At 34.6% G+C, this 435303-nt stretch overlaps 14 protein-coding genes and 4 long non-coding RNA genes across 18 annotated transcripts; 9 read left to right on the top strand and 9 right to left on the bottom strand.

Annotated features, from left to right (window-relative positions):
- Window positions 1-3027: 3027 nt before the first annotated feature.
- Window positions 3028-33404, bottom strand: Dp (transcription factor Dp). Its single transcript, XM_023157961.2, has 9 exons — window positions 33038-33404; window positions 32818-32951; window positions 26623-26689; window positions 23318-23385; window positions 23094-23266; window positions 19411-19935; window positions 10588-10670; window positions 9773-9856; window positions 3028-3634 (listed from the first exon to the last, which is right to left on the bottom strand). Exons 1-9 carry the CDS (start codon window positions 33084-33086, stop codon window positions 3411-3413), a joined length of 1407 nt encoding a protein of 468 aa, XP_023013729.1. The 5' UTR covers window positions 33087-33404; the 3' UTR covers window positions 3028-3410.
- A 743-nt stretch (window positions 33405-34147) lies between these two features.
- On the top strand, window positions 34148-38934 carry LOC111503612 (uncharacterized). The gene is made up of 4 exons (XM_023157962.2): window positions 34148-34372; window positions 34585-34770; window positions 35765-35978; window positions 38669-38934. The coding sequence occupies exons 2-4, from the start codon at window positions 34590-34592 to the stop codon at window positions 38874-38876; spliced, it is 603 nt and encodes a 200-aa protein (XP_023013730.2). The 5' UTR covers window positions 34148-34372; window positions 34585-34589; the 3' UTR covers window positions 38877-38934.
- A 17998-nt stretch (window positions 38935-56932) lies between these two features.
- nrv1 (nervana 1) lies at window positions 56933-86454 on the top strand. The gene is made up of 6 exons (XM_023157963.2): window positions 56933-57367; window positions 69735-69992; window positions 73460-73629; window positions 79879-79959; window positions 84250-84433; window positions 85877-86454. Exons 1-6 carry the CDS (start codon window positions 57220-57222, stop codon window positions 86038-86040), a joined length of 1005 nt encoding a protein of 334 aa, XP_023013731.2. The 5' UTR covers window positions 56933-57219; the 3' UTR covers window positions 86041-86454.
- A 3296-nt stretch (window positions 86455-89750) lies between these two features.
- On the bottom strand, window positions 89751-93353 carry LOC111503614 (transmembrane protein 245). Its single transcript, XM_023157964.2, has one exon. The coding sequence runs from the start codon at window positions 93119-93121 to the stop codon at window positions 90713-90715; it is 2409 nt and encodes an 802-aa protein (XP_023013732.2). The 5' UTR covers window positions 93122-93353; the 3' UTR covers window positions 89751-90712.
- Window positions 93354-95009: 1656 nt separating this feature from the next.
- LOC111503615 (methionine aminopeptidase 1) lies at window positions 95010-112876 on the top strand. The gene is made up of 4 exons (XM_023157965.2): window positions 95010-95583; window positions 100827-101042; window positions 107656-108174; window positions 112481-112876. The coding sequence occupies exons 1-4, from the start codon at window positions 95424-95426 to the stop codon at window positions 112711-112713; spliced, it is 1128 nt and encodes a 375-aa protein (XP_023013733.1). The 5' UTR covers window positions 95010-95423; the 3' UTR covers window positions 112714-112876.
- Window positions 103528-104560, bottom strand: LOC141486831 (uncharacterized). Its single transcript, XR_012468066.1, has 2 exons — window positions 104463-104560; window positions 103528-104047 (listed from the first exon to the last, which is right to left on the bottom strand). It is a non-coding gene; the product is annotated as an uncharacterized lncRNA (long non-coding RNA).
- Window positions 105462-105965, top strand: LOC141486830 (uncharacterized). The gene is made up of 2 exons (XR_012468065.1): window positions 105462-105589; window positions 105698-105965. It is a non-coding gene; the product is annotated as an uncharacterized lncRNA (long non-coding RNA).
- Window positions 112877-121788: 8912 nt separating the features above from the next.
- On the bottom strand, window positions 121789-214882 carry LOC111503616 (uncharacterized). The gene is made up of 18 exons (XM_023157966.2): window positions 214518-214882; window positions 203785-203969; window positions 200153-200349; window positions 189087-190681; window positions 181848-182206; window positions 173015-173306; window positions 165171-165325; window positions 163373-163688; window positions 158504-158682; window positions 150994-151351; window positions 147569-147839; window positions 147344-147483; window positions 140644-140758; window positions 140385-140589; window positions 134940-135834; window positions 132307-132651; window positions 125899-126000; window positions 121789-122261 (listed from the first exon to the last, which is right to left on the bottom strand). The coding sequence occupies exons 1-18, from the start codon at window positions 214660-214662 to the stop codon at window positions 121936-121938; spliced, it is 6180 nt and encodes a 2059-aa protein (XP_023013734.2). The 5' UTR covers window positions 214663-214882; the 3' UTR covers window positions 121789-121935.
- A 3431-nt stretch (window positions 214883-218313) lies between these two features.
- Window positions 218314-246513, top strand: LOC111506626 (uncharacterized protein F13E6.1). Its single transcript, XM_074185456.1, has 5 exons — window positions 218314-218533; window positions 226929-227181; window positions 231336-231395; window positions 241012-241141; window positions 245475-246513. Exons 1-5 carry the CDS (start codon window positions 218509-218511, stop codon window positions 245586-245588), a joined length of 582 nt encoding a protein of 193 aa, XP_074041557.1. The 5' UTR covers window positions 218314-218508; the 3' UTR covers window positions 245589-246513.
- Window positions 246514-249198: 2685 nt separating this feature from the next.
- Window positions 249199-274655, top strand: LOC111506627 (lysosome-associated membrane glycoprotein 1). The gene is made up of 4 exons (XM_023161751.2): window positions 249199-249358; window positions 261784-262419; window positions 264649-264840; window positions 273610-274655. Exons 1-4 carry the CDS (start codon window positions 249298-249300, stop codon window positions 273750-273752), a joined length of 1032 nt encoding a protein of 343 aa, XP_023017519.2. The 5' UTR covers window positions 249199-249297; the 3' UTR covers window positions 273753-274655.
- On the bottom strand, window positions 267692-268516 carry LOC141486867 (uncharacterized). Its single transcript, XR_012468083.1, has 2 exons — window positions 268238-268516; window positions 267692-268154 (listed from the first exon to the last, which is right to left on the bottom strand). It is a non-coding gene; the product is annotated as an uncharacterized lncRNA (long non-coding RNA).
- A 780-nt stretch (window positions 274656-275435) lies between the features above and the next one.
- LOC111506632 (myeloma overexpressed 2 homolog) lies at window positions 275436-284739 on the bottom strand. The gene is made up of 3 exons (XM_023161755.2): window positions 284578-284739; window positions 279359-279431; window positions 275436-275561 (listed from the first exon to the last, which is right to left on the bottom strand). The coding sequence occupies exons 1-3, from the start codon at window positions 284644-284646 to the stop codon at window positions 275524-275526; spliced, it is 180 nt and encodes a 59-aa protein (XP_023017523.1). The 5' UTR covers window positions 284647-284739; the 3' UTR covers window positions 275436-275523.
- Window positions 284740-290308: 5569 nt separating this feature from the next.
- On the bottom strand, window positions 290309-298819 carry Strip (Striatin interacting protein). Its single transcript, XM_023161752.2, is given in 3 exon segments — window positions 290309-291999; window positions 292002-292879; window positions 298162-298819. Coding segments are annotated over 3 exon segments (2709 nt in total). The 5' UTR covers window positions 298554-298819; the 3' UTR covers window positions 290309-290560.
- An 8679-nt stretch (window positions 298820-307498) lies between these two features.
- On the top strand, window positions 307499-354673 carry serp (chitin deacetylase-like protein serp). Its single transcript, XM_023161753.2, has 5 exons — window positions 307499-307655; window positions 322395-322546; window positions 332960-333209; window positions 349857-350178; window positions 353508-354673. Exons 1-5 carry the CDS (start codon window positions 307604-307606, stop codon window positions 354334-354336), a joined length of 1605 nt encoding a protein of 534 aa, XP_023017521.2. The 5' UTR covers window positions 307499-307603; the 3' UTR covers window positions 354337-354673.
- Window positions 310090-312228, bottom strand: LOC111506631 (uncharacterized). The gene is made up of 3 exons (XR_012468067.1): window positions 312132-312228; window positions 311912-312073; window positions 310090-310516 (listed from the first exon to the last, which is right to left on the bottom strand). It is a non-coding gene; the product is annotated as an uncharacterized lncRNA (long non-coding RNA).
- Window positions 354674-362534: 7861 nt separating the features above from the next.
- LOC141486829 (uncharacterized) lies at window positions 362535-363570 on the top strand. The gene is made up of 2 exons (XM_074185399.1): window positions 362535-362735; window positions 362792-363570. The coding sequence occupies exons 1-2, from the start codon at window positions 362556-362558 to the stop codon at window positions 363437-363439; spliced, it is 828 nt and encodes a 275-aa protein (XP_074041500.1). The 5' UTR covers window positions 362535-362555; the 3' UTR covers window positions 363440-363570.
- A 21902-nt stretch (window positions 363571-385472) lies between these two features.
- Window positions 385473-387355, top strand: LOC141486805 (polycystin-2-like protein 1). Its single transcript, XM_074185371.1, is given in 2 exon segments — window positions 385473-387098; window positions 387100-387355. Coding segments are annotated over 2 exon segments (1515 nt in total). The 5' UTR covers window positions 385473-385839.
- A 9572-nt stretch (window positions 387356-396927) lies between these two features.
- On the bottom strand, window positions 396928-398934 carry LOC141486832 (uncharacterized). Its single transcript, XM_074185401.1, has 2 exons — window positions 398299-398934; window positions 396928-397476 (listed from the first exon to the last, which is right to left on the bottom strand). Exons 1-2 carry the CDS (start codon window positions 398785-398787, stop codon window positions 397048-397050), a joined length of 918 nt encoding a protein of 305 aa, XP_074041502.1. The 5' UTR covers window positions 398788-398934; the 3' UTR covers window positions 396928-397047.
- Window positions 398935-435303: the final 36369 nt, after the last annotated feature.

The raw sequence follows: 435303 nt of genomic DNA, 5'->3' as shown, positions 1-435303 counted from the left end.
TGTTCTGGGACCCCTTCTATTCATACTATATTTAAACGACATGCCATTGTTTGTTGACTGTGAATTTATGAACTTTTTTGCTGATGATACTCTATTGGCATGTAGCGATGTGAACCTTACGATGGCTATACAAAAAATGAATAATACTCTAGCAAGTGTCAACAAATATTTAAAAATTAATAAACTCAACCTGAATGTGATGAAAACTAAAGAGATGATAATCACCACCAAGTTTAAATACAGCCAAATAGACTCTAAAACTATTAATCTCAACATTGATGATGACAAAATTGAAATAGTGAATTCAACTAAATATCTGGGATTCCAGATAGATAACTCTATCGTTTGATGAATATTTTGAGTATATTCATAAAAAAATTTCAAAGAAATTATTCTTTTTTTCTAGAATTGCCAATAATCTTTCAACGGAGTCAATTATCACAGTTTACAAGTCAATTGTTCAGCCACACTTCAACTATTGTTCCTCTATCCTATATCTATTCAATCAGAATAAATTGTCTCAACTCCAAAAACTTCAGAATCGTGGTATGAGAATCATTTTGAAGTGCCGTAGAGATACTCCTATCACTATTATGCTCAATGTTTTAAATTGGCAATCCATTTCCCAAAGACTGCTATACTTCACAATGATCTTCGTATACAAAATATTGAACAATTTAGGACCATCTTATTTCAATCAGTATATTGTCTTTCATCACGATATTCACCACCACTTCACTCGAAATAATAATAACTTATATATTAACAGAACAAAAAACAAAAATACTATGAACTCATTGTTTTTCAAGGGTTTTGATCGGTTCAACAAATTACCTAATGCAATTAAAAATAGCCCATCTCTGAACATGTTCAAAAATGAACTAAAGAAATTTGTTTTAAATGAACAAATATGATATGTATTATGTCTTTTTTACCTGTAGCTGTAATTTGTATAATTCCTTTCATCTAATGTTCGTTATATATTTCAAATAATTATGTAATTTATCTTTCTACATGTTGCATTGAAATTTTTCGAATGTATAATGTTGCTGTTTTTGTAGTAATGTCTATAAAAATATTTTATTGAACTTATGTTTGTCATACATTTAAGTCATTTCTAGATGTAACACATACCTTTTTTTTATTTCTACCATTCTAGTTGATTTGTATATTATTAGGATATCCTATTTAAATAAAGATCTATCTATCTATCTATCTATCTTTTTAATTTCATTGATTCTTTTAGGGATTTCAAATAATTTTATATTCATCACCCGAAGACGATTGTGGATACTAACAATCGAAACGTCAGGAAGTAACTTGGCTTGAAATCTTTCAATTACAATTTTTATTTCTTTTAAATTGTTCATTGGGGAATGTTCCTCAATTTGGGTTATTACAGCAAATGCAAGTTTGAACAAAATAAAGTTGAGTTTGATTCATGAGTTTTTCAAATTCACTTCTAAAAGTATTCAAATTGATGTTTCAAATGTTGGGTTTCAATTTTTAAAGGGATTTGTTTCTAATTCACATATTGGCAACAGCGCCTATATCAAGTTGAAATAATTTATACGCGCCTATATATTCTACTAAAAAAACGAAAATTATCTTTATAAATCAACAATTCCTGGAAAAAAATAGGCCGGCCGCAAGAATCCTTCATCTAACCTGCTGTTTGAACACCGTCGTTCGTGAATGAGGAAATGTCTTCACTTATGAAATCAAGTATTTTTCAATTGAGGCAAAATATAAATTATAGTTCAATACCACCTCCACAAGCCACATAAACAACAGTTGTTTTGTTATTTATTTATATAGAGGAAGATAGGTTAGGTGCACAAAATGTCATAATATGTCACAGAATGTCTCGGAACATAAGTGAACAGAACACCTTTGAAATATGTCATCTTTGTTTGTCTCATACAGGTAACAGATTCATTGTCCTTTATTAGCTATAACCGATGTTGCCAAATGGTGAAATAGAAACGAATCCCTTTAAATGTTGAATGCATTATTTCATTCCTCTTTTTTAAGTATTTAAATTTTTTTTAAAGAAAAAGGTTGAAATGATAAGTTTAAAATGCGTTGCTTTAGAGCTACTAGAACTACTTGATTTTCGTCAGGAGGAACATTCCCCATTTTCAATTTATTGCTTGTATTTTATTTCATTGCAAATTCAGTTTATTTTTGCTTACTATAATTGTTATTTCTTTAGCTAATCTTTCTTATTTCATTGATTCTATTTGTTACTTAACGATTATCACCCACCCAACCATTGTATGTACGATTTTTTTTTGATAAGCGAAATTAAAACAATTCCTGGAAAAAAATGTGATGGCCGCAAGAATCCTTCATTTAACCTGCTGTTTGAACACCGTCGTTCGTGAATGAGGAAATGTCTTCACTTATGAAATCAAGTATTTTTTAAGGACACAACACAAGCACTACAGGAAAATCCTTGAGGCGCTCTCAGAGCGATGCCTGTGCCAAAGTAGCAATTCACATTGCATTTGAATCCCTGAAGATTAAATCCATTTTTTGAAACGTTCTCCTCATGAAGTTCATCCACATAAACGCCGTTCTCCAGATGAAAGAGTTCTTGAACAGTGAAGTTCGAGGTGTACTGAGTTGAACCTCAAAACGGTGAGCAACCACAGTCCGTCGCGTACTTCTGATATGTACCGCTCTTGGTGGAATCAAATGTGCCAAGTCATCTGAACACCTCCTGTGAAAGTATCTATAGAAGAGAGACAAATCTCCAACCTTCCTTCGATGTTCCAAACTATCAAGTGATGTTCGCGTCTTCAATCCGGCGGTTTCAATGGCTCTTTTCTGAATGGAATTCAGCCGCTTCAGGGTATGTTTGGGGGCGGAGCTCCGTACGTGAGAAAAATACTCTGATCTGAACTTTATGAAGCATCAAAAGTTGCTGAGGTGTGTACAGTTTTCCGGTTCGGAACCGTGTTCCAAACTTTCATGAAGCAGCCTTTGCAATTCGAGTGGGAATAATGTAATTAACTACAATGATTTCGATTCAGATTTTATCAGTAATAACAAGATTTAATCAAAATTTCCAAATGTTATAAATGTTGTTCAGATTTGATACTGAAATAAGGGTGGATTCAAATTTCTGCCCTGGACAATAGATAACTTAAAGCTGAATCTGCTAATACAACACTTTATAGAAACAGAAAACACTGTTCATTTCATGAGATTTCGTCTTTGAGCACTGTTAACTAGGAAGCCTATTTATAAACAACTCAACCCATTTCCTTTGGGCTATCTTTCAATACATCCATCGTCAAACGTAGATATTGCGTAGATATTATGTACATATAATCATAGGTGTCAAACGTTCATATTTCAAGAATGATTTGATAGAAATCACAAACTCGAACTCTCTCAGGATACTAGTTCAGCTCATTGTCACTGGAGAGATCCGACTCGACTTCTTCATCTGAAAAATCTTGGGCACTTGGAGAAAGTGGGTCGCAGCTAGACGACTGGCGGGAATTCTCTTCATCTAAAGTTGTTTCTACGAATTCCTCCACATTGAGCATTGAAAGTGAGTTGGAACCCATGGTGGCAGCTGTGAGAATGAAGTCCAGGGAATGCGGTTTCCCAGTTGCTATTTCTGAAAACATAAAATGAAGGAACACTCCATTGATTTCAATGTGGAATAATTTATTATAAAAAATTATACAGGGTGTAACTGAATAAGTGTAAAACATTTAAGGAGGTGATTCCTCATCGAAAAAAAGATATGATCTTTCATATACAGAAATTTCATTGGAGCATTGATACAGCCCCTTAAAGAGGGCTGTATCTTAACAATGTGTAACTTTTTGTCTTATTATTTGTTTACCATTTAAAAATTTATTTCCGATAGCCTGTTTCATTCTAAACAAAAAATGTCTCTTGGGTTTTTTGCCCCAAATGAACCAGTTCACAGCAAAAAATTATTTTACGAACAACTGCAGAGATACATCGTCATAAACGCGAACTGGATTTATTGTTATTTTGTAGTTAGTACCTGCAATAAACGATTAAAGGGTAATAAACAAAACTAATTTATTAATAACAAAACACACAACATGTAGAAATCATAGTTATTCAATATGTCGACCTTCAGGCATTACGCATGCGTCTAGACGTCGGCGCATTGAGCCACGTATTCGCAGTCAGTTTGTGAATTTTCGAAATTGAATTAATACTAATTGTGTGTTGTTGTTCTGTTTTCAATTTGTTACTTTAATAATTCACTTGTTATTGAAATGGCATACACAAATGAGGAAATGGCTGATATGCATTACGTTCACTGTCTGTCGCAGGGGAATGGGTTAGAAGCTTCTAGAAGATATGCTGAAATGTATCCTCAACGGCAGCATCCTTCACATAGAATATTTGCTCGACTTCATCAACGATTACGAGAATATGGTTCATTCGACAAAAGAACGCAGGATTGTGGTCGCCATCGAGAAGTACGAACACCACAGCTTGAGGAAGCAGTACTTAATTTGATTGAGGAACAACCTACTACCAGTACTAGAAAGATTGCTTTCCAGCTAGATGTTGATCATATGACGGTATTTCGAATTTTAAAGGAACAACTTTTATACCTTCACCATCTGCAACGAGTACAGGCACTGTTACCGCGAAACTTTCCGAAACGTCTTGAATTTTGCAATTGGATGCTGGAAATGATTAGAGGAAATTGTGACTTTCTAAAGACGATAGAATTCACAGACGAACGTAGTTTTTCTCGGGACAAGATTATTAATTTTCATAATTACCACATATGGGCTAATGAAAACCCTCACGCTATTGTCGAAACTAACCATGTTCAACTGAAACATATGCAAATCAATGGATAGGTCGAGGAGGACAACACAACTGGCCCGCTCGATCCCCGGATCCCAATCCTCTCGATTTCTCTATTTGGGGCCATTTACAGCATTTGGTTTATCATACTCCTGTTCACGATGTAGAGGACTTAAGAAACCGCATCATCATTGCGTGCAGGGTGTGACAAATCACATCTATTTCATTTATTTCCATTTTAACTAGTATCGTTGCGCCATCTGGTGAATTTTCTCGGTAACTTATCCGCCGCAGTGAAGGCCGATTCCAGTTGTTTACAGTTTTCTACCGTCCTTAATCATAAGTAGCGATGGCCCTCATGCCCTCCGGGATAGGCAACCAATATTTCATTTTGACGAGTTTTTTGCATTGGCAAAGTATTTCCAGGGTCAGGTTTTTTATGAACGACTATCGAGATTCTTTTTTGTCTCTAGCGACCTGAGTGAAAACGGTTTTTGATGCGCCATATTTGCTCGATTGTTCGAAGATTCTTCTTGTTTGCTCTTTAAAGTGAACTTCGTTCTAAATTACCTTACTGTGGTCCTTAAGGACAAGATTCACCGTCGAGTCCCGTGCCTGTAATTATTTTAGGTGGGTAATGATTTTTATTACTATAAATGATGTAACACGTGTGTGAAGTTTTTATTAACTACTTTAAATTATTTTATTGAAACATTTGTAATTATTTTAGAACTAAGTCAACAACCAAATAAGTACTCTGTCTCCCCCTCGAACTGAAAATAGATTGTTTCGCACCTTATCCTGTGTCTCATTGGATCAGCAGCAACCCCTTTCCAAAAACCCCGAGATTGAACCCTTACAAGGGTAATCAGAGAGATTCCAGGAATATTTGGGCGAATACGTGGGTCAATGCGCCGACGTCTAGACGCATGGGTAATGTCTGAAGGTAAACATATTGAACATTTACTATGATTTCTATTTGTTTTTTGTTATTAATAAATTAGTTTTGTTTATTACCCTTTAATCGTTCAATGCAGGTACTAACTACAAAATAACAATAAATCCAGTTCGCATTTATGACGATGTAGGAGACATTTTTTGTTTAGAATGAAACAGGCTATCGAAAATAAATTTTAAATGGTAAACAAATAATAAGACTAAAAGTTACATTGGAAATAAATTTTAGAGGTTGCGTTTTCCACCCCTTACAACCTAGGGTTAACCAAATGAATTTCTGGATAAGTGTCTTTTTGGTAATACAAAACTTCAGGTTAATTTCAATATTGTAACTTTTTCAGTGCTTGTGAAAAAAATTGTTATACAAATTTTATGTACCCCCTTTAAGGGGCTGTATCTTAACAAGGGATGCTCCAATGAAGTTTCTTTATATAAAAGATCCTATCTTTTTTTCGATGAGGAATCATCTCCTTAAATGTTTTACACTTAATCCGTTACACCCTGTATAATGAAATATGGTGATTTTAAAGTTTCCATTTATGACGATATCCTCAGTATTTTCGTTGAAAAGCTCGATCATAAATTTACCTTTAATTAGTCGTGTTGCACCATTTGGCACCAATACAGTGCGTACCATAAGTGTTACCCCCCTATCTAAATCGTTACTTGACTCTTGTTAAGAAAATGGTCGAGACACGTCAATTTTTTATTTTTCTACAGTGTACATTTTTGTATGAATATTTTATCTCTTACTGGATGTTCCCCGTTGACCCCCTTGCAAAAATAGAGTATATTTTTAGTTTCAGTCCTGACGCTTTGTAAAGTATCGCGACTAATTCTTGCACACACTTCCGTAATTCGTGCACGCAACTCCTGAAAAGAGTGACAATGAGTCTAGTAGACTTCAGAATAGTCTTTCTCAAAGTGGGCGATAACGTCCCGTTGTGGGGGCTGGAGGCCTATAGGGGGGCAGTAAAGGGCACAGAGAATATTGGCGGGCGTTAAAGCAGTTTAGGGGGGCGATGGCTAATTTTAAAATGTTTTTTTTTGCTTTTAACCCAAACTTTACCGCTCCTTTACGCTTCACGCGCGTTTCCTCGTGTAACGCCATCTAGGGGACTAGACAGTAACTATTTCCTGTCCGATAGTTGTTAAACTGTACAATAGATAGCAGTAAGCTTAAATGTGAAGCGAGAAGTTTCTAGTCTCCATTCTCGAAAGTACTAGGCCCGCCCGTTGCCTCATATAAAAGCGCACGCGCCCTCCAGCCAGTAATGTCATTCGACGATATTACGAAAACAAGTGAATTTAGTTAGCGACTAGCTAGGTAAAGTGCTGTACGTGCGGTGGTGAATACTGTGAGTGGTGTCATTAGCAAGTTTTTAATACTCGATTCTTTACTTCGGCATTTTTTAAGACAAAATTATGTCGGAAGCACGAAAGAAGAAACGACAGTATATCGCGGAATATATAAAATATGGATTTATTAAAAATCTCACAAATCCATCTTCGCCTGTGTGCCTTCTTTGTCAAAAAACATTTTCGAATGAAGCGATGAAACCCTCAAGGCTTCAAGATCATTTGAATAAGATTCATTCAGATAAAAAAAGGCAAAAGTGTGACTTATTTTCAAGAACTGGAAAAGAAACACTCAGCTCAGCTAACTGTATCAAAACGGCTTCTTAGCAAGACGACGTCGGACTCCGAGCTTCCAACAATATTTCCTTGCAAATTGCTCAAGCAAGTAAACCTCACACTATTGGAGAGGATTCAATTTTACCGGCAATGAAAGTAATAACTACTGTGTTCCATAAATCAGCGGCAGATATCCGAAAAATTCCTTTGAGCAATAGTTCCGTGCAAAGACGAATTGATGAGATGGCTGAAAACATTGAAGACTTATAAATTCTCAATTCAGTTAGATGAGTCCACTTCACCAACCAATGAATCATTGTTGTTGTTATACGTGAGGTTTATTAAAAATGAGAAAATATATCAAGAACTATTATTTGCCAGAAATTTAGAGACGGATCCAAAAGGAGAAACCACATATTATAGAAGAATATTATATCAGCTGCTACGGATGGCGCTCCTGCTATGACAGGACGTCACAAAGGCTTCATAAGTGTATTTAAAAAATAAAATTCCAGATTTACTCGCTGTACATTGTGTCATTCCTAGGCAACATTTGGTTGCGAAAAATTTGAATGAGCGCCTGTCTCAATCACTGCAATAATCATCAAAGCAGTCAATCAGCTTTGTGTTGCTAATCATGAAGATTTCAATCGATTGCTATTTCACACAGAAGTGCCTTGGTTATCAAGAGGTAACTGTCTGACTCAATTTTACAATCTCTTTGACTCTGTACTAGAGTTCTTGGAAAACAAAGACAAAGAATTGCACGACAACCTCATCACTTCAAAGAATGATATTGCGTACTTGACAGACCGATATAAATTATTTGATGATGTCAATCTCCAACTTCAAGGTGACGACTTGAATTTGAATAAAACAAAAAATGTCATTGCTGCTTTTGTAGCCAAATTTCTCTTTTACAAGAATAATATCGGCAGGCGTGAGTTCCGCAATTTCCCTAATTCGTCAGCAGTATCCTTCAACAACGACGACTTGCTTGTTTACTGCCAACATTTGGAGAACCTCCACATTGATTTTGCAGAACGATTCCAGGACATTTTAAAATTGGAAATACCGGACTGGATGTTGGATCCTTTTTCAAATGTCAACACAGCAGGATCACCCCAGCAGGAAGAACTCATAGAACTGATAACGACCGAGGAAATAAAAATAAAATTGAAAAATGGATACCAAGAATTTTGGCTACAAAAGACAATCGCGCAATTGTACCCTGGATTGTGGTCCCATCCCATCATTGTATTTGTATGAACGTGGATTTAGTGCTGTAGCAACGTTGCTAACCAAAAAGAGAAATCGGTTGCAAATTACCGAACGCGGTGACTTATGGCTGTTTTTGAGTAAAATCGAGCCTGACAATAACAAACTCGTTAAAAATCATCAAATTCATCAGAAAGTTTTATTTTCCCACGACACACGTAATTTAATTATTAAAATAAAGACTGTGATTCTTAAGATGTAGTAAAGTAAAAAAATTTGGGGGCGCTAGAAAATAATTAATTCTCGAAGTGGGCGGAAGAAAAAATGAGTTTGAGAACCTCTACTTTAGAATTTAGGTGACCTAATAGGAAGAAATGTAAAGGAGTTAGATCTGGTGATCTTGTAGGCCATTCAGATCCTGGGCGCCCGATCTATCGTCCTGCAGAAACAGTATTCAAATAAGTCCTCAAAGCACCTGCAAAATGAGGAGGAACTCCATCTTGTTGCAGAATAATTTCCACGTTAAATTCGTCTGAATTTTTTTCGACAGTTGCCACAAATCAGTGGATGTATCACTTTTTCCAGCATTTTCAAATAGAGGGCACCAGTCAGATTTTCCTCAATGAATAACGGGGACCTATAATGTGGTCACCCAGTATTCCTGCCCACACATCAACTTTTTGCGGAAACTGTTGAAGATGAACTAAGTAATATCAAGAATAATCTGGAATACAGTGAACATGAAACAGAATGAAGATTCAGGTAAGTATAAGATGCCACCAAGTAAAACAAAAACACGAAAACATAATATAATTACTCATTTAGCAGGCCGCAAAGGACTTGCAAAAGCCATTGTGAAACCGTCCAATTTATTTTTTCTCTTAATTTGATGAATTTATTTATTATTCAGTTGATTGTGAAAGATACAAATTCATAGCAACTATAAAACGAAATCTTTCGAGAGAAATGGATGTGTGTGAGGTAAAAAGTTAGAATTTCGATGACTTATTTTCTGTTGATGATTGGAAAATGACTTCTTTTACACGACTATAAACAAACAGCGAGTCCTTCTTATTCTGCCGTGTACACTTTATTTTTTTCATAACTCAAAAGATGAAAAATGTACAAAACTACTACTTACTCTCAAGGTATGGCCATAAAGATCCCGGTATTAGATTTTTCATTTTCTCAAGATTTTCGGGGGTACAATTTCCAGTCTCCAGACCTGAAAATAATGAAGCTATCATAAAAAATACTTCAATAAAAAATATTCCATAATTAACTATTTTGAAATTTTACTGAGAAGTGGATATTTTCCCTTGTGTCACCGTAAAATAATTGTGAAAACTTATCAAGATGATATGTATGTATATGTAACATATGACTGTTAAAAAAATAAGGTGGATTTTTATTTTTCTTAAGAAATATTTATTTATTCATCAATTTCTATTTTGTCTCCTTCAAAGTAATAAATTACCAAACGGAAGCAAATGCTTATACAGTTATACATATACATATTTCCTAAAAGAATACGTAAGCTAAGGCACAAATCTTCATTGTGACATGGTTCCATATTTATATTTTATGTCTTGTAACGTGTAAAATACTTCTATGAAATAGAGATTGATATTATTATTATTATTGCTGGTTAGGTGGTTGCAACTCCTACAACTGAGAAATTTGTAAGGTAAGACCTATTGCATGAAAGATGCAGGAAACAACAATATTTGCCAAGTTAAATTTGAGTTATAGCTTCATTATCATGTTCAGATGTTCGAAAATTACATCTAACATTGATACAGTCGGGAATTAAAACATTCCCATTATCAGGAACCTTACAATGAATTCTAAAATGAAAAAAAATATTGAAAGAATCGGAATCAGACTTTTAGAAAACAACGAAAAACTAAAGTATCTCATATATTGATTAATCAATAAAAAATAATTGATACTCACCTGATAGCATTCCTATTGATTTCAAAATTTCTACGTCATCATTAATTTCAAACTTGTCATTAAATTGGAAAAGATATTCCATCCTGTAAGAAAAAAGTTAATCAAAAACGATGTGGGGTTCTTATGAATGATAAGTTGGAAATTCCATTAGCCTTCAATCAACCATATTATGACAAACATCATGATATATCTTCAAACTTTGGCGGAAACTGCGTTTGGATTGTCTTCTTGTTGACCTTTATAGCAGTAAAACAAACTAACCAGATATACAGTGTGACCCATTTTTAATGGAAACACCCCCCTAAAATTTGAAGTTGTAAATCGATTTTAATATTTTTTTTAATGTCAAGTACTAAAAGGTCTGTCTACCTTGGGACAAAATTTGAAATGTTTATTAAAGTTTCAGGGCATACTACGATATTTTTTCTTAGTCGAAAATCGGGATTATTTATTAGCGATTTTTTTATTGAAAAAAATCACTACGCCACTGGATTCAGAGTGCCTCTAAATAGGTGTGACCAAAATTTCATGTATAAAATATTCATTATTAACAAAGTTATGACAACTCAAAAATTCGAAAACTCACACAGCTAACAGTTACAAAAAACACCCTATATCAACAGATATAGAATATCTTTTTTATGATTTCAAAAATAAAGTGCCGCCAGATGAAAAAAAAAAACAAATAGCGTAAAATTTTTAATGAAAATAACGGAATTACATTCACACAATTCAACTAACAATGAAGCAAAAAATTTTAATAAACGTAAATAATAACTAATTATTGAAATGTTTCGATTCAGTGCAACAATTAATTCTAACTCATATTCTAGTAGCCTCTACTAATCCACCACGTATTTCGATACATGTGTCGTAGCGCTTACGAATGTTTCTGATTACGTTCCTTAGTTCCTGAGGGCTAATATCTGCACATACCTGTCGAATTCTTGCACAAAGTTCATTTCTATCTCTTGAGCGGTTTTTGTAAACCTTTTGTGTGAGTCCCCAGAGAAAAAAGTCCAAAACTGTGAGGTCTGGAGATCTGGGTGGCCACTCCATAAACGGACTACCACGGCCTATCCATCGGTTTGGAAAATGTTCGTTAAACCATTGCCTCACAGCTCTGGCATAATGAACTGAACACCCATCTAACTGGACAATTAAATTTGATCGTTCATTGATTGGCAGCTCGTGAATAGCATCCCAAAACTCTGTGTTTAAAAATTCTCGAAACCTCTGCACATTAATGTTTTCCTCAAAAAAGTAAGTAGCAATAATTCTTTCGTTCAATATCCCACACCAGACGTTGATTTTTTGGGAATACTGGCTTTTACAGTTCATTACCCAGTTAGGATTATCCGCTGCCCAATAGTGACAATTCTGTGATGACACTACTCCATTTGTGGTGAAAGTAGCTTCGTCGGTATATAAAATATTTTTTAGGAAATTTCTATTGTTTAAATATTCCCCTTGGGCCCATAAACAATATTCCAGGCGTCTTGCTTCGTCGCCTTCTTGAAGTGTGTGTAAAAATTTTGGCTTGAAAGGTTTAATATTCTTCGCTTTGAGACATCTCCGAATAGTTTCTCGTGGAATATTCAAATCTAAAGTGGCATTCCTTATACTGGCATTAGGATTATTTCCGAAATAATCTAAAATGATTTGATCATTCCTGTCATTCCTGTTTCGTTTTTGTACAGGATTACTTTTTAACATCATTTTTGATACTGCACCAGAATATTTTATTTATTTTATTTACCGTACCACAGCTAATACGAGGACGATCTGGATGTCTCTCATTAAATACTCTACAAACCTCTCTAGCACTTCTAACGTCATCTCCCGAAAGGCGTACAATTTCAATTTTCTCTCTTACGCTCAATCTTGCAGCCATGACACAAAATAATTCGAAGAAATGTAAGGTGAATATTGTTGACAATAGTACACTTAAATCTTTCACAAGTGTCAAACTGTTATATCATTTCCATGGCAACTAAGATTTAAATTGAAATATTAGGTCTTAGTTTTAGTTAATTTTCGTGAAAATTTGAATGTAATTCCGTTATTTTCATTAAAAATATTTACGCTATTTGTTTTTTTTTTCATCTGACGGCACTTTATTGTTGAAATCATAAAAAACTATTCTCATGGCTATATCTGTTGATATAGGGTGTTTTTTGTGACTGTGTGAGTTTTCGAATTATTGAGTTGTCATAACTTTGTTAAAAATGAATATTTTTTTCATGAAATTTTGGTCACACCTGTTTAGAGGCACTCTGAATCCAGTGGCGCAGTGATTTTTTCAATAAAAAAATTGCTAATAAAAAATTCCGATTTTCGACTAAGAAAAAATATCGTAGTATGCCCTGAAACTTTAATAAACATTTCAAATTTTGTCCCCAGGTAGACCTTTTAGTACTTGACATTATTATTATCGAATTGATTGAATTAACAAAATAAAATCTGCGAAAATAAAATTTCATAGAGCTCAGATATTCATACAACATTGCATTGAAACACATCTATTCTTTTGAGAGCAAACTCATGAAAACATAAATATAGTTTAAAAAGACTAACAAACACACTTTTATAATAGACAGAGGGCTTCCTGGCAAATAATTAATAAACAGCGCGGAAAAAACAATAATGTCAACAAAAATAACATATTACCTGACGATTTTGCCAGCTTTTTTAATGACTATGTAGATAATTTGATGAAAACTATAACAAACTTCAATCACACTCATCTTGAAATTTTAATTATGAAAATTCCTCTCAATACTTCAACCTTTTGGTTGCATCCCACTGATTATATGTAAATTCTGAGAATTTTCACCAACTTGAAAAATTCAAAAGCTGCTGACATTGATGGATTGCATGCCACTGCTATAAAACTAATAATTAAGGACATCGCAGCACCTTTGGCTAACCTTTTCAATGAGTGTATGTGTCAGGGAATATTTCCCGACGCTTTCAAAATATCTAAGGTGACCCCTTTGCATAAAAAGGGTGATATTAACCTTCCTGATAATTATCTACCAATTTCTATCATTCCGCTAATTGGTAAAATATTTGAACTAATTCTTAAGGAAAGGTTACTCCAATTTTTCGAGTCAAATAGGCTACTGTGTAATGCGCAATTTGGCTGTAGACCTAACCGGTCTACTGTATTGGCTCTATGTGAATTTTATGAAGTTGTTGTGGATGCCTTTGAGAGTCGTCAGTTTTGTGAGGCGAGGTTTTACGACCTGTCAAGGGCATTTGATACGATACGACATGATTTCTTGCTATTAAAATTGGAAAGATATGGGGTTAGAGGCGTGGCTTTCAAGCTTTTTTCGTCATATTTGGAGGAACGAAAGTATTTTGTGTCTCCGGTCGGAGATCTGCTGAGTACCCAGTTATGTTTGGTGTCCCACGGGGCTCCGTTTTAGGACCCTTGCTATTTATTATATATTTCAATGATTTATGTATAAGTATTAACTCTGATGTGTCTTCCATTTTTTATGCAGATGACTCCACACTCGTTGTGAAAAATTTGAATGAAAGCAGTGCTTTACAGACCCTTAATTGTTCAGAACAGAATGCTAAAGTTTGGTTTCGATGTAATTTCCTTTTCTTAAATGAAAGTAAAACGCAGCATCTCAGTTTGAACCATGCGGAAAAATCTGAAGATAGGGTTAAACTCTTGGGCCTTCATAAAGACCCTAAACTAAATTTTTCATTTCACATTCAGGATCTAGCAAAACGTCTGGCCAAAGCTTCTTATGCGTTGCGTCAATTGAAATATCAGCTGTCTTTTGATTATTTAAAAATAGCGTACTTTGCTATGTTCCACGGTATAATGACTTATGGTTTGATTATTTGGGGAAGTGCGACTCATGCCAATCAAATATTCATAGCACAAAAAAAGGCATTAGAATAATTTCTTCTAGTGAGTATGACGCTCATTGTAAGCCCCTTTTTAAAAAATTTAACATCATGCCGCTGCCTTGTTGTTATATATTGGAGTGCCTCGTTTATGTTGGGAGCCAAATTTTGGCGAATGAGGTAACCTCAAACTACCATGTACAGGGTGTCCCACATTTTATGTGACAGACAATATCTGGTTTGTTGAAGGAGATACACAAAAATGTTTCATACAAAAGTTTTAGGAGTTCATGAGAGCTATATTTTGATATAATTTTTAAATATACAGGGTGTTTGGTGTAGGTGCTACAGACCAAAATTCCATTTTTTAAAATAGAACGCCCTGTATATCATTACATATTCAGATGCTACGTTAAATTCTGATATCATTTCATGTTTGGTTTTTGAAATTCGGTTACGGCGTTGTTGAGTTATTGCACTTTTCCTTAAATATAAAGTTTCAAAAAAACTTATTTGCTCGTACATGAATCCAGTCTATATCTTTTATTAAATTGAACTAGACTACTACTGAATACAAAGCATTATTCTCACCTCTACGACACGCTATCGATATCAGTTGAATATAATATTGAAATTCTTGAGAATGTGACTAACTTGAGGGTGAATTGCTTTATATTGCACAATTTCATCAAGTAGCTTATGCTTGTTGATGCCATAGTAACAAATTTTGTTGAATTGTATCTACTTGTCAGTTCGATTCAGTGATTCTTTGCAAAACAGTAACTGTGTTCTTTGTGCGAAAACTCCAGTATGCCTTTCGCGTTTAGTCCAAGTGATTGCATTGATATGTTATTAATTTTTGGGGAATGTCAGAAAAACCGCCTTCAAGCACAACGTCTATACCAAGAACGTTTTCCAGACAGACCCATTCCGCCACGAATGACTTTTTCGAGAGTTGTAGAAAAATTGCGAACTGGGTCATTTCCTTCTACTATAAAGCATCGTCATCATACGAAATCTGTTTGAACTGAAGATTTAGAGATCAATGTGTTGGCTTATATTACTATTCATCCACATGTTTCTATCCGTACTCTTGCAGAAGAAGTCGGTGTGAGTAAATCTAATGTACAGAGAATTCTAAAAGAAAATAAATACCACCCATTCAAAATTCAGTTGGTACAAGGTTTGAAACCCACGGACTTTGAACGACGACTTGAATTCATTGCTTGTATTCAGGTAATATTACATGAAAGTCCTAACATATTCAGTCAAATTTTGTGGAGCGATGAATCGTGATTCCACAATAATGGAGTTGTGAATCGACATAACAGTCACTATTGGTCTCAAGAAAATCCCCACTGGGTCCGCGAAAGTAATTTTCAAACTACTTGGGGTATTAATGTATGGTGTGGATTATTCAATGGCCGCATCATAGGACCTTACTTTTTCAATGAAAATCTCAATGGATTGCGATATTTACATTTTCTAGAAAATGATTTGATCCAGTTGATGGAAGATATTCCCATAGCAGAACAACAAGGAATTTGGTAGCAACAAGATGGTGCTCCTCCTCACAATTCACAGGTTGTTACTGAATATCTGGATAGAACGTACCCAAATAGATGGATTGGTAATAAGGGTGCAATTCGGTGGCCGGCTCGTTCCCCAGATTTATCACCGCTTGATTTTTTCCTATGGGGTTATTTAAAAGATATTGTTTTCACTACTCCCCCTTTGAATGTGGATGATCTGAAAATGAAAATTCGACTAGCGTGCGGTGATATTACGCCTGATATTATAAGAGCGACTTGTACGAGAGAAGTGATTCGACGTTTCGAAACCTGTATAATATCTAATGGGCATCACTTTGAACAATTTTTATGACTTATTTCTAGGTACCTACCATTCTTATGAAATGATTTATCAAGTTATATTATTTATATTGTTATTAATTAAATATTTGTTTTCGAATACACCTCTTTCAATTTCGCAATTGTTTCACATTCAAAATGATTCCTGACTGAATTCCACAACTCAAAATTGAAACCATTACTTCGAACACCCAAAATTTTGACTAATTTTCATGTGATCTGATGCAGAGAGAATAATTGTATGAGATATTTTTTAAAATAATAGTCGTTCTCAAGACTTAACATTTTAAGCAATAACTCAACAACGCCGTAACCGAATTTCAAAAACCAAACATGAAATGATATCAGAATTTAACGTAGCATTTGAATATGTAATGATATACAGGGCGTTCTATTTAAAAAAATGGAATTTTGGTCTGTAGCACCTACACCAAACACCCTGTATATTTGAAAATTATATCAAAATATAGCTCTTATGAACTACCAGAGGTGGTAGTGATCTGCGTCTTTCACTCTTCAGACTAACCAAATCTCATAATTCTTATTTGTATTTAGGTTTTAAAATGTTTAACGCCCTTCCACAAAAACATAAAAATTTCATTACTTTAAAAACATTTAAAAATCAAATGCGCAAATATTTAGTTTATCATTGTTTCTATTCTGTGGAAGAATTTTTGCTTCATGGAAGTGCATGTGTGTGTGAGTATTGATTTTTTTATTTATTTAATTTTTTTTATATATATATTTTTTTGTTTTTTTTTATAGCATTTGTTTTGTTTTGTGTTTAATGACAAATGTAGACATGTTTTTATTGTATACGCGAATAAATATATCTATCTATCTATCTATAACATACGAAACTAAAAAGTAAATATAGTTTTAAAAACTAAAAAAGACTTTTGAAGAACATCGAACTAAAAAATTAAAAATACTTTTTTTTAAATAAACTTAAAACAATAAAGAACGAAAATAAAATACACAATCACCCGCCAGTGAAATGACATAAAACTTCCAATCCCAAAAACAAATTTAATAAAAAATTCGTGCATATATAACGCTGCCAAAATATTCAATCATCTGCCAACAGAAATTACACATTCTGAAACATATGCTGTGTTCAGAAAAAAATTGAAAACTTCTCTTCTGGATCTGACTTTATATAGTATTACGGAATTTTTTGAGACAGTGTTCACTGACGTCTAACATCAGCTCAGTATGTTATATGTGTTATTTAATTAATTTATTTTAATACTTAGTTATAACCAATTGAAACTTAAATTAATTGAAAGTCCTATACAGGCTGATGCACGGTGGATGGCACATTAGACGTTTCTGGTGAACCAGACAACGGATCACTTTGAAAATTTAATGGAGGGCATATTCGGACATTCTCTAGCCAACTAAAATATTTTCGACAATGCGGTGTTGCCGCTTCTATTAGAAAGCAGTAGCAACTTTGGTTTTTCAAATGGAACACTCTGTATATAATATTATTTTTGGAATCTCCAACAATTGCCCGACAACTTTTTTTGATATTTCCCTATACCTATCTGTTACCGTTTTCGAAATGAAAATTAATTTCAATTTTTTTCTTCGAAAATCATGACTTCTAAAAATGCCGATATCTTTTAGTTAAGAAGTACTATGATATCGAAATTTGGTTTGGAGTTAGGTGATACTTGGACACTTCCCACACGTCAGCCTAATCTCCGTTACTTCAATACAGGGTGGTAAAAAAATACAGTTTTTTCGTTTGCTTGAGATAGTTGCTGAAATTTGATTATTTTAAATGGAACACCCTGTATATTATTGAAAATTCGGAAAGCTGCTGAAATTTGCTTTCTTTCTATGTATATCATACCTATACCTAACTAGTCAAGTTTCGGACTTATGAACATTTATTTGTGAAAATGTCCCTTCAGAATGGTATTTCCATTCGGTATTTGGTAAGCAGGCCATGATTACTATTTGACAGTAGCGTTGTGACATTCTCCTAATAATATCGACATTTTCATCACTTCAGAAGTTGCAAATACCTTCAAAACGATGGAACAAAACTATTCAAACGAAGTTCTTATGAATTTGTTTATTATTTTTGGACAGTGTGACAAAATTATCAGCAGAACATGTAGAAAGTTCAATGAAATGTATCCGAATCTACCGCCAATGAACCTCAAGAAATTTATACGAATTCAGAACAATTTCAATGCATTTGGATCAACTTTAAAAGCACCAAGAAATTTGCCTCGACCCGTAACTTTCGAAGACAACCAGATTAATGTCTTAGCATATTTTCACGCATTTCCCGAGTCATCGATAAGAAGTGCTGAAGAAGATTTGGGTATAAAATATTCATCGGTTCAAAGAATCTTGCGAAGACATAAAATGCATGATTATAAATTCACCAAAATTCAAGCAATGAAGCCTCAAGATCCTCAACAGAGAGTAGAATTTTGTGAAAAATCAAAGTTGCTACTGCTTTCTAATAGAAGCGACAACAACGCATTTAGTTGGCTAGAGAATGTCCGAATATGCCCTCCATTAAATTTTCAAAGTGATCCGTTGTCTGGTTCACTAGAAACGTCTAATGTGCCATCCACCGTGAATCAGCCTGTATTTTATTGACAATATCATGTGAACCATGATATATCAAGTTTTATGAATGTCTACACTTTGTCGATAAGATTATTGTATCTTCAGACAATAAAGTATATTTATTATTATTATTATTAACCGTCAAAGACCTTATGTTTCTCGATTGCATTATTCCAAATATGGGTGATCTACGATAGAAGGTAGCTTGTCGATCTTCGTTTGTTACAGTTTTGTGAACTTCTCACAGTGAAAATATCACAGTAAACTGTATTGTTTACTTTTTTATCACTTCACCTTGTATTGGCATGTCCAATACCAGAACTATAATGTTTACGAGTTCAAATTGTGACTTTTGTCATTCATCTGAAAGAGCAATCTGTCAACAAAAACTCCAATAGATTCAAGAAGACGTGTTGCTTTTTTAAAAAATAGTACAGGTTATCAAGAGGCCTAATGGAAAATTTCGTTTCCCAGGTAAAATACTTACTTATCATTAGATATACTACAATTGATTATAGTCTTTTTGTTTGTGTTGACCACAATGAAAGGCAGCTGAATATACGAATTCGGCGGTGGTATTCCATGTAATCTTTCAGCTTCTTTATTCCTTTGTGCCAAATTCTTGAATGCAATTTGATTCAATATCAAGTCATCTAATTGTTTCTCTTTTTCTCTTATAGTGGTAATCTTAGCCTGCATTTCTTTTTCAAGTTGGTGGCATTCTTGTAGAGAGTTCGTTGGTAACCCAATCCATTTTATTTCTTTCTTTTCTTTCGATATTATATTCATGGCCATAAGAACATTCAAAGCGTCATACACTCTCCTTCTGATATTCTTTTGGTCGTATTGGTCAGCCAAACTATTAATACTAACGGAATTAGTAAATTCCCCTACTAACTCGTCTGCGACTTCATTGTATGTCGTAACACCTTTTTGTTTGACTTTTTCACAGACCTTCATAGAAAAATGTCTCAGACCTTTACCAACTTTTTCAGATTTCCTGCCTCTTTTCCTGAAAAAAAAAATCATGCAAGGTGAAAGAAATTATATAGGTAGTCAAACTGTACTCCAACCATCCACAAAAATATATTCAAGAGCAATCAAATCACAAAACACTACTTGCACTATTCAAAAAATAAGCCGAATGAATACTATCTTGTGGTTGAGAAAATATCAACCTTATACCCCATTGAGTTTCATCATTATTGATAATGAAGAAAAATAGTTAGGAAACGCATGTTGTCTCAAGTCAATAATTGTGAGATTTTCACTAAACAGTTTTACAAAAACGCAACACGTGTTTCACCATACAATGGCTTCTTCAGGCCTATCTTTACTAACTATATATTACCTAATTTTGAATTTCAAATACTTACATTTCAAGTACCTGAGTTTGTAATGAAATAAATTACCTCAGCTTGTGTCCCAGCTTCCACCTTTGAAAAAATATTTAGTAACAGAGAGTTATTCAATTCTACTTGATCATTCAGCAAATTACCCAAATTTTTTAATCTATTGATTCTTAAACATTCTAGAAGATTGAGTTTCAAACTCTTCTCTTCGTATTCATGATTGAACTCATGTCCTTCTGGCTAAAAGGTGGTTTGCAAATGTGGAATTGGTCCTTCTATTTACAAAACTACTTCTAAGCTCTATATGCTTTATATAAGCTAAGTATATAAGCTTATACAAGGTGTAACATAAGTACGTTAAAATATTCAAGTGACGTATTCCTGAGACAATTTTCAGAAAAAAAGTCTATGTGAACGTGTGTCCGAAAATGCTTCGTTTCGGAGATACGGGGTGTTGAAATTTAATTTTTTTGTTCGCTTTTTGAAAATAACTCTTGCAAAAAATAAGTTATTTGCACGAAATTCGGTACCCGGGTTTTTTGACGTGGGAAATCATAATTTCGTATTAATTTTCATGTAAAATCTAGAGGGCGCTGCGTACACTGCCATTATTTATTTCAAACTGCCCTAACTTTTTTCGAGTCGAAATTTCGACTTTAATCTCGAAATTTCGACTTTAATCTCGTAATTTCGAAATTACGACTTCAAGTCGACATTTCAAGACTATTATCGAAATTTCGAAATTAAAGTCGAAATTTCGAGTTTGAAATCGTAATTTTGAAATTACGAGATTAAAGTCGAAATTTCGAGATTAAAGTCGAAATTTCAAGATTAAAGTCAAAATTTCGAGATTCAAAGTCGTAATTTCCAAGAAACAAATAATAAAAATATGTGGCCCTTATGCGCTTCCGTACAATTATACCTTTTTTGGGAAAAATTGTAGAAATTATCGTGAAAGAGCGACTAATGCTATTTCTGAATGAACACAATATTCTACATGAACATCAATTTGGATTCATCAGATATAGATCCACCACCGACGCAGTACTTTAAGTCATTAACAGGTGGTTAGAAACGTGGAAAATGGAGACCATACGATTCGAACACTGTGGGATCTGAGCAAAGCTTTTGACCGTCTAAATCATCATTTACTACCAGTGAAACTTGAATTTTATAGTATCAGAGGATCAGATTTGAAATTCTTCCAGTCTTATGTCTCATCTGGAAAGCAGGCAGTATACATAAATGGTAATTTATCAGATGAAAGGCCTATGAATAATGGAATGCCTCAGGGATCCACCTTGGGTCCATCCCTTTTTGTAATCTATATAATGATATATTCTATTACCTTTTACCCAGTACAGTACTCTGCTTTGTTAACGACACCACAATGCTACAATCAAATTTACTTGTAAGTGCCAAAGAAACCGAAGATAAAGCAGAATACTGGTTTACATCCAACAAACTGAAACTTCTACTTCGCCAGTTGAGCCATGTAACATTTCTCATTTCGTATTATTTCCTTTTTCACTGTTCCCTTTCATATGGGATACTCCTTTGGGGTAGATTTACTTACGTGATCAGAGCTTTTCACATGCAGAAAAAAGCCATCAAAATTATAGCTGGAGCTCCACTGTCAACCACTATTTAGAATATTGGAAATAATGTATTTGCCCTGTATGTTGATTTTCTACTCACTGTTAGAAGTACATAAAAACAAAATACTACTCTAAAAAAACAATCAAGATCATCATAATTATGAAACTAGAAATGCGGGACAACTCAGACAGTCAATATTTAGACTAGAAATGTCATTACGAAATTCTCTGGGCGTTAAATTATTCAACAAACTCCCATTTAATGTGACTGAATTGAATTTTAATTTTTTCAAAAGGAAAACTAAAGGGTACGTTATACCTCATTTCATGCAAAGTACATATTCAGACTAAATAGCCCTAATTTTTGTACATCACTATTTATATATTTAGGAATCTTTTTTTTATATAATTCGGTTCTTTATTTGTTAACAATTTGGTAAATCATTTTCAAAATTTATATTTAATGCTGCTTTTATATTGTTATCTCTGTTTGCACACTAATTTGTACCAACTATCTATGACTTGTCACAAATATCCTTATGTCTTATGTCTAGTGACTATAATCGTAAAAGATGAAGCAAATCTGGTACTTACAAAGAAAATAGTAAAGTAAAGAAGAGCTTTGAAAATTATATAGCCTTCGCAATTGATTTTTAAAGACCTGAAGTGACACATTAAACAGATTTAAGTTATTATGATATTGATTTCCCAGCTTCCCTTTCGATTTGACTTGCCATTTTTCGGTTTTCATTCTATCACATCATGCAAATCACCTTAGTATTAAGAAATCTGACAAACAACGCTTCATTTATAATAATCATATCTCAGATCAATAGTTCTGCCCACTTTCACAAGATCCTATACTTTCGTAATCGTCAAATATGAATAAGGTTAGAGACCAGAGTCCAACACAAACACTGAATTACTGAGGTAAGGAAACAATGTGTTGAATTTATTCTATACCAGAGGTTTTGGTTCTACTCTTTACTGTTGAGAGGTTAATTTTTGAATTACATTTTTTTTGTGTCAAAACTAAGTCAATAGTTGTAGAGATTGTCTGGGAAATATTTTCTTCATAATCGTCGAGGGACCAAGGCCCAAAAGTTTTGTTGCTTTATTGTATATAAACTGACTGGACTGGACAAAATGCAACTATTCTGTAAATCTCTCTCATAATCAGTTATCATTACTGTGGAATCACTTCAAAAAATATTACTCACGATTCCAGTGCATAGTCTAGCTCAATACTGTCTTGCCTTTTCCGTTTTGTGAGAATCGGTGGAGATAAATTTTTAGCGGGTTGTGTAGATTGGGATGTGAATATAGGTACTGTAGCAGTTTGTGGAGAAATTTGAAATTTCGTGGTCCCTGTCGTGGCAAATTTTATATTTTGCTGAAAAATAGTAGTTAGTAAAAAAAAAGTAACAAACAAAACTAATGTTACCATTTGCGAAGGAGTCAGCTTAATGGTTTTTATGGCGGGCATCTTGTTGACATGTATTGGAATGGTTTCTGAAACGAAAAACATTTGTTATAAGGTGACCCAATGCAAATATCAAGTGCAAATGGCAAGAGTACAAAAAAAAATTCTTGTCACATTGAAAGTGAGCTCCTCAATATAATCGTTTTTACCCTGGTATAGTATTTCCAATACTAATTGGAACAGCACAGAAAAGGAATTCCCGCCTCGACATAGGCGTCGGTACATTATTTTTCAGTAGTTGTTGACAAAATAATTTGCAGGTAGTGGCGGGACTGTCGATCTCGTTCAACATCCAATGAAAGAAGAGACTGGCGATAGAAGAGGCGATAGATATTCGAATAATAGTTGAAGTTTTAGTTGAAGTTTTAGTTGAAGTTTTAGTTGAAGTGTTTGTTGTATTCGAAGTGAAATAAAGTTAAGTTTGATTATTGTTCAGTGTAGTCAATTATCGGTCAACCCACGGGGAAAAACCTAACGGTATTATTCCCTTTATTCAAATGGGGATTTTTTATATAATTTTCAGAGCAGGATTTGGAGGAATGCAACTTTAAAATTACCATATACTTAGATTTGATCGCATAATAAAGGTAATTTACAAGAGAATTGGAATTATCATCATCTCGAACATTACCAGAAGCTTGAGAAGCTGAAGGAAGCTGAAGGGGAATGTTCCTCCTAACGAAAATCAAGTAGTTTCCATAAAAGAGTTCTAAAACAACGCATTTTAAACTTATCAATTCAACCTTTTTCTTTAAAAAATTATTTAAATACTTAAAAAAGAGGAATGAAATAATGCACTCAACATTTAAAGGAATTCGTTTTTATTTCACTATTTGGTAACATCGGTTATAGCTAATAAAGGACAATGAATTTGTTACCTGTACGAGACAAAGATGACATATTTCAGAGGCGTGCTGTTCTGTTTACTTATGTTCCGAGTTCCGAGACATTCTGTAACATATGACATTTTGTGCACCTAACCTATCTTCCTCTATATAAATAAATAACAAAACACCTGTTGTTTATGTGGCTTGTGGAGGTGGTGTAGCAAACTTTCACTCAAAAGGGAAATTTTCAAAAATTTATCTAAATGGTACAATGCAGACGGCAGCTCTTCGTCGGTAGGCACTATGGGTTCGAGCAAAATTTCAGTAATTTAAAGGTCAAAGGAAAATGAGAGGGGCGCCACTACAACTTTTTATAATATCTAGTCAAAGAGTACTTACTTGGAAAGTTGAGCAAACAAATAATGACTACTTAGATGGTATACCCAGAACTATTAGAGACTTGACCATAAGATGTTCGTTGATGAGTGTGAATCGACAAATAAATGAAACATAAACACATACAATTTTATTAAAATTTGGCTCTTCACTGGTTCAGGAACAGTTTTTCAAAAGAAATTAAAAATTATGTTTCTATTAGTGGATACTCAAATTATACTCAATTATCAGGTGGATTGTGTTCCATTTTTAGCCACACAGTACTGTGATGGTTTTACATATGGTTGAGATACATAGTTATACCTGAGTATCAAAATCAGATTTTACAAATTAAATGGTTCTTAATATTAATAAAACCTGTTCACTGGAGCCGTGGTAGGAGTCAACGGTGGAATTCTCCTGGATGAATTTTCAGCGGGGTCCAAAACTTCCACAATTCAAAAGGGTTTCATCAAAAATCATACGAAGCGTATCCCGATGATGGTTTGTCTTTCTTCCCAAAATAATCCGTTCCAAAAACGGTTCCTCAAAAAATTGTCTCTCCTTCAATTTAAATTCCTCCGAAATAACGAAAAAACTATTTTCCCAAGAACGATCCTTCCATAAAAACTATTCTTCCAACAAAAAATCTGTCCTCTCTAAAAACTTTCTCTTGGAGAAGGTTATTTTTTATTTACCAAAAGTCGTGGGGAGGCTATGGACTTGATCTCAACGGCGTAACCCTATTCGGGAAGGGAGTCAGGGTGATCGTCCGATGGAGTCTTGTGGGTCTAAATAAAACTTTGGAAGAAGGAAGCCAAAACCAGACAAATTCTGCCCTTCTTCCGTAACGACCGCTGCTCTCCACCATCAATCAACTCACCTCCTCACCGACTGAGTGACTCGGAGTGACTAACTTCCAGTCAGAGAATTCTTCCCATTCCCATCTCCCTACTCGTGAAGATGGTGCAAACTGCCATTGTTGACATGTTCCACGCCACTCACCCAGACTGAATGGGTAAAAATCCCAACGCGTTCAGCTACATTCGGTCAGAAACCGAGGTGTCTACACTGCCTCTTGGCATCGTTAGCCATCTAGGACCACGCCAACACGAAAACAAACGAACGAACTCGGGTCGCCCCGAAAGTTGGACATCTGATCTAAGAGAATTGTCCGAATTGATGGTAGCCAAGCAACTATACCACCATAGGTCTCTACAGAAAAACTTCTAAAATTAACAAAGTAAAGTAGCGAAAATTTAATTGCTACAGTGGTATTGAACTATAATTTATATTTTGCCTTATTTGTTGATTTAAAGATAATTTTCCTTTTTTAAAGTAGAATATCTAGGTACGTATAAATTATTTCAAATTGATATAGACGCTGTTGCCAATATGTGAATTAGAAACAAATCCCTTCAAAAATTAAAACCCAACATTTGAAACATCAATTTGAATACTTTTCGAAGTTAATCTGAAAAACTCATGAATTGAACTCAACTTTATCCTGTTCAAACTTGCATTTGCTGTAATAAACCAAATTGAGGAACATTCCCCATTGTACAATAAATTAAAATTTTGAAAACATTAGTCTTTTTTAGATCAAATGTACCAAAAATTGCGTCAGCAGCAGCCGACACTGGTCAATGGAAGGGGTCCTATTCTGCTCCACGACAACGTACGTCCGCACGTTTCACAAATCACCGTCCAAAAATTGAATTTATTGAGCGTTGAAGTTCTACCTCAGCCACTATACTACACAGACCTCTCGCCAACCAACTTCTATCTTTTCAAGCACTTTGATAAAACATTGGCCAATCAGGACCAGGCAAAAACGGCCTTCGTCTACTGCATCGAATCCCAAGCACCCAATTTTATGCTGACGGACTTAATCGACTTGTGTTAAGTTGGCAAAAGTGCACTAATTCAAATGGCGCTTAGTTCAATTCAGATGAATAAGCATTCACCGAGATATTACAGTTTAAAATAGACTCATAAAATCTGACAAAAACTTTTGAAACAACCTAATAGTTATATTGAATGGAAAATTGTTAAAAAACTTACTTGTTACCACCCTTGGGGTTCCTATAGTCCTCAAAACTTGATTTGGTGACTTTCCTGTGGTAAATATCTATAACAAAAAAACACAATTTTCAAAAACTATAAAAAGAGGTCAGAACTATATTACTTGATAAGTCTGTTTTCCTAAATATTCTATTTGAAAACTTTGATATTTGTGATGTACTGGGGTATACAGTGTGTAAAAGCCAAATGGAATAAATTCTTTTTTTGGGAAAGTTTTTGGCTTTCTACTACTCCATCTTGATACAAAAAAAAGGATGAGGGAATCTTCCAAAGAAAGGAAGGAAGTAATCAATTTGAAAATAAGTAACTCTATACATGGATGTGTAGATCATGCAAACTGAAAAAAAGTCCTCCTGAAACAGCTACTTTCATATAAACATTGAATTATTCGAAATTAAAAAATTCTTTCGAAACAAATACTTCTATATGAACACTGAATTATACAGAAGATACTTTTCTCTACTCAGTTTTTATTTCAAACATTCGTTGTGGAATAAAAATCAGATGTCATTCACATGAGTTCTACTTTAAATGAATGGTAACAAATTGCACTCACATGGAACACTGTCATCCTCACTGGTATACATCGATGTTTCGCCGTAAGACACTTGCCCTAAGGCTCGTCAGTACCAAATTGGATAACATTATAGAAAATACACACAATTCATTCATGAATTACGATTTTTAATGTCACGGAATAAGCTTGATCTGCTTATGTCATCGATGACATCGTAATGACATTCATTCACCTATTTTATTTAATCCCAGCCAAGAGGAATCTTATGGGAATTGAAGGGGTTATAATTTTTGGGAAAGAAAGTTTTTGGCTTTCTACTACTCCATCTTGATACAAAAAAAAGGATGAGGGAATCTTCCAAATGAAGGTCATGAATGTCATTACGATGTCATCGATGACATAAGCAGATCAAGCTTATTCCGTGACATTAAAAATCGTAATTCATGAATGAAGTGTGTGTATTTTCTATAATGTTATCCAATTTGGTACTGAAGAGCCTTAGGGCAAGTGTCTTAAGGCGAAACATCGATGTATACCAGTGAGGGTGACAGTGTTCCATGTAAGTGCAATTTGTTACCATTCATTTAAAGTAGAACTCATATGAATGATATCTGATTTTTATTCCACAACGAATGTTTGAAATACGAACTGAGTAGAGAAAAGTATCTTCTGTATAATTCAGTGTTCATATAGAAGTATTTGTTTCGAAAGAATTTTTTACTTTCGTATAATTCAATGTTTATATGAAAGTAGCTGTTTCAGGAGGACTTTCTTTCAGTTTGTGTCTGAAAGTTACTTCTTTGCATGATCTACACATCCATGTATAGAGTTACTCATTTTGAAATTGATTACTTCCTTCCTTTCTTTGGAAGATTCCCACTTTTTTTGTATCAAGATGGAGTAGTAGAAAGCCAAAAACTTTCTTTCCCAAAAATTAATCACTCCTAAAAATATAACCCCTTCAATTGAAATACTATATTTCGGGTACTACACATATTTAAAACAATCCAGAAACATGTCAAATGTAAATTATAATTTGACATTCTTCAACGTAAAAATGTCACCCCTATCTTCAACCCCCTTCGAATGACAGGTACGACCCCCAATTTTCTAAATGGGAAGTACAGGTTTGTGATATATCGTTTGAAAGGTATCTTCATTATCTATTTAAAAATGTTATCGCTTTCAAGTTTATTGCAACAATTAAGATATAGTAAATTAAAACCATGTGATATATGATGAAATCGGCAGATACCGATGAAAATTTATAACTAACGTATTCTAAAAACACTTTATTGTGTGATTTTCACTAGACAGTTTTACAAAAACGCTTTTTTTTTTTATGTCATTAACTTTTTCACGAGCATCTGTGTCCAAAGTTTGGAATACTATATAATGCAATCTAAATAATAATTCATAATGTATTACTTTCAAATAAACATTGAATATATCTCTCTTACAATATAGGAATTTTCTTTCTACCTTCATCCATTTGTTTTTTTCCATAATTGATTCCTTCTTGGGCTGCTCTACTTCTATTGTTGGTCTTCAGGGCGGTAAATTTGGAGTACACTCTATTTTTTATACATTGATTGAAAAACCACATGTTTTGTGTCGTTAAAGCACATCGTAGAATTAGTTTAAAAAACCAAATGGCCAAAAAGCCCAGGGGCTTTCTTAAGATATATGATGGAATCGGCCGATACTTGATAAAAATCCATAACTGACGTATTCTAAAAACACTTTATTGTGTGATTTGCACTTTATTGTGTGAAAATCACACAATAAAGTGTTTTTAGAATACGTAAAATCATGTGGTTACCGAAATTCGATAAAATACGTTCTAAAACTAAAATGTAATGCAAAACTTGATGAAATGTAGAACACGAAAAAGAACAATGGATGTTAACGAAGTAGATGTTCAAAATGTTCACAACGAAGGTCTTGGCAACTTCCTAATCTCAAATAAAACTGTTTTCTTACATTATTTAACATATCAGGCGTGACCGACCTAATCGCAAGCGTTATTCTTTCTTTCAAGTCATTCAAATCTGAAGGTTTAGTTTTGTACACATTGCTCTTTACATATCCCCATAAAAATCTAATGATGAAAGATCAGGTGATCGAGCTGGCCATTCAATCAATCCTCGCCTCCCTATCCACCGATTGGGAAATGTTGTATCGAGGTAATGCCGGACATTAACTTGGTAATAAGCTAGTGCTCAATGCTGATGAAACCATATCGTATTTATGGAACCTAAGGGTTTCCTGGATCAGGATATAAATTTGCTAAACTTGGAACGACATAATTCTTAAGTAGTGCCAAATAATTATTGCCATTCAAGTTGCCCTCAATGAAAAAGGGACCAAAGATATGATGGGTGCCTGTCTACTCGATGTATGTTGGTTTTCCTCAAACTCAAGCATCACAAATAATTTGAGTTCATCACTCATTGCATTGGCAGCTGCTTTTTTATCTGCCCCACATGACCGAGCTTGTGAAACTGCCTATTTTGCTCATTGTTCCTTGAGATATGGGCGGTAAATTAGGAAATTTCTCATGAAATAGGCAAGCTACTTCCTGTTGTGTTCGGGTTTTATCTACGTAACCAATCATTTGTAAAACTGTTATTTTATGCATTTCCGTTAGTCTAACCATTTGTCAGACTTGAAGTTAACGAACTTTAAACTTAAAATAATATACTGACAACTAATGTTGTAAGATACAAAACAAATTGACAAGGCGTTTCAAACTAATGTTGCCAAATTATTTACAGTTTTTTAAAGGATACCATCTAAAAATAACATTGCTATAGTTTTTGCTAACTTTCTTATTATCAATACCTCAACATGAAATAAGTTTTGAGTATATTGCAATAAGTTTTGAGTGTATTTTATCGAATTTTGGTAACCACATGATTTTAATTTATTTTATCTTAATTGTTGCAATAAACTTGAAAGCGATAACATTTTTGAATAGAGAATGAAGAGACCTTTCAAACGATATATCACAAGCCTATACTTTCCATTTAAAAAATTGGGGGTTGTACCTGTCATTCGACGGGGTTGAAGGTAGGGGTAGCATTTTTCCGTTGACGTATGTCAAATTATAATTTAAATTTGACGTGTTTCGGGTTAAAATAAGTACTGTAACCGAAATAATGAATTTATTCCATTTGGCTTTTACACACTGTATAATGGTGTCCCTTACTCCAACAGGTTTGAATGAAAGAATTATTATTGACCATTTTTTGACAGACCAACAAAAGTTTTGGGCTTCAATGTTCTGTTGGATGTGTCTTGGATGTGCAAAAATATAATCAAGGATCAACAGCATGGCTTCATACAGGGAAGATCAACCAACACAAATTTATTACTTTACCAAAAGTAAATTTGGTCAAAAATGTATTCTTCATGATGGAGTTAATTTATGTAATAAAATACCTAACAATATAAAAAATTGAATTAAACGAAATTCAAAACAGAACTAAAAAGAATATATCTTGAAATAGATTGATAGTTTTGGTAGTTTCACTTTTTTTTTGTTTTTTTTTTTTTTCATTTGTTGTATGTATTATTCTTAGGTTTTTTTTTTTTTCATTTGTTGTATGTATTATTCTTAGATGGTTTATTTTTTCAATTTGTATGTTACATTGTTTCTACTATGAACATATGATGTTTCTTGGGATTAATAAAAAAATTTAACCTCAATTCTAATACATATTAATTTTTATTGATATTTTCATAGATATACTGAATCATATCTGAATATTACTGGAGTTTTTTCAAAACACCAAATCATTATTTTTAACACCTCGACACGTGTTTCGATTACCAAGTGATCATCTTCAAAGAGGAAGATTAAAACTGGTTTTAATCTTCAGAGAAGAAGATTAAAACTGGTTTTATGTTAAAACCAGATTAAAACTGGTTTTAATCTTCAGAGAAGAAGATTAAAACTGGTTTTGAGTTAAAACCAGATTAAAACTGGTTTTAAGATGGTCTTTGGTCTGGTCTTTGAAGATGATCACTTGGTGATCCAAACACGTGTCGAGGTGTTAAAAATAACGGTTTGGTGTTGGGAAAAAACTACAGTAATATTCATTACTTCACCAAAGGTTCCAAATAGTGCATCATATGAATCATATCTGTTGATGAGGTCTCAATGGAGTAGTTGGGTCAGAAACATTGCTGACAAGAGGTTAATATTTTTCTATGCTCAAGGTAATTTATCAATTGATTATACACAGCTGTTTCTATAACTTCTGAAAAGCAGTTGAGAATACATATCATTCTATAGTTTTCTATACAATGTGTGTCTCCTTTTTTAAACACTGAGTAATCACAAGAGTAGCCAATTCACTTGTGATTTCTTCGACACAGTCTTTCAGTAGTAAAGCTGGAATCTCATCGATCCCTGCAGAGTATTTCTTTTTTAGACCCAGGATAATGTGCTTGATATCACAATCGGTAATAGGTTTGATAAACATGCTCTGTGAAGAGCTCATCTCATTTTTGGTACAATTATTTTGAGGCAAGTTGAGAGAGTTTATTTTTCTTTCCACTGAGGTTGAAAAATAATCTCTCCAAACAGATTTGCAACTTCCTGTTTGTCGGACATTTTTTTCCTGTTATAAGTTAGGTTATCCTTTTCATTCTAGCTGGATTCCACATTTTTACCAGATTCCACAAGGTCTTTGATTTGTTATGAGAATTGTTCATTAGGTTATAGTGATATATTTTCTTTTCAGAAGATATTTTTATGTTGAGTTCCCTTTTCATTCGGTTAAACTTTTCATTCAAACAGCAGTCACTGGCTCTTTTCCTTAGCTAGTAGCCTTAATAGTAGCTATTTCTAAATTGGGTTATCCCATGTAATGAATAAATAAATGAATACATTAAATTGAATTACATAAAGTTTTATTGAAAACCAACACGTGTTTCGCTATACAATAACTTCTTCAGGCGTTCACACTGATACATATACTCGCAATAAGTAATTAAACTTATTTCACAACAAAAGTAGTAACTGTCATTCACAAACATTGTTGGCATATCCCTACCTCTCTATATCTTTATGGCTACTTTGAGATGCCATTTTATTGCCAAGTTAGCATTTCACCTTTTATAAAAAAGAATTTATTCTGCTTCACCAAATCTATTAGGGCATGGTCGTCTATTCCCATAAAGTTTTCAAATAATTTGGTTGGATCAAATGTTTATCTTTCATTTCCAAACTGCTTCAATATCATTAGCGATAGTTAAAAGTTAGCGAACTTGATAAGTTGAGCAACTAAATATGTTGCATGAATGTTCCCATTAGTTATCGGTTCAACTTCTTAACTTGATACGAGATAGGTTAGTTATACTTAAGTAAAGTTGTCTTGCATGAATCCACCCCAACTTTAATGATTATATAAAAGCATATAGCCATACAGAGGGATATAAAGATTATGTATATTTTATTACATTCAAAAACAATCCTTGATATATGGTGAAATTAGCGCTGTGCCGCTTTATGACAGAGAGGCTTCAATTGATGTCAAATGATTCCTTAAAAATCCATTTGTCGTCAATTATAGTATCCATGCACATTTTTTCAAACTTCAAATATTCACCAATACAAGATTGGCACCATAATTATCAAAAAAACTCACCTGTGGTGATTCACCTTCATTTGTTGATGAAGAGGATTTGAAAATTTTGACTGGTTGTCCAGTCATTGCTGAAGTCATTATTCCACCCAATGTTTTGCCGGTAGGTTGAACCAACTTGATCATTTGTGGCTGGCCTTAAAATAAAAACTCATTTATTACCAAAACAACATAAAATTTAAAAAATATTTCCAATATTCCGTAGGAAGTGAATAAAGTTTACCGTTGGATCCTTGTATCAGCCAGTTTGTTGTATTCACCTGATGAGACATTTTATCTATCGTAAAGTGTATTACAAAAATAATAAATACTTAAATATCTGGTCAAATCATTCCTAATAAGTATCGAAGCTCAAAATGGCGACTTCTGTAATACCATAACATAAAAGTTAAATACTTGGATATCTTCAAAGTTAAAGTTTATTTCAATAGCTCCCTAACTACACTGATTATTCTACTACCATAATTTCCAAACCATTACAAGATTAACGCAATTTTAATTTATACACTGCACGACAAAACCAGCCAAGTTCGTGCAGATATATGAAGAAATAAACTTGGCGGCGGGTAGGAAATATTTGATCTCATTGGTCATTGAATAAAATGTTTCACGTGGAAAACGCTCACAAAATTCATGATTGGCGCCACTTGTCAATGAGTAGGAAAGATGATGTTTATGGTAAATCACATTGAAATAAAATATATACTGTTTGACAAAAATCATATCGGAAATCGAAAAATTCTGTCATTACCGATTAAAATATTATATAGTGTTTCAATAATATTGAAAATCTTCATCTAACTAAATCATTTTATTAATAATAAATTGTGTTTATTTATGTCTACGTTTTCATATGCGAATCTTCAAAAAGTACAATTTTCTCTGGCATCCTTTTGCTGTAGCTATCCGAGTTGCGAATAAGAAGTAATTAGAGAAAAGTTGATTCCGGAGAATTCGGTAGCTATTTTCGAGAAAGTAATATACTGAGGTCTCAATCTGCCTACTCCCCGGGTAGTGACACCATATATAGCTTCGCCGCTGCTCCAAAATGAGAAGAGTATGACCCTTGTTATCTTCATACTAATTCGACCTGTAAGCTAAGAAGATATGGAAATAGAAAAAACAACACGGCTTTTGTATCAATGGAACACTGAATACATGAGAATCGCAGTAATGTGGAAAAACAAGACTTCTGCACTCCCAATAAGACAAAATTACTTTAAAGTATATTACGCAACTGGAAGATAGATGGTTACTGTAGCGCCATCTTTTGGGATATGAGAACATTAAACACAAAATTATAATATAAAGAAGAAGAATAAATAAAAACTCTAACCTATGACCATAACAGGCTAGAATAACAATAACAAATAGGCACGTTGACATTTCTTGTATGTAGTATGTGATTTATAGGAGATAGAAAAGATACAAAAGGATAATAACTTCATATATTCCCAGGTGGAATTCTTAAGTTTTGTGTTTTTTTTGTTGTACTCAGGCCCTTTTCAGTTGTATGTTATTGTTCGGAATACGCTTCTAACTATTGCAGAATTATTTAGTAAGTATATTTTTTAACATAATTTTTAGGTAAATTTTGATATTCAAGTTCTGAGGATGATTGAAACGTGTCAAGGTATGTGCATATTCAGTTGAATAAGAACAATTCCAAAGCTTTGGAGTTGCAGGTTGAACTTCTACCTAATTTACATGACAACTGAGATTTCTTTCGAATATAGATGATGATATCGATACTAATTGTTTTATTTGCAGGAAACATGACTCAGGAGAATAGTACGTCAGAACCCTCTACTAGCCCAGTGAAGTTGAAAAAAAACCCAAAAAAGGGCATTATCTATTTATCATCGATACCTCCTTATATGAATGTATCTTTGATAAAAGAAGTATTTAGTAAATTTGGTACAGTAGGAAGAATATATTTACAGTTGGCAGATAAGGGTAATTTTCATTTTATCTTATGAAATTTTTATTTTGAAGGGATTTGATTCCCATTTCACATATTAATGACTGATCTGCCTTAGTGCCGCAAGCCGGTATGATTTTAAGATTCGAGAGTAGAGAGGACATCATTCCACCAAGGACTCCAATAATCAGAACAACCATCTTGACAGAGTGGTCTGGATAGAGTCTGCGGAATTTGAAGAGAAAATCTCGATATTTTATCTGTTTCTCCTCTTTTCGGACGATATTCGTCTCGCCAGGAGTTGAAAACTCCACGACAAATATCGTCTTGCTCTGGTGGTCGAGAAGGACTAAATCAGGCTTATTAGTTTGTATCAGCCTGAGGGTGGGGAACAAATAGTTCCAATAAATTCGGCACTTCTCGTTCCCCACAATGGATTCAATATCCCCTGGAGCGTAGGACTACACCGGTGTCTCGTCAATACCGTAAGAGTGCCGTGGATGGTGATACAGCACTCTCAGGTCAGAGAGAGTTCTTCACTGCTGTTACCTTTTGTGAGTGGCGTTGCTCCACCCCGAAGTAAGTATACGTCGTTCCGGCATCCAATTGGTGTAGGATGCTTCCATCTACGAGCTGCACATCCTTTCCGTAGTCTCCCCATCGTCCTCTTTTGAGATGGACCATTGAACATTTCTCTATCCCGAATTTCACACCGATAGCATGCGTTTACTCTTCCACCACGCTCAAGGATTGACGGAGATCCTTCTCACCAGAGGCATAAAGTTCAAGATCATCTATATAAAACAAATGGGTGACCTTGTGCCTCCGGTTCCCAGGGGTGTCACAATACACCCCTTTTGAAAGTGACCCACTCTGTTTGGACTCTTGCTTGACCAGATGTTATGGTGAAGCGAGTTCACCAAAGTGGTATCAGTTGTTCAATGCAGCTCACTATTTTGTCACTATTAGTATTATTATTATTATTTATCATTGTTAACGGCCTCTATTATAATTTTCTACTCATTCCAGATATGAAGGATACAAAGAAAGAAAAAAGTAAGAGAAAAAAAGTCAGTAAATTCACAGAAGGTTGGGTGGAATTCGAAAGGAAATCTGTTGCAAAAAAAGTGGTTGCTCTTCTCAATAACACTCAAGTGAGCAACAGAAAAAAATCTAAGCAGTATGATCATATTTGGAGCATGAAATATCTCTCCCGTTTCAAATGGACACATCTTCATGAAAGGTAAGCGCTAAGTTTAAGCTTAGGATGCTTGTTCTGATCCTTTTTTTCAATTGGTGTGTGCACGAGTTGAAAATTGAAATCTGTTTGAATGGGAATCACAATATTTCTTCGTGAATGTTACAGATTGTGAAATTTATTCAGGAAAAACTTAAATTGATAGCATTTGTGTTTCTAATCATAAAGAAAATGTGGCTAAATAGTGAATCACATTCAAAATAACATACAAATTACAGCTAAAATCAATCAAACACAACCAACATACAGAACTTCATAAACAAATTATAGTCAAATTATGTAAATGGTTTATCTTCCTCTTGAAGATGATCACTTGGTGATCGAAACACGTGTTAAAATAACGGTTTGGTGTTGGAAAAAAACTCCAGTAATAATATGTAAATGAAGATAAACAAATTATGTTGAGTAACAACCCATTTCAGCATTAAAAATATCATAGATTGAGCAATAACTTTCCTATATATTGAATTTATGTTTTCAAATTATTATACGATAACCTTTTCAGATATAAAGGGAGCTTATTTTATGAAACCAAGATGCTTAATAATAGCTTTCATAATATCAGATTTTCCTTAATGACATAAATTCAGGAGCTTTGAGACCTGCATTTCATATTTGTTGTCTATCAAGAATTCTTATTAAGCATCGAAAAATATATAAAGTGGGTAGTGTCATGATTTAGTTCATCTTGAAGTAGCCCTTGACCTCTGCTCGAGAAATAAGGCCATTTAGTATTCTTTGAAGGCCAAAAAGTTTGGAACAGTGCGGTCAGAGGTAGTAACTAACTCTTAATTTATCTTCACTATTTGAATTCTTTGTTTAACCGCTCGATTCGCTTTTTGAATTCAGACTTCCTCTCTGGACGAGAAGCCGGCCTTTTATATCGGTAACGATCGCTCTAGATTTCTCTAGTGGTTTCGTTACTCAACTAGACTTTTCGTGGTGAGTCATGTGTTTATTCGCTGGCTGAGATATCGGTCAGGCCCATGGTAATTTTCAATCTGAAAATAAACCAGAAAATTCTACAGCCTGCTGATTATCAATTAGCTGACAATGAGAAAATATGCATTATCTCATTTGCATCAACACATAATTGATTCCCAGTAAACCACTGTGATGCCCTCAAATGCGTTTCGTGCATATTAAGCTAAAATGTTTAAATTCTTATTCCTATAAGCAAAGGTTGTATCGTCAGTGCACAACACATAACTTCTAGAAGGAAGATTGGCTGGTAATTCATTAAAATATATAATGAAAAGGGGAGGCCCTATTAGCGAGTCCCGTGGCACCCCCACAATTACAATACATGCTTCAGAAAATGTATTGTTATTAGACTGTATGAATTCTGTTATTCAGGTAGGGTTCAATAAAAGTTAGACTTGAAGGATTAAAATGGTAGTGTTCTTGCTTGGTATGTAGAATGTCGTTAGAAATAATCAAATGCTTCGCTGAGGTCGCAGAAAGTAATTCCTGGAGAGTCGCGGGAGTCATGAGAACGACCCCAACTGCAGCACTTGAGGTCCTACTCGGACTCCCACCATTGCACATCTACATACAAAGAGAAGCTCGGCTGGTGACACACAGGCTAATGCAGGGGCAAACCCCAATCTGCCAGTCACACGGTGCAGAATACTTGAAACTGTACAGAAACTGAAGGCAGATCCAATAATGCCCGTGGATAACACAGTTCCGCAGTACAACTTTCAAAAATATTTCAAAATCATCATACCAAAGAGAGAGGACTGGCAAAACGGCCCACCGGCAAAAGCGGAAGAATCTTGGTATACAGATGGCTCAAAAGACCCAAGAAGGAGTGGGAGCCGGTATATACGGAGGCAGAGCATAGACGAGAATCGCACTCAGCCTCGGACATAAAGCAACTGTGTTCCAGGCAGAAGTAGCGGCAATCGAACACTGTATAGGGGAAATAAACAGGCAGAAGGTCACAAACAAAACCATTGCCATTTTCTCCGACAGCCAGGCGGCAGTTAAGGCGCTCAGCCTAAGTACGCAAAATTGGGTCACTCTAGCTTGGGTACCCGAAAATGAGAGACACAAGGGCAATGAGGAGGCCGTGAAGGCGCTTTCAAGGCTATGATCGGCCCAGAACCCTTCTGCGGGGTAGCGAAAGCATGTATAAAGACATCCATATCGCCGAATCGATAGATTGGCGAAGAAGCAGCCTTTAAGTTATTCGGAGTGCAGTATATGATTATTCGGAGTCGATTTTCAAAGAATGTTGAACGAAGTTGTATTATCTCAATAATAGTCACGTGTACAGTTACCGGACTGAGTCATGACCGGTGGGAAAAATCGTATTTGCGTGAAGTTTGGGTTGGTGTATGACATCTTAAGGGAGGGGCTTCTCACCGGCCATGACTCAGTCCGGCAGCTGTATGTGTATGAATTGGTCGAGAACGTCCGCTGCTATACTACTCTCTGGTCAGCTAAGAACTGCGCAAGTGTTTCAGAAACGATGTAATCATTCTAGTTTTCACAATATTTTGATAATCCTTGCGGAGGGACCTGATAGATTTTCGTAAAATTCAGCTGTAGCCTTAGTGAGACATGTAGAATTTTTTAGAACTCATTTGCTTTGCCTAAGTCTGTGATCTTTGAATTTGTTTTTAGAATATTTCTATTGGGTATCTGTAATTTCGTAATACATTTTTTAGGTTAGCATATGAAAAGGCAGCAAGGCGACAAAAATTGAGAGCTGAAATACAACTTGCCAAGAAGAAGAGTACATTCTTTGCTCAGAATTTGAAGAAAAAGGGTACTAACAGCAAAGCATTTGAACATGCCAGCACTGTTGAAGAAGAGAAGAAAGAAACTGATATCCTGGATGATAGAAAACAATTTTTGCAAGATTTGTTTTTATAAGTATGGGCTATATTTTATTGAGGTATATTTTGTAAATAAAAATGTTTGAATATTTAAATTTTGTTTGAGTTGTGCGGTTCCAGATATTTTTGCTATAAATTTGTACTATTTCCCACAGTGTTGAACATATTTATTTCTTCAGTGTCAGTGGCAACCACTGCTATGGTCATTGCCTTTCCATTCTGGGTATTTTGATAACTCCCGGGCCACCTGATTTGGAGCAGGCGCAGAAAACTTTTCTGGAATAATGACTTTTCCATCACAATCACAGAGTTAGGTGGAATGAGGTCTAACATTTGCTCAAAATATTTCTTGCGAAATTTTTACAACGGTGTATCTTTCGATGAGCCAAGTTTCTTCCAGATGATGAATCTTTCTATCCTCTCGTCGAAACTCTTTTATCTGTCTTAGATACAGTCTGTCTCCTCCAACAAATGAATCTCATTTTCGATTAACAGCGATTTTTTTTTCGTTTTTTCCAGTTTGAATTAAATCCCTTCAAGGTTTTCCACCATTTCTGCCTATCATTGAAGACATACCTTCCAAAGCTCTCATTATTTTGTCGAAAGTCTATCTTAGAATGTACCTACTGTTCTTCTAATTACAAGTTTGTAGTTTTCATCAACAGCCACAGTTTTTTTCCTATATATGGTTTTGGTGATTCCTCAGTTTAATTTTTTCTCTAATTCTTGAATTTGTATTTCGAAGATTTTGAAACTTCCATGCGAAAACATTTCCACCAAAGTCCGAAGAAGTTTCGCGTATGAGAGCGTCATAGACATTAAGGTCAATCATCTTTTCGTTAACAGAAAAAGCACATCTTTTCACATATAGTCAGTGGGCATACTTGAAGACTGGCTATAATTCAAATCAGCTAAAGCAGGGGTCTCCAAACTACGGCCCGCGGGACAAATCCGGCCCGCCAGTGTCATCAATCCGGCCCGCGACAGCCAATGATTACCTAATTGTTGTTACTATTGCTGTGATGAATTGAAGAAGAAAACAGAATGATAGTTACTCGGTTTTATTTACTTGCAAGGTTAAACTTAACGATAGAAATGATGACAAAGAAAACTTAAGTATCTAAGTTTAAGCATAATAATAACTACCAAATAATTGAAATGAATCACAGTAAAACAAAAACACTAATGAGATTTATGTAATTGTGATTTTCCACCGACAATACTTTGTAGTTGTGGATCAATTTTGTACCAATTATCAAAAGAGATTTAAGATGCTCATCGGTTAATTGAGATCTGTAAACATTCTTTGTGTACTTCATCTTGGAAAACGTTTTCTCACACAAGTAAGTAGTACCAAAAACAGAAAACAACCCACAAGCAAATTTATGCAAATTATCAAATTGTTCCAGTGGTAGACTCTTATAAAATTCCAACAAAGATGAATTTTGATATTTGTTCTTCCGGAGCCAGGGTTTCAATGTCAGAATCAAAAGGATTTTGAAAAAGGTTAATTTCATTCGCAATGACATCAAAATCTGAAAAACGAGTATCAAAATTTATCTTCAAAACACTCAAAGTATCGATTGCAAAATTGACGGGAAATTCAGTCTCTGTAGTGTGGCTGAATATTTCACATGTTTCAAAATGTGTGAAACATTTTTTACGTAATTGCGATTGAAATAGTATTATTTTTTGCCTGAAGGATTTGATATTGATGTATAAATCAGGGAGAAGCTGATTTTCTCCTTGCAATTTCAAATTCAGTTCGTTCATATCATTTGTCAAAACGACATAGAAGGCTAACTTCCACATCCATTCACTATTTTTTAAATTGGCAAAAGGGCTTCTCATTTAAAAAAAAATTCGATCTCTGCTCGAAGTTTAAAAAAGCAGCTGGCTTAGTTGCCGCTGGCAACTAAGCCAGCGTACGGCAGTATGATATACTAAATAATTTTCTCCAATCTGTCGGTGATTCACCCCAGTGGATCTGATGAAGTTAACTACTGATATGACTGGTTTTAGAACTTCAGACATATCCAAACATTTTTCGCACAAGGACTGTTGATGAATGATACAATATAAGACTAATAGTTTTGAACCACCATCATTTTCTACAGCCTTTGACACAAGTGCAACCACTCCTTTATTTTCACCATACATATTTTTGCCTCCATCAGTTGTTATAGATTTCAAATTTCTCCATCGAAGGATTTTTTTATTAATGGCATTTTCAACTCCCTTAAAAATATCTGCCCCAGTTGTCGTGCAGTGAATACTATCAATATCAAGAAGTTCTTCATACAATTCATAGCTTTTATCTACTCCGCGAATAAAAATCAACACCTGAGCAGCATCTGACACATCCGTTGACTCATCCAATGCTAGAGAAAACCACTCATGATGTCCATTTTTGTCAGACAGTTGAGATGATATATTTTTTGCAATGTCTTGCCCCCTCCGAGCCACGGTGTTTGCTGACAAACTGACACTTTTAAATAAATTTACCTTTTCGGGGCATATTTCTTCGGCTACTGCAATCAAGCATTCTTTTATCATTTCTCCATCGGAGAATGGTTTGCCACGTTTTCCGATTTCAAGAGCCACACGAAAGCTGGCGCGAGTTGCAGACTCTTGTTCAGTATTCGCTTTGGTAAACAAAGATTACTGCGATTTGAGTCCGCGTTTCAAAGCTTCAAATTTTTCCTACCGCAAACTTCCTGTATACTTGGAGTAACTTTGAAGATGTTTCGATTCAAAGTGTCGTTTAATGTTATAGTCTTTGAGAACAGCTATGGTTTCATTACAAATTGAACATAGCGCCTTATTACTGGACTCAATCACAAAATACTGAAAGTTCCATTTTTTTTGAAACGTTCTGCATGCACTGTCGATTTTTCGCTTCTTTTGCATACTAACAAATCACACATAAAAACAATAAGTCAAATCAAAATATTTTTATTGATGGGTGTTACTTTATTTCACAATAGACAGTTTCGATTCCTTCGCCTTTCCTACGCAGACTAACTCGCAGTTGCGCCGCTGACCTTTTTATATGCAATTATTACTGCCATCTCGAGCAGGTGATCGGAATACACTAGCTAGAACCAGAACTTTCTCGAATCAACGCGGTAATTCCAAATATTTAATTACGCCCAATGCCACCTAGCGGGTAGCTAAAAAAGATAGTACATAGTACCACTACTCGCCACTAGATGTCATTAAGTGTTACAATACACAATAATAATTGAAATGCAAAAAAAGCATAAGTTTGCTTAGGTCACGCACTTTGCGTCTATCCTAGTCTAGAAATATAGCAATATAGAAATATAGTCTAGAAATATAGAAGAAATTGGCCCTTGGAACAAACTGAAAAAATCATTATGGCCCGAAGGCTTCACAGTTTGGAGACCCCTGATCTAAAGGAACAATTCGTTCAGGCTAATCTCAATTCCCTACACCGTATGATAATGGACTGACACTTATCAGAAAACAGCTAGTCTTTTAGTATGCCCACTGACTATATGTGAAAAGTTTTCTATCTTTTGAGGTGCAGTGATATTCAGTACTCATTAGCCGATTGCTCCTGGACTAATGAGAAAGTGGTGCGAAACAAACAAACGTCTTGTTTTCGGTGACGCGCGGTCGGAACTGAACGGTGCCTCGGAACAATCACGCCACCCTTTATGCGTGTGTGAGTGCGCGTGAACAAAGTATTTTGTAAGATAGTTTGGTCACAGTAAAGTGGTTTTTAGTTTTCTTACTGTGGTTTGGTGACCGGTATTAACACCTTACCGGGAATATCCGCTTTTACCCTTCTTCTCGCCCTCCTCTACTCACTAGTAATATTTTACACACAAACCATTTACTCCAGAGTAAGTGGTTTGTGTGTACCTAACTAGCATACATATCCGGTCATGACACTACTGTGTTTATGAATTCCACGAGCCAACCCTGTACTACTTTGTTTATCCTGCATACATTAGAAGATTGCTGATATTTCTTTAATGAAATGAATGAAAACACTTTTGCCTAATTACCACTAGTTGATTTTATTTACACGACGGGTTTCGGGTTTGACCCCATTAGCAAGTATAAAACTTGTATTTTTTTCTATACGAATATTTTTTACAACTTTCTTTCTCTCCGAGAAAGGTTGAATATTTTTCTGAGACACCGTTTTTGCAATATGAATATTTTTTGTGTACTGTCTTCGACAGTGTCATAGCTTTTCTATAAAGCATTTGTAATGTTGTAATCAAAAGCTCATTTTGTGGCCAGCTTTTTAGTTGAATAAAACGCATATTAAGGCGCGTATTCACCAAAAAAGCGAGCATGAGCGAACATTCGTGTATGTTTGCTCGTGCTCGCTTTTTTGATGAATACACACCTACACTAAACGAACGCGAACAAGTATTTTCTTTGATGTACCGCCTTCTTCTCGATCTTTTCTGAACGCGAACAAGCATAGGTACGTTCGCTCGCTCGCTATCCCGAACTCACAAACGATTATTGATGCAGAATGCTCGTTCACTCTAGTTCGCTCGTGCTCGCTTTTTTGGTGAATACGCACCTTTAAGGTACGAATAACTTTTATCTGTGTTGAGTTCAAGTAGTCAGAGTCATCCAACTTAATTTGGCGACGGTAGGGGAGACTGGGGCAAGATAAGATAGCTAAGACAAAACTCGTTATACAAGGAAAATTAAACTCTTTAATAACATTCTTTAACAAAAGAGGTAAGCATTATACATTTCTCTCTTATAATTAAACGTTGTAGCCTGCAAAATCACAGAACTTTTTTTGGCAAATAAAGAAAAAATAAACTCGGCAAATTTCCCGTTTTGCCCCATAACTGAGGTAAGATGGGAAACGCTGTGGGGCAAAACGAGTACGCTTTTTAATCGGGTAGACAGCGTTCACAAATGTGTGCCTCTTCATCTTCCTCATCTACTCTGGCACATGAATTATGCGCCCAACCGTGGCACACGCTGCAGATGACCCAACCTTCGGTTGAATCTGAGTATAAGTACCCACATTAGATGCAAGCACAGTCATCATCCCCTTCTTGGGATGAACTATCTTCCGATTCAGTTTCTTTTTTGCACCTTTTGGTTTGACGCTTTTTCGGCAGGTTTTCCTTGTCAGTTGTCTTTTTAATCTTCTTTGCAGTCTTTTTTCCAGGTTTCTTTATTTGTTTTTTACCTTTTTCGGTCACTTGATTATTAGTACATAGAAAATGTTATTTTAATCACAAGGGCGGGGCAAAACGGGATAGTATCCCATTATGCCCCGATCATTTTGCCCCGATCCACACATAGGTAAAAAAGATGATGCAATTCTAACCTTAAACTTTACCGGCGAAAAAATCTGGTTTGAATTTAATGTTTTGGACTACTATAATAAGCTCGGGATTGAAATAATACATTAACACAGGTACTTACATGTCTGTACATCAGTTTTCGAATCAAATATCGCGTAAAAACTCTTGCAATATAACTTTTTTCGTGTTGCAACGCAAAAACGAGTTCTAACCTGTTCGCTCTGCTTGGACACACTAGCGGAGAGTGAAGTTCGTGCAAATGGCGCTGTCGCCGCTCCTAACACGATTACTATTCACGCACACAAGCTTACTTCCCGTGCTGCCCCAAACTTCATCTTGCCCCGGTCTCCCCTAATTCAACCCCACAAGAAGTTATCACCAACGGAATTCGCTTTCCTCTCCCTATGTATGCAGCTCCTAAAAAAACTACGTGCTTAGATATGCATGTTTTGTTGAAAATACTCGAAATTAGAAACAATTAGCTTGTTTTTCGTCAACCTCAGCGGCTGTTCATCAACATCTTTTACGAGTATATTAACAAGTTCCAGTGTGGCTTGGTTATCAACTAGGGTTATCAACTGGGGTTGAAAGTTGGTCTACAATACATCAGAACTAGTTCAGAATTTACTCTCAACTGCTCAACACAATTTTTTGCAACTGTAAAAAGGTGTGTAGTGCTAAATGTGGTTACAAAAAACTTTTGCGTTTTTTGAATACGTTAGTTATGGATTTTCATCAAGTATCGACCAATTCCATCATATAATAATAATATTTATTGATTTCTTTAGGACATCCTAATATACATACATTATTTTAAGAATATATAAATAAATGACATAAATAACAAAAATGATGATATGATAGAAGAAGAAAAATATAAACTATTTTTCAATGATTCCAAAATGGTTTCAACATAAGGATATACATAATAAATATACCTATTACCAAACAGAAAAAAGAAAATCAAGTATAATATTTTATATAGTTCATGAGTTTTTTTTTTGATTGGAAAACATTTATTGAATCTTTCAACGAAAGTGGGAGTTTGTTATACTCATTCAAACCTTTATAAAATGAAGACTTCATCGTAATAGTCAAATTAGTTCGGGGAAGGTTGAATTTTTGGGAGCTACTCGCTCTTGTTAAGTGGTTATGGATTTGAGATTCATATATACAGAATTCTTCAAAATAAGTTGGAAGCAAGTTATGTGTTAGTTTGAAAATGAATATTATTGCTAACTCGTACAGTCTCTGGGAAAAGACAGTCACTGCAATGTACTTAACATGTTTGATATACTAGAATACGTATTCACCTGTGAAATGATCCTCATGCCACGATTTTGTAACTTTTGTAAAGCCGATACCTTATTTTGGTCAAATGAGTATAACAGACTAAGCACAATAATCAAAATGGGGTTGGATTATACAATTATATAACATAATTTTTGAGTACATCGAAAGCTGAGATGAAATTCTTGAGAAAAAATATTTTTTTTAGTAATTTTTCCATATATATATAATCAAAATGAGCATGAAGAGATAAACGATTATCCACCATGAAACCTAAGTATCTGAATTCACCTACGAACTCTATTACATCACCTGCAATTTGTAATTTTATGTTGAGATTGTTGATGAGTGATAGCTTATAACCAGTTGATAAGATCATATATTTTGTCTTGGAGGTGTTGAGTTTTAATTCATTGCTATTCATGTACTTGAAAACATTTCTTAGTTCATTATTCATTTGATCAGCTACTGTTTCTATATTATCTCCTGAAATTGATAACAGGGTGTCGTCTGCAAAAAGGTTCATGAAATCACAACCATGGATGGTATCTATATCATTCAGGTAGATTAAAAATAATATAGGTCCCAAAACACTCCCCTGAGGTACTCCGAAAATGACATCGCGGGATGATGACACTGAATCTTTTATTTTGGTTACCTGTTTGCGTTGTGATAAATAATCAGTCAGCCATAACAGAACAGTTTCCCTGATACCAATACTTTGCAATTTATTTAGTAATATGTGGCGATCAATTGTCTGAAACCTGACTGATATTTTAGTAAAATATCATTATTTTCTAGATACTCAATGAGTTGATTATAAACCGCGAGTTCTAATATTTTTTCAACACAAGGCAAAGTGTTGATTGGTCTAAATTCCCAGGATTTATTTGTGTTAGAAACTTTCTGAATTGGCACAAGGACACTGGTCTTGAGCTCCTTCGGGAATCTGCTAGTGCAGATGTATTTATAACATGCAACAATGCATGTCCTATAACACCGAACATTTTTTTAATGAGTTTGCAATTGAGTTGTAATAAACTCACTTCAGGTTCATTTATAAGGAACGGAATGAAACGACTTCGTAGAAAAACTTCCTCTATTCAGAATAACTCAAATTGATCTACCTTGTTTCAATTACATGATCCTCGTCGTAATCCTTCCCTATCTCAATGTTACATAATGTTTTAATAACATAAGATCGGCATACATCGAAAAGAGCTGTCCTGGCACGTATTAGGTGTTCTAATTAGAATATTGTTTATTTCTCAATTTGTTATTGTTCCACATTATTTGCTATACCAGTACATCTCCCCCCGATGACGAAAAAAAAAATTTTAAACAATATTTTTTTTTCATTCAATAAACAATTTTGTCCTATTTTTGTGTATTTCTACCAGCTTATTATCTATTCTAACTACAACATTTGGATCTTTATCTTCTACTATAATATAAGGACCTTTGAAGATAGGATCATACTTATTTGAAGATGTGTTCCTTACTAATATCTTATCACCTATCCTAACATTAACAGGATTAATTTTAATATCTAGTTTTTGTTTTCGTAACGATTTTGATACCATTAAATTATTTCTCGCGTCATTCCAAGCTGTTTGCAATCTAAATTTTAACTGAATTGGGTAATCATCGAAATTATATACAGGGTCGACTTGTGTAGCAATGCTCGATGGTACTCGACTCATTTTGCCGAAAACCAATTCGTATGGACTATACCGAGTTTCCGTATGCACTGTATTATTATATGCAAAACACCAATATGGTATCCATGAGCTCCAGGTGTCTGGATGCTCTGATGCATGTATGCGTAAATAATCACCTAGATTTTTATGTGTGTTTTCCAATGCTCCAATGGTTTCGTGATGATACGCCGTTGAATTCAGCTGTTCGATTTTTAGCAGTTTGCACGACTCTTTGAAGGTCGACGCTAGAAATTCAGTGCCTCTGTCTGTCACAACTTGTTCTGGAATACCAAATCGTAAAATAAAATTTTCTACGAATGATTTCGCGACTGTTACTGCCTCTTTATTTTCTAATGGATACCCTTCTACGAATTTTGTTAACTCACATTGCAACGTCAAAATGTATCGGTTATTTTCCCTGTCTTGGTCTAAAGGGCCCACCAAGTCAAGAAAAACTTTCTGAAACGCTGAGGTAGCCGTTGTGGTTATTTTCATTGGTTGCCGATGCGGTCTTGAGTACTTATATCTCTGACAGTCATCACAACGTTTTACAAAATTTTCGATATCCTTTCGGAGACCAGACCAAAAGTAAAGTTTTCTAATATTGTTATACATGCGATTAATTCCAGCATGCCCTCCCGTTGGTAACATGTGGTAATCGTTCAAAATTAATTGCTGGGTTTCCTTCCTAGTTATGTGTTGCTGAGCTTTTATTATATTTATTTTTATACCTGCCTTTCGAATTTCATTGGGAATTTCCAAAATGTTTTTTAATAACGATGCGCATCTATCTTCTTTTACTATAACTAATTCTGGAATTCCATATTCTTGGCAAATTTCCTTCAGGTCTCTCAACGATGCACCGAATGCAGTCGCTGATCGAGATTCATCCTGATTCATATAAATAGTATTTGCCTTTTCATCATATAATATATTCCCTTTTATTTTACACTCAGAACGTTTTTTTCTTTGAAACTCAACTTTCGACAAAGGATACAACTGAACAAATTCTTTAGGTGGTTTCAATAATTCTACGACACCAGGATGATCAGGCCTGTTATCGAAAGAGATATTGGACTTTTCCCGTGAATTGTTGCCCAATTTCTTCGTTTGTGCCCTTGTCACGACATTCATGACTTGACAGGAATTAACTGACATTTCTTTCAGTTCGTCGGAGTCAATTTTTATACGACTTAATGCATCAGCCGTTACATTATCTTTTCCTTTAACATAACTTATTGTAAAATCATATTCTTCTAGTGTTAACCTAAATTTCGTTAGTCTACTTGAAGGATTCGTCATACCGAAAAGATATAATAATGGTTTATGGTCTGTAAGGATAATGAACTTTTTCCCGTAAAGATAAGGACGAAATTTTTTCACACTCCAACAAATAGCAAGTAATTCTTTCTCTATCACACAATAGTTGACTTCAGCTTTATTCAGCGATCTGCTGGCGAACGCCACCGGCTTATCATCTGAATTTGACAGAACTGCTCCGATAGCCAAATTTGAGGCATCGGTACGTAATTTAAAAACGTTTGATTCCGAAAAATCAGGATATGCGAGAATTGGTGGTTGTACCAGCGCCTGCTTTAGCGTTTCGAATGCTTTTTGACATTTTTCGCTCCAAGCGAATACTACACCCTTTTTTGACAATCTGTTAAGCGGTGCTGCGATATCCGCGAAATTCTGAATGAACTTCCTATAATAGTTCGCAAATGCTACAAACCGTTTAGTTTCATTCGAGTCTTTTGGAACCGGAAATTGCTGTATAACACGTATTTTTTCAAAATCTGGAGATATTCCTTCAGATGAAATCACGTGACCCAGATACAATATCTGTTTTTTCAAGAATTCGCATTTGTAAGGATTTAGTTTTAAATTGACCTGTCTCAATCGCTGCAAAGTTTTTACCAAATTCCGATTATGAACTTCCAAATTATTCCCGAAAACTATCAAATCGTCCAAATAAATGAAACATCTCTCATAATTTAACCCTGACATTGCTATGGTCATCGCTCGAGAGAAAGCACTTGGACTCAGTTTCAACCCCATCGGTAATCTCGTCATTTGATACTGACCTTTATCGGTTGTGAAACTTGTGTAAGCTCTAGATGTTGCATCCAATTCAACCTGATAATAGCCCTGAGATAAGTCAAGATGTGAGAAGTACATCGCTCCGGAGAGTGAGTCTAAAATTTCATCTATGCAAGGTAATGGAAATTTGTCATCCTCAATGCGTTTATTCAACAGACGGTAATCGATAACTATCCTCCATTGTTTATTACCCTTACTATCCTCTTTTTTCGGTACTATTAACAATGGTGCCGACCATTCGGACCTTGTTTCCTCTATAATTCCTTCTGACAGCATGTTGTCAATTTGTTTATTTATTTCCGCTTTCTGCGAATGCGGTAACCGGTATGGTTTTACGTATACCGGAATGGCATCCTTTTTTAAATGTATGGTCTGTTTACAGACATTTGTCACCGTCAGTGGGTCATTTTCAAAGCGAAATACGTCCGCATATTTTGCACAGATTTTATCAATAGCTATTTTTTCCTGCTTATTAAGACCTTTGGTATTTATGGAGTTGAGTAACTTATCTATACGCTCAACTGAAAAGTGTGTGTTTCCAAAAGTATGAACATCAAATTCTGAAATATTTTCAGTTTTGGGCCTAAAATTTTTCAAGTGTACCTCTTTATCCGTAATATTCAGAATTTTAACAGGTATAATGTGGTTGTGAGGCTTTGCGATAATTCCCGCAGTATAAACACCTTCTGAAATTTCTTCTGGTATGATAATACAATCATCTGAGTTATGTACTTGCAAATATTTAATAATTTCGCACCTTGGTGGAATCGTTATATAATTTTCATACTTGGATTGCAGTGGAATCGACAGTTTCCGATTGTTTATATATATAGAGAATGTGCATAATTCGTAGTTTAATATTGCAGAGTGCTTGACAAAGAAATCTGACCCAATAACACCATTCATATCACTACCAAAGTCATTCACCACATGAAATTCGTGACCTATCTTAACGTCAGATAGTTCTAATGTAATATTAGCCGAGCCTTGCGTGAAGACAAAACCCGCTATGCCGTTTATTTTGATTCTATTTGTCGTATCAACAAACTGATTTTTATTTATACATGATGTAAAAATTACGCTTACCGAAGCACCCGTATCCAATAAAAATTTCAACTCACTTTTTCCGTTTTTCATACATACATAATTAAGACCATTCATACTTAAAACCTTATAATCACCTACATTCTCACTGACTCGACCGAAAAAACTGATTAGCTTGCGGGGAAGGGTTGTTTAATTCAGCATCCTGAGCGTTTTCCATAAAAAACCCTCTTCGAGATGGACTGAAAGTTTGGTTGTTGTGATTATTCCAACGCCCTCTAAAATTTCCGCGAAAATGTCCCTGGTTTCGACCCCTAAAATTATTTTTACTATGCAAACTACTTCCTCTGATCTTATTCGATTGTGAGTTATTGAATTGTCCGGTACTGAAATTTGGTCTTCCCCTATAATTCTGCTGAAATCCTCGACTCGTACGGTTGAAATTATTAAGTTTTGAGTTCCCTCGCATGTGAAACACCTGCGAAGAAGAGGTTGCACCTCCCGTACATTCCTCATCTACAGCTCCCGTTATAGCATCTTTCAAAGCGCTATAGTTCCTAGCTTTTATGACAGTTCCCAGATCGTGACTTCGCAGTCCGTTCGCGAAAGCATGAATTGCCAGTTTTTCGTTCGCAACTTTAAGAATTTTCATTGCCTCGACATTTCCATCGGCTTGCGCTATTGTCAAATCGACCAGTAATTCCTCGATTGATTTACCAAATTCATTCACTGATTTATGTTTTTGTTTTGCGTTATGTAATTCAACTGATAAACTTGCGGCAGAATGCTTTGTCAACAAGTGTGTTTTGATGTCTTTAATTAAATCAGTATTAGACGGATATGACGACTCTAATCTCATCTTTGCACTTTGTGACAATCTAGTTTTAAGGACATAGTTTGTTAGTGTTATTTTTCCATTATCGTCTAAAAGACTATCGTATAATTCAATGGCATCTATTAACTGTTTTACAGATTCCTCCAAATTGTCGGTTATAGGCAATAAGCTTGACGCTATTCTGAGATCAAATTTTTCACCCATTATTGTAAAACTTCTAGTAATTTCTGTAATATTAGCTAATCTAGTCTCTAAGGTATTTCGAATATCGACTAATAATTTGTTTGAAGATTCAACATATAACTTAACTTTTTGAATTATATCTGCATCTTTAGGGCCCGCATTGAATTTATTTTTCACTTCATTTAACTCTGATTCAATCCTATTTAATTCTTCAAACTTGCGATTTATAGCTTTTAGATCGACTCGCCTCTCTTTGCTATCTTTATTTAAATTCCTATTAAAAACTTTGAGTTCTTCAAACGAGTATCTAAATAAGTCTATGATGCTCATTTGCTACGCTAAAGACGAAAATAAATCGATATATTGATACACAAACTTATACTAAATAAATACGACCTTAAAATGTCTTTCCATGTGTCATCCAATTTCCACTCTACTTGTTGTTGGTTTTCACTTTGGAATGCGTGAACCACCCATGAAATTCGTTTTCTTCTCACTCCTTACGCCTATACCAACTCCTGACTCCTCGTTATCTCTCTTCTTATCTTCTTTTCTAATGATTTCTGGCACCTCTTTATTAGAAATGCGCCGAGTGCCAAAATGAAACAGGCGAAAGCTACTATGCCTAGTACTTCGGAAACGGAGAACCCATTGCTAGCTGAAACTCCACCACTGTTCCCGGCTTGGCTTATGATTACTTCTTCTTTACTCTCTGTGGATCCCATGTTGGAAGATGTCAAATGCAACTCGTCTCTATTTCTCAGTATCTACCCGTTAATAACATACGTGGTAATCCTGGAATCATCCTGGCAGGATCGCCATGTAATAAACTCACTTCAGGTTCATTTATAAGGAACGGAATGAAACGACTTCGTAGAAAAACTTCCTCTATTCAGAATAACTCAAATTGATCTACCTTGTTTCAATTACATGATCCTCGTCGTAATCCTTCCCTATCTCAATGTTACATAATGTTTTAATAACATAAGATCGGCATACATCGAAAAGAGCTGTCCTGGCACGTATTAGGTGTTCTAATTAGAATATTGTTTATTTCTCAATTTGTTATTGTTCCACATTATTTGCTATACCAGTACAGAGTATTTCACTGCTGTATTTCATTTCCACTCCGTTGATCAATTTAGACATCTGCTAACTCCAACACTTTGAATTTCTCGAAGGAGTTGTTAATCGATATAACATTGTTCTCATGAAGTGAATCAGATTGATCAATAGTGTTCACGATTTCTTGTACGCTATCAATAAAATAATTGTTAAATGATTCTGCAATATCTAGATTATTTTTATGAATGATTGACTGACCATTTATTTTGAAATAAATACCATCAGTAAACATATTGCTATTAGTTTTTGGACTTACAAGCTGTTTGAGTGTTTTCCACATAATCCTCGGATTTGACCTATTTTGATCAATTTTATCATAATAGTGTTTTTTTCGAGTTTCAGTAAATTCACACATTTATTTCGAAGAAACTAATAGTGGTTCCAATTTTTTTCCGTTCTATTATTTTTGAACATCTTGTAAGCCCAATCTCTTTTGTCACAATGTATTTTAACCAAGTTGTCATACCATGGTACACTATTTGACTTCAAAGTGTATGATCTTTCTGGTGCAATTCAATAACAAAAAACTTGGACTGTTTTGTTCTCTAGCATGTACAAATTGTCAAGACCGGTCGTGCTCCAATGTTGAATCATCAACAGTTGAGGATACGTTTGATACCAACTAGGAGACATTTGATGTATCACTACTTAGGCGATTTACTCGCACCCAGGATCAAGAAGAAGAACAAAGAGAAGGACAAGAAGAAGGGGAAGCAGAAGTAGGTACTAGAGAATCATAAATCAAACGAATACATTTTCCTATTTTTCAATTTACACCACTTTTATCATTTTTAACCCCTGCCAAAATCTTTTATTATTCAACCGTTTCAAATCAAACAGAATCACAACAGGTCTGTGCAATGTAGGTCTACCGGGAAAACCACGTGTGCATATTATGATGATTACAACTCTTTCCATTTATTGAATCGTGTTATATCTCAGAAACAGTAGTTCTTATGAAAGTCAAAGGTGACAAAAACCTCGTTTTTGTGACTTTGAGCTGGGCGCAAATTTTTGTATCTTCATTGCTATTTTTTGTTCTAATTTTACCGAATTGACAATCGACTATAAACTGTATTGAGTGCCACATGTCAACATCCTTTGTAGAAAGTGAAAAGAAAAAAATAAAGACAAATTTTTCTACAGAAAAGATCATCAGTACCTATGCCACAAGATTCGGAGATCTTTTTGTGCCTAATTTGCATAGAACTTAGTTATAAAAACTGTTACAGTATTAATAAATTATATGATGTCATGATTTCATCTAGAAGAGGGTGTTCATGTTCATTGTCTAACTTACCTCGTACATACCTCATTTATCAAATTTTCTTTAGTTTCCTGGTCCATTCTGCCTCCGTATTTTTTCCTCGGCTTTTCAAATAAACCAAACTCTGTGAGATTTTGATCCAATAACTTGAACATAGTTCGATGTGGTTGTCGTCTATCGGGATACAAGTTTAAATACATTTCCGATGTCCTAACACTGTTTCTATCGTATTTGTAATAAATTTGTATCATATCTCTTTTTTCTTCATTCGTGAAAGCTATTTTTCACCAAAAATACAATGACTTGTACAATAACACGAGTGTAACAAATTGAAAGTCAAATTTAGAAACATCAAAGTCAAAGCCTATTACGATAAGAAATATTTTTTTTCAATATCACCAATTTTTCTGAAAAGAATAATAACTTGAAATCACAGAAGCGGTAAAATCTCTAATAGATTCAAACTGCCTAGATGCCCAAGATTTAAATAGTTCTATTATCAAGGAAACACTCGACATCATACTAGACCCGTTAACCATGTTAGTAAATCTGATTTTTGAAACAGGCATATTTCCGGATTCTTTTAAGTTCTCCAAAGTGATCCCAATATTTAAAAGAGGAGATATTTCTTCCTTGGATGATTTCCGTCCTATTTACATTATCTCAATTTTTAGTAAAATTGTTGAAATAATTTTAAAAAGACGCCTATATTCCTATTTTGAAACAAATAATTTTTTCTCAAATCCCCAATATGGTTTCCGCAAAGAAAGATCCACCTCGCAAGCTGTTTTAGATATAGTTGGATATGTCATTGATGGCCTTGAAGATGGATTGCATACTGCCATTACACTTTTTGATTTATCTAAGGCTTTTGACTGCGTGTCACACACGATGTTACTTGAAAAATTACAATATTATGTGGTGAAAAGAGTTTCGTTAACACTTATCAAATAGTACCTCACAAATAGATATCAAGCTGTTTCTTGCAATAATACCATTTCTAGCTTCAAACCTATAGTACATGGAGTCCCTCAAGGATCTATCCTTGGGTCCTTACTTTTTATCATCTACGTAAATGATTTCTGCAATTTTATGGCGCCAAATAAAACAATTCTTTATGCTGATGATACCACCTTAATCTAGAGTGGAAATAGTATCAACAAACTAACAGAAATATCGGAAGACATTGAAAATAAAGCTAATACTTGGTTTCTAACAAATAATTTGAAATTAAATACCAATAAGACACAACGTCTTCAATTCTCCACCGTAGGCCCCTCAAATGATAGCGTGAAAGTGCTTGGCATAACACTTGACAATACTTTATCTTGGCATCAACATACAAATCAGCTTAGGAGCAAGTTATCCAGCACTATTTATGTTCTACGACAACTTCAAAATATTACCAGCTTTGATATATTAAAAATTACTTATTATTCGCTTTTTCATTCTTACATTGGTTATGGGATTGTTCTTTGGGGAAACTCACCTGGTTCTCTCAATATCTTTAGGTTACAAAAGCGAGCCATTCGAATATTGGCAGATGTAGGTTTTCGGGAACCGTATCAGCCAATTTTCAAAAAACTAGGTATCATGCCTGTACCAACGTTATCCATTTTTCATGTTTTGCTAGAAATCCACAGAATTGCGAGTACCTTACCTAAACGTTCTAATATTCATCAGTATCGTACGAGAAACGCTGAAAAGATCTGTACAAATCGATATCGCCTAGCTAAATCACAAAAAAAAATTCTTTGGATTACAACTTATATAACTGTTTACCAGTCAAGCTGAAAGATCTTAGTATGAATAAATTCAAACAATCCATTAAACAACTACTATTGGAGGGCTGCTTTTACTCTGTCTCTGATTACCTGGGGTATTTTAAAAATCGCTCCTAAGTCTCAACATACAAGCAACATACTCATCTGACTACCGTAAATATGCTTATATCATGTTGTTCTTTCATGTTTTTAATGATAATCTTTATGTTGCTCTACTTTTTATCTTAAATTATATTTTATACTCATCCGATCTGAAATTACTTTTGCTGTGCGTAAGCAACAAATTTGTCATGCCTTGCTACAAACATGTAAAGTGTAATGTGGTTAAATAAACTTCTATTCTATTCTATTCTATTCTATTCTATTCTATTCTATTCTATTCTATTCTATTCTATTCTATTCTATTCTATTCTATTCTATTCTATTCTATTCTATTCTATTCTATTCTATTCTATTCTATTCTATTCTATTCTATTCTATTCTATTCTATTCTATTCTATTCTATTCTATTCTATTCTATTCTATTCTATTCTATTCTATTCTATTCTATTCTATTCTATTCTATTCTATTCTTTTCTATTCTATTCTATTCTATTCTATTCTATTCTATTCTATTCTATTCTATTCTATTCTATTCTATTCTATTCTATTCTTATGATACATCATTGAAAAAGTAAAATCTGGCTCTATTCAAAAAAGAAAGAATCCAATGTAGCGCCCATAAGAAAAAATAAAGTTAATGATGGTGGCCGGAAGGCGAATCGTCGGATAGCAAATCTGAAAATACCATTATGTAGAAGGGAAAAATTGGCAATGTGAAAGTGCAATTTATTTTGGAATTTTCTGAAAAATAAAGCCTGCAAAAAATAAAAATAATTTTCCTAAATTTCTGTTTTTTCCGGATATCTCCCGATATACTCGGAATTTCAGAACTTTCTCAACGGCATATTGTTAGTCAGGTAAACGCGCAACGTTGCCCCAATTTAGCCATCTTCGTATCTCTCATGGTTTCCGAGATCCCAATGGTGAGGATCGAATTTGAAACACCCTGTTTACTGATTATAACTTTTTGTGAGTTACTGCTTGGATGTATGCATACACTTATGCTTTTTAACTGAATAATAAATATTTACTATTATCATTATTATTATTTAGGCGGCTATTCACCACACGACGGGCGTGGTAGGCCTGTTTATCGCCTTGGATACGAGATGCGTATTGTCTAGCTCCTACATGACATTATGTTCCATTTAATCATTATTATTTGGGAAGGGTACAATGTAGTCATCCAATCTAACGGAAAAAAATATTGTTGAGAAGTTGTAATTCGATTTACACCTCCCAGGATGAGAAGTTACATACGACACAGCTGTCAAGTCAACACAAAACTTCCCTCGGCATGCAAATCACACCTGTAAGGTACGCCGCTGACCAATAGCTCTGATCTTATTGAAATTGTTCGGCAAACCATCGTATCGTCCGCTTCAGGAAACCTGGTTGTGTACTGAAATACAGGACTACGCAAATACACACACCCGTTTCCCTACAAAACCGACGAACTCATTTGCCACCTAGTTAGTTCAATCCGAAACGAAATAGAGGATAAGTATATTTTTACACTCATTTCATTTATATCGACGAAGCAAATACTCATTCCAGAAAACTGAAATACGGCTTCGAGCGTCGTTTAATTTTGATTAGCTAAAGTGACATTCAGCAGAAAAAGTAGTGAAAATGGCATTTGACGGCAAAGAAAGTGATAATGGTGTTGTGGAATTTCAGTTCTATCGACCAGAGAATAGAAGCAAATGGGAAAATATTCAGAAAGCTATTTATGATAAACCATCTGGCCAATGCTTTGGCCGGACTCCAAAAAACTGGGGTGAGATTGTAAATTACTATTATCAAGCCGAGTTGAAAGTTTGCTTCACGCTTAATGTGTCAATATTTTATAGATTTATAACAAAATACTCATGCCGGCAGATCGAAGCTTCCACGTAAAATAATTATCGATTCTCATTCGTTCATTCACAATCTATTTGTATCACGATGGGAATTAATTTAAGTAATCTAGTTCCGATGGTGTTATGCTCAAACCAGAGGTTTCCAATTTTTTTCGGCTCCTGAATTTATCAGAATTTTTTCGCGGCGTCCTTAATACATCTAAATTTTTGACTTCCTTGAAAAATTAGATGCTAAATTCCTGGAATTTCGTCAGCATTAACGATTGTTGGCGCAAAAATTCGAGGATTGGAAATTCCAAGAAAATTGCCGAATTGTTAAATTGAATATTTCGCCGCGACGCACACTTTGGGAAGCACTGCCTCAAATTTACCTAATCATTCGTAGTCCGGTTAAATTAGACCAAAAAATAAGAGTTAAGCTACCTAAATTCCCACCAAGCTGAAAATCAGTAAGATTGGTTTAAAATATAATTAAAAATGAAATTTTAAAGTTCCCCATCTTTCCCCTGTATGGAAACAATTTCATTCAAGGTCAAAAAAATGAGTTTTTCGCGATTTTCACCAAAACGGTGAGTTTTGTCACAAAAATACTTCTGATAAAAATTGTAGATCATAATATAATCTACAAAAAATGTATCAATACTTTTTTCCTACGAGCCACCGTTTTTGAGATATAACGATTCAAAAAGTTGTAAAAGTTGTAATCGTCATAATATGCACGAGTACGCCACGTATATACATCTCCGTAGTTGTAATATAATGTTAAAATATTTTTGTATCGGTCATTGTATATGAATTATCCCCCTACCCTTTATCGTTGTTTGATGACATAGGGATGCGTAAAACACAGAAGTCTGCCATTTACGATTGTTTCGAAAAGGTAGATTTTGATATTAACAACACAAATGCGACATAAATTATTGACAGAGGATACTTATTACATCGCGTGTGGGATAGCGAAGAAACATTTAACGTTATCTTAGATAAATTCGTTACGTAGGTACGTCGACATTTTGGTTCCAGAGTTACTGTCGTATTTGATGGCTATAATGATTGCACGAGAAATACCAAAGCTGCAGAACAACGTCGTCGAACTTTAGCAACATCTACATCAATTGATATTTTATTTGATGAAAATATGACAGTCAACAATTTTTTGCAACTGCAAAAAGGGGTGCAGTTCTAAATGTGGTTGCAAAAAAGCCGGACTGTTTTGTCATTGTCAAGGCCGGTCGTGCTCTAATATTGAATCACCAACAGTGGATGATCCGTTTGATTCCAACAAGGCGACATGCGATACATCGCTATTAACGTAGTTTACATGTACTAAGGATGAAGATGATGAAGAAGAAGAACAATACGAACAAAGAACAAGAAGATCAAGAAGAAGAACAAGAAGAAGAATTTGAAAGTTACGACTCGGACGATTTAATTTCAGTAGGTATTTTTTTTAACTTAAATTGCTTTTATATTTTTAATCTCAGCTAATATTCATTATTTTGCAATAGTTTCAAATTAAACAGGATCACAACTGACCCGTGGAATAGGCCTAATGGGGAAACCACGTTTAAAAAAAACGCGCTGAGTACACCATCTCATAAGTGACGTGTGCATATTATGACGATTACAACTTTTACAAGTTTTTGAATCGTAGAAAAAAAGTATTAGTACATTTTTTGTAGATAATTTCATTACCTACAATTTTTGTCTGAAGTATTTTTATGATAAAACTTACCGTTTTGCTGAAAATCGCAAAAAACTCCTTTTTTGGCCTTTGACCTTGAATAAAATTTTTTCAATGCAGGGGAAATATAGGGAACTTTCAAATTCTATTTTTAATCATATTTCAAGCAATCTTACTGATTTTCAGCTTGGTGGGAATTTGGGTAGCTTCGAATGTCTAAATTGACCGGACTATCGATCCTGGATTCTTGTCAGAAAAACAAACATAATCTTATCTAAGTCTTGTATTGTAGATACTTCATGAAAATGCTTCTTCGCAGTGAGTTTAATGTTAAATCTGAAGGTTCGGATAACAAATAGAAAAAAAAAGGATGTTAACTTTGAAACATATTTTTCTTCAACCCTTTAAATTTTGTATACCTACATTACCTACACAGTGTTTTTAGTGGAGATAAACTGTTTAAGGGATGGTTACATTCAAAGTACCCAAGATCAATCTGTTAGGCAAATGATTTGTGTGTATACAGTGCGTCCATACACATCAATCCATTGTAAATTGAATGAATAAACTATAATCATCATCAGAAAAAATTCGAAACATGTAATTTTTTCATTAAGGTGTACTGTTTTTTTAAATTATAATTAAATTCACAGGAAGATCTACTTTCATTTTATGACGTCATCACCGGTCTTTTTCAAATGAAAGATTTTGTTTCCGAAACAAATACTTTTATATGAACATTGACATATACAAAAACACTTTTTTGTACAACTGTCATTAAAAGTAACATTTTTAATGATTGTCAAGGATATTAAAACATGATGTTTACAAAGTAGCGTGTTAAAAATATTTTTGACACTAGTGTCAAACACGATTTTTTCGACCAAATAGCAAAAAACAAAACATAATTATTCAATTTTCAAGGAAGTTTTATTATGAACAATAGATATAGATATAATTAAATTCTGTTACAAATGTATTATATACAATAATTACATTATTATTATTATTTATGAACATTAATATGAAAAGTACAATTAGAACAACTGCTGATATTATTACCTTGCGATGTTGAAGAGCCTTGTAATATATTTGAACTATCTGAGTTGACAATTTCATGGGCATTAGATATCATTTAATTATTGAAGTGAAGAGGGCGATGCTGTAACGCTGGAGCTAGCTGTAGGGATTATTTTTTCAGCAATAGCTTTTTTATAGGAAATAGATTAATCGACGTAACCCTCAGCTACTGTTGTAGACTTCCAGCCTCTATGCTTCTCATATTCCGTTATATTTGCTCCTGATTCTGCTAGCAAAGAAGCAGAAGACCTTCTGAAACAGCGACCTATATATTCCTTTGGTTCCGGGAGGTTCAGAAACTCAGCATTGGTAGATATTTATTTAACTAAGAAAATTAGAATATGCGATGTCGTACTGCTGAGCCGATTTTTTTGGTAACAATTCAATTGAAACTCTTTTTGCAGCCTCTTCAATATCGTCAAGAATACACAATTCCTCACTATTATTCTTCATTATGCAAGGTATTAAACACCAGCAAGAAGTTCAAATGTGACTTTCACGGGCTGTGAACAATACTGTTTGTTGGTAACCAGGTCATTCGGCGTCACCTGACACGGCCACTTCACAGCAAATGCGATAGCATGAAAATAGTTAACTGACAAGAGACGTCGTCAAAAAGTGTTTTTCATAGAAATATTAAATTTATCTATTTTATTATGAAAACAGGACAGTTATACAAAAACCTTTGTATGATATTTGTGTTGAAAGTAGGTTTTATTTTGTTCGTGAAACTTTTTCACCCACAAAAGAAAACCTTACTTTTAACACTCATATCATAAATAGCTACTTTATACAACTGTCAAAAAAAACTTGATATTTCGGCATCTCCATGCGTAAATGCGTAAATATTTACTTTCTTTCACCGTAAAAAAATATTTTTTTCACTGCCAAAATAATTCACAATATAAACATGAAATTAGAAGGATTTATTTTCAACAGAGTCAATTATCAATTGATTATTCATCATAAACAATTTCATTTGTTGGAATAATAATTGATAGTGAAGTTTGAATAATTACTTCCAACATAAATTTCCATGTTGATTCCACAATTTTATCAGATTGGATGTAATGGATGTAATGTTATCTCCTGCATTGACCGGAAGAGTTACAGAGCTTCTCCTGAAACAGCGACTTGTGTAGCTCTTATACGTGTCTTTTCCAAGCCATTTTGCAATCGAGCTGGGAATTTCTCTTATTTTATTCATTCCCACATGTTGGTTAATACATTTTGCTCTCGAATATTTCAAAAATGATCTGTCGATAAACTATAGATAAGTTATAAGCAATAGTTTGAACATTCCCCATAACAATTTTCTTCACTTTCTCATCATTTTTATCGGTTGATAAAGTGCTGTGGCATTCAGAGTGAGCATCGTTATTCACACCTACTCTGTGAGAAGCTGCACCACCTGTAAACATTTTTTTGACTCAGAGTATAATCACTGTTTGCCACTGTCAACATTTCAAGTGTTTTTTGACAACTCAATTCCATTTTCATAAAAAATTCAACGCACATTTTTTGATCCATTCTTTTCGATAGCAGAAAATCGCCTAGCACGCAAAATTTATCTAGCCAAAATATTGATGTTGATCATATTTACACCTTGTTGTTTACTCGACCTTCACATGTGAAACTTGCCAAGTATAAGTACGTATTCTCAGATTAAAAACAGTTTTTAGCTGACCTGTTATAATTAATATACATACATTTGATGACATATCGGTTTCCTAAAGTATGGGTAGTCAACTGATGTGAGATTTCGACGAGCTGTTTCACGAATTATTTATAGAAATAATTACGTAGGTACATTCGAAACATCTCTCTGAAACTCGTTTTAAAACACAAATTATGAAAAAGGTATACCAATTGTTCTTTTTTCAGTTTTGGAACCATTAATATGGAGGGAAAAATATTTCTGGTTTGAATAACCAATTTGCTTCTTTTACTCCAGTAACTTTATACATCACAGCATGCGTCAAATCCGGTAGTTTGATTTTTTGCGGACTTGTTTATGATGTTGTCCTAATGAATAATCCAAGTTTGTGAGCACCGAACGCAAGTTTTTCAAAAATCTAAAAAAAAACAGGTTTTTTCAATTTTTGGCGATCAAAACCCTGAAGGACTAGTTTTTGAAAAAAATAGCTTGGTAAGTTTTTAAATAAGACTAAATTTGCTACAATATGATACTAGAACTTCTCTGCAGACCCAATAGTTTACGAGATTAAGCCTTTCAAAGTTATCATTTTTTTCGAACTTCGCAATTTTTTGCAATTCTGTCTTTCTGATTAATTTAATTTTGACCCTGACTATACCATCAAAGCTTCTTATGATGGTATGTTAAAGAATAAAATGAGAAGTGTGAACGATTATGTTTAAGGGTGAAGAATGAACTATACTACAACAATTTTCAATTGAAGGTGATTCATTAGCAACGTCGCACTTGAAGTGACCAATGGATAATCCTCTTACCAACTATGCAGAGGCGTAACAAAATAATATTTTTATTTATTTAAACACACAGGTAATTGTGTGTAAAAATTGTTATAGTAGGTGGCGCTCCCTGGTGTCAATGGTAAAACTGATTACATTTTCTTATTCTGCCTAATACAGTACTTCAAAAAAACAGAAAAATTTACAAAATAATTATTATGTTCCTTTTATATAGAAAGAGAACTACAAAGCAAAGAAATAATTACCTATGTTATGCTTATGAAGTTTCAGAATCCATTGACTCTTTTGAAGAGGAATCCCCAGTCACACTTAAATCTATTATTATTTGGTCGAAAACAGTCTCTACTATCCCGTTCAATCTCCGCATATTCTCTTCTTCCTTGATCACATGGGCTACAGCATTAGCCCAATCTTCTTTCCGTATCCGTTCCATTGCGAGTCCTAATAAACGTTGGACGTCAGAAATTTTATATGTCACGTTTTCACGAGCTACGTAACCCTTAATTTGACCCCGATTAATTCTATCGGGTTTAACACGCAATGGTAAGGAGGAAGTCTCAAAACGGTGATGCCTTCAGCACGAGCTATTGTATCCACCACGTGCTGGCGAGATCTGTCACGATGCTGTTTAATGACACTCAAAAGCTCGGCCTTAACCATGTCCTCGGAAAATGGAATTCCATTTTGTCCTAACCAACTCTGCATGTCTGCTTTTCTGATGGTCATAGTTGACAGCTGTTCTACGAATCGGCTGTGATAAGAAGCGTTATCCATTACTATTACCGAATTTGGCTCGACTCGCGAAAGAAGGGATTCAAACCATCTTGCAAAGCGTTGGGCGTCTATGTCTTCGTTATAAACCCCTGTTTTTTGGGATAAAAAAATTAGTGCATTATCTTCTAAAAAGCCACTCTAGCTACCTATATGGGCGACAATTAGTCGTTGCCCTTTACCCGTTGGTCCGCGTAACCCTGTTAATACACCGTCCACAAATGCTTGACGATAACTAGTTACAGTAGTATCTTGCCAGATCTTAGACACTGTGTAACCAGCATTCACCCATGTTTCGTCCAGATAATAAATCTTTTCGTGAGCAGAACGCATTTCTCTAATAGAGCGAAGATATCTCCGTCGCCATGAGACTATATCTTCTCTTTCTATTAAGACAGATTTACGGGATCGCTCGGCATATATAAATTCTAAATGTTCTTTTATTATTTTCCTTAACATCTCTTTGCTCATTTTTGGAATAAGATCATTATCCATTACCTTTGTCCTAATGGATTCGAGGGTTGGCGATTTATTCTCAAAAAAGAAAGAATGAATGGTATAGCGTACAAAATTTTTTTGGTACTCGTCCAATTCAGTTTTTTTTCTACCACGACAATGTACTTTTGGAGCTTGCACAATCCCAGTCACCTTTTTTTCACCTACAATGTGTTCAATTGTCGACACGGCTATTCCCGTTAAAAATGAACACTGGGCTACAGCTTCCACTGAAGGAAGTGTATTTTTTGAATTTTCGTACACTCTACAGACAATCTGTTTTTCTTCTAACGACATAGACTTCCGCTTTCTTTGTACATTACTTGGACCTGCTACGGCATCCATCTTAATACTAAAAAAATAATAAAATTCAATCATATTATTCAGTTATTTGTCAGTTGTTTACTCACCTCAAAAACTATTTTAAAGTTGATGTATTTTGAAAAACACTTCATTGTGAAATTTTCACTAGAACAGATTAACAAATCCGCAACACGTGTTTCGCCGCACAGTAGCTTTTTCAAGCGTGTTCACTAACAAACTGAATTCTACATACATTGTGATTTATATATACTTTTTGAAATATCTACCTAGAAACTAATAATATTTTAGGAACATACCTGTGTTTAATGATTAGGTCAACTAATTATCTCACAATAAAGTGTGAATGTGATGAAAATCGTATGATAATGTATTTTGAAAAACAAGTACCTACCTATCGGCCAACTCTATCTTAAATTTTAAAGATAATAAATATAACAGTCTATTCAATAAATATAATAAAATATATTTGATAAATACAAAACAAAGTCACCTTCACAAGAAACAGAACACACTACGCCAATGCAGATAAGGACGTTTGATAATGAAGAAATCGAATGACTAGTTATGGCATTTTAAGGGTGCAAATATAATAGACCTGCGAAGTGTTGATCAGTTTACCGATGTTTCAAAGTATTTAACGAACTGGTTCACCTATTCGCTCGTACATCCTATCGATATGCAGAAGCTATCTTGTTACGGGGGACAAATTTTATGGAATCATTTTACTTTTCAATTATTTACAATGGCGATGCATAGACAATAAAATTGACCCCGGTAAGAATTTAGTTCTAACATTTCATTGTTGCCGTTAGCTCTCAGTTCAATTTGTAAATAAGCTACCTTCAATTGAAAATTGTTATACTATAGGAAGACATTGAAATAAACAACTCAAAGAGGAAGGAGACAAATGTCGAAGAATTGATAAATTCTTATTTATGTAATGGAACACATATTTTAAAAATTAAAGTCAGGTTTGAAATAAAACAATTGCATATGTGATTTCGTCTATTATTTATTAAGCTACGAATAATGAAGTAAAAAAGAGAAGTACAACAAAAGTTAATACATTTATTTGTAGGAAATTGAGTAATATTGAAAATAAATCACTTGCGACCGTATATCCTCTCGTACGACTTCAGCAGCTGCTTCACCACGCGTAGTCTTTCTGCTTGATGATCTGAGCTCTACTGTCATACCATATACTGGTGAGAATTTTATGACCTGTGTTTTTAAAACAAACATTGGTGTGTTTGAAGGGTCTCTCAACGATCAAAATGTCCTCCTCATACTTTGTAAACAAGCGAGTCTTGACTTTTCGTAGTTGAGGTCGTTCTCCTTCTATCTGATCCATGAGTTCATCTAGAGGGAACTAACACTCCTCAGCGTTCTCTTCCAGAAATGAATAAATCTTTTCCATGGCCTTATCAACTGTGGGATGCTGACGATTTCCCCTGGACTTTCCTGTTGGTGGTGCCTGGTAGAGCTTTGTTTGGCAAAACCGATGATATCTGGCATCAAGGGCTACCAAATCTGTGTTCTCAGATATACGCTCTTTTATTTTAAGAGCCCATTCATCACTACGTTTCTCAGCTGCTTTCCGTTTCCTGGCTTCTTCTTCCTTTCTGCCACAAGGAACTCTTCAGTCATTTTGTCTCCACATAGACAACAGTGTTCTCTGAAATTGAACTGCTCAGAGACTGATCGCGTGGCCCTTGATGGCGTAATATTTGATTTTTCACTGCTAACAGCTGCTTTGATCAACTTCGGATTGTTGTATTTTATCTGACAAGCCGTGTGCACATATGTCTCATTTACGCCCCTCAATAAACGCTGATTTTCTATGTTCTTAAGGGAAATACTCGACGCAAGAAGGGTTTTTACGCCTCTTTCCTTCACTAGGCGTACTTGACCTCCACTTGAACTATCCTTACATATAAAACAGAAACCCAGGCTGGGACTGGGATCAGACATGCTGTAGATTTTGAGTTCAAACGGCACTCACGTTATGGGCAGCCGGCCAGTCAACAACTGAAACGAAAAAAAAATGGATTATTCATTAGGCCAACATCACAAACGAGTCTGCAAAAAATAAGAACTACCGGATTTCAAAAACTAGTCCTTTATATGGTTATTATCGCAAAATTGGAGAAAAAACTAGATTTTTCGCGGTTTTTTCGATTTCTAACAAAGTTGCGTTCGGCGTACAGATTTTTTTAAACAGATATTTAAAACACGCGATAAAATAAATAAACATATTTGGAACCAAGAACTTTTTCCGCTAAAATATCAGCATTAAGTTCAACGCCCACGGCTTCCGTGCCGTGTAACTGATCCGGATCAATGCCAAATTGTACGCGAGAAAGATTACGTTTGACAAAAATGCCAACTCCTCCTCCAGCACGTCCAACTCGTTCTCTATGATAGAAACCGTAATTTGGAATGCCAAAAGGTTCATTGTGCAGGTGGCTTTCCTGCACAAGTGCGACATCGATGTTCTGCGCAATTAAGAAATTTTCATAATCGAGTTTTTTATTTGAAATGCTATTGGCATTCCAAAATAACAACCTTAAGAGAACTAGGCAATGTTAGTTGTCCAGCCATTAACAGGTTCCAGTTATCACGCTGGTGTTCACCGTAAACATCTTTTCGAGTACGGGGAACTGGATGAACAGTTTCTTCATCTGGTCCAGAGCGGAACAGATGTCACTAACCTTCGACGAACAAGGACTATTGGGCGCTTCAGTCGGCTTAGCGGAAGTGTTGCCGCTCCTGCATAACTCATCCCGGGCGTGTGCTAGATGCTCCAGCAGGACGCCTTCCAGGTATGGATGCATTTTGGGGGGCATTTGGTCTTCCTGCGAACCTTGGGGATCTCAGAACAACCTCGGTAGTTCGCAGTATGCATCCCCTTGCAGTTGTTGCATTTCAGAGGTTCTGCTCTGGGTTTCTTACATTCACCTGAAAGGTGTCTGCCGGCGCACTTAACACAGATGGGGATGGCTAAGCAGTTCCTCTGGCTATGTCCGAACCGCTGACATCGGTGACACTGCCCTACCAGTGTCCTCTGGTGTTGGGGCTCGACCTTAACTTTGACGTTAAAGAGTTCCCGTTCGTCGTAAATGTGTTTCTGGTTTTGGCTCACTTGATCCAAAACCAGAGGAAGTGGGCGATTTCCGCGCATCATCCTGGAGACGAATGTTGGCTGGAAACCCTTCTCCACCAAGGCATCCTCGATGTCCGCGGTCTCCAGATGTTCTGGGACTCCTCTGAAGACAGCTCTGAGTTGCCTGTCTTCAGGTAAGGTGTACGTGTGATGAGGAATTTTTTCCCTCACCAGGAGTTTGGACATGTTTCTATAGTCCTCTATCGTGGAAGGCTGAACCTTGATGCCGTGGGCCAGGTTCACCGCTTTTGAATAATTGACCTTATGAAAGGTGGCAAGTTTGGTAAATTGAACCCACTTGTCCTTCTGGCGAACGGCAATCGGGGGAACGCGTATTTTCTTGGCGCTTTGGGGCGCTTCAGAACGCGGAGGGAGAGGGAAGACATTTCCCAAATCAATGGGATTTCCAACCTGATCAAGATCAAGATTTTGTGGTGACTGTCTTGGGCAACCCTATATGGTAGAAATGGAATTTTCGAATTTATTTTCGATTTCGTCGACTGACATGTCATGTTCTCCGTCTACGGAGGATTCTGTTGTCGAAAGTTCCGACTCAGAAGCACTGTTTCTAGCTTCATCTCGAAGCTTTGTCTTCTTGGCTACTCTTTTAGGCTTCTTGCCGGTGTTTTTAATAATCGGAGCAGCTGGCTTGAAAGGAAGAGGAGGAAACTCCTCTGGAAGGCGGCGTTTTTTGTTAGCCGATTCTTGATCGTATCTACTTTTTTAGAATCTGGCTGCGTAGAGGAGGTGGTGTTTATAGGAGTATCTTCGGGGGATGCTTTCCGTGACGGGCGCTCGAGAAGCTCCTTGACCCCTGGTGGGGGGCCAGATGGCGTCCGAACTACCGCTCCGGGCAGCTCTGATGGACTCAGGCCCAAGCAGTCAAGTAATAAACTCATAAGGGTAATTACTTCACGCCTGGACGACTACGTCGACGTTATCCATCTTGATTTTATCCAGGTTGAAGCCTGGCTCTCTTCCCCTTTGAACTGATGTTTGCCAGAAAGACAAACGGGACATGACTGATGTTTGATGGTGGCATGAAAGTCCTCAGACATCCATACCGCCCTTCGCGGTATACCCCTACCTGGCTGGGGTGAGATGGATGAAGATATCATTCATCTGTTAACGGAGGACATAGGGGGCCTCATTCGACAGAGTGTCGGGGCCTTCTATATCGGGAGGGGTCGTCTACAGCGTAATCTATAGCTTCCCTGACTAACGTGGACGACTACGGTAGATGCTCTCGAGATTATTTGAAATAAAGTTCTACGCGGTGTTCGGTGATGAGTGAGTTGTGCCCTCCATCGGTGGTAAGGTGTATTAACAAATAACATTTGATTTTCAAATCTCATTGGCGACCTGGCATAGTACAGTTTTCTATCGCTATAGAGTGGCAAATCGCATTGGCGACCTGAGATTTATATCGCGATAGAGTGGCAATTTGTTCGGGGAAGGTATTCATTCAGTCGGGGTCAAATAAATAACGGAGCAACAATATAAACACAAAATAAAAAAGCTGTTTCTACCTGACGTACCACTGATGAAATTAGTTACTTCGTTACAGTAGGCGAGACTCTTGGAAGCGACAGCTTAGCTCGCAATTTTTGTTGAACCAAGGTTTGCCGTTAGAAGGTCGTTTCATTTCATCAAGGAATATATACAACCATGGATGATTGAATATATTATTGCGTGATTTCAGAAGCACAAATAGATGGATTTTTAGAATTGAAACAAACATCTAGCCAGGGGAAATTTCAAAAATGGTCTTGAAAATTCTTCCACTGAGCAGATCTGTAATGCCAAACTTAGCGCGGCTTAAATTGTTCCCCAACATTTATCGGTAATTCACTCAACACTGAAATGAGTTTGTGATCAGGAGATCCCAATGGAGACCTTACGGTCTAAATTTCTGGACTGATTGTTAGATATAGATCCAGGGGTTTTCTCAAGTCGTAGATGTATGCGAATAAGACATAAACCACAGCGGTCGTCAAAACCAACATAACATATCCCATCAGTCGAATTCAGCCTGATTTATGCGCCAGAGTTATGGAAAATTGGATTTTTCGGATGCACTCCACCCAGAGAAGCCATAGCGGACATTTGATCGATGTTATCTCAGACAAACTTTGTTTCTTTTTTATGTTTTTGAACAGCGTAAAATGAATAATCGTAATGCAGAACATCATACAGGTGTGGAAAGGGCAAAATCTCTAGTCAACCCCGATGTAGTTTCCATTTCCTCATAGACATAATTCAATACCTATGTGTGTCCAAAATACCGGTAAAAACTTTCGTTTTTTCATTTCAGGTCAGTTACTTGGATTTTACATGATTTTCTACATTGTGCTGATAGCTCTGTTTGCGATATGTATGCAGGGCCTCTTCTTCACATTGAGCGAAAAGGAACCAAGATGGAAATTAGATGACAGTTTGATTGGAATGAACCCTGGTCTTGGTTTTAAACCCATTTCCCCAAAAACTGAAGAAGGTTCGCTTATTTGGTATAATATCACCGATCCTTCCACTATTACTAAATGGGTGAAATTGATGGACGAGTTTTTGAAGCGTAAGTTCTTTTATTTTCATTCCGTTTATCAATCATTCGAATATATTTTCTATCTAACAATTTAAAAACAACCCACCCTCTACCTACTGACAATATGCTTTTGAGAATGTTTTGAAATTCCGAGTATATCCGGAGATATTCGGAAAAAAACAGAAATTTCGGAAAATGGTTCAAAAATATTCAAAAATAAATTGCACTTCCACATCAACACTTTTTCCCTGCTACATAATGGTGTTTTCAGATTTGCTATCCGACGTTTCGTCTTCCGGTCACCATCATCAACTTCATTTTTTTATGTGCACTACATTGGATTCTTTCTATTTTGAATAGGAACAGATTTTATCTTCTCAATGATGTATCATAAGTTATCATTCTTTTTCAAAAAATTGGAGATATTAAAAAAATCAATTCGTATTCATAAATAGGCTTTGACTTTGATGTTTCTAAATTTGACTTTCAATTTGTTACACTCAATGACATTTTGTTGTTGTACAAGTCATTGAATTTTTGGCGAAAAATGGCTTTCACGAATGAAGGAAAAAGAGATATGATACAAATTTATTACAAATACGATAGAAACAGCGTTAGGACATCGAAAATGTATTTAAACTTGTATTCCGAAAGACGACAACCACATCGAACTATGTTCAAGTTATTGAATTACAATCTCGCCAAGTTTGGTTCATTTGAAAAGCCGAGGAAAAATACGGAGACAGAATTAACAATCAAAATTTGATAAATGAGATGATGTGTATAAAGTAAATTTAGACAGTGTATCCTTTTCAATGAAAATATATCTTCGAACAAATAATAAAAATTAACTAAAATGTAAAGACAAAAGTAAATCACAGCAAATGCTCAAAATACTGGCCTTATTTATGATAACACAACTGTGCCCTTCTTCGAAAATTATACACTGCACGATTAATTTCCCTCCTCCTCAATCTTCCTAACTCTCTAACAATGCTGTGTTGAAGGTCCTCAATATTTTGATATTCCCTCTGACCATAAAGCCAAAGCCAAAGGTAGATCATTCAAATAGTCGTCGAAAATCGACATCAAAAACTGGTGATAGGTTTCTCCACTTAGAATTCCGTCAAATGAATGGGAACCCAAAATTCTATCTTAGTAAATTCCTGCTCACACGTTAATATTAAATCGCACTTGAGGTCGAATTTCTCGGAACTTCCTGGGGTTGTTTATGCTCCGTTATTTCGGTTCAATATCCCACAATTCGTAAAAGTGCTCTCTTCTGTCCAAATTACATTTTCCAGGAAAATAGGAAAATCAGGTCTTCTTATTATAAAAGGGAAGCCCAAGCGGGGATTTCGGAATTTACGAAAGCGCGGCAGATTAATTTACAGGGGGATACCTTGTACTCGGTTAAGTACCTCCACCAAATATGAGCCCCATACATAAGACCGCCTGTGAGGGATAGAGTATCAGATTAGTAAAAAAAAAATTGATCATCAGAAATTCTCGAGCGCGTCAGATTAAGGTAGGGTGAGTTAATTACCTGCTAAAAAGTGTATATTCCAGTAATCTGACAATTTGAGAGTGACGTAAAGAAAGGGGAGGGCAGCAAAGTTGTAAAAAAATAACGTCATTTCGACATTCTCGAGTGTAGTTATTTTTTTTTTATTTTGAAGGAAACAATTCAAGGATAACGAAAATTATATAATCTGACGATTTCCGCAAGCCGAAATAACAAAAATTCGTCGATAAAGTTCAATGCGTGCAGCTGTGTGATACCTATATTTCCCTCTCCGAGTTTCTATTCCTCTATTATCTATTCACTTTTTCTCTATCTATCACTCTCTCACTCCCTCCCCACTCTGAATTCTGTTGCCATGACGCCACATGATCACAGAGACTCGTTCATGATGAAGATGATGATCAATCAATTAATTGATGGATGTAGTCGTTACTACGTGGTAGGAAACCACAATGAAGAAAAAAGAAATTGAATTTTCTATGTTTTTTACCACTTTTATTTGTAACTAACGTTTCGTCCTATAAGGACATTTTCAAATTCATACAATATATAAGGACATTTTCAAACTTATACAATATATAAGTTTGAAAATGTCCTTATAGGACGAAACTGCAGTAACGTTAACACAATAAAAAATGGTAAAAAACATGGAAAGTGTCATTTCTCTTTTCTTCATTAATTAATCAATTAATTCTGAAAGATTAAATTTTTTTGAGCTTTTTTTTTATTATTTTCTTATAAATACAAGTGTTCTACTTGAAAAACATACACTCATTTATTTGCATGTCATTTCCTGAGATATTCAATTAAGTTAAATGAATAAATTTTTTTTTTCAATATTGTTTTTGTCAGATTAAGCGAATCTCTCTAGATAATCGTCAGATTATGAGACAACACGTCTGAAACATAAAGATGAACCATATATATCTCAATTTGACGCTCTTGAGAATTTCAAAATGGCGAATTTTTTTTGCACATTATAATAATGGCCGCGAGTTTGCGTCAGATCAAAATCGTCAGATTATTGAATGAGAGCTTTTTTTTGTTGCACTTAACACCCTCTTAGAAAATCTGACGCGCTCGATTAAATGTTTTTTCTTTTCACTTTTAACCCTTACGTACAACCACCTACATCATGCAAACGATCAGATTAACATACGAACATTAATAAAAATACGTAGGACATTGATGCTATCAATATCTGACGCGCTCGAGTATGTCCATGCAACAGTATTTTTTTACATATTTAAAAATCTATAGCTCCCCTGCTATTAGCCAATTACGAAATTCTAGTCGCCTTCGGGATGCAATTTTTGAGATATGTGTATTTTATAACATTTTAAACCGCTTTTTTAGATGTCTCCACGCACTTGTATGGCCAATATTCATTTCGAAGGAAATTTGACGTGTAGATTTACCCGAGTTCATGTCTTTTGATTATGGGTTTCCATATGTTGCGTATCTCTACACTAGCTTGGCTGAATACATTGTTGTATTTTTCTGATTGATTCGTACGTTACTTGATGAAAATCCATAGTAATTTCATAAACTACACCTCACGATTTGATGTCCACAAACTTTATTTGAAAAATATATCAGACATGTTTCGCTACACAGTAGCTTTATCAACACTGTTATCACTTTTGATAAAGCTACTGTATTCAGCCAAGCTAGTAGGTATATGTGTATCACATTGTACTCAGTTATAGTACTTGGGTTTAATCTTAGTTTTCACTTATTATTTGTCTTTGTTTCTAGTTTTAACTTTTTTTTTAGGTTTAATTTTTTAGATTTAGTGTTAATACTGATCTTAATCATAAGTAATTATGTACACCTTCGTAACAACTTGTTTGTATAATGGGTGCTGCCCGTTAGATAAATGAACAGTCTAAGGCATATTACTAACGGTGCATTCTTTATTACAATCTTCCGAAAATTATTTCAATAACATGTTCAAATAATGTCTTTTCAGCTTACAAAACCAATCAGACTGGAGAAAATTTTGTTAATTGTGACTTTGGGAAGCTTCCAAAGTCAGATGAAGTTTGCGTTGTTCCTATTCAACAGTTGGGACAGTGTAATCCAGATAGGCATTATGGATACCACTCATCATCCCCATGTGTTTTCCTGAAGTTAAATAGGGTAAGTAGGAACATTATCAGGTATCAGGCGTTAAATTAAAATTATAAATAATAGAGATAGAGTTTCAGAAGGTGGCGTTTTTTTGAAAACTTCCTCCTCGTTAAAGAACTTCTTTCAAAGTTCATGATTCTTTTTAGTTTCTGAACTATTTTCAACAACCTAAATACCTTTTTTCACATCGTAATTTGTTTATAACTTTTGCGATTTTAAAAACTAGTTTTGGTACATTTTTTTAGATATTATTCCAGATCTCTATTTTTCACTATAACTTGTGACATAATGTGTCTGATGACATTTCTAAAAGAGATTCATATATATCGTGTGGCATACCTACTTTCGGCCTTTGCAAGTTGGGAAAATACTTCTCAAAAAATACCTGCATCGAAGTGACACTAACAGACTCACTGAGTGACGTAAAGCTTTCTATTTCTCTCTTACCAACGCAAATAATCCGAAAATCTAATTTTTTTTTAAGGCAGTTTTTTTTTGTTACAGGCCTGGAACACTTTTGTCTGTTTATCTTCCAATGACAAATTTAACTCGTTCAATTTTTTCAAGATCTCCGCCATAAAAGATATGAATAATGTCCTTGGCTTTGCTGTCCTAGCCCATAGGCCTTACAACAGGCATATTCCCTCTATCTAGGACCACCACTGCCAAGGGAACCCCTACTCCTCCGAACTCCCCCCGTACCACCGGCGCATAGCGTCGGCCATACGGGGAGGGACGAATCAGCGGGGTAGAAAACCCATTTTCTTCATTTCCCAATACACACAGAACAATCATCACACAATAATATATCAAATAAACTCAAATTGACAATTCTGGTTCTTTTAAAAGAGAAACAATCATGATATGACATACTCTCCCCCTACATTTAGTATGCCCAACCCATTTGAATCTAAGTGAACAACATTATTAGCGCACCCCTTGGAGGTATTTACGAAAAAAAAGTTTCATATCTTGCCATGACTGAGGAGACCATAACCCCTCCCCATAATCAGCATCGCCTTTCTGCGACTGTAAGCCAGCAGTTCCCAATCATTCATGAATCGTATCCATTCAATCTTTTTCCCATTTATATCTCTCAAAATCATTTCAACATTCATCCTTTCCGTCATTTCCTTCCTTTCCCTCCACAGTCGCTAACCAATCCTGTCTCCATACATGCATCTATCAATCACGTGCTCTGCCGTTTCAGGCTCCCCATAGTCACAGGGGCAGGGAACCTCCGGATCCAGGTATCCCGGAAAGTTCCGATGTCCCGTGAGCAGCCTTCCGCGATAGATCCAATGAGTCATATCCGACTGTTCTACAAAATCTGTAGAACAGTCGCCCAGTCGTACCTGTCTCCCATTCCCTTTGCCATTCTCTCCTCATACTCACCCTTATCCCTTTTCCCTCTTCAATCTCACTATGCGATTTTCTTACGTTCCACATGTGCTTTGTCCATACCCTTGGTAGCTTCCTCGAGAACTTTTGCATTTCCTACATTACTTCCATCATGTCCCCTCTTCCATGTAGGTACTCCTCTAGCACTCCTCTTCTCAATCATCTGCTGAATCATTGCTGCTCTTTTACTCCTCACTTTTCCTGCTTTCACTCGTTCTACAGCCATAGCAGAGTCACTAATTACTTTCACGCTCTCATCCATCCTCCACATGCTGATCAGTCGCTTGATCGCAATCAGCTCTGCCTCGTTCACGATGCTTTGTCCAGTGATCCTATCATTTCCAGTGTTCCATTCATCCTCACCCCTTTATATGCCCAGCCTATTCTCATTCTTTTAACCTCCACCTTCGCTCCGGCATCTACATATACTTCAATCATTCCTCCGTCCTCCATCTCCCCCAGCAACCAGTCTTCCTTGTCCCATTCACTCTCCATTCTTGATATCTTGCCTTCTGAGCGCAGCCGTTGGCGTCGTTCTGTAAGGGCCAGGAAGGGCCTCTGTGCTGCGCTCAACTGTATCTTTACCCTGCTATCATGCACCCTATTTCTCCACACCTGTACTCCATACAGAGTACGCACGAAAAGTCGTAATTCTCGTCTTTAGACTCGGGTGTACAGTTTCTAAATGTCGGCCCAACTTGGCAGGAGCCATGGAACTATTAGGGAGCAGTTTACTACACAGCATGCAGAGAGGTGAGCCGTTGGAATCAACAAATCCGAAACTGATATATGATCCATTATACTTCCTTTTTTACGTCTTTGAAACCGTGGAACTTGACGTCGTTGCATCATCGTCTGGATCGGTAATTGCAATATATTCTGCGCGTTCTGCTTTTGAACATTCGGTTTCGTTAGAAGATATTATTGTAACACGTTTAACGCCTTTCGCCAACGTTCCAGTCCTCTTTATGAATGTTACATGTTAGGGTGGTGGGGTCAAAATAATGCACGATAGTCACTACGTAGAAGAGTTGGTGCAAAGAAGAATTATGCAAAACTGAATACAATCAGAATACAGCAGTTGAACAATAAACACTTCGGTTCTAGCAGGTAGATACTTATCGCTCCGTACGTTAATCGTCGACTGAGTGTCCCCTTATGCTCCTAGTCCAGGATTGAGGGTCCTGAGATAAAATCTTCCCCACACGGTTACTGTGTGCAGAGGCTAAAATATCGTCCTTCCACCCCCACTCATTCCCGAGTGGTCCTCAACTTGCTGCTTGGCACTTCAGCAAAATTGACATGTGACCTCCTGCGGTCGAAAGTTAGCCTTTAGATGCTTTCACTCAGGTTAATTTTGGTTTGTCGTGATTTCACTGTGTGTAATGTTTGCATGGGAGTCCCCTTAACCTTACCGGAGTGTGTGTTGGTAATCTGTTCATGTAGCGCTTCATGTAGGTCACACAGCGCTAGACTGGCCAGTGTTCGTATTCTTTCGAATACATTCTCGGCGTGTTCTCTCATGTACGCGTCTACGTAGTGGATGTTGAAGTCCAGGTCCCGGTAGATGAATCTGGCATTTATCTTGGGCGTTTACGGCAGCTCGTAAGCATGCGTTCATTAACGTCTGGATACTGCGTCTGTATGTCGCTGCGCACTGGCCCCAGGCAGAAGAGGCATACAGAATGATGGGTAGTAGAACGGCCTTGACTGAGTGTCGAGGCGGGATCGTCGCTTTTATGGTTCTAGCCTTGTACTCGAACATTCTCAAAAATACTCGAGTCGGCGCCTTTGATAAATAAAAAAAGTCAAAAAATGTGTTGTAAACAATCTTGACTTTATTTTTTTAAGTAAGAGCCGAAAGTGGCCTGTTGACGACTGTACCGTCTGAACTCAGAGACGGTTTTTATCAAAGGGACTGCGCGCTCACTAGTAGATATCGGCGGTGGCGGCATAGTGAAATTGTACGGTACGTTGACCCAAATGGCTTGCATCACGCGACTGCGGTAGACTAAGGTGTTGAAGACATCCTGGTGAGCCATGATGAACCCCTCAGTTTCCGACTTCAGCCCACTCAACCTGAGGAAAGCGAAAATAAGGCGCTTTGATAAGCCAAGGTTTTCAATTTTATTGAAGAAGACCCCATGCGTTGGCTTATCCCTGTGTTTCCGCAGAAGTGAGGTGATCTCAGCGGCTTTTATATGAGCTTTTTGCTGAACGATTTCCAACTTGGTGACAGAGTTGTGATCATCTCGTTCAGTGTCGAAAACTAAACCGAGTTCATCAGCTGCTCGGGCAGCTGCCATAAAGAAAAATGCTCCAAATGCTCTCATGGTCGCGGACCATGAAGTGTAGCCTGCAAAGTCCTGACGACTTTGCAGGCTACATCCAGTACCATTCTGTCAAGTAGATACTCCAAAACCAAAAGTCCATGGCCTCCCTGTTGTTGGGGAAGTACAACTGTGGAACGGACGATTAGGCATGCAAACTCCTATGGAGATGCATCATTTTTCGGGTCTTTACGTTGAGTTTATACAGCTCTTCCCGAGTCCACTTCACTACTCTAAACGAGTAGAGTAAGATTGGAACGGCAAGCATATTTGTTGCAGCAACTTTGTTCTTCCCCGACAGTTCCAATGACCAGATTTGTCGAAATTTGTGCTGATACTTGCCGCGGAGAGAGTTCTTCACTGCTGTTACCTCTTGTGAATGGCGTTGTTCCACCCCGAGGTAAGTATACGTCTCTCCGGCATCCAAATGGTGTAGGATGCTTCCATCTACGAGCTGCACATCCTTTCCGTAGTCCCCGCATCGTCCTCTTTTGAGATGGACCGTTGCATATTTGTCTATCCCGAATTTCATACAATCCACCATCCTCAAGAACTGATGGAGATCCTTCTCTCCAGAGGCGTAAAGTTTAAGATTATCCATATAAAACAAATGGGTGACCTTGTGCCTCCGGTTTCCGGGCGTGCCACAGTTATACCCTCGAGTATTTCTGAGCGCAACGGATAATGGCAATAGTGAGATGCAAAATAAAAGGGTACTGGGGGAATCGCCCTGAAATACACCCCTTCTGAAAGTGACCCACCCTGTTTGCCCTCTGGCTTGACCAGATGTTATGGTGAAGCGAGTTCACCAGAGTGGTATCAGTTGTTCAATACATCCTCACTATTTTATCGGGTACCGCAAGGCATCTGAGAAAATGCAAGATGAGATCATGCGATGTTGTATCAAATGCCTTGCGGTAATCGATCCAGAACATAGAGAGGTTACGCTTATATTGTATAGAGTCCTGCGTAACACCTCTATCGATGAGCAGGTTCTCTTTACCTCCAGTGACTCCTCTCTTGGACCCTCTCTGCTAATATATCCGTTCGAACACTCGGTCAACTGCGGTGAGTATTCGTGTGTATCCGATGTTTGTAAATGACTTACAACACGAGTTCAAGCACGTTATCGGTCTGTCATTATTAGGAATCGACAAATCTCCACTATTGGGGATGAGAACGGCCCGCCCCTCGACAAACCAATCCGGAATCGGTTGCTCTCTGTCCAGCCATGAGTTGAAAAGTCTGGCCTGAATTTAATGTTATTATTATGTTTTGAGGTTGAATTACTTGAAATTACTTAACGCTTGTATTTTTGTTTCAAAAACGCCCTACTTTGATTTGATGTATTTTCTTAGAGGTTGTTTTGTTTAAATATAACCTTTGAAGAAATAAGTCTAGTTTGTAAACCGACCGATTACGAAAAAAGTCTAAGTGTCCTGGGCTATTGTTTATCCATAGTTTATCATTTGTAGAAATATATCCACAACATAAAAAAATGTTGAACAGCCAAAATTCGACTTCAAAGAGGTTTTCCTCTGAACCTGTTAAAAATCATTGACCCACATTCGAGGGTTGTAAAGGATATCGTTGGCATGGATCTTCATGGTCGGGTTCCCACCCCATCACAGGGGTGGAAATTGATGTTCGAATGTTATCTACAATCTTTCAATATGTTTCATTGTGCACCGTAAAAAAGCTATACATAAATCGATAATAGGTAAATATGGTTATGAAATATTGATACGGTTTATTGAATTGAGTTTGTGAATAATCTCCAAATTGTTTATTAGCGTTACAGTTGAGGTAACATTTTTAATTATAGTTTACTTGTTATTTGAATAGAGTTCAGAAAAGAAAATAGTTTATCAAATGCACAATTAGGGCCTAGTGTATCCTTCAAAGATAATTGTATTCCATGATCATTCCTCTGCTGGTTAAAGAGCGGACAAGCAATCAGTGAGGAGATGCTCCTCAGTCAGATTCACGAGGCATGATTCGCATGTTGGTTCATTTTTGTTTTGAAGCAAATACTCGTGAGTTAGTCGTGTGAGGCCTAACCGTAAACGGGTTAGGATTACTTGGTCCCTTCGATGTTTAGATAATGTGGTCCATGGTTTCACGAAACTTTTCACTTCTCTATGCTCTGATAACAATGGACCGAGGAATCCTTGTTGACTCACCCTGTATAAAGAGTAACAATCAAGTCATTAGGAACAAATTATAATGATTGTAAAAATAATATGAGAATGAGAAATGTTAAAAGGTTCTTATAACCTATTTTGTAGTGTATCCAGTGACACGATCAGATTTCTCACTCTTATTGCTGGAGTTGGAAAGAGTGCGATGCTGTTTTTTTCGGCCCTGCTATATCTTCTGGTCAGCTGGTGAAGTGTTCTTCCTATCTGTGGCCTCGTTAATCAATATTTGCTTGAGAACGTCTTATGAATATGAAATGAAAGATCAAAAATTATATCTAATCCTACTTTACAGATTTTGATACTCATACTCATTAATTATTTTTCAGATTTTCGATTGGGAACCGGAATTCTACAATTCCTCGGTCGAATCTATGCCAGATGATCTAAAATATCATATCGATAATGCTGTGAGTATTTTTATTTAATTTTTCTCCTGAAGTTCCCAACATCTTTGAGTATTTATATTCCGGACCTGGCACAAACATGTCGCTAGAATTGGAAAAACAGCTACTCATAAGCTTGGAACACTGTTCCGAACCAGAAAACTGTACACACCTTAGCAACTATTGATGCTTTATAAAGCTCAAATTAGACCCTCATTGTAGTATTGTTCTCATGTATGGAACTCTGTCCCCAAACATACCCTGAAGTTGCTGGATTCCATCCAGAAAAGAGCCATCCGTCTGATTGGAGACGCGAACATTACGTGCATCTCGTGAGCCTGGAACATCGAAGAATCTATAGATACTGTAACAAATTGAAGAATTTACTCTCAAGCAAATGTATTCCTAACAATATTTCAGTATCACAAACTAATTCATTTACAATACTTACCTCTTAATTTATTTCTACTATTTGAATTCCTTGTTTAACCGCTCGATTCACTTTCTGAATTCAACTGCCCTATCTAGACGAGAAAAGGGCCTTATATATCGGTAACGATCGTTCTATAATATAACAATTTTCAATTGAAGGTGATTCATTAGCAACGTCGCACTTGAAGTGACCAACGGATAATTCTCTTACCAACTCTGCAGAGGCGTACCAAAATAATATTTTTATTCATTTAAACACATAGATAATTACGTAAAAATTGTTATAGTAGGTGCCGCTACCTGGTGTCAATGGTAAAACTGATTACATTTTCTTATTATGCCTAATACAGTACTTCAAAAAAACAGAAAATTTTACAAAATAATTGTTATGTTCCTTTTATATAGAAAGAGAACTACAAAGCAAAGAAATAATTACCTATGTTATGCTTATGAAGTTTCAGAATCCATTGACTCGTCCGAAGAAGAATCCCCAGTCACACTTAAATCTATTATTATTTGGTCGAAAACAGTGTCTACCATCCCGTCCAATCTCCACATTTTCTCTTCTTCCTTAATCATATGGGCTACAGCATTAGCCCAATCTTCTTTCCGTATCCGTTCCATTGCGAGTTCTAATAAACGTTGGACATCAGAAATTTTATATGTCACGTTTTCACGAGCTACGTAACCCTTAATTTGAGCCCAGATTAATTCTATCGGGTTCAACTCGCAATGGTAAGGAGGAAGTCTCAAAATGGAGATGCCTTCAGCACGAGCTATTGTAGCCACCACATGCTGGCGATATCTGTCACGATGCTGTTTAATGACACTATTAAGCTCGGCCTTAACCATGTCCTCGGAAAATGAAATTCCTTTTTGTCCTAACCAACTCTGCATGTCTGCTTTTCTGGTGGTCATAGTTGGCAGCTGTTCTACTAATCGGCTGTGATAAGAAGCGTTATCCATTACTATTACCGAATTTGGCTCGACTCGTGAAAGAAGGGATTGAAACCATCCTTCAAAGCGTTGGGCGTCTATGTCTTCGTGATAATCCCCCGTTTTTTTCATAAAAAAATTAGTGCACTATCGTCTAAAGAGTCACTCTCGCTACCTATATGGGCGACAATTAGTCGTTGCCCTTCACCCGTTAGTCCGCGTAACCCCGTTGATAAACCATCCACAAATGCTTGACGATAACTAGTTACAGTAGTATCTTGCCAGATCTTAGATACTGTGTGACCAGCATTCACCCACGTTTCGTTCAGATAATAAATCTTTTTGTGAGCAGAACGCATTTCTCTAATAGAGCGAAGATATCTCCGTCGCCATGATACTATATCTTCTCTTTCTATTAAGACAGATTTACGGGATCGTTTGGCATATATAATTTTTCACGTAAAATGCGTTCAATTGTCGACACGGATATTCCCGTTGAAAATGAACACTGGGCCATAGCTTCCACTGTACGGAGTGTATTTTTTTAATTTTCGTACACTCTACAGACAATCTGTTTTTCTTCATAAACTTCCGCTTTCTTTGTACATTACTTGGACCTGCTACGACATCCATCTCAATACTATAAAAATAATAAAATTCAATCATATTATTCAGCTATTCGTCAGTTGTTTACTTACCTCAAAAACTATTTTGAAGTTGATGTATTTTGAAAAACACTTCATTGTAAGATTTTCACTAGGACAGATTAACAAATCCGCAACACATGTTTCGCTGCACAGTAGCTTTTTCAAGCGTGTTCACTAACAAACTGAATTCTACATACATTGTGATTTTTATATACTTTTTGAAATATTACTATCTACCTAGAAACTAATAATATTCTAGGAACTAATTAATGACAGTTATACCTGAGTTTAACGAACATTATTATACCTGTGTTTAATGACTAGGTCAACTAATTATCTCACAATAAAGTGTGAATGTGATGAAAATCTATGATAATGTATTTTGAAAAACAAGTATCGGCCAACTCTATCTTATAGTTCAAAGTTAATAAATATAACAGTCTATTTAATAAATATTATAAAATATATTCAATAAATACAAAACAAAGTCACCTTCACAAGAAACAGAACACACTACGTCTATGCAGATAAGGACGCTTGATAATGAAGAAACCGAATGATTATTTATGGCATTTTAAGGACGCAAATATAATAGACCTGCGTAGTGTTGATCAGTTTACCGATGTTTCAAAGTATTTAACGAACTGGTTCACCTATTCGCTCGTACATCCTATCGATATGCAGAAGTTATCTTGTTACGAGGGGCAAATTTTATGGAATCATCTTACTTTTCAATTATTTACAATGGCGATGCATAGATAATAAAAATGACCCCGGTAAGAATTTAATTCCAACATTTAACAATGTTGCCGTTAGCTCTCAGTCCAATTTGTATATGAGTTACTTTCAATTGAAAATTGTTATACTATAGCTCATTTGATTCCACCAAGAGCGGTGCACATCAAAAATACGCGTGGAACTGTGGCTGCCCATCGTTTTGAGGTTCAACTCAGTACACCTCGAACTTCACTGTTCAAGTAATTTTTCATCTGGAGAACTGCGTTTATGTAGAATAAACTTCCTGAGAATGTTTTTCCAAATGGATTCAATCTCCAGCGATTCAAATCCAATGTGAATCGTTACTTTCGAACAGACACCGCTCTGAGACTCTGAGAGGACTGTACGACGTCTCTGTGGATGTGTATTATCATTTACAGTAATCGTGGTGCGAAAACGTTTCATATTTAATCGAATTAATCGCTCTGATGGACGATTATGTTGACCGAAAAATGGACGTACTGCACGATACGTATTTCGAACAGAACTATGATTTTCAAAATAAATTTGCACAATTTAGAAGCATTGTTGAGGCGTCAGTCTTTTCATGTTGAAATGTCAATCCAAATTAAACATATAAATCACTCTCAGCTGACAAAATGGCCGCCATTCGAAAAGCTTTGCCAACTTAGTTATACATCTCTATAAATAACATCCTTATGTCCGTCAACAGACGAAAACGAAAGAATGAATAAGAAACATACGAAAAGTTCTTCAGCAGAATAGATGAAAAGGATGCAAAAATCGTATGATTCACATGAAACACCGAATAAAAAAGGAAAACAATGTACAAACAAACACAAAAGAAATTGAAGCTATCCTACCTCACGCCACAGGAGCTAAACATACAATTAGAAAAATTCTGAACCGACACAGCATAAAAACAAAATATAATCCTACGAGAACTACAAACAATTCAAAATACGAAATCAGCTCATAGTTATTTTGATATTGCTTGTGGCGATTATAGCGGAGAATACGCCGTCCAAACAAACAGGCGAATATCACTCAGGTTAGAAGAACACAAACTCTCACTCTGTGATAAACAAACAACCTCAGCCCAATATAAACACCACCTTGAGACAGGCCATAAGAGCAACTTCAACAGTTGCAAACAGATCGCATGTACACAGCTTTTGAGAAGAGCAGTTGCCTGAACATGAGAGATGGCGCGCGTGTTGCTACGTGAGCTCCTGTGAATATTTCGAATAAATTCGCTGTTACTCTGTAAAAGGAGGTTTACTTGGAGGCGTAAAAGTCGCATCATTCACACCATTCCTTAACTTTAGGACGTTTGTTTAACAATTGAATACATGCTGCTTGTTATTTTGATGCCGATGTGACTTTCCGTTCAACTTTTGGGATCAGAATTAGAATTGAACTGCTCTTACATTATTATTAAGATCAATCGGCAATCCACCGATGTGTTTTTTTTTTCAAATCTTCATCTTAAAGAAATTTATAATTACAAGCAAGTAATAATTTCTCAAATGGGTAAATCTGACTTCAATTTTTTTTTCAGACCAAATCTCACGATGACAGAAAACAAATATGGGTCACCTGTAATGGGATCGATGACTTTGATAAAGAAAATGCAAAAGAATTCAACTATTATCCTAGGGGATTTGCAGGATATTATTACCCCTACAAACATGTGAAGAACTATCTGAGTCCTATCGTTGCCGTAGAAATAGTCAATATAACTCGTGAGTTTATTTGATGTTTTTTATCTTTAGATTGAACCTACGACTTGGTAAGTTCATGTGGCAGATACCCAATGGAAAAACAACAACTAACCGCGCAGAAGGCCATGCCCAATTTTCCCACGGTTGCAGTAACTTATTTGTTTTCTCTCAGGCGACACTTCTTTTATCATCTTTCTAATGTTGGCCTTAATATCGGCAGGCACCTGTCCATCTTCCTCGATAGTTTTAACTTTGCTATGGCTCTTGCTGGATTGTTTTACAGCCTCAAACTCCAGAGCGCTTGCCAGTGCATCCACGAGATGTTTGGAACGAGCTAGTGTCAAGACCTGCCTCGTTTTTTGGTCGCGAAGTCCGTCCAAGAATGCCTGAACTGCTAACCGCTCCATTACATTTTCCGGTGTAGCAGGATATGCCAGACGAACCAATCGAGCTATGTCGGCTTCAAATTCCTGTAGGGATTCTCTTGATTTCTGACAGCGGTTCTTCAGCTGTGAATGGTAAACGTGCTCTAGGTGGGCCTATCCATACCGCAGCTCAAGATGCTTTATAAGTTGGTCATAGTCTTCCTGTTCCTGGGACGTGAGGGTTTGAAAAATATGCGTTGCTTCTCCACGCAACGTCAATGTTAATGCTACCGCCTTTTCTCCTGCATTCCATCTACTCGCTCTCGCCGCAGCGAGAGCGGTAATTTGCCCAAGGAGTTTTTCCGTCGAACTGGGGCGGTTTCATGGAGAGCTTTCCTGGTTCAGAACTGACTTTGACATATTTCATTGCCTTTTGAAGTTATTTCATGTTAAAACTCAGTTCCGGAATTGAGTTTTCGGTAACAGTTTCTGTGGTGTGAGCAGAATTAACGATTTCGTTTTGCAAATTGCTAATTGTTGCCTTCACCTTGTTGATTTCTGCCTGAACACCGCCTTTGATTTCCTGTACTTCCATGTTTATTTGCTTCCTGATTTTGTCTGTCTCTGTCTCGATGGTTCCTATCCTTTTTTCAAGTAGACTCGCCACACAACAAAGTTCTTTCTTCAAGCCCTCCGCATTTTCCTAAAAGTTTGTCTTCCAAACCTTTCGAATTTTCCAGAAGCTTCTTCTCCAGACACTTCGAATTTTGTTGAAGTTCGTCTTTCAGCAATTTGGTATTCTCATCGAGTTTGCTCATTATTGAACTCAAATCAACCCCAGAATCTTCGAATAAATATGTTTCGGGATCTTCTTCCGATTCAGTCTAGTTATCACAAAGTCTCTTCTGGAGTACTGAGTTCTCTCCAGAACAATCTAGCTTCCTCTCCTCCAATTCTTGCTTCAATTCGGCGACTTTTAAGTCCACTAGGCGCACTTTCTTCGAACACATTTTGTCTCTTATTGTATATTTTCCATAATGTTATTTATCATCGTAAATGAATAATCCGCCTCTGAGTCGTAATTTATTTTCTTTTCCAGCAAATGTCTTGGTCAGTATAGAATGCCGAGCATGGGCCAGGAACATATTCTATGAAGGAGGATCCCTTAAAAAATCAGGCTCAGTTACATTCGAGATTCAAGTGGATTCGGATTACAAATTACCAGAAAACAATGTTACTCTCTACAAAACGGAAGTGAAATAATTTTTCGCAAGTTTATATGTAGAAGTGTGTTCAACCATCCAAACAGTTGTATTGTCGAATGAATAAGTTCATATCTCGTGTAAAATTGTTTTTGTCACTGTTTTTTGAGTTATGTTTGATATCTCAGATAATATATGATTTTTCATTACTGATTCACAATTTTATCAATGTACGTTTCAATACAAAGTTTTAAATAATGTCAATTATGTACAATTCACTGTTTTTAAATAACATTTCGATATTGTCAATCACTCCACGGGTATTGGTACTGAAACTATATATTTTTATATTCAAAAAATTATCAAATGTTCTATTTATTATGCTGTCGCTTAATTATGATGAGAGATTTAAAATATCATCTTGCACGCATGTTGCTGTATTTTGTGCTGAATGAAAAATAAATACTGAAATGATTGTTCTTTTAATTATTTCATCACATTTGTGTTGAATTGAATACAATTCTGCACATACTCTATGATCTTTTCTTAAAAGGCTGTTCTGTGTTATAGATGTCAAAAATGTATAAGCAGTGTAATTGTCACAGAACTATAAATAGTTCTGTGGTAGTAGTAGTCGTTCCTTGTCTTTGTGTGTGTATTCTGTTAATGACCGTTTATGTTGACTAATCGCTTTACATTTTATTCTGATAAAACTATTATAAGCTGCTTCATTACTACATTAGCTGTGCTACAACAATTTCTTGTAAACTAGCAATAACACATGTACTTGTGAGATGTATTCACAGTCACAAAGCTAGATAACATACTTTACATAACTCGCATTGACACCAAAAGAGGAATTGATAGTTGCTTCAAAAATAATAATAATAATAATGGAATTCATTCATCTATCAGAGATTATATGAATGTATGTAATCGTTTTTAAGTTGTTTAATTTTTTTAAGTAGGTGTATGTATTATGTATTTTTATATATTTTTAATGGTGTGGTGCTATGACAACTTTCACTGCAATTTTTCGGATTGTCAGTTAAGAAAGAATAAAGGAAAAAAATACAATACCCACGTGTATAAAACTTATCAGGCTAGTAAAAAAAGAAGGAAATCTACAAGTCACAAAACAAAACAGAAAAATATACAAAGGTGATTCAACAAGATTTCCTCGGTCCATTGCTCTCAAGGAAAACAATTTTTCAAATTGTTCCATTTTTTCCGCAGTCATATCGATAAGTACTATCTCTAAAAATTATTTTCTCGCATACTGGGTGATTCAACAGAGCGTGGCCATCCAGCAAGGTTATATTTTTTTGAATGGATCAGCCAGTATATGAATCTAAGGAATTTTTGTTTTCGAATTCCCATTGCGGCACTGCCAAGTTATTCCAGAAAAACCTATTTTGCAGATAATATTTTTTTAATTCACCACCCGCATGTCTACAGAAATTGAGTGATTTTTTTAGGAATAGTTATTCAACATCACTATGATAATTTCGGGAATCTCAACTTTTGGAAACAGTATATAGGATGCTCGGTTCCCCCAATGAAACGATAGCAGAACTAGTTTGACTAACAGAATCAATTTTTTGTAAAAAAACAATTTGTTTTTCCTACCGACGTTTCGAATTAAATTAAATTCTTCTTCGGGGCTCTGTAACAATGAATTTTATAAACATACTTTCCACTAAACTCGTACGATTATTATCGTTTCAATTTCACAAAAAATAATGTGTTCTCAATTAAATTACTCACCAAAAAGTAGGTTTTTTTCGTGTTGATAATATTACTATTTTAAAATAAACCATCAGACATAATAGATACATATTTTAAAAAAATAAAAAACATTGCAAAAAACCAAAATTTCCGAGACAACATGAAACAAACGACTGGCATTATCTGTGATTTCGTAGCGTACACAATTTTTCTGGTTCTCGTCCAATTCAATTTTTTTTCTAGCACGACAATGTACTTTTGGAGCTTGCACAATCCCAGTCACCTTTTTTTCACGTACAATGCGTTCAATTGTCGGCACAGATATTCCCGTTAAAAATGAACACTGGGCTACAGCTTCCACTGAAGAAAGTGTATTTTTTAAATTTTCGTACACTCTACAGACAATCTGTTTTTCTTCTAACGACATGAACTTCCGCTTTCTTTGTACATTACTTGGACCTGCTACGGCATCCATCTTAATACTATAAAAATAATAAAATTCAATCATATTATTCAGCTATTTATCATCAGTTGTTTACTTACCTCAAAAACTATTTTAAAGTTGATGTATTTTGAAAGAGAGATTTTCATTAGAACAGATTAACAAATCCGCAACAGGTGTTTCGCTGCTCAGTAGCTTTTTCAAGCGTGTTCACTAACAAACTGAATTCTACATACATTGTAATTCATATATACTTTTTGAAATATTACTATCTACCCAGAAACTAATAATATTCTAGGAACTAATTAGTGACACTTATACCTGAGTTTAACGAACATTTATACCTGTGTTTAATGACTAGGTCAACTAATTATCTCACAATAAAGTGTGAATGTGATGAAAATCTATGATAATGTATTTTGAAAAACAAGTACCTATTGGCCAACTCTATCGTATATTTTAAAGTTAATAAATATAACAGTCTATTTAATAAATATAATAAAATATATTTAATAAATACAAAACAAAAGTCACCTTCACAAGAAACAGAACACACTACGCCTATGCAGATAAGGACGCTTGATAATGAAGAAACCGAATGACTAGTTATGACATTTTAAGGACGCAAATATAATAGACCTGCGAAATGTGGATCAGTTTACCGATGTTTCAAAGTATTTAACGAACTGATTCACCTATTCGCTCGTACATCCTATCGATATGCAGAAGCTATCTTGTTACGGGGGTCAAATTTTATGGAATCATCTTACTTTTCAATTATTTATACTGGCTATGCATAGACAATAAAAATAATCCCGGTAATAATTTAGTTCTAACATTTAACATTAACGTTTGTGAATCTTTTGTTGGAACTTCAACTAGCGTTTCCTAATATGACTAATAACCAGTCCGTGCAAAGCTTATTGTTAAATCATCTGAAAATGGAACTTTCAACAGGGGATGATCAACTGTATTGCCAAACATGCGTCAAAGTAACTGACTATTATAAGAAAACAAGTATAGCTGAGGCACTAGTCAATCTAATAATGACACTGATGATCTTCAAACATGCCTCAACCTCTGACGGAAGCACCAAACTATTATGAAGGTTTGAAATAGATGAACACTTCAACACTAGCAGACCGCTATTATAATCTTCATGCAGTCATTGTTCATTGTGGTTCTGGCATTGAATCTGGTCATTATTGCGTAGTGGTCAAAGACGAATTGGAATGGTTTCAGTTTGACGATAGTCGTGTCACCAAATTTTCTGGCAATATCTTGAATTTATTGGAGCCTCTGAAGACACCCTACATTTTATTCCATGACATTGACAGATCAAGATCTTCAGATGAAGTGGTGCTGCAGGTTTTTCCGGGTTTTCCTGCAGCTGAAAAAGCAAAGGCGCCACTGGAATTAATCAAGTCGCCCCGGAGCGCCGATTAGTTTTTTTTTGTTTCATAATTTGTATTACTTTCGATAAAACTATTTAGATATAAAAGAGAAATGCAGATAATTCAGTGTGTTTTAATTCTATTCCACAAGCATTAGAGCAAGGTTATAAGTGAACAGAAAAGGTAAACTAAAATAAAAAAATAAACTACAGAGAAAACAAAAATATCTATTCTTTTTTCCATATCTTGACTAGTTGTAAGAAATTGTAGGGTATTAAACGAGAACCCTATTATAACAAGCAGTATATCACAGTATAAGTAGTATCGAAAAATTAAAAATGTTTTGGAAAAAAATATTCAAGATATGTAGTACTCATCAGGATCACAGGATCTAGAGTCAAATAAAGGCAATTTAAACATTTTGAAATGGAAGAACAGTACTGTAATGGTTAAAATTACATTTGAGGAGTATTGTACAAACATCAACCAACTAGTTTCAACTCAACTAAAAAGGTTCCTCGAGTACTACATATAAAGGATGTTATAGTCTATTCAAAGTCAATCTGAACAGCTAAATAAAAGACTGATTAATTTACTGGGTAACACCATACAAAAACTCCCACATAAAAATAATGATTGGACTAAAAAATTATACCACGCCGCCCATGCCATACAAAGAAACTGCCGACGTTCAGTAACAATTTTGTTTTTATGCCATTGGAATTGACTTTGTTAATACTATACATTATAAGGTAACATCAGTGTAAACAAGAACAAAACACAGAAATAACAACAAATGAAAAGGAAACATTGCTACAGTTTCTGTAAACCTAGCTTTTTTTGAATCACTTTAGAAAATAAAAACTATCTATTTTATAAGTGCTACAGCTCCTAAAATAAATTTTGTTGCAGATATTCATTAGACTTGAAGACTTTCATTTAACTTCTCAGATATTCAGACATTTAAAAAAATCACATTCAAATAGAATGCGGGGACATTTTGAACAAAGCTAGTTATTTGCCCTTTCAAGAACACATTTATCGAGGAAAAATAATTCAAGGAATACCCTACTCAATATTAATAATTACATTTGTCAATAAGCCAAAGCATATTAGATCTATTATCAATTATTTAAGATTGAAAGTTTAGTTGATAAGTAATTCTCATTTCAGTTCCGTGCTTTAGAATGAACTGATTCGTGAGAATCTTTTAAAAGAGACGATGATAAATTAATAGCTACATAAAGACCACATAGAATCATAGGACCCATGATAGCGCCCTCAACTCCAAGACAAAAAATTCCTCCTGCAATGGCTAAACCTGTTAAATATGGGTGTCCTCCTCCTTTGATTTCTTTATATATAGTTGCATCAACTACAGAGGTTGGGAGGAACTGAAATATTGCAAAGGTTATCGCCAAAACTTTTGCGTCCTTAGCCAGCCAAAGATCCAGAACTGCTGGTATACACGCCCAATAAGTACCAAGGAACGGCACCCCTCCTAAAATTGTAGCGAATGCTGTAGGAATGTATACAATCCTAACCCCAAAAAGGTTGTGTATAAACCAAGTCCACATTCCGTAAAATGCTGCCATTTTGAAAGAGGCAGAAAATACACCATTAACTGCTTCCTCTAAAGCACGGCCACAACCTCCCCCCTTCGAAGAGAAATTCGTTAATATTTCAACCGGTTTATAAAGATCCCCGCTACTGTTCAAAAGGTAGAACAGCGTCGTTAAAAAAACCACCACGTTCAGTAAGAAGTTCAGTAGGGCAGAGCCGCCACCAAATATAACAGATAGAAACGTGCTGAAGGAACCTAGAATCAATGTTAAATTGCCTTTGACAATGCCCCAGACAGATTCAAGTAAAGACATTAAAGTTCCAAAGTTTTGTCTCACAAACTCCGCTAAGCTATCCAAATGAAACATTTCTGGGGTCTTTTGGATGTCCTTGAGGAAGTCTTCCCAGGACTTTTGTACAGCATCTTCGGTTACTTTAGGACCGTTACTATCATTTGTCGACATCCAATTTTGGTATATCCTGTCCCACAACTCTAGAACTTGTTTTTCTAATCTTTCTGATTTTGCCGAGTCAACCCCAGTCATCATTCCATTCACAACTTTCGAAAGACCCTCTCTTCCATACTGGTAGGCATTGTCTAGAATTGAATCCATTGTATCATCCCAAGCAGGAGGTAGTAGTTGTCTCAACTCGGGGTTGTGAACGACGGTTTGGTTGAACACGTTACCCATCATTTGAACTAGCATGATACCTTCAGCATATATCTGCAATGAGATGAAAACAGAAGCACATATTAGGAAAATTATCAGTCCCGATATGACAACCATACTGGCTACAGTATCCATACTGTTCCTTATGACAATTTTTGTCATAACGTTCATTTTATCTACAACGTGATACAGTCCTCTTATTGGCACAGGTACTAAAGCATCGTGTCTTTCCCAGCACCAAATACTCACCACTTCAAAAATAATCTGATATTTCTTTTCTATATATTCCCAAAGCCCAATGTACGTTCCGGCAAGTTTTGTAATATAAAATATTATTGGCAACGGCAACAGCAAAAAAAGCATTGGATTTTTCCACAATAGCATAATAATACAAGCCCATAATACAGAAAACAAGTAGAAAGTACTTTCATACAATTCACTTTCGACTAAACTGCCACTAGATGAACTTTCCATTTTTTCCGTAGTCGGGTTAAATTCCTCTTGTTCAGTAACATCCTCATTTTCATTTAAACTTTCATGACAACTTTTATGATTGGCATAAAATGCAATTGAAAGAGATTCAGTTATTGATATTGACGATCCTGCGTCGATCTTTGTCTTATAAATAGTATAAACTTCTGAAACAAATCCACCGAAGATAATAACTTGTAAGAATACAAATACTTGAACTTGGAGAGATCCAAATTGTTGTGCAATGCAAGAAGAGCACATGAGCCAGACTAGGATGGAAGTGTAATGAAACTTGAGGTTATTTTCAGGTTTCCAAAATAAAAATAATATAATAGAATATCCCAAGACAATTGTAACTACTGTCACTAATGATGAGCTATCTAGGAAGAACTTCAGACAACTGTTCGTGTTTAAAATCAACTGCCAAATTATTGATATAATACATTTTGGAGTGTAGTGATACATTACATTCATAATTATAAGTACACTTACAGATACAAATATAACTTTCAACCTCTTCCACATATTTTCACAAAGAATCTCTGATATACTATCAACAATATTAATGGGAAGTAGAACAATACCGAATACCATAGGAGTATTTGTAGATTCTAGAGTTTCGAACCACGTTTGAAATCTATATCGTAGTGATCTTTTCAGAGGATGGAGTGCAGACCCAACTAAAACTGCCCAAATCAGAGGTTTGATGAATGGTTCCAGAATCATGTAGACAGCATACCCAGCTCCACAGCACAAAAATAATACAAAAAGGGCAACTGCATTATATATTGCATGTTTCACTGGTTTGTCGTGGCCTTGTGGTAAACTACCAATAACACTAAAAATATTTTCCAGTGGTGAAAGACGATCCATGTTTGGGCGTTCACCGATTTATTTCTTAGGAAAAATAAAGGAACGTCTCCAAATTTGGTTTCAGTACCTACATTCTGTCAGCTTTAGACACATTCCTAATTGTGAATGTGACTTATAAACTTCAGTGCAATGCAACTTGAATTCACATTCACTTCTGTTTCGATGAATAATTTCAAATTATGTCATTCCATCATCTTCCGTTTTGATTTTGTTTTGAAAGGATAAGGCTGGATTTCCACACAACCGTCATCCGATGATACGACGATCGGAAAGAGTTCTGATTGGTTCAAATACAAATTTCTAATTGGCGGGAAAGATCAATCCCATTATTTTGATATGATGCCCAACAATTGTCGTTTTCCAATTCATTGAGGTACTGAAACTTTGATTGGTTGAAATCAAGTGATTCTATTGTTGGCATCGTTACCGATGGCGAAAAAAGTTGATATAATATATTTAAGTTCATCTGATAAAACTCACGAAACACAAAGATACCGAAGATTTTAATATTTTCTGGCAGGGATACATGGGTACTTCATATGATATTGTTATATATACGGGCAATGAATTAATAATATCTGAGATTTTTGCCGTTTGCGTCAAAACCAGTGAGAATTGAGGAAAAAATTCAACGCTGTTCTATCTTTCCTCATTTCAAATGGTAGAAACGTCACTTGCAACCTTGGTAGTTTGGAACATCGGGGAAAGGTTGAAAAAAAGAAATGTATTCATTCATAGATCGACTACATGGTATGGAACGTGTCAAATTATACTTAATAAAATGATTATCCAAAGTTGACATGATAAAAAAAAAACAAAAGTTGATACACAATTTGAACTGTTAGTGCATAATGAATATATAAACAAACGAACATGTAAATGGACATTATATACACATAATCATACACATAGGTATGCTTATTTCATAAGCATAGGTATGCTTATAAAATATAAATATACATAGACATATGTATAAATAAAAATTAAAGACATAGAAACGTAGAAGTGTAAAAATGAAAAATTTAAAGTATTTTAAGATTATTTACACACAGATATCCACAAAAAACTCAATTATCGAAATATTCTTGTAATGTATAATAAGCTTTAGCCAATAAGAAATCTTTCGGTGATTTTTTAAATTCGAGAGTGTTCAAAAAATCACCGAAGGTTGAAGATTCATCTTTGTTTCATAAATACTTTCACGGGAAGTATTCAAGTGACTTTGCACATTTAATTCCACTAAGAGCGGTACATATTAGAAATACGCGACGTACTGTGGCTGCTCCCCTTTTAGTGATTCAACTAAGTACAGCTCGAACTCCACTCTTTGGGAGCTCTTTCATTTGGAAAACTCCGTTCATGTGGAATAAACTTCCTGAGAACGTTTTTCCAAATGAATATAATCTTCAGCGATTCAAATCCAACGTGTCTCGCTACTTTCGCACCGGCACTGCTCTTAAAGCGCCTATATAATCATGGGATGACGTTTCAGACGATGAAGATGGTAAAAAGATGGTTCAGAACCTAGACTAGTCTAGATCCAAATTCCAGACACCACCATTAACAATTATATATCACTCAATACCCTCTCAACTATTTTCCATCTGCACAAAAGGAAGAATAGGAGTTTCCGTTCCCATTTAGATATCATGCAAGCCATTGTTTTCCATATTGTATTCCCTGATGCAAATTTGTGGACAGTTACCATCTCTCTTTATCGTTCGCACATCTCAGAGGCACTGATGTACTGTAAACAGTTCCACATAAACGCAACATGTGTTTCGCTATACAATAGCTTCTTCGGGCGTGCCTATACTAACGGCGAATTTTGACATCGTGTGAAATGTTGACGCTATGAAGTAGCGCAACAATTCAGTTTTCCAATTTTCCAAAATATCGGATATGAAGTACTGCAAAATATCGGCATCAGTGCCAAAATGGTGTTTATCTAAATACGGATTATTATTATTTTCTGAAAACGGGTATTTATAACAGATTTTGACATTGTGTATAGTTAATATAGACACACCAGAAGAAGCTATTTATAGCGAAACAATATTTGCATTTTTGTAAAACTGTTCAGTGAAAATCATTTGGCCATCTTCATAATACCAGTCCGTTATATGTGTGGTGTAAATCGGTCTCACTGATAGGGGTACAGTAGAAAGCTAAGGCCCTTTCTACTGTGGTAGGGGGTGGACGCTAGATTTGGGCTCTGGCGCCCGTCGCTAACTTCAGTCGATTAATAAATAAGAAGATTTCACGTTAACCTATTATTTCCAAATTTAATCCATTAAAAAAAATGTCAAGTTTGGGTGTTTGCGAATCCACTGGATGCTCTAAACCAGCAAAGTTACAATGCCCTACCTGTATCAAATTGGGAATACAAGGATCATTCTTCTGTTCACAAGAATGTTTCAAGAGTGACTGGAAATCTCACAAAATCATCCACACCTTGGCGAGTAAGTAGGTCGGGTATATCACAATTATACTTTATCCTGCTATAGATATCTTGTTCCAAAGTTGTTTATCTAAACACACTTAGCTTAGGAAATAATGATTTAATGATACATGGTAGTATACTGAATCCAGAAACCAAAGATTCTAGAACCCCTAGATGTAGTTAGGAAACTGGCGTCTCTTTACAGAGAGTTGAAAATATTTTTGTTACTCTTCCCAATTAGAACATGCACTCGAATTTCAAATCCTAATGCCGGATCACTGATATCTACTTCAGGATATGATGCTTTTCAATCAGTTTTTGAATTGAGCATTAAAAATAGATTAAACCTATGTATTATACCTTCTTTCCAAGAACTTTGTCATTTATTAAACTCAGCAAGCTGCTACTGAGACTAATTCACATAATATAAAAAAAGGAATTTTTAAACCCAAAAAAATATTGCACTTTGAGTTCATCTAAGCATCATATTATATATTATAGCCTAGTGTCAAACAAAACCCTGCTGAGGTTTTCATTGTCACTATTTTTCGGGTTTAAAGGCCGTGGATCTTTGGAATTTCTCCACGGCCTTCAAAACCGGAAAATAGTGACACTTTAAAGTCAGAATTATAAAATTCTGAGATTCCAGTCAGAATTGCCTACGTGAAATTTGGGAAAATATAATTTTGAGATAAAAGTCGGACTTTTTGAGTTGAAACTTGAAAAAATTCAGAACTGGCTCATTTCCTTCTTTCCTGAAGACTTCCGTTGTCATTCCACTCTACACAAAGGTGGTGATTTAGATAATCCCTCCAATCTGCGTCTTATTTCCTTAATACCGACTTCAGCAAAAATTATTGAGAAATCAGGCAAAGTATGTTTAGATGAATTCTTAAAACTGCACTGTATTATAAGCAAAAACCAGTTCGGGTATCAAGCGAAAAAAGTTACAAATAATGCTATTGACTCTTTTTTATATGAAATTTACTCTGAATTGAATGTTGGTAAAGTAGCCGCCGCAATTTTTTGCGATATTTCAAAGGCGTTTTGATTGCGTCAATCATAAAATTTTATTTAAAAAACTCCAAAAATATGGATGTAGAGGTGTAACGAACACTTGGTTCAAATCGTACCTTTCAGGTTGGAGTCAAATGGTGAGGACAATGGAACTCTCGGAGAACAGGGCCATTGAATCTGGTGTACCACAGGGTTCTGTGTTAGGCCCTATTCTGTTTCTGCTATATATGAATGACATATCTATGATTAACGTATCTGGTAGTTTCACTCTATTCGCGGATGATACTACAATATTGTGGAAAGAAAAAAACTCAATGGAGCTAAATAAAATAATATCATCCGACTTGAAGAAGGTGATGAGTTGGTGCGATGCAAATTTACTGTCTCTCAATGCATCCAAAATGAATATAATATCATTTAAATGTTCGCTTGATGAAATTTCAATAGACGCTGCCATATTAAAAAATAAATTAAACACAAAGTTTCTTGGTGTATTCATTAATAATAGTCAGAAATTTGATAAACACCTTAAACAAGTCAAGAGTAAGATCTCCTCCGGATGTTATGCAGTTAGGGTGGTTTCAAATGAGTTGGGTTTCCATGTCGCAAAAACCATTTACCATGCACTTATTGAATCTCGACTACGTTATAGAATACCTTTTTGAGAAGCATACAACTCATCCCTTCTCTCTTCTGTATTGATATTACAGAAGAGGGCTCTAAGATGTCTCTGTGAAGTCAAACCCAGAGAATCGTGCAGGAATTTGTTCAGTGCCAATAAAATGTTAACAGTCACCGCACTTTTTATCCTAGAGGCGGTATGCCTTATTTATAAACATAAATCGAAGTTCAACTTTGCTTGTACTCTTTATGCTACTCGTAATAGCAATTATACCTTTAGACTTCCCATCCCAACTTCGAATTTAATCAAAGATTCCATATACTATAATGGTGGTAAGTTGTTTAATAATTTACCGTTAAGAATGAGATCTGCAAATCTAAGCAACATTCATTTCAAAAAGGCGGTGAAGAACCTACTTGTTGATAGACCCTATTATAGTTTGGAAGAGTATTTTAGCAAATCCTTTCAACAATAAATTATCAGTTTATTCTTTGTACTATCACTTTATACATGGTGGCGTTTTATCTATACATTTTTAGAAGTTTTTTTATATTTACATTTATACATTTAGAACTTTTACTATATCTACATTGTATTTCTTAGATTTTGTCAATAAGATGCAAATCTTTGGACAATAAAGTATACAGGGTTTCCTTAAACACATGCTAATATTTAAGGAGGTAATTCTTAGACCCATTTTAAGAAAAAAACGTCCTATGGACGTTTGTCCTAAACGCATTAACTTTTGAGATACAGGGTGGCAAAGTTTTCAAAAATAATCAGTTTTTTAATAATAACTGAGATAATTTTGTAGACATCTTTGGCATATTTGGTACATATGTTCCATGCCTCAAGGCGCATTTTCTGATGTACAATTTTCTTAATTTTCTCTGCCAGTGGCGTACATACGAGTTTTGAAATGTATATTTTTGGCGAAAAAAATACTACGCCACTGCTTTATCTTGCATTAAAAATTATTTTTAAAATCTCCATACATTTTTGAGCACATTTGATTTGCTGGGTTTTCTTTGTCCGACGCATGGTTTTCGCTCAAAAAATTAAAAATCGCTTTGCTTAAGGATAAATTCCTTAAAAATCTGATGCGGTATCGTGCATCGACTGAAAGCAAACTAAGAGATCAGATTTGTTGCAAAATAATTGAGGATCTAAAAGGTATTTGTTTGTTGTCAGATGCACTGTTCTCAATTAAAATTACGTCATAACGCAGCACCGCTTAATAATTTTTGAAAACATAAATTTAGTTATCCTGGAATAAATGACGTGTAGCAGAATTTATTTACTGCACCTCTTGGAAATATGGAGTTTGTCGATATGTGATTTCTTTTAAAGATTAAAAGCAGAAAAAACAGCGTACCCACCATAGCAATAAAAAACGAATTCTCTGTATGTACAAACGTCAGTAGCTAATAGTGATGTTGGTTTAAAGTAAGGTGTTGGTGTTGAAAACTGTCACAGCGCGTTTTGACTGATTTTGAAGTGTTATTGAAGTTATTTTGGTAGTCTGCTGTTTTTCTGAATATCAGTAAATATGGTAAATTATACGAATGCGGAAATGGCGCAAATGCATTACGTATATGGCCTTGCCGATGGTAATGCAACAGAAGCCAGGCGCATTTATCAGGAAGGATATCCTAATCGTGCCTTACCAGATAGCCGAACATTTTCAAATATTCATCGTCGACTTGGGGAAACTGGTAGTTTCAAGAAAGGGACTCCGGAAAGTAGACCTCGTGTAGTAAGAACTCCTGAAATTGAGGAAGCGGTGCTGCAAGAAATTGAGGAAGCGGTGCTGCAAGAAATTGAGGAACATCCTGAGACGAGTACGAGGAAGATCGCTAGAACTCTGGATATTTGTCATCAAATTGTTTGGCGTATTTTGGTTGATTTTTTGTTATACCCGTACCATATTTCAAGAGTGCAGGCATTACTCCCCAGAGATTTTCCACAGCGTGTGAACTTCAGTCAGTGGTATCTACAAAGTATTGCACTAAATCCGCAGTTTGAGATACAAATTTTGTTCACAGACGAAGCAAATTTTTCTCGGAATGCCATTCAAAATTTCCATAACAATCATGTGTGGGCTGAAGAAAATCCCCATGCAATAACCGAAACCCATTTCCAACACCAATTTTCGGTTAATGTATGGGCAGGAATTATAGGTGATCATCTAATAGGCCCATTTTTTCTACCAGGACGCCTTGATAGTCGTCCTTATTTACACTTTCTCGAAGAAGACTTACCTGGGTTATTGGAAGATGTGCCACTTGCGTTAAGGAATCGAATATGGTACATGCACGATGGCGCCCCTGCTCATTTCAGTGTAATTGTCCGAAACCATTTAAATACATTTAAATCGTTGGATAGGTCGCGGAGGATCTCAGCAATGGCCAGCAAGATCCCCCGATCTCAACAGTTTAGATTTTTTTTATGGGGTCACCTTAAAACTCTTGTGTATAAAACTCCTGTTAATACTTTAGAAGATTTAAGAGAGCGAATAGTTGCCTCGTGTGAAACTATACGAAATACGCCGGGAATATTTGAACGGGTGCGTAATTCCATGCGTAGAAGGGCGGAAGCATGCATACTAAGTGCAGGTGGCCACTTCCAACAATTTTTATAATCAGCTTTGGTATCATTACTAATTAACAAATTTGTGCTATTCGTTTAGACTTACTGTCACAAAATAAAATAAAACTCGTTTTTGTGAAAAATTTATTTTTTTGCAGATTATGTTTTCAAATATTATTAGGGAATTGGTAATGCGTTATGAAGCAATTTTCAGATTCTCATTCATTTTAGATTTGATCTAATTTCTTAATTTGCTTTCTGTCGATTTTTATTTTTTTGAGTGAAAATCATGCGTCGGACAAAGAAATACCAGGAGATCAAATTTTCTCAAAAATGAATGAGGATTTTAAAAATTATTTTATTTTGAAAAGAAAGCATTGGCGTAGTACTTTTTCCCCAAAAAATATTCAATGCGAAACCCGTAGGGATGCCACTGTTTGAAAAAATACAAATTTGTGTACATCAGAAAATGCGCCTTGAGGCATGGAACATATGTACCAAATATGCCAAAGATGTCTACAAAATTATCTCAGTTATTATTAAAAAACTGATTATTTTTGAAAACTTTGCCACCCTGTATCTCAAAAGTTAAGGCGTTTAGGACATACGTCCATAGGAAGTTTTTTTCTTAAAATGGGTCTAACAATTACCTCCTTAAATATTAGCATGTGTTTAAGGAACACCCTGTATTTTGACTTGAATTAATTTGGAATCTTCCATTGTGGTCGTCAAAGATGTGAATTGGCAGCAGATGATTGATGATGATGGTGATGATTTTTATTTCTACTATCTATAAATGCTTCGGATCATGAATACACCCCTGATTACAAAACAAATTAGTTTCAAATTAATTGTGAACAATCAATATTTCAAATTATTCAAAATGTAGAATTCTTCAATCGTTTGTTGTCACCTTATCTTCATCAGTTTCAGGATCCCAATTTGAATAAAAATATTCATTTTATCATACATATTATCTCTCATTCATGACCAGGATTGTTAACTTATGCAGTGTTGCATGTTTCAATTTTCAGAGGGTGATGACGTGAAAGATGGACAAGTTTATGATCCTTGGCCCCAGTTTAACTTTACAGGGAAGCTACGCCCATTTCCGCAAACCCCAAAAAGGACTGTACCATTAGGTATTGGAAGACCTGATTATGCTGATCATCCCCAAGGATTTCCACTGAGTGAACAAGCTGTTAAAGGTTCTGGAGTAATTAAAATTTTAGATGACGAGGAAATTGAGGGTATGTATGATTATGTAAGATTATGAATAATCAGTGTTGAATATTACTAGGGTGGTCTGCTAGTTTCCGATCACAACATGAAGATAACAGCACTCCTACAGTGTGACCCATTTTTAATGGAAACACCCCCCCTAAAATTTGAAGTTGTAAATCGATTTTAATAATTTTTTTTTAATGTCAAGTACTAAAAGGTCTACCTTGGGACAAAATTTGAAATGTTTATTAAAGTTTCAGGGTATACTACGATATTTTTTCTTAGTCGAAAATCGGGATTTTTTATTAGCGATTTTTTTATTGAAAAAAATTACTACGCCACTGGATTCAGAGTGCCTCTAAATAGGTGTGACCAAAATTTCATGAAAAAATATTCATTATTAACAAAGTTATGATAACTCAAAAATTCGAAAACTCACACAGCTAACAGTTACAAAAATCACCCTATATCAACAGATATAGCCATGATAATATTTTTTATATGATTTCAATAATAAAGTGCCGCCAGATGAAAAAAAAACAAATAGCGTAAATACTTTTAATGAAAATAACGGAATTACATTCACACAATTCAACTAACAATGAAGCAAAAAATTTTAATAAACGTAACTAATAACTAATTATTGAAATGTTTCGATTCAGTGCAACAATTAATTCTAACTCATATTCTAGTAGCCTCTACTAATCCACCTCGTATTTCGATATATGTGTCGTAGCGCTTACGAATATTTCTGATTACGTTCCTTAGTTCTTGAGGGCTAATATCTGCACATACCTGTCGAATTCTTGCACAAAGTTCTTTTCTATCTCTTGAGCGGTTTTTGTAAACCTTTTGTGTGAGAAGTCCCTAGAGAAACAAGTCCAAAACTGTGAGGTCTGGAGATCTGGGTGGCCACTCTATAAACGGACTACCACGGCCAATCCATCGGTTTGGAACATGTTCGTTAAGCCATTGCCTCACAGCTCTGGCATAATAAACTGAACACCTATCTAACTGGACAATTAAATTTGATCGTTCATTGATTGGCAGCTCGTGAATACATCCCAAAACTCTGTGTTTAAAAATTCTAGAAACCTCTGCGCATTAATGTTTTCCCCAAAATAGAAAGGACCAATAATTCGTTCGTTCAATATCCCACACCAGACGTTGATTTTTTGGGAATACTGGCTATTACAGTTTATTACCCAGTTAGGATTATCTGCTGCCCAATAGCGATAATTCTGTGATGACACTACTCCATTTGTAGTGAAAGTGGCTTCGTCGGTATATAAAATATTTTTTAGGAAATTTCTATTGTTTAAATATTCCCCTTGGGCCCATAAACAATATTCCAGGCATCTTGCTTCGTCGCCTTCTTGAAGTGTGTGTAAAAATTTTGGCTTGAAAGGTTTAATATTCTTCGCTTTGAGACATCTCCGAATAGTTTCTCGTGTAATATTCAAATCTAAAGTGGCATTCCTTATACTGGCATTAGGATTATTTCCGAAATAATCTAAAATGATTTCATCATTCCTGTCATTCCTGTTTCGTCTTTGTACAGGATTACTTTTCAACATCATTTTTGATACTGCACCAGTTTCATTGAATATTTTATTTATTTTATTTACTGTACCGCAGCTAATACGAGGACGATCCGGATGTCTTTCATTAAATACTCTACAAACCTCTCTAGCACTTCTAACGTCATCTCCCGAAAGGCATATAATTTCAATTTTCTCTCTTACGCTCAATCTTGCAGCCATGACACAAAATAATTCGAAAAACTGTAAGGTGAATATTGTTGACAATAGTACACTTAAATCTTTCACAAGTTCAAACTGTAATATCATTTCTATGGCAACTAAGATTTAAATTGAAATATTAGGTCTTAGTTTTAGTTAATTTGCGTGGAAACTTGTATGTAATTCCGTATGTTGACAGTTATTCACCAAAGTTTCAGCCATTTTGAACGTGCATTTGTTATGTAAAAATCGTTTGAGATGAGTTTGATTATGTGTATGGAGGCTCTGCACCATTAATTACCACAGTGAAATTTTGGGCAGCTGAATTTTGTTGTCATTGTCCTCGTTGTTGAAGAATACTGCTGACAAATTAGGGAAATTGCGAAACTCACGTCTACCTATATTATTCTTGTAACCTCAATACTTGAAGTTGCGATTGGTGGGCTGTCACGATGACAGTCAAGGCATACCGGTTCACTACAGAGGAGACGGGAGTGAGTTTACAGATGTTGTATATTATATTTTTTTTTTATTTGGGCGCCAGGTAAGTTGAAATGCCAACAGATTTCACTAATATCTTTACCAATTCTCCAACTTACCAAGAGAAAAGAAAATAAAATTGACCAGCCACCATTCCAATAGATCAGTATATTGATAACGTGAAAATAAATTGTACAGTATAATCTTAATACTTGGGTATTTAAAATTCAATTACTTTGCGAGGAAAAAAAAAACAAAATCAGCACAGGTTAAAAAAACTTTTAGCATCCATGGATTTAATCGATGTGTTTTATTCAAATCAATACTTAAAGCCAAACGGAGTTGATAACTTTCTAAGTTTCCTTACTATTTACCTTAAACTTCTCAATAAAAAAAATAGAGCCAGCTACGTATAAATCAAACTTAAATACACAAAGAGCAGGAAGTGAAGCCGCAGATAAGTCACCTTCAAGAATATTTTACAAGGGTTCCGGAGTCATTTGCTGTGGGCCCAGAGCGCAGACGCAGTATCACGAAAAAAATAATTATCTGGATCAAAACACGACTTAATTTCCGCTTTACACAATTAACAGTAAGTTCTTAATCATGATAATGTAAGTAATATATAAAAAAATATAGTCAATTTTTTTTTATTGTTTCAGGTACTTGCGCGTCTTCTCCGCCCCCAAGTCCAAACAACAATCTTGAATCTAAAGAATCCGCCAAGACAGGTAGTCAAAATGTTCCAGAGTGGTTGTTGATCTGGCGTGAATTCTTCCTACGGGAAAACGGTACCCCAAAAAAAAACCCTTTAAAGAAAAAAAAAATTCTCATTGATTTCTATTGAAATCATCCTAAGTACATAATACAAAAGTAGCATCCTTAATGACTTTAAATTAATGGGACAACACCGTAAAACAGTGATCGATATGAAAAGTAATATTTTATTTTCTTTACCTTCAATAAAAAACCAAAAGTTTACTAATATATATGAAAACATGGCAAGAATGTACTGAAATTATCGAAAGTAAAAATTAATGCGCTGATTTCCAGCGGAAGAATCAATAACAAAAATAAAATAAATTATGATAGAACGTTACTATGATATTATATATTTTTATTGGCAAATGTCTAGTAACCGTATACTAAAAAAACCAAATGAAAACAACAAATATTTTACACAAGACAATTTAGGTACACTCCGTCTGAATTAGAGCAACTTACCTTCCAGTTCAGAAGGGTTTCATTTACAATAAAATCCGGAGAAATACTGAAGACAAGTATTTCTTTTTCGGTTTCCACCAAATAGGTTTCAGTATTTTTCTCGTAATGGTTCAACAAAATCGTCTATGAACTAATCACACGTAGATCGCCCTATAATAGGAGAAAATGAAAATGAGAAAACGTCTCAAAAAAAGCACAAATGGACGGAAAAGGTTGACAAAAATGGCGTACTCACGTGGGGTTCTCTGATCCCTGAACAGGGTGAAAGGGCCACAACCAAACAATAGCAATACTCTATAAGTACGAAACTAACAGGCACCTTTTCACTTGAAATGAAACCTTATGGAAATTAATCCTCTATGAGGTGTCTAATAGACAGATTTTCCAAAATGGTTCTTTCTGAACACACACGGAGGTCGATCTGTTTCTCCTTCCCGTCCTGAGTAGGCCGGAAATTGAGATTTGGAGTCTAGTGGGAAATTATATCCGTTAAAGCCTATTTTGAAAAACGTTTCCTTATTGAAGCGCATGCCTATACGTCATGAGCAGCGTTGGGTGAACCAATCGGTGAAGAGTAAAATACGTGACTTCCGTTCCATTTCCAAGTCGGTAAGTTAAATGACTGAATTATCGGAAAAGGTTGTGAAACAGAAAGGGCAATAATTTGAAACCTATCGACATCTAAAATTTTTAGGTATATTTACCATTACAAAACCTCTAAGTCCCTCTGACCCATAGATGGCGAAAGATAATTGATAATGTTTGTTCACTATTGTTTAATTTAAACAAGCTGTCAATTATTCACCTACACTTAGTCCGAATTCAATTTGATATAATAATCAAAAAAACAGTAAAAATAATTTCCTTTTCGACACGTCTTGACATGAATTTTTATAAATAATCGTGAAACGGTACCTCTCGCGCCCTCCATCAGCGAACAGAGAAACGTTGTCTTACGAGCCCTATGATGACAACTGGTTCACAGATCGCGACTAATAATCTAAGTTGATGAATCTTATTTTCTGAAATTGGGTCAACAAAACCACTAATAAGCTAACCTAAATGGTACAACGAAAACAATCTGAAGGATTATGGAACTAAACTACAACTGGACGGTCAGCTAACAGGTGGGTACAAAAATATAGTTATTTTCAATTAGAAGGAAAATTATTTCCGTAAGAGTTAGTTATTTAGTCTTGGTAAGACATGTATTTTGAAGTATTATTTACTTTCAGGTATCCACATCGAAAACCGAGGACAATCTAGCTCAAATTATGTCAACTGCTCCCTGTATCCTTACAACCTCAAATTTATCCTATAACAAAAGGCTATACGAAACGAAAGAATATATTCCAAACAAATAATGGGCTCACCTAATTTTTGACATTCATCCAGTGGCGCGGAAAATCATGATGTCCGGGGGATATGTCCAATAATGTTGTAATTGTTGAATGTAAAATGTTTATTTTATATGAATACGGAATAATATATTTTTTTTCCTCATGAAGTTGATTTCATTATCAATATTTTGAACTATATATTTTTAAGTAGATAATAATCCCGTTACATTCTTGTATAAGAGCAATTTGGGTACAAAAACAGCAATGACATTTTTTTATTTTAATCAATTTCAAGTCGTCACCTTGAAGTTGGAGATTGACATCATTAAATAATTTATTCAGGTCTGTCAAGTACACAATATCATTCTTTGAAGTGATGAGGTTGTCGTGCAATTCTTTGCCTTTGTTTTCCAAGAACTCTATTACAGAGTCAAATAGATTGTAAAATCGAGTCAGAGAGTTACCTCTTGATAACCAACGCACTTCTGTGTGAAATAGCAATCGGTTGAAATCTTCTTCATTAGTATCACAATGCTGATTAAATAATCTGTCATTCAAAGAGCTGTTTCGGATATTGACTGCTTTGATGATATATTGCAGTGATTGAGAGAGGCGCTCACTCAAATTTTTTGCAACCAAATGTTGCCTATGAATGACGCAATGTATAGCGAGCACATCTGGAATTTTATTTTTTAAGTACGACATAAAACCTTTGTGATGTCCTGTCATAGCCGGAGCGTCATCAGTAGCAGCTGATATAATATTCTTCAGTGGAATTTCTTTCACATCACAAAATTTTTCCAGTGTATTATTTATGGTTTCTCCTTTTGTATCCTTATGTAAATTTCTGGTAAATAGTAGTTCTTGATATATTTTCTCATTTTTAATAAACCTCACGTATAACAACAACAGTGATTCATTGGTTGGTAAAGTGTACTCATCTATCTGAATTGAGAATTTAGAAGTCTTCAGATGATTGCACAATAACTCTTCAATGTTTTCAGCCATCTCATCAAGTCGTCTTCGCACGGAACTATTGCTCGGAGGAATTTTTCAGATATATGCCGCTGGTTTATGGAGCACAGTAGTTATTACTTCTTTTATTGCCGGTAAAATCAAATCCTCTCCAATAGTGTGAGGTTTACTGTTTGAGCAATAAGCAAGGAAATATTGTAGGAAGCTCGGAGTCCGTCGTCGTCTTGCTTAGAAGTCGGTGAAAAAAGTTTTGACACAGTTGGCTGAGCTGCACGTACAGCCCTTTACCTAGCTAGTCGCTAACTAAATTAATTTGTTTTCGTAATATCGTCGAATGACGTTACTGGCTGGATGGCGCGCGCGCTTTTATATGAGGCAGCGGGCGGGCCTAGTACTTTCGAGAATGGAGACTAGAAACTTCTCACTGCGCATGGAAGCTTACCGCCATCTATTGTACAGTTTGACAACTATTGGACAGTAAATAGTTACTGTCTAACGTTAACGTTAAGCGTAAATGAGTGTTCAAGTTTGTGGTAAAAGCAAAAAAGTATTTTTAAATTAGCCATCACCCCCCCTTGAACCGCTTCAACGCCCACCAATCTTATCTGTGCCCTCTACTGCCCCCCTATAGGCCTCCGGCGCCCACAAGGGGGCGTTATCACCCACTTTGAGAAAGACTAGTGTAGATGTTTCAGCTGTTTGAAGATTATTTAATGCATTTTATTCATTTTAGTTGCAGTTTTAGTGTCAGACTTCGAAAGTGTTTTCCTGTATTGATGTATTTCTTTTCAATCATTTTTGTATGGCTGTTCAAGTGGATTTTGTAGTCAACGTAAACTCCCAAGTATTTTACTGATTGCCTGCTTTTTATTTTTCAGGAATGAGAGTAGCTTGCAAACTGGGTCGTGAAGTTCTTGACGAGGCTGCCAAGGTTTGTGATGTCGGTGTCACCACCGATGAAATAGATCGTATAGTACATGAAGCTTGTATTGAACGCGACTGCTACCCTTCTCCCCTCAACTATTACGAATTCCCGAAATCTTGCTGTACTTCTGTCAATGAAGTCATCTGCCATGGAATTCCAGATATGAGGCCTTTGAAAGATGGCGATTTGTGCAATGTAGATATAACTGTATATCATCGCGATTTTCATGGAGACTTGAACGAGACGTTTTTCGTTGGCAACGTTAGCGAAAAACATAAAAATTTAGTGAAAGTGACTCATGAATGTCTGATGAAGGCAATAGGAATTGTTAAACCTGGAGAAAAGTATAGAGAGATTGGAAATGTTATACAGAAACATGCACAGGCTAATGGATATTCTGTGGTAAGGAGCTATTGTGGACATGGTATTCATAGACTGTTTCATACTGCTCCAAATGTACCTCATTACGCTAGTAAGTATTGATGTCAATATATTCGGTTTTTAAGATAGGGAGGGCCAGCGTGGGAAAATTTTGAGACATTCATTGTCAGGCGAATTATGAAAATGTTGCCCATTTTAGAGCTTACAAAGATACAAGATATTTTTTCAGAAGTTTTTTAAATTTTTTAACAGTCTCCTTTTAACTGTACACACATCTCCCAGCGATGCTCCCATCTCTGTAAGTCGGTTAGAAATCAATATGTTAACTTACTGAAAAACAAGAAAATTGTGTATTATGAGAAAAATATTGATTCAAATAGAAATGATCCTAAAGAGATGTTGAAACATTTGAAGTCTTTTATCTGTTTAATCTGTTTATATTAGCTTTATATTAGCTTCATCTGTATGTGTATATGTTTGTTTGCTTGTAACTCTCAAGCTCGGGATATGTATTGACAGAATTATCGGCATTATTGCTTGATCTATTCGCGGGCAGATGGCGCTGTACGCAACCTCCGTTATATTTCTTGATCTATTCGCGTGCAAATGCCGCTGTATGTAACTATCAATTATTGCTTGATCTATTCGCGGGCAGATGGCGCTGTACGTAACTTCTTTGATATTTCTTGATATATTCGAGGACAGATGGCGCTGTACGTAGGTAAAGGAAAACGGCTTATTATTTGTCACATCGGCAATGAGAATGGGTTTGTTGCTGAAGGGCTGTGGTGTTTCGAGTCGAAGAAAACTGGAGATTATCACGAAGAAATGAACGGTGAATCTTTCGAACAGTGGTTTTCTAAAGTTCTACCCCATCTGGAGGATAATACTGTGATTGTAATGGACAATGCACCTCATCATTCGCGACGGCTAGAGAAGATTCCGACAACGTCTTCAAAGAGGGTTGAAATCCAAAATTGGCTGCGATCAAAGAATATTAGCTTTGAAGACTCACTGCTAAGAGTAGAGCTACTAAAAATTGTCGAGGAGCGTAAGCTTGAATACCAAAAATATATAGTCGATGAGATGGCAGCAGGCCAAAACAAAATTGTCCTTCGCCTGCCTCCATACCACTGCGAGCTCAATCCCATCGAGTTAATATGGGCGGATGTGAAGAATTTTGTAGCTCAGCATAACACCACGTTCAAATTTGCAGATCTCAAAGTACTTTTTGATGAGGCTTCGAAAAGAGTCACAGCGAAGAAATGGGAGAAGTGTGTTCGGCATGTGATATCGGAAGTCGAGACAAAGATGTGGAAGCTTGATAACATAATAGAGGCACAAATCGAGCCACTGATAATTCAGATTGGTGAGGATCTTGGATTTGAATTTGCTTTAGTGACTAGAACTTTTAAAAAAAATACATTCACATCTATTTCTTTGTATAAATTACTGACGTATACCTTTTTAAATAAAGGAAAACTAAACAAAAACAGTGAGTACCACAGATACGATACGAGAAAGAAAAATGACTTTCACTTACGTCCCATACTCAGATCACATCACAAAAAATCACCTCTGTATGCAGGGACATATTTATTCAACTTATTGCCTGAAAGCATGAAATTGGAAACAAAAATAAAAACTTTCAAACATACACTGAAAAAAGTTCTTAATCCAAGGAGAATTTTATACTTTACACGATTTTATTCAAAAGTGTGGCTGATTCATTTTCATCTATGTAGTATGCATTATATGTACTGTTGTTAATATGTATCCATCCAATATGTTTTAACTTTTGTGTGAAATTGACTATTGTTAATGTGTTTGTACTTATTGTTTGTTTTTCATTTTTTTTGACAATAAATCGGACTAAAAAGTGAAAAATATAGTTCAAAAAAACTAAAAAACACGCTTTTGTAGCATATGAAACTTAAAAGTAAAAAATAAATATAGTTTTGAAAATCTAAAAAACACGCTTTTAAAGAACATCAAACTAAAAAGTTAAAAATATTTTTTTTAATAAGCTTAAAACAATAACGAACGAAAAATACTAGCATTAATGTGAAAAAGGCGTGGGCGCTTTGTGCCATATTTTTGTATATCAGGCGCCCCTCGCTTTTTTTCACAATAATAATAGTATTTTTCGTTCGTTATTGTTTTAAGCTTATTAAAAAAAAATAACTTTTTAGTTTGATGTTCTTTAAAAGCGTGTTTTTTAGTTTTTTAAAACTATATTTATTTGGAACTTCTGTCCAAGGGCACCGGAAATTATGATCCAGGACTCATTCGATTCGGTATGACCTCTAGCAACTTTTTGAAAATTTTCAAGAGAGGCTCGAAAAAATTTCAAAAGTTATAAACAATTTGGTAAAACAAAAAAGGGGTTTGGTTTTTTGCCTATATCTTGGAACATATTAAAGATGTCCGAATTTTGAAAAAAAATATTTAAGCAGGAGGAAATTTCCTAAAAAAAAGTCCCACCTCCCGGAACTCTATCCCCAATATTTATCATTTTAATTAGGAGGCGAAAATAACGCTAAAAGCCGGCGATGCGAGTCCCGCACGCGCCAACCAATAGTTTATCGATACTATCATTCACATAACTAACACCATCAGCCCAAATAGATTATGGTCATCTCAAAATTACCCAGTGGTGAATTGCTCATTTTCACAAATTCACCGAAAATGTTCACTATTGATGACTCCCAAACAAATACTAAACAACGCAGCGTCTTCAAACTTGAAACATGGTCTTTATAGTGATATTTTTCAATAACTACCGCCATCTCTAGGTCAGGCTGGGTACTTCTGAAACCACCCTCGTAGTTTCAGTTCAAATAAGGGTATTAGTGATGCTATGTTCTCTCTGTTAGAAACGATTTACTCTGAATATAACGCTAAAGAAGCAGTCGCTGCTATTTTCTGTGATCTATCGAAAGCTTTCGACTGTGTCAACCATGAGATCCTTCTTAATAAGTTGCAACAGTATGGCTTCAGAGGCAACACTCTCCACTGGTTTCATTCGTACTTATCAGGTCGCAAACAGGTAGTTAAAACAACCGAGTGTTCCTCTGCTCGAACTATCAAATGTGGTGTACCACAAGGATCGATCCTTGGCCCAATTTTGTTTCTTATCTACATAAATGACTTGGCTTTTATAGATATAACGGCCACAATTACTCTCTTTGCTGATGACACCACTTTATTATGGCACAACAAGGACATTCCTACCCTTTAAGATGCCATCTCAGCTGACATCAACAAAATCAAAGATAGGTGCGACTGAATTAAGTTATGATTTAATATCAATAAAACTAGCATACTTACTTTCCACTGCAACTTACCTGAGATCTGCCTTGGTGACAAAATCTTAGACAGGGTACATAATTATAAATTTCTAGGGTTGAACATTGATGATAAACTGAAATTTAAAAATCACACAATAAACTTAAGCAAGAAGCTTGCCTCAGGTTGCTATGCACTAGAGAGTGATTTCTAGAGAACTAGGCTATTCCCATTCAAGAACAGCTTATTTCGCTGTAATAGATCCCCATATTAAATATGGAATTGCCTTCTGGGGAGTCTGTTCTAGAGATTTGTTTCAAATGATTTTTGTGCCCAAAAAAAGAGTTGTCCGATATATGTGCAAAGCAGCTCCCAGGGATCCATGCAAGCCTCTTTTCATAGCTGACGGTATTTTAACAGTAGCTGCCCTGTTTATCTTGGAATCAATTTGCTCGATAAAAAAAATTATTCTTGTGCATCTCTCCCTTCCTCATATAATAGGCGTAGCTACAATAGTAACACAGATCTGCCTATTCCTGCGAGCTCCCTTGTTAGGGATTCAATTATATTCAACGGGATCAAACTGTTTAACCACTTACCAGCCCGAATTGTGCTTAACAAATTCAAAAAAGCAGTTAAAGTGCTACTTGTTGATAGGGCCTATTATTCAGTTCAGGAGTATCTTGACGATTCACTTGAATCTTAACTTTTATTTCTATGTCTTGTTATTTCCAGCTGAATATCTCAGTGTATTTCACATTTTCAGATTATGTTTATTGTATTTTGTTTAAATTGTGTATGTTTTTTTTTTGATGTAGGTTTTTGTATCTTACATATTATTTATGACTTTGTCTACAAGATGTAGTTCTTCAGACAATAACGTATATTTGATTGATTGATTGATTGAAACGTTTAAAACCATTTTCCTCTCCTGAAATCAATGTTTTTGGACCTTGGATCTACTCAAATTCAATTTTCCTGCTGTCAGCACGAATTTGTTTACCTTTTCAAGTAATTTCAATGCCATTTTTTTGTCTTTAGCAATCTTCCGTACCAATCTACTACTTTTTCGTTATGTTACTTGTAAAACATGCTTCAATCGTTTCCAGAGAACCGAGCTGTGGGAGTGATGAAACCAGGACACTGTTTCACCATTGAACCGATGATATCAGAAGGAACATGGCGAGACGAGATGTGGCCTGACAAATGGACTGCTGTAACCGCTGACGGTCAGTGGTCAGCACAGTTTGAACAAACACTGCTTGTCAATGAAAACGGGTGTGAAATCTTGACACGTAGAAGAGAGAAAAATGGTGAACCTCATTTCATGGATAAGATGTAGAGAATCAGGCGTCACGCTGCTACAATTTATGTTAAACCGTGTTGAACCGTTTTTGCCTTTTTTCGAATAAACTTCTCTCAATCGACCCCAAGCGTATCTTCGAATCTGTTGATTTTTGTAAAAATCAAGCTCGATGTAAATACAGTTGTAGTCGTTTCATGAATTTTAGTTTTTGGTAGGTATTTGTGATTATTAATTCATACATGCGGTAGAAAACAAGTGTTTCACAATAATCATGCAGTGTATGAAAAAAGTTACAGTAAATTGATAGAGGATACTTATCTGAGCCATTAAACATCAGAGACCAGACTCGATGCAGTACATATTTTTTTAGTCGAATCCTTGGAAAATGGGTGGGGCCAAAGGTACAACATATTTTCGTTTCAGACTGTTTTATTTCTCTTTTTTTGTGGACTATTGTGTGTCTCAATAGAACTGGCCAAGGTAAGTTATCACTAGCCAACAAATAAAAAAAATTCCTACTAATACGATGATGGCTGTAGATGAGAGTTCAAAGCATTCTGACTGCGACTGCGACTTCAACATCAAAAATTTTCCATCGCGTATAGATTTTGAGTTATAGATAGATAGATAGATAGATATTTATTTTCTCCTTCATTGCCACTATTACATGGATTAGGTAAGTCAGAAATACATAAAATGAAATGTGAAATGTATAAGGTATATACCGGGTGTCCTACATTTTATGTGACAGGCAATATCTGGTTTGTTGAAGGAGATACACAAAAATGTTTCATACAAAAGTTTTAGGAGTTCATGAGAGCTATATTTTGATATAATTTTTAAATATACAGGGTGTTTGGTGTAGGTGCTACAGACCAAAATTCCATTTTTTAAAATAGAACGCCCTGTATATCATTACATATTCAGATGCTACGTTAAATTCTGCTATCATTTCATGTTTGGTTTTTGAAATTCAGTTACAGCGTTGTTGAGTTATTGCTTAAAATGTAAAGTCTTGAGAACGACTATTATTTTTAAAAATATCTCATAAAATTATTCTCTCTGCATCAGATCACATGAAAATTAGTCAAAATTTTGGGTGTTCGAAGTAATGGTTTCAATTTTGAGTTGTGGAATTCAGTCATGAATCATTTTGAATATGAAACAATTGCGAAATTGAAAGAGGTGTATTCGAAAACAAATCTTTAATTAATAACAATGTAAATAATATAACTTGATAAATCATTTCATAAGAATGGTAGGTATCTAGAAATAAGTCATAAAAATTAGATATTATACAGGCTTCGAAACGTCGAATCACTTCTCTCGAACAAGTCGCTCTTATAATATCAGGCGTAATATCACTGCACGCTAGTCGAATTTTCATTTTCAAATCATCCACATTCAAAGGGGGAGTAGTGAAAACAATATCTTTTAAATAACCCCATAGGAAAAAATCAAGCGGTGATAAATCTGGGGAACGAGCCGGTCACCGAATTGGACCCTTATTACCAATCCATCTATTTGGGTAGGTTCTATCCAGATATTCAGTAACAACCTGCGAATTGTGAGGAGGAGCACCATCTTGTTGCCACCAAATTCCTTGTCGTTCTGCTATGGGAATATCTTCCATCAACTGGATCAAATCATTTTCTAGAAAATGTAAATATCGCAATCCATTGAGATTTTCATTGAAAAAGTAAGGTCCTATGATGCGGCCATTGAACAATCCACACCATACATTAATACCCCAAGTAGTTTGAAAATTACTTTCGCGGGCCCAGTGGGGATTTTCTTGAGACCAATAGTGACTGTTATGTCGATTCACAACTCCATTATTGTGGAATCGCGATTCATCGCTCCACAAAATTTGACTGAATATGTTAGGACTTTCATGTAATATTACCTGAATACAAGCAATGAATTCAAGTCGTCGTTCAAAGTCCGTGGGTTTCAAACCTTGTACCAACTGAATTTTGAATGGGTGGTATTTATTTTCTTTCAAAATTCTCTGTACATTAGATTTACTCACACCGACTTCTTCTGCAAGAGTACGGATAGAAACATGTGGATGAATAATAATATAAGCCAACACATTGATCTCTAAATCTTCAGTTCTAACAGATCTCGTATGATGACGATGCTTTATAGTAGAAGAAAATGACCCAGTTCGCAATTTTTCTACAACTCTCGAAAAAGTCATTCGTGGCGGAATGGGTCTGTCTGGAAAACGTTCTTGGTATAGACGTTGTGTTTGACGGCAGTTTTTCTGACATTCCCCAAAAATTAATAACATATCAATGCAATCACTTGGACTAAACGCGAAAGGCATACTGGAGTTTTCGCACAAAGAACACAGTTACTGTTTTGCAAAGAATCACTGAATCGAACTGACAAGTAGATACAATTCAACAAAATTTGTTACTATGGCATCAACAAGCATAAGCTACTTGATGAAATTGTGCAATATAAAGCAATTCACCCTCAAGTTAGTCACATTCTCAATAATTTCAATATTATATTCAACTGATATCGATATCGTATCGTAGATGGTTTGTATTCAGTAGTAGTCTAGTTCAATTTAATAAAAGATATAGACTGGATTTGTGTACGAGTAAATAAGTTTTTTTGAAACTTTATATTTAAGGAAAAGTGCAATAACTCAACAACGCCTTAACAGAATTTCAAAAACCAAACATGAAATGATATCAGAATTTAACGTAGCATCTGAATATGTAATGATATACAGGGCGTTCTATTTTAAAAAATGGAATTTTGGTCTGTAGCACCTACACCAAACACCCTGTATATTTAAAATTATATCAAAATATAGCTCTCATGAACTCCTAAAACTTTTGTATGAAACATTTTTGTGTATCTTCTTCAACAAACCAGATATTGCCTGTCACATAAAATGTGGGACACCCGGTATACTAAACACATCTTCCATAGACATGGATTGTGAATGTCAACAAGGATATAAACCAAGGTAAGCTTATGGAAATTACATAAAATATGAATTGTGTACAATTAAATTGCATACAACAGATACAAACTTAGTATACTGGAGATAAAATCCATGTATATACTAACACACTGTGTACACCGATACACTATTTGTGTTTTAGTATACACAGATGTGAGTTATGTATAACTGAAAATCGCAATTAAGACACAGGTTCAGATAAAATTACAATATACCAACTGACCTTACACAAAACTAGAGTGCAGGTAAACAATTTTACCCACTAATTATGCTAACAAGGTTTATTTATTGGTTATGTACTACTATTTATAGTTTTTAAATAATTTTCAAATTCTTGTATATTGTAGAAGCAACCTTTGATCATAATCTTTCTCAGTTCTTTTTTGAAGATTATTACGGACGAACATTTGATATTGTGAGGAAGCAAGTTGAAATAAGAACATCCTCTGTAGATTCCAGTTTTTTTAAAATAATGCGTGATTTACCCTGCCCAGTCGTAAATTTTTAGAACTTCTAGTGGCATACTTTCAAATATCTCCGACTTTCTCAAAGTTATTGATGTTTGTTTTGACATACATGAAGATTTTCATGAGATATATACTAGTTAAAGTAGGGATGTTGTTCCGTATGAAACTATCTCGGCATGATTCGTTATAGGAAAGATCAAATATTACACGAATTATCCTTTTTTGTATTACAAAATGTCTTTCCATCTCTGTGCTATTTCCCCATGACATAATGTTGTAGTTCAGAGTTGAGTGAACTAATGCATAATATACATTCAGTAGAGATTTCATGTTCAAGGATCTCTTCAGTTGCTTAATCGCAAAGCACTGGCTACTGAGTTTTTCACAGATAAAGTCAATGAGCCGGTTCCAGTGCATTTTGGAGTCGATGAATGTGCCCAAAAATTTTGCATCTTCACACATGCTCATCGTGATATTGTTTATTAATTTATTGTAGTCTGATTGGTTTTTATGCATTCCAGTAAATTCAATGCATATTGTCTTACTACTAATGATTAAAAGTTGATTTCTTTAGCACCATTCATGAAATTCATGTATGACTGTAAGGGCCCTGTTATTTGCTTCTTCTAGCGTTTTGCCATGCACCACTATTGAGGTATCATCTGCATACATGAATGTCTCACGTACTTATGTGTAAAGGCAGATCATTGACATACAAGATGAATAGTAGCGGGCCTAGAATACTTCCTTGCGGTGTACCCAGTTCTTTGCTAAATTTTTCTGATATTACATTTTCTGTCTGTACTACGAGCTGGCGATTGGTATCATATGAAATGACCCAGTCGTTCAGCGAGCCTCGTACACATATAGGGAAATATAAGATCAAAACAAGAAAAAAAAACAATATATTTTGAGGATAACATACTTTATTTACAATACACGTAAAAAAACATTGATAAATTTTCGTTTTGAAGACACCCGGCGATTTTGAATAAATGTTTGCGTGTACTTACCTATTTTGATGCGTAGATTACGAATCCGAAAGAAAAAAGCAGCGCTCTCCCTTATTTACAAAGTTACGGCCCTTCAAAGTTCTGAAAAGGCCAACTTTTCAGCCTTCTTTTTCACAAAATAAACTATTTAAAAACAAGCATCTATTTACTAGGTCACATTTACACCTTATTCCTCCTTCTTTGACACTTTTCTAATAAAAATGTATATATATATATATATATATATATATATATATATATATATATATATATATATATATATATATATATATATATATATCTGTAATTTACGTTTTTAAGGTTAATGGCATGGTTGGTACGACTGATGCAATCAATATTCCTTAAGTAATTCAAATGTTTCTTACCTTCATTCTTTAGATCGTAAATTAGTTTTTGGCGGTGTATTACGAATTTGAAATAGTAGGCGGCGGCAAATACCAACCGCTTTTTTCTGAAGTGTCACTAGTAACTAACCTAGAAAAAGAAGAACGTCACCAGGAGAAGTATTCGTTTTTAAATTAAGTTTTTTTTAAGAATCAGGGTATCACACAGCTGCACGCATTAAACTTTATCGACGAATTTTTGTTATTTTGGCTTGCGGAAATCGTAAGATTATACAGGGCTTTTCATGATGAGCGTTAATTAGCCGTTTCTGACAAACTATTTAACGGATCAACCTGAAAATTTCACAGTATGCATAAATCAATATGACCTACACACCTAAAATATTTTAGACGAAGCGGCGTTGTCGCTTCTACTATAAAGTAGCGGCTTCTTTGATTTTTCAAATGGAACACCCCGTATATAATATCATATTATGATTCATTATCACTTTGTCAACAAATTCATATACTATTTCCCTATACCTATCTATTACCGTTTAGAAAATATAAATTAATTTCGATATTTTTTTTTTACCAAACATGAACTTTTATAAATGCTGATAATCTTGAACTCTCTTGCACTAAAACGATCAAATTTGAAATGGAGTGGAGTGATACTATGAGGATCTTCACTCCGAGTCATATTTTCATTTGCCTCATACAGGGTCTTCAAAAAATGCAGATACTTCAATCTCATGAAAAAATGAGTGGAACTCAATTTTTTCAAATGGAACACCCTGTATATTTCAACATTTTTGAGCTCTACATCCAATTTTGGATTAACTTTGTTCAGATAATACTATTTCTATTTTTAACCGTTTTCGAAATAAACTGTTTCAAACGGAAATTGACATGGTTTCCTTACTCATTTTTGTAAAACAGATTTCGTTTGATGTTTCTCAATTAGTCACAGATAATACAATGAAAAGATAATTATTAAAATACTCCTCAACCATCGAATGAAACTTCTCTTCAAACAATAGTTTTATTAACGCTGTTCACACAACTGAAAATAATAAACCCATAAATTAATGAGTTAATGTAATCGTCAGTGTATTTCAGAATATGTTCAAACACATCCCCACCTCTACTTAAACAAACATGTAATCTCTTCAAAAGATTGTCATGTGTAGCGCTTCTGATCAAGTCTGGAGTCAAACTATTGAAAGCAGTTGTAACTCTCGATTTCATATCTTCCATTGTTGTTATTGGAGTAGAGTAAACCATATTTTTAATGAAACCCCACACGAAATAATCTAATGGATTGCCATCTGGTGTTCTAGGAGGCCAACGAAAAGGTCCATTGTTACCAATTCATCTGTCTTCGAAGATTTCGGTTAAAGCTTCGCTGACTGAATGAGAATTATGGGGTGGAGCACCATCCATTTGGTACCATACACGTTCTCTTCCTGGTCTATTATTAAAATCATTTGAATTCCATTCCTCAGTAAATCTTCATATTTTGATGCATTCAAATTATCATCATAAAGCTCGATATGAAAAATTGACTCATTCTCTCAGATCAGTCAATTCGAAATTGGTATGTACCTACCTTAGAAAAAGTTACAATTTGTATACATTGAGGTATTGGTCTCGTAACATACAACAATACACATTAATATATTTTAATAGTGTGCTTTGGAAAAATAAATAAACCAATTATTTAACGTTAGACTTTCGTTGGTGGTTTTGACTGATTGTGATAGCTACCAATTATAATAGAATAATGTCAAGATTAGGTTACAGTAATGAAGATTTCTTGAATTTATTAATAATTTATGGTGAGTGCAATAGAATTGCAAGTAGAATATGCCGAGTATTTCATGAAAGATATCCACAACTTCCGAAGCCGAATAATAATGTGATAAATCGACTACTAAAAAACTGTAGGTTGAATGGAACCTTCCGTCCAAAAATCATTCGTAAGAAGACTAAGGTGGATGATGATGACAATGGTATAACAGTTTTGGGATACTTTCATGCATTTCCAAATGCTTCTCTGCACGAGGCTGAAAGGGAGATAGGTATACCACACGTGACAATTCGTCGAATTCTTAATAAGCATAAATGGCATCCCTATAAGTTCTACTGTGTCCAACATTTGAAAGAGACTGATTTACCTCGTAGAGTGGAATTCTTTGAATGGTTACTTGTCAAGACTCAGGAGGATGAACATTTCCTTGACAATATCATATGGACAGATGAGGCCAAGTTCACAAAAAATGGAGTTTTCAATAGACACAACAGTCATTATTGGGCTCCAGAAAATCCCCATGTTGTCCGCCAAAGGGGTTTTCAAGAAATATGGCAATTCAATGTATTTTGTGCCATAAAGAATGAGTCAATTTTTTATATCGAGTTTTATGATGATAATTTGAATGCATCAAAATATGAAGATTTACTGGGGAATGGAATTCAAATGATTTTAAATAATAGACCAGGAAGAGAACGTGTATGGTACCAAATGGATGATGCTCCACCCCATAATTCTCATTCAGTCAGCGAAGCTTTAACCGAAATCTTCGAAGACAGATGGATTGGTAATAATGGACCTTTTCGTTGGCCTCCTAGAACTCCAGAAGGCAATCCATTAGATTATTTCGTGTGGGGTTTCATTAAAAATATGGTTTACTCTACTCCAATAACAACAATGGAAGATATGAAATAGAGAGTTACAACTGCTTTCAATAGTTTGACTCCAGACTTGATCAGAAGCGCTACACATGACAATCTTTTGAAGAGATTACATGTTTGTTTAAGTAGAGGTGGAGATGTGTTTGAACATATTCTGAAATACACTGACGATTAAATTAACTCATTAATTTATGGGTTTATTATTTTCAGTTCGTGTTTCAGCGTTAATAAAACTGTTGTTTAAAGAGAAGTTTCATTCGATGGTTGAGGAGTATTTTAATAATTATCTTTTCATTGTATTATCTGTGACTAATTGAGAAACATCAAACGAAATCTGTTTTACAAAAATGAGTGATGAACAAGGAAACCAAGTCAATTTCCGTTTGAAACAGTTTATCTCGAAAACGGTTCAAAATAGAAATAGTATTATCTGAACAAAGTTAATCTAAAATTGGATGTAGAGCTCAAAAATGTTGAAATATACAGGGTGTTCCATTTGAAAAAATTGAGTTCCACTAATTTTTTCATGAGATCGAAGTAACTGCATTTTTTGAAGACCCTGTATGAGGTAAATGAAAATATGACTCTGAGTGAAGATCCTCATAGTATCACTCCACTCCATTTCAAATTTGATCGTTTTAGTGCAAGAGAGTTCAAGATTATCAGCATTTATAAAAGTTCATGTTTGGTAAAAAAAATATTGAAATTAATTTATATCTTCTAAACGGTAATAGATAGGTACAGAGAAATATAATATGAATTTGTTGACAAAGTGATAATGAATCATAATATGATATTATATACGGGGTGTTCCATTTGAAAAATCAAAGAAGCCGCTACTTTATAGTAGAAGCGACAACGCCGCTTCGTCTAAAATTTTTTAGGCTTGTATGTCATATTGACTTATGCATACTGTGGAAATTTCAGGTTGATCCGTTGAATAGTTTGCCAGAAACGGCTAATCAACGCTCATCATGAAAAGCCCTGTATATTTTTCGTTATCCTTAAATTATTTTCTTCAAAATAAAAAAATAGCTACGCTCGAGAATGTCGAAGTGACGTTATTTTTTTACAACTTTGCTGCCATCCCCTTTCTTTACGTCACTCTCAAATTGTCAGATTACTGGGATATACACTTTTTGGCGTGTTATTAACTCACCCTACCTTAATCTGACGCGCTCGAGAATTTCTGATGATCAATTTTTTTTTACTAATCTGATCCTTTATCCCTCACAGGCGGACTTATATACGGGGCTCATATTTGGTGGAGGTACTCAACCGGGTACAAGGTATCCCCCTGTATATTAATCTGCCGCGCTTTAGTAATTCCCGAAATCCCCGCTTGGGTTCCCCCATTATAAGGGTTTGGGCTCAAAGGGTTTTCCAATGCAGTATTTCGTGCTCCTCTCAAGTCGTTCATTATTCTCCAGCTTTCTTTAGATTTGTTGGAAGATTCATCAATTACTAATTTACTGAATCAAATTAAGACAGTGTAATGTCTCCATATAATTTTATAAATGATCAATAAGTATATTCAATTTTTCTAATCCATATATATGAAACACGTCAACAAGACAGTTCATTTGTGAATAAAAAAATGTTATATTTTTTAAAAATAAATACACTAACACACATAAACTATTTTTTATTATCTGTTGACTGTCATTCACCGAAAAATAGATCTGCCTGGCAAAAATCATCACAATTAATACGTTCACAAACACTAGTTCGTTCAATCTCCCCCAGTTCAGTTGCATTTGAAATCATTTATCCAACTAGGACTCCATGTCATCCTCGTGCTGACTGGAAAAGTAAGAGACCAGTCCTCCAAACTCTCCTCCAGATTCTTCCCCATAAGATTTGCTGGTATTTTCAGTAGTTGTTGGCGGATCAGCATCAACTTCATTCTCATAGGATTCAGAATACTGAGAATTCTCATAAACTGTCGAGGAAATGCTTCCTTCGTTACTCACTGGTTCAGAAGGGTAGCCCTCGTAGTAAGTAGTCGGAGAAGGTGTTGTGTTGGGTGCGGTGAGATAATTGCTTACTGCTGACGTTCTTGTAGTAGGAGGCAGCATATGTATCTGGCGTGTTGGTATGTCTGAAATGATAATTGAATCATTTAAATATTCAACGAAAGTCATTTTTTGTGGAGGAAAAAATCAGTTTCTTATCGACCTTTTTTTGGGTAATGGTTACCTTCCACAATCTGAAAAAATATAAAAATTATAATGGAGAACTTTATACAAGTGTAGAAGGGCAAACTTTTTAGTTTACCCCGATAAGTTACTGTGTAAAAATCAAAGTATTTTTCACAAAGAAAAATCTTCTATTTATCAGTAACTTGTCGTATTTCACAATTTTGCCTATCAAAAAAATATTAAGAAATTATACTTATCTTTTACGTTTCGGAGGCCAAAATCTGCCTCCGTCTTCAGAAATGGATAAAAATTCGAATAAATATGCAGTTATTCCTTTTTTGAGGGCTTATTTCTTTACTTCTTCGACAGATGTCAAAGAAGTTTTGTCAAAACAGATGTCAAAACTTCTTTGACATCTGTCGAAGAAGTAAAGAAATAAGCCCTCAAAAAAGGAATAACTGCATATTTATTCGAATTTTTATCCATTTCTGAAGACGGAGGCAGATTTTGGCCTCCGAAACGTAAAAGATAAGTATAATTTCTTAATATTTTTTTGATAGGCAAAATTGTGAAATACGACAAGTTACTGATAAATAGAAGATTTTTCTTTGTGAAAAATACTTTGATTTTTACGCAGTAACTTATCGGGGTAAACTAAAAAGTTTGCCCTTCTACACTTGTATAAAGTTCTCCATTATAATTTTTATATTTTTTCAGATTGTGGAAGGTAACCATTACCCAAAAAAAGGTCGATAAAAAACTGAATCATTTAATTGCGTTAAATCAACGTATATTTTGAATATAGTTATTTTCTGGACATGGAGAGAAAAATACGTTTATTGTCCTGAAAAAACAAGTTCCTATTGACAAACGTTTTTGGGCTATGTTGAAATAGCATAAAAATAGTGGCCAAAATCTTACCTATATTAAATAGAACGTCAAATACATTATCGCATAACAAATTACTATAGATAGATAGATAGATAGATAAATATATACAGTGTCACCATTAAATTGCGCACCATATGGGAAACTTTTTTTTCGAAAAGTTACAATGAAGTTTAACTTCGGCACTTGTTTGTGCTTTAAATTTAACTTAAAATTATGCGGCCAACTGCGACCCACTGACGTTCAGTGTTTGTCAAATTCAACTTTTCTTTTGAAAAAAATTGAAAAAGTGCATTTCAAGATCGAATTTAACAAAGAGTTACTTGAAAAAGTTGTGTCTAAGGCAATTTTATATCCATATTATGCCAAATTTTATGCAACTAGGATAAAGGTAACGTTTTGCTTATTTTTGACAGATATCCCCTTTATTTTGAAAAACAAGTTCGGTTAATTGTCATCAATTCATGTATACATAACAAACTCATCATTTTACTTATACAGACATTTTTAGACAGAAATTAAAAATGTGCTATACAAATTTTAATAGGACTGGTGCAAAGTTTCAATCACTTGGCTATTTTCTTAAACAAACTTTTGATTTTGAAAAAGCAGAGGCAACTAAAAAAAATGCAAATAATTTCGATAGAACTATTATTATTATTATAAATTTTAAACAATAATAATATAGAAAATACAAACGGGTACAAAAAGTTACATTTATAGCCTACATTTCAGTATGTCGTCCTCCACGTTCAATACAAATTATGGTCCTTTTACTGACATCTGTAACTGCATTTTTAATGAATCGGGGATTTATACTTGCACAGCACTCGCGAATGGTATTTTCCAGATGTTGTATGTCAGTAAATGGTCTACTTCGGTACACTTTTTGTTTCAAGTAACCCACAAGAAAAAGTCTAAAGGCGTCAAGTCGGGTGATCTAGGTGGCCAATAATGTTCCCAGTTACGTCCAATAACTTTGCCTCTGAACATTTGTTGGAGGGACTGTTTTACAGCAACCGTGTGATGTTTTGGTGCGCCATCAAGCTGATACCATAGGTCGTATTTAATATTTAAAGGCATATTATCTAAACCTTCACTAACCTCATTATTTAAAAGGTTGAGATAACCAACGGATGATAAATTTTCCCTAAAGAAAAATGGCCCAATTATTGGGTCGTTAAGTATCCCACACCATACATTAGTTTCAAAGGAATACTGATAGCCACATTCAACTGTGAAATTGGGATTTTTTTGGGCCCACCATCGGCAATTTTGAGAACTTACCGTTCCATTTGAAGAGAACTTTGCCTCATCTGTCCATAAAATTTTATACGGAAACTTTACATTTTCTTCTCTCTTTCCTTGAAACCAGAATGAAAACCTCAAACGGACATCAAAATCTCGTTCTTTTAATGTGTTAATAAATGTTGGCTTGTAAGGCCAAAATTTAACACTTTCTCTCTTGATATCGGTATTTTTTATAATATCGGTTATGCTCGTTTGCCCGTGTTCAATAACTTTTAAACAAATGTTAAGTTGGGCCTCCTCATCATATTTATTTGGAATGTGCTTTTTCTTAAATTGATTTGCTACGGATCCTGTTTCTCTGAATTTCAACATTATCCTTGACACAGTAGTATGTTGAACATTTTTTCCTGGATGCCGTTCATTAAAAATGTTAGCTACTTGCCGGTATGGTGTATTCTCACCACATATTAAAACTATTTCTATTCTTTTCTGAAGAGACATTATTGCAACAATAACTTGTCAAAACCTACTTAAAAATGTTATTCAACGTGATTAAGCATCCTTACCGTCCTAGTTAGTGTTTATAAATAATCTGTAAATACTGAATATTGAATGTAATTTCAACTCTAGTGATTTTATTAATATTTATTGCAGTTTTTGAGTTGTGTCTGCTTTTTCAAAATTGAAGGTACTGACGTTTGTTTAAGAAAATAGCCAAGTGATTGAAACTTTGCACCAGTCATGTTAAGATTTTTATAGCACATTTTTAATTTCTGTCTAAAAATGTCGGTATAAGTAAAAATGTATTAGAAAAGTTAAACTCCATGATGAGTTTGTTATATATACATGAATTGATGACAATTAACCGTACTTGTTTTTTAAAATAAAGGGGATATCTGTCAAAAATAAGCAAAACGTTAACTTTATCCTAGTTGCATAAAATTTGGCATACGGATATAAAATTGCTGTAGACACAACTTTTTCAAGTAACTTTCTGATAAATTCGATCTAGAAATGCACTTTTTCAATTTTTTTCAAAAAAAAAAGGAATTTGACAAACACTGAACGTCAGTGGGTCGCAGTTGGCCGCTAAGGACTAACGAGGCCTTACCTTTTAACGTGTGTTGCAGAATCATCCCAGCTTCAACCAGATAAATTCTCTCGAGAAAAATATCTGGTCGAAGCAGGAATCGAACCCACGGCCTTCCGATCGTGAGTCGGGCGCACTACCACCGCGGCCAAGAAATCTAAGTCATCTCTTTCCGATGTACCAATTACAATAGTATCGATGTACTATCATACAAACAAAAGCTCTACTGATAGATAGATAGATAGATTTGCAGAAGAAAAGAATGCTGTATAAAAATATGTGTTCTATCCCGTAGACGACGCATTTTTAATGATTTGTTGCCACAAGTGTAGAATCCGTGAGTTATAATATAAATATAGAAATCTTACCTGGGGAGGGCGGGGGTCGCATCTGATGTGGTAATATTCCTCTAGGGTATTGGTTAATATACATGGGCCTATAGGATGCCCCCATAGAATGTTTAGATCCACCTGAAATCATTTATAAAGATATGAGATAGATAGATCTTTATTTAAATAGGATATCCTAATAATATACAAATCAACTAGAATGGTAGAAATAAAAAAAAAAGGTATGTGTTACATCTAGAAATGACTTAAATGTATGACAAACATAAGTTCAATAAAATATTTTTAAAGACATTACTACAAAAACAGCAACATTATACATTCGAAAAATTTCAATGCAACATGTAGAAAGATAAATTACATAATTATTTGAAATATATAACGAACATTAGATGAAAGGAATTATACAAATTGTGAAATGATCAATTCATAGGTTTCTTTAACGTTTTTATTCAGAGCAGAAAAAAGTTGTTCCTTTGAACTACATACGTGGACTGTTCAAAAAATGAGGTAAATTTTCAAATTTCACAGGCTACGTAATTCAATCAACGATTTTTTTATGTCGGTACAGAGTGGGCCAATTTGGACACTTTCAAAGGAAAACTCCTGTTTACAAACTAGATACATGAAAACTGATGGAGTGTCTGAGGATCAAATTTCATGACAAACTTAATGGTGAAAACCGCGTTTCTATGAAAACATTTCCAGAGCTATTTTTTACGTGGAATTCAATGGTGTAAAAAACTTATTATTTCAAATGAGATACCAATAGTTATTGATGGAAAACTTTTTTTTTAGTGAGACACCTTGAATATTCCTGCATATTTCAATAGCGCTTAAAATTACCTCTCCAAAAATGTAGCACACCTGATGTTTTGCTAGCGTCGTCTTTGAAATACAAAGCTTTTACGTTTTTTCATGTAGCCTTTGAAACCCACAATTTGATCGATTTGGAGTTTGTTATTCTGTTCAAGTTGTTCATGATCCAACCTAATATCCGTGGTTTATACAGGGTGTCCCGGTTCTTGACGATAAACCTTGAGGTGGTGATAGCTGAGGTCATGACTAGCTCATAACAGGAAAAAAGTTTAGGTAAAAGTGTTTTCGTTTTCGAGATATCGGAATTTTTTTTTTTCGAAAATCAGCGACTCGGTTTAGTATTTTCAATGCTACGTCATAAAAACATGACTTATCCACAGCAAAAAAAACTATTTTGTATTGCTAAATAATATCCGCACACGACAGTAATACCAAAAGCTTGCGATCATTGGAAATAACTGGAAAAAATAAAATAAAATAAATTTTGAAATGAAACAAATTTTTTGGCAACTTTGACCTATCACAGTTAAAAAAAATGTACTGTGCTTGGCTGAAAAGTATTTCAGAAAGTTGGCGCATTTAATGGAGATTCCAAAATGGTGTAATAGTTAACTTTCTATCAGACCTCCAAGAAAATATTGAAGCTAGAAGAAAAAAAGGTATTAAGAATCCAAGAATAAATGGCAATATCAATTATCACAAAACATTAGCACTGGGTGAAAAACATCCACAAAATAAAAAATGATGTCTCAAAAAATAACAAAATATTGAAGGTGTCTTGTGTAATCGATTGCACGTTTCAGCGGCGGCGTTAATACGATCACGAAGATTTTCTACAGTTTCTATCGGTTTAAAGTAAACATTTTCTTGGAGTAACCCCCAATAAAAACATCCATAGGATTTAGATCCGGAGACCGGGCAGGCGAGAGAATTGGTCCAAGTCGACCAATCCATCTGCCAGGAAATTCTTCTTCTAGGTAATCCCTTACAGGCCGGGCGTAGTGTGCAGGACAGCCATCATTTTGCAGTCACATGCCTTGTCTCGTTGGGAGAGGAACATCTTCTAAAAGGCTATTCAACTCGTCCCTTAATAATTCTAAATAGTGTTGACCATCAAACGCTCCAGGTATTTCAATGGGTCCTACTACTTGGCCATTAATGATTCCGCACCACAAATTAATTTTAAACTGGTATTGTGAGCGGTCTTCTCTGATGGCATGTGGATTAGCCAAGCTCCAGCAATGCAAGTTGTGCATATTCATGAAGTTGTCTTTTTTAAACGTACCCTCGTCAGTCCACAGAATCTTACTAAGAAAGTCAGGATCAGCCGCGTGTCTCACCAGCATTCTTTGACAGAACAAAACTCTTGGTGCATGATCTCGTGGCAGTAATGTTTGCACTCTTTGCAAGTGGTATGGATGGTACCTGTGCAATTGTCTTTCAATCGCACGTACCGAAATATCTGGACTCTCTTCCACGCAAGCCAGAACCTCTTCTTCAACATCTGGACCAAGGATATTTCCTGCATCGCGATTTATCTGTCTTCCAGGAATTACTCCTTCCGTGTAGAATCGATGCACATTAATGAAGACTCGGTAATCCGGATATCTCTCCTCGTTTGGATACCGCTCTCGATACAACCGGGCTGCTGCATTTGCATTACCGCGACATTCGCCGTAAATAAAATGCATATTCGCATATTGCAGTAGAGTATAATAAGCCGGCATTATTAAAAATATCCAAATCACAAACCAGTTTCAAAATCCAGTTCAGAGCAGCGATCGTTAGTTCTTATCGATAACAGAAATACACGTGCGATACAATGAACAGCGAAAAACGAACTGACATGAATGATACAAAGAAGCGTGGACGCGGTAGCAGCGGGGAAGGGGCCTTGGAAGGAAACCTGTTTGGACTCGTTTCTTTTGTTATTTTTTGAGACATCATTTTTAATTTTGTGGATGTTTTTCACCCAGTGCTAATGTTTTGTGATAATTGATATTGCCATTTATTCTTGGATTCTTAATACCTTTTTTCTTCTAGCTTCAATATTTTCTTGGAGGTCTGATAGAAAGTTAACTATTACACCATTTTGGAATCTCCATTAAATGCGCCAACTTTCTGAAATACTTTTCAGCCAAGCACAGTACATTTTTTTTCTCTGTGATAGGTCAAAGTTGACCAAAAAATTTGTTTCATTTCAAAATTTATTTTATTTTATTTTTTTCCAGTTATTTCCAATGATCGCAAGCTTTTGGTATTACTGTCGTGTGCGGATTTTATTTAGCTATACAAAATAGTTTTTTTTGCTGTGGATAAGTCATGTTTTTATGATGTAACATTGAAAATACTAAACAGAGTCGCCGATTTTCGAAAAAAAGAAAATTTCCGATATCTCGAAAACGAAAACACTTTTACCTAAACTTGTTTCCTGTTATGAGCTAGTCATGACCTCAGCTATCACCACCTCAAGGTTTATCGTCAAAAACCGGGACACCCTGTATATATGTATATATATATATATTTTTTTTGATTGATGCAACTAATTTTCCTTTATTTTGAGTATTTCCATATTAAATTCTACAAAAAGGATTTGAAGCTTTATATCTTCTATGAATTATCTGCGAGCGCTTTCGACAGTTGGTAGTACTGTCATCTTCTGGCACTCCTCAAACTGAACTAGTCATCTTGTTGTCTGTCTCTTTATACGGTCAGAGCATCTTAACTCAGGTATTTCAGGTACTTTAGGTAATTTTGCCTGTATTTGTTCTGCATCAGGTACTCTTCTTCGTGTTAGATCTTCTCTAGGATAAATCAAACAAACAGATCTTTAACAACAAAGCATTGAACAGATACACAGTCAACAACCCAAAAGCACCAAAACTCAACGCACAGATAAAGATACTTAAGGAAAATAAACCTATAAGACTGGTTATCAATTTCACCAGAGCACCTTCATACAAAATTTCAAAAATCATAGCCGACGAACTGAAAAACAAAATCAACAGGAACAACGACCACAGCATCAAAAATGCAATGGAAGTCACAGACAGAATCTCTACGACAAATGTTAGCCCGAACACTAAACTGTACTCGTTCGACATAAAAAACATGTACTCCAACATACCAGTCAACGAAAGTATAAACATCATATCTGAGAAACTAAAACACCAAAACATAGACAAAACCTATATTAACCAAATGGAACACAGTCTAAATACAATACTTAATCAAAATTATTTTGAATCTGAAGGGAAAATTTATAAACAAACAGATGGACTAGCGATGGGATCCCCACTATCTAGCATTATATCCGAAATATACCTGCAAACCATAGATGAGAAAATCTTAACAATAATAAAAACACATGATGAAAAAGGAGAATGGTTCAGATACGTTGACGATGGACTGTACATATCACAAAATAATGGAATAAGAATAGAACAAATAACAAAAGAAATTAACGAAATAAATCAAAAACTATGTTTCAGCATTGAGGAAGAACACAACTCAAAACTTAACTACCTGGACATAACCATAAGATATAACCACAACAAAACACAATTTCAAATGGCAATATACAGGAAACCTACACAAACAAGCTCTACCATACCCGCAAGTTCAAACCATCCACTATCACACAAAATGGCTGCCTATAACGCATTCATATATAGAATGTTAAGGATACCACTCAGCAATGAAGCCCGAAACAAAGAACGGAAAACCATATACCAAATAGCGAACGAAAACGGATACACCCAAAAGACAATAGATAAACTAGAAAACAGAATCAAACAAAAAATACAGAACGAGGATCAAGCCACCTCAACAGATAAAACAACACAACAATGGACAGCATTTACGTACGTAGGACACCAAACCAAAAAACTAACAAACATCTTCAAACCACTGAACATCAACATCACATACAAGCCGAACATGAAGATAACACAAAAAATAAACAACTATGAAAAAGAAGAAGACAAAGACCAAAACGGGATATACAGTATACAATGCTCGGACTGCAACAAATTCTATATCGGCCAAACCAAGAAAAAACTGATCCAAAGGTACAATGAGCACAAAAAGGCATACATAAATCCAACAGTATATAAATCAAACCTTGCAATACAAGCCATACAAAACAAACATAATTTTCCCCCACCAGAGAACATAAAACTAATAAAACAAATCAACAAGGGAAACTGCATGGACATTTGGGAAAACTTGAACATAGATTCAACAGTCATAAATCACTTATCGAGGAACAAGTACAAATCAAAACACAACAAGATCTCACATTCAATATATTAAACAAAACCATACACATTCCTAGAGAAGATCTAACACGAAGAAAAGTACCTGATGCAGAACAAATACAGGCAAATTTACCTAAAGTACCTGAAATACCTGAGTTAAGACGCCCTGACCGTATAAAGAGACAGACAACAAGATGACCAGTTCAGTTTGAGGAGTGCCAGAAGATGACAGTACCATCAACTGTCGAAAGCGCTCGCAGATAATTAATAGAAGATATAAAGCTTCAAATCCTTTTTGTAGAATTTAATATTGAATATATATATATATATATATATATATATATATATATATATATATATATATATATATATATATATATATATATATATATATATATATGACCTACACATCCATGTATAGAGTTACTTCCTTCCTTCCTTTGGATCATTTCCTCATCCTTCTTTTTTTGTATCAAGATGGAGTAGTAGAAAGCCAAAAACTTTCTTTCCCAAAAATTACCCACATCGTTTCTCAATTTTTTAAATATTTCCCATTTAATTATTTTTAAATTTTCATCTCCTACTGTAGTCACAAATATTTTATAGGCTTCATACCGTTTCTTAATTTTGATAAAAACTTCATTGTCAAACCAAGGAATATTGTTTTTCAACTTATTTGTATGGTAGAAATACTATTGACAATATTTGAACATTTTTCGAGAAATTCTTCATAAACATCTATAGAGTTTAAAGACCAATTACAAGAAATGATCTCATTCTTAATTATACTCAAATTATTATCACAAAGATTTATGTATTTTCTTATTGAGCTTTCTTTGTTAGATTGACTAAAGAGAAAATTGACAGAAATAATTGAGTGGTCAGTAATTTTTGGTGTTAAATGAACATTTGAAACTATATTATCGTTATTAGTCAAAACCAAATCTATTAATGACTGTGTATCTACTGTCTTTCTAGTAGGCTCAGTTAATGTTTGATTTATACCATAGGTTGTGAAAATATCCTTGATTTTTTTTTGTATAGAAACTTTCTTCTAAGTTTAAATTGAAATCACCTACCAGAATAAAACGATTGTGAGAACTAGAAGGTGAATGATATAAATATCCGATCAACTATATTAAAGATTTCCTTATCTTGGATAAGGGATGTTGCCCATGCTAACTTATACATATTTCACATAAACGAAAAATATAATCAGTGATGTTCAATATCCAATATCGAATCAATCATTCAAAGTGAATTATTTGAAAACACAATCTGTCGAACATTCAAAAGTTTACAGTCGATTGATTCTTGATTTATTTCCTGAAATGTACTCTGTAATACTAACCTAGCATGTATTGTCCTGCAGAAGAATCGTTCATTGGAGGTTGGTCCACAAGAGAAGAGTCATCTCTTGACCTACTGCTGGGTGATTCGTCGTCATCATCTGGCATTGTAGCAAACTGTTTGGGTCTGATCGATCCTATAGGGTAATTAGTAGTCTGACCAGGCTTGGTCTGCAACATCCTCGTGATGACAGAAGGCGTTGGAGCAGATTGTGAAAACGGTTGAGGTGGAGTCGCTATTTCTATATTACAATTTTCATTTTTTTCACTTCGCGATGAATCCAGCTGGGATTTCTTTTTTCCACCTAAGTCAGCAACAGCTTCTTCAAGAGATTTTTTGCCTTTACCTGTACGAAAGTTGTCAATTAGATAGATAGATAGATATCCTTTATTAGTTCTTTGTAATAAAAAACCTTTTCAGGTGCAAAACGTGTCAATTACAGTAAACATTACAGAAATAGTAAAAAAATCATGAGGCAATATCATTGATATTGGTTTAGAATATAAATGGCCACAGATGTATAAATAACAAGGTTATCACAGTCAATATACTTAATGTAATATTGTTATATTAGATACAGAGAACATATACATCTATACAGTGTGTAACAACGAAAACTTAACAGAGCCGTTTTTGAATATAAAAAGTGAGATTTTAAAAAAAGCTCGGACACGTCGATTTCTAATTAAAGGGGGACACCTTTCAGACTAATCAGATTTTTTGTAGTACGCACCCCATCGGAGGGGTGCGTCCGACGACCCTTATTTAGATAGGGAAAGTAGGTCGAGTGGCACCTTGTTTTAAAGGTCTTTCGAATACCTTTACAACTCTGTTAAAAGAAAATTTTTGTTGTTTTATCTCGAAAACGGTTCAAAATAGAAATAGTATTATCTGAACAAAGTTAATCTAAAATTGGATGTAGAGCTCAAAAATGTTGAAATATACAGGGTGTTCCATTTGAAAATATTGAGTTCCACTCATTTTTTCATGAGATCAAAGTATCTGCATTTTTTGAAGACCCTGTATGAGGCAAATGAACATATGACTCGGAGTGAAGATCCTCATAGTATCACTCCACTCCATTTCAAACTTGATCGTTTTAGTGCAAGAGAGTTCAAGATTGTCAGCATTTATAAAAGTTCATGTTTGGTAAAAAAATATCGAAATTAATATAGGAAGTTACTTAAAAAAATGCTGGCTTCTACAAGGTTTTTTATCAATCTTTTAATAACAAATGGCGTGCCGTTGCACAGCCGTGGTGTATTCGAATTACGAAGCGATCCAACCTTCAGTTATAAATTATGCGGTGACACGCCTGGCAAATCCAATGAGTTCAAAAACTCTGTTGGATAATTCACAGATTTGGTGGCATCGGAAACCGTACCTACGCTCGATGGATCAACAATAATAGTAGCCAAAAACTGTGTAGGCAGTGAGAAAAGGCTTATTATGTGAGAGAGACAGGAGAAAGGGCTTCTTTCACACCCGTACTTCGTGCTGTTTACTGATAGATAAGTAAAACCGATAGATGCCTGGCGAAAATAACTGATCTATGATCAGGGTTAAAAATGATTGAATTACTAAAATGGCTATTAAAAAATAGGGGTTGCTAATGAAAGGGTGAAAATTGAAAAATTTTAAACATAAATTTCAAAGAAATCAATGATATTCATAGTCATAATACTAGACAAACAAAATTATCATCAGTTAGTAATTTCAAATATAATTTTGGACAGAAATCAATTCATCATGATGGAATTATAATATATAATATTCCCTGAAGAAATAAAAGAATCTGAAACTACTCTCAAATTAAAAAATCAATTGAAATAAAATTATCATTTCAACCTTTTTCTTTAAAAAATTATTTAAATACTTAAAAAAGAGGAATGAAATAATGCATTCAACATTTAAAGGGATTCGTTTATATTTCACCATTTGGCAACATCGGTTATAGCTAATAAAGGACAGTGAATCTGTTACCTGTATGAGACAAACAAAGATGACATATTTCAGAGGTGTGCTGTTCTGTTTACTGATGTTCCGAGTTCCGAGACATTCTGTGACATATGACATTTTAAGCACCTAACCTATCTTTCTCTATATAAATAAATAACAAAACAATTGTTGTTTATGTGGCTTGTGGAGGTGGTATTGAACTATCATTTATATTTTGCCTTAATTGTTGATTTATAAAGATGATTTTCCTTTTTCAAAGTAGAATATCTAGGTACGGATAAATTATTTCAACTTGATATAGGCGCTGTTGCCAATATGTGAATTAGAAACAAATCCCTTTAAAAATTAAAACCCAACATTTGAAACATCAATTTGAATACATTTCAAAGTTAATTTGAAAAACTCATGAATTAAACTCAACTTTATTTTGTTCAAACTTGCATTTGCTGTAATAACCCAAATTGAGGAACATTCCCCATTGACTGCCCATATTGATTATTCTACTCCTTTTTTTTATTCAATTATTTATATTGTTTAATGTTTCATTATTTTGTTGAATTTGTATATAAAGTTGATTTAGTTAATCCCTATTAATAAACATTTAATGTTTGTTAGGATAATAAAGACAATACAACACAATATTCAGTCTAAATGAGTGATCAAAATTATTCCTACCTTTTTCTTTCTTTTTCCTAGTGAGTTCAATGCCTCTGGAAGATAATTCTTCGAAAATAGGCAGAGCAACCCCCATCGGTGGCTCCGATAATTCGTCATTACTATCATCATTTCTTATCATGTTTTTCACATTACTAATAATGGGTTGGTGGTCCAAATTACCATGTGAAAATCTGATCGCTGGCTTCCTCTCTTCCATCACTGGTTTCAACTGTATCTTAGGAATAACTTGTATCTCCGGCGTCTCTTTCTCCTGAACGACTTTTTCGGGCACTTTTTCAGTTCCTATTGGCGCCACCTGTAGCGGTTGTTCTTGTTTTACGACTTTTTCAGCTGAATTTTGTTTTTCCAAATTCTTGTTAGTCTCGATATGTAGATTTTCAGCGTCGCAGTCATTAGAAGGTCGCTTAGATTTCAGAGGGAGTGGTACCTGTTCTTTTGCAGTCTCTACTCTTTGAAGGGTTGTCACTTTTTCAGTTGAGTTCGATTCGAGGGAAGATTTCATCTGCTCAACAGTTATCTTACCAGTTTCGGGAAGGTTTTTACTGATTATCTGTTCATCTTTCCAATTCGTCGGTTCATCTTTTGATACCTTTTCATTTTCATGATAGTTGCCATTTTGTTTGTTATTGGATAGTTCTTTTACTTCGCTAACGACATTATTTTCCCTATTCCTTTCAATATCTTTCGACACGGGCGGTTTTTTAATGTAGATCTTTGGAACAATCAAGGCCCTTCTTTCAGAACACTCAGGTTTTTTCTGTTCATCACATTCATCATCCTCCAACTGGTCTTCTGGTTCTTCTTCGCTATCTTTTTCATCTTCAAAGGCTACGAAATCTTCATCATCGTCATTATCACTATTCAATTTCCGGGAATTTCTTTTCCTGGGCGCCTGTAATAAATATAAACGAGAATAAAAATACTAATTTATAGTTTTGTTTCATACTCATACTCATATTCAATGCAAAAACTAGACGTGACAGAATGAAGAAATCTGGCATATATAGATTAGAATGTAGTGAATGCTCTGCAGTATATACAGGGCAGACCAGGAGAAATTTCGAAGTAAGACTCCGTGAACACGTCCGTTTAGACAAAAAATCTTCTATGTACGAACATCTACAAGAAACAAACCACAAAATAAGTAGGGAAAACCTCAAAATCTTACATACATGTAGTAAAAGAAGGAAAATGAATTTGTGGAAGTCATGGAAATCAATAAATTAATTAAAAACTCAAAATATACAGGGTGTAACTGAATAAGCGTAAAACATTTAAGGTGCTGATTCCTCATAGAAAGACAGATAGGATCTTTCATATAAAGAAATTTCATTGGAGAATCCCTTGTTAAGATACAGCCCCTTAAACGGGGTACATGAAATTTGTATAACAATTTTTTTCACAAGCACTGAAAAAGTTACAATATTGAAATTGACCTGACGTTTTGTACTACCAAAAAGACACTTAGCCAGTGATTTATTTGGTTTACCTCATGGTTGTAAGGGGTGGAAAACGCAACCACTAAAATTCATTTCCAATGTAACTTTTTGTCTTATTATTTGTTTACCATTTAGAAATTTATTTCTGATAGCCTGTTTCATTCTAAACAAAAAATGTCTCTTGGGTTTTTTGCCCAAAATAAACCAGTTTGCAGCAAAAAATTATTTTAGGAACAACTACAGAGATACATCGTCATAAATGCGAACTGGATTTATTGTTATTTTGTAGTTAGTACCTGCATTAAACGATTAAAGGGTAATAAACAAAACTAATTTATTAATAACAAAACACACAACATGTAGAAATAATTGAGCCACGTATTCGCTCGAATATTCCTGGAGTCTCTCTGATTACCCCGCACGCATCGATGATGCGGTTTCTTAAGTCCTCTATATCGCGAACAGGAGTACGATAAACCAAATGCTGTAAATGGCCCCAAATAGAGAAATCGAGAGGATTGAGATCCGGGAATCGAGCGGGCCAGTTCTGTGGTCCTCCTCGACCTATCCACTGATTTGCATATGTTTCAGTTAAATGCTGACGTGCTACTTAACTAAAATGGGCGGGAGCCCCATCAGGCATAAAAAACATATCCCTTCTGATGCCCAAATGCGATGTCTTGCACCCTCCGAGCCACGGTGTTTGCTGACAAACTGACACTTTTAAATAAATTTACCTTTTCGGGGCATATTTCTTCGGCTACTGCAATCAAGCATCGGTGAATGGTTTGTCACGTTTTCCGATTTCAAGAGCCACACGAAAGCTGGCGCGAGTTGCAGACTCTTGTTCAGTATTCGCTTTGGTAAACAAAGATTGCTGCGATTTGAGTCCGCGTTTCAAAGCTTTAAATTTTTCCTTCCGCAAACTTCCTGTATAGTTGGAGTAACTTTGAAGATGTTTCGATTCATAGTGTCGTTTAATGTTATAGTCTTTGAGAACAGCTATGGTTTCATTACGAATTAAACATAGGGCCTTATTACTGGACTCAATCACAAAATACTGAAAGTTCCATTTTTCTTGGAACGTTCTGCATTCACTGTCGATTTTTCGCTTCTTTTCCATACTAACAAATCACACATAAAAACAATGAGTCAAATCAAAATACTTTTATTGACGAGTGTTACTTTATTTCACAATAGACAGTTTCGCTTCCTTCGCCTTTCCTACGCAGACTAACTCGCAGTTGCGCCGCTAGCCTTTTTATATACAATTATTACTGCCATCTCGAGGTGATCGGAATACACTAGCTAGAACCAGAACTTTCTCGAACCAACGCGATAATTCCAAATATTTAATTACGCCTAATGCCACCTAGCGGTAGCTGAAAAAGATAGTACATAGTACCACTACTCGCCACTAGATGTCGTTAAGTGTTACAATACACAATAATAATTGAAATGCAAAAAAAGTGTAAGTTTACTTAGGTCACGCACTTTGCGACTACCCTAGTCTAGAAATATAGTTAAGGGCAGAAATTGGACCTTGGAACAAACTGAAAAAATCATTATGGTCTGAAGGCTTCAAAGTTTGGAAACCCCTGACCTAGATGAATTAAAAGAGGTTATTCGAGAAATTAGAAATAAAAGAACATCAGGTATTGATGAAATGTCTGTCAAAATCTTTGAGACACTGCCAGATTGTGTTTTGAACGTTCTTGTCTCATTGATTAATGATTCCTTTATGAATGGCTCATTTCCTGACTTTTTAAAAACTTCTGTAGTGATTCCGCTCTTCAAAGGTGGGGCCAAAGATGATCCAATAGACTATAGACCTATATCACTTGTTCCGACCTTATCCAAAATTATTGAAAAAATCATAAAATGGCGGCTAATTTACTTTCTCTATAATAATAACATATTGAGTCCACAGCAGTATGAGTTTCAAAACAACAAAAATACGAACTAGTGAAATTCATCATGAAACATTGTCAATCACCTTCAAACAAACAAAAATACAAATGATGCAATTTTCAACTTTCTGCATAAGATTTATAGTGATATGAATTCTGGTTCCTATTCAGCAGCTGTATTCTGTGACTTTTCCAAGGCATTTGACCTCGTTGATCACAGAATCTTACTGCGGAAGCTGAAACATTATGGTTTTGAGCACAGAAGCATTAGATGGTTTGAATCGTACTTATTGCATCGAAAGCAAATTGTAAGACTCTCAACCGACTCAAATGTAGGAGAAATCAAAGCAGGTGTCCCTCAAGGTTCCACCCTAGGACCCATCTTGTTTCTATTGTATATTAATGATATAACACTACTGGATCTAACTGCTAGCATCACTTCATTTGCAGACGACACAACGTTGCTGTGGCAGGGAAAAGATCCTTCAAAACTAGCTCAAGATGCCACTGTAGACATGGAAAAAATTAAGAGCTGGTGCGACTCAACTAAGCTTTCTTTAAACTTTGATAAAACCCATCTCCTCACCTTCAAATGTGAACTCCCACCTCTTAGTTTGAATAACAACATTGTCCTCCAAATTCTTAGGACTTCACATTGATAATAATCTTAAATTTGAGGTTCATATTATCAAGTTGAATAAAAAACTTGCATCTGGCTGCTTTGTAGGGAAGTCAGTTTCGAAAGAACTGGGTAGAACCTTTGAAAGATCTGCGTACTTTGCCTTTGTGGATGCTCATATAAGATATGGTATTGCCTTCTGGGGAGTATGCAGCAAAAGCATGCTGCAGATTGTTTTCGTTTTACAGAAGCGAGCTGTCCGGTATGTGTGTGGGGCAAAGTTTCAAGATCACTGCAAACCATTATTCATTGAACAACGAATTCAGACAATAATATCTCTATTCATTCTTGAAACAGTAAGTCTGATTCATAAAAATATATCTGCTGGTGATGGTATAAACGAGCCACACTATAATACACGTCAAGCTAACTTGAGCAGACTTCCCCTGCCCACAACGACAATGGTGAAGGACTCATTGATATACAATGGAATAAAGATGTACAACAAAATTCCCATATACCTGAAGAGTTATTCTTTGAATATTTTCAGGAAAAAATTAAGCCACATTCTGATTGATAAAGCCTATTATAGTTTAGATGAATTTTACAATGACAACGCTTTTTATGAATTATAGTTTACTACTGTATGTCACTATAGCATTTTTTTAAGGACATTTTTTGAATTGTATAGCATTTATTTTGTTTCGTAAAAATGTGTTTGACACCCTATTTTTTTTTTTTTTTTTTTTTTTTTTTATTTTTATATAAATGGGCTTTTAGGGCTTTTATATAAATGGGCTTTTAGGAATTAGTTTTATACTACTTTGACATAGTTCATAATCGTTTGTCAACAAGAACTCTTTCTTATGACAATAAACGTATTTCTCTCTCTCTCTCTCTCTAGAAAGAAAGAAAGAAGCGCGTGCCTAGACAAGCGAGAGAATGTTAGTTAGGTACCTATTTAGTTCTAGTGAACAACTCAATCATAGACAGTAACGCCATCTCTTAGCAACAAGCGGAAGTACGCTATTATTTGACAGGTTCTGTCAGTCAAAAAATCTAAAATCAAACTCTGCGTTACTTTGCCAAGCTTTTGCTTCTAATGGGAATCTTCCACGCGCTTCCGAGTATAGACTAGAACCTTTCTTATCGATATAAAAGGAGTGCGTCGGCGCGACGTGAGTCTGTTAAGTCGAGTAATCGAAGCGATACGGTCGGAGAAGGATTCTAGTTGTACAATCCATTCATTTTGAAGCTTCACAGTCACCAGTTCATTTGCAAATTGAATTGATAGATCTTCAATCAGACAGTATTTTGAAGGAAAAACTTAGAGAGCTAATGCTCTTACATTTTATACACAATATTTCAAGAGTTTGGATAACTACCTGGAAATATTGGTGATAAAATTCTGGAGAATCAGAGAAATACTTGAAAACTGAATCAACAGAACTAAAGAAGTTTAAAATATACTCACGTCTTCACTATCTGATCCAAGGGTATCTACATAGGTAGTTTTTTTTCCTCTAGTTCTCCTACCTCGTCCCATTTCCTCGTCGCTTGAAGTCAATCCGCCATATTTGATTCTGGATTTTTTCTTCTTAGTTATTTCCAGGTCAGACAATTCATCGAGTATTCTATTTTTTTTCTTTTTGTATTCTCGTTTCTTGGCAAAATCAGATCTGAAATTATCTTCAGCTATTTATTTACGCAACCAAACCTTGAACAGAACATACCTTCCTTTCTTCTTTTTCCTCCCCCACGAACTGTCGCATTCCGAGGAATCAGATTCGCTTGAATATCGTGCCTTTTTCTTCTTTTTTGGAATGTCATCTTCTTCATCGTCATCAACTGAAGAGATTACTCAATATCAATAACAGTGAAAATACTGAATGTCTCAGTTGCAAAATTTTAAATTTGTATATATTTTCTAAATATTTCCATAATAGCAGGGGAGCCCACGATGCAAAATGGGGATTTACTCGAGCGTCATTGAGACATATTAGGTTGCAAAGCTTAGATGATAAGAAGAAAAAATGTTATATAATAAATATATACCTTTTCATCGGTGGGGGAAGCGACTATAGATTTTTAAATATGTAAAAAAATACTGTTGCACGGACATACTCGAGCGCGTCAGATATTGATAGCATCAATGACTATTTAATTTATTTAATTTAATTTAATATTATCATATTATACGAAAGCACTGTAACAATAGGATTCTCAAAATCAATATACAATTTTTATACAATTTATACAATTGAAAATGATAACAATACAATAAATATGATATATATATATATATATATATATATATATATATATATATATATATATATATATATATATATATATATATATATATATATATATATATATATTATGTGAATTTTGATTTTGGCAGTAGATTTTGCTTAAGAAATGATGTCAAATGGCGTCTACAAAATAGGTCACGTGATTTCCTTAACCTGTCAAAATTGACATTTAAAAAAAGAAACATCGAAAAATGACATTATTCTTCAAAATATCCAAAAATATCAAAGAATAAAAACATTTTCTTTTGTAATTTTATACCCACACACCAAGTTTCAAACCCATAATAAGTATTTTATATTTTCACTATTTTTCCGCACTCCTGCTTTTTCTACTTATCAAAATTTAAGCACACCTGTACTAAATCATTTATTTTAACTAAACTCGTCACCGAATTTCTTTTTTTGTAATATAATAATATTTTAAGAGCCTCTTTGATGTTAAAAACAAATTTTGAAAAATAAAAGTTGTCAAACTTGATGCAAAGTTCATCTAGTTTCAACGGGGCTTTCCAAACTATACAGTACTTGAGTTTTTTAAAATAGTAAAAATATATTTTTTTGATAGAACACTGAATTTCTTGAATTTTTTTTTCTTTTATACTGGATGGAAGAAGGTTGAATGCTTTAGGTAAAATATATATTAAACATCTATGAACAATATTTTTGTTGCAGTTGGAAATTCTTAAGTGATGGTTTGCAGTACTTCTGGTTGTATAGTTATGTGAAGGATGGTTCTGATATTGCTTGTATTTGTAGGCTTATATACATAGGCTATGAAAATATAGAGATCTTATGTCACCAATGTCTTCATTATAAAGTAGTGTTGTCTGATAACGTTTTGTTTTCCTATACATTATTTTTAATATATAATTTTGAATGACATTTAGTTTTTGTAGAGCATTTTTGTACATTCCTCCCCATACTAGAATACCATAACGAAAGAGTGATTCGGCCAGTGATTTGTAAATTAATAAAAGGAGATTTTTAGAGAAGATATCTCGTAGTAGTCCTATGTATTTTCAATAATGTTGGTATGTTAATCTGATCATTTGCATGATGTGGGTGGTTGTACGTAAATCGCGGCCATTATTATAATGTGCAAAAAAAATTCTCCATTTTGAAATACTCAAGCGCGTCAGATTATGATATATATGGTTCATCTTTATGTTTTAGACGTGCTGTCTCATAATCTGACGATTATCTAGAGGGATTCGCTTAATCTGACAAAAACAATATTTTTTGAAATTTTTTTTTTCATTGAACTTAATTCATTGAAAAGTTCAGGAAATAACATGCAAATATATAAGTGTATGTTTTTTAAGTAGAATACTTGTATTTATAAGAGAATAATTTTAAAAAATGCTCAATAAAATGTAATTTTTTATAATCAATCGAATAATTAATGAAGAAAAGAGAAATGAAACTTTCTATGTTTTTTACCACTTTTATTTGTAACTAACGTTACTGCAGTTTCGTCCTATAAGGACATTTTCGAACGTATATATTGTATACGTTTGAAAATGTCCTTATAGGACGAAACTGCAGTAACGTAAGTTACAAATAAAAGTGGTAAAAAACATAGAAAGTTTACTTCTCTTTTCTTCATTATGATTTCCTACCACGTAGTAACGGCTACATCCATCAATTAATTGATTAATTAATCATCATCTTCATCACGAAAGAGTCTCTGTAATCAGATGTGATGGCGTCATGGCAACAGAATTCAGAGTGGGGACGGAGTGAGAGAGTAATATAGAGAAAAAGTGAATAGAGAATAGAGGAATAGAAACTTGGAGAGGGAAATATAGGTATCACACAACTGCACGCATTAAACTTTATCGACGAATTTTTGTTATTTGGGCTTGCGGAAATCATCAGATTATATATTTTTCGTTATCCTTGAATTATTTTCTTCAAGATAAAAAAGAATTAGCTATGCTCGAGAATGTCGAAATGACGTTATTTTTTTACAACTTTGCTGCCCTCCCCTTTCTTTACGTCACTCTCAAATTGTCAGATTACTGGAATATACACTTTTTAGCAGGTAATTAACTCACCCTACCTTAATCTGACGCGCTCGAGAATTTCTGATGATCATTTTTTTTTAATAATCTGATCCTTTATCCCTCACAGGCGGCCTTGTATATTGGGCTCATATTTGGTGGAGGTACTCAACCGGGTACAAGGTATCCCCCTGTATATTAATCTGCAGCGCTTCAGTAAATCCCGAAATCCCCGGATATCCATAGGTACATTATTGCTCCAAAGGGGAAACACTTCAATTTTAATAGTTAGGTTAAGTTAGGTCCAAAATGAGTGGGTCTATTCGACCCTCCACCGCAACCCGCAAAGGTTTATTGTGGCTCACACCTATTCACACTCGGCCAAATAAATCCAGCTTCTTAACGATGCCGATTACTTTGTATGGTGAGTGGTTTTTCAGGTCAAATGGTAAGAGTACGGCTCTGCCGAACTCTAAAGACCTGATTCGGTCCCCAGCGGGGCAGGCACAAAGTATATGCTCTGTTAATGAGGTTGTCGGATAGTCAAGATGCAAGATTCCCACGTTGATACACACAACCTTCCCATATGAGGGTTTTTGCACGTCAGCTACACCTGACGATGCCTTAGATTCAACCATGGAGAGCTTTTCGCCTCTGGTTTTGGTGAATCATCATTTGAGCGCAAACGTTTGCTAACCTGCTCATGGGGGGTTTGTTCCCCCACCTGAGACTTATTCAGCGTACGCCGCTCAAGAATTTGGTGCAAGGCGGTTTTATAAGTTAGCCCGCCTTTGAGGAGACGACTCAGTCGTTTCCTGGCTGCATCACCAATTCTTTTTTTTTTCTTTAGGTTCAGTTGTTGTATCAGGAGTTAGGGAAATGAGAAGCTCTCGCTCCTGAACTAAATTTACAGGGAGGTAATAGTTACTTTATGTTTGTATTTTGAAAAAACTCCGAAGAAAGTTTCATACAAATTGATTTGTTCAACAATCACTGAAAAATGCTGTCAGAAAATACTTGAATCAGTAGGAATGTGAAACATCATAAGAAAATGTTGAAAGTAGTTGTTTCTAAAAGATTATCTTTCTAATCCAGTCATTTAAGCTTAAATTAGGTAAGAATCTCGGAATTCGAGATACCCAGCTGTAAGTCTGTAAATACTTGTATATTGACACCCTAAAAGTTGTCTCAAAACCTACATATGGTAGGGTGTAAGCAACTATTAACTTTCAAGGTCAAAGGTCACAAAAATCGGTTTTTTGCGCTTTTTTTTTAAATATCTCATTTCCTATGGGTTTTTTGCTATTTGTATTTGTTATCAATATTGTAGAATACAAAATTCTCTACAAATTTTGTTTAAAAAAAATTTTTATACGGTGAACCGTTTTTGAGATAGAGGGCGGAGAGCGCGCGGTCACAGCATCACTTCAGGTCAACTGGTGCCTCCGGTCGAAAACGCGCCATATATAGTTGATGAACTATCGATAAATCAATGATTATAAATATTTGTCAATTTTTATTAACTATTATATTATATTTTATCATTTTCTTCATGCATTAAATCTATATCTATTCAATAATACTGATAACCGTTTACTAAAATTAAAAAATAATTAAGAGAAAAACATTCAGTGGCTGTGACACAACTTCTGCGCTTTTTAAAAAGGGAAAAAAATCATTTTTAAAAGTTTTTGAGAAACTGACAAATTTGGATGAACTAGCTGCAGCATTTGAGGAAGAAAATTGTTCGGCCCAGAGATTATTAGAGAGTGGAACTCAAACCTTATTGGCAGTCTATAATGCTCCGAAATCTGTGAAAAATCTCGATCATCTTCGTTATATGCATTACGTCAAGTCTACAAAACTTAATAAACCTGTGCAGCTTTCAAATATTCCACCAACAAGTGCAGCTGCTCATCAACATTTCAACCGTGTATATTATCAAGTTCAAACTTGGTTAGGACATGATTTGGAACCCCAGGTATGGGGTTGGGCAATGCGAAACAATTTTCTGGATCCTATCATGACAATTTTACCACCTGCTTCAGAAGATTTGCTAAATACAATTTTCTGCAACTGCAAGAGTGGTTGTGGTTCGCGATGCGGATGCAGGAAAGCGGGCTTGCAATGCTCTTTAGCTTGTGGCCAATGTAATGGGCAAGCTTGTCTCAATGCTCTACCATATCGGAGCGACATTAACGAAGATGGAACCTTTGACCCCGAAATCATGGAAGAACTTGAGACAAATGTCGTTGAAGACGATAATGAAGACCAGTTTGAAATTTACCAGCAGCCAGAAGACGACGATGAAGAGGAAGATGATTAAAATTATAAATTGTAGTTTTTGTACCCTTTATTCCATTTCTTTACTTTCAATAAAAATAAATGTATTCAATGATATTTTTTAATAAAAAGATTAATTCATAATTTATTTGTTTTTTTTTCATCATGTAAGAAGTTATAAATATTAATTAGGTTAAAATTCAAATATAATTCCTATATTTTCATTAACAATTCTGCAATTACATGGGCAGGTAAGTGTTGTTAAATAAATTAATACTGAATAAAAAGTGGATAAGTTAGGAAAAAAATTATAAAATATAATATGATAGTTAATAAAAATTGACAAATATTTATAATCATTGATTTATGATAGTTCATCAACTATATATGGCGCGTTTTCGACCGGAGGCACCGGTTGACCTGAAGTGATGCTGTGACCGCGTGCTCTCCGCCCTCTATCTCGAAAACAGTTCACCGTATAAAAAATTTTTTCAAACAAAATTTGTAGAGAATTTTGTATTCTATAATATTGATAATAAATACAAATAGCAAAAAACCCATAGGAAATGAGATATTTCCAAAAAAAGCGCAAATAACCGATTTTTGTGACCTTTGACCTTGAAATTTAATAGTTGCTTACACCCTACCATATGTAGGTTTTGAGACAACTTTTAGGGTGTCAATATACAAGTATTTACAGACTTACAGCTGGGTATCTCGAATTCCGAGGTGAACTTACTATGATGACTGGACTATTCAGTTTGTATCTATTTTAATGTGTCATTATGAAATTCTTGTAAACTATAAGTGTTGCAGATTATGCCCTAAAGAAAATAACGCCGGCCACCACTGGTAGCCATAAACCAACCGTGACGTAGCTAAGAGCGCGAACGTACGATATTCACTGTCGCTCTAGATGTAGCGAGAATGATGCTGCCGATTTCGATTAAATTTCAGCAAAATTTTCTAGCGCATTCAATTACGATATATAAACGCTAGCCATGAGCATATCGAGACAGTGGAAGTTACAGTGCGGTACGCGAAGCGATCTAGTAAGGCGATAGACATTCGAATAATAGTTGAAGTTTTAGTTGAAGTGTTTGTTGTATTTAAAGTCAAATGAAGTTAAGTCTGAATATTCAGTGTAGTCAATTATTGGTCAATCCACGGGGAAAAACCTAACAATAGGGTTTATCCAACAGAAGAGTTTTTACTCCCTTTCTGAAATGTACTACGGAACTTATTTCTTCAATGTGTTTTGGTAAGTGATTGAACATCTTACCGTCTCCATAAATTACTGAATCTTTAATTAGTGTCAGTGATGTGATCGGTAGTTTAATGTTGTCAGCTTGACGAGTGGCGGGACGTGTGTATAGAAGATCCCAGGAGAGCCGAGAGCCAAGACCCAAGAATTTCGTGATCCGCTGAATCTGACGGCCTTTGAAGATTTGAAAACCACATTCCGAGCAACGTCTAAATTGGTAGCAAATTGACAAAAACGACTCTCCTCAATAGAAACACTTAACATATTGTCTCTGGTCTGGATTCCTTGCTATTCTGGCGTGAAAGGCAATGAGGCTGCTAACTCCCTTGCAAAGGAGGGTGCTGCAAGCGGCTTCATCGGACCAGAACCTGTCATGGACCTAACCTAACCTAACACATTCTGTTTCAGAATCTATATCATTCTGAAATTGTGTAGCAATATATCTAAAACTGTGGATTTTGTACCAGAGTCCTTGAAAATTATATATTGATTGGTTGTATGCTTGGCATGTGTATGCAATTTATATAACAATAATCTTAAAATCGTACCATAATATATCAAAACTTACCAAACTTGTCCCCAAATCGAGATACTCTTGCACGCGTAGATCTTCGAAGTGGTCGCAAGTTTCTTCTTCTACCTCCAAGCATGGACTCGTCACTGTCTTCGGATTCATCTTCTAATTCTTCATCTTCTTCTGAACTGGAACTAACAATGATATGATTATTCTGAGAAACATAAACACTTTTCAAATTCTTTTTTCAACTTTCATTTGATTGAACATCTAGTGTACCTGCTGCCTTTGAAATCTTCATCTTTCTCGTCATCTTCTTCACTACTTAAATCCAAATTGCACATTTTTCTGCCCTTTTTCCTAACTTTGAGACTTGTTTTACTACGTTGCTTAATGGAAATGTCTTTTTCAGATTTTGTTTCCACTGAATTTTCAGCATTTGCTGCAAGTGAAGGCTCATCCTCTTCTATTTTGGAAGGTTCTGTCTTGTTTCTGGCTTCTATTTCTGCCTCAACAATCGTTGCCATATCTTTACCTCGATGATGCATTACTGAAATTATTTTTTCACGTTACATTCATTTATTTATTTATATACACAGGCAAGCCCAATTCAGATATAAGTAGTACAGTGCTATGTAGTACTTGATGCAATACAGTGGATTAAAAGTAAATTATAAGTAATTCATGAATGAATTGTGTGTATTTTCTATAATGTTATTCAATTTGGTACTGAAGAGCCTTGGGGCAAGTGTCTTAAGGCGAAACATCGATGTATACCAGTGAGGATAACAGTGTTCCATGTAAGTGCAATTTGTTACCATTCGTTTAAAGTAGAAACTCATGTGAATGATATCTGATTTTATTCCACAACGAATGTTTGAAATACAAACTGAGTAGAGCAAAGTATCTTCTGTATAATTCAGTGTTCATATAGAAGTATTTGCTTCGAAAGAATTTTTTTCTTTCTTGTAATTCAATGTTTATATGAAAGTAGCTGTTTCAGGAGGACTTTCTTTCAGTTTGTGTCTGAAAGTTACTGCTTTGCATGATCTACACATCCATGTATAGAGTTACTTATTTTGAAATTGATTACTTCTTTCCTTTCTTTGGAAGATTCCCTGATCATTTTTTTTGTATCAAAATGGAGTAGTAGAAAGCCAAAAACTTTCTTTCCCATACATTATAAGAATAATATAATTTCGAAGTAAGATAACAAGCAGATTATTTAAGAAAAATTAAAATGTATAACATTATGAACTAATGTAATTCTTACAGGCAAGTAACACTAGACCCAATACAACAACAATTATAAAGATGTCTAAGTGAAGAATATGGTTTTTGAAGTGGGATACTGATACATTAAAGATTTGAAGGTTATTTAAAGAGTTAGCCAATCAAAAAGTTCTGGGAATAAAGCTGTTATATGAATAATTAAACCTGTGAAAAGAAACGTAAAACGTTTGCACCTGTCTAGTTGAATGACTGGGGACATGTAAAAATATTTCGGAGAGGAGCTCGGGGCTGATACTCAGTCCGTTGATAATTTTGAATAGAAGTATTAAATCTCTATGTTTTCTGCGAACCTCAAGAGAAAGTATGTTCAAAATGCATTCAAATGCTGTATAATCATAGTATACACGCATCTTGACGCAGGAAATTGTGCTTTACGGCCTCGAGTTTCACTTTTTGTGTAACATAATGAGGAGACCAAAGTGTGGAACAATAATCGAGATGAGATCTAACCAGGGAAAAATAAAGAGATTTAATAGCAGTGATGTTGGTGAAATCACGAGTGGTTCTCTTTATAAAGCCAAGCATAGATTTTTGAATTACAGTGGAAATGTACATGTGTTGCGGTTTTTGTAAAACCCTTTATACTGAAAACCATACAATAAACTGTATTAGTGAGTTTACTCATTTTCTGACGATTCTTGAATATAAAAAAACTCTGAAGAAAACATTGCAGTGTTTGTAAAATTTCTGGACGATCTTAGAAACGAAGTTACTACAGGATTCCAAGACATTGCAGAGATGGACAAGCCATCTCCGTTCCTCAAATCGCCTTTTGAAGTTGATGTAGCGGCAGAATGGAGAGATGTGGCTACCAAGTTGTTTGAATTGTCAAAACCATCACTTCAAATAGAGATAATTGATTTGCAAGAAATGTGTCTTTGCAAATGTATAAAACGGTATCCGCTGAATAATTTTGGACCAAACATGTCCCAGAAAAATATGAAAATTGCAAGAAATGCTACGTTTGGCTCGACATACTTAAAACATAAATTTTTTGAAAAACAAAAATCGTTCGAGATTAACAGACGCCCACCTAAAGACACTGCTGTTCCTCTCGAGAACCAAACTATAAAAAACTGGCTCAAGACCGTAGGAACACATCAATTTTAGGCCTTGTTTTATGATTCAGAATTTGATTTGAAACCAAAATAATACATAGGTAGCCCTCAATTATTATCAGTTGTTTTTTTCTGGACCTCATTAAAATTTTTGTACAGTATCCGGACCCCACCTAAAATGGGGAATGTTCCTCAATTTGGGTTATTACAGCAAATGCAAGTTTGAACAAAATTAAGTTGAGTTAAATTCGTGAGTTTTTCAAATTCACTTCGAAAAGTATTCAAATTGATGTTTCAAATGTTGGGTTTTAATTTTTAAACGAATTTATCTTCATAAATCAACAATCAAAGCAAAATATAAATGATAGTTCAATACCACCTCCACAAGCCACATAAACTTCAGTTGTTTTGTTATTTATTTATATAGAGGAAGATAGGTTAGGTGCACAAAATGTCATATGTCACAGAATGTCTCGGAACTCGGAACATAAGTAAACAGAACAGCGCGTCTCTGAAATATGTCATCTTTGTTTGTCTCATACAGGTAACAGATTCATTGTCCTTTATTGGCTATACCTGAAGTTGCCAAATGGTGAAATAGAAACGAATCCCTTTAAATGTTGGATGCATTATTTTATTCCTCTTTTTCAAGTATTTAAATAATTTTTAAAGAAAAAGGTTGAAATGATGAGTTCAAAATGCGTTGTTTTAGAGCTCTTTCATGAAAACTACTTGATTTTCGTCAGGAGGAACATTCCCCATTACTTGCCGACTCCTGTTCTACATAAACTACTCTATACATTAAACTAAAGAAATGTTCTGATATGCGTTATACCTGAATAATAATTATTCAGGCAAAATTAATTATTAATTTTGAAACATAACCAATTGGCCTATCCAAAAATAAGAATAGGCTATACAAAAATAGCCGAAACAGTGAACTAGGCCGCCAACTTACTTGGACACTCATCTCTTTTCCTCCCATTCGCTGGTATCCTCATCTTTCATCCCCAAATCAACTAAATTTCAAACTGCAGCAACTTTGTACCCGCGTTTTTCTTGCTTACAACGACTACGCTATAAGATTCTATGTGTTATAATGTACAAAAAAAAACCCTCAATCTCAAAATGTAATAATAATGGACCTTCATCTTTTTTTCCCTGACCTTCTCAATTTATGAAAAAAGTAATGACAATTTTCAACACTCGTAATTTTTTTATAATAAATAATTGTTGATAGTGGTTATTTCCAAGCATGATACTTGCTTCTGCGACTCTTGTCATTGTTTATTCTTCCAAGTATCCTGGAGGTATCTGTTATAATTTGAGCAAGTATAGTTCAATCATAATTACCTATTCCCTGTTTCTCGTTCAGCTCGTCCTGAATAGCGGATTTGATAAGCTCATCATACTCGTTGAACTTATAGCTCCTGGCCTGTCGACGTTGCCGCAATTGATAGATAGGCTCATCATCGCTGCTACTTTCTGATTCAGAAACCGAGGATTCCGAGGCCGCAGAACTCGATTCTCTATTATCTGCAGAATTCCTCCTTTTACCTTTATGTTGTTCCTTCTCCCGGGACGGTAATACATTGTTCAGACTTATACCTACGTAAGCAAGCCGTTCTTTACGTCTATCTTCAATCCCTTTTTTGGTTAATTTCTTGTCGTACTCTAAAAGCTTTGTGTGTAGATTCTCAACAAGTAAGACCTACAATGAAAATTCAAATTAGTGAAAAACAGGGATGCAGTTACGAAATAACTGATGAATACATTTTTTTTTGAGAAAAATGAAAATTCTCCGTTTTTGAACAGGCAGCGTGTTTTACAATCGGTCACAGGATTGATAGAATATTTTTGCCTGAGAAATACGTAAAAAAAACTGAAAATGAGGGATACGAATTGAAATCGGCTTTTTCCCGGAAAATGATGTGTCATGGAGGAGTCAGTATCTACACAACAAACAATATGCGGATGTGGAGAGCGTAGAGAGTGTTGTCAGAAAAAGTATTGAAGGTCATTTGGAATGTGGAAGTGTAGTAATTAGGAAAATGAAAATTGTAATTGTATGTGTTTACAGAACTGGCTCAGGATCATTCGATATTTTCATTGAGAACATGGAAGAAATAATTGATTTAGTTAATGAAAAATTCACTACATTTAAGGTTATACTATGTGGTGACTTTAATATCAACTTGCTTGAAGACAACGTACAAACTAAGGTATTTTTAGACTTACTCCTTACTCACAACATAACACAAACTATTTTTGAACCAACCAGAGTAACAAATATTTCATCTACTCTATTAGATAACATTTTTGTAAATTTTGATGACTATGAAAAAAGCATGGTCTTAAATACTGCATTATCTGATCACTATGGACAAATGATAACCCTTTTCACACAAAAAATTAAAGCAAATGAAATAAAATGGATCAAAAAAAGAATATTCTCAAAAAAAAAATTATTCAGTTTAAACAGGATCTCGCTGAGGTTAATTGGGAAAGTGTAACACAGAGTACAGATGTAAATATAGCATACAACTGTTTTTCGAATATTTTCACTAGAATAATGAACCTGATCTTTGTGGAAAAAAAGTTGAATAAAACTAGGCCCAATTCATGGATAACAAGGGGTATAAAAAAGTCTTGCTCGAGAAAACGCTCATTATACAAAAAGAAGACACTAGGGCTGATAAGTACTCAGTATTTCAAAAAGTATTGTGCCGTTCTCTGTAAAGTTATTGCAGCTGCTAAAAAAATGTCTAACACTGAATATATTATGAAAGCCGAAAATAAATCCAAAGCTACATGGTCATTAATCAAAAAAATAACAAAACCCAACTACCACAAAAACAATATCCTAGAAAGTTTTGCAAAAAAATATAAAGATTCACAAACCATAGTAAATCAAATCAATAAGTATTTTAGTGAAGCTTGCCCAGACAGACCTAAATAAACCAGATAGCCCAGATTATACAAAAATAGAAGAATGTGAAGATGCTTTTTTCTTTGAACCTACCACCCCGCTTGAAATAATAGAAGGTATTAGACAACTAAAAAATAAAAAATCTGTCGGTGAAGATCAGATTTCTATGTGTCTATTGAAAAAAACAGCAGAGATCATAGCCTATCCTTTGACTTATATTATAAATTTATGTTTCTCACAAGCAATATTCCCACAAGTACTGAAAGTGGCATCTACTAAAGCTATATTTAAAAAGGGAAACAGAGATAATAATAATAATAATAATAATAATAATGTTTATTTATCAAAAAATTACAATATTGAATATATCAGTAGTGCTTGAGAGATGCATAAATAAACAATGGCATCACTGAAGAAACAATCGCAAAATTGCTCCTTGTGCGTGATATAGCCTCTAGAAAAGATTCAAAAAAATGACAAAAAAAACATTCATGTAGCACATAATACAATATTTAAAATATCACAGTGATTGGTTGTCAGTTTCATGCAAGATATTACATGATATAAATATCACAGTCGAGTCAGTAAAAGCGTCGCATCCAGATCAAGTGAATAACACGATCGGTTTGAAATCTCAGTGAAACATAATATACATATTATATCACATTACAAATTATCTAAATATCACCAATAGATGGTTAACAGTTTTATGCAAGGTATCACATGAGATAAATATCTCAGTCGGTAAAAAGTCACATCTAGATTCTTATTAGAGATATATGTCATTGTCTTTTGAATATGACAAACAATTTGTTAAAACTTATAAATTATAACAGGTTTTAATTTTTGCACTTTTTACAGTAAAATAATTTTTGGAATATATCTCTGTCATAACTATTTAGCCAATTTTTTACTTGTTTCTTGAACTTATGAAGAAGATGAAGAACTTATGAAGATGAAGAAAGTAACTACAGACCCATATCATTATTGCCAAATCCCAGTAAAATTTTTGAAAAGCTCATGAATAAACGTTTACTCAAGTTTTTAGATGATAATGTGTTGTTAGCAAAAGAACAAAATGGATTCCGTGAAGGTAAATCAACCGTACAAGCAATATATCAAGCCATAGAAAAAATTTTACACCATTTCAACAAAGATGATTGAACTGTAACTTTGTGTATTGACCTGTCAAAAGCATTTGACAGTGTCAGTCATGAAATTTTATGCAACAAACTTGATAAATATGGAATCAAAGGCACATCTTTGGACTTAATCAAATCCTATTTGACAAACAGAACCCAACATTTGATTGAAAATGACATCTCGGGGATAATTAAATCAGAATCAATTGTGATTAAAAAAGGTGTGTCACAGGGATCCATCCTAGGTCCATTATTATATATATTGTACACAAATGAAATACCAAATGTAGTTAATGAAGATATTGTATTATATGCTGATGATATATCGGTCATCGTAAAAGAAAAGAACTCTCAGTTGGTCATGACAAAGATAACAAATGTGCTAGATGTATTGAACAATTTCCTCATAGCAAATGACTTACTACTTAATATTGACAAAACTCAAATAATTCATTTCGCAAATAGATCGCCAGAGTTGAATACCTTTGAATATAATAATCAAAATATAAACATATGCAATCAAGTAAAATTTTTGGGACTCTTGATAGATAGAAGACTGGACTGGAAAAATCACATAGACTACTTATCAAAAAATATTGCAAAATATTGCTATGCATTGAGAATACTGTCGGAACATGTCTCAACTGAAGCTTCCCTCTCTGCATACCATGCTTATATTCAATCTAGAATAAAATATGGAATAATATTCTGGGGAAACTCTGTTGGTATCTCTAGGATACCCATACTACAAAAAAAATGTATTAGGCATATCTATAAGATGAAAAAAAAACGATAGCTGCAGAGAAGCTTTTATTAGGAGCAAAATTTTAACTTTGATAAATCTCTATATATATATATATGAAGCAGTAGTATTTGTAACAGAAAACAAATCAGAACTTTTCATTAACTGTGAAAAGGATCTCTTATACAACACCAGAACAAAGAATGATCTTAGAAATGAGAAATGCAACTATACATACATACAGAGAAATGTCAAATATAGCGTTATAAACATTTACAATAAATTTCCACTCACTCTAAGAAATCTTCCAATTTCAACAATGAAATGTCGTTTGGAGAGCTATCTCGTAGAAAAACCTTATTATAGCTTGCAGGAATTCTTAAATGATAGTATGCTAACTATATGAATGTCATTTACATATGCCTGATTTTTGTATATATTGTTTTTTTTGTGTCTTAAAACTACTCGTGAGATAATATTATTTAATATTATTTAGTTATTATTTACTACTGACATGTTCCACACTCCTCGGAGTTTATATATGTACATTATATGTAACTGGAGCAAATAAAGATCTATGACTATGACATTACAGAATTGTAAAACAAAGTTCCAAATGTTACATCAATGTACAAACAAACCCTAGAGTCAAGTTATTACTTCATATTAAATAAAGGTATGCATTTTCATTTGTCAAGTAGTACATTAAGTTCAAATTAAAAAAAAAAAAGACATGTACGAATACTAGAATAAGTTATGATTAATAAAAGATATAATAAACGACTATTCAGAAGTTTAATGAACAATCTCTTGATGAAGTCGTCTAATTGCCATTTTTTTGAATTTTAAATATGATAAATCAAAAAGATCAAGTTCTGAAAAGTATGTATTGAAATTTTTTTGAAGCCTACAACTTATTGCCATCGAGCCATAGTTAGTCTTGTGGAATCGCAACCCAAATGAAAAAATGCGATTACTTCTTAAGGATCTTGAGTTAACAGAAAGGCAAAGGTCATCTAAAATAGCTGAACAATTGTAGTGGAAGTTTATTATTTTATGAAGGAATAGAACCATTGCAAATTTACGTCTCAAGTAATAATAAATCTAATACTGTCAGCCTCATTTGCGAGGTAAATCCAAAGTAGGGCAGACCAAGTTTCCAAATTATATATTTAGAGAAGCGATTTCGTACTTTTTCGAGCCTCTCTTTATGAGAAGAACAAAGAGGACACCAAATTACACTATTATATTCCAAAATACTCCGAACCAGTGAAAAGTATAATGAATATAAGTAGATGAATCTATTATCTTTAAAGAATAGAAGAATTATTTTAGATGTATGTTTTTCAAGCAAAATTTCAACTGGCAACATCAACTGTGAGGAGATTTTATCTTTAATTAATTTGAATGTCAACAGACAGACCAGAGCCAGTACCGAAACATTTAAAATACCGTTCCACTCCACAAATTATGGTTTTTTCTCTCCTGTCACTCGAATGCTCAGAAATGGAAATATGTATCATTAGGTTGATATTTTTAGCAGCTCCACAAATACCATCAAAATTGAACTGAGTCGCATTATTTCCTGAAACATTTCCGTTGAATATTCTATACTATTTCATCATTATATTGCTTTCTTTTTATACTATATATCATATTATTATTATTGTGATATGTATTTATTGAATTTATTATCTTTGATTTAGTTAAGATTTTACAAATTATTTTTTTTATAACAAATTGTAATTGGGACTACCCGTTAAATAAATAAATAAATAAATAAGTATAATGCCTTTATAGCATCATATTCTGTAATATGCCAGGTATTCCTTTTGATGAATCCGAGCATTCTGAATGCTTTATTACAGATATTATTGACATGATCAATAAAGCTTAGATCTTCATCGAAAATAATTCCCAAATCGCATGAGCTTTTGACAGTAAGAAGAGTTGCATCATTAATGGAGTAGTTTCCAATGACAGGCTGTCTTATTCTATAAAATCTCAACACATTACATTTCTTAATGTTAACTTTCAGACAATTAGTATCACAGTAGGTACAAAAGCTATCTAGGTCATTCTGAATACATTCAATATCATTGGTAGGTTGAACTGTTTTGAAAAACTTAAGGTCGTCCGCATACAGAGAGATATTACAGTGTTTAAACACTGATTTAACATCATTAATAAAGAGTAGAAATAATATAGGACCAATGTGCGAACCTTGCGGAACCCCTGAAGTCACATGAATTGTTCCTGACACACTGTCAGCTATCCTCACATTCTGCGACCTACCGGAAAGGTAGGATTCAATAAATTTCAAGTATCTGCCCGTTATTCCAAGATTATTAAGTTTTAAAATTAATAGTTCATGACAAACTGAATCGAAGGCTTTAGCAAGGTCCGTGTAGATAACATCAACTTGGAACCCTTGCTCAAGCTTATTTGTGATGAAGTTTTGGTAGACAGCCAAATTGGTGGCAGTAGTGGCAGTAATTCGAAGTTTTTTAAAAGCGTGTTTTTTAGATTTTTAAACTATATTTTTCATTTTTTTTTTAGTTTCGTATGCTATAAAAGCGTGTTTTTAGCCTTTTTAAACTATATTTATTTTATCTAAACTTTGGGATCAATCAGCCGTAATTGTTTAGAAACAATTGTATTGATATTTTCCAATTCCGGAGAGGGAGTCTCTGAAAATCAACTACAAAGCCCAAATAAGGCAGCAGGCGCGGATGTTAATAAAAAAAATACATGTAAAGTGAGTTCGAATTATATCAAGGAGGTTACATACAGCTCCATCTGCCCGCGAATAGATCAAGCAATAATGTGGATATATCAAGGAGGGTACGTAGAGCGCCATCTGCCCGCGAATAGATCAAGCATTAATGTCGATAATTCTGACAAATACAGATCCCGAGGTTGAGAGTTACAAACACAGAAAAAATTGCCGTTATTGGAATGACACCAACCCTCACGTTTTCCAGGAAACACATACCCAATATCCAGATAAAATTAACGTTTGGGCAGAAACATTGGGTATATTGTAGGACCTCTATTTATCGATCAAAATTTAACAGGGGAACTGTATTCGAATTTGCTGGAAACTACTGTTGACCCTCTCATCACTGAAATTGTCGAAGCTAATCCTAATGAATTCGATATGGATGAATTTCACCAATTGAAAATGAGTAGCTGAAAATAACAATTATATTAAGCAAAAATAAGATGTGCGTAAATATGATGACTGCCAATCACAATCATACAGTAATGAATATGGAGTCCCTCAGGTATCCATTTTAGAACCTCTGATGTTCCTACTTTTCATCAATGATATGCCAAAACATGTGAATACTAACCGAATAATTTTATTTGCAGACAACACAACACTTTTGCAGATGGTGAAAGCCTGGAGGAACTCCAAGTTAAACTCAATGAGCTGTCTGTCGCATTTACAGATTGGTGACGCAAACACTCCTTGGTTGCAAACCCCAGTAAGATTGTTTTAATGCAGTTCTACTCTAGAACGGTCAGGAAAATTACCGATTTTCGAGTCAGAGTAAGTAGCCGTGATGTGATTTCCTCAGACAATACTAAATTCCTTGGTACCTTTGTTGATAGTAACATGAATTGAGAGTCAGCTGTGAGTCAGGTCAGAAAGAAAGTGAACTGTGGTTATTATGTTATACGGCAACTTTCATCCACACTCAGTATTGATCAGCTTTTGAATGTTTATTATGCCGTAATTTATTCTCACATCTCATACAATATCGCTGTATGGGGTTGCTCCACATCTATAAATAAAATTTTTGTTGGCCAAATGAGAGTATTGCGTTTGATTTACAAATTAGATGCTAGGGAATCTTGTAGACCGCATTTTACCAGAGGCTTATCCTTGTGTCTCTGCAGAAGTAAGATGATCTCTTGCTCTTGTTTGATAGTCGTATACTTCAGATGTAAAGGTACAAAACTACGTAATTAAATAACTAAAAAGTTGAATATGAAAATTATAACCATCTGATATAACCTAATTAGACAAAACCACATACTCACGTGTTGACAGGGTGGACAAAACCATTCACCCTCTGGAATGCTGAGCAGAGGTGGATGCAAACAGGAACAATGCCAACCATTGTCACATTTATCACAGAGCAATATCACTTCCGGGTTATCAGATTTGGCACATTTCTGACACGGAAAATCTTCCTCTTCTTTTTCGTTTTCTTTGGAATCTGTAAACAGTTAAAGTCTTGACATGAAGTAAATATGAAATATTTTCACATACGATAGATCATTAACGTGTATCGTGTATAATCACATCTGTTTTGTGTTCACTCTGTTAATTATTTCATGTCTGTGATTTTCGTTATTTCAGCGTGTTTTTCACAAGGTCTCTTCTGCTTTTCAGTTGATATATAGAGTGTTACCTAACTATGGTACGTTGAAGTATAAAAAAAGCGATAATTATAAAATATCATAAATATCCTTAGCCTGAGCTAGATTTAAATATCAGGTGCAGTGGCGTCTCAGTGGACACCCCAGCTAATAACAATAATAAGAAAAAAAAAGAACGCCAATGACTCTGTAGTTTTTCAATTTATATATATATATATATATATATATATATATATATATATATATATATATATATATATATATATATATATATAGTGGATAATCTTAGCGACTGGAGAAATGTACAGCAAAATGGATTAACGGGGACTCTCAGTTAAAAAATCAAAAATCAAATCTCTGTTCTACTTTGCCAAGCTTTCGCTTCTAATGGGAAGCTTCTTCAAAGCAGTAAAAATGAGTTGAAAACAATAAATTGAACATATAAATTGACGGAGAAGGTTGAACATGTATAAGATTTTTTGGTTTTTTGACTGCATTAACCTTTCTAGATTTTATATCATTTCTAGAAACATGTGGATTCGTTTTCCAATGACATTTCAGATTAGCTTAAAAAAACCAGCTGATTTCGGCAAACAAGTGTTGCCCATTTACACTTGGCTGCACCACGCTGATGAGGCCAACAGCCAGAAACAACCTGAGTTAAGACGCTCTGACCGTATAAAGAGGCAGACAACGGGATGACCAGTTTAGTTTGAAGGGTGCCTAGAAGCTGACAGTACTACCAACTGTCGAAAGCGCTCGCAGATAATTTATAGAAGATATAAAGCTTCAAATCCTTTTTGTAGAATTTAATATTGAAATACTCAAAAAAAAGGAAAATTAGTTGCATCAATCAAAAATATATATATATATATATATATATATATATATATATATATATATATATATATATATATATGCCCAATAGGCTGAAACAGCTGTCTACCGGTGGCTCTTTAATTGAAATCAATATGGGAACGATCAAAAAGTACTTATCTATTTATTTATATATATATATATATATATATATATATATATATATATATATATATATATATATATATATATATATATATATATATATATATATATATATATATATATATATATGCCCAATAGGCTGAAACAGCTGTCTACCGGTGGCTCTTTAATTGAAATCAATATGGGAACGATCAAAAAGTACTTATCTATTTATTTATATATATATATATATATATATATATATATATACAGGGTCCTGCAACAGTGGCGCGGTGTTCCATATCTCTATATAGGAAGCAGATAGGAATCTAATTTTCTGTAATATTACCTTATTGCTCGAGCTCGACAAAATAAAAATATTGGCGGTCACACAGGGTGTTCGATTTTTTCTGGGCGGATCCCAACTGTGTCTTTTTAAATGGCAACCTATATTTTTTATCGCTTTTTCGGTTTCTTCATAGAAAATAAAATAAACTTTATGTATATCTGCACTTCGAAAATATTGATGGTTTTCGAGATATCTAGCATGACAGGTTTTTTTTTCCAATATTCATCACTCAGAATATTTGAAATTATAAAGTGGTGCCAAGTCCAGTTGAAATTTTTTTTTGGTCGAATATTCTACATTGGTAACTCTCTCAAACGATATATCTGAAATCGACCTGTGATATACAGGGTATGAAAAACTGCTTGCCAAATATTGTAAATGAAAATTTGCAAAATCTTCCTTATATTAAATGGAACACCCTGTATATTATTGATCCATAAGAAGCGCCAACGAAACCTCTACAAATTTCATTAAGTATTCCCTATGGCTAAGTTCAATAGTTTTTCTTAAATGAGCATTTCTTTCGAAAAATGGTCATTTTTTCAAAGCGAAATCCATTTGACGACTGATAAGAATATACAAAAAATACCCTTTCCTTAAAATATCGCCCATTCCTAAAATTACCTGTTGCTAGATAAACAAGTTGCGAATTACACCACAAAATGGACGTTCTTGAATAGTTACAATAATTTCAAAAATCTCGGAATTTGTGCCATATTCTTTCGGTCTAAAACAACCTTTCAGCGAATGAAATATTTATTGGAAATCAAGTAGTCTGGCAAATGACAGAACAAAATATTTGGCTGCAAATGAATATTGAAATTTTTAGTCAATCGTGAAGTTGAACTGTCGGTATAATTTCATCAGAATGTTGTTATCAAAAAGTGATTTGATTGATATGATTTTCATATTAGGTGAATCAGACAGGAATTGTTTATTGGCAAGTAGAATTTATTCTCAACGGTATCCAGATAGAAGGCATCCAGATGAAAGATCTTTCCGAAAGGTCTTGGGACGATTCGTTGAAACTGGATCTATTAATTATTCCAAACATGAGCGCATCAAGCCAGCTACTAATGAAGATAATGAATTGCAAGTTCTTCTTGCTGTTGAAGAAGATCCTAGTAGGAGTCAACGACAAATTGGGGAAATAGTGGATATAAGTGAGAGATCAGTGCAACGAGTATTGAAGAAACATCGCTTGCATCCATACCACGTTCAGTTACATCAAGAACTACTGTATGCTGATTTCGAGAAAAGAGTGAGATTTTGCAATTGGGCCATGAACAAAATTCGTCGAAACGAATATTTTTTCAATAATATTTTATGGTCGGATGAATCGATATTCCATAAAAATGGATTTGTAAATCGACATAATTACCATTATTATGCGACAGAAAATCCTCACTTATTGAGACAGGTGGATTATCAACATAGGTGGTCGATAAATGTCTGGGGAGGCATCATTGGAGAATATGTAATTGGTCCATACTTTTTTGAGGGACATATGAATGGTGCAATGTATCTCAATTTCTTACGAAATGATTTACCAGGTTTGTTAGATGATATTCCTCTTGACCTCCGCAATAGAATGTGGTTACAACATGATGGTGCACCTGCTCACTATTCGGCAGAAGTGAGAGATCATCTAAATGAAGTATTTCCCAATAAATGGATAGGACGGAATGGGCCTGTACGGTGGCCCGCTAGATCACCAGATTTGACGAAACTAGTTTTTTTCTTATGGGGATACATAAAAAATATGGTTTACGTTGAGCCACCAACTTCTCCCGAAAATATGCGACTTAGAATAACGAATGCTTTTCGCAGCATTACTGTCTTGCGGAGGGTAGAACAGTCTTTCAAACATAGACTTCAGCTCTGCATTCAAGAAAATGGAAGACATGTTGAACATATTTTATAAAAGTTTCATTATCAACCTTAATTAAACTCTCCCTTTTGTAGTTTTGTAATTTGCCAGTTGACAAATTTGAATATCTAGAACTCAAGCTCTGAATGAATATAATAACATGAAAAAAATAGTTATTTATAATGTTTCTTTCTTTTAACTTGTTTGGTTTGATATTGCACGATTTATGAGTGAAATTCTGCATCCAATGAAAAAATAATTTTCCATTTAGCAAAAAGTGATAGGTACATACATTTATTTCGTTAAAAAATATTTGTTTGGACACCTTCTAATGTACAAAATTGAAACAAGATATCTTTCGTATATTTTTATCAGTCGTCAAATGGATTTCGCTTTGAAAAAATGACCATTTTTCGAAAGAAATGCTCATTTAAGAAAAACTATTGAACTTAGCCATAGGGAATACTTAATGAAATTTGTAGAGGTTTCGTTGGCGCTTCTTATGGATCAATAATATACAGGGTGTAGAATAGTAGTTTTTTGGGGATTCGGTCTGATTAGAATAAATATTACTCTTTTTAGCTGCCCGAGCTTTCGCTAATGTTCATTAGCTTTATCATTATAATTGAAAATAGAAATTCTTTCAGAGTATTTCATTCCTCGTCTTAAGTTGGAGCGAACATAAAAAATGTCACTCCATCTACAGGACGCGATACTAACCAACTGCATATCCGAAATTTGCCCGATTCCTCTGAATAAGGAAGAAAAACTTTCTTATTAGTCAGTGGGCTGTGCTTGAAGACAGGCAGTAAACAAATCCAAAGAAATGAACTTTAAATGTTCAAGCCTGTCTCGGATATACCTAGACAGTAGGTTGAATGGACTGACGCCTATCAGAAAACAACTACTCCACTGGCTAATACCACGAACGGCCTTGGATTATATCAGACATGCGTCAGTGCAGGAATCTTCACAGAAAATTTCCTGCACATGCAATTGGCAAGGTCGACTCTTTCAGTTGTATTACCAATTGCATATGCAGGAAATTTTCTGTGAAGATTCCTGCACTGACGCCTGTCGGATATAATCCAACGCCGTTCGTGGTATTAGCCAGTAGAGTAGTTGTTTTCTGATAGGCGTCAGTCCATTCGACCTACTGTGTAGGTAGTTCATTTCTTTTTTGGAGAAGTAGAAAGCATAAGAGTATATTTTTGAATAATGTTTTGGTTGGGATTGAATTGTAAGACCCATCCTATGAACAATTCAATGCCTCGCTGTATCAATTCTCGAAAATCGATACTTGGCATGTGGGAGACGAAAATGAATAACATTAGTGAAAAAATCTCACCTTCATCATATTTTTTTCTAGCCGTCCTTGCTCTTTTTGGCGGTTGATATTCATCAGCCGAGTTCAAATCACTTTCTGGCGAGAATTCGTGATCCGACTTGAATTCCAATGGTGGCTCTTCTTCTATAACTTCCTCTTCATCTTCCACTTCTTCTCCGTCTTCCTCACTGGATTCACTACTTGATTTCCAGGGTCGGAATTCGTCAAATATTTTATTGGGTGCTTTCATCTTTTTTCTCTTTTTCTTAGTTTCATCGGGATCTTGTTCTGTTTCAGAAGATAAAACTATGATGTCTTTCTTGGATTTTTTTGTGACCTACAAAAGAAGAATATCAACTTAAAGTATGTTTTTTTTTTTCTTATCTCACTTCTTAAACTTCAATGAATAAAATCTTTATTCAGTTGAAAAATCAGAATTATATTATAATATTTCAATGTTATTATTAGGTTGTTTCAAAAGTTATGTCCGTTTTAATGCGTCAGCATTAGGAGCCAGAAAATCTATGAATTTGTATCAAAATAATTCCACTCTGAAATTTCGTTTTTGAAGTTCATATTAAAGAAGTTCCACTTTAATAAATATAATAATAATAATAAATGGCTTAAATGAAATGAATAAAAACACTTTTGTCTGAATACCACTGGTAGTTTTTATTTATATGACCGGTTTCGGGTTTGACCCCATTATCAAGTATTTTTTGGGGTCAAACCCGAAACCGGTCGTATAAATAAAATCTACCAGTGATATTTAGACAAAAGTGTTTTACTCATTTCATTTACGTAATAAAATTGAATCATAAAAATGGAGGATTTCCATTTGAACAAAAAAGCGACAGGCGCTTGATATACAAAAAATATGGCACAAAGCATCCACGCTTTTTTCACAATAATAATAGTATTTTTAGTTCGTTATTGTTTTAAACGTATAAATTTTTATTGTATTATTTTTATCTACTGATCTACAATTTTATCGTTTGATGTGATTTTTATCTGCTTAATACTGACCTATCCTATACGTTTGTCAACGTCTTTGAGGATGAATAAATATTATTATTATTATTATTTAAAAAAAAATCTTTCTAGTTCGACGTTCCTTAAAAACGTGTTTTTTAGTTTTTTGAATTATATTTATTTTTCATTTTTTTGTTTCGTATGTTTCAGTCTTCTTACACTATATTTATTTTATCTAAACTTTGGGATTAATCAGCCGTATTTTGTTTAGAATAATGACCATTAATATTTTCCGATTCCGGAGAGGAGGCCAGAAAATCAGCTACAAATCCCAAAGAAGGCAGCAGGCACGCAAAGAAGGGTTACAAATAAGGCAGCAGTCGCAGTCAAATGAAGAAATACATGTAAAGTGAGTTCGAATTATATCAAGGAGGTCACGTCACGTACAGCGCCATTTGCCCGCGGATAGATCAAGCAATAATGTCGATATATCAAGGTTATGTACAGCGCCATCTGCCCGCGAATAGATCGAGCAGTAATTGATAGTTACATACAGCGCCATCTGCCCGCGAATAGATCAAGAAATATCAAGGGGGTTGCGTAGAGCGCCATCTGCCCGCGAATAGATCAAGCAATAATGTCGATAATTCTGTCAAATACAGATCCCGTGGTTGAGAGTTACAAACAAACCAATATACATACATACAAAGAGGTGAAGCTATAAAAACGTGTTAAAAATAATAAATTTTTTGAAACTATTTTTGTTATAACTTTCAAACTGCTAGTTATCTACTTCTTGAGGAAAAATCACATCATGAATAAAAAATATAGTGTTCTAATTAAATACCTTTTCTTTTTTCTTTTCCTTCTTTTCTTCTTTCGGTTTTGTTTCCGGTTTTTTATGTTCTGCCTGTTCTTTGATCTTTATTTGTGCTAATCGTCTTGATTGCCTTACACTGTTCAACTGTATCTCAGTCACATCCAATCCTGCTAGTAGTCGTTCTGGAAATATTAATTAATATTAGCTATGATATCAATCATTATGAAATCGGTGATTTATTTATGTCAAGCTATGAACAAATTATTTCAATTTTGGTAACAATATCAGTTTATTCGAGAGGGCTACATTTGAAATATCATTTAGTGGCTAATTATTGTTTAAAAATTACATAATACTGCAGAAAGGGTATATTTGAAATATCATTTAGTGGCTAATGGTTGTTACTGTTAAGAATAAAAACCATTCCAAATTCCTGGGAATCTTCATGGATAACAAATCAAAATTTGATCAACGTCTTTCAGCTTTGAATAAAAAATTGCCATCAGGATGTTATGCACTTCGAATAGTTTCAAATGAACTGAGTTCATCCATAACAAAAATGGTATATCTTTCCCTGATTGAGTCTCACCTGAGATATGGTGTTGTCTTCTGGGGATTCTGCAGTCAACAACTTTTTCATTCAGTGTTTGTTTTGCAAAAGCGAGCGGTTAGATACTTATGCAAAGTGGGAGTGCGTGAGTCATGCAGACCATTATTTTTGAGAGAAAAAATTCACACTGTTACTTGTATTTTCATACTGAAAACTGTTTGCCTGATTTTCAAAAAACATAATATGTTTGGAACTCCGGAACATATAAATTACATTGCAACAAAAGCGTACTACAATCTTGATGAATATTACAATGGAACTTTGCTGTGATTTAATTTAGGTGTTTTTTTGTTGTTTAAATTGACACCTATACTTTAAATTATATTTTATACTGAGATATATCTTATTTTATTGCCATGACATGTGAACTTATGTTCAAATTGTGCATATTTGTTATTTACATTTTTTGAAAGGGACTATACAAACTATTTTGTCTACATCTTTGTTGAATTTTATTTTTTATTGTTATATTTTATGAATATTTGTGTTTTTGAATTCTTTCTTTTCTTTTATTCTTTGAAGTGCTATACATACCATATTTTTTTTAACAAGCTTTGTCAATAAGGTTGTATTTTCTTGGACAATAAAGTATATGTCTATCTATCAAAAGGGGTTAATTTAAAGCAGGGGTCTCCAAACTTTGAAGCCTTCGGGTCATAATGATTTTTTCAGTTTGTTCCAAGGGCCAATTTCTGTCCTTAACGATATTTCTAGACTAGGATAGTCGCAAAGTGCGTGACCTAAGCAAACTTACGCTTTTTTTGCATTTCAATTATTATTGTGTATTGCGACACTTAACGACATCTAGTGGCGAGTAGTGGTACTAGGTACTATCTTTTTTAGCTACCCGCTAGGTGGCATTAGGCGTAATTAAATATTTGGAATTACTGCGTTGGTTCGAGAAAGTTCTGGTTCTAGCTAGTGTATTCCGATCACCTCGAGATGGCAGTAATAATTGCATATAAAAAGGCCCGCGGCGCAACTGCGAGTTAGTCTGCGTAAGAAAGGCGAAGGAAGCGAAACTGTCTATTGTGAAATAAAGTAACACCCGTCAATGAAACTATTTTAATTTGACTTATTGTTTTTATGTCTGATTTGTTAGTATGGAAAAGAAGCGAAAAATCGACAGTGCAGAACGTTCCAAGAAAAATGGAACTTTTAGTATTTTGTGATTGAGTCCAGTAATAAGGTGCTATGTTTAATTTGTAATGAAACCATAGCTGTTCTCAAAGACTGGAACATTAAACGACACTATGAATTGAAACATCTTAAAAGTTACTCAAGTATACAGGAAGTTTGCGGAAGGAAAAATTTGAAGCTTTGAAACGCGGACTCAAATCGCCGCAATCTTTGTTTACCAAAGCGAATACTGAACAAGAGTCTGCAACTCGCGCCAGCTTTCGTGTGGCTCTTGAAATCGGAAAACGTGGCAAATCATTCACCGATGGATAAATGATAAAAGAATGCTTGATTGCAGTAGCCAAAGAAATATGCCCCGAAAAGGTAAATTTATTTAAAAGTGTCAGTTTGTCAGCAAACACCGTGGCTCGGAGGGTGCAAGACATCGCAGAAAATATATCATCTCAACTGTCTGACAAAAATGGACATCATGAGTGGTTTTCTCTAACATTGGATGACTCAACGGATGTGTCAGATACTGCTCAGGTGTTGATTTTTATTTGTGGAGTAGATAAAAGCTATGAAGTGTATGAAGAACTTCTTGATATCGATAGTATTCACGGCACGACAACTGGGGCAGATATTTTTAAGGGAGTTGAAAATGCCATTAATAAAAATAACCTTCGATGGAGAAATTTGAAATCTATAACAACTGATGGTGGCAAAAATATGTATGATAAAAATAAAGGAGTAGTTGCACTTGTGTCAAAGGCTGTAGAAAATGATGGTGGTTCAAAACCATTAGTCTTACATTGTATCATTCATCAACAGTCCTTGTGCGGAAAATGTTTGGATATGTCTGAAGTTCTAAAACCAGTCATATCAGTTGTTAACTTCATCAGATCCACTGGGCTGAACCACCGACAATTCCGCGAGTTTATTTATCAGATTGGAGAAAATGATTCAGCATATCATACTGCCGTACGCTGGCTTAGTTGCGGAAAAGTCCTTAAGTGCTTTTTTGAACTTCGAGCAGAGATCGAAATTTTTTTAAATGAGAAGCAGCGCCCTTTTGCCGATTTAGAAAATAGTGAATGGATGTGGAAGTTAGCCTTCTATGTCGAATTGACAAATCATATTAAAGAAATGAATTTGAGATTGCAAGGAGAAAATCAGCTTCTCCCTGATTTATACACCAATATCAAATCCTTCAGGCAGAAAATAATACTATTTCAATCGCAATTACGTAAAAAATGTTTCACACATTTTGAAACATGTGAAATATTCAGCAATCGAAACTTTGAGTGCTTTGAAGATGAATTTTGATATTCGTTTTTCAGATTTTGAAGTCATGGCGAATGAAATTAAGCATTTTCAAAATCCTTTTGATTCTGACATTGAAACCCTGGCTCCGGAAGTCCAAATGGAAATTATTGATTTACGGTGCAGTGATATGCTTAAGAACAAATATAAAAATTCATCTTTGTTGGAATTTTATAAGAGTCTTCCATTGAAACAATTTGATAATTTGCATAAATTTGCTCGTGGGTTGTTTTCTGTTTTTGGTACTACTTACTTGTGTGAGAAAACGTTTTCCAAGATGAAGTACACAAAGAATGTTTACAGATCTCAATTAACCGATGAGCATCTTAAATCTCTTTTGATAATTGGTAAAAGTAAAATTGATCCACAACTCCAAAGTAGTGTCGGTGGAAAATCACAATTAGTGTTTATGTTTTACTGTGATTCATTTCAATTATTTGTTAGTTATTAATATGCTTAAACTTAAATACTTGAGTTAAGTTTTCTTTGTCATCATTTCTGTTGGTTAAGTTTTACCTTGCAAGTAAATAAAACCGAGTAATTATCATTCTGTGTTTTCTTCTTCAACTTATCACAGCAATAGTAACAACAATTAGGTAATCATTGGCTGTCGCGGGCCAGATTGATGACAGTAAATCATTGGCTGTCGCGGGCCGGATTTGGCCCGCGGGCCTTAGTTTGGAGACCCCTGATTTAAAGTATGAAAGGATCAAAGACAATGAGCGTCAATAAAACATATACCACATATACTATCCTAAACTAAACATGTAACTGAGTTTTAAAATAATGCCAAATTTTAAACATCTCAAGATCAATGTTACTATTGGCTAATCTTAAGATTCTTGGAATGCAGCTATTGAATGCATGGTTTGGACGATAAAATGGTACACAAAAAGTTTGTTGCTGTCGAGTTGAGCAGTTTTGAACATGTAGATACATTTTTTCTAGGAGTTCAGCACAACTGCATTTGCCGTTAATAATATTGAAAAGTAGTGTCAGGTATCTCTGTTTTCTCCTACTTTCCAGGGAGTAGCAACTCATACTCGCAGCGAACACCTGATTTATATGCTATATATCTGAGGAAGTTGTGTTGGACATTTTAGATGTTCTTGATATAAGTTACACAAGTTACATAAGTTACACCAGACAGAAGAGCAATACTCCAGGTGTGGACGGACCAGTGAACAATAAAGGGCTTTAATAGCAGTTGCGTCAGTGAATTCATGGATTAGCCGTTTGATAAACCTTAGCATTTTAATGGCTTTATGGATAGCCATGGGTATATGTTGATTGAAGCTACGGTGGGATCAAGAACAACCCCAAGGTCTTTTATTTGATTAACATACTCCAATACATGACCAGTTAAGGTGTAATCAAAAGTGGTAATGTAGTAATGGTAATGTAGCAAGACAGTTTTTGCTATCAGAAGAATTTAAAAAAATAGTAAATCAAAGTAGGGCACTTGCAACATATCATTCACTTTTTCATTCAGTCTTTAGGTATGGTATAATCAATTGGAATAATGTATCAAAGGTACATCCTAATAGAATATTTGTCATACAAAAATCAGCAGTAAGAAGCATAATCTCTGCCAATTATGATGAAAAGTGTCGACAAATATTTGCAAAACTTGAAATAATGACCCTATACTCAGTTATTATCTATGAAAATTTGCTTCTTGTTCAGCAAAACTTGATGAATAAAGTTGCTCACAAGGATATACAGCAACATGATACAAGAAATAAATCAAACCTTGTTCCTACAGCTAATAGGTTGAAAAGAACAGATAAGATAGGAATTAAGCTATACAATGCCTTATCTTTCGAATTTCGTAACTTGCCATTTAGAAGATTCAAAAACTTATTGAAGAAAATATTAATCAAACATCCTTTATATGAAATTGATCAATTTTTCGAAGTTATTCAAGAAGAAAGAGACACTTTTGCAGACATTTAGCCAGTAATTTATTTGGTTTACCCCAAGGTTGTAAGGGGTTGAAAACGCAACCCCTAAAGTTTATTTCCAATATAACTTTTTGTCTTATTATTTGTTTACCATTTAAAAATTTATTTCCGATAGCCTGTTTCATTCTAAACAAAAAATGTCTCTTGGGTTTTTTGCCCAAAATAAACCAGTTCGCAGCAAAAAATTATTTTATAACAACTACAGAGATACATCGTCATAAATGCGAACTGGATTTATTGTTATTTTATCGTTAGTACCTGCATTAAACGATTAAAGGTTAATAAACAAAACTAATTTATTAATAACAAAACACACAAAATGTAGAATTCATAGTAAATGTTCAATATGTCTACTTTCAGACATTACGCATGCGTCTAGACGTCGGCGCATTGAGCCACGTATTCGCTCAAATATTCCTGGAGTCTCTCTGATTACCCTGCACGCATCGATAATGCGGTTTCTTAAGTCCTCTACATCGCTAACAGGAGTACGATAAACCAAATGCTGTAAATGGCTCCAAACAGAGAAATCGAGAGGATTGAGATCCGGGGATCGAGCGGGCCAGATCTGCGGTCCTTCTCGACCTATCCACTGAATTGCATATGTTTCAGTTGAATACTGACGTGCTACTTGAATAAAACGGGCAGGAGCCCCATCATGCATAAAAAACATATCCCTTCTGACGCCCAAAGGAACTTTCTCCAGCAGTACTGGATGCACTTCTCTTGAAAGTTGAACGTATGCCTCACCATTTAATCGAGGAGGTAGAAAATGAGGCCCAATTAAATCATCCAGAATAACTCTGAGCCACACGTTAAAAGAAAACTGTTCTTGATGGTTAGTTTCGACAATAGCGTGCGAGTTTTCATCAGCCCATATGTGGTAAATATGAAAATTAATAATCTCGTCCCAAGAAAAACTACATTCGTCTGTGAATTCTATCGTCTCCAGAAAGTCACAATTTCTTCTAATCATTTCCAGCATCCAATTTCAAAATTTAAGACGGTTCGGAAAGTCTCGCGGTAGCAGTGCCTGTACTCGTTGCAGATGATAAGGGTATAAGAGTTGTTCCTTTAAAATTTGAAACACCGTCATATGATCAACATTTAGCTGGAAAGCAATCTTTCTAGTACTGGTAGTAGGTTGTTCTTCAATCAAATTAAGTACTGCTTCCTCAAGCTGTGGTGTTCGTACTTTTTGATGGCGACCACAATCCTGTGTTCTTTTGTCGAATGAAACATATTCTCGTAATCGTTGATGAAGTCGAGCAAATATTCTATGTGAAGGATGCTGACGGTGAGGATACATTTCAGCATATCTTCTAGAAGCTTCTAACCCATTCCCCTGCGACAGACCGTAAACATAATGCATATCAGCCATTTCCTCATTTGTGTATGCCATTTTAATAACAAGTGAATTATTAAAGTAACAAATTAAGAACAGAACAACAACACCCAATTAGTACGAATTCAATTTCGAAAATTCACAAACTAACAGCGTCATACCAATTTGATTGTCACTATCGCTAATCCCGACCTACTAGATAGATTAATTTCGTATTTTCGCATCTATAACGATGTATCTCTGTAGTTGTTCGTGAAATAATTTTTTGCTGCGAACTGGTTTATTTTGGGCAAAAAACCCAAGAGACATTTTTTGTTCAGAATAAAACAGGCTATCGGAAATTAATTTTTAAATGGTGAACAAATAATAAGACAAAAAGTTACATTGGAAATAAATTTTAGGGGTTGCGTTTTCCACCCCTTATAACCATGGGGTAAACCAAAAAAGTTTCTGGCTAAGTTTCTTTTTGGTAGTACAAAACGTCAGGGTAATTTCAATATTGTAACTTTTTTAGTGCTTGTGAAAAAAATTTTTATACAAATTTTATGTACCCCCTTTAAGGGGCTGTATCTTAACAAGAGATGCTCCAATGAAATTTCTTTATATGAAAGATCCTATTTTTTTTCGATGAGGAATCACTTCCTTAAATGTTTTACACTTATTTAGTTACACCCTGTATATAATATGTTAGATATGTGATTTATAATTTGTAAAGCTCATGGCTTTACATTTTAGTCAATTTTTATATGATTGGAATTTTATCTTGTTAACTTGTATTTTTTTGTAACTCTAATTTATCTACAAGCATAGCATTTTTTAGAAACTATATTGACGAGTCTTATCCTCTCAAACCTATTTTAGAAATTGTATTGACGTGTCTAAAAACTGTGTGTTTCTTTAGACTAATAAAATTATTATTATTATTACGGGATCGATGAAAGCGCATTCAAGTCCATGCCATTTAAGAAGCACCAGGCATCGACCTAACCTAACCTAACCTAAAACATTCATCATAACGCAAAAATAGTATGTGAAACGATTGATTATTTGGGGGAGAAAAAAACATTGCGTTGTTGACTCATGTCCTTTATTTTTTGACAACTAACAACTCTTAAATCACCCCAAGCTGCTGAAGCCTTGCAAAACCATATTTTGAATATCAACTTCAAAGTGGAAAAACTTTCAAAATTTGGTTCGAACACATGCAAAATTTTACAAATCTCAAGACAAATATTTAGTTTGGTCCAAAAAAAATTCTTCCTTACTCTCACAAAAACTTTAAAAGTGACCTTTGTACGATACTGTGAAAAAACTTTGACTTCTTGAAACCTATTTAAAATAAACGAATGATAAAACTCACTGTGTACTTCATTTGTTTAATTACCGGTGAATTTACCAAATTCGAAAGACTGGTGAACTAATTTACATTCAAATTAAGTTTTCAAGTAGGCTTAATAAATAATTTAATACTCGACAAAATACTACTTCATAATAAGAAGGATCGACTTACTGTTTTTATTTTCTGGATGTCTTACAATTTCACTGTTCTTTTTCTTTATTTTAACTGGATATTTGGATTTGGGAGAACTTTTGTTAGTGGAATCATCATCGCTTATTTTGTTCTTCGTTGCATCCTTCTTCCTCACGATTGCTCCTTTTTTTCTCTTCGGCCTCAAAATTGGCTTCTCCGTTTCGCCGTCTTCGTTCAAAATGATAACTGAATCGTCATCGCTACTGCTCACCTGCTGTTCTTTCTGTTGCTCAATACTTTTGCGTAACTTCGGATCCATCTGTCGCTTTCCCTTTAAATAGACAACATTCAAATGTATTAACAAATGTACAATATCAAATGAATGTCAATAAATATTAAAAAAAAAAAGTTAGTACATGCATATTATTTTAACACAGTCTGCTAAGTGTAAACTCTTGTGTTTGATTGGGTTTTGGGTTAGTTGATAAATAAAGATAATGACAACTGTTGATATTGTTCTGAAAAAAATTAATAAAATGAAATTTATAAACGATAGTATTTTAATATGAATTAATTCAATGTGAGCCAAAAAAGTCATTATAAATGTTAGATATGTAGTGCAAAATTATGGAGTTATTGAATTTTGATGGGGCAGAATTGATCAAACTTATATGAAAAAAATTAGAGATATTATAAAAGTGGTTTCTAAAAATCATGTACAATGAAAATATAAGATATTTTTGGGAAAAAAATTTGAGCTTCACTACAACTTTGTACAGAAAAATAATAACGATTTATTTTCCCAAGAACCATACAATGCTTATAGCAGGGAAAAAACAATAATAAAAAAAACATTACTAAGTAAGAACAGAGCACCAAAAAAAAGCTAAATCAGAACTGAAACTTATGTACAGTGCATTTCTTATGTTCCCCCCTTTTATTTTTTGAACGGGTCAATTAAAAAAAATTGAAATTTGGTATAATGAAATTAAAGCATGAATACTTTATTTTGTATTGAAATTATCAAATGAAACTTTCAAGACGGGGGCTGGGCGCTATCTGGGGAAAACAATTAAATGGAAAGGGGGGTCTTGTATCATTTTGAAGCTCTTGACGAATACTTCACAACCCTAGAATATGAAGTCAATATCGTCACCTACTACAAAATGGTGAAACATTTATAGTCCAGTCATTATAGTAAGTTCACCTCAGAATTCGAGATATCCAGCTGTAAGTCTGTAAATACTTGTATATTGACACCCTAAAAGTTGTCTCAAAACCTACATATGGTAGGGTATAAGCAACTATTAAATTTCAAGGTCAAAGGTCACAAAAATCGGTTTTTTGCGCTTTTTTTGGAAATATCTCATTTCCTATGGGTTTTTTGCTATTTGTATTTATTATCAATATTGTAGAATACAAAATTCTCTACAAATTTTGTTTAAAAAAAATTTTTATACGGTGAACAGTTTTCGAGATAGAGGGCGGAGAGCACGCGGTCACAGCATCACTTAAGGTCAACCGGTGCCTCCGGTCGAAAACGCGCCATATATAGTTGATGAACTATCGATAAATCAATGATTATAAATATTTGTCAATTTTTATTAACTATCATATTATATTTTATAATTTTTTTCCTAACTTATCCACTTTTTATTCAGTATTAATTTAATTAACAACACTTACCTGCCCATGTAATTGCAGAATTGTTAATGAAAATATAGGAATTATATTTGAATTTTAACCTAATTGATATTTATAACTTCTTACATGATGAAAAAAAAAACAAGTAAATTATGAATTAATCTTTTTATTAAAAAATATCATTGAATACATTTATTTTTATTGAAAGTAAAGAAATGGAATAAAGGGTACAAAAACTACAATTTATAATTTTAATCATCTTCTTCCTCTTCATCGTCGTCTTCTGGCTGCTGGTAAATTTCAAACTGGTCTTAATTATCGTCTTCAACGACATTTGTCTCAAGTTCTTCCATTATTTCGGGGTCAAAGGTTCCATTTTCGTTAATGTCGCTCTGATATGGTAGTAGAGCATTGAGACAAGCTTGCCCATTACATTGGCCACAAGCTAAAGAGCATTGCAAGCCCGCTTTCCTGCATCCGCATCGCGAACCACAACCACTCTTGCAGTTGCAGAAAATTGTATTTAGCAAATCTTCTGGAGAAGGTGGCAAAATTGTCATGATAGGCTCCAGAAAATCGTTTCGCATTGCCCAACCCCATACCTGGGGTTCCAAATCATGTCCTAACCAAGTTTGAACTTGATAATATACACGGTTGAAATGTTGATGAGCAGCTGCACTTGTTGGTGGAATATTTGAAAGCTGCACAGGTTTATTAAATTTTGTAGACTTGACGTAATGCATATAACGAAGATGATCGAGACTTTTCACAGATTTCGGAGCATTATAGACTGCCAATAAGGTTTGAGTTCCACTCTCTAATAATCTCTGGGCTGAACAATTTTCTTCCTCAAATGCTGCAGCTAGTTCATCCAAATTTGTTAGTTTCTCAAAAACTTTTAAAAATGATTTTTTCCCTTTTTAAAAAGCGCAGAAGTTGTGTCACAGCCACTTAATGCGTGCAGAAATAAAATATGTTTTTTAGAATGAGGATAATTATCAAAACTTTCAGTCGAGTATATCTCCGTTTTTACATTACCTTTCCCAACTTTTTTAAAGAAAATTTCTTGTTCGTAAGACAGTGTACGCCCAATTAAAATGACAAGTAAATCAATATCTTGTCCTATTATAACTGCAGTTTTTTTTTTAGACTTTGATTCTTCAATTGCAGTTTCAACAATAAGAACATCCGCATCATCTCTGGCTTGTTTAGTAGTAATATTTGCAACTTGTAATTTTTCAATTAACATATTAATGAACTTATCTTTGTTATTTCGATTTGATAAGAATTTTTCTTGAGTAACTGGTACAACCATTGTTTCATCGAAACAAACTTCATACGTTTTTGAAAGTGCAGCAGGTCTTCTCTGCTGCTCCATAGCTTTTACGTTCTTACTGTAGTCTGAATATCCGTCAAATACAACAATTATTTTGGTACTGTAATGCCTTTGTAAATAATTCATGTATTTATCAAAAATAATACAAAAAGTATCTTCTCTGCTCCATACAACATGATGAAAAAGAAATCCGCCATCAATAATGAACGTTTTAGTAAACGGTTATCAGTATTATTGAATAGATATAGATTTAATACATGAAGAAAATGATAAAATATAATATAATAGTTAATAAAAATTGACAAATATTTATAATCATTAATTTATCGATAGTTCATCAACTATATATGGCGCGTTTTCGACCGGAGGCACCGGTTGACCTGAAGTGATGCTGTGACCGCGCGCTCTCCGCCCTCTATCTCAAAAACGGTTCACCGTATACAAAATTTTTTTAAACAAAATTGGTAGAGAATTTCGTATTCTACAATATTGATAATAAATACAAATAGCAAAAACCCATAGGAAATGAGATATTTCCAAAAAAAAGCGCAAAAAACTGATTTTTGTGACCTTTGACCTTGAAATTTAATAGTTGCTTACACCCTACCATATGTAGGTTTTGAGACAACTTTTAGGGTGTCAATATACAGACTTTACAGACTTACAGATTCTTACCTAATTTAAGCTTAAATGACTGGATTATTAATAATTTCCTGAAGACAAACACATTATTATCGATATTTCTAGAAATATTCCTTTTTATCTGCCATATGGCAATTCCAACGACCCGATAAGGTTTGTTAATTTATTTTTTGTTTATAAAAACGTCAAAAAAAGTCAGTACGACAATGAACATCATTGTTCAGTTTATTATTATTATTATTCTCATTTAGTTTTCGGTTTTACTAGTAGAAAGTTACCACGTCAACAATCTCCAAAATGGTCAATTCTTGTCCATTGGAAGAAAAAATTGAAGCGAGTTTTATTTACGGTGCGACGCGTAACTTTCACGAGACCGAAAGGATTTTTCATTGAACGTTTTCCGAATCGTCCTATCTGTAGAGAATAGTTGAGGGAACTTATAGTTTTGCTGAACTCATCTATAACCTCCCTGGCAGGAATATTTTTTGACCTCTCACGTGCATTTGACTGTTTTATAACTTTATTGAAATCAAACTTTTTAATCTAGGATTTAGGGGTGTATTTTTGCAATAGCTCAAACATTTTCTTTCAGACCGTACAATGTTGGTAAAAATAAAAGATACACTATCTGATCCTCAACCAATCAGTTCAGGAGTTCCTCAAGGCTTTGTCCTGGGACCGCTTATCTTTTTATTATTCGTCAATGATTTACCCAAATACTTCAACATCAACAACAATAGTCTCACTCTCTTTGCTGACGATACCTCGTTTGCGGTCTCAGCACACAGCCTAGAGGAATTAAAGTCATCAACGGAAAGGTTTATAACACACTTCTTAGATTGGTGCAAGTTAAACAATCTGATTGTTAACTTGAAAAAAAAAAACAAAATGTATCCATTTTAGTTCTTCCATCGGTCTCGATAAACATCCTACTGTCTTTGATATTAGAGGGGTGGAATTGGTATCAACGAATTTTACAAAATTTCTAGGAGTCTATGTGGATGATTGCTTAAGATGGTCTGAACACATTACAGTCACTTGTAAAAAAGTTAATCAAGCGTACTATGCTCTCTCCAGAATAAAACATTTTATGCCCTTGCATACCTTGCAGGACGTATATTGTAGCTTGGTCTACAGCCATTTGAGCTACAATGTGGTTCTTTGGGGCTATGCCACCAACAAAGATACGGTTTTTATCTTCCAAAAAAAAATTATCAGAAAATTATTTGATATCCCATGGAGAGAATCGCGCAAACAGCACTTCATATCATATCAAATCTTGCCATTCCCTTGTATTTACATATTTAAATACTTACTATACATCCACGATAATTCAACAAAATATAACACAAATTCTTCTTACCACAGTTACTCAACCAGAAATGGAAATTTGTTAAGTATTCCTAGACACAGATCCTCTAAATTTGAACAGTCACCCAAATATATGGGAATAAAATTAATCAATCAGCTACCTGATCACTTTAAAACCATGAGTTTGATGTCATTTAAAAGAGAAGTTAAAAATTTGCTTATTACAGTGTCAATGAATTCCTTTTAGACGACTTTAGCTGATTGCGGTCCAGACTTTTATCCAGATTTTATTATTTTATTATACATCCAATTTTGACTAATCTTGTTTATTTTTTCTTTATATTTTCTACATTTTTATACTTTAAAACTACTGAGATATTTTATCTTTATGTATGTTTATTTTCTTTATACTATTTTAACGTGTTGTACTGACATGTCCTATACGTTGTTAACGTCTCAAAGGATAAATAAATATTATTATTATTATATACAAATTCACAACTACCGGTAGTGTACATAGCAAAAACCCCTCCGATCATCCGTCCATTCCGAAAAAACCGCAAGTGCAAATAGTAATAAGTGAGATAGTAGTGGGATAGTAAGTGAGATAGTAGTAAATCCTGAACAGTCTACTTATTCCGTCGCGAATATTTGTGAAGTGTCTCCTTCTTCTGTGTGGAGACTTTTGAAGAGGAATATGTATCATTCATATAAAATTAAAACGGTACACCAATCAACTGAAGATGACCCTGATCGAAGAACAGAATTCTGCGAAATCATGACGGAAACCATTGCAAGGCATCCTACTTATCTCCACAATATTTGTTTTAGTGACAAATATACATTTTTTTCAAACGGCATTGTTCACAGACAAAATTGCCGTTATTGGAGTGACACCAACTGTCACGTTTTCCGGGAAACACATACCCAATATTAAGAAAAAATTAAATAGCAATATTGGGAAACCATATTGTAGGACCTCTATTTATAGATCAAAATTTAACAGAGGAACTGTATTCAAATATGCTGGAAACTACTGTTGGCCCTCCCATCACTGAAATCCTCGAAGCGAATCCAAATAAATTCGATATGGATGTTGTATTCCAACAAGATGGAGCACCACCACAGACAAGTAAGAAACTATTTAGATACCACTTTTCCCCGTCGAGATCCTACAGAATAGCCAGCTATTCCTACAGAATATATATATATATATATATACATATATTATATATATATATATATAATATATATATAATATATATATTATATATATATATATATATATATATATATAATATATATAATAATATAATATATTGCCTGTCACATTTTATGTGACAGGCAATATCTGGTTTGTTGAAGGAGATACACAAAAATGTTTCATACAAAAGTTTTAGGAGTTCATGAGAGCTATATTTTGATATAATTTTTAAATATACAGGGTGTTTGGTGTAGGTGCTACAGACCAAAATTCCATTTTTTAAAATAGAACGCCCTGTATATCATTACATATTCAGATGCTACGTTAAATTCTGATATCATTTCATGTTTGGTTTTTGAAATTCGGTTACGGCGTTGTTGAGTTATTTCTTAAAATGTAAAGTCTTGAGAACAACTATTATTTTTAAAAATATCTCATACAATTATTCTCTCTGCATCAGATCACATGAAAATTAGTCAAAATTTTGGGTGTTCGAAGTAATGGTTTCAATTTTGAGTTGTGGAATTCAGTCAGGAATCATTTTGAATATGAAACAATTGCGAAATTGAAAGAGGTGTATTCGAAAACAAATCATTAATTAATAACAATGTAAATAATATAACTTGATAAATCATTTCATAAGAATGGTAGGTACCTAGAAATAAGTCATAAAAATTGTTCAAAGTGATGCCCATTAGATATTATACAGGCTTCGAAACGTCGAATCACTTCTCTCGTACAAGTCGCTCTTATAATATCAGGCGTAATATCACTGCACGCTAGTCGAATTTTCATTTTCAGATCATCCACATTCAAAGGGGGAGTAGTGAAAACAATATCTTTTAAATAACCCCATAGGAAAAAATCAAGCGGTGATAAATCTGGGGAACGAGCCGGCCACCGAATTGGACCCTTATTACCAATCCATCTATTTGGGTACGTTCTATCCACATATTCAGTAACAACCTGCGAATTGTGAGGAGGAGCACCATCTTGTTGCCACCAAATTCCTTGTCGTTCTGCTATGGGAATATCTTCCATCAACTGGATCAAATCATTTTCTAGAAAATGTAAATATCGTAATCCATTGAGATTTTCATTGAAAAAGTAAGGTCCTATGATGCGGCCATTGAACAATCCACAACATACATTAATACCCCAAGTAGTTTGAAAATTACTTTCGCGGACCCAGTGGGGATTTTCTTGAGACCAATAGTGACTGTTATGTCGATTCACAACTCCATTATTGTGGAATCGCGATTCATCGCTCCACAAAATTTGACTGAATATGTTAGGACTTTCATGTAATATTACCTGAATACAAGCAATGAATTCAAGTCGTCGTTCAAAGTCCGTGGGTTTCAAACCTTGTAACAACTGAATTTTGAATGGGTGGTATTTATTTTCTTTCAGAATTCTCTGTACATTAGATTTACTCACACCGACTTCTTCTGCAAGAGTACGGATAGAAACATGTGGATGAATAATAATATAAGCCAACACATTGATCTCTAAATCTTCAGTTCTAACAGATCTCGTATGATGACGATGCTTTATAGTAGAAGGAAATGACCCAGTTCGCAATTTTTCTACAACTCTTGAAAAAGTCATTCGTGACGGAATGGATCTGTCTGGAAAACGTTCTTGGTATAGACGTTGTGCTTGACGGCAGTTTTTCTGACATTCCCCAAAAATTAATAACATATCAATGCAATCACTTGGACTAAATGTGAAAGGCATACTGGAGTTTTCGCACAAAGAACACAGTTACTGTTTTGCAAAGAATCACTGAATTGAACTGACAAGTAGATACAATTCAACAACATTTGTTACTATGGCATCAACAAGCATAAGCTACTTGATGAAATTGTGCAATATAAAGCAATTCACCCTCAAGTTAGTCACATTCTCAAGAATTTCAATATTATATTCAACTGATATCGATATCGTATCGTAGAGGTGAGAATAATGGTTTGTATTCAGTAGTAGTCTAGTTCAATTTAATAAAAGATATAGACTGGATTCGTGTACGAGTAAATACGTTTTTTTGAAACTTTATATTTAAGGAAAAGTGCAATAACTCAACAACGCCGTAACCGAATTTCAAAAACCAAACATGAAATGATATCAGAATTTAACGTAGCATCTGAATATGTAATGATATACAGGGCGTTCTATTTTAAAAAATGGAATTTTGGTCTGTAGCACCTACACCAAACACCCTGTATATTTAAAAATTATATCAAAATATAGCTCTCATGAACTCCTAAAACTTTTGTATGAAACATTTTTGTGTATCCCCTTCAACAAACCAGATATTGCCTGTCACATAAAATGTGGGACACCCGGTATATATATATATATATATATATATATATATATATATATATATATATATATATATATATATATATATATATATATAATTTATATATAATAAAAACAGCAAAGGGCCGAGGACAGATCCCTGAGGTACTCCACATTTAATGTTCATTTTAACTGAAGATGAACTTTTGAAACTCACTACTTGAACGGGATCTGATAGATATGACTCAAACCACAACAAGATGTTTCCTCTAAATCCATAGATTTCAGGTTTGTGAAGCAATATTTTGTATCAACATAGTCGAATGCTTTTTAAGAAAATGCTGTTCCACTTTATAAAAATTACAGAACTTCTTCCAGACAACTTCTATTTGTAGTCAACTGTCACAAATTATCTTTATCAAACTCACCTTAACTTTTCTTCGCTTTCCTTCATTTTCCGGCAAAGACTTTGGCGAAGGGCTCACTTCTCTATCTCTTTTCCTCAACAGTCTTGTAGAAGGAATGACCGGAATGGGAGGCGGTGTCGATGAATCATTGTAGTCAAATGAAAATGTCTGCAAATTAATCGGCTTCGGAGGAACTTCCTCTTGATCTGATTCGGCCAGAGGATCCTTTTCGGGTGCCTCCAAACTGTTGCTATCTACTGATCCACCGAATGTTATAATAGAATCCGCATTTGATCTTGGAGACGACACTACAGAATTTGGACTTGACACGCCTTTTCCGGGCTTCGTGTCCTGAATTTTTTCAGAACATTTGGTTAGACCTACATTAAATGAAAATTTATAACTCATAAAGTATAGGTACATACAGTGCGGACGTAAAAAGTCACTCTCCTCTGCTTACAGGAGGAAATATCAAAGTCGCGAAAAGTTTACATAAAGAGGCAACATTTTTAATATTTTATTAGTACGAGGGTAGTCCCGAAGAACCCGGCCCAAAGAAAACACAAGAATTTTGGAAAATTTTCATTTATTTTTCAAAATAATCTCCTTTGCAGCTTTATACACTTTTACCAGCAACGTTAAATAAGTTCAATACAATAAGAACTGTCTTTCTCCTTAAAATAGCCATCAACTTCCGACATCACTTCTTCACTGTTGGAAAATCTTCATTTATTAATTTATTTATTTCATACAGTGTGTCTCACTTCTCATGGAAACACCCCCGTATCTTCCGTAATATTCGAGGTGGAACGATGAAACTCTCAGGACTGATGGAAATGCTCAAAATGCACCTACCACCTGAATGGGGTTAGCCAAAGTGATATACACTGTCCGCCACTCGCGATGGAACACCCCATTTTTACGGTAAAACATATTAGGGGTCAAAATAGGCTCAACATTCCTTCAGATTCGTGATCAGGACTACCAACTTACTACGATTACACTTTTTTCCTGAAAAAATTTCAGTCCTGAAAAATTTGAATTTGTTTCACTTCTCATGGAAACACCCCCGTATTTTCCGTAATAATTGAAGTAGATTTTTTGTTGGTTTTGACATCAAAACATGAACGAAATTGTTTGAGAGAAACTTGACTTTTGTTTTCACATAAATAATTTATTTTTTATTTTGTTGTCAGGAAAGTTATTCCTTCTCAATAAGAGAGAAGATGGTAATTTTGTAAGAGGAACGGAAACATGTAATCAGTGAGGTTTTAGGATGGTTAATGTTAGTTCATATTCTCATTTTCCCATTATTTAAAGAAAAAACAAGGATATTTTGTGGCGAAAACTGTTATGTAGTTCAAAATTCTTTCGAAGTACTACTTTCAAAATCACATTCTCAATTAAAAAACAAAACAATCAATTTCAAATGATTTAACTGTTGACAATTTCATATTTTCGTGCCTTCTATGAAATTTCCCTCCAATCGAACACATTTTTTTATGCGCTTTCTATTATTTCCTCCAACTCTTCTCAGTTCTCTAGGTTTGATTTCTCTACCCGCTTGTATAATTCTTGCACGGAGATCTTCCTTATTTGTTGGCCTATCCTTATAAACTTTATTTTTCAAGTTTCCCCATAAATAAAAATCCAGTGGAGTTAAATCTGGGGATCGTGGTGGCCATACTACACGAGAGGGCTATCCTATCCATTTCATAGGTAGATTCCTCTTCAACCAAACCCTTGTTATTTGAGAGATATTTGGTCTCTACAATTCACCACCCAATTTGGATTTTGTTCAGCCCAAAACTTCATGTTCTGGGAATATACAACAGCATTCGTGGTAAAGGTAGCCTCATCACTGTATAAGATATACTTTAAAAAATTACTGTCATTAAGATAATTTCCCTGCGTCCATAAACAATACTCCATACGGCGGATATCCTCTCCTTCGTGCAGAGTATGTAAAATTTGGGTTTGAACGCATGCATTTTATGCCTCTTTAAACACCTCCATATTTTACTGCGGCTCATATTGAGTTGAAGCGATAAGTTTCTCAAACTAATTCTAGGATCGGCTTGATGAGCCGCCATTTATCGTATCATCATCAATATGATGTTTTACAATTTTTCTGTCCTTTGTTACTTGGCCGGTGCTCACGAATATATTATTTTGTGTACAGTTTCAGGGTGTACAGCTACCTCTAGCGGGTGTCTTCTATTAAATTCAGCGGCCGCTTCACGATAAGACCCCACCCCTTCACCAACAATTAAAACAATTTCAATTTTTGCTTGAAGTGACAGACGTGCCATGTTGAACTTTGTCAATCAAAATGAGCTGATATCAGTTAAAATGGGAACTTCAGAGATATTAAAATATGAACAGGAACTCACGAACAGAAAACAACTGGAACACAGGAACAATATCCAACACAAATACAGGAACAATAAACACAATGGGAACAGAAACACGGCAGAAACAACAGGAACAACGATGATTCAAAGAACAACAATACATGAAACAACAAATGCAATGAAAACCGGTCTGGGGGTTAATACAACAAGATCTTTCAACAGTATTGTCAGGTTGACAGTAAATATCAATGAGCAACTGTTTTCCATGGTGATTCCAGGGCACCGCATGATTCAATGAAACTGATGTAATTCAATCCCTTCAAATGATTTCAGACAACAATTCAGCAAGTAGGTAAAATAATCTAAATTCTACCTGTTCACCGAGTGCGATTTTTTCTTTATAAATTAACAGTTGTTTCGGTGTTGCAATGAGTATGAAGATTAATTTTGTTTCGGATGGTAAAATGTTTCCTCAATATTTTGATAAAGGACCCGGCACATTTCTTATGAGAAATGACTTGCCTTGAATTTTGCCCAAATTTTGATATGTTGTAGTTCTTGATGTGCTGATTGAAAGTGTCCACAGTCAAAGCTCAGAATTGTACAGTTTTCGAGATGTGAACCTTTAAATATAGATTTTATCAATTTTTTGCAGTTTTTACTCATCAATCGAGAGCTCTCACTTCTGGTTGGGATAGAATTAAACTTTTTGAAAATCTTTCCGACCAGGTTCTTCATATTCTGGCGGATTCAATTAATGTGTCTTTCACAACTGGAACATTTCCTGGCGTCCTGAAAACTGCTTTAGTTATTCCTATTCACAAGGGGGGTGCAGCGAACGAGCCGTCAAACCTTCGACCAATTTCTCTTATACCATCTCTATCGAAACTTATAGAGAAACTTGTCAAGAAAAGAATGATATTCTTCTTTCCAAAACATAATATAATAAACAATGCCCAATTTGGGTTTCAATCATGTAAGAACACTAGCGATGCTATCTTTGACTTCTTGGAAGAGCTATATTTAGGCCTAAATCAAGGCGAGGCGGCCGCTGCAGTATTCTGTGATTTTTCTAAGGCCTTTGACTGTGTAGATCACAGAATATTGCTGAAGAAATTATTTCTTTATGGTTTCAGAGGGCCAACCCTCGAATGGTTCAGCTCTTTTCTCTCTGACAGAAATCAAATTGTCAAGGTAGGAAATAAAACATCCAGTCTCTCCAAAATATGCCGTGGAGTTCCTCAAGGATCTGTTCTAGGTCCTATCTTATTTCTCCTATATGTGAATGATTTTCCTAACATCAATATTGATGGTAAAATTACACTATTTGCAGATGACACCACTTTATTGTGGCGTGGAAAGGATTTGGTTTCCTTGAAGAGTACCATTAAAGCGGATTTAGAAAAAATTAAGTATTGGTGTGACTCAAACTCACTATGTTTTAACTTCAGCAAAACTAACATTCTGTCATTTAAATTTGTGCATGGAAATTTCTGCCTTCAAACTCATATGATAGAAAATAAACAATCTGGTAAATTCTTGGGAATTTGGATTGATAACTTTCTGAAATTTGAAGATCATATAAAATATCTGAACAAAAAACTTTCATCTAGCTGTTATGCCATTAGAGTTATCACTAAAGAACTGGGAGCAACTGCTGGTAAAACTGCGTACTACGCTTTAATCGAATCTCACTTGAGATATGGTGTCGCCTTCTGGGGGTTTTGTAGCAAACAGTTACTACAGTCTGTTTTCGTTTTGCAAAAAAGAGCAGTGAAATTCATCTACAAAGCCAATATTAGGGACCATTGCAAACCCCTATTTATCAATAATAAATTACTGACTGTACACTGCATTTTTATCTTGGAAACAGTAAGTCTCCTATTTAAAAGAAGAGAATGCTATAGATCAGAAAATACCTACTTTACCCGTTAAATTCACGACATACCTCTGCCTATTCCAATAACAACGTTAACAAAAGATTCTGTTTTGTTTGAGAATCGGAAGATTTTCAACCATTTACCTACCGAAATGAAAAGTATAGTGAACTACAAGGTATTCCGTAACCGTGTAAAAGAACTTGGTCGAATATTTTGAAGACAGGCTTTGGGATCAGCTTCTGATTTAGGTTTTATTTTTTGAACTTTTTACAGTTCTGGAAATTTTACATAACTTCGACTATTATATTTTATTATATTTTTATTTTGTCTGCACCTGTTATTTTTATTTTTCTTTATAATTACTTGATAACTTGTATTTCATATATATATATATATATATACATATATATATATATATATATATATATATATATATATATATATAAATACAAATACAATATATATATATATATATATATATATATATATATATATATAAATATATATATGTGTGTGTATATATGTGCATATATGTGTTATATATGTGTATGTATATATATGTGTATGTTATTTTGTGTAATAGTATTGTTTTCATATGCTTTATCAATAAGATTTTTTTCTTAGACAATAAAGTACAGTGATTGATTGATTGATTGATTTGGATGTTCAGCAACCAGAATTAGTTTTATGAATAATCTTCTTCAGTTATACTTATGATGCACTGTTTGGAACCTTTGGTGTAGTAATGAATATTACTGGAGTTTTTTCCCAACACCAAATCGTTATTTTTAACACCTCGACACGTGTTTCGATCACCAAGTGATCATCTTCAAAGAGGTAGATTAAAACTTTGAAGATGATCACTTGGTGATCGAAACACGTGTCGAGGTGTTAAAAATAACGATTTGGTGTTGGGAAAAAACTCCAGTAATATTCTTCAGTTATAATAGATGCCGCCATCGATAATTTTTCATACACTGCTTCACACTATCTCGATAATCTGAGAATGTGGTGTTGTGACATTTTCCTCAGATGGGCTCAAAATGGATGATAGCATCTCACAGCATCTGTATCTTTCATACCTGAGAGTACTCTCCAGATAGAATGAAGGGGTTCAGATATTGGAAGCGAACTATTTTGCGCCGTAATATGTTTTACCTAAAAACGGGGTGTTCCATCGCGAGTGGCGGACAGTGTATATCACTTTGGCCAACGCCATTCAGGTGGTAGGTGCATTTTGAGCATTTCCATCAGTCCTGAGAGTTTCATCGTTCCATCTCGAATATGACGGAAGATACGGGGGTGTTTCCATAAGAAGTGAGACAAATTCGGATTTTTCAGGACTGAAATTTTTTCAGGAAAAAAGTATAATCGTAGTAAGTTGGTAGTCCTGATCACGAATCTGAAGGAATTTTGAGCCTATTTTGCCCCGTAATATGTTTTACCGTAAAAATGGGGTGTTCCATCGCGAGTGGCGAACAGTGTATGTCACTTTGGCCAACCCCATTCAGGTGGTAGGTGCATTTTGAGCATTTCCATCAGTCCTGAGAGTTTCATCGTTCCACCTCGAATATTACAGAAGATACAGGGGTGTTTCCATAAGAAGTGAGACACACTGTATGCAGGCATGGTAATGTTAGAATTTCAGGCAGAAATCTACCCCAATGATAAATGTGTGGAGGGATTGGTGAAAATCAACTCACACATACATCTATAAAAGTAGTCTCAGATGACGAGTGGCCAAACAGCCCGAAACCGGTCTGCAAGTGTGTTCCAATAATTGAAAATCTATTGCGGCAGTTGTATCGCCAACAGCATATGCAGGAATAACTTCAGCGAAGAATCCTGCACTGACACCTGTCGAATATAATCCAACGGCCTTCGTGGTATTAGCCAGGGGAGTAGTTGTTTTCTGATAGGTTTCAGTCCATTAACCTACCGTGTAGGGAGTTGAGACAGGCCTGAACGAATTGTTCTTTCAGATGATTTAGTCTCAGATAGTCAAGCGACTCTGGAGCAATCAGCTCATCTAGGTCGTAACTGAACTGCGAAAAGGTAGGATTAATCGTTACATGGCATTTAAAAAAATAACGCCAAACAAATGTTAGACTAAATCAGACCTACCCGAAGGCTGCTGCCTTCCGAATCATCATATGAAGAGGCTGTCAGAAGCCCGAGCATGCAGAGCATATATGAACTCGGCAGGTACATCTCCCTTACGAGAATGCCATCTCTAGGATCAATTGAAAACTCAATCCAAAAATATCAAAGATAAACAAGGCTTTCCAAGGTGATCACTTGCAAAGTCAGGCTTCAACATCGACCGCTGAATAAGATTCATCTATGAAAGAAAGAAAGAAGAAGAAAGAAAGAAATTTATTCATTCATGGACCAACTACATGGTATCGAACATGGGATCGACAGAAAACTCAATTAACAAACATCCAAGATAAACCAGACTCCCCAAGGGTTTCAGTGGCAAACCAAAGCTTCGACATCGACTGCTGAACGAGATTTGTCCTCTGTCCTTATCTGCAGGTTTTACGGCAAGGCGCCCAGTTGATACCTGAACCCGAAAAACAAAGCATTGATATCAACTAGGTGCTTTGCAGTGAAAGCTACAGAGGTCCGAGGATGAATCAATAGGCAGCCGACATAGAAGCTTGGTTTTGCTGGGATTAATTCATAAATGCTGTTCTTGGGGCTCTGGGATCAAGCCTATACCTTTTTCCTTCCTGCCAATCAGGTTTTCAATGTTTGCTGTCACAAGTTTCAGTCTTGCTGTCTGACCTGAAAGAAACTCACCAATTGAACTAATTGGCTTCGTTTTGAAGCTGGACTTATTAGGCTTAGTTTCAATAGGTGTGAGCTACAGTAACCCTCAAGAGTTACGGTGGAGAGTCAAATAAACCCATTCACTTTGAACATAATCCTGACACAACCCACTATAATTTTGACAGCTGAATGCGACATTAGTAACCAATGCAAATATAAAAATTTGAAAGTTGTGAACAAATCCTACTCACCCTCTTTATCTTTGTCGGTTGTCACCGCCAACTTCGGTTTCTTAGAGGCCCCAACAGGTGGAGTTACCTCCCGATCTTTTTTCTGACGACAACGTCTGCCTTTGACGTAGATCACTTCCGTTGAAACTATATCTTTTTCTACGCCAGGTTTTTCCGTTAACGAAGTACCTGTAGGAGACTGTGGTGTCTGTGAAACAGAAACGTTTGTTAACTTCTTATTTCTCACTGACCTTAACGACATTTTAGGCACCACATCGTTCACTTCGGTTTCCTTTTCGTGCTCCTCAACGCATTCTTCTCTTTTGTTCGAGTTGGGAGTTTCATCAAATCTGTCAGATTTGGAATCGTTCTCCTCCACACTGATCGCTGTACGAGTTGAGCCACGGAGATTCTCGGATTCTTCCGGTTTGTCAGCAGTCGCGTCGGTGTTGCCGCTGTTTTCACGTTCTGCTGTGATTTTCGTGCTTTTCTCCTCGTCACCCGGACTATTCGTTGGAGTTTCTGAAACAGTTTCATCGTGACTTTCTTTCATGCCGCATGTGTAAGCTACTCTCTTGACGCAGGGTTTTTCAACAACAGGAACTGAATTAAGCGATTCTTTTTCGTGAATTGGTGAATCGCCACCATCTGCAATATCATTTTTTGTTGAATTATTATTATGAAGCACCATTTTTACACTATCATTCATTTGTTGGCACCCCGATTGTTTCTGTTCACTGGAATCATTTTCATCGATGCTATTCGAAGGTGAACTTGCTTCTCCTGTATCTTCTATACTTTTTTTTCTGCTCCTGCCTTCACCACAGGTGTTAGATCCTTCAATCCCATCTATAGTTCCTACACCCACAGCTGGAGCTTGACTCATCTTACTAGAGTCTACTGCAAGAGATGAAGATACTGACTTCTCAGAGATTTGATCACAATCAATAGAAGAAGGGTTAGAAACTAAACTGTCACCTTCAGTTACGGTGATACCTTTACCTAACCTCTGACTACATTTCTTGTTAGAGTCGTCAAAGTCACCTACACTATTAATACTGTCATTTTGGGAATCGTTACAAGTCTTGTCCTCCTCATTTGTTTTAGCCCTCTCTTCATTTCCTGTCTGGCAATCAAAACCGTTACCTTCACCTTGAACATACAAAACCTTTTCTTCAATCACTTCCCCAACGATCGGACTATCACTATTTTCTATATTTGATTTCATCGTAGGTTTTTCTATTGTCTGCTTCATCTCAAGTTGATCGATTTTTATTTTCAAGAATTTTTCTGTAGGTTCGTTATCGTCTTCAAATCTAGGCCTCTTCTTGCTTGTATCTATCAATTCACAGATATTTTTTATCCTCAACTTAGGTTTTGGTGTTTCTGCAGTCTCAATGGTGTCTTCTTTCACAGATTTTTCATTTTCCTTCAGTAAATTCGGTGTACTAACGCTATCTTTTTCCTCAGTCGTCTCTTGCTCAGTACTCTCTTTTTGGCCTGTATCTATAACAGGATTTTCCAGAGATTTACTTTCTTCGTTTGATGCACCCACTTTATATTTCTCCTCTCCATTACTTAAGTTGTCAATGAGTGAAACCAGACCTTCTCTATCTCTGAAAAAATATAGAAAAATTTTCAACATTCAACACAACAAGAAGTATTACAACCAGTGTTGGATGTCTTTCGCAATTATTTGACTGATCGGAAACAACGTTGTTAAAATTAATGATACACTAAGTGAATCTGTGACCATAAGAACAAGGGTTCCCCAAGGAACCGTTCTTGGTCCAATACTTTTTCAAGCCTACATAAATTATCTACTCTGAAAGTAAAAGCAAGAATTATATCATACGCTGATGATACAGATGACAGAAATCCAAACAGACTTAAGCAAACAGTTGATGACTCTAATTCTATCATACATGAGTGGTTTCTAGCAAACAAACTAAAGGTAAACGACAGCAAAACTGAAAATATCATACTCTCTTTACGAAACACCGAAAATTTCTCTTGCTCAGAGTCGGTGAAATTCCTAGGAGTCTGTATAGACACAAAATTGTCATGACAGCATCACACAGAAAACATCTGCAAAAAACTATCTTCTCACATCCATCTAATACGCACCCTATCTCAAACAGTGAACAACGCCACACTTCTCTCCGCTTATCATGCATTTATCCATTCCTCTTTATCATACGCAATCATTTCTTGGGGACACTCTCCACACGCTGCAGGAGTCTTCGGCATGCAAAGAAAAGCTATAAGGGTACTGTCAGGCTTGAAGTACAGAGATGACTGCAAGGACTCCTTCAAAGTTCTACAAATACTTACAGTTCCCAGCTCTTACATTTTCCAGTGCCTTATATACAGGCTGATTCACGGTGGATGGCACATTAGACGTTTCTGGTGAACCAGACAACGGATCACTTTGAAAATTTAATGGAGGGCATATTCGGACATTCTCTAGCCAACTAAAATATTTTCGACAATGCGGTGTTGCCGCTTCTATTAGAAAGCAGTAGCAACTTTGATTTTTCAAATGGAACACTCTGTATATAATATTATTTTTGGAGTCTCCAACAATTGCCCGACAACTTTTCTTGATATTTCCCTATACCTATCTGTTACCGTTTTCGAAATAAAAATTAATTTCTATTTTTTTCTTCGAAAATCATGACTTCTAAAAAGGCCGATATCTTTTAGTTAAGAAGTACTATGATATCGAAATTTGGTTTGGAGTTAGGTGATACTTGGACACTTCCCACACGTCAGCCTAATCTCCGTTACTTCAATACAGGGTGGTAAAAAAATACAGTTTTTTCGTTTGCTTGAAAAAGTTGCTGAAATTTGATTATTTTAAATGGAACACCCTGTATATTATTGAAAATTCGGAAAGCTGCTGAAATTTGCTTTCTTTCTATGTATATCATACCTATACCTAACTAGTCAAGTTTCGGACTTATGAACATTTATTTGTGAAAATATCCCTTCAGAATGGTATTTCCATTCGGTATTTGGTAAGCAGGCCATGATTACTATTTGACAGTAGCGTTGTGACATTCTCCTAATAATATCGACATTTTCGTCACTTCAGAAGTTGCAAATACCTTCAAAACGATGGAACAAAACTATTCAAACGAAGTTCTTATGAATTTGTTTATTATTTTTGGACAGTGTGACAAAATTATCAGCAGAACATGTAGAAAGTTCAATGAAATGTATCCGAATCTACCGCCAATGAACCTCAAGAAATTTATACGAATTCAGAACAATTTCAATATGTTTGGATAAACTTTAAAAAAGCACCAAGAAACTTGAAATTGGAAATATTGATATGAATAATTAACTGCAGGAAATATTGATATGAATAATTATAAAAAAGTAAAACAATCATGTGGAATATTTCAAAATATGTTCGAATCGCTGGCCGTTCACTTCCAAGCACTTTAAAATGCGGGTGTTGACTGCTTTCGTGGTGGCAGATCTGATTTCATTGGGATCCAAATCTTCAAATGTTTGGGCAATCCTTTCTAACAATTCATCTCTCGAACGCACGGGTATTTTGTAAACTTTTTCTTTAAACATTCCCCACAAATAAAAATCTAATGGATTAAGATCGGGTGATCTCGCTGGCCAATTCCATGGTCCCAAGCGCCTCATCCACCGATCGTCAAATAGTCTATCCAGTTCTGCGCTCACTTCTCTTGTGCAATGTGCAGGAGCTCCGTCTAGTTGGTACCAACAGTTTCGATAATCTTCGAGTGGCAGATTATCCACGAAACTGTCTACAGTATTCTCCAAAATATTCAGGTAGCTTCTGGATGTTAATGACTCCTCGTATATCACGTACCTCAATTTGTTGTCCATCAACATGCAGAAGACATTAAAACTAAATTTTTCTTGAAATCCGGCTTCTTTTGTGACGTGAGGATTTTCACTGGACCAATAATGACGATTTTTTCTATTGAAAATCCCTTCTCTCGAAAATTTCGATTCATCAGTCCAAATAATTTTATTTAAAAAAAGTGGATCTTCTTGAATGCGTGTCAACAACATTTCACAAAATTCTACTCTCTGTTGAGGATCTTGAGGCTTCATTGCTTGAATTTTGGTGAATTTATAATCATGCATTTTATGTCTTCGCAAGATTCTTTGAACCGATGAATATTTTATACCCAAATCTTCTTCAGCACTTCTTATCGATGACTCGGGAAATGCGTGAAAATATGCTAAGACATTAATCTGGTTGTCTTTGAAAGTTACGGGTCGAGGCAAGTTTCTTGGTGCTTTTAAAGTTGATCCAAATGCATTGAAATTCTTCTGAATTCGTATAAATTTCTTGAGGTTCATTGGCGGTAGATTCGGATACATTTCATTGAACTTTCTACATGTTCTGCTGATAATTTTGTCACACTGTCCAAAAATAATAAACAAATTCATAAGAACTTCGTTTGAATAGTTTTGTTCCATCGTTTTGAAGGTATTTGCAACTTCTGAAGTGACGAAAATGTCGATATTATTAGGAGAATGTCACAACGCTACTGTCAAATAGTAATCATGGCCTGCTTACCAAATACCGAATGGAAATACCATTCTGAAGGGACATTTTCACAAATAAATGTTCATAAGTCCGAAACTTGACTAGTTAGGTATAGGTATGATATGCATAGAAAGAAAGCAAATTTCAGCAGCTTTCCGAATTTTCAATAATGTACAGGGTGTTCCATTTAAAATAATCAAATTTCAGCAACTTTTTCAAGCAAACGAAAAAACTGTATTTTTTTACCACCCTGTATTGAAGTAACGGAGATTAGGCTGACGTGTGGGAAGTGTCCAAGTATCACCTAACTCCAAACCAAATTTCGATATCATAGTACTTCTTAACTAAAAGATATCGGTATTTTTAGAAGTCATGATTTTCGAAGAAAAAAATTGAAATTAATTTTTATTTCGAAAACGGTAACAGATAGGTATAGGGAAATATCAAGAAAAGTTGTCGGGCAATTGTTGGAGATTCCAAAAATAATATTATATACAGAGTGTTCCATTTGAAAAATCAAAGTTGCTACTGCTTTCTAATAGAAGCGGCAACACCGCATTGTCGAAAATATTTTAGTTGGCTAGAGAATGTCCGAATATGCCCTCCATTAAATTTTCAAAGTGATCCGTTGTCTGGTTCACCAGAAACGTCTAATGTGCCATCCACCGTGAATCAGCCTGTATATATTAAAACCAACTTACATAAATACACAAGTCACTCTGACATACATAATCACCACACCGGAAGTTCCAAAAACATATACCTAGATTATTAGAGAGTTTCAAAAAGTCGCAATGGAATCAACTACTATGCTCCAAAATTTTTCAATGCTCTACCCCAATCGATTAAGAATGCACATCTGAACACATTTAAGGTCCAAATTAAGCAACTGTTACTCAGGGGTGCCTTTTACGATTTTAACGAATTTTTAAATGCTGATTTTACAAAGATTTGTGAACTGTAGTATTTACAATAATTTTTTTTTGTACTTTGTATTATTATATATATGTATATTACCATTTTTATGTCTTTATACTTTCCTGACTTGTGTAAACATTTTTAATGTCATCACACCAATAAAGAATTATTATTATAATTATTATGTTATTTCATCGTAGACCCATAAATACCCTGCCAATTTATGAGAAAATATTAGAAATCACAGTGAAAGAGCAATTGATGAAATTTATAGCGAAACATAATATTTTGATTAAAGAACAATCTAGCTTTAGGGAATCCCATTTATGTGAAACTGCACTGAAATTTCTAATCTCTTTGTGGAAAGTTGAGCTATCTAAAAAACGTATTATAGGTGTTGTCTTTCTGGATTTCAAAAGGGCATTCGAGACGGTCAACATTGAGTTACTTTTAATGAAATTAAATATAAGTATGGACATTGTAAAGTATTACAATGGTTCACAAATTACCTCACATATCGGAAGCAGCTAGTTAAATATAATCAAGTTTTATCAAGTACTTTAAATGTAATTTCTGGAGTCCCTCAAGGGTCAGTATTGGGTCCACTGCTATTCTTGCTGTACATAAATGATATTGTGATACATGTTAAAAGGTGTAAGATAAAACTGTTTGCCGACGACACTATGTTGTACTGTTCTGGGAAGACTAATGAAATCTCAGAATGTTTAAATGAGGAACTATTAAATATAAACGAGTGGTTATGTGACAACGGCCTCAAGTTAAATGTTAATAAAACAAAATGCATGTTAATAGGTAGCAAATATTGTTTAAAACAACTGCAAGATGAACAGCTGTCATTGAATCTTTATATTGATAATGTCATCATTGAAAGGGTAACAACTTTTAAATATCTGGGAGTGGTATTAGATCAAGAATTGAACTTTAATGCACACTGTAGTTATATTCAGAAGAAAATAGCCACGAAAATTCATCTTTTATATAGATTGAAAAATAAAATAAGCGAATATGCAAAATTAACAATTTATAAATCAATAATAGCACCCCACTTTGACTATTGCAGTACATTACTCTATTTTGTGAGCAATGAAAATCTAAACAGATTACAGAAGCTTCAAAACAGATCCATGAGGGCAATATTAAGTTGTAATAAACGCACATCTGTGGAGTACATGTTGGAAACACTGTCTCTTATGTCTGCTAATCAAAGAATAACACTAAATATGCTAATATTTATATTTAAAATTAAACATAATATATTGCCAAATTATCTGAGTGATCAGTTGACCTACACAAGTAGTATTCATACACACTCCACTAGAAATAGAATAGGAAATTTTTTTATATATACATATATACATATATATATATATATATATATATATATATATATATATATATATATATATATATATATATATATATATATATATATATATAAAAGTTTCAATGAAGTTTAATGCGGCCAACTGCGACCCACTGACGTTCAGTGTTTGTCAAATTCAACTTTTTTTTGATAAAAAATGAAAAAGTGCATTTCTAGATCGAATTTAACAAAAAGTTACTTGAAAAAGTTGTGTCTACGGCAATTTTATATCCATATGCCAAATTTTATGCAACTAGGATAAAGTTAACGTTTTGCTTATATTTGACAGATATCCCTCCCTTTTATTTTAAAAAACAAGTTCGGTTAATTGTCATCAATTCATGTATACATAACAAACTCATCATGGAGTTTAACTTTTCTGATAAATTCTTACTTATACGGACATTTTTAGAGAGAAATTAAAAATTTGCTATAAAATTTTTAACATGACTGGTGCAAAATTTCAATCACTTGGCTATTTTCTTAAACAAACCTTTGATTTCGAAAAAGCAGAGGCAACTAAAAAAATGCAAATAATTCCGATAGAACTATTATTATAAATTTTAAACAACAATAATATTATAGAAAATACAAATGGGTACAAAAAAATTACTTATTGATCTTAATGAGGTTGTCAAACACTTATAGCCTACATTTCAGTATGTCGTCCTCCACGTTCAGTACATATGGTCCTTCTACTGACATCTGTAACTGTATTTTTAATAAATCGGGGATTTATATTTGCACAGCACTCGCGAATGGTATTTTCCAGATGTATGTCAGTAAATGGTCTACTTCGGTACACTTTTTGTTTCAGGTAACCCCACAAGAAAAAGTCTAAAGGCGTCAAGTCGGGTGATCTAGGTGGCCAATAATGTTCCCAGTTACGACCAATAACTTTGCCTCTGAACATTTGTTGGAGGGACTGTTTTACAGCAACCGTGTGATGTATTGGTGCGCCATCAAGCTGATACCATAGGTCGTATTTAATATTTAAAGGCATATTATCTAAAACTTCACTAACCTCATTATTTAAAAGGTTGAGATAACCGACGGATGATAAGTTTTCCCTGAAGAAAAATGGCCCAAGTATTTGGTCGTTAAGTATCCCACACCATACATTAGTTTTAAAGGAATACTGATCACCACATTCAACTGTAAAATTGGGATTTTCTTGGGCCCACCATCGGCAATTTTGAGAACTTACCGTTCCATTTGAAGAGAACGTTGCCTCATCTGTCCATAAAATTTTATACGGAAACTTTACATTTTCTTCTCTCTCTCTCCTTGAAACCAGAATGAAAACCCCAAACGGACATCAAAATCTCGTTCTTTCAATTTGTTAATAAATTTTGGCTTGTAAGGCCAAAATTTATTCTTTAATAAAAATTTTCTAACACTTTCTCTCTTGTAATTGCTATTTTTTATAATATCGGTTATGCTCGTTTGTCCGTGTTCAATAACTTTTAAACAAATGTTAAGTTGGGCCTCCTCATCATATTTACTTGGATGTGATTTTTCTTAAATTGATTTGCTACGGATCCTGTTTCTCTGAATTTCGACATTATCCCTGACAAAGTAGTATGTTGAACATTTTTTCCTGGATGCCGTTCATTAAAAATGTTAGCTACTTGCCGGTATGGTGTATTCTCACCACATATTAAAACAATTTCTATTCTTTCCTGAAGAGACATTATTGCAACAATAACTGTTGAAAATTTGACAAGTAAATCAACAACTTGACATACCATAGTATGCATTTTGTTTGTCAAGACCTACTTAAAAATTTTATTCAACTTGATTAAGCATCCTTACCTCCCTAGTTAGTGTTTATAAATAATCTGTAAATACTGAATATTGAAATTTTAATGTAATTTCAACTCTAGTAATTTTATTAATACTTATTGCAGTTTTTGAGTTGTGTCTGCTTTTTCAAAATTGAAGGTACTGACGTTTGTTTAAGAAAATAGCCAAGTGATTGAAACTTTGCACCAGTCATGTTAAAAATTTTATAGCACATTTTTAATTTCTCTCTAAAAATGTCCGTATAAGTAAAAATTTATCAGAAAAGTTATACTCCATGATGAGTTTATTATGTATACATGAATTGATGACAATTAACCGAATTTGTTTTTTAAAATAAAGGAGATATCTGTCAAAAATAAGCAAACGTTAACTTTATCCAAGTTGCATAAAATTTGGCATATGGATATAAAATTGCCGTAGACACAACTTTTTCAAGTAACTTTTTGTTAAATTCGATCTAGAAATGCACTTTTTCAATTTTTTTCAAAAAAAAAAAGTTGAATTTGACAAACACTGAACGTCAGTGGGTCGCAGTTGGCCGCATCATTTCAAGTTAAATTTAAAGCACAAACAAGTGCCGAAGTTAAACTTCATTGAAACTTTTCGAAAAAAAAAGTTTCCCATATGGTGCGCACTTTAATGGTGACACTGTATATATCAGAGTTTGGTAGATATACAAACTAGGCATTGTTAATAAACTATAATGAATGAATAATGGCCTGCACTTGAATCTGCACCAGTCAGAATTCTGATTATCTTTTTCTGAATAACAAAAACTTCATCAGCTTTAGCTGATAAGCCCCACTGTTCAAGACCATAGGAAATTACTGAATGAATTAAACTGTGGTATAGAAGCTTGAGAACATCAAGAGAGATTGTTTGTTTTAACTGACGAAGTAAATATATATGTTTACTAAGCTTCAGTTTGACACTATCGACATGGAACTTCCAGGTAAGTTTATTATCAATATCAACACATAAGAATTTAGTACAATTAACTTGATGTAAAGTTTCATTATTTAATCTAACCAAATAGCTTTTAGCAATTGTTTTATTTTTAGTAACAAAGTTTAGGAGCAGGCCATTTATAGAACACCAATCAATCAATTTTATTGGTAATGATACACATCGTGCTTTTACAAGTCAAGAATACAATTCAAGAATACAATTTACAAGAATACATACAATTATAAAATTACAGTTTAAAAAATAAAATGAGTAAAATATTATTTTTTTTTCTCTATTGACTTGAATACAATTTAAACAATCATATTAGGTCATCGAAGTTATTATCCAAGAATTCCTGAATTGAATAAAAGGCTTTCTTCACCAAATAATCTTCGATTTTTCTGAAAAATAATCACTCCTCAAGGAGTCTTATGGTCACTGGCAAGCAATTAAAGACATGTATACCATAGTAGTCAGTTCGTTTTCTGGTTATATGCAGTCTGTGATATTCAGGAATAAAGTCCTGGTTACGCCGTGTTTCATAATTATGGAGTTGGCTATGTGTTAAATATTTTTGTTTATTATTATTGACATATTTAATGCAGTTCAGTATATATGGACATGGAAATGTTAGTGTTTTAAGCTCAGCAAAACAATGTCTGCAGCACTGGCGATATTTGAGATTCATAATAATACGGATGCATCTCCTCTGTAGCCTAAAAATTTTTTCCGAACGGAAAAAGTGACCCCAACTCAGCACAGCAAATGTCATGTTTGAATAAAAGTAACCATAATAAGTTGACATTATAGTTTCTCTAGATACAGTTTTAACAAGTGATCTTATCATATATGTAATTTTTGAGAGCTTAGACGATAGTTGAATAATGTTTTTTTCCCACATTAGACCTTTATCAATAATTATTCCAAGAAGATTAACCTCTTCAATTCTTGGCAGATCTGAATACAGAGGTCTGAGTGTGAAATTGATATTTTCGGTCTTGTTTTGGTTAAGAGAAAGTTTGTTTGCTAAGAACCATTCTTTTATCTGATTCTGTCCCTCGGCCACAATTTCTTAAATCGGTTCTGACGGGTGATATACTTGCAGATGAGTGGTGTGATCCGCAAATAGTATGAGTTTTGAGCTAGCTACATTGACTTTTAAGTCATTTATATAAATCGAGAAGAGTAGAGGCCCCAAAACTGAGCCCTGTGGGACTCCATGATGCAATTGCATAATATCTGAAGAGACACCATCATATATAACATACTGAGAACGTTCTGTTAGGCAGGACCTGAGAAAGGCTATACTATCAGAATGAAAGTTGTAAAACTTTAGTTTTTTAATCAATATATCAGTTGAGACACAATCAAAAGCCTTTGTCAGAAATTTGATCAGTTACTTCATTTATTCACTGAAAAATAAATCAGTTCATATGTATTAATGATTATATGGCTCATAAATAACGTTGCAACTCTACATATACTCACTTGGCAATCAAAGTCCAAGATTCTTCATCCAAGTCTTCTTTATATACCCTGATTTGATAATTATCATCGCTATGAAACCAGTAGAGATGCCCTTCTTTATCATGCCCTAAAGGTTTGGATCGTAAATCATCAGCAGTCAATCTATTTACTTCGTTTTTAAATTTCACATGGTAATCAAACTGCATTTCAAGAAGTTCCTGAAAACCAATTATAAACTTTAGAGAGGATGATATTGGATGGCTGGGGAAACACATAATGGCGAGTATACTAATTTCTGGAAAAATGCCTTCACCTCCAGACCAGTAAAAAGGGGTACGCTTTGAAACATCAATTCAAAGATGACTACATATGAAATAGAAAATTAATGAGTTATGTTGTCGATTCGATTTATTTATAAGGAGACCAAACAGTTAATACTAGGGTGGTCTGAAAAGCTTTCGACGTCAACATGAAGATGGCAGCACTCGAATATAAAAGCTAGTTAATTTCGTTGTTCATCTGTTGAGAGTTACTCACCAAAGTTGCAGCCATTTTGGACTCGTAGTTGTTATGTTACAGTAGTTTGAGTGAGTTGATGTGAGTGTTTTATGAAAATGGGCAAAATCGAGTATCTAGCTGTCATTATTAATAATAAAAATCACACTCCTTACCATCTAAAATGTATTATGATGACTCTGTCAGCGAAAATAGTAATGGTATTGTATATCTTTTTGCAGAATATTTCTCATCGGTCTACAGTGATGAAACAGTTAACCAAATTCCAGAATATAAATTTAGTAAGTCGGTTGATATATGTAGTTATAGCGTTTATATTGAAGAAATAATCGATCTAGTCATGTCATTACCTGGGAAATTGTCTACAGGTCCTGATGGAATTCCGATATTCCTAATCAAAAAATCTATTTTTACCCTGGTCAAACCAATTCACATGATATTCAAGATTTCCTTGAAATCGTTGATTTTTCCAGATTATTGGAAAAACATTTTTTTGAAACCTATTTTTAAAAGTGGATCACATAATGATATAAAAAATCATGGAGCAGTCTGTAATCAATCAGAATTACCCAAATTGTTAGACAACCTAATTTCAAAAAGCTAACATGGGATTGTAGACATATAATCATTATTCAACAACATGAATTCAGTAGTGGTAGATCTACCAGCACAAATCTGCTCATTCATCAACACTGTATAATAAATGCCTTCAAAAATAGACACCAGGTGGATTCTATTTACACAGATTTTTCAAAGGCATTTGACCGAGTAAACCACAATTTGTTGTTGCATAAACTAAACGCTTTGGGTATTCAGGAAAACATTCTGAAATGGATTGAAAATTATCTAGCCTGCAGAGTACAATTTGTAAAATATGGTAACTCAGTATCTTCCTCAACCACAGTTTCATCGGGTGTACCACAGGGTTCCCATTTAGGGCCATTGCTTTTCAACTTATTTGTCAACTCAATGTCAATCTACTGCAATTAAATATAGACAAATGTCAAAAATTTACTTTTTTGCGAAACAAAAATTCCATTTGAATTGAAGGGGTTATATTTTTAGGAGTGATTAATTTTTTGGGAAAGAAAGTTTTTGGCTTTCTACTACTCCATCTGATACAAAAAAAGGGATGAGAGAATCTTCCAAAGAAGAAAGTTACTTCTTTGCATGATCTACACATTCATGTATGAGTTTCAAATTGATTACTTCCTTCCTTTCTTTGGAAGATTCTCTCATCCCTTTTTTTGTATCAGATGGAGTAGTAGAAAGCCAAAAACTTTCTTTCCCAAAAAATTAATCACTACTAAAAATATAACCCCTTCAATTCAAATAAGATTCCTCTTGGCTGGGATTAAATCAAATAGGTGAATAAATGTCATTACGATGTCATCGATGACATAAGCAGATCAAGCTTATTCCGTGACATTCAAAATCGTAATTCATGAATGAAATGTGTGTATTTTCTATAATGTTATCCAATTTGGTACTGAAGAGCCTTGGGGCAAGTGACTTAAGACGAAACATCGATGTATACCAGTGAGGATGACAGTGTTCCATGTAAGTGCAATTTGTTACCATTCATTCAAAGTAGAACTCATGTGAATGATATCTGATTTTTATTCCACAACGAATGTTTGAAATACAAACTGAGTAGAGCAAAGTATCTTCTGTATAATTCAGTGTTCATATAGAAGTATTTGTTTCAAAAGAATTATTTTCTTTCGTGTAATTCAATGTTTATATGAAAGTAGCTGTTTCAGGAGGACTTTCTTTCAGTTTGTATCTGAAAGTTACTTCTTTGCATGATCTACACATTCATGTATGAGTTTCAAATTGATTACTTCCTTCCTATCTTTGGAAGATTCTCTCATCCCTTTTTTTGTATCAGATGAAGTAGTAGAAAGGCAAAAACTTTCTTTCCCAAAAAATTCCATTAACCGGACATACAAAATCAATCAATTAGAAATGAAAACAACAAACACAATCAGAGATTTAGGAATCAGTCTCGACCCAAAAATGTCATTTAAACCCCGTATTGCAAACCCCATATTGCAAATATTACTTCTAAAGCACAAAAAATGTTAGGTTTCATTCTTAGATCTGCAAATGAATTATCTCTCACTTCAATAAAAATCATATATTGTTCAATTGTTAGACCAATAATCGAATACAATTCCACAATTTGGTGCCCTTCATATCATGTGGATATTGATATGTTCGAAAGTGTTCAAAATAAGTTTTTAAGGTACTCTGCATATAAACTGGGATATCATATTGGTGAATATGACTATAAAATTATATTGGACATTCTTAACTTGAATACTCTGGCTCATAGAAGATTAGAAGCATACCTTACACTAATTCATAAAATAATCAATGGTAGCATCAATTCCCCGGAATTTTCTGCTTAAAATAATTGTTATTTTTCAGATAATCATTTTTAATTTTGTCAATTTTTTTCAGATTCTTTCAGGTATTTCAAATCAATTTATATCATATTAGACAATGGAAGTCCAAACTAATATAATGCAATAAAATACAATATGTGAGGCTTATTATAGCACCCAAATCGTCAACATAATACTCCTGAAGACTGTAGCATGCCTTTTTCATAATTGCACTCTTCACAGTTTTTCTATATAAAAAATAGTTTGCTACATTTTTTAAGAGACCAGACAGGTGGTTATAAATCTTTTTGCTTTCAAATAAGAGGGGAAATTTTTCGTTAAAGATGTTGTAGGTATAGGAAGAGACATATCACCCCCATTTAAACAATTTTAATTTACAATATATAATGAAATATAGGTTGTTTCAATAGTTTTGTCTACTTTAAACTGTATTATCTCATTTGTTTGAAGGTGATTGAGAATGTTTCATGATGAAATTCATGTTCAGACTTCCATTGTCTAATATGATATAAATTGATTTGAAATACCTGAAAGAACCGATACAGCCGTTTAGTATTCTTCATTCAGGCATAAAGAGGCATAAAGTCAGTCATGTATTGGTATATTAGAGGTATGAGTGAAATAATTATAAATGAAAATCCATATTGCACAGATCATCTATAAGCGCATTCCATAAATATAATTTCTGAATAAAGGATTGTTCTCAACAGAAAAAAGTCTATCTACCTTAAGAACCCTGACTTTCGATGTGAGCTTCGCTTTTTTATAACCAAAACGCTCAATCTCCCAGGCATCCTGTGAACTAAAGTTGTGACATACAGCAACAAGACTTTTCTCCCATTTATCAGGTTTTACGGTTTTTTTCACTCTCCTCAACAGTTTCAGAAATAAATTCACCAAATCAGGATGTACTGAAAAAAAAATAACGGAATTAACGGAAAACATTTTCACCAGATTTTTTTTTAATAGATTTCAATAGTGAATTAATAAATATGTACACTTCATTTTAGAATATAATAGTTTATTTGACTCAATTATACACAGCTGCATATTTATAGCAAGTCACAAAATTGAAATATCAATAAAACTATGGTCTAGTATTAATATGCATATAAAAATGGTAACGAATTCAAAATAGTTCTCATGTTAAAATAATTAATAATGAACAGCAATAATCAAATTGTTATGAATTCAGTGAGTATCCATCATAGTTATACCTCCTTGTTTCACACACTCCTCATATTCTTTTAGTGAATAAAAGGAATTCTTGACTAGAAAAGATTCAATGACCATTTTGAAAAAGAACATCGTCGCCACAAGGTGAGCCACAATAAACTATTGCGGGTGAGCCACAATAAACACGCAAGGGTTTATTGTGGCTCACCTAGCGAGTAAGAGTACGGCTCTGCCGAAATCTAAAAACCTGTTTCGGTCCCAAGCGGGGCAGGCACAAAGTATATGCTCTGCTGTTTCATAATATTCCAAACAGAGATGACGCACACTATCTTCCGACAGTCTCTGCATATGATGAGAAGGCCTGTTACACATCGTAGTTCATCCCAACTGTAATCCAACAACTGTTTGGTATAAAGCTAGGAAGAATATTACGCAATTTTTAGGGCAGCGAGTTATTGAAAGATTTGGTTAGTCTATATTACTTACTCTAATATGTGCTCATAGGAATTGAATGAAAATACACTTGTTTTTTAAATATCCACAATATATTACTAATATGTGACGCGCTTCGCTATTCTTATAGCTTTCTCTAAAAAAAACACGCTTTGCTATTCCCATAGCTTTCTCCAACAAAAAGCTAAGTTCAAACTAAGTAATACAAGTGCTTAAATCGCCCAATGTAATGACGTTATAGTTATAAGTTGATAGTAAAAATTTCAAAGGAAAATATTGTTCAAATTTACATCGTGCAGTACTGAGGCTAAATCTTATTGAGTATTCAATTAAATTTATATCATAATAATAATATTTATTCAGTTGGATCATCTATAGATGATATCGAGTATGTCAAAAAGTGTAAAAATACAAAATTAAAAATACAAACTCTGTGCACTTAGAGGCCCAATATACAATTTACATTTGTATTGCCCTGGATATTTTTGCAAATTTTTATGTTTTCGAGTGCCTAAATCACGAATATATTTATGAAAGTACTGAATGTGCTCTATTTTTTATGATTTTTACGTATCTTGTATTTTTAATAATAATCGGCTTGTTAGTAAAAAAAATTTATTTTCTCAGTCATGATTAGGCTTCTGCGCAACTTCTTTGCGCGTACAAACATCACGTGATCCCCACTTCTCGGGCTCCTTGCTCTGCAAAACAGCTTAATAATATTGAAGTACTAACACGGAAATCTGGATAAGTTGTTATATGTTAATATTTTGTTTCAATTGTTGAGTGTCCGTTCTAATATATTTATCTTGTCTTTTTAAACATGAGTTTGTCACGAAGGAAGTGCAAATATAGTAGTGATTTATTCTGTTATATTTGTGGTATTTATATATCAAAAAAACAAAAAAGAAATATCACAGACTTTGTTAAGGAAACTTATGCTGAATATTTCGGTTTTAAAATGGACAAATTAGATAAATCATGGGTTCCTAATAAAGTTTGTAAGTCTTGCGTTGAGTCTTTGCGGTTGTGGAAAAAAGGAGAACGTTCTGGATTAGACTTTGGTATTCCTATGATCTGGATGGAGCCTAAGAATCATTTCGATGATTGTTACTTTTGCGTAGTAGATGCTAAAAGTTTTAATTGAAATCAAACGTGGAGATATCCAGACTTACAGTCTACAAAATGTCCTGTTTTATACAGTGAAAATCTCCCTCGGCCTATTTATGTTTCAAAAGTGATTCGCATGCCCTCAGAAACAATGATGTTGCCAAATTCACAGAAATCGAATCAGTCTACCAGTGGAAGTGAATGGGAGGGTGAAACATCTACGCCAAAGTTGTTTTCTCAAAATGAACTCAGTGATTTAATATGTGATCTAAATTTATCAAAACAAGGATCAGAACTGTTAGCTTCAAGATTGAAAGAAAAAAAATTATTGGCACCGACAGTTACAATTACAACATACAGAACGCAAGAAAGTGAGCTATTACAATTTTTTGATGAAAATGGAGGATTGGTATACTGTAATAATATTGCGAAGCTGCTTCTGGACATGGGTTTGAAAGAATACAAACCTACTGGGTGGCGTCTTTTCATTGATAGCTGTAAAGAAGTTTAAAATGCGTCTTACTGCATAATGGAAATAAATTTGCATCAATTCCAATTGCCCGTTCTACAAAACTCAAAGAAGAATATGAAAATGTCAAATTAGTTTTAGAAATAATCAATTCATCGGAGCATCAATGGTCGATCTGTGTGGATTTAAAAATGGTTAATTTTTTACTTGGTCAACAAAGCGGATACACGAAATACCCTTGCTTCATTTGTATGTGGGACAGTAGAGCAAAGCAACGTCATTGGGAACAAGATGTTTGGCCTGAAAGAAATTCTTTAACTGTCGGTAAAGCTAATGTAATAAGAGAGCCGTTGGTGAGCAGAAACAAAATTATACTTCCACCATTGCATATTAAGTTAGGAATGATAAAGCAATTCGTAAAAGCTTTGGAAAAGGAAGGAGATTGTTTTAAATATATTTGTAGAAAATTTCCAAAACTTAGTATGAAAAAGTTGAAAGGTGGAATATTTGATGGTCCTCAAATACGGCAATTGATGAAAGACACTGATTTTATTAAAGTTATGACTGTTCCGGAAAGTAAAGCTTGGGAAAGTTTTGTGTTGGTAGGCGAAAATTTCCTAGGTTACCATAAAGCACCAAATTATGAAGAAATTATACAAAATATGCTGACAAACTTTCAGATTCTAGGAGCAAATATGAGTATCAAGTTACACTATCTTCGCAACAATTTGGATAAATTTCCAGATAATTTAGAAAATTATAGTGAGGAGCAGGGAGAGCGGTTCCACCAGGATCTAAAAGTAATGGAAGAAAGATATCAGGGTCGATGGGATTGTCACATGATGGCCGATTACTGCTGGTCTTTAAAAAGAGATTGTCCTCTGAAAAATTATAAAAGAAAAGCTCTTAAAAGGCGTTTCATGGAAATATAACATGTTAAAGTATCATATTTTTTTCCAGATAAAACTGGGATTATAAATATATCTGTTATTCTATTTCTTGTTTTCGAATTTTTGTAATGTAAAATTAAAATAAATATTTAAAAGAAAACGAGAGCAAATCTTACAAAACCATTGATAATTTCATGAATTGTGAGTATAAATACACCCAAAATCAATCTTATATCTAGAACAACAAAACCACTGTAGACCAGTGTAATCTGTTATTTGTTCCTAAAATTGAAATCTTCCTAAAATGTTACTCATGTACAGGGTCATAAGTTATCATCCATATATTCTTTGAGAGAATAATAGGATTTATCCAGAAGCAACCCTTTGATTTGATAGTTATACTGTTTTAGAGCCAGATTTTTTATTGTACTTGGAAGTTTATTATACAATTTAATGGCCATAAGCCTGGGACATGATCCAGATACAACTAATATGTGTGTTGGCACTTCCAACTGTAGGGAATTTCTAGTATCATAATTCCTTATGGTTCTTTTTTCAATGTTGAGTATTCTGAAACAATCACTAGATGCTTCCCAAGCTATAATACCATAGGAAATGTTACAATGAAAGTATACATGGTAGTACATTAATAAGAGTGATCTATTTACATTCCAGCATAGTTGTTATACAATAAGATGTAGTGCCCTACAATTTCCTTCAAATGGAGTATGCTAGGTGTTGCTAGGAGATGTGTTTGTTTAGACGATTTTGTTTAGAAAATAAAATAAGGAATTAATAAAAACTTTAATCAAAAACGTTTGGTGACCCCAAGAAGTGAATAGTTCTTACACATTTGATAAAACCATGGTCAAGTTACTTCAAAACCTTTCGCGAGAGCAGATAGTTAACCTACTTCAATATTTCAATGTCAATCCTGGTGGAACTGTTCCTGACATGAAAATAATGCTGGAGGCTGAAATTCTTAAGGAGTATCCTGGAATGATAAATTCCCAAGACTTTGATTTCACAGAACTTCTTTGCAAAATCAGTTATCGGGAAAAATCTAAGGAATCTCAAACAGAAGGTAGTGTTATTGAAAAGGTGAACAAGCTAGAGATTCTTTGTAATAAGCTGATTGAAAATCTCGAAAATAATAATAGGAGAATGGAAGGCATAGAAAAACTTATTCAACAACTGAGTAGAGAGTCTACTGTCAGAAATCTAAGGTAACCAAACAAATTGTGAGCCCAACCGGGTATTTTGCAATACCTGATGCCAGATTTGAACATGTAAATATTGATTTAGTTGGACCACTACCCCCATCTAATGGATTCTCTTACTACCTCACCTGTATTGATAGATATTCAAGATGGGTTGAAGCTTTTCCAATTCGAGACATATCAGCAGAAACAGTTGCCAAAGCATTTTATGGTATTCCTTTAAGAGTAACAACAGATCAAGGAAGACAATTTGAAAGTGCACTTTTCAAGGAGTTTTCAAAGATCATGGGTTTTCAACATATACATACTACACCTTACCATCCAAGTTCAAATGGAATGATAGAAAGGTTTCACAGATCAATGAAATCTGCACTAAAATGCCACCCTATTGAAAAATGGTCCGAATATATCCCCACTGTTCTATATGGTATTAGAGTTTCTCCAAAAGAAGATTTAAATGGTTTAAGTAGTGCTGAAATATTGTATGGTTCTACGTTACGTGTTCCAGGAGATTTTATGTTAACCAATGGAAAAGAAAAGAAATTATCGCATATAGAATTTTTGAAAACTTTACAAGAAACCATGAGAAACATAAAAATCAACAATCAGTCCAGTCATCATGGAGAGAAAAAAATGTTTGTTCATAAGGAATTGCGAAACACCTCTCATGCTTTTCTAAGAACAGATTGTGTTAAGAAACCATTGCAAACTCCTTATTCTGGTCCCTACAAGGTTTTAGAAAGAACCGAAAAATATTTTACACTTTCAGTTAATGGAAAAAGAAAGAATATTTCGATTGATAGGTTGAAGCCAGCTTTTATAGAATCATCAAATGAAAATTTACCTGAAAATGCAAAATTTCCAAATACACCAAATGGAATTCTCAAGAAGAAATCAGAAAATCAAAATGAAAATCCAGAAAAATCAAATTATGTAACCCGCTTTGGAAGAAGAGTTCATTTTCGCGTTTAATATTTTTTTTTTTTTAAGGGGGGGTGTAATGTAGTGCCCTACAATTTCCTTCAAATGGAGTATGCTAGGTGTTGCTAGGAGATGTGTTTGTTTAGATGATTTTGTTTAGAAAATAAAATAAGGAATTAATAAAAACTTTAATCAAAAACGTTTTTTAAAAGTAGTTTAAAAACTACAAAGATATTGAGGATATCTTTATACGAATCATATTAATATGCTTGTTCCATTTGAGATTTTCTGTTATCTTTTTGTTATCTTATATACAATTAAATTTTGTAAAATAATTGGAAAATGAATAGGTTTAATGTAATTTAAATCTTGTTTTTTGCTTTTTAGGGCATAAATAAACATTTTTTTTTAATTATTTTTTTTATATTAATTTATTTATAACAAATGTTAACATTAATAATCGCGAAAAATTAATATTTGTGACCTTTGACCTTGAATATACTTCCAGCGCAGGCACGAGATTTTATTGACTTTTGAGACAACTTGTAGAACACCAAAATGAAGGTGTACACAAGTTTACAACTTGTTATCTCTCATTCCGAGATGAAATACCTAATATGACTGGACTATAAGGTAAGACAGAACAAGTGCAGAATATACAGTGTCACCGATAAAGTCCGCATCAAATGGGAAACTTTTTTATTTATCGTTTTAAGTGAAATTTGATTTTGGCAGTAGATTTTGCTTAAGAAATGATGTCAAATGGCGTCTACAAAATAGGTCACGTGATTTCCTTAACCTGTCAAAATTGACATTTAAAAAAATAAACATCGAAAAATGACATTATTCTTCAAAATATCCAAAAATATCAAAGGATAAAAACATTTTCTTTTGTAATTTTATACCCACACACCAAGTTTCAAACCCATAATAAGTATTTTATATTTTCACTATTTTTCCGCACTCCTGCTTTTTCTACTTATCAAAATTTAAGCACACCTGTTTTATTTTAACTAAACTCGTCACCGAATTTCTTTTTTCGTAATATAATAATATTTTAAGAGCCTCTTTGATGTTAAAAACAAATTTTGAAAAATAAAAGTTGTCAAACTTGATGCAAAGTTCATCTAGTTTCAACGGGGCTTTCAAACCTATACAGTACTTGAGTTTTTTAATGAGCAAATGGCCTCACAATATGAATTAGAACAAAACGGAACATTAGGAAACATCATTTCGTGATTCTTGAAGCCCATTCAATTAAAGAAAAAAACTCGTATTTACATTTACCTACTCCGCTAACAACACTAATTTAAAAAAACAGGGTAGGCTGTGAAAAAATATGAAACTACATAATGTGTTTTAGAAAACGTCACTGTCACTGAATAAATTAATGCCCGTTAGTTCAATGTAATGTATGAAAATTAAAATAATATGTTATCTTTACAAGAAAAAATTGAAAGTGTGCTAATTTGTGGTGAAAACACATTGCATCGACAAGTGGCTGACATTTTTAACGCAAGACATCCTGGTAGACATGTACAGCAATCCACTGTAAGTAGGATTTTAAAAAAATTTAAACTGACTGGTTCAGTTGAAAATACTTTTAAAAAACGTCATAATCCATCACGCAATAATGATCGAACAGGAAAAATCAAGTATTACCAATATTGTAGATAGAACTGGCGTTAAAAGAGAAAGCGTAAGAGCAATTTTACATAAAAATAAATTCAAACCCTACAAACCCAAATTTATAAATACCTTAAAGGAAACAGATTTCGATGTTCGACTAGATTTCTCTTTCTGGTACCAAGGAGAAGTAGAATTAAACAGAAAATTTCCTTACAAAATCCTATGGACCGACGAAGCTACCTTCACATCGAACGGCGTAGTCAGTTCCCAGAATTGTAGGTGGTGGGCTCAGGAAAATCCTCATTTTGTGATAGAATGTCGGGACCAATATTCATTTAAAACAAATGTGTGGTGCGGTGTTTTGAATAATCAGGTAATGGGACCATTCTTTTTTAGACACAATTTAACTTCTCAGGATTATTTGCAATTTCTAAATACTGAGATCAGTGAGATAGTGGACAATATGCCGGTTGAAATAAGACACAGTCTGTGGTATCAATGTGACGGGGCTCCTATTCATAGTTCAAGACAAGTCGAAGAGAAACTATTAGAAATGTTTAGGGGAAAGTTATTGGGCGAAATATGGAGCAAATATGGCCGCCTAGGTCGCCAGATTTAATCCCACTAGATTTTTTCTTGTGGGGTTACTTAAAACAAATCGTTTATAAACAAAGACCTTTTCGTGACGTGAATCACCTAGAAACTGTTATTAGAAACTCTATTTTAAACATAAACCCTGTGAGTATCAGCAACTCAATAAAAGATGTATCAAGAAGGACAATTATCTGCATAGAACGCGATGGAAGACATACAGAAATGTAGTGTATTTAATGTCGTGAGTCTTTTTTTCGTGTTTTTTTGCTATTAGGTATAGGTACATGTTTATTTTCAGTTCCTTTTAATTAAGATTAAATTCCACTGTATTTTTTGTTAAAAAAACAATAAACACTCTAAGATATTGTTTCCTAATGTTCCGTTTTGTTCTAATTCATATTGTGAGGCCATTTGCTCATTAAAAAACTCAAGTACTGTATAGTTTGGAAAGCCCCGTTGAAACTAGATGAACTTTGCATCAAGTTTGACAACTTTTATTTTTCAAAATTTGTTTTTAACATCAAAGAGACTCTTAAAATATTATTATATTACAAAAAAAGAAATTCGGTGACGAGTTTAGTTAAAATAAATGATTTAGTACAGGTGTGCTTGAATTTTGATAAGTAGAAAAAGCAGGAATGCGGAAAAATAGTGAAAATATAAAATACTTATTATGGGTTTGAAACTTGGTGTGTGGGTATAAAATTACAAAAGAAAATATTTTTATCCTTTGATATTTTTGGATATTTTGAAGAATAATGTCATTTTTCGATGTTTCTTTTTTTAAATATCAATTTTGACAGGTTAAGGAAATCACGTGACCTATTTTGTAGACGCCATTTGACATCATTTCTTAAGCAAAATCTACTGCCAAAATCAAATTTCACATAAAACGATAAATAAAAAAGTTTCCCATTTGATGCGGACTTTATCGGTGACACAGTATATTATTTAATTGTTTTTATCGTCTGACAACTCTGTCCTGTTTTGTATTTAAAATCAATTGATATAGAAATGATATAGATTTTACTGTATTGTGAAAATATCGACTCTATATATGACTGCATATATACATTAATAAGTTCATCCACTTTCAACAGCCGACAATCAATATTGGTTTGCATAATTTTAATTTTATTTAATTATCATGACCTCCTGCTCATTTCAAGCAGATACGATTTATGTACTATTACATTTAGAAGCTTTGTCAATAAGAATTCCATTCTTTACGACAATAAAGCATGCTTTGATTTGATTTGAATATGTACAAGTGCATAAGCAGGTCATGAATTCTGTTCTTGAAATATAAAATTGAACGTGTTCTAAAAACACTTTATTGTGAGATTTTCACTAGACAGTTTTACAAAAGCGCACTCGGGCGTTAAGTGAAGACACGCTCGAAGAAGCCATTGTATGGCGAAACACGTGTTGCGTTTTTGTAAAACTGTCCAGTGAAAATCTCACAATAAAGTGTTTTTAAAATACGTTATTATGGATTTAAATCAAGTATCGGCCGATTCCATCATATATAGAAAACTGAATACATGAATATACAATGTGCGATACCTCTAATTTTCAGTCATGTACTAGATATATTCAACTGCCAGATTATACAAATCAAAAGACATTTCTTAGCTAACTGACAGTTTTGTTTTTATTTATTTTTTATATAGATTCACAAATTATATTATGTAGGTAAGTACATATTTGTAAATTCTACTGTTACTCCCTATTCTGTAATTGGGTTCATCCTGTAGAATAGTGTATAAAATAAATAAATAAATAAATAGTAACTTGAATCCTTATGACTATAACTACCTGATGAATTTCTACAGGATAAATTCATTAGGTAAACAATATAGCTTTCTAGGAACAGCTCATAAAACTGGAGATTAATAAATAAAATTTTTACCTGGGCGAACTTTTTACCTACTTTCAAGATGTATCTTAATGATGCTCAATATGGTTTCAGATCGATGAGGTCTACATCACAAGCAATGACGGAAATTGTTCACACCATTGCCCATAATAATGATGTAGGTAGGAAATATTAAGAGCAGATAGTTTGTTTGTTCTATTCTGTATACCCTTTTTCTCGCCAGGAAATACTTCGTATTTTCAAAATTATTCTTGAATTTAAGTAGCCTTTTGAGTTAGAAAGCAACTTCATAGATTCAATATGAATTTCATCAATATTCCTTCAAACAATTGCAATATCCTGGTAAAGCCAATGGATAATCATTTTATCTTCTAGACTAAAGATCTGATGATTAGGATACATGTTGATACTGGGTTCAGCTTATTATGACTAATTGATAGGTAATATTGGTAATCTGAAGCTTTAATGTACGAAAATCTTCTGGTAATTATACAGATTGTTTACCCAAGTTTTTTAGATACAAACCAGAAATCAGGCTATACAAAAAATATAAAAGAAATTAAGTGAGTTACCACTGAAACTGTCCAAAATATTGCTGAAAGAGTGGATAATATGTGTTCTCATCAAAAACCTTGGATACAGTTTTAGAGTAAAAGTACCTTATAATTCCAAAATAGGAGGCACTTAATTCTCAGAAATGACTGATGTTTTTGCCTTAATCTGTCTCTTGCAGTGGTGTGAGAAAATTATGCTAAACAGATGAGAAAAATAAAATATATAGAATCACAACCTTGACAACAATGTTTTTGTTTTAGTGCAATAATATTTCTGAGAATTTAGTGCCTACTATTAAGGAATTAAATTATAATTCCTGCAAGCTGGATTGTATTCAATACTCTCTAGTTGAATATTAACTTTAGATTTTGTTAAAAGGATTTAAATTTTTTAGAGAAAGTGTTGAATATTGAAATCTGAGTATTACATACGGGATACACAATAGAAGACGACAAGGAAGATATCTAAAAGATGTAAAAAATATAGTTGTAAGATCTTCAATTTTGAAAATAAACAATGTTTCTTGTCAAAATAAACATTTAAATTTTGTGGAAACTTCTTACCTTCATCCGTATCTTCAAGCATTCCTTGCAATTCAAGGAAATCTGCTCTTGGTAATCCGCACTGAGTACCGAATTTCTCCAGAAAAGCACAAATAACTGCAAAATTTGGGTCGTTTTCACAAGTTGCTTCTACGTCAGACGCCATTAGAGCGGCTGGGGATCGGCAGTTTAAGCAGGATAAAACATTTTTTATTTATGTAACTATATCTGTAATACTAGACATCACACACAACAACAACAAAATAAAAGGAATAAATTGTCACATAAACAAATCAGTCAACATATTTCTGGTTGTGGATATAAGACAAACAACATTTCAAAACCTGTTGTCATAAATAAATCCTCTCCCTTCTGTCATATAACCACAAACACAGAAACAAGAGTCAGATGTCAGATCACAAAATAGTAAACAATTTATTCTGTGAGCAGATTGTCAGATAGTGTTTTTCACTGGTACACCAGTGTAATATTTGATCAACTCGGGTTAACTCTATGGAGAACACGTTATGATATATTTTAAATTCAACACGTATGAAGCGGTGAAAATTGCTTGCAAGTACAAATGAAACTTTGATTTTTTCATAATGCAAATGATTCGTTATGGACAAATGGACATGGACAAATGATTCGTTACTTTCGTTGGAGACTACCTTTCAGTTGTCAAAACTGAAATATCCGATACTTTCCAAGAATTGTTTCTCATTCATTTTTGTTGATCTTGAAGTAGAAATATGGAGTATTTTATAAAGTATTTCCCCTTTTCAAAAATCAGTTAATTGTGAGATTTTACTAAACAGTTTTATAACAACGCAACACGCGTTGTATTTTTGTAAAACTGTTAGCGGAACACGTGTTGTGCTTAAAGTATTTAGAGAAAATATCACAATAAAGTGTTTCTCAAATACCCCATAAGATTTTCATTACATATTTTGCCTATTATTTTCAGTTATTTCTGAATATTCATAAGAGAAACATAACTAGCATTTGAAAAAATTGGTAATTCGAATTCAAGATCTAATCGAGTTCGAGACCCCACGGGGAGTTTTTTTAGGTTTCAAGTTCTTATATCTATTATTTTTTTCGAATATTTCTTCTGGAATAACTGAGTTCAGAACGGTACTGCATATAGGTAAAGAAATTCTGGTTCGAAATATATTTTATGATCTACTTTCACGGAATTCTCATTCAGTTCACTACATATTGAAGACTCATATCATAATGTTGGTAAAAAGTGCGTGGCAAAACTAGGGAAACGGGTTTAATTTGAAGTTACGAGAAGTGAAATAATCTATATCACATTCCACATTCTACAAGGTCGTCTAGAAAAGTTCAAGTCATCCTGAATCGTCTTAGCCTTGGTCATACAAAACTAACCCACGAATACCTCATATTCGACAGTGAAAAACCCCGATGTTCAGTGTGTGATAAAACACCCTCAGTGTAACATATACTGGTTGAATGTCCCCTCCACACTATCCAAAGACAGCAACATAACATGAAGTTGAATGTATCGGATATATGAGGTGAAAACTGTAAATTTTGGCCATGAAGTATGTGGCATCGGAGTTCGTTCCAAAATGAACTAAAGTCCATTCATCTCAATGGAAGATCCCAGGAGATCCGAGATCAAAAAAGCACGCCAAGTTTGATGAAACGTGGAACTATGAACATATGTTCGATTTTGTATGACTTGTTTCGTGTTCTCTCCAAGACTTAATGAACGGATGAGAAGATTTGTTTTTATCAAAATCCAAGAGATGGGTAATTAAAACGTTGGAAGCGAGCACGACGTATATGTGAACCATTCCCATCAAAGGAAATGTAACCCAGAACAGTAATGATATAAACAGAGTGAAATATCAGCATCGTAATTTCTGCGTTGGAAACAACAACTCGAGCTTACAATTCGGGCACTGCCACCGTTAATACATCGCCTTTGATCATGTCTACTGCAGTAGTAGACTGAATATCAGACATAAAAACCTGCAGAACACGACCGAAAAAACCCGGAAAATAGCTTTCACACAGTATATTCTTATCTGAAATCTGAAGGCATAGATTTATATTCTGTGATTTTCAGGATTTCAGTCACAGCTTTGAAAGTGCCCCTCCCCAGCCTGGTTATAGTGTGTACGAAGTCAATTCAAATGGCATGAAAACTTAATAGTTACCGAACGTATGGTGTGGGCGGCGTGGTATAATTATACCTCGCCATACAAAGAAACTGCCAACGTTAGATAAATATTTATGTTTAATGCCATTCAAAATGATGGCGTGGTATAATTATATCACGCCGCTCATGCCATACGAAGAAACTGCCGACGTTCGGTAACTAGTTAGTTTTCATGCCATTCGACTTGATTCGTACTCACTATTATACTAGTTGTCGTCCCGGAAAGGAAACCACGATGAGAGCCATTGTCCCATACTCCAGATATGTTCTGTCTGTGCCGTCTCAATCTCATGGTCCAGAGAAATATTTTACGATTGTTCATTCCTAATTGAAATATATTGCATTGTCAGAATATAAGTAATTGGTACCCATTATCCAAACAGTGCTCATGTAAAGTATCATTTAGCACCAGGAGTAATTGTTGAAATTTTCCGTGGAGTGTTGCAGTATTTCATGAAATTGTAGGGCATGCTACCCTAATGTATAAATGTATAAGTAATTTCAATTTCCAGCATTGTCACAAACAGAACAGAAGATATGTGCTATTTCAGTCTCCCAAAATAATAATAAAATTAAATTTTATAAAGGGATCGAAAATGATACTTTTGAGTATTTCCGATATCCCAAGTGCCGAATCATAACCTTTTAGGAGTGTTGAAATCTATAATATAATAATTGGTTATTTCATGTTATTTTCTCGTTACCTGATTAATCACTAACTAGCAGATTATATCTTTTTGAAACACTTCAATTCGTAAAAAAGTTTTCCTCTATCTGAACGTTACCGGGTATCTAAACACTTCCATTAGTCAAATTTCTTTTAATGCGCATCGAAATAGATAGCCGTACTAATGACGTATTTGCCACATACGGAATTTTTCCTATAATTCTCTATCTAATGCAGTCATGCACTACATGCATTGTGAAAGCGACATAACAGCAAGTGCAAGCCACAAAACAGCAAGCGCATTCGTGCGATTGATTTGTTTGGGGAATAGGCAGGGTTGCCTCTTTCATCATTTTTGTAATGAATCTATTACTACTAGATTTTTATTACATTGTTATTGCAAGAGTTTACCGTTTTCATATATATTTTGACAGTTTATGTCAACCTTCTATGTTGCAGTCAGTTACGTTTGGGCTCCATGATTTTTTTGGACATAGGACTCAAAAAAGAGCAAACTATAGATACGTCTTTCGAGCTTTTGGCCCATCATTAGTATGGGCAAAACTTGGTTGCCAAAAAAAGTAAAAATACACGGAGCTATCAGCAGAAGCCAGCCGAACATTTGTGAGTTCGGTTAATAGAATACTAATTAAATTACCACGGACGGAACTGTAGCTACCTGCGTTGTCATTTTAGTAGTATTTTTGTAAACACAAGATCTATTGATTGAAGATGTGCGGCTAGCTTCTGCTGATAGTTCCGTGAATTTGTACTTTTTTTGCTGCACCAACGTTTCCTATCTCTGCACTAAGCTGCACTATACTGATAATGGACCAAAAGCCCGAAACACAAATTTCCTTCTTGAATATAGCTCTATGAATTTATGCAAGCTTCAAAAAATGTCACCTTGATATATAAAGCATGCGCAAATACAAAAGTTATGAAATCGCTGAATTTATTACAAATTATCTAAGTTTCAGTACAAAAATAAGATACTTAGTGGCAACTCCGAGAATAGGGAAATTTTATATTTTGTTATTCGTGTAGGGTTGTAAACAGTGACCACCTAAACTATTTTACGTAGGATTTTTAGTTTTACCATTAATTAATTTTGTTTGTGTATTTAAGAGTACATTTCGATTTGAAAGAAGATGAACAGCAGTAGCCCGACGACAGGTAATGATTTGATTGTATGTTGATGATTTGCGGAAGATTATTATATGAAGTCATCCTTTTTATTGAATTCACATTTTCCGTTTATGAAATATGTTGTGAAGATACTATAGAAAATGTTGATTCTTAATTGAACGTTTTATTTATATTTACAATTTAATGAAACATTCACAATATTTTGCAATACATAATTCCCCAATATAGGCATTCATAACAAATTACTTTCACTGAAATTTAAACATATACCTTTTTTCTTCTCAAGGTAGTGAAATAGTGGAACTTCTGAGTTCAAAATTATTGTTTGTAATGGAAAAGATCTTTTCTAATATCATACTTTTGAAATACTTCACCCATACCATATTTTACCTTCCTATATTGTCAGATTGGAATTTGTACCTATTTCACATTCCTTGTGAGGTGGAAATAATAACTTCCATCATTTATTATATCTTACGATTGTGTGGTTAATTAATAATGAGAGCCCCATTTTTAAAATGTTGATTCCTAGGAAAGTGCATATATCATCATATGTGTAGAAAGCAAGGAAGGGTATCCTACTGAATGGTTGAATATAATCACCAAGTTATTGTTAGGTACCCGAGTTTTACCTACCCAATTAGTGGAAAATGTGTACCTGAGTTTGATAATAAGTCAGTTGAAATAAGAAGAGAAAATGTACAAGCTCATTTATTAAAAACAATAAAGACAAAAATTCAGTGTCGGATCATGAGTATATAAATTGACCTGTGGTTCTTGCCTAAAACTTTATATTGGCCAAACGGGGAGGACTTTTTCCCAAAGAATTAAAGAGCATAGAAGAGAAACGTTCGAAATAAATAAATTTAAGGATTTGGATTATTTACTGAATGACCAAATATAATTGAATAACTCTGTTACTGAATATTTTTTCAAATGTGGAAATTGGTAATTAACTGATCTATAGGTTCAGGTAATTTCAATCAATCATTTATTTAATCCTGTGGAACTTACAAAGTTATAGGATAGTCAATTCGGAAAAAAATCCTACAAATAAAACACAAAACAGAGACTTTTTAGATTGTATGGGAGAAAGTTGTAGTACAAACCAAAAGTATTGCTCCTTTTGATAATTCCAGGTTTTCGAAAGGTACGTAAAAGTTATCTTTTTTCCTTGTATTGCGAATATGAATATCACTGTTTCTTGGAAATGTATTTCGGTTGCCATGTCTGTATGTCGGGAGCGCAAGAACAAATATGCGAGTAACTGTTAATTTTTTGTATTCTTTGAAAATATATAGACATGAGTAATCAGGGGGACAGTCCACAAGACATTTTAGGATACGCTCCTGAGACACAGAAACAATAATTACATAGGGAATTCTGGAGTGGATTTCGGCATGGTAGTATTTAAGGAGATGGTTCACACTAAGCACGTTTTAAGTTTCTTAATTGATAGCAAGAGTTCAAATTTTTACTTAATTCAGTGCAGTGATATCGAAAAGATAGCTTGCAATCAATATCTGTTACTGTATCAATTATACTGTTATTTGAATTGATATTCAGAGCCATTATCTTTTTTAAGTTTTCATGGATATGTTATAGTGTATAATTAGTTTTACTGGAGTTCAGTAACAAGGATCTCAGTTAAAAGTGAAAACAAAAAAAATTTAATCGTGCGCTTCAAATTTTCTAAGGGGGTGTTAAGTGCAACAAAAAAAGCTCTCACTCAATAATCTGATGATTTCGATCTGACGCAAACTCGCGGCCATTATTATAATGTGCAAAAAAAATTCGACATTTTGAAATACCTACTCAAGCGCGTCAGATTAGGATATATATCGTTCATCTTTATGTTCTAGACGTGCTGTCTCATAATCTGACGAAAATCTAGAGACGAATTTTTGTTATTTCGGCTTGCGGAAATCGCCAGATTATATATTTTTTGTTATCCTTGAATTATTTCCTTCAAAATAAAAAAAAATTAGCTACGCTCGAGAATGTCGAAATGACGTTGTTTTTTTACAACTTTGCTGCCCTCCCCTTTCTTTACGTCACTCTCAAATTGTCAGATTACTGGAATATACATTTTTTAGCATGTAATTAACTCACCCTACCTTAATCTGACGCACTCGAGAATTTCTGATGATTAAATTTTGTTTATCTGATGCTTTATCCTTGACGGGCGGCCTTATATATTAACCGGGTACAAGGTATCCCCCTGTATATTAATCTGCCGCGCTTTAGTAAATCCCGAAATCCCCGCTTGGGATCCCCTACTGTCTGTCAAAGGACCAACTGGTTGACTGAATTTGTAATTTTTATTTGTTGTGATTAATTATCTTCAGCTTTTAATAGTAACGGGGAACCATCTGCATATAATGTGATAGAGGTATCTGATAAGGTCATGGTCAGATCATTAATATACAGGGTGGACCATCGAAAACTTGACATGGAGGTTTTGGGTACTAATCTTGCAAATTTGAAAAAACGCTCAGACAGGTCAATTTTTATTGGGAGGGGGACAGTTTTTTCTCCATTTACAGCGTCGTCACTTCATCCCCAGAGCAGAGGGGTGAACAACCCTTGGAATTTTAATAGGGAACAGGGGGCGAGTGGCACATCGTTTGAAAGATCTTGGAATTCTCTAAACAATGGTGTACATTTTTTCAAATTTGGACATATTTAAAAGAGTTCTTTCCGATAATTAACGTTTTCAATATTGTTAAAAGCATCAAATTGTTGTACGCCACTGCTCATTTGGAATGTATTTGGAACTGTTTCATTTGTTTCTTACGCTACTTTTTTGTTAATTTTTCAGTTCTTCTCTGATAAGAGGACTATTGAGAAACGGTTAAAAATGCTGTTTCTATTTCTCATTTTTATTTTAAAAGTGATATCTACATTATTACTAGTAGTGAGTGCCGTGAAGTGTTGTTAAAGAAACAATGGTTTACACAACTGCAGAGAGGGTTGAGTTAATTGAACTGTACTATGGAAATAGACGTTGTGCTGCGAGAGCCGCTGAACTGTTCAATCAGCATTATGGGAAGAAATGTGTCGCGACAGTATGTTTTCGATTTAATTGCAAAATTTCGCTCATCTGGATCTGTAGCAAATAAAAAACGGCAAATCGAACTACTAGTAATGAATGAAGCGACACAAGTGGCAATTCTGGGCCATGTTGAGCTTGACCATACTTTGAGCACAAGAAAGTTAGCATTTGTTTTCGGGGTGTCACGAACTAGCATTCGGCGTATTTTAAAAACCCACAAAATGCATCCTCACTAGATTAAATTAACGAATGAAGATGATTCCTATTGACGCTTGCAATTTTGCGAGTGGGTTAGTGAACGAGCGGAGGAAAATCCACACTTTGTTTTCAACATTTGCTTCAGTGATGAATGTTCTTTTTTTCCAAATGGCAGAGTTAACCGCCATAATTGTTGCTAATGGGCTAATTCAAATCCTCACATTTTTTATGAAGTGCATACTCAACGTCCACAAAAATTAAATGTATGGGCTGGAGTTTTTGGTGACCATATTGTTGGCCCATTGTTTTTAGAAGGCCATTTAACTGGACAAATGTATCTGGAGCTTCTGGAAGATACTATAAATCCCCTTTTCACTGATATTATTGAAAATGACCACAATTATCGGAAGGATCTGTTAATATTTCAACATAGTGCTCCTCCGCACTATGCTCTGCCTGTTGGCAGTATTTACATCAGACTTTTCCGGATCACTGGATTGGGAGGCGGGGCACTATCGAATGGCCACCACGACCACCAGACCTTTCGCAGTTAGATTTCTTTTCTTCCTGTGGGATCATTTGAAAAGCAGAATTTACTGTGCTCCGCCTATATTACTCGAAGAGTTACGGCAACGAATCACAAATGAATGTCGTCAAATCACTCCAGAAATGCTCCACAATGTTCGAGAACGTTTCCAGCAGAATCAAATCAAATCAAAATATGCTTTATTACCCAAGATATGAACATCTTATTGGCAAAGTCTAGTAAAGTAAAACATGTATACGGGACAATTAACAAATATAAACTATAAAATAATGCTTAGAGACAAGAGCAGAGTATATGGACAGAACAATATCAAGTCCAGCTGAACAGAAACAAATATAAGTACATGAATTTATGAATATTAGGTAACTGTTAATATATAATGCTACATAATGAACATTGATAGCCATTTCGTGTTTGTTTCAATAACTTGTTTACACAAAGCTACATGCCAATTACTCGATAGCGCCTTGGTAGAATTCGTCCACACTATAATAGGGCCTCCCAACAAGGAATTCTTTCACTTTCTTTCTGAATTTCTTTTCATTATACAGGGTGTTCCTCAAACACATGCTAATATTTAAGGAGGTAATTCTTAGACCCATTTTAAGGAAAAAACGTCCTATGGACGTATGTCCTAAACGCCTTAACTTTTGAGATACAGGGTGGCAAAGTTTTCAAAAATAATCAGTTTTTTAATAATAACTGAGATAATTTTGTAGACATCTTTGGCATATTTGGTACATATGTTCCATGCCTCAAGGCGCATTTTCTGATGTACAATTTTCTTAATTTTCTCTGCCAGTGGCGTACCTACGAGTTTTGAAATGTATATTTTTGGCGAAAAAAATACTACGCCACTGCTTTATCTTGAATTAAAAATTATTTTAAAAATCTCCATACATTTTTGAGCACATTTGATTTGCTGGGTTTTCTTTGTCCGACGCATGGTTTTCGCTCAAAAAGTTAAAAATCGCTTTACTTAAGGATAAATTCCTTAAAAATCTGATGCGGTATCGTGCATCGACTGAAAGCAAACTAAGAGATCAGATTTGTTGCAAAATACTTGAGGATCTAAAAGGTATTTGTTTGTTGTCAGATGCACTGTTCTCAATTAAAATTACGTCATAACGCAGCACCGCTTAATAATTTTTGAAAACATAAATTTAGTTATCCTGGAATAAATGACGTGTAGCAGAATTTATTTACTGCACCTCTTGGAAATATGGAGTTTGTCGATAGGTGATTTCTTTTAAAGATTAAAAGCAGAAAAAACAGCGTACCCACCATAGCAATAAAAAACGAATTCTCTGTATGTACAAACGTCAGTAGCTAATATTGATGTTGGTTTAAAGTAAGGTGTTGGTGTTAAAAACTGTCACAGCGCGTTTTGATTGATTTTGAAGTGTTATTGAAGTTATTTTGGTAGTCCGCTGTTTTTCTGAATATCAGTAAATATGGTAAATTATACGAATGCGGAAATGGCGCAAATGCATTACGTATATGGCCTTGCCGATGGTAATGCAACAGAAGCCAGGCGCATTTATCAGGAAAGATATCCTAATCGTGCCTTACCAGATAGCCGAACCTTTTCAAATATTCATCGTCGACTTGGGGAAACTGGTAGTTTCAAGAAAGGGACTCCGGAAGGCAGACCTCGTGTAGTAAGAACTCCTGAAATTGAGGAAGCGGTGCTGCAAGAAATTGAGGAACATCCTGAGACGAGTACGAGGAAGATCGCTAGAACTCTGGATATTTGTCATCAAATTGTTTGGCGTATTTTGGTTGATTTTTTGTTATACCCATACCATATTTCAAGAGTGCAGGCATTACTCCCCAGAGATTTTCCACAGCGTGTGAACTTCAGTCAGTGGTATCTACAAAGTATTGCACTAAATCCGCAGTTTGAGAAACAAATTTTGTTCATAGACGAAGCAAATTTTTCTCGGAATGCCATTCAAAATTTCCATAACAATCATGTGTGGGCTGAAGAAAATCCCCATGCAATAACCGAAACCCATTTCCAACACCAATTTTCGGTTAATGTATGGGCAGGAATTATAGGTGATCATCTAATAGGCCCATTTTTTCTACCAGGACGCCTTGATGGTCGTTCTTATTTACACTTTCTCGAAGAAGACTTACCTGGGTTATTGGAAGATGTGCCACTTGCGTTAAGGAATCGAATATGGTACATGCAACCTGGGTTATTGGAAGATGTGCCACTTGCGTTAAGGAATCGAATATGGTACATGCACGATGGCGCCCCTGCTCATTTCAGTGTAATTGACCGAAACCATTTAAATACAGTTTATCCTAATTGTTGGATAGGTCGCGGAGGACCTCAGCAATGGCCAGCAAGATCCCCCGATCTCAACAGTTTAGATTTTTTTATGGGGTCACCTTAAAACTCTTATGTATAAAACTCCAGTTAATACTTTAGAAGATTTAAGAGAGCGAATAGTTGCCTCGTGTGAAACTATACGAAATACGCCGGGAATATTTAAACGGGTGCGTAATTCCATGCGTAGAAGGGCGGAAGCATGCATACTAAGTGCAGGTGGCCACTTCCAATAATTTTTATAATCACATTTGGTATTATTACTAATTAACAAATTTGTGCTATTCGTTTAGACTTACTGTCACAAAATAAAATAAAACTCGTTTTTGTGAAAAATTTATTTTTTTGCAGATTATGTTTTCAAATATTATTAGGGAATTGGTAATGCGTTATGAAGCAATTTTCAGATTCTTATATTCATTTTAGAATTGATCTAATTTCTTAATTTGCTTTCTGTCGATTTTTATTTTTTCGAGTGAAAATCATGCGTCGGACAAAGAATTACCAGGAGATCAAATTTTCTCAAAAATAAATGAGGATTTTAAAAATGATTTTATTTTGAAAAAAAAGCATTGGCGTAGTACTTTTTCCTCAAAAATATTCAATGCGAAACCCGTAGGGATGCCACTGTTTGAAAAAATACAAATTTGTGTACATCAGAAAATGCGCCTTGAGGCATGGAACATATGTACCAAATATGCCAAAGATGTCTACAAAATTATCTCGGTTATTATTAAAAAACTGATTATTTTTTAAAACTTTGCCACCCTGTATCTCAAAAGTTACGGCGTTTAGGACATACGTCCATAAGAAGTTTTTTTCTTAAAATGGGTCTAAGAATTACCTCCTTAAATATTAGCATGTGTTTCAGGAACACCCTGTATATTCGCCTTAAATTAATGGGAAGGTGATTAAATAACTTCTTGCTATTGAAAATAATAGAATTTTGTGTAAGGGCTAGAGAAGGTGTGGGAAGGGAAACGAGTAAGACTGACGTGTACTATAAGTTGAGGTAGTATTAAATTGATTTTTATATTTTTTGTGGATAAGACACTGTTTCCAAAATAAAAAGACGTACTAAGGTCAGAATTTTTTGCTTCACAAATAATGGGCGGCATGAATCCCTGTAGCTAGCCTTGCATAAATACCTGATGGATCTTTTTTGTAGAGAGAATACCATATTGAAACGAAATTTTGCACAATTTTCCCAGAAACAAATTCCATAACGTAAATAGAACTCAATTTTTGCAAAATAAACTGATTTTGTGATAGTAGTGTCTAACTCTCTTGCAACAACTCTTACTGCATGACATGCTGCTGCTAGTCTTTTACATAAGTAGTTGACATGGGAATCAAATTTTAGATTTTCATCAATGAAGAGGCTTCAAATTTTGTTTTTCTCCAAATTTTCAATTTTTACATTTTCCAAGTGTACTTCCCCTATTTGTTTTATCGATGTTGAATGATAAAAGATTGGAATCACACCACTCTTTAACCCTTCTTATGTCGACGATGATTTGATCAAGTAAATTGGAGGCGGTATTGCTATGCCAGAGGATAGTGGTGTCGTCAGCGAAACATGTGAATTTACCACTTATGTCAACATGGACCAAGTCATTGACATAAATGAGAAACAACACTGGTCCCAAAACGGAACCTTGTGGAATCTCTATTATTGCATGGAAGCTGGAGCTGCCCATTTTGGGCATATGTTAACATGAGAATAAAATAACTTCAACTCTTGATTTAATATGGTTCGTCCAAATAAAAAAAGTGTACACCGTTGTTTAGAGAATTCCATGATATTTCAAACGATGTGCGACTCGCCCCCAGTTCCCTATTAAAATTCCAAGGGTTGTTCACCCTTCTGCTCCGGTAGAGTGACGACGCTGTAAATGGGAAAAAAAAACTGTCCCCCTACCAATAAAAATCGACCTGTCTAAGCGTTTTTTTTTTTAGAATTTGAAAGATTAGTACCCAAAACCTCCATGTCAAGTTTTCCATGGCCCAACCTGTATAAAATAAACAATGTAGGCCCCCTAATATAGACCCTTGTGGAACTTCTAATGCATTTATAGCCATTGATGAGAAAACGGACCTCCCTAATTCATACTTTCAATAAAAAACACTTGAAATGTCTTTGAGTCAGAAAAATGTTACAAAAGTGTTACAAACTTTTCACAGAAGGTCGTGTCGATGTGAATGATGACGCTCTAACCTAACATTATGATGATTTTCGAAAACTGAAACAATTTGGCCTCATTTGAATCTTTTTATTTTTCAGATGAGGCGATACTCGGTAGTGGCCATGTCACTCCAGATTTATCCCATTTGTCAATGGAAGAAAAAGCTGAACAAGAAAAATTGTGGCAAGAAGAACTTGCCCAAATTGAAGATGAAATTGCAACTCTTAGGACTGTATTGACATCAAAACTTAGAAGAAGTGCTGAACTTAAGCGTAACTTAGGCATTACTGTATGGAGGGAGGTGTCTGACGACATTAATCAGGGGATAAAGAATGTCAAGGAAAGCAACGTGTGAGTTTTTCTTCTCTTATGTATGTATAAACACATAAAATTCACTAGAAATTTGTTGAATTCAATTCTCGTTTACTTTCCTGTCGATATAAATTATTATCTACCTATTCTGGTTCCAAAAAATTGAAACTTTTTAATATTCTAAAAAAGTAGGTGTAATAGAAAAAAAATGCTTATTTTGGTTATTTTTGAGACTGGCATTATTGATTTTTTTTGGATCAACATAGGTGATATTGATTTCAATAAATACGAGTATTTGACAGGACGGCGCTCAAAAACTTCAAATTGATTTTTTTTAAACGTTTATTATACAGGGTGTCACTAAATGAGGGTAAAATATTTAAGGAGGTGATTCCTCATCGAAAAAAGATAGGATCTTTCATATAAAGAAATTTAATTGGAGCATCCCTTGTTGAGATACAGTCCCTTAAAGGGGGTACATAAAATTTGTATAACAATTTTTTTCACAAGCACTAAAAAAGTTACAATATTGAAATTAACCTGACGTTTTGTACTACCAAAACCTTTGAATTTATTATTTTCAACTGTTAAAATTTGAGTATTTTGATAATCCATAACATGATCTGAAAAGATAACATGTTCAACTAGTCCACAGGAACGTTTGTTTAGTCTGCAGTCACTTTTATGGAAGTGATTCTTCCTGATAGATTACGACTGGTCTCACCAATGTAAATTGAATTACAAGAAGAACATGGTATACAATACAGTGTGTAACAATGAAAACTTAACAGAGCCGTTTTTGAATATAAAAAGTAAGATTTTTGAAAAAAGCTTGAACACTTCGATTTCTAATTACAGGGGGACACCTTTCAGACTAATCAAATTTTTTGTAGTACGCACCCCGTCGGAGGGGTGCGTCCGACAACCCTTATTTAGATAGGGAAAGTAGGTCGAGTGGCATCTTGTTTTAAAGGTCTTTCGAATACCTTTACAACTCTGTTAAAAGAAAATTTTTGTAACGATTAGTTTTCGAGATAATTTGAAGTTAAAATTGCCATGTTAATAATACATTAGACAGACCACTCGGTAACTTGTATGCCTAAATAAAAAACTTTTCGAGCAGTTCTTCTTATCAGTTTTTTGTTAAATAAAATCCCTTTTTTAAAATCAATACCCACACCTCTTCTTCCAGTTTTCATTGGTACATTGTTCGATTGTTTTGTTTGAACGGGTCGTGTATTGTTATTTGTTTAAAAATGCCTTACACTACTGCTGAAACGGTTTCAGTTATTGCTTTATTTTTTGGCAACGACCAAAATGCTAATAGAACATCAATTTTATTTAACGAGCAAAACCCTGGTAAACACCTGAGCAGAAATCACATTCTGGATTTGGTAACAAAATTCAGGGAGGCAGGTTCGGTTTTAAATAAGAAAAGAAATGTTCAGAGAAGGGTAGTGAATGACGATAATGTGATTGGAGTGAATGGTCAAGTCATCGCCAATCCCAGGTTAAGTACCAGAGGTTTATCAGCAATGGCCGGAATAAGCCATATGAGCGCATGGTGAATCCTTAAAAACCACACATTCCACTACATTCCTACCTATCAAACGAAGGTGTTTGAAAAATAAACACAAACTTTTATCCAGCCACAACGGCATGTCACGTATGATATAAAAATAGTTAATAATAACAACAAAAAAGTAACGCACTATCATGAACATAAACGTTGAAAAATAAAAAAGTACGTTCAATGAGAAGGCTGACACTCAAACTCATCGATAATTTTTTTAATGTTTGCAGTATAATTTGATGCAGCCATTTGAATACAATTATCCAAATGTACTGAATATTTGTCTTTACTTACAATAGGCCAGATACATTCAGTACTTGAGACTAACGATTTTAAGGCTAAATCATTTTGAAACTCAATGACTTCCATTTCTGTTGCAGCGATGTCTTCGCCAAAGTTCTGCATAACACAAGTTGAAAACTGTTGGATATCAATTTCCATAAAGGGTGAAACAACAAACTGCGCTACTAAAGCCATTTCATTGAAATCCTTAAAACGATTTTTGAAGTTATTCTTCAGGGTAGAAATTATTTCTACATGATATTTGTTGTCATAGGGTTCTAATGGATTTTGAGATATTTTTTCTGAAAGAATAGGAAAATGCTTGACATCGCTGTTAATTAGGTTTTGTTCCCAAAACTCCAGCTTTTTGATAAATGCTTTTATATCAGAAATCATTTCCGCTAGTTCTTTGTCTCTCCCCTGAAGCTGCAAATTAAGTTCGTTTAATTTCTCTGTAATGTCCACGAGAAAACCAAAATCTCTAAGCCAGATTGAATTTTCTAGTTCCGGAGTCGGTTCATCGTGTTGTTTGAAAAATTGAACTATGCCAGATAGGACATCATTAAAACGTTTCAGCACCCGTCCTCTACTTAACCATCGGACTTCAGAGTGAAGAAGTAGGTCCCAGTAATGACAGTCAACTTCATCAGCCAAGGTTCTGAATAATCTTCTTTGTAACGCTTGAGCTCTAATCTTGTTCACAATTTTTACCACCAGTTTCATAACGTTGTTTAGTTTCAGGAAATTTCCACATAATGCTTGCTGATGGATAATGCAGTGGTAACAGAGAAATTGCGGAAAAGTTTTATCTTTATGACGCCACCAGACCCTTATCACAACCCACCATAGCTGCAGCGCCATCGGTTGTCAAGCCTACCATTTTCGATATTGGAATTTTCTCGGAAGAAATAATATTTTTTAAATGAGAAAACAACTCATGTCCAGTAGTGTGTCCTTTCAGTGGAATGAACTTCAAAAGATCTTCTTTAATCGTAAAATCACTAAAAACCATCCTGACGAACACGGCCATCTGGGCAGTATTAGCGACATCTGTTGATTCATCCAGTTGAAGTGAAAAATAAACACAGTTATCTAAGTCAGTTCTTAACTGTAAAAAAATATCATTGCTCATTACTTCTACACGTCTCATCACTGTATTAGCAGAAAGTTGCATAGATTTTATAGCTGAAACTATCTCGTCTTTATTTCTAAAATTGGCAAATAACGAATCAGCAGCTTCTAAAAACGCCTGTTTTATCATTTCCCCGTCTTCATAAGGTTTCTTTTTTTGTGCAATTATCTGGAACACACGGTACGATGCTTCAGTTGCAGCCTTATTTTTGTCGACTGTTCTTAAAAATATTGATTGTTGTCCAATTAACTGCTTTTTTAACTGTTTCAGTTTCTCCTTTCTGGCGGCAGAATGTAGTGGGAATGATTTTTCAAAATTAGAATGTACAGTTTTATGATGTCTCTCAATATTCCCTTTTTTAGCAATGGAGACCGAAGTATTACATAACAAACACACATTTTTATCTTTAACTTCTGTAAAAAAGTATTGTTCTTCCCATTCCGAATGAAAGTGGTATGTCTTTACCTTCTTACAACTGCTTGCCATAATATTATTTTTGTTGTTCTCTACTAACCCAACCGCTGGACGTTGGTTACGCGTTCAGTTTTAAACTAAGCGCAATGTCGCCGCGCCGTGCGTATTTATCCCGTTCAAAGCAATCTAGATCGTTCTCGAACACTAACGCGCTGGTCCGGCTGGTCGGTTCTAGCCGATTCTGGCTTGATGGCGTTAGCGGCAGATCGCTCACCGCAACGTTGCCGCTGTTTATGTTTAATATTATGACAATTAGATTTTTTTGTGGAATTTTCGGAAGCTTCTCTGATTTTTGCAGTTTGTATTTTTTAAATTAAAATCGTTGTGAGAGCTACCAGAATTGCCTCCGCGAGCTACCGGTAGCTCGCGATCGACAGGTTGGCGACCACTGTTCTACTCCATCACTAAACGGATCCCCCCCCTCTTTTTTATAAAGATGGAGAAGCAGAAAACCCAAATCTTTCTTTACATTATTGATCCCAGATTGTGAATGGCCCTGATAAATATGACAAAAAAGTTTCTAGTTATCCATGAAGCTGTATCTGATATCAAAAAAGTTACCGCATATTCATTTCATGTATATTCTGAAGTTATGCTGGTCGATAAACTCGATTTCCAAACCTTCCACTCGCTTGAATATTCACTTTCTGGTCCAAAATAACAATTTGATAGTCCATTGAAGTTTCTTTTATTTGAGGCAGGGTAAATATATATATATGCTTTTTTCAACAGATATCAAACTGTGGAAAGTAAGGTTGGACAAGTGACCAAAGCTGTTACTGATGCTCCAATGTAAGTACAACAAAATTCATTCGTCTATTCTTGAAAGTTTCTCTAACAATTTGTGAATATCAGTAAAATCCGTCTGATAAATTCTCTCACCTTTCTACCATTTGATAGACATGTACTTTATTGTCCAAGAAAATACAATCTTATTGACATAGCTTGTTGAAAAAAATCTGGTACGTATAGCATTTCAAAGAATAAAAGAAAAGAAACAATTCAAAAACACAAATACCCAGAAACACAATTTGAGTAAAATTAAGTTCACATGTCTAATAGATAAAATATAACAATAGAAAATAAAATTTAACAAAGTTTGTACACAGAATAGTATGTATAGTCCCTTTCAAAAGATGTAAATAACAAATATAAACAATTTGAACATAAGTTCACATGTCATGGCTAGAAAATAAGATATATCCCAGTATAAAATATAATTTATAGGTTATAGGTGTCAATATAAACAACAAAAAAACACCTTTATTAAATCACAGCAAAGTTCCATTGTAATATTCATCAAGATTGTAGTACGCTTTAGTTGCAAGGGCATCTTTAACAAGATTTCTGAACTTTTTATAGCTTTTTTCCTCCCTAATTTCGGAAGGTATGTGATTATACAGCTTTTTACTTTCATACATTAAAGAATACTTTGTCTGACTGGTTTTTGGAACAGGAAGATGTATTTTATTTTCTGTTACTTGCCGGGTTATGTAATTTAATATGTTCCGGAGTTCCAACCATATTATGTTTTATGTAAATCAGGCACACAGTTTTCAGTATGAAAATAGAAGTAACAGTGAGAATTTTTTCTCTCAAAAATAATGGTCTACATCAGGGGTCTCCAAACTACGGCCCGCGGGCCAAATCCGGCCCGCCAGTGTCATCAATCTGGCCCGTGACAGCCAATGATTACCTAATTGTTGTTACTATTGTTGTGATAAGTTGAAGAAGAAAACACAGAATGATAATTATTCGGTTTTATTTACTTGCAAGGTAAAACTTAACGACAGAAATGATGACAGAGAAAACTTAACTTAAGTATCTAAGTTTAAGCATACTAATAACTAACAAATAATTGAAATGAATCACAGTAAAACAAAAATACTAATGAGATTTATGTAATTGTGATTTTCCACCGAAAATACTTTGTAGTTGTGGATCAATTTTACTTGTACCAATTATCAAAAGAGATTTAAGATGCTCATCGGTTAATTGAGATCTGTAAACATTCTTTGTGTACTTCATTTCGGAAAACGTTTTCTCACACAAGTAAGTAGTACCAAAAACAGAAAACAACCTACGAGCAAATTTATGCAAATTATCAAATTGTTCTAGTGGAAGACTCTTATAAAATTCCAACAAAGATGAATTTTGATATTTGTTCTTAAGCATATCACTGCACCTTAAATCAATAATTTCCATTAGGACTTCTGGAGCCAGGTTTTCAATGTCAGAATCAAAAGGATTTTGAAAAAGCTTAATTTGATTCGCAATGACATCAAAATCTGAAAAACGAGTATCAAAATTTATCTTCAAAGCACTCTATACTCGATTTTCGATTGCAAAATTGACGGGAAATTCAGTCTCTGTAGTGTGGCTGAATATTTCACATGTTTCAAAATGTGTGAAACATTTTTTGCGTAATTGCGATTGAAATAGTATTATTTTCTGCCTGAAGGATTTGATATTGGTGTATAAATCAGGGAGAAGCTGATTTTCTCCTTGCAATCTCAAATTCAGTTTGTTCATATGATTTGTCAAATCGACATAGAAGGCTAACTTCCACATCCATTCACTATTTTCTAAATCGGCAAAATGGCGCTGTTTCTCATTTCAAAAATTTCGATCTCTGCTCGAAGTTCAAAAAAGAGCTTAAGGACTTTTCCGCAACTAAGCCAGCGTACGGTAGTATGATATGGTAAATCATTTTCTCCAATCTGTTGAATAAACTCGCGAAATTGTCGGTGGTTCAGCCCAGTGGATCTGATGAAGTTAACAACTGATATGACTGGTTTTAGAACTTCAGACATATCCAAACATTTTCCGCACAAGGACTGTTGATGAATGATACAATGTAAGACTGATGGTTTTGAACCACCCTCATTTTCTACAGCCTTTGACACAAGTGCAACCACTCCTTTATTTTTACCATACATATTTTTGCCTCCATCAGTTGTTTTAGATTTCAAATTTCTCCATCGAAGGTTCTTTTTATTAATGGCATTTTCAACTCCCTTAAAAATATCTGCCCCAGTTGTCGTGCCGTGAATACTATAAATATCAAGAAGTTCTTCATACACTTCATAACTTTTATCTACTCCGCGAATAAAAATCAACACCTGAGCAGTATCTGACACATCCGTTAACTCATCCAGTGCTAGAGAAAACCACTCATGATGGTGATAAACAAAGTGGACAGGAACGGCTTTAATAATATTTTTAATAAAATATAAATTTATTTTGATAAACCTTGAGTAGAGGTAAAAACTAATAAACATGGCAAATTTCAATTTCAAATGCTGCAAACAAAAGACCGCACCATCATATTATGTTTGTATTAAATGCATTTCTATATTCCACAAAGCATGTGCCCTAAGAAATAGTCGAAAAGTGAGCTTTATTGAAAATCATAAAGTAATATGCTGTGAAACTGAAAACCTGTCATATAAGGATGAGATCTTGGAAGAAAAGTCATTGTTGGAAGAAAGTGTATTAAAATTGACACAGGAACAAGAAGTACAAAACACATATATAGAAAAGTTGAAGAAGGATGCCAAATTTTATATGGACGAAGCTTTAAATAATGAAAAAGAACTGAGTGAGCTGATAGAAAAACAAAAAAAACATATTTCTGAAGCAAAAGAACAAATAAAACAGCTTACAAGTAAATTAGAAGATGTTCGTAATGAAAATTCAAAATTACAGGAAGTTATTGGTGCTGCAAATGGCAAGCAAATGATAAACATTGGGTGTCAGACAATCCTCCCAAACAGGAAACAAATAGCATGTCAAACAGAACAAACACAAACAGAAAAAAAAAGCTAGTGCAACACAATCACTTGAAGATGAAGATTTTTCAAAATACAAAGACCAGAGTACCCCAAGCATACGAAACGACATTCCTGTAATAAAGAGCAGGATGTTGATAGTTGCAGGTTCAAATGGGAAGGATTTAGCAAATATTGTATTAAGGCAATCAAATAAGTATGCCGTACAAGCAATAATAAAATCAAATGCCCCAGATGATGAACTCATAAAAACTGCTGTATACTATTCTTCTAGCTTTACAAGAAACGACATTGTGCTCATATGGACTAAAATCCTCCATCTTCAACTTATCGAGACATATATCGAGAAACTAATGCATACAAACCCTATAATCATCACTAGACCATACAGATACGACCAAATATATAAAAACCATGGAATATATATGGAAAACTTAGCATTCGTCAAGGCTGTGTTTAATAGAACCAATGAACTTGGGCTTGTTTTTGAATGTAATTCTGCACTAAGGAAGACAAATTATCACACAGATGGATTCACTATAAATAGGATTGGAAAGTGGTATCTGATGCAATCTCTACTTCGTCATATAGATAAGCACTTTACTCGGGTTAACAAGTTTATGAAGACATGCTGTGTATCTGTAGAAAAAGAAAATGAAGTAGTTCAAACGTACTCTAAATCAGATGCAGAAACAAACAACAAAAAATTTTCAGTGAATTTAGAAAACAATACTATTTCTGGTGATATTTTAGTGATGAACTCAAGTGTTGAGGGGACAAACAAACAAAAAAATTTTTTATACCCCAGACTATCACAGCTCAATCTGCAACAAATGTAAGAAAGGTTCTACTAAATAATATAAACGTTAGTAAAGATAGTGTGTGTCATGTAAATGTCCAGGGATTTTTTAACAACTATAGCTCTATCGAGGTTTTTGCTGATGAAAATAAATTGGATTTTTTATGTTTTTCTGAACACTGGATAACAAAAGATTATGGGTTAGTTTATTTGAGAGGCTATAAAGTAGGAGCAATTTATTGTCGGGAAAATCATGAACGAGGGGGTGTACTGATTTTAGTAAAAGAAAACACAAATTGTAATGAACTAGAGTCTATAAAAAAGTTATCTGTAGAGTGTCATGTAGAGATCTGTGCAATTTTCTATCGTAAAAATACAACTAAAGTCACTATCATAACCGCATACAGACCACCAAGTGGGGACCCTCGAGTTTTTTTAAATTGTCTATCGCAGGCATTAGCAATAGCGGAGTGCAGATCTAACTTTACTATATTGTGTGGAGATTTCAACATAAATTACCTAGCACCAGAAGATAGTAACACTAAACTGCTCACTGACCTTTTCAAGTCTTACCAACTTAATATAAACTTTATAGGCCCCACTAGGATTTTTACAAATATAAATGGACACACAAGCCGAACATGCATTGACTACATGACATCTACCTATTCAGATCATTACTATGAATGCAAGTTAAAACAACCAAATATAGCAGACCATCTGTCACATATTCTTACATTTCAGATAAGTAAAAATCACGTTAAGGAAGAAAATAAAAAACAAATAGTTTATAAGCGTCAGTTAAATCCTGAAAATATAAATGAATTCAAAATAAGGCTAAATAGTATAATCTGGTTTCCTCAACTATATGATATGAAGATTGATGTCAGCTTTTCATATTTCTTGGAATCTGTTTCCTGGTGTTTTAATGTCTCATGCCCAGAAAGATGTCTCACTGTAAAAAATCATTCTAAAACCTGGGTTACAAATGATATTATCCAGAAGGGAAAACAATTGAGAGAAATGTTTAGAAATATCAAAGCTTCTAAGGAAGCAGATGCCAGAAGTTTAACTTTATATCAAAACAGTTTAAAAGAACATAAAAAAAACTTGAAAGAGGCTAAAATCAATTATTTCAACAACAAAATTCTGAATGCAGACAATAAGACCAAAGCAACATGGAACATTATAAATAATGAACTAGGAAGGAAGAGTAGATCATCGAACAAAATTATCAGTATTTTAAAAAATGATCAAGAAATTACAGACCTAAATGAAATAACAGAATTGTTTGCTTACAATTTCTCAAATGCTGCCAAATTTGCAACTGAAAAAAACTTTGGTCAAAATATGGCACTGCCTTGTACAGTCTCAAGGAATCACCATATAATTCATCCTTTCCAAAATGATCCTATAAGCGAATCTGAGGTGCTAAGCACACTGAAAATATTAAAAAATAAAAAGTCTACTGGATTGGATGAGTTGTCAATAGAAACAATAAAAAAAATAATCGATGTGGTGATTACCCCTTTGACTTATTTATTTAATCAGTCTTTTTTGCAAGGATACTTTCCCGAAGAATTCAAAAAGGCATTAGTAATACCTCTTTTCAAAAAAGGCGATCGCTCGGTAGTAGAAAATTATAGGCAAATCTCTTTGCTCTGCTCACTGTCTAAATTATTTGAAAAAATAGTCGCAAATAGGATTACGCATTATTTGGCAGAAAATAATATACTGTGCAAAGATCAACATGGATTCAGAAAGAGTAAATCAATTGAAACTGCAACATATCACTTACTGAATTATATCTACAAAGAAGTGGATTCGAATAATTTTGTAATGTCTTTATTTTTTGATCTAACAAAAGCGTTTGACACAGTGTCTCCTGAATTTCTAGTTGCAAAACTGACCCAACTTAGGTTCCCGAATAACTTGTTACAATGGATTGAATCTTACCTCAAAGGGCGTACCATGACTGTAAAATGTGAAAATGTTAGATCAAGGTGCAACGACGTTAAGCTTGGAGTGCCACAGGGGTCAGTGCTTGGACCATTGCTTTTTTTGTTGTATGCAAATGATTTGTCAGAATATCTGAAAGATTGCCACCTTACCATGTTTGCGGATGATACCACTATCACAGTTACAGGGGGAAATATTGATGTACTGCTTAGTAAGGTAAAATGCATAATCGATAGTTTTAGCTCCTGGTGTCAGCGAAACAGATTAATATTAAACTCCACAAAAACTGTAATAGTAAATTTCTATAATAGGAAAAATAATGTTCCAGATGACCTACAAACTATTGACGAAATAAAGATTAGTAGCGAAATAAAATTTTTAGGAACTTACTTGGATGAAAGCTTATCATGGGATCTGCAAATAAAAGATGTCTGCAACAAATTAAACAAGACATTCTTTGCTTTAAGGCAAATGAAATCATGCATGGACACAGCAGGTCTACTAGAAATCTATTTTGCTATGGCATATTCACATATATCCCTCAATATCATAGCATGGGGTTGCAGTAATGAATTCATCAGAGTATTCGTAGCACAAAAGCGCATTGTTAGACTAATTTTCAGCATTGAACACCGAGACAGCTGTAAACCAGTATTCGTTAGGGAAAAATTATTACCGGCTCCCTCCATATACATTCTTAAATGTATAGGATTTGCTAGATCTAACATCCATGAACTAGAAACAAACGCAACGGTGCACAGTTACAACACACGTCATGGTGATGTTTTGCGTATTCCAAGTCATAAGTCAACGAAATATAAAAAGTCCCCTTTGTATAATGCCATAAATCTGTATAATAAATTACCAGAGCAGATCAAACAAATTACCTCTGATAAAGTGTTTCATGGTAGAGTAAAGCAATTGCTGCTGCAAAAATGTTACTATAGTTGTGATGAATTCCTGGAAGATGATTTCTGTTGAGCAATGATTTTACTAATTTTTTTTTTTCCTCTTACTATTATTTAGTGTTATCTTCGACGCCTGTTCCATATTTTTACTAAGGAATTTATATACGTGTCTTGTCTATATATGTGTATGTATGTGTGTATGTTTATATATGTGGGTGTGTGTATGTGTGTATATATGCATATATGTATATATACATATATGATAAATGAAATACCTACCTATTTTATTCGTATCACACTGTTATTATGTTCTATATATATATATATTAATTTTAAGTTATTGACATACCATATGTACATACTGTACCTCAGTGGCAAATAAATAAATAAAAAATAAAAATAAAATAGATGTCCATTTTTTAGTCAGACAGTTGAGATGATATATTTTCTGCGATGTCTTGCACCCTCCGAGCCACGGTGTTTGCTGACAAACTGACACTTTTAAATAAATTTACCTTTTCGGGGCATATTTCTTTGGCTACTGCAATCAAGCATTCTTTTATCAATTCTCCATCGGTGAATGGTTTGCCACGTTTTCCGATTTCAAGAGCCACTCGAAAGCTGGCGCGAGTTGCAGACTCTTGTTCATTATTCGCTTTGGTAAACAAAGATTGCTGCGATTTGAGTCCGCGTTTCAAAGCTTCAAATTTTTCTTTTCGCAAACTTCCTGTATACTTGGAGTAACTTTGAAGATGTTTCGATTCATAGTGTCGTTTAATGTTATAGTCTTTGAGAACAGCTATGGTTTCATTACAAATTAAACATAGCGCCTTATTACTGGACTCAATCACAAAATACTGAAAGTTCCATTTTTCTTGGAACGTTCTGCATTCACTGTCGATTTTTCGCTTCTTTTCCATACTAACAAATCACACATAAAAACAATAAGTCAAATCAAAATACTTTTATTGACGGGTGTTACTTTATTTCACAATAGACAGTTTCGCTTCCTTAGCCTTTCCTACGCAGACTAACTCGCAGTTGCGCCGCTAGCCTTTTTATATGCAATTATTACTGCCATCTCGAGGTGATCGGAATACACTAGCTAGAACCAGAACTTTCTCGAACCAACGCGGTAATTCCAAATATTTAATTACGCCTAATGCCACCTAGCGGGTAGCTGAAAAAGATAGTACATAGTACCACTTCTCGCCACTAGATGTCGTTAAGTGTCACAATACACAATAATAATTGAAATACAAAAAAAACGTAAGTTTGCTAAGGTCACGCACTTTGCGACTATCCTAGTCTAGAAATATAGTTAATGGCAAAAATTGGCCCTTGGAACAAACTGAAAAAATCATTATGGCCCGAAGGCTTCAAAGTTTGGAGACCCCTGGTCTACATGACTGACCCACTCCCACCTTCCGTAAGTATCTAACCGCTCGCTTTTGCAAAACAAACACTGAATGAAAAAGTTGTTGACTGCAAAATCCCCAGAAGGCAACACCATATCTCAGGTGGGACTCAATCAGGGAATGATTTACCATTTTTGTTGTGAGTAACATCCTGATGCCAATTTTTTATTCAAAGCTGAAATTTGTTGATCAAATTTTGATTTCTTATTCGTGAAGATTCCTAGGAATTTGGATTGGTTTTTATTCTCAAGAATTTGTCCATTCAAGTATATATTGTTAATATTACAGCTGAAGGTGAGTAGGTTTGTTTTTTTTAATATCAAAGCACAAGTAGCTTACGACACACGATTTTTTCATAATTTCTAAATCACTAGAATAGGGGTTCCACGAGGATCCGTATTGGGACCTGTACTGTTCAATCTTATATATAAATGACTTGATTTTAACGTTTGTTTGAAGGTGATTGACAATGTTTCGTGATGAATTTCACTAGTTCGGACTTCCATTGTCTATTAGATAAAATGATTTGAAATCCCTGAAACAAGTAAAAAAGAATAATTAAAAAAAAAAAAAAAAAGGGAATAGTTGAAAATAACAATTATATTAAGCAACAATAAACCTGAAATGAAATGATAGTAAAATAACCTACAAGTAAAAATATAATAATTGAATAAATAAAAATTAAAGGAATGCAAAAAGAAAATAATAAAAATAAAAAAGTGTAGAGATTCCAAGTCACGTTAGTTCACGACGTTTCGATTGTTGGTATCTACAATCGTCTTCGGGTCATCACCCGAAGACGATTGTAGATACCAACAATCGAAACGTCGTGAACTAACGTGACTTGGAATCTCTACACTTTTTTATTTTTATTATTTTCTTTTTGCATTCCTTTAATTTTTATTTATTCAATTATTATATTTTTACTTGTAGGTTATTTTACTATCATTTCATTTCAGGTTTATTGTTGCTTAATATAATTGTTATTTTCAACTATTCTCTTTTTTTTTTTTTTAATTATTCTTTTTTACTTGTTTCAGGGATTTCAAATCATTTTATCTAATAGACAATGGAAGTCCGAACTAGTGAAATTGACTTGATTTTATCAGATATTTTTACCACGTTATACGCAGATGACTCCACTTCCTAATTAAAAATAAAAACACTCATCACAAACAAAAATTACGAGCTCAGTCAACAAATGTTGGAATCTTATTCTAAGATGTCTCGAGGGCCAATCATGTCGAAACATTTTTAAAGAACATAAAATATAAACAGTCGGTGGCATATTAATTCTTGAACTGTTGGCATATGTACATTGTAATCAAAATACCTTCGAAAGGAACTGTAACAAGCATACTCACGATACTAAGAAAAAAGGGAAGTTTCAGGCACCCTTCAGGCACCTGGAGTTATTCAAAAAATCAGCAAATACTTTTGGTTTGTACTTGTACCATTCACTTCCGCAGAAGTTGAAGAGTTTGCCAACACAAATTAATTTTCAAATGATCTGTATTAATTTTTTTTTTTCAGATATCAGAAAACTACTTCTCTAATTGGCGGAATAACTGGAAATATTACTAATAAAATTGGACAAATGCGACATTCTGAATCATTCAGATCAATTGAGGAGAAAGTAGGATCCGCTTATGAAAATGTTAAGGTGAGTGAAATTGAAGAAAATTTGTAATACAGGAAGTTTATAAAGAATGTCGAAGGTTTGAATTACGCAGACATAGGGGTGAGTTACTAATGGTAACTGAACCCATGTCAGTTTTAGAATATGTTGAACTTCTAGCTGGGACTATGAGTAAAATAATCAAATATGACCAAATAGATTTATTCACCAATATTACATTCAGATCAAACAAATAATGTAAAATTGTTATAACCTAAAATACATCTAAATTGAGATCAAACTGTGTCTGAAAACTATATCGAGGAGACATAAAATCTCAAAATATTAATCTCTCCCAACTACCTACAATACACCGTAGGTTGTGGTTGGAGCTTTGTGCACGAGATGGAGCTGTTACTGATTAACAATCTTTCTCTTAGACGAAGTTTTCCTACACGCAGTCGAGCCGGTTTGAAATAACCGAAGTCACAGGCACTTTACTGTTTGGGTCGGATCTTTTCTGCACTGATGAGAGGTAATACCTTGAAACAGACCTGTAGGTGATCTAATCGATTAATTTCAGTATGGTCCTGCTGCTGGATGAACGAGAAACAACTGTGACACTGATCTCTGTGAGATATCTTGCATAAATGTCTGTCGAATATAATTCAATATCCAACGTGGTATTAGCTGGGTGATAAAGGTCATTATTATTATCATTTCCTTGGATTAGTGGATTAGTGATATGATTCATAAGCTTTACTTGTTCCTTCTAGAAGTACAAGGAATACAGAAACATTTGCTATAGATTTTCATCGTTGTTACTATGGCAAATACTCGCCATTGTCTAGAGTTGCTGTTGGTGGTAATAGAGTTGATCTAGACTTCTTCTCACTAATCAAAACTAAATTAGAGGTCGCATTGTGTTCTTTCAGAAATTAATTATAAATGAAAATATACATTAACTTCGTCAATTTTTGTATCTTCATATCCTCATCATTCATTTGATCGTACAGGTTTATCCTTCTGTGGAAACTATATTCATTTGTCGTTAACTAAGATTATTTGGGTATTTCAAATTGAATGGCAAATAAATATTATTATTATTGTTGTTGTGAATTCACTTGACACAATGAAACATTGAATTTTCATTTCAATTCTCCCATATCAGTAAATTTATTTTCTCAGTTTTTTTTATCATTATCTAGCACTTTTATTAGCTTCACCTGTATGTATGTATGTATGTTTGTTTGTTTGTTTGTAATTCTCAAGCTCGGGATCTTTATTTGACAGAATTATCGACATTATTGCTTGATCTATTCGCGGGCAGATGGCGCTGTACGTACCCTCCTTGATATATCCACATTATTGCTTGATCTATTCGCGGGCAGATGGAGCTGTATGTAACCTCCTTGATATGTTTCGAACTTACTTTACATGTATTTCTCCATTTGAAAAAAAGTCTTTTTTTTTATTAACACGCGCTCCTGCTGCCTTATTTGTAACCCTCCTTTGCGCGCCTACTGCCTTGGGCTTGGTAGCTGATTTTTCAGGCTCCCTCTCCAGAATCGGAAAATATTAATGGTCATTTTTCTAAACATAATACGGCTGATTGATCCCAAAGTTTAGATAAAATAAATATAGTTTAAAAATAGTGAAAAACGCCTAAAGCGTATGCAACTAAAAAATGAAAAATAAATGTATTTTAAAAAAGTAAAAAACACGCTTTTAAAGAACGTCGAACTAAAAAGTTAATTTTTTTTAAATAAGCTTGAAACGATAACGAACGAAAAATACTAGTATAATTATGAAAAAACAGTGGGCTTTTTGAGCCATATTTTTGTTTATATCAAGCGCCCATCGTTTTTTCACAATAATACTAGTATTTTACGTTCGTTATTGTTTTAAGTTTATTTAAAAAAAATATTTTTAACTTTTCAGTTCGATGTTCTTTAAGAGCGTGTTTTTTAGATTTTTAAAACTATATTTATTCTATAAAATAGTTTTACTTTTAGCAAGTAATTTAAATGTAATTATGTCTGCATTAATATGATTTATTGTGAAACCTGTTGAAATTAATTGGGTGTTACTCATTAATGAATTAAATTCAATTTATGATGATCACTAGGGTGATCACAACGTATAGGGTGAAAAAATATTTTCGTCGCCATGCCGGGCGGGACTCCCCTAATATTTGCTATTTGTCTAGAAAAAGAGATTTTGAAAGTTTTAGCTCAATTTAAAAAAAACATTTTTTGCTGAAAATTGCCTTTTTTTTCCTCACAAAATGAAAACCATCTGTCCTATAAATTTGGTTCTCATTTCATTTCACAAGAAATGTTGTTATCTTCAAGTTTTACTCTAACCACTTTTTTGTCCAATTCCTGCCTCGACCAGATATTTTTCTCGAGATAATTTATTTGGTTGAAGCTGGGATGATTCTGCAACGGTGTTAGGAATCATACGTTAAAAGGTAAGACCTCGTTAGTCCTTGGCTCGCACAAGTTTCTCAACTTCTGAGAGTTGTCGTTCGTATGGGGGGCGACAGCTGAATTAACGGAAAAACGGATTTTAAACAGATTTAGATCTATTATTTTCCAAGACCGGACATGTTCCAAATCCTCAAAGTCGCTGTTTTTAGAAAATAAGTGGAAAATGGCTTTTGATCAATTCTTTGTTCCCTTTGAACATTATACATTATTAAACAATATATAATAAATGTTTTTATGAATTACAAGTGAGTGGGTACCTACCTGGTATACAGGGTGAAACATGAGTACGGTAATATATTCAAGTGATGTTTTCCTGAGACCATTTTAAGAAAAAAAAGTCTATACAAACTTGTGTCCGGAAATGCTTCGTTTCGGAGATACAGGGTGTTGAAATTGATATTTTTCTTCGTTTTTTTAAAATAACTTTTGCAAAAAATAAGTTATTTGCACGAAATTTGGTACCCGGGGTTTTTCGACGTGGGATATCATAATTTCGCATTGATTTTCATGTAACATCTAGCGGTCGCTGCGTATGCTGTCATTATTTACTTCAAATTGACCAAACTTTTTTGACAGTACACTTTTGGTACTTTTCATGAAAAACCCTTATTCCCACACCTTTTCCAAGTAAAAAAAGATACACTTTCTCAACAACGCTGGAGGTGATCGTTTTTGAGATATTTACAATTTTCTATATCGATGCATATTACTTAGTTCCTGGGTGAAGTTGCTAAAAACGTTACAATAACTAAGTATGTGATGAATCTCATCAAAATGAACAACTTTTTCCTATAAAATGTTTTTTTGAAAAATCACTCGTTTTCGAGATACAAATAACTGAAATCGCAAAAAACTTATGACAAAAACCAACCATGTTTTGAAAATTTTCAACAATCTGTATCTCGAGAACTAATGATTTTTCGATAAACATCTTATAGGAAAAAGTTGTTCATTTTGACGAGATCCACCACATACTTAAACACACGCTTTTCTCACAATAATACTAATATGTTTTTTTCGTTATTGTTTTAAGCCTATTTTAAAAAAAATTCTCAACTTTTTAGTTCAATGTTCTTTAAAAGCGTTTGAACCATATTTATTTTTCATTTTTTAATTTCGTATGCTATAAAAGCGTGTGTTTTTAGTCTTTTCAAACTATATTTATTTTATCTAAATTATGGGATCAATCAGCCGTATATTGCTTAGAAAAATGACCATTGACATTTTCCGATTCCGGAGAGGGAGCCTGAAAATCAGCTACATGTAGAGTGACTTCGAATTATATCAAGGAGGTTACACACAGCGCCATCTGCCCGCGAATAGATCAAGCAATAATGAAGGTATATCAAGGAGTTACGTAGAGCGCCATCTGCCCGCGAATAGACCAAACAATAATATCGATATATCAATGAGGTTACGTAGAGCGTCATCTGCCCGCGACTAGATCAAACAATAATGTCAATAATTCTGTCAAATACAGGTCAAGACCTTGAGAGTGACAAGGCGAAACTAATATAAAGCGTGTAAAAATCTTCTTTATTTGGCATTCCACCACCACATTCTCAAATCAGTTTTTGATTGAAACAACGGGCACAACTACTGGCCCGACTCAAATATTTTCAAACAGTTTCGGACTGGATTAACCTTATCCAATTGAGCTGAAACTTCACCAATCCCATTTCTTAGCCAATTGGCAGCTTTTAGGGGGGTTCCCTCTATTACGATAGAAACACCTCAATGGAAATGACAGCATAAACTGATTTATTGTGCCCTTTCCAATATTGCAATGAGGTGCGCTTGCACATTACTCAAGACATGCTAATAGGCACCCATCTATAATTGACGATTTTTATATGTATTAATTGAAAATCCTTCATAATTTTCAGACTAAAGTTGTATCGAGATCCGGTTCTCAACAAAGTCTGGATGAGGTAGCCCGTTCCCGATCTGGTTCTTCTGTTAGTAGCCCAACTATTCCCGAGGAAAAACCACTGGCATAAAAATGCTTCGTTTATGCATCTATTTATCCTTCATTCAATATTAAGAACAAATGGTGAACTTTTTTTGGCATGTCATAGTATCAGAAGAAAAGTACCTTTCATAACGTAATTGCATATGTGATGTTTAAAAATGACGTATCATTGCTGTAGGTTATCCACTTTTAAACGAGATATTTGCCTTGTCACTCAGGCACACTAATAGTTGGTGATGCAACGTTTTTTTTAATCAAAATAACCTTCAACATTTCATTACATCAGTAAATGTGGCTTATTTATAATTAGCAAATATAGCTCTGATCATATTTGGCTATTTGTGATAATTCATTCCAATAATCACGTTATTCTATTGACAACATTTTTTCTCTGTCGGAATAAAAATAATGTATCAAAGTCGTTTCACTAACCATGTTGGCATCATCAGGAGATGCTTAAGACCTTAAGGCTCTCAGAATTAGTCACCTCTTGATGATGCTAATTGGGTTGACGAAACGCGCATCGAAAAATAGTATTCTAGTTCTGGTGAAAGTAAAGTGTTTTCTATAGATTGATTTTTTTGCCACAAGATCCAAATTCTATTAATCAAATTCCCGTTATTAATGATACAAAGGACGTGTCAAAAATTGTGTACTCGTTATTTTTATGGCGGCATTTTTTAAATTAAATTCTTGTAAAATTATATCTAATTTTAGGCTTTTAGATACCTTGCTACCTAACAACTCTAACATCTCTAAAATTTCTAAAGTACTTGTGCAATTTATTTTTAATTTTTGAAAATGCCTGAATGTCTTCACTATTTTGATACACTAAAATCTGAAAGAATTGTTACTTATAATGTTAAAGTGGTATGGATGAACATAACTATCTCTAAAAATTCAAATTCATTTTGGAGATGTTAAGTATGAAAATAAAATATTTTTGATCAAAACACTCTTTTAATCAACCCTCTCCTACTATTACAACTAGCTTTTGGAATGGTCTTGCAGCCATGGACCTATCTTTGAATTTCTCCATAAGTTTTGGTGCTTGGCATCTAAGTAGAAGTATGTGCTTATACAGTGTGTCTCACTTCTCATGGAAACACCCCCGTATCTTCCGTAATATTCGAGGTGGAACGATGAAGTTCTCAGGACTGATGGAAATGCTCAAAATGCACCTACCACCTGAATGGGGTTGGCCAAAGTGATGTACACTGTCCGCCACTCGCGATGGAACACCCCATTTTTACGGTAAAACATATTAGGGGGCAAAATAGGCTCAAAATTCCTTCAGATTCGTGATCAGGACTACCAACTTACTACGATTACACTTTTTTCCTGAAAAAAAATCAGTCCTGAAAAACCCGACTTTGTTTCACTTCTTATGGAAACACCCCCGTATCTTCCGTAATATTCGAGGGTAGAACGATGAAACTCTCAGGTCTGATGAAAATGCTCAAAATGCACCTACCATCTGAATGGGGTTGGCCAAAGTGATATACACTGTCCGCCACTCGCGATGGAACACCTCATTTTTACGGTAAAACATATTAGGGGGCAAAATAGGCTCAAAATTCCTTCAGATTCGTGATTAGGACTACCAACTTACTACGAATACACTTTTTTCCTAAAAAAATTTCAGTCCTGAAAAATCCGAATTTGTTTCACTTCTTATGGAAACACCCCCGTATCTTCCGTAATATTCGAGGTGGAACGATGAAGCTCTCAGGACTGATGGAAATGCTCAAAATGCACCTACCACCTGAATGGGGTTGGCCAAAGTGATATACACTGTCCGCCACTCGCGATGGATCATCCCATTTTTACGGTAAAACATATTAGGGGCCAAAATAGGCTCAAAATTCCTTCAGATTCGTGATCAGGACTACCAACTTACTATGAATACACTTTTTTCCTGAAAAAATTTCAGTCCTGAAAAATCCGAATTTGTCTCACTTCTTATGGAAACACCCCCGTATCTTCCGTAATATTCGAGGTGGAACGATGAAACTCTCAGGACTGATGGAAATGCTCAAAATGCACCTACCACCTGAATGGGGTTGGCCAAAGTGATATACACTGTCCGCCACTCGCGATGGAACACCCCATTTTTAGGTAAAACATATTACAGCGCAAAATAGTTTGCTTCCAATACCTGAACCCCTTCATTCTATCTGGAGAGTACTCGCAGGTATGAAAGATACAGATGCTGTGAGATGCTATCATCCATTTTGAGCCTATCTAAGGAAAATGTCACAGCACCACATTCTCAGATTATCGAGATAGTGTGAAGCAGTGTATGAAAAATTATCGATGGCGGCATCTATTATAACTGAAGAAATTTGTGATTCATTCTTAGATTTGATGAAAAAGCGGTACGGTTTGATATTATTATGTGATTTCATTCATAATTGGTATCCAGGGGTGTTTGTGGACCGACATTGGTTTTTTTTTCAATAGTTCATGCTGACGAATTCTATAATTACGAAAAATCAATAATGTAACTGAAAAAAACTGTATTCAAACATGAAAAAATATGTTTTTCATATGTGTGCTATAGGTCATATTCATTCTGTGATCAACAGACTAAAAAGGTTTCTGCTCAATGTTCAGTTTGAATACTAAATAATGTGTAACCGGTGTTAAATCTGTTAATACTCACTCAACAACTAACTTACGTCACACAAAGAATATGATTTTCGTTTTGGTTTTTCTTTCTTTGCACGAGTTGCATATAGACAATATTCAATAAGAAATGACGGTTATCATTTTTCTAACCTTTTTTTTGGTTGGGAAATGTCAAGTAATCAAATAATATAAACCTAGTTTCAAAAACTTTATTTATAAGAATGAGATCAAAAACATATCTCCTTTCATAATCTCGGTCCACAAATCACATAACATCAAACCTCAATCGTAATTATAAATATTAAATATTCATCGCTTCTAATCGAAAATTTTTTATATCGGACCTCACAAACCGTACCGCTTGTTTATCAAATCTGAGAATAATTTCTTCATCCGATTTTATGAAGCAAAGTTCATTACTTTTGAAATTAACATTTATCATTGTTATGAATTAGTTCATTTGAAAAAATGTAATTTTAACCCAGTAAATCATGCGCTTAATTATAAAGCCATACATAAATAAAAATCTAGTAGATAGTAGAAAAACTGATCCTATTTTCATTATCATTAATAATAAATCAGATTTCCTGTAGGAACTATTTGAACAAAATACATTTTCACCTGAAATGATTTATTTTATAAGTATATAATATCCCTCCGATTATCAGCTAAACCAACCGCCACTGTTTTATGGTCCAACCTGTGACACAGCACATTAAAATAAATGTGTGTTCTATGGATCGATAGTTGACGCCGGTTGTTGTTAAATTTGACGCAACTAGTGACGTCATGGATTAGTCAACATAGGGCTTAAGGCAATTTCGCCTCGATTACTAATATCTTTTTGACCTACCGTTTGATTCACTGATGACTGAAATAATCTTTTTTTCAATTTGTCGGATTTTAAAGCAAGTTTGAATAGAAAATCGTATTAGTTTTTATAAAAACGCATTTTCAATAGATTGTCATAATTTTGATCGGCGTTCTTGAAAAATTGGCAACATAGCTTCGTATTTGTGTTGTTTTTCCAAGATTAAAATAAAGAAAGAAGTGTTCAATCACAGAGTAGTAAAGTTCATTGTTAGATGATTAATTAGTTTAACAATATGACTATGAGATTTCAATTTTTCATTATATTCTTGACATTTTTGGCTGTTACCTATGAAAGTGAGTAGTAATAATAGTATTATGATCTATCTAGGTAATAAAAATGACCAGTATTCTAATTCTCTTTTCAAAAACGTGAAGTCACTTTATATAATTAATGGAAGAACATGTCCGGGATATCCCGAATGACACCCCCTTCTCAAAGACAAATATGCAAGCCAGATATTAGACATATATTTCATATTTGACTCTCAATTCTAGTAATTCGAGTTGGTGTGGTCAAACACAAGTTTTAATGAAATGTATTTTCCAGTTTGACAGCTCCAATCTCAAATTTTTCCTTCACTATCTTTTTTCCTTGTGATTCACTGGAAAACGCAGCAGGTTCAACCTGAAGCAATGTTAAGTAATTGAAGTGCATGATATGTACATTTTTAGAATTGAATGATGAAACTAGGTTATGAATGAATCACCTTGGTTTCATCTTTCACTGATTACAACAGAAAAATTGTTCATGTATGTCTTCCCTTCGCTTACATATCACTTCTTAGGGTTACCTGTGAGGGAATTGTACCAACACTCTTCTAGCAAAACTGTTTTAGGACTAGATGTGTTATATTTTCTTTAGAAACACTACTATCAGCAAATGCTCTTTTTAAAAGATATTTACATTTCACTTTTGAATTCGAATGCCTCTGATTTTCTTCAATTAGATGATTTCTACAATTCATTTACTTAAGATTCGAACATGATTGGAAACAAATTATTGATAGTCCAACCCATGTAAATATGTGATAAAATCGGACGATACTTGATGAAAATCCATTACATATTCAAGAAACACTTGTGAAATTTTCACTAAATAGATGTACAAAAACGTAACATGTGTTCTCCTATATATTAGCTTCTTTAGGCGTGTCTGTACTAGGAGGGAGGTTTCATCAAACAAATCGCTTCAACAACTGTTACAAGCTAGATATTATCGACTCCATTCTTTCCAAAAAAAACTATGAAAACAAGCCATGGACCAGGTGTACCCATTTTCAAGAAACGATAGCGTCCGCTGAACCCACTAACAATATCGCTCAATTATCAAAAGGAATGTTTGGACATGGCTTACAGAACATAACAATTCAATGAAATTTATAAAAAACAAAGACAATACTTCAGTGTTGGATAGATCAGTTGAACTGTCTTACCCAAAACTTTATATTGGCCAAACAGGGAGACTTTTTTCCCAAAGAATTAATGAGCATAGAAGTAGTTTCTTGGATGGAAAGATCAATTCCATCATGCCACAATTCCACCAATACCAAACCATGTTTTGGTAAAAGGATATAAGTTCATTCAACACTATGACGTGTTACATTTAGAAGAGAGAAATTTGAAACTCAATCGTTCAGAATGTTCAAGAAATAGATTTCTGTTGAAATATATGGGTTAAGAAGCTGTTGTATAGCAAAATACGTATTTCGTTTTTGTAAAAGTGTTTGGTGGAAATCTCACAACAACGTGTTTCTTGAATACCATATAAATAATATTTTAGGAACCTCATTAGACATTTGTAACCTAAGACATTTGATCATCTATGGGCTTTCTGATCATCTACTCTACTCGTCGGGAGCGAATTTAATTGTAGCCAGGTAGTAAAAATGGAAATTATAACCAGATACATTGTGATCGCGGGGCGTAGTTTGATCTAGACCACTCGATTTTTTATCAGCTGGTTTATTGTTGATAGTAGTTCTGATTCTGAAACTTTCTCAAAAAACATTGAGTTTTCATTATGAATCATTTCTGTGATCGTCTCATTACGAAACTAATTGTTTAGCGAGTATTTTGGTTCATCTACTACTAGTCAACATACTGAATTTCATAATAATCATTAGCAAGCTTTCTGATTAATTATTAAAAATTACTGTGGATTTTTAAACTTGCAACCTTTTCCATGTACTTACAGAATTTTCAGTACTTACACATCAAAATACATACAGTAATTCAAGTACCAGTACTTGCTTTATGAAAGTACCTAAATAAGTACTTGAAAAACTCACAGTACTGGGTATTCTACCTCGAGATTTTTTTTTGTATGAACCACCTCTTTTATGAAAGTACTTAAAGAAGTACTTTAAGAGCCCACAGTACCGAGTGTACTACTTCAACTTTTTTTTTTGTTATGAACCACCTGCTTTATGAGAGTACTTAGAGAATTACTTGAAGAACCCACAGTATTGAGAATTCTACCTCGAGATTTTTTTGGTATGAATCACCTAGTTAATGAAAGTACTTAGAGAAATACTTGAAGAACTAACAGTACTGAGTATTCTACCTTGAGTTTTTTTTTTATGAACCTGTTTTATGAAAGTACTCGAAAAAACCACAGTACTGGGTATTTTACTTCAAGTTTTTTTTTGTATGAACCACCTGTTTCATGAAATTACTTAGACAAGTACTTGAAGAACCCACAGTACTGAGTATTCTACTTGAATTTTTTTTTTGTATGAACCACCTACTTTATTAAAGTACTTAGAGAAGTACCTGAAGAACGAACAGTACTGAGTATTCTACCTCGATATTTTTCTGTATGAACCACCTATTTTATGAAAGTACTTAGAGAATTACTGGAAGAACCCACAGTACTGAGAATTCTACCTCGAGATTTTTTTGGTATGAACCACCTAGTTTATGAAAGTACTTAGAGAAATACTTGAAGAACTAACAGTACTGAGTATTCTACCTCGAGTTTTTTTTTGTATGAACCTGTTTTATGAAAGTACTCGAAAAAACCACAGTACTGGGTATTTTACTTCAAGTTTTTTTTGTATGAACCACCTGTTTTATGAAATTACTTAGACAAGTACTTGAAGAACCCATAGTACTGAGTATTCTACTTGATTTTTTTTTGTATGAACCACCTACTTTATTAAAGTACTTAGAGAAATACTTGAAGAACTAACAGTACTGAGTATTCTACCTCGAGTTTTTTTTTTGTATGAACCTGTTTTATGAAAGTACTCGAAAAAACCACAGTACTGGGTATTTTACTTCAAGTTTTTTTTTGTATGAACCACCTGTTTTATGAAATTACTTAGACAAGTACTTGAAGAACCCACAGTACTGAGTATTCTACTTGAATTTTTTTTTTGTATGAACCACCTACTTTATTAAAGTACTTAGAGAAGTACTTGAAGAACGAACAGTACTGAGTATTCTACCTCGATATTTTTCTGTATGAACCACCTATTTTATGAAAGTACTTAGAGAATTACTGGAAGAACCCACATTACTGAGAATTCTACCTCGAGATTTTTTTGGTATGAACCACCTAGTTTATGAAAGTACTTAGAGAAATACTTGAAGAACTAACAGTACTGAGTATTCTACCTCGAGTTTTTTTTTGTATGAACCTGTTTTATGAAAGTACTCGAAAAAACCACAGTACTGGGTATTTTACTTCAAGTTTTTTTTTTGTATGAACCACCTGTTTTATGAAATTACTTACACAAGTACTTGAAGAACCCACAGTACTGAGTATTCTACTTGATTTTTTTTTGTATGAACCACCTACTTTATTAAAGAACTTAGAGAAGTACTTGAAGAACCAACAGTACTGAGTATTCTACCTCGAGATTTTTTTTGTATGAACCTGTTTTATGAAAGTACTCGAAAAAACCACAGTACTGGGTATTTTACTTCAAGTTTTTTTTTTGTATGAACCACCTGTTTTATGAAATTACTTACACAAGTACTTGAAGAACCCACAGTACTGAGTATTCTACTTGATTTTTTTTTGTATGAACCACCTACTTTATTAAAGTACTTAGAGAAGTACTTGAAGAACCAACAGTACTGAGTATTCTACCTCGAGATTTTTCTGTAAGAACCACCTATTTTATGAAAGTACTTAGAGAATTACTGGAAGAACCCACAGTACTGAGAATTCTACCTCGAGATTTTTTTGGTATGAACCACCTAGTTTATGAAAGTACTTAGAGAAATACTTGAAGAACCAACAGTACTTAGTATTCTACCTCGAGATTTTTTTGGTATGAACCACCTGTTTCATAAAATTACTTAGACAAGTACTTGACGAACCCACAGTACTGAATTTTCCACTTCAATTTTTTTTTTGGTATGAACCACCTGTTTTATGAAAGTACTTAGAGAATTACTTGAAGAATCAACAGTACTGAGTATTCTACCTCGAGATTATTTTGGTATGAACCACCTGTTTAATGAAAGTACTTATAGAAGTACTTGAAAAACCCACAGTACTGAGTATTCTACTCCAATTTTTTTTTTGGTATGAACCACCTGTTTTATGAAAGTACTTAGAGAATTACTTGAAGAACCCACAGTACTGAGTATTCTACTTGAATTTTTTTTGGTATGAATCACCTACTTTATGAAAGTACTTAGAGAATTACTCGAAGAACCAACAGTACTGAGTATTCTACCTCGAGATTATTTTGGTATGAACCACCTGTTTTATGAAAGTACTTATAGAAGTACTTGAAGAACCCACATTACTGAGTGTTCTACTTCAGGTTTTTTTTTGTATGAACCACCTGTTTATGAAAGTACTCAGAGAAGTAATTGAAGAACCCACAGTACGTACTGATGAGTACTGTACTATTCCACTTGAATTTTTTTTTAGTATGAACCACGTATCACTTAATATAAACTGTCTTTTTTATTGGATATTATAATTAAGAAAAGAGAAATGAAACTCTATGTTTTTTACCACTTTTATTTGTAACTGCAGTAACTAATGTTACATATACATTAAACATAAAAATTTCATTTCTCTTTTCTTCATTATGAAATAAACCATGCATTTACAACATAACATGTACTAAATACATAAAAACATAATTACTTGACCTTTTGTCTATTATTATTTATGTTGGTAATGGTTGAGTGGAAAATTATTGCTGTAATCTAAAATGCATGCATTTTTCTTTTATTATTCAAAGGAGAAGCGGTTTTCAACATTAGTGGATATAGACTGGCATAATTTGACAATATTTTCTCATTAACATCAACATGTTAGATAACAAGTGTAATCAAAACCAGCGAAAAACACCCATTTTGAGTGAAGTAGATAAAAATATAATATGACCCTAAACATTTTGTTTCTTATACTTTGAATGTAATAGATAAAAATGATTCACATTGTGGTTATTTCTGAGATTAATCGAATTGTAGAAAACAGCAACAACTTTGGATTCTTAGAATCGACGATCAACTTGCGATATCAAATGTAAACCGAATAGTAGTGAAGTCGTTTTATCCGTACAGTAGCGGTCCGTCCCGGCTTTGCATGGGTGCAGTTTAGAGTTGTAATTTTATCACGACCACATCTTTTTATGCATGTTGTAACTTCTTAACCTCTATTTATTTTGATAAGGATTAATAAAATGATAGGAATGTCATCAGAATTTCGATTCTACCCGTGTTTTGATTGACTTATTTGAACATGAAGCGGTTATTGTAACTTGACTATGATAGTCTGGCGGAGGATTTTGTGGATAATAATAATGACTATAAACATGTACATTATTTTATGTATCATCAATAGTTTTTACAGCACACTCCAATTAATTATTTTATAGAGAAATCGTTCAAATAGTGTACCCATTACAATCAACAAAAAATCAAATTTTTCCTTTTTATAATATTAGTTGTATGATGTGGGAAAGGCTACAGAAAAATACTTTTTGGTCAAGCTTGAACCATTCAGTTTTAATTCTTATAGGGAATATGCATATTTCGATAACTTCTGAGCTGCTTTCTTGTTTCTTCAATTTAGTTTCGAAGATGAAATGGTCAACAACCAGTTTTATGAGTATAATACAAGGGGTAGAAATGACTTACACCTGAGCATGGTAAGAACGAACAAAGGATTATACAATCCTTTTACACAGGCTATAAAAGTCTTCAATGAATTACCTGTCCATATACGTGAGTTGCCGGGCTATAGTTCATTCATTAATAGTTTAAAATAGGGGTCTCCAAACTTTGAAGCCTTCGGGTCACAATGATTTTTTCAGTTTGTTCCAAGGGTCAATTTCTGCCCTTAACTATATTTCTAGACTAGGATAGTCGCAAAGTGCGTGACCTAAGCCAACTTACGCTTTTTTTGCATTTCAATTATTATTGTGTATTGTGACACTTAATGACATCTAGTGGCGAGTAGTGGTACTATTATCTTTTTCAACTACCCGCTAGGTGGCATTAGGCGTAATTAAATATTTGGAATTACCGCGTTGGTTCGAGAAAGTTCTGGTTCTAGCTAGTGTATTCCGATCACCTCGAGATGGCAGTAATAATTGCATATAAAAAGGCTAGCGGCGCAACTGCGAGTTAGTCTGCGTAGGAAAGGCGAAGGAAGTGAAACTGTCTATTGTGAAATAAAGTAACACCCGTCAATAAAAGTATTTTGATTTGACTTACTGTTTTTATGTGTAATTTGTTAGTATGGAAAAGAAGCGAAAAATCGACAGTGAATGCAGAACGTTCCAAGAAAAATGGAACTTTCAGTATTTTGTGATTGAGTCCAGTAATAAGGCGCTATGTTCAATTTGTAATGAAACCATAGCTGTTCTCAAAGACTATAACATTAAACGACACTATGAATCGAAATATCTTCAAAGTTACTCCAAGTATACAGGAAGTTTGCGGAAGGAAAAATTTGAAGCTTTGAAACGCGGACTCAAATCGCAGCAATCTTTGTTTACCAAAGCGAATACTGAACAAGAGTCTGCAACTCGCGCCAGCTTTCGTGTGGCTCTTGAAATCGGAAAACGTGGCAAACCATTCACCGATGGAGAAATGATAAGAGAATACTTGATTGCAGTAGCCGAAGAAATATGCCTCGAGAAGGTAAATTTATTCAAAAGTGTCAGTTTGTCAGCAAACACCGTGGCTCGGAGGGTGCAAGACATCGCAGAAAATATATCATCTCAACTGTCTGACAAAAACGGACACCATGAGTGGTTTTCTCTAGCATTGGATGAGTCAACGGATGTGTCAGATACTGCTCAGGTGTTGATTTTTATTCGCGGAGTAGATAAAAGCTATGAAGTGTATGAAGAACTTCTTGATATTGATAGTATTCACGGCACGACAACTGGGGCAGATATTTTTAAGGGAGTTGAAAGTGCCATTAATAAAAAGAACCTTCGATGGAGAAATTTGAAATCTATAACAACTGATGGAGGCAAAAATATGTATGGTAAAAATAAAGGAGTGGTTGCACTTGTGTCAAAGGCTGTAGAAAATGATGGTGGTTCAAAACCATTAGTCTTACATTGTATCATTCATCAACAGTCCTTGTGCGGAAAATGTTTGGATATGTCTGAAGTTCTAAAACCAGTCATATCAGTTGTTAACTTCATCAGATCCACTGGGCTGAATCACCGACAATTCCGCGAGTTTATTCAACAGATTGGAGAAAATGATTCACCATATCATACTGCCGTACGCTGGCTTAGTTGCGGAAAAGTCCTTAAGCACTTTTTTGAACTTCGAGCAGAGATCGAATTTTTTTTAAATGAGAAGCAGCGCCCTTTTGCCGATTTAGAAAATAGTGAATGGATGTGGAAGTTAGCCGTCTATGTCGATTTATTTATTTATTTATTTACGGGTAACTCCCATTTAATATAAGTTATACAAATATTAGATTGTTAACACTAATCTTATCTAATTTAATTATAATTAATAACAATTTAAACAGTTATAGTAGAGAATTGAAATGAAGCGAGAATAAAAGTAAATGACAGATACTTGCAATTTAAGAATAAGTATATCTTAACTTATTTTTAAGAATCATATTGACAAATCATATGAACGAACTGAATTTGAGATTGCAAGGAGAAAATCAGCTTCTCCCTGATTTATACACCAATATCAAATCCTTCAGGCAGAAAATAATACTATTTCAATCGCAATTACGTAAAAAATGTTTCACACATTTTGAAACATGTGAAATATTCAGCCACACTACAGAGACTGAATTTCCCGTCAATTTTGCAATCGAAACTTTGAGTGTTTTGAAGATAAATTTTGATACTCGTTTTTCAGATTTTGATGTCATTGCGAATGAAATTAGGCTTTTTCAAAATCCTTTTGATTCTGACATTGAAACCCTGGCTCCGGAAGTCCAAATGGAAATTATAGATTTACGGTGCAGTGATATGCTTAAGAACAAATATCAAAATTCATCTTTGTTGGAATTTTATAAGAGTCTTCTACTGGAACAATTTGATAATTTGCATAAATTTGCTCGTGGGTTGTTTTCTGTTTTTGGTACTACTTACTTGTGTGAGAAAACGTTTTCCAAGATGAAGTACACAAAGAATGTTTACAGATCTCAATTAACCGATGAGCATCTTAAATCTCTTTTGATAATTTGTACAAGTAAAATTGATCCACAACTACAAAGTATTGTCGGTGGAAAATCACAATTACATAAATCTCATTAGTGTTTTTGTTTTACTGTGATTCATTTCAATTATATGTTAGTTATTAATATGCTTAAACTTAGATACTTAAGTTAAGTTTTCTTTGTCATCATTTCTGTGGTTAAGTTTTACCTTGCAAGTAAATAAAACCGAGTAATTATCATTCTGTGTTTTCTTCTTCAACTTATCACAGCAATAGTAACAAAAATTAGGTAATCATTGGCTGTCGCGGGCCAGATTGATGACAGTAAATCATTGGCTGTCGCGGGCCGGATTGATGACACTGGCGTCCGTAGTTTGGAGACCCCTGGTTTAAAAGAACATCTGAGCCTCGAGGCACATGTCAGATACGTTGATACTATGAGCTTTGTAGTGGTTTACTAGTTTTTATGTTTTACTTGTCATGTTGAATGTTTGTGAATCCCGAGACCAGCATTTTTGCTGATTAGGGAGAATAACAACATATTTTATATTTATAGTGTCTTAACTATGTTGAACTGTACGCTGTTGTTATATTTTTAATAAAAAAAAGGAGGATTAGTACCAATACTGTTTCAACTTTGGATCATCTATTTATCAACTTCAGAGATGATGTTATTGTTTGTGTTCTTGCCGATAATGTTTCAGATCATCGAACTATATTTTATGAAATGAATACAACAAATGAATGTAACTTGAAATTATCTAAATATAAAAGGGTTTTTTTTGAAGAAAATATTAACAATTTCAAAAATAGTCTAAGCAATGAGAACTGGAATGAACTATATATACAAAGTAATCTGAATATAACTTTTGACTTATATTTATCACTCCAATTCTAATTTTTCTCTAATATCAGTAAAATTACAAAAAAATGGGTTAATCAAGAAGTTAAAAACTGTAGCTCACGGCTCAACAACATGCATTATCTGAGTTCAGTTAATCCTGAACTGAAATTGATATATCTTGAAGTTAAGAAAAGACATAAAGTATTGATTAAACAAACAAAGAAGAACTATTATCAAAATAAAATAAATAATAGTGAAAATGTATGTCAAACTACTTAGAACGTGGTCTCTGAACTTGCAAATAAAAATGAAGTTGAACAAAATTTAGAAATCAAAGTTAGTAACGATTGTGTTACGGATCCATATGTGATTGCTGATAATTTTAATAATTATTTTAAAACGATATGGAATAATTTATTCATTTATTTTATTTTGCTTTTTAGAAAACGAGCGACCACCACTAGGTGGGTCCACCAAAGTAGTTAAAGTTACATCATGTTCAGAAAAATTATTTGAAACTGGATAAACCTGGTTCAGAGCTCGTTTCTGCAATTTTTAAGAAACGATTGAGTCAGTAATATCCACCTCGTAACTGTTGTGTTTTATGAAAATCAGTTCCTTTTTTATTATTAATTAAAAGCTTTTATCTAACTTGACTTGTATGTATGTTAACAAATCTTGCAAGTTTAATTTGACCCACTTCCCAGTATCCGATTGACCTAAAATTTTGCATGCTGGTCCAGAACAGATGACAATGCATGTTAATCAAAAACGTGACCTGATGCTGCCGCCAGGATCGGCTCCGTACGAGAGATCTCCACAGCGGTATATAGCAGGGACACCAAATTTTGTATACGCATTCGTTTATGATAGGCAGTTGGTAGGCCCACCATGAAATAGATGCCACATCCAGGGTTGGCTTCAATAAAAAAATTATATTTCTAGAAAAAAAAATCAAATTAAGCTTTTACCTTTAAATACTCTAAAAAGAAGACAATAAATGGTGTAGTAGGTTGTAAGAATCAATATTCTGACTGAATATGTAGAGATTTCTTCTAGGCATAGCGACAAGCTTTTATTATGAGTTCAATTCTGTAAAGTCATAAATGAATGTGGTTAATATGGTTTAAAATTATTTTGATCTTTTTAGGGCACTTAAATAAAAGCTTGTTTAAACATTTTTTTTATCATTACTGTATTTACCAGTTAAACAGACTGAAATGTCATCTATATATCTGTACCAGAATGAAAAATGATTAATAAGTTGAATGGTATAGATTGTTTTCTCTAGGTTGTCCATGAAAATTTCAGTTAACACGTGTCGCGGTTTTCTAAACTTTCAAGTGGAAATTTCACATTAAAGTGTGTTTAAACACGTTTTAATAGATTTTCATCAGCGGCAGCTCGTCAGAGGAGGCAAGGGAGGCTTAGCCTCCCCATAAAATTTGAGGCTATTCATCGCAATAAATTAAAAGATATTGACAAATAATTATGATTATTTTTTTCTAAAAATGCTTGGGTATCATTACTTTACCATTAATTTTTAATATAAATACATAATATGCCCGAAAAAACACTATCACTCACTACGTAGTACGTACGATACTGTAACCTGCATCAATAAACCACCCATGAACGAATAATGAATAAACCATCAACCCGAAATAATAAATGCCATACGTTGCAAGGGAGCCAAGCCTCCGACCGTTTAAAAAAAACACAAGCTACGCGAGACCGAGCCAACCAGCGACATACCTCCCGATTTGTAATTTTAGTTGCAGAAATTATAGCGTTAGAGGAGGCTAGCCTCCAGTTGGTCTCCGTTAGTGTACGACTGCGTTTGTTTTTTATTTAATTATACGGACGGGATGCCGTGACGGACCGGGACTGAAAAATATTTCGGTAAATCGTTTTAGTGTTTCTTGATAATATTTGTTATTTGTGTATAAAACAGGCAGTATTGTATTATAGCAGTGCTTTTTGGTAATATTTTCAATGTGTTTTTAGGTGTTTTCTTTCAATTTCAAGGTGTTTTCAGGTTTTCACTTTTCTGTAAGTTTTTTTTTCCATTTATTATGGATAAGTTGGACGAAATTAAAAAATCTGATGATATGGTCGATTGGTTGCTGACAAATAACTTTAAGTTTTTACCTTATGATAATAAATTTTACATTATTAAAACACTGGGAAGGCCTCAACCGAATTTGATATCAATTAAAGCGTCAGATAATCGACAAAATCGAGGATTTAATATTAGTTGGTACAATAAATGCGATTGGTTAACCGGCTCCATTAAACGGGAAAAACTTTTTTGTTGGCCCTGTGTTTTATTTTCCGTACAAACCGAATACCAAACATGGTCTAAAATAGGATACTCCGATTTAAAAAAATTACCTCGTTCTACAGAGAGACATTTTAAATGTAAGAGGCATATATTTTCGTCTTGTAAATTAAAATTGTTTAGCAAACAAAATATAGTAACAGCTATATCGTCTTGGTTAAGAACGAATGTTATGTTTACTTTTAGTTTTTTAAATTTTTTTCCTTCCTATCCAAAATTACAAAATACACCTTTCAATTCACCTTTAAAAATGCGGGACCCTCGCAGACTATATTGAACTTGAATGACCACTCTCACCTTCCCCTTGGTTCTTGCTGGACAATAAAATTTACTTTTAGACCTGTTTTTATAAGCATAAATAAGTACTTGCGCTTATAAAATATTTGCAGCAATTTTTAACAAAACTGTTATATTAGAAGAGAAAAGTATTATTTATTGGCTGAGAAGAGTTCATTTATATTAAATAACTCAAAGACAACCCTTTTTCCTTGTTTTTGTTCTTTTAATGGTCAGTTTTATACGTATAACTTTCGGCAATACACAATTTTTGTTTGCATTTATGCAAATATTACGTATTTTGCTTTAAATAGGTGCGGTACCCCAAAAAATTTTCGCGCCACCCGCGGGCTTTTCTGTGTGTATATAATCTTTATGATTTTAGCCTCCCCTGTTCTCCAGTACACGAGCCGTCACTGATTTTTTTTTTCGAAGATACCTTTTAATGGTGCCTTAGGAAATCATGCCATTGTTAATTGCTCAAAAACATAATTGTTCATTACGGTATATTCGAAATTAATAAATGAGTAGTTCACGTTGACAATCGACTACCACCTGAATTTAGAATTAGGTTATGTGTTTATGTATATGAAAGTACGTTGATTACTGTAATTCATTTATTGAAACTTTTTTCAGATACGGAAGCAGCACATAGTCAGGATGGAGCAGCTACGCCAATAACCCCAACATTAGAATTTGCCGTTTCATCCAATCCAAAAATTCAACCACAACCACAACCTACTATAAAACCAACAACAACTACTTCTACTACTCCCCCGACTACTACTTCCACTACTACCCCGACTACTACTTCTACTACTCCCTCGACTACTACTTCTACTACTCCCTCGACTACTACTTCTACTACTCCCCCGACTACTACTTCTACTACTACCCCGACTACTACTTCTACTACTACCCCGATTACTACTTCTACTTCAAAACCGACGCCTTCTCCTACTCCAGCTCCTGTACCAGATCCCGTTAGTGGAGACTGGTCAGTACAATATAAGGACTCTAATAGGAGTTGCATCGTGATTGACATGGCTGTACAGTTTGAAATTTTAAAAGTAAATCAAACTGCTACTAAGTTGAATTTACCGAAAAATGCAACTGCTAATGGAACTTGTGAAAACGAGAAGAACAGTGTGTCGCTGAATTGGAATGGGGACAAAAATGTTTTGGAGTTTGAGTTCGTGAAATCTAATACCAGTAAATTCATATTGGATGTTATTTCTGTCAAATTTATCAATTTGACGATTCCTGGTCAAGGTGAGTCAATTTCAATTCTGAAAATGAATGCTGCTTAAGAACCTTCTATTGCAAAATTAACTAATAACTTCAGCGATGTACTTGTGAGATTTTGGTAAAAGATTTGGCGATAGTTCGAACCGGAACCTCTGGCGTAAAATGAATCTATTGTAAACACTTTACCAACACCAGAACGAAAAATTACGGTCTAGACGCTCGTTTCGGTAACCAAGTTAGCATACTCAGGAGATCGTTATGATCTCCTGAGTTAGCTGAGTTAAAGAATAATTAAAAATGAATAGCTGAAAATAACAAATATATTAAATTAAAAACCTGAAATGAAATGATAGTGAAATAAAATACACTTTCTCCTCTTTCCTTTTTCCGCTTCACCGGTTCAGCGGGAGATGACCGTTTGGCGGGAGTTGGCCATTTTTCGCTTGACGATGGTTTTCCATATGTTGCGTATCTCTACGCTACGGATAGTGTTTCCGGATCTAAAGCAGGTTCTGATGTTGTACTTGGAACCAATTCTTCTGATCCTTTCCGATAATCCTCTGATGTGGGGAAGTGCAAGCACTGGTTGTGACGGCTTCTCTTCCTTGCGAGGCTCCTGCTGTCTTTTGGCCAAAGTCTGTTCTACCATCAGCGATTAAAAGCTTTCTCAATTGAAACGTTGTGTGAATGTTCCCCATATGCGGAGTAATTCTTCGTTGAAGCATTTCCCACACATGCTCGATGGGATTCAGGTCCGGTGATTGTGCTGGCCATGGCAATACATCAACTTCTTCGTTGGTGAGCCAGTTTATCACTAGACGCGCGACATGTGAACGAGCATTATCGTGCATTAGGTGGAAGTTTTCACCAACAGCACCAGCAAACGGACGGACGATAGGTAGAAGAATGGTGTCGAGGTACTGTCGAGCTGTGAGGGAGCGATTTGGAAAAACGAGATCGGTTCTGCCGCCGATCATGATTCCGCCTCATAGCATTACTGTACCACCTCTGTATGTGTGGACTTCCTGGACGTGTCTCAAACGTTCATTATTTCCAGGTCGTCTCCACAGCCTTACTCGACGAGAATCTGGATGAAATCCAAATCTGGATTCGTCTGTAAATAAAACTGTGGCCCAATCATTTGCATCCCAGTTTTGATGTTCTTGACACCACTCTAATCTTCTACCGCGATTGCCTCTCGACAAAGGTGGACATCTAAATGGCCTTCTGTTGTGGAGATCTGCTTCATGCAGTCGATTTCTGACAGTATCACGACCAATGGTTACCTGGTGCGTCTGCTGCAATACGTTAACCAACTCAGGTGCTGTTGGAACTGGTTCTCTATCTAGCTGTTCTCTGATTTTCCATCTGAGTTCTTCTGCCTCGGTCCGGTCAATAAGGAAACTGATGGATTTCACTGTAGTAATTATCTCCAAAGTGGGCACAAATGTTGGCGCAATGGCAACATTAAGGCCTTTCCTCAACAAGGATTCCTCTATTCCCGTGAGCTGGCGGGAACTCCTGTTGATGACGTTGGCGGCTTCATAGTTGTCCTGTTTTCGGTCTTCATTTGGGCATTGTTTCCTCACTAACTTCCTCCATTTTCTGTTGTGGGTATTCTCCATGTCTTCACGGATCTTTAAGCATGTGCTTTTAATCTTGGCAAAGATTGGTCCATGATCCTCTTTCAATGTCTATCTTCTTATTTTAGCCCACAACTCTCTGATGGAAGACCACAGTTTTAGTTTTGTGCAGTTTAAAAATCCAGAAAACATGGCAATGGAAAAAGACTTTGAAAATTGTACAATTTATTGTAAAAAGCTAAATCTCTACATAATTTGTATTTATGGAGCCTCTACCGGTAATAAGGATACTTTCATTGATAAACTTGAGTTATTGCATTTTAACAAATTCAGTGAAACGTTCGCTATTGATGGCTGCCAAACAAATACTAAACAAAGCAGCGTCTTCAAATTCGAAACATATGCTTTATAGATTGTGTACAGTGACATTTGTCAAACAACTACCACCATCTCTGGGTCAGGCCGGTACTTCTAAGATTCTGTAAAATCTAATGTCATTTTAATCTCCAGATGGTTAATGGTTTGTTGGTTAGTGAAACGCCAATCAAGAGACAGTGTTTCTGTTCTGGTGTGAGAAAACTGCTTTCTTTAGACTCTGTCAAACCTGTTATTGTTGCAATTTATATATAAAAAAAATTATTTTATTATCTAATTCGAAATATATTTGTAGATCCTAAAACCTACCAGCTGATACACAAGCAGAACGAATTTTCAACTCCTCTAGGTAATTCTTACAAATGTTCCAGAGTTCAAACATTGAATCTCACTGAGGAGAATTCAAATGAAACAGTTGCTTACATACACTTGTCTCAAGTTCAGTTCGAAGCCTTTTCTAATACTACTGGACATGTATTTGCAACAGGTAAGTCATGGGGAAGTAAAAGGCAAAAACTTTTCTTCCACAACACATATTACTTATATACTAAACGAGTTTTGTCTCCGGGTTGACTGGGATAGTACATTTTTGTCATTTCACTATATGTTACCGGAAGTTTTTGATAAGCCTTTTCCCAAACAAAAAATTAAAATGAAAAGTAAAAAGCCATGGGTGACAAAATGATTAAAAACGTTTGCTCTCTGCACTATAACAGGAAATTCATGAATGATCATTTTATTTGGAACAATTTAAAAAAATACCGAAAGATATACAAGTCCACTCTCAAGCTAGCAAAGAATATACAGTGCTTTTCTTCAATGTCCCCCCCTTTCATTTTTTGAATGGATCAACTCAAAAAATTGAAATTTTGGATAGTGAAATTAATGCATAAATACTTTATTTTGAAGTTTAATTGACAGATGGAACTTTCAAGATGGCGACTGGGTGCCATCTGTCACCTACAACAAAATGGCGGAACATTTAATAGTTTTCTGAAGACAAACGCATTAATATCGATATTTCTACAAATATTCGTTTTTATCTGTCATATGACAATTCCAACAACCCGATAAGGTTTGTTAAGTAATTTTTTGTTGATAAAAACGACAAAAAATGTCAGTACGACAATGAACATCATTTTTCAGTTAGAATATTCTCAATTAGTTCTAGATTTTACTGATAGAAAGGTACCACGTCAACAATCTCTAAAATGGGCAATTCTCGTCCATTGGAAGAAAAAATTGAAACGATTTTTATTTACGGTGCGACGCGTTACTTTCACGAGACCGTTCAATGAACGTTTTCCGAATCGTCCTATCTGTAGAAAATATTTTAGGGAACTTGTATCCAAATTCACAACTACTGGTAGTGTACCTACATAACAAAAAGCCCCTAGGTCATCCGTCCATTCCGGAAGAACAGCAAGTGAGTTTCAACAGTCATATTCAAAATGTTTGTCAAAAGTTGAACTCAATATTGTATTCAATGATAGTTGTTGGTCAGTATGTTGATAGATGCAATCCGAATGGTCTATCATTCAAATTTTGAATCTGTTTGTAGGTATAGGATTATTTTTTATGGAGGTAGTAGAAATGCAGAGCAAATTTTTATTGTACAAAAAAGAGCCTTAAGAACTATGCTAAAACTAAACTCAAGAGAATCATGTAGAGGCAAATTCAGTAGCCTTAAAATACTCACACTTATAGGAGTCTATATAGAGGAACTCTTATTCCTTTTTAGAAACAAACATCTTTTTGAAAATAGTCTACCACAAACTGTATAAACAGAAATTTTGACTATGTATGCCCAAAACATAGACTGCTACAGAAAGGAGCCCTTTCTATCAAAGCATGAAAATGTTCAACAAACTCCCCACCAGCATCATCAAACAAATGAATAAACTTGGTGAATTCAAAAAAGTAATTAATAAGATTCTACTGAATATAGAACCCTACCCTATTGCTGAATACCTAAGCCATACTGTCTGACATAATCCATCTTATTGGTGACATTATTTCTGCTTTTGTATCTTTTTGCGATTATTCTTCAGAAATAAGATGTTTTTCATTATTATTATTAAGTAATTGGTGAGATGGTAGTAAATCCTGAACAGTCTACTTATTCCGTCGCAAATGTTTGTGAGGTGTCTTCTTCTACTGTGTGGAGACTTTTAAAGAGGAATAGGTATCATCCATAAAAAATTAACAATTAACTGAAGATGACCCTGATCGAAGAACAGAATTCTGCGAAATCATGACGGAAACCATTGCAAGGCATCCTACCTATCTCTACAATGTTTGTTTTAGTGACGAATGTTCATTTTTTAAACGGCAATGTTCACAGACAAAATTATCGTTATTGGAGTGACATTAACACTCACGTTTTCCGGGAAACACATACCCAATATCCAGAAAAAATTAACGTTTTTGATCAAAATTTGACAGAGAAACTGTATTTGAATGTGCTGGAAACTACTGTTGACCCTCTCATCACTGAAATCGTCGAAGCAAATCCTAATGAATTCGATATGCATATTGTATTCCAACAAGATGGAGCACCACCACATTACTCCAGACAAGTAAGAAACTATTTGGATTCTACTTTTCCCGGTCGTTGGATTGGCCGTCGATGTTCTTCAGAATGGTCAGCCCGCTCGCCAGATTTGACACCTTTGGACTTTTTTTATGGAGCTATTTGAAGCAAAAGGTGTACGAAACTGAACCTGCTTCAATATTGGATATACGGCAGAGAATAATTAACATTTGTAGAGATATTGACGTTACTTTGTTTGAAAATGTTATAATAATAATAATAATAATCTTCTGCATCTTACTATTGCCATTATCCGTTGCGCTCAGAAACACTCGAGGGTATAACTGTGGCACCCCCGGAAACCGGAGGCACAAGGTGACCCATCTGTTTTATATGGATGATCTTAAACTTTATGCCTCTGGAGAGAAGGATCTTCATCAGTCCTTGAGGGTGGTGGAAGAGTACACGCATGCTATCGGTATGAAATTCGGGATAGACAAATGTGCAATGGTTCATCTCAAAAGAGGACGATGCGAGGACTACGGAGAGGATGTTATTACATAAGGGGGGAGGGAGAATATCTGGTGATATTCACCATTAACGAAATTATATCGGTCTTCTAATCAGGGGTTTGTTCTTACCTGAAAGTTATAATAAGAAAAATATTTAACGTGCTCTAGTGACTCCCCTTATCAACTATAATCCTGAAAACTAAAACACAAACTTTGCCTAGCTTGGGGGTAGGTTCTCTGTATAGCGGGTTCTGATATCATGAATAATTCCAAGTGAATCAAACGAACCTGACTCATGAATTCGCCTTATTTATTATTGATTTTAGATCAATGAACATGAACATTTGAGATAGTACTCAAGGGAGATCTCACTTGCGTCTCACATTAGAATAATCAACGACATAAGCATATACAATTTCTTCTAACTCTTTCGTAGCACAACCCCATACAAATTATAATGATATTCTATTATTATACAATTTAAAAAAAATAAATAAATAAGGAATTCAAAATAATTGTCTTATTGGCTAGACTTATCTGTTTCTATCCAATATGAAGGTAGTGGACCTAATGTTTCTATTCAGGGTGGTGAGTCGGGATAAAAAGTCAGATCTCCTGGACTGGAACCGATCTATTCAGGGATGATCGTCTGGAGCGCAGGATAACACCTACCCATCAGGACTCGTTCCGGGTAACAAAGATGACTTGAGTCAAGGGTAGTAGGCCCCAAACAATCTAGGGGTGGAAGAACAAGCCCTAGGAGAAGACACCAAAAAAAAAATAATAAGGATTTTCGACCATCCAGAAGTAGAAAAAAAAAATAAGAAAATTCAACTTACGTGGAAGAAGGGTGGCTTGAAACGTAGCTGTCCTATGCAAGGACAGAAGACAACGTGCCGGTAAACACAAAAAAATATCCGACTAAGTCGATAGCTAGAGGAGTAAAAAAAAAACCAACTCAACGGAATGATTCCAACAGGAACTGTAAATCCATTCACCAATTACTTCCTCAGCACAAATTTCACGTCTTGAGAATTTATCCTCAAATTAGAGAAGAGCAAAACAAAGTTAAACTCGAGACGACATCGGCACAAGTGATATTTCCACCTAAATCAAGTAGGATGTTGTTTTTTTTCATTTTTTTGTTTTCTTTCCTTTTAGTTCAGTATATTTATAAAGAAATAGTCCCTTAGAATAGATAACCCATATGGCAGGTATGTGTTTAATAAGTGGTATTGATTTTTCTGAAGTCTCTCTTTACATAAAGCAATGATGGAACCAAAACAATTGTATTTGAATTATGAAACTTTGGAACACGTAACAATGTGCAGCTCGTAGATGGAAGCATCCTACACGATCAGGATGCCGGAGAGACGTATACTTACCTCGGGGTGGAACAACGCCACTCACAAGAGGTAACTGCAGTGAAAAACTCTCTCCGCGGCAAGTATCAGCACAAACTTCGACAAATCTGGTCATCGGAACTGTCGGGGAAGAACAAAGTTGCTGCAACAAATATGCTTGCCGTTCCAATCTTACTCTACTCGTTTGGAGTAGTGAAGTGGACTCGGGAGGAACTGTATCAACTCGACGTAAAGACTCGAAAAATGATGCATCTCTATAGGAGTTTGCATCCCAAATCGTCCGTTCCACGGTTGTACTTCCCCCGACAACAGGGAGGCCGTGGAGTTTTGAGTTTGGAGTGTCTACTCCAAACAGACAGAATGGTGCTGGATACAGCCTGTAAAGTCGTCAGGAGTTCGGATCCCCTTCTCTGAATGGTCCGTGACCATGAGAGAGCAGGAATTGGAGCATTTCTCTTTAGGGCAGCTGCCCGAGCAGCTGATGAACTCGGTATAGTTTTCGACACTGAACGAGGTGACCACAACTCTGTCACCGAGTTGGAACCTGTTCATCTGATCATCTGATCACCTTACTTCTGCGCAAACACAAGGATAAGCCAATGCATGGAGTCTTCTTCAATAACATTGGAGACCTTGGCTTATTAAGGCGCTTTGCTTTTCTCAAGTCGAGTGGGCTGAAATCGGAAACTGAGGGGTTCATCATGGCTTGCCAGGATGGTGTCTTCAACACCTTAGTCTACCGCAGTCGCGTGATGGGTATAGAGGTTCCTGACACAAGGTGCAGGGCCTGCCGCGAGGCGCCCGAGACCTCAATGCACTTGCTATCAGCATGTCCAGCATATTCGGCCTCGGCCTATATCCATCGACATAACGCGGCCCTAAGAGTGCTATATTACCATCTACGGCACTCTTACGGTATTGACGAGACACCGGTGTTGCCCTACGCTCCGGGGGATATTGAATCCGTTGTGGGGAACGAGAAGTGCCGAATTTATTGGAACTATTCGTTCCCCACCCTCAGGCTCATACAAGCTAATAAGCCTGATGTGGTCCTTTTCGACCACCAGAGCAAAACGATATTTGGAGTTTTCAGCTCCTGGCGAGACGAATATCGTCAGAAAAGAAGAGGAAAAACGGATAAAATATTGAGAATTCTCTTTACGAACTCTGTAGACTCTGTCAAGAGGATTGTTCTGATTATTGGAGTCCTTGGTGGAATGATGTCGCCTCTATTCTCGAATCTTAAAATCATACCGGCTTGCCGCACTAAGGCAGAAATCTTAGCCGCACAGATGCAGAAGGCTGTCATTCTTGGCTCACTGCGCTTGCTCAGGGCACATGATTCTCGGACCCAATGACCACTTACCCCACGGTGTGGGGAGTGGTCATTGATAATGCTGGCTCGCCATCCCGAATGTATCGGGGCTTCGGGGGATAGGGCCTGACCAGCGCACACTACGGTGAAAAAATAATAATAATATTTATTTCACTTGTTAAACAGTATGAAAGCATTACAATAAACATTTACATACCGTAACAAGGAAGACGTTCATGTATAACTAAAAACAAATATATATAAATATAAAACAACAGGTACTAAACTGTACATATGAAGGTAATTAAGAGGTTTTTTATCGAGAGTAACTAATAAAACTCACAACGGTATAGCAGTTTATTTCGATAAGATATTTTTTCAATTGTCTTTTGAAAATGCAGATGTTCATTGAGTCCTTAATAGAAACATCTAGCTTGTTATACAGTTTGGGACCGAAGTATAGGTGACTCTTCTGATAGAGGGAGGTTCGGTGAGGATTTGCTATCAACAACCCTCTAGTTCTAGTTGCGTGTGGGTGGTCTTGCTGGTTTGCGCTAAATTTTTCTTTATTCTGATGAACGTAGAGACACGTCTCATATATATACAGACCAGCAATTGTATTTCCCGCTCATTGAATGAGCTTCTACATGAGTGTTGCCATCCTAAACTAGCAATTATTCTGACCGCGCGCTTTTGTAATATAAATACTTTTTGAGCAGAGGAGGTTATACCCCAATTCAAAATTCCATAGCGCAATTGACAGCCAATAGTTGCATAGTACAGATTTAGGAGCACCTCTCTTGATTTAATATTATTGAAGTTTTTTCCCCAACACCAAATCGTTATTTTTAACACCTCTGACATAAATCTCAGTGCATAACAGTTCTTTCGTAGTTTATCACCTAGTGAATCTATATGAGGACCCCAATTCAGCTTAAGATCTAGAATTAGACCTAGCATTTTTGTTTCTGGTTTGGATGTCACCTCTAGTTGGCTATCTTCATATATTTTGAGAGTTTTGGTGGTGTTCTACAATGAGAATTTGACTAATGCTGTTTTGCTGATATTTAGTGCTGAATAATTTTTTTCACCCCATTTCATTATTTTCTCATACAGTGTGACCCATTTAAAATGGAACCACCCCTGTAGAATGTGCATTTTTCAATCAATCTCAATTTTTTTTTATTGAAATATTAAGCATGAAAAACTGTATCTTGACACTAACTTTCACAATTTTAGTTTCATTTCCAAGGCACTCTATGGTTTTTTTTTTGTTTGTCAAAAACGGCAAAAGTTTATTAGGCAATTTTTGTTTTCAAATTTGACTACACCACTGGATTTGTAGTCGTTATAAATCAAAACTGTCAAATTTTCATTAAAAAATATTTGTTAACAACGAAGTTACAACAACTTCAATTTTGGAAACAAAGTATTTGTTTGTAATTTTTATTCAGATTATAGACATATTTGAGATCTGACAACACTGTCATCACCAAGTAGAACACCAGTGAATTTGTACAGTGAAAATCCGAAGTCAACAGCTCAATGCGTTCTACAGTTATAACTCCTGAAAATATGGTAATGTGAGAGATTTGTGGTGCAAGCGTTTTGTAATAAAAATCTGACTACGCCACTGGATTTGTGGATAATATTCCCTTAAAATCATTCATTTGAGTGTAGGTTACGAGAAGTGAAAATAAAAATAAAAATTGAATAATTGAATAACAGAAAATTAAAAGTTCATTTTCAAGTTACGCAGTAGTAGACCAAGTTCAGAATCTCATGTCATGGGATCTCCCAATTGCGCTTTTACCAAATCTTGATAGAATCTTGAAGTATTAATGGTCATACTTGTAAGCTTTTTGGAAGTTTCCCAATAATAAATAATAGTACTTTTGTAACAGCGCACCTGGAAAATCACATTTTATGAGATTCTGAACTTACTCTACCTTCTTCTATAGCTGATGAAAACAAAATGTATACAAACAAGTTTCAAAGTATTTATTCAACAATTAATTGACATTAAGAAAAAACTGATATTTAAATAAACATTGATTTAAAACTAAACATTCAAATTTTTGTGGCTTCTACCAAACCTCCATTAAGTTCAATACATTTATCGTATCTCTTCCGAATATTGTTTACTCTATTTCTTATTTGTTGAACTGTAATTTCGGCACAAGCTTGTCGTATCCTTTGCATGAGTTCAGCTCGATTCGTTGGTCTTGTTCTGTATACTTTTTGTGTCAGAATACCCCACAGGATGGTGTTGTTTGTGCGAGTGCTAATGTATTACAATCAGTGACCAGAACATTTGTATCGTCTGCATATGCAACTATATGTACCTTTGAAAGACTATTTAGGTATTGTATCAAGTCGTTTGCATAAATAAGAAAAAGCAGTGGTCCGAGTATAGACCCCTGTGGAACTTCTTGCTTGCAGGCCAAGGACTGACTGTGAACACCTTGAATTCTCACTGTTTGTGACCTGTTGGGCGTGAAATATCGGATAGGCTGTTCATATGTCAAGAAGTTCAAAGCAACCATTTTGAGCATTTTCTGAACTGACCTCAAGCTTATTACCTCATGTAGTTAAATGTCATTGTTTTCAGGCAATTATTAAAAGTTCCGCCATTTTGTAGTAGTTGAAGTTATTGACATTATATTCTAGGGTTATGAAGCATTCGTCAGGAGCTTCAAAAAGATGTATCACAAGACTCCCCTTTCCTTTTAATTTTTTTTCCCAGATGGCGGCCAGTCGCCATCTTGAGAGTTTCATCTGTCAATTTCACTTCAAAATAAAGTATCCATGCATTAATTTAATTATCCCAAATTTCAATTTTTTGAAACCCGTTCAAGAAATGAAAGGATGGGTGACATCATTAAAGAAATATACCACGCCGTCCATGCCATACAAAGAAACTGTCGACGTTCGGTAACTGTTTAGTTTTCATGAGACTCGAATTGACTTCACATAAACTATATAACCATGGTAACCATGCTTTTTCTTCAATGCCCCTGGCCATGTGTTTTTTCTTCAATCCAATTTTTCATTCATTATTATTATACCATTATTTTACACGCTTACGTATTTGAGACACTCCGTACATTTTTTTTTAACGATGAGACACCCTGTATGGCAGCCATATTTTTTTCTATTACGTTGGCAGACATGTATTTTTCTTTAACGCCCGTGGCTATGTTTTTTTCTTTAATCCGATTATTCGTTCTTTATTATTATTATACCGTTATTTTTGTAATTCCACCGCGCCGTTGTCTGTCAAATGAATCTACTCGATGCTCATTCCATCCTTCTATGCATCAATCACGTCGCACACGTCTCTTTTCCACTTACTACCGTAAGTACGTCCCATAGGAAAAGGTCCCAGTTCTCTCTTACCCCCTCTACTGTCTTTTTTTCTACCAAAAACAAATGCCTATAAAGAAATGCACTGTATAAATAATTACCTAATATGTAGAAAACAAAAAATATGCGCGTACAATTTCAATAACTATTCACCTTCTTTTTACAGCCGTGGATTGTGATACGTCTCTAACTACCGATGTCGTACCAATTGTAGTAGGTTGCGTACTAGCAGCTCTAGTTGTGATGGTACTGATTGCCTATCTCATTGGAAGAAGACGATGCCAAGCACGCGGTTATCTCTCAATGTGATCTGATGAAACTTCGCTTACGAAGTTTCCCAATAGAGAGCTACTGGTGGTTGCTCTCGCATATTATTGTAGATTATTTGGACTAGCTTATTTTATATAAAGTCGACGTTCTAGAGTTATATATTGCCGAGTTTTCTTTAAACTGATGTTGAATAGATATATTTTTGAAGTATAATTTTTGCTAATGTAGAGCCGGTGGATCCATAATAAACGGTACATGAGGACTTCAACTCATCATCAATTATTCTGGAGGATGCGAACAAATTTGTTTCTTTCATTCAATGTAGAAACGGTTAGCTACAATTTTTTTGAAAAGTTTTGGCTTTTTTTTGAGTGTAAGTAAGCTCTAGGACGTAATGGCTATTAATAATAGTGATTAGTATTGATGTAGTAGTTATTATCGACAGGGCTGAAACCGATTATATTTGAAACTTCGTATCATGTTTTCACCATGACTTTTTTTGTGAGGAATCTTAAAAATACCCGTCGAATCATTATGTTGCAATATTGGTATTTCTTTTAATTTTTTTTGTGTACAGTTTTTATAAAGGAAACCCAATTTTATTTCATTATTGGTCTCAAAATTCTAATCTGTCTATACTTTTTTTCCATTTTTGATGAAGAATCGATGTGTAGTTACGCAGGGTACTAGAAAATTTTGAATGAACCAGTAAAACCTTGAATTTTGGAACAAGTGGCTGTGAGCTTATATTAGATTCCTACGATAAATTGTAAGTTGCTTTTTCAAAATATTTTTCTGAATGTTGGAAAGTAATGAGTGATTTTTCTTATCTATATTACTTGGTGAATTTGTGCTTTAATGAATAGCGACAGTTTTTAGAATCGAATGAAAAATTGTACTGTATTTTGTTATTACTGGGAATAATAAATAGTCTTTGGTTTATTTTGTTTGTACCTCCGTCTAAACAAAACAAAGTAAGAGGTATGGAAGTCTCTAGTGATCGGAAACTATTGATAACACTGCATGGCATGATAACACCAATGTCATCGGTGAACCATGAAGATGAATAAACCTCTGAAGAAGCCAGCCACTCGTGCTGGGGAAATGTTAGGATACAGTTCCAAACTACGACGGCCCTCAAACCTGAACGAAGATCGTAACACTGGATTCTGAAATATCTTTCAGAAAAGGCACAACCAGAATATTGCGCTCGTTTTTTATAAACTTAGTGTTTTCTGGCTCTCTATGTATCCAAGTTTTGCAAGAAGGAGGATACATGTTTTTTCATTAGCCAGAAAGGTTCAATAACTTACTTAGCCAACGAACAATCAATTCAATTTATTCATTGGTTTTACTTGCAGATTACAGTAAAAGTAATATAAAACACGTCACAAATTACATATATAGGTAGACATTTCACATTTGAAAGTGACAATTTTGAAAATATAACAAATTAATTGAAATATATTATTGAATGAAAGTATTCAATTAGCTGGAATAAAATTCATCAATATTCGACAACAGAAAAGTTTTGAGATGCGAACCCCAAGCACCAATTTTTATGCCGACGGAATTAACGGATAATTTCTATTCATAGAAAGCGTTGACTACGAACAGGTAAAAGCTATTGTTGAAAAAAATCATACGTATCGATTATGTATCAAAGTGCCTTGCCTAGAAGTGCTAATATCGGGAATAGGGCAGTAAATAATACAACTTGGATTAATTTAAATATATAAATCAGTACAATTCAGAAAAAACTCCATTTGAAGTAAGCAGAGATGTGAATCAATAACATACTGAAATGATATCACTGTAGATCGTCATCATCATAAAGGTCGATGAAATCTGTAAAAAAAATAATAAATAACATATCATATCGTCATCTCAACCGTTGATTAACGGGAGTTTTTGAACACAAAAAATTTGTGATTCCTGTGATCAATACATGGCATTAGTAAGTATTTCAGTTTGACTCATTTTCCTTTTGAACTATGTTAAATGTTCAACTTTCTAGTAATTTCTTGAAACACGACACATTTGTTAATTTGCGATAGTGGAACTAAGATTTTTTATGTGAAGCAGCTGTAGCCGCACGTGAAAAACCGATTGTTGGCATGGCGACGTATGCCGTGGCGACACGTCGCCTCGTTATATGATAGACTAGTACTATGTTGGATATTACTGGAATTTTTTCCCACCATCAAATAGTTATTTTTAACACCTTGACACAGGTTCCGATCACCAAGTGACCACCTTCAAAGAGGAAGATTAAACTAGAAACTAACGTGAAGCTAACGCTATTTATGCTATACAGGTAAACCCTACAGGTGTACCACCCATACAGGTATACCACACTAAATTTATTTTACAATTTTGCCTTATCTATTATTTTAAAATATATGATATATATATATATATATATATATATATATATATATATATATATGATGTGTTGTTTTTCCGGGTGTTCATCCGTTGTGTACTATTTGATAGTCGACGTTTCGCCATCATCTCAGATGGCATTATCAAGACGAGTTACTGCTTCGCTTCGAGAGGTCACCAGCGACTGCTGATTTTTCAGGTCTTCCATATTTTAAGTGTGCTATGTGTTCCTTATATCTTACTTCAATATATCTTTTTGTCTGCCCATAATATTTTGCATCGCAGTCCTTACATTCAATTTCGTAAATTCCAGACTTTTCCGAATTCTCGACTTTAATCTTTTGGACTTCCCAAAAGGCTCTGTGATGTATGCCTTGTTTTAAAAACCACCTTCATACCTAGTTCCTTGAAAATATTTCCAAAGTTCTTCGTATATTGGTGGTATGGAACTGAGATGTATTTATCTTGGTTTTTGTCCTTTCTGAAAGTCGAGATTTTGTTCATTCTTAACCTAAACTTCTTCCTTATTATGTCGTTAGTGGCTGCTATTTCCTGTAATGTAGGTCTTTCTTTTGTGAACATATCATGTAATGGTAGTTGTCCCCCTTTTTCTAACTCGTACGTGAATTTTATTGATGGACATCTATTATTTAAAATGGAAACAAAGTCCTCAATATTCGATTTTTTGGTATCGAATATCGCGAAAATATCATTCACATACCTTAGCCAAATCTTAGGAAAATACTTCGACATTTCTTTGGTTTCCATTTCGAATCTGCTCATGAACAGGTCTGCCAGGTAGGGGGACAAGGGATTTCCCATGGCCGTTCCTTCCTGTTGTTCATAAAAGCAACCTTCTACCTGGAACCGATTTTGTTTCATACACAAATTATTAAGAGAAACGAATTCATCGATTTCGTTATTATTGAAATTATTTTTCTCTAGTAATTCCCTGAGGTATTGCAAGGTCTGTGGCATTGGGACGCTAGGAAATGAGGAACTAACATCAAAAGAAACCAAAATCTCACCTTCTTGCAGAACCATGTTTTTTGTATGTTGTATGAACTCTAAAAGAGATTTTATTACTAAAACTTGGTTCCGCAATAGACAAGGTTTCAAATTCCTTAGTGAGCTACTTTGCTATTTGGTAGGTAGGAGCTCCAATAGCTGACACGATTCTTGAGGACGTCTTTTACTTCGGAAATGCGACAACATACCCCTCAACTGAAACGGAAGTTACAAGTTTCTAACCCAACGGTGTCGAAACTATATTGCCTCCCAAAAATCCAAAACCGGGAAAATAAATGCGCCCCATCGTGTCAGCTATTGGAACTCCTACCTACCAAATAGCAAAGTGGCTCACTAAGGAATTTGAAACCTTGTCTATTGCGGAACCAAGTTTTAGTAATAAAAACTCTTTAGAGTTCATACAACATACAAAAAACATAGTTCTGCAAGAAGGTGAGATTTTGGTTTCTTTTGGTGTTAGACCTTGCAATATCTCAGGAAATTATTAGAGAAAATTATGAACAACAGGAAGGAACGGCCATGAGAAACCCCTTGTCCTGGCAGACCTGACTCACCGCGAAAGAAATGCACTCGACAAGCCACCGCGAATAGTCTACGCCAGTTCCGAAACCCCTAGAGATATCTGGAGCGTTCGTTGACGATATAAAAAGGCCGCTTTTCGTCCCGAGCGGTAGCCAGTAAGGAGCCTGTATTCAGAAAGCGAATCGAACGGTTAACAAACAGTAAAGATAAATTAGGCGTTGGTTGCTAAGTGGCGTATATAAGTTAGTTGCGATGTTAAAAATGAATTTGTTCAAGACATTTAATCACTAAGATCACTATTTTCTAATGATCGTGTACAAGAATAAATATAATAATACGACCATTGGAATTTACTCTTTTTGGTAATGATGGTCGAGCTAGAGTATACAGAGGAAGGAATGAACGTTTTATTCCCTGCTGCTTATCTTCGAAGGTCCTATTGTAGGGTGGATCAATAATGATGAGGGGGTGGAATAACACTCAATGATCGTACAGACCTTGTAGTCATCCGCCATGGATTCCTGACCGTTGGGTTTCCAGATACGTCACAGAGCAGAAGCGCACAATTTCATTTTTAGGCACGATGCAGGAACCGTCCCCACACCGCAGGAACCGTGCCATATCAGTTTCTCTCGTAATCTGTTCTTTTAAGCATAATATCTGTACGAAAATATATTTCTGCTAGGCGTCCCGCGACGGCTCACAATTTTTTTTTCAACATAGTCTCCTTTTAGCTGTATACACATTTCCCAGCGAAGCTCCCATCTCTGAGTAAACAAAAAGAAGTCGCTTGGGGCTAGATCCGGTAAATAGAGCGGATAATCAAGCAGTTCAAATCTTAATTCGTGGATTTTCGCCATAGCAACCGTTGAGATGTGAGACGGTGCTCTGTCTCAGTGAAACAGAATCTTCTTTTTCTACAAATGTGACCGTTTTCTCCGCAAATTCTGCCTTCAGCTTGTCAAGTAGTGATGCGTAGTATGCTTCTGTAATTGTTTTTCTTTTCTGAAGATAACTGATTAAAATATCTCCGTGACTATCCCAAAAAATAGTCGCCATCACTTTCTCAGGCGAAAAAATAGTTTTCCCTTTTTTTTCTGAAGCTGGTTCCCCCTTTGCAGTCGACTGTTTGGACTGTATTTGTGTTTCAGGCGTATGATGGTGTATCAAAGTTTCATCTACAGTAATTAATCGGCGCCAAAACTCGAATTTATCGCGCCTAAACTGCGCCAGAGGGTTCGAAATGTTTATTCGTATACGTTTTTCGTCTAACGTGAGCAAACGCGGCACCCACCGCGGGGACAGCTTTCTCATGCGAGAATGTTGATTTATTATGTGACAAACACGTTCTTTCGACATGTTCATAACCTCTCACTTTGATTTCGGCGGTCGTCCAGCACCATTTGGTGCTAGACAACCGCTAGACAATGGTGTAGAGTCCCTATATACAGAATTCAACTCATTTTTGATTCGCGTAGGTGTATTGCCTTTCAATAACAAATATTACATGAAGCTCGACTATTACATAAAAACTGCGCGTCCAAAATGGCTGAAACTTTGGTGAGTAACTGTTAACAGATGAACAACGAAATTCACGAGCTTTTATTTACGAGTGCTGTTATCTTCATGTTGAGGTCGGAAACTTTTCACACCCCCCTTGTATATTAACCATCTAAGAAAAGTTTACTCAACAATAATCTACCACTCACCGTTAAAGAAGTCAGCGTGTACAGCTTTATCATTGGCAGTTAAATCCATCAGTAGTCCGGATGTTCCCCCAGCCTGTACAATCAATATTCAAAATTGAATTAAAATGAATTCATATCGAACGAAAGAATGTAAACTTTCACGGTCGGAGATTACTCTCTGGAAGCTATTTTCCGGTTTTTTTGGCCGTGGTCCGCAGCTTTTCATGTCTGACATTTCGTCTACTACTGCGGCAGACATCAAAGGCAATGTGTTAACTGTCGCAGTGCCCGAGTTGGTGCTAGAGTTGTTATTTCCGTTCCGAACGCGTTAACTAAGATGTTGGTGTTTGAATCCTGATTTATATTATTATTAGTGGGCGAGGTTGGTTTCTCTTAATTGAATTACCTGACCTTGTTTGTTCACCTTTAAGGACAGGTAGCCAGATTTTATTATTGTTCATTGCCTCTTGTTTTCTATAGAAATTATCCCTGAGTTTTGAATTTCTATTGCCTCTGTACAGGGTGTTTCAAATTCGATCCTCACCATTGGGATCTCGGAAACTATGAGAGATACGAAGATGGTTAAATTGAGGAAAAGTTGCGCATTTACCTTGACTAACAATATGTCTTTGAGAAAGTTCTGAAATTCCTGGTATATCCGGAGATATCCAGAAAAAACCGAAATATTGGGAAATGGGTTTCATTTTTCGAAGGATTCGAAACTAAATTACACTTCCGCATTACAACTTCTTCCTTGATATATGGTATCCGACGTTTCGTCTTCCGGCCACCACCATCAACTTTATTTTTTCTTATGGCCGCTACTTGGATTCTTTGTTTTGAATACTGAATGAAACTTAAAATTACTATTTAAGAGTATATAGAGAGGCAATAAAAATTCAAAAACACAGGGATAATTTCAATGGAAAAAAGGCAATGAACATTATTAAAATTTGGCTACCTGCCCTTAAAGGTACACAAAGTCGGGTAATGCAATTAAGAGAAAGCAAGCCACGCACACCCATAACCGATTCAGAATGGAAACAACAACTCTAGCTCCGACTCAGGCACTGGGACCGTTATCACATCGTCTTTGATAATGTCTACCGCAGTAATAGACGAAATGGCATGCATAAAACCTTGCAAACCACGACTAACAAACCCGGAAAATAGCTTTCACACACATAATTAATAAACAAGACAAGAAACATTCTTCCGATCAATACAAATTGACTTTTATTGATTATTTGATATTGGTTTGTTAGAGAAAATCAACTTTAAAATTATGATAAATAGAAGAATGTTATTACAGAGATCTGCTAGATGAAATTTTTCCCTGTTTTATTTTATAGATTGAAAATGATAAAAGTGATTCTATTCATCGCTAAGTAGAACAGGGTCAATTATTTTTGAAACAAAAAAAATAGTAGGATCAAACTCATTGAAAAAGAAAGTTAATATAACAAAAATGAAAAATAAATCAAGGACGATTTGAGGTCGGGAAGTGGAAGAGGGTGAGTTTTTAATGGTAAAAATCGTTTATCTCGATTTCCGGCAAAACTACAAGTCCTATGGAAAAAAGTTAAATAGCAAAGTTGTAGGTATTAAAAGGACCTACAACTTTTGTATCTACACTTTTTTCACATAACCTCAAAATGTACGGAAAAAATTCAAATAACCAAGTTTTTGGTTTTTTATTTTTATCTTTCACAAAAAAATCACGAAATTTGGTGAAAACTCATCTTTTTATGTACCAAACACACTGTAATTTTTTGCATTTGAAATATTTATTTTTTCACCTTATTTTGATTTAATATCGAAAAAGCATGCTAATTTTCAATCGAAAATTCACGTGTCAAAATATCTGCTTTTTTAAAAAAGTCGGTGGGCTTTTTGTTCGTTGAAATCTTTACTTTCTATGGTAAATGTTCTCAGAGAATGTAAAAAAACAAATTTGACAAATTTTCTCTAATAATGAAGTTACTATGCTTTTCTTTGGCCAATATTAAAAAAAAGATGCAAACAAAGAAGATATTGAAAAAAAAAATCAAAGAGACAAAAACTAATGTATTAAAAATATTATTATGAATGGATAACATAATCAGTAAAAAGTATCTAAATTCAATAGTACGATTTACATGTATATTTATATTTTATGAGATTTTCTATGACAAAAATGTAATAAGAATTTAATAAATCAGCTTTTTTACTGAAAAAAAAAAATTATAGCAGTCACATTTTTCATATGAAATTCCCTTTAAATTCTATCTGTAATATTTTTTACAACTATTTTCACATATTTTTTTGCAATCTCAATGTTTTATGGATTTGTAATTTATTTGTTTATCAATGTAACATGGAATCTTACGTTATATGATTAATTAAAGTGTTAATTTTAATAAACAGCTCAAAATTGAACATAAGGATTAAACTTCCTTCCTTTCTTTGGAACATTCCCTCATCTTTTATTTGTATCAAGATGGAGTAGTAGAGAGCCAAAAACTTTCTTTACCAAAAATTAATCATTCCTAAAAATATAACCCCTTCAATTCAAATAAGATTTCTTTTGGCTGGGATTAAATCAAATAGGTGAATGAATGTCATTACGATGTCATCGATGACATGAGCAGATCAAGCTTATTCCGTGACATTAAAAATCGTAATTAATGAATGAATTGTGTGTATTTTCTATAATGTTATCCAATTTGGTACTGAAGAGCCTTAGGGCAAGTGTCTTAAGGCGAAACATCGATGTATACCAGTGAGGATGACAGTGTTCCATGTAAGTGCAATTTGTTACTATTCATTTAAAGTAGAACTCATGTGAATGATATCTGATCTTATTCCTCAACGAATGTTTGAAATACAAACTGAGTAAAGAAAAGTATCTTCTGTATAATTCAGTGTTCATATAGAAGTATTTGTTTCGAAAGATTTTTTTCTCTCGTGTAATTCAATGTTTATATGAAATTAGTTGTTTCAGGAGGACTTTCTTTCAGTTTGTGTCTGAAAGTTACTTCTTTGCATGATCTACACATCCATGTATAGAGTTACTCATTCTAAAATTGATTACTTCCTTCCTTTCTTTGGAAGATTCCCTCATCTTTATTTTTTGCATCAAGATGAAGTAGTAGAAAGCCAAAAACTTTCTTTCCCGAAAATTAATGATTCCTAAAAATATAACCCCTTCAATTTGAATCAAAATAAGGTGAAAAATAAATATTTTAAATCCAAAAAATTACAATGTGTTTGGTACATAAAAAGGTAAGTTTTCACCAAATTTCGTGATTTTTTTTGCAAAATATAAAAATAAAAAACAAAAACTTAGTTATTTGAATTTTTCACATAAATTTTAAGATTATGTGAAAAAAGTGGAAATACAAAAGCTGTAGATATTTTTATTACCTACAACTTTGCCATTTAACTTTTCTCCACAGGACTTGTAGTTTCGCCAGAAATCAAGATTACCCGATTTTTACCCTTAAAAACTCACCCCCTTCCGCTTCCCGACCTCAAATCAACCGTGATTTATTTTTTTCTTTCATTTTTATTATATTATCTTCCTTTTTCAGAGGTTTCCACTATATTTTTCTTCACTTTCTATCTTCAGCACTGGTCTAAAAATTAGATGAGGTAGGTTATCTTTTTTGTTCAGTTTTATGCTTACCCATATTTGATATTGAATTAAGTTAAAAAAATGCCATCAATATACCTATTCTCGTAAAGGCACTTATTTCTTGGTTATTATTTTGTAGAAATGACTTTCAATTTTTCCAAAGAATAGCAATTCAAATAAATTGACTAACTGGTTCACGTTTCGCTCAGAATTTCAAAACACCCAGTAAATTAATCAGCGTCGTTGGGCTATTGGTGTTAAGTTTTGAATCTAAGCACTGATGTTTCTTTTTTCAGTTTTTTTGTTGTTTGTTTTTTTATGCATTTACTTGAAATGAATATTTTGTTTCATTAGTAGAATAATGTGGTTTTGTTTCTTATAATTCTTCAATTAGCCACTAAAGGTTACCTAGGTCGTTATGAATAAACCCCAATCACGACAATAAAAGAGCGAGTGTTTTGTTGAAGACCCAAATATTTACAATATACAAAGTTACAATTAACAGTGTATTGAAACATTTAAAATAACCATAACCTTATAAAAGTTATGCGATTTTGATATTGCTCTCATACAAAGAACCTCGGGCGAACATCCGAAATATCGTGGGATTGGGAGAGATCTGGGGATAGTTCATTCATAACAAAACCTCAGAGACCCCAAAATGATAATTGTCAGCTTATTTTAACAGAAACTATGTTGATTGGGTGAGATACGCTCCTTGCGTAATGTACATACTTTACAATAAATTCGCCTCACCTTCGCATCAATAAGTTATTGTGAATGTGAGGCAATGGATCATCGAAGGCAAGCGATTTGCGGAGAACCCCAATTAGGTATGTCCAGAAGAATATGACAAACATTCAATGGAGGACCTGTACAAATTATCAGGAAACAAGGTTATTAAAACGAGTGTTGAAAGAGGGAAGGAAAACACAATAAGCCTGAGGCTGCAATGTTTTTTGTAGACTTGGAAAAAATGGACAAGTAAGATGACAATAGCTAAGAAAGTAACGATGAAATGAGAACTATAACTTTAATTAGATTTAGCGGATGCTGATTGAGATCACAGATATACAAAATAGTGAAAATTTTGTTCAAACAACATAGAGAATACAGGGCATTACCAAGCTTGAAATTGAAAGAAAGGCAGTAGTAGTTAGTCATTTATAAACTCATGAAAGTACAGTAATTTACTGGGAATTATAAATCTTTCACAAGTATAGAAGATATAAATATGGAGCACTGATGTGAAAAGATAACCCTAACAATACTATTGAAACCAATAGCGACAATCTAAGATGATAGTATCAAAAGTTTACTGGGAACTTTCATTCAACAAAACACTACCTAATAAAAATCATACTAGCTTATTTTTGGTATCCTTCATTCCAGACCACATTGCAGTGACATCCAACAGTTTACTGCTTTGGAAGTTTTTTTGTTAGTTTAATTGAATGAGGATTCAAATCATTTCAACCACACTGTCAACGGTTGCCACACTAACTCAAATACTCTTCAAATATCAAAATTATCTAAATGATTCAATATAATTCAATCTCATCACTGCATGAATATTGTAGTCTCATCTAAAATGAGCACAATCTTATGAATTTTGAATAATCACCTCTTCAAGATCCATGTACGCACCAGCACCTTCAGGGAACATTTCGTCGGCAACTAAAGCTGGTTTCATTTTTTAGTCGATTTAAAATTTTTCAATTTTTTGTTATGTTATTGTTTCTTTGAGAAAAAAAAGAGGTTATTGTTCAGATTTTCAGTGTTGCCACAGTCAAATTTATCATGTGAAAATGTTTTTCATGTTTCAGGCTTTTTATGATTGGCAACATTGATATTTGACATATATTAACGAAGTCTAATTTAATTAAAAAACTTTAAGTTGTGCCGTGTTTACGCCATCTTGAAATTTTTCATACTACGATCTACTACAATGAGTATTTTAACTGAAAACAATCAACGCATTGGTAGTTGACATTGTTATATTTTGTATTGTAGTAGCAACACAAAAAAAATTGTTTCACAGATTCCCACAAAGTTGAATTTTGAGTATTGCAATTACAATGACAGTAATTAGATAACTTCTTTAAAGCGAGCTCATATTAGAACGATTACGATAATATTTTTGCGGTTCCGCAATTGTCAAAATACCCTGTTCATGTTGAAGCGGGATTTTATTGTTGAATTTTAAATTTTATTACATGAACCTGAATGATGACATACGACCCATACGAATTACAACTTTTGAGACCAGACCCCATCATATCAGAAAATAGGACTAACAATTTTCTCAAGTTTTGTTTAATGGGAGAGTGTCTTCAAACCACTTATCTTAACGTTACTGCCAACTTGCGAGGGGTTCTTTTGCAAAATGAGTTTTCTTCAATAAAGGGCCAACCAAATTCAATAATTTATTGAATATGGAGAGAGTGAGCCTGAAATAGTTGAAATATTTCTCTAGATCACTAATTCTCATTTCAGCCACAAGATTGTGATATTCTCCATAATTTCTTCTGTTTTAGAAAATATTTCACACACTATAAAGGAGCTTTATATAATTTTATATATGGTAAAGTTGATATAATTTGAACAACCTGACACATTCGTCCATTTCGGATTCAATTTCGATGTATGGGCTTAAAAAACGAGAGTCAAATAAAATAGTAATATAACCTCATTGTATGTTGACTTATAACATTTTGCGGAAATCGTAAAAAGTTCAATTTTTTTACGATAAACACGACGCCATTTTAAATCGCACTTTTTATGCGATGTTCGTTCCATCATGAACTAGCCTTTATATTTTATGTCAAATATCAGCTGCCAATCACGAAACGATAGAAACTGACAGAATTATGTACAATCATTTTCACGTGAATATGATGTCTTGTCAAATTATCCGCCAGTCAAGTTGAAATTATCCGCAGGGAAGACACATGTATTTTTTTATTGTTTCAAATGATTGATGTAGTCCTCAGAAATCCCCAAAAAGTGAAGTAAATCTCTCAAAACTCATTTTCTTCGACTTCTCTATGACTTATAGATAGGAAAGTTTTTAATGATTACAGGGAAGTCATTCTGAAAAGATAACTTTATTGATCTCAGAATTGCAATCACATTAGGGAAATGAACGGTTTCCTCGATATCTGTATCACATCATCAATCTTGAATTTTGAACAAAAAAGTACATTACAGAAGGTAAACGGTAAAAAAGAACCACGTAAGTAATCTAGGTCTTCGTTTCACAGATATCTGCAGAAAAAACCCTGAGAAGTAAGTTATGGCACTACTTTAACCAGTTAAGGTGCAGGCAACCAGTGATGTAATGGGGAATATTCCTCCTGACGAAAATCAAGTAGTTTTCATAATGTTACACCTGTTCACACTGACTTCTCTGAGGCGTTTGGCAGGGTCAACCATATTCTCTTAGTCCAAAAGCTCAACAGATATGGTATATGTGGGGTACTACTGAAATGGATCAGTAGCTATCTCTGGTGTTGTTATTAACGACATTATTCATTGCTTCCGGCACGCCAAAGCACTACTATTTGTAGTTGATTTGAAACTTTTCCTAATTATTGAAACCTTCTTAGATGACCACAGGCTTCAGTCTGACCTTGACAATCGATCAAACTGGTGCTCCTTAAATTCCGTGAATTTGAATGCCACACAGTGCCATGTCATGCGCTTTTATCGATCCCATGTACCTTCTAACACCTTTTGATTACACCTTAAATGGTCACGTCTTGGAGTCTGTTAAAATAAATGATATTGAGGTTGTTATTGATCCCACCTTAAGCTTCAATCAACATATAGACACGGCTATCCATAAAACCATGAAAATGCTAGGGTTTATCAAACGGCTAACCCACGAATTCACTGACGCAACTGTTATTAAAGCCCTTTATTGTCTATTGGTCCGTTCAGATCTAGAGTATTGCCTTTCTGGCCTCCTCATTGTGTAATAATCGGGTGTTCGTTGTGAGTATGAGTTACTACTGCAATCTTTGAGCATGTCCTCCCTGGAAACTAGAAGGAAACGGAGATACCTGATACTACTTTTCAATATGATAACGTTATCACAAACAGTAAGAACCCGGCAAAAACAGTTTGGAAGATCGTAAATGAATTACAGGGTAAGTCAGGTAAAAGTAACAACCACGATACCTGCCTTACTGCAAATGATTTCTGTGAATTCAGCTCCACAATGATCGATAACATTATTAAAAAAATACCTCTCACGGATGAATCTGGGGATGATCTCGTTTAAATAACTGTGAAAGATTCAGTATTCTTGAGTCCCACAAATGAAAAAGAAATAACAAGTGTGATAAAAACACTCAAAAATAGTTCAACTACGGATGCATATAACATAAGCTCCAAAATAATCAAACTCATACCGGAAACCCTAAGCACACCACTCGCACACCTAGTTAATACATGCATGGAGAAGGGAGAATTTCCATCATATCTGAAGCTGTGTAGAGCAACCCCAATTATGAAAAAAGGTGATATAAATAACTGTGATAATTATAGATATATAACAATTACTCCAATAATATCAAAAATAATTGAGGCAATTATCAAAGACAGAATAACGAGCTTTTTGGAAAACGGGAAACATCTCGATGACCACCAATATGGATTTCGATCGCTGAGATCAATTTCACAAACTGTTACTGAGATACTTCACTCAATAGCAAAAAATCTAGACGTAGGAGTACATACACGTGCAATCCTATGCGACTTGTCGAAAGCCTTCGACAGTGTCTCACATGGCATCCTATTAGAAAAGCTCCATAAATACGGGATACGTGGACCAGCTCTTCGATTCATTAAAACATTCATTACGGACAGACAACAATACATATCCTACAATAATGTGACCTCCAGGACCATACAAATCAAACATGGTGTACCTCAGGGTTCAGTCCTGGGGCCACTGTTGTTTATAATCTATATGAATGATCTGCCAACCTTCTTAGACATCGCAGATGTATTTATGTACGCAAACGACTCAACTTTTTTAATCAGAAGCAGGAATTTAGAAGAGATCGATAGAATGTCAAGTGAGACACTGTCACGAGGTGAAGCTTACTTCAACGCAAATATTTCATCTTTGAATAAAAACAAAACTAAAGAAATAACTTTCTCAAAAAATAAAGCAAATGATTCATCAGTCAAAATACTAGGATTTCACATAGATTCCAACCTGAACTGGAAAGAACACATTCAGGAATTGCAAAAAAAGGTGCCCAGAAGTCAATTTTTATTTAGAAATCTTAGAGAAATAGTATCAATTGAAGTGCTGAAAACTGTATATTCCGGTATGGTTCACTGCCACTTAATGTATGGGATTTTATTATGGGGCACAAGCTCAGCGTGCCACCAGTTATTAATAAATCAAAAAAAAATTGTTAGAACTATGGCTAAGGCTGGACCAAGGGAACATGCCAAACCATTGTTCATCAAAATGCAAATTTTAACACTTCCATGTATATATATTACAGAAGCCATCTTGTAGATACACCAAAACAAAAATGCGAACACTACGGGGAGTGAAATTCATAAGTACAATACCCGCAATAAAGAATTGTATAGACTACCTCGAGTGAACTACACTAAAACAATAAAGCAGACTGACTATCTACCAATTAAACTATATAACCTTATACCGGTGGATTGGAAGACATTCACTACAAAAAAGTTGAAACACTACGTAAAACAATCACTTCTTGTAAATCCACTTTATAATATTGAAGATGTTTTTTCCCATATATGGACTTAATATTTAGTACTGTCTATTCAACGTACTACCTTACATAAAGCCTAGTTTCTAGGATTATCTCATTTTTACAGCTTTACAAATATTATTTACATAGCTTTACAAATTTTATATACATTTTTATATCTACACCTCTGTCTTGACGTACCTACACAATTATGTTGTGAATTTATCACATAAACATTTTTGTAATTTTTAAAGGTCAATAAATATCTTATCTTAATTTCATTAACGGCAAATGCGTTGTGCTGAACTCCTGGAAAAAATTTGCCTACATGTTCAAAACCGCTCAACTCGACAGCAACAAACATTTTATGTACCATTTAATCTTTTAAAGCATACATTGAATAGCTGCTTTCCAAGAATCTTACGATTATCCAATAGAACCACTGATCTTGAGATGTTCAATATCTTGCATCATTTTATAACTCAATTACGGAATACTGTACTTATTTCATTTCAGGTTTTTTTTTACTTAATATAATTGTTATTTACAGCTATTTATTTTTGATCCTTCTTTTTTAGTTGTTTCAGGGATTTCAAATCATTTTATATATTAGACAATGGAAGTCCGAACTAGTGAAGTTAATCTGTGAACTAACTTGGCTTGAAATCTCTTAACTTTTTTATTTTTATCCTTATTTTCATTTTGTATTTCTTCATTTTTATTTTTTGTTCAATTGTTTCATTTTTACTTGTATTCTTTTTCACTATTATTTCATTTCAGGTTTTTTTTACTTAATATAATTGTTATTTACAGCTATTTATTTTTAATTCTTCTTTTTTAGTTGTTTCAGGGATTTCAAATCATTTTATATATTAGACAATGGAAGTCCGAACTAGTGAAGTTAATCTGTGAACTAACTTGGCTTGAAATCTCTTAACTTTTTTATTTTTATCTTTATTTTCATTTTGTATTTCTTTATTTTTATTTTTTGTTCAATTGTTTCATTTTTACTTGTATTCTTTTCACTATTATTTCATTTCAGGTTTTTTTTTACTTAATATAATTGTTATTTGCAGCTATTTATTTTTAATTCTTCTTTTTTAGTTGTTTCAGGGATTTCAAATCATTTTATATATTAGACAATTGAAGTCCGAACTATTGAATATTCTGTGAACTAACTTGGCTTGAAATCTCTTAACTTTTTTATTTTTATCTTTATTTTCATTTTGTATTTCTTTATTTTCATTTTTTGTTCAATTGTTTAATTTTTACTTGTATTTTATTTCACTATTATTTTATTTCAGGTTTTTTTTGCTCAATATAATTGTTATTTACAGCTATTTATTTTTAATTCTTCTTTTTTAGTTGTTTGAGGGATATCAAATCATTTTATATATTTGACAATGGAAGTCCGTTCTTAGTGGAAATTTGTATTTCAGTATCTTACTTTACTTGATTTTATTTTAATTATAATTCAACATTGTAATTTATACTTCAAAAGGGCTTGCCCATAAATAAATAAATAGTATTGATCTTTACTAGTTTATTCTGTGGAACATTTTAAGTAAATGTTCAATTACCAACATTGGAGTTGTGAAATCAAAATACTTTTCTTAATTCAAATACAATAATTTAATAACAAAAAATCAATAAATACAATAATTTTTGTCTATAATAAAAATACCCATACTCTCACGAGGGCGACTAAAATAATATAAATAACTGCAATAAATTATGTTTCATTCTACTTTACACAATAAATACATCCTGACCTAATTGACGATCATGCATAATTTTTTCATTTGACGAAATACAGGGTGTTGAGACTTAAAAAATATTGGAAATAAAACAGCTGAACTCTCAAAACAACTTATCCCAATCAATTTCATTCCTGAAAACTTCATCCTCTAACCAGAGATGATAATTTTTTTGAAAATTTTCTGAGAACATGATTTCAAGACCTAGAGCGCTGGTCAAATTACTGTCGACGGGTTCAAACTCATTTTCATTCGCTTTCATATACCTTCGACTGTTGAATCTATCTACGGCACTCCTCAAGGAGATTTCCTCAGCTTGAAAGTCCCATGGTTTAGCGTCCAAAAAGTTGCCGTACGCCCAATCATCATTCAAGTGATGCCGTACTTTCTGGTAAATAAGACTGACGGTTTTCAAGTTAGATTTTCTCCAGTTTCTACCAAGATATTTAGTTTGCATCTTGAGAAGCTTTAAAATATATAGTTGTGCCATGGCTTGACGCATTTTGAGGGTGCGTTTCAAAATTGGAGCTGATTTGAAAACAACCAGCATCATTATGCGGGAATTTTTCCACTTGCACAACTTATTCAAAACTCTAAGTAGGTTGATGCTAGAAAACACATTCCTCCAGCAATACTTCGAGTCACAACCGATTTCTATGTCGGCATTCAATTCCGACTGATCTCCGAGAATACAAGAAGGGAAATCTAATATTGGGATGCTGTTTGCCGCTTTGACATACATCATTATTTCTTGGTTGAAAAATTTGAGAATCAACGGAATGCAGTTCGCAAAAACCAGATGCTGGGACATGAACTCAAACTGGTAGATATGATTCAATTTGAAGTGTTTCAGCAGGAGTAGGAGGATTCCTGATACGGCTTTCACTATTATTTCTTTGTGCCTGTTTACATCAATCCCTAATTTCATCGTCTGAAATGCAGTCAAAGGCATTTCTTTTGGTAATACATCACCTAATATGTTGATAGAGTCACTGGAAGTCTTGGCTCTAGAAGTGGTGGCTAGTAAAATCTTCAATAAGCATATCATGTACTGAGGTAAGTTTGGAAACATGGCTTGATAAAGAGCTTCAGCTGGAGTCATCTCTATTTCATCCTTTGCTGTGAAGGGATTTCTGCTGATGACTTCTTCTTTCTGCGTTTGTAACTCAGCCAGGGGTGTATAGATATGTTCCCTCAAGGTATTTATACTATCATGAATGGGCTTGGGCAAACCAAACATTGTACTATCGTCCCCTTCCAAACTATACCCTATGAACTTCTCCCGTGCCAAATTCAGGAACAGATCTATTTCCTTCTTGTGAACTTTGGGCTTCCAAGGCAACTTTAAACTTTTCGATTTCTCGCTGAATGCTGATATATCTTGAAGCCTCTCAAAGACAGACATGCTTTCCCTGGTCTTCATGTAGCTATCTTCATTTTCGAATATTTCCATGTCGATCGGCTCGTTATCTTCCAAACTGCTCTGCTTCACCAAACTTCTCTTACGCCTTTGATTTTGATCTTCCAAGAGATCCGGAGGAAAGCTCGGGGTGACGATGGCCGCATAGATTTCATGATCTCCATGGTATCCTCTACCTGCGCAGGTAAGGAAGCCTTTTCACGATATTTGGCTTTCAATATCCTCAGCTCGTTAGTACCACCCAGTGCCAAAAGAATTAATTTCCAGAGGAGTAGCAATACTTTCTTTATTGGGAAATGAGGGGAGACGCCGCTGCAAAATTTCGTCAACATATCGAGCAACTTCAGTATTATTGATTCATCGTTTTTACCGTTCATTATTTCTGAACAAAACGAATTATAAATGTCAGGGTGAATTTCTCTCTCACTGCGAATAACCTCTGTAATTGAATATAACACCGTTAAAATTACTCTCAAGTTTTCAGAATCCGTTATGGAAACAGCTGTTTTGTTAATTGGAATGTTGTTGTCCATTTCTAGATTCAAAAGGTCTATGAAAGCACTGAAAGTCCCTAACTTATACAATAACAAACAGCTTTCTTTTGCGCTACTCAGAACTTCTATGTCACTTGTCAATCCTAACCAACCACCTTGGGCAATATACAAAATACACTTAGCACTCTGGATTCTAGTTTTCTTATCACTAAGTTCCAACTGATTCAGAATTTTCATTATGATGGAACTTTTCTCGGTGAGAGACAGCTGCCTCCATGATATGTGGGATATACGATAGTTATTCATTTGTTCCTCGAAGGATGATAAGTTCTGCTGAAGATCGGAGTTTTCTGTATAGCTGTACAACTCAGCTATTTCATTGGCATGGGTGTCACAATCGTCGTAAATGAAGTCGAGATCTTCGGCGGGCTCAAAGATGTTGATTTTTCTTGGGGCCATGGCAGAGTCTCTGGCGATACCACCAGATCCGTTTCCGTTGGAGTCCATGCTAGATATAATAAATAATAAAAGATTGATTAGCCTTCTGGAGACATACAGTGATTAATGTAGATTAGTCTTTCTCAAAATGGGCGATAATGCACTCTTGTGGGCGTTGGAGGTCTATAGGGGGACAGTAATGGGCACAGAGAATATTGGGGGGCGTTGAAGCGATTTAGGGGGGGGCGATGGCTAATTTTGAAATGTTTTTTTGCTTTTAACACAAACTTTACCGCTCCTTTACGCTTAACGCGCGTTTCCTCGTGTATCGCCATCTAGGGGACTCGACAGTAACTATTTCTTATCCGATAGTTGTCTAACTGTACAATAGATGGCGGTAAGCTTCAATGCGAAGCGAGAAGTTACTAGTCTCCATTCTCGAAAGTACTAGGCTCGCCCGCTGCCTCATATAAAAGCGCGCGCGCCATCCAGCCAGTAATGTCATTCGACGATATTACAAAAACAAGTGAATTTAGTTAGCGACTAGCTAGTTAAAGTGCTGTATGTGCGGTGATAAAAACTGTGAGTGGTGTCATTAGCAAGTTTTTAATACTCGATTCTTTACTTTGGCATTTTTGAAGACAAAATTATGTCGAAAGCAAAAAAGAAGAAACGAGAGTATAGCGCGGAATATCTATATAAAATATGGATTAATTGAAAATCTCACAAATCCATCTTCGCCTATGTGCTCTCTTTGTCAAAAAATTTTTTCGAATGAAGCGATGAAACCAGCATCAGATATCCAAAAAATTCCTTTGAGCAATATTTCCCTGCAAAGACTAATTGATGAGATAGCTGAAAACATTGAAGAGTCATTGTGCAATCATCTGAATACTTAATAATAATAATAATAATAATAAATCGGCTTTATTGATAATACAAAAAAAACAATACAAAGATATATTTGAAAATGAAAATAGTTTACAGGAGATTCTGGTACTCCTTGGCGAAGTCTAGCTCAAAGCTACTCTAACTCAACCAACAAGCACCACTCCATAATGCACGCAAACATACAAAAATAAAAGCAATTAACAGTGATGGTACCACGAAATGAGAACCGTAAATAAAATAATAATTTGTGATTACCTTCTAAAGATAGTTGATAAATAATTTAATTGAATTGATCTGTTGTCTAAAAAGTAAAAGTTGACATTACTGACTATCATAGATATAATTTTTATATTTGTATTTGAATTTCCTGATATTGAATCTCTTCAATTGCTCAGGCAATGAATTATAGAGTTTTACAGCACCAAAAAGAAATGATCTCTGAAACTGTGCAGTGCGATGTTGTGGCATAGTTAATTTGTTTTTATGTCTGATGTTTCTTGAGTGAATATTTTCAGGCAGAATTAGTTTTTGTATTAAAAGAGGAGAATGGGGAAGGGTGATCAATTTATGGACAAAACAACCCAAATGATGAATCATACGGTTTTTCATATTGAGCCAGCGGGAGTTTTTAAAGGCTTCAGAAATTGAATCATACTTACGAAGTCCATGAATTAGGCGGCAACAAGAATTTTGCACTTTTTGTATTCTTTTTTTATCTGAATCATATAAGTATGGCCCATATATGAAGTCACAGTAGTTGAAATGGCTTAGCACCAAACTATCACAGAGCATTCTTTTTAGAGGTTGGCTCAAAATAAAACGATTACAGTATAACAGTTTCAATGACATATAAGCTTTTTTCATTAAATTTTTAACATGACTAGTAAATCTAAGATCAGTGTCAAGCATGACCCCTAAGTTTTTAGCTGTATTGACAGGAGTCAAGATAGTATAACCTAGTTCTAAACGGAAATTGTTTTCTGCAAATTTACGATTCTTCTGCGATCCAAAGTGCATCATCATTGTTTTATTAGGATTAATTTTCAAATCATGTTCACTTGATAGCCCATTGATCAAATCAAGATCAGTGTTGAAGAGATTTTGTGCCTCAGCACACTCATCGATTTTAAAGTGCATGTATATTTGTATGTCATCAGCATACGCCTGTATTTTACATTTCTTGATGGACGAGATAATGTCAGTAGTATAAATGATGAACAATAAAGGTCCCAAAATGGAACCCTGTGGTACTCCTGATAGAATATCGAGAGGTAAGGAGTGATGACCATCAACAACAACTTTTTGAGATCGACCAAGTAAATAAGACCAGATGAGAAATAAGGCAGCACTATCAAAACCATAATATTTGAGTTTCATGCAAATCAGCTCATGATTGATGGTATCGAATGCTTTCGAAAAATCTAGTAGTACCAGAGTGCTAATCATTCCCTTATCAAATCCCTCAACAATGTCTTGTGTAACAGTAGCAAGAGCTGTAGCCGTGCTAAAACCCTGCCTAAAACCACATTGCGATGGTGATAATAGATTATTGTTATCGAAATATTCATTAATTTGTAAATAAATAATTCTTTCAAAAATTTTACTCATGGTTGGAAGTATACTGATAATTCTGAGATCAGAATAACTAGCTGGATCATTATTCTTGGGAATGGGTTTCCCAATGGCCATTTTCCACAAGTCTGGAAAATATGAACGTTCAAAACAACAATTGATGATATGCGTAATATATTTATCTATAAACGGGCTACAAAGTTTCAACATTCTGATTGAAATATTATCAACCCCTGAAGCTTGACTTTTAATATCATTCAGGATTTTATGAATAGCTTCTTCAGTAGCGAATCGAAATGAGAAGTTATCTTGCCTGATTAAATAATTATTGCTATAAAATTCAATATTTTCATCACAATTATTAGAAACGTTTTGTACGAATTGGGCAAAATAGTTGTTTATTTCATCGGGATTCGAGAGGTGATTGGGTAATGAATATTGTTTTTTTGAACGAACATTGAGGTTAGAAAGAGCATTCCAGGTTTTGCGTGGTATTTTTTCAGAACAGACAGACTTGAGATATGTCCTTTTTTCAGTTCTAACTATTGACAAGGTATAATTTCTCAATTCTTTATACCTCATACGATCATTAAAAGATTTAGTTTTTTTGAATTTTTGAAAGGCTTTATCACGTTCTTTCATAAGAAGTCTGAGATTTTGAGTGAGCCAAGGAGCGGGTGGTTTGGTAATTCTAACTTTTTTAAGAGGGGCATGTCTTCTAAATTCATTGTTGTTGTCATACGTGAGGTTTATTAAAAATGAGAAAACATATCAAGAACTACTATTTGCCAGAAATTAAGAGACGGATACAAAAGGAGAAACCATATATAATACACTGGAAAAATTTTGTGATGAGAAAGAAATTCCACTGAAGAATATTATATCAGCTGCTACAGATGGCGCTCCGGCTATGACAGGACGTCACAAAAGCCTCATAGCGTAGTTAAAAAATAAAATTCCAGATGTGTTCGCTGTACATTGCGTCATTCATAGGCAACATTTGGTTGCGAAAAATTTGAGTGAGCGCCTCTCTCAATCACTGCAATATATCATCAAAGCAGTCAATAAAATCCAAAACAGTTCTTTAAATGACAGATTATTTAATCAGCTTTGTATTGCTAATGATGAAAATTTCAACCGATTGCTATTTCACACAGAAGTGCGTTGGTTATCAAGAGGTAACTGTCTGACTCTATTTTACAATCTATTTGACTCTGTGATAGAATTCTTGGGAAACAAAGACAAAGAATTGCACGACAACCTCATCACTTCAAAGAATGATATTGCGTACTTCATAGACCTGTATAAATTATTTAATGATATCAATCACCAACTTCAAGGTGACGACAGCTGAAAGAAGAACTCAAAGAACTGATAACGAACGAGGAAATTAAAATAAAATTAAAAAATGGCTACGAAAGCCAATCCCGCAATTGTACACTGGATTGTAGTCTTGTTCAACGATTTTTGATAGCATTCCCATTATCGTATTTGTGTGAACGTGGATTTAGTGCTGTGGTAACGTTGCTAACTAAAAAGAGAAATCAGTTGCCGATTACCGAAAGCGGTGACTTACGGCTGTTTTCAAGTGAATTCGAGCCTGATATTAACAAACTTGTAAAAAATCATCAAAGTCATCCTTCACTTCAGATTATTTTTAAAATTCAAATTAAAATGTTTATTTTAGTAACACGAATAAAAGTTTTCCTAATATTACAAAATAGGGTTTTACATTAACCTCATCAGAAAATCTTATTTTCACATGACTGCGATAGTGATTCTTGAGATGTAGTACAGTAAAAAAATTTTGGGAGCGCTAGAAAATAATTAATTCTCAAAGTGGGCGGTAGCCAAAATAAGTTTGAGAACCTCTGATGTAGACCATACAGAACATATTATGGCTATATGAATTACACAAATTAGTAGACTACACACAAACAACAACAGTCAAATACAAATAAAATACAATGACAATAATATGAAAACACTTGTTATATACTGATCAATGGATATTGTGATGCACTGTTTGGAACCTTTGGTGTAGTAGTGAATATTACTGGAGTTTTTTCCCAACACCAAACCGTTATTTAAAAACCTCAACACGTGTTTCGACCACCAAGTGATCATCTTCAAGAGAAAGATCAAATTGGATTGATCTTAATAACTGGCTCTGAGTAACCATAACAGCCTACTCACTGGACAATGTCCAGTTGAGGGATACCTGAACAAAAATGGTATTGCATATTCAAATAACACTTTATTGTGAAATTTTTCTTGGAAGGTTACAAAACTGCAACATGTGAATAGATTCTTTATTTGAATTGAAAGGGGTAAATTTTTAGGAGAGATTAATTTTTGAGAAAGGTTGAAGCTTTCTATTTTTAATGAAGAAAAGAGAAATTGAACTTTCTATGTTTTTTACCACTTTTATTTGTAAGTAACGTTACTGCAGTTTCGTCCTCTACGGACATTTTCAAACTTATACAAAAAACTCTGTTTTTCCATCTCTATACATAAAATGTGGGAAGCTGTCAAAGAAAGGAAGCAATAAATTTTAAAATACTCTTTAAAAAATTGTGTAGTTCATGCAAAAAGCAACTTTCAGGCACAAACTGGATAAAAAGCCCTCCTGAAACAGCTACTTTCATATAAACAGTGGATTACAAGAAAGTAAACAAACTTTTGAAACAAATAGGTACATACTTCATATGAACATTTAAGAATGAAGTGGTACAATACTTTATTTAGATTTTCATCAAGTACGATAAAGGTAAAAAGACAACATTTCTTCTCAGACATTGGATCACAGAAGGCATAATGAGGGCTCAGCGTTTTATTTTAGCACTCACATTCATATCACAGGATTGAAATATTTGTACTCATACTAACCTGGTTTTAGATTTGTTTATTTGTCCAAAGTCACTTCCAATTTTCTTAGTTCTGGATCTACAGCTGTAGTCTTCTATATCTCTTGTGAATTCATGTGATAGCACTGAACCTGGAGTTTGTTGGTGGTTCTGCTGTAATTGGCAATTGAAACCGTTTCCAAAATGTGATTCGAATGCACTCGATGTTGGCACACTATAAGGTCCTCCTTGAAGCAGAGTTACACTCTGATAAATATATGGCTCATTGCTTTGAAGCTGGCAGTATGGTGAACTCTGATATTGATTATCAGGGTACTGATATATTTCAGAAATCTGTTCTGTAGGAATTTGTGGATTATAATTTAGGAGACTTGATGAAAGATGAAAGTTATTATAGTCCCAGAAATCACCCATAATTTAGGTGAATGGCCTATATAAGATCATGTTTGTTAACCTTTTGCTTCCTTGGTTGAAAAACGAATACCTATTTCATTAAATTCGTAAAATACTAACATAAACTACTCAACGAAGCACTATTCTTTATACCCACTTGCTTCACTTAGTCACTTATGATTATGTATCAATGTACCATATAATGATTATTCGATATTGATATTTTGGTTTTTATTTTTGGTTTTCAAAATGTACTTACAGTGACAGGTTGACAGGTTTTTAAAATAAAGGCGTGTTCCGTTTCCATAGAATTTGCTGTTCCGTCATTCTGGTTGATAAAGGAACACGGTTCATTAAAAAATAGGTAAAATGGCATCGAAGTGACTGCAAAAAATAGGGCAGTTCGAAAAATTGTTTCCTTTAATAGCAATGGACAGAGGGAATCTTGTTGACAGATTGGGTGTTCCCTTCAAAGTTGTCCCTCTTAGATATTATACACTTGTGCTAGCGTTTTTCAAACCCTCGAAGCAATTCTGATATTTACTTTTTGGTATCACTTTGTGCTCCCTCAGCAATTCGATTTTTATCTCCTCAACCGTCGCAAAACTCCGTCCTTTCATGGTTACCTTCAATTTTGATAACAGGAAAAAGTCGCAGAAGGGCAAATCTGGTGAATATGGTGACTAAGGCATGATTACGGTGTTGTTTTTGGCCAAAATTTTTTGAACAAGCAATTACAAGTGATGAGGTGTATTATCGAGATGCAATTCTATGAATTGTTTTCGCTCAATACCGGACGTTTTCTTCTTATTGCTTCTCACAAGTAGCGCATAACTTCAAGATAATACTTCTTAATGACCTTACTTAGAAAACTGATCAAAACCTTGACATTCGATCAAACTTGGCGTGTTTTTTTTGTTTATGGCTCTCCTGGGCCAAGGATCAAGGATCAAGCCACCCCAACAGACAAAACAACACAACGATGGACAGCATTTACGTACGTAGGACACCAAACCAAAAAACTAACAAACGTCTTCAAACCACTGAACATCAACATCACATACAAGCCAAACACGAAGATAACACAAAAAATAAACAACTATGAAAAAGAAGAAGACAAAGACCAAAACGGGATATACAGTATACAATGCTCGGACTGCAACAAATTCTATATCGGCCAAACCAAGAAAAAACTGATTCAAAGGTACAATGAACACAAAAAGGCATACATAAATTCAATAGTATATGAAATTTAATATATATATATATATATATATATATATATATATATATATATATATATATATATATATATATATATATATATATATATATATATATATATATATATCTTCTGGAGAATATTTCCTGGAAGTGCTTCTGGCGAACCTTTGATACATTCTAAGAATATTCCTTGGGAATATTCTTGGAATATCTTGAAATATTCTTAGAATATGTAAGGTAAATTCTATTAAGAATATTCCGGGAATAGAACCCAAGGAATATTCATAAAATATTCGGGATACTCATAGTTTATTGTAGGAATATAAAATAGGGAATCACCATAGAATATTCTTCAAATTTATTTTATGAATATCCTAGGAATATTTGGAATATTCCAAGAATGTGACGAGTATATGCTATTAGGGATATACTCGTGCACCAAAATGCATATACTTACATGCAAGATACACACAAGTAATAAAATACATAATATTCATAAACAAATATATTTCAAAAACAATATACACTGAAATATTTGCCGTTTCTACCAATATTAAAAATACAAAATTTAATTCGAGATATTTATGCATTGAATAAAATATTCCTGAATATTGTCATATTACAAATATTAGAAATGTATTTAAATTAGGATGTTCCTATTCTCAAAAAAATTATACTGAAAAATATACTAAAATAACAACTCTGTGAAATCATCAGCGCTAATTGAAAAATAATAAATACATCATTTCATTGAAGAAAAAAATGTATTGCATCAAGAAATGAGCGAGATATAGGTTCCTCACTTCAAAAAATAAACTCACAAATGAAGTATTTTAAATGAGTGGTATGGATGAGTTCTTCAATGAATTTTACTCACTTAAAGTTATCCAAACTTTGCTCACCAGAAGAGTTTTCCTGATATTTGTCCAACATTAACGTTCCTGCCATGTCAACCGCCATGTTAAATCAAATGTCGATTTCAACGCAAAGCTGTCAAGCGTTGTCTGTCGCGCGCTACACTTCAATTGACCAATGAGAAACGTCCAATAGTTCACTTCCCCATTTCTCTGTTACCAGGATTTGTTGCTTTGTAATTGAATAAGTTCAAATACAAAAAGACAAATAGGATGAGAATAAACCGATTTATTGATGCAATTGGTTCATTTTTTGGTCCATTCGAATTTCTTTGTCGTTTCCAACAATTGCAGTTGGAGCAATTCGTCAGAATCTTCGCGTTAAGTTCAAAAAGTTAGGTTATGCATTCGATTAAAATCTTCAAATATTTTTGTTTTTAATAATATTGAATTATTTGAATAAGTTATCATAAGATAATTCAAAATTCCAGTAATACATATCTGTGTGTCTGTTTAAAATAATAAATACATATAAATAATACATATAATACAATATTCCAAAATATACCGTGGGGATATATTCTAAGAATATACCATAGGTATGGTGTATTCGATCGACAATATTCTTAGAATATTCATGGGAGAATTATCCATTTATAGATATTTTATGCACATTCTTTCGGGAAAAATCCTGCCATATTCATTCAAGCATATTCTATGAATATTCTAAAGGCATGTATATATTCCAAGAATATTCTTTGAATATCTGGAATATATATAGCTATTCTATGAAGTGAAGTGTAACAACTATCAATGAGAACTCTGTGAGCAAATCAAATAAATGTCGTTTCAAAGCTAGCTTGATTTGAAGAATGCATTCAAATAAGAACTACTATTTGAAAAAGCCAACATCTGAAACACTATTTAGGTTAGGTATAGGGAACCCAGAAATAAAATGAAAAATAACTGAATTTTTTATTGTTCAGACTAAAAAAATACAGGGTGTTCTATTTGCAATTACAAAGTTATCTTTATCCAAAATTATAAAAAAGTGAAAATGGTTTTTGAACATGCTGTATAATATTTAGAAACGAGTTTATTCAAAAACAAAATAGCCCAAAACCTCTTTTATGCTTGGCCAGAATTCTGAGGGATGATTTCATAAATTTCGATGTTCATCAGTTCCAATTGTACCTAGCATTTTCATAAAAAAAAATCAATAACTCGAGAATGGTTATAGTTAGGTCAGTGACGGCTCGTGCATAGGAGAACAGGGAAGGCTTAAGTCATATAGACTATATACACACAGAAAAGCCCGCCGGAGGCGCGAACATTTTAATGTTGTTGCACACTTTGCTTAATACTAAATTTAGGGCATGGGCATGACAATGCGTAAAAAGTGCATGAGGAGCTATGGACTTTATTTTAGTTTTAAACCATTTAAATAGCAGGCCATGACCGCAGCCCCATCATAGGTTTGCGCAATTAACTTTTGCCTAAACTTATAGGTGTCACACGTACGAAATAAAAAATTAAACAAATCCTTAATAATATATGCCACACTGATAATAAGCTCATTTTGGATGGTTTTTGAAGTGCCCGAAAAAACGCTACCCTTTAAAAAAGTGCCAAATTGTGAATCATCTTTGCCCCATAACACGAGGTAAATTTTTTAAATCGGAGTATCTTTTTTTAGACCACGTTTGGTATTCGGTTTGTACGGAAAATAAAAAACAGGGCCAACAAAAAAGTTTTTCTCGTTTAATGGAGCCGGTTAACCAATCGCATTTATCGTACCAACTAATATTAAATCCTCGATTTTGTCGATTATCTGACGATTTAATTGAAATTAAATTTGGTTGAGGCCTTCCCAGAGTTTTAATAATGTAAAATTTATTATCATAAGATGAAGACTTAGAATTATTTGTCAGCAACCAATCGACTATATCGTCAGATTTTTTAATTTCGTCCAACTTATCCATAATAAATGGAAAAAAAAACTTACCGAAAGTGAAAACCTGAAAACACCTTGAAATTGAAAGAAAACACTTTAAAACACATTAAACATATTACCAAAAAGCACTGCTATAATACAATACTGTCTGTTTTATACACAAATATTATCAAGAAACACTAAAACGATTTACCGGAATATTTTTTAGTTCCGGTCCGTCACAGTATCCCGTCCGAATAATTAAATAAAAAACAAACGCAGTCGTACACTAACGGAGACCAACTGGAGGCTAGCCTCTTCTGACGCTATAATTTCTGCAACTGTAATTACAAATCGGGACGTATGTCGCTGGTTGGATCGGACTCGTGGAGCCTGTGTTTTTTAAAGCGGTTGGAGGCTTGGCTCCTTTACAACGTATGGCATTTATTATTTCGGGTTGATAGTTTATTCGTTATTCGTTCATGGGCGGTGCGTTTGAGTTTTGTTGATGCAGGATACAGTGTGGTACGTACTACGTAGTGAGTGACAGTGTTTTTCGGGCACATTATGTATTTATATTAAAAATTGATGGTAAAGTAATGATACCCAAGCATTTTTAGAAAAAAATAATCATAATTATTTGTCAATATCTGTTAATTTATTGCGATGAATAGCCTCAAATTTTATGGGGAGGCTAAGCCTCCATTGCCTCCTCTGACGAGCCGCCGCTGAGTTAGGTACATAGTACCTTGAATATTACTGGAGTTTTTTCCCAACACCAAATCGTTATTTTTGACACCTCGACACGTGTTTCGATAACCAAGTGATCATCTTCAAAGAGAAAGATTAAAACTAAGAACTAGTGCGAGCTAATCCTATTTATGCTATAAAGGTAATCAATACAGGTAAACCATCCAGGCGTACCAACCATACAGGTATACCAACCTAAATTAATTTTACAATTTTGCCTTATCTATTATTTTACAATATATGTTTATATAAAACGATTTTCAGTTATAGTCCGTTCATAATTTGTCGATAGCACAAAATGAGGGCCCAAGTCATAAAACGGTCGTAAAACTCGTAAAATCATAGGCGGAGGTTCCTGAGGTGTTTATTCATTAAATATAAAGCTTCAGTTTATATTCGAAACTTGCCTTGAAAGGGTGAAGTTATTACGAACGAAAATAATTTTTGGTTTAGTACATTTTTTAATCGCATTTAATTTACGGCTCGTTGGTGTTTCGGCGTCTACGGCAGTAGTTAACGTCTCTAATATTTATTTTGCGAATTTTGTGCAGTGCGTGAGTAACTTTTTTTCATATTCCTACAAACATATACGTACCTTTCGTTCCTGTATGTTTTGTTTGATTGCTTGCGATGGCTTCGTCATCATCATCAACATCATCAAGTTTTACACCGGTACTTTTGCGTACAGTCAGTAAGTCTGTCTATTCACCAAGAGAGAAGACTATTGTTTTGAACGTTCACGATGCTCTGGTTTCTCAGAATCCCACAAACACAATTCAGAACATAATCAAGAGTTGTGCCAACATGACGGGCGTAGGGGAGTCAACAATATATAAGTTCCTATCAGAAAGAAAAAAAAGGTATAGCTAACCCAAATACAAACGAATACTTAAGAGGGGGAGAAAACCTATTGAAATTGATGAATTTGCCAAAAATGGTATTCGAAGGAAAATTCACGAATTTTTTTACAAAAAAGAAATACCCAACTTAAACAAAATTTTACAAGAAGTTAGAGACGACCCGGATTTGCCTCATGTCGGACGAACCAAATTGTGGCAAGTTTTAAAAGAATTAAATTTCCGGTGGGAGAAATCAGACCGAAAATCACTTTTGATTGACCGGGAAGAGATAATATGTTGGAGAAAAAAGTATCTAAGATCTATACGAAAATTTCGGGCTGAAGGAAGGCCAATTTACTATCAGGACGAAACGTGGGTAAACGCAGGTCATACTCTCACAAAAATTTGGACAGATAAAAATATATCAAGCTCCAGGCAAGCCTTTATGGAAGGTTGGTCTACTGGTATTTCCCCAACCTCTGGTAAAGGCAGTAGAATAATAGTTTCTCACATTGGCAGTGAAAAAGGATTTGCTAAGCATGGTTTGTTGGAATTTGAATCCAAAAGCACAAAAGACTATCACGAGGAGATGACAGCTGATGTTTTCGAAGAGTATTTTGAGCAGATGATTGAACATATACCACCAAACTCAATTATAGTATTAGATAATGCACCTTATCATTCACGACTAGTTGAAAGACTTCCAACGACTGCGTGGAAGAAACAGGATATCATTGACTGGCTGCGGAATAAGTCCCTGCCTTACGAAGATGGAATGGTTAAAGCAGAACTTTTAAAAATTGCCTGGCAACACAAATCTAAGTTCAAGAAATACGTAGTTGACAAAATGGCGGAAAGACAAAACATCACAGTCCTTAGACTTCCACCCTACCACTGCGAATTAAATCCAATTGAACTCATTTGGGCACAAATGAAAAGCTATGTGGCATATAAAATACAAGCTGTACCTGAATTGTTATATGAGTCTTTACAACATATTACAGAACAAAATTGGCAAGATGCAGTAAGACATGCAATAGAAGAAGAACAAAAAATGTGGGATCTTGACAATATAATTGATGCGACTGTAGAGACACAACCGCTAATTATTAACCTGCAAGACGACTCGGATTCCGAAGATGATCCTGTTTATTTTGAATTTGAATAGTTTTGTAAGTAATTGTAGTTTATATCATTTAAAAATAGGTATTAATTAAATAAATGTATCTTTTACAAATTGCAAGTAACTTATTATTTTTGAATAAAATAAAGAAATTTTTTTAAAATAAAAATACAGTTTACAGTACCTACAGTTTAAGAATATTAATATATTTATTTATTTAAAGTAACTAATGTTTTAATCATATACTCTACGACACTGGTCACTCATTTCCACTCAAAATACCTACATAATCGGATTAAAAGTTTTATAGCTGTATTGTATTTCTTCAGATACAAGGTGGGTTAGTCGAAAACATCTTAAACTGCCAGTTTTAGTTTGGTTTTTTTTATTATATCATATTAGCTGTCCTCTCGGTATTTCAGTTCTCTAATGAGGGTCAAACTTGCAGTGAGCTATCAACAAATTATGAACGGACTATAGGTATATAAAAATTAATTCCACAGTATTGCCTATCCAAATTTATTTTTGCAATGTGTTCTAATGTAGTAATCAGTAAACCCAACAATATTATTATATTTTTTTCAACAAGCTATATGCTCTTTGGTATAGGTCCGTCATCGTTATTCATATTATTGTGTTTACTTATTTCTACACTCTCATAGGCATCTAGTTGCCTGTTTTTGTTAACTTGTCTAACTAATCTTAATGAACTAAAGTCTATGGAATGGTTTTGTTGCAAAATATGATGGGCGACTGCTGATTTTTCAGGTCTTCCATATTTCAAGTGTGCTATATGTTCCTTATATCTTACTTTAATAGATCTTTTTGTCTGTCCATAATATTTTGCATCGCAGTCCTTACATTCAATTTCGTAAATTCCAGACTTTTCTGAATTCTCGACTTTGTCTTTTGGACTTCCCAAAAGACACTGTAGTGTATGACTTGTTTTAAAACACTAGTAATATTCATTACAGGTTCCAAACAGTGCATCATAAGTACATAGTACCTTGTATGAAATCATATAATTTTTGGTAAAATTTTACTTTATGGGATACCCACGGATTTTCGCGATTTTTTCTGTGATGATACTACGTGATGGTAGGAATTCAGAACACTTTTTATTTTTTGTCGGACTCAATTAGTTTCCGAGATATAGCCTGCCAAAGTTTGTATGATGTCATATTTTACATTTTCTTTAAGCAATAAACGATTGCAATTCACATATTTTTTATTCAACACATCTTTTTCCATATAATCGCACTTTTTCTATCCCTTTTCATTCACTTATTGCCAAGTTTTTTGAAATTAGATTGAAATTCCATAAGTCAACCTAACCTAACCCGGCCTAATACCTATAACTCAGTCTAACCTTACTTTATAATTTAAAAAAACTATGTATCCTCAACATCTAATCTGACCTCCAAATTCCAAAAGGAACGTATTTTCGAATATTTACTTTAGTAAAAACCATCTTTCCTCAACATGTAACCTGACCTCCGAATTCTAAAAGGAACGTATTTTCGAATTGTGAAACTTAATGCAATTCATAAAAAGTGATTTGTGTGCACCTGACAAATTATGGAATTTCATTCTGATTTCAGGAAACTCGACACTGAGTGATTGAAAGGGATAGAAAAAGGTGCGATGCTATGGAAAAAGTTGTGTTTAATAAAAAAATATGTGAATTGCAATCGTTTATTGCTTTTAAAGAAGGTAAAATATGACGTCATACAAACTTTGACAGGTTATATCTCGAAAACTAATTGAGTCCGATAAAAAATAAAAACTGTTCTGAATTCATACGATCATGTATCATCCCTGAAAAAATCGCGAAAATCCGTGAGTATCCCATAAAGTATAATTTAGCCTTATTTTTTCATGACCTACGAAAATACAAGGTGTTCCTTTTGAAAAAAGACAACTTTGATATGTCACACTTTTCTGAGCCACCCTGTAGACTCCAAAATAATTTTCTTCTGCAGCCTTAATCAATTTACATATAATGAAATAAAGGAGAAATTCCCCATTAAAATAATGGTTTGATTTTTGATTTACCGGGACCGTGTCGTTATGGGGTGCCCCACCCTGTATACTGTGATTATGAAAAAAATAGCAATTAATCTGAAAATCGGGTTGATTTAATAAGAATTTTTCTCCGAATTCCGGGACATCTCAGAAGATAACCTCATCTCATCATACTCCGGAGAGTTCTTCGGACTACAGGTGGAATGACACGGATTGCGGGGGGTTCATTAATGTATGCCGAGTATAAAAGCTGAAACCTGCGTTACGGACAGACTGTAAGAGTTCTCCTTCACAGTGTTGTGCTTTCAGTTGATGAAAGTGCCATGGCGTGCTATACAGCAACGCTAATTCTGGTTACCTTAATTGTTTCGAACGGTAAGTCGAATTTATTATTTTACCGCAACAAATTCATACAATAAGTGCCTAAGTCACAAAAACCGAAGACAAAAGAATGTTTTGGAACTTTCATTCGATACACAAGACACAGTAGTGTTAATTCGAAAGCTTTCAGACGAATATTACGTAAGAATAATGATAATTTCACATTTATGACGAAAGCAAACATAATCATTATTATTGTTTCAAAGAATAGTTGCTGGTGACATCACCAAATTGAGTTGTACTAAAAGCAAAAGCAGCTGTCAAAGTACGTTCACTATTGAGGTGAATATTTTCCAAGAACGACGGAATTTCTTATTAAATCTGCAAATGATGAAGAATTTCATGTCATGAACAACAAGACATGGGTTCTCTCAAGGCTGTATTCGTTGCAACGGTGTTTGGAACTATTATAAGTAATGAACGTGAAAGTTTCTTGTGGTTGGAGCAGCATTGAGAAAGATTAGGAGTGTACTCAACAACGATTTCCCATATACACGAGGCTGTGCTGAATCCGAAAGTGAAATCCCAATTCATGTAAACAGTGGAATGGGATGTTCAGATTGAAGGTTATTGAAGATCCAACCGGATCTAAAAGTGTTAGATAATACTTTCGATTTTTTTCGTATACCTAGATAATACAAATGAGGAATATGGAGTTAGTTTTCAGTATTTATTGTGTTCGTTGTATTTCAGAATACAGATGTATGAAACCACACATCTTATATCGTTTTTCAGAATCCAGTTTCAACCAAGTACTCTCCAACAAATGATTTTGAATATCAAAAATTTTTCAGTTGTTCCACCCTAAATAATAGCCCCGATATCATCCACCATATCTGATTTTTAAAAAAGGGTAATATAATATTTTAAATTCGATGCTCGGAGTTGTTTTATTGTTGAAACATTTTTGTTATTCACAGATTCAAAATACACATCTGTGATTTTTGTCAAATGATCAGTTCGATATTGAATAGTCAATCAATGTATATCCACTTTTTGAAATCACTAATACCTACACCTACTCGTCAATACACATACATTCCTCATTTACAAAAAGCCAAATTATATTTATGAAAGTAATAACTTTTAAATCTCAGAATGATTCGAGAATAATTGCAAAACACTTGACAGCCTGCTTTTCTCGGAGTTTTATTTACAACTCTATCAAATAATATGCCTTGCTCATATTGTTTTCCCTTTGTCCCACTTTTCTGTATGTTTTGCTATATCATTTACCTTTTTTTTTCTTTGTTTTACAAAGATTCATGAACTTCCCGCTTATTAGTGTATACTACGTAATTATTTTTATATTTCTCTATAATACATGCTATCCAGTAGGTCAAGTTGTAAAACAGCGAGGCGTAACTTCGCCCTTTCATTGATTTTTGTATCTACTTTTTCTTTATAAACAATGTATGTCAACGAATAAAGCCCATTTACTATTATTATTATTATTTATCTTGGTAGCATTGAATTCAGTTTTTTATCAGTATACTTGTGAAAGACAATTTTGTACAACTCATACAAAGTTTTGATTTTTATAGGAGGGTAATTATTTTTGTGTGAGAATGAGTTTAAATAATTGAAATGTAGTTATTAAAAGTCCAACCAGCGTTGTGAAAGTGGGTAATTGCAAATAAACAGTTTTATTTATTAATCTGAATACCAGATTTTTTTAATATTAGTAGCGAACAATGAAATAAAAAACCTAGAACCTAGTCGTTCAATACTTTTTGATTTGTTTTCTTATTATTTATGTTTCAATATTATCGATTTAGTTTCTGGTGTTTCTAGTCATTTACTATACTTTTAATTTCCACCATATTTAAAATTTATTCTTGAAATTTCATGAATTTTTGGAATTTAAATATTTTTCACTTTGAAGAAAAGAGAAATGAAACTACTACCACTTAGTAACGGCTACATCCATCAATTTATTTTTCACTTTCATCACTACTAGGTACTATTTTCATCTATTTTTCAAAAACCAGATTTGTTCATTATTTTCAAGGAAACCCTGTATAACGTCGATATAATAAAAAAAAAACAGAATAAATATTTTATTGAAGTCATCAAATTATTACTAAGAAATACACATCATTTTGTATATTTTTTTCAAACATTATACAAAATTTACATCGATTTAGTTTCTGGTGTTTCTAGTCATTTACTATACTTTTGATTTCCACCATATTTAAAATTTATTCTTGAAATTTCAGGAATTTTTGGAATTTAAATATTTTTTACTTTTATTACTACTATTTTCATCTTTTTTTCAAAAAGCAGATTTGTTCATTATTTTCAAGGAAACCCTGTATAACGTCGATATAATAAAAAAAAACAGAATAAATATTTTATTGAAGTCATCAAATTAATACTAAGAAATACACATCATTTTGTATATTTTTTTTAAACATTATACAAAATTTACATCGATTTAGTTTCTGGTGTTTCTAGTCATTTACTATACTTTTAATTTCCACCATATTTAAAATTTATTCTTGAAATTTCATGAATTTTTGGAATTTAAATATTTTTCATTTTAATTACTACTATTTTTCTCTATTTTCAAAATTGTTCATTATTTTCAAGGAAACCCTCTATAACGTCGATGTAATAAAAAAACGAGAATAAATGTTTTCAAATAATTACTCAGTAATACACGTCATTTTGTACATTTTTTAAAACATTTACAAAATTTACACAATCTCTTATTTCTAATGGCAACTTATTATAATTTTGCACACCCTTATAGAATAATTGATTTTGTTCAAAACTTGTGTTGTTTCTTAATTTATCATTATTTTAAGTCTAAATGCAATAATTCCACTCTTGGATGCGATTTATAAAAGGATCTGAAAGAAAAAAACTCCGGATGAAAATTAACGAAAATTATGTTTTCTTCAAGTAATAAGTCCACCATAAACTTTTGGAAGTCTAGACTGAAGATTTTCATGTCAATGAAATTTTATATCAATTCTGTTTCATTACTGAGAACCTGGAAGTGATTTCGAATTCGAGTGAAAGTAATCAGGTTCAATTCAATGCCACAAAAACCCAGGCATCGGTTTTTATCAAGAAGATAAATGTCTCCAAAACTGATATAATAATGTCAGGTCAGAAAATTCGTTGGGGGTTAAAATTGACAACAATATGTTTTGGCACAATCATGTCGTTGGAATTGCAACGACTGTTTCTTAAAAGCTTACCTTTTTTTAAACCAATTACCCCTAAAATAGATTCCCTTTTCAATATTCTTTTATTCATTTTCGACTTCCTAAAATGAATATCTAAATATGCTTTCTGAAAGATTGATCAAAACCACATTTTTATATTCACAAGGGTAAAAATACTACACAATCATTCAATATTGACTCTCCTGTGTAACTGTAAATGATAATAAGGAGTTTATTCAGCTATAAAGCTACTTAATACAAATATCAACAAGCACAATACAAACAGATCATTATAATTGGTTAATAATATGCTTTATAGAATTATATTATTTTCAAGTAAAATCTGTATAAGGTCGATATGATGAAAGAAAAAAACTAGAAAGGATATTTGAAAAATTTATCAAATTATCACTTAGAAATCGATGTTATTTTGTACAAAAATTTAACACATTTTAGAAAACTTTTGTATTCTTGATAAAAGTCCACTTTTTCTAGCAATTTTTCCTGAAATATATGTTACATGTTCATTGTTCAGTGAGCTTCATGAAAATACAACTAAATATTGAAATTTGAAATTCCCTGTTACATAAATCAATGTGTCATCTGCAAATAGTTGAATTTTACAATTTTTTATGATTTTAGAAATATCATTCATGTATAGAATGAATGATAGGGGTCTCAAAACAAACCCTTGTGAAACACCATGTCTCGTTGAGATATTATTTGAGATTCTATCTTTGATTTGTATCAGTGATTTCCATTCCGTACAATTTTTTGAGAAGAATTTCTTTATTAAAAGTTTCCAAGCTCTTTTGAGATCTAAAAATAAAATACCAACAATTTTACCTTCATCAATCAATGAAAGCAAATCACTATTGAACATAAAAGACTTACTGTCCAAATGTCCGTCACCGTAAACATAAGTTTTTTATTGTTACTGTTAAAAGAGTTTTTATCCCCTATTGTCTTACGAAAACTAGCAGATACTCATAGTGTTTTCAATAATTATTTAAATATATGAGTGAAATCAACTATATACAATTAACAGGAACTAATCAAGGGGTTGTTACCTACCTAATGATTGATTGAATTTCTCAACAGACTATTGATCATCGGGGAGACAATGGGTAATCTCAACCAAGCGTCACTCGGCAAATCAAAATGATTATTTAATAGATATCCAAATGAAATTCCTTGACTAGACAAGCTATTAGAATAACTTTGGCTTCTAAAAATCTTTAGAGAAAACAGCAAGGTAATCAACTTTCACAATATCACATGTCCGATCACTTACGTGTTTAAATTTCTACCATTCGGTTTTAAGACTCGTTTAAAATTCATTTTGTGTTCAATTGGAATCAACGCCTCCTGCTCGACTCGACTCGACTATAAAAATTGAAATCACGTGGAATGTCACTACGGGAATAATATTATACAGGGTGTCAATTTGAAAACTTCGCACCCTTAATATCTTCTTTCCAGTTGACAATAAGAAGAATAGGTTTCCGGTTGTAAGTGGAGTCGCTAAAACATGCACTGTTAAATGACAGTTGACACTGACGGAAGAACAGAGATGTTGGCATTGACTAGATATGTGCATGCAATTAAGAACTATAAAATATAATATTAATGCTGTATATTATTATAAATGAGTATGTAAATGAAGCTTGTGAATAGCATTCATAGTGTGATGAATGATAACACATGGCGCAGTCGGTAGGATTATTTCGATTAAATCCATCTGGGCTTCTGTTTTATTTATAAATGAGTATGTAAATAAAACTTGTGAATAGCATTCATAGTCTGGTAAATGATAACAGAGATACCCTGACGTTTTATTTTTTGATGAGCAGTTTCCGAAAAATAGCGTTCTAAACTTACACATTCAATTAGGATATGCCTGTTCTGAGATGACTGGTTTCAATGAAAATTGCTGGAAGATTAGGTGGCACCGTTTCAACCCTTGAATGACAGGACTAAATTCATTACACGTGGGATTTTTCATTTGTTGGTTATTGTTCTTTTACAAAATGAAATTTAATTTGCGAATAAATTCAAAAATAAAGTCTACCTTCGCTTATCTTATAAACTGTTCGAAATGTCTTCCATTTTGCTCTAAACAGTAATAAATTCTGTTTTAGAACTCCCCTCTAACATTACGGAAATCACCACTAGGAATTAACTGGCATGTTGCTGTAATTCGTCCTTTAAGTTTTTCAATATCAAAAGGTTGTGTTTTATGAACAACGGATTTGAAATGCCCACAAAGAAAGAAATCTAAGTGTGTTAAATCCGGTGATCTTGGAGGCCATTCAACTGCTACCCTTCTGCGCCAATCCATGTATCCAGAAATATCTCGTTTAACCACTGTCGGACGGAAAGATAATAATGAGGTGGAGCACCGTCCGGTTGGAAATGTAACAGATCCCCCTGCAAAAGTTCATTACCTTCTGCATGCATTTGAGTTTCTAGCTCGTGAGTTATAAGAGGATCGCTAGTCTCTTCAAGCATTTCAAGTTACAGATTGCCAGTCAAGTTTTTGTAGGGTTTTTCCTACAACTATTTAGTTTAGAAACATTTTATTTCTTTATTGATTTTTATTTTGGATTACAAATTTTTATTAGAAAATTAACTTTCCATAACTGCATTATCGAACAGTCGTCCAAAATATCTATCTGCTTGGATTTTTATGTTAAGTCTTTCATTTTTCGTATTTCCTCATTGCATATCATATTTCCTCTCGAAACGAAAGTTTATTGCCGAAAAACAGATGATTATTATTTAGAACGAGTAGGTGTTTCGAGTAGGTACTAATCGTTAACACTCTTATCGATTTAGACAAAGAATTCGGGCCCAAGTGGTTGACCCTTTTGACTATATTTATGACCCTGACCAGTGGTGATTTTTCAAGAGATACTGGAAAAACATTTTTTAGCCGATGTATTCATTCTGTTCTGAGATTTCGGCTTCAGGTTTCTTATTCAGGTGTTTCCGCCGAGAACTAAACCCGCTTTACAGTATCCTCGCTGATCGAGAAAAGACTTAGCGTTAATTCCTCGAGGTTACCCTGTAATTATCTTTTTCGTGTTTCGTTTGTCATTGTGTTTTGCGCTAATAAATTTTTATCGTTGAATAAGCTGAGTAATAATTCACCTATCACCAGTCCCGACATTTTCTTCCAGGAATAATGGACCAATAATGACAATATGTGGGTTTTTGTCACTCCAATAGCAACACTTTTGTCTATTAGCATTGCCATTTAGAAAAAATAAACATTCATCGCTGAAACAGATGTTTAACAGAAGATTAGGGATGGTATTGACTCGATGAGATATGATATCACAAAACTCTATTCTTCTGTCATAATCATCCATGAGGAGTTCTTGAAGAATCTGCGTTTTATGAGGATGAAATGCATGCATTTTCAATGCTTTTCTTACAGTCTCGCGTGATATTCCCGTCTGTTCTGATACTGATCGTAAGGAGCCAAATTTGGGAACCAATTTTTTGCCCGAAAACAGAAATATTTTACAGGAGAAGTAGCAAAAAGGACGGATATCTGTACATTTTCTGCGATGAGAGATGGAAATTCCGCATTTACTGAACAAAACATCTACAATTTGCTATAAGACTACTTTTTGATGTGAATCAATTGGAGCTAATGGCTAATGTTACCCCCAATGAAGGGTTGGAACGGTACCACCCAATATTCTTACCAGTACTAGTCAAACTACTACTTTTGTTAGTTTAGAACGCAATTTTTCGGAAAATGCTCATTAAAAAATAATGAGTCAGGGTGCCATTGGAAGCAGAATTGAACGCCAATCAAAATAATGTGCCACTTGACCCCCTTCCCATTTAAAATTCTAAGGGTAACGTCGTCTACCCTTCCTAGGGGATTGAACCACGAGAGCTATAAATAGTCCTTGAAAGTGTCCCTCTTGACTATAAAATTGACCTGTTTTTCGATTCCTCATATTGTTTACTGAAAGGGGGATATTAAGGGCGGGAAGTTTTTAAATTGACACCCTGTATGTTTGCCAATCTAGTAGTTCTTGTTCTGTGAAAAACCATGGGTACAATAATGTAAATCGATTGGTTTCAGTCAATCGAAGAAATTGTGGTGTTTAAATATTATTGAAATAAAAAAATGAGAGGTAATTTATTCAATCAGCCTTGATCATTTCCATTGAAAAATAGTCACAAACCGAAACAAGGTCATATTCCGAAGATGATAATTATACAAGTCCTAACCATCAAGAAGTTATAAGTTAATTATTGTAAGAATAAGTAGTAACGTTTCGACAAAAAAAAATTGCCAAATGTCCGTCACCGTAATGAAAGTTTTTTAGGGATTCCGAAAAGAAATGAAGATTTTGATATCTGAAAAGAGTTACATTTCTTCCCATATACACAAATGTATACGATTTGAGCAACAATACAACGATAATAATGATGATTATCATTATAATAAAACAGATGCATTAGATATTTTGCCGTGGCAAAAGTATTGCGGTTTTATGCCAGTGATTCATAAGAATGTCATACTTTTTTATTTTTTACATCTGTATGAAGTTTGTAATTGTAACATTCAGTTTTATTCAATATTATGACATACTTGCCTGTAGAAAATTTTGGGAAAGCGTGTACTGCCAAATAATTTTTTGTACTATTCATTTGCTTCAGTTGATTTATAGATTATGTGTATAGTTAGTACTAGAGAAAGGTAAACATGTAGTATTAACTGAGTGATTTCAGTGAAGATTATTTCGTCGTGTTTGTTTTTGAATATATGATTGAAATATTTTCAAATCATATATTTTGGATCCAGCTAAGTTCTGATAGAAATGTTTTATGATATATTCTTCAAACGATATTTTTTGTGGAAAACTCAATATTTTATAATGTTTTCCTGGGTTTATAACCTTTCACAATCTGAAAGAATAAAAGATGAATTATATTATTGCGTAATATAAACTACTGGAAAGTCCAATTAGTCAGTAACGTGCATTCATAAATTTTGCCTGCAAATTGAAAAAAAACAGAAAAACAAATCAATTGAGAAAATTGAACTGATACTTAGGTTTCTTGAGCAGATTCTCTATAGATTTATCTTTCATTTTTTCAGATTCTTCAATCAGAATCGTCTTCCATTAGCTTCCGATTAGGTATCATTTTTATAGCATTTTATTTTCTTTTAATATGTTTACTACCGATGTATGGTTAACATTGAATGTAGTGGATGCCTGTCTACTCGATGTGTGTGGGTTTTCCTCAAACTTAAGCATCACATCAAATTTGAGTTCATCACTCATTGCATTGGCAGCTGCTTTTTTATCTGTCCCACATGACCAAGCTTGCGAAACTGCTTCCCTATTTTGCTTATTGTTCTTTGAGATATGCGCGGTAAATCAGGAAATTTCTCATGAAATAGGCGAGCTACTTCCTGTTGTGTTTGGATTTCATCTCCATAACCAATTATTTGTAAAACTTTCTTATTATTCGTTTGAAGTCATTTCTTTGGATTTATTTGTAAAACTGTTGTCAGTTTGTCAGACTTGAAGTTAACGAACTTTAAACTTAAATTAAAATACTGACATGTAATGTTGTAACATACAAAACAAGTTGACAAGGCGTTTTAAAATAACATTGCTACGGAAATTATTTACAGTTTTTTGAAGAATACTATCTAAAAAGAACATTGCTATGGTTTTAGATTACTTTCTTATCACCAATACCTCAACATGAAATAAATTTTGAGTATATTGCAATAAGTTTTTAGGGTATTTTATCGAATTTCGGTAACCACAAGATTTTAGTTTATTTTATTTCAATTGTTGCAATAAACTTGAAAGCGACAACATTTTTGAATAAAGAATGAAGAGATCTTTCAAACGATATATCACAAGCCTACACTTCTCATTTGAAAAATTGGGGGTTTCACCTGTCATTCAACAGGGGTTGAAGGTGGGGTGGAATTTTTACGTTGAAGAATGTCAAATTATAATTTAAATTTGACTTGTTTCGGGATTTTGTTAAAATATGTGCTTTAACCGAAATAATGAATTTATTTCATTTGGTTTTTTCACACCGTATACTATAATAACCTTATTTTAATTGTTGAATTGTACATGAAACGATAATATGAAACTGAATTTTCCTGAACCACCGTCCAAATTCAACTTCCTCATATGCTGACATGAAAATAATCCAAACAATACTAGGTCGCTGAAAGAACGATAGTTGGAAATTTCAGCAATCATTCAATGATACATCTCAACATATTTATTAGAAATAGCATTGATGATTTTGTCAGTAGGAGAAAAGTAAATCTGGTTTTTTTAAAATTAAATCTGTAAAAATATTGCTCCGTTGTCAGAACGTCAGAGTAGTTCTGTAAGCTAGAGGGAGGTAATTGAATAGTAAGTGCCTTATTACTGTTGGTAATATTAAAATAGTTGAAAATAGGTGGGTCGGGCTATTAGTTCGAAATTATTATACCCACAGCTGTGAAGGTTAGGGTACCTAAAAATAATAACATGAATTTAATATCAGTAGCGCTATCTGGGTGTTAGCCTACGAAATTTTCAGCCTATAGTAGTAAAATGAAATGTTATTCAATAAATCCACCAGAAAGTGGTGAATTCAATGTTTATTTGTTTGATATCGAATAAAATCAACCACTTATGTATCTCATTGGAAAATATTTCATAACATTTGCTATGTTGTCTGTCTTCGAAATAATTTGAAACCACAAAGTAAACAATTGAATTTGCATTTATTGGATTTCATCTTTCACCTAATCCTTCACATAACAGCGAGTAGAGAGTGGAATTATGAAATTTCATGGTTAGAGCATAAAAATTAGTTGGTTGGTCTCAGAATTTCTTTTCCTTTCATTTGATTGTACAATTTGATCGCCTTGAAAAATATGAATGTTTCCTATACAGTTCTCTCAATTTGAGAAATGTATACAGAAAGTTACTGCTCAATGTTATCAGGTTATCACTCTTACTTTTTGAAAACATCAAGTTTTTTATCGTTGCTTGCTATTATTATAAAAAATATAACGTAAAAGCTATTTGTCTGCATTACCCCGAAAAAACGTGTGGTTTATTGAAAGAATAAACGAATATTTCATTGCGTGAACACGTGGAAAAATAGACAGACATCATTATCTACTTACTTGAGTTACATTTTTACTTAATTTCAAGTACAAAAATCAGGTACTTATGATACACTCTTTATTTAACACCTCGACAAGTGTTTCAATCACCAAGTGATCATCTTGAAGTGAAAGATTGAAAATCAGGTCACAATTCACAATTGTTGTAGAACAACACCAGTTCAAATTTTCCTTGAAGTGGAGTAATGACACAAACTAAGTATTTTTGGAGGGATTGGTTGAAAAGACATTTCTAGTTTTTGACGCCTCCATGAATATACTCAGTGCATTTCTTTAAGGCCCTCCTTGACATTATATTCTAGGTTTGTGAAGTATTCGTCAAGAGCTTCAAAATGATACAAGACCCCCCTTTCCATTTAATTTTTTTCCTAGAAGGCGCCCAGACGCCATCTTGAAAGTTTCATCTGCGAATTTCACTTCAAAATAAAGTATATTTGCATTACTTTCATTATCCTAAACTTCAATTTTTTTAGTTGCCCCTTCAAAACATGAAAGGGGGGGAGACATTAAAGAAAAGCACTGTATATTTTGTTCTTCAGTGATCCGGTAAATGAATGTTCTTCTTCCGGTTCGTATCTTAACAGAAACTTCGGAGCTTATCTTTGTGAGGAGTTTATACTGATATTTCACTTTCTTGCCTTTGACTACTGTCCTTTCTGTTTTGTTGTTTATATTTGAGTCGTATTGAGGATAACGAACGATATATACAACTTTCTGCTTCTAGAACTGTTATAAATGTATCCACTTCCATTAACTTTTTTGTGACCATCCTGTATCTTTCTCATAATATTTAAAGCTGTTCCGAAGGTCTGAATGAACGAAACAAGCTTTTATTTAACTATGTTATCAATTTCTTCTGCTCATTGAAGTGTGCTTCTTGCTTATCACCGAGAAAATTCGAAGTAGGTATTTTTCATCTTTTGGTGAGTTCTTTGGTAACAGTCGTTATTTTTATTGTAACCAATAATCAAATCTACATCAAAAATTTCATTTTGGATATCTCTCAACCAACCTTTTCTATAGATTAACCATTTCTTCCTTGGAAATAACTGGACTCGCATTTCCTCATTTGCCTCTCTATGTTGCAATGTCCTTAATACTTATTAACACTAGTATTCATTGAACCGGCTTCTGAAGGTTATTTATATGTACTTCCCACTTCAACGACTTATAATTTTGATATTGATATGCGATATGTGATATCTTTATTCTATTCTCACGACTTCGGAGTACTGGTGTAGATTAAAATTGGTTTTGTTCTGAATTTTCAATTATAGTGATTTCAAAATGAATCTAACTTGTCCGATCTGCCATCTACATATTTAACTGAAATCTAGCTGAGCGGGAAATCTGTTGTGAGGTTTTTCTCATTCAACCTCAGAATCCCTTCATTTTAATTTCTCTCTGCCAGACTTAATGAAGAAGTTTTGGGTCACAGAAAAGGATATTTATTGACTTCCTGCTTGATGAGAACATCAGCTTCTTAATTGCTTCAGACTCCGGCACGTCCCGGAATCTACGCGGTTGATTAGTTTTAGTCTGGGATACCACTGGGAAGTTTTCTAGTTCTGAGTATTGGACTTCGAAGAACTCGTTCCTCTCGGATGTTTGATGAAATACTAAATATTTGCATTGCGGTTGCTTTTTATAAGTATTCCTGAACAGAAGCTCCTTTAGCACCTTTTTTCTTGGAGAGGAGCTATCAAATTGTTTGGATACTTCAATATTGGCCCCGCAACTTTCACAAAACCCATTTGTTCAATTCAGAACTCTCAATATCCCACCAGCTGTGACTTGTAAAGTGTGTATTATGATTCTTTATGACTACTTCAAACTTTACAAAAAAAATTCGTGAGTTTTGACTTATTGCTATTGATTATCTTCATAAGCCAGAAAATTTGAAGCGACTTACATGTCTATATATCAGAAATGCATTACTTGCTACTTCCAACGGTTTATTTGCACAGCTGATTATCAGAAAAAACACCAATTACTATTTCCATGCAACACTCCACAATGCCTTGGTATTACTTTTTACTACCAGGGTCTTCTTCAATGAATATTGAAACAGTTCAACATTAAAAAACTTCTGGTACTGTGAAGTACTTGTCATCCTATTTGAAAAATATGCCAATGAACTTGAAGTTATGTTGAAAATCTTCAACATGATTATAGATCGTTGCGAATCAACGTTTTGAGGTCTGCGAACAGCCAGTAGTCGCTGGGAACAAATCTGGCGAATACGGTGGATGTGGTAGCAATTCGAAGTTCAATTCATGTAGTTTTGCCATTGTTTCGATTGACTCGTGACACGTTGAGTTGTCTTGATGGAATAAAATTTTTGTCTTTGCCATATGCGGTTGTTTCTTTGCAATTTCAGCCTTCAAACGCTCCAATAACGCTATTAATATTCACTGTTGATGGTATTTCCCTTCTCACGATAGTAGATGAATATTATATCTCGCACAAACCAAAATACTGAGGTCATAACATTTCCAGTCACGACTAGCTGGAATTATATTTGTTTGATCGTCATACTCAGACGGTTTACACCGTTCTAAAGAGACCATGCCTTGTACTGATGATGTGGCAAGTACCCCGAAACCGGTATATCGGTTGGTCGTATCGACCAAATGAAATTGATTTCGACTTTTCATAGTGGAGAATAACTTGCGACGAATTTTCCATATCGAAGTCGCTGCAGAAGTGCCGGTACCTGATGGTGTTACTTCAACTCTCTGCTCGGCATCAGCTGGGTTAGTTGTTGTTTTTCCGTTGGGTATCTGCCACACGTATAGTTTAAGTAAACGATATAGTGCAAACTACCTTCCAACAGCTTCCTTTCAATAATATAGTTAGGAAGCTAACTAGTTTCGTTATTCAATAATCATTTATGATTATATAAGAATAACAATAACTATATTTCCACCATTGATATGGAAGTATCCAATTTCCATATAGTCTTTTTCAAGTAAATTTACTTTTTTAATCCTTTTTTGCCAGTCTTCTTCGGTAATATTAGATACTTCTTTTTTAATTAGTTTTTTTACCTGCTTATCAAATTTTGTTTGCAGGCATGTTAGGCGCACACATTTTCGAACCATCAGTCCACCCTTTCGTAACTGTGTCGTGAGTGTCATATCAAGTTTCGTCCAAATAGAAAATTTGCCGGTGTTCTTGTCTATATTTAGTTATTCGTTCCAAGTATTCGTTACGGAATTCTACTATTCTTCTGCTTTCCATAACTGCTTGACGTTTGTTTATTATTTTAAATCCAAATCCTAGTTTCTCCATTCAATCCTGAAGAGTTTTGTCACAGCAGCCTACATTATGGCCGGAAGTATTCAATTTCCTCCTTATGATTTCTGTATCACATCGCGTTCTACGTTCATAAGGGTTCTTTTTGTTCTTTTTGACTATTTTACGTACAGCTGAGAAAGGAATTTCGGTCAAATCTGATGTTGCTTGTTATAGTTTGTTTCCTTAGAAACCAAATTTGAGATGTAGATTCTTATATACATTGAAACATAACACTTTTCAAGCTAATGCTTCGCTTAAACGGTATTTTTCCCATCAAGGCGCACTGTGTTGCCAAAAAAGATACCAGCAGAAAAATCACTCATTATGTTCATAGATAATTCGTGTGACTTCGAGTAACGATTGTTCACATTTTTAACAGTAGTTGTTCGATGTGTGATTGTATTTGTTATTATGAACATTTTTGTTATACAAGCATTGTGATATGTGTATACTATTTGTATACATTATCATATATTTATAATTTTTTGTTTTGACATGCTACAAATATTTGTTCAAATGTATCACGTAGCCAGTTAACAATAAACTATTCTATTCTATTCTATTCTATGAAAACTAAAAACCCTGTGATATGCGGGCTTTTACAACGAACCTCTACATCTTTCGTCCGCAACAATAATTCACCTTTAAACATAATTGTTAATTATCATTTTTCTAAGGAAAACATCATGACATACCAGAAATGACTGAAGGTGGACAACAATTTTGTTTCATATTAAAATACTGTATTCTTGGTACCGACATAACTCAACCTCGTAGAACAACATTTTGTGAAAGTACCTACTTTTGATTTTGAAGGTGGCATAAACTTACTTGGCTGAAACTGGAAATAAATTAATAAAATTGTGATACCGTCTGTTTCGAATACCAGCTGACTCGTATATTCTTGAAAACCCATAATACTCGTATATATTCATGAGCCCTAAAGTAGAAAGTGAGAGAAAACTATTACATTCGGGGATGTTTCCATCTATTCTGAACACACATACATTCCCATAGTATAATAAACATATAAATTGATTAATTCGCTTAATGATTATTCCATTGTTCAAGGTTTTGCACAACAACAAGCTGAAGAAACTGCGCCAAAGAAAGAGGAGAGTTTCGAGGCTGAATTGTGTAAAGACAAAGATGCCGGGGAGTGGTTTCGACTGGTGACTGGTGAAGGTGACAATTGCCGTGACGTCATTCAATGCACATCTTCGGTAAGAGAATTTTGTAGGATGGTTCGAGTTGCATATTAGTTGTTATTATGAAAGGTATTCGATGCATATTATTTGCTGTTATAAAAGGTATTCAATGCATAAAATTGTTTTGAAAGAGGAAGAATACATTTTGAAAGGAGCAACACTTTTTTCAATACACGTCGGTCCAATAAATTATAGTGAATATATGGTTACTTTCAGTTATCAACAGCATATATTGTTTGTTCAAATAGAAGACTGATCGGTTTATTGCATATTTATTTTACACATTAACATACTTTTTTTGGTAGTTTCAAATTCCTCAATCATTAATGAAGTGGTAGAGGTTATACAGTATGGTCATTCAAGTGGGCAAAATATGGGAATTTTTTTAATCAACTGTACAACCAAAATACAGATATTTTCAAAAGTTGCTGCATATTTGATAAATACTAGCCAACATATAAGAAACAACAATTGCGACTAATATTATAATGGCTATACATGAGTGTTTGAGGCGTCCTGACTGCGACTTCAATATCAAAAATTTTCCATCACATAAAGATTTTGAGTTATAGTTATTTGTATTTTATACAAAAATTTTCGCATATTATAGGGAAATTAAAGATCAAAACAAGATAAAAATAATATACTTTGAGGATAACAGACTTTATTTACAATAACAACATTCAAATGAAGTCTTTTGTGCATAACCTTTTTGCAAATATTCACTTTCGTTTATATGTTTCATCGTTTTCCCCCATAAGGAACCAACAATAATCCCCCATCATTGCTGCATCCCATCTGCCTTGGTAACGTTGGTCCATTGTCAGTATGTCTCGGTGGAACCTTTCCTCTTGTTCGTCACTGACAGCACCCAAATTTTTTGGGAAAAAATTCAAAGGAGAGTGCAAGAAATAGAGTTTGAGAGACAAGCGACATCACATTCTGCAGTAGTTTTCAAGAAGTTCTTCTGCAAGTGTTTCGTAATTTTCTACTTTCTTGTTTCCTAAAAACTCCGAAACAATTCTTTTGAAAGAACTCCACTCAGCTGATTCAATATTACTTAATTTTTGATCAAACTGTTGATCTCTTAGTAGTTTTCTGATTTGTGGTCCAACAAATATACCTTCCTTGAGCTTTGCATCACTTAATTTTAGAAAAACGTGTTCAAGATATTTAAACGCATCACCTTCTTTGTCTAATGCTTTTACAAAATTTTTCATTAACCCCAGTTTCATGTGTAATGGAGATAACAGAACGTTTTTGGGATTAACAAGAGTTATATTCTCCACGTTAGCTTGATCTGGAATATATTTATCTCTCGGAGACCATTCTTTTACTTGATAATGGCTCTGTATTGCCCTACTGTTTCATAGGCAAAGAAAACAACAACACTTGGTAAATTCGCCCTGAAGACCAAGTAATAGTCCTATGACTTTTAGGTCACCACATATTTCCCACTTATACGTATTATAACTTATTGCATTTAGAATAAGTGACATACTTTTGTGTGTTTCCTCCATGGAAACTGCATGTGCGAAAGGAATAGAGGGTCTTTTGTTACCATTATGGAGCAGAACGCCTTTTAAATTTGTTTTAGACGTTGTGTTGCCAGATTTCAAACTATATCCTCAATTTAGGGAAAAAGCAACTTAGGAATGTCGTCTTCATTGAATTTTTGTGAAAAAAACCATTACTCAAAAATCTTACGTCTTAGGAAATTTTTACTATCATATTTGCCTTTGGCATTACAGTCGTAAATTGGCTGTAAACTAGTGTTATTATACTGGGTACATTCAGAATGGTTGCAAGTCAACCAGCATATAGGGTAGGTCAAAAAATATAAAAATTGTAGGGAAAATTGGGGCAAAGCCGATAATTTTTAAAGAAAAAACTCGGATCACCCGGTTCTACCCTACCGGTAGGGCAAAACCGGGCACATGTATAACTGCTATGGGGAATTGGAAATGATTGAACTTTTCTGAAAAACAGCTTTTCTATTTTAGTAGCTGACTATTAAACGTTTTGTGACAGAAATAAAAATCAATTGAAACAATATTGAATCCATTAACAAAGTTAAATGTGATACGGCAGATGTCACAAATAAAGGAATCGTCGGTCTCCTCTGCTCCACAGCAAGCGTCATGGTCCCATCCTTCGCATTTAGTGCATTGTATCCACCCTTCTCCACATTTGGCCCTGCCACCAGGATCTGCTCTACTCTCGATACCCGATATGACCCCGGACCGAACCATTATTGAAAACATGATGAAATGCTAGATGCAACAACTCTGTATCAAAATAACGCTAATTGGGTGCTGTAATGAACATTATAATTACCTAATTTTTCTTAAATTCACTGTTCGAGAAATTCTCCACTAGAAACTAAAAAACTTCGTAAGCTAAACTATTTAAATTTAAAAAAATTCACGGTCGTTAAACAACTGTCAGTATCGAACTGGTGTAATGGGAAATCTGGCCTCATCAGTCGTAGTGGGTATACAGTGTCACCGATAAAGTACGCATCAAATGGGAAACTTTTTTATTTATCGTTTTATGTGAAATTTGATTTTGGCAGTAGATTTTGCTTAAGAAATGATGTCAAATGGCGTCTACAAAATAGGTCACGTGATTTCCTTAACCTGTCAAAATTGACATTTAAAAAAAGAAACATCGAAAAATGACATTATTCTTCAAAATATCCAAAAATATCAAAGGATAAAAACATTTTCTTTTGTAATTTTATACCCACACACCAAGTTTCAAATTCATAATAAGTATTTTATATTTTCACTATTTTTCCGCACTCCTGCTTTTTCTACTTATCAAAATTTAAGCACACCTGTACTAAATCATTTATTTTAACTAAACTCGTCACCGAATTTCTTTTTTTGTAATATAATAATATTTTAAGTGCCTCTTTGATGTTAAAAACAAATTTTGAAAAATAAAAGTTGTGAAACTTGATGCAAAGTTCATCTAGTTTCAACGGGGCTTTCAAAACTATACAGTACTTGAGTTTTTTAATGAGCAAATGGCCTCACAATATGAATTAGAACAAAACGGAACATTAGGAAACATCATTTCGTGATTCTTGAAGCCCATTCAATAAAAGAAAAAAACTCATAGTATTTACATTTATCTACTCCGCTAACAACACTAATTTAAAAAAACTCGGTAGGCTGTGAAAAAATATGAAACTACATAATGTGTTTTAGAAAACGTCACTGTCACTGAATAAATTAATGCCCGTTAGTTCAATGTAATGTATGAAAATTAAAATAATATGTTATCTTTACAAGAAAAAATTGAAATTGTGCTAATTTGTGGTGAAAACACATTGCATCGACAAGTGGCTGATATTTTTAACGCAAGACATCCTGGTAGACATGTACAGCAATCCACTGTAAGTAGGATTTTAAAAAAATTTAAACTGACTGGTTCAGTTGAAAATACTTTTAAAAAACGTCATAATCCATCACGCAATAATGATGAGGTTCAGTTGGCTGTCTGCCTGGATGTTATCGAACAGGGAAAATCAAGTATTACCAATATTGTAGATAGAACTGGCGTTAAAAGAGAAAGCGTAAGAGCAATTTTACATAAAAATAAATTCAAACCCTACAAACCCAAATTTATAAATACCTTAAAGGAAAGAGATTTCGATGTTCGACTAGATTTCTCTTTCTGGTACCAAGGAGAAGTAGAATTAAACAGAAAATTTCCATACAAAATCCTATGGACCGACGAAGCTACCTTCACATCGAACGGCGTAGTCAGTTCCCAGAATTGTAGGTGGTGGGCTCAGGAAAATCCTCATTTTGTGATAGAATGTCGGGACCAATATTCATTTAAAACAAATGTGTGGTGCGGTGTTTTAAATAATCAGGTAATGCGACCATTCTTTTTTAGACACAATTTAACTTCTCAGGATTATTTGCAATTTCTAAATATTGAGATCAGTGATATAGTGGACAATATGCCGGTTGAAATAAGACACAGTGTGTGGTATCAATGTGACGGAGCTCCTATTCATAGTTCAAGACAAATCAAAGAGAAACTATTAGAAATGTTCAGGGGCAAAGTTATTGGACGAAATATGGAGCAAATATGGCCGCCTAGGTCGCCAGATTTAACCCCACTAGATTTTTTCTTGTGGGGTTACTTAAAACAAATCGTTTATAAACAAAGACCTTTTCGTGACGTGAATCACCTAGAAACTGTTATTAGAAACTCTATTTTAAACATAAACCCTGTGAGTATCAGCAACTCAATAAAAGATGTATCAAGAAGGACAATTATCTGCATAGAACGCGATGGAAGACATACAGAAATGTAGTGTATTTAATGTCGTGAGTCTTTTTTTCGTGTTTTTTTGCTATTAGGTATAGGTACATGTTTATTTTCAGTTCCTTTTAATTAAGATAGAATTCCACTGTATTTTTTGTTAAAAAAACAATAAACACTCTAAGATATTGTTTCCTAATGTTCCGTTTTGTTCTAATTCATATTGTGAGGCCATTTGCTCATTAAAAAACTCAAGTACTGTATAGTTTGGAAAGCCCCGTTGAAACTAGATGAACTTTGCATCAAGTTTGACAACTTTTATTTTTGAAAATTTGTTTTTAACATCAAAGAGGCTCTTAAAATATTATTATATTACAAAAAAAGAAATTCGGTGACGAGTTTAGTTGAAATAAATGATTTAGTACAGGTGTGCTTAAATTTTGATAAGTAGAAAAAGCAGGAGTGCGGAAAAATAGTGAAAATATAAAATACTTATTATGAATTTGAAACTTGGTGTGTGGGTATAAAATTACAAAAGAAAATGCTTTTATCCTTTGATATTTTTGGTTATTTTGAAGAATAATGTCATTTTTCGATGTTTCTTTTTTTAAATGTCAATTTTGACAGGTTAAGGAAATCACGTGACCTATTTTGTAGACGCCATTTGACATCATTTCTTAAGCAAAATCTACTGCCAAAATCAAATTTCACATAAAACGATAAATAAAAAAGTTTCCCATTTGATGCGGACTTTATCGGTGACACTGTATATTTGTGCTGTTGCCAGCGCTCTAGCATTACTAATATCTGAGAAAAATAAGTATAGTTCAAGTAAATGATATAGTGCAAAATACCTTCCAACAGCACCCCTTTTATAATTTAGTTAGGGGGCTGACTAATTTTGTTATTCAATAATCATTTCTGATAAGAATCACAATAACTATATAATAAAAATATATGTAATAATATATAAAGTAAATATTTCGTTTATATAGGTGCGACTGGGAAAGTAGGGCTTGAAATAACAGAGTGATAATTGAAAATACTTCTGCATACTACTTACTCAGGATCCAGTCCTCTTTACTCGGAAACAGTACTTCATAAGGCAGTTCGTAATTGACAGTTGAAGGCATAAAGTTAGAAGGCCTCATTTCCAGAATGATGTGACTTCCAGTGTGAACCAACAGTCTGTTGCACTCTACATTATATTGATTTATGCAATGTGTACAAGTCTATATGGAGTCCATCTAGCCCCTCTGTCTAGAACAATGCGGAGAGGAGGTAAATCTAGAAGGATCTCCATGGCCGCTAACGGTATAGTACTGATGGCACCACTGATGGCCAGACAAGCCGCTTTTTTTGAGCCAAAGAGCTTCGCCTGAGCCGTCTACTGTAAAGCCTTCGGCCACCAGGCAGTTGCTCCAAGTGATCATTGGTCTAATAATCATCGCATAAATCCAATGGATTTGTTTGGGACCTAAACCCCAAGTTTTACCATAAATCCTTCGACATGTTCACACGGTCAGTCTGGCTTTGTGTAAAACTTTTTCCAAGTGAGAGTTCCAAGTGAGTTTTTTACAAGACAATGCCAAGATATTTCAACTACGTTCCAAATGAAATGACCTCATCATTGAGGGAAGGTCGAGTTATATCGTCCAATTTTCTTCTCCTGGTGAAGGGGATTATCACAAACGTATTTAAATATCACTTTATTGTGAGATTTTCACTCAACAATTTTACAAAAACGTCATACAAGGGTGTCTTTGGGCGTGTCTTTACTGTCACAGTTTTGCTGGGGATGACAGACATCTGCTCCCTCTGGCACCCACTGTGAACAACGGACATCTTGCTTTGGAGGATATTACAAGCTTCCCTTCTCGAGGTGGACCTTGCCAAGATCATCTGCATAAGCTTGCAGATCTACTTTTCTTCTATCGAGGACATCAAGCAGACTATCCATCAGGAGCGACCACAGAAGGGGAGATAGTACCCCTAATCCTAATGGCCTGGCCTTGAAGAGTCGTAGTTGCAGTTTTGTTTACCAGCATGGTATAGATCCAGCCAGTTATGGTCGATTCTAAACTTTTCCTAGCCAGAGATGATTCTATAGATTTGGGTAGTGCATTGTCAAATGCTCCTTAACTATCGAGAAATACAGCAACCGTAATCTCCTTGTTGTCAAAGGATTGGGAAATTTTTTCTACAAGGTTGTCTGTCGATTTGCCGGTTTGATAAGCATACTGGTGGTTATTCAGTGGGGATGCATATAATGCTACCCTCCTGATATGTCCGTCCAGAATCCTCTCAAGTCCTTTCAGCAGGAAGGATGTAAGGCTGATTGGTCGTACCGATATAGTGTGTGGCTCTTTCCGGTAAATATACCACCCTTGCTGCCAACCAACTGGGTGGTGTATAGTTCCACGCCAGACTAGCTCTATACAATTTTATGAAAATAGGTAATATTATTTCCAGTCCTTTTTGAAGCAGAGCTGGAAATTTACCATCCTCTCCGGGAGATTTGAAGGGCTGAAACGTCTTGAGAGTCCCTTCAACTGTCAGTGCTGTGATAACCTTCTTGACGATCTCCCAATCGTTCTCTTTTGGGTGTTTAGCGCTCAAAAACAGTACAAGACAAACTATTTTCTATTATTAAAAAATGAGTTCAAAAGGTTTGAAAAAATATTTCTAAACAAACTGCCAGTCTTCAAGCATAGTCCACTGACTAATAAGAAAGTTTTTGTCTTCCTTATTCAGAGGAATCGGGCAAATTACGGATATGCACTTGGTTAGTGCCTCGTCCACTAGATGGAGTGACATTTTGTGATGTTCGCTCCAACTTCGGAAGAGGAATGAAATACTCTGAAAGAATTCCGATTTTCAATGGCTTCTGTGGAAGAATTAAAGGGCTATATCAAGGCCGCGAAGGCCAAAAAAGCCTCCGGGGTTGACTCAATAACAAACAAGTTATTGAAGAAGCTCCCGGAAAACTGCGTTGAGAGCCTACTGTCCATCATTAATAGCTCTCTGGCTCAAAGATACTTCCCCAGAAGGTGGAAACATGCGGTCGTCGTCATGCTTCGTCGTCATGCTCCCAAAACAGGGGCAGAACCGGCTTTTTCCGCAGAATTATCGCCCGATTAGTCTGCTCTCGTCGGCAGCTAAGCTGGCTGAAAGAGTCGTACTTCAAAGGCTCAAGAAGTTGAGGACCGAAATGTTCTGCCTGATGAGCAATTCAGCTTCAGGAGAGAACATTCCACTGAGTTGCAGGCTCTGAGACTGGTCGAAAACACCATCGCGGAGCTAAACAGAAACAAAAAAGTTCATCTAGTCTTATTAGGCATTTCGAAGGCCTTCGACCGTGTTTGGCATGAAGGCCTTCTACACAAATTAATCACGTTCGACCTGCCTCGGTGCCTGATCCGGTGGATTGGGTCTTTCCTGAAAGACAGAACATTTCAGGTTAGAGTAGAGGGCTCTCTGTCTGACAACAGAGAGATCCTTGCTGGAGTGCCACAGGATGCCGTGCTCTCTCCCACGCTTTACTCCCTTTACACCAGTGACCTTTTAAGGTCCGAGCATTTCTGTACGCTGATGACACGGCTCTCCTCTCATCTTCCATGGGTCGGGAGCTCGTGATCGTCTATATGCAACGTGCATTGGGCGACCTCGAGCGCTGGTACTTCGAGTGGAAGATCCGAGTGAACCCGGAAAAAACTCAGGCAATAACCATGGGAAGAACGATATCTTCTCCGGCCATGAAAGTAAGAATCTCTGGAAGGGCCTAGATCTTCTTATAGACCGTAGGCTCACCTGAAACCCGCACCTGTTAAGCGTGAAGGCAACGATCCAAGGTCGGGTGGCAAACCTGTACCCTTTGATCAATAGAAAATCCTAAGCCTAAAGAATAAAATCACGATCTATAACACGATGTTCAAGTCTGTCATCATATACGCTTCAGGCGTTTGGGGACAAACGGCTCCGACTAACATCTCCATCTTGGAGATCTTACAAAATAAAATTCTACGGATGATTGTGAATGCTCCGTGGTTCGTGCGGATCGAAGCCATCCGCAGAGATTTGAAGCTGCCTTCAATTCAGTAGTCCATCCAGTCGAAGAATCGGCGAGTTTTAGATTACGCTGAAACTCTCGACAATCCGTTAGTCAGGAAAGCTATAGATTACGCTGTAGACGACCCCTCTCGATATAGAAGGCCCCGACACTCTGTCGAATGAGGCCTCTATGTCCTCCGTTAACAGATGAATGATATCTTCATCCATCTCACCCCAGCCAGGTAGGGGTACACCGCGAAGGGCGGTATGGATGTCTGAGGACTTTCATGCCACCATCAAAAATCAGTCATGACCCATTTGTCCCTCTGACGAAAACCAGCCCAAAGGGTAAGGGAGCAAGGCTCCAGCCTGATTAAAACGACGATGACCATCGACGATTTTCAATTGTGGAATATCATTGACTTTAGGTCGATGATGGTCAGCGTCTTGCACTAATGAGTGGCTAATAAGCCCGAAACCGGTCTGCAAGTGTGCCTGTTCCACAATTGAAGGTCGACTCTTTCAGTTGTATTGCCAATTGCATATGCAGGAATAACTTCAGTGAAGAATCCTGCACTGACACTTGTCGGATATAATTCAACGCCCTTCGTGGTATAAGCCAGGGGAGTAGTTGTTTTCTGATAGGCGTCAGTATATTACACCTACTGTGTAGGTATATAGAGACTGGCTTGAACTTTGCTTCAGATTTGAAAAAATATTATTGAAACCCAAATAAGCAATTTTCTCTATGAGAATTTTATGGTTTATTTTGTCAAAGACCTTGGAGAAATCAGTATACCTACACTGCATTAACATGTCCTCTTCGATCTGGAAATTCAGATAAGTATTGACTAAAAATGGATAAATTACTGATTGTAGATCTTGAATCCAGGAAACCATGTTGAGATTCTGAAATTAAAGAGTTGCTAGATGAATGCGATTATACAATATAATCTTCAAGACCTCAGACGGTCTTGACATTTGTGAATAGGGCAAATTTTTGAAATATTGTAGATAATTTCGTTGGTTAATTAAAATCCATGATGAAGTGCACACATTGTGGACACTCGACTGTAACCTTCGATCCTTTCAGGGATTTGTCACTTCCTATACCAGAAAGAACTAACCAATTGAGTTTATCACAGTGCTTGGATTTCTTCACAGGAGAGGAAACTTTGGATGGACATGAAAAACCGACGTGTTGCAAAGAAAGAAGAAAATGCACAATCGATACATAAGTTTCCCCATATTCTAGTTATTCATTTTAAAAGATTTTCTCTAACAGAAAGATTTAGAGGGAAGTTAAATGTTGCCATCGAATTTCCTCTAGATGGATTAGATATGAACAATTATGCAGCAGATAATGTGACTCCTTGTCGCTATAATCTATATGCACTTTCGAATCACAGTAGGTCTACCTACAGCGGACATTATACAGCATTCTGCAGACATCCTTTTAATGGCACGTGGCACGAATACAATGATTCACAAGTGTCACCAATTTCACCAAAATCGCTTGTGAGTGGAGATGCATACATCCTCTTTTATGAAAAGGAGGAAACGAGTTCGCACCTTTGAGCGTTTTGTAAAGTATTTTTGAACTGTTCATTTTAATGTTATGTATTATCTAGTTAAACGTTTATAACTTATTGAAAAAAAATAGAAAATTAAGAGTTATTAGCAACTAAAAAAAAAAAAATTCGAAATATCAGGAATAACTAATGTTCTCAGAATTGAAGTTAAGATTATACGCAATGGAATAGAAAAGAATATTCTCAGAACCTAAAGTGAATTTATTTTTCAGTTTGTAACCCGCATCTAAAATGTCTTTTTCGGTTATTTTGGTTCACAGCTAGTGTGTTATAACTGATATCAAATCGAATGCTTTCCAACTCAGCTTCCACTACTGTATAGAGACTTTCAAAGTATTTCCCAGAAAATATGGAGAAATTATTCATTGAAACTCCGTTTACACAATCGGATATCCAATGAGTCATTCATCCTATGGCTGTACTGGCACGAACATATTAACCAATAATTATTATACCCACGTTTTTTCATTTCAAATGTTAAATTTCCGGTGTTTCTTTCAAGGGTCTTCAAGCTATTCGATGTCCTGCTGGTCTATACTTCGATATCGAGAAACAGACTTGTGACTGGAAGGACTCCGTGAAAAACTGCAAGTTGAAGAACAAAGAACGTAGAGTGAAGCCGAATTTATTCACCGATAAACCGGTTTGTTCTGAAGGAGAACTGGCCTGTGGAGACTCACAGTGCATAGAGAGAGGTCTGTTCTGCAACGGAGAGAAAGATTGTGCGGATGGATCGGACGAAACCACTTGCGGTAAGTTTAAGAAACGATCAACCTAAGAATCAACCGGATTTCTACGTTGTTTGACTTTATTGGAATGACCGATTCTGGAAGACAGTGATTGAAAAGGCGTTTGAGTTTTAGGTTTATCATTACAATTTAGTAAACCGTCGATTTGTGCACTTTCACGGGTTTTTCCCAAGTTGGTATACAAGTTTTTCTCTTTTCTCCAACGAATGGTTCAATATTTGTCTTCCATTTCCTTAATACGTCCTTTATTTTCAACTTCAGCTGATCAACCACCAGTTACGTAATTATACAGGGTGTAACAAAAAGGTAGGTCAAAAATTGAACCACGTATTCTGGGGACAAAAATGACTTGAGCCCAAGTGCACACAAAAAAGTTAAACCTTTGGAAAGTACAAAATGTATACCGAACATTTTGTGATGAAAATAGAAATCGTAAGAGCATCTTTTTCAGATAGAACCACGATATCTGCTCAGCCCATAAAAAGTTTAGGGAGGTATTGAACCCCTAAAACATAGCAAACTTTTTTATGCGTTACAATCGAATGAGTTAATAATAATAATTTCGTTCTTATCCCCAAAAGAGGAGATTTTTCGATTTCTAAGAATTACAGACCGATAACATGCTTGAATTCGAGTTATAAGTTGTTTACAAGCATCTTATACACACGAATACTCACCGCAGTTGACCGAGTGTTCGAGCGGATATATGAGCAGAGAGGGTCGAAGACAGGAGTTGCGAATGTAAAGAGAACCTGTTCATCGAAAGATAAAATATAAGCGCAACCTCTCTATGGCCTAGATCGATTACCGTAAGGCATTTGATACAATTTCGCATGAGCTTATTTTGCATTTGCTCAGATGCCTTGCGATACCCGACAAAATAGTAAGATGCATTGAACAACTGATACATTTCTGGCGAACTTGCTTCACCATTACATCCGGTCAAGCCAGAGTCCAAACAGGGTGGGTCACTTTCAGAAGGGGTGTATTTCAGGGCGATTCCCTCAGTCCCCTTCTCTTCTGCATCTCACGGTTGCCATTATTTGTTGTGCTCAAAAATACTCGAGGGTATAACTGTGGCACCCCCGGAAACCAGAGGCACAAGGGCACCCATTTGTTTTATATGGATGATCTTAAACTTTATGCCTCTGGAGAGGATCTCCATCAGTCCGGCAAGTATCAGCACAAATTTCGACAGATCTGGTTTTCGGAACTGTCGGGGAAGAACAAAGTTGCTGCAACAAATATGCTTGCCGTTCCAATCTTACCCTACTCGTTTGGAGTAGTGTAATAAAGACCCGAAAAATTATGCATCTCTAGGGGAGTTTGCATCCCAAATCGTCCGTTCCCCCGACAACAGGGAAACCGTGGACTTTTGATTTTGGAGGGTCTATATGACAGAATGGTACTGGATACAGCCTGTAAAGTTGTCAGGAGTTCGGATCCCTTTCTCTGCATGGTCCGTGACCATGAGAGAGCAGGAATTCGGAGCATTTCTCCTTAGGGCAGCTGCCCGAGCAGCTGAAGAACTCGGTATAGTTTTTGACTCTGAACGAGGTGACCACAACTCTGTCACCGAGTTGGAACCCGTTCAGCAAAAAGCTCAGATAAAAGCCGCAGAGATCAACTTACTTCTGCGGAAACACAAGGATAAGCCAATGCATGGGGTCTTCTTCAATAACATTGGAGACCTTGGCTTATCAAAGCGCCTGAAGTTTGCTTTTCTCAGGTTGAGTGGGCAGAAGTCGGAAACTGACATAACACTATATTACCATCTACGGCACTCTTACGATATTGACGAGACACCGGTTTTGTCCTACGCTCCGGGGGATATTGAATACGTTGTGGGGAACGAGAAGTGCCGAATTTATTGGAACTATTCGTTCCCCGCCCTCAGGCTCATACAAGCTAATAAGCCTGATGTAGTCCTTCTCGACCACCAGAGTAACACGATATTTGTGGAGTTTTCAGCTCCTGGCAAGACGAATATCGTCGGAAAAGAGGAGGAAAAACGGAAAAAATATCAAGATTTTCTCTTCGAACTCCGCAGACTCTATCCAGATCACTCTGTCAAGATGGTTGTTCTGATTATTGGAGTCCTTGGTGGAATGATGTCCTCTCTACTCTCGAATCTTAAAATCATACCGGCTTGCCGCACTAAGGCAGAAATCTCAGCCGCACAGATGCAGAAGGCTGTCATTCTTGGCTCACTGCGTTTGCTTGGGGCACATGATTCTCGGACCCAATGATCACTTACCCCACGGTGTGGGGAGTGGTCATTGGTTGATAATGCTGGCGCGCCCTCCCGAATGTATCGGGGCTTCGGGGGATAGGGCCTGACCAGCGCACACTACGGTGAAAAAAATTATAATAGCCTCTATCACCATTTACAGGGTTAACTGAGTATGTTGAAAAAGTAATATAGATCCTTATAATTACAAAGTTTCAGTTTGAGAAAATGAATAACAAAATTATAATATAATAAAATAAAATAAAAAAACTCCCAGAAAATTAAAAATTCACCATTAAATACTGAGATGCAGTGTGAACAATATATTCTAGAAAATCAAAATTGATGTCACACAAATTTGAAATCAAATTGAAATTATTGCAAATGCTAAAGATAAGTGACTTGAGGTACAAATTGGTTCTGGCCAGTCGGCTATAAAAAGTTTTTGTACCTCTAGTTCTAAAATGAGGCACACAGAAATTTATAAGAGATAACACCTTCAAAGCATCCACATTGATGTGCAGTAATTTATACAGAAAAATTATTCCAGCAAGTTTTCTGCGTAATTCAAGACTTTCAATATTGAATGTTATGGTAAGAGATTCATGTGGAATACCTCTATCAGGATAGATACCATAGGATTTGAAGTAAATAAACTTCAGAAAACGACGTTGAATTTTTTCAATTAATGTATTATAGCAATTGTAGAATGGAGACCATAGAACAGAGCCATATTCTAATTTTGACCTTACGTAGGCTACATAAAGAGGGAATAGAGCAGTAAATTGTGACACCATTGGTTTAATACACCATTTTTGTATTTTCGAAAGGTTTTATTTAGCTTGCCTTGTTTGTTTGTTGTAATTGAAGTTTGACCCCCTTCCGGTTGACAGATTGATATGATATTTGGTACACATATTTAGTTTTGATGACAATACAATTTAATGAATTCTGTATCATTGCAAGATGGCTGCAGCTAGAAAATGGTGGATTATATTTTCTCACAACTACCTCAATATGAATTTCAGTAGTTTGGACTTTCATTGTCTGATATTATATTAAATGATTTGAAATCCCTGAAAGAACTAAAAAAGAAGAATTGAAAATTAAAGAAGAAGAATTAAAAAGGAATAGCTGAAAATAACAATTATATTGAACAAAAAACCTGAAATGATATAATAGTGAAATAAAATACAAGTAAAAATAGAACAGTTGATAAAAAAAATAAAAAGTTAAGAGATTTCAAGCCAAGTTACTTCACGACGTCTCGATTGTTAGTATCCACAATGGTGGTAGAAATAAGTAGGGTGAGGGGAACTTAAACCCCCCAAAAGCCTTTGCGAATCGTGCCGATAGCTGAATGGCCGCAGGGTGATATGCGTTACGAACGATCCCCGTGGGGAATTGGGCGAAACCTCATTGTAATCAGCCTACCTCTGGTAATGCGGGGCTCTGCCAGAGGTGACCAACTCTTCTCTTGCTACTCGTGGGAACGCACATGAATGAAACAGAAACAAAATAAACTAAAGCCAATCCCGAGATCATCTCGTGATGTAATACAAAGGCCAAGGCGTAAGCGCATTTGCAGCGCCGAGGCCAACAGGAGGAAGAGAGCGTAGGAGACAGGAGTGGCAGCAACTATAAGTGCACCCTCCCCCTCTCCCTACTCCACCTTCCAACAGCAAGGACTCTTCCTGCCGCGGGCGCCAAGGGCTCCACCTTGAATAAAGGCAAGGAACTGGCTGCCCCTGCAGGAAAGCTCCCTCACTTGTGCATCTCCACGGAGGGAATCCCTAGAAGATTGAAGAAGCCGCGCAACGACAGTAATGTCGCTGCACCTTCCAAAACCTTCGCGGAGGTCACCGTGAAATACCTCAAGGTTGCCAAAGAGAGTGTGTGTTCGGCGAGTCTTGGCCTACACCTGCTAATATGAAGGAGATGTCACCTAGTGACCCGTCCACCTTCCTGGAAAGGACAACTCCTCGGGAGGATGTACAATGGGTCACATGTGGCCTAAGTGCTGTTGGTCGACACTCACCCTCCCTACTCTACAAATACAGAGATACAGAATAAGGTTCCAGATAATTACCTGTAATTCTGGTATTCACAGATGAATGTCAAGGGAATAGTGCAACAGCTGCAAGGCGAAGTAAGGAAAATATTCTACTTGGAATACACCAAACAGACGATTATTTCTTACCATTGATTGTCGTTTACGGGAGACGGGTAATACAAGGGTAATAACTGCACAATTAGATGTTGGTCACATGATGGTTTGGAAAAGATTGAAGGAACAGCAGCTTCATTTCTATCACTTAACAACCGTTCAAGAATTACTAGATGAAGATCATCCTGAAAGAATTTGATGTCGCTACTAGTTCTTAACTTCCTTTCTGTTAAGTTCCCTTGGTGTTTGTCCATTTCTGAGGCTTCTAAATAGATTCTAGTTGAATAATGACTCGACGTTGCTAGTCTCTCGGTATTTTCTAACAGGAAGTTGTGTTTCCCGTTGGACAGTTTAAGCGACTGCAGACTTCTCTTTGACCGATATAGACTTTACCACAGTTACATGGAATCCTATGGACTCCCGCTGATTTTAGTGGATCTTTGCCGTCTTTTGCTGATCTCAGATACACCGATATTGTATTCGTTGGTGTGAAGGCGGTGTTAATTTTCTCCTTCTTTAGAATTGTTCTCATTCGGTTGGTAACACCTTCTATGTATGGCAGATATGCAGTGCCTTGGGGTTGATCTTCACTGGTGTTTCTCTTCTTCTTCCTTAGATGCGTAGCGCGAATTGTCATCAGTTTCAGTTGGCACGTCAAGAAGAGTACTTCAACCGCGCCACTGAAGATGACTGCCGCAGTTGCAGTTGAGATTATAACCAGAGAAGATCGATCGGAAATCAATCAGAACATTATGGGTAATATTGTAATAGGACCAGTATTTTTTTCAAATAATTGGAATCGTGTAAACTACTTAAAGGTTTTACAAAATTATTTACCAGTGAAAGTGGTAAATTTAGGGATAAGGTGAAATATGTGGTATTTACAAGATGGAGCTTTAGCGAATTTCGATGACGAAGTTAGGAAATAACTTTTCGGTCTGTACCCTGGCCGTTGGATTGGGAGGGGCTCTGATGCACCTATTTCTTGGCTGGCCAGACGTCCAGATCTCCACTCTATTGACTTTTGCTTCTGGGGTTGTATAAAAGACGTGTATTCTGTTGAAATAATCGGCAACTGAGGCATCGAATCATTAAAAGTGCAAATCGATTTCGTCAGAAGCCTTTGATCTTTCAAAAAATTAGGTTTTTCTTTTTGGAACGATGCCAAATATGTATTCAGGAGACTGAAGGCCATTTTGAACATTCGTTTTAGGAAATAAAACACACAGGATCATTTGCTGTCAGAATTGTCTCCATTGAACTTGATATATACACTGCTAGATCGACTTTCTTTGCCCTAGTAGAGTCCCATCTAAGGTATGGCATTGCATTTTTGGGATTCTGTAGTAAACAACTATTGAATCAGGTCTTGCAGGTGTTGCAAAAGAGATCTTTGCGGTTTTTATGTGGGGCAAACTATAGGGATAGTTGTAGACAACTTTTTGTTAAATACCGAATCCTCACTCTATTCAGTATCTTCATTTTCGAAGTTGTTTGCCTGGTTCATAAGAGATATAACACTGATTCTCCAGATACACATAGAATCCACAACACAAGACAGAACACTATAGTAATAATATTCATCTGCCAATACCCAGATTGACACTAACAAAACACTCTAACATGTACGAAGGGAAAAAATGTTCAACCATTCACCACAGGATAATAGAGCAGATACTTTTCAGGGGGTCGGTCAAAAATATAGTGCTCATGAAACCTTATTACAGCCTGCAGGAATATTATGATGACAAATTGTAAATATTCACACTTTTCTACCAAGATAAGCTTGACGATATTATGTATTAATGATCAAGTTTTTATCATTATTATTATTATATATTTATTTCACATTAATATGTGTACTCGTGTGTGTGAATTAAATTGTGATACAATAACATTTATAATGCCTGACTTTTCGAAAAAGTGCTATTTTATAAATGATGTATAAAACTAATGGTGGCAGAATACTAATTTAATTTTTTGGGGAGTCAAGTTAAAATTGTTATGGGTCGAAAAAATTTCGTGGTTATATATGAAAAAGATGTTCTCACGATAAGGAAGCCACTGTTCCATTTTCGCCACAGAATTACACATTTCAACGCTTGGAAAAAATCGAATTTCATTTTGGACTTTCCGAAGGCTTTAACTTTTTTTCGTGTGCACATTTCCATTGAGGTAAGTTAAATTTGACCCCAGAATATATGTTTAAATTCTTGACCACGTTTTTGTTACACCCCGTATATCACAGTTCAACTCAATGTTCCGCTTTTTCATTGATTCTGAGAACCGCCAGTCACTATTTTGGTAGTTTCATATGACGTATTTCAAATCCAACGTAGTAGCATAGTTATTTATACATTAACTCTATTGCAAGGCCATCTTTGGAAGAGAATGTCGCTAGTGGATGTATGCAAGGAATCCTGATTGATGAAGTTGATTACTTCCGACTAACTCAATGATATTTCTGGGGCGTGACTATTTTCCATGCAGACATTCTTAATATTCCACATTCCATAAAAAACTACCAATGAATGAAAAATTATACGTCACTTCGTGAAGTGTTTGCTAATGATTGAAGGCAAGTTGTGAATAACCTCCTACTACAGTGTTGGAAAGTTTTGAATACGTCAAACTACTACTTAGCTTCTGGCAAGTCTGCAGTCTATCATTGCCAGCGTTGCCAAATTTGTTTTGTTTCAAGTTAATTCTGAAAGAGTGTGTGTGTGTTTATACTTATTATGTACGCACGTAAAAAGTTATACTTCATTGGCGTAACAAGATAAAAATCTTTCTAAAAATTTTATCCTTCGCGTTATTCTACGTTTGTAGAAAAAACGACACTAATAATAGGAAAAAAGGTATTTGATACATTGAAAGTTTTATTATAACGCATCATTTAAATTATTTCTCGCTGTGATTTATTCGATTATTCGTTGTATTCCAAATATTTATTAAAATTCATTTTAATAATATAGTCATATTGTTGTTCAATTGAAGACCTATTCATTTTGAATATAGAATAAAGAAAATAATTTCTATTGAGTTTATTATTTGTTGAGACCATTATCAAGTGAAAATGGTTCAATAAACGGAAACCGGTCATAACAAATAATAAATTTAGTAGAAATTACAGCTAACAGACTGAGTCATGGCCGGTGGCAGAAATCGTATCTGCGTATGACAAAGAAAGTATTAGGAAAAAAGGAATAGAAACTTTCGTTTGACGTAGTATGACTCGAATAATCTAATAGATTTCCACACATCTACTGCACATCTTTAGGGAGGGGCTTCTCATCGGCCATGACTCAGTTCAGCAGCTGTAGACAACAGTTATTTTTTTTATTCTATATCGTCAATCCTCATGTTGTACTGTGAATGGGACAACTTGAAGATTAATTTTATTAGAAATTTAAAGATTACTTCAAAAATGAAACATTTGATTTAATTTAATATTTGGAATAAATCAATTTTTACGGACTTCAATAATTATTAATTGTATATACTATTACATATTGAATAAAAATGTGAAAATTCATATTTGTTCATGATGTGAATAGATAATACATACCGTCAACTAACCTCAAATTCTACAAACGAACTAAAAGTAATATGTAAAAACCACTTTTATCACTTATGATCACAGTAAATTATCGTTAATTCAATCAATTGTTGTCACAACGATATATTATTTGAAAAAATATATATTTATGTATGTATGTATGTATGTATATTATGTAAAATGGATTAACGAGGTCTCTCAGTCAATAAATCAAAACTCTGTTCCACTTTGCCAAGCTTTTGCTTCTAATGGAAAGTTTCTTCAGGGCATCAAAAATAAGTAAAAAACAATGAATCGAATATATAAATTGACTAACGAAAGTTTAACAATAATGGTTTTAAAAATCCTTGAATAAATATCGTGAATACATGAATATTAATGGAGTTTTATCCCAAAACTAAACCGTTATTTTAACACCTCGACACGTGTTTCGATCACCAATTGATCATCTTCAAGACGAAGACTGAACTAAAATGAAGGTTTGGTGCTGGGATAAAATCCAGTAATATTCATTACTACACGAAAGGTTCCAAACAGTGTATCACAAGTACATAATGATCGTGAATACAGTTGCTACTTCTCACGCTAGCTGACTAACTAATTTCAGGGACTTCCTCTCCTATCGCGACAGAGGACGGTTGTGCCGATAACGACCTTTGTCAACTTAGGTGGCAGCATTGCCTCGAATACGACACCTGAACCCTCTGACGAAGCTTCTGTTCATTATGGACAGGAGGAGTCTGGCCAAATGCGCTTGATTGAGAAGCAACGGTCATATAAATAAAAGAAGAAGAAGCTCACTTCGAAGTGCCGGTCTTTTGTGACGGTGTGCGCGCGCATTGTAAAAATTTACCCTCATATTTTGCCCCAACGCGCCAAAAGAAATATAACCACACAAATTCGAAAAATCTGATCATAATGTGTAGGTTTTCAACTGAGTGTCTAACAAATTATTTGCTGCTTGTGGGTTAGTCATGCTATGGCAATGCCGCCTCGCTTTTATCAATATTTATTGCAGTTGCAGACACAACATATGGCACAAAACCTACCGACCACGATTATTAAACCCGAAAACGGTGATTCATTGTTCCATTCTATATTATTTCTATCACTTTTCTACGAAAGTGTAGAAAGCTGTTAAAAAAGCATAGAGTGGTCCATATTTTGCACACAGATAAAAGTGCAAAATAGGTGCTGTTTGGACAGTTCGTTCCACCAAAAATGTAACACTGAAGACAAAGTGGCAGAGTGTTAAATGCGTGAAAATTTGGAAAAAAAGCGCGACAAGTGCGCGAAGATATTGAAAATACGCAGATTTTGCGCCTTCTTGGCGACACTGAACATTGCGCTGTATTATCTTGACGAGCGACGAGAAATAATCGGACTGCATTCCATTTGTCACTAGGCATGGGAAAGGAGGAAAAGGGAAAGTTAAGCTGCAAATTTTTGCGATTACATGACTGTTGTGAATGCGCGTCAATACACCAATATTACACCTGATGGCATTCTTATACTATCCCATCTTACTTTTGAAATGTCTGTGTGTGGTAGGATAATGTATAGCTACTTTCAAGGCCACAATAACAGTACTTACCGGATGCAGATCATACGTCACAACTTATTGGATTAAACTGCATGGCATATGTTTCTGTCAATATCACCAAAAAATGGATTTGAAATTAACAAATTGATTCGTTTTGAGTGATAGCTGGGGTTCAGTAATAGCAAAAGGAGTATTCTCTTTTGATAAAATAACCATTTTACCACTTAGTTTGTTCGATTGATGACCTATTTATTTTAGGGAAATTCATAGATAGGGAAATATTTTTTTTCCAATTTCTACTAAGACTTTCATTCGTTACGACCGGTTTCAGTTCATTAAACCACTCTCAAGCAAACTGACTGCATTAAACTGCGTCAATTTACTTGAGACGCAGTTTGACCATTTTTAAGAATGGTTTAATAAACCGAAACCTTCATTCACTATTTAGGGATTGAAATGCTCCCATTGTTCTCTGTAGAGTGCGGAGGTAAATGCTAAAGAATGTAACTTTTTTAAACGGTTTTATTTAGCTTACCCTGTTTATTTCTTTTGGTCAAATTTAGTAATTGATCTGCTCTTTGGTAAACACATTTAGTTTTGATGACAATACAATCTAATAAATTCTATATCATTTTAATCCAAGATGGTACCAGCTACAAAATGGCGGATTATATATTGTTTGACAACTACCCCAATATAGGTATCAAATGATCGGGCTGGACTAGTAGAATAGTAGTACACTTTGAGAAAGATGCAGAGTCAAGATGGTCGTATCTACAAAATGGCGTTTTACATATTTTTCACAACTACCTCAATATGGGTATCAAATAATACTATAGTTTGTACAGGTTCCGTGTTGGTTGTTCGTCATATTCTTCTGGATGTAACTTTGAACGTCCATATATTGCCTGCCTCCTGTGATTCAGTGCCTCTCATTCACATAAGATGTGTAGAGCTGTTTCTATCCCTTCGTTGCATAATCTACAGCAGAGGTCTCCGTTGTACATCCCCATTTTATTCAGATATGCTCTAAGCGGACAATGACCGGTTAGTAACCTTGTAATTATTCTGAGCCGATCCCTACTATATCGAAGTAGTTCTTTGGTTCTTTTTTCGGACGGTTCCCTAATGAAGGTTCTACTGTGTTTGTTGCCAGGTACTTTGGCCAGTACTCTGTATGCTTCTTATTGGTCCATGTCCTAATCTGGTTTCGTACCAATGATTTTGGTACCCCCAGAGCTGGTTCAGGAAGTTGATGATCCGTGTCTAGCGCATTCATCAGCTTTATCATTACCTGAGATTCCTGAATGCTTTGGCACCCAGTATAAAAATAATTTGTTCCTGTTTGCAAGTTCATTCAGTTCTTCATGGCATTCCCAGACCAGTTTTGATGTCACCTTCGGGTTTGTCAGAGCTCCTAGTGCGATGTTGCTGTCTGTTAAAATAATGATCCGCTCATTTCTTTGAGGTCTCAATTTGATAAGCCTTGCAAACTGCAAGGTAGCATACACTTCCGCCTGAAAGACGGATGTGTATAGTCCTAGCGGATAACTCTAGCTCAAATTACTATCCGCTCGGTATATTACAGCTCCCGTTCTATATTTGGTCTTCGATCCAACTGTATACAAGGTGTTTTTTCCAAACATGTTTTCGGGATGACTAATGGCCTTCCACTCTTCATGGCTTTTGGTTTTGGCCGTGAAGTTTGTGTTGAAGGTGTACTTCGGTGTCATGTAGTCCGTGCACATATTCAATATGTGCTCCTCCACATGTTTCAGATTTTATGTTCGGTCCGATCTTTTGCAGTTCGGTGAGTTTTCCAGTCTGAATTGGCCCATCCTGGCCTCCCCCATTATCACAAAGTGTGAAGGAGGTAGATTCAGGAGTGTCTCCAATGCAGCTGTTGGGGTAGTTCTCATTGCTCCCGTTATTCCCAAATATGCAAATCTTTGCACCTTGCCTATTTTGTTAATAGCGGTCGCCTGCTTCATCTTTGGCCACCAGACCAGAGATGCGTCTGTTATCATGGGTTTAACCACCATCATGTATAGCTCATATACCATGTCTGGTTTTAGCCCCCATGTTTTTCCATAGGTGCGTCTGGCGAGCATCAGTGCTACCTCCGCTTTCCTCTTTATCCTGTCCAAGTGTTGGTTCCAGGTCAGTTTGGAATCTAGAATCACTCCCAGATATTTAACCTCCCCCGACATTTGTATTTCTTCAACTCGAAGTTTCAGAGGTTCGAGACCCTCCGTTTTAGTCCTCTTGGTGAATGCTACTATGGTCGATTTGGATGGACTTATGTTGACCCCTTCTTCTTCGGTCCATCTTGTTGGAGTTTAACAGACCAAAACATTTGAAAAAGTGTATGCCCTTGAGAGTATTGCTGAAAAGTATGGACACACCATACTGACTTCCCCCTATTTTTGTGTTTTCAATTCCATCGAGTTTGAAACAAAGCATCAAGCGTAAACATAATTTTTCAACATTTGATAAGAAGGTAATAGAGCTAATTAAAGAAGGAGTATCTAATATTACCGAAGAAGATTGGCAGAAAAGGATTAACAAAGTAATTTTAGTTGAGAAAGACTACATAGAGATTGGACACTTCCATATTAATGGTGGAAATAAATTCATTATTAATTCAAATGACGACAGTGATAGTGAAACAGATAATTTGGAAGAGGAATTATAGAAAGCTTTCGAAGAAAGTTAGTACATATATGTATATATTATATATATAAAGTTGAGAATCTTTGCGACTGGAGAAATGTACAGTAGAATGGAATAACATTTGTCAAACCAAAAAATCCATTAATGTTTAACTTTTTTCGTCGATTTATATGTTCAATTAATTGTTTTTTACTCATTTTTACTGCCCTGAAGAAGCTTCCCACTAGAAGCGAAAGCTTGGCAAAGTAAAGCAGAGTTTTTGATTTTTTATTTTTTGACTGAGAGACCCCGTTATTCCATTCCACTATTATACATAATATATATATATATATATATATATATGTATATATGTGTATATATATATATATATATATATATATATATATATATATATATATATATATATATATATATGTATATATGTGTATATATAGTGTATGTATATATATATATATATATATATATATATATATATATATATATATATATATATATATATATATATATATATATATATATATATATATATATATATATACGAGTAAGTAGTATTTAGAAGTATTTTCAATTGTCACCCTGTTATTTGAATCCCTACTTTCCCACTCGCCTCTATAAACGAGTTATAGTTATTGTGATTTTCATATAATCAGAAATGATTATTGAATAACAAAATTAGTAAGCCCCCTGACTGAATTATTAAAGGGGGGCTGTTGGAAAGTAGGTTGTACTATATCGTTTACTTGAACTATACATACTATTTGAAATATGAAAGAGTATATGAATATTTCAAACATTTATCAGTGACATTGGATAATTCCCATCGAAAGAAAAAATCAGTCATTCATAAACGTAATATTTCATTGGGTATTTTGAAAAGTACAAAATAAAATGCAAATACTGTAAAAAAAGGTTGCCAAACGAATCTACCAAGACTATATGTTGTTAGTTATAATTTCAAATTGAATTTGTTTCAAATTTACGTGTCACGTTGATTTGGAATTCATTCTCTCTTTAAAAAAAGGTTTTTTGCGTAAATAAAACGTTTCGAATTAAATCAAATTAAACTGTTAGAAATACATTTTTAAAACGATTATATTAAACACGATCTATCAAAGATAATTATCCACCAAAATGACCAGAAACCAAACCAGTCATCTGTGATTTTTGCATACTTCATAAGGAACTCATTATTCGTTATCTCACGCGAAAGTAATCATTAAGAAATCACTTTCGATGTCCTTGGTATCTACATCCCATCAGGCGGGAGCGCCGCTTCTTTACCGGCAACTTTCCAATTCAAGAATGTAGCTTGCCTCTCTATTATGCATCTCGTTATTATGAAATGATCGCCCTTTACTATTTTTGTGACCTTCAAAAAGTTTCACTTTTTTCAAACTCATATGCAAAGTTTGAAAACTCTGTGACGCGAATGAACACGAAACCACTCAAATATAATGTGCGTATAGATACAATTGCAAAGAAAGTGAAGATTTGATAATATTGTACGTGAGCAGATCAGAGAAACAACTTTCTCGCTTAACAGAGTTCTTTAAAATGACCTGTTTTATAGGTTTGATATTACGTGATACTTATTAGGCTCGGTTCAAACGTTTCTTGTCAACTTGCACAAACACTGCTGATTAGTGTAATACGATTATTTGTATACTTTTTTTTAAATGAATTATTCGATTCGTTATTGGCATAGTTCAAGTAAACGATATATTTCCACCGTTAACATGGAAGTGCCCAATCTCCATATGGTCTTTTTCAACTAAAATTACTTTTCTAATCCTTTTCTGCCGGTCCTCTTCAGTAATATTAGATACTTCTTCTTCAATTAGCTCTATTACCTTCTTATCAAATTTTGTAAAATCATTTTTACGCCTGACACTTTGTTTCAATTTTCCCCAAATCAACTCGATGGGATTGAAAACACAAAAGTAGGGGGGAAGTCTTAGTCCATACTTTTCAGCAATGCTCTCAAGGGCATACACTTTTTCAAATGTTTGTGTCTGTGAAACTTCAAATAGTTGGTTTTTGGTATAGTAATCTTCAAAATACAAATTGTTGTCCATTAAAAAACTTTGTATTTCATCTTTCCTCGAATTTTTATTCGGTACTTTGATGGGCTGTCTGTCGCGAATGATAGGAGGCGTTGTCAAGAACTTTTACACTATTCGCATCCAAATTTGGGATCAATGGTTTTCAAACCATTTCTCAAAAATATCAGCTTCCATTTTCTTATGATAGTCAACATTGCAGTCCTCAGGTTTTTTCCACATAATTTCAAAGAATTCGGAACCCATCCTTTACTTTCTTCGCAATGCACAATAATTAGTCACCGTCCTTTGTTTGCAGGCATGTTAGGCGTACACATTCTCCATTTTTTTATCGACCTTCTTTAGGTAATTGTTACCTTCTACAATCTTTTACGTTTCGGAGGCCAAAATCTGCCTCCGTCTTCAGAAATGGACAAAAAATTCGAATATATTCGCAGTTATTCCTTTTTTGATAGCTCATTTCTTTACTTCTTCGACAGATTTTGGCTTCCGAAACGTAACAGATTGTGGAAGGTAACAATTACCCAAAAAAGGTCGATAAAAAACTGATTTTTTCCTCCACAAAAAATGACTTTCGTTGAATACATTCTCCATATTCTCGAACAATATAATTTTTTACTAATATTCGTATCAGTCTTTGGAAAAAGATTAAATTAAAAGAAAGGAAGAGATATTTGGTGGAATATGAATTTTTTTGAGATATGTTTTCAACAAAGTATTCTCTAACTTTTTTTCAATTTATAGTTCAGGTATTCATTTGAACAATATAATTTTTTATTAATATTTGAATAATTTTTTGGAAAATATTAAATTAAAAAAAAGAGATATTTGGTGGAATATAGATTTTTTATGATATCTTTTCAACAAAGTATTTTCTAACATTCTTTTCAATTTATAGTTCAGGTATTCATTAGAACAATATAATTTTTTATTGATATTTGAATCATTTTTTGAAAAAAATTAAATTCGAAAAATTGTAAAGAGATATTTGGTAAAATATAATTTTTTTTGTGATATCTTTACATCAAAGTAATTTCTAACTTTCTTTTCGATTTATAGTACAAGTATTCATTTAAACAATATCATTTTTCATTATTATTTGAATCATTTTTTGGAAAAAATTGAATTAAAAAAATACAAAATAATTTTGATGAGAAGTAATTGAATTAAAAATAAGATACTGAATATAGAATTATAGAGGCCATCAAGTTTCCTGAAAAGCCATAGTGTTTTCCAATACTCCATTCTTGGGTTTCTTTTGTAGATTCACGAAGAAAGTCATACCTAGCATTAGGTTGTTTAAAAATTTTGTCCTTTTTAATTAACACGCTTTTATTAGCTTCACCTGTACGTATGTTTGTTTGTTTGTAACTCTCAAGCTGGGGATCAGTATTTGACAGAGTTATCGACATTATTGCTTGATCTATTCGCGGGCAGATGGCGCTGCACGTAACCTCTTTGATATGTTTCGAACTTACTTTGCATGTATTTCTTCATTTGAAAAAAAGTCATTTTTTTTATTAACACGCGCTCCTGCTGCCTTTCTTGTACTTGGTAGCTAATTTTCAGGCTCCTTCTCCGGAATCGGAGAATATCAATGGTCATTTTTCTAAACAATATACGGCTGATTGATCCCAAAGTTTAGATAAAATGAATATATTTTAAAAAGACTAAAAAACACGCTTTTACAGCATACGAAAGTAAAAAATGAAAAATAAATATAGTTTAAAAAAAGTAAAAAACACACTTTTAAAGAACGTCGAACTAAAAAGTTAAAAATATTTTTTTTTATAATCTTGAAACAAAAAATACTAGTATTATTGTGAAAAAAACATGGGGGCGCTATATTTTTAACTTTTTAGTTCGATGTTCTTTGAAAGCGTGTTTTTTAGTTTTCTTAAACTATATTTATTATCATTCAGCTTTGAACTGTAATATCTCAATAGATACTTATTCAATGTAATCGTAATGAGCGACATTTTTGAACCAGGGCATTTTTGCCAATGTAACACAAGTCGATTGATCCCGTTAGTATAAAGAGTGTGTGCTCGGGATTCGACGAACTCGACGAAGGTTATTTTGCCTGGTATTGATTGGCGAAAGTTCTACTGGTGAGAAAGATAGTAGTCGGTTGGTGAGAGGTTCAAGTCAATTCGTTTATTGTTTGGACGGTGATTTGTGAAACGTGCGGACGGGTGTTGTCGTTGAACAGAATTTTTTTTGTTGACCAGTAACGGCCGCTGACGCAATTTCCGGTACATACGAAACTGCAACTGCATGAACAATTGTTTGAGTTTGGTGATTTCATTCATCATAAATAGTATTTCAGGAACATGTTATTTATATGATGCGAATTAGAATTATTTTTCCATAGAGTAATTGAATATCAGATTGATGATTCCTTTCTTTTTTTTTCAGATATCGACAGCGACCCCAATAGTGCCCCATCATGCGATCCATCAGTATGTAGCCTCCCAGATTGCTTCTGTTCCGAAGACGGTACATCAATTCCAAACGACCTTCCAGCAAAAGATGTCCCTCAAATGATAACCATCACATTCGATGACGCAATCAATAATAACAACATAGGACTCTACAAAAATATCTTCAATGGAGAACGCAAAAATCCCAATGGTTGCCAAATAAAAGCTACCTTCTTTGTATCCCACAAATACACAAACTATTCTGCTGTTCAGGAGATGCACAGGAAGGGTCATGAGATCGCCGTACATTCTATCTCGTAAGTGATTCTTTTCTGATATCTCACTTATTAAAAATTTATAGGTAGAAAATCTAACATGTTACTTTATGGTGGTCACTGGTCACAAAATACCAATGTTGGAATTTTTTTGAGGGGACTCCCCTAGAAGCTGCCAGTTGGCTAAGAAATGAGATTGGTGAAGTTTCAGCTCAATTGGATAAGGTTAACCCGTACCTCATCAAGGTTGAAGTTTTAACTTCCTATAAAAATGTTTTTTATGAAATACGCAACAATATCAATGCTAAAATTTTCTTGAGGAGATCCCCTTAGAAGCTGCCTATTGGCTAAAAAATGAGATTGGTGAAATTTCAGCTCAATTGAATGAGGTTAAGCCGTGCCTCATCAAGGTTGAAATTTTAACTTTTTATGAAAATGTTTTTTATGAAATACGTAACAAATCAATGCTAGAATTTTCTTGAGGAGATCTCCTTGAAAGCTGCCATTGGCTAAGAAATGAGATTGGTGAAGTTTCAGCTCAATTGAATGAGGTTAACCCGTGTCTCATCAAGGTTGGAGTTTTAACTTTTTATGGAAATGTTTTTTTTATGAAATACGAAACAACATCGCAAGATTTGATATATCTGCTGTCCAGATTTAACTGTATTTATTTTCTCAATTGGTACATAAAAAGAGAGTAGTTAAAATTGTTTTCAAAGTAAATACAGCACAATACAAATTGAAAATGAAGGATTTAGGGGAACATAAAAGCAAAAAGCTATGGAAAACAAGAAAAAATAATGTTCAAAATTTTTTCGTATCGAATATAAAAAAGGAAGCATTATAATAGAAAGAAGTTATTATTATCACTTACATTTACAATCAATCATCAAATTGAAGTGGTAACGCAACTAGCAATTTTATATTTTATATTGGTTGTGAAAACGTTTCGGAGAGATAAATGTTTTCAATGTGTTTATAAAACAGCTATAAATTGAAAATTAGCACCGTTTTATAAAACATTGTAGTCTTTATTAATATTTTGTAAGGCCTTTCACCAACACTACAAAACAGTTTCATAAACATTTCGCCAATTATTACAAAACTTTTCACCAACTAAAAACTAACGAATAGGAAGGTAGGACCATTTTAATAATTCCACTTTTGTACTTATAAAAACCGTTAAAGACATTGTTTGTGCTTCTAAGATTGATACTTTAACTGCGAATGAAATTTTATTGACGAATATACAACTTATCATTAGTAAAATTCAAGGGCTTCACTCTTTTATTGAAATTTTTGGAAAAATTCTTAATTATCCAAAATTCACTCTGTCGACGTATTATTTTCTGGTCGCCAATCAACTCTGTTTGTTCTAAGTAATATAATCTTATAATATCTATGTACTTTTCTGCTGTAAATATCAGTATATGTGCAGTATTTCATATTCTCAGCTTATCTAATGTCAGTATTCCGAATTGCTATCATTTTAAAATGGCGTTTTTATATAAAATAATTTGTTATCAATAGCAAGAGTTTTAACGTATTTTAGCTTATATGTTACCCCTATAAAACTGTTAAGAAACAGAGTCGGACTACTTTCAAAGCTACATATTTCTATAAGAATGAAAATAGGATTTCTCACGTATTGTTTGGATAAATATTAACTGTCAGGATGTTTTGGCTAAGAAGCTCCTTTCATGGATTATGAAGGCTGAATTTCGAAGGAGTTTTGAGCTAGTGATTTGAGTATATACACTCATGGTGCTCCACTTAAATCCACGGATTTTGCTCATCAATAACCTTTTTCTGTTTTTAGCAAGAACAAAATTGAGGTACTAGGTTATATTGGTCTTCGTCTAAAACGAACCACTTTCCTTAATTGACCAATATTACCCGACGTTATTAGGTATATAGTTATTGGGACGCTAGTCAAATAAAACTGACAAATTATACTTCATTACACGACCTCAAAAATCAATGTCAGCTGATTTTTCTTAAATGCTGAATTTCACTCTTGGCGACAGCAAATACATATTAGTGGAAGCAATTTGATTTTATAACAGTTATTTTATTGTTTTGGAATTGTAATAAATATACCACACTATGAAACAATTAACGAAACTTCAACAAATTATTTGGCTGTCGGATTTTAGATTGTTCTTCAAGAAAAATTGATTTTCATCTGAATTTTCTATTTTATGTCTAATATTTTTATATTCAATAGCAGTTTTGTAATCAGTCTTGTCTAGCTTCGACCATCCAGTCTGAAACTTTTTAAAAATATTTGTGTGGGAGGCCAGTAGCTGTGCCCATTTTTAAATCGAAAACTGATTTGAGAATAATTTGTAAAATATGGTGACGACGTGCTAAATGAAGAAGATTTTTCTCTAATAATTGCTCAAACAAAACGCAAGTTCCGTATTTACCGCAGTGTTATCAAAACACATTGCCAATATTTTCTCAATTGCCCCCCCACTGTTTAACTGCTTAAAATACGGCTTAAAAAAATATATGTTCAAAATATGTTTTTGCGTTAAGCAGCTGTCGTACCACTACTAAACTTGTGCGAGCTAAGAACTAATGGGGTCTTACCTTTAACGTGTGATTCTTAACATGGGTTGGAAGATAAAAAGTGAAAATCGATCGTTCAGCCTGTGGCTTGAACTACCGACTCACACATCGGTCGATTGAGACAGCGAACAAAGCATCCACGTCGAACCGCCCGGCTACAGATTTTGCCTCAGCAATTCTCGTACAAATTGCAAGCTGAGGAACTGTTATTTATACCCACAACTAATCAAAACTGCTACCCTTGCTACATTCTATTTTATATGTAGTTGAAAAAATGTTTATTTTATGTTTAATTATATATTGTTTAATGATGTATCATGTGCAGAGGAAAAAAACTGATCAGAAGTGATTACATTGAGTATGTTTCTTGCTATTTTCCACTCATTTATTAAAAATAGCGACTTTAGGATTCGGATAATGTCAGGTCTTGGAAAATAATAGATATCTTGAAATGTAAACGTTTTAACAAAAAAGTGGTTAGAGTAAAACTTGAAGATAGCAACATTTTCGATGAAATGAAACAAGGATCATATTTCTCCCACTTTATCGGAGAAAAAACGGTGATTTCTAGCAAAAAAATTGTGTTTACAAATATAATTCAATAAGGCACGTTTTAACATTATCCATTTGAGCTGAAACTGTCCAAATCAAATTTTCTGGACAAACAGTAAATATCAGGGGGTTCTCTCCGATCTTACGATGTAACTATTTCTTCACCTTATACCTTATGACCACCCTAATTAGTTTCTTAGTTATTGTTAATGAATCATGTACTCAATCAACTAAATTTTTTCCAGACACAATGATGACGAACAGTTTTGGTCGAACGCCAGTGTCAATGATTGGGTCAAAGAAATGGGAGGTAGCAGAATCATCATAGAGAAATTCGCCAACATCACTGATAATAGTGTTGTTGGGGTCCGTGCTCCTTACCTGAGAGTTGGAGGGAATAATCAGTTCACAATGATGGAGGAAGAGGCTTTCTTGTACGATTCCACAATCACTGCCCCATTGAACAACCCACCACTATGGCCTTACACCATGTACTTCAGAATGCCTCATAGATGTCACGGAAACCTCCAAAGCTGCCCCACCAGGTCTCATGCTGTTTGGGAAATGGTACTGAACGAGTTAGATCGAAGGGAAGATCCAGAGAACGACGAGTACTTGCCTGGGTGTGCCATGGTGGATTCTTGTTCGAATATCCTCACTGGAGATCAGTTTTATAACTTCTTGAATCACAACTTCGACAGACATTACAACGAGAATAGAGCTCCTTTGGGACTGTACTTCCACGCCGCTTGGTTGAAGAATAATCCCGAGTTCCTGGATGCTTTCCTGTACTGGGTGGATGAGATTTTATCCAACCACAATGACGTATACTTCGTGACGATGACGCAAGTAATTCAGTGGATCCAGAATCCAAGAACTGTTTCAGAGGCCAAGAACTTTGAGCCATGGAGGGAGAAGTGCGTTGTAGAGGGAATTCCAGCATGTTGGGTACCACACACATGTAAACTGACATCTTCAGAAGTACCCGGAGAAACGATCAATCTGCAAACGTGCGTTAGGTGTCCGAATAACTACCCATGGCTGAACGACCCGACCGGGGACGGACTCTACTAATCCACCTTTAGTTCAATTTATTGAATGGTTCTTGTATGCAGGACTCCTGTATTTCGGGTACTACAGTGATCATACGTTACACAATTTTCGTATTTATTGATAGCATTTACCGAATGCGTGATCTTTCGTTATAAAAACGATTTTACTAGACTAGACTGCTGAATTCTCGCTTGGAAAACAAAGTGACTGTCACCGTTATGTAATATAAGCTCCTATTTGCTGTTGTAAATTTTTTATGTTCCATAGGCAATGATTGTAAAAGTATTTTGATTCGTATTAAAACATTGTTTCATCGTTGCCCTTAACAAATGAATCCAATAAAAATATTCGAATCTTAGTTTTACTGTGATATTTTATTTTCCTGAAAAACCTATTCTATGCTGAAATTTATTAGTTCGGACTCTTACTGTATAATATGATTCCACCATGATTCGGAATCTATGAAAGAACAACTAAAATTTGATACAAATCATTAAATTATAAAACAACAAAAATTAATTGGTGCTCCGGGGCGACGTCATTGATTCCAGAGGCGCATTTGCTTTTTCAGCTGCAGAAAAACCCGGAAAAACCTGCAGCACCACATCATCTGAAGATCTTGATCTGCCAATGTCCTCTCTTCTAGAGAATAGAATGTATGGCGCCTCCAGAGGCTCCAAGATATTGCCAGAGTATTTAGTGACACGACTATCGTCAAACTTAAACTAGTCCGTTTCGTGTTTGACCTAATCAAATCAATTCAAAATATACTTTATTGCCCGTAGATTTGCATCTTATTGACAAAGTCCAAGAAATACGATGTTAATAAGTATAGAAAAAATACTAAAACAGTATAAATGTATATATAAAAAAGTTCCAAAAATGTATGAATGTAAATATAAAAAAAGTTCTAAAAATGTATAGATTAAATACCACCATGTATAAGGTGATAGTACAAAGAATAAATTGCTTATATATTGCTAATATTTTGTTAAAAGGATTCACTAAAATACTCTTCCAAACTATAATAGGGTTTATCAACAAGTAGGTTCTTCACCGCCTTTTTGAAATGAATGTTGCTTAAATTTGCAGATCTTATTTCTAATGGTAAATGATCGAACAATTTACCACCATTATATTATATGGATATCTCTTCAAATAGAGGAAATAAAACACAAAGTCGAGAAGGTTGAGAGAGAAAATCAAAAACTAAAAAGCAAAATAGAATATCTCGAAAGAGCAGGAAAAAAAAATAACATCGTGATTTTTGGCATAGAAAGAAGAGGCAACGAAACACTGAAAGCAGAAGAAACCATAAACATCCTAAAAAATCTTTTAGATATCAACCTAGATGAATCGGATCTGAACAACGTGTATTCCTTAGGCAAATCTGGAAAAAGTCCGCTAAAAATTTAATTCACCTCTTTCCTCAAGAAGTCTATGGCTTTGAAAAATGCCAGTAAATTAAAAGGTACGCAAATTCACATTGCAAATGACTTAACAGTTCAACAAAGAGAAGAAGGAAAAATCCTCAGAAGACATCTTTATCTTGCTAGAGAAAACGAAGAGAAAAATTGTTTCATAAAAAACAAGTTGTTTGTTGACAACCAAATTTATACAGCTGCCGAACTAGAATCAACCCCTATCATATTTGAAGGGACCAAAGCAAACAGTGACCCAGGTACAGCATTGAATACACAAAAACAAACCCAGAAAGGAGAAAGTGAAGAAACACCCCTCAATATCCAAATTCCACGAAGAAAAACCGTTAAATATAAGGAAATAACACACAACCCTCGTAATACCACAAAAAACAGATACGACAAAAAAACCAATCAAGGAAAACGCCACCGAACGACCAAACACAAGAGACAACTCAACATCGAAGTAATCACCGCGTTTTCACACCGTTTTCCCAGATTGGGTCAAATCCCCTAATTAATTAATCTGTTGATCATACTCTATATTCTATTACTCTACTACTAATTCTATTACTCTATTACTAATTATAAAACTCAAAAATGGATCAGTATATACGCGATTTCAAAGTCAGCAAAATAATAACTTATCCATTGGAAGATATTATGGAACGCACTGATGTTTTAACTATCAATTCATTGAACAATAACTTCAAAATATTAAGCATGAATATTCGTAGCATCAATAGAAATCTTGATCTGTTTAAAATTCTTCTACAAGGGTTGAATTCAGACATAGATTGTTTGATTCTCACTGAAACATGGAATATTGTTGACCAAACTCTATACACTATTGACGGATATGACATGCTATACAATGAAAGTCACTATAATCAAAATGATGGCGTTGTAGTTTATGTGAAAACATCATTGAATTACACTTTTAACCGGAATGAAATTTATAATAATATTAACATAATGGACATTAGAATATCCACTACAGGTAGAAAAAATATAATTGTTACAGCAATCTATCGATCCCCAGATTCAGATGCTAGAGAATTCATAAATAGATTGAATTTATTTCTAGAAAACACCAAGAATACTGATGATATCTGTATATTTGCAGGAGATCTTAACATCAATTTATTAGATCCCGACCAAGATGTATGTTCGGATTATCTGAATACTTTGAATGAGCATGGTTATACAGGTTGTCCCTGGACTTCCTCTTTTCCTCTCGGGAATGTATAGATGGGGTCAAAATATCACCAGTACTTCATATAACTTTTTTTCCTAAAAGTCTTCGTAACCAAGTTACGGGTCCTCGAAGTTACAAAATGAAAAATGTTTTTCTTTGATAACTTTTCAAGTGAATATTCAAAATCATCCAAATTTTGGTAATTGACTAAACAAATGAATTCCGTCGATGAGCTTTCATGCAGGAGTCAGTTGTTTTGCTACAAAGTCAGGAACGGACTACCCCGATGGTCCACACCCCAAAACTTTGAAATGACAGATATTTTTCAATATTTTTCAACAAAATAAGGTTACTTGGACAATTTTATGAATAAAAGTACTCGTGTGGAAAGTCGATCGGAGCAACGAGTCTTGATAAAAATGTAGTTCTACTCGACGACATCAAACCCGCTCGTCCACCATTATTTGAAATGAATAATTATCAAAGCAGAAATAATAATGATAACGTTAATTCAACAACATTTATAACAGGAATAATACAAAGTATGCTAAAATGAAGTCGTAAACAAAAAGTACAGTACCTATATGGAAGTTTAAGTCACAATTGTGATAGCAGATATTTTTTCAAAAGAAATATCAAGTTCTGTAGATTCGTGGTGTTTTTAAACTAACAAGCTACTCTACTATGAAATATCGAATTCATTCCATATTTTGAATGTACATAATACGTGTGGAATAATCACGTTTCGTGTTGATCAGTTATCTGAATCTCATGAAACTCAACATTCGAATGTTTCAAATTCTTCTTCACAGCTAAACTGTTGAGGAGTTTCACTGATAATTATAATTTTATGGGAGAAATTCTTTAACACGAATCTAAATTTAGCTGAAAAAACGCACATCGGAAAAAATATTTACTATACTAATAAAAAGCAAACGAATGAACTACAAAAACGGCTGCACATGATCAGGTGAAAAATATCCAGGGAATAATTATGTTCCATTTCTTTCACAGATGTTGACAAAAAAACCTTTTAGAAAGTTTTGATAAAAAATGAGAAACTGGAATGCGATTTTGTTTTGTTGAGTGGTGCGATGTCATATGACTATCATTGTATTGTCAATATTCTATAGGATATTTTGAATTTTTTTGATATGGCCGAACAGTTTACATTCAATGAATATGCAGATATGCATGTATTTTATGGACGAGCATTTTGTAATGCTGCAGAAGCTCGTCGTCTGTATTCCGAGCATTTTCCCAATCGAACGGTACCGTCAAGAGAAACATTCGAGCGTGTCGATCGCAGCTTGAGGGAGACAGGTATGTAATAATTGATAATTAATTTGTACGTACCGTTGTATTGGAGGAAAATATTTTGGAAGCCGTCGCTGATGATCCTTCAATGAGCATCAGAAATCTATCAGAACAGTTCCATACATCCAAGTCCACTATTCATAGAATAATTAGGGAACAACTGCTCCACCCATTTCACATCCAGAAGGTACATGCCATGACACCTCAAGATTTTCCAGCACGACTGGAATATGCCAATTGGTTCATGGATAGGCAAAAAGAGGATATGACTTTTATTAATCGAGTTTTATTCACTGATGAAGCAGGTTTCAGTAGAGATGGAGTTATCAACTCTCATAATCTCCATATATGGGCCGAAGAAAATCCCCATGGGATATTGCAAACCAAACACCAACGGAAATTCAACGTGAATGTTTGGGCTGGTATCATAGGAAACCATCTTATAGGACCATTCGTTCTACAGGACCGATTGAATGGAGAACGTTATTTGGAGTTCATTCAGAACGATTTGAATGGACTTTTGGAACATGTTCCATTGCAAACCCGAAGAGATATGTGGTTTATGCATGATGGCGCTCCTCCTCATTTTAGTTTAATTGTGCGTGACCATCTGAACCATATTTTCCACAATAGATGGATTGGTAGAGGTGGGCCATATTCATGGCCATCGCGGTCTCCGGATTTAAATCCATTGGATTTCTTTCTGTGGGGGCATCTAAAAAGCCTTGTTTACGCTACAACTATTCACACAAGAGATGTATTGTTGAATAGAATAACATTACATTGTGAAGCCATACGAAACGACCCTGGAATGCTATTTCAAGTACAGAGAGGGTGTCTTCGCAGACTAAGAAAATGTATAGAGAGAGAAGGTGGTCATATCGAGCAGTTTCTGTAGCGGATTTTTCATTTCTGTTTGCTCTTGAGGCTCTTGAGTTTCGTTAGTTAAACGTGTTTGCATTATAAAAATTCGTTATGAACATTTTACCTATCATTTCCATTTTCCTTAAAAACTAATATTTTCGAATAATGGTAGACATCTCAGGGTAAATGTTGTTGAATTAACGTTATCATTATTATTTCTGCTTTGATAATTATTCATTTCAAATAATGGTGGACGAGCGGGTTTGATGTCGTCGAGTGAAACTACATTTTTATCAAGACTCGTTGCTCCGATCGACTTTCCACACGAGTACTTTTATTCATAAAATTGTCCAAGTAACCTTAATTTGTTGAAAAATATTGAAAAATATCTGTCATTTCAAAGTTTTGGGGTGTGGACCATCGGGGGTAGTCCGTTCCAGACTTTGTAGCAAAACAACTGACTCCTGCATGAAAGCTCATCGAAGGAATTTATTTGTTTAGTCAATTACCATAATTTGGATGATTTTGAATATTCACTTGAAAAGTTATCAAAGAAAAACATTTTTCATTTTGTAACTTCGAGGGCCCGTAACTTGGTTACGAAGACTTTTATGAAAAAAAGTTATATGAAGTACTGGTGGTATTTTGACCCCATCTATACATTCCCGAGAGGAAAAGAGGAAGTCCAGGGACACCCTGTATATCTACAATCAATAAACCGACAAGGGTCCAAGCCAACAGTAGCACTTGTATAGATCACATATTTCTAAAATCTAGTGTTGACATTCAAGACCAAATAATATCAATAATCCTAGAAACATCAATAACAGACCACTATACAACTATTCTTCAAATTATGTTAGAAAATGAAACTCGTAATAACAACAAACTAAAAATATCAAGTACATTAATGAAAAAAAAACTCTACGATACGTTCAAAAGTATAAACTGGGACCCGGTATTCTCTTCTAATGATGCAGATTCTGCGACAAATATATTTATTGATATTATTTCTGATTCGGTGAATGCATGTACTGAGGAAAGAAAATTCAATAGGAGACATAAAAAAATTGCTCCTTGGGTTACTGATGGTTTATTGAACTCTATAAACAAAAAAAAATAAAATGAAAAAAGCTCTCCTAAGACAACCTGATGATACTGAACTCAAAATTGAATTCAAAATGTATAGAAATAGACTAAACACTATCATAAAAAAAACTAAATCAAAATATTATAAAGATCGAATAGAACAAAACAATCATAATACAAAAAAATTATGGGGAGTAGTACAAGAAATTAGTAAAACTGAAAAAACCCACAAATATATTGACTCCGTTTTTGACGAAAGTGGGCGGGTGTTGACAGACAGAAGAGATATAGCCAACGAATTCAATTCCACATTTTCAGGTATGGGTAGGAAAATGGCCAACAAAATCAAAAAAGATCCAGATTTTGTCTTAAGACAAAACTCGTTAGTCTTCACTCCGGTAGACTCAGCTGAACTCCAGATCATAATACGAGAACTGAAAAATAAAAAGGCAGTTTGTACTGACAATCTCAGAGCTGAAACAATTAAAATTATATGTTATCATATTATTGACCCTTTGAAGCATATTGTAAACAAATGCATTGAACAAGGTACATTCCTGTCAGCATTTAAGAATTCAGTAGTATGTCCCGTACATAAAAATGGAGATACTCAAGAAATAAGTAATTATCGTCCCATATCTTTAATAACCCATCTTTCAAAAATATTTGAAAAAATAATTAAAAACAGATTAGTCTCTTTCCTCAACAAATAAAATCTCATCAGAACATCAATTCGGCTTCAGACAGAAGACATCTACTGAAGACGCAAAAATTGCTTTAACAACAAAAATAACAGAAGCCCTCAATGAGAGTAGCCCTTGTCTGTGTATATTTGTAGACTTGTCGAAAGCTTTCGACACTGTTAGTCACCGTCTCCTTCTGCAGTCACTGGAAGATATTGGTGTCAGAGGAATCTGCTTGCAGCTCTTCAAAAGCTATCTACATAATAGAACTCAGTCAGTAAATGTTGATGGTGTACTCAGTGACGTAAAGCCGATTGACTATGGAGTACCGCAAGGTACAGTCCTAGGGCCTATACTATTTAATATATATATATATATATATATCAATGGATTGTTCTCATTGAGATGCTCCGGGGATATAATTGGATTTGCTGACGACACAACTATATTTTATAAATCTGATAAGTGGGAGAATCTGAAACTTGAAACTGAACACGATTTCGAAATTATAAAAAATTGGTTCGAGCACAAAATACTTACAATCAACACAGACAAGACTCATTACTTACCGTTTAGCTGCAGCTCACCTGGACTTCCCGATTTCCAAGAATTGAAAATAGAAAGCACCACTGAAAAATTTGTCATACTACCTGTAAAAAAATTAAATACTTGGGAATCGTCATTGACTATCGCTTAAAATGGGATCTTCACATAGCATACGTATTAAAGAAACTAAGAACCATACTATTCAAATTTAGAAAACTCAAAGAAAACATACCTGTGGGCCTGATGAGAATGTTATACCATGCATTAGTAGAAAGCCATCTACGCTACGGGATTCTAGCATGGGGTGGAGCTTTGAGGACGCACATAAACCAATTAGAAGTGATACAGAGGAGATTCATAAGGCTGATATACTCTAAAAACCTCAAATATCCTTCTAAAACGTTATTCTGAATCACAGATTTTAGACCTGAGGCAGTTATACTTCTTCATCACAAGTATCAAATATCATACTTCAAAACACTCCAACCAACTCCCTGTTCATAACTATAACACACGAATTAATAGTTATTTATGTATCAAGGGAATTAGGAGGGCCTTAATTACCGATGGCAAAGTTTACGTCCCGAGGGCCTCTGGCCCGAGGGACAGCAATTGCCTGAGGTTATTAAGGCTCATTAATTCCCGTGGTACATAGATAATTTTATTTCTGACCGATTTCAATAAAATTTTGTTCATTTTTGAAACGGAAAAATGTACCAATTCATTACCTTCCCGGTATATTTGAATCAGGTACCGTTGATTATAGTAGAGTTTTCTTGTTGCTAGGTTGTTGCTATGTTACTTGTTTATAAACAGAACTTTGTTATCAAGCTGTGTTTGCGGTGAAAACGTGTTTTCTACCCCAAATATAATGGAGGATATTTTGAAAAAAGCTGAACAAGCAAGAGAATCATCGAAAAGTGAAGCCGTATACCAAAAAGAATACAAGATATATCTGGACTGGCTGACACGGAAAAATGTTATGCCAAAAGATGTCACTGAAACTGTATTTCTGGCATATTTTCAAGAACTGGTAAGGAATTTTCTATGTTTTTCGGTAGATTTGGTAGTAATTGTGTTTATTCGTTTCAGTCAGTTTATTCTTTATGGACTAAATGGTCAATGCTAAAATCGATGGTGACTATACATGAGAAACGAGATATCACCGAATTCAATGAACTACAGGCTTTTTTGAAACGGAAGAGTAAGAGTTATAAGCCGAAAAAGTCTGCAGTTTTATCTCCTAAAGATGTTATCAGATTCCTAAAGGACGCTCCTAATGATATTCATTTATTGCATAAGGTAATTTTTTTCTTATTTTCCTTTTTGTGTGCATTTATTTCCTTTTTTTGTTATAGGTTGTTTTGATTATGGGTTATTTTGGAGGATGCAGAAGTCAGGAACTTTTGAATATGAAGATATCGGATATAGAGGACCGGGATTCCGTTATGGTAGTGAACGTACCGGAAAGTAAAACTGGTGTATCGAAGAAATTTACAGTTGTGGATGAAAAAGAGTTCTCCGCTTTGCCTTTATTAAGACTTTATATGTCTTTGCGTCCTAAAGGTATTGAACGATTTTTTTTGAGCTTCCGACAAAATAAATGTACATCTCAGCCAATTGGAAAAAACATGTTTGGGAAAATCCCCAGCAAAATCGCAATGTATTTAGGATTGCCAAACTCATCTTCCTATACGGGACATTGCTTTCGTCGCACTTCTGCTACTGCTCTAGCCAATGCAGGAGCAACTATGACTAACTTAAAAAGACACGGAGGTTGGAAAAGTTCCACGGTGGCGGAGGGGTATTTGGAGGATAGCATCGAATTGAGAAATAAAACGGCGCGTATGTTGTCTACTTTGTCATCAGAAGAGGCAGGTACCTCGACTGTAGTGAACAGAAGATCCGGCCATACAAAAGAAGAAATTGTTTCTAGTGGCGGAAGTAATTTTCAGGGAACATTTCAAAATTGTACATTTATTATTTGTAATGATGTGAATAAATAAAATATGGTTCAGTTTTCATTTCTATTTATTTTTACTTGTGAAAGGTAGAGGGAATTATAAAATCTATAATGTCCCAAGGGAGTTATGACCCTCTTTATTGATAGCGTAACTATGACGATATAAGCTTATAATATCCCGGTCAGAAATAAAAACTATTACAAACTTCCTTCTATGACTAAAACAACAACACAAAGATCGTTTTCTTACCTTGCACCAAAATGCTATAATCACATTCCGGAAGAGATTAAATCTCTGAAGAGCATTAATATGTTCAAAAAACGACTGAAATGCTTCATAAATAGCAACCCGAGAAATGTGATAAGCGAATTGTTAGATAAATAATGCTCACAGTCAGTCTGAGTTTACCTAAATCATGCCTCCTACTCTTTGTATCAAAATCATCATAATCGACTCCCGGTTAATTATATATTATATTATATTGCTCATTGTCATATGTGTGTGTGTAAATATGTGTATGTGGATGTATGTATATGCGTATATATGTGTATATGCGTATATATGTGTATATGTATATATATATATATATATATATATATATATATATATATATATATATATATATATATATATATATATATATATATATATATATATATATATATATATATGTGTGTGTGTATATGTATATATGTGTATATATATATTGTCAAGTTATTTATTCATTTTATTCGTTTATTTATCTATATATTGTGGATTTATTTATGTATGGTGTATTTATTTATGTATTGTGTATTTATTCATGTATTGTGTATTTATTCATGTTTTTACGATACTCGTGTATTTATCTATGTATTGTATATTTATTCATTCATTTATTCATGTTATACTAGGCGATATCACGCACAAGAAACATTTTTTTCGAAAATGTTTCTTTTGTGATGCCTTTGTTTGTTCACCCCTATTTTATAATATTTTTGTTGTTATCATTATGGTGGATAAACTCATTATTATTATATTATTATTAATCCTTGATTAAATTCGAAGTTGGGATGGGAAGTCTAAAGGTATAATTGCTATTGCGAGTAGCATAAGGAGTAGAAGCAAAGTTGAACTTTGATTTATGTTTGTAAATAAGGCAAACCTTCTCTAGGCTAAAAATTGCGATGACTGTTAACATTTTATTGGCAGTGAACAAATTCCTGCACGATTCTCTGGGAGACATCTTAGTGCCCTCTTCTGTAATATCAATACAGAAGAGAGAAGGAATGAGTTGCATGCTTCCCAAAAAGGTATTCCATAACGTAGTCGAGATTCAACAAGTGCATGGTAAACGGTCTTTGCGACATGGAAACCCAACTCATTTGAAACCACTCTAACTGCATAACATCCGGAGGAGATCTTACTCTTCAGTTGTTTAAGGTGTTCATCAAATTCCAGCCTATTAACAATGAATACACCGAGAAACTTTGGGTTTAATTTATTTCTTAATATGGCAGCGTCTATTGAAATTTCATCAAGCGAATATTTGAATGATATTATATTCGTTTTGGACGCATTGAGAGAAAGTAAATTTGCATCGCACCAGCTCTTCACCTTCTTCAAGTCGGGTGATATTATTTTATTTAGCTCCATTGAGTTTTTTTCTTCCTACAATATTGTAGTATCATCCGCGAATAGAGTGAAACTACCAGATATTTCAATCATAGATATTTCATTCATATATAGCAGAAACAGAATAGGGCCTAACACAGAACCCTGTGGTACATCAGATTCAATGGCCCTGTTCTCCGAGAGTTCCGTTGTCCTCACCATTTGACTCCGACCTGAAAGGTAGGATTCGAACCAAGTGTTCGTTACACCTCTACATCCATATTTATGAAGTTTTTTTAATGAAATTTTATGATTGACGCAATCAAACGCCTTTGAAATATCGAAAAAAATTGCGGCAGCTACTTCACCAGCATTCAATTCAGAGTAAATTTCATATAAAAAAGAGGCAGTAGCATCATTTGTATCTTTTTCCGCCTGAAACCTAAACTGGTTTTTGCTTATATTACAGTGCAGTTTTAAGAATTCATCTAAACGTACTTTGACTAATTCAATAATTTTTGCTAAAGTCGGTATTAAGGAAATAGAACTTAGATTGGAGGGATTATCTGAATCACCACCTTTATGTAGTGGAATGACAACGGAAGTTTTCAGGGAAGAAGGAAATGAGCCAGTCCTGAATGAGGTATTAATAAGGGCGACCAAAGTTTCTAGAGCATTGAGTGGTAAATTCAAAAGAATCTGAACGGAAATGTTATCATATCAGGCCGTATTTTTGTTTTTGATGTCATGAAGTATTTATGGAGCATGAATTGTGTTACTCAACTGTTCAGCAATAGAACAGTAGAATTCATTTATTATATTAGGATTCAGTGAGAGTTCAGAGTTTTTCTTTTTTGTTTTACCTCTTATATCACTAATAATTGACCAAGTTCCTTCAATTTTATTCTTCGATTCCCCCATTCTGTTGCCGTAATATATCTTCTTAGCTAGACTGATAGTGGATCGATAAACTTTTTTGTAATCATTGAAATAGTTCCAGAAAAATGTTTCATTTGTGAATTTTCTGATATAATGCAGTGAGCGCAGGTTTCTAGAGGATGAATTTCACTAGTTCGGACTTCCATTGTCTACTATATGTATAAAATGATATGAAATCCCTGAAACAACTAAAAAAGAAGAATTAAAAATGAATAGCTGAAAATAACAACCAAAATAAACCTGAATTGAAATAATAGTGAAATAAAATACAAGTAAAAATAGAACAATTGAATAATTAAAAATAGTAGTTAGTATCTACAATCGTCTTCGGGTGATGACTGGACTGATTCCTCCGAGAGATGACTATTTATAGGTCGTTCGAGTACTTTCACTTATCCCCGCTTTCCATTTTCCGCTTCACTGGTTCCGTGGGAGATGACCGTTTTGGCGGGAGTTGGCCATTTTTCGCTTAATGATGGGTTTCCATATGTTGCATATTTCTACGCTGGCTTGGCTGAATACGTTGTTGGACAACATGTATGCGGCTTCCTTGAATTTTCTCCTAAACCAATGTTCCTCTCCGTGCAAGATCTCAGTTTGGGACCACTCGATGTTGTATTGATGGGCCCAAACATGGTCTGCTATTCCTGATTTGCTGGTTTCCCCTCACTGTGTGTGTTTCTTGTGCTCGGCAATGCGAACATTCAATGGCCTCTTAGTTTCACCAATATAGGATTTTCCGCACTCACAGGGTATCCGGTAAATGCAATTCTTGGAATCGCAGTCCGCGTTTGGTGGCCTGGTTTTCGTGAGGCTGCTACGGATAGTGTTACCGGATCTGAAGCAGGTTCAGATATTGTACTTGGAACCAATTCTTTTTATTCTCTCCGATAATCCTCTGATGTAGGGAAGTGCAAGCACTGGTTGTGATGGCTTCTCTTCCTTGCGAGGCTCCTGCTGTCTTTTAGCCAAAGTCTTTTCTACCATCGCTTTGGAGTAGCCATTCCGTTGAAGATCATTTTTGATGATGTCTAGTTCCTTCTCGAGACCTTCCTTCGTATTACAAAGCCCAAAAGCACGGTCTAATAGAGTTTTGATGATTCCTCTTTTAGTCGATTGATGGTGGTTGGATTCGTGGTTCAGATACTGTCCCGTATGAGTGGGTTTTCGGTATACAGATGTTTCCCACTCAGTGTCGGTCCTCTTCACCAAAACGTCTAAGAATGGCAATTCGTTGTGGATTTCCTTCTCCATTGTGGAATTGATGGAAGGTCTCACGCTGTTGATGTGTTTCAGGAAGGCGTCTAGTTCAGTATTCCCATGGTTCCATATTATGAAGGTGTCGTCAACATATCTCAACCAGACTCGAGGTTTCTTGTGGGTTTCTTCAATGGCCAGAGTTTCAAACCACTCCATATATATGTTGGCTATGACTGGTGAAAGTGGCGATCCCATTGGCAGTCCCTCATCTTGTGTGAAGAATTCGTCCTTCAGTTGGAAATAACAGTTTCGTACACAGCATCCTAGTAATTCCATGATTACTTCTATAGGTAGATTAGTTCTCTCTTTCAGGTTCCCGTCTTCGGATAACTTTCTCTGTATGATTTGGATTATTTATTCAATTGTTCTATTTTTACTTGTATTTTATTTCACTATTATTTCAATTCAGGTTGATTTTGGTTAATATAATTCTTATTTTCAGCTATTCATTTTTAATTCTTCTTTTTTAGTTGTTTCAGGGGTTTCAAATCATTTTATATAGTAGACCGAACTAGTGAAATTCATGATGAAACATTGTCAATCACCTTCATACAAACGTTTTCAGTCCATTTGTCACCCATGGCTTTTTACATTTATTTTTAATTATTTGTTCTAGAAACGACTGGAAACGACCAATGCGTAGTAATGACCAGATTCAACGCCAGAACCACAGTGAACAACGACTGCATGAATATTATAATATTGGTCTGCTAGATTGAAATGTTCATCTATTTCAAACCTTCGAAAGATTTTTTTGCTTCTGTCAGAGGTTGAGTCTTGTTTGAAATTCATCAGTGCTATTATTAGATTGACTGGTGCCTCAGCTATACTTATTTTATTATAACAGTCATTTAGTTTGGCGTATGTTTGGCAATACAGTAGATCATCACCTGTTGAAATTTCCATTTTCAGATGATGTAACAATAAGCTTTGCACGGGCTGGTTATTAGTCATATTAGGAAACGCTAGTTGAAGTTCCAGAAATTCACATACGTTTTTGCTACCTCTTGAACATTTACTACAAAGTTAACAGGAAAGGATTTTTTCAGCAGAAGATTTACAAGCACAAGACGAGATAGACTGTATGGAATCATTCAATCTAGAGTGGTCAGGGGTATTGATTCTGCTATTTTTTTGCTCACAAAGAGTATTGAACAAGAACTTCAAGAATTTGGAATAATCGTCTTATTGTCCTAACGAGTATCTAGTGGATTTCAAAGGCTCCAGGAAAACGGTTGGTGGGAAAGATGATACATTCTTACGAAACTGCAGCTCTATCAGGCTAGCACGGCGAATCCAGCATAATTGTAAAAAAATACATCAATTTGTAGGTGAATAGTTGCTAATTAGTTACCAAGTTACCAAGGGTACTCGAATATACCTTGAGTATCAGCAACAAAATGGTTGAAACCGATCGGACGATTTTTAATTTTTTTTCAATTTTCTCATTCTTGCTATCTTGAAACTGGTTTTCTTTGAATGAGAAGTGTTTTAAATATGTTGCCTCATCAGGAGGGTACTCAAATACACCTTGAGAATCAGCAACAAAATAGGTGAAACCGATCGGCCGATTTTTCTTTTTTTTTTTTCAGTTTCCACGTTCTTGCTATCTTGAAACTGGTTTTATTTGGAATAAAAAGTGTTTTAAATTTTTTGCTCATCAGGAGGGTACTTAAATAATCTCCGAGAATCAGTAACAAAATAGTTGGCTTTGATAGGCCGATTTTTATAATTTTTCCAAATTCTCCCTGTTCTTGCTATCTCAAAACCGGAAAAATAAAATAAAAACTGCAAAAATCAGCCCATCGGTTCCACTTCTTTTGTTGTTGGTTCATCATGTATATCTTTAAGTACTATCAATTTGGCAAAAAATCACAGCTCTTTTCATTCGAGAAAAAAACCAGTTTTAAGATAGCAAAATTAGGAAAATTAAAGAAAAAATAAAAATATCAACCGAACATTTCGGACTATTTTGTTGATAATTCTCCAAGTGTATTCGAGAACTCTCCTGTTGAGCAACAAATTTAGAATACTCTGTATTCAAGAAAAAAGCGGTTTCAAGTTAGCAAGAACGAGGAAAATGAAAAATAAACTTGAGAATCGGCCGATCGGTTTCAACAATTCAAGGTTTAGTAACTAAATAGTACCTAACTGAATCTTCTGTAAAGATCAAAGAAAAAGTATATAATTTATTGAGTTACCTTGCAAATCGTTGTTTTGGCAACTATTTAGCTACAAATTGATGTATTTTTTTGCAATTTTGCTGAATGCGCCATGCTAGCCTGATAGGGCTCGAAACTGCAGCTGCATAAACAGGTGTTTGAGTTTGGTGAATGAGTAGGAAACATTCTCGTTCTCGTTTATCGTAAAAACCTCGTTCTTGAAATTCTTCGTCATGAACAACACTTGTAAAATGCTATTCACGTAGCGTGTTTCCTAAATTATCCAATCCAACTTTCTTCGCAAGATTTTCAGAACAACTGTCTACTGATTCGTAAGGAAAAACATGTTTACAGAATCTGTACCAGAACCATTTTTCAAGCTGCAATTGATCCTTCCAAGTGAAGAAGGGTTTCGTAGAGGGATCGATTTGGCTCTTGCTTCATGAAGCTCTTCCATTGAAAGAGAACCCCATATTTGGGGGGTAATTAAAATGAATAGCTGAATTATCAATTATATTAGGCAATCAAACGTGAAACGAATATAAAATAGAACGAATAAAATATAATAATCAAGATAGAAGATGAAATTGACCACAGAGTGAAAAGAAATGGATAAGAATAACATAAAATTGAGCAACAATTTTTGGTTATTTTAATTTTTATCTTGATTATTTCAATCGTTTTATTATATTTTCATTCCACGTTTTATTGTTCAATCTGTGGCAATAATGAGTGCGGCCTTTCCCAGAAAATCGACTGTGGAGTGAGACGCAAATTGTTCAGCTGGTAGATTTGCTTTTTTATTACTATTGTTGCAACTGAACCACCCGTTCCTGTTATTGTGGATTTTGTAAAGTTCTGATTAACAGCTTCAGCTACCGACCAGAAGGATCTAGACCCATTGGAATTGGCAAGCAGTTTATCCCAAATTCTCTGATTGTGAAGATCTTTGCTTACATTCATTCCAAGTTTGCATCTGTTGCGAGCATTAACAAACCTAGTTCGGTTTTCGGTACTGGGATTTTTGCGCCACTGCTGGTAGGCTAGATTTTTGCAGGCGACAGCTTCTTCGCAATCTTTGTTGAACCAAGGTTTGCCGTTAAAAGTTCGTTTCATTGAAAACCGAATATATGCATCCATTAATGATAGAATAACTTCTGTGACTTCAGAAATGGTCTTGAAGATCATCCCACTCAGCAGATCTCAGGCTCAGATTGTTCCCCAACATATATCACTAATTCACTCAACACTGAAATGAGTTTGTGGTCAGCATATCCCAAATTTAACAAAAAATATAACACATACTAGAGATTAAATGAACAGGAACATCACAGAAGCAGTTCAGAATGTTTGTATGTTATATAATACAGGGAGTAACTAAATAAGTGTGAAACATTCAAGGAGGTGATTCCTCATCGAAAAAAAATTAGGATCTTTCATATAAAGAAACTTCATTGGAGCATCCCTTGTTAAGATACAGCCCCTTAAAGGGGGTACATAAAATTTGTATAACAATTTTTTTCACAAGCACTAAAGAAATTTCAATATTGAAATTAACCTGACGTTTTGTACTACCAAAAAGACAGCCAGAAATTTATTTGGTTTACCCCATGGTTGTAAGGAGTAGAAAACGCAACCCCTAAAATTTATTTCCAATGTAACTTTATGTCTCATTATTTGTTTACCATTTGAAAATTCATTTCCGATAGCCTGTTTCATTCTGAACAAAAAATATCTTCTGGGTTTTTTGCCCAAAATAAACCAGTTCGCAGCAAAAAATTATTTTACGAACAACTACAGAGATACATCGTCATGAATGTGAAAATACGAAACTAATATGTATATCTAGTATCGCTATTAGCGATAGTGACAATTGAATTGGTATAACGCTGTCAGTTTGTGAATTTTCGAAATTGAATTAATACTAATTGTGTGTTGTTCTGTTCTTAATTTGTTACTTTGATAATTCACTTGTTATTAAAATGGCATACACAAATGAGGAAATGGCTGATATGCATTACGTTCACGGTCTGTCGCAGGGTAATGGGTTAGAAGCTTCTAGAAGATATGCTGAAATGTATCCTCAACGGCAGCATCCTTCACATAGAATATTTGCTCGACTTCATCAACGATTACGAGAATATGGTTCAGTCGACAAAAGAACGCAGGATTGTGGTCGCCATCGAGAAGTACGAACACCACAGCTTGAGAAAGCAGTACTTAATTTAATTTAAGAACAACCTACTACCAGTACTAGAAAGATTGCTTTCCAGCTAAATGTTGATCATATGACGGTGTTTCAAATTTTAAAGGAACAACTCTTATACCCTTACCATCTGCAACGAGTACAGGCTATGTTACCGCGAGACTTTCCGAACCGTCTTGAATTTTGCAAATGGATGCTGAAAATGATTATAAGAAATTGTGACTTTCTGAAGACGATAGAATTCACAGACGAATGTAGTTTTTCTCGGGACAAGATTATCAATTTTCATAATTACCACATATGGGCTGATGAAAACCCTCACGCTATTGTCGAAACTACCCATCAAGAACAGTTTTCTCTCAACGTGTGGCTCGGAGTTATTGGGGATGATTTAATTGGACCTCATTTTCTACCTCCTCGATCAAATGGTGAGGCATACGTTCAATTTTTAAGAGAAGTGCATCCAGTACTGCTGGAGGAAGTTCCTTTGGGTGTCAGAGGGGATATGTTTTTCATGCATGATGGGACTCCCGCCTATTTTAGTCAAGTAGCACGTCAGCATTCAACTGAAACATATGCAAATCAGTGGATAGGTCGAGGAGGACCACAGAACTGGCCCGCTCGATCCCGGATCTCAATCCTCTTGATTTCTCTATTTGGCGCCATTTACAGCATTTGGTTTATCGTACTCCTGTTCGCGATGTAGAGGACTTAAGAAACCGCATCATTGATGCGTGCAGGGTAATCAGAGAAACTCCAGGAATATTTGAGCGAATACGTGGCTCAATGCGCCGACGTCTAGACGCATGCGTAATGTCTGAAGGTAGACATATTGAACATTTACTATGATTTCTACATGTTGTGTGTTTTGTTATTAATAAATTAGTTTTGTTTATTGCCCTTTAATTGTTTAATGCAGGTACTAATTACAAAATAACAATAAATCCAGTTCGCATTTATAACGATGTATCTCTGTAGTTGTTCGTAAAATAACTTTTTGCTGCTAACTGGTTTATTTTGGGCAAAAAACCCAAGAAACATTTTTTGTTTATAATGAAACAGGCTATCGGAAATAAATTTTCAAATGGTAAACAAATAATAAGACAAAAAGTTACATTGGAAATAAATTTTAGGGGTTGCGTTTTCCACCCCTTACAACCATGGTGTAAACCAAATAAATTTCTGGCTAAGTGTCTTTTTGGTAGTACAAAACGTCAGATTAATTTTTATAGTGTAAATTTTTTAGTGCTTGTGAAAAAAATTGTTATACACATTTTATATACCCCCTTCAAGGGGCTGTATCTATAAAAAACTCCTTAAAGTTCATACAACATCTTTCTGCAAGAAGGTGAGATTCTGGTTCCTTTTGATGTTAGTTCCTTATTTTCTAGCGTTCCAATTCCACAATACCTCAGGGAATTACTAGAGAAAAATAATTTCAATAATAACGAAATTGATGAATTCGTTTCTCTCACTGATTTATGTATGAAACAAAACCGGTTCCAGGTAGAAGGTTGCTCTTATGAACAACAGAAGGAAACGGTTATGGGTAACCCCTTGTCCCCCTACCTGGCAAACCTGCTCATGAGCAGATTCGAAATGGAAACCAAAGAAAAGTCAAAGAATTTTGCTAGGATATAGCTAAGGTACGTGGATGATGTTTTCGCGATATTCGATAGTGAAAAATTGAATATTGAGGACTTTAATGAAAAGAGAAATGAAAATTTCTATGTTTTTTACCACTTTTATTTGTAACTAACGTTACTGCAGTTTCGTCCTGTATGGACATTTTCAAACTTATACAATAAAATAAAAAACAATAAACTGAAAAACATAGAAATTTTCATTTCCCTTTTCATTACTATCTCCTACCACGTAGTAAAGGCTACATCCATCAATTAATTGAGGACTTTGTTTCCTTTTCAAATAACAGATTTCCATCAATAAAATTCACGATGTATTTAGAAAAGGAACAAGTACGTACAGGTATACATATTCCGTACAATACAGGAAATAGCAGCCACTAACGGTTTTTCGAGGGGTATTGTAGATGACATAATTAGGAAAAAGAAGTTTAGGTTAAGAATGAACGAAATTTCGACTTTCAGAAAGGACAAAAACCAAGATAAATACATCTCAGTTCCATACCACCAATACACAAAGAAATTTGGAAAGATTTTTAAGGAAATGCGTATGAAGGTGGTTTTTGAAACAAGTCATACACTACAGAGACTTTTAAGAAATTCAAGAGACAAAGTCGAGAATTCGGAAAAGTCTAGAATCTACGAAATTGCGATGCAAAATATTATGGACAGACGAAAAAATATATTGAAATAGGATATAAAGAACACTTAGAATATGTAAAACCTGAAAAATCAGCAGTCACCCATCATATTTTGCAACAAAACCATTCCATAGACCTCAGTTCATTAAGATTAGTTAGACAAGTTAACAACAACAGGCAACTAGATGCCTATGAGACTGTAGAAATAAGTAAACACAATAATATTATGAATAACGATGACGGACCTTCACCAAAGAGCATACTATATAGCTTGTTGAAATGAAATAATGTTGTTGGGTTTACTGATTACTACATAAGGACAGATTGCAAAAATAAATTTAGATGTGCAATATCGTGAAATTAATTTTTATACAGCTTGTTAAAATAATATTTTAATTAGTAGATTCACCTGACTATTACACAAGGACACATTGTAGAATTAATTTAAGACTAGTAGATAAGGCAATATTGTAGAATTAATTCAAGGCACTTAAGACGCAGTTACCTAGAAGACGTATCTATGGCATTAATAAGGATAACTTTAGTATGTTTAGTTTGATCTTCCTCTTGAAGATGATCACTTGGTGATCAAAAAACGTGTCGAGGTTTTAAAGTAACGGTTTGGTGTTGGGAAAAAATATTCACAAATTTTCAATAATCTTTCCAAAATCTTCGAGTATTAGGAAGTACGGAAATTGGCCTATAATTATATATTTTTAATTCGTCCCCATTTTTATATAGTGAGTGGTTTTATTATTTTATATTTTGAAACTTTTGAAAATCACTCAGATAACGGGTATGGTTCAAAAAATGATTTATGAAATTGTTTTGAATCGTTGATAAAAGCAAATTTTCATATATTAGATATTCAGAAAGGACCGTCATTATCATGGCCATGTAGAAATAGAAATTGAATATATTAATAATTTGATTAGCAACTGATTGGAAATATGACAATATGTTGAAGAAAGCAATAAAAGTATGCCAACGTGTGAAACGAGTTGATGATACTCGGAATATACGAAAACTATGCTTGAGATTTCACTTACGCATACCACTTTTACTTCTTTTTATCATTTTATGGGTTAGGGCTTATGGCGATGAAATATCAGCAATCACCGAGAGTAGTTGATCAAATGAAATTATACTTTCACTTGCAATGCAGACGACGTAACGTAATGGTTTTGAATTTGTTTATTGGAGATCTAAGATTTCGGTGTATTCATTAAAATATTTTGTAAATGAACCTTTCCAATATCGATCACTATTTGAAAAATAAAAAAAAACATATTTCGAAAAATCTTTACCACTTTTACTTTTGAAGAAACAATGAATGCACATGGAATATTTCGCGTGATGGGAAAGAAATATATTGATAAATATTTGAGAATGAAATACAATTCATTATTTGACTCTGATTAAGGAAAAAATCTTCTGAAGTTATTGGGGATTTTTCTATATTTATTGGTGAAAGGAATCCGTACATTTACCATTAAAAAGTCAACTGGTTTATGAATTGGGTTAGCCCGTTATGAACACATTCCAAAAATATATTTGCTAATAATGTTTGAATGTTTGTACGGAGTTAGAAATGTGAATTTTCAAATCGCCTTGAATCCATGAAGTGGAAGCTCTGTTGAGACACTACTGGTACTCTAGAGACATTACAGTTCTCTCATCCAGATGCACCTAGTTTGCTTGTCCGATTCTGCTCCAGATTCTTTAGAAAGTGGTGGCGCAACTCTACAAAGATCTCAGATGTTAGGTGCCCCTTCTTACTCATCACTATGATTATCATATAGTCATACAACCAATGTTTTTGAAAATGCATCTTCAAATGTGTTTATTGTTCGATCAATTTTCAACAGCGGTAGCAACTTTAGACGTATTTGATGTCTGTTGTTTGTTGATACATTCGCAGATGAAAATTCAGAAGCACTGCTCAAAAAGAATGATCTGTTTTCAAATGTATTATATTAGAAACATTTCGGTTGAATGCTGGGGAAAAGTACCTTTCTTCATGTTGACATATCATCAACTCCTCGATTTTGATATCCACTGCAATAAATGAAAAAATAAGTAGCGTTGAAGACTCAAGAGGAATAAAAATATTTAGTTGACCTCTCTGTTCATGCATCAAAGTTCAAACTATATAGACACTATACATCGGTATCACAACCATACAAACTAATGAAAAATAAATCTAGTCAGTCAATTTATAAAACAATGTGAACATAAACAAGAACATGATATCAAATACCATCATCTGAGAACTTATAAGATGGGTACAAACTCTCTTCGATTGAAAAATTGTATGCGAAACACTGTGAAGGTTGTACAAAACAGAATTGATGGCTAACAACAAGCAGTTCTCCTTCAAAGATATCCTTTGATACATTCTTCTTCCTGCGTCACTCTGGATGGTGTATAAGTCTGTGACCTTGGCTAATGTCAACGTGAGAAACAGGTATTGCACTCTCCATATTTGTTAGGCCAATTGCCTGAAAAGAATGTTGATTTCACGTTTGGGAACTTTTTGGATGTTGATATTTCATTCGAAAACAAAAACGAACTAACGGGATTATTTTTCAAGAGGATAGGATTTGATTTTCAAAACAACACAAACAATCAGAAAAAATTGATGAAATCTTTATTGGAATTTATAGAACGATCAATATAACACAACACAACAAAGTTTTTGTTTCGGGGTTGAAATTAGATGATTTTAATGTATTTCCACGTGTTAAAACCGAAAGTGACCATAAAAATTATATATTAGCTCTTGTTTTCAAGATATAGTATCATTATATTATATATATGTACATTGAGTTTTCAACAAATGAAATATTTCATCACCAACAGTTGGTACACATGTTTGTTTACATAACACCCCTCTCATCAGCTGTTCTTAAGTAGTAAACATAACCTATGTGAGTTTGTCAATTGTACGCACGTGGTTGCTATTGAAATTATCGTGTGAAGTTGATTTTTAAATTAATTTAAGTGCTGATCTGAAATGCCTCGAAAGTGTGTGAATTCTGTCGATAGCTTTTGCTATATGTGGTGAAATAACATTTAAGGCTCAGAAACGTAAAATAACACCTATCGTTAAGACAGCCTATGAACATTATTTTGGTGTGAAAGTTGGGGACCAAGATAAATCATGGGCTCCTCATATATGTTGTAATTCTTGTTCCGTCATATTGCGAGAGTGGCTGAAAAATAAAAACCGGGCAATGGCTTTTGCAGTACCTATGGTTTGGCGTGAGCCTACCAATCATACAGACGACTGTTATTTCTGCTTAACTCCTCCCATTAAGCAAGGTTTATCTATGAAGAAAAGAGGAACGGTTAAATACCCTAATCTCCCATCTGCTCTTCGGCCTGTACCACACTCAGACAATTTGCCAGTCCCTTCTCCACCCCAAAACTATGAAATTTTAGAGGAAGGTGATGAAGACTGTTTAGAAGGAGCAACCCATCCTTCTACATCCTATGACCCTGATTTTGAGGTAGGCGATAGGTCTAGTGATCCGCACAGAATTAGTCAAGCAGAGTTGAGTGACCTTATAAGAGATCTTCGCTTGTCTAAGGAAAAGGCTGAGCTGTTAGGGTCAAGACTACAACAGTGGAATCTTCTAAAACATGATGTGAAAATATCTCAGTACAGACAGCGTCAAAAAGATTTGCTTCCTTTTTTTATGAAAAAAGAAAACCTCGTAGTTTGTTCTAATGTTAATGGTTTGATGGACTGCTTGAATTTGGATCACACTCCATCTGAATGGAGACTGTTTATAGACTCTTCAAAACTAAGCTTGAAAGCTGTACTTCTGCATAATGGAAATCAGCTACCCTCTATTCCTATAGGTCATGCAGTTCACATGAAGGAAACGTATATAAATATGAAAACACTTCTCCAATCAATCAAATATGAACAACACAAGTGGCACATCTGTGGTGATCTGAAAGTCATTGCTATACTCCTAGGAATTCAATTAGGGTTCACCAAGTACTGTTGTTTTTTGTGTCTGTGGGACAGTCGGGATAGAAAATCTCACTATAAAAAAATGAACTGGCCTACACGAGACCTAAACCCTAATGAGAAAAATGTAGTTTACGAGCCTCTTGTAGATCCTAAGGATGTTCTCCTTCCCCCATTACATATTAAGTTGGGACTAATGAAAAACTTTGTGAAGGCCATGGACCAGGAAGGACAAGCTTTTAAGTACTTGAGAGCAAAGTTTCCCAGGTTGAGTGATGCTAAAGTCAAGGAAGGCATCTTTATTGGGCCTCAAATCCGTGAAATCGTAAATGATCCTGCTTTTGACATGATTTTAACAGGAAATGAAAAAAGAGCCTGGGAAGCCTTTAAGGGGGTTGTACATGGGTTTTTAGGTAACAAAAGAGATGATAACATCACAGCATTGGTTAAAGAGCTTCTTCAAGCTTACCACCAACTTGGATGCAACATGTCCTTAAAAATTCATTTTCTTCACTCTCATCTTAATTTCTTCCCACAAAACTGTGGAGCTGTGAGTGACGAACATGGAGAAAGATTCCATCAAGACATAGCCTTGATGGAACAGAGATATCAGGGCCGTTGGAATGAAGCAATGCTTGCAGACTACTGCTGGTCTGTGTGTAGGGATGCTCCAGAAGTGTTCTATAAAAGACAAGCTAAACGACAGCGATCTTACAATGAATCGGATGGACTTAATTGAAACTTGGTGGTACAAACTTCTTTTATTTGTCAAAACACTAAGAATAATGTTTTTTTTATTAATTTTGTACTTAAAATATTCTAAAAGAAACATAACAATATTGTTTTATGTACTTTCACTTTTCACGTATAGTATAACTACTCTTTAAGATTAAGTACTGTGTATCTCAAAAACCAGAGCTAATAAAAATTTTTCATTGTTATTTTCGTTTTTATCACCCCAAAATTAGTAGAAATTGACTAATTTAGTGTAGGAAACATTAAAAAAATATTTTTTTGTTCTGTTGTGTAATTTATTGTTTGAAGACGATTTCATGCAAATGTTGTCCGCGGCTCCGCTTTAGATGGCCCATGCGCAAGGTCTAATTTTGGCACACTCTCTCTAACATACTGACCGGTATTTCACGTATAAATGCTTCAATATTGGCTTCCGAGCGTCAGTCGTTGCTGGTTTACCCTGTAGACATGAGCCTTAACATGACCCCACAAGAAATAATCCAAAGGCGTAAAGTCACACGATCTAGACGGCAAATTGACGGGCTCCAAACGTGAGATGAACTGTTCACCGAAGGCGGCCCTTAATTGGGCTATTGTTTCGCGTGATGCCATCGATCCATAATCCACACCAAACAGTGACTTTTTCGGGATGCATCGGTAGCTCTTGCAATGCTTGTGGCTAGTTTCCGCTCCAGATGCAGCAATTTTGCTTGATAACGTATCCATTCAACCAGAAATGAGCCTCGTAGCTGAACACAATTTTTCGATAAAAATGTGGATCTTCCTCCAACTTTACAAGCGCACATTCAGCAAATATTAAACGTTATGGGAGGTCGTATGGCTTCAATTCTTGCACCATCTGAATCTTATAAGGTTTTACACCCAAATCCTTTCGCAAAATTTTCCACGTAGTGGAGTAACAGAGGCCCAATTGTTGCGAACGGCGGTGAATCGACATTTCACGGTCATTAGGATCACTGACGGATACAGCCGCAATATTTTCTTCGGTCCTCAGTTAAAAAGCATGAATGTATGAATACATTTCAGCAGTAACGGACAAAAACGTCATAATTAATATAGAAATGAATTTAAATAATATAAACACAGTCATAAGTTATTAATATAAAAGAAGCAAAATATATAATTATATAGAAATATGAAAAATTCATAGAACTTAGACTTAATTGAAAAAAAACACAACAAGTACATATTAGAAAAAGGTTAAAAGTGTCATAGTACAAATGACAACTGTTAGTTGAAAAACAACAGCACAATTATAATATTTGAATTGTCAACAAGAGAACATCTCTATAAAATAAACTATTATGTCATAAATTCACTAATACTGTAACAGTTCTTCTCAATAAGAAATGCTTTAAGTCTGGATTTGGAAATATTAATATTTGGAGATGTTTGGATAGAGACATCGAGGTGATTGAAAACTTTGCATCCCAAATATAAGTGACTTTTTTGGTATAGGTTAGTTCTGTTCACATCAGGCACAAGAAGATTTCTGGATCTAGTGTCATATTGAAGAATTTATCTTCATGTTTGCATACATATATACACAGTTCATACAGATACAAGCCTGTCAAAGTTAATATCTTCAGTCGCTTAAAAGCCTCTCTACATGACTGCCTCCAATTTAGTCCTGCAACAATTCTCACAGCAAATTTTTGCAGAGCGAAAACACGTGACCAAGAGGTGCATGTACTCCAGTCAAGAATACCATATCGCAGATGACAGTTGATGTTTGCATAATAAACGGTTAGTAGTATGTGTTCGTGACATTGATTTGATAAGAACTTTAACGCATAACAATTTTTTCTTAACTTTTCACAAAGTATATCGACGTGTGGTTCCCATCACAATTTATAGTCGATTCTTAGTCCAAGCAACTTAGTCGTTTCACTAGCATATACATTCATGTCATTGTCTTTAAAAATTTAAAACTGTTCCATAGTTCCCCTCAAAGTAAATTTCATCAAAGAGGTTTTAGATACATTTACCGTTAGATGATTTAATTCGGACCACTCCATTTCTGATGTTATCACAAGTTCAGTAGTATCTTCGCCAGTTATGAGTAGATTTGTATCATCAGCATATGATATTACTTGGACTTTAGAGATGTCAAGAAGGAAATTAATGGGATCATTAGCATAGATTAAAAATAACAAAGGTCCAAGAATTGAGCCTTGGAGAACTTCCTGTTTAACAATGAGAGATTGGCTCTGAGTTGTGTTGATGATTACACTCTGGGATCGATCAGCTAAGTATGATTTCATTAAATTAAATGCTATACCCCTTATACCATATCGCTCGAGCTTAATTAAGAGGGCATGATTAACACAATCAAAGGCCCGAGAAAAGTCAATAAATAGCCCACAAATCTGGACTTTTCCATCCAAGGCTGTTATTACATTTTCTTGAAAATTATATAAAGCAGTTTCAGTACTTCTGCCATTTGTGAAACCATGCTGACTAGAAGTTAGCAACTCATTCAATAGCCCACAAATCTGGACTTTTCCATCCAAGGCTGTTATTACATCTTCTTGAAAATTATATAAAGCAGTTTCAGTACTTCTGCCATGCTGACTAGAAACCATGCTGACTAGAAGTAAGCAACTTATTCATAGTTAAGAAAGAAAGCAGTTGATTTTTTATACTCAAATCATAAAGCTTGCTAAAACTTGATAGAAGACTTATTCCTTCTGCAGTTTTCAGTGAAGTGGGGGTCACCTTTTTTATAGACTGGGTTTATGTCTGGTTTGTCTGGGAAAATCCCTTTTTCTACTGACAAATCTATTAGAAAAGCCAGGGGAAAACACAGTTCCTGACTACATTTCTTAATAAGATTATTAAATATCCCATCATGCCCACATGAATACGTGTTTCCAGGTTATGAATCAAATCTAATACCTCAAATTCAGAAATGGGGGGAAAATAGTGAAGTTGAACAAATAGGTATAATTTTTTGCGTAAATTCAAGATCAAGTCCGACTTTTCCTGGAGCGGGTGTAAAATGATTGTTGAATTTCTCGACCATTTCTCTAGTGGATAATTCTGTTCCGTTCTCGTTTAAGGAAATTTCTGTTACTTTGTTGGGTTTCTTTTTTATTTGGTTAACCAACTGCCATGTGGTTTTTGTTTTGTAAGTTGAGTTGGCTATCCTCAGATCGATTGTTTTTTTTTTATTTTTTTGCAACTGTTGCCTGTATCTTTTTGTTAATTGCTGGCTGATATCTCTATATGATGCGTCAACGTTAGCTGATTGAGAATATAATGTAACCAACTATTTTAGTTTGATAATTTCACCCGGTACTACGATTTTGTTATAAATTGACCCCGATTTAATGCGTCTCATGGGAAAAGATAATTCAATATAGTACAAGATAGTTCTGTGAAAAATATCGTATGCTGCATCGGCACATGTTTCAGTTGAAAGATCGTGCCAATGGTCCTTTTCCAAGAATTTTTTAAAGTTGGAGATATTGTCTTCTGAAAAATCTCTCTGGTATTTGAAAAATAAATCTTGTTCTTGCGAGTATGACATTTACCGATCTGAATTAGTATCTCAATGAACTGTGCGTAATGATCTGACAAACCTAAATTCATTACTGCTGTACTGTAGTCATTATCCTCAGAGGCGAGAAAATTATCAATGCATGTACTAGAGGCAGCCATCACCCTAGTAGGGTGATGGTAGCCTAGTAGGGTGATGGCAGCCTCCCCACCAATGATAACATTGATACCATCTTTACCTAATTTCGATAGGAGACCATTTAACAACTCCAGAAATGAAGTAAAGTTAGTTTCAGGTGGTCTGGTAAATGATTGAACAATTTACCATCATTATAGTATATGGAATCCTTGATTAAATTCGAAGTTGGGATGGGAAGTCTAAAGGTATAATTGCTATTGCGAGTAGCATAAGGAGTAGAAGCAAAGTTGAACTTCGATTTATGTTTGTAAATAAGGCATACTGTCTCTAAGATAAAAAGTGCGATGACTGTTGACATATTATTGGCAGTGAACAAATTCCTGCACGATTCTCTGGGTTTGACTTTACAGGGACATCTCAGTGCCCTTTTCTGTAATATAAATACAGAAGAGAGAAGGGATGAGTTGCATGCTCCCCAAAAAGGTATTCCATAACGTAGTCGAGATTCAACAAGTGCATGGTAAACGGTCTTTGCGACATGGAAACCCAACTCATTTGAAACTACTCTGACTACATAACATCCGGAAAATATCTTACTTTTCAGTTGTTTGAGGTGTTCATATCAAATTTCAGCCTAATATCCTCATTATTTCACTCCGACCTGAAAGGTACGATTCGAACCAAGTGTTCGTCACACCTCTACATCGTTACATAAAAAACCAAACGAAAGAAGTGAAACATCTGAGATAAAATCCAATAAAATAAACACCAATGTTAATGTGAATTACAGCAAACCTTCCGTGCTCAAACTAATATTAGTCCAGTTGATAAATCCCAGATTCTTCTTATCGGGTCCAACAAAAAGCTGAACATGAAGATCCAAGGCGTTGAAAAAGATGATGATTTAGCTGTATGACGGAAAAATAAAGGAGCAGATCGATTATGAAGTTGGTAAATTTTCGTTATGTGGACACCCGGCGATTTTGAAAAATTTTTTGACTGTACTTACGTATTTTGATGCGTAGATTACGAATCCGAAAGAAAAAAGCGGCGCTCTCCCTTATTTAAAAAGTTACGGCCCTTCAAAGTTCAGAAAAGGGCAACTTTTCAGCCTTCTTTTTCACTAAATAAACTATATAAAAACACAAGCATTTATTCACTAGGTCACCTTTACACCTTATTCCTCCTTGTTTGACACTTTTCACTTTGATAATCAACATTTTTCTTATAAAAAACTCAATTTAAAAACGAATGTTTCTCCTGGTGACATTCTTCTATTTCTAGGTTAGTTACTAGGGACATTTTAGAAAAAAGCGGTTGGTATTTGCCGCCGCCCACTATTTCAAATTCGTAATACACCACCAAAAACCAATTTACGATCTAAAGAATGAAGGTAAAAAACATTTGAATTACTTCAGGAATATGGACTGCATCAGTCGTACCAACCATATCATTAACCTTAAAAACGTAAAATACAGTGATATGTAACCAAAAAGCAGCTCGGTACATTTTTTAACATTTTTATAAAAAAAATGTTGATTATTGAAGTGAAAAGTGTTAAAGAAGGAGGAATAAGGTGTAAAGGTGACCTAATGAATAAATGGTTGTGTTTTTAAATAGTTTATTTAGTGAAAAAGAAGGGTGAAAAGTTGCCCTTTTCTGAACTTTGAAGGGCCGTAACTTTTTAAATAAGGGAGAGCGCCGCTTTTTTCTTTCGGATTCGTAATCTACTCATCAAAATACGTAAGTACAGTCAACATTTTTTTCAAAATCGCCGGGTGTCCACATAACGAAAATTTACCGGAAAAAATAGTTCTTTCAAACTGGTTGTATCGGAGTCATGTAAGCAACTGTTGCTAAATAGTGATGCATAGCCTGAAAATATCATTATAAAAGAATTTCTGTTTTTTCCATAATTGCTCTAATGTATCTAATGTATCACATGGTTTTAACAAAAATAACCCAAATCTGAAAATTCTCAATTTGAATATCCGTAGTATCAAGTACACGAGGTGGAAGCTACATGGGTGGTTTCAACCCATTCTGTGACAAAAAGTAGTAATTATGAACGAATTGAGTGTTTTTTCTTATAATGTTATCGGTATTTGCTACTGAAGAGCCGATAACGCAAGTGTTTAACAGAGGAACATCTGATGTATAGCAGTGAGGATGACAGTGTTCCATGTAAGTGAAATTTCACTTCTTTCATTATGTTGCGTAGAAGTCCTGTGAATGATATCTGATTTGATTATTCCATTCGAATATTTGGAATACAAACGGAATACAGAAAAGTGTTTTTCGAATAGTTCAGAGTTCATATAGAAGTATTCGTTGCGAAAGAATTTTACTTTTGTGTAATTCACTGTTTATATGAAACTAGCTGTTTCACGAGGTCTTTTTCTACTAGTTTGTATCTCAAAGTTACTTCTTTCCATGATCTACACATCTTTGTATGAAGTTAATTTTTTGAAATTAATTAGGATTGTGTTGTATGTCGATAATAGGTCCTATGGCTTGATGTAACTAATGACTTTCAATAAGTCTGAAATCAGAATGAAATATTTTGTCGTGAAAAGCGTGGGGTATTAAATGTCCGTTGTTATAAATACTTGGTTAGGAGTTGCTTACCAGACTGTAGTCATAATAAAAATATCTATTCATGAAATCGAGAAAGTAATACAAATCAGGAAATTATGAAACAACAACAAAAAACAATTGGCGCTCCAGGGTCATCTGAAGATCTTGATCTGCCAAGACATCGCCAGAACACTTAGCGACACGACTATCGTCAAACTTAAACCAGTCAGTATAGTCTTTGACCAATGCGTAATAATGACCAGATTTAACGCCAGAACTACAGCGAACAATGAATGCATGAAGATTATAACAGTGGTCTGCTAGATTTAAGTGTTCATCTGTTTCGAATCTTCGTGAGAGTTTGGTGCTTTCGTCAGAGGTTGAGTCATGTTTGCTATACTTGTTTTCTTATGATAATCAATTAATTTGGCGTATGTTTGGCAATACAGTTGATCATCACCCGTTAAAAGTTCCATTTTCAGATGATTTAACAATAAGCTTTGCACGGACTGGTTGTCAGGCATATTAGAAAACGCTAGTTGACGTTGCTACAACTTTCATAGTTTATCAAAGTACTGTCATTTTTCAATTCGAAGAGAATGGAAAGAACTGAGGCTAACACTAGTATTAAAGACAGAAAGAACCGAGAAAAAACCGAGCAAAACACAGTGAAAAAAATGTTTTGGTATCCAAGGGTGATCCGCCCAAGAAGAAAAAGAGATCCAGATGGATCACTAGAGATATGGCTGAAGAGGAAGGAAGAGAGGAAGTTTTGAGAACCATGTTCAATGAATTCTTCATTTATTCAATTTTTGTGATATTGATGATGATATATGTGACTGGAATCCACCATAGGAAAGCCTTCTACTTGACCAAGGGATTAACACAACAGTTTGTAGAACGCCAATTCGACACCGTGAATGATGCCGAGATAACTTTCCTGGAAATAACCACAGCCGCAGATTTTTGGATTTACGCAGAAGGACACATGATGAATAGTTTTTACTGGGGAGCTACTTACAGTACAGAACAAGCTGACGAGAATGCTATGCACATATTACAAGAAAACAAGAGTTTTGGGTGTTCCAAGGGTAAGACAAGTTAGAGTTCAAAATGATTCGTGTGTTGTACATGAATATTTTCGTCGACTATTTTTGAACTGCAACGATATGTACTCAGATGATGCAGTGGACAAAGAAACTTTTGGACTAGGAAAGAAGACAGCTTGGGTATACAGCCCCCAAAACGAAACCAAAAGTCTTTGGTACTGGGGCAAAATTACGACTTACGGTGGAGGCGGCTTCTACGCGGACTTCGCCATTTTCATCGATTTCGCTCTTTTCAACGCGAACCTGGATCTTTTCGCCGTCTGCAAAATGGCTTTTGAAGTCCCGACAACAGGGGGTATTATGACCAATGCCGATTTCCGAAGCTTTGGCCTCTTGAGGATCCGCTTGAACTACGATTGGTTCGTAATGGCTTGCGAATGCGCTTGTTATTTGTTCATACTCTTCTACATATTCGAAGAGATCCGTGAGATATTATACTTTAGGCTGAAGTATCTTGCGAGATTCTGGAATAACGTGGACGTTTTTATTATAACATTGACCTTGGTAACTGGTGCTTTCTCAATAATGAAGATATTGATGATCAAGCAAGAATTATACGACATCATGGACAACGGAGACAAGTATGGTAATCTAGAATATATTGCTTGGATGCATCCGATGTACAACAATTTGATTGCTGTTGATCTGTTCCTCATCTATGTGAAGATTTGCAAATACCTCAATTTCAATAGGACCATGGGACAGCACACATTGAAGAAATGTGCGATGGACATTTTTGGATTTTCCATAATGTTTTTCATAATATTTTTTGCATTTGCCGAACTTGGTTATTTGATTTTTGGTAGCGAGATTGAAAATTTCAGCAGTTTTGGAGTGGCAATGTTCACATTGTTGAGAACCACCCTCGGAGACTTCGGCTATCAAGAAATTAAGGCCGCAAATCGAATTTTGGCTCCAATTTATTTCCTGTCATACATCTTTCTAGTATTTTTCGTTGTGTTGAACATGTTCCTCGCTATAATCAATGACACATACTCCGACGTGAAAACCGAAATAGCCCTAGCACCGGATGGAATGCAGATGACAGAGTATCTGTCTCAGCAAATAAGAAACCTACTGAGAAGATTAGGCTCCAAGTGCGTCTCTGAAAAATCTGAAACAAAGAGCGAGATAAATGCAACACTGAGACAAACTTGTGAGGTCTTGACAAAATGCGGCTTCAGTGACCTGGAGATCGAGATATAACGTTGATCCTCTTGCTGAAATTGAGGTCGCAGACATAGACAAGTTGAAGAACGAACTGGAGGATATTTTGAAGGGAGAAGATGTGAAATATGAATCTTCCTTTGTTCGAGTCAGTAATTTTGTTGCTCAACAAGAGAGGTTGGAGACAATTGACAAAACAATTGGTAAGTTAGTGGAACAGGTCAAAATATTGCCGCTCAAATTGGATCAGATGAATAACGTTAGAAAAGTGAGAAACGAATGATAAAATGTGACTGTATTTATTCACTTATAAGTTACTTCTTGTAATAAAAACAGATAAGTTCCTACCTCTCAAATTTACTACAAAGTAAACAAGTGAGGATTTTTCCAGCAAAAGATCTACAAACTCTACATGAGACGAGATAAACTGTACGGAATTATTCAATCCAAAGCTGTCAGGAGTATTGATTCTGCTCATGAAGAGTATTCAACAAGCATCCCAAGAATTCGGAACAATCCTCTTGTTGTCCTAACGGGTATCTAATGGACTCAAAAGGCTCCAGGAAATCGGTTGGAGGGAAAAATGATAAGATTCTTACGAAACTGCAGCTGCATGAACAGGTGTTTGAGTTTGGTGAATACGTAGGAAACTTTCTTGTTCCCGTTCATCGTTAAAACCTCGTTCTTGAAATTCTTCGTCATGAACAACACTTGTAAAATGCCATTCATGTAGCAAGTGTTTCCTGAATTATCTAAACCAGTTTTCCTCGCAAGATTTCAGGACAACTCTCCATTGATTCGTAAGGAAGAACATATGATACAGTGTTTGGAACCTTTGGTGTAGTAATGAATATTACTGGAGTTTTTTCCCAACACCAAATCGTTATTTTTAACACCTCGACACGTGTTTCGATCACCAAGTGATCATCTTCAAAGGAAGAACATGTTTCACAGAATCTGCAACAGAACCATTTCTCAAGCTGCTATTGATCCTTCCAAGTGATGAAAAGTTTCGTAGAAGAATCGATTCGGCTCTTGCTTCATAAAGCTGCAGCTGATAAATATAAAAATATAATTTAAAGTATCCCACGCTTTTTCACAACAAAATAAATGTTTTTGTAAATAGATTTGTTCTGATTTCAGACTTATTGAAAGTCATTAGTAACATCGAGCCATATAATAATAATAATAATAAGTGATCTGGATAGAGTCTGCGAACTCCGCAGACTCCGTGGAATGATGTCTTCTCTACTCTCGAATCTCAAAATCATACCGGCTTGCCGCACTAAGGCAGAAATCTTAGCTGCACAGATGCAGAAGGCTGTCATTCTTGGCTCACTGCGTTTGCTCAGGGCACATGATTCTCGGACCTAATGATCACTTACCCCAAGGTGTGGGGAGTGGTCATTGGTTGATTATGCTGGCGCACTCTCACGAATGTATCGGGACTTCGGGGGATAGGGCCTGACCAGCGCACACTACGGTAAAGAAATAATAATAATAATAATAATCGTCTTTATTCATCGACATAATATAAGAAGAAATGAAATACAAAAATTTAGAACAATAATTAAGGGTCAATGAAAAGGTGAAGTATCAGCCTAGGCTGCTTTTCAACTTAACCTAGCGAAATAAAAAAAAAAGAAAAATATAGGTTAATATAGACTATAAAAGTAAAATTTGAGTATTAGCGTATATAAAATCGAAAATAGTAATTTCCAGAACAATTTATACTCGTGTGAGTATAAAATATAAAAGTACAAATCAAATAAAAATTAAATTTTCAAATAATAATTTAAATATAAAAAAAATAAAAAAATAATTTAATTCTAAATATAAATATAAATATGTGCCTAAATTCTTGTGAAATATTTTCACCTTAGTAAACACTTATTAACATTCATTTATAACCCTAGCGTAAACAATAATCATATACAGGTCCGTCTTGAAAGCAACTCTATAGTAACTGAAGTAAGATTTTCAATTTCTTCTTGAAATTGTATAAAGAGAAGTTTCAAAACTCCTTGGGAAGAGTGTTATAGAATTCAGGTGCAGAATATGAAAAAGAACATTGGTACAGTGCAGTTGAGTGTTTGGGAATAACTAGCATATTAGTTTTCCTTGTGTTAACCCTATTGAGGTTATTGAACGTAGTAAGTTTATTGAGGAGGTTTGCCAGGTTTGCCAGATGTTATAACTTTGTGTGTGAAGGTAAGTAAATGGAGTTTTCGACAGTTATTTAATTTGAGCCATCCTATTTCTTTAAATTTCATACTAATATGCTCAAATTTACGTATTCCATGAGAAAAACGTAAACAGGAATTTTGAATTTTTTGTAGTCTAGCTGCATCAGCCTGTAGAAGTGCTGGACCATAAATACTGTCCCAATATGAAAATTTAGATATCACCAGCGATTCGCACAACTCAAGTTTCATTTTAGTAGATAGCAAATCACGACTAGGATACAGCTGTCTCAGAATATTGAACGAGCTCTGACAGAGATATCTGACGTGCTTGGTAAATCTTAGGTCAACATCAAACCAAATACCTAGGTTTTTGATTTCACTTACAAAGGTTAACGGCATACCTGCTAACCTGATTTGAAAATTTTGTGTTAGCTGTTCACGTTTTGATTTCGTTTCGAGAAGCATAGCTACTGATTTCGAAGGGTTGAGTGTGCGATTATGTGCGGTTGAGATATTGTATAAAGATGTTAAGCCTTCTTCAATTTGAGAAGTTGCTGAAAGGATTGAATTGCTCATGAAGTCTAGGTATAATTGAGTATCATCGGCATAGTGGTGGATAGTACAAAATTTCAGACACTCATGAAAATCCGAGATATAGATGGAAAAAAGAATAGGTCCCAAGATTGATCCTTGAGGCACTCCGTAATTCACTATTTGGGCATCTGACTTTAATGAACCTACTACTACCGACTGACATCGTTCCGATAAATATTTACGAATAAGCCCACAAGCTTCCTGAGAAAAACCGTAGTATAGAAGTTTATCACACAAAACATTACGATCAATAGTATCGAACGCCCTACTATAGTCTACTAGAATCAGGTAAACTAGTTGGCCTTTATCAATTGAAGTGAGGATGTCATCAGTGATATTTAGTAAAGCTGTAGTGGTGCTATTAGGTTTTTTGGAAACCAGATTGAACCGAAGTTATAATATTATTTGTTTCAACAAAATGACATATTTGATCTTTCAAGATTAGCTCAAACTTAAATAGCAAGAATATGTTGCTATTGAAGCGTGTTTTTTATCTTTTATGAACTTTTATTAATTCAATTGGAACTATAGTTACTTCTCATTGGTGGGTTTCAGTGACTTACAATGTCTTTTCAATGGTTGAAAACTATACTCACCCGCCGAGTTCAATTCCATCATTTGACGCTAGCAGTTTTTATTAAACTGTTTAGTAAAAATTACAATGAAGTGTTTGTTGAAAACATCATCATCACATATCGTATGGACTGACAAAACACTTGATGAACGCTAGACACAACCTTTTTTTTTTCAAAATATTTTATAATAAAATTTGTGAATTCACTCATTTTGGATCGATGAAAGTCGATCTTTCTTCAAATATATGAGTACACAAACATTCAGAATGTCTTTACTATTTTCCATTAAGCTACTGTATGAGGTACACGAATGACGAGCATAATAATGAGTTTTCGTTGGGACAATGAACCGGATGTTTCTTCTGTTTATCACTTATTGTCTATCAACCTTTTCAATATCGTAAAAGTTTAACATGGTTTGAAATAAGCCAAGGAAACCCTCTTCTTTGGGAAAACGCAAACAAATTTACATGGAAAATGAACATAGTTTTCAAAAACATATTGTATTGAAATATGGAATATCTATTTACTTTGCTGCATATTTTTTCGAAACCATTCCAAAATATGAGATACATTATGTGCCTCATCAATTGAAAACCCTTCTCAGTTATACAGGGTGTAACTGAATAAGTGTAAAACATTTGGGGAGGTGATTCCTTATCGAAACAAAAATAGGATCTTTCATATATTGGAGCATCCCTTGTTAAGATACAACCCCTTATAGGGGGTACATAAAATTTGTATAACAATTTTTTTTCACAAGCACTGAAAAAGTTACAATATTGAAATTAACTGACGTTTTGTACTACCAAAACGCCAGAAATTTATTTGGTTTACCCCATGGTTGTAAGGGGTGGAAAACGCAACCCCTAAAATGTATTTCCAATGTAACTTTTCGTCTTACTATTTGTTTATCATTCAAAAATTTATTTCCGATAGCCTGTTTCATTCTAAACAAAAAATGTCTCTTGGTTTTTTACCCAAAATAAATCAGTTCGTAGCAAAAAATTATTTTACGAACAACTACAGAGATACATCGTCATAAATGCGAACTGGATTTATTGTTATTTTGTAGTTAGTACCTGCATTAAACCATTAAAGGGTAATAAACAAAACTAATTTATTAATAACAAAACACACAACATGTAGAAATCATAGTAAATATTCAATATATCTACCTTCAGAAATTACGCATGCGTCTAGACCTCGGCGCATTGAGCCACGTATTCGCTCAAATATTCCTGTAGTCTCTCTGATTACCCTGCACGCATCGATGATGCGGTTTCTTAAGTCCTCTATATCGCGAACAGGAGTACGATAAACCAAATGCTGTAAATGGCCCCAACTAGAGAAATCGAGAGGATTGATATCCGGGGATCGAGCGGGCCAGTTCTGCGGTCCTTCTCGACCTATCCACTGATTTGCATATGTTTCAGTTGAATGCTGACGTGCTACTTGAATAAAATGGGCGAGAGCCCCATCATGCATAAAAACATATTCCTTCCTCCAGCAGTACTGGATGCACCTCTCTTAAAAATCGAACGTACGCCTCAACATTTAATCGAGGAGGTAGAAAATGAGGCCCAAATAAATCATCTCCAATAACTCAGAGCCACACGTTGAGAGAAAACTGTTCTTGATGGTTAGTTTCGACAATAGCGTGAGGATTTTCATCAGCCCATATGTGGTAATTATGAAAATTAATAATCTTGTCCCGAGAAAAACTACATTCGTCTGTGAATTCTATCGTCTTCAGAAAGTCACAATTTCTTCTAATCATTTCCAGCATCCAATTGCAAAATTCAAGACGGTTCGGAAAGTCTCGCGGTAACAGTGCCTGTACTTGCAGATGGTAAGGGTATAAGGGTTGTTCCTTCAAAATTCGTACTTCTCGATGGCGACCACAATCCAGCGTTCTTTTGTTGAATGAACCATATTCTCGTAATCGTTGATGAAGTCGAGCAAATATTCTATGTGAAGGATGCTGCCGTTGAGGATACATTTCAGCATATCTTCTAGAAGCTTCTAACCCATTCCCCTGCGACAGACCGTAAACGTAATGTATATCAGCCATTTCCTCATTTGTGAATGACATTTTAAAAACAAGTGAATTATTAAAGTAACAAATTAAGAATAGAACAACAACACACAATTCAATTTCGAAAATCCACAAACTGACAGCGTCATACCAATTTAATTGTCACTATCGCTAATAGAGAACTACTAGATAGATTAGTTTCATATTTTCGCATTTATGACGATGTATCTCTGTAGCTGTTCCTAAAATAATTTTTTGCTGCGAACTGGTTTATTTTGGTCAAAAAATCCAAGAGATATTTTTTGTTCAGAATGAAACATGCTATCGGAAATGAATTTTGAAATGGTGAACAAATAATGAGACAGAAAGTTATATTGGAAATACATTTCAGGGGCTGCGTTTTCCACCCCTTACAATCATGGGGTAAACCAAATGAATTTCTGGCTAAGTGTCTTTTTGGTAGTACAAAACGTCAGGTTAATTTCAATATTGTAACTTTTTTAGTGCTTGTGAAAAAATTGTTTTACAAATTTTATGTACCCCCTTTAAGGGGCTGTACCTTAACAAGGGATGCTCCAATATATGAAAGATCCTATCTTTTTTTCGATAAGGAATCACCTCCTTAAATGTTTTACACTTATTTAGTTACACCCTGTATAATAATGATAATAACAATAATTATGAGCTTGGGATACATGCTTCTCAGACCCAATGATCATTAACCTCACGGTGTGGGGAGTGGTTATTGGTTAATAATGCCGGCGCCCCCTCCTGGATGTGTCGGGAGGACTTAGCTTTTAGAAAAAAAAAATAATGATACTTTATTTCTTTTTTGACAGATACACTTTATATAGAATCAGTCAGTTACGTAGCTTAAATGTACAAATGTGAGAAATATATCTGCAAGTGAGAATAAATAACACTTGAAGTATAAATATTACTGGAGTTTTTTCCCAACACCAAACCGTTATTTCAACACCTCGACACGTGTTTCGATCACCAAGTGATCATCTTCAAGAGGTAGATCAAACTTTTGCTCTTCCTCTTGAAGATGATCACTTGGTGATCGAAACACGTGTCTAGGTTTGGTGTTGGGAAAAAACTCCAGTAATATTCATTACTACCCCAAAGGTTCCAAACAGTGCATCACAAGAATACTTAAAGTAAATAAATATACATGTCATAATGACAATCTGTACCTGTAGAGTAGGGAGGGTGAGTGTAAGCCCACAGCACTTAGGCCACATGTGACCCATTGTACATGTCCTCCTAGGTCATCGTCCATCCTGTCCTTTCCAGGAAGGTGGACAGGTCGCTGGGAGACATCTCCTTTATATCGGCAGGTGTAGGCCAGAACTCGCCGAACACGCACTCTCTTATTGACGATAACTCCGGGCACTCGCACAGGACATGCCTGACAGTCTCATCTTCCTGTTCACACATCCTGCATAGAAGTGTATCCACTAGCCCCATATCATGGAGGTGTTTCCTCAGTTGACAGTTGCCAGTCAGAAATCCTAACCCCAGATATTTCTTCGGCGCCAACTTCCCAGGGTCGCCCAAGGAGATCCTGGCAAAATTACATCCTTTGATTCCATCCCATCTCTTCAGGGATTGAACATGGGTGTAATATTTGGCTAGTTTCGCAATTTTCGAAGTCATCAGGCCGTGGGTGCCACTGGGTCCTGAAATTCTTAGTCCAGCCGCTTCATTGTAACCATCACCAATGTAATTAATGGTAAAAAAAGAATAATGTACTCTCAACGGATACCTCTATCACTCGGAGTACCACAAGGTTCAGTCTTGGGACCTGTACTGTTCCGAGTATATATAGATAAAATTGACGAATCTGCTCCTGATGCAAAGTGTGTGAAATTTGCTGATGACGTTGCCACGATTGTAACAGGCTCCGACCAAACAAGTATACAACGAAAATGCGAGCAAACAATGAGATCATTGAACTGGTGGTTTTCCAGTAATTCGCTTGTTTTCAATCCAAATAAAACAGTAATTATTCAATTTTGTAATTATCAAAAAATTCTTGACCCACTATATATTGATGTGAATAATCAGCTGCTTCCATTGTCAAAAAGTACTAAGTTTTTGGGTGTTGAAATTGACAAAAATCTTAATTTTAAAGTACATTGTGATGGCCTTATACCAAAATTGCATTCTTTAGCATTCAAGCTACGAAATCTTAGCTATTTTCTCAGTCTAGATCAACTAAAAATTATATACTATGCTGAAGTGGAGTCGAGATTGCGCTATGGTGTACGTTTCTGGGGTTGGTCAACCAACGCAGGTAAAGTTTTTTTGGCTCAAAAAAACATCATCAGAAGTATCACTGGTATAAGTTACATGGAGTCCTGTGAACCTTTTTTCAAGAAATTACAAATACTGACTTTACCCTGCTTGTACATAATGGAAATTTGTGTCTACGTTTTTCAAAATAAAAGTCAATTTCCTTTAATAGGCTCTACTCATACAATTAACATTAGGCCAAAAAAAAATATATCAAGTTCCTCTAGCTCGAGGGCGGATTGCTCTTAAAGGTCCTAATGTTGCAGGTCCTCGTTTGTTCAATATTTTACCAACTGAAATAAAAGAAAGCAAAACATTAGAGATGTTCAAAACAAAGATTAAAAATTTTTTAGTTCTGAATGCGTATTACAGTGTTGATGATTATTTAACGTAAGTGTATGTGTGGTGTGTGCATGCGTTTTCGTGTGTGCTTCTAGTTTTAGTGTAGTAGTTTATAATTTTAGCTTTACTGGCTATTCCTAATAGAATTACTTAAGAAATTGTCGAACAGGAAAATAAAGGATTTGATTTGATTTGATTTAATCAGGCCGTGGGTGCCACTGGGTCCTGAAATTCTTAGTCGAGCCGCTTCATTGGCTAAGGAGTCGGCAATGCGATTACCTTCACTCCTGTCGTACCCTTTAACCCACCTCAGGATAGTGTTATTATCTACCGAGGCTTTGGCTAAATCTTGGTGACACTCTGGTACTAGCACTGAGGTTACACGTTGTCTGTTCAAGGCTGATAGTGCTTGTCTCCTATCAGTGCAGATTGTTATGTTTTTGCCAGAAATTCCTTTCCTGGTTATTTCTTTTGTGGCGATTGAGATACCAGCCAGTTCAGTTTGGACCACGCTGGTATTCTTTCCTATTTCTCACTTAATCTTTAGGCTTAGTGATCTGGAGTACACTCCACATCCTGAGCCTTCTTTGGTTTTCGAGCCGTCTGTCTGTAGGGTGTATTAAACATAAACCTGGGTTCAATTGCATCACTGGTTGCCAGCAGCAGAGGTTGCGCAGTCAGCGCTTCCCGCCATAGGCCCAGCCTCAATTGACCCATTCCTACTTCGAATTTTATACCAGCTGTGCACAATTGTACCATGGCCATTAACGCAACCTTCTTAACGTATAGGTCCAGAGGAGTCAGACCCGTAATTGATTCCATTGCCGCGGTTGGTGTTGTTCTCATGGCTCCTGTGATGTTTAAACAAGCAAATCGCTGTATTTGATATAATTTTTGGATGGCCGTTGCTTGTAAGGACTTTTGATCCCCATGCGATGGCTCTGTACGTTAACATAGGTCTTATTATTGCAGTGTAGATCCAGTTGACACACGGGGTGAAAGACCCCATGCGCGTCCCACTATCCTTCGATATTGCTCGTAAGCCACATATGTTCTTTTTACTCTACCCTCTAGGTGAGAGTTCCATGATAGCTTTCTGTCGAGGATAGTACCAAGATATTTTACCTCTTCAGAGAAGTTGAGTTTGGTTTAAGGCGGATTTACATCAGACGAGCGAATGTTCATTCTATCCCCACTCTCTTAAATTTGTTTAGTGTAAACAGACCGAGAGCATTCTTTCGTTGTTCTATGGAATATTCTAAGAATGCTCGCTCGTTTGATGTAAACTTTACTAGAGCGTGCGACCAGTTGCTTAGAGCGTTCTTGGGTGTTCGGACTTGCTCGCTCCCCGGAGCGGTCTCTTCAAAGCGTTCTTGTGTTCTAGTGTTTTGAATACATACCTATCGATTTGATTATGGATTGGTCTCAAGAAAAATGTCTATTAAAGATAGAAGCCTACCAAAATTCCAGATGTCTGTGGGATCCGACTTTTGAACACTATAAAAATACAAATCGCAAACAAGATTCTTGACAGGAAATTGCAAATCTACTAGAATGTAATGTTGAAGAAGCAAAGAAACAGATAGACTCGCTTCTTGCATCTTACCGCCGAGAAAGGCAAAAAACAATGACTACGAAATCAGGTAGCGGTGCCGACAACGTTTATAATTCCAAATGGTTTGCATATAAAAACATGCACTTTTTGATGGATAAATATAAACCAAGGAAAACACTTGATTTCGACATGAATCGAAATAAATGAATTGTATAGCTTTCTTGAAGCTTTCCTCTTCATTAAATAGTTATGTAGGTACACGCAGGTCATAATGACGAGAGAAGCTTTATCTGATTGTAGTAGCAATACACGAAAAACTGCTGAAAGTATGCCAAACGCATTTTCTACTGTTCTTCTTGCTCTTGATAAACGATAATTGTAAATTCATTTTCCAGATCCCCTGGCATGAGTACCAGGATATGGCTTCATGATTTGTCTTTGCAATGGGAATGCGTCATCTGCTACAAATACAAATGGCACATTCTGTTGTCTTTCTGGAAGGCTTTGATCATTAAGCAAATTCAGTTCACTGTTTTGTAGTTTCTGATAGAAAGTGGTGTTTCTGAAAACTCCGCCATCTGATATTCTTCCCTGACAACCAACATTGGCGAATATAAAATTATAGTTAGCGTCTACAATGGCCATTAATACCACACTAAATGTAGATTTATAATTAAAAAAGTTGCTTTCGCTCTTAATAGGTGATTGTATGATGCAGTGCTTCCCATCTATAACACCGACACAGTTGGGGAAATTACACTTCTCACTAAATTCCTGAGCAATTGATAGCCATGCATCTTCTGTTGACGGGGTCTGAAATTAATAAAAACTACTTTAGGGTATACATAAAAACTAAACTGTTTTTTAGATTCTAGGGTATATATAAACTAAACTGTGTTTTATGTTCATGAACAGGAGAATGAGCGAAATGAACAAGGAGCTACGGCGCTGGGCCCTAATGGAGGTACACAATCAGACTCGACAACACATCCGCAACCTGCAGGTTCAGTAGGAGCAGACAACACGAAAACACAATCGCAACCATCAACTTCCTTGGGATCTGGTCACACGACAATACCACCAAAAAAATCCAAACCTGAGGATCCTCGAGTAGTCGAAGCCTATCGTATTTTAAAAGATACATATGAATGAAAGATAAGGGACAAGAGTCAAGCTTTTGGAAATCATGTAACTTCAAAACATCGTGAATATTCAAACCAGACAAAAGCATAAGTTGAACATTATATAAATAACATACTGTTCGAAGCTGATTTGGGGAAATTTGAGTTAAGGTCAAGTTCAGCATCAACACCCATGTCTTCATATTCGGACAGTTCACAAAACACACAACTGCATTCTGTAATAACAGATCAATCACAAGCCAACGAAATTACAGTATTGGACAACAGTTCACAAAGTACTATAAACACAGGCCAACAATTACACATCCCGGATGATCCCCTAAGTGAACAAACTACAGGGTCTTTAGTGTATTACCTTGACAATTTTAAGTAACGTTTCTTTTCTAATATCTTTTTGTGTTTTCAGAAAATATTACTGAGTACTTAAGTTACAAAATTGTTTATTTTTTCAATACAAGTCTTAAAATTAATGTGTATAACTTTACTTACTAACCTTAGCGTAGTCATGCAAAGCTTCATTTATCGCAGCACATACTTCAGATATAACATTACATATTGTGGATTTGGACATTTTAGTAAAATACATCAGGTTTTCATAGGAATCTCCAGTTGCCAAAAATCTTAAAGTCACTGCTAGCCTGTCATACGCAGGAATCGAGTCTCTAAAATTCGTATTTGATTTCCGAATTTTGTCGCTGACCAGAGATAATAAATGGTTAAAATCCTCTGACGCCATTCTACAAAAATTGTGGAAGTAACCACTTTCTTCTTGTTCTTGCATATCAGTCAATGTTTCACCTACATTATCCACTATCCTTCGTTGCATTAAATTTGTCACCCACCAACGTCTCTCCCTTCTTTTCTTCTTGAGTGTTTGAGACAGTATAATAAATGCAGCACTTGCAATTATAATATTGCTGTCTGAGTCGGACATAGTGAAGCACCACCACCCACAGAATTGACACAAATGAGGTATGAGCATTCGTTCGATCTAAACATTGTACAGAATTCTAGTTCTTGGTTCTCATTCTTGCTCGTTGATATTTTGATGTAAACAATGAAAGTACCTTTCGTAGATCAAGAAAGAATGCTCTTGTTCTAGCTCTACCTCTTTGTTTGTTTGGTTTAAACGCACCTTTAGAAGAATTCGACCCAGGTCTGCAAGACAATTATGTCATCTGCATATGCAATTGTATAGAATCCATTATTGTTGAGATGATTATTCAGGGAATCCAGAACTATGTTCCAGAGAAGGGGTAATAAGGCCCCTCCCTGTGGACATCTTCTCACTGTGATGTCTTCTATGTTGATACTTATTGCTTTACTAGAGAGCAGTATCCTACTACCAGGGGTACATTTCTGGAGTGTAGTTGCTGTGTAATTGTTGGAAAGGCTGTTTTATCAAAGGCTCCCTCGATATCTTTGAATATACCCAGGGTGGATTCTTTGTTGTCCAATCATCTCTCGATTCTGCCAACCACATGGTGAAAGGCCGAATCAGTAGACCTTCCCGGAGTATATGCATGCTGATTTGGATGAAGTGGGTTGTGAACTAGTGCGTCATTTCTTATGTACCGCTCGCATAGCCTCTCCATAGTTTTTAAGGAGAACGAATGCGCTTGGTAAGGTGTAGCCCATCCTACATGGTTTGGATATAAATACTACTCGTACTTCTCTCCACTTACTGGGAATATACCTCAGAGCTAGAGAGGCTCTGAATATTCCAACCAGGTGCGGCATTAGAATATTCAGTCCCCATTGAAGTAGTGCTTATCTTATACCGCGAGTTCCTGGTGAGTTGAAGGGGGAAAAGCCCGATACGGCCCATCTTATCTTGTCGTTGCCCATTACTGCACTAGCAGATTGTGAGGGTGTTGTTGGTACTTCCGTCCAGTTCGTCGTTCCAGGAAAGACCTGGAAAGTGAGTTTCCATAAGAATCTCAGCACTTTCTTGGAGGTTGGCGGCTTTGTCGCCATTTTCCCTCGCCATTTGAGAGTGCTTTCTGTAGCCTAGTCATAATGACAAGATACTGCTCATTACATTTGAGATTCATTATAATCCATAAAATCGTCTACAGTTTAAAATGTGTAATCTAGGAGATATTTTTGAACAAGTCTCATAATTCTTTTCACTTTGACACAACTTCAGCGCTTGGGGCAAGTTATATTTTGAAAAAGAGTTGTATAGGTCAGTACCATGCCTGGAGTTACACTGTGTATTTGGTTATTTGTCTTGAATTGATTCATGTTTTTGAAAGACAATCTTCGTAAATATAATATGATCGTAATGTTGATTTAATATACACAAAGTAACCTGTTTGTGGAAAAAAGTCGCTTGAGTCTCTTATATCTTTCTCTCAAAAAATTTCGAAAAACTGGCTGAAACAATTCATTATACTGTGAGAGTTTTGATGAAACAGCGACATGTATTCTGCTATACAATAGCTATCTCTCGCTTGAAGGAGATATTGCCTAGTGAAACACATGTCGTGGTTTTTGTGGTATCATTCCCAAAAAGGGCAAGAATACTCTTCCAAATAACTATAGATCAGATCAGTTGCTTTGACATCAGTGATATCAAAATCATCATATCCTCAAATAGTTGGAAGGCTTCATTATCTTGAGCGATCATCCGAAACATTGTAACATTCATTGTATGTCACCCATATTTGGAATAACGCAATCGAGAAACATGGAGAATCAAGAGCTTTTGCGTCTGATATTTCTGAGGCCTTTGATCGTGTGTGGCATGAGGATTTGCTGGCCAAACTTCGGTGCTATGGCTTACCCGAGCATGTTTGTGTATGGCTCTTCAGCTTCCTGAAAAAACGTTTCCTGCAAGTGGCCGTCGATGAATATCTCTCAAAAATTTTCACCATCAAGGCTGGTGTTCCCCAGGGATCCATATTGTCTCCAACCCCTCCTTTTATCGTATATCAACGACCTATTGAAAAAAACCAAGAATCCAGTTTATTGCTCTGCTGACGACAGCACACTTGTCTCGTCATTACATTTGGATTCCGGGACATCGGCTGCGGAAGCACATCCATCGGCAGCAGGAGGTTGCATATCTTAATGAGGATCTAGAAGTAATTTTGAATTGGGGTGAAAGTTATCAGGTTCAATTCAATGCCACAAAAACCCAGCCATCGATTTTTTCCAAAAAGATGAATATCTCCGAACCGAACATAATAATGTCAGGACAGACAATTCCGCTTTCTGCTTCGATAAGTTTGTTGGGGGATAAAATGGATACCAATATGTCTTGGCACAATCATGTCGCTGAAATTGCAAAGGCTGCTTCTTAAAAGTTTGGAACACTATTTCGAACCAGAAAACTGTACACACCTCAGCAACTTTTGATGCTTTATAAAGCTCAGATGAGACCTTCTTTGGAGTATTGTCCTCATGTATGGAGCTCCGCCCCCAAACATACCCTGAAGCTGCTGGATGCCACCCAAAAAAAATCCATCCGCTTGATTGGAGACGCGAACATCACTTGTCACGGAAAGTGTTCAAAGTGTGACTTGACACATTTGATTCCACCAAGAGCGGTACATATCAGAAATACACGACGGATTGTGTCTGCTCATCGTTTTGAGGTTCTCCAGCGATTCAAATTTAATGTGAATCGATTTTTCTGTAGTGCTTGTGTTTTATCCTAAAAAAATAAGAAAGTTTGTGATAAATTGAAAGATCGTGTTTGTCGTTCAATCTACTAATTATCAAGTCAAAGAAATTGATTAAGTTTGAATCGTCTGCTTCTACTTCATAATTCTACATCATAATTTCTGTTGATGTTCCTAAGAAATACATATTTTCCATAAATAAACCTCTTGAAGAGGAATAAATATTGCTGATGAATTGAAAATAATTTTCTTTGAGACCTAACGACAGAAGGACAATGATTTATTTTTTATAACTGGGTTCACTCGATTTTTATGTAATAATTCTATAACCAAAGTAATAGTATCAACAGGAGGTATGCTGGAAAATAGATTCTCTACATTGAAGGATATTAGTGCTGATAAATCTATCTGATAGTTTCAAAGGAAACTATTGTTCTGACCGAATAACTTTGTGCAGTTTCATGAGTGAGTACAATTTTGGAGTGTGGAGGTTCATCAAAGGTAATTTGAATGTTTTGCTTTTATTAAAAAGTAGCCTTAAAAAGCTATAGTGCAGTGAAAATGGTGTTGCAGTAATATTTTTAGTGGAAGTTTTACAATATAGTGGTTACATTTATTCGTTACCGTAGATCACTATCAATTATCATCGGTCAGTTTCATCACATATATTCAAAATAGTTTCTGACCTTCACTTTCGGTTATTTCAAAAATTAACAACAATTGTTGAATTATGTACGCAATCAATTGTGTGAACAAATATATCGAATACAACTCACCTCAAAAACAACTCACCTCAGAATCCCAAAACCATAAAAAATACAGGGTGTTTCATTTCAAATATGAATCTTTCACATTTTCCGGTATAACTGATAGTCGAGTTGAGTTGAAAATATTTGAAATCAATTACTTCTGGTTATAATTGTAAAAATACGCCAAAACAAGCCCTCATCAAGACTCACAGAAATATTCTTAAAGAAAATAATATGTTCGCGAGATTTGGTGATAAAAATGCTCATTGGTTGAGAAAGGGATTAAAATTATTTGTTGATGGACAATTCAGTTTTTGCTAACGTTTCGGACTTTACTGAATCCGTCATTAGAGCTCAAACCATAGTTTATTATATAATAAATTTAATCATCATAAGAGAATCTTCACCAACTCATGAAAAAACAGATTTAACAGAGGGAAATAATTCAATTATATTTGGTCGTTTAGTGAATTATCCGAGTTCTCAAATCTATTAGTTTCCAAGCATTCCAAAAGATTGGGTTTGAAACCTTTCTTCCCGAATCTAGTACGCCATAATGCTCCTTTCTCATTTATTTATTTTCTGAAATTAATTTTAGCAGCGCTGTCACCAGATGTATATTTCTCCACATCAAAATTTGAATGTTGGCAATTCCGAAAAAGCTGTAGGGTTCGTGCCGAACGCACAAAGGCCGGTCTTTTTGAAATCTGATCATTTGGTATACCTACTTATATTCTCTTACATTATGTGGTTCCAGAACTGAATTTTTATTCCTAATTAGAATGCTTTCTATTCACTATTCTCTTCTCGATAGATTGACAAAAAGTCTCCAATCTGTTTTTTGTTCTCTTAACTTCAGTACAAGAGAAAATAAAAGTCCAAGGTTTCAAATATAAAGTATAATAAGTAGAAAAACGACTCCATGGACAAAATAAAAGCGTATAAAATATTATATAAAAGAAAAATGTTAAATTATATAAAATGAAAAAAATTAGAATAAGGAAATGCCAACAATTTACCATGCTATTTACTTATGATGCACTGTTTGGAACCTTTGGTTTAGTAATGAATCTTACTGGAGGTTTTTCCCAAACACCAAATCGTTATTTTCAACACCTCGACACGTGTTTCGATCACCAAGTGATCATCTTCAAAGAGGAAGATTAAAACTAGAAACTAAAGCGAGCTAGTCCTATTTATGCTATGTAGGTATCCCATCCAGGTAAACCATTCAGGCGTACCACCCATACAGGTATACCAACCTAAATTCATTTTACAATTTTGCCTTATCTATTATTTTACAATATATGTTTATATGAAACAATTTTCAGCTATACAGCGTGACGCACGGTCGATGGTAGGTTAGACGTTTCTGGAAAACGCAAAGCATGATTTTTCTGAAAATTTCACCTCTCACATTCCATTACCTGTTCTATCGATCTAAAATATTTTCAGCATTGCGGCGTTGCCACTTCTATCAACAAGTCCTAGCAATTATATTTTTTAAATGGAACACCCCGTATATTAATACATTTTTGGAATCGCTCTGGTATTTTAATACTTTTTTGTTAATAATGTCCTATACCTATCTCTATCTGTTTTCGAGATAAAAAATGAGAAAGGGTATACAGTTATCCAGTGCCTACCAAAGAAGAATTGGGACGGCGAATAGTGCGGAGTATTGAAGTTCTGGATCCCCAGGAAATTGAAAAAGCAACCACATGGACCAGGTAAATCCACTTCTTTGTTACAAACAATCCTCGTATTTTGAACGCATTTATTACCTTTTTCCACTAAATTATCTTCAACATGGACGTTTTCTAAGACAGCATCTTGACTTGCAGAAGAAGTTATATTTGAAGCTTCATTGGGTAAATTACATTTTTGCACTAATTCGGCGATTCTCTTCTCATCAGCTATTGATTCCTCAATATATCCTTCAGCCACTGCAGTCGACTTCCACCCACCGTGCCGTTTCAGGCTTAGTAAGTCTTCTCCGTTTTCTGCGAGAAGTGTTGCCGAGCTACGTCTCAGAGAATGACCAGTATAACACTCAGGATTTTCTAATTTGAAATAATTAGCCACGACATATAGTACTTTACTAATAGTATTGTGCTCAATATTTTGTTTAATATGTTTACCTTTACGGTATAAAATAAATAGTTTTGTAATGTCAGTTGGCCTATTAGCTAAGTATTTTTCAATAACATTAACCCATTGTGGCTCAAAAAAAGTATACCTTTTTTGATAAATATTCGTCATCAGGAGCTTCAACTATAAATTTGTCAATTTCTTCCTTTGTAAATACTTTTGATTTCTTGGGGGTATAATTACTGTTTTTTAGTTTTAAAAATGCTACAAGCTTGAAAAACTTTGAAATGTCAATATTTTTTTTAATTGCAAGTGTCGATTTTAGCATAGAATAATTTGCCCATGATGTCGATACCTTTTTGCCTTCAGACTTCTCTTTGAAATACGCTAATAAAACATTTTCTGTTACTTTAGCAACTTTCTTTTCTTCACAACATGTTTTCATTTGGTTATATGCATTCATATACAGTCTCTTTGATTTTTCTGGCAATAAATCACAACTTGTACTAGCTGCCACCACTCTAACTCCAGGCGGGGTACACAAAACGACATATAAAGTTGAATTAAAACCGCATTTGGCAAACTGACAGCAATAATAATCATTGTACGTGTTTGGTTGTCATTATCATTGACATCGCGTATTCAACATGGAAACTGTACCGTTTCAATTTGACATGCAACAATTCATAGCTGCCTTGGGTTATCATATAAACAAGGAAATGTTTTTCTCACTATAATGCAGAATTGAGGAATTCTAAGTTCTGAACATACAGAAGCGATGAGAGAAGTGGAACATTGAAATATATCAAAAATGCAATGAGATATTTCCTAGATTCATATCAAAATTTGACACATGCCAAATTTTTACATAAAAAAAGTTAGTCTGATTAGAAACACGCTCCACTCTACTCGATATTTCAATTCACTTCGATTGATGCAACTAATTTTCATTTATTTTGAGTATTTCAATATTAAATTCTACAAAAAGGATTTGAAGCTTTATATCTTCTATTAATTATCGGCGAGCGCACAAAAGGAGGAAATTCGTGGACAGAACACTCAAAAAATATGGAGGCAAACCGCGGACACGTGTTTCTGGCTATTGGCCTCATCAGCGCAGTGCAGTCAATTGCAAAGATGGACAACAACTAGTTACCAAAAATGAAAAACATCACACATGCACGGTGTCACCAACAGGAGCTAACCGCATATTTGTGGTTTCAATTAGAAGACCTAGAATTCCCAGGCATCATCTAACATCACCACGTAGGCAGCTATAGCTACCTGCGTGACTTCCGGGTCCAGGATATAAATACAGAGATATAAATATTAACGGTTTGTCCCTATTTTTTGAGTGTTCTGTCCACGAATTTCCTCCTTTTGATTTATATCATACACACTCGTTAATATTTATATCTCTGTATTTATATCCTGGACCCGGAAGTCACGCAGGTAGCTATAGCTGCCTACGTGGTGATGTTAGATGATGCCTGGGAATTCTAGGTCTTCTAATTGAAACCACAAATGTGCGGTTAGGTCCTGTTGGTGACACCGTGCACGTGTGATGTTTTGCAATTGGCTGCACCGCGCTGATGAGGCCAATAGCCAGAAACACGTGTCCGCGGTTATATATATATATATATATATATATATATATATATATATATATATATATATATGAATATTTATATATATATATATATATATATATATATATGAATATTTTATATATATATATATATATATATATATATATATATATATATATATATATATGAATATTTATATATATATATATATATATATATATATATGAATATTTATATATATATATATATATATATATATATATATATATATATATATATATATATATATATATATATATATATATATATATATATATATATATATATAGTTTTCACGGATAGGAATATGATGAACTGTTTTAATTCATCTCTAATTTCACCGTGGTGAAATTAGAGATTAGAGATAATATCACATACACGGATCAAATACCCGGAAAAACAGTTCAGCATATATATATATAAAATGCTCGGTAAATAATAGCTCACTTCTCGCCCTAGGTATATAATATACTATTTTTTACTGTTTCCATTTTCAGTAACAATGAAGAACAATTAAAAGTTTTATTCAAAACTGTGTTCAGTATGCCGTTGTGATGATCATATTCAATGATGTTTTCATTTGCCATCCATCACTAAAACTTCCTGATTTGGATTTATTGTTATTAGTAAATTCATTATTAGTTATATCATAACCTTATTAGTAGAATCATTGAATGGAAAGTGGTATATTTTTAGGAGACAACAATTGTTGATATATTATCTAATGTTGTACAATGGTGCATCATTCCGAAACATCGGAATGAGACAACATTACAAGATGAAGAACTCTATGTATTCATAAAATTATGACTTCATGTTACGAAAGAGTTGAATCTCCTCAATAAATCATACTGATAGTTATTATGGACATACATACAGAGTGAATTATCAATTGGAGTCAATTTCGAATTGAAATATTATTATAGTAATATGAGGGAGGCGCCTAAGGTGTATATGAGATACTAGTACTCTTCACACTGTGTCTCACTTCTCATGGAAACACCCCCGTATCTTCCGTAATATTCGAGGTAGAACGATGAAACTCTCTGGACTGATGGAAATGCTCAAAATGCACCTACCACCTGAATGGGGTTGGCCAAAGTAATATACACTGTCCCCCTAATATGTTTTACCGTAAAAATGGGGTGTTCCATCGCGAGTGGCGGATAGTGTATATCACTTTGGCCAACCCCATTCAGGTGGTAGGTGCATTTTGAGCATTTCCATCAGTCCTGAGAGCTTCATCGTTCCACCTCGAATATTACGGAAGATACGGGGGTGTTTCCATAAGAAGTGAGTCAAATTCGGATTTTTCAGGACTGAATTTTTTTCAGGAAAAAAGTGTATTCGTAGTAAGTTGGTAGTCCTGATCATGAATCTGAAGGAATTTTGAGCCTATTTTGCCCCCTGCCCATGACTGAAATGTTTGATGATAAATGGATAGGGAATAATGGGCCAGTGAGGTGGCCAGCAAGGTCTCCAGACTTGAGTGTTATGGATACATTCTTATGCAGTACACTGACAAATAAAGTTTATGGTCAGAGGTGATATCAAAATATTGAGGACCTTCAACACAGCATATCTCTTTTTTATTCATTTGTGAAAGCCATTTTTCGCCAAAAATTCAATGACTTGTACCATAACAAAATATTATTTAGTGTAACAAATTGAAAGGCAAATTTAAAAACATCAAAGTCAAAGCCTATTATGATAAGAATTGATTTTTTTCAATATCTCCAATTCATCGAGAAAGAATGATAGGTTATGATACATCATTGAGAAGATAAAATCTGGTTCTATTCAAAACAGATAGAATCCAATGTAGCGCCTATGAGAAAAAATGAAGTTGATGATGGTGGTTGGAAGACGCAACGTCGGATAGCAAATTCGAAACCCCTATGAAGCAGGGAAAAAGTGGCCACGTGGAAGCGCAATTTATTTTCGAATCATTCGAAAAATAAACCCAGAGAAAAATAAAAGCCATTTTCCGAAATTTCTTTTTTTTTCCGGATATCTCCGGATATGCTCGCAATTTCAGAACTTCCTCAACGACAATATTGTTAGTGAGGTAAATGCGCAACTTTGCCCCAATTTAACCATGTTCGTATCTCTCATAGTTTCCGAGATCCCAATGGTGAGGATCGAATTTGAAACACCCTGTATATCATTTTCACATTTTTGCTTCACTTTCTCCCACGAGTTTGCAGAGTATAAGATTGCTGTATCATCAGCGAAACTGTATATTTTTCTCGATGAATTTATTGTTGATAGGCCATTTATGTAAACAGAACAGCAACGGCCCCAACACTGATCCGTGCGTTACTTCATATTGAATGACTTTTTCCGCGTTGATATATTTATCAATTTTAACTGCCTGCACGCGATGAGATGAATAACTTCCCAATAGTTCTGGTGACCTTCCACGAACTCCCACATCTTCCAAAACTCCCAACAATTGCAGGTGGTTCACAGTGTCAAAAGCCTTGGCCAAATCAAGAAACATACAGATAGTGGGCATACTGTCATCTAAGTTGGAATGAATATTTTTAGTTAGTGCTGATATTGCTTCATTGGTAGATATGCCTTCTTTTAATCCGAATTGCCCTTTAGATAGTATATTATTTTTATTCATAAATTCTGTCAGTCGGTTTTTGAGGGTTCATTCGAAAATTTTTGCAAAATTCGTAATTAATGAAATGGGCCTGTAGTTAGAAATACGTTTTCTATCACCCTTTTGAAAAATCGATGTAACTATCGCTCTTTTGAATCCATCTGGGCATATATATATCATATATCATGAACTGCATTTGTGAACCTCTAGCATACATGATAAATATTTCAATAGAAACTGGAATATTTTCTCACAAATTGAAAATTGGAACGGTTACGCCGATTTTTAAAAAAGGGGATCCAACTATGATTGAGAACTACAGGCCTGTAACAGTCCCAACAGTATTGTGTAAAATTTTCGAAAGGTGTATCTTTAATAAAATGCTGGCTTTTCCAGATAGATTTGGATTTATTTCCGAATTTCAACTTGGTTACTGCCCAGGTAGGTCAACGGAAAGTGCATTTTACACTTTTTTCAAGTATGTCTATGATTCACTTGATAAACGAAAGTATGTTGTGCCCTTTTCTTTAATTTATCGAAAGCTTTTGACATTATTGATCCAGCTATTATTTGCAGTAAACTATATTCACTTGGCTTCAGAGGTAATTTTCTATGGTGGCTTAAGTCCTACCTAAATCTAAGAAAATACATGTCATTGTCATTCTCAATCGTATGGCATGGATTTAGGAGTTCCTCAAGGATCTATTTTGGGACCTCTAATTTTTTTACTTCACATTAATGACATGCCAGACTATGTTAGCACGAATTGTATTGTCTTATATGCGGATGATACAACTCTAGCAACTAATGCTGAAAGTCCCGAGGGACTTCAAGATAAACTGAACTTATTGTCATTTGAATTCACGAATTGGTGCAAGAAGAATTCATTAGTAGTTAATTCAAGTAAAACAGTATTGATGCAATTTTACTCTAGAACAACCAGAAAAATTGAAGAATTTGTTGTTAGGGTAGGAAATGAGAACATTGAGTCATCAGATAAAACCAAATTTCTTGGTACCTTGATATATAGTAATATGGCATGGGAATCAAGTATAGCACAAGTGAGTAAAAAGGTTAATTCGGGTTACTTTGCTATTAGACAGTTAAAATCATTATTTAACAGAAAACAGCTGCTCAATGTTTATTTTGCCCTGGTATATTCCCACATTTCCTATAATATAGCTGTATGGGGTTGCTCCACCAAGCTACATAAAATATTTGTTTTCCAGAAAAGAGTTATGCGCTTAATATTCAAATTAGACTACGGGAGTCATGTAAAACATATTTTATTGAAAATGGAATTATGTGTGTACCATGTATATATATCTACAAGTGCAAACTATTTTTTAAGAAATACATACATGATCATCACCGAAATTCTGAAATGCATTCGTACCCAACGAGACATGGTGATTTGATAAGACTTCGACAACATTCAACCTCGTTTTTTGAAAACTGCCCATCTTTAGCTGGTGCAAATTTTTTTAATAATCTACCTCTCATAATTAGAAGTGAAAAAAGCGATATTATCTTCAAAGCCAAATTTATAAAGTTTCTGATTAGTGGTTGCTTTTATAGTATTGCAGAATATTTGAGTCAATGTGAGGACTAATTAGATGCTATGTTAAGTTCTATTTGTCAACTAGTTTATCTATACCTATATGTATGTACGTTTATTTGCGTTCATTTATACTTATGTGTATGTATTATCTTTATCGTTGCATTTACACTTATATTTATAATTAAATGTATGTATATTTATGTTTGTATGTATATATTTTATTTTCTATAAGAAGTATCCTATATCATTTTTTGTGATCTTAAAGGATGTAATAAATATATTATTATATTATTATATTATCACTGTGGAAAATGAAATTTGTCAGATGTACAAGTGGTGAATATACCAGGGTGTTGATTTTCTTCTGGGTACTACTGGAATCACCCTCGTATATGCTCCATTACGTAACAACAATGTTCCTATAAAAGTTGTATTTTTTTTCGCGTAATTCGATGTTTCTATGAAGGTAATTGTTTTGAGATAATTTTTTCTTCCAGTTTGTGTCTGAAAGTTACTTCTTTGTGAACTGACGCCTGTCGAATATAATCCAACGCCCTTCGTGGTATTAGCCAGGGGAGTAGTTGTTTTCTGATAGGCGTCAGTCCATTCAACCTACTGTGTAGGCATATTCGAGACTGGCTTGAACGTTTAAATTTCATTTCTTTGTATTTCTTTATAACGAGTTCATTTGGAAATAATTTGCTTCTTCCTTTCTCTACAAGATTCCCACATTTTTTTGTATGAAGATAGAGAAGTAGAAAGCTAAACCCTTTTCTTCCGAATATCATTAATGTGTTGATGACAGTCCTAACGATGGCTCCCGACGAGACAGAAATTTCTCTCGTGATATTTACGTTCTACTCAACAATACAATATGGTCAATAATCCTCAGATTGTAATTATCCCTCTGCAAATAAATTAATGTTCACCAAATGACCTGAAACACAGACCGTATTCGTTTGAATGTGGTTAAAATTATTTCTTGTTGAATGATAGACGGTTTAGATATTTAAATTTGAACGGTAATGTCTAGAAATCAGTAATGACCTCAAATATTCAGAAGCGTTTGTGAAAAGATGAAGCGAAAGTCACTTTGAAACAAAATGTCGTTTTAGGTATGTGTACAAATATTACAACAATCTCCTCAAAGAGTTCCAAAATCGGTTCCTTCGATGAGATGTAAAATGAAACATGGAAAATATTCAGTATGAGCTGAAATAGTAACTGAATACTGAATTAGAGAAATCAAAGCCAAATTCTCTTTTACAAATCTCTTTTACAAAAAAAAACTTCAACAAAACGGTTGATCAAAGACAATACCATGAAAAATTCTACAGCTTTTTTAGTGACTGTGTAGATAATTTGATGAAAACTATAATAAACTTCAATCACAGTCATCTTGAAATTTCAATTATGAAAATTCCTCTCAATACTTCAACCTTTTGGTTGCATCCCACTGATGATATGGAAATTCTGAGAATTGTCACCAACTTGAAAAATTCAAAAGCTGTTGACATTTATGGATTGCATGCCACTGCTATAAAACTAATAATTAAGGACATCGCAGCACCTTTGGCTAACCTTTTCAATGAGTATATGTGTCAGGGAATATTTTCTGATGCTTTCAAAATATCTAAGGTGACCCCTTTGCATAAAAAGGGTGATATTAACCTTCCAGATAATTATCGACCAATTTCTATCATTCCACTAATTGGTAAAATATTTGAACTAATTCTTAAGGAAAGGTTACTCCAATTTTTCGAGTCAAATAGGCTACTGTGTAATGCGCAATTTGGCTATAGACCTAACCGGTCTACTGTTTTGGCTCTATGTGAATTTTATGAAGTTGTTGTGGATGTCGAAAATGGTTTTTACTGAAAGACAAAGAGAAGAGATAAAAAGATTGGTTAAAGACATATCGAAAGAAGTGTTGCAAGAAATGCTTCAAAACAAGAAATTCGTTGAGGATATATCCGAAACATTAGCTGATAAACTGTCACAAAAATTATTACAAAAAGTTGAGGATTTATCCTTGCAAATAAATGAACATTCAAATAAAATTAGGACTATACAAGGGGAATACGAAGAGTTGTCCCTAAAAGTTGAAGAATTGGAACAGAAAACCAATAACTTCAAATTAAGGTTCTATGGTATTAAGAACGAAAATGTAAATGAATTGAAAGACAATATTCAAAATTTAATTGCTATGAAGATCGGAGTGCCTGATGTACAAATAAACTCTTGCTATCGGTTAAATAGTAGAAAAAATAGAAATAAGGATCCTGTTATTGTTGTATTTGATAGTTTGAAGCAGCGGAATTCCGTCTACTTTAATAAAAAGAAATTAAAAGGTTCAAATGTAGTCATAACCGAAGAATTGACAAGAAGCAAATACGATTTAATGGTGTTTGCTAAAGAAAAACTTGGAAAAACGAATACGTGGACCATAGAGGGAAGAATTTACTCATGGATAAATGGCAAAAAAATCCTTATTCAGAGTGAAGAAGATGTAAGAAAGTTATGTTGAGCCAGAGCAGCGACCTGAAAATTGTTTATATATTTCTCATTATTTCATTATTTTTAGCATAATTTATAAATATTTTTTTTCCTAATTAGGGTAGACAATTAATTAACCTTAAAGGATAGTAAAGAAATAGAGAGAATTGGGGATGGATCAGTATATTAGGGATGTTAGAATTAAAACTTTGGATACTTATACTGTATATAATATTGTAGAATATGAGGATATTTTAACAAAAAAAATTACCAAAATTCATTCAAGGTGTTTAACCACAATATACGAAGCATTGCAAAGAATATGGATGAGCTAGAGATTATATTAGAACAGTTCGAAAATAAATTTGATGTAATAGTTTCAACTGAAACGTTTAAGGTTCAAAATACAGGTATTTTTAAATTAAATGGGTATAGTTTAATATATAATGAAGGTGATATAAACAAAAATGATGGCGTGATAATATACATACGTGATAATTTAAAGTACCATACCAATATCATAAACATTAACCAACTTAAAGTCATTGAAACGAATGTAACTGTAAATAATAAAAAAATTATTCTTACGTCAATTTATAGACCACCATCTACTGATATTAGAGAGTTTTTAGATAGTCTTGGGCGGTATTTAGTGGCATCAAAATTTCTTACTGATTGTCATTTCATTTTGGGTGACATTAACATTAACATATTAGATGAGGATGATCAGTTGGTGTCTGACTATTTGAACATACTTTATGAATTTGATTTTGTTTCAACAATAAATGGAATAACAAGAGATGCTTCAGGAACTTGCTTAGATCATATTTTTGTAAAAGGTAAAAATTATGAATTATCCAATAATTTGTGTGCCCCCTGTATTTATAAGTCTGCACTCACTGATCATTCATCGACAATTCTACATTTGTAACAGGGTGGCATTGGGAAAGACTATTCGGGACAGCAAATTCAAAGTTTGTATACGAAAACTATAAATTATAATAAATTAAAACATTCTTTAAAGCATTATGACTGGACTACATTCTATGATATTCATGTTTATTTGTGTTTATTTGTATATTATATATAATATAATCGATGTAAATCAGCATGTGAACAATTAACAAATAAACATATTATTATTATTATTATTATTATTATTATTATTATGTCTTTAAGAGTCGTCAGTTTGACGACATGATTTCTTGCTATTAAAATTGGAGAGATATGGGGTTAGAGGCGTGGCTTTGAAGCTTTTTTCGTCATACTTGGAGGAACGAAAGTATTTTGTGAGTGTCTCCGGTCGGAGATCTGCTGAGTAACCAGTTATGTTTGGTGTCTTACAGGGCTCCGTTTTAGGACCCTTGCTATTTATTATATATTTCAATGATTTATGTATGAGTATTAACTCTGATGTGTCTTCCATTTTTTATGCAGATGACTCCACACTCGTTGTGGAAAATTTAAATAAAAGCAGTTCTTTACGGACTCTTAATTGTTCAGAACAGAATGCTAAAGTTTGGTTTCGATGTAATTTCCTTTTCTTAAATGAAAGTAAAACGCAGCATCTCAGTTTGAACCATGCGGAAAAATCTGAAGATAGAGTTAAACTCTTGGGCCTTCATAAAGACCATTTATTTTTTTATATATATTTTTCTGTTTTTTTATAGCATTTGTTTTGTTTTGTGTTTAATGACAAATGTAGACATTTATTGTATACACGAATAAATATATCTATACAGTGCTAGTCAAAAGTCCCCTCCCCCCCTCGTATCTTTTGAACGGGTATACTTATAATAATGAAATTTGGAGTGTGGAAATAAACGGATCTAGGCTTATTAACTGGTCATAACAGGTGACGCAATAGTCATAAGTGACGTCACAAGGCCACTGCGACCAAAAATTTTAAATGGGACCCTATGGCAAGTGACAGCTCGTTTGAAAGGTATTGAAAATACCTATTCAGTCATACCAATTTTGTTTGGGTTTCGGCTGATTTTGATTGATAAATTGAAGAAATACGAAAATTATAGTTTCGCATTTAATTAATAAAGATTTAAGAACCAGTTCTTATAATAGGTGTTCAAAATGTGCTCCATCTACTTCCTGGCAGTAATGCATCCTATTGCTAAACTCTTGTCGTACTCGTCCCAGTGTGTCAGCGGAAATTGCCCTACATTCTTCAACAATTCGTTGTTTCAGAATGGCAATACTGTCAGGTGCTGTAGCGTAAACCTTAGATTTCAAGTACCCCCATAGAAAAAAATCTAATGGTGTAAGGTCCGGTGACCGAGCTGGCCATTCGATCGAACCTCGTCGTCCAATCCATCTACCACGATATTCTTCATCTAGGTAACGTCTTACTGCACCGTAATAGTGTGCAGGAGCACCATCTTGTTGAAACGTTATTTCCAAGTTGTCGAATTCATCTGGATTATCTTCTAGAATTTCAAGAATTAACGCCTCAATATCAGTTTGTAACATCTCCAGATACAATTCACCGGTTAAGTTAGCATTGAGAAAAAGAGGCCCAACTATATGGTTTCCCAAAATACCTGCCCAAACATTTACTTTTTCTGGAAATTGAGTGTTTTTCACGAAAGATGTGAGGATTTGTGTCACTCCAATACCTCACTTTTTGAGTGTTAACATTTCCATTGAGAAAGAAAGTACTTCCGTCACTAAAACAAATTGTCTGTATGTAGCCTGGTTGTTGGTTCATTTTATCGGACATAGTTTCACAGAATTCTAGTCTTCGATCGGGGTCATCATCTGAAAGTTGGTGCACCATTTTTAATTTGTATGGATGAAATTTGTTTTTAGCCAACACCCTATGTACTGTCCTTTGACTGACTTCACAGATAGACGCAACTTGGGCTGTGGAAGAAGTAGGGTTCACTACCATTTCTCCAAGTATGTCAATTTTTTTGTCATCACTAATTGTTGGTCGACCAGATCGTTTGGCATCTTGAACACTACCTGATGCTTCAAACTTCCGAAGAAGCTCCCTCAAATAAACCCTCGATATAGGGCGATCGGGGTACCTCTCATTAAACAGTCGTTCCGCAACATGGAAATTGTTTCTACATTCACCAATTATTAAGATAGCTGCTACTTTGTCGGCTACAGTACGTACCATTTTGCCTATGTAAACACTTAAACGTCTCGTTAAACAAAAGCTTAGGTAGATTTTCAAGGTATAAACACTTTTGACAAGTAGATAATTCAAACACGTCAACCTTTTTGACAATGAACCAGAGGCGTACTTTAAAATCTTTATTAATTAAATGCGAAACAATAATTTTCGTATTTCTTCAATTTATCAATCAAAATCAGCCGAAACCCAAACAAAAATGGTATGACTGAATAGGTATTTTCAATACCTTTCAAACGAGCTGTCACTTGCCATAGGGTCCCATTTAAAATTTTTGGTCACAGTCACCTGTTATGACCAGTTAAGAAGCCTACATCCGTTTATTTCCACCCTCCAAATTTCATTATTATAAGTATACCCGTTTCAAAGATACGAGGGGGGGAGGGGACTTTTGACTAGCACTGTATATCTGTCTATCTACACTAGATCTGAATCTGTTTTTCCGTTAACCAGCTGTCGCACCCCTATGAATGACCCCAAGAAGTCGAAACTTGTGCGAGCTAAGGACTAACGAGGTCTTACCTTTCAACGTGTGATTCCTAACAACGTGAGATCCGATTTCGAATTCGGAAAAACAATGTCACGAAATCCAAACCAGTAAACACAAGTCCCTTTCAAAATAGTTCCCTTCAGATATAATACACTTGTTCCAGCGTTTTCCCAATCCTCGAAACACTTTTCGGTATGTCCTTGAGCTTCCTCAGTGATTCGATTTTCATCTCCTCAATCGCCGCCTCAATCATGGACCTCTTAAATTTTGGAAACAGAAAAACGTCACAGGGCACCAAATATGGTGAATACGGTGGTTGAAGCATGATCACGGTGATGTGATTGGCCAAAAAATTACGAACCAGCAATGACGACGAGTGAGCGGGTGGATTATAATGAATCAAAAGCCATGCATTATTGTTCCACAATACCAGAAGTTTTCTTCGTACTGCTTTTCTCAAGCGGCGCATAATTTCAAAATGATTCTTCAATGGGTAATGTTCCTCAATTTGGGTTATTACAGCAAATGCAAGTTTGAACAAAATAAAGTTGAGTTCAATTCATGAGTTTTTCAAATTCACTTCGGAAAGTATTCAAATTGATGTTTCAAATGTTGGGTTTCATAATTTAAAGGGATTTGTTTCTAATTCACATATTGGCAACAGCGCCTATATCAAGTTGGAATAATTTACACGTACCTAGATATTCTACTTTAAAAAAGGAAAATTATCTTTATAAATCAACAATTAAGGCAAAATATAAATTATAGTTCAATACCACCTCCACAAGCCACATAAACAACAGTTGCTTTGTTATTTATTTATATAGAGGAAGATAGGTTAGGTGCACAAAATGTCATATGTCACTGAATGTCTCAGAACTCGGAACATAAGTAAACAAAACAACACGCCTCTGAAATATGTTATCCTTGTTTGTCTCATACACGTAACAGATTCATTGTTTCATTTTGCTTACTCACCATGTCAAACACTGTACATTCAACTCAGAATTTCTCTGATCAAGCACATGGCAGACAGGCAATTTTGATTTTTAGTTTCGTATGCTAAAAGCGTGTTTCTTAGTCTTTTTGAACTATATTTATTTTTCATGTAAACTTTGGAATCAACCAGCGTATATTGTTTAGAAAAATGACTATTGATATTTTCCGATTACGGAGAGAGAGCCTGAAAATTAGCTACCAACCCCAAGTCAGCAGGCGTGCAAAGGAGGGTTACAAATGTGGCAGCAGGCTTCGTGTTGATGAAAAAATATTTTATTCAAATGAAGAAATACATGTAAAGTGAGTTCGAATTATATCAAGGAGGTTACGAACAGCGCCATTTGTTCGCGAATAGATCAAACAATAATGATGATATATCAAGGATGTTATGTACAGCGCCATCTGCCCGCGAATTGATCAAGCAATAATGTCAATGATTTTGTCAAATACAGATCCAGAGCTTGAGAGTTACAAATAAACATACATACATACATACATACAGGTGAGGGTATTATAAGCAAAAGCATGTTAAAAATTCCTTTTTTTCAAATAAAGAAATACATGTAAAGTGAGTTCGAATTATATCAAGGAGGTTATAAACAGCGCCATCTACCCGTGAAAAGATCAAGTAAAAATGTCGATAATTCTGTCAAATACAAATCTCGAGCTTGAGAATAATTAACAAACATACATACGTACAGGTGAAGCTAATAAAGGTGTGATAAAAATAGTCCTGGACAATAAACAGTATCTGCATAATTGGTACCAGTGTTTCGCAGAATAAAATAATATTTTTGTTCAAGATTTTTACTCGAGAACCTCAACTGAATTCTTGAAAAAACATCCAATATATGTATTCATGTAGACCATCGCACATGAGAAGTGGAATTTAATTTTTTTGACGTATGTCAAAAAAATTCAGCTATTCACAATTATTGAGGCGGAAATTTTCGGTTTTTGTGTTTCGAAAACGAAAGAAGATTGTTTTCCGAAATGTCGACCACTAAAGAAAGCTAGTTATTCATTGATTTTTTTTCAAATTTATTAAAAAAAAAGTGTAATGTCTGAACAGGAATAAATTCCAATAACAAGACATATGAGTATTATTAACAAGCATGTTACAGTTTTATATCTGCCTATATACACACAATACACATACATATATACATACATACACATATACATGAATACAATACTGATTTATCAACTAGAAACACCTGAAGTGAGTAAAGAAAATAAAGTAAACATTTATGAGAGTTAAGCAAAACATTAGGTGGAAAACTTGTATGCAGCAAGCTAGGAGAGAAATTGAAAAAAAACCAAAAGTAAGATATAGAGCTAACAAGTAAAAACATAGTTCAAGTGTATTACAAAAAAAAACATAATTCAGCAGTAAAACAGTAGTAGTAATAAGCTCACATGGTAGAATAACTTTCAATTTGGGCTCATATATTTTGACTAGAGTGTAAAAGTTTCTTAACGTGTTTCTTAACTTCACCAATAGGTTCATAATAAATGTCGAGATTTTCACAGAGTTGATTGCAAAGTTTGCTCATTGCAACAACTGGTGATTTGAGTAATATGTTTGTTCTAGAATTTGGTAGATAAAAAGTCAGTTCATTTCTAGAATTGATTCGTGGAACATGAAAGTTGAAGTGGGAGAGTAGTTCGGGGCAGTCAATCAGATTATTCACTAGTTTTTAAATGAAAATTATAGAGTAGTAGGTTCTTCGGTTTTGAAGGGATAATAGATTGAATTTATTCAGTAGTACTCTGTTGTCGATGCCTTCTTCAGGGTTTTTATTATTGAATCAGTAGGCAAAATTCAATAATATGACAAGTTATTGAGTAGTTGTACTTTTCAGTCGTTTATATTAAGCAGTAACGAAAGATGAACTTTTCAATTTGCCCTAGATTAATTACACTTCAGCAGATCCTCCATCGATTAAGTTCTGGTAGTTATATACCCAAAAAAGCAATAAGAAACATCCCATTTCATTGATTTTCTTCAAGTCAATTGATTTTCAACCAACAAAACTGTATTTCATTGACAGTCAAGAACAACATTTACCTATACAAATGCATGAGTCTTTGACTAGATACTTTTATAGAATCATCAAGGCTTCATTGATTTTAAATATTTCAACCTTTGCATACACATATTCAAGATCATATTCTGGTCACTCCCATTTTTTTTTCATTCGACACGATTCTCACACTCCCCTGAATGACTAACTTGTTTGCAGCTGTCTACGTGCTTCTTGTTTCAGCGAAACATGTTTTTCTAAGAATTTACTATTGATTTTCATCTCCACTCCAAATAAAGGACTAATAAATGTTCCATTAATTCAAGAGAAAGAATAAGATATTCCATGAGTATTTCGTTAAGTAAACTATTGCCTCTCTGTGGGTGATTATGAATGTCAAGTGCAAAATGTATTGAAATTTTCTAACGTATTCAAAAAACATTTTATTGTGAGATTTTCACTGAACAAATTTACAAAAACGAAACACGTGTTTCGCCATACAATGGCTTCTTCGGGCGTGTCTTAACTAGCTATATTATACACTTTATACACTTAATTTCACAATTTGAAGTGCCTACATTTCAAGTACCTGAGTTTTACCTGAGTTTGTAATGAATTAAATTAGCTGAGCTTGCGTTCCAATTTCCACATTTGAAAAAATATTTAACACGAATCTAAAATTATAGTCCAGACTAATGATACTCATATGAAATCCACATTGGATAAGAAGTATCTACAGCAGAAGTGTCAAACTCAATTTTGCAGGAGGCCATAATATTAAATTTAGAATGCGTAGGCGAGCCATATTCGAATAAAAAAATGTCCTGAATTGATATAACATTTTATTCATTTAATTATAGAGTATATAATATACGGTTGTTGAAATTCATATCAAAGTTCTAAAAGAGGGTAATTATTTCAAGATCTATCTATCTAGTAGGTCGCTATTAGCGATAGTGACAATTAAATTGGTATGACGCTGTCAGTTTGTGAATTTTCGAAATTGAATTAATACTAATTGTGTGTTGTTGTTCTCTTCTTAATTTGTTACTTTAATAATTCACTTGTTATTAAAATGGCATACACAAATGAGGAAATTGCTGAGATGCATTACGTTTACTGTCTGTCGTACGGAAATGGATTAGAAGCTTCTAGAAGATATGCTGAAATGTATCCTCAACGGCAGCATCCTTCACATAGAATATTTGCTCGACTTCATCAACAATTACGAGAATATGGTTCATTCGACAAGAGAACGCAGGATTGTGGTCGCCATCGAGAAGTACGAACACCACAGCTTGAGGAAGCAGTACTTAATTTGATTGAAGAACAACCTACTACTACTACTACTAGAAAGATTGCTTTCCAGCTAAATGTTGATCATATGACGGTATTTCGAATTTTAAAGGAACAACTCTTATACCCTTACCATCTGCAACAAGTACAGGCACTGTTACCGCGAGACTTTCCGAACTGTCTTGATTAGAAGAAATTATGACTTTCTGAAGACGATATAATTCACAGACGAATGTAGTTTTTCTCGGAACAAGATTATCAATTTTCATGACTACCACATATGAGCTGTTGTCGAAACTAACCATCAAGAACAGTTTTCTCTCAACGTATGGCTCGGAGTTATTAGGGATGATTTATTTGGGCCTCATTTTCTACCTCCTCGATTAAATGTTGAGGCGTACGTTCGATTTTTAAGAGAGGTGCATCCAGTACTGCTGGAGGAAGTTCCTTTGGGCGTCAGTAGGAATATGTTTTTTATGCATGATGGGGCTCTCGCCCATTTTAGTCAAGTAGCACGTTAGCATTCAACTGAAACATATGCAAATCGGTGGATAGGTCGAGGAGGACCTCAGAACTGGCCCGCTCGATCCCCGGATCTCAATCCTCTCGATTTCTCTATTTGGGGCCATTTACAGTATTCGGTTTATCGTATTCTTTTTCGCGATGTGGAGGACTTGAGAAATCGTATCATCGATGCGTGCAGGGTAATCAGAGATACTCCAGGGATATTTGAGCAAATACGTGGCTCAATGCGCCGACGTCTCGACGCATGCGTAATGTCTGAACGTAGACATATTGAACATTTACCATGATTTCTACATGTTGTGTGTTTTGTTATTAATAAATTAGTTTTGTTTATTACCCTTTAATCGTTTAATGCAGGTACTAACTACAAAATAACAATAAATCCAATTTGCATTTATGACGATGTATCTCTGTAGTTGTTCGTAAAATAATTTTTTGCTGCGAACTGATTTATTTTGGGCAAAAAAACCCAAGAGACATTTTTTGTTTAGAATGAAACAGGCCATCGGAAATAAATTTTTGAATGATAAACAAATAGTAAGACAAAATGTTACATTGGAAATGAATTTTAGGGGTTGCGTTTTCCACCCCTTACAACCATGGGGTAAACCAAATAAATTACTGGCTAAGTGTCTTTTTGGTAGTACAAAACGTCAGGTTAATTTCAATATTGGAACTTTTTCAGTGCTTGTGAAAAAAATTGTTATACGAATTATATGTACCTCCTTTAAGGGGCTGTATCTTAACAAGGGATGCTCCAATGAAGTTTCTTTATATGAAAGATCCTATCTTTTTTTCGATGAGGAATCACACCCTCAAATGTTTTACACTTAATCAGTTACACTCTGTATATATATATATATATATATATATATATATATATATATATATATATATATATATATATACACACACACATCGGAAGGATATTTTTAAAATTGGCAATAATTTTTTTTAGATCGCTTTAGGGAAAAAAAAGTTGACGGGTAATTATTAAACGAATGTAACTTACAACAAAATTTGTTAAATGGTCAAAAATACTGAGTGCGCATATAAGCAAAACTAAAAAAATATGGATCTTCTTTGGCACCCCGAAAAAAAATCATAATACAAAAAAAATTGGAATCAGTACAAAGTATGGCCTCCACGCTGGTTTATTACGGCCCTACATCTATCGTGCATCGACAAAATGAGATTGTCAATGTCTTCTTGAGGTACATTTGCCCATTCAGCGATTAAAAGCTCTCTCAATTGAAACGTTATGTGAATGTTCCCCATATGCGGAGTAATTCTTCGTTGAAGCATGGTCGATGGGATTCAGGTCCGGTGATTGTGCTGGCCATGGCAATACATCAACTCCTTCGTTGGTGAGCCAGTCAGTCACTGGATGCGCAACATGTGGACGAGCATTATCGTGCATTAGGTGGAAGTTTTCACCAACAGCACCAGCAAACAGACGGACGATAGGTAGAAGAATGGTGTCGAGGTACTGTCGAGCTGTGAGGGAGCGATTTGGAAAAACGAGATCGGTTCTGCCTCCGATCATAATTCCGCCCCATAGCATTACTGTACCACCTCTGTATGTGTGGACTTCCTGGACGTGTCTCAAACGTTCATTATTACCAGGTCGTCTCCACAGTCTCACTCGACGAGAATCTGGATGAAATCCAAATCTGGATTCGTCTGTAAACAAAACTGTGGTCCAATCATTTGCGTCCCAGTTTTGATGTTCTTGACACCACTCTAATCTTCTACTGCGATTGCCTCTCGACAAAGGTGGACATCTAAGTGGCCTTCTGTTGTGGAGATCTGCTTCATGCAGTCGATTTCTGACAGTATCACGACCAATGGTTACCTGGTGCGTCTGCTGCAACACGTTAACCAACTCAGATGCTGTGATTGTCGGTTGTCTTCTTGCGGTTAAGACTAAAAATCGGTCTTGAACTGAAGTTGTAGCGCGTCCTCGCCCTGGATGTTATTCGGCTGGACTACCAGTTTCACGGAAACGCCGCCACAGTCGACTGATAACACTTTGGGAGACCCCCAAACGAAGAGCTACATCATTTTGTCGCATGCCACCTTGAAGAAGCCCTACAGCTCTATTCATCTCAGCCAATGGTAAGTGATGGCGTTCCATGTTAAAGCACAATATTTCCAGTTTAATTGCTGAGCAAGAACTGCATAGAATGTACAAACTCGACACTTTCAGAATATTCATTTTAGCCGAAAACCTACAGTTTGTAAAATTTAATCGAAATTAAACGACCTCATGCATTTATTTTTATGATATTTAGTATGTTATAAAAATATCCCTAGACTTTTCCGATGTATATATATATATATATATATATATATATATATATATATATATTCCAGTTTTGCTGTATATACTTGTTGCACCTGTTCTTGATAGCATACTGTTTTTCTCTCTTTTGCTTTTGTTCTTACGGTTGGATGGAAGAGCAATCTCTGCGATGATTTATCATACTCAGATATTAAATCTTTCCGTTTGATTGGTTTTAATTGTATGGAACCATCAATGAAAGTCATTATTATTATCATTGAATAACCTATTTCAGTATTATCCACGCGAAACAAAATATCGAGAATTTGTTCTTTCGCAGGAACGCAGTAGGCTGGGTTTAATGCTGTCACTCGGGATAAGTATTGCGAAAAGTACAGCCCATGAAGGTCTATGCTTGTACCAAAAATCAAATATCTGCTTTCAAAAATGACTCAAATACAGATGTGTTAATTGTGCCACACTGTATATTTCTAGTCAGGAAACTGATTTATGTTTTGTTTCATTATTAATCATCCCATACATATTATTGCGAATAAAGCGCCATCAATTTTACAACCAACATGAATAAAGAAAGGTAAATAATGATATTTGTAGATATTCTGCAGAATGATATAACTAATATCGAATAATTACCTTATGATGATTTTGAAATTGAAATTACGAAATATTATAAGTTTTAATGTTTCGGAGTATGACCTAACAATAAAATCGCTTCAATTCACATTTTAATTCTGAGCTCGGATATTCTTTCAAGGATATTATTCTAGGAAGAAATCTTCCTCAGTTGCATAACTATTGAATAATAATTACCCGAGTAGTTGCAATCACCGAGATATGGATATTTCCAATTGGAAGGTGCTACTGAAAAGCGGGTGAATTGTTTTTAACTCTTTTCAGTGAGAGAAATGCGCATTTCAATGATAGTGCTAATAATTAATTTTCCGAGAGACAAAATATTAAATTGATGTGGTCGAGAAAAAACATACAATGTAGATCAAACAAATTTACATTCAGAGCTCTGGAATACCAAAACTCGCCATTAAGAATTTTAAACATATTAGACATATTGATAACAATATTCCTATGAGATATCTTTTGGAAACAATTCATCTGTTGAATAAAAACATGTTGTAACAAGAAAGTCAATAACGAAGAACATTTTTTCAATTTATTCGGTAGTTTATTGAATGCATGTAAGCCATTATTAGTAGGGGAGCAGAAATGTACTTTATTTTCACAGATTGGTAAATGGAAGTGCTTTTGAATACGACATACTGTTCCGAACCAGAAAACTGTATACACCTCAGCAATTTTTGATGATAAGATAAGTGAATGAAAATTGTTTACCAATAAAAATATCTTCAATTGTTTTTAAAACTTTTTGTGATCGGGAATATCTTTAATTTTTCCTGGAAGGTGGTTGAAAGCCATTGCTCCGGCATATCTTGGCGATTTTTTGTATTCCGTAAGATTACATTTCCTAAGATGAATTTCATGGTTTTGTCTAGTGGGGTAATCGTGTATTTCGTGAGATCTAGTGAACGTTGACAAATTTGAGTGGATGTAAGACAGTAATTTATAAAGATAGATACCAAATACAGTCAGAATTTTATTTTTAAAGAAGACTTCTCTACATGATTTGTTGTATTTTAGATCGAAGATTAATCTAACAAATCTTTTCGATAACAAAAACTCTTTCTACTTTCACTGATTGTCCCCAAACCGTTATGTTCATACACAGAGTTGAATATACGAAAGAGTAATACAGATCTAGCAAATACTTTTTATTGAAGTTATTTTTCAGAGTGGCAAATGCAAAGAACGTTTCACCGAGTTTTTTGCAGAGGAATTCGATATGTTTTATGAAGTCAAGTTTGCTGTCTAGTTGTGTTCCTAAAAATTTTGTAACAGTTGAGGTTGTCAAGGAAATTGAATCTATATTTAGATTCAAGTCATTAGACTTACCCATCTTGCTTACAAATTCAACGCAAACTGCTTTAGACATATTGTTAATGAGATGTTGTTTTTTCGGCACCATGCTGTGAAGTTGCTAATTACATGGGTTAATTTTTCTTTCAGGAGGGATACGTTTTCCGCTATTACTATGATGCATGAATGGCTTACCATGTTCAATGAAACGGGGCAAGTCATTAACATAAAGAAGGAAAAGAAGAGGTCCCAGTATTCCTCCCTGCGGCGTACCAATTTCGGTCTGCTGTTCTTCTGAGCACGTCTTATTTATCTTTACTTTAATTATTCTTTCAGTTATGTATGAATGAATCCAACTGTTGATGGGTCCTAGTATGCCTATTTTACATAATTTTTCACACAAGAATTTAGGATTTATGGTTTCGAACGCTCGTGTGAGGTCAAAAAAGACACCACAAATATGTAGTCTATCATTTAAATTTGTATTTGTATGTATTTAAATGTGTATTTCGTTCATCCAATGTTCTGTAATGCAAAGTACCCTTGGTTTTTCCCGATCACAAAACAGCTTTAATAAGTTTATTTTGACAAACTTTGAACGTTGATACTGAAAATATTATATATAAATGATTAGTGTTCGTTTAGTTCTGCTCTAACAGGTTCTGGAATGTTATCATTACTACGATATTTTTTGTATGTTGGTCATCTTTCCTACCATCTTTTGGTATTGCAATGGGAATGTAACCATCATGAAACATTTCGATGCTTTATAAAACTCAAATCAGACCTTTGGTTTATTGTTCTCATGTATGGAGCTCTGCCCCCAGACATACCCTGAAGCTGCTGGATTCCGACCAGAATAGAGCCATCTGCCTGATTGGAGACGTGGAAATCACGTCTCCAACCTTGATAGTGGAGATTTGTCTCTCTTCTATAGATACTTTCACGGGAAGTGGAAGTTTAAGAGCGGTACATATTAGAAATAAGCGACGGACTGTGGCTGCTCATCGTTTTGAGGTTCAACTCAGTACACCTCGAACTTCACTCTTTAAGAACTCTTTCATCTGGGGAACTGAGTTTTAAACTTCCTGAGAACGTTTTCTCAAATGGATTCAATCTTCAGGGATTCAGATCCACTGTGAATCACTACTTATGGACAGGCACCGCTCTTAGAGTGTCTCAAGGATTTTCCTGTAGTGCTTGTGTTTCGTCTGTGAATAAGACGAGTATTCACTTGAAATACATCAGAATTCGGTAAATTTTCGTTTTGAGGACACCCGGCGATTTTGAGAAAATTTTTGAGTATACCTACTTACGTATTTTGATGGGTAGATTATGAATCCGTAAGAAAAAAGCGACGCTCTCCCTTATTTACAAAGTTACGGCCCTTCAAAGTTCAGAAAAGGGCAACTTTTCAGCTTTCTTTTTCACAAAATGAACTATTTTAAAACACAAGCGTCTATTCACTAGGTCACCTCCTCCTTGGACACTTTTCACTTCAATAATCAACATTTTTCTCATAAAAAACTTAATTTAAAAACGAACGCTTCTCCTGGTGACATTCTTCTATTTCCAGGTTAGTTACTAGTGACATTTCAGAAAAAAGCGGTTGGTATTTGCCGCCGCCTACTATTTCAAATTCGTAATACACCGCCAAAAACCAATTTACGATCTAAAGAATGAAGGTAAAAAACATTTGAATTACTTTAGGAATGTTGAATGCATCAGTCGTACCAACCATGCCATTAACCTCAAAACGTAAAATACAGAGATATGTAACCAAAAAGCAGCTCCTTACATTTTATAACATTTTTATTAGAAAAATGTTGATTATTGAAGAGAAAATTGTCAAAGAAGGAGGAATAAGGTGTAAAGGTGACCTAGTGAATGAATGCTTGTGTTTTTGAATAGTTTATTTTGTGAAAAAGAAGGCTGAAAAGTTGCTCTTTTCTGAAATTTGAAGGGCCGTAACTTTGTAAATGAGGGAGAGCGCCGCTTTTTTCTTTCGGATTCGTAATCTACGCATCAAAATACGTAAGTACCCCCAAAATTTTTTTCAAAATCACTGGGTGCCCACGAAAATTCACCGTAACATTGCTATATTTTAACCATAACCGGAGACGAACGTCTCCGTATTTTTTCATTGGCTTTTCAAACTCGGTGAGATTCTGATTCAATAACTTGAACATAGTTCGATGTGGCTATCGTCTTTCGGAATACAAGTTCAAATACATTTCCGATGTCCTAACACTGTTTCTATTGTATTTGTAATAAATTTGTATCATATATCTGTTTTTCTTCATTCGTGAAAGCTATTTTTCGCCAAAAATTCAATGACTCGTACAATAACAAAATGTCATTGAGTGTAACAAATTGAAAATCAAATTTAGAAACGTCTAAGCCTATTATGATAAGAATTAATTGTTTTCAATATCTCCAATTCTTTGGAAAAAAATGATAACTTATGATACATCATTTAAAAAGTAAAATCAAACTACAAAAATACCAAAGGTTGGAACACCAAAAAACCAAAGATTTATCTTTTACCTGAGCCGGAAAATTTACAGTAAAGTCCCAAATGAAATAAAAAACATCAATAGTTCTTGCATTTTCAAAAAAAAAATTGAAAATATGGCTCTTGAATTTATCTTCCAATCAAGTTCTTCAAATGCTTCAGAGAGAATTATAAATCGACCCTTACACAACACAAAAAATAATATGTACTCCACTAACCCAGTTATGTATTCTATATGAGGCATAAAGTTACGATATAATTTTACTTTATAACAGTTCTGTACCAAAATAGTTTTTATACAAATGATGAAATCCGAAACAATCAATATTTTTATATCCATGTTTTTATCCATTTATTTTATTATATTGTATTTTATTCTTATTGTAATAAACATATTGGACGTATTTTGTCAACGAATTTAAAACTACCTACTGTTTTATAATTAAACATTTATATATTTTATAGATTAGGCTTAAATGTCATAAAAATATACCCATGCACAAGGTCTCACCTTTTATGGGTTTTCTATTTTATTTGCTATAATTTTAATGTATTTATCATTCATTGTTTCATTGTACTCTTGAGCAAATAAATTATTATTATATTATTATTCAAAACAGAAAGAATCCAATGTAGCGCCCATAAGAAACGATAAAGTTGATGATGATGGCCGGAAGACCAAACTTTGGATAGCAAGGAAAAGGTGCCAATGTGGAAGTGCAATTCATTTTCGAATCCTTCGAAAATAAAAAGCCAGAATTTTTGTTTTTTTTTCCAGATATCTCCGGATATATTTGAAATTTAATTACTTTCTCAACGTCATTTTGTTAGTCAGGTAAATGCGAAACTTTGCCCCAATTGAACCATCTTCGTATCTCTCATAGTTTCCGAGATCCCAATGGTGAGGATCGAATTTGAAACACTCTGTATAATATTATTTGTTAATGGTAATTCCCTTCTCAAGATAATCGATGAATATTACACTACACACATCCCAAAATACCGAGGTCATCACCTTACCAGCCGATTCATGTGCTTTTGGGAACTTTGGACGAGGTTCACTAGTTGCTTTCCATTCAGATGACGATCGTTTTGATTCCGGAGTGGAGTGATGTTTTATCCATTATCACATATTGATGCGAACATTCCGGTTGGTTATGTTTAAACATGGCCAAACACTGCTTAGAATCAAGACGTTCTTGTTTTTGGTCAACAGTGAGCTCGCGCGGCATTGAGTTTGAACAGAGCTTTCCCATAGTCAAATGCTTATTTTAATATATAAAAATGGATGTTTGTTGGTTGGTTGGTTGGTGAGTGATAAACTTCTACATCGCTCAACTGATCGTGATGAAACTTGACATGTATAAGTAAGTTTTCATGGGGAAGGTTTTTAGGCTATCAATTTTTCTGTAAATCGCCACTAGATGGCGCTGTAGAACAATTTTTGAAAGCACTGTTCTATAGAAAGAAAGAAAAAAGAAAGAAATTTATTCATTCATGGACCAACTACATGGTATCGAACATGTCAACTTATACTTATAAATATGTAAGCAAACAAAACATGTAAATATACATTCAATACATATAAACATAGGACCGTAAAATACAGATATATACCGGGTGTCCCACATTTTATGTGACAGGCAATATCTGGTTTGTTGAAGGAGATACACAAAAATGTTTCATACAAAAGTTTTAGGAGTTCATGAGAGCTATATTTTGATATAATTTTTAAATATACAGGGTGTTTGGTGTAGGTGCTACAGACCAAAATTCCATTTTTTTAAATAGAACGCCTTGTATATCATTACATATTCAGATGCTACGTTAAATTCTGATATCATTTCATGTTTGGTTTTTGAAATTCGGTTACGGCGTTGTTGAGTTATTGCTTAAAATGTAAAGTTTTGAGAACGACTATTATTTTTAAAAATATCTCATACAATTATTCTCTCTGCATCAGATCACATGAAAATTAGTCAAAATTTTGGGTGTTCGAAGTAATGGTTTCAATTTTGAGTTGTGGAATTCAGTCAGGAATCATTTTGAATATGAAACAATTGCGAAATTGAAAGAGGTGTATTCGAAAACAAATCTTTAATTAATAACAATGTAAATAATATAACTTGATAAATCATTTCATAAGAATGGTAGGTACCTAGAAATAAGTCATAAAAATTGTTCAAAGTGATGCCCATTAGATATTATACAGGCTTCGAAACGTCGAATCACTTCTCTCGTACAAGTCGCTCTTATAATATCAGGCGTAATATCATTGCACGCTAGTCGAATTTTTATTTTCAGATCATCCACATTCAAAGGGGGAGTAGTGAAAACAATATCATTTAAATAACCCCATAGGAAAAAATCAAGCGGTGATAAATTTGGGGAACGAGCCGGCCACCGAATTGGACCCTTATTACCAATCCATCTATTTGGGTACGTTCTATCCAGATATTCAGTAACAACCTGTGAATTGTGAGGAGGAGCACCATCTTGTTGCCACCAAATTCCTTGTCGTTCTGCTATGGGAATATCTTCCATCAACTGGATCAAATAATTTTCTAGAAAATGTAAATATCGTAATCCATTGAGATTTTCATTGAAAAAGTAAGGTCCTATGATGCGGCCATTGAACAATCCACACCATACATTAATACCCCAAGTAGTTTGAAAATTACTTTCGCGGACCCAGTGGGGATTTTCTTGAGACCAATAGTGACTGTTATGTCGATTGACAACTCCATTATTGTGGAATCGCGATTCATCGCTCCACAAAATTTTACTGAATATATTAGGACTTTCATGTAATATTACCTGAATACAAGCAATGAATTCAAGTCGTCGTTCAAAGTCCGTGGGTTTCAAACCTTGTACCAACTGAATTTTGAATGGGTGGTATTTATTTTCTTTCAGAATTCTCTGTACATTAGATTTACTCACACCGACTTCTTCTGCAAGAGTACGGATAGAAACATGTGGATGAATAATAATATAAGCCAACATATTGATCTCTAAATCTTCAGTTCTAACAGATCTCGTATGATGACGATGCTTTATAGTAGAAGAAAATGACCCAGTTCGCAATTTTTCTACAACTCTCGAAAAAGTCATTCGTGACGGAATGGGTCTGTCTGGAAAACGTTCTTGGTATAGACGTTGTGCTTGACGGCAGTTTTTCTGACATTCCCCAAAAATTAATAACATATCAATGCAATCACTTGGACTAAACGCGAAAGGCATACTGGAGTTTTCGCACAAAGAACACAGTTACTGTTTTGCAAAGAATCACTGAATCGAACTGACAAGTAGATACAATTCAACAACATTTGTTACTATGGCATCAACAAGCATAAGCTACTTGATGAAATTGTGCAATATAAAGCAATTCACCCTCAAGTTAGTCACATTCTCAAGAATTTCAATATTATATTCAACTGATATCGATATCGTATCGTAGAGGTGAGAATAATGGTTTGTATTCTGTAGTAGTCTAGTTCAATTTAATAAAAGATATAGACTGGATTCGTGTACGAGTAAATAAGTTTTTTTGAAACTTTATATTTAAGGAAAAGTGCAATAACTCAACAACGCCGTAACCGAATTTCAAAAACCAAACATGAAATGATATCAGAATTTAACGTAGCATCTGAATATGTAATGATATATAGGGCGTTCTATTTTAAAAAATGGAATTTTGGTCTGTAGCACCTACACCAAACACCCTGTATATTCAAAAATTATATCAAAATATAGCTCTGATGAACTCCTGAAACTTTTGTATGAAACATTTTTGTGTATCTCCTTCAACAAACCAGATATTGCCTGTCACATAAAATGTGGGACACCCGGTATATATACATATATGTATAAATAAAAATGTAAAAACGTATAGATGTACAAGTGTAAAAATGTAAAATTAAAATATAAAAGAATAAGATTATTTACACACAGATATCCACAAAAAACTCAATCAGCGAAATACTCTTGTAATGTATAATAAGATTCAGCCAATAAGAAATCTTTCAGTGATTTTTTCAATTCGATAGTATTACAGGCCTTTATTAGATTAGGGAGTTTATTATATATTTTTACCCCAGCATAAGTTGGCGATTTTTCAAATGTGGATGTTCTGTGAGTCATTGTTATTAAATTTGAAGCATTTCTAGTGCAATATTGATGGTGGTCATTGTTTTTTATCAGCTCATTTTCATGCTTTTTAATGTGTAAGCAACTTTTATAAATATAAATGCAGCAAACTGTCATAATCTCTTTACTCTTAAAAATTTCCCTGCAAGAATTACATGGCTTCATGTTGAACATCATTCAAAGAATTCGTTTTTGAGTAACAAATATCTTATTTATTTCTGTAGCATTTCCCCATAACGTGATGTGAGAAGATAGAGCAGAATATACTAATGCATAATAAACTTGGATAAGTATATTCTCATGAAGTTCATACCTCAATTGCAGAATTGCGAAGTATGATTTGGAGATTTTTTAGATAAACTTTCAATATGCTCAGACCATGAGAGTGATTTATCAATCATTACACCCAGAAACTTAGTGGAGTTATGTGTCTGTAGGACTTAACTATCGATCAAATTGTTCTTATTGAAATATATAATTTTTGTTTTCTGTGCATTCAGCATCAGTTTATTGGAATGACAATATTTTGTCATTTCACTGATACAGAGTTCGACCGATAAAATCATATCCTCTATAGATGACTCAGCTATAGCAAATGTTGTGTCATCAGCAAAATTGATTAGATAAAAGCGCCTATCGACATTAATTGGGAGGTCATTGAGAAATAGTAAGAAAAACAATGGTCCCAGAATTGAACCTTGCTCTACTCCAACATCAACTGAATATCTTTCTGACTCAACACTATCTATTTCTACAAAGAATTGTCTATTTGATAGGAATGAAATGATCCAGTCAAGAATATTTCCTCTAATGCCAATATTATACAGTTTGGAAGCCATAAACACTTTATCAATACAGTCGAAAGCTTTAGACAAGTCAAAGAAAATTCTTGCCACGTGCTTCCTATTGTCCATATTCCTAGATATGAAATCAACAAAAAGGGTAGTAGCAGATTCAGTTGACCTGCCCATGCGAAATCCATGTTGAGAATCAGATAAAACTTTATGACTTATTAAAAAATTCATTAGTCTATTGTACATTAGTCTTTCTAAAATTTTTGATAATCATCAATTTCTGATCTATTACCACTTTTATGTATGGCGATCACTTTACTCAATTTCAGCACATCTGGAAATTCACCTGCTTCAATAGACATATTGATCAGGTTAGTTAGGGGTTGCACCACACTAATGGAAACTAGTTTCAAAACATTGGGAAATACATTATCAGGTCCTGATGCCGTTTTACTTTTGAGGTTGAATATTGTTGATTTGACCACTTCGGTTGTGGCGGGTTCGAAGAAAAAGGTATTTTGTTGCATTTCACCAGTGGTGCAGCTTTGAGACATGTCAACTCCAAAATATTCGTCAATTTTGTTTTTTATATTAGTGGAGAAATGTTCGCCAAAACAATTAGCTACTGAGACGGGATCAGTAAATGTGGTACCATTTATTGTAAGTGTTATACCGCTTTTATCTTTTGGACTTCTGCCAAATTTTGTGTTGACTTCCTTCCAAATTTGTTTTGATTTGTTACTGGCTTCAACAATGTTTTCGCATGCCCGTTTAGCATCGCTTATGAGTTTTCTATAATTTTTCCTTTTTGTTTTATACAATCTTTCCAATAATGCATTTTCTGATTGTTTACTCATAACGTAGGCATTGTCTAGATCATCCCTTGCCAGTTTTAACTCCAGATTGAACCAATTTGTTTTTTTTTTCGTGAGGTCTTCGAATTGGGTATCGGTTGACATGATTCATCGTGAAGCATTTTGAATTGATCACAGAAATTCTGGAAATTGACCGATAATGATTTTTCGTAGGACATATCCCATTCCTTTGTATCTAACATTGTTTTTAACTGACGGATATTCTTAAATGATATGTTTCTGTGAAAGCCAGTAGGGATAATACCTACTTCAGGTTCAGGAGTGCTGTAGTTATAATGCATAGAAGTTGCTAAATGATCTGAGAGGTGGGGATTGAATGTTTTTTGAGTACATTTATTAAGATCCAAGTTAGTTATAATGTAGTCAATTCCACTAATTGAAGTTTGATTGTTTTTATTAGTGCAAATTCTTGTAGGTGTCGAAACTAAATTGTGGCATTCATAAGAATCCATCAGATCCTTTAATAAACACAACAAAAAAATATTTTTTGAATGTTTCCTACACTAAATTAGTCAATTTCCACTAATTTTGGGGTGATAAAAACGAAAATAACAATGAAAAATTTTTATTAGCTCTGGTTTTTGAGATACACAGTACTTAATCTTAAAGAGTAGTTATACTATACGTGAAAAGTGAAAGTACATAAAACAATATTGTTATGTTCCTTTTAGAATATTTTAAGTACAAAATTAATAAAAAAAAACATTATTCTTAGTGTTTTGACAAATAAAAGAAGTTTGTACCACCAAATTTCAATTAAATCCATCCGATTCATTGTAAGATCGCTGTCGTTTAGCTTGTCTTTTATAAAACACTTCTGGAGCATCCCTACACACAGACCAGCAGTAGTCTGCAAGTATTGCTTCATTCCAACGGCCCTGATATCTCTGTTCCATTAAGGCAATGTCTTGATGGAATCTTTCTCCATGTTCGTCACTCACAGCTCCACAGTTTTGTGGGAAGAAATTAAGATGAGAGTGAAGGAAATGAATTTTTAAGGACATGTTGCATCCAAGTTGGTGGTAAGCTTGAAGAAGCTCTTTAACCAATGCTGTGAAGTTATCATCTCTTTTGTTACCTAAAAACCCATGTACAACCCCCTTAAAGGCTTCCCAGGCTCTTTTTTCATTTCCTGTTAAAATCATGTCAAAAGCAGGATCATTTACGATTTCACGGATTTGAGGCCCAATAAAGATGACTTCCTTGACTTTAGCATCACTCAACCTGGGAAACTTTGCTCTCAAGTACTTAAAAGTTTGTCCTTCCTGGTCCATGGCCTTCAAAAAGTTTCTCATTAGTCCCAACTTGATATGTAATGGGGGAAGGAGAACATCCTTAGGATCTACAAGAGGCTCGTAAACTACATTTTTCTCATTAGGGTTTAGGTCTCGTGTAGGCCAGTTCATTTTTTTATAGTGAGATTTTCTATCACGACTGTCCCACAGACACAAAAAACAACAGTACTTGGTGAACCCTAATTGCATTCCTAGGAGTATAGCAATGACTTTCAGATCACCACAGATGTGCCACTTGTGTTGTTCATATTTGAATAATTGGAGAAGTGTTTTCATATTTATATACGTTTCCTTCATGTGAACTGCATGACCTATAGGAATAGAGGGTAGCTGATTTCCATTATGCAGAAGTACAGCTTTTAAGCTTAGTTTTGAAGAGA

Source organism: Leptinotarsa decemlineata, unplaced genomic scaffold (assembly GCF_025532065.1).
Source record: "Leptinotarsa decemlineata unplaced genomic scaffold, Ldec_3_MD MMD2_tig00026374_RagTag_RagTag, whole genome shotgun sequence".
In the NCBI taxonomy this organism is placed as follows: Eukaryota; Metazoa; Arthropoda; class Insecta; order Coleoptera; family Chrysomelidae; genus Leptinotarsa; species Leptinotarsa decemlineata.
The sequence above is the reverse complement of the archived record's forward strand: the minus strand, read 5'-3'. Positions and strand labels throughout refer to the sequence as shown.

Excerpts from the sequence above, each read along its gene's own strand:
- LOC111503612 (XM_023157962.2), top strand. The coding sequence starts at position 34,590 with ATGACTCAGGAGAATAGTACGTCAGAACCCTCTACTAGCCCAGTGAAG. Across the intron at positions 34,771-35,764 it reads TTTACAGTTGGCAGATAAGG|ATATGAAGGATACAAAGAAA; the intron begins GTAATTTTCATT and ends TACTCATTCCAG. Across the intron at positions 35,979-38,668 it reads TGGACACATCTTCATGAAAG|GTTAGCATATGAAAAGGCAG; the intron begins GTAAGCGCTAAG and ends TACATTTTTTAG.
- LOC141486832 (XM_074185401.1), bottom strand. The coding sequence starts at position 398,787 with ATGCTCATACCTCATTTGTGTCAATTCTGTGGGTGGTGGTGCTTCACT. Across the intron at positions 397,477-398,298 it reads CTTTGCATGACTACGCTAAG|ACCCCGTCAACAGAAGATGC; the intron begins GTTAGTAAGTAA and ends TATTAATTTCAG.
- Dp (XM_023157961.2), bottom strand. The coding sequence starts at position 33,086 with ATGTCTCATCAGGTGAATACAACAAACTGGCTGATACAAGGATCCAAC. Across the intron at positions 26,690-32,817 it reads ATGAAGGTGAATCACCACAG|ATATTTACCACAGGAAAGTC; the intron begins GTGAGTTTTTTT and ends TTTTTGTTATAG. Across the intron at positions 9,857-10,587 it reads ATCAATAGGAATGCTATCAG|GTCTGGAGACTGGAAATTGT; the intron begins GTGAGTATCAAT and ends CATTATTTTCAG.
- LOC111503614 (XM_023157964.2), bottom strand. The coding sequence starts at position 93,121 with ATGGATCGTCTTTCACCACTGGAAAATATTTTTAGTGTTATTGGTAGT.
- nrv1 (XM_023157963.2), top strand. The coding sequence starts at position 57,220 with ATGGCATTTGACGGCAAAGAAAGTGATAATGGTGTTGTGGAATTTCAG. Across the intron at positions 57,368-69,734 it reads CCGGACTCCAAAAAACTGGG|GTCAGTTACTTGGATTTTAC; the intron begins GTGAGATTGTAA and ends TTTTCATTTCAG. Across the intron at positions 84,434-85,876 it reads AGAAATAGTCAATATAACTC|CAAATGTCTTGGTCAGTATA; the intron begins GTGAGTTTATTT and ends TTTCTTTTCCAG.
- LOC111506627 (XM_023161751.2), top strand. The coding sequence starts at position 249,298 with ATGACTATGAGATTTCAATTTTTCATTATATTCTTGACATTTTTGGCT. Across the intron at positions 249,359-261,783 it reads TTTGGCTGTTACCTATGAAA|ATACGGAAGCAGCACATAGT; the intron begins GTGAGTAGTAAT and ends AACTTTTTTCAG. Across the intron at positions 262,420-264,648 it reads TTTGACGATTCCTGGTCAAG|ATCCTAAAACCTACCAGCTG; the intron begins GTGAGTCAATTT and ends ATATATTTGTAG.
- LOC141486829 (XM_074185399.1), top strand. The coding sequence starts at position 362,556 with ATGCTAAAATCGATGGTGACTATACATGAGAAACGAGATATCACCGAA. Across the intron at positions 362,736-362,791 it reads ATATTCATTTATTGCATAAG|GTTGTTTTGATTATGGGTTA; the intron begins GTAATTTTTTTC and ends TTTTTGTTATAG.
- LOC111506626 (XM_074185456.1), top strand. The coding sequence starts at position 218,509 with ATGAACAGCAGTAGCCCGACGACAG. Across the intron at positions 227,182-231,335 it reads AATGTCAAGGAAAGCAACGT|ATATCAAACTGTGGAAAGTA; the intron begins GTGAGTTTTTCT and ends TTTTTTCAACAG. Across the intron at positions 231,396-241,011 it reads GCTGTTACTGATGCTCCAAT|ATATCAGAAAACTACTTCTC; the intron begins GTAAGTACAACA and ends TTTTTTTTTCAG.
- LOC111503615 (XM_023157965.2), top strand. The coding sequence starts at position 95,424 with ATGTCAAGTTTGGGTGTTTGCGAATCCACTGGATGCTCTAAACCAGCA. Across the intron at positions 95,584-100,826 it reads AATCATCCACACCTTGGCGA|AGGGTGATGACGTGAAAGAT; the intron begins GTAAGTAGGTCG and ends TTCAATTTTCAG. Across the intron at positions 101,043-107,655 it reads AGATGACGAGGAAATTGAGG|GAATGAGAGTAGCTTGCAAA; the intron begins GTATGTATGATT and ends TTTATTTTTCAG.
- LOC111503616 (XM_023157966.2), bottom strand. The coding sequence starts at position 214,662 with ATGGCGTCTGACGTAGAAGCAACTTGTGAAAACGACCCAAATTTTGCA. Across the intron at positions 190,682-200,152 it reads TCTTGGACTTTGATTGCCAA|AGATAGAGAAGGTCTGGTTT; the intron begins GTGAGTATATGT and ends ATATTTTTTCAG. Across the intron at positions 132,652-134,939 it reads TAGGAAAAAGAAAGAAAAAG|GTAAAGGCAAAAAATCTCTT; the intron begins GTAGGAATAATT and ends ACTTTCGTACAG.
- serp (XM_023161753.2), top strand. The coding sequence starts at position 307,604 with ATGGCGTGCTATACAGCAACGCTAATTCTGGTTACCTTAATTGTTTCG. Across the intron at positions 322,547-332,959 it reads TCATTCAATGCACATCTTCG|GGTCTTCAAGCTATTCGATG; the intron begins GTAAGAGAATTT and ends GTTTCTTTCAAG. Across the intron at positions 350,179-353,507 it reads ATCGCCGTACATTCTATCTC|ACACAATGATGACGAACAGT; the intron begins GTAAGTGATTCT and ends AATTTTTTCCAG.
- LOC111506632 (XM_023161755.2), bottom strand. The coding sequence starts at position 284,646 with ATGAAACCAGCTTTAGTTGCCGACGAAATGTTCCCTGAAGGTGCTGGT. Across the intron at positions 279,432-284,577 it reads CGTACATGGATCTTGAAGAG|GCTGGGGGAACATCCGGACT; the intron begins GTGATTATTCAA and ends TTGATTGTACAG. Across the intron at positions 275,562-279,358 it reads ACACGCTGACTTCTTTAACG|ATTTCATCGACCTTTATGAT; the intron begins GTGAGTGGTAGA and ends TTTTTTTTACAG.